Raw genomic sequence first — 571454 nt, 5'->3', positions numbered from 1 at the left:
TTGCCTGGGGAAGGGAGGGCTGCTGAAGGCAGATGTAATCCTTGGTTTGAGCAGACTGGTGGTCTAGCCTGGAGCATCGCTGGTGCAGAATGGTGTCCAAGGGCACGCTGCTAGAGGGAGGCACTCCTGTGGGCTGCTGAAGAAACACCGTTGCTCCAAGTGCATGCCTAGGGTGTGAACTCATGCTGCTGCAGCATGGTGTGGGGACAGCTATGGAAGCTGGTGGGGCTCATGGGGCATACAAGAGTAAAGGTGACCATTATGGTAGATCCAGAGAGACCAGGGCATGTGATCAGCACAGCCCTGACTGCATACCTCCTCCTCAGGTCACACTGCCAGAGTCTTGAACCTGACTATGAGCCCTGATGGTGCAACAGTGGCCTCGGCAGCTGCTGATGAAACGCTGCGGCTCTGGCGCTGTTTTGAGATGGACCCCATAAAGAAGAAGGAAAAAGAGAAAGCAAACAGTGCCAAAAGCAGCATCATTCACCAGGGCATCCGATGAGTGCACAGGGCTGTTGGGGGGGGGATTCAGCTTACACACTGTACAGTATTTTAAATGTTAATAAACTGCTTTAATTTGAATTTTTTTTTTAATGGAGTCTGATGGAAAAGGCCATCCTCCCTGATGTTTGGGATCTGGGCAAGTGGTAGAGCTCTTGTTCTTTAGGGCTTGTTTGCAGGCAGCCTGAGCAGAGCCCTGAAGTCCTGGGGGGAGGAGGAGGATGCTGTGCAATGTGTACTTCTGTATCTGTTCCAGCTAAGGCATGTGTGTCACCTGACACATCTTAATGCTGACAAGTGCAGCTCCATCAGAGGGGCTGTGGCTTGCTTGTACCCCACAGGGGGAAGCTGTAGCACTGAAAGACCCTAGATGGGGGCTATCTGCCTGCAGCAGCTGATGTCTAGCCTGTCTGTAGAAGTCCCCACTCAGCCCCTCCTCCAGCAAAGCTCTACCAGGTAAATGCAGCTTTCTCTACACCTCTTAACTTTCTCAAACTGGAATCATGGAGCAGCCTGGCCTGTGGCTGGACACTGGTTCTGGTGTCCTGGCTCTGGTAAGAGAAAGGGAAGTGTTAGGGGACAAAGAAGGTCTCTGTATCCATGTGTCTGCTCTTGGTTTCTTTTAGAATAAAGGGTTAGAGCCTGGGCGACTTCCTAGCCTTCCATCCCTGATCAGAGCATGCCAAAGCTGACCCTTCCCAGGGCTCCAGCCCTGCAGTGAGGCTAGGAGGAAGTATCCCTGACTTGCCTCAGCTTCCACAGTGCAGTGAACCAGCTCTAAACTGGCCCCTGCCTAAGAGAGGGCCCTCTGCCCAGCTGCTGCCTGCTTTGGTGCCAGCTGTGGGGGGGGGGGAGCAAGGCTCAACTGAAAGCACAGTTTGTCTGTGTCCCCAGCTTCTGCTGTGTCCTGCTTCTTGGCCAGGTGGGCCTTCCTGTGCCTCTGCAGGCAACTACCAGCAGTGATCACCTGTGCCAGAGCAGTCTGGGGACTTGTTCTTGGCAGTCTGAGCTGTAGTGTCACCTGCAGACAGCAGTTAGTCTTGTTCTGCTACATGCAGCCTCTGTGCTGCAGCCAATGCTGCCTGCTCTTACAGTGCTAGGGTAAAATAGCTATTCTTGCAGTGAGTTTAGTACTGAATTTAGGAGCCAAATGCTATTGGAAAGAAAGGGGGGGCTGGAAACATATAGTGACAGCTGTCATCAGCCCAAAGGCCAGAAAGGGGCTGGCAATGGGCAATGGCGTGAAGCCTGATGCAAAACAAAAGGTTAGTTTACATTGCCACAGCCAGCCTGGACATCACGCAAGAGACTCCCAAAGCACCATCAACCTGGTGCATGGCCCTTAGTCATATACTCTTCCAGCAGCCCTGATCTCTGTCCTCCCCTCCTGCTGAGGGGAAGCCCTGGTGCCAAGCTGAGGCTGCATGCAGGGAAGCAGGCAGCAGGGCTCAGCTGACACCTGGTAGAGCTTGACTCCCCAGCACTTGGAAAATGCATTTTTTTCCAGGCTCAGTTGTGCTGGTACAAGTTGCAGGGAGCATATTTGAGCCTTTATCTGAGCAAGAGCCAGCAGGACCACAGCTGCCATGCTGCACTATATATTGGAGCCATGGTGTCTGAGGTTGCAGGGCTGCCCCAGACCCATCAAGCCTGTCCTTCAGCTGCACCAGCACAGCCAGGGGCTGCCCAGCTGATTAGCACCTTGGCCTGTGCAAAGCAGCTCAACAAAGCTTGTACCTCCCATCAGCCTGTGATTAGCTGAGGGTAGATTATTAACCATTTTCACCTTCCTCTTAGCACAGCACCACACTGTACCTCGCACCAGGCTCCTGCTCTGCCTCCTGAGTTTTAAGCCAGCTAGAGCCTTCAAAGGTGGGCAGTGTTGGCACCAACTTGTACTGTGCCAAGGCCAGCCCATGTGCACCCCACACCTACCACAGCAGCCCTGAACCTACTGCTGAGATGGGGGGCACAGTCTCAAAAAACAGGTTACAGCAGCTGAGCCCAGCACCTTCCCAGGGGGACTGTTGGTACATCCCCATTTGGCCACCTGCAGAAGAGCAGGGGAGGAAGAGGCAGCTCTCCTTCCTCTTCAGAAGCAAATCCTAGGGCAGCAGCTGGATCTAATGGGGCAGGAACCCACATGCAAGGTTTGGCTCTTCCTCAGAGCTGTGCTGCTGTTGTAGGAGCCCTGCCCCACACCCCTGCAGCTTAATGCTGGGAGTTAGTGCAGCCTTGCTCTGTGGCCCACAGCAGATTAAGGCTTCCAGTGGTTCCTGACCCTGGAAGGAAAGCTTTACATGCCTGAAAGCTGGTGTAGTTTCTTCACTCCCTTGTAATGGCAGTTTATCTTTCTCAGACAGAGCCTATCTTGTCTCTCTCCTTAGCACATACCCACCCCCAGAAGCTGTCTATTACACACCCCTTGAATGTCCTGAGCGTTACTGGAAGGTGATGATATTGCAGTGTCTTCCTTTGGCTCCACGCTGGTCCTACTGCCCTGGAGAGAGGAGGAGCAGAGGAAAGAGCTGGGCACTGACCCAGCAGGCCCAGGAAACACTGCCGTATAAGGTGTGAATTCAGTTTGGAGCAGCAGCCCAGACTGACCATGACAGCATATAAATTACCAGCCCATGGAAAGATCACAGCTAACAGGAACAATTGGAGGAAGGGAGAGCAGAGCACACATAGGGAACAGCCCATTTTAAAATACCAAGCATAAGTAGTTTAAAGTATTGTTACTATTTTGGGCAAAAACAAAGAAAGACAGGCCTGTCTTTACCAAGAGCCAGCTGTCGGGGGAGAAGGAGGCTAGACCAGAAAAGCTCTATCTCAGCTGGACTGTCACCTACAGCTCCTGAAGTGGCACCTTCTAAGCATCAAACTAATGTTACACACCACTTCAGCAGGGACCAGAACAAGCTCTCCTGCCAGTCCTTGCCCACAGAGAAGCAGCAACAACTGGGAGAACACTACACAGTGCAGCAGCCAGATCCCATTTTAAGGCTTCATACATACAAGGGCACTGAGCCCTGTAAAATGGGGTGATGCCCATGTGCAGTTAGGCATATTGGTCATACCAGTTCAGCTCACTTGAAGAGGTTTTCCTACATTTCAGAGCATAGCCTTGAGGAATACAGCAGCTCAGGCTGTACTTGGCTCACCCCAAGCCCTGCTCTAGGGCTTTAGCTGGACATCCACTAAAGCCCTCCCACACCCCAACCAAACCTACAGTGAAACTCAGCTTCTGGAGGCCTGCTGGTCTAATGCACTCCTCCCAGCTGCAAGCAGCCCAGGCAGCTACCCACACCTCTTCCCAGGCTTGAGTCAGGACCTAGGCTGGCCTCTCTCCAAGGGGAAGGGGAAGGCAGCACTGTACCCCAACAGCACTGAAGGGAAGCCAGACTGTCTCAGGTGGTAGACAGGGCAGAGCCCAGCCAGGAAGATGTACTGCTGTAGCAAGAGCACAGCAGCAACAACATAAACCTCCCTCTGACCAGCCTCATCTGTGTTCTGCACAGATCCACACTGCAGGGGCATTCACAGATGGCAGCAGCTTTAGCTTCAGTAGATGCAGAAAAGAGTCTGCTCTTTCCCCATCACCTGGGTTTCCAAGGTCTCCATTCCTTGCTCTGCCACAACTCAGCTGCCCAGGATTTCTGAAAAGCAGCAGCTCCTCCTGGGCAGCTGGCCCAGGTCCCAGCCTGCACCCATGCTCCACCCCAGCCATTCTTTCACAGGGTGGAGCCACTTTCACAACAGGAGCCTTGACACATTTCCTGCCCTGAGCACTGCTCTACCAGAGCACTTTGGAAACAATCTGCCATCTGCTTCATCAGCACACTGCTATCTCCCTCTCCCCCCCAACACAAACCTGCTACACCAGCTGCTTCTCCCAGCCCTGCCTCCAACCACACTGGGCAGGACCATGCACCTGGAACAGCTTCTGAGCACTGCAAGCCAGGAAAAACAAGAGGGCAGAGCCATTTCTCCTTCTGTTTGTTTATTTGTGATAGAAGAGCAGCCCAATCTGACAGGGCCTGGCTCCTTCACCTCATCCTCAAGGCCACCAGCATGGTTTTGGTTACAGCCAGAGCAGATGACGGGCACCAGGCCCAGGAGAGCTGCTGCACTGCCCTGCTGTAGGGCAGAGTACACCTTCACCCAGGCCCAGTTGGATCCACAGAGGCAAGAGGTGCTCACTATTACACCACAGCAGGGCATGCTACAACCATCCTCCACTGTGCTCACACTGGGCCAGAGCAGGCCTGATCCCAAGCAGGAGAGCCTGGGAGCTGATTCTAGAGGCAATTATTGCTCAAGTCTTGAGTTTGCAGGAATGGAAGTGGTCCAAGGCAAGGCTGAGCTTGGCCTCCCCCACTCTGGAACAAGCCACCAGCTGCCATACAGGATCAGGTAAGTGTGGCTAAAGCACACACTAAGCACCCAGCCCAGGCACCTAAAGGCAAGGCAACCCAGGCTTATTGTGTGGGGGAGGCATTTCAGGCTGTCACAACCCCTGCTATGTACTAGGCACAGGGCATGTGTACTGTACTGGGCAGGTCTGGGCCCTCAAGTCCCATATGCACTGCCCCTACATTCTCCACAGCCACACCTAAGCACAGATATGCCAGGGCAGGACCCCCCCACCTGGGCACACAGGAACCAGAAGGGACATGCAGCACTGTGGCATGGAACAAGGTGACACAAGGCATGGTAGAGCAGGAGCACTCACACTTGAGCTGGCAGCAGCAAGCAACCAGGGGCAAGTCTGCTCATCTACACAGGCTCTGATGAGACAGGGAAGAGGAGAGGGCACCAGGGCAGGGACCAGCCTCTTCTTTTGGTCCTACTCAGAAGGAAATGGCCCTCAGGCAGAAGGGCCAGATGTAGGCACTTGGGGGAAGTTCCTTTGGAAACACTGGAATGGGACTGCAGCCCCACAGCTGTGATGCAGGCAGCTGCCTCTCTGCTCAGCAACACTGAGAAACAGCACAAGCCCTCCCAGGAGCAGGAGAAGTTGCCCATGGCTGCTCAGAGCAGAGGGGCTGGGCATGCAGACAGAGGACAGCAGGGCTGGGCACGGGGGTACAACAGTCTGTAGGCACTTGACTTGGCTAGTGGCACCCAGGAGCAGGGGAACAGGTCCCAGCTGCCTCTGCCCCGGGGCTCTCATTGGCTCTGGGAGGGCCTTGCCCTCTAGTTGGCTTTGACCTTGCCGTTGGCAACAGTGCCATTCTCATGGATGCTGCTACCGTTGTGCTGGGCTGCTTGCTGAGCCACCCTGGGCAACCGTTTGCCCTTGGTGTAGGACTGGTACCAAAAGTTGGAGAAGAGGATGAAGAAGATGGTCCCATAAATCCAGATGAGGTGGATGAAGATGGGGAACTGGTACTGGCAGCTGGGCATGAAGTAATACTGGGAGATGTGGACGGAGACAATCACAAATTGTGCCTGGGAGCAAGGCAGAGCAGGGACAAGTTATCCATGGGAGAAGGGTCAGAGAATCCCACTAGAGATCTTCTTTCTAAATGAAAGCAATAGGCTCCTTTCCCACTCTGAAGTAGAGGGCCTTATAGTGAGGCACAGACAGCAACAGCTGGAAGAGGCAGGCACAAGTATCAAGGCAGCATGTGCCTCTCGCCCTCCCGACATGGCTGCAGCCCAGGGGCAGCAGGCTGAGCAGCACCCATGCCCTAACCAGGCCAGTAGGGCTATCAGAGGTTCACAGTGGGCCAGAGCTGCTAGAAACCCAGAGTGAGAGGCTGCAGAAGAGACAGCTACAGCTGCTGGCTGCACCTTTCATAGGTGCTAGGGCTGGCCTGCCCCTCACATCAGAGATCTGAGGGCACATGCTCTGCTCCACAGCACAGACTCACCAGCTGGATGGCTGTGATGTGCTTCTTCCACCACAGGTACTTCTGAAAGGCAGGTCCCGCTGCTGAGAGCCCGTAGTAGAAGTACATGACAACATGCACCATGGAATTGATCATGGCATGGAATGAGCCCATTCCCCCTGTTAAGACAGATTTTCATCAGCATAAGTCAATCCTCCACAGCAATTAGCACTACAAGGAGCTCCTAGGAGCCCAGCAGGGCCAAAAAACCCTTCTCAGCACGCTGGGGCAAATCCCACCCTTTCCCCAAGCTGGGCACCCAGACAGTTTCCATTTTACCTGGACCAAACTTTGCTCCCCACCACCAGCTCCAAGGCAGAACAGAGTGGTGGAAGAGGTGCAGGAATGTGACCTGTTCATTCTTCTTCCGCAGGACAAAGATCACCTGCAATGAGAGCTCAACAGCATCAAGGACCTGCAACCCTAAGAGCAGCTAGAGCAGGCTGGGCCACTAATTCACAGTGTCTGATCTCAGTGATGCTCCCCCCCCCCACTCTAAGCTCACTGCCACCGCACATTAGGTCACCCCACAGCTTCCAGAGCTATAACGTGCCAAGAGTGGCCTCCTTGGCAGTGATGCCAGACAGAAGCTCTGCCAGGTCAGACTGGAAGGGCTGAAGAAAGCACCTACCCCAAGTACACTGGGCCCCAACTCCCTGCCCAGCAAGCAGTGACAAGGCCTCCTCAGCAACTTACCGTGTCTGTCAGTTCAATGAACTTGGAGAAGACAAAGAGCCAAGCAACACTGACCATCTGTAACAGAACAGGTTACCATTAGAGACCCACCTCAGCCTGAACATGCCCAGTGACCAAGGGTCTCCATACAGTAACCCTGGGGTAAAACCAAGAGCCAGGGACTGCAAGTCTTCTGCCTCAGAAGAGGCAGGTAGCTGTGATCTCGCTGTCTAAACACAAGCGCTAAAGGCCATCCCCACTTATTGGGAGAGGGATGAAAACTCACCCTGAGGGCCTTGGGGTCCTGTGAGAAGTCCACAGGGTCACATCGCCAGGTGTACCCAGTAAGCCACCCTGACATCAGGAACTGCAACAAAAGCATCATCAGGGTGAGGCCCAACACATCACCCCCTGCATGTACCAAGCCCTGCGCAGAAGGGCAGGGAACAGCCTGCAAAAGGGCTCTCCATCACCCACACAGCCTGCATGGACTGCTTTATATATGCCACACAAAGCCTACTGCTGACAACTCACCTCATAGACTATGTAAAGTGAGAGTCCCACCAGAAAGAAGTTGTATAGCACCATGAACTTCTTCAGGTTTAAAGGCTTCCTGTTGGCCATTAGCCGGGGACCCAAGGATAGTACAAAGTAGACATATGCCAGAAGGATGCCCATCACAAGGAACGGGGACTGCATCAGTGGATAATCGGCAATGCGGGGGTCTGCAGAGAGAGCCACGGTGCAGGGCAGTTAGCATCCTCACCCCAGTCTACTGCCAGCAATGCTGCTGCCAGAGTGGAGGCAAGGACATGGCAATCCTGTTCTCCTAGGACAGGAATGTGTGTGTGTGGGGGGGGCAGTCTGGGAGCAGAGGTTGGTGAAGCCAGCCAAACTCAGTAAGGTACAACCTGAAGCCATGCTGCAGGGCAGCCCAGAGACCCTCTGCCCAGAAGGGCACAAGTGCCCCAAAAGGGCCTGCACAGGCACTGAGGCAAGACAACCTCACAACAGGCAGCCCAAAAAACCCAGAGCTGTACCTACATCAGGGCAGAGGCAGGATATAGCCAGACTCAGACTGCTTCAGGGATGACAGACCACCCCCCTGTGTCTGTGGGGGGCACAGTAGTAAGTAAGTAAGGCATGTAGTGCCACCTGCCCTGCAGCTGGGCAGAGCCAAACACTCACCTGCTTTCTTCATGAAGTCCTGATACATGGTCACAATCCCCTCCATGGTGGTGGCAGTATCTCTGTGGAGAGGAAGGGCAGATCATGCAGCTGTTTTCCCAGGAGAGCCACCTGCAGAGCACAGCCCTGCAGATCAGCAAATTTCAAGCACAGCTTCAGAAGTACAGTCATGTATCTGGCCAGCATTGCTCTCAACTGACCACATACCAGCATCCACAATTCCAGTTGAGCCATACACTCCCCACTTCTCCTCACTGAGCCTGGCCCTGTCTCCCCAGCTCTGCTGGGAACCCCACCATCCACCACCAGCAGTCCTTCCAAGGCAGGATCCTAACATTTCAAGCCAGCTAGGAAAGCTTCCAACCTCAGTGCCATTTCTCCAGCCCCTTAGTCTTGCTCCTGCTGTACAGGCTCCAACATTATCACCCACAACAACCATGATATTGCCACCAACCTTGCCACCCATACCCACCCAGCACACTGGTCTGCCTGACCCTGGTGAAAGGTCTCCAAGGGAGATGCAGAGCTGGCCCACACTCTCCACAGAGCAGTGCCTTTATGATCAGCTTTGGGCTCCTGCCCACTGATCCCCATCAGAGAAGCAACACAGCATCACTGGCAGACCCACTGCATGAGGAAGGAAAGCCATCAGAAACACACCAGTTTCTGATCTCCGAGTTCCTGGTTTCACATCCTTGCATAAAACCCTCCTGACAAGAGCTACTACCCCATAACCCAGCACCTCAGAGGCTAGGTGCATCCTACTTGGCAATGACATTTCCACTACCCTTCCAAACAGAGGACAGTATCCCCAGTTAGGGGAGAAAGCCACAGGAGAAGGATATAGGGCTGCAGGGAGAAGGACTGGCACTCCCCACACTCACTCAGCCTCACTATGAGCACACACCAGACAGCAACCCAGATGGACACTCTCCAGAAGAGCAGGAAGGGCCCAGGCTCTTGCTGCTGCAGGCAAATTTGAAACACCCTCACCCAGCTCCCTGTGCTTCCCAACCTCTCCCCAGCCTACAGGAGGCCAGAGCAGCAGGAAGGGAGGCAGAGCACAGGCCCAGCCTGACCTGACTCACTCACCTGCAAGGGAGGCATTCCCCACAGCTGCTACCAAACAGACACTCCACCTACCCCTTCCTCCAGGAAGGTGCACAGGAATCATTGCCTACACACAGGCCTGGGGAAACAGGTCCCCAGCCCAGTCTCCCCAGGAGGCTTATTGCTGCTGCCACCAGGAAGCATGCAGCCTCTCCCAGACCAGCAGCCACGAGGCTGAAGCCAAAGTAACCTTCTTCCCAGTAAGGTCCCAGCTCAGAGTATCCAGCAGCCACTGCCGCCTCAAGCTCTCACCAGCCAGCACCAGCATTGCTCCTTCAGCTTCGCTGCAACAGGAAGAGCTCAAAGTGCTCTTTGCTCTAGCTGGGACCCAGGCAGGACAGCAGCAGACACTACCTGTGCAGTGCTACCAAGCACCTACATAACAGGCTTCACTGGCAGCAATCTTCACAGGGGCCTGGCACACACCATTCTGGCTCACCATTCTCTGGAAATCACTTTACTGCAGCAACAGTACTGGCTCTGTGCCTGCCCAGTCATACCCTGTGTGCTCCTCCAAACTGGGGAGTGCCACCCAACCTCCCTGCAACAGCAGTGGGGTGAAACAGGACTCCCCCTTCAGCCCCAGCCCCCAAAGTACCCATTCCTCCAAGCAAGGCTCCAGAGCAGCCTGCACAGCCACACACCCCTGGGACAGAGCCCAAGAAGTTTTGCTGTGCTTCAGAAAGCACAGAAGGTGGTTCTTTATGCCACCCTGGAGGCAGCTGCAGCAATAAGGCAAAGCCCACTCAGGACTGATCTCCACACCTCAGGGGCACCAGCAGCAGAACAGATCCTCACCTTCCCAACCCAAGGTTTCAAGGGGTTTAATAGCAAGTAATACTCACTTATAGTATCACCGTGATACAAGTAATATTTAAGGTCCTGGGCACTGCCAAGATTATCCACTCTCCACGTCCAGCAGAGGCCAGAAAAGCATAGCAGGAACTACAGCATCCTTGAGAGCTACTCAAGGCTCCAGCTGTGGGAAACGCAGTAAGTACAAGTCCTGAAAGCTGCTAAGCTCTATGTTGCTTTAAAGGCTAAAAGCAAGCTCCAAACTTGTCTGTCTAGTTTCAGCTTTCAACCACTACATCCAGCTACACCTTATTTGCTAGATTGAGGAGCCCTCAAGAGTTAGTTCCCAGCACAGGTACCTGACTACTCAAGCTCTGTGCTTATCTTATCAAGCTGAATGAGTCAGCCTTACTACAGGTCCAGGGCAGAGACAAGACTCCTGTGGAGCACTTGCCTATTTTGGGCAGGCTAGGATGAGAAGATAGCATCAGTTGCCCACGAGCTTAGAGCTACATCTCACACTGCAGGGAAACACTTGAGCTCAGGCACTACAGATTACTTTGCTGATCCTGATGCCAGCGAGGCTCCAGCACCACTGGCCAACTGGGACCCCAGCTCAAAACAATTCAGGATCCCAGGACACTGGGGACTTCGGTAAGAAGACACACTGCAGTTTTGCCCTGACAGACCTGCTGAAGGCTGCACAGAGCACACAGCAGACAAGGGTCATCCTGGCAGCAGCCCTGAACCCAGACAACTATCCCCCCAAGCAGTGGGAGAAGCCCACTTCAACCCAGCACTAGCACAGAAGTCCCCACCAGTGTGAACAGCAACAAGTCCCTCTTACTGCTGTGTCTCGTGAGGCTCCTCCAGCACTCCTACAGCCATATGTGCCACAGGGAGAGGGGAGGCATTGGGCTTGTCCTGAACATGGGCTCTGGGCAAGCACCAGGACAGAACTAGCAGGATTATGCTACAGGCCCTTATGAAAAGGACCTGTGTGTTTTCCACAGCTTCCCTAAGCAGAAAAACATCCTGCTGCATTCAGCTAACAGAGCAACCACATCTCCAGGGAATGCCTGAGGTCTTCAGGTCTTTGCAAGACCTGGTATCCACACTGGCACGCTACACTGTCCTGCATTAGACAGAAGCTGAAGTGTGCCTTGCTCAGTGAGCAGATGCAGATATGTCTCACCCTCCTCTGTCTCCCAAGGCGCAGCCACTGGCCTTGGGGGGTTGGCAGTTGAGCTGCAAAGGGGGAGTTGTAGAGCAGGCCCAAGCATTACCTTCACTAAGCAGGAGGATGCAAAGTGCACTGGCCTGCCTGAGCCATGATGGCTCCATGCCAGCCTTTCTGCTGCAGGCAGGGGTTTTCTAGCACAGAGCAGCAAGTGTCTGGGAAGCTGAACTTACTCCTACCATTTCCTCTGTGCACACCACCAGCACTTAATGTCCCTCTGCACTTTGACAGAGGTTCACCACCCAGCCAGGTATCTGCTCTTACTGCCCTCCATGCTACACCACACATTGCAAGCATTTACAGCTCAGTAGCTGGTACCTGTCCACTCTGCACAGGGGAGACATTTACTCCTCCCAGATCCTGATCCTCTTGGGCAAGGAACTGGAAGGAGATGGGGAACCCAAAGCTGAGCCTTGAACAGCTGAAGAGAAGTCAAGCAAACAGGTCCAATCATCCCAAAGTACCAGGAACCCTTGGGGCCCAAACACACCCTGCACAATACCTAGAGACCTTGCAACACATCTCCTTCCACCTCTCACCAACAGGTTATCACTTCCCCATCTCAGCAAGAAAGTTCTCACTATTTGCAAGCCAGAGTACCAGGCCACATTCTGCCCCAGTAGCCAACATCAAGGATTAGATACTTGCTTACGCCAAGCAATGTGTAGACTGCATATTTCCAACAAGCTATACAGCTAATTAGTGCAACTTCAGCAAGAACAGCAAGGCCCTTTATAACCAGCCCCAGCAGCCCAAGAGCAGTCAGACCACAGCACTGTGAACCACGACACTGACAGAGACCAGAGCTCAACCCGGTTAGTTTTGTTAACAGCCTCACAGGGTGCCTCTCTCCCCACACAGCAGCCATCTGCAAGCAACAGACTCAGCCCCAGCCGTCCAACCCCAACGCTCCTACCCCATCAGCATTCGAGTCAGAAATCAGTCCTGTAATAAGCGAGAAAGCAAGCCACCCTAATCTCCCCACTACTTTAATTACAGGCAGCACCAAAACAGTCTGGTAGGTGGCTGCAGAGCTGCCACCCCAGGGAGAGCTGGCACAGGGCCCTTGCTGAACTGGCTAAAGCAGGCCTGGCCCCTGTGGAGCTCCCAAAGGGGTAGCAACCCTCAAAGGTCAGGAGATAACCAGCTGGCCAGAGATCAAACCAACCCTCATCCCTGACCTACAAGCCGGCAGTGAGGCTTGCTGCCTGATGCAGCTCTGAGCTCCACAGCCTCTCGGGAAGAGGCATCTTCCTCTCCCAGCTCCTCACCACAGCACCTGCCCAGCTTCCTGGAGCTCCAGAAAGTCATTGCAGGGTCCAGCAAGGCCTGCACACAGCTCTGTGCACCCAGGAAGAATGTTTCCCAGCAAAGCTATGGAGACCTGTGGTTCAGAAGCATCTGCCAGCAGCAGTTGTTGCTGTGGAAGAGTGAGACTGACCAACACAGGGTCTGGTGGCCCCAGACCAGGCAGCACACTGAGGCTGGCACCTCAAACCATCACCAAGAACTGTCAGCCACAGCTCCAGGAGAAGCTTTCCTGAGCTTACACACAAGTGAATGCAGCAAGACAAGGAGCACAAAACCACATCTGCCCTGAACAACACACTAGCAGCAAGGCAGTCAGAGCAAGGCAAGGGGAAGAAGGAGCCTGGCCAGCCCTGAGCAGCAGCACCCTGTTCTTTATGAACTCTGCAGTGGGATCGCTCTAAGACTGAAGTTTACCATGAAGCAGAGAAAACTGGATTTGGATCTCCTCCTTCTGCCACTCTGTGCCCAGGTGAAAGGGAGAGGGGCCTGTAACCAGCCAGCGCACACTCGCTTCACACGCAGCATCTCAGGACACCAGCTCAAGCACATGCAGCAGAGAGCACTCAACAGGACAGCTGTATTCAAGTACACCTGCATTACTGGTAACAATTTCAGCCATCTCACTGAAGACTCAGTTAAGGCACTGTTGTCCACATGCTACTAAAGTTATGTTTTTCCCTCAAGAGAAAAAAATCACAGCCCAAAGAGATGCCTGTGCACCAGCTTACAGGGCACACAAGACCAGTCTAGCAGCAGAGCACGAGCCGCTATGTTTCAAGTGCGGAAAGCCATACAGCAGATTAGGGCAGAGCAGGAAAGTAGAGCTCTCCTGGCCTGGCATCTTGGCTCCGAGGACTCGGGACAGACTCTCCGATTAGAATTTGAGGACAACTAGTCCCAGAACTCTCAGCTCACGACATAACTGCAAAGTCTACAAGGGAACTTCACGCTAATACCACCAGGTAACGTTTCCTACTTGAGTCACATCTGTCTGTCACTTCCTGTGCCTCAGTTACTTCATGCTGAGTATCAAAGGACACAGCCAACAGCCTGGTACCATGCGCTCTGCATCAGCATACTTTGTAGTCAGTATAGGAGGACTGTGTTCACAGAGAATGGATGCAAACTCTCAGACCCTTGATATGTAACAGCTCTTGCAAGAGCTGCCATTGCAGCTGGTGCAGGAGTCACGCTGGCTGAGTGCTGCTCCTGGCACACTGGCTCCAAGTGGCAGGAAGTGACCTGTCTGAAGTTGAGGAGTTTCCCCAGCTTCACCAAGTGTGTGCTAATACCCTACCACTATCTCACACAGTGGCTGTGAAACCCTGAGGCCTTTGGATAGCATCCTATAAACAGAGATTAAGCTCTCCCCTTCCCATGTTCACTGGAAGCAGGGAGAGCAAGAGGAGACTCCCAGATTAGCAGGCAAGCTCTGCAGAGCCTGGGCAGTCAGTGTGGCACCCCCGCAAGCTTTCAGGGGAAGGAGCAAGCCCATTGCAACAGGATACTGGTAACCTTGCACAAAAAAAACAAGGCAGGTCATCAGACTTCAAGGTCCCACAAGAGCATATGTTGCAGTAAAAGGTCTATATGCACAGCACACACTGTTTTTTTCAGGGACAGCACCTCCCCAAGCTGATCAGGCAAACTGTTAGAGTAGGCTTACTCCTTATCACATTCAACACTGGCAGCTGCTATTCAGGGCACTGGTATCAGTACAGATGAGAGCAGTCAGGGAAAAAGCAGAGAAAAGGCAACATTAGGCAGAAAGTCTGACATAGCAAGGAACAAAGCAGTAAAGAAGCGAAGGAAGAAAAGAAACAGAGGGCGAGATACCTCCAGAAGTGGAAAATAAGGTATTTCCTTTCCAAGCTAGCCACACTGAGCTGTGTCCACTCCCTCATGCAACACCAGGTGAGGGGGGAAAGAGGTGGAGGTTGCTGGGCTCCCTTTCTGAAGGGATGGCACCCAGCAGCCCCCCCAGGGTGCACAGAAGAGCACTCAGGAAGGACAGAACTAGGCAGGCAACAGAGGAAGACAGGCAAGGTTAGACCAAGCAGGGCTGGCTCCTGACACCTGCTTCTAGATACAGGTCAAGCCTTCCAAAGCCCTCTAGCAGAAAAACACAGAGCACCCCTATCTGGAGGTGGGACAGATAGAGCATTCATCTCTGTGGTTTTAATCATTACGCAAGTGCCTCACTACAAGGCTTCACCTCTGTTTCCCACAGCCGTGTCTAATCATTACACAGTAATGACTACTGTGCTCTGTCCCATCCAGGCCTGTGCATTAATTGGACAGGCACACCAAGACAAGACAGACATTAGAAGTCTACAAAGCAAGATGCAGAAAGAAAAGACTCCTCAAATCCCTCCAACAGCTCTGTCTGGACCAGTCAAGAGGCCCAAGTGTGAACCCAGAGCCACTTCTCATCAAGACAAGGGGTCACTGCCTGGAACTCACTATGACATCTGCTTTGGAGCCCCCTACCCTCTGCACCAAGAAGGCAGTGCTGTCACACAACCACCTTCTAACAAGGAAAGGAATGTTCATTGGCAATACTAGACACCCCAGAGACTCCAGCAGCAGAGTAGAAGCACCACAGATCCCAACAGGCCTAAGGCTTAATAGATACCACCTTTGACAGGGTTCACAGCCCAACACACACACAAAAAAGCATTAGGCCTGATCATCTCCACACAGGTGTAGATGGACCACTCAAAGCCAGGGCTATTGCTCCTACTGCTGGTCCTGTACAGACAGGGAAAGCCTCTTAGGGTTAAGTAGAAGCAACATGAGGTATAACTCTGTTTGTATACAGAGCAAGTCTATTAACAAACCATGAGAGCAAGCTAGCTGATCTGATCCACAGGGTAAGAGCACTCCTTGCAGCAAGGCTGGAGAACTTGCTGCCACAGTGACAGCTTACCACCCTGATCCATCCCACAGGGAAGAATCAACCAGAAATTAAATACCCTGTGAGACGCTAAGAGAAATCAAGAACCATCAGACCCGCTTACCACCTCCACCAGCCCCAAGTCACTAAAGTCTCAGATAGCATTCAGACACAGGCCTGCTGGTGGGGAGCTGGCTGTGGCAGCTGTAGCCTGTCATCTCTGAGCAACAGCAGCCCCACAACTCCTGCAGGAAAGAGCCCTGGCTCCTGGGGACCGGCTCCTCCCTGCAGGAGCCCAGGCTGCCTCACCTGTTTGACTGGCAAGAACCAGACTTTCCAGCCCAAGTATTCCCACCATCTGACAGCCAGTAGGGCACATGCTAGCACAAATCCAACACGAAAGTACAGAAACACAGATCTCTTGGGTCATCACAAGCACCACTCCCAATATCTCCTCTAAGCTTCTTCCTAAAGGAAAGATCTCAGCCTAAGTGTTGACTGTGCTGTAAGCCCAGCAGAAAAGGGGAAAGCGTTCACCCGCAACCTTCAAGGACAGTGCCAAGCTAAGCATGCACCTGCTTCTGAGCTTCCTGGGGATGCAAAGCTTTTCTCCACCAGGAGAGAAAGGAGACACTATGCACCTTGAATAAACTCACTTATTTTCACCTCCAAAACATGGTGAAAGACCTCTAGGTCAGAGTGAGTTTTTACTCTCCTAGCCTCAGTTTTAACGGTACTTTCTCTCATATTACATTTCTGCCCTGAAGGACCATATAATCCCCCCCTATCTAACACACTTTCAGGAAACAGAGGTGAGAATACAATGCAGGGTAGAACTGCAGAGGCCCAGGCTGGGTGGGTGGCATGGCTTAATCCCCACAGTGAGATGCAGCAAGATGCTGCAACAGCTGGCATCATGCTACTTCTCAAAGGAACAGGCTGTCAGAAGCCCATGAGCTAGAGGGGCTTCCTAGGAAAGAGATAAGACACAGCAGCCTCAGTCAAGCCCCAAGGGCTCAGCCAACAGTTTGACTAAACCATCATTGAGAAGCTGCCCGGCAGGTCTGGTGGGAAGGTCAGCTCCATCCAGCTAGGAATCTGCCCTGGCTGCATTCTGGCAAAAGAGAAGGTGGTCAATTTGGGGCAGCACAGCAGGATGGATGCACTGCTGCACAGGCAATCCTGGCCTCCGAGAGGGGAAGAGATGCTCTGAGGGAATGCACTAGCGGGGAAAGCAACCAGTGTTATCCCACGCTGCCCACCGAGCATAAGAAGGTGTATTCACCTCACTTCTTCCTGCCCTTAGGACTCCAGAACCAAGGTGGTCAGTCATGGGGAAAGCACCTGACAGTCTCCCTGCAAGCAGCAGCCAGGCACTGAGGCATACAGACTGCCACCCCCAAAGCCTCCCATCCTGTCACAATGCCTGTATATTTACACTGTCTCATTTAGCCTGTTGCAGAGATCAAAAAGAAGCAGCTTTCCTAACTGCCTCTTTCATTAAAAGAAAGGAACAGGCCCACATAACAGACCTACAGACCAAGTCCAGTACTGCCTGTAGAAGGTCAGATGAGCATTTGGCCATGGTTATTAAACCTGCAGTTGCCCAGCAAGTGCAGGCCCCTGTACATGACCGCGCACCAGTCTGAGGTGAGCTTGCAGCCAGGCTACTGCTGCCACCAGAAGGATGAGAGGGACCTCCTACTCCTCCCACCAGAGTTCCAGAGCAAGGGCCAGAGGGAGGCCAAGCACCTACATGAGCCGGCACTCAAAGCTAACATTGTGTCACAGCAGCAGGGGAGGCCTGGTACTGCCACCCAGCCGGGAGGAGGAGGAGGGAAGAGCCATCTCAATGGTACATTGATGCTGAGAGCTGTGTAGGAGAAAGCCCTCCGGCCGCCGAGCAGCCAGCGCTGCCGCCAGACACTGTTCTCACCCTCCTGCAGTGAAGCCCCAGCAGACCACAGCCCTCCTCAGCTGTTCAACATCCCCACAGCTTTCAGCCAGGGCCGAGCCCAGCGGCCGCACAAGGACGGAGGGTGTCAGGGGCCGAGCGCATTCTGGGTCCCTGGGCAGTGCCGCACACGGGCCTTACTCCCACCCCCAGCAAGGCAGCTCCAGCACAGGCCCCCCAGCCCCACATCCCGCTGCTGGCTGGAGGGAGCCCTGAGCCCCGCAGGGACTCCCTCCGCCGCCCCCCCCCCGCCCGGCAGCGGGAAGCACGGGCGGCTCCCTGCACAGCCTCGGGGTGGGGCGCCGCCGGGGCCTACCGCCGCTCCGGGCCCCGGAAGCGCGATGCCGCGGCCCGGCCGAGCGCCGGCACTGCCACCAACGAGGCCCGTACGGCCGGGCCCGGGACTGCCGCCCGGCTGGGGCTGCGGGGAAGGACCGCTGCGTGACACCCCGGCGGCCGCTGGCCCCAGGGAGGCCCCGCACCGCCGCCGAGGTCACTGGGGGGGGGTTAAGCCACCTTCCAGCGAGCCCCGGCCGCGGCCTGCCCTACTGCCTGCTGGAGGGGCAGGCCGAGACAAGCCACAGCAGCTGCCCCCAGCCCCACCAGAAGTGCCAACACAGCGATACCGATCCCCTTCCCTGAAGTTGTGCAGCCCACCAGATCTTGACCCAGAGAGGAAACAAACCCCTGGCTCAGGGCCCATCTCTGCCAGCAGCAGGGGGGCAGTCCCGGCACAGCCGGGACCCTGTCCCCAGCACGGCTGCCGGGCAAAGACCTGCCGGGCCGAAGGCCAGGGTTTTTGTACCCTGCACACAACCAGCAAGGAGAGAGTCCTTCCTCCTGGCAGGCTAGGAAAGCATCCCAAGCACCACACCGAGACAGTACAGAGGGGATGGCTCTGGCATACGACTGCCCCAAAGGAGGGCTGCCCGGCTGCAGGAAGGGAATTACACCTTTCCCTGGGCACCCCAGAGGGTGCTCTGGGGGAGCAGCACCAGGCTGTGCTGGGGGCTCTGGGGACCACTGCAGCTCCTCGCACCATCAGGACCCAGCTGCTCTTAAAAACCACTTCAACAACCCAACTTTGACTCTACTTATCTTCCTTCTTTTGACACTGGCAGGTTTGCACACCACTGGCCTGTCACAAGGATCCACACTGCTATTATAGTTATCCCCCCCTCTGGGGGGGGGGGGGGGGGGGGTGACAGCCTCTGCTAGAGCCTTCCTGCCTGGTGGCAGCCGCACCCAGCCTTGCCACTTGCCAAGGGCATGCCGCAACACCCATCCCACCCATCAGGCCACAGCCTCCTCAGACTCATCCCTCCACCGCTTTGGTGAGGGGGACACCACCCACCTCCTCCCATGCCATGGAGCATCCCAGGTGACAGGGACACAGACACACACGAGCCTCCTCCAGCCTCTTCCACCCCTGCAGGCTGTTTAGCAGGTGCTAAACCAGCACATGGCCTCACCGGGGTAGGTCCCACCATCCCTGGCAGGCAAAGCTTCAATCCCAAACCAGCTAAACCCTGCTGAGGCCTCAGCACTCCACTACTCTGCAACAACCTTCGACAAACAGCCCCAAAAGCCCTTCCAGCACACACCAACAGCAAACCCCATCCCACCACCAAGCACAGACACCTCCTCCCAAGCCTCCCCCACCCCCCCCCAAAAAAATCCGAAAGGACCCCTGGGAAAGACCAGGCACCCGCAGCCCAGCCCCACCAGGCAGGGCTGGACCCAGCACCCACCGCCCCAGCAAGATGTCGTATCGTGTCCTCTCCCCCTCCACGTGTAGGGAGCACCCCCGCAGCCGCACCCACTCACCGCCGGCCGCGCCCCACTCTGCCCGCCACCACCGCGGCCCCCGCCTTTAAATAGGGCTGCCCTACCCCCGTCGCCGCTGCCGATTGGCCTCGGGGGGCGAGTTCCGCCCTTCAGGGCGGAGCTCGCCCCCCGAGGCCAATCGGCGCTGGGGCCGCGGCCCGCCCATTCCGTAGCCACGCCCACGCCGGCAGGGCATCATGGGCCGGGGCTGCGCAGCGCCCTGACGCTTTGATGGGGGGGCGGCGCTGGGTTTTTGGGTGGGTTTAGCTGATTTTTAGGGGCCAGGCAGCTGTCTGGGGAGGCCGGGGGGGTTGCAGGGGCAGCAGCAGGAGGGAAAAAATGGAAAATGGCTGGGAGAAGGCTGCGGGTTTGGCCAGGGTCTGGGTGGGGTGTGGAGGGTTGGCTCGATGGTGGTGGTGAGGGCATGAGGGAAATGGGGGAAAGAGGGCCCTGCCGTCGTTCTCACACCGACCTCTACTTTCTCTGGTGCTTGTGAGGTGGGGCCGGTCCTGTCGCGGTCCAATGCCATCTCGACGTCTATTTCAAATGGGAGTCCCAGTCCTCCTGCGGATTCCCGCAGGGTGGCCGCGGTCCACCCCAGCAGGCGAAGCAGTAGCACGGTGGGCAGAGAGGCTAGGCAAAGCCTGGGTCATCATCTGCAGCCAAGGCACAGCATCCTGGTCACTCACAGGTGGTGGTACACGCACCTTCACAAGAGCTCGGTGTCAACGGGAGGCCCTCAACTTGGATGGTTTAGGTGGACTCTTCCAGTCTTACACTTTTAGGAAAGAACCAACTACAGATCAATAAACAAGTGGCATATATGCTCATTTTTTTCCCAGTGACACCACAACAGCTACTGCAAGCATTTGGGAACACAGGACAGAAGGACACCCCAGAGACATTGTCTGACTGCATGCTGTTTCCAGCATCACTTTATCCTGTATTTTCTTCACAGACTTGCCAAGCTTCATCTTAAAAAGTGGCTGGGCTTTGACTCACGCTCGTCTGATCTGAAGGCGGTTTCAGAATTCACTATTCTAATTGTTAGGAATCATCTCATTTCCAGCTTAATATGATGCACGGCCAGTTAATATCCATTTGTTCCTCTGCCAATGTTGTCTTTTATCTCACATAGGTCCTTGCCTTGGTATTTATGCTCCAATGTATTTGTAGACAGCAATCATCTCCCTCTCAGCCATTGCATGGAAGACTAAACAAGTTTCTCCAGCATTTTCTTAGTAGCCAGCCTGTCCCTGCACCTAATGCCATGGAAACTCTTCTGGCCATGCTGCTGTTCAAGTTCCCTCTCCTGAAGACGGGTGACCAGGAACAGACTTTGTGCTCACCTGGTGAGAATTCCCCGTCTGGATACAGCCAGGGCTGCATTCGCCCTTCTCAGTCCCGCTTTGCAGTGACAGCTCAGAGTCACTCTGTGGCCAGTTACTCCTGTAACTCCTCTTCTTCAGGTGCTTGCAGCTCACAAAGTCCCCCAAATGAAGCAAAGAACTGCACTCCTGGTGACTTTCATGCCTTTTTTTGGTGGTAGAGCATTCCTTTACTTTCCCCTACAGTGCCAATGCACCACAACATTCTGATTTCATCAGATGACACCTAATATTTGTGGCAGTCCTTAAGGAAATCAGTTTATAAGAACATCCACAAAGTACCTCAGTAGTAACCTTCTGCGTGTCCTGATACACTCCCTTTCACCAGGCTCTGCTTTCATTTTGACCTTAACCACTCCTTTCCACATGAAATTCCTGTGCTTGTTTCTGCCCCAACATCTACCAAGGTTCCCAATTGGTCCCACGGTTCTCAGCTGCTTCCCTGGAGTCCACACAAGGCCTATAACTTTATAGAAAGGTTTTTTAAACTATCAGGTTAGTCAGACATAATAGACTATATTTTATCCCACTTTCCATTTCCTGTCCATGTGCTGCGTTACTCTTTAATTGAATACTATTAACATCAGACCGGCAGGCCTGCAGCTGTCTGGATCACTCTTTCTCCCTTGTTAAGTATAGGCATCAGTCTTGTTTGCTATTCTTCACTTCTTTTTCTTTTTTGTCCTCCTTTTATTTTGCACCATTACTCTATTTTTAGTTGATTTGTGGCCCGATTCAGTGGAAGTCTTGCTTGTGGTTTGTCATGAAATGAGAGCTCACCAGTGGATTCCTTCACAGTCCCTACTAGATACTTTTCCACCTTGTATCCCACATCTCATAGCTTTCTCCAAGCATTCCTTCTCTCCTCTGGATCCACCCTTGCTGGCAGGCTTGTCAGGCTCTAACAATGAGCCCCAAATTGCACAGCCCAGCCTCTTCCTGCTATTGGAATAAATTTCCAGGTCACCCTCTTTTCTTCTGCTCTGAACGCAATTTCTTTCTCCTCTGTCTCGGTCCTGGACTCTACTTCCCTGTTGCATCTGCTGTCTCCACATTATTCCTGTGTGGTATTTGCTCTTTAGTTTTCCCTTGCTACCGCATCTTCTGTTTCTCTCCTTAATTCTCCAACACATCAAATATATTTTTCCATTTTATTTCTCCTCTATTAGTTGTTTTTTCTTTTCACACTCACTTGCTTTGATGGGTTACCTTTGTCTGCATGTCTGCCTTTTTTTACTTCTCATGCTCAGCGGGTGTCTGCAGTTCCTCGGTGTTCCCCCTTCCCACCACATCCCCGGAGCTGCAGCAGCCTGGGCAGGAGCACCAGCTGGTGCAAGGACCCTGGTCTGCCGGCACACCCTGGCTGCGGGCGAGTGGATCCGGCGCAGTGCTGGCCCAGTTACGGCTGGCCAGGAGGGTGATGCAGAGTCCCCTCCTAACGCCCTGGGGACAGGCCTCCAGCAAGGACTTGACTAATCTGCTGCGTGTTGTGGATCTGGGTTTCTGCCTTCCGGCCTCTTTGGAAGCAGGCTAGCATGAGCACACGTAGCAAGGAAAATCCCTCAAAAATGAGGGAGGTGAGGGTGAGGAAGAGAAGAGCAGAGTGATGTGACCCATTGCGTACAGCCTGATGTTCCCAAAGTGTCTGGAGAGAGATTTTTATAAATGGATGATCTTCTGCTTCCATCTTGAGTCCTGCCTGTGTGACCTGAAATCTGGGAGAGAAGCTGTTTGCAGCCAGTCAAGCGCGTCGCTCTGACTGCAGTCTGGACTGCTGAACCAGAGATGATCGTGTCACACGCCTGCACAAGGGTGTCCTTCCTGCACCAACCACTTCTGCAGCGGGCAAAGCCCTACGGGTCATTAACTCTTCACCTGCAATTCAGGAAACAACCTGGCTGTTGTGCTCTTGGTTGCAGCAGCCTGCGCTGCACCAGGCTCCAGTTTGGGAGAACTTAAGCTCCTTCCTCCATTGCTTATCCTGGAGAACAACACACCATTTCCACTGTAGCTTTAGTGAGGGTCTTGCTGATCCTTCTCAACATGGAGATCTGATCAGATGGAGGTGGGTGTGAGTCTCTGCACTCCTCCTTTCCGTTGTTCCCTCCACCAGTCCTCCTTGTCTTCTACTTTCTCCTTGCTTCTTGCAGAGCCAGGTGCGCCTTTCTTTCTCCTTGTTGCTCTGTCTTGGTGCAAAAAGCAGGTGTGCACTAATGTAACTTGGTGAAGTCACAAAGATGGAAGCCATCATCAGTGCAGAGGATTATCGGACTATCAGATAGGAAGGTCTGGAGGAACTAAGCAATGAAAAAGGAATGAAGTTCAATGAGAGGTTATGACCTTAGGGATTAGTAACGATAATTTCTTCTGCATGTGGTGAGAGATGCTGGTGCAGCTTCTCAGTGTTGCAGCTTTTCTGGTACCAGTCTTGAAGAATGGCTTAGGATCACCATGCAGCTGGGTGGGGAAAAGGGGGGTTTCAGCCCCTCCAGGTGCTAAGTTTCTCAGTTTTTATGACAGAGAGAGAAATGCTCAAAATCCTGGCTTTCTGGGGAACTAAAATATCTTTTTGATCATGTCTGATTTATATAGTAAGTTTATATTCTCTTATTCACTGAATTTATAACTACGAATTTTTTTTTTAAATACTGAAAAATTGAATCGTGAGCTTTTTATGTGGCAAACACACTGACATTATTCAACTTGAAAAATCTAAAAGATAATAAAAAGACCAAATGAATTTTGTGAAATAAAACACATGCACTTGTCCCTGTAATTTTTCAGTAATATATTTGACATACATAGTTAGCAAATTCACCTACCCTATTACACTTGGGGAGTGAAAAGACGATTTCCAGATCCTCCCATCCTTTTCTTTTTGATCCTGAAAAGCCAGCGATTTTGCTGGCAAAAAAACCACTGAATGTAAATTGGCACGCTAACGTTGTTTAACCCTTCTCCCTTTCTCCCGAGGTTGGACCCTAAAGCACTATCAACCACACATCATTGCTGCACACCTTCTCTGTGACTCCATGACAAAAAATGACAAGTTGATTATGCTGGCAACTGCAAAACATCCAAGAAATGCTCCTACCCCACCTCTGTCTATACTGAGAGAATAAAACAAGGCTTTCATGGCCACTAAAAGTGGAGACAGATGACACTACTCAGAGCCTGAAGGACCATTAAATGCCATAACATCAGTTTGTGATTTCAGCAAATGGAGGTGGGCAGATAGGCCATGTCCAAGCGCGCATGCTTTGCTAAGCTCAGGCTGATGTGCTGCCTCCTTCCACGGCTGATATCAACATTAAGTGACTCATCTTCTGCAAACTTTTGTCTGTTATTTATGCTGATTACATCATCCTGGCGGTAAAGGCCAATTACCCCATCGCTGTCAGTGTTGCCCTCTTCCCCTTCAGTCAGAAGAAACACCTTCAGTCCTGGAATCTGAAGTCCCTAGAAGCCCCTCAAGCTACCAGGAAACAACTCACAACATTTCTGTAGCCAGCAGGCATGAAATGACCCCGCTGAAATCCCTGCTGTAACATGATGCTGTAGTGTTACTTTAAAACATCACCTAGGAAAAGGTATACCGTGAGATAAAAGGGAAGGTAGAAGCATCATCCGGAAGCTTGCAGGCACTGTGGTGGTGCGCCGGAGCACAGGTGCTTTGATGGCAGACTTTCACCCTGGTGTGTTTAATTGCTGGACTTTGCCTGCCAGCTGGGGTGGGCAGCACGCATGACTGCGGTTTCCTGCTGAGACGAGAATTCTTTATCAGCTGCATAAAAGCCAGCAGCCTCTCTAGCGTGAGCCCTGCCACCCACCTCCACGGGCTGGCAACATCACTCCAGCAATGCGTGACACCCTGGGGTCCTCCACAGGCATGCCAGAAGTCTCAGCCCACTCTGGACCTGCTAAAGCATCACCATTTGTTCCTGTGGCCTGTAGGATAACTTATGGAATAACGATGCTTGTTCCAAATCCACACAAATCCTGGGTGGGGAACAGGCAGCAGAGCCATGGCCGGAGCAAGACTAAAAGCCTGGAGAAGCCTGTTCTTCAGTGCCTCTGCATGGCAGCAGGCACAGCAGGGCCAGCTGAAGGCCCAGAACAGACTGGTGGGAGGCTGGAAAGGGTCAGGAGGTTTGGGGGTTTCAAGACATGCAGCACAACAGGAGTCCTTGGTCACCAGTGCAAGCGTTTGTGACTGTCCACATGCAGCGTGCCATGGCAGAAGACCATGGCAGCTCTGTGAGCTCTGTCTCTGGCAGGGACCTGAAAACTGCCCCTTCTCAGGAAGCTTTCAAGGCTGTCTCATGGGTACGTGCTCCTGAAGAGAGAGAATGCAGGTGATGGGAAAGCCCTGGTCCTGCTCATCCCCAGAATTTCCCTTTCCGTCTGAAGCCATTTCATTTTATCTCCGTGATTTAGAGCTCACAGGAGTTGATCAGCTCCGGCAACCTGTCCCAGACTGCCTGGAGCCTGAGAGAGCAGCTTGGCAAAGCCGGGTGACTTCTCCACCCCTGGCAGGCAGTTGGGATTACAGTCAGATTTGGTGACTTGACACCCACGTGCCATGCTCCACAACTGCGTCCCAGGGCTGCCCTCCTAACTTGTGGTTCAGCAGCGCCATGCAGCTCCATGGAGCAAACAAAGCCAGAAGGTAAACCCCTCCCAAGTGCTCCAGGCTTTGCTGGAGACTTTCTTGGGAAGACTTTCCTTGACCTGATGTGGCCACAGAGTCCCGAGCAGAGGCTGCCCAGGCCGGGTGTCCCAGGTGCTGCACCTCAGCCGTGAGGCAGCAGGGCTGTGGGCAGGTGCTGGTGCAAGCTGTCAGGCATCAGGCTGAGCACGCTGCTGGTCGCTCTGCAGGGACTAAGGCACAGAAAGGACATTGTCAGAGCGGAGGATTGTTCTGGGAGAACAGGCCGCACAAAGAGGGATTGTTTTGCTGTGAAATGAGGCTGTGTTTTAGCTCCAGCCGGGGCTGGGCTTTGCCTGCCCATCAAGGCTGTAGGCTGGTGGGGGACGCTGCCTGCTCCCCAGTGGCTGCCGTCCTGCCTGGCATCTTCTCTGCTTCTGAGGTTCTCCATCGGTACAGTCAGCAGCACAGTGCATGCCCTGAGACCCACAGTGGGTGGGGAGGAAAAGGAAATTGAGGGATAAGAGAAGCCGTGGCAGGTCCTGCCATGGGCTCCTGCGCCTACCTGGCAGGTCCAAGGGGCATGGGGGCAGGGGAGAGCAGCAGTGGGGCAGCTCCCATGGTGAGGGGCTGCAGTGTTTCTCCCAGATAGCCAGAAGCAACTGTCTTCCCTTGAAGGGACAGATGTAACCAGGAGGGAAAGAGAGATCTGCAGTAAACTGCTCCGAGATAGTGGGCAGAGAACGTAATGTCCTCTTTTCTGCAACTACTCACCTCTCCACAAAGTGTTGTTGATGGTGAACATCACAAGCCTCCTTGGATGCTCTCATGCTTGCACTGTGTATGAGGACAAGCATCTTACACTTGAGCTCCAGCAAGACACAGCAGGGAGCACAGGACACCAAGAAGCGAAGGAGAGGGAGCTGCGTGCTCAAAATGTGGGTCGGAGCATTCCTATTAATTGCTATTTTTTTTATTCCCTGTGTGAGTGAATACAAACGGTTAAGAGCAACGGTGGGCACACCCACAGAGGCTTCGTGTGAGTCATTCCTGGCTCGGCAGCTGCTGTGGGGCTTCGGCAGCCCAGGGCTGCAGGTCCTGCTGCCCGGCTCCTCCTGCCTGCAGACCCATGCTGCCCAGCTCCCTGCCCAGCCCCGAGCTCTGCGGCATGGGGCTGCACATGATGTGTGCTCCCCCAGAGCCCCATGCAATCGAGTCATGACCTGTTGCATTATTCCGCTGACTGGAGCAAAACAGGCTGCACTACGATGATGATGATGATGACTGTGGCTGTTTCTATCGCTGCGATGCCCACGGGAACCTAAATATACAAAACTGAGACGGCCAAAATTATGGCTCCTCAGCCCCACTTACGCAGAACGCATTTCTCAGGGGGGATACGAACCGATCCTGTATTAGCTACTGCCATTAGCTCTTTAGGCAGTGCTTTGAAGTCCTGCCACGCTGCTGCAGCAGACCAGGAGACAAGAGCCATCTCTCCCATCCCACACAGCAGGACCCTGACTTCAGTACTGCATCAGTACCAAAAATAAACTCAACATAAGCATCCACCGCATGCTTCAAAGCCCAGTTCCCGCAGCAGCAGCATACCTCCGTGCTGCGTGCCAGGGCAGGCAGAGCCCAGGACTGGCACGTGACAGTGGGAGACAGACACGTCCCACCAAGGCCACCTAGCAATGGGCACAGAAGGGGGAGGTCTGGGTTCAGAAGAGGAAGATCCTGGGAAACGCTGCAGCTTCAAAATAACACCCACAGACAGCAATGATGCGCCTTTGGCCCAAAGCATGGCCAGCAAACACTCAATGAAAAAAATAATGCAAAAGTACCCTGGGGCACAGTCTTTACTCAGAGGAAAGGAGCTGCCATGCCAAGCGGGACCTTAGCACCACTGCTAATTCGGTGCAGAAACTGCTTGGACACGACGGTAGCAAAGGGAGAAGCCTTATGGCAAGCGGGTGAATCAGTGACAGAATCTGAGCAGCAGTGACAAGATAGTGGCTGCAGGAACCACAGCTCTTGATCCCCTGACTTTGGAAAATATGCATCTCAGTCAGAAAAATACATGCAGTAATTTCCTTTCTTTAAAAAACACAGACCAAAAAAAAAATAAAGAAGACAAAAGCTTCTCCTTCAGAGGAGCCGGCCAGCACACTTTGCATTACTCTTATGTGCTTCCTCATGTACAGGATTACCCCTGAGCAAATTGCAGAAGGTTTTCATTACTTTCTAAGTGCAGGTTTCCACCAAGGCAGTGTTCATGGATCCAGCCAGAGAGCTGCAGTATCATAAGGACGATAAATAAACTGTAGAGTCACATCAGCCTGAACTATTTTTGTGGCATATATTACAAATACATCCAAACATCCTGTCTGTCAAGCATGTACTTTTACTACCACAGCATCTATGTGAGGTACAAAGTGGTAACATTTTATTTCTAAGATAGATGAAGATTTATTGCACTTGGTTGGAAGGAGGAGCTCCACGGGATTTTTCGGAAGCGCCTGTATATTCATTTGTAGGCACCAGCTGTCACGTAGACATGCTCTGGCTCTCCTGAGGCCACCAAGCTCACGGGGGGAGCCCAGGGAAAGTGGAGAGCCAACCTGGGGTTTCTGTTTACACCACTCGGCCATTTCTCCTCCGTTTGTGCCTTTGACTTTCAAGCAGTTTCCGAGCTTTTCAGTGGCCGGAGGCATGTTTTGCTGCTGTTTCCGTGTGTTTGTCTCTCCTCTGTGAGCTGCAGGTGAAGCTGCTTTGGGAGCGATGCAGATGCAAAACTTGGCTTACCACCTTTTGGCGGAACACACCCCACTATGTTGCTTCTTAGCATAAAAAAGTGCTCGGGGTCCCTCAACCCAACCACCAGAAGACTCCTCCTTTGGTCCCAGACGTCTCTGTCAGAAAGGTCCCATCCTAGCAGGAGGATGGAAACCAGCCCCCCAGCCCACGCCGAGACCCTGCCTTCCTGCCTTAGCTGTGGTACGGAGAGTGGAGAACTGCAGAGGTTCCCCTCCCTCAGCTGTCCCCCTGATCTTTTTGGTCACGTCTCCCCTCACACCTTACGTACTTCACCTCCACTGTAAAGGCTTAATGACACCCACTTAAAAGATCTGTAGGTTAAAAAACCAAACACAAGTGTTATGTTTTTCTTTTTTAAACAAAAGTATACACCTGTGTGCACATCTCTGCTTGGGGATGGGACAAGAGAACAAACATGCAGCAGAGGTTAGTTGTGCTGATCAGTGGATGCAGAGAGATACAGGGAAGTGGTGGCACCATGCCGAGCTTCACGGCTTCCAGAGGCGAGCCGGCCCAGGGCAGCAGCAGGACAGGCTGCAGGCACCACCCAGCACGGCTGGATGCGGGATACGGGCTGGGAACGGTGGGACTGCAGATAGCTGGGCAGGAAGGAAAGGCAATAAATATCTCACTCCTGCATTTGGGAGAAAGCCAAATGAAGCATTCCTGTCATGAGGGTGAAACGCTTTCCACCAACAGTAACTCAGGAAGATGTTAAACAACAGTTGCATAAGGCAAATGTTAAAAACTCAGCAGTCCGGTTATCCTGCATCTCAAAATTAAAAAAAAAAATTAAAAAATCTGTTTTTAAAAATCCAGATGATTAATGCTGACATTCAGTAAGACAAGGAAGCCTGGAGAAGCTCCAGAGAACAAGCAAGCTGATGTTATGCGAGCATTTTAAAAAAGTAAACAGGATGGCCTTGTAAACAGGTGTGTCTATTCGACAGTCATCCCATGCAAAATAATGACCGAAAACTATGTGATCGTATCAATAAAGACTTAAAGCAGAGAAATATGAATACCAATCATCAGGGATTACTGACAATAAACCTGTCAAACTAACATGATGATTTTTGTGGCACTGTATACTCTTAAATATCGGAGAGCGAGCTGGCTGGAACGGCAGTGTGTGCGATCAAGGAACAAGAGCGCCGGCGACCTGGCCAAGTGTGAGGCAGCAGAGGAGATGCTCCCCGGGGAGTTGGCACCAAGGATGTGTTTCTAGCAGGGAGTGCTAAACAGTGTAAAGGTGATGACCTGGAAGGAAACAAAGTCATGATGGGTAAAGCACGCTGTCCTGGGAGCCGGGGGCACGTCAGCGATTTGGAGCCCTTGGGGTCCCCAGGGCAGCGGGGCCACATGGCGAAAGGTGTCCATTCTCCGCACTAGAGCCCGACTGGTACTGAGGGGGGGCTTGGGGCGCCAGAACAAACCAGTGCCCGTGCTCTCCATCACACTCCCGCACCCAAGCTGGGGCCCAGACAGCCTGGCAGCACCTGCCGTGCTGGGGCTGAGCCTCCTCCCTGCTGAAATTATCCTATTAGGAAGAGACGAGTTCAAAAAGGGATTGGACAAGGCAGGGAAAAAACCCCTGAGGGCTCAGCATGGCAGCGCATCCCATGCTCGTGGGGAGAGTGTGCTGCCCCAGACGCCTGCTTGGCCCCTGCTGCAGCAGGGCACAGACCGAGCCTTTGCCCCGGCCCAGCAGGGCTGTCCTTTTATTCTGACTTATTCTGCCACAGTGCACCGGGAACGGTGAATCCCTGTTGGATTTGCAGTCCACGGTGACAAGCAGCGGACTGTGAATTTCCACCATGACTTTATGCGTAAAAAGCCCGTTCCTGTTCGCTGTTTAAACATTCAAGCACTGGCAGCGACTGGATAAGAGGTTAAAGTCACTCTGCATTTGAAATTCCCATTCCCACAATTAGAATAGCGTGTCCTAGTCCAGTGTCCCAAAGGACACAGATGCATGAGAAGATTTGGACGTGAGCCAAGAAGTGGAAAATGGAAAATATGCCTTAAAGCAAAAGGGACTTTAATCAGTTCAGTTTATCGTAAAAAAGGATAAGGAAAGCTTGATCATAATATCCGACTCCTCTCTCTGGGACTCACAACTCGGGGGCTCACTCCCTGGCTGAGAAGATCCAGCGACTTGAAGGGAATTAAAGAATTGCAGCCTCAATATAAGGTGCAATAAGAAAAATAACCTTTAGAACAACCTACCAGCCACTGTAGCAGACATCTCAGTTCAAGATCAACTGTTTTCCTAACAACAGTGCTCTGATTTACACAAGAACTAATTCAGGGCAGCCTGTGTCATGCAGGAAGTTACGCTGGCGAGCCTAGCCGGCCTCCCCGGCTCTATAATCTACGGAAAAAAACCCTGCCTGTATTTCCCTTCCTCCTGTCCAAGTGTGTGAAAGGTCTGGCCTGCCCCACTGGAGGTGTTTTCGGGAGATCCAGGTTAGCGCGGGTAGCAGGCAGCCACGATCTGCCTGTGTCCCAGGCTGCCCGAATCGCCCCAGCCAGCCGCTGGCTCTGGCGCTCCTGCACTGAGACATTTTAGCTTTATAAGGAAGCCAGTCTGGAGGGACGAAGTGAAGCAGCATGCTAGAGCTGAGGCTCCATGGATGACAAGTGCCAGGGATCTGACACACGTTCCTCTGACAGTTTCCTGCCTTCCTTCCCAACCAAAGCAGGGACATGAGATAGAGCAGGGAACAGCCATCCCTGCGGTGCTCAGCCCATCACAGCCCTGCAGGCTCCGACTCCCCTGCCGTCGGGCTCCAGACATTGCACAAAACCCTCGCACTGGAGCCAGCAGCATCCCCCTACCTTCACACCAGCTCCCCGCTGCAGTCAGTGGCTCCCAAGAGAGCCAGGAGCTCCGTGTTCATTAGGAGCAAAAAGCAATCCCATCAGTCTGGCTGGGCTGGTGCCATTGCAGGCACGTTGCTGGGCTCATTCGTAGTGGAGCGGCTTTGCTTATCGTATAAGCGGCTTGTGCTTCCATCTCAGCTTTCTACTTCCCAGCGTAGTGCTTTCCAAGGGCCCGCGCGTCAAAATGGGTTGATAACTGCCCTAGTCACAGCTTTGTGGAAGGTTTTGTTTTAGGAGAACGGCCCACAGCCTCCACAAATAAGCTGGATCTGATTAGCTCAGAGGCAAGCAGTGCAGGAGCAGCTGCAGGCTGTATCTGCTGAGTGGAGATTTCCTCACCCGTAAGATTGCTGACAGATGCTATTGAGTAAAATACAGTGCTGGCTTTCACCACAAGTCAAAAGGGAAGCCCAGGCAAGAGCAGCAAAAGGCAGAACGGCTGTCTTTAGGATAGTGCTGTATGTACTGACATGCTCTGTGGGCATGCATCCCCACCCTTTCTTCCCAGAGGAATCTTTCATTAGGCAGATTATATGTTACAGCTCAAGGGCAGAAAGTAGAACAGGGATGGCTTCACAATGCCCAGTTTCAAAGAGAAGTGGGCCAGACCTCACAGCCCGGCCAATTCAGAGGTGCCATGGTCCTGAGCAGATTGAAATACCTCTCCGAAGTGATGAATTAATCCTGAAGTAGCTAAGAAACTTCATAGGAAACACAGGAGCAGAGAACTATGGAAGTGAAATCAGATCCAGCTGGGATTTGCAGCAGCATCAGAATACAAATGCTGCCTTCTTGCTGTGGGCCTTGTAATAGTCTTTCCCAGTGTTTTGCTTTCTGGGGAATAGTCATAATGGGTTTACAATGAACAAGATGTTTACTGCTTATGTTTGTACCCTGCTGACTCACTTTATAACAGCTCTTTACGCATAAGCCTGCAGCTCCAGCACTCAGCCTCCAACATTTTCTGTGTATTTTAGATTGGAGCTGCTCTGTAGCCTTACCCAAAGGGAAATGAGAGTCCTTATGACACGAGAGATGGACACCAGTGTCTCACAGCGTGCATAACAAGGTCTTTATTCAACAAGAGGGAGTAAAGAAAGAACATCCCGAGTGAACAAGCAGAAACAAGGAGCAGAGTGCTCCGTGCAGCTCTTCAGGTTCTGTATCAGGAAAGGGTAGCTGTCCTCCAGGGCAGACCTGAAGAAGATGGGATCAATACCAGAAGCAAAAAGTCCTCTGCTCTGACTGAACAGAGAATTACTTGTGTCCAGGAGGCATGGCCACTAGCAGCTCCACACAAGCCACCCAGCACTAAATAAAACCCAGGGAAGGGCCTCATAACCCCTATCTCCCTGGATACGGTGTGTGGATATGTGAAGGGACTTGGAAGTCCTGGAAGGAATCCAGGTGTGGTGGCTGCCGCAGGAACAATGCTGGTAACTGCTGTTCCCTGGGTCTGGTTCATCTCAGCTCATCTCTGATATGGATGCATTGAGGCAGATTTGATGTTTGTTTTTATGCCACTCGGCATTTTTCCTGGAGAGAGAAAAAAAGAAAAAGCAGTGCAAAATCGGCCACCTGAGAGGACATTTCCTCAGAAGCATGCAAGACTCACAACAACCCTGTCTGGGCTTTTCCTGTTCCACTCCAGGTACCACACTAGGCTTACCGGCTACAGCATCTTCCAGCTTCTGACCTAACACAATCAATCTCTTCTACAAATTGGCATCATTCTCTATTAAGAAATCTCCTTGACAATTCCCGTGTCCCCCTGCTATCCCCTCAGATTCTACCCTTGTTCCATCTTAAACAAGCCTTTCTCTTTGTCAGGAGGCTCCTACAGGAGTGTGGGACTTGTTCAGTCTCACAGAAGTTGCTGACAGCAGCACTTACAGAAGTACCCAGACTGATCTCCACTTCCATTTCAGAGAGGCAAACACAAAAGCCTGTATCCCCTTCCATGTAGCATTATTTATAGTCAGGGCGTATATTTAAATTACTAAGCCTCTCTCAGATCTCTTAATTTCCCTTAACCACATCCACCTCTTGGGCATTATTACTCTTTGCTGAGTAACCAATCACACAGGGGAGTGTGTTCAAAGACATCGTACTAGCAGCTTACAATAAGTGTACAGTGCTAGACAAAACCAAGATGATCAGAAAAATAAACAAAAAGACAGTGATTAAAGAGCAGCACAGAGGGATATTCAAAGAACACTCCTTCAGAAAGTGGAATGCGTGTTCAAATTAGAACAGGAAAAAAGGACAACTTCTGAAAATTAAAACTGTAGTGCAGCAGGACAAGAAAAGATTTGATGAGCAAATGGCTAAAAGAATAAAGATTATTAAGCTTTCTCAAACATATCAAAGCGGGTCATTGCCTGCAATGAATTGGCAGGCAATCTGATATCACTTCAGTGCTAACAATCAGTAGACAAATACTGTTAGACGTTACTCCAAAAGGAAGAGTGAACAGGACTGTATGGTTCACCCATACAGTCAAAATTGTAATTCAAAAAGGAACTGCAGAAATTGATGGCTGCTATACCCACTGGTCTCAAACTAAACTCTGGCTTAAAATCCCTAAACAACAACTGCTGTCAGGATATACTTTGTTCTTACACTCTTTCAGCCTTGGCTATGGGCGCTATCAAAAGCAGGACAGTGGGACTGACCTTTGGCGAAACACTGTATAGCTGCTCTTATCAAGAAGGAACTTCCCAGTAACACAGGCTGGAGAAATGCTCTTGTTACCAGCGCGCTCTGCGTGATGTACAGAAGCGACTGCCTTCCCATCCTGGATACAGTGTTTGTGGGTATGCAGCCAGAAATCACAGGGGCCTTCTTTGTTTCCAAATCACAGTGGAAATTACTTTCTAACTCTTACATAAATACATAATTAACTTAGGATTAATATTGTTGCTCAAGTTCATTTCTAAACAACAGTCATTATACAGGCAAGAAAACACCCATTAGGATATCCGATATCCAAAATCTCAATTAACATGAACATAAGAATGACAGTACAGGGTTAGGCCTGTAGGTCCCCCAGGCCAAACCCATTCCTGACAGCAGAGGACATGTAAAGAGGAATATCAGAACAGGGCAAGCCTGCAGTGATACCTCTGCAGAATACCCCCTCAGCTTCTAACATATTGTGGCTCAGGGACCTGAGTCAGAGACGGTACCTTCAGGATTAGCTGCTGACTGATTTTTCATCCAGAAACTTACCTACTTACTTACTTTTCCATCTCATATAAACTTTATCTACCTATCACACACTTGGCAGTGTGCTCTACGGTGTAATTATTTAGTATTCAGAAAAGTATCTCCCTTTTGTTCTGAATCTACAAGCTGATACTTTCATTGGTGCACTTTCATCGATCCTTCTGTATCACGGGAAACAGTGAACAATCATTCCCCATTCACCTGCTGTATACCATTTGGGATTTTATAGGCTTCCATACTTTCTTCTCCCTACCCCAAAGCTATCCCCAGCAGCAGAGAAGAGATCAGAACTGCACATAATATTGCAGGTGTGGGCGCCCAATAGATTTACACAATAGCCTAATGATATCCTCTGTTTCTCTGGTCCTTTTCTAGTAATTCCTAACATTTGGTTTGCATTTTTGCCCCAACTGAACATCCAATTAATGTCTTTACAGAACTATTGTATCATGTATCTATTTCCCAAATACAGGTAACTAGGCTAGAGTCCAGGTGCTGGACATGTAAAGTCAAATTGCTATGCCTATGTGTTTCACTTTATATTTAATACAAATGTAATCTACTATTATTAAGTGAAGTCACTTGGTATATGAAATCCTTCTGTGACTCTTTACAAACAGCTTTTGGGTTTTTTTACCTTAAATAACTCATTATCATCAAACTTTTCTACTTTATTGCCTACCCACAACTTAATTTTGACAGCAAAACCCCCAGCATAGATCCCTGCAAAACTACACTGTGATCTCCCTCCATATTGATTCCTATGTTCACTAAGTCTATTATTAAAATGGTACTGCAGTGTGAGTTAAGAAGCTGAAGCTGGATGGCTGGGATCCACTTCAACCTCTGAGCCAGTTTTAAGCAGGTATTACTCCACTGTTACAACCTGACTCATGTTATTAAGGCCAGAAAGGAACCTCTTACTCAGTTATACCTAAAAGGTGACTGGGGAAGAATCTCTACATCTGTATTTGTCTGTCTTGCTCCCTACATTTCAATTGCTCTCAGATATGCAACTTATTTACCTGGCTGTCCTGCTTGTGCCATCTGCACTCCTGCCAGCATTGGCTGCTGCTGAGCTGGTGCACCTGACATTGGGACCTGCTGCATGCCTGAAGCACCTGCAATGATGCCACCAGCTCCTGGTTGACCTGACTGGACAGATCCTCCAGAGCCAGGGGGTCTCCGGTTTGACAGTCCTTTCCCAAAGGCCACAGCTGCCACCAGCGCATTGGTATCTGCAGGGTTGAAAGTCTGCTTGTTCTGTCGTAAACCTGTAGAAAAAGAAGTGATTTTGGAGCATTTTAGCAATCAAGTCTAAAATGTAGCACAGCTGGTCATGAATTTACTTTTCTGCTATTTTGATGCATGTAATAGAGATCAGCTTCTAACAAGCTGTCCTACAAGAGTTTCAGCAGGGTCAAAGAAGCTGCAAAATCCAGGGACAGTGGTGATCCAAGAGCTTCTCCACTGAGAGCAGGGCATACGCTGCTCAGGGAAGGAGGATAGAGGGAGCCGACTCCTCCATGCCCGTGAGAATGTTCCCACTAAAGGCTCTTCCATGCTGAATCCTATGGCAGGTAACAAGCACTGTGTTTTAGATAAACAATGGCAACATTCCCTTTTGGAGGCTCATGAGCAGCATGGTGTCTGCAAGTTTTTCTACCACACGCCTGCCCAGTTATACTATTAATCCCCGAAACACAGAACCTGTGCTTGGGTCCTTGCTTACACTACGTGTGTGTCAAAGATGACAAAAAAAAAACCCACTACCTTTGAGAGCTGTGCATAGCACTCCCGGGAATAGTGAATAGCTGATGGCAGAGACCAATAAAATAAGGATGTTCAGCATCAGAGTCAGAACCAGAAAAAGGTTGACCATGAGTCTGAAGCAGCCATCATCTAGACGACGTCACACAAAAGCCTGCCAACAAACATGTTGTGGACTCATTCAGAACATAGCTAAAGGGTTTCCCATTCACTGCCACTGCATTTTCACAGCTATTTTTATTAATCCAAGTTGATTGGGATGTTTTCTTGGTAAATACTTAGCACCTCCTCGAAAGGGGATATGGCAAAGGGTTGGAATGACCTTCCTGCCATGCATAGGTCACACAAGCAGGACACATCGCACCCACAGGACCCCTTTTCAAATTAGGGGGCTCCAGGACAGCCAATCTTGCATCTTCTGGAATGCTTTCTTCTACGCTGCTCATCAGCATTTCCCATGCTTCAAGCTCTCTGATTCACCTATTTTGCCACTACTCTCTCAAGCCTGCTGCTTGGACCCTGTACCCCACTTCCACCTCAGTGACATACCTCCACTTTCAGATTCACGCTCCTCCTTACTGATTTTCTCCAGCAGATTTGAGCACATTTTGTTCAGACTTTGGATCTGTTTCTGCAAAATGAAAACCGTCAGAAACCGCCAGGATACCTCCAACTCAGTACAAGTCAGCAAGGTAAACGAACAAGCTTTCTCTTCCCAGGGTCTGTGGAACCAGACATAAGCATATTGGTAGCAGAGCCTAGACAGCCCAGTGCTAATGCATGCAGGAGGGCACTGTGGGGATGGGATAGCCTTCGCCTTTCTCTGACTGGTCTGATGGCACCTCCTGTGAACAGCCAGCGGGCTGGATACCCTTGGTTTGTGAAACTGTGGAGGAAACCAGACCTGAGCTCGGGTTAGCTGGAGAAATCTCAGACAGAAAAGGACACAGCAAAAAAGAAAACTGTCAGATGGAAGGGAGTTAAAGGGCATCTTGTGCCCTAGGACTAAGAGGCAGAAGTATCAAACTGTTCTTCACCTACCTGTGCCACATCAGGGCTAATTCGAGCTGCATCTGTGATCAGCTGCTTCTCCTGCTCCTCCACTTCGGGGTCAGGCTTAGTTCGAAGATGGTCAGGCACTACCTCATGGCTGAACACCGGCACACGCCCCTCTGTCTGCCGCTGCAATAGTTGGACAAGCCACACTCAGAGACTCCTCCTCCAGCCCAGCACTCAGACAGCTCAAGACCAGAGCACTGGCCACGGTGCTCAAACAAGGCTAGTAGCATGCTGTAGTGAAACCTTGATCTGGGGAGCATTAGGAAGTTTAACAATTTGTCTAGGAATTTGCACTGTGCCTAAACAGGCACCCTAAACAGGTCAGAGCAACCCACGGGGTCTGCAGTGCAATCCCACCAGCATGGCCATGATCAGTTGAAATGTTTTCTCAGTCAAGCAGAGAATAAGCATTGCCAGCACACACCGGAGGTTCTGTAACACACCCCACGTTGGTCAGATGACAAACAGTGCAAATCTAGATGCAGATGTCTGACAGAAACAGCACAGCTACACCAGAGAAAACCAGGAGCTTGCAAGGAGACCTCCCAGTTACACAACAAGACACTATCTCTTTCAGCCCCAACATCATGAAAATAACATATTTATGAACAGGAACACCTCCTGTAAAGTGTATCCAGTGCAAGTGTTTGTAGGTGAAAGCCCCCCAGCAAAGCAGCTCCCAGGCAGAACTACTCATCACCTTTTCTTTCTCTGCACCCAGAGCTGAGGAATGCCAAGCACAAGGAATGGCAAGCTGGAGCAGATACACAAGCACTTGCTGATACTCCAGGGTCAACACTCAGAGGGAAGTTTCTCACCATGATCTCCTCATCGCGGTCTGGAGACAGCACTAGGGGTATGATAACCTGGTTTCGCAATAGTGGGGTCTTCTCATGCTTTAGCACTTTATTCAAGGTGTTCAGCTGCCCTGAGAGCAATGCAAAGCTGTCCAAAACTGAAGGCCTGGGAAAGCAAATAAAGAGGACAGAACATGGAAAAGGATGCCACAGATGGCTTTTATCTCTTCGTCACTCAAATGGCTGAGAATTGAGGAAATAACACTATTAATCCTCAAATCAGTCTACCCCAGACAGTAAGCAGTAAAACCTAGGGCTGAATGTGCAGGTGTGGACAAATCCCAGTCCCTACCGCAGATAGCTCAAATGCTGCAAATAGCTCAGGGACATTACAAGCAGTACCACTGGAAGTGGCAGTTGTTTGGGATTTCAGTACCATACACAGAAGCAATGCTTCCCTTATCACTAACTCTCCCAGTGCAATTCTAGAGCAAGGTCTGAGAAACAATTTAACTCCTAAGCAGTACAGCCAGGAGAGACAATATTTATAGCTTGGCTAGCCAGACTAATAATGAAGCAAAATAACTGATAACCTTGTCAAGGAGGTCCCCTTCAGCTTGCTCTCTCTGGGGGATTCATCACCTCTCCTGCCTTCTGCAACATAAACGCTAACTGCCTCTGAAGCTTTGCTGCAGTGGCAGGCGCTCTCTAAGATACTGTATAGTTTATTAAACTGTAGCTATAACATCTTTATGCTCCATCAGGAAGAGAATGCCACCTTGCAAGTCTCTCAAACTGTCTGGTAAAACATGCAGAACCAGCAAAACACAAGAGCTGAGTTTATACCAGAGCCAGAAAAAGCCAGAAAGGTCAAGAAATGCAGAAAGAACCATTGCTCATTTTATAGTGTATGTGGGTCTCTAAGATACTTTGTCTGAGAAGCTTCCAGTCTCTGCGGGTGCAAATCTAGTTCTCATAAAGTGTATAGATTAAAAGGTCTTAGCGTGACTCTATTACTACACAGCATGAAACCAATGGATTTCAACCGGTTTTCTGGTGGAAGATGTGTAGTGGTTCCTCCAGCAGAAATGTGAAAAGCAAATTTAAACCTACTGACAATAGGCTAATGGTTTTTAATTATACTTTGTGGTCCTTTGAGCCGAGTCTGGAACAGCTTCAGCAGTGATCGACAGTGCCCCCAGCTCTGTGAGACACCTTACCATGTGAGTCGGTCGTACTCGTTCTCCAGCTTGTAGATAAAACTGACCAAGGAGTTCTTCAGGTCAGCCACCTGACTGATGAGCGCCTCCAGGGTCAGCTCCAGCTGCTTCTCCTCTCGCTAAAAAAAGGCAAGAAAGACAAGGGATGAGGACAAAGCTTTACACCTTCCCAAGGTGTTGTGGATCCTCCCACATGCATCCATAGTCCAATCTCTCTTACAGAGAACCTCCTTTTCAGGGAAAGCAAACAGAGACTCTGGAGACAAAAATCCTATGGTTACACACTGACCCCTTCCCCTTGGGTCGGAACACTTAAGCAAGAGACTTGTGCCTGAGACAAACCCTTGGCTAGCTGTCCTCTTAAAGATCTAGACGAGTGTAGTGAAGACATTATCACTTACATCCACTTTTTACCACATCAGGCAAAGTCATCAAAGTTAGCTCATGCCACCTTTGTGAGCCATTTAAGCTAACCCAGCTCAAAGTAGATTAGCATTCCCTCAACCTTTTCTGACAGCAGATGAGGGCACAGTGATGTCTTCATCCAAAACAGCCCTTTGCAAAGTGAGTATCAGGTCCATGGCCTAAAGACTCCTGTTTCTGCCCTTCACCTCATTCTTTACTTTCTTCCTGCCCAAGTGCCACTTCCAGCTGCTAAAGAAACTGACAGCTCCTATTCTACTTGTGCCTTACCGACTGCGGGAGGCCCTGCCGTGACAGAGACTGCACATACCGACACACACAGACGTCACCTCCTGCCTTTTGCTCTGGATTACGTTGTTTAAATAACCTTTTCCACTGACATCCCCGGGTGAGGGAGGATGGCGACAGACAAAGTGTCAGGACAGGGGATCTGTTGCCAAAGACACCAAGGCATATCCCTGACTCTTGCAAAAACCCTCTAGAATCTTATCTATTCTAACTTATTCATACTACAGTATTGTGCAAAATATAATTAAAGTCCCAGCCCTAATGAACTGCTCATGTAAGTCGAGAACTGTACAGTAATAATCCATGAAGAGGGTGGGACAAAGCAATCAAATAATAGAAAGGCAATGCCGATCAGGAGTGACTCAGGCTGTTGGCACGCTTGCTATTGGGTTTGTTGTTGTTCTCTTTAAATACACTGGACCAGTGTGAGCTTCACTGGAGATTAACAGGTATCTTCCATGTTCACGAGAACACAAAATGATTCTATTTTATTTATAGTCTGACAAGAGAAAGGCTTTTTTTACTAATCACTGATCAGACTTCACTTCACTTCACCACCTTAGAAGAAACGGCTGAGCCAACTTTGTTAAAATTTGATCCCCAGTCCATGGAGTGGATTCACGGAGTGGATTGCTGGGTGTTCCACCTCAAGATAAAAGCACTCTCCTCCATCTTATGATGGGACTAGTCAGTTCCTGTGCAATTAAGAAATGAGTCTACAACTGTTTGTGTGCACTGTGTTTGTGCAAGGAGATTAACTAATGCCTGTATTACAAGTTGGGCTGGTAGCCAGTGTTTTACTGCAGGGGTGCCAGGCATATGTACCCATGACAATTCACCTGGCCTGTTGCCTGTGCTTATCCAAGAAGCCCTCAAGAGGATGAATGAAATCCCATTGCACATGCGTTGCTCTTGCGGCAGCAGCATACTCCAAGCCTCCTTCTTTTGTAGGCTCTCTCCAAAGCCATTAAGAGCTGGAAGCAGATGTAAGCACTGCAGAGCATGCATGCAATAAGACCGACTGGTGTTTCCAAGGAATGCTGTGCCTCTTGCAGGCGTATGCTATAGTCAACCCCTGCTTTAGGGAGTTTGTTAGCAATACTAAATGCCCTGAGGTAGTAAAGATAGGGCTTATGGGAGGGGTTGCTGAAGGACCTCCTGATACGGAGCAACTGAGTGGTAAAGGCAAAATTCAGAGTAGGTAAATGGAAAGCAACACATGTGGCAAAACAAAGGGGGAAAAAAAAACCCCAAATAATCCTGACTTTCCATACATAATGACATTCTCTGAGCTGATAACCTTATCACTCAGAAACAAGATCTCAGGATTATCTGAGGGTAACCCATTAAAACATCTGCCCAAGGCTCAAGAAGCAGTCAAGGAAGTAAAAGCAACAATAGGATTTATCAGGAAAGCAACAGAAAACTAAGCATCATTATGTCATCGTATAAATGCATGCCTCATTTGCATCTCGAATATTTTGTGTCACTCTTGTCCCTCCAACTGAAAAGGGATATAGTAGGAATATGTACAAATAAAGGCAACAAGGATGATTAAGAATATTCATCAGTTCCATAGATGCAGCAGTTAAAAACAGAAAAGAGGCTGGTACGTGCAAGTGGCTGAAACGAGGAGATACAATATAACAAACCCTATAGACGAGGAATTGCAGGACAATCCATTTTCACTTTCTTTTCTGGCAGGACAACCGGGAGACTTGCAAGAAGCCAGCAGGTAACGGATTCAAACAAACCAAAGGAGGTGTATCTTTACAGCCCGTGAACCTGTCATTAACCTCTGCAACTCTTTTCCATTGGACATTATGGATGCTGAAAATTCACAGCACTTCAAAAAGTAACTAGATCCTTCCTCCTTCAATGAAAATTCATTCAAGGCTATTAAACACCAGGCACGTGCTAGCAATAGTTTATACAGAATGACATCAGTAGCTTATTTTGCTCTCACAACTTCCTTTGGTCATCGGCTTTTTGGCTCGCGGCAAAGCCAGGCTGCTGGGTGGGCGGACCTTTGGCGTGACGACTCTTATCGAGGGCTGCAGCAAGGGCCGGGAGGGAGAGGTGCACTCACATAGCCGCACACACGCTCACCCTACAGCCGTGCAGCAGGAGGAGGTTGTTCCACAGGAAAGCGTTGCACCAGCTGCTCGAGGGCGAGCTTAGTCTCCCACCCAGGCTGCTTCAGCCCGGAGTGGGTTTGACCCCTGGGGAGCAAACGGGCCGAGGACGGGCAGGAATCACCGCCGCAGCCGGCGGGGGAATCCCGCCAGGGCCCGGCTAAAGGCGGCAGCGGCGCTGGCCACCGACTCAGGCCGAACCCCGTGGAGCTCGGGGCGTCCGTGGCAGGAGGCACCGAAACGCGGGGCCCGGCCCCGCAGGCCACACTGGCCGGCCGGCCGGCCTGCCTGCCTGCCTGCCTGCCTCCCGCCCGCCCGCGGCAAGGCCCCGGCAGCGGCCCGGGCGGGCCTGCAGCGCCTCCCCGCCCGGCCCCCGGCCCGCTGCCCCCGGACGGGCCGCAGCCGCGCTGAGCCCCGGCCCGGCCCCGGCGCCCCTCACCTGCATGGCGGCGCCGCCCCGTTGCCACGGGAGAGCGGCGCTTCCGGGTCAGCCGCGCGCCGCGGGGGGCGGGGCCGGGCGGGCGCGAGGGCGGAGGTCAGAGGGCGCGGGGCGGGGCCGCGGCGGACATGGCGGCCGCCGAGAGGCCCGACTCGGAGGTGGGACCGGCCCGGGGGAGCCGGGGCCGGGCCGGGGGTAGGGCTGAGCTGGGGAGGGGGGAATCGGGGAGCCGGGGGCAGGAGCGAGGCGAGGGGCAGCCGCGGTGCGGGGGACAGGGCCGCGGTGGGGAGCAGCGGGGCTGGCCTGGCCTGCGAGGGAAGGCGAGGGGTGCGGGGCCGAAGCAGCCTGGGGGTGAGCGGCAGGGCGCGGTGCTGGCCGGGGTGCCCTCCTGGGGTGCCCGCCGAGCCCTGGGGTGACCTGGGCCGCTGCGTTCCCGCCGCAGGTGGAGGAGGCAGGGCACGTCTTCCTCCTGATGAAGAAAGACTATCGTATCTCCCGCAACGTGCGCCTCGCCTGGGTCCTCAGCCGACTCCATCAGGTCATCTGGGCAGTGCCTGAGCCGGAGCTGGTGAGTTGGTGCCCAGGGCTGGGTGGTGTCATCACGGCCTGGTGTGGGAAGCTGGCTCTGCGCCACTGGTGAGCAGCTGGACGCTGCAGAAGATTTTAACCCAGTTCCTTTCTCTGATTCTTCCTTTGGCTTGGCTTGACGTTCTCTCACGTACCATTTACTTGTTCCTGTAGGTAAAGTCAGAAAATGAACTTGATGTTCTCAGCATCCTGCCCAACGGGTGGCAGCCAGACGAGCCCGTCCAGCCCAGGCCCTATCTCCTTGTGCCCTCTACGCGGGTCACCTTCCTGGCCCGCCAGTACCGATTTGTGATTGAACTTGATCTGAGCCCTTCCACGGGGATTGTGGTAAGTGCAGAAACTGCCTCTTTGGGGCGTTCTGTGTTAAGAGGCTGGACCCGTTTCTATGTGCTGAGAAGGCTTATTCCTCTCTGTGTTAGTCTTAACTTTTGGAGAAGACTTGCTTTTCCCGGGAGGGAGGCATGCAGTGCTCCTAGCTAGGCAGTTTGATGGCAGATCCTGTTTCTCTGCTGAATGCTCAGTGTGTGACTTAAATTTACAGGGAACTGTCATTTTAATCCAGCTGCTGTTGCAGAACGATGTTTGCTGTTGGCTCGGCGTGGTGGGGCAACCAGCGATGAGACTGAAAGTCCTAGAAGATGAAAAAGCTGTTCCCTTTCTCTGTTGCTGCAGGATGACTCAACAGGGGAGATAATTTTTGATGAAGTGTTTCACGCCCTTTCCCGATGCTTGGTGGGATTGTTAAGACCCTTTCGTATCCCTGGTTCAGACATTATCTACCAGCCAGAGATCTTTGTCACCATCCAGGCGTATTCCTCCATCATTGGCCTGCAGTCCCATCAGGTAAAGTTCAGCCTCTCCCTTGGCACAGCTCAGCGTGTGAGCAGGTTGCTGTATGGGCTTCCTGTGAACACAGAGGAAAGCAGGGGCACGTGGTAGCTGGGCTCTGTTATCTGTGATGCTGCAGACTTGTCTCATTAAAATGTGCAGCCTGGTGCGGTGGGGAAGTGTATGTGAGCAACTTCTCCTTTCTGGGCAGGAAGCGGAGGTTTCTCCCGGGGGAGCAGGGCGCAGCAGAGAACGCCGCCCACAGGCACGGTCTCAGAGTTGGGCCACAGGGAGTATTTCCCTCATGTCGAATGTGTGCTGCTTGTTGTTGTTTTGTTGTGTTGGGTTTTTTTTTTTTTTATTTCTGTTGACTAATTCTTTTTGGCCTGTTATAATTAGCTTGAAGCATTCAAGAAGAGCTGGTGTGCCCAAAAGCTTGTCTGCCTGCTCCAACTGTGCAGCAGTGGTTTATTCAAAGATAATTGCCTCTTCCTACAAACCTTGCTCTTTTTTTGCACTGGTATGAATATGTTTCTCCTTGCTGGAGAGAGCAGCCAGCCCCGGTACTGAGATTATCAATGAGACTTTACTTGAGCCGGGGCCGGTCTGTTTAATAAATTGAAGTCTGGTTTACGGTGCCAGTGTGGTTTTTGAAGTTTATCCTTGATCCCTTCCACCTCACAGTATTTTCACGTTATTTTCACATTTCTGATGGTGTATTTCATCCCTTTGCTAATACCAGGGAAAGCGGGTAGTAACAGGAGAAGCCTGTTAGTCTACGCTTGTTCCCTCCCTCTCTCTCCCCAGCCCACCTCTGCCCAAGCCTTCTGCAAGGCTGCAGCCTTTAATGGTCTGTATAGTGCTTGAAGAGCGTGGCCCTCGCTTTGGTCCGTTCTTGGGTCCTACCGAAGTAAGCGTAGCAGGAATTTCTCCATTTGCCAATGATGTGTGTCATCTTGTCCAGCTATCCTGCAGACACCATCATGCTTTGCCTCAGTATCTCCCCTATTTACACTAAATTGAGCACTCTGAAGTTGCTACATTTTTCTTTGGATCTCTCTAAAGACCTGTTTATTGTATGAGGCCAGGAACTGTCATCTCTGGGTACCACTGGATAAGCTTTATATTCCTTTTATGGAGGAAGAGTCATATATGTGTTTCACTCATCTGGGAAAGCCTGTCTATATTGTCATCATTTACTTTTCCTATGTCACCATGACGTCTTGCCCATCTGAGGTTGAGGGAATGTGGATAACATGCAGCGTCCCACCTGTCTGTTGGGTTCTTTGTCTACACGATGTATCTTCTTTGCCTCCTGGTTGTGGACAGAGGTTGCCAGTACAATGGTGGCATCTGTAAATGCAAGTGTCATGCCTGTCAGCTTGGGGAGTTTCTGTGGTGCCGGGCTCACTCTGTCACATCACTCAGCCTCTTTTGTAATGTCCAGTCTAATTTTTTCTTTTCTTTATTTCAATTTGCTGTTCCTTTATCCAGCCACTTACTGGAAGATAATTGGATCAGTCTATAGGTGAGTTAGATTAGAACGAACAGGCCTTCCTTAGAAACGTCAGACCAGAGTTAATGGCTTCTAACAAGGATCCCACATCGCTTTCTCCTGACAACTGCTTATCCTGGAAGAAGGCAAATGAAGTAGGAATTTCTTGCTCAAGAAGGAGATTTCCCAAAGAGTCGTGAGCATTTGCTGCGGAGTGCACTGCAGATGCCACGAGACACCGCTGCTCACAGGCAGTTGGCTCTGAGCAGGAATAGTGAGAAGAGGCCTGTGCTGTACCTGTACTTTGTCAGGGACGTGTCTGAACTTGAACTCTCTTCCTGTGTATCATTTTGGGGGCTGGTACTATAAAACCTTAGCTTGATGACTGACGTGTGTGTCCTTGGGCCAGGTACTGTTCCAGGGCTGTCAGCTGGATGAGACGAAGCGAGAGGCCTTTCTGCACCAAGTTTACACACAGCTATGTGCCTTTGAGAACAAAGTGGCAGAGATGCTCCAGCAACAGTATGAACCCAAACCGCAGGTAAGGAGGGCAGAGGTGGCTGGGGTCTCTTGGCTCCCTGGAGATTTGCACTCTGAGGCCCCTCTGGGGTGGGGTGGCGAGAGGAACAGCAGCATAGGTGTGGAGAAGGAACAGCTGAGGAGTTTGTAAGGTAACTTTGTGGGATCCAGTAATGAGACATGAACACTGAGGAAAGCAGAACCAGTAAGTGTTTAGAAGGACTGATGAGAATGGTTACCTTCCCCAAGATTATTGTGCAATAAAGCAGCCTGACTTCTTGTACATCATGGGACAAACTGTAGGATGTGCTTTCTCTCTGAAGGAGATGGTGGGAGAGGTGATTATGCCCTTATCATTAATCTATAAATAGCTGTGAATATTCCCTTGGCCCTTGTTACATTTCTTGAATGAAAATACTTCCTTGTTACCACAGAAACTGACCATGAAACTGAATAAACAGCCAGTGCAGTTTCTAATACTCCTTGAAATCTGTGGCAGACGCTGTTTTGTAGCCACGGATACAGGTATCAGCAAGTTAATGATACCACTATAAAATACAGCTTAGGATGAAATTAAAAGTGAGACTCTGTAGGGAGTCAGAATGTCTATGGATTTCTCATCAAGATCATCTCTCCTGATCTTGGAAATGAAGAATGTGAAGGTTACATTGTGATACTGCCATGTTCACGTGGCAGTTACAATTGTATCTATGGGCACCCTTCTTGCAGTCAAAGGCATTATTGGCCTGGCTGAGGTTATTTAGTCCTTATTTAGCATTAGTTATTAGAGTTTGGGCAAAAAGAAAAAAGAAAAAGTCTCAAAATCAGTTGAGCAAGAGGCCACTGGGGATCTATTGCAGTTGCATATCTGAAGTGTTTCAAATCTCATATTCTAGCTGAAATTTATATCTTTGAATGCTAAGACTGTCAGTCCTGGAACAGAAGGAAGATTGCAGGAAGTAAATACCTTTCCCAGTGTGTCCAGCTGGTGTTTTTGCAGTGCTTTGTATGCATTCCTGCTTGCTGCAGTATTTCTCTCACTGTAAACTACCCTGTAACTTCTTCCATGCAAATGGGGGAAAGAGACGCACTTGTAGGCCAGAGGGACTGGCGAGTCCTGCCACAGGCTGTGGGGTGGAGGTGGGAGGCCCCAGGGGAAGGGCAGGGACTGAAACTTTTTTTACTTTTGAAGTTGCATTAGCTGTGTCACTGTCAACAAGTGTCTGAATTTAAGGCATCTGGCAAATTAAAGTGATGGATAGTCAGGTTTTTTGCTCACAGCCGCAGGCTGCTCCCATTTGTGCAGAACACAAGTTTAGTTAGTTCTAGTTTTCTTTTCCCAGCTCCAGTCATCTGTAGCTTTGCAGGGGAGGGTCTTGCCCATTCTCTGTATTAGCAGTAAAAGTGAAGCAATAGTTTATTGCAGGGTTGAACTGTCAGAGCCTTCTGGAGATGAGGGGACTATGAACGCAGTAGGTTCCTCACCAGCGTAATTATACAAATTTCAGGCTTTGCCTGGGGGATATTTTTCATAGAAGATGCAGGAGAAGCCTACCTGCATTTGCTTATATCAGCACTGCATAACGAGTGCTGTTTGAACAGAGTTAAATGTATAGGCGCTAGACTTTGTCCTTATGAGGCTCCTTACCCCCTCTGCTGCAGTGCTTCATAAGTGAGACATAGCTGTCTCTGCCTCTCCAGCGTTTCTGGGCTTTACTTGAGTAGATGCTGAATAGCTGCAGTGTCTACTAAATGATAAGGAAAAAAGAGGTATTCACCATCTCTTTAATCGGGAACTGCTTTGCTCTGCCGAGGAGCTTTAGTGACACCCAAGTGTCTCATCTTTCCCCTTCTGTGAGAAATCAGCTTATAATAAAGCTCTGAGCATGTTGTCCCCTTCCTCCGCCCTTGAGCAGCCTTGCCCAGCTGTTCTAAGGGGCCCAAGTGACCAGGACTTTGAGAACACCTGGAAATTAAAGCTAGAAGTGGAGTCTGCTGAAGTGCTCCAGGGCTGTGGTACCATGGGGCTCCTAGACTGAAGTCTGTTTGGGAGAGTGAGAACTAGAGCTAGGCTGAAGTCTGCCTCATGGGGCCTTGTGGGTTTTATTTACTTTTCCAGGTGGATTTGTCACCCCTGAGCCAAGAGAGCCCTGGTGACGTGCAGGAGCCATCTGGGAGGAAGCCCAGCGTGTCTGTTGTCACTGCCGATGTTGGCCTCGTCAGCATGGTCCGGCAGGGAATTCTAGCACTGCAGCTGCTGCCTTCCAACTCCAGCGCAGGTTGGCTTCGTCCTGTGGGTTAAGGTTTGCCCAGTTGTTTGCAAAGGGTTGTATTCCTCCTGCCTTAGGCTATTAATTTTGTAAGGGCTGGTGCATGGACCCTTCTGTTAGGGATGAAATTTCAACAGCAGCTTTTGCTCTGCACTCTGTGGGCAAATTGTGGTGGTGGGAATGGGGAGAACAACACTGCGCCACGTGCCATGTGTCAATGTTAGGGAGTTTGTGAGGAAGCACAGCTGTGACTGTTGCTCGGGACAACCCAGGGTGTGCAGAGTTGTGCCCTGCCTGAGTGCTTTGCTGTACCTTGTCGGGAAGTTTGCCAGCTCCAGAACTCCTTGGAAGCTCTAAACCAACCTCAGGATTTTCCTTTCTACTTTTGCCCTGCCTAAATTTTATCTCTGGTGGATATACTGGGAGAGCGGTAGCTGGTTGAGATGGAAGATGCACTAAGATACTGCCTTGTTTACAGGTATAATAATAATTACGGATGGTGTGACTAGCGTCCCTGATGTGGCTGTGTGCGAGACTTTACTCAACCAGCTCCGCAGTGGCACAGTGGCCTGCTCCTTTGTACAGGTATGTCTGCTGCTAGCAGGGAGTGTGGGGGCTGCTGCCTGCCAGAGGGAGGAAGGTGGGTTGCTGTCGGTGGCGTTCACCTCCAGAGGGGAAGAGGGGACTTCTCTGCCTGTCTGAGGCCTTTACCGGTCCTCTGCCTTGTCCTCAGCACTGCTGTACTCTCTCGGGTATCTTCTTTATCCATCCCGTAGGTGGGCGGTGTCTACTCGTACGATTGCAGCTTTGGCCACGTTCCCAATGTGGAACTGATGAAATTCATCGCCATGGCCACTTTTGGTGCTTACCTCTCCACATGCCCTGAGCTGGATCCCCTGAGCCTGGATCTGAATGTGTATCACAAGGCATTTCTGCTATACTCCTTTCTGCGTACTGGGGAGTCCCTGAATCCAGAATACTACTGCGGTGAGGAATGTGCATGTCCTCCTTCCAGCAGATGGATGTCTTACAGCACACCTCTTTGGGGTGACTCCCCCAGGCTTCGTTATGCTGATACTCTCCCTTGTCCCCTCCGGGCCATGCCTCCTGTAGGCTCTGGGCACTATTGAGCCATGCAGTCTCATCTGTGACTCCCTGGTTCCAGGAATTGGGTGGATCAGGGAAAATTCATGTCCCATTTTGCACCATTCCCCTTTCTGTGGACTTCACTCAGCAAACTGCAGTAAGGCCTGCTGTGTTGGAACTTGGAAGGGGTGAGAAGCCCTCGTCTGACCTTTCCTGCACACTGGCTGGCTCGCAGATTGGGACATTCTGGAGAGCTTGTCCTAATCGGGCTTGCAGATGGCAGTTTGGATTGAAAAACTAGACCCCTTAGAACTGTCCCAAATGCTTCTCTTGGTTGTTCTTAATTTGTGAATGTTTGTGACTGAGAGTATGCTAGGAGAGATTAGTTATCAGTAAAACATGGAAATTCCCTTTCATGCCCTGGCGATAATGCTGGTGCCATCTGCTCTTTCTGTAACTTGGCAGCAGAAGCCGCATACAGTGACAAGTTTGAAGAGAGCTGGACTGGGACTTGGAAATGTTGAATCTTAGAAAGATCAGGTGTTAGTGGTTTAAACTCAAGGCTTCCACATCCTGATACCTTTTAGAAAGCACCTGGGAATTCAAGGTTTTCCAGGGAAAGGGGTAAAGCCCAAAAGCTTGCTGTGCGACTGTTGCAACAGCTGTGCAGTTTCTGTCTGTCTAGGCGAAATGTGTAACTCTAATGCGTGCCTTGTCACAAAGGCTGTCCCAGAGGAAGCAGGGCCTGGCACCCCACCCTGCCCCTCTCCCAGGCCTCTTGGCCATGCTAATGGACCTGCTTGCTGCGTTGCAGAGTCAGGAGTGGGTGTAAGTGGTGCCTGAAGGATGTACTGTTCTTCAGGCCAGCGAGTGTTCCTGGCAGCTTCTGTAAAGCACTTTGGGAGAGCTGTTGCTGTAGGATGAGGAGCAGGGGAGTTGCTCCCTCACAAACCCTATCTCTGCCGTTTATAGTGTCCCAGCACAGACTGTTCAATGAGCACCTGGTGTCTGCAAGCAGCAACCCTGCTCTGGCGATGAGGAGGAAGAAGCACACTGAGAAGGAGGTGCATGCTGACCTCGTGAGCGTTGTCTCAGTCCGGCTGCGTGAGGGCTACAGCATCCGTGAGGTCAACATCACGAAAGGTGACTGTGCTGCGTTGGGGGCTGGAGGCTCGGATAGGACTCTGTTGTCAACTGTTGAGAGGAAAGTGCAGGGTCTGCCATCTCAGCAGTGTGGCTGGTATTGTGGAGGAAGGAGCCATTTTCTCCAAACTTTGTTTTTGTGAATACTTGCCTGACGCAGGACTGTCCAGTATTGTGCAGTTGTGCACTTGCCAGGCTCATCCTCTGTGGCTGTAAGTGCCTGAGGAGCGACAGACAGACTGTGATCCTCTGTATCTTGGAAATGAGTCCCCACAATTGCAGGGAAACTAGTGACAGAACTTGGGGTTTTGCAGTTTTCTGGGATTTCTTCTATATTTCTCCTTTTTTCATCCCTTTCTAGTCCTTTGCTAGATGCACTCCAAAATACTAACACAAAGTTGAGCCCTTTGGTACAACAGATTTCATGCCTCCAAACTGCAGTCTTCCAAAGGAAGAAATTGGGGGAAACAAGGATATTGTTAAGTGAAAATGCAAGATCAGTCAGGACCATGACAAATACTAGAAGAACATAAAACCATCCAGTGGTCCTGTTCTCTCATCTGACTCGCTAGAGGTTATGGCACCTGGAGTGTGAGAACTAGCTGCTGACTAGGGACCTTGAGGGGTTTGAGTATCCCAAGGAGTGTCAGTAAACCCTACCTAACTTTCCATCTCCAGCTGTGACTAGTGGTAGTGCTTTAACTGAAGGGGAGATTAAAAAATCCAAATGCAAGTTATGAATTGCAAGCAAGAGAAGAAATTATTCTTGACTGTCACAATGACCGGCAGAAAGCCCGGGATTCTTAAAACGCAATGTAAACGTGTACAACACATGGTGGTCCAGTGTCTTCACTATTCTTTTTGGGATATTAGTACACAGAATATGTTTTATATCAGAAAATTGGTCTGTGATGTAACTCCAAAATCATTCCAAACTTGCCATATGATGTTTGCTATGAATTTACATGGTCTGCCTTAAAACCATGTAATATCTTATGCCACTGCTCTGCTTGGAAGATTGTCCCAGAGCTTAATTGCTCCTTCTCTAGCTTCCTTTCTGAACTCACTCAGACCAAATTAGACCTGTGTGACTTTATTATCCTTAATTAAGCTTATCCTCCTTCTCTGGCATTGCACAAACGTATTTAAGAACAATGCCTTTCTCCTTGTAACCTTCCTTTTGGCAGGTTAAGCAAGCCAATGTTTCAGCCTCCTTTTGTAAGGGCAGGCTCTCTGTTCTGTTTATTCATCTTAATAGCACTTTTTTTTTCTTCCCCCTTCAGTTGTTCGCTTTTCACAGTTTGGTCTCATATTTCTTGAAACAGTTGACAAGAGTGTTGTAAATGTGGTTTTATCGGTGCCTTGTTCAGTAACACAATACTTCCCTGCTTCTGAAGTAAAATACCGTATCTGATAGACCAGGAATCACATGAGCTTTCTCCATGATTGCATTGCATTGTTAGTGCAGAAATCCCTGTGTCTTTCACGCACCTTTTGCTTCCAGCTGATGAGTCCTTAGGGGTGTTTTATTGGTTTTTGTTTAGTAGTCCCTCAATGTGCTATTCTTCACATAATAGCACTCTTAAGTTCATCTCACTCAGTTCATCTCACTATTCCAGCGTGATGACTGGGAATTGCAGTTCTTTTGGCTTGATGCTTCTTACAAACTGAATGGATCTAAACAAGCTTTTTTTGGGAAGGTTGCTAACAATTATATTAGGTGGGACAATTTCTAAAGTTGGTCTTCCAGGAGGATCCCTAATTTCTTGTTTCAGGAGTTTTCTATTAAAAGTAAGAATCTGCTAAGGGTTCCCATTGAGACAGCTCTTCTAGTAATGTCTGCAGATTGCTTTCACTAATCTCCTGTAGGGGTGGCATGAGATACTTCCCTTAAATCCAGGCAGATTAGGTCCATTGCACTCTCCTTGTCTAGGAATATCTATGAAGCAGTCTGACAAGTCAGTTTCTGTCCAAGCTGTGCTCAGTATTGTGTCTTTTATCCTTCTGTGCGCCAGTTCACTTACAGCTTGGACAGCGCCGGAGAGAGTGCCTTTCTTTAATCTGGCAGCAATGGTGAAGTGCCTTTGGTGACTGTGAAGTGCTATATAGAAATGCTGGAAGAGATAGCAGGTGTGAATCATTCAAAAAGCGATCAGACAAGTTCACGTTGTACCTTTTTGCACAAAGGTGTAGCTACAACCTCTGGCTCAGGATATCGCAAAACAGCAAATTCCTGGACTCCGGAGGAATGTATCAGAAATATCACCACATGTTCACCATGCTCCCTGCACTTTCCTCTAGGTATCTTCCTGATGCCTTTTAGCCCTTGGAACGCTAAATGGATTGGTCTTCTGTTTTCACAAGAGCAGAGAGCAGAAGAGCAGCTGCACTGGATCAGAGTTACCTTCTGTGGTGAATAGCTATGGGCAGGTGCACAGGAAGGAGTAAGAATAGGGTAAACGTACATGATAACTCCTTTCTCCTTTCCTTTTTTCTTTCCTTTGAACACTCTCTAGCTCTTTGCAGCTCAGGGCCTCCCTGAGCCAGAAATACTTTCTGTGTGTTTTGATGAAGTTTTTTTAGAAGGAATTTAAAAATGAAATGTCTGAGCTATCAAAAATACAGTGTGTATTTCTATGCGAGCCTTCAGAATAGTAGCAGATAATGTTACTTATACTTTGGAAAGGTTAAATGCTCTGGGGAGTTGCTGGCTGTGATCAGAAAAATTGTTGCACTAACATCTTAAACTAGAATTTACAAAAGATCAAGACATTTAGACATTCAGCACTGCCTCTGCTAAGGAAAAGCATGTTTGGCTAATCAGGAGTCTCTGGGCCATTCTGTAGAGACGTGTATAACAAAGAACAGTTAATTAACCTGGATGCCAAAAGCTTTTGCCAAAACTTGCAAACTAAAGGCTGTTAAGGAGCCAGCTGGCTGTGAAGCAAGACAAAAGAGTGCAGTTGTGGACTTTGACACTGTCGCTTTTCTGCTTCACTTTGCCAAAGGCAAAATAGAATAAATAGCTAGCTTTGTGCTCAGAGTTGCCTGGAGAGGTTTGTGATATTTATAAGTGCTCTGGTTACCCTCACTATTTGATTTTAGATATTTAGGCATTTAGAAGGCTACTGTGGTTAGTTAGGAATGCAGAAGTGCTTGCGAAAGGAGGAGGATTGGAAAGTATGGAAAGGAGAGAAGCTGTGTCTGAGAAGCCGTGGGGCCATGGCGTGTAATGGAGCTCATCTCCTCTCCTGTTTCTTTCTGGGACAATGTCAGAGGATTGCCCTCTGTAACGAAAAAAAATTCTCACCATTTTGTGTTGCTGTGTGTTGAGGAGAGCCTGGAGGACATTTTTCAAAACCTCATCTTCCTCTCTGAATCAGTCCAGCACCAAAAATGGCTGGGCACGAGCTGGCCAGTGAGAATGGCTGTTCTCAGTGTCAGGAATTGGGAAAACAAAGTGAGTTTTCTAAAAACCAGAGCTGGACTTTATGAAAGAAATCAAAGCAGCAAAAACTTTTGTTAGCTGTAAAGTCAAGAATCAGAAACAGATTGTTTTGCAGTAAGAACAAACTAAAGATTCATCTAGGTATGACTTCAAACTAAGCAAATATTTTGCCTGTGTTTTTAGTTCTGCTTGTGTTGGATTGTAGGATTGAAGCCAGGATGACTAATGGAAACAGGTGGAAGTAGGAAATATTTTCATTAATGATCTAGGCAAAAAATGTAGGAATTTATTTATCATGTTTGCTGTTGATGAAGTAGAAAGGCTTTGTTATGAGAACCAAAATATTGTGCAGAAAGCAGTGGATGAGCACTAAAGCAATAAGAATGAGGTGACAGCATGAAATGGAAAGAGACAATTTTATAAATTCTTGTTTAGCCTCTCTGATAAACTAGACAATCTTCATATGGAAGCAACAGATGGTACAACCCTGGCAAATGCATTTATAGTAACGCAAAGCACCCATTGTGGAAAACATTAGTGACCTGAGATAAAATCCTAGTAACCCCTCAGATGAAATACAGGTGAAATATAGTATACACCTTTGATCATCTTTGTTCAGGGAAGATGAATTCTTGAGGTGTAGAAAGGTCTGGGACTGTTAAGGGGAATGGATATTCTGTCATAGGCTGATGACCATGGCTTGGTTTAACCTGTGCAGTAACAGCTGAAACTGGGTAAGGATTTCTTCCCCTAGTGCAGACTCCTTGTCAATGTTATGGAAATGAAGCTGCTTAGAATAAAAATAATTTAATCAAAAGAACAACCTAGCATGAATTTGGCATGTACTCTGGAAGGTTTCTTCTAAACATTGACAGGGGAAGAGTACACTGAGGGAGCCTCTGAGCAGGGACAATGGAAGCAAAAAGCAAGATGGCTTTAAAATGGAGTGTAATCAGCCTGTGATGGGGATGGCATGATGTGCCTATGACAGCAGCAAATGCAACTCTGCAGGAAGCATAGGATCCAGGCTGGTGACCTGTTCAGACGGTTTCCAGCACATCCAATCACTTATCTCACAAATGCTGCAAGTCCGGCAAACTATAGAGCACGCTGGACATCAGAATAGATGATTGAGCAGTTGAAACAGCAGCGTGGCACTGTTATAGAAAGTCATGTGTTTCCCTGGGTTGTTTCGGTACAAATACACATGCACAGTCAGCAGGAGTGTGACAGTTTTCTGCTCTTCTGGCTCAGTGAGGCTTGCTGTCAGGTGTTTGTGTTAATCTTGCTAGAGATGCAATGGTCCGCTTAAAGAAAAAGGTAAAAATGTACAGTTTGAAGAATGGGTGAATATTTATTCTTAACTTCTTAACTTTGGGAGGAGAGGAGGGTAAACATGGTGAGAAGCTTTTGATGCTTGAAGTTCTAGATTGCATGAAATACTGTCTGTGCAGGAAGAACATGGAGTTTAATTCAAGAATCGGGCCTTACCTTCCACATTGTTTATGATCGTGTTATTTATCATCATGTCCAAATGTCCATGTTTCTGCAATGGGATAGATTAACTCTGCAGAGTGCAGGTGAGAAAACTTTGTAGCTTAAAGGCCCTGCACAACTGTGCAAAGCAACAGTTTTCTTGGAAACAAAGATGAGGCTGTGACGAAGAGAGCCCATTGCAAATGTCAGCACCTCCTCTGAGTTTCAGTTGCCTTCTCTAGTGTAGATACTACATGTACATTTAAAGAACTGTTCACCAAATGCTACTGTGTAAGCAAAGCCTCCCTCTGTTGGGGAGGAGAGAGAATGACTTCAGCTAGAGCAAACAGTTGTTAGATTACTTTGTCCTCCTCATAGTGATCGAACAACCTCACAGTACTCTGGAGTCCCTGGTCAGAGATAAAGCTCAAACGTGTACGAAACAGGCACTTGAACTTACTCCTCTGCTCCCGTGCAGGTGGGTCTCAGCTGGAGGTGAAACTAGTGCTGCTTTGGAAGCATAACATGAGGATAGAGTACTTAGCTGTGACACCCTGGCCCCTGGACCCGTCAAAGCGCAGCACATGGGTAGAGGTGACGATGGAAGGAAGCTATGACATCTTGCATGACATCAGTTGCACCATGAGGAAGCCTATCACCAGTCTGTACCGCACTACAGTCATCCGGCGCTTCTGGAACACCTTGCAGAGGTGAGCCGCACCATCCCCAGCAGTTCCCAGTGTCTGATATAACCAAGAAATTCCTTCCTTGGCATGCTGGGGCATGGGTTATGCAGGTGGCCATACCAACCCAGGGTCCCAAAGGAATGTGCTCTGAGGAAGAGGCACGACTGGCGACAAGCTTGCTGCCTAGCCAAGTGTCCTGGTTTCAGCAGGGATAGAGTTAATTTCCTTCCTAGTAGCTGGTACAGTGCTGTGTTTTGGATTTAGGGTGAGAACAATGTTGATAACACACCGATGTTTTAGTTGTTGCTAGGTAGTGTTTACACTAGTCAAGGACTTTTCAGCTTCCCATGCTCTACTGACTGAGCAGGCTGGAGGTGCACAAGAAGCTGGGAGGGGGCACAGCCAGGACAGCTGACCGAAACTGGCCAAAGGGATATTCCATACCATGTGACGTCATGCTCAGTATATAAAGCTGGGGGAAGAAGAAGGAAGGGGGGAACGTTTGGAGTGATGGCGTTTCTCTTCCCAAGTAACTGTTACGCGTGATGGAGCCCTGCTTTCCTGGAGATGGCTGAACACCTGCCTGCCCATGGGAAGTAGTGAATGAATTCCTTGTTTTGCTTTGCTTGCGTGTGTGGCTTTTGCTTTACCTATTAAACTGCCTTTATCTCAACCCACGAGTTTTCTCACTTTTACCCTTCCGATTCTCTCCCCCATCCCACCGGGGGGGGAGTGAGCGAGCGGCTGCGTGGTGCTTAGTTGCCGGCTGAGGTTAAACCACGACACCAAGGAAAAGACTCAGACTGGCCTGTGACCTAGTCTTTAAGACTGCTTCATGGTGAAGGTATTGCTGCCCCTGAGTCCTGATCCTGTGATGCAAACCTTAACTCTGACTGTGTCGTGGTTTAACCCCAGCTGGCAACTAAGCACCACACAGCCACTCGCTCACTCCCCTCCCGGTGGGATGGGGGAGAGAATCAGAAGAGTAAAAGTGAGAAAACTTGCGGGTTGAGATAAGAACAGTTTAATAAGTAAAGCAAAAGCCACACATGCAAGCAAAGCAAAACAAGGAGTTCATTCACCACTTCCCACCGGCAGGCAGGTGTTCAGCCATCTCCAGGAAAGCAGGGCTCCATCACACATAATGGTTACTTGGGAAGACAAACGCCATCACTCCGAACGTCCCCCCCTTCCTTCTTCTTCCCCCAGCTTTCTATGCTGAGCATGACGTCATATGGCATGAAATATCCCTTTGGTCAGTTTGGGTCAGCTGTCCCAGCTGTGTCCCCTCCAACCTTCTTGTGCACCCCCAGCCTACTCGCTGGTGGGGTGGGGTGAGAAGCAGAAAAGGCCTTGACTCTGTGTCAGCACTGCTCAGCAGTGACGAAAACACCCCTGTATTATCAACCCTGTTTTCAGCACAAATCCAAAACACAGCCCCATACTAGCTACTGTGAAGAAAATTAACTCTATCAGAGCTAAAACCAGCACAGACTGCCATCCCATGGAGGTGGTGTGCAGCTGTGCTGCATGGTCACACTAGAAGCAACACCTCATGTCTCTAGGCCTGATGGGCCTATGGGTTATAACGATTTCCTGGCCAGGGTGACCGTTACTCCCTGCTATTTGGCAGATTCCTTTTCTAGCACTTCATTCCCAACTCTGATCATCCTCCTTATATATTAGGCTGTTACACTTGAACTCCCTTAACATGCTCTTTGCAGTCAGGCATTGAATCCCAGCATTGCCGTAGAAAGCTACGTTGGTGTAGATGGGCTCCCAATACATAGGGAGCGCTGTGTGTGCAGACACTGGGCTGACTGGGGCAGCAAGGGGGAGAGCATGGGCTTTTGTGGCTAACTGCCTCTTCTCTTTCAGCATCAATCAGACAGATCAGATGTTGGTTCATCTGCAGTCTTTTGACACAGTCCCAGAACACTTCACCATTCCTGAGAGCACCAAGAACGGGGTGCCCCTCTTCTACATCCCCCCAGGCTCCACCACTCCGGTATGTTCCCTCTCTCTCCCATTTAATGTGGGATAGGTTGTCCCTCCTGCCTATTCTGTCTTGCACCAGGGGATGCTGAGTCCCAACAGGCAATCAAGATCTTCTGTAACTCTCAGGCTTCATGTCTTGCTCTTTGTCCTGCTCAGTAACAGAGTTCAGGTGCAATGCGGTGCCTGTTAACATCCCATCCCATACTTTCTCCCCTCTGAGACATCACCCTATGTCTTTATTGCTGCAGCTACACCTCTGAGCCCCACAGCAAGTCTCCTAAGTGTGCTGTGAAGCCTTGTCCTGTAGTGATGTGTTGTGTGAGACTGATGGAGAGGTTGACACACTTATTTTTGCCATGCTTTTTCGGTGGATACCTCATATGTGTGGAGTTGCTGCTGATAGTCTTGTGCCCTAGTGATGTAGCTCAGCACCGTCAGGTGAAGATATAGGATGTGCTGAATAGTTGTTGTTTAATAGGCTCATTGCTCTGAGCACTCATGTGGAAGGTTCAAGAGAGATACTTGTCATCTGCGCAGCAGAAACTAAGCAAAATATGAGTTAATAGTTTCCACTGCAAAATTCAAACTCATTGAAGCTCACTGAGCAGAAGCGCTAGCATATTATCTGTTCCCTGCTAGCAGTGTCCTTGGCATTGATAGAAGACGACTAGCAGATATCAAAGCTAGGGGAGCTTTAACTTAAGACAACTATCCCTTTAACTTTATTGCTTAAGCCCTTTACTTCTTTAGGTTTTCCTAGTAAATCTTCGCTATGTGGGGTTATGTATTCCACAGTATATCTGGAGCATCCCATCTTATGGCTAACCACCACTTTATTTCTGTGTCAGCAGAGTTGCTGTAGTTGGTGGAATCACAGTGTTACCATACAAACATGTTAGAATTGCCCAATACCACCCATTGCTGGTACCCTATGTGTGTGAGCACTCTCAGATGAGTTATCTCAGTGTTTAATTGCTCTGCTGACACAAGCCATATATCCCCCTCTCAATCAGAAAGCACACCGTTACATATGACATCTTTTCCACGGTTGATTTACTTGATGCTAAGTAGTTAAATTCCTAATTGACATTTCAGGAACCTAATTTATTTTTGCTTATATTGTACTGCCTGTTTCAATGTGAACGCACTTAGTTATTCTGCTGAGAGGCAGTTACTGAAAGCCAGGGATGTGGCTAGCCTTCTAGGCCTATACAGCTCAGCCACTAAAGAAATTCCTGCTCTCTCTGGGTGGAACCAGACAGTTTCTTCCTGAATATTGCCCTGTCATTTTCTCAGGTGCTATCCCTGCAGCACAGTGGGTCTGACTCAAGCCATTCCCAGTTTGCGTCCTACTGGAAGCCTATTCTTTCCATGGATGCCAACTTCTGGCAGAGGTGGCTGCATATGCATCGTATAGTCCTCCTTCTGGAGCATGACACGTATGTAACTGGCAGGGCTGAACTTGCGTGCACAGTGTGGGCCAGCCTAGGAAAGCAGGGCGTCCAGTTCAGTCCAGTTGCAGAGCTGCAGCTGTCTTGCAGGTGCCTGTGGCCAAGGGAAGGGCCTCGCTAGTGGGACCTGGTGGATGGTGAAGGCTCATTTATCTGAGAGGGACTGTGGGTTGGGAGGTCATCTTTGTCAAGAGGGGGGCTGTTCTCAGGAGCATAAATTGTTTCTCAAGTCCCTCTTGGGTTTGGATTTCCTGATTGCAGGGGGTGTGCACCATCCAGTTGGAGCTATCCCACATATTTCTGTTTGCTGCTGGAAAACATCTTCCCCAAAAGCATTGCTTTCCGGAGGCTGGTCCTAGTTGCAGAGTTATGTGAATAATAGCCATATATTGCATGGAGGGAGATAGAAATGATACAAGGGTGTGCTCTCTGCAAGGTGGAGAGCAGGATCCCTGTGCGCTCAGGGAGTGTGGCTCTCACCAACAGGCACAGGTAGGGGAGGTGCTTGGGTATTGGCTGCTGTAGAGGTATAAGGCTGATGTACCAGTCAGAGGATGAGTTGGAATGGATGTAGCAATGTCTCTCTGGGCTTTGGGGGAAGAAGAGAAACTGTGGTTTTAAAATGACTTTCTGTCACACCTGCAGGCCTGTGCCCAAGCACCTGCACACACCGGGCAACAATGGCCGCTACAGCACCATCCAGTGCCGCATCTCTCACTCAGCGCTCACCTCCCTGCTGCGGGACTGGAGCAGCTTTGTGCTGGTGGAGGGCTACTCCTACGTCAAACTGATACACAGGTGAGTGGCTCTGAAGCAGTCCCATGTGGGGAATCAGGCATATAGCCAGACCAAAGATCCAGTTAGACCAGTACGCTGTGATGGGCTAGAAGCAGATGTCTAGAGGAGAGAATAAGAGCAACACAAGTGGGTATAAAACCCTGCATATTCTGAACTGCTGCCACTGCGTTCCAGGCGCAGCCCAGAGGGAGAGGGAAGCCAGCTGGGGGGTTTCTGCATGCTAGAACTGATGTGTGTTGCTGCCAAGTTGTGTGGGCTGTTGAGCTCTGCGGAGCAGGCCTCCACTTGGCCTGACACGACAGAGCAGCAAGATCCGTGCTATTTCAGCCCTGTCTTAATCCCTCCTCCCTAGCTCTGAGGATCCCACACCTTCCTCGTTTTATGTGGTGCGGATCATCTCCAAAGCTCCTTGCATGGTTCTCCGGCTGGGCTTCCCCATTGGCACACCTGCACAGGCCAGGAACAAGGTGGGTAGATCACAGGCGACACTGTGGGCAGGTGTCCTCTAATAACTAACTACTATGTTAAGGCTTAGATGGGTGTGAATTTACTGTAACAGAAAGGGACAGTTTGGACAAAGCTTTCTGTGTTAAGTCTATGAAAGCTCTAAACCCAAAGACTCAAATGTCACTAGAATAGCTGGTCACATGAATGTTTTTCCCACTGCTTAATTCAACTGTGGGGCTTGAAATAATTCAAAGGTTATCTAGTCTATCCTTGTGACCAAAACACAATCAATACTGTCTGTCAGTAACAGCAGATACTTGTCTGACTCATCTGTAAAGACCTCTGTGATGGAGGTACTACATCTTTCCTAGGCTATCTGCTTCAGTAGGTGGTGAATTGCGTATGTATATTGTATCATTTGGGCAAGGAGGAGTTAGAGTTAAAATGCAAACAATGCCCCGCATGAGCAGTACAGGGAGAGAAGAAAAATGTAATACCCAGAAAATGTTTTAAAGAGATGCAAGTCTGCTAGATAGACTTTTAATAACCTCTTTGTATCAAAAGAAATGGGCTGCCCTAGTCAGATGCAGAAGGTGGAGTTACTGTGTGGACTGTTTCTCCAGCTCTAATGGCTGAGACAAGTCTAAGTGTTCCTAGATAAAACAGTAAGTATGAGAAAGACGTCCTGCTATTAAGCTGTGTGAACCTTTTGTTATAAACAAGAGGTTTATCATTAAACCTTTATCTTTTGTCTTCATGAAAGAAATCTTTGGTTTGTCTCGCTTAGCTTTAGTGTTGGATTAGTCTGAGGAGAAGCTGACAAACACGGGAAGGACCATCTCTTTCTGAGATAATGAATACAGATAACACTAAATGCTCTGACACTCTGGAGGATCTGCCCTTTCATGTCTTTAGGGGATCCAGGCTTTGGGCACTGGTTGCTGGGCCAACATGTGGGCTGGTAATGCCAAGTGACAGGTTTTATGAAGGAGTTCCCTCTGGCAAGTGTAAGTTAATACCTGTTTCATGAAGAAGGTGTGAGACAGGCACCATACCCTGCAGCTCTGGGCAAGCTCCAGATCATTGCAGCAGGAGCCGTATGTAGACTGCCCCAGGGGTGGAAACGCAGCCCTACCATTTGCCATGGACTGGGCGGTGACCGATACAGGCATGGGTTGGTTCTCTGGTTCAGCTGCAGTGCCTGTCACCGGGGTTGGAGTAGCCGCAGTGCCTGTCGTGGGGGTAGATCTCTGGATGGTATTCTTAAATAATTGTTTAACCTGAAACAAGATCTGAACCACATTCAGGAGACATAGCAATAGGAACATGCTGGTTTGAACATCCCAAGGATATTAAAAATTCTCAAGAGCCGTTGTAACTAGCCTTGAAGGAGAAAGGAAAGGAGCGGGGAAAAGTGTCCCCCCTGTCTCCCCCACAGATTGGCTCCCTGAGGAGAAAAGGTAGAGAGTGTAATTATTAATAGTTTTCAAAACGTGGAAACTATTCCTGAGGTACGGGAATGACAGCAACGCTGAGTACAAATACCGGATTAGTCTCATGACCAATAATTTTATCATATCATAAACCAGTGTTACACACTGCAGCAAAATTATATCCTTGATCCAGCTCCCAGAGGCGATAAACAGCACAACAGGGAACATACACAGCAAGTAAGGTGTTACATAACACAACTTTGAGAACAAGCACGACAACTTTGAGGGTAAATTAATCAACATTGTGACCAGCGACTATTAAACCAATATAATGAATGCTTGTAACAAATTTGCCTTAACACGCTCTGGTCAGATCTGTCATTATCTCAACACTTTGTGCCCACGTTGGGTGCCAAAAGGACTGTTGTCGTTTAAGCCGGCAGGCAGCTAAACACCACACAGTTGCTCACTCACTCCCCACCCCAGTGGGATGGGGAAGAGAATCAGGAAAAAACAAGCAAAATTCATGGGTTGAGATAAAGACAGTTTAATAGGACAGAAAAGGAAGGGAAAATAATAGTAATAACAACAACAATAATAAAAGAATTTACAAAATAAGTGATGCACAATGCAATTGCTCACCACTCACTGATCCATCGATCAGTGAGTTCCATCCCAGCCAGTTCCCAAGCAGCGGTCACCGTCCCCTGGCCAACTCCCCCCAGTTTCTGTACTGAGCATGGTGTCACATGGTATGGAATACCCCTTTGGCCAGTTTGGGTCAGCTGTCCTGGCTGTGCCCCCTCCCAGCTTCTCGCTGGCAGGGCATGAGAAGCTGAAAAGTCCTTGACTAGTGTAAGCACTACTTAGCAACAGCTAAACCATCAGTGTGTTATCAACATTGTTCTCATCCTAAATCCAAAACACTGCACTGTACCAGCTACTAGGAAGAAAATTAATTCTACGCCAGCTGAAACCAGGACAAGATCGTAAATTGTATCATGCACAATCTTTTTTTTTTTTTTGCCTGCCATACAGCTGATTAGTTACCCAGCATGGAGGATGGCAGTAGAACTTAGCCCGCCTTGTTTAATCATAGAATCGTTTAGGTTGGAAAAGACCTTTAAGATCATCAAGTCCAACCGTTAACCTAGCACTGCCAAGTCCACCACTAAGCCATGTCCCTGAGCACCACATCTACACCTCTTTTAAATACCTCCAGGGATGGGGACTCAACCACTTCCCTGGGCAGCCTGTTACAATGCTTGACAACCCTTTCGGGGAAGAAATTTTTCCTAATATCCAATCTAAACCTCCCCTGGTGCAACTTGAGGCCATTTCCTCTGTCCTATCGCTTGTTACTTGGGAGAAGAGACTGACACCCACCTCGCTACAACCTCCTTTCAGGTAGTTGTAGAGAGCGATGAGGTCTCCCCTCAGCCTCCTTTTCTCCAGGCTAAACAACCCCACTTCCCTCAGCTGTTCCTCATAAGACTTGTTCTCCAGACCCTTCACCAGCTTCATTGCCCTTCTTTGGATGCCCTCCAGCACCTCAATGTCTTTCTTGTAGTGAGGGGCCCAAAACTGAACACAGTACTCAAGGTGTGGCCTCACCAGTGCCGAGTACAGGGGCACGATCACTTCCCTACTCCTGCTGGCCACACTATTTCTGATACAGGCCAGGATGCCATTGGCCTTCTTGGCCGCCTGGGCACACTGCCGGCTCATGTTCAGCCGGCTGTCGACCAGCACCCCCAGGTCCTTTTCCGCTGGGCAGCTTTCCAGCCACTCTTCCCCCAGCCTGTAGCGCTGCATGGGGTTGTTGTGGCCCAAGTGCAGGACCCGGCACTTGGCCTTGTTGAGCCTCATACAGTTGGCCTGGGCCCATCGATCCAGCCTGTCCAGGTCCCTCTGCAGAGCCTTCCTACCCTCGAGCAGATCAACACTCCCACCCAACTTGGTGTCGTCTGCAAACTTACTGAGGGTGCACTCGATCCCCTCGTCCAGATCATTGATAAAGATATCAAAAGAACTGGCCCCAGTACTGAGCCCTGGGGAACACCACTCGTGACCGGCCGCCAACTGGATGTAACTCCATTCACCACAACTCTCTGGGCCCGGCTGTCCAGCCAGTTTTTTACCCAGTGAAGAGTACGCCCGTCCAAGCCATGAGCAGCCACTTTCTCCAGGAGAATGCTGTGGGAAATGGTGTCAAAGGCTTTACTAAAGTCTACGTAGACAACATCCACAGCCTTTCCCTCATCCACTAAGTGGGTCACCTTGTCATAGAAGGAGGTCAGGTTAGTCAAGCAGGACCTGCCTGTCATAAACCCATGCTGACTGGGCCTGATCACCTGGTTGTCCTGTACATGCCGTGTGATGGCACTCAGGATGATCTGCTCCATAACCTTCCCCAGCACCGAGGTCAGACTGACAGGCCTGTAGTTCCCTGGATCCTCCTTCCGGCCCTTCTTGTAAATGAGCATCACATTTGCTAACTTCCAGTCGACTGGGACCTCCCTGGTTAGCCAGGACTACTGATAAAGGATTGAAAGTGGCTTGGTGAGCACTTCTGCCAGCTCCTTCAGTACCCTTGGGTGGATCCCATCCGACCGCATAGACTTGTGTGTGTCTAAGTGGTGTAGCCAGTTGCTAGCCATTTCCCCTTAGATTATGGAGGCTTCATTCTGTTCCCTGCCCCTGTCTTCCAGCTCAGGGGCTGGGTACCCAGAGAAAACTGGTCTTACTGTTAAAGACTGAGGCAAAGAAGGCATTAGGTACCTCAGCCTTTTCTTCATCCTTTGTCACTATGTTCCCCCACACCTAATAAAAGATGGACATTCTCCTTAGCCCTCCTTTTGTTGCTAATGTATTTATAGAGGCATTTTTTATTGCCTTTTATGGCAGTACCCAGATTAAGTTCTAGTTAGGCTTTGGCCCTTCTAATTTTCTCCCTGCATAACCTCATGACATCTTTGTAGTCCTCCTGAGTTGCCTGCCCCTTCTTCCAAAGGTCATAAACTCTCCTTTTTTTCCTGAGTTCCAGCCAAAGCTCTCTGTTCAGGCAGGCCGGTCTTCTTCCCTGCTGGCTTATCTTTCAGCACATGGGGATGGCCTGCTCCTGTGCCTTTAAGATTTCCTTCTTGAAGACTGTCCAGCCTTGGTGGACTCCTTTGCCCTTCAGGACTGCCTCCCAAGGGACTCTGTCAACCAGGCTCCTAAACAGGCCAAAGTCTGCTCTCCAGAAGTCCAAGGTAGCAGTTCTGCTGACCCCCCGTCCTTACTTCTCCAGGAATTGAAAACTCTTATCATTTCGTGATTGCTATGCCCAAGACAGCCTCCAACCATCACATCACCCACAAGTCCTTCTCTGTTCACAAACAACAGGTCCAGCGGGGCGCCTTCCCTAGTTGGCTCACTCACCAGCTGTGTCAGGAAGTTCTTATCTTCCACACACTCCAGGAACCTCCTAGGCTGTTTCCTCTCTGCTGTATTGTATTTCCAGCAGACATCTGGTAAGTTGAAGTCCCCCACGAGAACAAGGGCTAGCAATTGTGAGACTTCTCCCAGCTGCTTATAGAATATTTCGTTTGCCTTTTCATTCTGGTTGGGTGGTCTGTAACAGACTCCCACCATGATATCTGCCTTGTTGGCCTTTCCCCTTATTCTTACCCATAAACACTCAACCCTGCCGTCACTCATTAAGCTCTAGACAATCAAGACACTCCTCAACGTACAGGGCTACCCCACCGCCTCTCCTTCCTTGCCTATCCCTTCTGAAGAGCTTATAGCCATCCATCGCAGCACTCCAGTTGTGTGAGTCATCCCACCATGTTTCCATGATAGGAACTATACCATACTTTTCCTGCTGCACAATGGCTTCCAGCTCCTCCTGTTTGTTGTCCATGCTGCGTGCGTTGGTGTAGATGCTCTTCAGTTGGGCTATGGATCCCGCCACCTTTTTCAGGGGAGAAACCCTAATTCCTACGTGACCATTCTCAGGCGCTTCCATGGTTTCTAACACATCCATAACCCTTGCGTCTTTGCTGCCACATGGATCTCCATCCCCTGCCTCCACTGAGACTGCAGACCAAAGGACTACTTGTGCTCCTGATCCCTTAACCAGTCGTCCCAAGGCCCTGAAGTCTCTCTTGATTGCCCTCAGACTTCTTGTTGCAACTTCGTCACTGCCTACCGGAAAAATCAATGATGGATAGTAATCTGAGGGCCGTACCAGGATAGGAAGTTTTCTTCTCGCATCTTTTAGCCAGGCCCCAGGGAGGCAGCAGACTTCCCTAAGAAGTGGGTCCCGTCTGCATATTGGGCCTTCTGTTCCCTTCAGAAGGGAGTCTCTTATGGCAATGACCCGTCTTTTTTTCTTTATGGAAGCAGTTTTGACGCAGGGCGTAGGCCGACTTAACCTCGGCGACACCTCCAAGCTAGATGAACCATCGTCCCCGTTATTGTTCGGTTCCACTTGCAGAGCCTCGTACCTATTATGCAAGGGCACCTGGGAAGGTGTCACCTTGGCACCTGTGGGGTAGTCACAGAGGAGATGCGCCTGCCACGCCGGGCAGGAACTTGTCACCATTGCCCCCATCCCTTAAGTCATTGTGTTCAGCCAGGCGGAGAGAGGATAGGGAATCCTCCGTGTCATGCGCCCTGTCGGCCTGCTGGGCCTGTCCCAGGGAAGGTAGGGTGCGATTCCAGTACTCTGTCTCTCTCTCGCTCTCCCTGATACTCCTCAACCTACTCACCTCCTCCCGGAGCTCTGCCACTAAGCGGAGGAGTCCCTCTGCCTGGGCGCACCTCCCACAGTGTGCTCACTGCTGCCCTCCGGTACTGGCGTAAGAGCAGGGCACAGCCTGCAGCCCGACGCCTGGGAGGCAGCGTGTTCCCACCGGAGCTCTGTCTGGGAAGCTGCGTCAGTCGTGGTGGGTGCAGAGCTTAGAGAGGCCATGTTTTTCTGCCGGGTGGATACCATTGCTCCCCGGTGGAGCTGGCAGAGCTTCAGCACCCTTCCACGCGAACTGCTGCGCCACGCCCTGGTCGCTAGCGCTCCCCAGGGGTTTCTTTTATATGTGTGGGGAGCTCGGCCGCCATTGCTCCTGGCCCTGCCCAGGTCCTGTCAGCCGCTGTGGTGCGAGCTGCGGGCTCCTGGCGGCTCTCTTGGCTCTCCCGGGGGTTCCCCTGGTTCGGGAAACACCCCTGTGCACCACGCTAGAGCGCTCCGCTGCCGATCGGAGCTGCTAACCTCAGCGACAAGGCGGGCAGGGCTTTTTGTGTTGAGCCATTCAAATTTCCAATGTTTAAGGGAAGGAAAGCACCTGGTACAGTCTGACTTTCAGAACGCTTTTGGTGGGACTTCATATAGGGCACAACTGTAGAATTGGAGTAGGAATGGAGTGTCATAAAACAGAAACTGTCTTAGGGAACAAGGCAAGGAAATTGAAAAAGTGCTCTGTTCTCATCAAGGCAGAAGCTGTTTGTGGTTTTCCCAATCTTTTTACTAGTCAAAGGGTAGGGAACTCATCTGCAGATAGGTAGCACGTAGTGAGCTGGGAAAATCTGCAGGTGGCACAAAGCTATTTGGTTTTCTCTGCCCTTTCAACCTACGTGCTTTGTGGACACCTAAGCAGCACGATGGTGGCTGGAAGCCAGTATTGATAACTGCAAAATAGTGCACCTTGGATTTGGGAGCTTAAACACCATCAGCAATTCTGTGTTATCAGTGTGAAACCACAAAGGGGGGCCAAGTGGCATCGTAGTGCAGAAAAAAACTCTGCTTAATGTTTGGGTTTGGGGACACCTCCTTTCCTTGAAAAAGACATAATAATGATGGGGAAAGTTGCTGAAATAATTAGTGTTGAGGAGGGAGATGGAGAGCTGCTGTTTTCCTGTTTGTCTGCAATGATAATGGAAATTAAAATGAGTTGAACAAAGATTATGAAAAGAAACCTAACTATGGAAATTTCAAAGAAAACACTGGGGCACTGTGGGGATCAGATGCTGGTGTGGGTAGAACCGTATTCAGAGCTGCTAAAAAGAGTAATCAGGAAGTCGTTTTGAAAGTACCTTGGAAAAAAATAACCTAAAAAATAACCTAAGCCCTTGAAACCTTTTACCATAAATGTTTGACACATGAACATGGTAGTGGGGGAACACATCAGCTGTGGGAACAGTCTGGCTCTGTCTTATACGTACTAGTTTACATTTACTGTAGGCTGTTGAGGAGAGGAGGGGAGGAATGACGGTGGGTACTCAGACTGCTTCTGTGGAGGAGCTGGCATGCAATTAATTTGTTTTTCATCAGAGTTATGGAAGGCAATTTCTTCAGCCTTGAAATCGTCTTTGGGTTTTTTTGGACCTTTCTTTTGCTTTTAAAAATATTTGTAGTTGTTAAAATGTGGACCTAAGAGCCTTGTGTCATCTTGATCTTGGTCTTGCTAGTGCCTCAGACGTAAAATGACCTTTAACTCCTGCTCATCTGTGTATTCAAGGAGTGTACTATTCCTTTTAGTCAGGCTCTTGTTCTGGAAGCTTATTTTGAGTATCTTATGTCTCCAGACAAAGGTGGTCACGTTTACCTTTTGCTTTTGCCATGACAGATAGTGGAGGAGTTACGGGACCGAATCTTGCAGCTGCGCTTTCCCCACAGGGTCCAGAGCAAGGAAGCAACTCCAAAAGCAAAGAGGAAAATGTTTGGCAGTAGTTCTCCCTCCAAGTCTCCACCTGTGACTGGGGCCCAGTCAGCCCTCTCAGACAGACCCTGCCTCGTTGTGCTGCACAAACCATTGGAGAAGCTACTAATCAGGTAGTGATGGAGGTCCAGGCCATCAGCACAGCCTCCTTGCCCTGGGAAGTGGGAGAGAGGAGGGTCTGTGGATGGTGCTGCCGGTTGCAGGATGAGAGTGCTGTGAAGCTGGTGCTTGTTTGGGTGGGTTTGGGTTGCGTGGCTGCGAATGGCAGCTGTAATCTGGGAGGGCTGTGACTTGCAGCAGGGGGCCTTGCTGGACAGGCAGATTTGTTATTCCTAACTAATATGATGCAGAAGTAAATTTAGTTACTGCTGTCTGAGCAGGATCCTGTGCTGGGCTAGCCACGTTCTGCTGCTGGAGGGCTCTGGCAAGCAGGCTGTGAATCCAGACAGCTCTGGCCCTGAGCAGAGCATTCTTTCCACCTCAGCGAGCCACACTTCTGCCCTCTCCTAGGTATGAGAAGCTGCCTTCTGACTATCGAGCCCCCTTCATTCTCAACCTGGAGCATCCCCCGGTGTCTGGCCCGCTCACTATGGTGGCCAATCGTACTGCCTCTTCTACCCTGGCCTCGCTGTCCCGCTACTTCTATCACCAGCGTTGGATCTGGAGCGTCCAGTCGGGGCTGGCACCGGCTGTGCCCATTACTGCTGTAGCCCAGCTTCTTTCCACACTCACAGAGTAAGTTGCACACCTGAACGGGGGTGCTTTCTCCAGCTAGTCCTGGGGATGCAGAGAAAGCAGGGTGGATCTGAGGCCTTATTATAGGTAACAGTTGAAGCTGCTGTGCAGAGGGTTTTGGTCCTGTACACAGCTTCGAGAGCTACTTGGGCCAGTGCTTTACCCAGTTATGCAGCTGCAGTTGAGGAAAAGGAGAGTCCTGGAAAACATACAAAAGGGCAAGAGGTGTGCCCTGGAGTATGCTGATCTTCACACAGGCTGTCCTGTGCAAAGTGTCACATCTCCCCATTCTCTGTGTGTAGCTCCCTGTCTTGGGAAGGAAGGTGTTATGGGGTGAAGGCTATAGTCATTCGTGTATTTAAGGCTTGCAGTATGCGTAGAGAAGTCCTCCATGTCTGACTGCCTCTCTGTTGCCAGGGTTCGTCTGTCAGAGGGTTTCCACTTTGCATCCAGTGGGGATGGAATTATCAATATGGTGCTGGAGCTGCCCATACAGGTGAGCCTGGGTGCTGCAGTGTGGACGCAATCCTTCATTGCTTCTTCTGAGGTGCATTCACCTTCCTGTGATGGGATTTCCCGACTGCTTCTAGCACACACCCTTGACATGTACAGGGAGACCTGCCTCCTCCCCTGAAGTAAAGCAGCTTGTGGGTTGGGCATTTTCCTGTCTTCATCTGCAGTTAGAGAGCTGCCTTGCTGGTAGGGACATGCTGTGCTGGAGGAGTTCTTGGCATTGGCTCCCTCTCTCCACCGCTGCTAGTGGAGCTGAGTGATGGGGCTGTGTTGTGTAGGGGGGCACTGGGTAGGTGTGAGCTGTTGCTGCTGGCCAGGCTCATGCAGTGTCTTCCCTCCAGATTGATGGCTCAAGTGAGAGCAGCAGCGGCAGGGAGAAGCACACCTGTGTCGTCCAATACATCCTCTTCCCACCCCACTCCACCTCCACCAAGGACAGGTGAGGCTGTTGCCCTGCTCCCAGGGAGGGCTGGCAGCAGATTCACGGCTCCAGACTTGCCCTTTGCGGGCAGTGTGGGAAGGAGGGAGTCCTCCATCATCTAGTACAGACAACTAGCTGTCATGGATTGATCACCAGTTAGCTGGGGCTTTGTCTGCAAACCTAAGGTTTGTGTGGCTGCTCTCACAGCTCTGAGAGGACCTGCAGTGGGCTGCTGGCTCTGTGTCATCTCACACGACTTGCCTTATGTCTTTCCTCCAGCTTTTCCACAGATGATGACAATGATACAGAGGTAGAGGCCATCGAGGTGGACACAGAACTGAACCTGGTCACTGAGTGTTGGGTAGAGCCACAGAGCGGCCATGTCCACAGTACTGCTGAGAACTGGAAGCACCTCCATGGCTTGCCCTACCAGAAAATACCTAAAGCGGTGAGTCCCTGAAGGGGTAGGGGCATGGGCTCTTTTGTGGAGGGAGAAGGGTTTATTGCAAGTGCACCGCAACACTGCAGGTGAATTATTGAGGGCCAGAAGAGATGGGAATGCTGTTAACAAAAGAGCCTGAGATTTCTAAAAGAGGAACTGAGCTACTGGACAGAAAAGGTTTCTGGATTGCAAGGCAGTGGATGCAGTGCTGCTCTGGGATAGGTGGGAAAATACAAATTACTTTGTCAAGGGCCATTCCATTGGAGGGGAGCAAGCTGGACCAGAGCAGGGATTGCAGGCAGTGCTGCGCCAATGCACCTCCTGAACAAGGCAAAAAGAGGCTAAAGGGCTGGTGGAGAAGGAGGGAGCAATGAGTGAGAATAGGGCAAGTTAGGGGATGGGATTATGGGTGTTTCCTCTCCTTGCTTTTAGACTGTTTTCTCCTGCATTTGGGGGTAATAATTCTGCTGCATACAGCCGAGCCTTGACTGTTTATTGCAGCTCTATCCCCGGGACCTTGCATGCATTGCCACCATGCTGACCTTCGAGTACATCAGCCAGTTGTGCCAGAACAAGGAGTGGGTCTGCCCTCCTTCAGACACCAAAGCTACTGAAGGTGAGTCCAGCACATATGATGGAGCAAGAGGCAGCTAGGCCCTGAATGTCTTGGGGCCTGGAAGGTGGAACAGGTATTTTGACAACAACTTTCTGGACTTTGATAGCTGTGGGTCACTTTGTTGCGCTTGTGCTAAGCTGCCAGGGAAATGGCTTCATCCTGGGAAGGCCAAAAAAGCATTGAGGCTTTCTGCCCAGGCTAGAGAGGTGACTAGGTGACCCTGCTTGAGCAGGGGGGTTGGACCAGATGACCAGCAGAGGTCCTTTCCAACCTCAACCATTCTGTAATTCTGTGAGAGGGGCTGACTTCTGGAGCAGGTGGAAGATGAGCTCACCTATACAGTGATGGGCAGGGTGTGCCTGGGCAGATAGTTGTACAAAAGTTGTAAATTATATGAAGGAAGAGCTCCTCTGTTCTCAGTTACAAGACACAGTTTCCAGAGCAGTTTGTGGGACGCTTGCTTTCTGGTGGTCCTGTTCATCTCTGGACCCTCTGTGAATGCTCCATTAGCCCACAAAGATAGGGAAGGGGACCTTAGGAGGTCTGGTCTGTCTTCTTCTTTCAGGATAGGATTGTGTATCTGATCTGACATGATTAACATAGTTCATTGAAAACTCCAGGAGTATGTGGGGAGTTCACCCTTGTCAGGCAATCTGTTCCAGAACCTCACTATTTCCTCTTTCTTGTGACTAGTTCATCCCATCCTAGATCTTTTGTTTGCTTGCCTTGCACTGAATAACACAGCAGATACTGGGTGGGTTTGAGGGAGCTAGGATCATCCCAAAGGCTGAGGGCGGGACCTGAGGGAACCTTGTTGGATCATATCACTGGCCCTGTGGAGGGGGAGAGGGGCCAGGAAAGCTCAGGACCTGGAGGGCAGAGACTCCTTCCTAAGGAAGAGGACAGGAAACACCTGCAGGTATGTGCAGAGCCTGCCGGATGGGAGATCTCTCCCAAGAGCAGGGGGGTCCTTGTCCTTGACTACGCTGGTAATTCAGGCTGCCTCTGGCTCCCAGTGTGGTCATTGCTCTCCAGCAGTGTTACCTGCGACGCTGATGTTCAGTTTTTGTCCTCTGGCAGCTCTGGGCCTGAGCTGTGTAAGGCCTTGTGGTGGTTCCCCATCCCTCCTTGTATGAAGGTGGCAATAAGCCCAGGGGACTCTTACAGCGAGGTACCTCTCTGTAGGTAGCTCACAACCTGCTGCAGCCTCCAGCAGGCTTTGCCCTTTCCCCACATTCATTCTTTGTATCCCTCTGCCCTCCTAAGCAGAGGGAGTTGGGGCAATGTTGCTGTGTACTTTCACTTGTGCTACCTGCACTGCATTTAGGGCTGACACCATGCATGCGGAGGTGGCCTGGGAGGCAGGGCTATGTGGTGCCCACAGGCATGTTACATTCCCAATTCTTGTTGCAGATCCAGACATGGGGGCTGGTTTTCGAGTGCATGAGATCCCATTCCAGTTCAACCTCATGAAGCTGTTGCCCAGGTGCCAGCAGGTTGAAATGTTCTTCCTAATGCTGACAAAAGGTAGGTGCCTCTTCACCACCTGCCTCCTCTTGTCCTCTCTCCGTGGCTATGGGCACCCTGCTCTGTATGCTTGTCTCCCTGGGCAGTAGGCGTGTGGGAACTGCCATGCCTCTTTCAGTAGCTCAGTGCTGTTCTTCCCATCTCTGCAGCCCCTGGGCTGTCCAGGTATATTGCTGTCTTTCTTGGGAGGATAGTTTTGGAAGAGTTGCTTTTGAAAACATTAAACCTAGACTGCTGCTCTGTGGTGGTGGGTTTTTGTCTGCTCCAGAATAGTCACAGTAGCAGGGTGAGTCAGTGCAGGGTAGCTAATGATGCTGGAACTCCAGGGCTTCGTCAGTACCCTCCAAGTCAGCCTTGCAGAGGTGCTGGGGGAAACTCCTGGCTGTGTGGAAGTGTCACTTTGCAAAGGGCTGTGTCTTGGGGGCCTGGACAGGTGGTGGCTGTGGAGATGTTGTCTCTAAGCTGCCATGGTTCTGTTTTGGAGCAGAGAATGAGGAGGTGACCAAGGACTCTTCGTTTGTGCCCAATGAAATGCTACTAAACCTCTTCCATGGCTGCCTGCAGCATGACCTCAGTGACCGGGAGATCCCCATGGCTGATGCTGATCATGTGGCTTTCATGGAGCAGGTTCTGCAACGGGATCGTGATGGCCATCAACCCCCCTTCACACTCCCTGTGATCAGAGGTAAGGGCCGGGAGCATGGCAGCAGTAACACTGGGAGCTGGGGTGTTTCAGGAGCCTTGCTTTCAAGTGTCTTCCTCAGCTGGTGTTTCTCAGGTTGGTTTCTCTGTGCTCCATTTCAGAAGAAACCCTGAAAGCCTCTGGGACCCTGGAGCAGCAGGATGCTTCTGCATCCTATCATCTTGTTGGCAGCAATGGCACCAGGGATATGACTGGCTCCACAAGTACTCTGCAGGTACTGCCATGCTGCTGTCCTTCTCCTGAGCCCTCTCTGAAGGCAAGGCAGCAGCTGTTGAAGAGCAGGAGAGTTAGCAGAAGGGTTGAGAACAGATTGAAAGGCTGGTGTTTTCCCCATGCTTGGCAGCAGTTTAAGCTGTAGCCTGTGGCTGAAGTCAAGCAGGAACCTGGTAGGTGTGTGGATAGTTGCACTCACCATGGGCCTAGCCTGTTACAGCAGCACTGATGCTGTGCTGCAGATTGCTCAGAAACCATGGGCAATCACTGCCTAGAGGTCAGAACTGACCCCAGCAAAGCTGGCTAAGCATCTCCTGACTGTGTGTGCTGTGTTTCCTGGAGTCAGGCTGCTCTGAGAATGGTGCAGGGTGTGGCCAGGGTGATTTCAGTGCTGTGCCGACCAGCAGTCATGGAGGAGCTTGCTCTGTGTGATTGCTACCTGCCTCAAGGTATGCCTGTGCCATGTGCTATGAGCTTATCCAGCTTCTGCTCTTTCATCAGAGCCTCGGCAACACAGAGCTGCCTGAGGATGACGTGACCCTGAGTGACATGACGAGGCCCTTTCCCCCACAATGGCGATGTTATGCCAAGCTGGTCAACCCGCAGCATGTGTTCCTGACCTTCCTGCCAGCCACCTTCTCAGGTGAGGCCGCCTGTTGTGGGGAGCGACAGGAGGTAGCAGTCCCAAGCGCCTCCTCAGGAAAACAGCAAAAGCAGAATTGGCTTTGGTAGGATGGAGAGAAAATTGAACAGCAGAGCCTAGACCGAGTCTTTTTGCACCATGTGGCCAGGAATAGAGTAGTGCAAAGCGCTGCTCTTCTCTCCTTGGACATGGTGCTGCCCGCATAGTGTTTTCAGGCAGGGGATGTGGCTTCGAGTCGTTTGCTGGCTGCAACCATTGGACTGTTTTCCCAGTAGGGTTGTTAATGAATGGAGTAAGGAGACTGCTAATGGGTTGGTCTGGGAGAGTCCTTGCTTCTGGGCATTGGCACTGGTCTGGCTTCCACTGAGCTGCTGGTGAAGGCTGCTAGGCTCAGCTGGAAGTACTTTGTGGAGCTGTTCCTACACACAAAGAGGTAGCAGGGACATCTGCCCTCTTGGGAACGTAGATGGAGGGGTTAAACTGTTCTCACTGGACAGAGGGTGATTTTATTTTGTTTTCTTCCAGATGTACAGAAGCTGATGACTTGCGGGTTGGACAAACCTCCAAAAGATGAGAGTCGATCAGGAGAAGATACCCTGAGACCTGTCTGTGCTGAGCAAGTCAGGGCTGAGGCTGAAGAAGGGGATGCTGCAGTGCCATTACCTACCCTCAGCATAACACCAGCCCATGGTACCGCCCTCAGGACAGCACCTTACTAATGTATTAGTATTAGTATCCTTGCTATTCCTGAGCACACTGTTGGGCAGATTGAGGTAGGAGGAATAACAGGCTGCTACAGCCTGTCAGCTCCTGCCTGGCAGTCAGCAGAGTCAGAGTCAGGACAAGGGGCACAGTGAAGTCTCAGCCAGCTTTCATGATGTTCATGGGGGGGTGAGCGAGTGTAATGTGAGCTGAGTGCCCATTGCCCAAGACTGGCTCCCTGTTGGCAAGGAGGTTGCAGGTAGATAGAAGCTACTAGGAATGGCAGTACTGGGTTGCATTGGAAAGTCAGTGACTCTCATGTTGTGATCCAGACTGGCACTACCAGCAGCACATTGTCTTAGGGAGAAGGGCACAGGTCTTGAGGTATATGCAGCCCCTGGTGCAGTCAGCCAGGCCTGCAATGAGGATGGAGGGTTGTGCTGCTGCAGAAGGTGGTGGTGGTGAACAGTCATGGCTGCCCAAGAAGGGGATCAGTGTGGCCAAAGCACTGGGCTGAGTGGATGGGTGCTGGGTGAGGACAATGGCCCCTGATATTTGAGTGGTGAGAAGCTTGTAAAACTGACACCTACCTGTGGGTGCTGCTGTGAGGGCTGTGACCCCTCAGACCAGGAATGAGGAGCTCATCCAAGGCCTTTATCTCAGGATTTTTTCTTTTGCAGAAGTGAGCCGTGACCCTGGAGAACAGGGTGGCCCCTCACGGAGAGATGTACATATCTCCTTCTGTCGCCAGAACTCGCAATCTGAGTTAGGCGAGTGCCGTCGTTTTCGCTGCCCCATTTACATCTACAGCTGCTCTTTGGAGCTGTTACGAGAGCAGCTTGTCAGCCCACGGGCACACCGTCCTCCCCGAGACATCTTTTTCAGGTAATACCAACCATACTTGATTCCTAGACAGGAAACAGAGGAGCTTCCTTGACAAGAGGCTGGCTCTAGCCCTGCCTTACTCTCTTGGCTTGGCCTCTCTGCCTTATAGCAGCCATGGCCTGTGCATGCCCTAGGGCCCTGCTTTACTGGCGCCAGAGCCGTTTATAGTCTAAAACATGCTTCATTGGTGCTGAAGGCTGCAGCTCCTCTTTTCCAGGTCCCAGTCTCTGGAACGTCCTCCTACTGCTGCTTGGCTAGACCACAAGCATAAGGAGTTGATGAGTTACTGCACGCTGCTGCAGGAGCATTCCCACCAGTGCTATGTGAAAGGTGAGGAGCGGCGTGATGGGACCTGAGACAGGGTTGGGGTTGGGGCTGGACCCTGGATCTTCTTTTAAGAAAGCAATGTCTCATTTTTCTTGTGATCTTACACTGAGCAAAGGGAGGAGCTGTGGGACTGATCTCCCACCAGGAGGGATTTAAAGATACCTCTGCGCATTCCCTATGGGCCTTGCATAGGCTGTTCCTGGACCTGTGCAGTGCTGTGGAGGGGGGTCCCTTCTTTGACTTTTTCCTCTCAGCTTTGGGGTGGCAGGTCCCTAGGCCACTCTGGCATGACACAAGCCTAGGCTAACATGTAGCATTAGGCATCCTGGCTGAGTCTTGTCTCCCAGCACCTGCGCTGGCTGCAACTCTGTGTTGGGACTTGGTGAAAATCTGTATGTGAATCTGTTGGGACTGGTGAGAGTCAGGCTATTGCCTGACTCCCGTGGCCTTGCGGTGGGGCGCTCAAGCATTGTGTTTGATCTGTAGGGCTGTTCAAGAGCCTTCAGCAGTCACACAGCATCAGCTCCCAGGACCTACTTACAGCCATGGACTACTGTGAGGAGCTGCTCCAAGAGATTGATATCACCAACTTCCTGCTGACAGTGTGCAGCCATGTCCGCTCATTCCGAGAGAGCCACCAACATTTCCGTATGCACTCCAAGACAGCCAGCTTCCAAGTGGGCAGCATAGAGCAAGAAGAGGAGCAGAGCTCTAGGGAACGGGGTGTCTTAGTCTCTGAATCAAGGTAGGGGCCCACCTCGGTCTTGTTTCTGTTCTTAGCATTGGGCCAGGACAGATCTTTCTTCAAGCATCTTCTACTGCCTGCTGGAAGGAATGTTGTAGGGTGGGGTCTAACAGAACCACATGTAAGGACAGGTATTTCCGGTGGGATACCCACCTGATATGGTGTCCACCAGGACCTTCTCTTTTTTATAATCTCTGGTGACATCCATCCTTTCGCTTTCTCTGGTAGTCTTAGCTCATTACTGTCCCATCTGGCCTGAGCTGGAGGGCAGTTTGTCTGCAAGTAACTCTCAGACTTCTTGTTTCTGGAGAAATTATGCATCTCCTGCTGCTTGACTCATTTGAGTTTGCTGTTGACTCTGACAAAAATGACAGGTTTCTTATCTTTTTCTAATGAATAAAGTGTCTTTTTTTTAAATTAAAACTCTGGAAAAAAATTCACAAGAGAAATATCAAGGCAGAATTGGAATATGCTTGATGTTAAACTTCTGTCCTGCTATTCCTTAGGGTATTTCTGCGGTTTGTATTGCCTCTGGAAACTTAAGGAGGGGAAAAAGTACCTTACTGTGCCTTAGTGTCTGTTGAAGAAACAGCCTCTTTAGGTCCTTTTTCCTCTGTTTGCACTTGACTATCCTCAGTTCCTTTATGTGAGTTCACTAGTTTGTTGGGAATCCCCAATCCTATTTCTTCTTATACTGTAAGTCATCGAGATGAGGCTGTGCTTTTGAAGAACACTCGCTGTTTGGAAAGTCAGATGACTTCTTCTTCAAGTGCTACTTTCCCAGAGAAAAACTGTGGGAACTTTTTTTTATTTATAAGATATTACAAATCACCTATCCCAATGCAGATTGTATAAATGTTACTGAAGGACGTACAGCTTGTGCCACATTGCACCCAGGTCTGCCATCTGTATTACTAATTTGAATGCCTGGGGAGTACTTTGACCAAATGACATCCCACTCCCCAGATTGGTTTTTCTGAGTTTTAGGAACCGATTCTGTCATGGAGCTGCTGAGTGAGCATGAGCCTAAGCTTTGCGCTCTGCTCTGTGCTGCCAAGACCCTAGGGGTCCTGGCATGGTGGTATTTCCTGTGAGGTGCCCTGGACTGGGTGTTGGTAATTCAGATTGCTCCAGCCCTGTCCCTATACTCAGCTACGTGTCTCTATTTCCCAGGTAGGGTGTGTAGCGTGGTGTAGAGTACCTGGCCACGGGATTAGCATGGTTAAACTGCCTCTGGCCTGGCTTCAGACAGCCTGAGCGCTTATCTGGGTTAGTGGACAGCAGGAGGGTTTCTGGGGCTGTAGGGGTAGGGGCTGTGTAAGTCACATCGTGTTTACACAGATGAGGTGTGGGGAGCTGTGAGGTGGAATGCTTGCAGGATAGATAATACATACAACTATTCCCGTTTCTCGAATTGCCTGTCTGACCTGTCCACAATCCTGTCAGTGCGGAAATGGAGGACTACAGTGAGCAGGACTCCCATAACATTGCTAGCCCCACAGAGGAGCCTAAGAGTGTGGGCACCAGCTGCTGTTCAGAGTTTCCCCTCTCGCTGCTGGAAATTGGACAGCCCTGCCAGGCGCACCCTGACTTGCATAAAATTATCCAGGTGAGGAACATGGGAGCTCGGCTCGGCTTCTGCAGGAGGGTGGAGTGGAATGTCTGCTTCACGTTTGGGATTTCTCTTTTAGGAAAAATTCCTGGAAATTGGAAGTTTACATTTCAAGCCGGTGCCATCAAATCCTCACTATTTCTTCTATTGCCCACCATCAGCCAAGAAAGAGGTAGGCATGGTGCTGCCCTGGCAGGCACCTAGTCCTTGTGGAGGGAAGTAGCTTTGCTTGGTGTCAGATCTGGATTTGGGACTGGCAGACCCATGGGTAGACTGAGCCCCTGGGGGGCCCATCAACAGCCTGCTTCGCTGCCTGGCATGATTCTGGTATCTGCCCTTCCTCTCTCCTTCTCAGGAAGAGGCATCTCGGGATCAGGCAGACAGGAAAGGCAGTGAGGACATGGAGGGATCAGAGGCAGAACTGGCAGCTGAAGAAGGTAACATTTGCTTGGTCTGTCCTGGAGAAGAAAGTGTCTGTAGTCTTAACTGTGGTGATGCCTTTCAGAGCTTGACTGTCTGGTGGGGTCTCTGGGGATGTGGGCCTGGTTTGCTAACAGGGAACCTGCGTCAACAGGAACTGTGTCTGGGTGCTGCATTGCCACAGAGAGCGACCCAGAGCTAGAGGTGGAGTACCGTGAGAAGCTGGAGCATGAGTTCCCAGATACAGATTCCCTCTCGGACTCCAACACGGTGAACCAGGATGATGACTCCTTCAGCGTGCTGGGAGGGGACTCGCTCAATGAACAGGAATTCCTGGAGCAGGAGATGCCCCCGCTCTTTGTACATCTTACCTGCTCAGTGAAGCTGCGTAGCCAGCACAGTTCCATGCCCGTGCAGTCCCTGCCAACTTGTCTAGGTAAGAGCAAGCCTTGCTGTGAGGTTAAAGGGCAGTAGCGCTTCTGTTGGGTCCCTGCTGGGTGAGCAGCCCCTGGAACAAACATGCTGTGTCCTAAACAGCAGTCCCTCTGGACCAGCCCTCCCTGTACGGAGCCCCCAGGGTCTCCCAGCATCAGATAAGGGCTTTTTCACCAGGTCTCCCACTTGCTGTGGGATTGGTTGTGGAAGGATGAAAGGATCATGGAGGATGGTGGCCTTCTTGAGCCTGTCCAGGTGTGTGGGACAGCCATCTCTTTGCAGTCTCTGTACTTGCCACCAGGCTGTGTATGTGTGTTAAGCGAGCTGTTAGTTGCTTGATTCCCTTCGTCTGTGATCTCTCCTCAGGGGAAGTTCTGGGCTGCCTGGAAAGCTGCCAGGACTTGAACACCATTGACTTGGGGGACCTCTGTGTGACTCTGGACATCTTCGTGCTGACATTGCCCCTGGAGATAGAAGTTGTGAACGCAGACATTCTCCACAACAGGTAGGTGGAAAGAGGCCCAGTCACTCACCCACCCTCTGCCTGCCCCTCCCAGTCTCAGCTTCTCTCCATGTGCTGAGACTTGGGATTTTCCTTCTCACAGAGCCTCCCACAGCCCTAAGAAAACTAAGATTTTTCCAAAATGGGCTCACCTTCTCTAGAGATCCCTTTTCACTCTCTGGAGCCCGTGTGTGTTTATCCTCTCTGGCTCAAAAGCTGATGCTCAGCCTGTTCTCTCTCCTGTGGCAGATGCACCTCAGAGAGCAGTGTGTCCTTCACACGCTCTCCAGGGCAGCCATCCTCTTTCCGCTCAGATGAGGATATCATGCACAACTTGGAACGGCTCCCGTCCACAGGAGATGAGAGGTATGGCACTGCAGATGTAGCAAGGCCCTCATGGGCTCCTTTTGCTCCCTAGGAGCTGCACTGTGGTGGCTGCATGAATGAGAATGACTGCTTGATTCTTCTTCTCCTCTATCCTAGGCACCCTGCACTTTCCAACCTCCCTGGAGTGCACAGGCAGGCTATTGAAGCCACTATGAATGAGGTAAGCCAGCCTTGCCTACTTCTTGCTTCCAGCGGGAGCAATGCGGCCAGAGCGCACAACTGCTGTTCCACACTTCCTAGCCTGCTCCAAGCTGCAACCTCTGTCAACTGAAGTGACTTTCAGGCCTTGCTGGTATCACACAGGCTATTGGCCTTGTGCTCCCCAAAAGTGTGGGATTACCCTGACAAAATTCTTACTGCAGCTGGGGTGGGACAGACAGACCTCTCTTCCAAAGACCTTTTCTTAGGTACATTCAGAAGGAGATGAGGGGATGTAGGTGATGAGAGGGGCTGCCCTCATCCTGTTGGGACTTGGATCAGAATTGGGGCAGCTGTGCAAATGCTGGTCACCTAGGTCTTGCTCTGTGTCCTTGCTCTGCTCAGATTCGCTGGCTCCTGGATGATGAGATTGTGTCTGCGCTGCGCCACTCGCAGGTCATCAGCACCTCCATCCTGCACCGAGTGGCCACCCACATCTATAACTCCAAGGGGCGGCCCAGCTGCCACAGCGAGGTGGTGCTGCTCCAGTTTGTCTTTGGACCTGAGCACTCTCTGGAGAAGTTCAAGGAGGTAAAGAGAAAACCCTGAGGCAGCACCATACACTTAGCTAGTGGGATGCTTATTCTTCCCTGTGTTGCAGGAGTTCAGAAGAATGGCTCTGCCAGGCTACATGCTCAATGCAGAAGGCAGTGACTACCACTACATCTCCATCAGCCGCCTGCACTCCAGGCGGGCAGCTCCAAACCCTTCGGGGACACCCTGCTTGCAGCAGCCAGCTGGAGGGGGCACCAGGACAGCCCTGGGCCCGGCAGGCCAAGAGGGGAGCAGTGAAACGGAGGCAGAGGGCTCCGAGCTACACCATGCAAGCTGTGTCCTCCCAGAAGAAGCCCAGGGTCTCTGGGGGTGGCCGGAGAGTGAGACACGCATTGTGTCAGACACAGGAAACCCCGTACGTGGAGGCAGCCATGCACAGGATGAGGTGAGAGACACTGAGGTGGTCTGTTGGTGGGAAGGTGTGGGACACTGGTAACAGAAGGTAGAAGGATGCAGGAGTATGATCGGAGTTTTTTCAATGCCCGTTTTTCTGGTCATTTTTGCAACCTTGGCTTGTGTGCAGGTCCCAGGAGAAGCACTGAGCCTTGAGCAGAGCAGAGCACCTGGCCATGACTCCCTGGAGGAGGCAGCTCTAGAGACAACCATACAGTCACTGCCATCCTCATCCTCTGAAAAGGGCAACAGCGAGAAATCACCATTGGTGACACCATCTGCAGCAAGCCTGGCTGACTCCGTAACACAGGGCAGGGAAGGTAGGAGCTTTGAATGTGGGCAGGATTGTACCTCAGCCTCAGGAACTTTTAAGGAAGGGCCCCGTTTTGGCTGTAGCATACGAAACATGACTGCAACTCCTGTTCCAATCCCTAAACACCATAATTGGTGGTGTTGCACTGTTGGTGTCTTCCTTGCCAGGGTGCTGGCAATTTATTGCTTTACAGTACCCAGGGTACTAGGCTGTGCTGCCACACTGATAGCCCTAATGACATGAAGTTCCTGGTGACTCCAGTAATGGCTGTGAGAACCCCGTTCCCCAGCACTGCCTCCCCATGGCCAGTGCTGCCTGGTTGTCCTGTGGTGTAATGTTTCTCCATCAGATGGGTCGTGTGAAGGGGCTTAGCAACTGCTCTCATGACCAAACCCCTCTTCTCTTTGCAGGCTCCAGCAAGCAGCGTCCCAGCCGCGTGCAGAGCCTCGTGTCGAGCCAGGGCAGTATGGACTCCGACCACCTGGGTGAGTCTGCCGGAGCAGGGGTGACTGACAGCATGCAGGCAGATACTGGCAGTGACATGATAGCGTAGGAGCATGGGGGACTGTGTGCCTGGGCTGGGGTGACCCCTGAGCCCTGAGGACAGGGCTTGTGAATGGCTCTGATCTCCTAGAGCCTGCTGTGCCCGGGGAGGAGGCTGGCTTGCCAGGCAGCCTGGAACTGAAGCAAGGATACATTGCAGGTTACGATGGGGGAAGCAGTGACTCAGAGTATGAGGAGGCGCTAATGAGCGACCAGGAACCCAGGTGTCCCCTCATGCCGGATTTCTGGCTCATCATAAAAATCCAGCAGGACCGAGTGGAGGTCTATTACCACACACGGTAAGGAGGGTCCTGCTGTCTGGCCACGGCTTCTCTGTTCCAGGACCGTATTGCTACCCCCTCATCTCTGGACAGGATCTCCTTCCTGCCCCACGTGGGTGGGGAGCTGCAGGACTAGACTGGTGCTCCATAAGGGGAAAGCAGCCACCCTTCCCCACTGGGTTCCTGCTCCCAGCACACAGGGACAGGCACTGTTGAAGTGCTCTGCTGACCCCTCTCTCCCCTTCCCTGTAAAGCAGCCTGAGTGTGGAGAAGGCAGCATCAGCAGAGACAGAAGAGGAGCAGCCAGGGGAGTGCCAGAGTCTCAACCAGGTGGTGGTGAAGAAGATCAGTGAAATCTGCAGGGTTGTCAATCAGGTAACAAATCTGCAGAGGGCAGGGGCAGAGCTGCAAGTCATGAGATGGCTTAGATGAGAAGGGACCTCTGGAGGTTGTCTGGTCTGGGCCCAGCTCAGAGGAGGGCCTGGGGAGCCAGTTCAGTTTGTGGAGTCTCAGCTTGGGGGTCAAAGGAAAACGGACTCAGTCCGGCCCTAAGCCCTTCTCCATGCTGTCTTCTGTGGGCTGTGCAAGCAACAGGACCAATCTTTTCTCATCCTTTGCAGCGCTTGCTGCTGCAGGACCTGCATGACAGCCACATATGCAACTCATTACTGGTGGCAGAAAGTGAGGAGGACATCTGGAAGAGTGAAACACCCTATACTTCGTACAGGCAGCGTGTCATGCCCACAGACGGTATGAATATGCCCTTGGCCATGCCTCAGTAGCAGTGCCACTGCCTGCCCATGGGTGACTAAAAAGATGGTGACTTCCACACTATGGCCCCAGCTATGTCCTATGTTCTTTGTAGATTACTCTGTAGAGGAGAGCTACCAGCCCCGGGACTACCTGGCTGCCACCATGCAGTTCATGCCAGGGCACTTTGCTTGTGATGTTGTGTGGAGCACACTCATCCATGTGCATTCGCGCCTCAAGATGGGCCCCAACATGGGAGTCTCACGAGGTGCGTACAGTCCAGGTTCCCCCTCACTTTGCGTGTCAAGAGTCTGGCTTCTGGCTGGATTGGCACACCAGAGGAGGGTGTGTGGGATAGCTAACATCCCACGTTGCCCACAGCTATCCAGGCACTTCGCTCGGTGCTCAACGCCTTCTCTGTGGTGAACAGGAAGAACATGTTTGTCTACCAGGAACGTGCCACTAAATCTGTTTTCTACCTCCGGTAAGAAGCCAGCGTGACTTGTTGGCCTGACCCTGCCCTGCTACATCCATTACACCAGACTGAGAGCTCCTTGGGGCAGAAAGTGTCTGCCCAGCCTCAGAGACCCTGCTGTGACCCAAGCAGCATCTGATTTCTGATGAGTCAGTCACATCAAGCCAGGCCCCTCCTGCTCTCCTTGTGCTAAGCCTTTACATGGGAGGGAAAAGGAGGATTTTTTTGAGGGAGCCAGAGAGCAGTTTTTCCACAAGCTCCATATCGTAAGGACTAATCCCCAGAAAGTGCACAGGGGAGAGCAAGGAAGACATGGATCTTCTGTGGAGGTATGATGCTGTCGTCCTTGGGAATGGAGGCTGACATGTCTTTCTCCTGTATTCAGACTGACTGAAACGACCTACAGTGGGAAGGTGTGGGAAGCAGAGAGTGTCCTTAGTCCAGCATCTCGCTCGCTGGCACTGACACGCAGCCAGGAGCCCATTTACACTGAGGATCTAATGGTGAGTCTGCTGCTCTCAGGGAGTGGATGTTGGTGCTCTTGGTCACAGGAGTGGAGGGAACTCAGTAGTTCCAGCAACCTCAATTTTATGTAGGATAAAACTTATGTTGTAGATGTATGGAGTAAGGCAGCAGTGGGTGGGTTCTGCCTGACCTTGCTGACAGCCCAAAACAATGACAGATCTAGAATTCACATGGAAACTGTTTCTGTGTGGCTGTTTTTGCTTCTCCAGGGTTCTCGTTCCTCTCTGGACACAGCCTCGTGCCGTAGTGTGGACTCTACCCGCCCTGTGGGACAGGTAGACAGGCACATCCAGCTGATGGTCCATGGTGTTGCCCCAGCAGGTAAGTGTTACAGCACCTGGCAGCAGATGGACTGTGCTGATGCAAAGCAGAGGAATAGAACTCCAGTCCCTGTCCTCTTTGCTTGAAGAGCAGAGAAAGTATCTCCCTCCTAAGCAAGCTGCTTTTCCTTAGCCCAGAGCTGCTCTCCATTCTGTCTGGATGGGAATGTGAGGAAAGGATCCATGGCCCACAATCAAACCTCCTGCAGACCAGGTGGCTTATGCCAACTTTCCCTATGCAGGAGTGCATTTGTCTTTGCCTGCTGTACCAGCAGTCTTTTGTGATCATGAACGGGTAGAAAAAGATGCCTGAAGAAATTGATGGTGGGGAAAGACATGTTCCCTGTGGGAAGTGACTGTGAGGGTGGTAGATCCTGACCAGGCAGGGAGGGGCGGCTGTGGTCATTCTTACTGGATGGGGTGAAAAAGCTGCTTGTACCTCTGCTTACTTGTCAGGGCCTGAGATCACAGATGAGCTGGTGAAAGTGTTACGCAGACGCCTGGATGAGGCCACCCTGGATATCATCACTGTGATGCTGGTGCGGAACTGCAAGCTGACCCCAGCAGATGTGGAGGTACCTCACCAGATATCTGCTCTGCTAGTCCCAGAGCCCATAACACTTTCCTACTTTTTGACCTGTCTCAGCCTCTCCTGCCCCAGGGCAGGGAAGGCCACGGCAGTTTGCTGCATCCCATTCCCTGCTCCAGTGCTTGCTCAGGCTAGCGTTCACCGAGTTATATACTGTATGGGTGCCAGGGTAGGTGGGAGATCACCTTTGCTGGGGTTTGCAGCATGGCAGGGCCTCCCTGTGAATACCCCCGGAACATCTGCCCACATCTGTCTCAGGGTGCTGTCTATGGACAGTGTGGTTCTGCCCACCACACTCTCCCTTCACATAGCCAGCTGGCATAATTTGGACCAGTATCAGAGCCCCAGGGCATCCTGCTAGTCTCAGCTGAGTTTTAAAGCCTTCTCTCTGCAGTTTATCCAGCCCCCTGGGACGCCACCCACAGAGGTCCTGCAGTTTGCACTGCCACCCTCCGCCCTGCCTTGGCTGCATGCGGTGGCCTATTATCTGCGCCAGAACCTGCTTATCTTCCTGCACACCCCAAAGTACACGGACAGCAACGTGGAGCACCACTTCAAGGTGAGGAGGGCTGTGAGTTGGGACAGCAGTCTGCCCAGCTTCTGCCTGCTGCTGGGGGCATTTGTTGGGGCAGCTCATTCATTATGTTCCCAGCTCTGCCATGTAGCGTCAGAGAGGAACTGACACTGAATACTGAAGCCTGGAGGAGTTTCACAGGACTATGAGCAGTTCCTGTTTGGCCTGTTATAAACTTGGACAGGCCTTGCTTTGATACAAGTGGTCACTTGCTGTGCAAAAAGCAGCAGCCACAAAGCTCATGCCCACAGTCGTCTCCCAGGAGCATGGGAGAAGACCCCCTTGCAAAGCTGAGCTTGGCTCCTTGCATGGCTCCCTCAGATGTAAAGACTGAAACATCAGGGTTAATAAAAGTTTGGAAGCAGCTACCCACCCCCTCAGCATGGCTGTAGCAAGGATAGAAGGTGAGGCCAGATGTGTAGTGCCATGTAACCCTGCACAGAGCTATAGGAGGGTCCTGCCCAACAGTGGCCAAGGCTGTGCTGGCAAGTATTTTAAGTAGGTCTGGATTGCTTGCTACAGGTCTGGGGATGAGCTCTGCACGCACATGGGTCTCTGCTTCCCGTTAAGGCAAGTTCTCTAGTCTCTGTCACTGTTCTTCCTTGCTCTCCTTAGCACTATTTCAACCACAGCGGGAGCATCCCTGACCAGGATCTCTATCTGTACAACAAGCCAGGCGGCCAAGGCACTGGTGGCAAAGGTACCGTGCTCAACTCATTTCTGAAACAGGGTATGGGGCTGCGTGTTGGAGAGCCATTTCCCATGTTGGAGAGCTCTGAGTGACTGAGGAGGGCCAGTGTTGGGGCAGCGTGTTCCTCCGATGGCTGGGAGGTGGGCAGGGTGTGTGCTTGGGGGTCTGCATGCCCTTGCATGTGTGGTGGAGCGAGCCAAGGCCTTCCACAGAGCAACTTGCTAAGCTTGGCCTGTTGCTGTAGGAAGCAGCTCTAGGTTGCAGTAGTTGTGGGGGCAAGACACAGCAAGATCTCAGTAAGTGTGGGGCACAGAGGCTCAGTGGGGCTGGAGCAGGGACAATTGTTGCTGGAGCCTTGCCATGAAGCGGTAGCTGAATGCTGCGTGTAACAGAGCACAGGCTGTGGGGGCAATATCCTTGCTCTTTTCTCTGGACTGCTGGAGGAGGGATTGGATAGGGCCCATCCTGCAGCAGGCTGTCATGTCATGTTTTGTCCAGGCCATGTGGTCTGTCACCTGGCCATTGTGTGTCTCGTGCCCCTCGTGCACTGTCTGAATGTTCTTCTGTTATGTAGGTACCATGTCGGACCTTGTGCAGCACCTCTTTCCACTCTCCCACTTCCAAGGTAGCACCTGTGGCTCCAAGTGTTACTCCAGTTCCCTTTCCCGTGCAGCTCCCTGGCCCCTCTGGTCCCTGCTGTTCTTGTTTTCCTCGTGTTGTGGCTTCAGCTCTGACTCCTCTGTGTGTTTGTGTATGTGCGTCCATTTAGCTGAGCCTCCTCTTTCTTGCTGGCTGGATAAATGAGCAAACAGAACCTGCTGCCCTGAGATGGCAGCTCTGCAGTCCCTGGCTGCTGCGGGTCCGTGTGCTGCCCTGTCAGCTTGCAAGCAGTGAACTCCAAAAATCCTTCACCCTTTTTTCCCCACAGGTCCAAACAGGCATCTCCTCCCTGAGGAAGATGGGTCATGATGTTTCAGCCCTGGTTTCATGCTCCAGGGTGTAGCATCATCACTCTCCCAGTGGCTGTGTCCTGGGGTGGGGGGTCCCCTTGCATACCAAGGGGCTAGAGTGGCCGGGCACCACTAGACTTGTACTTTGTATTTCAGTGAGCCTGAGTCAGAGGGGGCTCAGAGTCCCTCACAGATGGGAGGTAACAGCTCCCTAGCACCCCACCTCTCCGCGGGATGTGATGGATGAGTATATAGCCAAACTCCAGTGCACCGGGCAGTAAGGTCCTTGGCAGCTCTTACTAACTTACCTCTTTCCATAGCCCCAGCGCTCAGGTCTTGAATTTTTTACCTGTTTTTTACCTGTGACTTAGTGGTTGCATTCCAGCTTCTCTGTGCTACTGTAGCAAGATTGGAAGCCCTGTTCCCTGTGGCGGGGAGGCTAGCCTTTCGGCTGGTGGGGCAGGGGCAGCCATCATCTCTGCCCTGAGGGACTGAGCCAGCTGCCTGGTGTTGAGTGCTTGACACTTGCTTAGCAAACCAGCTCTGTCTTGGGGAGCACATGTAAACGAGGAGTCTGCTCCTGCGGCTGCTGACCTGACCTGCTTGAAAGCACTGCCATGGGTGCTCCCTCTCTAGAGCATGTGTCCCAGCACAAAGAGGACGTGGGACATTGTGCTTGGCTGTTCTCATGTCCTCACCTGAGACGGACTGAAGCAGAGCAGAGCTACAGGAATGGATATGATGGGGAAACCTGCCAGAGAGGGGGAGGCTGAAGGGGCTCGGTGTGGGAGTTTATCCAGGAGAGGAAAAGGGGAATAACTACATCTTAATCTGCAATTACCCACATGAACATCCACTGTCATTCTGGTGGGCCCAGGGCCGACTGTCAAGCCAGGCAGATAAGGAGCTTGTGCCCTTTACTGTTTAAAGAGAGAAAGTCTGCTTGGGAGAGCTTATACTCACTGTCATGTGGGGCAGATTTGCTGTTCTGGGTGAATTCTTGATCCCCTCTACCTTTGATATTTAGGAAATTATGAACTTCTCCATTGTTTGCTGGATAAAGGGTTGTTCCTGTGCCTGTCTGGGGAAGAGACATGTCAGAGCCTGCTGCAGAGCACCTCTGAGATAAGGCAGCTCCTGTACTTCAAGTGGAGGGGTGCTCATAGGTGTAGATTTTCCTTTCCTCAGTGTGAGTGCAGGTGAGCTGCCCTCTGACTTGAATGCCCACCTCTGTCCTTTGGGAGCAGCTGTCTCCATCCCAGTGCCCTCTCCCTTGCATCTGGCATGTCTTGGAGGAAAGAGTGCTGCAGAGCTTATGCCTCATTAGGAATGATGGAGACCAGGTGGTTGTGCTGATGATTAGACCTGGGCACAGTCTGCTAGGTCTGGATTTGTCTCAGCACAGGGAGGGCACCCATCCTCCATGCGGACTGTGGATCTAGTTGGGTGCAGTTTGGTTGCTCTGTGGCAGTGGAGTCTGGTGTCACTCCCATCCTTGCTGGGATGGAAAAGGACAGAGTATGGGCTCAGCAATGCTGTGGGGCTGAGGTGGTTTGCATCTGGACACATCACCTGTTGGCAGTGTTGGAGCAGCTTTGCCATCCAGTCACCTGAGTGCTGGCTTAGTTGGTCAAGGAACTTTGAAAGGGGGTGGGAGCATCTAGGGTTACAGCATGGGATTTGGACCTCACAACTGCATCCCTGCTGCTGCTTCCCTGGTGCCCTGGCCAGTGAGCTGGGCCATGGGGTGTGAGCTCCTGTTTCCACTCTGGTCTGTAGCAGGGCTTCTCCTTCTGCATGGCCTAGGGCGTGCAGCACATGGGCTGCGGAGCAAGCACCACGCTGCTGCTCTGTGTGTCTGAACTGTCCTGTTGTGCGTGCATAGGGCTCAGCGTAGGGAGGCTACAGGCAGGGCCTGAATTTTACTCTGCAGCAACTTCAGGCTAATACTACATGTCAGCCTGCTTTGTCCCCAGCCTTGCTGGTAGGAGTGTGTGCAGAAGGCCTCAAGATCAGATCTTGTACAGTGGGGAGGGGGCCATGAGTGTAATCTGCAACAAGTTGTCATGTATACAGCCTTCCTCTGCAGGGACTCGAGGTCCTTCATAGCCTGGAGAGGGCTGCTGGACAGTATCTGGGCTCTGTACTCTGTCCCTTAAGAGGATAGGGATGGTGAGCCCCATCCTGGATCTCTCTGCGTAAAGGCCCTCCTGGGGCAAATGGAGATACTTTCCCCTTGCATATGGGGCTGGACAACCCAGCAAGCTCCTGCAGGACAAGGTGAAAGCTGCTGTGACGCTGCAGGAGAGAGATTCTTGGGGTGATGGGGACACCTGGTGCCAAACACCATGCTTCTTACCCTGGCTCCCCACGGGCACAGCTAGCCTATGCTCCCCTGGCTGCATCCCCTCCTGTGGACCCTGCCTGCCATGTGGCACTGCGCAACCCAAGTGGTGACACGACAGTCCCAGGTGCGGGGTGGCAGGCTGTAGGCAGGGCTTGTAGGGGTGCACCCAGTGCTGGGCTGACAGAGGCTGTCTCGGCTTCTCCCCTGCAGGAATCGCATGCATTGCACTGACGTTTGTGGATGAGCACAGCAGCCCCACCTCGCTGCCCCACGGGGAGAGACCTGACCCTCTGAAGCTGCCTTCCTCCTCGCCCATCATGGGCCTGCTGCAGGACGCTGACTTCGAAAGCCTCACTGCGGTCAGCAGGCACCAGCCAGAGGCCGGCACCCTGCATTCAGGTAGGGAGTGAAACAGGCCACAAGCTGCCAATTCCTTGCTGCCCCTGTATCCCCTGGGTCACCTAGGAGAGCTGGCGAATGTGGGAGTGCAGAGCCATGCAGGACTGCCCTTTCCCCGTAGAGCCCCGTGTGCTGGTGCGCCTGGATATCTGGGAGAAAGGCAACATCAGCCTGCTACAGCTGTCAGAGAAGCTGCGTGGGGCCCTGCGCCATGCTCTCTGCGATGCTGTCATGGAGTTCCTCGTGCTGCCGGCCCCACTCTGCATGGAAGCTGCCTGCCCCCTGGGTGCCACGGACCTGGAGGAGCTGAGCTCTGCAGGTGAGAGCCCAGCTGGGACAGCCACCCCGAGCCCCCAGCCAGCCTCGCTCCTCCTGCCTGGCCTGCGGGAGCTTGACTGTGCTGTGGGACCTGGGACTGAGGCAGCTGGGAGGGAGGAAGCTGCTCTCCCCTCTGCAAGCTGCACTGTGTGATGTCTCAAGGAAGAAGCATTATAGAAATTAGGGTTGGAAGAGATATTTAAAGGTCTGTCTGCTCCCCAAGACTGAATCTACTTTGCTGGGTGTTGCTGAGGGCTCTCTCCCTTCTCTCCAGCCAGGCTCTGGCCAGCCACAGTGGGGTGCATGGGGACACCAGCAGTGTCGCAGCGGGAGGCTCTGGAGAGTCTGATTTCCTTTGTCTCCACAGGAGGCCTAAGGAGGACCATGTCAGAGACCAAGGGCTTGGCCCTGGCCACTGGTGGGGCTGGCAGGAGCTGTCCTCCACCCTTGCACTTCACCTCTGCCCCTTCGTCCAGCTCCGGGGAGCCAGTGACACCCACGAGCAAGCTGGGACGCCGCAGCTTCTGGGACATGCTGGTAATGTTATTAAGGGACCAGTGAGGAGCAGGGCCTGTAAGTCCTCATGGTGTGTCAGGCCAGGAGAAATGGAGAGGAGGGATCTGGCTGGGGTTGGGAGGCCGGGCTGGTAGCAAGGACTTTGAGATCAGGGCGCTAGCTGGGCTGTGCATGTGCACAAGCCTTAACTCACCCCCTTGTCCCTAGAGCAAGGCAGAGTCCTCGGAGCTGGGCAGCCCCAAGACTACTGATGACATTGTGCTGGAGAGACCAGAAGAGGCTCGCACAAGGCGGCGGCACAAGACAGAGAACGTCAAGCAGCATCTGAGCCAGGATCGGGCCACAGCCACAGCTGAACTGGAACAGGCACAGAGGCAAGCACAGCCTGCAGCCTGGGCAGCCAGGGTGTTGTTCCCCTCCGTCTGCTGTACAGCACTCCACAGCCTGACATCCTGCTGGCTCTTTCTGCATCTTAACCCTCCGGACCACATGCCCCTTCCTTGCAGTTTCTCCCTTACACAGCCAGTTAGGGGAGCTGCCTTCCACACACAAAGCCTCGATCCTTATTGCTGGAGTGCTGCTGGGAGCACTGCTGGTTCTCCCTGCCAGAGGTCTCTTCCCTGTACTGTGGGGCCCTGCGCAACACCTGACACCCCTGTGGCTACTGACCCAGAGGGACCAAGCTCAAGGGAGCCCCCCAAAAAGGAGGGTCTCCAGGCTCTGCTCTGAAGCTGGACGGGGAGAGACTATTGCACCTTTGTGCCTTCATTGCTGTTGACTTTGATCTGGTATAACTGTGCTTCCCTTTCCTCTTCCCAGGCGCCGAGCCTGCCAGTTGGAAGAAGGGGATGTGGGTACCATGCATCCACTCTTCAATCAAACCTGCCAGCAGTGGATGGCATTCATGAACCACCTGGGTATGTATCTCAGGTCCTAGCTCCTCCAGATGGGCTGGGAATGGGCCTTTCTTCCCGGAGCTCCAAGGACAAGTCCTTATACGGCACCAAGCCATCCGCCTTCATCCCTTGCTGATCTCTACCTAGTTACGCACCCTGTCTCTCCCCAGACCTCACCAGAGTCCCATTGGTCTCAGGGCCAGCAACAGCATTACAAAGCTGTGACAGGAGTCTGGGCATGTATCTCTGTGCACCTGAAGAAACCTGCTAAGGCCTGTGGTTGCATCTGCCATGCTCCAAGCCTAGGGCTTGCGGTAGTGAAGGAGCTCCCAGATGTAGCAGGGAGGGAGGATCTGAGCCTCTGCAACATGCTCTGGGGCTGTGAAGCTGCATGGGAGACCCCCACTCTTGCAGGGAGGGAGAGGAGGGGGGATGCCCTTTATATGGTGGGATTTGGGTCTGTGTGGCTGCCCTGTTGCTACTTTCTGGATACTTCTCACTTCAATGTTTGTACATCCTCTCACACCTCCTGCTGGCAAGGTGAAGCTGTCCTCCTCCTCCTCTGATGAGGAGTAAGTCAGGGAACAAGGAATAAGTAGGGGAATAAAGTGCCACGCTCAGGGCATGCAGGGAGTTTGGTCCAGGTCCCACTTCAGGCCAAAGCCTGAAACCAGGGGTTATTTCAGTCTTCGTCTTCTCCTCCTCCACATAAGGTCCTTGTTCTCCAGCTCTGCCTGCCTCAATCCCTGGCAAGGCAGGAACTTGGCCTGCTCTGGGCAGCAGGCCTGCAACGAGGCTCCCTTAGCCCACTCCCCTGCCCAGGCGGGCAGGGCTTGGCTCTGAGGCAGCTTGGCGCCTTGTCCTACAGTACTTCTTCCATGCAGGGTGCCCATCAGTGCAGCAGTGCTCATTGGAGATTGTGTCCCGTTTCCTCCTGTCCTCCATCCTGGTGGAAGTGGTGAGCCTGGTCACTGCCCTGGCGAGTGACACCACTGTCAAGGTGTTTGAGCGGATCTGGTGAGTTACGCAGTTCATAGGGAGCTGTTTGGCACCAGCAAATGCCGATAAGCTGTGCCAGCCTCTACTCCCATGGCTCTAGTTGTCAGCCACCTCTGGTGCTCTTCTTTGCAGCTACCATCGGGGCACCGCCTTCCTGCCCTATAAGCCTGGCCAGAGCGCCAGCCCTCGCCCTGCAGCCGTCAGACACTTCATCCTGCTGGGACGCAACTTCCAGCAGTGGCGTTGCAGCACGGAACAGGGTGAGTGCCCGGCCAGGGTCCACAGGACTGTGTGCTGGGGGCTCTTGGGATGGGAGATGTATGAGCAGGGTTCCTCTCCTTGCTGGGACAGACTGCTTGTTCCCAGAGGTGGGCAGTGGGTTGTCTGTTTTCAGCTCCTGAGACCTTATTCTCAAATTTGCTTATGACTGCTTATTTCAAGACGAGCTGAGCAGTACCGTGGCACAACATCCTGTTGTGCCACCTTAATGGCATGTGGGATGTAAGAGTGGGATGAACTGGTTTGAGGGTCCTAACTCTGGCTTCTTCCAGCTCACAAAGGGCTCCAGCGCTTCGAGGCTATGGAATTCAGCTCGGCAGAGAGAGGCTCTGACCCAAGCCTTGTCAGACGAGACCTGGCACCTCGGCAAAGGTTCCTCTTCATGGAGATCATTGACAAAAAGGTAGCAGTGAAGCCTGTGTGATGTTGTCTCCTGAAAGCCAAGCTGTTCCCAACTGGCCCAGGGCTAGAAAGAGGAGAGGAAGAGTGCCTTTGCAGGTCACCAACCTTCCCTAGGCGGGAGCCCTCCAAAGCAGCTGTGCAGGATGTCTCTGCTTGTGCTGCAAGCAGAGCTGGGGATTCCCTGCAGCACTGTGGGGAGCGTCAAAGGGGCAGCAGCCCTCGCTGTCTCTGACTTCAGCTGCCCCACTGTGGACTATAATTGCCCTTTCCCTCCCCACAACAAGGTCCACATCAGGCTGGGCGCTTGTGCTGCCGGTGCAAGTACCACCACCACTGCTGTGGCTGTTAACAGGGGGGCTGTGAATGAGCTGTTGCCACTCCCTGTCCCAGCCTTGCCATTTGAAACTGGCTGGAGCTGCAGCAAGTACCAACCAGAGCACCTGGGGCAGCCTGTGTCACCATGCAGGCCCTCTCTGAGCAGGTCCCTCAGCCTTCCTCCCCCTCGTCTCTCTCCAGCTGACGCTCTACACCTACAACTGGTCCCCAGACCTGGGGGCCAACCTGAACTGCTCGCTTACTCGCCTGCTGCAGTGGCAGAATGCCCGGTCCCACATCGTGCACTGCCTGCTCAGCCAGAAGCTGGGACTCTTCCACCACCACTGCTTCATGGACACACCATGGCATGAGGACAGCAAGCAGGTAGGGCACCCTGCCGGGCAGGGCAGTCCTTTTCCCTTCAGGAGGGGCCTTGGCAGCTTGAGGGTCTGATGAAGGTTGGAGACACTTCTGTGCTTTTGTGTGCCGGTTGGCAAGTCATCCCCAGGTGCTCACGTGTCCGACTGTGGCCGTGTCCAGCCAGGCTGTTGCTGTCTGCTCTTGGAGACAGCCAGAGGTGGGAAGGGAAGCAGGTTCTGCTGTTGGCAGCACTTATCTGTGACTAGATTATTTAGGGTGGAGGAGGCTAGGGAATGGGCTTCCCACTGCACATTAGGGCCATGCTGGGCCAACGCCTGCTCTCCTCAGGACTGGTGATGGAGAAGGCCAACAGATATGTCTGCAGATGACCAAAATTGGGTTTACTCTGTTCTTGTGGGTCTTTTCTCTAAGGCTGGCAGTAAGGAGGCTTTCATGGCTGTGTCTGCTTGCTTAGGAGCCAAATCCTTTCCTGAACTCCACTTTGGAGGTGGATGCGCTGATCCGGAGCTCCAGCCCCCCACCTAGCAAGGAACAAGGCCGGCTGAGCAGCTCTGCCCGAAGCCTACCGTCTCTGCATTTCCATCCTGATGTGGTGCCCTTTGACGAAGCTCTGCGGGATGTTACCACCATCAAGCGCATACCCCATGGGCCTGAGTTGGGACCTTTTGACCCCGTGTCTCGGCATGGGGCCCAGTTCCTGGAAATCAAGAGCATGGAGAGGAAAGGTAAAGCAAGGGGCTTGATGTCACAGGAGCCTGCCTAATCATCTCGCTCCTGGAAAAGGAGCTCAGAAAGAGCAGAACAAGAGTTCTGGCGGAGGGGACAGTTTTCAGCTGCTCCTGCCAGGGTGCTGTGAGGGGATGGGTTATGGCCTGAGTAGGATGGGAGCGAAGGGGAGTGGCAATACTTGAGGTTGTGGCTTGATACTCTCATGGCTGCTTTCTTTCCTCCAGAACTGGAGAAGCAGATGAAGATTGAGAATCTCTTTGTTACCTGGCAGCAGAGATCAGCGCAGTCCAACATGCCTATCAGTGTGAGTGCAGCCCAGGTGGGCGGGCAGCAAGCTGGGCCTTCTTGCAGCACACTGGGAGCACCAGCTTGCCTATAGCAAAGGGGAGCATTGGAGCTCAGAGCAGGGTGTATGTTGGGGATGGTGTTTGGCAGTGGAGCAGTGTTCTCTGCTTGAACTTCTGGGGTTGCTGGGCTCTAGCACCAGACTTGGGAATGGGGCCTCGCTGCCCAGCACTGGAAAGGCTGTAAAGCAGGGGGTTCCCTCTAGAGTTTGATCCCCGTTTAAGCAGCAGTGCGGTGTTGCGGACAGCTTGTTCCCAGGCTTGACAAGGGATGTGTGCTGTAACCGTGTTCCTCTTGTGCTGTGCAGCTGGCAGACCTGGAGACCCTGAAGCAGTCCTCACGCCTGGTTCACTACTGTGCTACCCCCTTGCTCTTTGACCCAGCCTTCCGGCAGCAGATCCAAACTGACCAGCAGGGCAAGGTAGAGGGGAAGGTGAGTGTCAGCAAGTGCCAGTGGAGTTGGGCTCTGTGCACTGGGGCAAAGGATGGCTTTGCAATCTTTTCCCAAGACAGGGCTGCTCTGAGCTCGCCCCTGCATTACAGGATGAATTTGCACCCTGTAAGATGGAGACTGAGAAAATCTTTGGGTCCTCAAAACCTTTCTCCTGCAGCCACACCATCCCTGGGGAAGACTGACTTCTGTTTTCTACCCAGGGAACTCAGGGCTGAGTCTAGCAAAGCCATCGGAGAGTGCTGTGTGGTACTGATCTGTTGAGGAAGCAACACTTCACTTAATGCATTCAGCAGCCAGACCTGGTAAACCTTGCCTGGACCCAGCAAATAGCTAGAACAATTGAAAGCAAACCAGCTGAATCCTGAGCAGGTTGCAACCTGACAGACTCTAACCAGCGCAGATCCCGCACCGGCTGTTCACTGTCTGTATGTGTGTCAGAAGTGAAGAACAGACTGTTGTAATTTATCTAAATGTCAAAAGGATTCTGACAGGGACTTTAAACAGAGGTTGCTACAGAAATTGAGCATTCACAAGAGAAAGGAAAAGTATCATCACAGAATGAAAACTTCACTTTGTTTTTGGAACAGAGCAAAATGAAAATTGTTATTCAATTTGAAGAGCCTGGCAGCAGGGGTTTCAAGGTTGTGTATTGGGTTCTGTATCTCCAGATCATTTATCGCAGTACATATGAGATGCCAAGCTTTGTAATGCTGTGTGGCTGTTCAGATTGGTCAGAACAGAAAAAGACTGCAAGGAACTCGAGAAGGACCTGAGTAGCCTGTGAAATGAGAGGTATTGTGGGAGCTGGGACCTGGTTCCCAGTAAAACAGAGCACAATGTGGAGAGACATTTGAACTCCTCCTGTATTGTACACTAACTGCAGAGCCTGTACAGAGCAGACAGCTCAGTGGATTTCTTCAATTCGTGAACAGTTGCATACAAAAGGCAAACTGTTTAGAGTACATCAGAAAGGGGTGTTAATATTATGGGTAATATTCCAATACATTTCTAAAATACTAGTGTATTAATGTCTTCACCTGGACAGTAAGTGTGAGACCAAGCATCTTGTGGCAAAGGCACTGAACTAGAGAGACTCAGAGAAGGTCAGAGAGTAGCCAGAGAGGCCCCAGGTAAAGACACTGCTCCTGGGGTAGGTAAATGAAAGGGCAGATAGAAATATGTAAAAGAGCCACAGGCTTGAAGTAGAGAGATCAAGAAAAGAAACCTCAGTCTCTCACAGCACAAAGACAAGGAGTATTCAAGACACCAAAAGGAGAACTGAAAATGGTTTAAAAGGAAACACTGTTCCTATTCAGTGCTACTGAACTATTAGTAAATCCTGAGAAGTCAGCAGGATTCATAAGGGAATTGGACTCTTACATGTAGAGTAGGAGCTTCAGTAGAAGCTGAAGCTCTGTTGAGCCTTGCATGAAACAGTTGTGAGCCACTAAAACTTTGTGGAAGCCGTTTTGTGGGGGGAGATGTGAATTATCCCCTTCTGCCAGGGCACCTTTTCCTGCAGTCTATTAGGTCTGCTGTTAGGTCAGTCTATGGCTGGGTAAAACTTGGATCTTGTGTTTTGGCACATGCACTAGGACAGTGTTTGAGGAACTAGGTGTTAGTGCTCTCTGGCAGAGGGAGATCTGCCCTCCATTCAACCAGAGCAGCTGGTGGTGTCCCAGCGAGTGTCACCTGCTGGGGCCAGACACAGCAGGTCTCCTTAGGAAATTATTTTCTCTTCCAGAAGCGCCACCGCTCAAATGACTCTACAGCTTCAGGGAGGGACCGCAGCCACAGCTGTGACTCGGCAGAAGCGCTGCCCTGCAAGGTGAAGGAGGAGCCCTGGCTGCAGGAGATGTGCAATGCCTTCTTGCAGCAATACATCCAGTACCTGCAGAGCATGGGCTTCATTCTGGTCCAGGTGCGGCCACCCTCACCCACCACTCGCAGGTCAGTGACGTTCTGGGAACCCTGTTATTGGAGAAGGGCCAACACACTGAGCTATGCCCTGGTTTGACACAACAGGAGATGTTGGCTCCCTTGCTCAAGGCTCTCTCTGCTGTCATTTCCAGTAGCACAAGCCGGATCCGAGCTCTGGCAGCAATGGGTGTGGAGGGGAGAGGGTCCTTCTCCTACACGAAGCCAAAAGCAGAGGGGAGTCCAAAGGTGAGTGCATGTCTGTTAGAGGGGTGGAACTGGGATGGAAGTCAGGCTGTGGAGTGGGGCGGTTCTCGTGGTTGGCTTTTGAATCGGTTTCAGACAGAAAGGATGTGAGAGGGCAGAGAAAGTACCGAAGCCAGAAAAAGAGTCTGTCTAGACCAGCACCATCTTTGGGATGTTGGGTCAGATGAGACCTTCTTGCTCTCCTGCATGTCTTCCTGCAGCCCCTTCCTGGGACTGGGTGGAACCAGGGCAAATCTCAAAAGGATGGCAACAACTTGGAGGGGGCTCAGAAGAGGAACAGGGTGACCTGGGGCCAGGACAGCTGCCTTTGGGTGTGATTCTGGAGGTTTACCTGTCAGAGAAACCTCAGCACCTATGGTGAAGGGCAATTCTGGGGCAGAAAGATCTTTAGTTAAAGTGAGATGAATGCTGAAGTTGAAGAGATCAGAGAAGATAAACCCGGAATGGCTCTACTGCGAGAGCAGGCTGAGCAGGCTGAGGCTTTTCATTTCTAAAGAAATTGCAACTAGGGAGGCACAGGACAGAGCTCTACCAAATCGCAGCTAACCTGGAAAGGGATTGACTCCTTGCTGTCTTATTCGATACAACACCTAGACACCATCAAATGAAAGTATTGGGAGCCAGTTTCAAAGCAAAAGGGAGTGTTTCTTTGTGCAGCAGGTAACAGTGGTCTTTATCAAAAGGTTTTGTGAACACAAGAGCTTACAAGAGAGAATAGGTAAGTACCTGGAAGAGGAATCCATCTGAGTCGCTGGATAGGCAGAAACCATCTGTGGCTCATGAAATCATCCAGGGATGATGGGAGCACATAGCATTTGCTCACCTACCTTTGGCTGATGTTGGTACAGGATTGTGGGCAAGACAACACCTTGCAATTAAAATGAGAAGAGAGCAATCCACTGGAACAACTTAACAGGGGTCAAGTGAATTTGCTGGCAGCTAAGCTCTGAGTCCAAACTGGATGCCTCTGATAGCTGCTGTGTCAGGCAGATGTGATGGTCTGGAGAGTGCTCAGCAGGGAGAGGTGGGAGCGAGGTTTTGTGGGCAGCAGCACCCCTCAGCTCACAGTGTCCTTGAACTCTAGAGACAGCCTGTCCTGAGTAAGCAGGAGGCAAAGGGAGCAGTGTGCCTGGTGTGCTCTCTTGAAGGCTGTTTATTAGGTTTGTTAGAATTCTTTTCACAGTCAGCTCTGGCATGTCTGCTCTCCTCCCTCCAGTGAGGGTGCTCGGTTGATGACGCTCCTCGAATTCCATGTCTGCCACAGAGCCTTGTGGCAGCCTCACACTCTGGTGTGCGGGCTGCTCCCCTGTACCAGAGAGCCTCTCCAGCTTTGTCCTTCTCTTCCCAGAGCACAAGCCCTGCTGTTGCCACCTATCATCTACAGAGAGCTCTTCCAGGTGGCATTGTGCTGATGGAGTTGGCCTTCCAGGTAAGAAAGAACAGGAAACAAAGTACAGTCTCTGGGGGTTCGGGGACAGTCTTCAGAGGTGACAGTGTGAGTAATGAGGAGGAGTGCAGCAGGGACATGTGATTCATTCTTTCTTGTCCTGCCTCTTCCATGGTCCTGCAGGACTGTGGATCATCTAGGGATGGTTCTGCAGGGCTCAGAATAGTAAGAGTTGCTTGGAGGGGGGCTAATAAAAGATGCAAGGGCTCAGCACCAGGTAGGGTGCTCTGTGCTCAGCCATGTGTTGGCTGCGCCGGCTTGGTTCAGACAGGAGAGGAGACAAAACATGGAGCAAGAGTGTCTGGGACCCAGCCCAGAGAGTGAAGCATGGGGACTGTTGTCTTTCCCTGGAGATGCTCAAGGCCTATGCTTCACCCATGTGCTCTCTCCTCCAGGGCTATTACTTCTGTGTGAAGCAGTATGCACTGGAGTGCTCACGGATCCCCATGGGCCAGACTGTGAACTCCCAGGTAATGGCTTTGCAGGCACAGCCGGTGCTCCTCAGGGTTAGGGGCTGCTTCAGGAGAGGCAGCGATCTCTGGGACAGAGTGGGCATTTCAGGTGCAGCAAGTTCTGGAGAGCTCTGCTCCCTCCTCCTGGAAAAGCAGAACTGCACAGAGCCTTTTGCAGCCACGTGACCTCCACAGCCTGCTGCTTGAGTAGATCTGGAGTACAGTGAAAGGGGGTGGGAGGTTTGGCAAGAGGATGACTCTTGTCCTAGCTTGGGGAGCAAGATAGAGGAGGCTGGGGAGGAATAGGAGCAATTCTGGCAAAGATGACTGCTCCAGGGAAAGTCAGTGCATGGAAAGCCAGAAGCTCTCTGCTTCCCTTGGAACAAAAGGGAAGCGGAATGGGAACAGGGATCTGTGAACATGGATGGCTGCCCTTTGCCAGAGGAGATCACTTTCTGCACCATGAGCCCTGGTTCTTGATACCTCTGTGCTTTGCTCCACAGCACCATGGGGTTGCCTGCTCCCTTCTCTTTTGGTGTGTCAGGGTGTCTCCTGCCTGTCCCCAGGGCACTGGCGTGGCTGTCTAGAGGCTGGCCAGCCCCAGCCTGTCTGAGGCAGGAGGCGTGCATAATCATACTGTCCTTTCCAAGGTGGCTCTGTAGCAAGGCTGCATCTTATCTATATCAAGAGTGGCTCTCCTAAGCTTAGAGCCTGCCAGGGCCTTGCCTGAGGGTTTGCTGAGCCTTTCCTGGGAAGCCTGCATGTGCACAGGGCAGGGTTACCAGGCTGCAGCTGGCATTGCAGGGAACATCCAGGCTCTGTCTGCCTGACTTGAAAAAAGACTTTGCCTGGTTTTGCAGTGGGAGGGGTTGGTCCTGGGAGCAGCAGGCGAAAGGCGTGGGGCTTGCTGCAGGGGCCTGGACAGCCTTCCCACACGCTGGGACTAGCCCAGAATTCCCCCAGATGGGACAGTTGGGCTCCTCTGCCCCTTCTCTCCCCTTGTCCCACCCAGGGCCTGTGCAGGACAGGCTGGATGCAGGAACAGGGCTGGGCAGTGCCTTGTCCCTCTTCCCACTGGCTGTGCATCTCTCTCCATCAGGGCACTCTTACAGCCAGAGCTCGCAGCAAGAGCTGCATGGGACCCAGCTCCGTCTCTGAGTCTGCGGTACGTCCTCTCCTCCCACTGCCATGCTGGGCACGGCAGGACCTGCCAGTGCAGGGCTGAAGCTCCCACTGGCTGTGCTTCCACCCTTCCTGCCCCAGTGCCCGGCTGCGGAAGCTGCCTCTTGCCTCCTGTGCCAGTGCCTTCTGTAGCAGTACAGAGCTATAGGCTCCTCTCTGGGCTCATCCTGGCTGTGCGGGTTGCCCTCTGGCTCATGGCAGTAGCAATGCTGGTGGCGCAGAGAGTGAGGGCAGCCTGTTCTCATGCCAATGCCTCCTGCCTGCTGGTTTTCCCTGCTTGCCCCTTTTTAAACCAAGGGTGTGGGTCAACTGCACAAAAGTGTCAGAGAGCCCAAAGACATTAAAACCGTGGCTCCTGGCATGAGGGCAAGGCTGAGGCCTTCACCAATGCTGTCCCCTGGCACAGTAGCTGCAGTTGTGGTGGGGGTAGGGCCAGGGGTGTGTGTGTGCTGGTGCTGCCCCAGTGAAGGACTGGCACACTGGGCAGAGGTGATGGCCATGTGCCGGAGGGGCCCTCCCTTTGGGCACAGCTGTGACACACCAGCCACCACTGGATCTGGCTCCCAGCAGCCAGCCTGGGTCCCTGTTAGTGAGCACAGGGCATTAGCAGCTCTGCTGTTGCCCATCTCTGGGTCCAACCATTCCCCACATGCCCCTGTGCTGCCCCCTGCTCTCAGGGGACGTTCAGAGAGTCAATCTTTGCCTGTAGATCCATAATTTGCTGGGGCTCCAGCCCCAGCATGTCCTGTACCCACTCAGGGACTAGGCAGTGCAGAGCAGCGCTCAGCTGAAAGGAGGCTGTGTCCTCCTTCACAGCCACATGGCGTTCAGCTCAAGAGGGGGATAAACCTCATGCCAAAAGGGAGGCAGTGCTGATCAGTCTGTGCTGCTACTGGAGACCAGGAGTGGGGTCAAGTGTGGAAGGAGCCACCAAGCTGGATCCCTTGGGGCCAGGCCTGCGGGTCTGCTATTTGCACTGTGCACACAGCTTCTTGGCTGCATCCTGCTCTGGTGTTGAGGCAGGGGTGGTTGCACTGGCTCTGCCATGCCTTGCTGTCAGCAGGGCTTTGCAGGAGGGTGTGAGGTGCCTGGTAACATTCCTGCCTTGACTCCCTGTCCCTCCGCAGCTCTCTATGCTCTTCACGGAGGAGTGTGACAAGGTGCGGGACCTCATGCACGTGCATTCATTCAGCTACGACTTCCACTTGCGTATAGTCCACCAGTATCTGCTGGGTTCCCACATGACCCTCCGCCAGGGCTACCATCTCACCAGCTTCCTGGAGGATTTCATTGCACACCACCCTGACATCCCCAAATTTGGCCGCAACCACGTTTTCCAAGGTGTGTAGCTCAACATGTGATCAGCCTGGGGTTGATTGCCAGCCCATAACTTGGCAAAAGTTTTCCAAGTGCTTTACAAATAAACCTGACCTTTGGAGTATCCCGGGAGATGACAGGGAGAGGGTGACATGAGGGGCCCAGCTCCAGGGGAAATCCATGCTGCCCTGTTGTGGAAAGGAGGTGGGTTGCTCTAGAGCTCTGTCCCCCAGAGTAGTTTGTAGGACACTGCTCTGCCCAGGTAAGAGGCACTGAGTGTCTCCTGTGATAACAATGTGTCCTCTTCCACTAGGCATGCTGGCCCTGCCCACCAACATGATCACTGCGCACCAGCTGTACAACTACATCGCTGACCATGCCAACACCTACCACATGAAACCCCTACGCATGGCCCGGCCAGCCACAAGCAGTGACAACAAGAAGGGGACACCAGGCACAGAGCAGAACGAATATGCACTGGTCTCTATTTGGAACAGGTGAGTGCGTCTGCTGCAAGTTCCTGGAGCTGCCGGAGATTGCTGCGCACCCCCCAGTCCTGGGGACACTACCCCCAGGTGCCAGCAAAGCTGACTGTTCTGCATGGTGCCAGGCAGCAGTTCTGCCCAGTTTCTCTGAGATGGCCAACAGGGGTGCTGTGCATTTCCCCAGCACTTCTGAGGAGTCCTGCTGTGTCAAATTCCCCATGCCCAATAGTTCCGTTGTGACCAAGAGCTCTGGGGGAACAAAGTGAGGTCCCCTTCATACTGATGTGCTTTTGCTCCCAGCTCGGGCTCCTACAAGGACTCTGAAGGTCTGCGTCATCACGATGACTTCGATGTGTCCCTCCTGGTGTGTCACAGTGCAGCACCGTTTGAGGAGCAGAGCGAGGCAGAGAGACGCATGCTCCGGTGAGCACTGGGGGCCCAGAGACATGACACCAAAGCTTTCTGGCTAGGGAGGAGGGCTCTGGGAGGGACTGGCTCTGTCTGGGACATCACAGGCAGGTTTGGTGCTGTCTGGGGAGGATCCTCACAGGGAACTGGGCAGTGTGGTATCTGTCCTTGTCTGGGCAGAGAAGCACCCTTACTGGCAGGGACAGAGAGGCCCGTGATTTATTTGCAGACCAGCTGAGAAGGGAGCAGCCCTTCCCCAGGTCACAAGTGTCTCCTTGCTCTCAGCTTGCGTTTCTACGTCATCATGACTAGCCAGCGTGAGCTCTTTCCCCGGCTCACGGCTGATATGCGACGCTTCAAGAAGCTGCCACGCTTGCAGCGGGAAGTGCTGGAGCCTGTGGTGGGCCGGGCAGCATGGGAGGCAGCGGAGCCGGAGACGAGCCTGGGGCGGCAGCAGTCAGCAGAGCAGGAGCTGTGGCAGGATGTGGAGGACAGCAGCGAGTTCTATGCTGGGGGCACGCAAGTCAAACTGGGGCCTGGGCTCTTCTACACCTCGCCGCTCTTCCCCTTGCTGGCCTCCGAGGTGGCCTCAGCCCAGAAGCAGCTCAGCAGCATGGTGCAGCTGGCCAAATGCCACTGCCGCAGGGACAACCTCTGGAAGCGCCTCTTCCTCCTGGAGCCTCTGGCTTCTGACAAGCTGAAGCTGGGCAAGCTCTCACTGGTGGAGCTGGAGGAGCTGCTCGACGCCGTGCATGGGAAATCCATTGCTGATGTTGACCCCCAGCTGGTGAGCAGCAGGGATGGAGTCATGGTGCACAGCAGCCGCTGTTCTGCTGTGGGGAGGGAGTGGGGCACTGGGTGGAGGGCCTGCAGGGCACATCTCTTCTTGCTGGGTGGGAAGATAGAGGCAGGAACATAGCTCCTAGCTGGCAGGGGAAGGGGAAGGCTGCATGGACCCATCTATGGAGAGTGGATAGCTCTGGGTCAGCATTCCTCAGTGGGCTGCAATGGATGCATCTGATTTGGGGTCTGAAGGCTGCTGTAGCATTATGGCTGCTGGTGCCATGGCTAGAAGGAGGCTGAAATCAGCCCTTCTCCATGCCCGCAGGGATGCTTCCTCACCATGACAGTCTCCTGGTACCAGAGCCTCATCAAAGTGCTGTTGAGCCGCTTTCCCCAGAGCTGTCGGCACTTCCACAATGCTGAAACTGGCACCCAGTATCTGGTAAGTCCCAGCCCGTCACCCACCTGCAGCCTCTCTCCCCTGTCCAGGGCCCCTGCCTGCTGTGCCTTCTCACAGTGCGAGCCTGGCGTGTGCTGTCAGGACAATGTGGGCACTGTCATGATGTTGCTCTCCACTCTGCAGCATGAGGTGTGTGCTCCTGTGGTACAGCAATGTTTGTTTGTCTGCCCCCAAGGCAGGCAGGACGCTCTTCACACCCACAGCCTCATGCCACGTATAGCCCTGTGGTTTGGCAGTGTCACCTGTGAGCCAGGCAGACCTCCACCTTCACGGCTCTATCATGCCACTCGTCCTGCACGTCAGCACGTCCTTGAGTGGGTGTTGTTCGTACTCCTGTCCTGGGGTTTGTGCTGTCTCCTTTGCAATGTGTGCTGTGGCTCTCTTGACAGGTTGTGCTCAACCAGAAGTTCACGGATTGCTTCGTTCTTGTGTTTCTTGATTCCCATTCAGGAAAGACGGTAAGAACTTGGGAACGTAAGAGCAGCTATATTGGCTCAAGCTGGGAGTCTGTCTAGATTGATCCAGCAGTTGCCAAGGGCAGGTGCCCATGGGGAGAGTAAGAGCAAGTCAAGAAGCTTGTTAACACCTTTCCCAATTACTGTCCCAACATCTGACAAACTGTGGCCCGGGCCTGTCCTGAGCTATAGGTGGCCTTTGCATTTATTTAACAGCTCTCCGCAGCTTTATTTCCTTTGGTTAATTTGTGGCATCAGTGATTTCCCCTGACTTGCTGCTCCATGATACAATTACAATCTAGGTGAACAGCTACCTTCCTTGGCTTGTTTTTGAACCTCCTGCTTTTTTCATGTGATGCCCCTTTGTTCTTGTATTGGAAAATGGTGAGCAGTTGATCCCCTTTTCCTTCACAGGGTTGCTTTTGGATCATGCTCTCAGCTGTCTCTCTGTCCAGGCTAAAGAGTCCTTCTGTATTCAGTCCAAAGCCAGAGCACACTGGGTCTGGCTGGGAGGGGTCACCAGTGCTGCAGGCTGCTCCTACCTGGGCAGAAAGGAAGGGGACCTGCACTGTGAGGGTCCCAGCAAACCTGCACGGGCCTTGGCCTTCATTGGACTTGAGGGCAAAAATACTCTGCTTTCAGCTGTGCTCCCAGGCAGGGTGCAGGATGGGTCACAGGGAATGCAGGTCCATGTGAGAGCGGGGCATCTACAAGACACTTCAGTCTACAGTGAGGCTTTTGCAGAGACTGCAGCATATCTGATCCCTTTGTAAAATACATAAATAATAAATTATAATAAATCACAATCCATCTTAAAAGCAGGTAGAGGAGACAGAAGAGGTGGTGCCTGCTGGAAGGCTGCTCAGTGCCTCCTGCCACCTGAAGGTGAAGAGCCCTTCCCATTTTGTGCTGGAGCTTTTGTCGTGGCCAGTTCTATCCTCTTCATGCCAGTGGTAGCTCAGAGCTGAAACCGCTCTTCACTGTGCGGGTACCCGCTTCCTCCCCGGTCCCCTAGGTTCACCTCCACATCTGAAGGTGGAATTTTTGCTAACTCCATGTTGCTGTGTTAAGCAAGCCAAGCTCTTAAGCCTGCCTTCCCTTCTCCAGTGGCTTCATTGTCATTCAGAGCCCTTCAGAGCTCTTCAGGGCTCAGGTCAGCCTTTGTAAATACAGGTGTCCAGAACTGCACCCAGTATTCCTGAGGAATCTCAGCAGAGCCTTCTGCGATTGCACTAAGGCTTTTCTGTCCCTGCCCGCTCCTTTTGGTACAGCCTAGGGTGGTATTTGCCTTTTCATGGTCATGTCTCACTGGTCATAGTGTCATCTTGTGGTCATTGATATGATACACCCAGACTCTCCATCACCTCTCCCAATGAATCCCATCTTCTAACAGAAATCCTTCATGTTCCTCACCTTGTATTTCACGCTTAACATTCATCCCATTCCTGTGGCCTCTCAAAAGTCTCTAGGGCTTTTTTTGCATTATCCCAATCCTCTTTTGTATTAGTGCCTCAAATTTTATCAGCATGCTCTTCATCTTTGTGCCAGACTCATTAAAGTAATAGGCAACGTGAGTCCCAAAACCTCTCCTGGAGGAATTCCATTTGCAACCTCTCTCCAGCCTGCTACTTCCCCTTTCAGCACTACCATCTTCACCTTACAATTTTTGTGTTAATTCCTATCTTTTCAGCTTACCTAAATTTCCCATGTGGCACTACATCAAATCCTTCCTGAAGCTCAGATAAGATATACCATGATTCCTTTGTCTAGAAATATTACCTTATCGAAGAGAACTCTAGCATTAGCACATCATTTTGGTAACACTGAGCTGCATTTTCCTCATGGTTCTTTCTCTCCAAGCCTGCTCTAAAGCCTTGCACGCTGCCGAGTTATGCTCACAAATCACTTTCTCTTCCCTCTTAAATGATGGTGGTGCATTTGCTGTTTTGCAGTTACACAGCTGTTCTCATGGCTTTATGAGTTTGTTAGGGGACCCTGGCTACTAGATGTGCTGCGTTTCAGCTCTGGAGAACATCCAGTCCCCGTGTCTTGCCTCCATGATGTTGATCTCAGTGCACTGAGTTGCTCACGTTTTTCTTCTGCTTCAGCTCCTGCAACCTTCTCTTCTGAACCCTGTTCTCTGCCCCCCTCTGCCCTTGCCCTGCCTTGTCAGTACAGTCACTAATGAGGATGGAGCAGCCAGCATTTATTTTTAGGATTGCAGTTATTACGTTTAATCTCCTCCCCTTCCCCATTTGTTGCACTCCTACTCTTTGCCTTAGAAGAAGAAATTTCCCTCTAATTTCCCTGGAAGCCCCTATTACTGTGGAAGCAGTAGGATCCCTTCCTCTCCTGAGGCTGCTGCTGGGGTTGGTATAACTGCAGATGCATGGGGGCTGGGACAGAGGGAGTGGGCAAGTCCTTGCACCTAATTTCCACCAGGAAAATTGGGAGGAGGCTCAAACATGCTTTGTCACAGGAGGAGGCACTAGCTTAGTGTTGTTGGCATTTTGGGTCTTCTCCCAGTATCTGCCTGACACGGCCAAGCAAGTGCCCACGCAGCTGGGCTAGGGACTGCACAGTGCTTGTCCTGACCCGCTCTTCCTTCTCAGCAGAGCCTCACCGTGGTTTTCCGGGAGCCGTTCCCAGTGCAGCCCCAGAACAGCGAGAGCCCTCTGCCACAGCTTGTGTCCACATACCACCACCTGGAGTCTGTTATCAACACTGCCTGCTTCAACCTCTGGACAGGCCTGCTCTAGCACTGGCACCTACATCCTGGAGCGATACACGTACCAGACCTCTCGGCACGGCTGTGCCGTGGGTGATGATGGGGAAGAACAGGCCTCGGGGAGGGACCTGTGCTCCGGCACTGCAGGCAGCGCTGCTAGCGGCACGCATGGCTACTGAACTGAGGAGCCTGGGGATGTGGGAGGGCAGCCTGCCTCCTGCTCTTGGGCTTCAGCCCCAGCTGTGCCTCCATCATTCGCTGGCTGGCTGGTGTGGCCCTCAGTGCGCTGTTTTCGGTGGGTTTGATACTGCATGACCTTGAACCGAACCGCAAGGGCAGGAGCTTGGCTGCTGTGGCTTGTCTGGAGCAGAGCGGCTCTCAGGGACACGGCTTTGGCATCTGCAGGTGAGTTCTGCCTGCCGGGAAGGCATGGAGGAGCTCACACAGCATGTCTTCTGCACAGGGCAGCACTGCACAGTGCTCTGGCTTTAGGTGGAAAGATGACTGGACTTCAGGGCTCTGGGCAGTGAGGCGGCCTACTTCTGGCCCTTTGCTTTCATGAGGAGAGCACCAAATGGGACAGGAAGGGTGAACTGGACCAGGGGAAGGTTTTATGGAGATGTACATTAAAGCCATTGATATATCTGTGAAATAAACTGAACCAGATCCCCACTCACGTGCCATAAGCTAGGATGTGGAAAGCCTTCCGTAGGGGATGCAGAGACAACTCTGGCTGCGGGGCTGGCTGGGTTTGCACTGGCGTCTCATACTTGCTCTGGAGCAGGAGCAGCAGGGCAGTCAGCCCCACATGTCTGTGGGCAGGCAGCCCCCAGCCTGTTACCTTGGTTCAGGCAGCCTGCGAGGGGACTGCTTGCTTCACTGTCCCCACCTGCTGCAGGGTCAGTGCTGGGCACTGGCAGCAGCCTCGAGAACTGCAGGACTTGGAAGCCCAGAGCCCTCATCCCACAACTCCATGCACCAGCTGGAGCTGGACTGGGAAAACCCACGCCCTTCCCAAGGAGTGAATGTTCCCCTCAGCAGGGGGGACTGGAAACCTCTCCCTCGACACCCCTGCAGTCTGGAGGTGAAGGTGCTCCTATGTACCTCAAGTCACCTACAGTGGTGCCCAAGCCATCCCCAAATACGACATGCTGCAGATGGTGCTTGAGTAGATGAGGGTCCAACTGCTTGGGCTGGCCCAGCAGGGCCTGGGGAAGGGCAATGGGACATCGATGCTCCTAACTTTGCCCCAAGTCATAGAGAAGACAGACATGCTCCTCTGTTAAGCCATTGTTTTGACTTTTATTCCAGTGTTCTGTTTTACTTTGCTGCCTTGCTGGTCCCACCATGCTGCAGGCCTCGGCTCTCCCAGTACGAGCGCAGCCAGCCCAGACCTTCCAGAGTGTCTCCTGCAGTGACAGACAAGGTCTCCTGCTGGCACCCCCAGGCAAGCTGGAGCAGCTGCTGCTTTGGGCAGGGCTCTCATCCCCAGGTAGGGACGCCGATGCCCGCTGCCTGCCACACCCCAGGACATGCCTGCCTTTGCACAGTCCCCAGCCAACTGGTCCATGCTGGGACCTGCCAGTGGGGCTTGGACCACCCCCAGGCCCACTCACCTTTCGGAGCATACTCACACCCCACATAGCCAGTGTAGCCAAGGGACTCCAGGAGCTCGAAGATGTAGGGGAAGTTCAACTCCCCAGGGCTGTCAGGCTCGTGCCGCCCTGGCACCTGTGCAATCTGGATATGACCTAGGGAGGAAATGGGAGATGCTCTGCTCAAGGCAGCTCTGCCCAAGGCAGCCCTGCCTGCAGCCTTCTCTAGGCATGGGACAAGGTGACCCAAGAGCAGACCCTTGCCCCCAGACAGCCACAGCAGAGAGTGGGGCAGTAGGGCCCCATCTCAAAGCCACTCCTGCCCCGTGGCCACAGAGGAGCTGGTTTGGGTGCAGGTTGTTACCGATAAGTGGGAAGTATGTCTCCAGGTTGTGTGACAAATTCCCATCCATGATCTGGCAGTGGAAGAGGTCCTGTGGGAGAGAGAGGAGACGGGTGGTGCAGCTGTTCAGCAGTGAGCGGTCGAGGACGGCTGTGCTACAGTCCCTGTCCCTCCCCACGTCCCCAGGAGGGGATAACAAGCCCACAGCCCCTGGGACTCCCCTGTGGGCCTGTGCAAGGTTCCCTGGTGGAGGGTGGACCCTGGAGATCTTCAATGCTGACTCACCAGCTGCAGCTTCAGGTTGGGCCGTCCCACCTTCTCCAGGATGGCAGCAGCTAAGGGTGCAAGAAATGAGAGACCATCACCCCCAGGCTGGAAGCTTCATGGTGATGCCCCGAGACTCCCGTTCATCAGCTGTGCTCCCTCAGCATCTCCCTGCAGGTGAGGCAACCTCCTGCCTTTCAGACTTTGGGGATCCTTCTCCTCCCTTGAAGGAGACTTTGGGGAGCGATGTCTGCCTTACCTTGGTGCGGGGTGTTCAGAAAGTAGCGAGGGTCAGTGATGCGGTTGTTGATAGGCTCCACCAGTCCAATCATGTCTTCCTGTAACACAGTAATGTCACCCTACGGAGCACCCCATCACCTCTGCAGCAGGAAGCACTCCCTCCCCGTGCCAGGCCGCTGGGGGATTCTCCATCCTTGGTACCCTAAGAGCTGCACCCACGGAGCAGGAGCCGTTCTCCACTTACCTGGGCCAGGAGGTCAGCAGCGTATCTGAGATTCTCAATGAAGGTGGTTTCCATCTCACCTGCCACTGCTGCCCGGTCTGCACCCATGGGAACCCGCCCAGCCATCAGGTGGATCCTGCAGACACAGAGAGATCAGCCACAGGCAGCAGCTCCAGTCTCCAAGCAACTGGTCGGATCTAATACACCTTCCTCTGCCAATGGAAAATGGGGCCAGGTTGGGGGAGCAGACACAGATGGGGGTTAAGCGGAGCCACCTCCTCTGCAGGAGGCATAACAGGCACCAGCGAGCTGCAGGGACACAAACCTGCACCATCCCACCTCAGTACGCAGAGGGACATCCTTGAACCTTTTGCCTGACAAATCACAGACCTTGATTCTTCCCTCTTTTGCCAGCTGCCTCCAGCTCTTCCACCCCAAGGCTGGAGCTTTCTTGGGGTCTCACTCCTGGGGCTGCTCCAAGGCCAGCAGGATGGGCAGCAGGCATGCTGCCTCTGCCAGGGGCAGGTCGGATGCCTTGTCTCACCACTTGCTGGATTAGAGCAGGGAGGGGACGGTGGCCAGTGCTGGGCTATGCCAGCCTGTGTGCAGAGCTCAGTGGCGGGGCAAGAGGAAGGCTCTTCAGCGGCTGTTTGGGGAAGGTGTACAGTGGAAACAAAAACCTTTTCAATCTACCCCTTACCAGAGTGCAGATGGGTGTGGGCAACCCCCGACCTGCCTGGCCCATGCCCACCGCAGGGCTTTGGACTGCGTTTCTAAGGGAAAGAATGATGCAGAGTAAATGGAATAAAAGGGCCACGCTGGTTTTCTGAAGGGGGTTGTGCCAGGCTAATTGCATCTCTTACAGTGTCTCTGCTGTGCTGTGATCAGTGTGGCCTTCAATAAAGCAACTGTTCTGGTGTCCCAGGGGAAATGACTGGTATAATTGGGGAGGGAAAAGGGAGGATTATCACGGGGACTGTTGTGCGGAGGTGCAGACAAGAGCCAGCACAGGGAACAGCAGGGTTGGATGAGAGTGCCTGCCAGCTTTGGGGCTGCTCCCAGCAAGCACATTAAGGCCGTGGGCCCTCATGCAGGGGTCTGCAACGAACTGGCTCCCACCGGATGGAGCCGAGCAGGGAGACGCTGCCCGGGAGAGGCTCCGTGACCCAGCGGGATGGAGGGACAGCGGTGCAAAGGACGAACCCCGCTCGGTAGAAGAGCTGGAGCAGGAGGGCTGCGGAGGGGTGCTTTGGTGCCGCCGGGGCCGGGAACCCGCTGCCGCGGGGTCGGGGGGAGCCAAGGGGCCGGAGGAGCGGGGCCCTGCCTCGGACCTACCTGGGGCAGCCCACCGCCTTGGCGTACTGCACTGCCGCGGCCAGGCCCTGGCGGAAGGCAGCCTGGCGCCCGGGCACGGCCGTCAGCCCCATCTCGCCCGCCTCCTGGTCCCCTAGGAGAGAGCGGCGGGGTCAGCGGCACCGGGGCACCCCCGCGCCCCCCACCCACGCGGCCCGGGGGGCGCGGCGGTACCGGGAGGGGTGTTGAGGAGGACGATCCGCACCCCCGCCCGCTCCGCCGCGGCCCGCAGCGCCTGGGCCGGGCAGCCCGCCGGCCAGGCCGCCTCCGCCGCCCCGAACCCGGCGGCCGCCGCCGCCTCCAGCCGCGCCGGCAGCGCCGGGAGCACCGGGAACAGCCACGAGAGGTTGGCGGAGAAGCGCAGCGACATGGCGGGCGGCGGGGCGGGGGCAGGCGGCGGGGGCGGGGCCAGAGACAGTAGGGGCGGGGCCGTGCGGGGTAAGGGCGGGGCCGGGGAGGCGCGGGCCGCACGGGCGCTGCATCCTGCGTGGGCGGCTGCGGGCAGCGGCGATCCACCCGTGGGGCTGCTGGGAGCGGCCCCCGGGTGTGAGCGAGCCCCCATCAGCTGGGGCGTGCTGGAGCGCAGCCTCTCCCCGGCAGCTCACGGCTCCGACGCCCGTAGCACTCAGCCCTGTGAGTGTGCCGCAGGGTGATGGCTCCGGCGCACGCCCGCAGCCATGCCGGTGCGTGGGGCCACGGGGCCCGTGTGGGTCAGCAGCCCCACGCCGCACCCCAGCAGGCAGAGCCGGCCCCATGCTGCCAGTGACACAGGTGGGGTTGCTGTCTTCATCACAGGGGCTGTGGGACGGGAGTGTGCTGGGGGCGGCCGTCGCACCGCGTGGCTGGCGTCCTCCCTGGGAAAGCTGTTTTTGCCAGGTGTTGGCCTGACGTACACAAAGCGCTGTGTTAATTGGTTTCCTGGGGAGCTTGTCTCTAACAGTGTCTCATTATACAAGAAACGCTTTCTCTTTTGTCCCACACTCTGCATATTTTACCATAAAATGTTCATCTCCACTTCTGCAGAGCTGTGGCTCCAGCGTGCGAGAGTCTGACCTCTGCAGTGCCTGTGACCAGACCCGCGTCCCCGGTCCCTTTCCCCTGTGGTCTCTGTACCTCCAGGCACAGCTCGCAGGCTGCACGGGTGGGGTGTGTGTCCTGTCCCAGCCCATGGCTGCCCACGGGCTGTGCCGTGTCTGGCAGAGGTGGCACTGTGAGCCGTGGACATTGCAGCCCCTTGCGCTGAGCCTGTTTCTGGGGGGCTTTCACCTTCCTGCCCGCGTCTGGGGAGCCCTGCATGCTTCGGCTCCTCTGTGACCATGGCAGAAGCCCTCCACAGCCCCCAGCCCCGTGGCCCGCTGCAAGCCCCAGCAATTCACAGCAGTTTGGGAGAGCCCAGCAGCAGCGCTGCCTCGGTGGAGGCCAGCCACAGAGAGAGGTTTTCGGTGGGAGATCAGAGCGGCGCCAGCAAAGGGGAAAGCAGTGGCGAAGCTACCCATTAAAGAGTTTCAACTCAATTAAGGTATTGATTAATCAATTAGAAGAAGCTTGACTCAACTTCTCAGTAATAGTCCAAACTGTCCCCAGTGATGGAGAGCTGTGCAGGGGGTGGCACCCGTGTCCCCAACACACGCGTCCCCAGCGCACATGTCCGCAGCCCACATCCCAGTGCATGTCCCCAGCACATGGACTGCTCCCTGCCCACAGCCGCCGTGCTAGGGAAGTGCTGCGCCTTCCACGCATCCTTCTGCAGCCTTGCTCCGCGGTGCACTGGGGTTGTTCTTCCTCTTCAATCAAATCCAGGAGGTGCCTGAGTGTGCTGGGCTCAGTACCAGCGGGATGGTGAGTGGCAGAGCTGCATGGGCACGGCGAACCCCAGAACGAGGGGTGGCACCTGCCTGGCCCAGGGGGTGCAGCCTCACCAGGTCCTTGTGCCGTGGGGCTGAAAAGGCACCCGCCAAGGCCATGCACCGCTCCGGCCCCAGCAGTCCTGGCCGCATCCCCAGCTGGAGGCCGGGCACCAGGCCAGGGCAAAGCCCCGAAGGCAGCGAGTAGGAACAGAAGCCCTTTGCTGGGGGGGCAGCAAATAAACACAGCCGAGCCCAGCATGTGGGAGACCTGGGCAGCGAGACGGGAATCTGGGGAGCCCTCGCAGCAAACCTGCCCTGCCGACGGCAGGCAAAGCTGCTGGGCTCTGTGCTGAAGCATTAATGGCGTCTTTATATCTCTGGTAATATATCACATTGATTTTCTCTTGTTGTAACTGCGGTTCCTGCATTGCAGGCCGGTGTTTTGTCACTTTACCTTGACAGGGCGCAGTGGATTTACTCCCCGCCGTGCCACTCATGGCTCTGGAGCCGCGTGCCACGCCAGCGCTGGGGCCTGCGCCCAGCACCCGCTGTTTGGCACGGCTGGCACGAGCACAGGGTCAGACCGGGCCCCGTGTCCCCCCAGGGAGGTGGGGAGGGGGCCCAGCAGGGCGCTAGCGCGGGAGGGCAGCTGAGTGCTGAGCATCCCTGCCACCGCACAGGAGTTTTATTGGCCCAAAGAAAACGCAGTTCCTGCACATTTTATTAGCGAGCTGACATTTCGGCGCAGACCCGGCTCTGGCCTCTATGACGGCCGGGGTGGGGAGGTGGCAGGTGGCCCCCGTGCCCCAGCACAGTGCCTTGGGGTGCCCCGTGGTGCGAGCAGCGGCAGCCGAGCCAGCCCCCCAGAGCCCACTGCAGTGCGGGGCACCAGTCCTCCCACTACCCCATAAATCCCCCAGCTCGTTGTGCTGCAGGGAAGGTTTTATCTCTCTTCCTCTTTATGCAATATGTTTTAATTTAAATTGACAACTCTGTATTTTAACTACCTGTCCCTGGGCTCCCAGGTGGCTCGTCTGGCACCCTGGGAGTGCCAGGAGGGCCGAGGTGCTGCGGGCTGGGGTGGCTGGGTGGCACCATCCCACCAGGGCATGTCACCCCTGTCCCTCCTGGGCACCCCCTGACTCCCCCTGCACCCTGCGGCTGTGCGAGGCGGTCCGGGGTTGAGGCTGGGAGAGGGCACCCTCGGCATCCCTTCCTCACTGGGCTTTCTTATTTGCTGTAAAGCACCCCAATATTTTGCAACCATGTTTGGTTTTTGGCTTTTATAGGCAAATAAATTCTAGCCTTTTTATGTGTAGAAAAAGGCTGGGAAAAATAATCCGTGTGTGACCCAGCATCTCGTGGAGGCAGCTGCAAGAGCTTGGCTTGTATTAAATCTCATGATTTTTCACCAAAGACGGTCTTCCCCAAACCCATCCCCCCTGGGTGCAAAAGGACCAAGAGATGAAAAGCCTCTCCAGCAGGACCCAGCACCAACCCAGCGCCCCCTCCCTGCCTGTGTCCCCGAGGCCAGTGTATCCCTGCGATGGCCATGCCCCCTGCCCCGTCACCCCCAGCCCCTGCTGGGGCATCCCTCCCAGCTCCCTGCTCCTCTGGCCATGTTGGGGCAGGCTTTGCTGAGCGATGCAACCCGGCCAGCTGCTTGTGTATCCCCAGCTCTCTTCCCTGCCCAGAATCCCACCTGAATTTCTTGGACCTCCCTGTTTTCACGGCTCTGGGCACTGCTGGGGGTTTGGCTCAGGGACCTGGCACAGAAGAGATGCGCCAGCCCCGGTGCATGCTGGGGACTCCTTGGTGGGATCCATCACTCCGCCAGGTCCTTCTCCGCTGAGCACGGTCCGTGCATACTGTGCAGAGATAATTTGTTAATTAGCGTCTTTCTGCTGCTGAGCCGCCTGCTTTACTGCCATTGAAGTCTGCTGCGCCCTTCACAGCCATCTTTGCTGCTCAGCCAGTTTCCCCCTCCCAGAATGAAGGACCTGCCTGAGTTGCAAATGGCTAATGATGGTGTGCAGCAGGGCTGCTCCTCCTCCTCTTCCTCCTCCTCTTCCTCCTCCTCTTTCTCCATTCCCTCCATCTCTCCATCCCTCTGGTCCCAGGCACTGGGCAGCACATGGGAGATGCAGGGAAAGGCAGCAGCTCCTCCCAAAACTGTGACGAAGATTTCTGCAGGATGCCTTAATGCCCCCCTCAGGCCTCCCTTTCTTACAGCCTCCAAAAACACCCAGGTAAAAGAAAATCTATATATCGTATTATGGGAAACAAATGCCTAACCTTTGCCAGTTTATGGCTATTCTTCATCAGGGAGGATCGAAATGGGTGACAATGTGATATAAATACCGACAGAGCCAAGACAAGGAGGTAAGGACGAGCACCCCCACGTCCCTGTGGCTCCTGGTGCAGGTCAGCTCTCCATCAGCCAACCGGGGTTTTCTCGCTATTCCAAGATTTCACAGGAAATTAATGAGGAGGCCAAATTCTCCTTCCAGCTCTTGGAGGAGGCTGGGGCAGGCGGTGCCTGGGCCCGCTGAGCTGGCAGATGTTGTTTAACATTCCCGGCAGTAATTAATAGACGGCTTCATCACTCTTGTATGATTCAAGCATGTCGTCCCGCTTCTCTCCAAATACAGAGCAGAAATATTTGTTAAATGTGGCTGGCGTTTTCATGTGATCATTAGCACTCAAGCAGCTCCAGCGGCTGCAGGATTTATTGCCTTGCCAGGATTTCTTTTGGCCTTACAATGCCGTCGCCATCCCTCCCTCCGCTGCCGGCCCCTCCTGGCGAGAGGCTCCCTTTATCATTTTCCCTCTGATTTATGTCCTGCCGGTTGCAACCTCTCCTTTACACCACGGTTATGGATTCCCCCCTTTTCCATTCATTACGCTGCGGCAGGATGGGCTTTGGCTGAACTGTCCCCCTGAACAGGGGCACCTGGTGAAATTCAGCCTGGCAAGGCTCTGCGGGGATCGCTCCCACCACCCGGTGCCCGTGGCAGGATGCAGGGGAAGGGTCCCCCCAGGATGCTTCAGCCCACAGCACCCAGGTGGGCTGGCGAGGCCGACCCAAGCAGCGGTGTGTGTGGGGACACAACCCGGGCTGGGCTGGGCACGATCACAGCAAGCAGTGGCCCGGGGAGTGGGGGCAGAGCTGGCTTGTGGCAGGTGGCAGCCCGTTAGCCAGCATCACTGGTGCCCTGGGGAATCGCTGCAGAGACAAATTAATAGGAGCCTCCCAGCTCATTCTCGCTCACAAACAAAAGCAAGCAGGGTACCCCTGGGAGTGCCCTGCTCATGGAGTGGCACAACACAGCGTCAGCCCCTGCGCCCAGAGAGGGGACGTGGTGGGGACGCAGGGAATGGGCGCTCAGGAGGGCCCTGACAGCCACACTGATGGGGAGAGTGAGGCCCAGGGAGGGAAGAGGATGCTCCCACCACCGCCTGCCCGGCTGAGCAGGGGCTGCCAAGGTGCCCGAGGTCTGGGCTCAGCCCTCCCCTGGCTGGGGGAGCCGGGGCCCGTGCAGCCTGGCACCCCTGGGGGACAGCCTGGCCCCAGCTCCCATCCCCTCCTGCAGCCCTGCAGGGCTCAGGGACGAGCCCAGGCTCTGCCGGCCCTGGCACACTCCAGCCCCGTGCCCCATACCGTGGGGTGCAGGAGCCAGCCTGCATGGCACCCCTCCCCAGCACGGCCCTCTGCAGCCCGGTCACCATGTTAAGCCATCTCTTAATTAATCAAGCTGATTGTAATGTGTTTTTAGGGCATTAAAATTCAATTGTGGAATTCTCCGCTGGCTGGGCTCGCAATGAATACAGAAGTTTGCCTAATTAGAGCTGACACGCAGCCGGCGGGAGAACCAGATAAACAGCCCCGCCAGGGCTGCCTGCCTCGTGCCCCCTCGTCCAGCCCCCAGCATCCCCATCCCTGCTGCTGCAGGGATGCGGTGGGGACCAGCGCCTGCCATGGGCACCCAGACCTTGCCACGGGCACACGGAGGGCAGTGCTGCCCCGCCACGGTGTCCCTGGGGACATCCCCAGCCATGCTCCCATGCCAACCCCCTAGCCGAGCTCCAGCCAAGAGCAGTGGAGATGTTTCCTTATCGGCAGCATCAGGTCTACACTGTCATTACCACAGCAATTATCATCTCATTTGGAGTCTTTAGCTGCCATAATCTGTCTCTCACACTGATTTATTCCGCAGGCCTCTTCCCCAGCCGTGCGGGAAGGAAGGAGCCATCAATAAATAAGGAGGCAACGGGCTCCGCCTCCCGCAGAAGCCGCTCCCCGGCCAGAGCGGAGCAGAGGTGCCCCGTGGCTGGAGCATCCTCCCGGCAAGGGCAGGGCTGTCCCCACAGCAGCACGTGGCCGGGACGAAACCAAAACCCGACACCTCCTGGCACCGGTTCGAAGCTGGTTCCCCCAAACCTGATGCCTGTTTATTATTTCAGCTGCTGTTGGCACGAGCACACGTGGGGCTGAACTGGCCGTGCACGCAGGCAGGCTGGGAGGCAGAGGAAGGTGTTCACCCTCCGTGGACAGACAGAGGGACGCTGAAGCTGCAGCTTCCTTGCCTTTCTCCTGTCTCCAGACTGGGCTGTTGCTTGGAGTTGGTTTTCTCTCTGTTTGCTTCGATCAGTGCCTCCTGTGACTCCGCCAGCCACCAAGAGCTTTGCTGAGACTTTTCTCACCTGCATTTGCTGACTGCCAACTCGCAGTTGCTGCTCCCAACTTTCCCATTTTCCTGGGCTATGGACAGCTCTTGCCTCCTCTTTCACCTCCCCTCACAACTGGGATGTCTGGGGCTTTTCCAGGCAGCAGTTTGGTGGCAGCCCCGGGGACATTGACAGCCACCGGGCAGAGGTCCCCAGGTGCTGTGAGCTGCCCCAGAGGAGAGGCAGAGTGATGGGACGGGGACAACAGGACAGTGCCAGGTGACTGCCAGCCCCAAGCGGGCTCACGCTGTGGCTGGAACCGCCCCGGGGCTGCTGCATGTGGCCACAGCAGCTCCCCGGGCCAGGGCATTGCTCCCGCCTGGCTCTGGTGCACAAGAGGCCATGGCTGTGCCAGCAAAACCCTGCTCCCACCTGCCTGTTCCTCTGCCTGCCCCTCCATCCCTGCCAGGAGGGAGCCATGCCAGGCCAGGCACAGGGCAGGCTGGGGCTGTGCTGTGGGGCTCGGAGCTGGCGCATCGCCTGGGAAGGGCCCAGTGGTGACAGAGGTGACGCAGCGGGAGGCCACCTGCTCTCACCGGCTGGTCCCTGCTGCCCAGCCCTCCCCGGGCATCGCTGCCTTTAGCATCACCCCAGGGCAGGAGGGGGGGTCCCCTGGCTGCCATGAACGGCCAGCCCAGCTCCCCCCATACACAGGGGGACCCCAGGCATGGGTGCTGGTGGCAGCAGTCACCCTCACTGCATGCACGGAGCAGGATGCCGTCCCTGCAGTGCCTGCAGGAGGGACCCCCTGTGCCCCCCATGGCCTCGCTGACACCCTGAGCAAGACAAACCCAGTGCCACAGCAGCCCTGGTGCCCATCCTTGCTCCCACCCGCATCCCCATGGTGGGATGCCTGGGGCAGGTGCGGGGACAGTGGGGCAAGGGGAAGCCACGGGGTCTGGGCACAGGCAGGAAGCCACCAGCTGAGCCCCCACACCATGGCTGAACCCATCTGCAGGGCACAGCGGAATGGGGCAGGCGGGGTGGCAGCGGTGCCACCAGTCCTCGCAGCTCCATACCAGTCTGGCGACATGTCTCCCATCCCACCCCTATACCCACCACAGCTCAACCTGCCTAATGGAATCCATTTATATGCAAAATCCCCAGAAAAAAGCAGTAATTAATGAAGTCCTTTTCATTACCATTATGCAAATGCGATTAATTTCAGCTGCTATGAATATGCAAATATTACAATTATGATCTAATTGCCAATGTGTGTAGGGGAGCAGGTAGAATATCAAGTCTCAGCCCAGGCCCCAGGAGCTTTGGGGTGTGGAGCTGCACCAGGACAGTGCAGGCAGGAGGGGGGAGCCCGGGGGGGGATGCCCAGCTGGGGTGGCTCCCCAGCTGGGGGGGCTCTGCCTGCTCCTGCGGGCTCAGCAGGAGTGTGTGTGTGGGGCCATGTGGCAGGGACACGCATCGGCCACCACCTGCCCGTGCCATGGATCCTGCATGGGCCCCCTCTACCTGCCCCCCAGTACTCTGGAGCAGGCTCCCCACTATGCTGTGACCCCTAACCCCTGTGCCGGGCAAGCCTGCACCAGGGCTGGGGCTGAAGGGGTCCCCCAAAAACACCATCTGTCCTTCTCCAGCCCAGTTCAGCCTTATAAGATATTCATCCCTGGGCTCCAGGAAGGAGGAGGAGGAAGGAGAAGGAGGAAGGAGGGGGAGGAGGGTTACCAGGCAACTCACTGCTGCACCAGTGGAGGGCAAGGAGGCAGATGGCAGCGGGAGGCAGAGACCTGCCCTGGCCCTGCTCCCTCCCGTGGCATGGGCGATGGTGGTCCTGTGCCCATACGCGCTGCCTGCAGGGTGCCACCACTGTTGGCAAACCCCAGCTGTGTGTCACTGGCCCCACTGCAGTCTCAGCATGGGGCCACCGTCACCCTCGCTGCAAGGGGGTCCTGTCCTCTGAGTCAGCGGGGTCCCCCAGCCCTTCACCAACTGTTTTGTGGGGGGTTCAGCGTCCCCCACAGCCGAGGGTGCTCTGGGCTCATGGTGGAGCTGGGGGGAACAGGCAGCGCAGCCGCTCTGGCAGGGGATGGGCTCCGGTGCAGTGAGCCTGCAGCAGGCAGGTTGGGCTGTGGGGATGCCCTGCGTGGGACCATGGGGATGTCCTGCGTGGGACCATGGGGACGCCCTGCGTGGGGCCATGAGGATGCCCTGTCTGGGGTTATGGGGATGCCCTGCGTGGCGCTGTGGGGATGCTCTGCGTGGGGCCAGGAGGATGCCCTGCGTGAGGCCACGTTCCCGCAGGAAGGCGGCTGCAGGCGGGGGCTGGGCTGTGCAGCCGGCAGCCAGCAGGCTGTGCTCCTGCACCCCACAGCACACAGATGTCACGCAAAGAGAGGCCGGCAGCAGGGCACGGCCCTCCCCCCGCCAGCTCCGGAGCCAGCGGGGGCAGCGGCCTGCAGGGCTGCCCGGGCTGCCCCGGGAGGAGGATGCTCTCTCGCCCGCACCACTGCGCTGAGCCCTCACGCTCCGGCGCGCAGCCCCTGCTCGGCCCGGTGGCAGCCGAGGCTGTGCACAAGGCAGCGCAGCAGCTGGTCCCAGCTGTGCCCGCAGCTGGCAAAAGCACTTTCCCCGGGGGCAGAGCAGCCCACATCTGCCCCAGCACATCCCAACCCCGTCCTGCCTTCCCTGCCAGGGCAACAGCCCCATCCCAGCCCTCACAACGGCCCCCCGTACCCCCGGAGAGCAGAATAGGGGTCCCTGCCTGGCCCCGGGTGCAGGCTGCCGGCTGATGGCGGTGCCCCGTGCAGGGGATTTGTTGTGCCACGGAGGAGGAGTGTGCTGGCGGGCCAGGGAGACCTTCTTGCCTTAGGTCCCTCTGTCCCAACAGCCCCCATCCTGCCACCCCCAGCCCCCCACTCCTGGCCTTGGAGCTCCTGTCCTCGCGATGCATGGGGAGCCCAGGCTGCCAGCCCAGGGGAGGCACAGAGAGTGGGGGGGCTGTAAGGGAACTGTCACCCCCTGGGTACCCTGACGCCTGCTCCCCACAGCCCCATCAGCCCCATCTCTGCAGCCCAGCGAGGCCGATGGCCCTGCTCTGGGACTGGGGAGGCTTTTCTTTGCCCATCACCACGACCCTCCTCTCCATGGTGGCAGGGACTGGCTGTAATCTGCATCTCCCACCCCCTCCCCATGCTCCTGATGTGGGGATGGAGCGGGACCCCACCCCATAGCTCACGCTAATTTGAGCATCATGTGCTTTAATGGGAGACTTCTTCTCATACTCGGGGAGGAGGAACCGAGCAAGGCAGCAAGCAGCGGGATGCCAGGCAGTGCATCCTGGGCAGCCCCAAACCCCCAAATCCCCTGGTCCCTTCCCGTGGGGCTCAGCTAGAAGGAGGAGGAGAAGGAGGAGGAGGAGGTGGAGGAGGTGGAGAAGCTTCTCAGAGCTGCTGCTCGGTTTCCAAGGCAATGAGACGTAATGGCTGTTCATCCCGGCAGGGTCATCCCTCTGCGCTGGAGCCCCAGAGGAAGGTGCTGGGGAGAAGCCGCAGATGGCACAGACCTGCTGAGCACCTGCAGCCTCATCCCTGCCGGGGCCAGTTCTGCTCCGTGCAGGCCAGCACAGGCCAAGCACCGCTCAGGGATGCAGGGAGTTTTGCACAAGCTGTTCCTTGTCAGTCACCATCAGTGCCAGGGATGGAGTAGGACGTTCAATTCCCTGGCACAGCTGTTGCCGTGTCCTGCAGATGCCAGTGGGGTGCCAGACCCAGGGTGACCCCCAAGGGTTGCAAACCAAGAGAAACACCAATGCACAGCATTTCTCCCCCATCTCTCCAGGGTGGTGTGGGCACCCATGGGTGCTGTCACCACTGTGTCCAGCGGCCCTGTGGTGACTGACAGCAGGTGCTGCATCCCCCTGGGTATGACGAAGGCACACAGCCCTGGCTCCGCTCTCCGCCCCGCCCCCTGTGTTTTCCCAACTAATTGAATTCAGAGAGATTTCTTCCTGGCAGTGCCAATCAATGAACCCCGTGTTATCAGCCCCCCCCAGCCCTCAGGATGGATATGGGCGAGGGGAAAAATTGAATTTGTGGCCATTTTCATTGGGATTTAATTGGGCAGTCTCACCTCGTTGCCTTAATCCCAGGCGCTGACGTGCGCAGCCAAGCCGGCATCTCCCCTTATTTATCACTTTTCAAATATTTGCCTCTTCGCAGTTGTGGGAAATCGATGCTCCTGCCTGTGGCATGCCGGGAGCGACCTGGCCAGGCGGCCAGGCAGCTGGGGATCCATCAGCCGCTGCCATCGCTATCGACAGGGCGATTGGGGTTTAAGAGGCACTTTGATAGCAGAACCGGCACACATTAAGTGCTCGTCATCAGGGGATGATCATGACTTATTACTACTAATTCTCCCTGCTCAGTGGCAGGGCTGCAGGGCTCTTCCTTGCTAATCGCCATGCGGCTCCGTGCCGAGGCGCCGGCATGAGGCTCCCACCAGGGACAGGGTGCTGTGTCACCCCCTGAGCTCCTGGCTCGGCCCTCGGTGCCTTTGGGGGTCCTTGTCCCCAGGGTGTGGGGTGTTGCTGGAGGGCCGGGGGCTGTCTTTGCCCCCTCACTGCACGTCCAGCCTGGGGGACGTTGAGTCCCTGCCAGGCTCCTGCCAGCCCAGGTGGGCTGGCAGAGGGGCTGCAAAGCTCTGGTTGCAGCCACAGCCACAGGCGCCTGCAGAGGGGCCAGATGCCCACACTGTCCCTCTCACCCCTCACTGGGCATCCCCAGGCCCTGGCACTGGCTCCAGCCCCCCTATCTCACACCATCGCCCCCCTAAAGCTACCAGCATCCTGGTCCCTGGGGGTCTCAGCTGGACGGGAGACAGTATCAGCACCTGTGAGAACGGCAGCACTGTCAGGGTGATGCTGTACAGCTGCCATGCCAGCCCAGGGACAGGGGACAGCTGGGCTACATAGTGTCTGCCTCTTCTGCAGGCTGAGGTGTGGGGTGAGCTGTCTTCCCAAGCTCATTCCCGGTGGCTGTCGGTGCCAGTGGTTGTGGTCATGCCGGCCTGGCTCTGGCCCCATGTTTGCCTCCCTGGGTTCCTCCTCCCTGGTATGCTCTGGGATCCCTGTGCAAACCTGGGCAGCCTCCAGCCCTGGCAGCCCCGTTCCCTGGCGGAGCTACGGTGGGCCAGCCACCAAACCCTTTGCTGACGTGGGCTCTCGCTGTGAAACCAGCTGGATTAGTGTCATCCAGCCCCGTCGCTTGGAAAGTGTCCAATAATGAGCAGCTGGAGAGAGAGAGATCCTTGGTGGCAGCAAACAGACGTTGCTGTCGCTGCGCAGTGGCTCTGGCACAAGCGGGCTGCCAGCTCGGCGCTGGGAACAGGACCGCAGAGGTGCTTCCCGACAGCCCCATGCAAGGGATGGGAGCAGCAGGTGACCCCGTCCTGTCCCCTCTGGGTGGGGAAGGGGGTCCCAGCCTCCCCGCAGTGTCACCAGGGCAGGTGGGGAATGCTCCCGGGTTGCACAGTGGTCCCCCAGCCACGGTGTAGAGGACAAAGGTCTTGGCAGCTGGATGCCGGAGCCTCGCCGGCATGGGGTGGGCACACCCAGGAGGAAGGGCACATGGAGCTGGGAACGGCCCTGTGCCCAGCTGCTGCCATCTTTCTGGCACCCATCCATCCCTGCACACAGCTCAGCTCCATCTCCTGCCTGGATTGAGCTTGTGCCCTGGGCAGTCCCGTCTTGGGGCTGTGCCGGAGCCGGCTGCTCTGGCAGCGAGGACCCTGCTTCTAATTTCCAGCCTAAATTTATTCATGGCCAGTTCAAACCCATCATCCCTGTGCCAATGCTGTGCTCCAGCCTGGCAGTGCTGCGCCCTCCTGGGTGCTCATCCTTGCAGAGTGCTCTGGGAGAGAGAGCCCATCCCCTCCAACTCCCGGGGGATGGGGGTCTCCACGGGGACCTCCTCAGATGGACAGCAGGATTCATGCCAGAGGGGCTGAGCCCAGCTCCCCTCCCCAGCCCCTTGCCCTGCATCCCTAGCCAGGTCGTGTGCCCTGCTGCCTGCCCTGGGGTTGGAGGTGTCCCTTCTGTGTCCCCAGAGCCACCCCGAGGTGACACGCTTCACCTGCTTGTCCCCATTGCCATGGCAATGGGCCCTCACTGCCCTCCATTCCACAGGGTAGCCCTTAGCAAGGTACCTAATGAAATAAAAAGGTCAAACCAGGCCTAATGGGGCTGGTGACATGCTGCTGACCCCCGGCTCATATGCCACCAGCGACCCCAGCAGAGTTCCCCAGGGCTGTGCTGCCTGTCCTGGTGCGAGGAGCAGGTACTGCCCCAGGATGCTCTGGAAAGGGTGCAGGGGCCAGCTCCCCTCGCTGCTGCTGCTGTGTGGGAGCCCCTTTCTAGAGATGAAAGATTCAGCAGAGGCTGAGCCGGGGTCTGGGGCTTTGAAGGATGGGAATTGGTTTCCTTGTTAAGCACTGGGTTTGGGTTTTTTAGCAGCCTGTTTATGGGAAGGGAACCGCCCCAGCGTGAATTATTCATGGGCCCTCGCGAGCTCATTCTCAAAATATCAATTTCTCCCAGTCACGCCAAGCAGCACTTAAGCCTAAAAGCCTTGTTAAAATGAACCGCTGGCCCAGTTAGCCAGGGAGGGGACGGGAGCAGCCAGGAGCAGGGCTCTGCGGGGGGGGGTCCTGCGCTTGGCCCCTGCACCCACCTTGCTGGTCCTGGAGCCGTGGGGCAGGACACAGCAGGAACTGCAGGAGGGGACCTGGCCTGGGGTGGATGGTGGGCATGGGGATGACAGGCATCACCCAGGAGGGGAGCAAGGGAAGGTCATTGCAGGGCCCGGGGACTCTCCCTCAGGCTCTCTCCTGAGCGAGTTGCTTCCCAGGCAGGGGGGACATGCGGGTCTCCCCGCTCCAGGCATCACGGCAGCATTTACAGAGCCACATAAGGAATTAATCAGGTGGAGGAGCAGGGACGAGCACAGGCATTAGCAGGGGGAGCTGCTGGAGTGGGTGGGAGGGAGGGAGTCGCTGCAGCACAAACCAAACCAGCTGCGGCCGCAGATGGCACAGCAATGCTTCTCTCCCTCAGGGCTGCAGCCGGGACACCGGGACCCTCCCCGTGCATTCACACAGAGCCCTACTCAGCAAGTCACCCTCGCCTGACGGGGGCCATCAGTGCTAAACCCTCTGCTCGCCTGCTGGCGTGGGGAGGAGGGCAGGGCAGGCAGGGCAAGGGCATCTCTGGCTGCCGGGAGCAGGGGCTCAGAGGGCACTGAGCAGCACCCCAGCCAGGGCACCACATCAGCACGCACACCAGGGCCACCCTTGGCACCTGTCAGGGACACCCAGCATGAGGCAGGTGCAGTGCCACGACCCCAACCATGCCCCGGCACGGGCAGCCCCGAGCAGCAACAGGGACCCTGCAGACAACAGCTAAGCGGGAGCAGCACTGCTGGTAATTACTAATTAAAATGCAGATGCTCCCCAAACTGCAACTTTTAGTTTCTCTAGCAACTGCTAAATCAAAAGCAACAAGGCAGGGAAATACCGAGTCATGCAGCGGGTGCTACTGTGACAGTGCCGGTGCTGCTGTCAGTGTAAGCAGGGGAGGCTGGTCCTGCCCCGGCACACCCCAGCCCGGCCACGCAGCCACACGTGGCATTTCCAGCCTCGTTGCTGGGGACCCAGCCGGTGGGTGCCCTATGCCGGGCAGGGGGCTGAGCCCGCGGGGGCCAGCAGGCAGCACCCTGCCTTCCTCCTGCTTCACCCCGGCCCGCAGCCCCCAACACAGTTCCCTGCAGCCCCTGGGCAGGAGGGTCGCAGCCCCCGGCAAGGCTAGATTTTTCTCCTTTTGCCTGTCCCCTCCGGGCCCACCACCAGCTGCAGGTCTCCTCACCCCCCACTTAATCCCTGCAGGGCCAGCGCAGTCTGCCCTTGCTCTGTGTTCACAGTGGTGTCGGGTAAGTGGAGGGCAGCGTGCAGCCCATGGCCAGACTGGGCATCCCAAAGCGGGGATGCGGGTTATTTTCCTCCAGGATCATCCTCTCCTGCCTCTGAGAGCAACTGCTCACAGGAAGGCAAAAAAACCCGAACAAATAGAAAACTCAGAGGTTAATGTGCCCTGCCCACAGAGCTGTGTTAAAATGTGTTTTAGGAAGGAGGACTCCCCATTTCTCCTTAAACCTCCACCCAAACACCTCCCCGGTGTCACCCCTTGCATTGCGGCTCGCTCTGCTACACTCACCCAGGGAACCTCAGGCTGTGATGCTGCAGCAAACCATCTTCTTCCTCGTTATTATTTCACGAGTCTTCGTCACACTAGCAAAGTATTTGCATCCTCACATTGCCTGTTGGTGCAAACAGTAAGTAGTTTTGGTCCCCAGGGCCTCTCCTTGGCATGGCCCTTCCCTGATTCCTCCCCACTGTTTAGGCTGTTTAGGGGATCTGTCCATAAGCGGGTTTTTAATCCATCTACTGTGCCCTCTTAATTCCTCATAAAACAAGTTTTTAATCAAAATTACATGTGGCAATAAGTGAAATGCTGGAGAGAAATCAGTGGTGCTCTGCCGGTGTTGCCCGTACCTGCCAGGCTCTGCTCCTGCCCAAAGAGGCAGCAGGTCTGTTGTACAGGGCTGATGTGGGATACATGGTGGTTCCCCTCCCGGCTCTTTGACATGACCCCAGATGAACCCTCTGCTGTTTTGCTGAGCTCAGCATCTCCCCACTTGGTCTTTGCTTTTTGCACCATCCCTTTTTCTTTGCCATTCCAGTCCAGGGGAAAGTGGCTCTGCCTCCAGCACGCAGTTCAGGCCAGGCTCCAGGCTTTGGTCAGGGCTCCATTTTTCCACCATCTGTCCAAATTAGCTGCTGGAGGACTCGTCAGCAAGACCCCTCGGCAACAGGGTGGGTTACCTGCACCCAGGGACCTGTCCCTGCTGCACCCGCGCAGCTTCTGCCTCATCCCCTCCTGCTGCAGGGCTGCGGGTCACATGCCCGCCAGCATCGCCAGCCCCAAAGCGGGTGCCAGAGGGGCCGCCCGGTACCCAGGTGCCCTGGGTGGGAGGATGTCAGCGTGTGACAGTGTGATCATTTCCACGGCAACAGTGTGTGACAGCACAAGCATCAGCTGCTCCATGGTGTTGGTGCCGGTGCCCAGAACTAGGGTCACCCGTGGGTATGTTTCTCCTGGAGGGAACCAGCATGGTGTGGGCACCTGCTGCCCATGGCGGGACGGGAGGGGCTGCCACGAGCCCGAGCTCCACCCGAGCAAACCCACAGCCGGTCCCTGACCGCTGCTCTGAGTGGGGCAGAGCTGTGCCCACGGCCAGCTTGGCGGAGGCAGTGCAGGGAGCCCGGGACCCCCTCACCCGGGTCCCCTTGCCCCGCAATGAGGGCAGAAGCCATCCGGAAGCGTAACAATGCAGCGGGTGCTGCAGCTCCTCCGCTAGCATGAGACGCTGTCCCTGGCAAACACAGGGCATGGTGGCATCCCCATGTGCCCTGCGCCCTTCCCCAAAATGGATGCACTGACATGCAGATACCGAGCACAGCATCCCTGCTCCGAGCGGAGCCAGGAGAAGCTTACCCTGAGCCCTGGCATGCGGGAGCCCAGCACCCCCTGCTCCCCCTGCGCAGGTGATGCCGCAGCCCGCACTGTGCCCAGGGTGAGCACCCATGGGTTGGGGGCTAGCGCCGAGTGCAGCGGGGGCTGCATGGCCGGCTGGAGACACGGCGGGGAGGTAGGGAGGGAGAGCAGGCGACCGGCACGCGAGTGCTTAGCCTTGCTCCCGTCCCCTGCACGCCTGTTGCTCAGAGAGAGCTGCCAGGGAGAATGGAGTGGGCACTTAATCTCCCCCTATAAGTTTAATTAATGGGCTGCAGCGCTCATTCTGTGCTGCTGCCTTAATTGGTACAAGCTGCAAACGCTGTGGAGCCTGGAAAAAAACATTTGGAAATGAAAAATATATTAAGCAGGAAACAGATCAATGGCTCTTAATGAAGCTGATTTGGGGCTGCCTGTCGTCGAGGGGCCGAGACCTGGGAGACACGGCCGCCTCCCAGGCTCCACTGCCCCGGCGTGGGCTGGGGTGAGCTGGGTGTGCTCACCCTTGTTAGCACCAACGAGCAGCCCTCAGACGGGAGCAGTGGCCCCACTCCTGTCTGCGGGAGAGTGGTCTGGGACTGTACCCCCTCTGTGCAGGGCTGTGGGGCTCTTCCCCTGCGTTTTTGGGGGCAGCTTGAGCTCTCCTTGCACAGCTGGAAGAGCCCCACGCAAGCACAGCTGGAAGAGCCAGCCCTGCACAGCTGGACCCCCTCCTACCCCTGCATAGCTGGAGAGGCAACCCCGGGCACAGCTGAAAAATCACCTCTGCACATCTGCAGCCCCTGGCACAGCTGGAAGGGCCAGCCAGGGCACAGCTGGAAGGGTGACCCTGGCACAGCTGGAAGGGTGACGCCAGCAATGCTGGCCCATGTGGGGCTGCCCAGGGCCAGCCCCAAGAGCACCTCCAGCCCTGTGGGGCCGGAGCAGGGTGGCTGAGGGCTGCGGGCAGCACTGGCCGTGTTTCACGGTGGTGGTTTAATGTGTTTCTTCCTTTTCACGGGGCACAGAGGGGCCAGGGCTGATTTGCATGAGGGGGCCGGGGAGGTGGCGGGGCTGTGCTGAGGGCTGTAATTGCCTCAGCTGCGCACAGAACATTAGCTGCGCTTCCCAGATATTTACACAGGGGAAAACAAAGTCATAACTCACCAAATAAATAATCTACCAGGCGTGGCGCTTGGGGAGTGGGTGCCCCCCCCCCCCTCGCACAGCTGCCCCAGCACAGAGCATCCTCCGCCATCCCCCGAGGGCTGGCAGCACCCCCCCGGTCACGCACTGGGGCGCAGAGAGGGCACCCAGTGAGCTGGGGGGGGCAGGTCGTGGGTGCTGCAGTGCAGTGGTGCAATCCTCCCCACTGGGGACAGAGGGGTGAGGGAGCAGGGACTGGGTGTAGGCAGATGTCTCGGCTCCTGTGCAGAGTCGGGCAACCCCTGGTCCCTCCAAATCAATGGGGCCAGGGGAGTCCTGCAGGTGTCCCACATTCCAATACACACCCCAAGAGCACCCGTCACCCAGGGCCCAGGTCCATGAGACCTATAAATTGCCCTGAGCCCTGCGTGGGAATGGGATGCCACACGGGAAATGGGGACCTCAGCACTGGCCCTTGTCACACAGTACATTTCATTTAATATTTGGCATTTTGCTTCGTCTACTTGACAGCCGGCTAACAAATTAGCATGTCACGGTATCAATAGCTCCAGACTGTGTAGATTAAAATCTGTTTAACCAATAGATCCCAAGAATGAAATAGCGAATGAGGGCAGCACTGCCACGAGGGCTGGGACTCTGCTGGGGCTTCAGCACAGCTGGGAGCAGAGCAAACCAGCAACCAGCAGAGCTGGTTCGGCTGACGTCCAAGGAGGCTCAGCTACCAGGTGACCAAGCGGGAGGACCCTGTGGCTCCCAATGCTGGCAGAAGCAAGGAGGACCCCAGCACAGCCTGGTCTAGCTGTGACCAGGGAGCGTGCAGGGACGAGCAGCCCTTCTGTGCCCCTCAGCTGCCCAGCTTGCTTGGTGATGGGCCGGGGTCTGCAGGGACCACTTTGATTTCGTGCTGCTAAATTCTAGCCCCACTAATGTGATTGCTAACGGCACGTGGCCCCTAATGGGGAAAGTACACTGCAGCCTGCCTGCCTGCCTGGGACAAATTGCAAATCTCGTTACAGGGTTGTGTCCAGATTTTTAACGTGGTAATAGCTCCCCAGGTCAATTATGCCTTTGGCTCAGTCCCCTGCTGGTCCCCAAGAAAGGGCTTAAGAAGCTGCACCCTGCCGTGCTCCCGGGTGAGGACAGAGGCAGGAGGACAGGGGTTGTTTATTGGAACCCCTTTACGATGCCCCGGGGCCCCCAGAGCTGCCCTTCAGTGGCGGTGGCCCCACATGGTCCCCCGTGATGCCTGGCCGGGGACAAGTGTGTGTTGGCCATGTGGCCCCACACATGGCCCCCTGCCCCATGGGTCTGGCTCCCCATGCTAATCCCAGGGCTGGGCAGCAGCAGATGAAACCCAGCCCCACATTTGTTTCCCTCCAGCCGCGCAGGGACACAGTCCCCGCCGGGCTTGAGCACAACCGCGCTGCTCCTGGTTGGCCACGCATGGCTGCTCCTCATGGCATCTAGTTAGAAAAAGAGAGGAAAAAAAACCCTGGATAAATAATTTAAAACATGAAATCCTTTGCACCTCTTTAGTGCTTTGCACTCTCAAAGCCTGGCGTGCCCATTAACTAATGAACCACATCAAACATGCTCTCGCCTTGCATCTCACCGGCCTCTCTTTCTGTACCAGCCTCTCCTGACTCGCTGTCCTTGCTGTCCTCAACCCTTCCCAGGCCCCCTGGCATGTCACCACCAACCCTTTCCAGGCTTGGCACTCTGTGGTTGGTAGTCCTGGCTGGGGCAGGCAGCCCCAGTGCAGCACTGCCTGCAGGCTCCCCGTGACTCCCCCCCTCCCATGGGCTGTGCCCCTCGCTGCTCCCATTGTCACTGGGATTACTGGTGAGCGCTGTAGCAGAGGCATGGTGAGCCTGTCACATTTCAGCTGTCATTACGCATTCATTACTTGGTATCTTTTGCAAGCTTTTGAGCGTGTTACGGAGTTAAGACCACGTAAGTACAGGGATCATTTTCCTTCTCCCACCTCTGAAACGCAGCCGCCCTGCAGCAGGGTGTAATAGCTGTTTAGCGACACGCAGGGATGTTACTCAGCGGGGGGGAGAGGGATCCCACGTCCCTGGAAAGGTGACAGATGCGTAAGTGTAAATTACTCGGATTGAGTATTTAACTGCAAAAGTGGTGGGCTGGGGTGTGGGGGTTGTGCTCGGCCCCTCCATGGGTGCACACTGCTCTTGGCTCCACTGCCCCTCTGCAGCCCTCCCAGCTTGGGAGCCACCCCTGCTCCCAAGGGATGTGTAGCCATGTCACCAGCCGGCCCCACTCCTGGTGTCACAGCCCCGCAGGGGGGATGCGTGGGGGCCCCCAGCCCTGCTGCGGGCAGAGCGGCAGGAGCAGACAGGGCTGGTGCTTACGGGCAGCTCCCTGGGCGCACGCCCGCTGCCTGCAGGGTTTAGCAGGAGAAGTGGGGTTTAGTCCAAACAAAGAGGTATTTTCAGAGGGCTGCAATTAATAACACAAACCCTAATTTAAAATTATATTAGGCTATCAATTACTCCCTGAGCGTCCAAGAGCTCTGCTGGCAGCATCAAATTGCCAGCTGTGATAAATGGTTTTATCGGAATTTCATAAGGTCTAAATTATTTGCAGATAGGAAATTTTCATAGATTAATTAAAATTTTGTAACAAGCTGGAGTGGTTTGTGGCAGTCCCCCTTGCTGCTGGCCTGGGGCAGGGTCAGGGCTCTCCTGAAACGTGGCCCCAGGTTTTCCCCAGGGACCGCCACGGCAGAGGTGGCCCCGCCAGTGCCGCAGGAGCATCGCGAGGAAAAAATCCTTCCTGTTTGGCAAATTGGCGGAGCTGGTTATCAAAATCTGAGTGGCTGGAAGATTGCAACGTGCTCGGCTTGAGCCAGCTCAGCTTCGGCACAGGAGCATCCAGCCTCATTTGTTACATTAGAGTTCTTCTAATACTTCAGTAAATGGGTAGAAGAAAAACCACTCGACATAGTTTATCCAGATTTTCAAAAGGCCTTTTGACGAGATCCAGCACAGAAGGTTACTATAGAAATTAAGTTGTCGTGGAGTGAGAGGCAAAATATTGCCACAGATCAAAGGCTCACCGAGAGAGATAGCAGAGGAGGAATAAACGGGCAGTTGTCATCCCAGCACAGGGCAGCCATGGGGGCTTACAGGCTCCACCGCGGCCCCATGTCGCTTAACATATTCGTGGGGCACCTGGGGAGAAGGAGCAGCAATTTGGGAGACAGGATTTTGGAGGTATATCAGGGTCTGAGAGCCTGTTGGATGTGGCAGGCGTGGTGCTGGCATGCAGGTCATGGCAGAGCTGCAGGGCCACACTGCAGCAAGCGTCCCTTGGGGGCTGCTCGTGGGTGACCACAGCCTCATGCCTCAGCAGACCACCATGCTGTTTCTTGGCTAACGAGCTGCAAGTGCAGAAGGAGACACAGCCCACAGGTGGTGGGGTGAGGGGGGCAGTGGGGCCTGCAGAGGGGGGGAGCAGCAGGGGCAGGGCTGCCAGGTGGCTGGGCAGACCACCTTCCGCCGTCCCCACTTCTCAGCCCATGCCGTGCCACCATGGCTATCCCAGCAGGGATGTGGTTTGGGGCAGCGCCAGCCCTGCTGAGCTCTGCCCCCTGCCCCAGGGCTCCTGTGCAGGGCAGGGCATCACCCCACCGGGCGGGTGACACCCCCACTCCTATGGTGGCAGTGCCAGCAGGAGTGCTGTGGGCACAGCAAGCCCCCGCTGCCCTTGCACGCAGGTTGTGGCAAAGCCCCGGTGCCACGGCCAATGCCTTTGGGGTACGGATAGGCTCTCCCACACCGCCCATAGTGCATCGTGTCCTCACATGGCGTCTCGGTGCACAGCCTTGTACGGGGCCGCCGATGGGCAAAGTGGTGCCTGCGGGGCAGAGCTCTCCCTGGCGGGGGGCTCTCCCAGGCGACCGCCACAGGCAGCGCTGGGGCAGGGAGCTCGCAGGCAGCCCACACACGGGTGCAGGCGGGAGCATGCAGAGCCAGCACTGTGCTCGTGTGTTTCCCAGGGCTACGGCACGCGGTGCCGTGCAGGACAGCCCCGGCGAGCCTTTGTTCTCCTCTAGGCTCCGTGAGTTTCCGCCTCTCCCACAGCTGCCTCCGACTCCGCACGCTGGGGAAGTTCCCTCCTTCATCTGGCAGCGCTGCCCAACCCAGTTTGCCGCTTTGCTGTCATTAGCACCGGCAAGAGCCCTGCCAGCGCGGCTGCAGCTCCCTCCTTCCCACTAACAGGCAATTACCAGCCGAGACAAGAGACGGCCGTGATTTCTGCACGGCTGGCTGCTTCCCCCAGCACTGGAGCCCGGCCGCAGGGAATGGCCCCAGCCCTGCCCCAGCTGCCCTGTGCACAGCCACGGTCCCACGGCTGCTCCTCCAGTGGAAGCTTGTGGGGCCTGTGGGGTGGGAGGCTGTGGGGTGCAGGTGGTGAGTGCACCGAGAGGCACTGCGTGGGCCCCGGGAAGCCAAGTGATGAGCTCACGCAGCTCCTGTGTGGGTCTGGCACACGCTGCCTTGCCAGCCTGGCCGTGCTGGTACTTGGGGGATGCCCCAATCACAGGCAGCAGCAGCCGACTTCTCCCAGCTCTCGGGCTGCAAACAGGACACTCTCCCAGGACTAGTAATTTCCTGGGGAGGTGATCGAGGCTCAGCTTAGCAAGCAGACAGGCTGGTGATGCCACACTGCCATGCAGTGCTGTCCTGTCCCTGGAGTCATGCTCTGCCCTGCCAGTGCATGGGGTGGGAGAGGCTCAGCACCCAGAAGTGCTGCCCATGCCTACCTCTGGAGCAGAGCCACAGGCCCCCAGGCTCAGGGCACAGCTCCGTCTGCCCGCAGCATGACGGTGAGGGGGACACATCTGGGGATGCCACGACCCCCGCTCCTCCATGGGACACTTTTGCATGCATGTCTCCTAGGTGCAAGAAGCAGAGGGGAATTTACACCCTGCCAGGCGAAGCCATGGTCAGCGAGCAAGACCATGATGGGCGACTCACCCACTGCCCTGGATCCCACCTGGAGAGGCGTGCATGCAGGAGGAGAGGTAGGGTGTGCTCTGGGGAGTGCCCAGCCCGCCCGCCCCACGCAGACACAAGGTCAATCGGGCTTTGGCCCATGGCTGCCCCATCCCCCCATCCCCCAGCTGCTGTCCCTGCAGGTGACCCAGGCCACCAAGGAGGGTGCAGGGCCAGCGCTGGCGCCCAGCTGCCCGCTCCCGCCCCTGCCCCCGAGAACCTGTTCAGCGGGAAAGGGGCCCCATGGGTGCCTGTGCGCAGATAAGGGCGGGAATGTAAACACCCTCCCGGCTCTGGCATCCCAGCTATCTGAAGTAGCAAGTGCCTCCAGAGCAAATTCCTCCCCCTCTGATTCCACGTCAACTGCGGGGCCCTCCTGCCCTCATCTGCAGGGACCCGGCCAGCCCTCACTGTCCTGCAGCCCCCCATTTTCATTCACCCCACATGTGTGTTTGCCTCCTTCCCCTCTGCCCCCACCCGGCTCCCCGGGAGCCTCATGGGGCACCCCACATTGTCACCCCATCCCACCAGGAGCCTCGGCAGAGGGTGGTGGTGATCCCCCCCACTCTGGCTGCCTCAGCCTCCTGCTCAGACCAGTTTTGCCAGATGAAAAGTCTCCGCCATGCAACCCTGCCAGCGGTCAAGGGGCATTTCTCACTGGTTTCGGCATTTCTCACTGATTTTGGCAGCTGGAGCACAGCCACGTTGTGGAGGCAGAGGCCTTGGAAGAGGCTCGGGGGGTTGCAGAGCACGCCAGTATGGGGCACCCAGTGTCGCTGCCTGGTGCTTTGACTGGTGTCAGAAGATAAAATTCTCCTTCCCTCTCTGAAATCAGTAAAGGCAGCTCCCGTCGGTCCCCTTCTGCCTTTCATGGGCTGGGGAGGGACAGCCCTGCTGCCACCGCAGGGGAGCGGATGCTACAGGGCTTTGGGAGCAGCCACTGATCCGCGCTGCTCCCTCCCTTGCCTGGCCGTGGGCTCAGTGTCCCACCCATCCCCCTTGGCACTGGCTACAGCTGCTCACGCTGCTGCCTTGCAATCACAACCAGGTGCCGTTACATGGCAGGGATCTGCCATGCTGGCGGCAGGCTGCAAACCGGCAACACCAGGAGAAGCGAAATGCACCTGGGGACATTGCCTGGCAGAGCCCCGGGGAGGCAGAGAGGAGAGGAGAGGAGAGGGGAGGAGAGGAGAGGGGAGGAGAGGAGAGGGGAGGAGAGCATAGGAAAGGAGAACAGAGCAGAGCAGAGCAGAGGAGAAGGCACCCGAGGGGATGTGGGGCCACAGCAGCGCAAGGGGTTCGGTGCGAACTGGGAGGGCTCGCATCACAGCATCCCAAAATGCTGCATCCGCAGTGAGGGGCTCTGCCGGAGAACCTGTTGATATGGCAACGCTGCGCGGGGGGAGTGCCTGCCTGGCTTGCCTCTGCATCCCCTCCGCGTCCCCTCCGTACCCGCTGTCTCCTGGAGCCCCTGCGGTGTCCTCAGCCAGCACGGTCCCTGGGGGCCACAGCTGGGCCAGGAAACTGGTGGTGGTGGAGGGTGAAATGCAGTCAGATGAAGTAAAATGCCACATGCAGCAGCAGAACAACCCCAGAGTTCACACGCAACGCAGGGCTTTCAATTGCAGTTGGATAAGAGACCTCGATGTCCCTGTGGGCTCCTCTCTGCAGCGCGAGCGATGCTCAAAAAGGCAATGAGGAGAGGGATGGACGGATGCTGGAAAGAAAACAGAAACCACTCCGGCAGCGCGTGACGATGCAGCAGAGCCACGGCCTGAGCAGTGCAGCCGGCGGCTGCCCCAGCTCAGCGAGGGACCAAGCACCATCCAGGCGGGGTGACGAGCTGTGGCCAAGTTTTTGGTTGAGAAGAAATTCAATAGCCTGGGAGTCTTCATCAGTATTCACCATGTCTCTCAAAACAAGGAGAGCACCCGAATTACATGGTTTGGCAGGTTTAAAATCAAGGAAATATTTTCTTATGACATACAGTTAAACTGTGGAGCTCATGGCCACCGGGTCTGGTGGGGGCAGAGGGGGATCACTGCCCACCTGCCCTGTTTTTGCCCTTTTTCTGTGTATCCGTGGGGTCTGCGAGAGCAGACAGGCCCTGCAGCACCCGCCGGCTTCACCCAGCCCCGTTCAGCTGCTTTCCCATCCACACTCTTCCACGTGTCCACCAGTGGAGTCGACTTCTTTGGAGTAGCCCTTTTCCCAGGGCTACCCACGTTTGTCAGGAGATGGGCACTGTTGGGCAGAGCTCCCTCCATCCGCCCCCCACTTGTTTTTGGAAATGTGAGAGTTTTCCTGACTGTGAAAAGTCACAGCACAGTGAAAAGCACCCCCATCCTGCACCAGCAATGCTTGGGGGTTCAGGGGAGGCACAAGCGTCCCCATGGCACCTACTACCATTTAGGAACATTCACAAGGTGTCAAAGAAATAGGTGGCAAACATCACTGGGCACATCGGGCATCAGTTTGCCGGCTGCCGACACCGATGTTGGAGGAGTCAGGGGGCACAGGCATAGGGGGACGGCCTGGTGGCATCGCCAGCTTTTGGGGCTGGCTTTGGAAAAGGTGCGCTTGCACTCACCTGGGAGTTGCTGGTGGCGGCAGACTCCGGCTCTTTAAAATCAAACAGTGCTTAAAATTAATTCTCTTCACTGATGACTGAAGTTTGGTGGATGAGCAGTGTTTCTCTGCATTTCCAAATGAATTTTTGGTGGCAGCTCTGCCGCCGGCCTCCTTGCCCTCACCCTGGGTGCCAGCCCTGGACATGGTGATGGCCGAGCTGCCCTCGGGGACACACGGGGCACCCTCGCTGTGACCCCGGGGAAAGGTGAGCGCAGACAGCAAGCAAGGAATTGCTATAAGGTGTAATTAAACCAGACAAGGAGCAATTCCTCACTGCACGGAGCTGCAGTGGGCTGCTTTAGAGCGTGGTCAGATCCATCTCAAGAGTCACTGAGCCTTTAATCCCACCTGCTAATCCCCTACCTGAACCTTTCCCTTCATCTTCCAGGGACTTTGGTGCCTCGTCACCGCCGGGTGGTCTCTTCAGAGGGACCCCCTGAAGTTTGGTGCCTCCAGCAGTCCCTTTTCTAAGGGCCAGAGCTGACGCTGACACTGCTGCAGAGGTTTCTGTCCAGCGTGGGGGGACGGGGCTGCATGCCTGAGCCCCAGCACAGCCCCAGCCTTCACAGCAATGCTCGAGCTGCTGCTCTGTGATGCTCTGGGGTGCGTGTCCTGCCAATGGCTTTCCCTCCCCGTGGGCTTGTTTCCTGCCTCACCATGACCTGCTGTGCCCAATGGTACTCCCAACCCTGGACATGTTTTAACAGCTTGGGAGCACTCGAGGATCCGCATGGATGCATCCCCCAGGTGTGGGGCTGCAAAGTCAGCATGCGCAGTCGGTGCTGACGCAGCACATAACAGCCCGAGCGCAGGGACCGCTGGCCCGTGCTGGAGGGCTTCTCCTAGGCAGCAAAATGAGTTCGGATGAAAGGCAGGATGGCTCCTTGCCAGCAACCCCAGCAGTACGGTGGGTCGATGGACTCCAGCTTTGTTTTCCCCAGAACCCCCCTGCCCTCCCGCAGGCACTGGGGTGGTTGCAGAGAAGGTGGCTCACCCCAAAAGCCATCCCGGGGCGAAGCTGTGACACTGTGCAGAGCCCTCTGCCCGGAGGCAGGACGCAGGCTGAGGCGTGCGGGCAGCGGGGGCTTGGGCACAGCCTGCGGGAGGGGATGGGACCACAGAGGTGACCTTCAGGAGCGGTGGCAGTATCAGCCGCCAGCCCTGCTGTGGGAGGCCGAGCGAGGAGGCCATTAGGAGTGTCAGATGTCTGCGATGCATTACACATATGATGCCTGTCTCTGCACCTGGTTAATTATTAACGGGGTCCATGTTGCTGTTGAGGGGGACACAGCCAGGCTAACCCGGCACCGTCGCTCTGTGCAGTGACTGCTGCCAGAAGTAAATCTCCCACCGGAGCACGGCCTTTCCCATAGCAGCCCCCGCTGCCTGCAGCACAGCAGCAAGGCAGCCCTCGGAGCAGGGAATCCCGCATCCCACGGAGGAGCTGTGCCACCAGCCAGGGACAAACACACATTCACAATAACGCCTCTCTTTTCTCCACTGCAGACTTTGTGCCTTTTTTCTCTTCTCCTTCACTCCTCCTGGCTTTGCCATATGCAATAAGGAGTAAATAAAGAACACTGATGTAAAAAAAAAAAAGGATCAAGGGAAAGGCTGGGAATCCTCTCCCTGGGATCTCACTCACACCAGCCCTTGGAGCTCTGGGGCTCCCTGCATGCGTGGTTTGCAGGGCCATGGGGCTGCCTTCTCTGCACCCTTGATGCTGTAGCCGGGAGGGACCTGAGGCAGCCAGGAAAGCACGGATGAGCCCAGCTGGTGTGATGGCGTGGGGATGCCACACAAGGCCATGATAGGGACTTGAGCAAGGGATTGACTTGGACAGGCACAAGAGGTGACTCCCACTCCAAGAAACACAGTCAAAGCACTTCTTGGGTGTTTTGCAGTATTTTCCCCAACAGGTCTCATGCAAGCCTCAGTTTGGCTTCATCTGCTCTTTAAGTGGCTGGGGAAAAGAAAAAAGATTTCTGAATTTCAGTAAGAGCCCCCTTATCTCAGCCTCCTCCATCAAGGCTGCTCCCCGTTCTCTGCCCTCCAGCCTCCTTCACGCAGTGATTTACATGGTAATGGTGTCTTTGGCCCAGGGTTAAATGGAGGATTTGCACTGGTGCCTGGCTGCTGGCTTGCCCTTGGGGCAGGGGGGCAGGGGCCTGGGGTCTGCCCCAGCTCCCCACCCATGGCAAAGGCACAGCAGGGAACTGTGCTGCTTAGCGTGGAGGAAGGCATGGGGAGAGCCCTGGGCAACAGGGTGTGGGGTGCCCCAAGGCCACCCAGCACACCGGTGTGTGGGGGGCACATGGATGGCATGAGCCTCCCCGCAGGACTGCTCGAGCTTGGCACTCAGTGCTGCTTCTTCCCTGCTCTTGCCAGATGGTGACTGGTGCAGAAAGGCAGAAATGTTTAGTAGATATTTCTGTTCTGTATTTGGAGTGAAGCAGGAGGATATATTCATCTCCAGATGATACTGTGGATGGAATATAAATCCTGCCATCTGTAACAATGGGGGATGTGAGGCATGATCTCCTCGAATTCAGCATTTGCAGATCATCCGGACAGCTGATGCTCAAGAGTCTAGAAGGAACTAGCTCAAGCCAATGCTACAGTTTAACAGATCTTAGAAAAATGGGTAAATTCCAAAAGATTGAAGAAATGTCAGCGTAGTTGCAGTGTTTAGAAAAATTTAAAGGCACAGCCCAGAGACCTGCACATCAAGTGGTCTGTTTATGGGTTTTTGTGGGGTCTTTTTTTGGACAGACTTATAGGTCTGGTTGATAAAGGCGAGTGTACCAATATAGCAAACTTGGATTTTCTCAAAGCATTTTTCTTGTTACTACATGATATTTGGATTAAAAAAAACACGCTACAGAAGGAATTATCAGGGCACACACTAGGTGGACTAAAATCTGTCTCAGATCTCACCGTGTGGTGGTTACTGGGGAGACTGCAGAGGATGGAGCTGTCCTTAGCGGGCTCCCTCAGGGAATCTGTTCCCGTTGCAACATATTTATGTTTTTATACAGTGATCAACCTGATCATAAAAAATCTGTGATGGTGAAGTCTGCAGGTGATGCAGTGACTGGTAGGGATGTTAATAACGAGCAGGCCAGGTTGCTGTTGTAGTATCTTCTAAATTGCCTGGTAAAATGGCTATAATCCAACTAAATACATTTTAATATGGCCGCATGCAAGGGAAGGCATCTGGGAACACTTTATCTCCAGGATGGGGCGTGGAAAGCTGCAACTCAGAAGAAGGCTCAGGAATGATTGCAGGTAACTGCCTCTACATGAGCTCTCATTTCAACAGCATGCTGAAAGCAGCTAACACCTTCCTTGAATGTGTAATGGGAGAATATCAAACAAAAGCAGGTGAGCAATCTCACCTTTCTTCATGTTACTGTTGAAATGATTACTATGGATGTTATTGCCAACTTGGGTGTCCAGAATTAAAAAGGACACCAAAGTTCTGCAAAGGAAAGCCATACGTACCATCCAGGCATCAGAAAACAAGCTCTAGTATGAGACTGGAATTGTACGAACTGCTCAGCTTGCTGGAGAGAAGGTTGAGAGATGCTCTGCCCTCGGTGAGAAGAGTTCCTGACATTTCAGCAGTCTCCGTCTCACAGAAGAGCAACAAGATCTGAAGGCTGAAGCAGAAGTTAGAAAAATTCAGCCTGGAAAGAAGATACAAGATCTTAGCAGGAGGGCAGGAGATGCTGGAAGAGCTGGCTAGAATGCAGCAGTTTTATCAATTTCACAACAAATTCCTGTATGTGAGATAGGTAAATCCAGATTCTGGGGAGGTTCTGTAGCCCTGTTGTGCACAACCTCTTCTGCACCCAGGGGTGCTTCAGCCAGCCCAGGGACACCAGGACTGCCCATGCTGGCCTCGAGATGTTCATGGCCTGCATGTCACAGGGGACAGGAGGTGGCTCAGGACTGATTTTGTTTCCCTCTCTCCCTCCTTTCCCAGGATGGAGAGTCCAGGTCAGCAGGGCCAGGCAGCTGCTCAGCGCACCAGGGTCGGACACCCTGCGGAGGTGGTCTAGGATGCCAAGCCCTTTCTGGTGGCTCTGCTCCATGTCCTCCAGGCTACATCCTGACAGTGCCGGGAAAACACAGCAATGTCACCCAACACCAGGTACCTGCCTTGTGCTAGGCTGAGCCCTAAGCCCATAGCAGCACACCTTGTGCATGCCCCTACCCAAGCGCCTCTCCAAGCACCCCACTCCTCTCTGGAAATGGAAGTGTCTCATTTGGTGAAAAAAATGCTGCGGATCAAAAGTAATGTTTTTTCCTTAGTGTTTTTGAGGGGTTTTTTAATTAGGAAAATATATCTATTTTGTTGAAATCAAAAAGTTTGGAAGTTTGGTGTGTCATTTCCCTTGCCTCTTCTCCTATCTCTTCCCGTTAGCTGTTCCTGCTCCGGAGCAGAGCAGAAGGATGGTGGGTGGGGACTGCCTTATGACTTTTCCCTTTCTAGCTGGAACGAGGCCAAACTTCCTCAACTTTGGAAAAATGACAAGAAGAAAAAAAAGAAGCACTAATTCTGGTGATCTGGAATGGCAGAATAAGAAAAACAGGGGTTTGGAGTGTTTCTTTTTTTTCCAAAGAAGCAAAAGAGGGCAGGGAAAGGAAAATCCATGAACAAGCAGGTGGAGAGAATGTGACAAAAACAAGGGAGGGTGTGCAGAGGTGCTCAGATTTTGCAAGCTGAAACAAATTAAGGAAAAGGTTTCATTGGAACCAAGCAAAACGGAAACAAGATTGAGATTTTTCATAAAGTTGCTTTTCCATTTGTCTCTGTTTGGGCAACAGCTAGAGGCCCGGTGGGGGCACAGCAGTATTGCTTTGGGAAATGAGCTCATCTCCTTTGCTAGAGAAATCTCCTATAGAGCCCCTGCACCAGGCAGCCCTCAGCAAGAAGAGGGTCCGATGGGTCCAAAGGAGGTGTCTCACCGTGTTAGGGTTCTGCGTGAGGGTTTTTGAGCTTGCACAGGCAAGAAAATGTGTCTGTGATGAGAATAGGAAACTTAGAGGGAGAATTAGAGAGGGAATAAGCAAAATGTGTCAGAGCTGTCTCTGCTTTGAGGCTGGAAACCAAGGGAATAAGCAGGAGGAATGAGAGGTTCTCATGCATGAAGATGGTTGTGATTTAGCTGGCATTGCAGAGGCCTGGTGGGAGGGTATGTGACTGAAATACCGGTGGGGAACTGCGCCAAGGCATCGCGGTGGAGGGAACCACGGGGAGGAGCGCCGGACTGCCAGCCCCCCGAGCAGGCATGCCAGAGAGGGGGAATTAGCAAAATCCTGGAGATGACAGCAAAGGCAGCCGCCACCATTGCAGTCGTGGAGCTCTTTTACACCAGGATGGAGCCTTGGTGCCAATCACTGGGCGCATGGGAGGCTCTACTGTTGTTTAGAAGAAAAGCTCGTTTCTATTCGTAATTAATTGCAATGCGGATCAGCGGATGCACATGTGACCGGCTTAAACCTTAAAGCTCAAACATAGGATTGTTGAAAACTTAGTGACTCATTAATAACAGACAGGCTTGTATGGAGAAGATCATTAAGTAAATGAGTTACAGAGGGCTGTGAGAAACTGCCATAACCTGAACCTCAGCCAGAGGCTTTTGGGGTGAAATTCAGCCTGGGCAGCGGGTCGGCTGCCAGGCTGTACGCGGCTCCCGCCTAAAGAGGGGGGGATGAAAAGGCTGGCAGGCGCCAGCCAGGTTCTAAATCCCTCTCTGCAGAATAAGCAGCTATTTACGCTGCATTGTTTCCAAAACACAAAGCTAAAAAAAAATGAAGAAAAGAAAGGAGGAACAAGATATTTTCTGACAGGTGAGAGTCCCTATTTGCTAAGTTTTGTTGAAAACTCAAGGCAAAAATCATAGAATCATAGAATCATAGAATCATTAAGGTTGGAAAAGACCTCTAAGATCAAGTCCAACCGTCGACCCAACACCACCATGTCCACTAAACCATGTCCCTAAGCGCCTCATCTACACGTCTTTTAAATACCTCCAGGGATGGGGACTCAACCACTTCCCTGGGCAGCCTCTTCCAATGTTTCACCACTCTTTCAGTAAAGAAATTTTTCCTCACGTCCAATCTAAACCTCCCCTGGCGCAACTTGAGGCCATTTCCTCTGTCCTATCGCTTGTTACTTCAGAGAAAAGACCAACACCCACCTCGCTACAACCTCCTTTCAGGTAGTTGTAGAGAGCGATGAGGTCTCCCCTCAGCCTCCGTTTCTCCAGGCTAAACAACCCCACTTCCCTCAGCTGTTCCTCATAAGACTTGTGCTCCAGACCCCTCACCAGCTTCATTGCCCTTCTTTGGATGCCCTCCAGCACCTCAATGTCTTTCTTGTAGTGAGGGGCCCAAAACTGAACACAGTACTCGAGGTGTGGCCTCACCAGTGCCGAGTACAGGGGCACGATCACTTCCCTACTCCTGCTGGCCACGCTATTTCTGATACAGGCCAGGATGCCATTGGCCTTCTTGGCCGCCTGGGCACACTGCCGGCTCATGTTCAGCCGGCTGTCAACCAGCACCCCCAGGTCCTTTTCTGCTGGGCAGCTTTCCAGCCACTCTTCCCCAAGCCTGTAGCGCTGCATGGGGTTGTTGTGACCCAATTGCAGGACCCGGCACTTGGCCTTGTTGAACCTCATACAATTGGTCTGGGCCCATCGATCCAGCCTGTCCAGGTCCCTCTGCAGAGCCTTCCTACCCTCGAGCAGATCAACACTCCCACCCAACTTGGTGTCGTCTGCAAACTTACTGAGGGTGCACTCGATCCCCTCGTCCAGATCATTGATAAAGATATTGAACAAGACCGGCCCCAAAACTGAGCCCTGGGGAACACCGCTCATGACCGGCCACCAACTGGATTTAACTCCATCCACCACAACTCTCTGGGCCTGGCCATCTAGCCAGTTTTTTACCCAGCGAAGAGTGGGTAAACATTTCATGTTTAGTCAAATATGCCACAAATGAAGCAGAAAATAATTCTCTCCGGTAGTGGCAGAGTCGTGCCAGGGTGCCTTCTGGCAGAGAGGGCAGAGCAAAGACTGCACATGCAGTGAACATCAGCAGAGCAAACCCTTGCAGAGGGGTAAATACGCTCAAGCAAGTGGTGAAACTTTTGAGGGCAAAAATTGAGAACTGGGTGTGCAGCCACCAGAAATTGGCAATATTGCTAAGCACTAAAACCCCATACCTCGATCCACCCAAAATATCACATATTTGGTGTTATTTGCCTTCCAGCTTCTGAGAAGGCAGTTGCATCATGTTTTAACGCCCTTCTCCAAAACCTTGTGGGATAAAAACTTATTCTTCCCCTCCCCAAAAAAGTGAATATGTCTGAAAAGATGGGCTTATAGAAGTATCCTTGAAACTGGAGCCCTGTGTAGCTCTGTGCTGAGCCAGCCCTGCCCAAGCCACAGGTGCGGGCACGGGGCGATGGGTGCAGGGCAGTGGGCACAGGGCGATGGGCAGGGGGGCGATGGGCAGGGGGGCGAGGGGCTGCAGAGGGGGAGCCGGCGCTGCCTCCTGCACTTGGGGGGAGGCATCAGGCACCTCACCTGGTACTGGGGAAAGGCACAAACCACTTCGGACATCACCATTTGAAAGCAACACAGGGTACTATAGTTAAGGGAATTAATCAGGAGCCTGTAGCAAAGACTGCTTCGCATTTAGGATATAAAAAAGAATAATAACACATAACACCATTCGTCTTTAAACAAGCACCAGGTAATACATTTCCAACAATTCTATCCAGATGCACCACTTGAGAACCTCTCCTAATTGTGAAATTAGAAATATTTTTGCTGTAAATGCCACAGGATGACATATAGGGAGATAATCACCCCATGCCACTCCACGCTCTTTGTGACAGTCGAGTCCCGCTTTAGTTTAAAGGTTGGTGCACAGAATGTCATTTACATTAAAAAAAAAAATTCAGCTGCAAAGTAGGAGAAATGTTTGCTGTAATAGGCTTAACCCAGGAGGATTCTCAGATATCTGGTTGGGCTGAGGCTGTCTGGAAAGGGAATACCACATTAAACTCCAAAGATCAGTTACTTCAATGATCTCTCTGCAACAGAAAAAAATTCCCACTTTTAAGGGGTAAAGCAAAAATGTAACATAATATAGAAAATCTGGGAGTTATTGAAAGGATAAGAAATTTCATATGGAGCTAATTCTGTATCTGTCATTGAAAAGCCAGCTTAAGGAGGGAGATGCTTTGGTTTACATTATTTAAATGCAGCTGCAACACATGAACACTGTTCTGTGAAACCACCGTATGACAGGCAGGTTCCCAGCAAAAGGGAAAAAAATCACTGTGAAATGAAGGGCATTTGCTTCAGCAAATAAACTGTGAAGAGACAAGCTTAAATCTAACTTCAACAAGATCTTTAATATGCTATTTGGATGTTGTAAGGGTATGAGAATGCCCTTTGATATTAGTCCTGCTCCTGAGATATTTCACACAGTAATTGCCTACATCTTTAAGGCACAATGTATCGAAGCTATGGTGACTGCTATTTTAAATTGGGCAATGGCTCTAAAAAAGCAGTACCGAAAAGCCAGGCAAGAACCGCAGAGAGCGGAGAAGACACTTCAGAATGAACTTTAAAAGGTCAAAATTTGGTCTAGCGAAATTACCTGTACTGGCTCTGAGCTGAGCTACGATGGCTTTGCTGCCAATTTAGACAAAATAGAAGCAATAATTAGAATGTCTAGCCTCTAGGATATAAAGCAGATCTACGGAGATTTATGAAAACAATATACTATTTGGCAATATCTATTCCTAAATCTATGGCCAGTATTTCCTCAGGAGAGAAGTGCTGCAGTCTGCAATTGCCTGGTGTTAGGCAGGCAGAGAAGCAAGCGCTGGAAAAGCTAAAGCCATGGTGATGGAGACCCTTTAAGCACACCCCAGGATCGCTGCCCGACGCCTGCCTGCTCTTTGCAGGCCCTGCCTGAAGGCAGCGGGCAGCAAAGTCCGGGTGAGCCATTCGTGGGCTTGCCTTGCGAAAGCCAGGCAGGCGTTTGGCACTGGAGTGGATGATCATCTGAGACTTTGTGGGGTCTTTCTCTTGTGCCTGCCGGACAGATGCGGCATGCCCTACATTTTCCTATGGGTCTGGACAAAAGCAGGGCAGCGAGTTCCGTGGCAGGCTCCTGCCCCCTCCCAAACCTGTGCTACCTGGGATGTCAGCCTGCACTAGCAGTGCTAAGCACAGCTAAACACAAAACCACCGAGGCTCTGGCACAGAAGGAGGAGGCTTTCCAGAGCCTATCTTGCACAAGCCCTGTCCTGCCAGTTCCACCACAGCAAAAAGGATTAAAATAGGCTGCAGACTATTCCTTCCTTAGGAAACCCTGCAATTGCTTAAATCTAAGAGAGACAGCACTGCCAAGTGTCCCGGGGGAAGAGCCCTGCTCCAGTTCTGTGGGAGTTCTGTGGGATGCTCAGACTGGTCTGTTCCCCTTGGTCTCTATAACCACGGTAATATACAACTGCTGTTGTCAGCACCTAAATTTGGGCTATCAAATGCCATAAGTAAGCATGCCATACATAGGCGTTCACTTAAAAGGCTCAGCTTCAAGAGGTGCTAAGCACCAAGTCTTTCCCACAGCAAAACACGTACGCAAGTGTCTTAAACAGCTTCGGAGTCCTGACATACATATATTGGATGTATGGATGTGTCAGATGCTCTGCTGTGTTTATGTCCCACTGCTCAGTATCTCACAGAATCACGCCCATGGTGATCAAAAGGAAATAGTTAATAACATCAAGCTCCAGGTTGAATATCCTTTCCTAGTGATATGCAAGTGCTCCTGTAGAAGAGCGAAGCCATCCAGAGTTTTCACCATCACTTTGGTGGTGAGCGGTAGCAAATGGAGGTGACGAGCCCCACACCTTCCAAAGGCAGGGGGACATCATGAGTGCTCAGCAATGACTTACCTGTTTTCCAGGTCCTCCCTGGAGATGCTGCTGCACCTTCATCAAGGTGCAGCAGCTGTCAGAGCCAGCGGGTTGGTGCCAGGTCCTTCGTCCTGTCCCCATTTAGTTGTAAGCAGCTGACGGATGGTTCTGTCACCCATGGGCAATGACTGCTGGGAGGACGTGGTGCAGGGAGTATTGCAGTGTGAGCAGCTGGGTGGTGAGCGTAGCGATTCATAGATAAACCACAGGTATAAAATGGCAGATGAGAAATGCATAGCTAGGAAAGCATAAAAAACAGCATCAAAATTACAGGAGAGAGTTAAGGTACAAGAAATAAGAAAACAGTCCATAAACATGGGCAGAGCCGTGACATACTCATTTAATCTATCAAAAATATGAACACACCAGCTCCACATGAAGGTGAGCAAGTGCCAAAACGATGCATACCTATAACAGCATATGCTTGAACTGTGTATTTTAAACATCCTCCATGTGGACAGCTTTGCTCTAGTCACACTGCGGTGTTTGTGCATTAATATTTTTATTTAAAAACAAGGACAGAAGGGCAGAGGAATTAGGGAATAAATCCGAGTCCTCCAGCAACTGAAGGCTGAGTTGGGCTGACTCCAGGGTGGTTTGGGTTGGAGAGAACTGCTCTCACTTACCTTCAGTAATGATAATGAAGAAATTGGGGATTCTTCTGCAGGAAGCAGAGAATTTATGAGAGAGCAGCTGGAGAGGCCAAGAGCAAAGGATAAACACAGAGATGGTAAAAGAGTATCTGACAAAACTCAACCTACATATTGTAAATCTGCAGGTCCAGACACAGTGCGCCTGAGAAATTTAAATCACATCTCTGAAGACTATCTTGAAAAATAATCTTCCCTTCATTGCGGGAGTTATCTGGGCCCTGGGAAAGGCCAAATGTGCATCCCATGACAAAAAAAAAGGTTGAGAAGACGGGGCAGGAATCTGCCACCCACCTGCTCACAGCCCTCTGGCAGGAGGGTTTCAAACTGGGCTTTTTTTCTCATCCCTCTGTCTCCTCCTTTCCTGCTTCTCCTTGTTACAGCCTTACCCAGCCTACAGCCTCTGCCCAGGGCTCCACAAAACTGCGGGGAGCTTGGAAGCAAGGCAGCCTGCCTGCAGTACTCATTGCTTGCCTGCATACACAGCCCTGTTTCACTCCTTCCCGCACATCAGGAGTGGGTATGTTTGCACTCCACCTTGCTTTTGCACATGGAGCCTTTTTTTCCAAAATCCAAAGGGAACTGGATATAAGTGGGGAGGGAAAGCTAACTCTACATCTTATTTTCAAACTCCAGCACCTCAAATAACCCACAGCCTTTTTAAGTGCAGTCCCTGGAAAATAAGAATTTCAATAACCTCCATTCTCAGATAACCAGCTGAGCTGCCGCGCATCTCTCTCCCTCGCCGGGAAGGAGATGCGTTGCCCTCCTCCCCAGCTCTTTCTAATTTTGGGAAAGGACTAAGATGTGAGAGAGATGGTGTGATTTGGGGAGCAAAAGCTGGGGGAATCAGTGGTATGAAGTTTCTTGAGGATGGGGAAACTCCCCTTCACCCAGCTCCTCCCTGTACACAGCTCACACCACGGATGAATCACGGAGAGCTTGCGAGCCGAGTGCACGAAGATGTGGTAATGAGGAAGCTGATGTGGGATCCACCTTGAGCCTTACAAGCAGCTTGTGGTTTTGGGACCTCTGCAGTAATCAGAGCTGCTTTGCAATCAGCTGCTGCAAGGCACCCAACCGCATGCTCTCTTCAACCCAGAGGGACATTCAGCAGGTGTGGAGGTGGGACTACACTGCCTCTAACCCACTCCGTCCCTGTGTGTTACAAGTAATTTTCTTCCCTTTTTGAACAGATCGTTCTCATTATGCAGCCTGCTTCTCCATCTCCTGTGTGGCCGCTCCTCTCAGAGTCATTCTTGTAGTGCTATAACTAAGTTTTTTAAAAACTGAATGAAAAGTCTATAGATGTAAAGAATTTGGTGTGGGCTAGAAATTGGTTGATGAGTCACAGACTCAGATAGTAACCATAAAAATGAAACTTCAAAATTGGGAACAATTTTAGTGACGTTACCACAGGAGACAGGACAGGCACTTGCATTTAAAGTTTCATTAAACAGAGAATGAGGTAACACCATTCATATCAGCGTCAGCAGTGGGCACCGAGCACAGCCTGGGATGCATCCAAAGCAGCCTGAAAACATTACAGCCATGGGCTGAATGCAACAAGACAAGACCCAGCACTGACAAACAGCAGTCTGGAACCTCGGAGAGGAAGAAGAATAGCTCGGATATTTGGAAAGCAGTGAGATCAAGGCTAATGGGTGAGAGCCAAGCTAATACCATATAATCTTGCAGTTTAACAGCCCTGAACAGAGCTGACACCATTCAGCATGGAGGGCTGGGAAGAGCACTGTAGGGCAGCTGCCGTGCAAGTGCCTGCTCTGGCATCACCCCTCAGCAATGCTGGCAACACTGCCAGCGTGGTCCCTCACCCCATTCTTTTGTCCCCACTGCATCTGAGCACCTGCCAGCTGTGCACCAGCCTCGGAGCCTCTTGCACCAGGCTCTTCTCTCCTGCCTCCCCACAGGGAGAAGGACCCGAGCAGCAGAGGTGCGGGCAGCATGTCGTAGTGCGTGTCCACTTGCCTGAATGCAAGTTGTTCCATGTTTAAAATATGAAAAATGTCCCTTCATTTTGAGAAATACAGGTAAGTAATAGGAAGGATGCCAGGATTAAAGCACATGGTTATGAAAGACTGAAGGAACCAACGTTTTATAAAATAGCAGTGTGAAGAGTCAGAGGGGATGCGGTCTTGCTCTATAAATACCTTCAAGGTAACAATATAAATGAAGGAAGGGAATTAATTCACAGTCTCAGAAGATGGCAGGACAAGGAGCCTGAAGTTAAGGAGGAAAAGCTGAAGCTGGATGTAAGACGCTCTCAGCAGTGAGCATCTCTGGGCAGGGCACTCGGCTCCCCACGGTACATGAGGCTGGAGCGATGCAGCAGGCGCGATGGCAGCGAGGAGCAGACCACGAGCCTGCTCCTCACATGCTGTTAATTGCTGGCAGATGAAAGTCGGAAAGAAGTTTGAAGCTTTGGCTCGCCAACAAAGTAACACCCAGCAGAGCAGAGACACGTTGTGAGCTGGAGGGTTTGTGCATTTGCTGTGGTGAGAAACTCTGCTGTGGCCCTGGAGTGGGGACTGTCTCTTGTCCCATCCCTAGGCAGCAGTGGCACAGGGCTCCACGCTTCCCCTGGGATGTGCAAGTTGGGTTAGTGTCTCATTTGCAGAGTGGCCTCTCCCCGAGGAGCTGCCAGGGTGGGTGCTGGCCACGCAAGGTACCTCCCCACTCCGTCTGGGGCAGAAGGCAGGAGGGAGACTCCAGCAAGACCTGCCAGGCATTGCCACCCATCCCCATGGCCGTGTCAGAGCAGGTCCTTGGAGGGTTGGGTGCTACTACCACTTCCATAAATCCAGAGCATGTTCTGGCTAGAACGTAGGTGAGGACAAATCCAGTATCCAGTGCTGCCACACAGTGGTGAAGAGGCATTTCAGAAGGTAACATCTGCAAAACCACCCCATGGAGGACTTTTGGTTGGAGCCTGAGACAACCCGAGGTTGACCTCAGGGGACACCTGGGCAGGCACTGGCAAGAGCTCGCAGGCACAGGCCCAATTTAAAGCTCTTTGGTGACCAACCTGACTCTTCCCCAGTGGACACGATTCCCTGCAAGGTGCTCCCAAAGGCATGCTTTCTTTTCCCAGCATTGGTGTTGGGCATGTGTCCCTCATTGTAGTAATATCACCATGGAGAACATTTTGTTATTATTAATTTAAGTTTCTTCCATTTGATTTCAGCCCAGAATTCCTGTTTATATCCTCTCACATCATCCAAACCAAACAGCCTCCCAGGTTGGGCTCCATAGACTTCGCAGACTCACAGCTCAACAGTTTGTCCTCCTTTGGCCATGACCCTGAAAAGTGACACTCTACCAACACAACATCTTCATACAGTAGGTTTTTAGATGTTGGTGCTCAAATATGCAGAAAGGTACCAAGGGGGACTCCCAGATATCCAGGTGCCCAACTCGCACCTCCTTGCAAGGCTCAGAGCCCTCCAGCAGGAACCCTGACCCTGCAGAGATTTACCTTAAAAACATGATCTCTTGACCAGGCAGAATATATTCATCTTTGAAATGCTGAACAGGGATGAATGAACCACAGGACTCCATTTCCCCATGGTCTGAATGACTCCCCCGCAAAATACTTGTGTCTTTTCAGGGTGTAGCTCACTTACTGTGGTAGCTCCTGCCTGTATTGCTGAGGTTCATGACCCTTTTGTATTATTTACCTTTCTTCACTGGTGTGTACAAGACTCCCAGCTTTGGGATGATCTGCATGCACACAGTGTGCTATTAATACTGCATTGCAGATCATTACTATAGAAGTTAATTAATACTCTGCCTAAGTATTAGCCCTGTGGCAACCTGCTGGAAACTCCATACAACCAGCGGGCTGTAGTTTACTGTTGCTCGTCATTCACCCTGCTGGCATCCCACTTCCCCCATTTCATCAGTCTCAATTAACTTCTGAGGTACGACAATAGCTGAGACTTAGGTGAGCCCATCATCCAGCGGCTATGAAATTTGATCAAGAGGAATAATTATATCAAAAGAAATAATACAGTTTTATATAATATGTATTAATAAATCAAGCTTTATATAATATAGCTATATAGATATTCTTATATATAATAATAAAGAGGCCACACCATGGTCAAGCACAGAGGCAATGGGATCTCCTGGCCAGCACTTGGGTACTCTATTTCTACACCCCAGTTTCACCAGCTCTTTTGGCCCCGAACCATGCTGGCAGCTCATCTGCAGGCGATTCCCCGCCAAGACCTGTGAGTCCTTCCCAGAGTCACCGCTTCCAAAGTCCTCATTCCCTATTTGTAGCCATCCTTCTTTGGTTTTAGATAAAGGAGTTATTGCTCATACTGAAACAGATATTGTTTGCCTGCTCCTGTGTTATACACAGCAGTCTGGATTGCTTAGTAAATGACTCTTTGCTGTTCATCACCTGCGACGCCTGGAAGGGTAGCTGTGGGGTAACAGCCGCCGCTCCTGGCAGGCAGCGTGATGGTTCATGCCAGTTGGAGGCACCTTCTTCCCCAAAGCAGGAAACTGGCAACACGAGTGCTCGCTTTCCTCCTTCACCACCCACTTACCCTCAGCAGGCTGGCAAACACCATTTGCTGGGTTCCCTCGCTCCATCGTGGGCACACAGGTTTCTCGAGACATCTTTGAAGGATTCTGGAAGCAGAGGGTGAGTAGTGAGATGACACCGTCTGAAGATGATACAAGATTTTTCAGGTTACTGAAATGAAGCTAAACATAACTAAAGCTGATTGCAAAGAGTGGAGGGTGATCTCATAATATTGAGTCAGTGAGTTTTAAAATGAAACTCAGTGTTTGTAGCTGCAAAATAATACACATGGGAAAAAAGTAACCTTAACTCTACATTTAAAATCATGGGCCCTAAATAAGCTGTTAGTACTATGAAAAGGGTTGTGGAGTTGCTGCAGAAGGCTCCCTGAAAACAACACCTCAGCACTTAGCACCAGCCTAAAAAGTAAATCTAAGATTAGGAATTATTCAGGAAAGAGTGGAGAACAAAACAAGATTAAATCAATGTTGCTCTCCAAATCCACCTTACAGCCATGTCTTGAATACTGCACCTAGTAATGATTCCTTCTTTTTTCTTCATCTTCCTTCCCTCCCGACTTCAGAATCATGTCAATGTATCGGAAGAGGTACGAAAGCCTACGTTATCAGCATAGTCACCAGACATTTGGCAAAGAAAGAGGTTGAACAGTGAGGTGACAAAATTTATTGACAGTAGTTATTCAAGGTTAAAGGACAAGAACTTACCATGAAGGGATTAGAAGGATTTTACCATTCAGAATGACTGGACAATAAAATGTCATTAAAATCAACGTAGATATCTGCAAAGTGCTGTAATGAGAATACACAAATCTAATTTCAAGTACATGTGTTGGTCTGTCAGTTGACTGTTACCACACAGAGAAAAGATTTTGAGGTTATCACAGAGAAATGCCTGGAAATGTCATTCCAGTGTTCAGCAGAGATCAGAAAAGCAAGTAGAATAATTGAGGAAGCAATACAGACCAAAGCAGCAAACAGCATCAGGTCAGTATAAAATGCATGCACCATGGGTGCTGGGTGCAGATCTGGTTCCCTGTCTGGAAAAGCAGAGAGCAGAGCTGGAAAAGACGGGAGCAGAGTACCAAGGGCAGTTCAAATCCCCAAGTACACAGGGATGCAGGAATGGCTGAACAGATGAGGACTCCTAACCTGAACTGACACAACTGTGCTGGATGTTTATAAAATCCTGAACAGTCTGGAAAAGCTGAATGGGGATTTACTGTCCAATGCCTCTTTCAATACAAGAAGTCAGGGTCCTGAGCAAAGCAACCAGGTGGAGGTTCAACACCAACTGGAGGAGATGCCCCTTCAGAGGAGAGGCAAATGAGCTGAGGAACTTTGCTGACAGAGGATGCTGAGCATGATGAAGGATCACAGCGTTCAAGAAGCAATTGAGCAGATTAATGAAAGAAAATGTTATCATAGTCCATAGGCCAGAAAAGTACCTGCTGTTGTCCCATGCTTGGTCTCCATGTGATCCCCTGTAACCTTCTTGGGGCCTGTGAGGGCAGCAGGTCGTGGAATGCCTGTGCAAGGAAAGATTAGGATTATACATCCCATAAAAGACAGAGCTGAGGAGATGCCAGAAATGATATAGAGAAAGTAATCCAAGATGAACCACTTACTCTTTCTCACTACACAGGAACTGGCAAGCTCCCAGCTGAAACGGGTCACAGGTATAAAATCAACAAAAGGAAGTACTTTTCCGCACGAGATACATATGCATATATATAAATACATATATATAAAGTTGTGGAAATCATTGCCACAAGATACTGCAGAGTATAAATGGGCTTAGAATGGGATTAGGCAAATTCATGAAGGATAGGCACATTTGTGGCCATGAAACACGATCCTGTGGTTGCCAATTTTCTATTAGAAGCCAAAAAGTTCCAATGTGTTGCAGCTCTAGCTAATTCCTCCCTGGCCCGAGCAACTGAATACACATTCTTAGGTTTCTATAAACTGTATAACGTTCTGCATACGTATTATAAAAAGTATTAAGTGTAAGCTTATGGTTTCTGATATATTCTTAGCCTTTGATGGAGAACGCGAATGCTATTTTAGGGCATACTGTGAAGAAGGCACTTTGCCAAGACAAGCCTTTGGTGCAGACTCTCTTCTTTCATCTAGTATCAGGGCTTTCCGCATTCCAGTATTTCCACAATTTTTGTGCCATTGACAAATTAATGATTAACAATTTATATTTTCTTTTTTCTTCACTGCTAAAACTTTCAAAATGTGCATGGCCAGGAACTGATTGCTTCAGGCTTTTCAGTCACATCTCCTCCAGTGAGCATTCCTCATTTACCATTACACTGCCAAACCCGTGTCAAAACTGTCGAGATGCCACCCTCCGATTTATTTAATCTTTAGCATGTTTGCTTGCATGTTTCTAATTTATTAAGGAGAATGTTTGGTATTAGGCAATTAAAAGTCTAGCTGTAGATGGTATTAATAGACTATTACTTTTTTTAATTGAACTTGTCAGCTATTCAAAAATATATCAGTTTAACTTGGTATTTTCCATAAGTTCAGTGGGGATTAGTTGTATTTGCCAGTTTTAATTCTTCACCAACGTGCTGTATCAGTCATTTCATTCTTTTGCTGTGGCTAGTTGTCAAGATGAAGGGCCTACAACTGTGTATCTTCTTAAATACTGAAACAATATTAGTTTTTTAACAGATCCCTGAACTTTTCTTAGTTCCAAAACTTCTTGAAAACCAACAGTAATTATCTGGACAGCTTCCTGGCTGGCTCCTACAAAATTCTCAGATGCAAGTTATCTAAGCTGCTGATTTAAAAATGGTGCTATGCATTGCCTTCCATGATCAACGAGAGTTAATTATGTCTCACCATCATTTAACATGACAATGTCATCTATCTTTTCCTCTGAAGACAGAGGATGATGATTTATAAAAAATAGTACTTTTACAATTTCATCATTTCTAGTAATAGACCAATATTACCATTAGGATTGTTTTAATTCCAAATACACTTACCAAAAAAAAAATTTTTTAAATTAATTATGTTAGGCATAGCTTTCTAGTTTCATCCTGACTGATTCTCCTTTTAAAAAACGATGAAGATTAGTCAGGATTTTGGGTTCTTCTATGCTTATTCTTAAATTTGTTTGGCTTGCAATTATCTTCCGGCAATGAAAAATACTGCTCAACTCAAACTGAAATGATAATTTGAAATAAATATGAAATGGAAGAAAGGACGCAAATGAGTCAGTACTGGTGAGAGCTTTCTCCCACTTCTGACCATGGCTCTGATTTTCAATTCCTTTCTCAAATTCTCCCTACCTTATTAAAAAATCGTATATATAGTTTAGTAAATTAATAAGTTAGTTCTGGAAATTAGTTTGGGGAAGGGTGAATTTAGTCATAGGAAGGCCACGCAGAAGGGATACAGCACCCATCAAAGTGCATCCACACAGGAGCTAAGCAGTGGGATGGAGGCAGATGGCCACAGCTAGGAGATGCTGGAGGAGGTGGAGATGGTCCGCAGTTCTCTGAGGAGGTGGTAGCCAGGCACCAGCCACCCATCCCCAACATCCCCAATGTGTGGTGCCACCCTTCACGCTACAGCAAGGGAAGACAGCTATTAAGACTGAAATATGTCTTACATCTCAGTCACCCCTTTTAAGTTGCTTGTAATTGCCTTACCCAAGTTCTGCTGGGTCTCGAATCCTAGCTCAGATGACATTTTTAAGCCTTTCAGCAAATCCGTCCTGCCATTTTGCATTTTGCCTGGGCATAAAAAACCATAGACGTGTCATACAGCTTTCCATCATAAATTTTGCAGAGGCATAACAAATTGTATTAGAAGGAAATAGCTCAGTCAGTTTAAATTAAGAAGTTCTGTTTTCCTTAATACTGATGACCTAAAGATTTTAAAATTTCAGGTAACTTAAGTGTTCAAGAAATTGAGCTTATTAGCCTCTATATAATATTAATGATAGATTTGGTTTTCCTTTCAGTTAAGTTAGTACATTAAATAATATTGATGTTTATCATTCTGAAGATGGTCTCAGAAATACTCTCTATGAAATTAGTAGAAATTTTGCTATTGACTTCAACGGGCCCAAGGTTTTACCCCTGGCAATTAGCAGTCATTCTACTATATAACATGGCTCCCCGAAGGTTGGCAGAGCTCAGGGTAATTGTAACAGATTGTGTAATCAGGCTGGCAGGACATGCAACCAGCAAGGAGAACCATGTCTTCCCTTTTGTTTTTTTAATTTTAAAATAAGATATTTCCCAAAAGGAAGGGTAAATTTAAATGAATACATTTTCATTATAAATGTCTAAAATGCAAGCTAATGATTAGGATGAGTTACAGAAAAAGATTCAACAAAACATCATGTTTGAAAATATTTACATGTTCTATTTCGTCTCTAATGAGGGAGAAGATGATGTGCAGTTAAGGCTGCCAGGCCATTCTTTAATATGACTGGAGTATTCTCTCTAAAAGGAGGGAAAAAAGAGAGGGGGTTGGGGGAGGGACAGAGACAGAGACCGAGAGCCCTGTGAGTATAGGATGGAGTCAGCCTTAAATGAGAATTTACTTTAGCTTTGCGAGTACATTAGACAACCACATTATTTAGAAAGACATTGCCAAGGTCACCGAGCCCCAGACTCACTTCCCTTCCCCCTTACGACTGTTAGCTAACTTGTTAGGATTCTTAATATTCTTTTGCCTTCCTCCCAAACGCTCCAAGGCTCTTAGCTTAAACCAAACGCCACACACGCACACCCCCCCATCCCCGCAGTGTTTCTCTAACTCCAGCAGCCACAAGCGACCCTGTTACACCACCGCCAGCCACACAGGTGAGCCCCCCCAGCAAACCCCCAGCAGCGTGTGTGTGTGAGTGTGCATGTGTGTGTGCGCGCGCTACGCCAGGCAAGGGCAGAGGGTGCAGCCCGGCCCTTCCCCTGGCCAGGAGGTACGATGCCAGTGCTCACACCCAGCACAAACCCTAAACCCGATTTTCACGGAACAACCCCAGCGGGCTGAAATAGCTGTGCATTTGCTGGAATTCAGAAGCAACTCCAAAAAAAACCCCCAACAGACCCATGTGCACGCACACCAGGGGGTGGCGAGAAGAGGCTTCGGGAGGGAAGGGAAGCAGATGGGACATTTAATTCAGGGAACAAACTAATTTAAATCTTTCAAGGAGTTTGTTATTATTTCCAGAGTGTTAAGAATGCATTTTTCCCCTGCATATAAAATGCAATGTCCCTGCTCAGAAAAGCTTCAAGAAAAAAATCCAACAATCCAGAATGAAGAGAAAAAGAAGTCCAGAATGTTTTGATGATATCCTTTAAGAATACTATTATTTATATATTTCAGGGATTTATATAAATAATCGTAAATGTGCAGTTGGTGTAGGTCTCTTGGGTAAAGGCAAAAGCAGGCAGATTTATAAAATGGGTTTATGTGCCAGGGTGATTGTAATGGCTCCTTCTGTCAGGTAAACACATAATTAGGATGTTTTCAAATAAATGTATTATGCACATGATTGAAGCCAATCCAGGCTGCAGTATAAATATCATGCTTTTTTTTTGAGTTGTATAATTACATGTCTACCCATGGAACTTCTCGCCTGATAGGCATCTATTTATGCAACACCACACTGTGGCTTTTCCACAGGTGCTGTAGCAGATACTTGCTGAACATGCAGCCTGGCTGATTTTTAAACTGCAATATCTCAGCTTTCTCTCAAAATACCAATTCCGCCTCAACCCCTTTTTGCCTAATTGCTTCTTAGATTTATTGTTTAATTAAAACCGTTCTCAGGTTATACAAACAACAAATCCCACTAATGTGTGTTTTTTCCACATACAAATTATTTTCCGAGGGGTTATGTATCTTCAGCTTGGGAAAGGATTCCATCCTTGGCTGGGCTGTCATTGCCAAGTGCAGCCTCGTGGTCAAACCTGTATGTTGAAGTTTATGATGGCAGCATGACAAAGCTGTATCTATAGAGTCAAAGTGGCAATACTAAATGCCATTTGAAAGACTGATGCAGTCTTTAAGCTGATGCAGTAAAAACTCTTCTTTATTTTATAGCATTTTCATACGGAGTCTCACAGCACGTCTGGTCATGCACTAAGGAAACATAAATAAGATGTGAGTGACGAGCTGGATGAGGAGGCACGCCAAGAAGACTCTGAGGGACATCACCTCCGTGGCAAGCCTTTCCTCAAAGCCTTCAAGGCCTAGCAAGGTCCTGCGGGGACACGTGGGAAGGGACAGCATGGGGACACACCGCAGCACTGCCCATGTGCTCTGCAGCATCATCTGAACTCCTCACTAACAAACTGATGTTTCTGGACATCTACCTCCCAGCTTCAGAGCTGAGGTTTGAGCTCCAACCCCTGTTTGGCTACTTTGGACAATATGGAAACCTTTGCTAAAATCCCTGCACGTGGGGAAAGTTCTAGGCAGACACTCAAGTTTCAGCAGCATGACTCTGCCCCTCAGAAAAAAGTGGTGTTCAGATATAAACTTGCATTTGGATGTTTTTATAGAAGGAACACTGAAAAAATGGAAAGCTTTTCTGTAAGGAGCATATGCTGCAGTTCCTGGAACACGAACCCAGCTCTTGTGAGGATTCTGGCTGTCTCCAGCCTTTCAATATTAAAGGGCTCTCTAGCAGATTAGAGCGACATAATAAAAGCTAATAAAGATGAAACTGCACAAATTCAGACTAGAAATTAAGATGCCCATTTTTAACAGCAATAGAGTAAACAGGTTCCAAAGGGATGTGATAGATCGCCCAAAGCCAGAGCCTGCCGAAGGCATGGCAGCGTTGCCAGCAGGCGGAGTGGGCTCGCAGGTGGGATGGAGGACAGTTGGGAGAGGGCAGCTGGGCTTAGGGAAACTCCCTGCTGGAGCAGGAGGCTGGAGCGGGCAGTGGGATGGGGAGGACACTATGAGCAGCAGGCTGGAGGCATAATGGAACCACCTGGAGGGACGTTTCTGGGGGCAGAGCTGCCAACTTCTGTATCCCTGTGACCTTCTCCTATTTCCTTCTCCATCCTCAGCTCATGTCCCTTGGGTAAGGGATCTTACTCCAGCCCAGCCTCTCCCAAGTGCTGTAGGTGTCCCCTTTTTCCCTACAGCCTCTGTGCTCCCCATCCAGTAGCTCCCTTCTCCCTCTGGTTCCCCTCCGGTGTCTGTCAGTGCCTTCAGCCTGCTGTGGAGGGGAAGGCTCAGGCTCTGCGTCCTGCTGGGGAATTGGGATAGAGACTCGGATAGGAAACAGGAGGAGAAGAGGGCATTTGTTGCCAGGGTTGGGATGGGGGGATTGCAACTGCTGCTACCGTGAGGGGCTGCCTCCCTGCTCAGAGATGGGAGAACCGGAGGGTGGACATGAATCGCTCTCTGGCACCGAGGTTCTCCCTCCTTTTGTCTCTCTGATGCAATGTATAGAGAGATGAAGTATATCCCCGATTCACCCCAGTGCTGGCTGTGCTGTGCCCCAACGGTAACGCAAAGCAGGTACCTGAATTTACAGCTGCTTTACACGGCCAGCGCAGAACGTAGCAACCAAAGCGTGCAGCACTTCAGTCCTACGGCTGGAAGCACTGATATATGTTTTAACCTAAGGAAACCTTTTATGAAATTCAAAGTAGGCGCAAAGCAATACCCTTTACATTAGGCTGTAATTTTGCATATAATTTAGGCCAGCATAAACTATCACTGCTGCAGAAAGAAATGTCAGTTGTCCAACAGCAAAAGCATAAAGGAGCCCTGCCGTGGAAAGCAGCCCTGCCTTCCCACCGCCACGGCTCTTCAGCCCAGCCCTTGCACACCTTCACCTTGTGCTGGTGCCAGCATACACAAGGCTGCAAGGGAAAATGCATCGAGATTAAAACTTGCCTTTTTTTTGCCAGATTAGTTTTAATCCAGAACTGTCCCCTGATTTGATTCACACTGCAGCTGCTTCTGTTAATGCAATGGAAAATGATGCATCAGGTAGGAATAAGATGATGTGGATGCTTCTTTTGGTGGTGACACCAGCTTTTTCTGGGTTCAACTGTATGTGAAGGTCAGGTCTTAAAATACTGAGTGTGCCTGGCTACGCGTGGAGATCCTCCTCATCAGGAAAACAGGGAAAGGCTTGTCTCAGTGGCAACTCTGATCTGCCCCAGATGCTGGGGAAGGCGGCAGTGAGTGGGAGGAAGCATGGAAGAGAATGGGCTCATCTTCCTCCCGGCTGCCTGAGGCAAATCCACACCCGACCACAGCAGTTGAAGCTTGCTTGTCTCCCCTTCTTTGCAGTTTCATTTTTATCAGTTTTGATTGCTCTAAACCAATTCCTAAGACAGTATATGATGCTACGGTGCGCCACAGGAATGCCCAAGGGAACTTATTTGTACAACTTTTTTACGGATCATTTTGTATCTTACGAGAGTGAGATTTTGAGTGGCAGTTTAGTTTCTTGATCACCAGTTCAAATTGTTTAAGAATTTAGGGTTCTTTACTTGCTTTTTAAAAATCACCTGGTTTATTACACCTCTCCTCCTGAACGCAGTTGTTCCTTTTCTTTCCCACTCAGAACTGTCTGGAGGATAGGGAGAGCAGAAACTGAGTCCATCATTTAAATCAAATACGAATCTGATGATCACACTATTTTCTTTCAATGTCTTTTCTACAGTGGAGTTCTTACTGTAATTAAAAATATAAAGTATAAATGAGAGGAAAAAACCCCGCCTTCAAGAAGCTAAGTTCCTCCTAATATCCCACAGAATGAAAAGTAGAAAAAAATATATAGGATTATAATTTTCCTGGTTTTGTGAATTTGGGGGGGGTGGTACTTTGAACAGCATCAACAAAGATTTTTGGGAAACAGGAACACAGAACTGTTTAGACCAGACCAGACCAGACATCCGTGTAGCCCCATGTCCTGCTATGACCAAGCAGCATTTGATGCAGAGGAAAGTGTAATAACTGATGGGACACGTGAACTGCTCTGTTCTCAGCACGTTCCCAGCTTGACCTCTAATAGTTAAAGGCTGACTTGCACCCAAAACCAGAAGACAGAATACTGCTGGATGGTTTTAGTCATTAAATATGACAATGCCAAATATTCTTGGTATCAGAGGAATGTAGCACAGAGATAACCTAAAAACTGTGAAAATCTTCAGCATGTCAGCAGAGAACATTGAAGGGATGAAAGAATGAAGATTGCAGGTGACACCCCCAGCCTCTCGGTCATAGGAAAATCTCACAAACTGAAACTTTACCCAAAGAAAACAAAGACTCCAGCACAGCAGGCACAGCCCTCCTTCTTGGGAGAGAATGGGGAGAGAGAACAAATCACCCGAGCCTGACATGAGTCACATCACTTCATGCATGACTGAAAGGTGCTCAGATACTGCAGCTATGAGCCCAGGCCAAGAACCTATATAAAGAAAATTTGGCAAGTGATGTGCTAAAGCTCTTAAAAAGACTTTCAGGTGGGAAAATGTGGGGTAGAGAAATAAAAGTGAGGGTGAGTTCAGTACCTCTGTTTTGAAGTTTGACTTGGAGCAAGGAGAACTTGGAGATATGGAGAGGATGGCCAATCCCCAGGGCGGCGACTCAGCCCTGCCAAGTGCTCAGCAGGAGAGTGCTTTGGGGGCTTTGTGTGTGTCTGTGTGCCTCTGTGTGTGTGTACGTGTGTGTGTACACGTGTGTATATGTGTGTGCAGGAGGGAACAGCAGTGGAGAGAGAAGAAAGACATAGACAAGCCCGGGGAGCTGCTGGGACAAGGGTCAGCAGAAGGGAAAAGGCGGGCAAGGCTTGGTTTAGAGGAGGGCTGAGAAGGAAGCCTTGCAGCTCTCCGTAGGGCCCGTGGTGCAGGCAAGAGACAGTCAGGAATGCCCAGCCCACCTATTTCATTTGCTGAACATGCCTAACCCTTCAGTTTTGGAGAAATGCCATCTCAAGGTGCTTTTAAAAACAAACACAAACACCACTCTGTAATATTTGCAGAGTGACTATTGGAGGCAACTCTCCCACACTTTGAACAGCACTGCAGAAACCCTTTATTCCCAAATTTGAACAAAGTCTCTACCATGTTTATAGCCTGTTCCTCACCCACTTTATTGCTCTTACTTAAACTTGCAGACAGTAGTCTTCAAAGTTGGGACACATTTTTCAGGAACAGGTTTCCACATCCGTTGCTCTGAACATCTTAATGGGAACAGCGTTTAGAAAAGACACTGGTATTATCACCACAAAAGCAATTGTTATGCTGATGGGCTGCACCTTTCTGCTAGAATCGCAATGGACAGGTTAGTTAAATTTAAACAAAATTTATTCCCTGAAATTCTGACCATCTTTAATAGGAAAAGCTATAACCTCCCTGATGCACGAAACAGCCCTTGCAGCTGATGTCTGAAGCCTGCACCTGTTATTCCAAGAGGTGACCTCTGAAACAAGAAAGCCATTCTATATAAACACTGAGCTAAGTGACTTTCCCCATGTCTCCTCAGATAACACCCAAATATCTTTTCTTGTCAAAATCTTGCACTTGTCCCATACTAGACATAGTAAATCATGACAACCGGTGACTTATTTGAAGGCTGGAGCCCAAAGCAAGAGGTGCTGGTGCTGAAAGAGGTTTAACCAGTTGCCAGCCTCTAACATATTAAGCCATAAAATACAAATCTATTTTTACAAAAGCAGTTTTAAATGACCTGTCAAGACAGCTGATTCCCGCTGGGTTCTTTCTTTTTTTGGGGAGGTGGCAGAAGGAATGAATTAAAGAAAATCATTAGGGGATCACTTCAGTTTACTTCTACAATACATGCACATCCCGCAATAGGGTAGCAAAATTCTGGGAAGCATTTAAATCCTGTTTGAGCTTATGAGATTAAGCGTCACATATCCCTCATTCCGGCCTCTTTCCAGGTGCGAATCCTGCCCTGTGAGTGCTGTGAGGATTAGTCCCACAGACCGGAGGAGGACCGCTGCTCCAGGCTCGTACCCACCACCGCGGGTGTTCATCACAGCAAGGTCACACTTCACAGCGCTGCCACCTTCCCCAGCACCGTGGCATTCCCATGCTGTTCACACGGACCGACGACTGCAACCTTGTGTCTGGGCAGGGCTCGGATACTGAGTTTCACACTGAGAAAATTCACTGTGGGCTGTAAGAGGAATAAGTACAATTCAGCCATGAAATTCTACTTTTGCCAAGTTCACGGCTGCCTGTCGCACTCCAGGCCAGCTCTGGTGCCTGTAATACTTCAACCAGGAGATCCCAGCTTCCACATATGTAGCTGGGCAGGCCCCAACCCCCTCCTCTGTGCCATTGCTGTAGAAGACCAGAGTGCCCAAATTCTTCTGCTTGATTTCTTTGCAGACCTCAGCTGCAGAGCGGAGCTATAGTAACCGTGATATGCCCGAGGGCTCCTGCCACCCTTCTGAGGCCACTCTTGCCATTCACACAAAAGGCTGAGATTATCTGATGTGGGGGCAGTACTTTATTCCCATCACATTTTCAGGACTACAGCTCTCAAACACTGAAGTAAGAATACGGGACCCCCCATTTATTGCACCTTGAAAATTTCAGACCTGATCTTCTAAGTTAAAAAGAAAATTTGATAAACAGCAATCATGTCAGCTCCTTTGGGGATATAAACGTCAATCCAATATATTTGTCCTGTTTGCCTGTCATCTGTTGCAGCAGAGACGTGGTCAGGGTGATCCTTCTCCGGGTTACACTTACTGTCTCTGCTCTCTGAATTACCTTTTTATCTTAGGTGGCTCATGTCAGAGGGTGCTGCTGCGAGCAGAACCGAGGGCAGAATCCATCCTGCAATCAGACCTGAAGTCGATGATACCATCAAAGAAAAGCACTAGCTTTGCAATCCTACCAAATATTAAAAGCTGGGAAGAGGTGGAGTTCTCTGAGGGAGGAGATGCCGTTTGGGCAGAATCATTTTTGGTGCTGGGGAAGAGTATTTCGGGATACTTGCCTTGCTTTAATGTGAAACAGTCGGCATTACTTCATCTGCTACTTGGTTGCGAGCTGAAAATTTGAGGTGGATTTTTATTGCAGAAAGAGGGTGTGGAAAAGTTTAGTCAGCACAAAAGTTTAACCTCGCTAACAAGGTCTATAAATTTGCTGCAAGGATAAGGCAATACCACTCCCTTTCCCGTCTCAATGCTTATAAGGACAAGCATTTAATCAAAACCCACTCTTGTACACACGAGCTGTGTTAGTGGCACTCCTCATCTCCTACTTACAACACAACCTGAAGTTTTGAAACAGAATTGCTTTTAAGGTCTCTGAACAGTCTCCAGTATTTTCTTAACTGTTTCATGGCTTCTGTTAAAATGCTTTCAACATATTCTGAAAACTAAATATAAAAGGACACAGGACTAAAAATTAATATGAAAAAAAAAAGGATTGGCCTGAAATTTTGTTTCCAGAAGCTCCTGCTTTCATTGGTGTGAAAGCGAGGAGGGGAGCTCTCAGCCCCCAGATGGATTTTCTGACAAGGCTGAAATCAGCCGAGTGCTTTGATCCAATATCAGGGATCACTTCTTTACAGTTGTCAGGGAAAAAAAAAAAAACTTCTTCCCCAGAGCAAGTACAAAAGCCCGGTCACTTTGCAAACTTGGGCCAGGCTGGTATCACTGCTGCTGCCTGACTTGGGTCTAAGTGCTAAATCCATCCCTTCCTTCCTAGGTTGCCATGATCTGAAAGCTTGTGCTTTGAATTTTCCTCCCCGGGTTGCCGTGCTCTGAAAGCTCGTGCTTTGCATTTCCACAGGGCTATAAAAGCCCATGGGCACCGACCGGGCTTTCAAACCCGTTTGAGCCGACCTGTCCTCTGGCACATGGCACTGGGGCCGGTGGCTGATCTCATTTCACTGCTCTGCCACACACTCCTGTGCGACATTAGCTAAGTCAATTAGCTTCTGCGTGCATCTGGTTTTCATCTCTAAAAGGGGGACAGTAGTAATTTCCTACCTCACAGAAATCCTGTGAGGATAAATGTATCAGCTTAGGAAGTGCTCAAATACTAGTGTGATTAGTGTTCCTCTCCATCTCTTTGACAGCCTGTATTTTGCAGCCTGAAAGCCTGTGGTCTGCCAGACCGTAAAGGATCGGAGCTGAAGACCACCAGAGCAACTCCTGGACTGGCTGAGCACAGATGTCATTGCAATGAAAGCCAGAAAAATGCAGTTTCTCAGGGACCTGACAAGAACGGAAAGAAATGCAGGAGAGGCAAACTCTGGCAGGAAACAGAGGGGAGCAGAGACCACTCCAGCAGCAAGCTCACTGTATTTTGTATATTGTTTGCTTTAACTTACATGTACGTGATGTATTTTAGTCTTTCCATTACCATTCCTTTAGGGTTAGAAAAGGACAGTGAGATGATATCTCTGGGGTTTGAACACGTGGAGACCATGCTGCAAAGGATCACTCATCTCTAAGTCTGCTTTTCTGAACAAGTGATTGCATTTCGGGAAAAGTCTTCCATGGGACTCCATGGCCATTAGTACTCCAGATTTTGGCCCTTAGCAGAAGCAGGAGGTCATTTCAATTTCAGTCTCGGTGACCAGCATTCCCAGGGCCTTGCTCTATCGTATTTTATTCAGTCCAGAGCAGAAAACTTTTCCCATTTAATAATGCCCAAAATATATTTACACACCAGGAACAAATTGTCAGGTGGCGCTTTTTTTTGGTTTGTTTGTTGGTTTTTTCCCCCCAGTGAACTTACCTTTCTAGTTTACTATGAGGAGAAGGAGGTAAATGAACTATGAAAATTATTACTCATGTTTATGTACTTTGTAGGACCTAAGGCATCAATCAAGAGGGGAGCTTCACTGTGCTAAGCACTATGCAAAGCCGCAGTAAGAGACAGCACGTATCCTGACCAGATCTGGTCACGCAGCTGAGATGAACGATGCAGAAAGGGAAAGACACTTGTACCTACTTTACAGAAAGGTACCCGAGGAACAGAAAACTTATGGGCCTTGGCCAGGAAACAGAAGTAAATACCACTTTAGCATTGTGACTGCGCTTTTATTACAACACCGGCTTTTATTTCTTCAATCAACTATGAGCTGTAGTAAAGCAAAATTAAGGGTAAGTTGTTATCCTCAGCTTAAAGATTCCCCAGTCCAGACAACCTAGTGCTGCGGAAAAGGAAACATCAGGGCTGTCTCTCCAAGGCTGCAGTTCCTTCATTTGGAGAACAGAAATGGGCAACATGGATTGTTTTTTTTATTATCATTTGGAGCAAAACAGAGTATTCTAATAATCCTGTCTTACAAAGGAAATGAAAGAGTCTTGGGGGTAATATTGAAAAAATGGTGGGCAGTCAGTCATGGCCATATGGTCCTCAAGCTGTGCTGTCAAGTAGATCTACAGATGGAGATGTATTATCTTACATGAGCATCAAGTTGAGCATTGCACTAGGCACTTGTGAATCAGACCAGGAGACCTGACAATACAATTGACAATTACTATCTCTCACTAAGGTGAGAAAAAGTCATCAGCAAGAATACTCCCTCAAAAAAAAATACAGTTGGAGAATGGACGAGCTTCCGACAGGCTCTGCAGCTTACAGATTCAATCCAGAGCATTTAGCAAGTTTAGCAACACCTGAAATGAGAAGGGAAGTTGTTCTGACAAGTCTTAAAAAATTCAGAATCACGGTCTTTTGATTTTATACCATTTTATTATGTTAAATGCAGGCAAAACCCATCCCACAGTATCTATACCCTAGCTGGCTATCAAGTGCAACACATGGCAAGAATATGGGCGTGTACATTTGCTCTGAAGAGCTGGATCAAAGGGAACGAAGAGCTACCAGGAGCAGTGACCTCCAAGCCAAGTGCTGCAAATACACACCAAGACTTTGCCTTCCAAAAAGCTTACCACTGAAACGGCTGGGCAGGCTGGAGCCATGCAAGCCACCAAGATGAAACAACAGGGTGCTATAGATAAACTGGTGGATCAAACTCAGGGCTTTAGGACTCTTGTCCACCTCCTTCCAGAATACAGCTCTGGTGACAACATGCCAGTGTATCCTGTACTAAGCAAACTGCTGAAACGGATGCCTTTCCTTTGAGGAACAGTGCCCCACGACTGCAGAGTCCTCAGACAGGTATAGGGGTGACAAACTGGCCACCCTGTATTCAGCGAAGCACAAGGCACCAGTGCAGATTGGGCTCACACTATTCGTAGCCAAGTTTTTATGTCATGAAGGCATAGAGTGTATGGGGGAATAACACCGAGTTTTGGGTGGTAGCTGTATGTGAAAACTCTTTGTTTCGCGATTCAGATGATTAATGGCTTACGCCCATGGGACAATCATTTACCTGCAAGTCTTGGCTAGAAGCTCCAGGGCATCAGAAGTTTATGAGGCAGCTCTGTGTCAGTCACATGAATCCAGATTTGTGAAGGTGTTTAGTAACCTGCACCTTTACGTGTCTAAAAATACCTTAAAAAAAAAATCTGTCTCATAGATTGGCCCAACATTTCAGCGTCTCCACTCAAAAGGTCTTCAGCATCTGATAAGATTAGCAAAGGAGCGTTAAGCCACAAATCTTCCATTTTTCAAGCAAACTTAAAAAACCTGCCACTTCCACATAAAATGAACAGGGGTTGGGTTGATGTGACCCACCTTAAACTTGCCAACGTGGCTGCTGTGCGAGCTGGGGGAACAACTCTGGCGGCTCCGTGAATCCCTGCTCTGAGTAGGGATCTCCCGTCTTCCCCGTGGTCTTGCGCTCTGGAGCATCCTGAAGTAGATCCAAATTTTAACACAGAGAGCGGAGCCCATGGGCACTTTGGCAGTGCTGCGTGGCACTCGGCCAGCACCACTTACTCTAAGCTCCGTGGCCTCGCTGTTAAATGCACAGAAGGGCTGTTTTGCAGCAATATTTGGATATTGAGTAGGAAGGAAATATCCCTAGAACCAAAGGCTTTCAGTGCCACAGCTTCCTGCCGTGTGACAGGGGTGTAAGACTGGCTTCAGGTGTTCATTTTAAGGCAGAGGCGAGTGACGCATGAGGGACCGGGCATTGCATTCAGGAACGTGAAGCCCAGAGCTCCTCAGACTGCTTGAGGCAACCACGCTGGGGCAGAGGAAGAAGCTCTGCAAACTATTTGGCTCTTACCACCACCCTGGCTGAAAGGAGATGAGAGGACAATGGCAAAAGATCCTCAAAGGAGCACAGTTACCATGCACGAGAAATCCTAGAGACCACAGAGGGGAAAAAAATTAACATGCGGTGGGAGATGCCAGAGCCACCCCAGCAGGGCTCGTGGAGAACGGCAGCAGGGTGAAACCACTGAGCGCAGTGGTGTTGCCCACGCTGACGCAACCCCAGCGCCTAGGAAGGGTTGGGCAACGAGCCAAAGAGCACCAATACAATCGGTGCAGCTGACTGGCTTAACCCTTCCACCATCTAAAAAGAACGCAGAAAATCCCCCTCATTTTCGCTATTAGTTCGGGGCACTGGACGGGGAAGAAGCAAGGACTGCCGTAATTAAGCAGCTGAAGCAGCAGCGTGCTCGCCGACTGCATGGGCTGAAACAACTCCGAACAGCCACAACACGGTCAAAGCGATCATAAATCGCAACAGGTCTCAGCGTGGCGCTCACCCGCCGCTGACACAGACGGGGAGACGCCGCGGGTGGGTGGGGAGGGCTCCGGTCTGCCTCCCGACGGGCGCTCCTTGCACCTACCGGTTCCACCTCCCGCCGGCGGCCCCCGGGCCACCTCGGGTCTGACCGACACCCAACCGGCACAGCGACCCGGGCTTACGAGCGGAGAGACCGGGCGCGGGCAAGGGGCGCCCCTCCGAAGCACGGCGGGGCCCTGGCCCTCTCCCGCGGGCCCTCGGGTGGCTGCCCCCGCGCCGGCGGGGGAGGGCGGCGGGGCGGCGCGGGGCCCCCCGCTCCCAGGCCGGGTCCTTCCGGCAACGCCGCGCGAGCGCCCGCCCCGGGCCGCGGCCGCGCCCTCCCCCGCCCCGCCGGGCCGCCCCCCGCCCACACCTGGCCGGGGCGGGCCCTGCCCGCCGGCTGCGGGCCGACTCGGCGGGCAGGGCGGGCGGCAACGCAGCGCAGCGAAGGCCGCGGCGGAGCGGAGCGGAGCCGGGCTCGGCCGGGAGCAGCGCCGCGCCTCGCCGCGGGGCCGAGCGCGGCAGCCGGGGCCCAGCCCAGCCCAGGTGAGCCCGCGGGCGGCAGGTGGCGGCGCGGCGGCAGCGGCGGGGCGGGCTGGCGGCGGGGCGGGCGCGGCGCGCGGCCCCGGCGGGGGCGGGCTGGCGGCGGCGCGCGCGGAGCGCGGTCTCGCGCGGCGGCGGCGGCTGAGGCTGAGGTTGAGGCTGAGGGAGCGGAGCGGAGCCGCCGGGCGGTCGGCGGGGAGCGGAGCGGGTTCTCGCGCGGCGCCCGGAGGCAGCATGCGGGCGGCGGAGCCCCGGAGCCCCGGTAAGTGGCTCGGCCGCGGCACCTTCCCCCTCAGCCCCGCTCCCGGCGTGGCGTGATCGTCTCCCGGGGAGCCGCCAAACTCCGCCGCCTGTTGAGCCCCGCGGATCGGCACCCCCGACCGCCGGCCCCGCCGCCGCCCCGGGTGCCCTGCGGGGGCCGTCGTACGGTACCGGGGCCCCCCGTCCGCCGGGGCCGCCACGCGGTTCCCGGTGGCCGCCGGCTGCGCCCCGCGGGGCCTCACCGGGTCGGCGGGGAGCAGCCAGGCACCTGCCGGCGCTGCGCCGCGCTGCCGGGGGCGCGGGGCTCGCCGCCGCGGCGTGACCTTCCTGGCGGACTGCGGCGCTCGGGGCAGCCCCGGCGGGCGGTCTTCCCGCGGTGGGTTGGCGGGGGGGGCCGGTGTCCGTGTCCCGTGGGGCGTCCCGGGCGCGGTGCCTCCGCCGTGCGGGGGGGCGCGGGGCGATCGGCAATGGCCCGAAGCGTTTCCCCACGGCTGGTGCTGGCCGTTCCGCGCCGGGAGGAGGGAGGGCGCTGCAGTGGGGCGCGGGCCGGGCGACGGGGGGCGGCAGATCGCGCCTTCACCACCCCCTCCGGTGGGGCGAGCCGCCGCCTGGGAGAGCACGGGGCTGCCGGGCGGCGGCGTCTTGGGTGGCGAGAACAAAGGGCCCCCGGCGGGAGCGGGCAGGGAGCTCCGCCGCTGCGCCCGGGGTGCCAGCTCCCAAAACCGGGGCGGGGGGTGGTTCCCCCCCTTCTCCCCCGCCCGCCCTCCCGGACGAGCGCGGCTGCAGCCTCCCCGGGGCCAGCTCCTGCCCCACAGCCGCCTCCGTAACCTGTTGGGCCGCCTGCCTGGTCGGGAGCCTCGGGGGGTGCCCGGGGAAGCGGGCAGTTCTCCCCCGCGGGACACCCGGGGGTGCCAGGATCGCGTGGATAGGTGCTGGGGTGGGTGCAGGCAGCCTGCGGTGAGCGGGAGTTGAGGCTGAAGGCGAATGCTGCAAAGGGGTGTGTTTGCCTTCCTGGTGGTTTCGGCACCCAGAAACTGTTTTAAGACCCAACTTCAAGCAGTTCAAATACCTGGCGTAAATTAAATTTAATGAAAGAAAGTATTTTTGCGCTGTTAAACAAAGATCTGTTCCCACAGACCTTCTGTGTGGAAAAGATGTTCTCTGTTTCCAGGAGACTGACTGGGGCAGCTGTTTTAAAGCATTCTGGAGTTTTGTATTTATTGCAGATGTAACCAAATGAAGCTGTATTGTCAGTATCAAATAAAATGTTCTCTTGTCAAGTGTAGAATTGAGCTATAAAAAGTGATTTAGTCTGAAGATAACCGGATAATCAAAGCTTCAAACGTAAGTTACATTGAATATTTGCTGGTTTAGAGATCTCTGAAGGCGGCTAACTTGAGCAGGGACGGTGAGCAAATAGAGTTTCCTTATGCTGCTTGTATAACCACCTTTGTTCATTTTTCAAGGTAAATGTTAGAGAAATGACAAATTTAATTTGAGATTACTACGGTCCTGTGCTGCAAACGACTTATCTCTGTGTCTGGTTACTGGGTGATTGTTCTAAGCCTGCCAGTGTGGCTTTGAAAACAGCTTTTTAAATAAAGTCCATTGCACTCCTTATGATAGTGCAGGAAATGCGTGGCTCACAAGAATAGTTTTATGGAGGGAGCAAGTGTACTTTAATCCTGATTTCATTCTGCCGTGGTAGTTTGCTGTGGGGCTGAGGACGTAGGAGTAATTGATATCCGTACATTGAAGCACATGATCAGCAGCCTGAACTTTGTAAGCAAGAAGTAAAATTTGCATGGCGAAACGGCCGGTTTGTGATCTGGATGTGTGGTGGGTGACAGCGCTGGATTATTTAACTTCTTAGTTTCTGCCTTTAACCCACCATCTTAACGTGTGAGTTTCTTAGCTTACGTCACTGGTATGCGTCCTGGTCATTGAAATAGGATGCAGCATGACCATACATGTGAAGGGGTTAAAACAGCTTATGGCCAAAGAGTTAATGCATCACTTCAGCTCAAGAGATTTTTGTAGTTCAGCTTTGTTACAAGTATTGCCATCTGCCCTTTTCTTTGCATGTGCGTGTCCATAAATATATCTTGGATAAATACTGGTTGGGGCCGTTAGCAAAATAGTAGAAGCCACAGACAACATTTTATTCTCGTGCATGTTGCCAGTGAAAATGTCAGTTTCTGGAAAATCAAAAGTAGAAGCTGTCCTACGTTGTGTCTGCATTTGGTTGTGGGTTGAGAGGTATGTAAGTATTTTTAATTTTTTTTTTTTAAACTAAGTCCTGCTTTTGGGAATGTGAGATAACTGTCATTGGCAAAAGCAGAGAAGACAGTCAAAGCTTGTGATTATAAGGAGAAAGATCTAAGCTTGTAACGGAGAAGAAATGTTTTCCTCTTTGTGTCCACATAATGCAAGGCTGTGGGAAGATATGCTTAATGAGGATGATTATTGCTGTGGCTTTCCATAAATCCACTTGTAATGGAGGCTTTGTATAGTTACTTCTGAATCTGTACATTTAAAAACTGCAAATAGTGATAATGGAGTTGGCTAATAGCAGACTGTCAAGTAAGTGCAATCCTTGTGATAATGTTCAGTCATAGATCTCCATTTAAGTATTACTTTTAAGCAGAAAATGTTTCTTGTAGGTCATAGTATATGTAATTTGGAGGAAAAAAATTGTTGCTGCCTGTTCTTGAATGTTAACCAGCTAACTTTAATTGTGCAAAGGGTACTTTTTCTCTCCTGCTTTTTATCAGCTACCAGGTGATCTACAATTCAGTAGATGCATTTGATTTGAATTTAGATAGTAGAAAGGGATAATAATAATAACCAGCTTAAAAAAGCTGGCTGAAGAGGTCTACCCAAGCAGTCAACGTGCGGCTGTGTGCAAATTAAAGTTGGGACTTGTGCCTTTTGGAGAATTGTAAACTTCCCCGTAAAGCACTGGAGTGAGCTGAACGCCACTAGGTGAGAGTCTGAGCTGATCTTGTTAGTAGTATTAACCAGGACAAACCTTTCTGTTTCAGTGGTTTTTTTCAGTGCCTCTTAGAAGCCAGGGTTGAGAGTTCAATTACTCAGGTCCATTATGCAACTTAAAAATAAAAGGTGAAGGTAAGACAGCAGGGAAAAATTTTAATCTGTTATCTCACCCCAGTACAGAAGGATGTAAAACCGCCTATTATTTTCAAGTAAAGCACTCATAATAGCTACTGGATGTTTTAGATGGTGTTTTGAATGAATGCAGTTTTAACTTATGTAGCTAAGAAACAGCTTTTGAAGAAATCTGACATGCGAGTTGCTTATGTTTACATTTGGAAGAATTCATTGAGAAATATTTGTGATGCTCACCATCATTGTGTACTCTCCTTTAAAAGCAATGCCTTGGCTTTCACCTTTCATGCAGTTTGTGAGGGCTCCTTACGTGGATTTACTTTTGCTCAAAATCTGGCCATAAAAGTAAGCTTTGTTTCCACAAATTGTAGTGCAGCGTTCAAATCCAGAATGTATGCTTCCTTTCCAGTAAAAACTTATAATTACATGGGGCGGTAGCTAACTGGAAGGTATTGCAAAACATATGTAAGAATACTGTCGTACAAACTCTAAAACTGACAAATGACTCACTGCGCCAGTGCTATATCAAAATCTATCTATACACAAGGTTTAAATGACAAGTTTACTTTAGGCGGGGAGTATGCAATTTTCTTGTACTCTTTCTTCATCTAATGTCAAGTGAGCTTAATGAAATGGTATATGTGGGCATACAGGAGGCACCAGTTGTAGAGGTTTAATGAGCAAAGGGAACAAGCACTGCTTGGCTCTATTTGTGAAGATGATAGAGATGTAACTACTCTGTATATTAAAAACCAAGTCCATGGCACTGATGCATGTCTTGAGACATTTGTTTCTTCTAATGTACCTTGTCATGATTTGTTTATGTGCATTTACTAACATTTGTTCTATTTCTGTTTTCTATAGGAGAGGGTACTTGTTTTTTAGCAGGATACATATTTATCTTTACATATTTGTATTAGTTGAGTTTCTAACTGGCATTTCAGAATTTTGGCAATATTTTTGTGAATATAAAATTCAGGTCACTGCCAAAATGAAAACAGGATGATGTTCAGCATGGGAAAGGGGCCAATGATTGTAGATTAAAGAGGAAAAGACTGCTTTCCACTGCAACAACACAGGCTTTATTCGTGCCTGTGACTTTGTGATTGTGATTTATTATGAGAGGCTTCGCAGAGCTTTGGCGATACTGGCCCCCCCCACCCCCCCCCAAAAAAAACCAAACAAAAAAACCCAAAAAAAACCCCAAACCCAAAAAACAACCCAGGACGTGTAAGCAGGCAGTGACATCCTGTAGCTGGGAAGCCTGTGTGAGCTGGGAGGAGGAGAGGGAAGACAGTGGAGTGGAGGTATCAGGGTCTTGTGCCATTACATTGTGTGTCTCACCTGTATGTCTGTGGATGCCGGGGTGCCTGGCAAAACACCTGTGGGGAAGCCTAGCCTGCAAAGCTAAGGAACCCAGTATCCACTCAGCCCTAGGTGGAAGACTTTAAACTCTTCTCAACCTCTTCTTTTAATTTCTAATTGAGCCATAATCCATTCTGCCACAAAGCCTATCCCTCTGCTCTCTGTTACTCGTTGTCTTTCTTGGCTGTGGGGGAGACGTAGTGCACGTCCTCAGTCTTCGCCTTGTGTTGTTCAGGAGAGCTGTGGTGACCAGCGCCTGCAAGTGTTTTTAGTGTCTGTAGGAAGGTCAAAGTCTCCTCGGGCTGTGAAAAGAGGCTAAGGAAGGGAAGCTGGAGCACTTGCTATTTAATGTCCCTGGGCACACGGTGTATATACGCCTGTGCCTTAGTGGGGAAAAAAAAACAGATGAAACAGGTCTTGCTCCTCCAAGGACTCTATTATCTGAGAACTTTTCTAAAGATCAAAATACAGAGTTAAGTTAGGATTTTTGGAGCAGAGAATGGAAGCAATGTGTATAAAAAGCCTGGCTGAGAGCAAAATTGACAAAAGCATCTCCTAATACCTGGGCTCGGTACTCGGAGGAAGTAGCTCTGTTTGGATGCTTTCATTAAGTGCAATCCACTGTGTAGCTGAAATACAGCAATACCATTAATCTGGGAAGGGATAGGGTGGTCCCACTCTTATTCTTGTCCTTCAGCAGGCATAGAAGCTTCCAGTTTACAACCTGCCCAAAAGACACTTATTTCTTGGCACAAAATTTCAGCTGCAGCTGGCAAGTGGGTAAATACTTTCTTCCAGCCTTACTGGGAAAGAGAGGAATTATTTAGGTTGGCACAAGAAGTTTATAGTTCGGAGTTGTCAGATGAAATTGAACAGAGAAAAAATTTGAAGGCTGGGCATGTGGCATCGCTCTTTCAAAAGCAGTGCTGGAAATCTCATCAGCACTTGAAACCAAACAAAACATGTGTGTGCTTGACCGTGACGAGGAATTATCTATTGGCTTCATAGGCCTCTCTTCCTTATTTTTTTTTCCTGCAAGTGTAGTGTTTGACACTGAATTGCATGTGTGTATACAAAGGATAACATCTGTTCTATTTTATGAGGTCCACATAGCATGGTTGCTTTTTTATCCCTTCAGCGTATGGATTCTTCTCTCGTGTGTCATCCTCACTACTGAAGGCAGCCGGGCACTTGAGCTTTGTAATATCTCTTCTTTCTTCAGGAGCAGGAAGTTATTCATGGGATGGTACTTGATTCTTCAGTCAGATTTTCTCACAAAATTAGGTCTTACAGTGTTTTGGAAAAGCCATTATTTTTCTAGAGGGTTTTGTGAGTAGGGATGGAAGAGGGATGATTGTGTGTGTCTCTCTCTGGAGGAGTTTTGGTAATTGTTATATCGGCAGGTTAGATTTTCTGCACCAACCTAGATGTATTTTGATAGGATCGTTAATTGGGAAGGTAAATTAGATCTGAGAAGTATGAAAAAGGCTGGTCTAGTGTTTGGATTTTAGGTTATATATTTAATTTTTTTTTTTTTTTTTACCTGGCAGATCTTGTGCTTCTGATCTTTTATCTTGAAGTGGTAAAGAGGATCCTTTTGGACACAGTGTGTTAAGAATGTGTTGAGGTGTTATGTACTTGGAGGACATGAGATGGGGGAAAGGAGGAAAAAGTGACCTTGTTTTTGGATGAAGTTGTTGCCTTTTTATAAAGTACTGTTTTCTTCAAATACAAAGAAGTTATGTTTGTTTATATCTTAAGTAACATTTGTGTCACCAAATTTGATCAAAGGTTTAGTTGTTGCAGAATCAATAATTCTCTTAAGGAAAAACCTGTAATTTATGAATGTACTGTCCATTGTATTTTAACTACTTGTAATACAGAATTTGCAAGATTACACAAATTGACTAGAAGATGCACGCAAAATCCAATAATACATTTTCCATGTCAAAGCTCAGTGAAATATGAAACATAATTACCATAAACAATGAAAATTAGCCTCTTAAACCTATGAACTAGAAGGTGTGGAAATAATTTTGTAATATATATTCTCATTGGTTTTGTTGAGAGTGTTCTTGGGCACCACCAAAATTCCTTTAGTCTTATGTATTCTAATCTCTGTGTTGTTATGTAGTAAAAAAAAGTACTTGTAAACTTTTATTTAATCTGAGGAGGAAGCATGCATTTTTGAACATGCATTTTAGATATTGGCTGTCTCCTCACTATAGCCTTGTTCGTGGGTAGCTTCCAATTAATAAGGTGCAGACTTGAAGAATTACACCTAAGGAGACAAGTATTTCAGCAGATTGTAGAGTTACTGCTTTAATTCTGCCTCTTGACATGAAGATAGAATTACAAACTTTTGGATGAAAGTTTGTCACCTTCAATATACTTGTGAGATGGAAGTCTGTTGCTAACAGAGTTGCTGCTCTTGTTGGTTTGAGTTTTCTCTGGATTTGGCTACATCTTTGGAGCCTGTAAAACTACACTTTATGCTTTGGGTGTAGCGTTAAGGTGGAGTACCTGTTTGAGGTCTTTTGGCTCAGAAAAAGGCATTTTAGAATAGCCCTTCCATTAACCTAATTTCCTGAGGTCTGTCCCATTGCAGGGGGTTCATTTTAGCATAGGTCAGTAGGTGCCGGATCCTAATTTTTTACCTAGATAGGTCAAGACAGGGAGAGCTCATGGAAGCCTGTAGCATGGCCATGATTTTAGCTGCTTTTTTTGGGTTGATGCAAAGTGTAGCTTTCTGTTACTCGTAGCTGGATTTTGGATGAGACTGAAGCGAGCGTGGGCTCTTACTGCCCCCGTGTCCGAGTGGGCAGGTACCGCCCTTTGCACAGAGATGTCCACCTCCTGACAGCGAGCATCGCACTTTGTTTTTCTTTCTTTGCTGCTGACTTCCCTGGCTGTCTGGGTCTGCAGCCGAGGCCGTGATGGCAAGGGGTGCCTCACCTGTGCGCAGGAGAAATGCACAGAAGTGTAACGCGTGTGCCTCGGTCATAAAGCTTCAGCAGCTCTATAGGAGCAAGCTGTTGCTTCCGATAATTGTGCTCGGTTCCTACTATGTTTCTTACCTGAAGCTTTTTCTTTGTAAACAATGTAATAATACAGTGTGCTGCTATATGTGGCAGCAGCCTGTCGTGCTCTTCTAGTGATCCCCTGCCCTGGTGTCAGAAAGCTGGGCATCTTTTAAGAACACTTTTTTTTTTCTGAAGAGTTATCAAAGGCTTCTTCATGGGCCAAAACCATCTAGATAGATGGGCAAACGTTTGTCTTAAAATGACTTGCACAGAATTACTGGGATCAGCAGCTTGACTGCGGTAATGAAAAATGTCTTTAATACATTAGGAATCATGAATTGTATTTTGTTTGCTTAGATCGTTAGGTGTTCAGGGCAGGCACCATGAATTGTATGGTGTTAAAGAATACATTTCACAGCAGTTATGTTGCTGGAAAGCATTTATAAATGTAAGTTTGAATTAAAGATGTATTTTTTTTTCCTTATTAAACTTTGAAGAGTTGTGCTTTGAAGACCAGTGAATTTTTGATGCTCTTAAACATTGTCTGCAAGGAGCAGGTGAGGGATCTATTGACCTCCTGTTTTTCTTTTTTTTTTTCTTTCTCTTTTTTTTTTTTTTTTTTCCTTTGAGCTGATACCTCTATTGTGTGTTGGTTTTGGATGTTAGGAGAAATGCAGACATTCTGGTTTTAGTGTTTAGGTGGTAGGGTGGGCTGACACAACTGTGTTGGTTATAAATGGAGGATGAACTGTCAGATATTGGTTTTCTTCGTATCTGAAGTGAGTTAACAGCCTCTTGGATTCTTGTTGCACAGTTTAATTAAAATAAACACTATAATGCTAATCATTTATGTATTTTTGCCTGTGGGTGAAGTTTTAAATTAGAAGTAGCTATACTTCGGTGGAAGTGGATTTTTTTTTTGTTATTATAATAATAATGTTGCCTGTTTTCAGTCTGGTAATATTTCTGTGAGAGTGCATAAAAAAATATTGCTAGGCAGATTTGTTTTTGTTTTTTATTACCTAATTGTATATTCTAGTAACAATGTAATTATTACTTTTAACAAAAACTGCCTGACTTGAGTGTTTAATTCCATCAGACTCGAGCAGTCACTGATGAGGTGATAAATGAAGGTTATATGTAGAAGTGGATTTACAATTACTCGCAGCTTTGGGAAAAACAAAAATGATGTTTTGTTTCTGTCCAGTGACTAAAGTTGAAAATCAAAGCAGCACACCAGATTTTTTTTCTAATGACTGTGGTTCAAGGTCTTTTTTGTATGGAGAAGGGTTTTGACTGAGTTTGCCTCTTGGCTTTGAAGTTTCTGTCGCTTGTTAATGCAGCACTCCTCTAAATCTTCTGCTCCGGACTTCTCCCTGAATGGGTTTTATGGAAGAGCTCCTCTCCCAACCCTTCATGTGTCTCGCAGCTCCCCGTTCATCAGGAGGCGGAGTGGTGACGGCATTTTTACAGTGCGGGCTGAGCACTTCCATTCACTTGTGTTTATTTCATAGAATTAAAACAAGAATAAGTGTTTTGCTTTATTTGTTGATGTCTGATTAGGAATTAGTGGAAGAAACTGAATTGCTGGTGTGATTAACGGTAGGTTTTGTTTCTGATGTATGAAAGGACTCATTGTCTGAGGCTTTTCCTCCATCACGCTCTGCCTAATCCTGCTGAAATCACGCTGACGATGGCAGTGCTTGAGGCTCCTCGTCTTGTTTTCCTGCGTACTTAATCATACAGCTGGAAAAATTTCCTCTTCGAAGGGACGGTTGCTTCTCGTGCCGAATCTGCTGTCCCATTGTAGGGGCCTTGCTAATAAGGTGGGCATTACTTCGGGGGGGGGGTCTAGGGGAGAGAGGGTGGTTAATCTGAAATCTGCAAACTGATCTAATTTATGCTACATTTGGGTTTCGAATCTGGGCCTGATGGTTTTGTTAACACTGTCTATCGCCTACCTCTTTGCAGCCATAGCTGGAGGAGGTGAGCTGCCTCATTCTAACTTTTAATTCCTCCCAAATTTTTGTTACATCAACTTTCTGTAATTGCTGATGTAGTACTTCTATAGGGAGGAACTTATAAAATTGCTTTTGAAAACATACACTGAGCAATTTTAAAGTTCGAGGTTTGTAGAAATGTCTTCATTTCTAAAGTACATAGCAAGAAATTATAGGAACAACTGTTCCTCTTTCAGAAAAACCCTGGAAGAAGCACAATACCCTACCCGACGAACACTAGCCTTTCTCTTCGTCTGAATCAGGTTGCCATTCCAAGGTCTCAGTGTGATTTAAAAATATAAAATAAACTCCCCTGAGGAATCTATTAAAAATTATTTGGTTCACTGAACATTCAGTGCACGTTCAGTCTTGGAATCCGTTACATGCCTGTAGAAAGCCTTTAAAAATCCTCTCCAACAAAGTTGATCTGAGTGTGTCCCTTTGGCAGGTGGGCATGAGGGAATTTCATTGCTTTATTTTCAAAACAGAAGCGTGCGGAATTAATACTGCTTTTTATTATAGCTGTCTGCTAGTGCCACTGTATGCAGGGGTCGTATGTCAGCTCTGCTTTTGTAGTGGCAGCTTTCCCTGTTCCTTTAGTTGAAGTGTGTAGTTGTGGAGCTCTGGAAATAATTGGGAAATGCTAGGTTTTTTTCCTTTGAATTCAATTTGTAAAGCTTTATTACCTAGAATTAAATTCTTATCAGGTTGAAATGGTGCATAAATTCTTGTTGAATGGAGACAAATGCTATTGGAAATCGGTGAAACTAAGCTATATTTTAATCCTAGATTTATTTTCATTTCCGTTGTTGTACATTGAAAACACTTTGCATCTACTTTGTCCACCCTTGTTGGTGTTTCCGTGTTCTGATAATTTTTAATGGTTAAGTTTGAGAGACAATGTGTGTTAGATTCCCACTTACAGTGCGGTTGCGTGCTGTGACATGGGTTACATTTCCAGGTACCTGGTGTAGGTGTTGTCAGTTCCCATCAGCGCGTGCTGCCTTTGTGTGCTGAAGAGAGTTGTCGTGTTATTCAGCAAAAATATTTCTTTTGGAAGAATTTTCCCATGTTTTCAGCTCATGATGGAGAACAGTGATGTCTGCTTTGTCGGTTTTTGTATGCAAATGTTCATGGTTGCTCAGAGCTTGGTAGCTTTTCAGAGCCTAAAGTCAGGTAAAGACTTAAAGAAAACACAAATAACGGGCAATCCCTCTGGATATGCAAGTTTGTTTAATTAACCCACCTGACCTGCTGCATTTGAGAGCAGTTAAACATTTGGACAGTCAGCAGCCTCGTTAGTCATGTTTCATTAGGTGATGGCCTCCTCCATTTAAGAGTTTACTCTGTTTTGCTGCTTGTTGCCAAGCCTTGTGCGATCTTGAAAGGGAGCCTTGCGTGGGGGGCATGGCGGGTGCTTTTGGGGGTGTTGCTGAACCAGGCTCCCGGGAGGATCTGGGGATGCATGTTGCTGCAACAACTTCATCTGCAGTGGGTAGGGGATTGGAGGCAAGGGAGAAAATTGTTAATTGCGATTGTCAACACCATAAAGGTTAGCTGGTAGATAAAGTTACGAACCTAAGCAGAAATAGCAACGCTGCCCTGAGAAGTGTAAAAGACTTGTCAAAACCTAATCTAATCTCCTGCATTAACTGTACATTGCAATAATGAATAAATGAAATTCCAGCAAGCAGAGATGGTCTGATTTTAATAACTTCTCAAAAAATCAAAATGAAGTATTGTGCTGGAAGAGGCATGTCACGGTTATCCAAATTTCTTTCTATAGAATCGTTTTTAATTTTATGCAAGCATACACTAATGGTTTAAAAACTCATTTGTCTCCTTGTCAGCAGCTTGACCAGTATTTTAATACAAGAGACATGGTTTTATCTTGAACTGGTCTTGTTTTTCAATGGCTGTTGCAGCCAGCTGGAAAATTGTTTGACTTTTTAACTGCTGTGGTTTTGATGTGGTGTCTACTGTAAGGAAGTAAAATTTATGTAAAACCAGTGACACTTTCAGTTGTATTTCCATTTTGTTTCAAGGGGAGGGGAGCAGGTGTTGATGCTGAAGCACTCAGTCTTGCCCTTTTTCTAAAGATCTGTGGTAACTGTATTATGACTAGAAAAAATTCCTATCCTTGCCAAAATCTGAGGAAAGTAAGGAGGAAATAGCTGCTGCAATTCTAACTTGGTGCATTTCTGGATGCATTGCTGAGGCTGTTCTGGTAGAAATATGGCTGGTAAATTTTATGGGAGAAAAAGCTAGCACAAGAAAAACCTTCTTGGGATGCAAATGTGGTTTTAAAAATGCTGATAGTATCTTTTTGTCTATTCTGGCAAGAAAAGAGCATGATTATAATGTGTTTTCATCATACAGGTTTTGTGAGTGACTAGACAGGATTGAGCTCTGAATTCCTGACTTTGGAGTGTCCAAATTGTGCATAATTAACTTAAAAGTCAGTTTTTGGAGACTCAAATGTTTCACAGGAAAATTAATGAGAAATTTAGTGTGATGTACTACTCTTTTCAGTATGCTTTTCTCACCTGAAATTACCGAGTTATAAATATTTTAAATCGAAAATGGTTCTTAAACTTTGAGTCTGAAATGACCTATGAACAAGTATTCTCCTGTATTTGTGGCCTCAAAGTGAAAAATGTTTTGATTAATAGAACCACTAGATTAGTTTTCATGGTACTTTGCTGTGACACAGGTGTAGTTTCTAGGTGTGCTTAAAAGGTGTAAGTTTGGCAGACTTTCTGCTGTATCTTTTCACCTAATTGCTTTGAGTTTGCATACAATCTTGTTAATTAAATTGTTTTTGCATGATCGCTAAAGCATCACTGAATAGGTAAAAATTGCTTTGTATGGATCAAAGGGTTCGTGGTTCAGTATCAGCTGTGTTGGGAGTGTTGGGTGCTGCTGTTAGAGGAGGGCAGCGTGGTGTTGCTCTGCGCCTGCCCGCGGAAATGCGGTTGCCTGAGCCATCAGAAAGGAAAACAAAATAGTTTGGCTCGGTGTGAAATAACTTGCACCGCTCGGTTTTGCAGTGCTGTCTTTTGTGTGCATCTACGTGAGGAGCAAGTATGTTTGCAGGGTGGCTTTCTCTGTTAATGCGTTCTCACTTTGGTCGGGGTGCAGAGCTGCCGGAGGGGATGACACTGGGTGTTTGTCAGGTTGTCATGCTGCCCGCTGATGCTGTGAGACCTTCTCAGAAGGGTTGTCTTGCTACAACCATTGTGGGTAAGTGCAAACGAATGACCTCAGAGGAGGTTTTAAGGCAAAGGCATCACCACGAAGGTAACTCCTGGAGACCAACCCAGCCCGACAGCCGTGGGCTTAGTTTTCCAAGCACTGGCCATGACCTTGGCTGTGCACGGGCGAGCTACAAGAGCTACTGACAAGCTACAGAAATCCTGGGTGGATGCGTAGCCTCTCACTTTGTTTAATAGTGGATTTTTTTTTTCTTTTTCAAGGAGGGACAGAGAAGATGTCGGGAGTTCCCAGCTACAACGCTTTTCAGATCCTTATTTGAAAGTGTTTTAAACAAGGGACATCAGAAGCTGAGATACAAAGCAACCTTTTGAAGTTAAAAGTGGGTCTGCATGAAAATGAACTGCTTGTCTGTGAAAAGAGTCAAGTGTGAAAGGATAGGATGGTTTCACTAAATGAATTTGATAGTCTGAGTAAGTGTGGTGAGGCAGAGAGGAGAGTCTCTGGAAAGGTCAGGACTGAGCATGTGACTCTAGACGAGGCGGTGGAAAGACATGAAAGGGATTGAGTGGAAATGCCTCAGTTTACACTTTTTTTTACTTAGAAGCGATTTATTTATTTTGGTGAAGGTGGTCATAAAAAGGGAACTTTAGAAGCTTGCCATGGAGAAGTGGGGAATCTGACTCCTTTGGGATCTTGTACCTTTTTCATTCAACTTTTGTGTGGTTTCAAATAGCTAAAAGATCAAAGCCCAGAGGAACTCCTTGTTACATGTGCTGTCCCATTTGTAGGACTGCTCTATCCTACACACTCTCTGCAGTTGAGCACTTCAGAAGCTTTTTGTCCCAAGTACAGCATTTCTTATTATTGCTGGCTCGTTTTCAGTGATCCATGTAACTTGCAGATTTTATAGAATCACAGAATAGTTTGGGTTTGAAGGGGCCTTTAAAGGTCATCTAGTCCAACCCCCCTGCAATGAGCAGGGGCATCTTCAACCAGATCAGGTTGCTCAGAGCCCCGTCCAACCTGACCTTGAATGTTTCCAGGGATGGGGCATCCACCACCTCTCGGGGCAGCCTGTTCCTGTGCTTCACCACCCTCAGCGTAAAAAATTTCTTCCTTATACCTAGTCTGAATCTACCCTCTTTTAGTTTAAAACCATTCCCCCTTGTCCTGTCTCAACAGGCCCTGCTAAACAGTCTGCCGCCATCTTTTTTATAAGCCCCCTTTAAGTACTGATAGGCTGCAATGAGGTCTCCCCGAAGCCTTCTCTTCTCCAGGCTGAACAACCCCAACTCTCTCAGCCTTTCTTCATAGGAGAGGTGGTCCATCCCCCTGATCATTTTCGTGGCCCTCTTCTGGACCCGCTCCAACAGGTCTGTGTCTTTCTTATGCTGAGGGCTCCAGAGCTGGACGCAGTACTCCCGGTGGGGTCTCACCAGAGCAGAGTAGAGGGGCAGAATCCCCTCCCTCGACCTGCTGGCCACGCTTCTTTGGATGCAGCCCAGGATACGATTGGCCTTCTGGGCTGTGAGCGCGCATTGCTGGCTCATGTCCAGCTTTTCATCCACCAGTACCCCCAAGTCCTCCTTGGCAGGGCTGCTCTCAATCCCTTCATCCCCCAGCCTGCATTGATACTGGGGGTTGCCCTGACCCAGGTGCAGGACCTTGCCCTTGGCCTTGTTAAACCTCATGAGGTTCACATGGGCCCCCTTCTCCAGCTTGTCCAGGTCCCTCTGGATGGCATCCCATCCCTCTGGTGTGTCGACCACACCACTCAGCTTGGTGTCATCTGCAAACTTGCTGAGGGTGCCCTTGATCCCACTGTCTATGTCATCGATGAAGATATTAAACAGTACACAATTTTAACTCAAATAATTTGTGACATGTTTTCTAGGTCCCTGATACTGATTAAAAGGATAGTGTAGAGCGTGTGATACCTGCATTCGGTGTAGATAAATGTGAGATGATTTGCATTGGTAGCAGGAAATTGTCTGAACTTTTCATACAAAGTGATGGACTCTAGGTTGAGTGTTGACTGTCAGCACTCAGGGTGGGATCTTGAGACTGGTCGTAGTTCCATCAAACCATCAGCTCTGTGCTTAGTAGTGATCAAAGAAAGCATATCAAATCTTATGAAATGCTATGAAAAGAGTAAAGAATAAGATACAGAGCATTATTATGCCATGTCTAAATCCATGGTTTTGTCCATACATTAGCTACTGTTTCATCTCCCCTTCCTTTCATCTCAAGAAGAATACAGAGCAGCTAGAAGTGTGGAGAAATGCAACACCGGTCATTAAGAGAGCTGGAATGGCTTCCACGTGACAAATGACTGGGAAAGGGGTGGTTGAAGAAGGATGCGACAGAGTTCTGTGAAATCATGAGTGGCTTGAAGAGGGTTTGGCTAGTTCATCTCCCAGTGTAAGAGCAAGGGAAAGTCAACTAAACTTTGTAGGAGCCAGGTTCAGACCCCGGCAGGAGGAAGTGGTTCTTCACGTAGGGATGGTAAGCCTGTGGAACTCTTGGAAAAGGCTTTCTGGGGACTGCTCAGTGGATAAATCATGCCAGTCTAAGGAAATCCCTACCAGTAAAAGTACTGAAGGCTACAAAGGTGCTTGGGGGGAAGTGCAGTCGTGCTTGTCCTATTCTTGCTCTTCTCTAGCCCTGTGCTTACAGGCTGTGTTGGAGACAGGGTATTAGGCTAGCAGGACCTGTGGTGTGACCCAGCACGTCCATTTTTACGTTTGTGTCCTGTGCTTTGCCTTGAACTCCATGAACTTTATGTCCCCAGTTTGCTTAACATAGGGCAAGACCTCTGCAGTAAAGCCTTTTCTGTGGAACTTATTTTCTTGAGCAAGAGCAATGAATAGATAAGCTGCAGCTGGCAAAAGCTGAAAGCAAGAAAGGGAAGTTGCTGCTTTCCCATTCCTGTTTGCAGTTGCTGTAGCTTACCTTATGCATTTTGGTGTTGGGCCATTTCACTGAAGCAGCAGAAAAAATAACTTCAGGGGGAGGGGAAGAGCTGAATAGCTTTCTGCTGGTTAGTGGATTAAAGCAGTTCATAGGTGCTGTGGGTACCCAAGGGGATGGGACTGCACAGCCCGAGACAAGTGAGCGAGGCATTCTCTCTTTTACCACTAGCAAGCCATGAGATAAGTTGGATGTCTCGGGGCACAGCCCACCTGTCTTCCAGCGGCACAGTCTTCCCTTGCTTACACTGACTTTGGTGATTGTTAAAGCAAGTTGCGGAAGGCTCCAGCTCAGTAATACAAAAGAAAAATATCAAATTCTGTGCAGTCCTCACAGTTTTTAGTGAGCTTAAGAAGATCACAAATGGTGCTCACGTAGGGCTTGATGCCAGCCAGCATCGGGTAGATGGCAGCAGTGCCCAAACAGGCATGAGCGGTCCCTTTTGCAGCAGTGGTAACCTCCCTTGCAAAACCAGACTGCTGCTGATGTAAGGGTGGAGTTGCCTCCCACAATGTGGTAGAGGCTGCGACTCTCCTTGCCATCAGAAACACCTCATCGGTGTTGTCACCTGCCCCAGTAACCTTGGGGTGCTCTGGAGTGAAGAGGGCACCTAAGCGTGCAGGTGAGCAGAAGTTATTTATTCACTTTGCATTGAGAGAAGGATTAGGAAGTGTTTTCCAAAAATGACTTGAGAAAGGGAAGGTGGTGAGAATTAGAGCTGGAGCAGTTTCTTCCTTGGCTTTTGTGGGTGATAGCGTGGAGATGGTGCTTGCCCAGGGATAAGCGAAAGCCAGTTCTTCTGCTTCTGTGAAAGTGAATTGTTTTCTGTACTGTTAGAATGAGTGCTTTTGTGTACAAAATGCTGATCAAGGCCTTAACACATTATTAGTGTGTGCAAAAGAGCAATGTTTGCAAATGTGCCCATTTTGTTTTAAAAATTGTTTTTGACATCAACCCCCCCCCGAAAGGCTGTGAGAAGCTGTGATCTTCAGGGCTTTTTATTTTTATTGGATAAGAAGCAAAAAAAAGGCCACTGTATAAAATGAAAAGGAGATCTGCTTTTAGTTGAAGGGAGGTACCTTGTGAATGTCAGACATCTATGAGCAGTAACGGTGATGGATAAGGATTTGTGTTTGAATTCTTCCAAGAGAACTAACACTCAAGATTGATAGAAAAAATGTTTTTACTTTTAAAAAATATAATACAATATTAATGACTTCCAACGATTCTGCAAATATCTTCATCTTTCTGGGTAGATCTTTCTACCTTACCTATTTCAAAAGAGATTTGCTCTACTGCTTCTGTCTAGTGTTACATGTCAAAATAATTTTTTTTTCATGGACAGGCCAGCAAAATGTCGTGTAGACTTTTTTCCATTATCATTTTAGTATGGGCAGGTAAGTAGCACTTTCTACAGGACTAGAAAATTTCCCTGCTTTTGCAAAGCTGTGTAAATAGGCATATCTGTGTCCTACTTTTCAATGCTTCTGTAGTGGTTTAGATTCTCACAAACTTAGATTTTGTTTTTTTCAGAAAGCTTTACAATTCATTTTTAAAACAGTGCTAATTCAGTGTGTCTAACTAGTTGAAGATCATTAATAGCTTCTCTATTCAGTACAGTTACGCAGTAAAGCTCCTTCTGGAGTGATGCTATTAAATAATTCACTTATTTTCCTCAACTTCTTTTTCTGGTGGCCTAGCTTTTAAAATCTTTACTAAAATGTTGTTTGAAATCCTAACCTTATTTCTTCCTTAAAGATTAATTCCATTAGTGTGTAGTTTATGGAGGAAAATGTTCTATTATGGGAGAAACATATGTAACTTTTATGATGGATTTTGAAAACGTCAGTATGAATATAGGCAGGACTGGTGGTAGAAGAGGACTGTAGAAAAAGACCACATTTTGTTTAGCTCTTGGCATGTATGTGTTAGGATTGTGGATATTAAAGTAAGTAAAACAGGCTACATAAATGGAAATTTGTGTAGAGTGGTGGAAAGTAAAAACATTACCTTGATGCACATTTTTAAATTATTTTAGTCATAGTCACAAAATCTTTGCAAAATTTAAACTATTCAATGAAGGGAGCAGGTCATACTGTGACTTCAACAACTGTTTATTTTGAGGAGAGATTGCTTCCTAAACTTCTCCCACAGCCACCCTGTCAGGACTTACTTTTTTGCAGGGGATATGGCCTGGAGTCATGGTATGCTCAGGCATCAGTCGTGGGTCCTCAGCTTGATTTTTAACCTGGGATTTGCACTGGCTCATTTCTTCATCTAGGGAACTGGTTCGTGATGAGTGATTTGCAATACAGTAATTTCTTCCATGTTGCCCGATAGCCTCCTTTATTTTACTCCTTGGTGCTCTGCCAGAAATAACAATTAAATCCAAACCTTTACCTGCATTTTACTGAGGGCAGATTTGAATAGACTTCTGATGAGATCTTTGTTCTTTCAGGATCATTGTGGTGTTTTGGATGTTTTCCAAACATGTTTAACTGTCTTCAGTCCCTTTTCTCCTGGGGTGCACAGAAGAAACGGGCATTTCCTTGAGCTCGGTGACAGTTTGCCCGGTGGTGGTTATCAGCCTGCGAGGGCTCTGGGTGTGGGTCTGTGCTTGTCCCATTGTCCTCAGGTCCCACTGGATACGGTTAAAGGTGTTCCCTCGTTCACGCTGGGGGGGCATGACTTTGGTCACACTGTGTCTCTGTGATGTGGTGTGCTCAGGGTTGTCCCATGGAGAGCATGGCCTCAAGCAGCAACCTGCTTGGTTGGGAGCCTGGGAGAGGTCTGCACCTGGAGGAGAGTCAGTCTTTTCTCCAGATTAGGAGTTGTCCCAAGCCTCTCTCTCCTCAAGGCCAGGACTGAGTTTCGTTGGAACAGACTGATGGACCTGTTTTCCTTTGTGCACCTTGTGCTTCAGAGCAGAAGCTGCCTGGTGTACCCAAGACATCAGGAGGGCTTTGCTTGGCCAGGCAACCAGATCCTGTGGGTGAACCTCAAGGTTGGTTGTCCTGGTGGCGTAGAGCTCCAGTGTAGTGGTACCTAGCAGCTCTCGCAGTGGACAACAGCACGTGCTTAGGGGCTGTGTTGGGAAGCAGCAACCCAAGTGACGTGGTTGGGAGGACATTCTCCACCTGTGCTTCGTGCAGGGGTGTTTCTCATAATGCTGAAGGGCAGCTGGTGAGAGTTCTGCTTGCCCCATCCTGGGCACGGAGCTGCTGGCATGAGGCTGCGCTCAGCAGGGCTACGCTGAATCTTTATTCCCCTGAAATACATGACTTCTGGGGCCCTTGGAACTGTGCGTGCATGTCACACTGCTTGCAGACACCTGCAGTTCAAATGAGCGTTTTGACTTCTGCTTAAAGATGGGAACAGAGGTTACTTGCTTGTGAGTGGAGTCCTTGAAGATGCACAGACCACGTGTGTTTATTTGTCCTCCTGGGCTTGCTGGGGGGACCGGGGTTGGAAGGTGTACTCCAGTCCCAGCCCCTCACACCATGCCTTCGTGCGCGTGCATGCAGAATCAGCGCTGGTAAATCTAAGGTCGTCTCTCCTCTGGAGTGCTTTGTGGTTGCCCAGCTTGTGAGCGTAACTGTGGGCTACACGTCTGGTACCTTGGGTTGGTGGTTATGTTCTCACTTACCAGTTCTCCATCAGGTGTACTCCTTTCCCCGATCTGTGGAGTTGCAGCCGCAGTGCTTGCACACAGGGTTTCACAGCTGCCCCTTTCCACCTGTATTGCTCATTCCAAAGACTATTTGTAGCTGCTAATGATGTGCTGCAAAGACTGCTGCGGGAAGTGAAACATTGCCCGATTGTGTATTTCTTTATTTTAGCCTGGAAAACAGCATTTGACTTATTCACAGCATGATGCAAAATATTTATAGTACTTGAAATGCTTGCAAATAAATGTTGCAAGCAACAATATAAGCAATGTCTTAAGCCACGTGGAGCGGTTTAATCTATCTGAAACTGTTCCCAGGGTAACTTTTTGATTTTATCAATATAGAAGACTGACTCAGGGTAATTCAATCAATGTTACTAATTTTTAAAGTAATAAAAATACCATTTGATATACTTCCAAATTGGTCAAAATACTTCTGCTGGAACAGTTGTTCTTCAGATCTCAAACTCCAGTAATACTCTAAGTAAATAATAAAACGCTATTTGAATTTTATTTAGGAGCTTTACATAAGGAATTAAAAGAGATGCAAGGAAGGGTGGACAATGATGATCTGTGGCTGGGAAGATTGCACATGAAGAGAAGCTGAACTGTTTTGCATCAAAAAAAGGCAAATCAGAAGGGGCATAAGAAGTCTAGAATGTAATAAATTATTTAGGGAATCTAGGTAAGGAGACTGTTCTTGTGTTGTGAGACAGAGAGGAAATCTGAAACACTTCGAAATTGGTCAGTTCAACATGAGTGAAATGAAAATCCTTTTTATGGTGCGTGCAGGAAGACTGTAGCAGGCGTTTGTATGGGAGGTCAGTTTTTAAAGTTCAGAAGAAGGTTAGAAATTTATATGGGTGTTGGGATTTGCAAAAACATTTAAAGAAGAAACAGAATACCGTACTTCACTTTTTTTTGAGCAATCCCTAACTGTTAAAAGACTAGGATGAAGCTTAAACTGAACTAGGCAGTGTTCTCTCTGTTGGAGGTTCTTGCATCTTCCCCCAAGCCCCGCAGTGTCTGTGTAACAGGTTGGTGGTGGCTAGGTGGGCTTTGAGGCTGATCCTGCCTTGCTCGTAGCATCCTCTGAGACTGGACATCTTGTGCACCTCTCTGAGATCAGCAAAGTGCAATTCATAGACTACTATGCAAGTAAAAATTAGTTAGAGGGCATAGCCTTCCTGTGGGAAACTGGCAGATTGTGTTGACTATTTGATAGGCTTTTTTTCTGCAGGTATAACTGTAATGGAGTTTAATATTTAGATTAATATCGGTATCTGGTGTGATTTCTGCTGAGTTGGTGCAAAGATTCCCGTTGACTTCTGTGTACATTAGGTCAGGTCCCTTAAAATCAATCCCTATATATTAAAAGGTCTATCTACCTTTACTTGATAGTTTTATACTGTTGAATGAAAATATTTTAAATGATAAGCAAAGATCTTGTATATTGTTAATTGAGGAGGAATTACCTGATTACCATGATCCCAAAAGTCTGCCCCAAAGTCTTGCTCAGCCAGCAGTATTTTTAGCAGTCTCTGTCTCTAAAGCAGGTCACATAGGTTCTTTTTAGCTACAACTTACTACTAAAATCTGCTTTGTTTTGGGAACACTTCATTCATTTATCAGAACTGGGGCGATTGCCGAAGGTCATCTCAGAGGAAAAAACTGTTTTTAAACCTTGAGGTTTAACCTTGGGAAATGTGATGGCAAAAACTCAATGTGCCAGGCAGAACTGAGGTTGCAGTCACCCTGACAAAAACTGTCAGAGCAAGTGATGATTGAACAGAAAGGACAGGAGAAAACACAGGACTTGAAATTTGTGTGGTTGATAACATCGTTATGTCCATCTTGAAAACCCATATGTCAGATAATTAGTGTCCTTGGTCCACAAGTGGCAAAATGGAGTTGTACAGATTTACCTTACTGCAGCTAATATTAAAAAGTTTGGATGAAAATAATAAAAAAATCCTGATTTTTGTGATTGCAGGACAGCAAATTGGTCTTTAAATGGGTATGTCAGTAGGGGAAAATACATATTTCTTTAAAATCTTTGGTCTAATCCACAGTTCAAAATAATATATTTAGAACTAGTGCCTAATTCTCAGTGGAAACTGAAATAATTCTGGCAAAGTTGCCACCCTTCTGTTCATTCCTCTTCTCCCTCTTGTTCAGAAGTAACCTGAAAACCATCTTGTATTTGAGAAAATCACCAGCCACAAGATCGATGCATTGTGGCACTGTTTGTGCCAAACCTCTGTTGTGGTGCAATAGGAGTGTTCAATAAACATCGCTTGGCAAAGTTATTTAAACGTTCTGGTATTAGTGAGTTCTGAAATCTCAGTGTCTAAATATGCTTGCAGTGTTGTTTTCTGAATAATGCATGCTCATGAAATGATCCGTACTGTGGGGAGACAGGCTGGCTGTACACCGGCTGGCTAGTCGAGCACCACAGAAAGGAATGGGAAAACAAAGCAGACACAGCAGCTCAGATAGTCTGGCTTTCAGTTACACTCTACATTTTTCCTTTAAAAAACTTGGCTGAACTTGGTATGCTACAGCAGCAAAAGAAAACCAGAGTTCTTGCCATATAAAGTTTACACCTAGGTAGACTAAGTCCTGTGACACGCCTGATACTAAATGCCAGGGTAGTGGTATTCTGTTTTGAGCAGTTCTTTGGCATTCATGGTTATCGATATGTATCGGTGTTTGAGCTGTGCAGGGAAAAATGTGGATTTTTGCATGGAGAGGACAGATCCTTGACACTGTAGCAGGAGAAGGTTTTGTGCCTGCTTGGTTTTTCAGCCTCCGTCCCAGTGATGAGTGAACTTCAAAGCCAGCCACCCGCTGGGAGGTGCAGTGCCGCTAAGCTTGTGTTTCTTTGCTTTGCTTTTGTTAAAGAAAGCTAGAAATACATGCTGCGTTAAGATACAACAGTTAATTAAAAAATCTGAAAAATAATCACAAATTTTAACACTGCATGTATAGTATTTCTTTTCTTTGTTTACTGCTCCCGTGTTCTGCAAACAAGAGGAGGTTTACCTTCCTCTTCCTCGATTTCTGTTATGAAAATTTTGCTTGGAAGAAAATAAATACCTAATGATTTGCTGAGAAATTCATAACCTTCAGCCAACTTGAGAGCTACCTGGACTCATTATTTGGCCCTGGTGTAGAGTTGCTTTGCACTATTTATATTCCTGTGTTGCCGGGTCCATGCAGAGGTGTTCACAGAACAAGCCTGCGGTATTTCCTGTGGGAGACCCTTCAGCACGTCTTCAGCTTTCTGCTGCTAATCTCATTTGTGGGAGTGAACTCTTCTTAAATGGTCATTTAAGTCTCTCTCGTGGGTCTGGTTGTAATATTGGGGCTTTAGAAGGGCTGTTACAAGGAAGCTTTCAGACACTTACCCCTATTTTCTTTTGTTTTTTAAACCTGTCCACCTACTACCACACACTAGCCTGGATAAGACCTGTCTCTTCCCCGTGGTATTTGCATCCATCTTAATACTGCAGACTTCTGTGATTATTTTTTCTATATTTCTTGCTACCCAAAGTGGGCATGTTTAGCTGTTGCTTCTCTCTTGCTTGATGTGGCTTTTTTTTTTAGTGTGCAGCCAAGGTTTCATTAATCTGTCTTGCTACCAGATCACACTGCAAACCTTGTAAGAATTTCTTGGCTCCTCAGTTTGTCACTCCCACTGAATATTTCTTTCAGATTATTTTCCTGTTGGATGTCTTCGCTGCACTTTCCCAAGGAGAACCTTCTTTTTAATTGCCTGCTTCTCAACTTTCTCTGTCCTCGCTGGGGCTTGCAAGTCCTAAATTTAGTATCATCCACAGATTTCAAGAACACACGTTTTACTCCTGTTCTGCATCATTAACTAAGATTTTTTTTTTAAGTAAGAGAGTATATAAGAAAATTCTCTGCAACCTTGAGAGATACTTTCAAAGATTCAGTATATGATTTTCATTTTCTTTTGTTTGTTTTTTTGTAGTGTTCCATCCGCATCAAAACTGGTTTCTTAAATAATTTTGAAACTGTATCATATGATACAGTCAAATGGTTTATTGACATCCAGGTGTATTTTATCTACTGTGTGCTTGCTATCAACAAACTACAGTTCTCTAAAAAAGTGATGGGCTGCATCAGATTTTGTGCATACTTTATAAACCTCATTTCTCATTCTGGTTGAAAGAAGATAATCATCTTCCAGGAGTCTTAGGGGCTGATTTCTCCTATCTTAATAAAACTGTTCTTTTAGGAGAAGTAAAATTTGCTTGCTTGTATGATAACAATTTTCGTGTGTTTTCGTCTGTGAAGTTGAGGTCTAAATATGCCTTTCATCTATAGATATTCCATGTTGTAAGGGAATTAGTGGCTATATCTACTAAGCTTGTTTGGTTATTTGTCTTCACTGGCTCAACTCCTTGGAATAAATGATATTATGGAGTGGTTCTGATATGTATGTCTACATTTCCTATGGCTTTTACTTGTAATTATTAATGCCCATTTGTAATGGCTGTCAATTGGTACTTTACTGAGGTAATACAGATAAAAGCACGGAACTGCAGTAGTGGGTATTGCCAGGAGTGCTTGCTGAGAATAGCTGTCTGTCATAATTTTGATTTCTCTGTGTTTGAGTGCATATCTTTCTCACAGTAGATGTCTGAAATTTTGAGTTTCTTTGTGGTGCTGTTCATACTTGTCGCAGCTAAGTATCTATGTGTGGGTATAGATGAGTGTGTATATATAAAAAATGTTTTATAAGTTCATAATTACATTCTGATTGTTCAGCCTTTCCTTTATTTTCCCTTTTAGATTTTAAAAGGTGGTCAGTGTAGCAAGCTACTTGAGGTTTGTTTTTTTTAATTCCTCCTCCTTCATAATTTATTAACGGTCCAGCCTATCCTTGTAATGGCCACAAAGCATTAGCTCGTTTGGCTTTTATGCTGTGCTTATCTTTCCCTGCAGGCTGTAACTGGCTGTGTAATTCTTGTTAGGGTGTCCTCCTCCTCCTCCTCCTCTTCTCCAGTATAGAGGCTTATTGAGACGCAAATCTTGGCATAGTCTAGCTGGAGCCCACATTGATCACGTCTCGGTTCTTGCATCCTTGCCTTTGAGAAGGCCTGGACTTACTAAACTTCTGGGTTATTTTGTAGATCTCACGAGTTTGTTCCATACTCTTAATCCTTTCTTCCACGTAACCTTATTCTGCTTTTAATGCCACGTGGCTTTTGTTCCTAAAATGACGCTCCAGGACTCTGATGGACACCTTGAATGGTAGTTCCCAGTTCACCTGTGGGCCAAATCCATATAATTATTTGGCACCAAAACTTTTATTTTCTTGCATCACTGGTAACTTGTTGGTAGGAAGCCAATTCAGGACAGTTTCCCTTCTTGGGAGATCTTTCATAGGTCTGTTAAGTGCCGTGCTTCGTGGACTGTTGCTGCCTAATTTTGTGTGTGTGTGTGTGTTAATCAACAAGAAGTCAATCTAGCTGAAACCCTCTGAGCGTGGTGTCCGTGCTCTGAGGGTGATGGTGTTTGGTCTGGGAATGTTTTGTTGTCTCCACCACCCGGTCCTGCAGGCCTGTGATGAACATCAGTACTCTCCCTCCTTTCCCTACCATTCATGCCCACCCAGTTTCTGTCTTAAATTCTTTCCTTAAACATACCAAGCTGCTTCTGAGTATACAATTTTTATTCCTCTGTAGTTGGGTAAAACTGCTTTAGCCTTTGTCTTTTGTAGCTCAGATTTCATTTGATAGTTAAGTGCTGTAGTCTCTCTTATTCATAATATATTTCATTGCAATTCTCATTTGTATCATCTCTCTTGGTTCTGCTGCTTTCTGGGTTACTACCTCTTATTGGATACATGTGTTGGATTATTTTTTTCTGCTTGTGTTTTTCCAGGTTGAAACTGATACTTTTTTTTTTTCTTTCCTGCCATAATATATAATCTCATAGTCTCTGGTGGTAGCTTTCCGTTTTGTAGACTCTCTCAGAAAGTGTAATTGCAAGGTTTATTCCCATTTAATACAGCCAGACAAAATTCTAATCCCTGTGGCAATGTACTGAATGTATTTGTCAGTATGTAGCGTAGCTAACTATTTTAGTCCTTCAGCCATTCTTCAAACCACATCATGGACTTGGTAGTTACAGTCATGCTTCTTTGGAGCTATGTTTTCGGAAGGAGTTTTTATCCTACTGTGTCTACCTGTTTCAAGACTAGGAGTACTTTAGATGGTGATCTCCACTTCTGCGTGAAAATGAACATAAAGGTTCAAAATTTTCATGCTGTGTAGTTTCTTGTTTGAAGTGCAGAGCTTTGTAGCTGAAAGTTAAAAACTTTTAGTTACTTTGGCCCAAGGTACAGCCCCTAGGGGCTTTCTGGCTGACCTCACATGCTAAAAATGACCGTGAGCGTTGTGCTGTTCGTAATTACTCTCTTTTGGTATTTTCTCTTTTCTTTAAGAAAAAATACCACCCAGTTATGAAAATATAGAATTGACAGAAGAAAGTGTTGTGATTAAATAGGAGAAGGCTGTATTGCCTCTCCTGCAGGAGGATGCACAAGTTGCAGTGGCACCGACCCGCTGTACCCTGGGGAAGCTTGGAAGCTGAACTCTGCTCTTCCAAGCGTCAGTGGAAATAGCACGTTTTTGTTAAATTAGGAGAAGATTGAGTTTTTCAGTTAAATTAAGTGGACCTCAGATTACTTTTTAACTGCATGGAAAATTATGCCTTGCTTTAAGGCCTGAAAATTGAATATTAATTTTTTTTTTTCAGGCATTGTATTTTTTGCTTCCAGTACTTAAAAAAAAAAAAAAAAAAATCAAATTGCTGAACTTGGGGAAGGTGTTTGTTTACCACCTGGATTTAGAGTTAGTAGAAATGTTAAATCAGCTGTGGCTCACTCTACATCTGCAGACAAAACAGTATTGCCCTGGTTTATTTAGTGAATTCCATTTGTGGCCTCATTCATACACTGTTAAGCAACTGAAAGATTTATTTTTCTTGTACAAGATGGAAAGTTCATTTTCTACTGTATATGAATAAAAATTTCTTGAAAGATGATGAGACTGTTTTGATGTATGGTAGCTAGATCTTTAGTTTAAACCTGATGGATTTAAAAGACAAAAATATATTCAGATAAACCTTTTCCATTTCATGTGAACACTTTGAAAGACTTAAATCTTTTAAAAGTCACAGTTGCATACTTTTGAGCTCAGTTTCCATCCAAATTCAACTGGAACAAGTCAAAAGAAAAAAATGTAGTTAGTAAACAAGAAAGGGAAATTATGCTTGGTGTCAGATCTAAAAGTAAAAATGAAAAGTATGTGTGCATATACACATACATGCATGTATGTGAACAGGTAATACAATTTATGTGGATACTTTAACCATATAACTACTTTTTTTAAAGCATGAAGTGTAGGTTTAGAAGCAAATTAATGCTCACTGGTATCAAGCAATCAATAAGAAACAGCATTTCTTTAGGAAAATAGCTGGAAAGCACAAAAGCAGACACAAATTAAAATGGGTTATTTAAATCGTGGGAGGGAAATCCATTCTGTTTGTCACCTTTTTAAAAACCCAATCATATATATACTGTTGAAGTAAGTGGTATGAAATATTGGTTGGTAATTTTTTTCGTAGGTGTTTGGTATGGAAAGTGATCAAAAGGTGAAGAATGGATCTGGTGTGATACCTGAAATTAGGATTGTGGCTTGTGGTTTATCATCGCTGAAAATGTCTTCTCCATCACTTGCTTCTTAGATAACCTTTGCATTTCAGCAGTCATATGGTAAGGATTTACCTCTTGAAATGACTTAGCCAGTTTACAACAGGCAGCTTATATACTGATACAAAGCCCAGGTAGGAGGGGTGATTTAGGCATGGCAGAAAACTTTGTTATGAAGCTTAGCTTCATAAGCTAGAAAAAAATTTTACGTTACCTGCAAACATTTAGCTCTCTGCTTGAATGTAGATGCATGTAATGTATGCAGGACCATGCCATGTAGGTATTTCAGAGAGAAGCTCAAAGTGTTGATTCCCTTATGTTTACTGGGAGGTTGTGTGGCGGATGCTATCTGGAAAGCTCACAAAAGGACATTATTTGGAAATTTTGCCTTGGTTTTAATTAACCAGAGCTTTTCCCTGAACTACAGCTGTTGTTCAGCTGCATCGAGGAGGGCTTTCTTGCAGTCCTCAGTCCGTATTGTCAAGACGTGCAGAAACCGAAGCTTCAGCTCGCTGGGTTGTGCAGTAGTGATCGTGGAGCAGATGCAGAAGTGTTGATGAAGAACCAGCACTGCGGGTAATGTGGCCAGTGATTCCAGCTGTGCACGCTGCTGAGTGCCTGCAAAACTTGTAGTGGTTGTGAGTTACTGGGTGTTAGACATGCAGCTAAGGCATGCACTGACATGCAGCTAACATGCATGTTACTGAACATGAGACTTAAAAGCTGAGTGACTCTGAGCTCCTGTAACCAGGTCAGCAAATCCCAGGGTTTGAGAACTGAGGGGCAACACAGGTGGCTTTAGGAAAGCGGTATGGACACAGCAAACATTTTTTTTGTCTGGTCTAGAGAGCTCATCTCTCAAAATATTTGCTATGTTGATTTTTGTATGGATTTTTGTAGCATAGCTGGTTAGAACGTGTGCCCACCAACACTGTGAATGAACATCTTATACCTGGTAAGTTATGTAGTGATATTTAACATTTGTGATTTACATTGCCTAGGAATGTGGCACAATTTCTGGAGTTTGAAATGCTGTGGGTTTGTCTTATACTTGTTAATGCACAGCTTGTGGTTTAAGTGTCCACCTTTCACCTGCAACCCACAGTGAAATGCTTCTTCCCCCCCTTCCTGACCCCCATGTTGCATGTGTAAAAGAAAGAAAATGCATGACAAAGGAAGGCCTGTTTCAATTGTACCTTAGTTTTGTGGTCTATAACCTTTGTCTGTTCTGTGATCGTAGAGATTTGGGGACAAGGAATTCTTGGGGAGAGTACATCTTCTGTTTTCTTTTTCTAAGCTGGGGAAAAAAAAATATTTTTGCGTATTTTCCAGTCCAGTAACTCGGAAGGATTAACTTTGCACTTTAATAAATAAAACAGCCAAGCAGATTTTGTCCAAATGTTTCTTCACCAGACTTAAATCCTAATCCTGGACTAAAATCTCACAGGCTTCTGGTAAAATTGTTCCAGACTAAAACTTGGCAAAGTAAAAAATCTCTGAAAGCAGGGTTCACAATGGAAATGCTGATGCGAGCATAACTGGAGCATTGCAAACGCGACGCCATAAGAACAGCTTTGCATATTGCTCATGAATAGCTCAGAGGTAAAAGGATTAACACTTCTTAATACTGCTTTGAATCTGCTAGACTTTTTGCTTGCTGGACTCAACACAGATGTTCTGTAGTGTACGTAGGCTTCGTATATTAGCCTTTTATTCTGATCCCTTCCCCCCCCCCCCCAGCTGAGAGTCCTTTATTGCTGCAAACAGAAGCCTTTGTTACCTCGAATTTCCTGCATCACCTATCGGGATCTTTCAGGAGACAGAAATTCATACCAGAAATGACAATTTGGGCTCAGTGTGTAGCTATTTAATTTGCAGACTAAAGGAACTTTTGCACATTTTGTGTTCAAAGAGGAGGAGGAATGGGACTATCAGTGAAGGAGAGAAGGGGCTGGATCTCTTATTTTAAAATAGTGTGCATGCTCCAGTGAGGCTCTAGTGCTGTGGGTAAAAAAGCCCCATTAAAAAAAAAAAAAAATCCTGAAAATGAGGTGCCTCTTATTTTGATGGTGTCACTGAATCTGTGCCTGCAGATGTTTGGGTTTCTTCTTGGTTGTAGCTAAAGCATTCTGAAGTGAGCATGTGTTTGTGTACACTCTGTAAATGTTGATAGGTTTCTAGGCTTCTTTCCTGGAAGATTTTCATCATGTAAAACTTGCTGCTGCCACTCAGCCCTTTTGTTTAGAAATGGTTACCTGTTCCTGTGAAAATGAGAGCAAAGAAAATCTTGAGGATCATCTTAACCAGTTCATGGTTGTGTGTGTATGAGTGCATATATGTAAGCACACATATACATAGATATATAAATATACTATTGCTGTTGCCATAGTCACTCTCTCGCTGGGCTTTATACCAGCAACTGTGCAGGGAGGTGTCAGCAAAACATGATGTATTTTAAATATAATCTGCAACACCGTCCAGCAGTAAATCAGATGTTTATTAAAGGTCCTTTTCCTCCTCCAAGATTTCACTTAATTTGCTTTCTCACAAAAGGGAACAAACTTGAAATACTTCAGTGTTTAAACAAATAATATTTTATAAAAAGAGTAATATGCATGATTAAAGATAAAATAGAAGGGCTCTGGCTGGTGATTATTTACAACAGGTATGGCCCTCAGACAGCAATGGTAAGAAAAGTGAGTATATAGTAACTGTTAATCCACTTGACAACTGATAGCAATAGAAATTATGCTGGCAAGAAAATAGAGAGAGGTCTTGTACAAACATGACATTATTATTTTCTTTGATTTCTTTTTTCTTTGATTTTTTTTTTTATAAAACTAGGATAAGTGTGTATATAGATCAAAGTAATTTGAATTATATACCAAAAAACCCTGTAGTCATGATTGCTGTAATTCACGTTGTTGGTACACCTTGCTGTTTCAGAACTTATGGTCTTGGTCATTTATTACTGGTGGGTGTCAGAGATTTTGATGATGTTAATGCATTTGAGCCTGCTACGGTATGTGCTGTGTGTGGTGCTGTATATGTAAAGACTAAGGACGTCATGGTAGTCTCTAATTTCTTTAGCTTTGAAAATTGCCAAATAAAAGAATAAGCAAGAAATGTACATAGTTAAAATTCACAATGGAAAGGGAGATCCTTTAGGAAGATTTGAGTTGGTCTTGATGGTTATTAAAGTTGCTGGTTAATATTTTTAATATAACTTCTGAAGCAGCTTTTATCGAAAGATCTAGGTGCATATTACAGACTAGTTTAGACTCATAACATCTCTGTGGCGAGCTGGGCAAGTATTTTCAAGAAACTGATGTCCAGAGATGCTTGCCATGTTTGCCTGTGCTAATTTGGAAAGCTGGGTCTTGTTTATGCTTGAAGTGAATGCAGATTAAGGTAGGGTGTAAGCACAGTAGTCGTTTCTGATTAATTAAATGTGCAGAAATTCTTTCTCTGGAACAAGAGCGTCTTGTTTCTGGTTAGCATATCCTCTTTGAAATGGCACTCATTACAGAAAACTGCCCACTCGTGGCTTTAATAAAGAGCTATTGTGTGAGCAGGAAGGTCCTTATTACTGAAGCTGGGGGAACAGAACATGGGGTTTCTTGCTCTTGGTCCTTTGTCCTGTCTGCTGGACTGGTTGGTCCAACAAGTGGTCAGACAGTCTCAGGGGATCAGTGGCCGCAAGCGACTGGAACAGAAGCTTACCAGTTCTTACAGTGTTTGGCAGACAGTGCGTCCTGAGCCTGGGAGGTGTGGTGCCCCTCTGGGTCCTTCTCAGTTATGTGAGCATGCCCTTAACAAAAAAACTGAGGGACTCCATTTTGCATTGGATGACATCAAATGTTGCAAGGGAGGAAAGTCTGTATTTTGTAGTTGCTGTAGTGAAACCCTACTGCAACTCTACACTTTAATCTTTTTCTGAAAACCGAGGAGACTTCCCAGCTGTTTCTCTGCCCCTCAATACTTTGGTGGGCTACTGAGGTCTCCTAAAATTTGAGTTAATGTTGCTGTTCGTTAGGTAATTATTTTCCTTGTCTTTCTGACTGGTTGTTTAAAGTAGCCAAAAGGCTTGTCTTGTTTCTGGGTGGAATTTTGCTGCCCTGAAACAGCCCCTTCTGGTTGCCTTAAAAGATGTGCAATCGTTGCTTTCACGTGAAGATGTTGCACAAGTCCTTGTCTGTCCAGGTGTCCACCCAGGTACTTAGATGAAGCAACAATACAGGCTGTTATAAGAGACTTGCAGTTATTGATAGATTTTTATCCTTAGTAAATTTCTGTGGAAGTAGGACAGTAAAAGCCCCACTTACACATGGGAACAGGGAATCTGGTGGATTAAATAACTTGACGTTGAGTTTTCAGCTGAACTGAGAATGAAGCCAAGGTCTCTTAAATCTCTGTCTGGTGCTAGGTATGTTAGTTTCTTTCTTGCTAATTAACCTAATACAATTTGCTGGTGTGGATACATCCATTTTGTATTTATTTTGCCTTATTTGGAAAACATTTGACTTAAAATGTGGGGCATGGTTGGCCTGCACAGAATTGGGTTGGTTTGAATGAGCATAGGTAGGACCTCTCCTAAACGTGTCCGCAACCACTATGCGGAGCAGGAGAACCTCTTCTCTGCATGGTTGGTTAATCAGGTGTATTAAATGTCTGTTTAAAAAAAAACAAAACAAAAACCAAACCACAAACAAAACCAGCGCAACCCAAAACTTCTTCCCCTTCTTTCAGTAGTTTTCTCTTGCCTTCAGCTTTGCTGATCTGCTAATTTGAGTGTTGTGTCAATCTGAACTGATATGGGGGATACTCATAAGAACTTCCATTGACACACGAATTAAAGGAGCACCCCTCAAGTGCTGTCTTGAGGTGGGCTGGAGGTGGGTAACATCATCCCTGGCACAACTGTTGTTGGGATGCAACCTGAGACCATCACTGTGGCAGCTGGAAGAAAATGGAAATAAGAAAGGGAGAGCAATGAGATACTTGGATGTCCAAAGATAAGCAGATAACACACTTACAGATTAGTACCTTATAAATTAGCACTTCCCTGGTTTCCTGGACCCTATGAGTGACAGCTTAAATCTGTCTCTGGCAAAAGAACTGTAAGACTCGTGGAACTTCAGGAAAGAAATGCAAGATGAGTGGTTCCACAGGGTCCTACCACTCTTCTGGTTGAGTGATGTTTCCTAGAACAAAGCAAGGACATCAGCAGCACAGGCCCTGCTGGCTTGCTGCCCCTTGCTGCTGTGGGTTTGGCTTCCTTGACATTTAGGATTACAGTGTGCCAGCACAGTGCTTCTGCCAGGCAAAAGCAGCCCCTCTGCCCATCTAGTGAGCAACATGAGAGCAGCACTGAATGTCAGTGACCATGGGTTGGACATGTTGGTCATAGATTTTGGTGATGTCAGCTGCCATAGCAATTGATCTGAAATGTCTTACTTAAGTCTCCAACTGTCTGTATAATGGGGGGAATAAAACTGATGTGTTGTATTAAAACTTTTAACATTAAAAGGAAGCATTCTGTAAGTGTAAAGTAATTCATAATTCATCAGGGATAAGTGAATGTCTTGCTTCTCTGTTCTGAAGTGGGCATTGCTTGTTCATGCTGTGGTCTGTTTGCTTGCAGTCTTTAGTGCTTGTTTGATCACTTAAGCAGCTCATGAGAGCACCCTTATAATACAGGAAAAAAGGCCAGTTTGAGGAGCCCTTGTATAATGTAAAATATTATGACTAGATGATACTACACAGCTCTTTGTCCTTAAAAAATCCTGCAAAAATATTTCTAAGGGTGTCTATGCACTGGGATCAGTGGCAGCTTACATGCGAATGGAAATGGCTTTTGCTTCGCTGACGTTCTGCTTGGAAGGTGCCACGTCTCTCGGGCAGTGCTTGGCACGATGCTGGTGTCTCTGGTAAATCTGGGAGGTTTACAGTCTCAAGTGTGGAATGAGAATTAAGTTTTGAAAGCTTTCCACAATGTTTTTCGTGTGATTCCCAAACACAGCTGAGGATTTTACATGTAAAATGGGTTGCTGGAAACTTTTTTTTTAGTAGCCTGTTTTTTTTTTTTTTTTAATAGGAATAAGCTAGCTCTGCTCTCCAGGCGAGTTATGGTTCCTGGGTTTCCGTTTCGGTTTTGAGGCTGAAGCTGGGTTAAGACTTGTCTGTGTTGACCAGGGAGTGTTCTGGAATAGCTCCTCGTGGTAGCCGTCCTTATTGTGGGATAATTAGTGTGCTTGCAAAGTGGAGCCAGTAAAACCAACTCTCGCTGTGGAATAACATGTCTGCTGGAGGAGCAGTCCCAGTTGTTTTCCACCACGTTTCTTGCAGCAAAAGCCTGTCCAGTGACCTTATAGGTTGCTGAGGTGGAGGTACAGTTTTTTCCTGCAGTCTTCATTGCTGTGGGCTACTCTCTCTAATTGAATTCTCTTTTCACTGCCACACATTGCTTAACAATATTTATAGGATGTGTTACTAATTGTATGTTTTCACTGTGGTAGTTAGCATAATTGAAAGCAAAAGTTTCCAACATAATAGAGTACAGCTTCTCCTGTGTAATGTTTTTTCATGCTGACATTACATTTTAAGGAGTGCGGTAAAGCCAGTTTGATACTTGGGAGAAGCTGAAAGTCCAAGTGGTTAGGCATCTCATGCTGTAATTTTGTATTCATGGAAGGCCTCAGGTACACAGGAGATAAATGTACAGAACTAGTTTTGGAGAGGTGAGGTGCTAAAGGTGCTCTGGTAACATTGCTTTTCACGGTGCAGGTACTCTGGTTTTATTTGGTCAGTAGGAGATAATCAGGGGAACACATGACCATTAAAGAGTAAAACATCATGGGCTCTGGGGTCTTATGACACAAAGGTGAAGAAGCCTATCCAGAGCGATAGGGAAGGGCAGTCTGGATTTGAAAGGTTAAAATCATGATGATCTAGGGTTTTTTTTTTTTTTCCCCACGTTAAATGAGTGTCTCTGTTTCAACAGGTACTTTGGCGTTGGTTTAGAAATCAGTAAGGTCAGGGCTGTAGTGAACTTCAGAGAATGGTTTTTGCTATCTTCCTCTGGCAAGTCTTAGTGAAAGAAAGCACAGTGTCTCCTTGTCTTTCATCCTGTGTTTGACTTTCAGAGAAAAGACGTGCTTAACCAACAGGGTACATCACATGGGTTACAGTTGCTGGGAGATGAGATTTGAGAAGATGTCTTGAGTGTGACAAGAAATGTAGGTATAGTCTCATAGTGTTGTGACCGATAACAGAGAATCAGATAATGACTGCTAAACTGAGTAACAAGCAGGCTTAGCTGACTTTTACTTCTTATGTGTTCAAAAAAGTTGAAGTGGAAGAGAAAGAAGATTGTTTGATCCTATTCCTCTCCATTGCTTTTTGCATCCCTCTTTCTTCTGTAGAATCTCTATAGACTCCTTGGGATCATGAGTCAGTCTGTGCCGGGGTGATAAGTAACTCCAGGGTAAGAATTACTCTGGGTTAGATTGAAGTTTAGGGAAAATGCTTTAGTGTTTCTGTCTCTAGTTGCCTGGTTGATTCTTGCTGGTCTTGCCCTTGCAGATGCAGATACCTGCTGTTTGGTTGATGCTTTGTCTAATCTTGGCTCTTAGTTACCACTTCATGACTTGCCATCTCAGATTGGGTTTTTATATGCCATTAGTTCTCAAAAGACCCTTAACTGTCTTGTCAGGCATGTGTTTGCTGGTGTGAAAGCAGCAGGACTTGAAAAGGTTCATGTGATGCTGCTGTTGAGAATTCAGTGTCCTTACCCTGAGGATGTCAGGCTGCCCAGGAGGTGGGCTATCCCATGGCAATCTGTTTGCCCAAGTGTATAGCTATTGCCTTTGTGGGAAGATAGATATCCCCCCACAAGCCTTTAACATGAATGTTTATGCATGTGTAAAAGGTGCAGGTGCACACATGGATGGTAAGTGCTTTGATAAGCCTAGGTAGAGCCATTGCTGTTGTACTTGGCTGATGGTGAAGTTGCTTCTCTATAAAAGAGAGGCACCTGTCACCTACCAGGTGGGTTTTAAATACTGCATTCAGAGGGGATTATCACCAGCTCTTCTGCTCTGGCTATAGAAAAGGAGGACAAGAGAAATTTCAGCTGTTTTGTAAGGGAGGAGTAAAGGGGAATCCACTGACATGGTTGTAAAGGTCAGGAACAGCACTTTGGGAATTCTTTGGGATGTATCATTAATCCCTACATTTGGGATTTCATATTTGAGATAGATTTTGATGTAGAACTCGCAAGCTGGAGATGTGCAGTTCGATGTTATATCACTTGAATCGATGCAAGCTGTTCATCATTGCTATCTAAAAAGCCAGTGTGTTGACATATGACAGTGTTGTTATATCAACATGAATTGTCCTGACAGGCTGTGGGAGTTGTGTAGTTTTTTTTTTTTTTTTAAGGTATGTAGCTGTAGACTGGACCACTGGATGACATGGTTGAAATTCTGCTCTTATTTGACTCTTACCTGATTGCTGTTGTTTCTGTGTGTACAGTAATTTCTTGAACTCTTTTGGGAAGCTTATTTTGTGGAGCATAATAAAGCAACAACTTGAGTGTTAACAGAAGTCTGGAGTGTTACGTGTGTGTGGAAATTGCTGCTACTGTAATGTATTTCAAAGCTATGCTTAAAAAAAAAAAAACAACCAAACAGCAGGAAACATGGATTGCTATCATGGATTTATCCAACCTGAGACAACTCTCTAGCAAGCTTTGCTTGATCTAAGGCTGTTTATACAAACTGAATATTTTGTAGCTGTGTCATCTTGTGAGCTATAGGCTGTACAAATTAAAAGTAACTTTCGGCGTTGCTCCAACATACAACTCGGCTGGTGACTTACTGGAGAGCAGCTAAAGTGAAAGGGCTAACTTGCCCAGAGCATGTTCTCTCCAGCAGCATGGCCTGTGAGAGCGGTCCTGGTTTCTGAAGTACTGTACCAGTAGACATGTGTTGTCCATGCAGTGATGAGGAAAACAAGGGTAATACGTGCTGCAGGGTTTTTCCTATGCATCTGCCCAGTTTTATTTTTACATGATATATTTATACACGTGTGCTATCTTCCCAGTTTAGCTCTGATGTTCTCTAATTCTGGGTATGCAGCTACAAAGAAAGCAAAAATCAATTTAGAGAGAATAACAAGGACCTTTAAAGCTTTGTAGAATATAAGAAATTCCCAAATCTTCAACTGTTTTGCATGTTTAAATGAATTAGTGCTCCCTAGAAAAGTGTTCCTGCTGATAAGTAGAAAATAAAACTCTGGCTTGAGAACTGTAGCAAAATACAAGGAGCCTCAAGCTGTCTGATTGTAGGCTTTAAATATCCAGAATGATTCATCTGCTTTTTTGTTGTCCAAACCTGTAGTTAAAAATTACCGTATACTTTAAGTAAATTGAAGAAGGGTTGCTGCAGAAATGTGAGAATAAACTTGAATGACAAAACATCGAATTATTTTCAATTCCTCCTTTATAAGACTGCTCTAACAGTCAAAGAATAATTATTAGTGACCTGCAGTGCTATCCAGAAGGAGTTTGTAATTTTCAGTTAAGTCGACACTGAGGATTTAGCAGCTGCCTATGTAAGAAGAGTGGGCGACATAGGCAAATTGTGAGAATTGGCAGAATGTGGCTTGGATGGTTACTTATTAGATAAAGGCTGGAGCGCACAAGACAGTCTAAACAGATTGCTGATAAATTAGGACGTACCTACTAAGTAGACTGCAAAGAGAATGACGGTGTAACAAGTCTAGGTACTTGTATCTCAGTTCTTCTTAACCGGTGATTAGCGATTAGCTTAGACTTTTTATATCACCTTCCTCAACATACGGCTTTTGCTGTCCTTCAGCCTTTGCTTGCTGAAAGTAGAGAACAGATGGGAGAAACAATAGCCCTTCGTGTCTGACTGAGGAAAGATAAGAGAACTAGGTCTCTCGAACCTGAAAGTAATCTGATCATACTGCTGCATCATCTGGTACGTAGCTGTGGCATTTGCTCCGGTATCAAAAGCCCAAGCACCTTTGGTCAGCATGGACAAATGCCTGGGATGTGTCAGTTTCTGTGCAGCTGAGAGTAGCACTTTCCTGTGCTGGAACTGTCTGGAAGGGGTGAAATTCAGAAGAACCCCTTTCTTCCCTCTCCCATCCCGTCCCGATTACAGGCAAGATGGCAACTCACAGGTATTATGGAAGATGTCCTCTTAGATGGAGCTACTCAAACAATGTGACCTCTCCTCATCTCCCAAAACCTTGAGAAGAGGAAGAGACAAGAGGAACTGCAGGGTTAGTTGTGTTTTGGTCTATGAAAGAAAGCATAGTTGCCAAGGAGAGAGGGGATTATGCAGGTTTATCTGTACAGTGTAAGAGGATGAGAAAAGCTGTGCTCCAGCATGGTACTTCCACCTGTGGTGAGTACAGAGTACACCCTTCATGGACTCATTTTTAGCCTGTCATGTAAAAGTAATTACCCCGTTGCCACTTCATAACTTAAGAAAGAATTGAGCTTGGGTATCAGTTGTGGCTCTTAGGTGGAACAACTAACTAGTTTTCATTCACCACCCTGTATGTCTCAATGATGATCTCTCAGCCACAGATTTAAGTGGTTTGGTAGGTCTGGGAGCTCCATGGGAAGTGGCAGCTTCTCTCTGCTTCCCCAAGCAAGAAGGGGATGTCAAAGAGCTCTCCGTCTTGTGTTTGGTGTCTTGGCTTTTTCCTGTCTCCCTTCCAAACTAGAGAGTTTGTGTTTTGCAGTACGTCATATGAAATCCGTATACGTAAGTGTCGCTGTGCTAGTAAGTGAAAACTATTTTGAGACCTCTTCTGTCTTTATGGGCATAAGGTGACTGGAGCGAGGGAACTTCAGAAGACCAGTGCTGTGGTTTATCAGGCAGCATGGCTGCTGTGTTTGCATCACATTCAGCGTGAGCAGATGTCTGAGGAGCTGCTCTGACCTTGCTTCTGGGTGGTTTATAAATAGGGAATGGGAATAAGTTATTTTTTCATTTGTCATTGTAAGGGAGGTATTAAACAGAGAGTCTACAGTTTCTGAGAAATCCAGTGATGGGTGGACAATAAAAGGAGAAACGGTGAGGGGAGAAGAGATTGGGAACTGGGAACATTACTTGGGTAAGGGTTTTAGATCGGAGCAGCAAAATGTCTGAACCTCGCATGTTTTTTAATGAAAAAGATCTGTTTGTGATGACAGGATGACTAAGGAAGAAAAATCCCAAGATTTCTGTGGAGTGATCCATGAGTCAGAAATTGCTGGCACTTGGAGAAGCATTCTCTCTGCTTAGCTCCTACCCTGCTCTCCTGTTTTCTTCTCTCTTTAAATGACCATGCTGTGGATTGAGACACGAATTTGAGGAGCCCTTGGTCCAGTTCTTAAACAGGGCACCTATCGACATTATGTTTCAGCTGTCCTGGTGAACATTAACTCCTCTCCTGCTTTCTGAGTTTGCAGACTCAGCCAAGACACAAAGAATTGAATAACCCTTAAAGAATGAACTCCTTTGTTGCCCACCGAGGCATAGCTGTGGCATTGTTTTCACCACGGGCAGGACAGTGAATAATAGCGTTGCAGCTGCTTCACTGAGCTCTGTGCTGGAGGATGCTTTAGTCTCATTGGACTTTTTTTCCCAAAATCATTCACGTGTGGAAAAAGATGAAATCCATTTGTAAGCAAGACTTCGTTATTTTTTTGTAAATAAGAAAACTGAGAGTTGTACTGTGGGGGAAAAAAAACAAACAAACCACCAAACCACACTCTCAGACTTCACTCTGTAGAAATTTGAAGGTATGTGGCAAGGTGTCAGCACTAACTTTTTTCAAAATAAATTTTCAAAATGTGGACACAGCTTTCTTCTCATCCTGTGTTCTGCATCTGTTATTACTAGTCTGGGCAGAACTTTATCTCCGTTGATCAAGGAGACTGCCCTTGCCTAGGCGGCATTTAGCACTGCTCCATCCTCAAAGCCCAACAAGGAGTAGGCTGCTCATTGCATTGACTCAAAGCATTTACCTCACAGCATTCCACTTTTATGTTTGATTTAGTAGCACCAACTACCTTTTAAAAATGTTTTTGCATTGCTCTCAACTCAGTCTGCCAAGAACTTTTGTCCAGTAGAGTTTAAGCTACTTTTTAAGTGTAATTTAGACATAATTATCTCACCAAGATTTTATCTATTGAGAGCAAGACTGTATTCATAAAGGGCTCCTTTTAAAATATTTTCTCAAGTGGATTCTTCTCTGTTTTGCCAGACCCAGTTTTATATGATGAAAGTGATAAGCCTTCAGTGTCTTTGCACAATAGTTCACTGATCATCAGTGTGGTCAGCAGTGATCAAAAAAGAAAACCATTTTATGAATTACTATGAGATGAATAGAAAATAAAATGAAGGCATAATTGTGTTGCTGTCTTAGCCTGTGGTGTGTCTTATGCCCTGAATGATGGTCAGTTTTTAGTCCTCTGTCTAGGAAAAAACTTAGTAGAACTTAAAATTTCAGAGAAATGCAGCAAGGATGACCAGCTGTCTTCCCAGATTTTGAGGAGAGAACAACGTGGGGGCAAGGGAGATCCGTGTTAAACTTGACAAAGTCCTAATAGAGAGAAGGGTAAAGAGTGGGGACACTTGTTTTCTCTTCCTCACATGAGGACTGAAGGCCACCATCAGGTTTAAGATGAAATACTTCATTCTATCTGTAGCTTAAGCTGTGAAACACATTGCTGCAGGATGTCTTTGATGCCCAAAGTTTAGGGAAGTTCAAAATGTGACTGGACAGGCTTATGAGGAAAAAAATCTTGCAGTCACACAGAAACAAGTTCTGGGAATTAATATGGGTCTGCTAGTTGCTCAATGATATAGTAAAAGGAATAATTACTGTAGGTTTTTTCCATGTTTTTTCTACCTAGACAGATTTGGGACCCTGCTTTTGAAGTCAGTTTGCAGGTGCGCACATGTTAGTAGAGCCACCTCATCTATCTAATTTAACATCCATGATTTTTTTTTTTTTGGTGAAATACCTTGATTTACCAGGTACTAGCAAGGAGCTGTGTTTTCTTTTGTGTGTGACATAGGTGATCCTGTGGATTTTGACTGTTCTGGCAAACTTGATGAAGAGAAGAGACGTGATGTGATGAAACACATTGTTTTAGACGTGCTGGGCTCATGAAAACAGTCTGTCCCAGCCATAATTTTAGATACAAAACTGGAGTCTAATATTAGAGAGTGCATACTACTTTTATTTCATACACAAGGCTATTTTAAATTTTTATACAAACAATTCTTTGGAAAGCAACTTTTCAGGTATAAATTATGTTTGTTTCTTTGTGCTTTTTTTTAAAAAAAGATTGTTCTACCTATCCTTGTCTTACCATCCTTCAAAAAAGCCTAGTATGAAAGGAGACCAACAGAAGTGTACTTTTTTTGCTATCAGTTAAAACTGAACTATCTTAACAAGACTTGAAGGCCACAATGTGAATACCAGTGGTTTTTTTATGTTAAGTATTTGACATCCATCAGTGTTGTCATATCATGCTGCTATCACCACATTGGATTTGGAAGAGGAATGCTACTAGTAATTTGCAGAGCATCATTTAATCATCTTTGTCAAGTAATGGATTTATTATTGATTTCAGGCTCCTATTTAGCTTAGAGAATGGTATCCTGATTTGCTTTGCCTTTCTTCTTCCCCAGAGGATGTAGTGTCATGCTGCACATTTTATAAACCAGCTATGTTAAAATAACATCAGGGTTGAAAATCCAAGCGTTCAGTTCAAGCACTGAGAATTTAAGCACGAGTATCATCTGTTTTATTCACTGACTGTGGCATGGTTTTGTGAAAGAAATAGTACCTAGAAGTAAAATTAGGTCAGGAAACATCCAGAAGAAGCTGGACTATTCTAATTTTGGAATGTACTTTTTTTTAATGTTTGCCATTTAATTTTTCCTGTTTTGAATAGCTTTTGCATGTAATACAAGGAATAATGCTCTGTAGTTCTTGATTTACAAAGAAGGTAAGTTTGGAGGAAAAGTAATAGTTCCACAACAAGTAAGTATGCTAAATCCTATGCAGGTTGTCATCAGGGTTGAATCACAGCAGTTCATAGTTCATGGTGGACAAAGAGTAACTAATAGCGGTAGTAGATTGCTATCCTTTACCCATGTGCTCTAAGGTGGTGGGATGGTGTTGCTAGATGCCTTTTCTGATTTTTCTGTGTATTGCAAACCAGTATCTTTCATCTAGTCTGAGTTGTGCATTAACAAAAATCAGAGTTAACGCTAAATTTCCTAAAAGACATCTAGGTCAAGGTGAAGAAGATGTAGAGAGGAGGAAATTCCGGGTCTATTAGTTAATCTGCCACTAAGAGCATTAGAAAGGCAAACCTTGTTTTTTCCATTTTCAGCTGGACTAGCTTCAGCATCTAGTTGTGGTTTCTGCTTAAAGTTTTCTCCTCTACGTGGTCCACTTGTACCTCTTGCTGCTTGGATATTGTAACCGAGTGACCTTTGCTGACTTTTTGATAAACAGAAACATTGCTCTTCCTGGTGTTTCCCAATTTACTACAGCTGCATTTTAAGGTCTCTTAGTGAGTTTGTAATCCAAATAACATGTTCTCCTAGTATTTCATAATGCTAATTTTCTAATCAGAATATCGGGTGATAGTAAATGATGTCCCACTTTGGCCAGTGTGGTTCTCAGCTGTTTGCTGAGCAGCTGAGGGATATTGAGATTCATCAGTCATGAATTTGTTTTTAGTGTTTTTAGTCACTTGGCCCTCACCACATTTTTTCAGTTCTTTCCTGCTGTTACCCGCATCCTGTCTTCTGTTCTTGTGATCTATCAGCATCGTATGCCCTCCCACCTGTGTTCAGCTCAGGTTGCCTTCTCCTCTGCCCTGCTCCTCGGTCCACCTGAAGCTGGAGACCTGGGAGACAGAAGTAAAAGGGAGGGAGGCATCTTCATTCCTGGTGTCCACTGGGGTTTCTAAGAGGTGGGGGAAGAAATGGGGAAAGGATCTACTAGATCACAAGGCAATTCAGTTTGTTATCTAGATAAAGTCTGCAGTCAGGTGGATGCATCAGTGGGAGAAATGGAGTAATGGGCGCGTGGGATGCGGCTAGGGTCTCCTGCAGCTGCGTTGCCAGCCTCCAGCAAAGACTGAGCTAGTGCATGCTCTGTTTTGTGTAGCCACATGCTTCTTGAAGCTTACACAGATGTGCTGGGTCAGTGTTCTGGTGAGTATTAGAGAAGCCACTTTGAGAGGCAAAAACTTAAAACGATCTTAACCTGGACCTTAGTTGTATGTCAGTGTGCAGACCACATAGAAACAGATTTATTAAAACAGGGGAATCAACAATTAGCCATTTACATGATTCTATGGGAGGTTTAATATTACGGTGTAGCTGTTACTTATTAAGGAATAACTTGCACTTAATGAAATAATAAGCTCTGACATGTCATGGAAAGTGGAGCTCAGTCTGGTCACAGCACAGACCTAAGAAATGGCAATGCTGAAGAATTCAACTGAACTTTGCCATCTGAGGTGGCTTAAAGTTGACAAAGGCCATTTGCATTCTTTTATCTCTGTTTAAGAGGCATTTTTATCTCTGTTTAAGAGGCATTTTACTTTAATTGTGTAATTTAGGTAGGCTACATTGAATCAATAACTTTTACAAGTAGCAGAATATTTTTCTTCCAGAAGAAAAGGATATTTCTGTAGATTTAGATGGTCCTTATTACCGAATTGCAAAATCACTACCATGGAGAATTTCACCCAGATTGTACGTTCAGTTTCCAAAGAGAGGATTTAATATTTTTGGGTGTGTGGGTTCCCCCCCCTCCCCCCCCCCCCCCCGAAATACTTAACTATTATATAACTTGTTTCACAGCATCCTTTTAAACATTCATACCTGAAAGCTTTTATTACAATGAGAAGACAATTGTTTGCTCAGAAGCATAGTTAAATTTTCCAGTGGTGCAAATCTTGGTCTAAATCCTGTTTTATCAATAACTTAGTTTTCTCAGTAGAGCACCAGAAGTGATGGGAGAATCAACAGGCATTTGTGCTTAGTTTTCTTCTTCAAACCACAGAGAAACTGTAGTTTCTGTAATAAAGCGGCATCCATTTTGTTATAGAAAACAGTAGGCTTTTAAAATGGCATTTTATTCTCTTTTATAATCTTAGTTTAAATGAAAATTGCAAATGAGAGTGCCAAGCTTACGTGGATTTGCCATTGCAACTTCTAGAATATGCTTTCTCAAGAGACTACAGAAAATTACAAGTATGCTATGCTGTCTCAATGGCTGCCTAAGGGGAGTTTTGCCCTCCAATAAATAAGACTCTACATATCATAAATCAGCATTTTATCGTCAGCACCAGGTGACTCTCAAATGTCAAGAAAAGGTGCATGATAACTCCCAGATTTCTGTTGATAGCAGTAGCTGCCATCAGGTTGTATTAAGCAGAATTTTGCAAGAGGCAAATGTCACCTTTCTTAAATCTTTCAAGTGTATGCTTTGTGCCTTTTTAATTGAGGGTTTATAAATCCAAACCTAAAATTTGAACTAAAATCTTTGTTGAAACCAAGTAGAAGTGTTTGGAAGAGAGGATAAGCTGGAGAAGTCTTGGCATTACTGGAGGAGGTGCCCAACTTGGACTGATGTCTAATGACAGCAAATGTTTCAGTGAGGAGCATGAAGCGATCAGCTGTTCTGTAGCATAACGGTGATAGAAGGGGCTATTGAATGCGTTTCTCCTGTTCATTTGTATCAGCCTTTGGAAGTGCCATAAACAAGTCTGTGTAACACCTTGGTAGTGGTTTGTATTGTAGAAAGAATTGTTCTGAAAACAGTTTTAAAAACTGGAACTATTTATTGCTGAGGTGAGAATTTTTTTGCCTTTATTTAAAACAAAACAACTCCCCCCTCCCCCCCTTTTCCACTTCTGCCACTCACAGCATCATGTCACTAAATTATGAACTGAACCAGAGAAAAGTAAGTTAATTGTGCATCGCTGGCTATCTGATTAAATCCACTCTTCTGCATTTAGACTCTAGTGGATTTATGAAGATGAAGTAAAGAGGAAGAAATGACATGGCTGCTGAGGGAAAAATGAGTAGTAATGTCTTTTCAACAACAGTCTGATGAAATGTTACATGTTTAAGCTACCTGGCTGTTTCAATTACTTGTGAAACAGCATGGGTTGGATGTAATTCTGCTTGCTAGTGCTTGCTAAGTGCTTTTAGATGACCCAGTTTTGGGATTGATATAAGGAACCTGTAATTGTTGAATGCAAAAGAAACACTCTAAAAGGGCTCAGCAAAACTCCTGAATTGGGCTGCGTTCTCCAGGAAATGTGGGACTGGTGTTTTAAAATGCCAGATGCCTATTTACTTGTAAAAGTGAAAAAGTGATAGTATATCGTTAATGAAGTAAATAAGTGGAGCAGATCAATAGGTGACTATTTAAGAGGCTCTTTAGATGATTATGCTACAAAAAGTATGCAGGAGGAAGAAATATCAGGCTTCTGACAGCTAAATCAATAAATCAGTAACGGAGATAAGCTTGTCATCGAGAATCCTACCCACATGTGAGAAAAGGACCGGGACAAAATTGTTAAAGATTTTTTTCAGTCTTCACCCTGAGCTTTTTTTCCTAAACCATCAACTCTAACTTTGCTTAAATTTAATGAAATAGAGCAAATTAAAGAAATAAAAGTAATACTGGAAAGCTTCAGTCTGAATAGAATGTGCTTTGGAAAGCTTGAGCCTTTGACATCAGGGTTAGATCAGATATACTGCTCTGCAAATGCAGTTGCTAGCTGTGAAGGGCTTTATTGCTCTTTCTTCATCTTAAACTTTAATATACGCAGTTTCTGTGAAGTAGCGAGGAAGGAATTTTCAAAAGTGCAAAAATTTGCTCGGAACCTTATTTTTAGTGTGCCAAATCCCAATTACCATACACATTGCACATTTGGAGTATGTGAACAGTCTCACCCACTGCATCTTGCCTTATGAATACTTAATAACACTTAAGTGGTTGACTCTTACAGATCCGCACCTTTTCTAGGAGTATTTTGTTTTGTAATGCAACTTCTATCAGTTAAGGTGGTTAAAAGTTCACTAGTGAAGATCACGAGTGCTAGCTAGCATACTGAAACTATTTACTCCTTGGACAGAGATGCAATAAAAAACTCAGCACTTTCTCTGTAGTCTATATTTAGCCTACATCTCTCACCTCTATGGAACGGGTTTTACTTTCGTTACCTTGAACCTCATACCCATTTAGTCCAACACAGTGCACAGTGAGGTCAGCCTTCTGATGTGTGAGGGTATCATTTTATGGTCACACTTGAGCAGGTAACAAATCATGGGCGCACTTTGGTTCCTCCAGGTTCTCATTAGCATCCTCAGTCCTAGCAGCATTGCACCTTGCAGCTGGAGTGGAGAGCGCTGTCGTGTTTCATAATCTGCTGTGACTTCTAGGTGTAGGCTCCCAGTTCAGCTGGTCCTCCTGTGTGGTGAGACAGTGGATGAGGAAGTAGCGAAGGCAAAGAGGTAAAATAGATGGGTACTTCTGCAGGGATGGCATTCATGCAGCCTGCTGTGATCCAGGACTCTGGCTGGGAGTCTCCCAACTCCCCAGCAGCCATGCTGCCCACCGAGCAGCCGGGAAACATGCACCAGTGCCATGTGTCCTGGCTGAAGCCAGGGAGGAGCTGCATAGGTGAAGGTAAAATAGAAGGCTTAGTGGCTGGAGACACGAGTTGCTACCTCTCCTTCCCCTTAGGTAGATCCCTGGTGAGTTCACTCTTGTTAAGCCCAGAATGTAACGTCTAGCATAAATTTTATGCTTTATGGTAGGATCCCCACAAGGTAGAGACTGATTGGTCCTTCCTAGTTAAATAGAAAAGATTTCCTTAACTCTCCAGCTGTCTCTGCAGTGCACAAGTTGAATCTTTTAAAACTTTGGCTTCCACTGCTTCTCTAATATTTTGATGCCAGTTGTGTTGCTGACATGTTTCCCTGTTCTTCTTGTGTGAAACATGTCTCCGCTGGAGGACAGTCTTTGTGGATTGCAGACTTTCTTTCCTCGATGGTTTGAAGATTGTTGTCAGGGAAGTAATTCCAAATATTTAATTTCTCAGTTTGTGGATGGATCTATTTATTGCAACTGTTGGGATTCTCATTAGTGGAAATTAACACAAGCTGTGACATAGCTTGGCTTGACTTTTCCACCACAGACCACAGTTACATGAGCTGAAATAACTCATTGCTGAAATCATCTGTAGTTGAGAAGCTTTCTGTCAAGTGGATTTACAGAGAGCGGAGCACAATTACAGCCTGGGGAGCGGTGTAATGCAGAGCAGTTACTCCACTGGAGCAGGACGTATGGCAAGCCATCGGCTGAGCCTGCATCTCCAACTTGACGGCTGTGATTGCCTATCTCCAGTGTGTGCTTTAAGATAGGGTGATGCTGCAGGCGGAAAGAGGTGATGCTGTTACCTGGAAGGAAGGTGATGTAAGAGTGCATTCTTTGAATGCTGTGCGTTTCTGATACTTATTTTTACAAGATGTGTTAAAAGTCTGAAAGGAATTAAAAAAGGTACAGTATGATGTGACATCTATAGAGCCTGCCTTGTCTGAGCTTCTGTACTCACTGTTGGTGGCTTATTTCCAAGAAGGTTCAGAGATGACTTAATTACCATCAGTGTGCAAGTGCCTGCATGAGTGGGGAATTTCTAGTGGAGAGCTATTTAATTTAGTAGCAGAATGAATGATAAGGTCACTTGGAGCAAAAAGAAAAATAAGTTGGGGGCCATAAATACCCTTTCCCGAGGAAGGGATATTTGCGATCAGGATGACTGAGCAAAGGTGATTGAATATAACTACTCTGTCTATGTACCACTGAAGATGGTGGCTTGCCCCAGCTACTGGGTCGGAAGTAGAAGCCCCATGAGGAGGATCTATGCACAATGGTAAAAAGGGCTCCCTGGCCATAGGGAGGCAAAACATAGAGGAGGTTTGCCATAGCCTATTGGCCATACTGCCCTTGACATGTTCCATGTTTAGCCTACTTTCTCCCTGCCTGCCTTCCCACCCCCCCCACCCCCCCCTTTTTTTTTTTTATTTTTAAATAAAACCCATGGTGATGTGTGCAGGAGATCCTGTCTGTATTGTGATTCTTGTTTACTCCAGTTACTTCTTGGCATCTCAGTCACTAGTCGTTTACTGCCACTTGTTCAGCTCCTGGCACAGTTAATTAACTGGTAGGCTGGGAAGGAAACGTGCTTCTGTGCTTTTTTTTTTTAGCGTTGAGAATAAACTTGTGAAAACTGGTTGTTTCTTATGGTTTTTATATATGATGGAATGATGGGAAGGCAGGTGTGGTAATACTATGTATTGATTTTTCATTTAATCAACCCTGAAGGTAATTTTTCTGTATTGTGTATTGTTTGTGGATGAATCTACTCACAAAAAGATGGCTAATGTTGCAATATGGCTACAAGAAGTTACTGTGAACACTTAAATCCAGTGACGTGGTGTATCTGTGAGTTCAGCTATTTGTATTTTGTTGTAGACCTCTTAGATATGATACAGTGGAATCCTCTTAAACACAAATTCCATGTAGCAAGTGACAGAACATAATGAAAGCATAAACTGTTACACAAATAAAACTGTCAGATGCATAATGCTGCAGCTATAAACAGCTGTGGATTTCAGCATGTTGCACAGAGTTGAGCAAGCTGGGTTAGGATGTACATTTTTGGGGTCAGTTTTGTCTGTCATAGAAGAGCTTGAAACAGTATTGATACTTGCTAAAATAAAACTTCCTTTCTTGCAAAGGAACCCTTTCTTGTCAATAGCTTAAAATATCTGCACTGCTAACAAATTAGTAATTATCTTTATATAATGAATTGCAATTGAAAAACACTGTATGGACGTTAAGTGATGCAAATAGTAGGAGATACAACATGTCTTTGATACAGTGCAAGATGATTTCTCAACCTGTGTGGAACAGCACTACTAAAGAATGCTTGAATTAAGGGTGAGGTTTTTTGTTTATGCTTTAGGTATTTTAAAATGTGTAAGGAAGTATGTCAGCATTGTCAGAAGTCATTCAAAGCAGCTTTCCAATCTGTCCTCCAGAGGAGTCTGCATTGTTGCTGTTGGACTCGGTGACCAACTGGGCTGTTGAAGGAGCATGCCCATTGTAGGTCTACCCTGGGCTGTATAGCAGGGTAGGGACGACTAAAGGAGATCCTGAACACTTCTGTGCTCCCTGTGGTTGGTCCTCAGAACGCGGCAGTGGTGTTTTACCAAAACCCTCCCACAGCTGCAGGTCTGGGCTTCTGGATAAGAGTTTTTGGTAAGATCCCAGCACTGACATAACTAAGTGATGTTTTCCTGCTGTGCTGATGTTTTTCTACTTTGTGCCTGGCACAAACATTTTGGAAAGGATCTTATTCATTATCATTAACCTTGCTCTGCATGGGGATGGATGATGGAGGCTTTAGCAAAAAAAGAAAGACAACCTGTCCTCTGTTAAACAAACATACCCCAACACCATCCCATCAGGCGGTGCTGGCACCGGCGCCAGCTCTGGGATGCATGTTTAGGAGCTGCTGGAGGGGAGGATGGCAGTGTGTGGCTGCTGTTGACTGTGCTGGTGGGCACCTTGCAGGAGCAGCCGTCTCCGCTTTGCAGCAGCGCGGGGCTACATGTGGTGTTTGCCATGGTGTGAATGGATGTGTCGACACAACTTGAGCATTCTCCTCTTCGCATTGCCTGTCTCAGCTCAAACTTTTCCGTGATGCAGCTGTATAAATATCTGAGTCCTGCCTACGTGGCCAGTAACTGCAGATACTCCTTGTGTCTGTGGCCAGATACAAAGCATGTGTCTTGCCAGCGCTGCTGCAGCTTGGTGATCCCTTCTCAGCTCAGCCTGTGCTGTAGAACGAAGCTATTAAAACATGTGTAGGTTTCAGAGACACCTGAAATTTCCAGATGGGATGCTCAGTATCTTATAGTTGGATATTTGTCCTTTGGATGCTGTACATAAAACAAAGATTTTCCTGCGCTGTGGTGCTTGTGGCCCACAGGTATGTGGTATTAAGAGCAAGACTGTAGCTTACTTTAGTGGACCTAAAACACATTAAACAGTTTTTAAGTAGCCTGCATTATTTTAACAAGGTGATTTATTTTTTTTTCCTCCCCAGGAGAATTGTTCCTATGTAAAAGTAAAGTAATTTGGATGACTTTTGAAGGCATGCGGCTCATGTTTTACGTAACGCTGAGTTTTCAGGTGACCTGCTTTGTGACCCAGTATCCCGGTCCTCTGGCAGATTTGTAAATGTTCGTAGTACAAATTTGCAATACAGGGCACACTCTTGGAAGGATGTTTGCTGCCACCAGAATAGGACAGATGCCCGTCACTCTTGTTGCATCATTACTGGCAGGCAGTGTGCTGAGACCTTCGTGGCGGGAGGCTGAACTGCTCAGCTTCCATCAAAGAAGCCAAGGCAAGAAGAGCAAGGAGACGAAAGGGGAGGTTTTACGGTGGTGGAAAAGCCTGGTCGTTGGCTTAGTTCTGCTTAGTCACTGTGGACCCAAGATCCTAAAGAGAAGCTTTCTACAAATCTCCCAGAACACCGTAAAGGGGAAAGTAATGGCTGGTGCTGCAGTGGCGGTCCTCTCAGAGGAAGAGCTTTGAGGAAACATGGATATTCCCATTTTGTGTAGTTTATGGAGAAGGCTCGTACTGCACTGCTCCTGCTCAGCAGGATGAGCAGGTGAGGATCCCTGCTGAAAACTCCAGTGGAGTCATCCTTGAGCCGTGTTAGCTTCAATTACGAAAATCAATCACTAGGGCTTCATTAAACCAAACACTGTATTTTAAAGTTTATAAAAGTTACTATTAGCAGTCATGAAGAAAGATCTGTTTGTTTTTGTGGATTATATTAAGTGTAACATTGATTTTGACTTGAAAGTGTCCAAAACCAGAATTTAAGGCAAATAAAATGGGCACGAAGGGACGTGTTTTGCTTGCATTCATAAAGATGGTACTTCAGGGATTTATATGAAATAGAAAACCTTCTGCAAGTTGCATGAAATGTAATAAATTGTGCCTGAAAACGCCCCCAGTTTGACTATAAAGGCCTTATCTCACCCATGTAAAATATTTATGCGTAAATGCATATTTTATATTTTTACTTTACCATCCTTTGGTTGCTTTATACTTTCATAAATGGCATCTTTGGTGTTTACTTGTAGTGGAGGCAGCAAAAAAACCTCATACGTTTTATTTGATGTTATTACTTTGACTTTCTTTTGGTTTATTTTGGGTATAAGGAGGAGCAAAAAGGCTGATTAGAATAGAGTGCTCTAGGGTGATAAAAGCAAAAGTGGAGAGCTGGAAATTTTTTCTTGAAGATCTTTGTTTAATTGGGACTTACCCCTCAGACACATGAATCCAAAGCTTTTCGTGTTGTTTTACATGTCACTGTTGTTTGTCTGCTGCTTCTACCCCACTTTGAATTGTATCTAGTGTTAGTCTAAGAGGATACGGTTTACTGTATCTGATTTTTAAAGCATTTGTCACTGATTCTGTGGTTAAAAGACCTAAAAAGTTCTCAAGTTTTGTAGTTGGGAAAAATATTGTCTGAACATTCTAAGGTGATGCTGTCTTGGCATTTGGTAGTGATGTGGTTGCTGTAGGAATATTTGTGTCCTGTTTTAATGTTAATGTTTCTGAAAATGTTCAGTATTTTGAGTGTTTTCAATAAAATCTTCAAGAGTGATTCAAGTTTGGGAGATACTTCAGTAAGTGATTTAAAGCTCAAACTGTTTATTGAAGAGAAGGTGAAAAGGTGGCATTGCTGTTGCTTAGAAATACTTAAATAAGAGAAAGATATAAATTTAGGAAAAAAGGAAAGAAGAAAGCTATAGGAAAAGACAAAATTGATAGGTGAAGCAAGACAATTTGCAGAGAGAACATAGAAAACATGTTTACAGGAGGTAATTAGCAGTTGATGCAATTTTTTAAGGGACTTAGTAGATCAAAGATGCGGTGGTTTTAGCAGCTTTTCACCTTAAAATTTGTAGTTACCAATTTTATCACAGCATGTTTTGGACTTCCTGAAGTTGAAAGGTTTATAAAAGGATTCTCCCCCCCACTTCCCCTGTGTCCTTCCAGTGGTGCTTCTGATTCCACCGTCCACTGTCCCACCTCATTGCTTTGATCTGTTTGTTTTCAATGGTATAGCCAAGGCAAGGTAAAGGCTATAGGTGCTGATGTTGGGGGCGGTCTTGCTCTTGCTGCCAGCCCCTGCTTCTCTTGTGCCGGTACCAGCGTATGCTTGGTGTGGTGGTGGTGCGTCACTCCCAGGGCCTAATTAGCAGCTCTGCCAGTTTAGGGCTGGCAACAAAAATTAGAGGAGCTTTTAGCTCTTTGCACCAGCTAAATGGGAGCGTTGTTGGCGCTGGAATAAAAGAGGGACCAGTGCAAGCAAAAGTAGGAAATGGGACAGTGCCCTTTGGTGGCAGTGATGCATTGGGTTAGTTCAGTTGTTGTGTGAGCTGCACCCTTACTTCCAGAGACCCGGAGCAGCCTGCCAAAGCAGAGGCAGGGAGGTTGCCGGCTGAAGGGGCGATCCAGACGGTTGTGCCTCCCAGCCAGTAGATTAATCCTGTGTTTTCAGCAGGTTCTGTGAAATGGATAAATTTAAGACTGTTGTAATGCACTTTGCTTTCCAAATATCCTAGTGAAACGTTTGCTGAGTTAGTCATCTAGGGGGAGGGAGAGGGTGGGCAACTCCTACGACTCCTACACGGCATGTGATGTGGGAGGTGCAGGATTACACTCTTGTGGTATCTTATTCTTAACTGTTTTTTCAGGCGAGGCATTGCTGAAGAGGAGAGGGTTTGGGTTTTTTTTGCTTGCAGACCTGGTCTGTGTTTTATCAGCTCTTTCTTGAAGAAACTATGAATTTCATACCCTAAATCCACAAACTTTTGGGATCCTGCTGGTCCTTTCTTGATAAATTGTCCTTTTGGGATGAAGGACTAATTTTTCAAGATGTTGCAAGAAGAAAACTTCTTAAGTGCAAAGAAAATTGCAGCGTGGCTATTCTAAATCAAATGTAAAGGAATTGTGGTGTTCTGGTTAAGCTACTATTTCACTGGCTGCTGGGACTGACTGATCCTACAGTGTAAGGAAGCATAAGGAGTTGAGCAAGGGTGAAGAGAGCTGTTGCTATAGGTCTTGCTGTGCTCCCTGGGCTTGCTGAGCTAGTGAGACTCTGCACTGTAAACTTGGTGCTTTCACTTTTTTGGAAGTGGGCCTTGTATATATTAAAATACTAAATTTCATCCCATTAGTGTTAGTCTCTCTAAATAAATAATTTAATAGCGGCTTGGGACTGGCTGTTGAGCCATGATAGCAGTGGCCGGTGCAGAAGGGTAGTTCTTACTTAGCTGAAATAAATCTGAGCATTGCAGGAGACCATTAAGTCAGTTAACTCTGATCTCAAAGTAAAACCTTTTTAAACTTCCAGTATCTGAGAATTATTCTGGCTTTTTCCAGGAAGGGAAAAAAACCCAAACTTATTTAACTTGCCACAAGAGGAAAAACTTGTTGTGCTCAACCAGTCTGGATGGTCTGTTGGCTCTGAATGAATCCAAATTCTTTATTGACATTCAGACTGCAAAATACAACAGATACCTAGAAAGTAGTTCATTTTCATATGCTATTGCTAACGCAGCTGTTTGAATGCTGATTTACTCACCGCATGAGACCAGAATACAGATTTACGCTATAGGATTCATGCCCTGTGTTTGAAATGGCTTTTTGTATCTGTGTAAATATTCTTTAGAAGAGGAGAACTAACTTCTGATTGTAAAAGTACTTTAGGCTTAGGAATGTTTTTGTAAAAGCCTAATTTTTATTTTTGCTATTTCTTAGGGTTGTGAAGCCCCACACATGCTGTTGTGATATGTGTGGTATTATGGTAATAGAATTACTCTAAATTCATTTTAGCTGTTTGTAAAGCAATTTTGTGTGTACCTGTAGAAGAGGATTGTGCTGACTTAGCTAAATCGGTCTCTGAATTGGTATGATTTACATAAGCCATAGGTTGATGGACATGCTGATAAGAGGTGCGGGGGGGAACTGGATGAAAAGTGGGCGCATGGGAGCAGAGGCTCACTCTGGATCCATCGCTGGGGCAGTTGCATTGCTCCTCTGAAACAGCTGGGCGGTGGCAGGTGAGCCCGGTGCTGCCAGGCGCTTCAGTCTGCCGGCGTGATGCATCTTCTGGAGCTCGGGGTATACTGATGTTCCGGGTACAGCCGGTCTTCCCATGAAGCTGATGCATGTGGAATAGTTCCTGCAAGAGACACAAACATCTGGAACGTGTATTTCTGCACTTCATTGGAAAAACAAGTTGCTAGAGTTTGAGATGACAGCTGGGGTGTCCATTGGTCCATGACTTCTGTGGATGTGGGTAATGGTGTAATGGGTACCTGCAACCTTTTATTGTGAGAAAATCACTTTCTTGTTAAGGCTGCAGTGCTCGACTGTATGTGAGTGCAAGGGGCTTTCAGTTGCACAGGAGTAATTGTGTGTTGTGAAAAGTTGATAAAAGGGGTTAACGAAGCTTCTCAGCTCTCTTCAAAACAAAAGCTCTCTTCTCAGCCCTGGGTTTAGTTTTTAATTAGTTTGGATTACAGTTTGATTTAAAGCCGGTGAAGGGATAGTGAGTTCATGTGGTCTGGAGGTTTGAACCTTATGCTGCTATTTGTACTTTTTTGGTTAATAATGTATCCTTTGCTGGAAGGATGACTGGTGGGTTAACAGGATTCCTTCCTGTGAAACATTTTTAAAGAAAAACCAGACTTTTTTTGCAAACTTCATATCAGACTAGAGTTGCCAGACAGCAGTGCAGAATAAAGAAAAGAGTGGTTTATTGTGAAATCTGCTTCTGTTTAGGAAAAAATAAATTCCGTGCAATACCTAATTCAGTGGTGTTACATTTTTTTCCTTCTCCTAAGCTATAGAGGCAGCATAATTTTATATACTTCATATTGAAAATTCATTCAAATGCAGTCTGGATTTATTTATTTTTATTATCTCATCAGCAGAATATACTTTTTTACATGCGTGTTTTTTATAGATATATAAAAAAAGCAGGTTAAAAAGAATGTTCCTGAGGAATTGTTTTATTTGTTAGCACAATATATATGCTTTTAATGCAATTTAGATTGTATCTAGCGAAAATTGAGCTTGAAATTCTGAAGCTGGTGCTTGTTCTTGTAAATAATGCACACTTTAAGTGAACACTTTGCATCATTATCTTGAGCAATGGTTTAGCCTTGATATATTTCAAAACATGTATCAGATAATGTGTTGTATACGTACATGGTTATTTATGGATATAAACTTTCTGATTAGATATTAATGTTAAAATAATATCAGAATGTTTGCTGCAGATGTATTCCTTGTTCTGCCCTTTAATCAAGACACGGTGTTAATACTGCATATAAGAAATGATATGCAGGTACTAGAATTTGTCAACTTTTCGTGAATCGGGTAAGCACTCTGTTTATGACTTGAAGCTCTTTTCCTTCAAAATGGTATATTAAATAATATGTAAGATAAATTTAAGAGGATATGTTTTCTAGCAAGCAGTTTGTTGTAATTTGATTGTTGAGAAGACCACATTTTTTTGGTATTTAAAGGAAGCTGGTCCTGAAAATGTCTTAGCAGAGCAAATTACCTGATTGAAGAAAATGCATTTGATACTCCTTATTTCAGAAGTGGAGCTGTTTGTGCAGTCATTTAGAAAGACTGAGCTAGCGGCGGTGTCTGGAGAGCATGTCCTTTGTGTAATGAAAAACCCACCCCGAGAAAGGATTTTTACTGGGATATTTTGGGACAGAGCTTAGACATCTGTTCTGCTATCTTTACTGTTATATCTCCAGCTGAGTGTTTCCTTCTCTGTCCTTCCTTGATACACACGGATGATGATCTGTGCCTTATATTGCAAAAGGACTTCCCGCAGATAGAAGAAAGGGTAGAAGAAAACTCTTGCCAGCTTCTTTTGCTAGCCATTATTTGTCTGAGTTGCATGGAGCTTATGTGGAAATGCAAATTTAGTAGTTACTGTTTCTTGAATTATACTTGGTTGTTAGTCATTGCTGAGATTCATAATGGTGACATTTTGATAAAGTCACAGTGTGCGGATGTGTTCATCTACTTCCATATGAAGAAACTTGTGTTCTTTTAAGTGCATTTAAAGGACCTTTCTTAATTCAAAATACCATTGTGTAAAAGGTTGTTGTGAAGCTAGTTATTTTGTTTTCTTAATGTAATTCTACTCACTCCTTAATTTCATTTCTTCCTGTAGTTAAAACAACTGGGTTGCTGACTGATCACACCTGTAGTGCCCTGGTACTGTAAGTCTCCTGTACTGAAATTAAGATGAGAGTTTGTAGTGTTTATCAAGAGGATCTTCAGTTATCCCAGTAGGACACTGCATTTCTGCTGCTGAAAGTCCTCAAGAGCTGGGATTTACTCTGGAACTTACTCTGGCAGCTGCTATGCAAGAAACTCCCCCTTTGCCGTGGTGTTTTGGATTTTGTCTATCAGCAGTTTCCAGATAGATGCTTGGGGAAAGTAGGTACCTGGATGGCTAACTTATGGTCACCCACAAATGCTGGAGCTTGCTGATTTGGAGGTAAAAGTCTTTGCTAGTGTATGCAATGTAATTGGAACCTTGCCTTGTAATTTCATATATTGATTGCTTGCATACGTTGGCTAAGCCTGCAGCATACCTTTACCCATCTGACTTTCATAACCCCTCGTCCATGGTGAAGCTGTGCAGATATGCCATCCCTCGAGGGATGGTGAGGTGTAATAGGACAGGGGTTGACGTACAAGTTAATTGACCCATGCTTTTTCTCTTCTGCAGTTTCACTATCATGTTCAGGGTAGATCAAAAACATTTTTAACTTTCTGAACCAGGACTTGCCTTAATGATGTAGCATACACTTTTAAAGCTTTTTAGCCAGGGAGCGTGCAGGTGTTTCAAAACCACTGATGTTACTTTGCATGCCCAAACTATTCTCTGTAGGTGAAACCAAGGAAATGCAGCTCATGACATCGGTCTTCGGAGGTTGTCCAAGCAGTACACTGTTTCTCTAGGTAATGTTCTAGGTGGCATCTACAAAGAATTTGATGTGAAAAGGAGCTAAATTTAGTTATAAACTTGCCAGGTGCTAAAATAAAAGCGATGCTCTGAGGGAAGTGTTTTGTTAATCTGGTATTTGGGGATTAATTATTCTTTTGAGTTCTGTATGTTCTAGCTGTTTGCTAGGTATACTGTGAGCTGAGCAAAGTGGGGCCAATCTGTTCACATCAAATATTTGTCTGCACTCTTCCTGTACCTTTATTTTGCATGTATGTAGGTGTTGACTGATAGTAAGGAAAACAGTGGGTAAACAGTTCAGTCAAAAAAGCTTATTTATAAGATTTTAACATGCATCTAAGAAGGAACCTCTGGCATGGAGTGGAATAATGAAGTTTACACAGGCACAGTTTCAATTACAATTTTGGACGAATGCGTATTGATGGTAGAAAGAGCTGCTTCTGCTGAAGTGCTAGTGCTGCTGAAGGACATGAGATGTGCTGCTGTTTCCACAATGCAAAATAATCTGCTTCCTTGCTAGAAATCTGTTTTCGCATTATCTTTTTTTCTTTCCTGGAGCTTTGTGCATGAGGAAACGGGGGGAATTATCCTCAGCTGATAGTGTCTCTAGCTTACCTCTGCGTTGCCCCGTAAATCCTGCTATACTGTTGTCACCTGTATAGTTATGAAGATGTATGAGACCCCAGCCTCCATGTAATACAGCTCTGGGCAGTGGTGGATTTTCGCTTGAGTTGCTTTGCACACCAATGCCAACATGTCAGATGCAGTTTACACTGTTTGAATGAACATCAGCCCTCTAGCAGGAACTTTTAAAAACATTACTCAATAAAATTCAATGCAGAGTTGAGATAGTGAAGATAATCCTCCATTTGCTTGTAGAACAGGTGTATGTTATATAAAACAGGGTAGCACTGGGGATGGTTTTTGAGGCTTATGGTTGGGAGGGAAAGAAATTTGCATCGTAGAGCGTGTGCTGGATTTCATTGTCTTGGGCTAGAATCGAGCTGAAATTCCTGTGCGCTTTGTGGGGAGGGATCTGCTCTGGTCCCTGAGACCGTGCTGCCAGTTTTACAGCTCAAATACTGATTCCTGGTCCTCACGCACCTTTTGACTTCTGTAAGCTTTAAAGAAACACAGTTTGTAGAAGTGTAATTTCTCTTCAGTCCTCCTCGAGCTGACCCAGCCCCCTGGTTAATTTGCTGTGTGCTGTACCATTAAGCCTTGTAAAACTCAGTATGCTGAGCTCTAAACCTGCATTTGCTATCAGCCCTAAAAGTCAAATCAATAATTTGAAGATCTGTAGCTCATTATCCAGAAGGAAATGCCGTGCTGGTGCGACATGCCTCGCGGGCTGGAGAGAGGAGCGCAGCTGGGCAGCCCCGTCTTGTCCTGGTATTTTATTCGGCTCATGTCACACCTCAGGAGAGGGTGGCTCTGCCGTAGCCTTTCCCTGCGGGGAAGAGGGTGGCAGGAGGAAGACTGCTCTCCGAAAGAGAGCTCTGTCTTGCTCAATAATAGGGAGGTAACAAAACATGAATCTCAATGATGCATCCTTCTCGTGCAGAGTCTACTCTCCTCTTACATCCATTGGCCTTGCTGGGCACTGTTTCCTTGCCCAATGTCATGACCTGATCTGCTCTAAGGTGGTTTTCCCCATAATTGCAGGGAACGATGTTGTGTTTTGGCAAGCGTTTGGCTGAAATCTTGGCCAACCCTTTTGATATGGATTGTTTGGCTTTGGCTGGGAGCATCTGGGTGGGGAGAGGAGGAAGGTTAAGGCTGTGTTTGGGGGCAGCTTGGAGCTGTGCAAGGCTCACGCAGGAAGTTAATTAGAGATTTAATTACACAGAGATATTAGGAAATGAAAAACTTGCCAGTGCCAGGGAGGGAGAGCTGCCTCCTGCACAGGGCTCCAGTGGCTGCAGTTTTCAGACACAACCAAACTCTTTCTTTTTTGGTATAAGAGCAGAGCCACAGAGAGGTGGTTTCTTGCGTCAGTCCGTATATGCAGAGATGTGCATAGCAGAGCCCGCCTGTGAAGGGTGGCACGCAGAGGGGTCTGAGGTTAATGGATGGTATGGATTTATGGATAATTTTGGTTACACTGGCCGGTTTCTGAGTTCAAACCTCTTGCCATTAAACAGAGACTCTTCCATTTAGCTTGAAACACGTGTGCTGTTGTGGCCAAACATTAGGACGGCAGGTGACAATGTATCATCAGCTCATAGACCATCAGTCAAAAAAGATAGTGCTTACATCATTAGATGTGAGATCATCGCAGAACAAAATTGATAGAGGAAATTAATTATGCAGCTTTTATATTAATCCAAATATCTCTGCCTGTGATGAGGCTACTAGCACACTTTCAAAATTTTTAACATATGATCTTCTACCTCACTGGAGAAAAAAGTCTTTTGGAGTGTTTTTAAATTCTGTTGCCTTGACTGCTGCGGTCTGATAGCATGCTGGGCTGTTCATGAAGCTGCATTTTGGGAGGTTCGTGTTTTTGTCACTGTTAGTAAGTCATTCATTAGTGTTGTTATGAGCCTGAACCTTACTGGGTGGTTGCGTGGTTTCCAAAGCCTCCAGGCTTTTGATTTAAACTTAATGCAGAAAAGTGAAGAAATATTGAAGTATTTACCAGAAAAATGATTCATATTTTTGATGTAAAGTTACTCCCATTTGAACTTTCCACAAACTCAGAATGATGGTAAGAAGGACTGGAGCACATAGACAATCTTTATGTGGTGACTGGGAGAGTCTGAGCTTCAGCATCTTCAGGTTGTGCAGCTTCAGCATCTTCAGGCTGGCTGACAAAGGAGGTAATGTAGCGAGATGGAAGGCTGCAACAGAGTCTGTGTTTTGGTATCCTTAAGTTTAGTTTCCATATGCCTAACCATTTTACTTTTTTTCATGTAATAGAGCACTGTAGAGGTGCACCTGTGGAGCACCCATCAGGTGCCCTGTGGTGGAAACTATTTAAGAGTCTTCTGTAATATGAAAGAGACTTGAGCACGGTTTAGAATTTTTCACAGCAAAGTAGATCACAGGAGCTGTTAAGTGCGTGAAGGAATGACACCTTTAGCAAGTGCCTGTAATGTGTACACAGTGCATGTAGGCAGAGGAGGGAAAAATTCCCCAATTTTATGATCAGTTTGTTTCTGCTATGTTTTAAGAGGATATAGACATAGCATTGTGTGAAAAATAACATACCTGTTTATTCATTTTGGAATTTAAGGTCTACTCTGAGACAGGCACATCTAATCTAAATGTGTTTGCAAAAGTCAGAAATGCAAAAGCACATTTTCTTTAGGTGTGGAACATCACAGATTTATTTCATTGTTTACTCTTGTGTTGATAGATGCTGCAAAAGCTTTAGACGTGGAGGTGAAGTAGTACTTCTTGTTCAGAGTCTCTGGGGTGTCCAGAATCAGACCTAATTTGATTAGAGGCACCGTTCTTTTTAAAGCGGTGACATCTGAAATCTGTAATTTACATACGCACACAGTTTTCATGCTGTTCAGAGACCCCAGGCAAGGCTGTCCACCGTTTCCCAGTGGTTTAAAGCCTCTGGCAATAGCCATTAGGAAAAATGCGTCACTAAAAGGCATAACTGTGGGGAATGGATTATACAAAACGCCTTACTGTGCCGGTACTCTGGAGAACTATTGATGGATACAGAAAACATGGATGTTTAGCTAGTGTTAGCAGATGTGTCTAAACGCTGTGCCAATAGAATGAACTATTTAAAGAGAAAAGTTGCTGCTGTTTGTTATTTCAGGTGAATGCAAAAGGAAAGTGCCTTAGGATAGCTGTGACAGAGTGATGGTTTTGAGTATGCTGACATTGATGATGATGCTCTGTTTTGAGAGAGAATGTCCCCAGTGTCGAGCTGGGGGAGGCAGCTGAGCCGTGCATGGGGCTGCAGAGTCACCAATATTTGTTACTTCTGGCAGTTGTTAGTTACTGAAGAAAAAAAAGAATAAAACCTGAGCGGTGTGGAGGGTCACAGTGTGTGCCCAGTGCTGCGTGCGGGCATCCCAGTGGGACCCTGGGTAGCGGCAGGTGAGCCGCCTCCCTGGCTGCGGGAGCAGGCAGCATCCTTCCAGCTTTGCTTTGCTACTTGGAAATGCTTAACAGCAGCAGCACTGCGGCTGTAGCCCTGTCCTGGCACGTGCTGAGGAACACTAGGCAGGCTGGGGAGACCGCCTTGTTCCCTCCAGATATGGTGACCAGAAGAGTGAGGACTTTTCTCCTGAAAAATTGCAATTTTCCAGTCTTCAGCCAGCAAAGAAAGAAAAGCTCTTAAATCATTTTATCTGCAAGGAGATAAAAACAAGGAAATACACTTTCTTCCCTCCATGATCTTGGACTGGGACAAGAGGAGACCCCCCTGCATCAGATACTAACATGCCTATTCAAAAAGTATATGTAAAACGTAGTTTAAAAAGAAACTCAAAACTTGAGTTCAGCCCTAGTGTCTCCTGCAAAGGGTTCCTGGCTTTTTATTTAGTTTCTGGAACAGCTTCACCTACACTCAGAAGAAATGCTTTCTTTTTTTTTTTTTTTTTTAATTGCATGGAGCATGCTGTGCTATGAGCTTTGAGAGGACCTACCCTTCTTGGCCACCACTGGATCTGTCTCATTCAATTAAAAGGAAAACAAAAAAAAGTGTGGGAGACATCCTGCAAGGACGTGTCGGGAGCAGCGCAAGGCGAAAGAGCTTGTGCTTGGATGCCCGCCAGTGCCGGCTGAGCCGGTGCACTCTGGGTCCTGGGCAGCGCCCGCCCCTGCGATGGGAGTTGTGAGAAAGGGATGCGTTGGGCCACTATCGCCTGTGTCAGAGTCCGCCCTTCGCTCCAGCAGTATGAGGTGGTTATAATGAATGCGAGGGAAAGGCACACAGAGTGAAAGTGACCTTGTGAACCTTAATTGCCGGCTCACTTGCATTGGCTCCGATGCTCCCTGAAGGCTCTGTGCCTGGGTGGCTGTTAGTAGAGGCATCCTATAGGAGGGTCTTAACCTTTGTTTCCTTAATTTGGGTATCAGGCTCTTATATAACAAAATATTCCCGGTCATCTTGCAGTTCCGATCTTTTTCCTTCCTTTTCCTTTTGGATTGTGGTCGCTGCTCTGACACACACTTCAATAGCAAATGTTACTCTGGGCACACTCATTAGGAAAATGTTGATGGTGGAGTTAATAGGAAAAATATTCTAATGTTCTAGACTAAGTCAAGTAAATTGAGGCTTCATTCTTTGTACCAACCCACAGCATACTGTTACATCTCTGAACTTCTTCATTTACATGCTTTATATGTATTTTTTTCTCATTATGTTCATTTTTATGAAAAGAAATACTGTGTTACTGAAAGACAAAGTAAATTAAGTAAGCTCGGTACTAAAATGGTCATCACAAAACATATCAGTTATACGCACTAATGAGTATCTAGACCTTGGATGGTGCAGAAATAAATTGCTCTTTTTACTCATTTTTTTGCTTTTATTGGAAAAGTAAAATTTGGAGACTGCCTGCCTTCCTTCTTTGCACCCTGCTTTCCTTAAATAAAACTCAAAGCAAGATGTGATTTCTTTTCCTGTTCTGGTGGAGGCTTGGGTAGCCTTTTTTAGACAGGTTTGCCAGGATCTATTTTCGGGGCGGATGTCCACTGGACCCTTAGCAGAAGTTGAGACCTTGACAGATAGCGGAGCTGCTTCGAAGAGGTGGTGCTTGCAGGCAGCCACTGTTCCACTGCCAGCGTTCACAGCTGATCAGTTCATTACTCTGCTGAGTGCTTAAAGAGAATACCCTTGTGGCTGTTCAATGTGGCTCCAAAACAAAAACATATTTTGCTCAATTAATAATTGAAAATACGTTATTATGTAAGGTTTCATTGGTACTTTATGGTGCTAGAAGAGCTGTTGTTATTGGGCTTTAACCCCATATTTAACTCCCTGCTTTTCTGCAGTCTGATTGAAGATGTTGCTTAAAATCCAAGCAATTTTAATGACTCTGACCAACTTCTTTATTTCTTTTTTTTTTAAGAATCAATTATGAATCTTGGTCTAAATATGTTTTGTGCTCCCTCTGCTGGCTCAGCAGCAAGGATTAACACTTTGCCTGTGCTCCTCGTGGGGAGCGGTGATGGACGTGTGCCCACAAAGTACGAACAGAGGAGCAGGAGCTTCATTAAAATTGCTGCAGGAGAGACCTCGGTGTGTTGGAAAGGAAGAGGTGGTCTGGGCCAGGAAACCCATTTTGTATTCAGTGGTCCCATAAGGTTTTACTAACAGAGATAGAGCTATAATTTGAAAATAGCATGTCAGTAAAAAAGGTGGCATCTTTTAAAGGTAGTTAGCTTTTTCAGAAAATAAAATAGGAAGTGGGTGATATTGACAGGAAAATAACATTTTAGTAGTAAGCTTGGGGAAGCTGAAGTTTGTACCAGGGTAGAATCAAGCTCCTTACATACAATTAAAAGAGCAGAGAGAATTAAATGCATTTTAGGTATAACTTGATGCCTACAGTTTCTTTTTCCTTAGAAACCAATGAATACGTGTTAAATTTATCTTGGCGTATGAAAAAGATGTAATGACTTGTGCTAACAAGATAAAAGAGAAGGCAGCACTTAATTTCCTAGGTAGTACACAAAATAAAAATGATTTGCATGCCTTCAAATGATTATGCAGAACCTCGTTAAATGCCGTGCAATACAAATGAAGAACAAATGAGTTATCCAGGTAGGACACATTTTTGTGGCTGCAGAATGCACAGGACTCGTTCGCCACTGGCGCTCAGGTTTTTGATAATCATGGCTGGCAAGGCAATGCGTTGAAAAACACAACAATGTCAAGAACATAAAATGGTGATGAAATGTCTGTGTGATATTTCATGGTTACACGGTGGTGCTTTGGTTAAGGATGTGCTTGTTCTCTGAATTTAAATTGTCTGAGTTGCTCTCCTCTATACGTTTACTCCCCGATTGCTGTGTAAGGTACAACCCATTGGTGATGCTTACAGCCCTGCTGTTGTTTTCTTCTAGGGTCTCTCCTAGTAACTTGACATTTTCTGCTGGTGTTTTACAGGCAAATTGTGCTCTTTGAGATTCCAGAGGGCATTTGGTTTCTCTGTAGACTACTGTAATGAGTAATGGCCCTACTAGCAATAGGGGGTAGTGCTGCGTATATTGACTGGTGCAGCACTGTAATGGGACGTGGAGAGGAGCTTTGTGCCCAGCTCACTCCATTCGAGTTGTCAGTCACTGCTACATCATGGTTGAAACGGTTTATTGGGTATCACTGCCAAATTTTACACAGGTGCCAGATTAATTTTGATATATTGTACTTGTAGCAGTGACTCTGGACAGTTTGTGATGTCTCTGCTGGAAGACTGTCAATGGAAGTATATAAGCAGTTGGCTAACATATCGATGGTGCTGTAAAGAATTTCTTCTAGTATTTTCGAAACATCTCAAACAGGAAATATTACACAGAAACAGGGAAAGGTTCCTACTGTAAGCTAGACTTCTCTCCGGTTTCAGATTGCCTTTTAGATGAGTAAGGGCTGTTTGAAGTGTTGCTTTGCTGCTGTTCCTCAGCCCCTGGTGTGACAAGTCCACTCTGCTCTGGGTGAGACAGGTATTCGGATCTCCTGCTTCTTCCCTTCTGGGGTCTTTGTCTCCCAAAACCATCTTTACAGTCAAGCACTGCAATGCAGATGCTTTTTCTTTGGGAGGTTTTGAATTTGCCATCTTCAGCTTTCTTACATATTCCTGTGATGCACAAATGCCTCCCTCAAAGGTCCCACCTGGCAAATGTCCTTTCCTCCTCTTCCAACCCACCCTGTTTACGTTGCTTACAGGAGACTGATGTGCAATAATGACAGCTTTGTCGGTGCAAAGCCTGGGATGCTGCACATACTAGGCGGTGGTGCGGACCTTCCCTAAGCTTGTGCTGGTTTGAGAAGCGTGACTGTGGGGTGGTGGTGTGGCTGCTGTACTGCAGTCAGGTCACCACCGTATGTCAGGTACTGGAAAGAGTGCTGAATCTGGATTAAAGTGGAGTCATGCTATCAAGGCAAACATGGGGGAGTTAGTTTGAGGTAGAATAGTTTGGGCTGAAATACGAAAGGGTTAGCTTTGGTGTTGCCAGTTACCTGTAATTCCTGGAAAAGTGTGCTCAGAGCAGCATGGGGACCCAGAGTCCTGGCACCTGTTTCTAGTACTGGACTATTAACTTTATTGCTTAAGAAGCAATGTAGCAGGTAATTCCAATCCCTAATGTTGTTTCCTTTTTTTAAAACGCTCAGACTTTTATTCTGTCATCTCTTGAAGTGAAGAAAAGCCTTTGAGCCCACTGTCTCCAGACTTCCCAAGTAAGAGATCCTGGTTTCTCCTGAGAGCCATATCTTGCTTTCTGCAACTGGTGCGTCACGATCAAACTTAATGACTAGTTCAGGCCTCTGGATATCGAGACATTCACATGGTTTCTTCTACTGTTGCTGTTGTCTCTCCTGACATCCATGCACAGTTGTGTTCCTTAATTATTCAGCTTTTGGTATGCTTCTAGAATACGGATGTTTTTTCTCTGCCTGAGAAATTTGGGGGGGAAAAAAGCCAACCCTAATTTTCCAGTGACTATTAGCCATGTTCAAAGCTGTTCTTTAAAAGCAGATTCGAAAAATGGCTTCTACTAACACAGTGTGATGTTTAAAGCAATCTCTACTGACCATACAAATCATGTTAGTTAGTTGACTAGCTTGCTTCTTGCCTACTTTTCCATGATTTTATAGCGAGGCATATTGATGAATCTTGCTTTTTCAATAACAGCCTTCCAAGAATTAAACTATTAGTGGAAACTCATCCAGCTTTGCTTTCTTATTTTGTGATCATATTCCAGTCCACAGTGGCAGTTTGTTTTATCTCATATCTTCCTGCTCTCCCTGGTGAGGTAGCCTTATGATAAATTCAGTAATTTCCTCGTCATATTTCACTGAAATTACTGACCGGTTTGGTTTTTCTTCCCTCTTTTGTTAAAACTTGCAAAATTTCTAATAAGTTGAGGAAGCATTTTACAGAAACTGTGCTCATTTTATTTGTAGTCTAACTTTTGTACAGGGCTTTGTAACTTGGCAGTAAGTAGTTGTATTGGACAGGCTGTTAGGAAATACATGGTGGGAGCAATCTGGGGACAGGGTAACCTTACGGGTTTCTTCTGCCTCTAACTTCTGGGATTTTTTTAATCTTCTAGCACCGCCAAGAAAATTCAAGTAAAGTCACAAAAAAAAACCCCAAACATTTTCTGGAAGTAGTAATTTTTCATTTTTTATTACTATAGCTTTATGGTTTGTTCTTAGGCAAAAATAAGTGAAAGAATAGAGTGCTGATTGTGTAATTCTCATGCAGCCCGTCTTTGGGAGAGTGCAACTATAAATCTCAGTATTATTTGTAGGCTTTTTACAATTGAAATGTATGGATTGGGTAATATTCCTGTCTGTTTGAAGTATCTTTTTTTTACTGTGGGCCCTGATCTCAGCTGGAGGTTTTGGTGATGTTTGTGCACTAATAATCTCAACACTCTGGACCAACTGTTCAGCCTTCCTCTGGGAAAGTGTTTTGGGTGAAACCAAAGGTGATACTTGGGGTTAATCAACACAAGATATGTGCATAATATTTGTAGGGCCATCTGACCTCTCCAGGTGTAGTAGATGGAAACTGAAATTTTTTGTAACTTGCTGGGGTTCTGGATATATCCAATAGTGATCATTTTCAGTTGAATGACTACAATTATTCTGTCGCATCAATAGCAGTTACTATATGCAGCTAAAAGATTACGAAGCTTGTAAGAACAAAAAACTCAGCCTCTGTTACCCTTACGGGGGCTGCCTTCATGTCAAGACAAGTTTTATGCAGGGATTATGCACGAAATGTCGTAAATGACTGTTTTGTGGAGCAGCTCGGTGGAGAGTCCCTGAGAAGAGAATCATGTCTTGGTGCAGTCGGTTTGAGGTGGAAGTAGAGTAAAGCCTCTGTGACAGCGGCTGTCTTGTACTCGATTTTAGAGTAATAAACCCCCCATCACTGTCATATTCAACTTCATAGTTTTCATGTCATTCTCATTACAGAAGATGAGAATTCCTTCTCTGTTCTTTTTTCCTTTGTAAAAGAAACAGCTGAAAGTTTAAAGTGGCCGCAGGATGCATGGTGACTGCTTAAAGACTATTGGTGGCATAAGTCTGCTTTTCACCACTAAAAAAGGGGTTTTTTTGGGAGGGGAAAAGCTAATACTGTCAAACCAAAGAAGATTACTAGAAGTAAAAAGACACTTCTCAGAAAGAGGAAGCCGTCATAAAACAACAAAACTAGAAGAGGGCATGAATTCTGGAAAGTTGAATGTAAGAACGAAATAGGAAAGTCTGCTTCCGAGATCGAAGATCAGCTTATTAACTACTGTAAATAAAAGCCACTAATAAAACCTTTTCCAAATAGATTGGCTTCCAGGTGTAAAAGGAGCATTTGAGAAAGATAGGAATGCAAATGTAGAAACAAAACTATTTCTTTGTGTGTGAGAAGATTGCAGGGTGAGTTGTGCACATTGGAGCCTTTTTCTTCCAGAAGACTTTTCTGAGGAACTGTCTCAAATTGAATTGTCAGTGGAATAGGATTTATAATTAATTGGTGAAAGGAACTGTAACAAATCATCAGGACCAGATGGTATTAAATCAAGATTTCTAAAAGCATTTGAATGTGAACTTGATGAGCCGCTGACTCTGGTGTGTAACCTATTACTTAAGTTGGCCTTGATGCCAAAGAATAGAAGATTACAAATATGATGCCAGGATTTTTTCCTCCCCCCTCCCCCCCCCCCCCCTTTTTTTTTTCTTCTTCTTTTTTCCTTCAGAGCTTGGTGAGTGTTGCAAGGAGCTGCAGACAGTAAAAGTACAGGGCATATTGATAGAAACTGTAATAAAGAACAGACTTAATGAAAACATGGGGAAGAGTCAATATTAGCTCTCGGAGAGGAAAGTTGTTTGAAGGAGGCCACAAGTATGTGGGTGTAGGCGAGCTGGCTGGCACGGCAGGCATAGCTTTCCAGGAAGGTTACAAGAAGGTCCCTCACTGGAAGCTCTTAACGTTTCGAAACTCCCAGGTAGGGCCTCTGCTTGACCAGTCACAGCTGAGCAATAGGCTCTGTGCAGTTGAGAGGAATATGGAAAAGGGGATAAGAAAAAACATTATTTATGATTACTTGTAATGTCTTGACTCCTGTACTGCCACTGGGGTTCTCAGACAGGGGGTTTGAATCTGCTGGCAGGAATACTTTAAAACTCATCACAGAGTAGTCAAATGTTCAGAGTGAACTAAAGGAGGATGGTTAGTGCCTATTAAATCCCAAGTTTTACATATCGCCTGCAACTTGGAAAATCACTAATTGACAGTTGTTAAAAGATGATACAGAGGGATTTTTTTGGATACTACTACTATTTTTACAGTTCACTTGCTGTAGGCCACTACCAGAGCAGGGGGCTTAGCTGGGCTTTTGGATCTGGTGTGGCCACCAGATACTTTTGGCTGGTTTATGCTGGCAATAACTCAGTTACTACAGCAGCATTACAGAAAGGCATGGTAGGCTGTACTTTTGTGGCATGCAGATATATAAATACCTATTTTCTTCTTAAGGGTGGAAAAGAGAACATACGCGTTCCCCTCTGGGTATTGTAGTCTTAACTTCAGGTTCTACAGCGTTTGAGGTTATTTGAATAAAAATATTTAAAGGAAAGAATAGAAGCCTTTCAGAACATGTGAGGCTTGTGCATTATGACAAGATAATGAACATTCAGCTTGTTCAAATTATTCTTTGTTTCTGCCACCTTCATCATGTTGAAACTAAAAATGTTCAGAGGCTGCAGAGAGGAGAAGAAACAAAGATACTATGCTTGAGATCAAGAATCCAGAATCCCAAGGTTACCTATTTTCTTGATGAGAGGAAGGGAAAATGGGTTTGAGCCGCTTGTCCAAAACCTGTTCTGATGTTCTGGTGATAGCTGTCTATTTAGTGCTGTATTTTAGACATCTGATGTCCTGACTTCTCTCCCTTGCTTCCCATTATGGTTGAAATTTTAGTTTTGATAATCAGTGTATTGGCCACATAGTTCCTTCGGATGTGTGTGCTGTTCATGTTGGGGATGTTACGCATACTGTTACTCCTATACTGGTGTGTGGAAGAGGGACTGCAAACGCTGGAGAGTTTATTACCATTCAGCAGCACTTTCATTTGAGGTTTGTGATGGAATTTGCCAGCTCCTTCAGGACCATTCTTACTTAGTATTTCTGGCACCGTATATTTGCTTTTGTTACAAGAAAAACTCCAGGAAAGCAGTAGCGTGTTCACAAAATGAAAAGTGTTTCATCATGGTGTCTGCAGCTTATAGAAGGCTTTGGGGACTGAATGCGTGCAAGTCTGTGTATGAAGCAACCTTACCTTGAATGATCTGTATCAACCCAGGTTGTGCTTTTTTTTCCTCCAATTTCTGCCTCCTGACTTTCCTGTTCTTTATAGGGCTGGCTCAGCCTGGGATGGTTGCTGGATTAAAAAAGATGTTTGGGAGAATATGTTGTTCAATAAATAGCAATTAATGTAGATTATTCTTCTTTTTTGTTTATATGCAGTGTAAGGACTTTACTAACTTTGTACTGGAAATGCATCGGTTTTGGGCAGAGGATAATTATATGCATCTTTTGCTCATCTCAGATTGAGATACAAAAGACTTAATAGCTCAATTTAAAGGGCTTGCTTTTCCTTTTCATCAGTGGAACTTCAAGTAGGGTTATTTCTGAAAGGGAGGAGAACTTTCATTACTTACAATTAGGAAAAGAGAAGTGGAAATAATTTCTATATATACATCTATGTATAGTGTGTGTGCCTACTGACATACTTTAGAATTAATAGTGATGTTTACATAGTAATAGTTTTTGGAATTTGCTGCAAGAAAGATTCAGTTTTTCTCCTGCCTCAAAAAGCCCCAACCCAATAACAATAGAACGATATGATTACCAACAGTAAGAGATATGCAGCACAGGATAATTTTAACCAGCTCTCATTTCTTTAGAATATAGGATTGTTTGTTTGAGGGGTCAGGAGCCTGTTCTTCCCACTGTACCTGAGTCTAATATTTTGCTGCTTGCTTACCTGCCTTTTCCTCAATTTTTAAGTGTGGGGCACGCTAGTGGCTTGCCAGGTGTGGCTTTGGCCACTGCAGCAGGGTTTGTACACATGCAGGAGGCCATCTTCTCTCCTCTGCTTAAGTGCGACTGTACAAACTAGATTTTAGTCCTTTATAAATCTTCTAAATCCATTTTAATTCCTGTTAGGAGTTGCGGAGGCTTGTAGGGGCTAAATAACTTGTTTTACTAGAGGGATGCTGTTAACGTTTGTTATCTTATTCTCGCATGCAAAAAAATCAAAAGCAATGAATTGTCAGAAATCCACATGTGCTAAATACACCATCCGGGCTGCCCTGGTGGTTCTCAGCTGTTGGTGTGTGAGTTTTCTTGTGCAAGGGAAGTATTTGGTTGCATTATCTAGAAGTTGTTAAAGCGGTCTGAGTAAGGCAATGTGACTGTGATGGTTAGTTCTTAAATCAGTTATCTTTTGGAGCACTTGCCTCTGGCGTTAGGTTGATCTAAGAGAAGTCTCTCCATTGGACTTAAAAATTTGTTTCTAAATGAATTCCTTGTGCCCTCATCTTCATGTTATTGAAGTGCTTGTAGCGAAGCTCAGATTGAAAAACCTTGGTGAGATCTATTTCGGGAGCTAGATTTTAACTGAAGAAAAACATTTTGAGAGAGAGTTCATTAGTGAATTAAGAAATACTTCTGACCTTTCAGGTTTTCAGAAGGCATTGGGTGACACCAAAGGTCCAATTTTTTCCTGTAAAGCAAAACAAATCCCCTCTTGCTGTTCGTATAACCCTGCTCTGTCTCTTCTTTTTATGAACCTTCTTTTAAAATGAAACCAGTGTCTGAACAGCTGTTTTGGTGATACTTTATGAAGAGAAGAGAATACAGAGAACCGTGTACTCGCTTGCCTGCTCTCTGGTTCCCTCACTAGTTGTCCTTCCTGGTTTACCAGTATCAATTTTCCTTCACTCAGGTATGTGCTGAAGAATTTGCTTTTAAAGAGAAAAGCAATGCCAATGCCACTTCAAATTTTTCCCTGTGTTTTTTCCCCTGGTATGAATACACGTCACATCTAGTCCAATGCTGTTGCGGACAATTGCATCAGAGTCCTCCTTGTAATCTGATCAAGTACCACTTCAAAAATTTTTTTTTTTTTTGGTGGCTGTTGCTTGCTGAATGGGCAAACCATTCATATTAAAAATATTTCCAGTTTCTAGCCTAAATGTGTTTAGGGATCGTTAGTCTGCAGGGTCTTGTTTTGAAGGAATTTTTTGTGAATATGAGTGACCAGGGCTGCCCATGAGGCTGTACTGAGCCTCGCATAATGCAAGCAGCAAAAATGCTTCTCTGAGACTTTTCTCAGAGCTATGTCACTTATCTGTCCTCCATTTAATTCACCAAATTTTTTCTTTCTTAATAATCTTCTACCTGATTGTACCAGGTACAATCTTCTTGTTTTCTCCTTGAGTGTACAGTTTTGTATGTGGTACTACATATTTGGGTCTATATTTGTTACCTGTCCTTAAAATGACCCTGTCCTTAGTGTATGACAGATGTCATCCTCTGTACTGACATGCAGCAAACTTGATTAGTGTTCTTTTTTCTTCAAGTCACTTTCATTTATATATATACATATGTATAATTAAAATACATATATCTCAGGATAAACCCTTGGGAAAAAATCTATTAATAACCACTACAGCCTCATTTTTCTTGTTCGTATTTGACCTTTTGACTTTAGCCCCTTTCCCTATTTGTCTTAGGATTCTTACATTGTTTTTTATTTTCTCCCACTAAATTGGTTATTTCCTACATAACATCGCGTTGTTTTCTGATAGCCGGATAAATGAGACCTACCGCATTATGTTTAGAGAAATCTTGTGTTTTATTTGCAAAACATACTGGGAAAATGCAGCATGAATTATTGCTGGTTACCCCAAGTTGTGTCTTATCCTGTTTTTTTTCTCTTTCCTTCAGGTCTCTAATTATCTGTCTTTTGAAATGTTTTAAAACATTTCATTTACTCCTGAGATCAAATCAGCCAACATTTAGATAACAAAATTAGTTGTGTCTGTCCGTACACCCCCCCCCCCCTTTTTTTTTTTTTTAAAACAGTCATTTGCATTTGCTATTCTGTAATCCTCTGGTACCAGTCTAGCTTGATACATTTGCTGTCAGACCTGCAGTAATCACACCCCATATGAATGTTTTGAAAGGCCTTTTCTGGGTTCCTGAGCTGCAGTGCATTGAGTATCTTAGAGCTGGGCTTTCTCTTTGGTTGCAGTAGTTCCCATGTCCATCCTACCGCCTTTAGCATCCTGCCTTCATCTCGCCTTTCTCGCTGCTATTGCCCTCACTGAAGACTGAGGCAAACTGTCCAGGTAGTTTTGGATAATTTATCCATGTGTTCAACAACCCCATTTTCCTCCAGTTTGCTCACAGGGCTTGAGAACCATTTTTACTGAATTCCCTTAATGCAAAAGAAACGGAAACTTTGGCGATTGTAATTTTGTTCTTAGGCTGCTTATTCTTTACCCATCAGTCCTTTTTTCTGCTTCTTTTGAGCTCGTTGCCTGTTTCCCCCAATCTTTGTGGAACAGCTCTATTTGCAGCGAGGTGTGGATCCCTTCTTTCAGCAAGTTTTTCTCTGGTGATTAGGATCTGCATTCCAGCTAGCTTTTACAGCTTTGTGCTAGAGAAATGCCAAGTTTTCCCTTAACAGAGAAGTCCGAGTAAATTTGCCTTTCATGCATGTACATGTGCATACATGAGTACGTGTACAAAATCATGAGTGCTGCAGAAGACTAAAATAAAAACACTTTAGTCCAAATGTGCTACAAGTAAATAAAGATGACTTTGGAACAGAGGACATTTATAGCCAACCTAGTGTTGATTAGTGTAGCTTGGCTGCTTAAAGTTATCTTTCTCATGGTTGTGCAAATGCTAAACTGGCAGAAGGACATTGACTTCTTAAGAATATGAACTGTAGGTTTAATTAGTTGGAAGCAATGAGCTTACATGACAGAGGAGCAGTTCTCAGGATGTTTCTTGGTAAGTTAATATACTGCAGATTGAACCTTTGAAGCATGGCTCTACGGAAAGCCTCCAGTGAAAATGCGTTCCTAATTGCCAGCAGCACTGGTTAACAGGTTGTCTAAGCAATTTAATGGCCCAACTTAAGAATAGCTTTAATATATTCTTGTCACCCCATGTGAATAAATTGATATACCGATTAAGATAAAGCTGCCTCATTATTCAAATATTGATAGTAGCATTTTTTGTATGTTCTCTTTCTTTCTATTTTTATATCCTTTTGTACTGCTGTGCATATTCATGGCCACTCAGTGGGAATGAGAAGGTCTGCTTTTTCCTCAACCAGGGAAGTAAATATTTGGTAACTTCAGATGAGTGAGAGACAACAGGTTATTTTATTTTCATAAAGAATGAAGACTCCGTAATTTAGGATTATTTTGAAGCAACACATACCTTGCCAGCAGGCTTTCGAGACAGTGGTGTAATCAGTAGTATTTGGCTGGGTTCCATATTACATATATTTTGCTCAGAAACTCGGGTTTTGTATATTACAAATGATGTTTTTTGGAGGATGAGCGTTCAGTAATAAAAAAATGCCAGAACAGAGATTGTAATCAGTGCATAGTCTTTACAGCCGCAGGTCTTGATGGTTACTTATTAAATTGTGGGGTTTTTTTGTCTCTCCACCGGTGATGTTACAGTGTCAAGGTTTGCTGTCACTGGTGGTGGTTTTCATTTGGTGGCGACCTTACTCGTCCTGGAGACAGAGGTTCTATGCTGCAGCATCAGCCTTGGACAAGCTTTCAGCTTGGATTTATGGGTTTTGGTTCCCTCTGTTCCCCGTCATGACATACGGCAAATGCCATTACTAGCCCTTAAACAGAATTTGTTTTAAATGGGAAAGACAAATCAGTCACAGTGAAGTGTGGCTTTCAGGAAGATGAATGTGGTCATGGAAAACAACTTGAACTCGTGGTTTGGTTGGTTGGTTTGTTTATTTATTGGGATCCAGCTACATGCTTTGTGTGTTACAAGTTATATTGCTGAATGTCTTACTGCACTGAATATGTGAAATTGAGTATTTATTACTTAAGTGTTATTGAGGTTGTATCCAAAATGGAAGACCTCTTGTCCCAGTGTTCTCCTAATACGGAAGATTTCTAACAATGCTTACAGAATGGTTGGTGGTGATGAGAAACAAGTAAGTATCGCAAATTTAAATCTGCAAATTAAATTTGCAGGTTTTAATCTGCAAAGGAAGAGTAAGATGAGTGGGCAAGGGTGTTCATAGAAACCTGTGGTTCCTTAGATTGCTTTGGCAGAGGCAAATGGTCTTCAGTTAAGGCAACTAGAAACCTTGGTGAATGTAGTTTTTGTTGAAAATGCAGTGAAAATGAGTGGTTAAAATTCCCCCTTCCTAGGCTAGATGGACCATACCTGCCTTTAACTAAGGACCTTTGTGTGTTGGCCATATGGGAATAGCTGAACAAACCAAGAGGACTTCAAGGGGTTATATGAGTTCTTGCTGCTTGATCACTTGCAACAATTCCTTTTCAGTTGTTCTAGAAAATGGCAAGAATGTAGATGGCATATTACTCCTCTGCCACAAATCGATAATGTTTAAGAGTATAGATTATATTACACAGTACTAGTTAAGGTTCAGGTTTGAAAGCACTGTAGCTACTCCTCAGAACTAAAGTATTTACTCCTTAAAAGGGCTCCTGTGGTAACTACTACTATTTATCTTTATTTGCTCCCTGCCTAGAGGGGTTTTCTCAGTAGTTAGAGAACTAACTAACTGTACCTTTAAGTTGATGACTTCTCACTCTTCTCTTCCCTTGATTGCTCATTGTATTTCTTTGTTGCATCTTGTCTATATTAGATCATTACTTCTTCAAGACAGGAACTGTATGGAGAATCCAGGATCATTGGGTATGATCTTGGTTTAGTACCTTCAGGCAATATTAAAATACAAACAACTATGCTTGAAAGATTTTTAACATATGATCTAAACTGTTACAGGGCAGCAGTTTACATTCTATTCGAGTTTAGCAGTATACAGTCAAGTTTAAACAAGTTGGAAGCTGACTGTCCTGAGTTTTAGTGCTTGCTCTGTGATTTATCTGCTTCTCAAGTCTTAACCAAGCTCTGTTATCAGAAAATGAAGCACAAACAGGTATGCAAATACAACATTTTTTGTGTATTTTGTGTATTTTAGGATTTTAGTTTCAGGAAAGCCAGATAATTCCAATATTTCCAGTGGCAGTTTTTGCACTGTAGTGCAGCTCTTCACAGTGTGATTTTTTTTTTTATATTGAGAATATGCAGTAGTGCACATTCAGATGCTGTAAAAGCAGTAGGTCTTTATTTAAAAAAAATTATTTCTTCATAAGGGTAAGCACTTAAAAATTGGACCACAACATTCCTTTTTATGCACATGTTAAAGCGTAGTATTCGGCGGCACTATTGCATTCTGTTTCTCGGATGATCAGATAATGTAATTTTTAATAACTTGTCAACTGCCAGTAATATGCAGCTGTGTGCAATTTGTATAGGATCCATGAAAGTCTTCAAAGTGGAAAAATGTACAATAAACTATCTGTGCAACATATGATGCATTATTTAACATCATAAATTGTTGTAATGCTGAAAATTTACAGCTGTCTATAAGCCACGTTAACAGGATGGTAAGTTACCTTTGCAATGAATATGCCTTATGTGGGAGCCTCTCCGTGCAGCTGCAGCCACCTGTGCCTCCTCACTGTGAGTGGTGGGGATGCCAGGCTGAGCCTGCTGGTGAGCACCTGTGGAATTGAGGCACATCAGGGTTTTTTGCACTTTAATTCATTTCTGTGTCCACTGATGTTGTGGTGATTACAAGTACAATGGAAAAAATTCTAAACAGAATTGAACAACCTCTGCTGGTGCAGCTGGTTGCCCTTAGTCAAAAGTCCATTTTCTGATGGTTGAAAGGTTGTCTTATCAGGAATTAAATTTTTCAGCTGAGGAAGCCATCTGACTGGAGATGGAACAGAAATAGAGGGTTAGGGTTAACTGAACTGTTGGTGGAAAAAAAAAAATGCATAAAAGCATTCTATTGGCTTCCCTATGGGAGGAGGTGGGTCATCACTTGATTTGCACGGGAAGCATTTGGTGTGCTGAACGTTATTGAAGAAATTACTGTGTTTGACAGATTTTTATGTTGGGTAGGGTTGTGCGAAGTCATAAACAGGAGACCAATTAAGGGACATCTAATGCTGAGGTTTTATGTGAAATTTAATTTAAAGTTCTGTAAAATGGACAGTGCTACTAAAATGCAATTTGTTCTCGCAACACTGAGTGTGTTCTTTATGGTGAGCCTAATTGGTTTGGAGATATGTTGCTGAGTTTTAATACTGGGGGAGAAGGTAGGGTTGTTATCAAGTAAACCTGATGGAGTGGCAGTGAGTCCTGCTGGTGGTTCCTGGCTGTGGTGGAGCTTCATTCATACTTGATGGCAGGGATGGGGTGTTTTGGGGTGAGGGTTTGGGGCAGAGGTCTCCTTTGCCTGCTGGCCATTTATCAGAGGATAAAATTGAACTGTGGGGTTTTATGGTTGTTCTTTATTTTTTGTTTTCTAACATGATTAGAAACTTTGAGAACTGAGGGGCTTTTGGGGGTGGGGGTTGATTGTTTTGAAGATCAGCTTTCTACCTAGGGTTCATTTGGGGAGCCTGTGGTCCTCTCTGGCCTTGATATGCACCACCTGTGGTGTTAGGTACACCTGGGAATGATTCATTTGGTTAATACTTTGCATTTTATGTCCACTGCACTGGTATTTTTCAATACTTTTTTTTTAATACCTCTTCCTTCTCCTGACAGTCTGGGAATGGATGAAAGCAAGTTGAATGATAACGGGCAGTCGTGAAACAAGGTAGTAAAGGTGTAATGTCTGAGTGGGGCTTGTATGTTAGGAGAGATTGCCCCAAAGTGAAGTGTGGGGGAGGAGGGATAGTTGGGGATGGGTTGCTGATTTTGGGAGAAGTCGCCCTGGTCCTGGTGCCCTGGCAGGAGCCCGTCCTGTCCCAGCAGCACTCCTGGTGCCAGCCAGGAGACCGCAAGCCAAACTACTGAGGTTTGGGGGTGCGGGGAGTTACCCCCCAACTTGGAAACTCCTCTGATGATCAGGGTTTTTCTCTGACACTTTTTAGACATCTGTCCCAGGATTAAATTTCCAAATGACTGTATAAACTATCTTCAGGTCTTTTTAAGGATGGGATTACATAGTAAAAGGTAACTTGACAGAATGTCATACCATGTTTATATAGAATATATGTAATTTTCTAAATGTGATTCACCCAGAGTATGAATACAGCTGTAAAATTAACCAGGTAGATAGCTGAATAGTTTAGCATGAATTTCTGTATTGTTACAATTAAAAGGAAGCAAATTTTGGGAAGCTGTGGCTCATTAAGGCTTGATTTTGTTTTGAATGCCAGAGCAATCCTGAATATTATTGGAAAAGCAAGAAGTAATAGGGCCCTGGGAGATCTTAAATGTGAATATCAGTGGCATGTTTCTGGGTGAAATCCTCCCAAAATGTGAGCTGTGTCTCGGTGCTACTCTGTAATTGCCCCTTTGTTGGCTATCAAAAAAAATTACCGGCAGTGTTCATGAGTAGTTCAAAGTGATCTGACGAAATCTACTGGGAGAGATCATGGGGCTGAGAGTATTACTTTGGCCTCGCACAGTGCCTAGTTTGGGCTCTTTCATTGATATGTTTGCTTTTTAATAAGTAATTTACTCTGGGAAATTATTTCTCCAGATTTCTGCAATTGGTGAGTGGAAGTCTGAAAATTAGGTGAAACTCATATAAAGATGTGAAATTGATGCTGAAACCTAATATCCAGAAAGTCTCTCTGTTAGCATAGAAGAAATAGAATTAAAGCAAATATGACTTTAAAGTTGTCTAAGGGGGGGGGGGGGGGGATGTGAGTTTCAGCAGCACCACTTGGATAGACTGTCTTTGAGAAGGGTACCGCGTGTCCTTTGGTCGTCTTCAGACTTTGAAGACGAGTAATTTCTAAATAGTCTAGTCTCTGCTGAAGTAGACTACTTCCAAATTATTTCCTAAAAGTACAGGGCAATTTGTACGATGTGAAATTGTTTATTTGCTACTCTTGTTGTTAAACTTTGCTTGTATTCAATAACTAGATCCATGTATATGAACAAAATAGCCTCCCTAAAATACTGCCTTGCAATTTGTTTTGAACTTGCATTTGCCTTTTAGATAAAATAGTGAGTTTGGTGAAAAACTTCTCATCAGTGTAAGCTTATTAAAAAAAAAAAAAAAAATCCTTGTTGGATACCACTGTGCTGTAGATCATGCTTTTTTTGGTAATTATTAATATTATGAAATAATATTCTGAAGCAGTAGCACATTTTTTGAGTGTTGTCTGCCTTTGTCTGCCTTGAATTTCTACACTATTAGAGTCGTGGACTGAAAGACCACAGAAATCCTGTTTTCTTCCTTACATGTGCAGTTCCTGCATGTTTATGCAGGATTTTTGGAAAACCTGTTCTAACAGCATCTAAAGTGCTGCTGGAGTCTGTTGTCCTAATGCAGTGTAAGGAGTTTACCTCAAAAGCAGCCTTTTGTTACAGAAGAAATTGGTTGCAATGAAAAGGCATAAATATTGAGAAGATATTTTTCTGGCTAGATACTGGGAGGAAGCCTTTTAAGACTTTCTATTTACCTTCTGTGTTTTGAACTGCACTGTTCTGATTGTGGGAGTAAATAGCAGTGGGTGAATGGGAAGGCAGAACCTGGAATTACCTGCTTTCAGGTGAACGCAGGCTGGCCCTCACACTAATAAGTTGGTGTGGCCACAGATTTGAGTGTACCTTTACAAAAAGTAAGAAAACGGGAAGCTGGTGAATGCAGCGTGGAATGAAGACTCATACACAGATGTGTTGGCAGGAGCTGTTAGAGAGAAGTGATGCTTTGGCAACCCAGTAGAGCGAGGACCAGTTGGCCCATGGGAGAGGCTACCCAGTGCGTCGTCTTGCTTGGTGTCCATGGGGGTTTTGGTGGGGGACGGGTCTCCTGCCAAAACATGTCAACATCCATCTTCCATGGAATAAAAGACAATGCGTTTAATTGATAAAAGAGAATTAAGGGTGGGACTATACAGCTAGAGCTTCAGTCTGTCCTGGGGTGTGTCCGTCCCCCATTGCATCTGGGGTGTGGGAACGTGCCCTCGTACGGGCACAGGATGGAAGGTGCTACCCCATGCATTCAACATTCGCTCTGATCAGCGCTTCTTTGTGCAAACACAATACAAATATTAAATTACTTTTTTTTTTTTTGTTAAATGTTTCCCTTCACAATGCAGACAAATTGCTGTCGGCGCAGCTATTGTCTTTGGCGGGGTTACTCTGGGGATGTATCCGACAGATCTCTATTGCAACACATGGAGGAAAATTCTGAGTGGTCTCTTTCAAACAATGCAAAAGCTTTTAATTTGGTTTTGTTGTATTTAATTAAAATAAATACACCCAGAGGCTTGAGCAATTGCTGGATGTTTAAAAAATAGAAATAGGAAGATTAAACAATTGAGAAAATACTGTAATGCACAAATTTATTATACAAAATGTATAAACTTATGTTAATAGGATGATAAAAATTCAGGGGAAAAACTAGCTTAAATATTTAAAACTGTATCTTTAGATCCATTGCCCTTTAGATCCTGTGCCCTCTTTCAGCATTACTTAATCTTCATATTTGTATTTTAAAATACTTAGCTAATTATATTCTAATATTGCCTCGCTGAAAATTGAGTTCTATTACACAGTTCCTAATTTTTTTCTGTATATGTGTCTGTTTAACTTGTGTTAGAGTTCTGCATGCCTATTTGATGGAATATTACTGGTTTTGTTTAACAGCTTTATTAGATTAGAGGGTGATGGTTATTTTGTTACTTTTAAAAAAACTATTCATAAAAGACATGGTTGCTGTTCTGCATGGCTTTTATTTAATACTACAGGTTACACAAATTATCTGACAAAGATGAGAAGAAAGGAAAAAGCCAAATCCGTAAACTTGTTTCTGGATGATTTGATTTGTTAATCAGTTTGCAAGCGAAAGCATCCTACCCCCTGCTGCGGGGAGGTCATGGTCTTCATGCGCCTTGGCCAGCACTGCAGGTGATGCTGGCCTCCTACCCTACTAGTGATGCAGGCTGCAGTGGTCCTTCCTGTTGAAGGATTTTATTTATTCTTTTGCTGTAGAAAACAAAGTGAATTCATTTTCCATGGTCCTCAGTTGTCTTCTGGAAGTAGATAGGTGAGTGCTGCTAAGATGGAAGCAAGCAATGCTGGCGAGATGGTCCACAGGCTGTTGCCTGTTCACCAGGCTTGCAGAGGGCTCTCAACCAACCCTCTTACTTCTGGAGAGAGGATGATGGGCGTTTTGGGAACTTTGAATGAAATATTGGAGGTTTTCTCAGTATAAATATTGTCAGTAGAGATCAGAACATTTCACCCTTTGGTGTCAGGCGGTGGCACGCATTGAGATCTAAGCGGCATATCTACATATTTCAAGAAAATATGTTGCCTCTTCCGCCTTCGCATTAACTTTTTAGTTTCATTGGCAGACAGATTGCATTTTATGTCCTTTCTCTGCACATTATGCCAGAAGGTTCCTTTGCAGAAAATAAATTTATAGTTGCTAGCTGATAAAGGTCTTTCCGCAGCGGTCTTGCAGAAACATTTTCAGAGCCATCCTTCCCGTCGCAGTGGCATCGCTCAGCCATCTCTCCCGGCACCGGAGATGACAGCCTACCTGCAGTATTTTCTGCTGTATCTTTCCGTGGTAATTTTCCAGACCACGTCAAGGAGAAACTGAGATTTGTAAATGCAGAATTCTTGGATAACTTGGTCCAAACTATTCTGCTGACTTCAACTATGCGGTCTCATAAAAATGCTTTTTTCAGGTAGGAGCTGTCAGGTTCATTTGATTATGGGCAGCCTTTGTATGTGTACTCAAATGCATACATGTGCGTGTACGTATTTACTCTTCAAAACTGACATTCAAGCAAAGGACAAATCACTTGTGTTCATGACGTGCTTGGTGCGGTTTGATGCCAGTGAGCACTTGAGCTGTTCCATGGTTAGCAGTGCCATTGTATACCGAAGTGATCCCATGTTTTGATAACATTACTTTTAGGTTTTGCAGAACTGTAATCGATTTTATGTATGTAAGCTATTAAAGTTATTTAACAGTCTCTCAAATCTGCCATTTTACATGCTCCCTTTTTTTTATGAATAGAGGTAGGCAAATGAAAAATAGCCTAGCAATCAGAAATTGTTCTTCACAAAAGGTTAGTAGGGAAAGTGGAGATGTGAAAGTACTTCGAAATAGCAGAGGTAGTCTTTGGCATGATAAAAAAAAAAAGGGAACACTTTTTTGTCTCACATTCGGTTAAATTGAAAAAAGAATCTTTGGAAATAATGAAAATTAAAACTGCTTTTGTCTCCCCCGTTGCAGCATTCTGAACAGAATTAAAAAATAAAAAGACCGGCTGATTTGCTGTAGTTTGCTGAATTCCACCTCTTGTTATTTTGCAAGAATAGAACATTGTCTAATACCAAAGCAAGAATTTTGTCTATGCTTTTATCGTGTTAATGTGGTTAGAAAAAAATGCTTTAAGATTTTGTTGAAGCTTATCCAGTAACAAGATGTATTGAGATGACTTGCATATCTTAATAGCAAATTTTTCATCTTGTTAATAGGGAGGAAACATAAAGAATATTATCAAAATAGTCTGTCTGACATGCAGAAAATGTTAAACTTTATCACATTGCAACAAAAATAAACTCATTTATGGCCGCACAAAAAATGATTGTGCCTTGTGTTTGCCTGCTACAAATTTGATTTATTCCTGTAGTAATTACAGTCACTGATTTGGTAAAAGTTGAAAACATTTTTCTTTCCCCAAGTGTAACAAGACTTCTGTGTTCCTATTGCTACTGCATTGCAACACTTTGAACTTGCTTAGCAGACATGACAAAAGGTTTTAATTAAAATACTAGTGAGATTAAAAAAAATCATTTGTTGTACGTTTCTCATAATTCTTGTAATAAAGGAAAAATACTATGAATGCGATCTAAGAGGTTGTCCTCCCTCCTTACTCCCCCTCATCAGTAAAAAATTGTGTCGGAGCTCTGGGATGTCTTGCTTAATCCCACTGCGGGCTCCGAAGTACCATTGAGATGTTGTTACGTGTTGGTGCACGGATGAGTGGGAGGTATTTAGGAGGCTTCATTCACCAGCAGGAACATGATCCTAGCATAGTTAGGGGTACGCTGAAATCTATCCAAGTATCCCAGCCTTTCCAGCTCCCAAGTAATTGTAAAATAACTCATTCTTGAGTTTTACCCCATCTGAATATTCTGAAATTAAAGACTGTCAGCTACAAAACTGATAGGGTAGCTCAGGGACCTTCAGGAATTTTTCTGCCAAATCCACGGTGAATTTGGGATGAGGCTAAAAATAGAGATCGTTGTCAGAGTTCATTAAATCTTTCCATTCTTTTTTGCTACTTTGTAATAAATACCTCATTCTCTGAAACAGGATTTAAATAATGATGTAAATCAAGCAGAAACTTTGATGTAAATCAGTCACTTTGATCTTACTTTGTTACATTTCTCAAAGGAGAGGTTAATTATTAGTAGTTTGGTAATTATTAGATTGCCTTGATTTGCTGCTAAGTACAGCTTTTACAGTAAGGTAACACCTTTTGTCAACATTATAAGCATATGTTATAATTGTCTAACTATGCCAAAAGCATTCAGGTACTTTATGCTCATATTTTGGTAGTAAAATATTTGTTTAACATATATTGAGTGCTGAATATATAGTTGTATTGATGTCAAAATTTGAATTTAGTTAAAATGCATGAAACGATATTAAATTGTTAACTACTTTTTTCTTAAATTTACTGGATACATAAATCAAAAGCAAACTTACTGCATTTTGCTTTTTGAATTGGTAAGGGAGTGCTTTCAGGGTTTAAAATAGTTATGGTATTAACTCTGGATAGTGACTGGAAAATGGTTTTGGCCCTTGAGGATTTTGTAAATGGTAAATCTCATCCTCTTGCACGTAATGTTTATTTCTAGATTGGAAAATGAAAATAAATCTTCATGCTATGTTATTTCTTAATTGATTTCTTATTTTGAGCAAATCAAGTCATTGAATTGAATTAACTGAATAAACTGAAATTAGGAAAAAAGCTATTTCTACATCAGCCAAAAGGTCAATCGCTATTTAGAGATGGTTTAGTGCATTACTTCCAGTTTTTTAGCCTGGTGATTTGCCTCTCTTGAAGGCATGGGAAGCAAATGTAGGGTTTTTGAACTTATATTAAATTTGAATGCTTTTGATGTATAAATTCATTTTAGTGTTATGCATATTTATGAATATATAAGATATGTTGTAATGCTTTAGAAACATAAACCTAATTTTTATTAAGTACTTTAAGACATTATTTAAATATATGTTAAACATTTATTTTGCTTCTCGAGGAAAAACCCTTAACAATGTGAAAAGACAAATTCATGTATCTGAGAGTTTCTATTATTCAGTGTCACTTGTATAAGCATGTTACAGGATTACAAGAAACTACCATTTATTGTATTTGTGATTACAAGAAATAAGAACTCTTGACTATCTAAAGTTGGTCATCATGGTTACTGTACTATTTGGTACTGTTAATACACTTCTAAATATGTAATGCTGATATAGTCTTTATAATTAACGTGGAAATCTGTGTTGTAGTGTGTTGGTTACATTTGGTGTCACATTCAATTTTCTGTGAGTTTCAGAAGACAAATATTTCGGTGCATGATGGTATAAAGTGGAATTGTAGAGCAAAATGGATATGCAATGCATTTATTTTACTATTATGAATATATTCCATTTTTTGGTGCTTTATTCACATATATAAAATTGAAATACAGGCAGCTCTGAGACAGGATTTTGGCTTATTTTACTAAGCAAAAAATAGTGTATTGTAAACAACTTTTTAAAGTGCTCTTTATTTTAATACTTTCTGTTACAGCAGATCACTCACTGGGGATTATAAATCATGATAATTCTGGTATGGGAGTGGGGAAAGCTGTTTCTTTGTTTAAAAAATATGCTTGTCTAGATTTTGTGAGTATATCCATCCACGTTTAACATGCATCCATAATAGATGCTCTGTAGTAGTGGATGTGTGATATAGTAAGTGTGTTCATCTATTTTCACTTCAAACACGTGTATTTTACTTTTAAGCTGCAGCTCACCTTTAGTCAGTTGGCAGGGATTGGATATTCCAGTCTGAACAATTAGTGCAATTCCAGCTCTTGTCTGGGATGGTAACGTTGCTGCTGCTGAAAGGAGAACCTTTTAGGTTCATGCAGATTGATGCTATTTTATTATCCCCTCTTAAAGGAGGGGGGAAAGAAAAAAGTAGTACGTTTTGCAGAGGTGTTAAGAAAGCTTGATTATATTTAAGATGAGGGTTTGCTGGTGGTAGTTGTTTACCAGTTTGGATATTGCTGCTAATTCTCTGAGGTTAATGCATTCTTATGGGTCTTTGGGCTTTGTGTCAAAAACCTTGTGGAGAGACAGATAAACATCAGCTCTTCAGTGCAACGGAGGACACATTTCCGGCAACACTAATGTGAATTTGATCTAATAGTTCCTCTGAAATTTTCCTTCATGCTGTTTATTGCTTTTCTTGGATTTATGCTGTAGCAAGGTGTTAACACTAGCTACTTGAAGATTATCCTGTTGTGATAGACTCTGATGCAACGAATTGCAATGGATTAAAAAGAAGCAAACCTTTCCATTGTATATTTTCGCATTGTTTTTGTAACATTTGTTTCTCATAATGTAAGTCTTTTTTCCATTACAGTCAGAATTTACTGTCCTGTGCAGTAAGCCGTTGGGCAACCAAAGAAGGCTGAGAGCCACTGATCCTCAAAGAACAACCCTAGTCCTGACTTCATGCTGTCTGTCATACTGGTGGCACTCTTGCAAGTTTGTGAAGTAGTGTAGTTGTTTGGACGTTTTATTATCTCAGATTCACTTCTGTATCCCTATGCTAGAGGTGTTCTGCTCTTCTGGTGTTGGCAAGATACTGGTATGGTCTGTTCTTATTCTAAAAAACATCAAAGTCCTCTAGACTCCCTTAAAGTCAGTTCTGTACAGGAGTCTGCTTGATGTGGAGTTAAAATCTTGCAAAAGAGGAGGTGGGGAACCACTGACCGGTGCTCAGAGAGTGCTCCTTTCTAGCTCATCCTGGAGAAAGCAGCAGTAACAGTGTTCTCCTTCTCTCTTTTCCAAGCTACTTGAGTGTCAGCACAGGTTTTTCTCGGGCAACAGTGTTACCATGGCTTGTACAATACGGAGAGCTGGGATTTTGAGATCTTGTGTATAGAATGAAATATTCCTTCTGGTTTACCCTTGGCAGACTCCAAGGTTGGGGTGGCTATTGAGGGAATGGATGCTTTGGATTAAATGAGAGCTGTCGCTCAAGCATCCTGTTCAGTGCCAGATATTCTACATGCAAGAAAAGACATAGTAGGCTTATGTATAGTAGTTAGTTTCTTCTAAAAAGAATAACTTTAATCCTAATTCCTAATAATTAGCTACTCTTAATTCCTAAAACGTGTCTTTATCCCTTTGATTACTCAGTAGCTAATGGTAATTTGTATGCCTGTCATCCTTGTCTCCTCATTCCTTAAACCTCTGTCAAGTTCTTGGAGACTCCATTCACATTACGCATTTGTTTAAAAGCTCAGTACTCTTTGAGGGGGGAGAGGAGGTGCTACATGGCAACCCGTACCAGAAAGATGGTTCCCACTTTTCCTCCTGATTATTTTAGCACTGTGATGAAGAGGGCAAGTGGATGAGGCTTTGGGGGAGCGGGAGAAAGTGGGAAAGGAGATTTCTAGTGAAAATAAGTCTGTTCCAGGGAAACTGTTCATCTTGTTCCAAGCTGGAGCCTTCTTTTGCTTTGCATCCTCTCTTTTGAGAGAACAGCCAAGGAGAAGTATAGAGTCATATAATGACTTAATAAAAGCTTCTAGGCAACTAGAAGGTGAATGTGGCCTATGTGTGTTTCACTGCTGAAAGTCCAGTCTGGTCTCTTTGGCCAAGCTTGACAGAGAATATTCCTGTTTAGTCACTGAGAGCATAGCTGTAGTGCTGTGTATACAGGAATAACAGGAGCAGTGAGAAAATACATTGATATTGCATCCACTGCATGAAGAGCTTCAGCCACATCTTGTTTTATCAAGCTCGTGCCTGTATTGGCCTACCGGTCTGGCTGTGTCAGTACCACTGAAATAGAGAAAAACCTTTAATCTGGTACATCTGCCAGATGCTGCCCTTCGGTACTCAGCAAGAACTGTGGGCTGCGTATTGACATGCACTTCTACCCCTGCAATGCAGATTTGCAATTGTTCCTGCTTCTTTGACAGTATTGGGAATGGGGGTGAGATATTCAGCTGTGCTTGGATAAAATGGTAGCATGTTAGTTAGATATATCTGAAAAAAATTTAGTACCCCTCCCTCCAGCAGCGTAGACAAGGTAACAGTTTTTGACTTCAGCACTGTTTCTGCTGATCAATATAGAAAGCACTGTAGGAGTTACCTTGTTATAGTAAAAATGTAGCAAGTAAAACACAGGCAGGGACCTTATGGGTATCAGAAATAAAATTAGCGGTCAAACCTTGAGTTCCCCAAGGCGAAGTGTTATGCCTACTGAATATCCCAGTTGGGTGCAAGGACACAGTTAAACAGGCATCTTCAGTTTGCAGCTCTGGCTGCTGATGAACTCACATGAGAAGTTTTGATACACTTGACCTTATAGGCATTTGGGACATGATTTTTCTCCCTTTGCTACAGGATCTTCAAAGAAGATAAAGCATATAAACAGTGTTCTAGATTTCATACAGGTGGGACTAGTGGAGGTGTCATTTCTCCTTGGAAGTCCTTGTAACTTGTTCATCAAAATTAGTCATGCTTGGCACTGTAGGTAAGAGAGTTTGCTCAGAATTGGAGTGTCTTAAGAAATGTTTTGGCTTATGGTGAGAGGTTTGCTTTGTGCCCAGAACTCACGTTTCTGTGTTCGACCTGCTCCCGAGAACCTACTGCCAAAATAACATGTAATCTTTTACAAAACACTACCAAGAAATGTTTGTCAGCTCCTTTCCTTTTTTTCCCCAGAAGAAAGCTGTGGAAGATTAGGCAAAGACGTGTTTATTTTAGTAGTCCTGCTACTAAAAGACTTTTGGCTAAAAAAAAGTCTTGAGTGTTGGTGGTCTTTCAGATGGTGCCAAGTGCTCATCTGCCTTCCACCTCAAAGGGATCTGCAACTGGAAAGATCACCAGCACATCAGGATGCAGATTCTTAGTACCTCTCTCTGGTTATACTGGGTCTTAATCGCTTAAGCCAAGCACGAAATGCCAACTCCTCCAACTCTAGAAATACTCACGTGACTTGGTATGGTAAAGGGCCTTGCAAATATTTGCCCAGTGGTGCCAAAAGAAAGAACATGTTGTTTCTGCTGCAGTGTTGTATGCTTTCTAACTTCCTTAGTACGTAGGGATGCTGTGTTAGATGGCTTGGAAACTCCAAGCCTGTTAGTTGGCATTCTTGCTGCAGTAGGCAGGAGCAGGGTTTCTTCTCGGCCACATGCCTAGAATTTTTCGAGTGCAGCCCTTCTGAGCACTTCTGAAGCATGTGGGATTCCTCTATACAATCATGTCTTGGTTCTCCACAGTCTAACTAGCCCTTCATTTGAATCATGCATTTTGTTGTCTTTTGTAGACATTGAAGTCTGACATGATTGCTGAGCTGAGAGCTCCCTTGTAACCCAGAATGCATTTTCCATAGAGATAAACTGGCACTTGAAATCATAAAAGATGGATTTTTTTTTTAATTGTTCTGTCCTTCTGCCCAGCTCCATTTTATGCTTTGGAGAAGCCATGATATTCTTTAGATATCCAGAGTTCTTGAATAAGTTCATGTACGATTCGTAAAACAAACTCACTTTGTACTTCAGTATCAAAGCAAAAGAGGTCTCAATAGTAACTCTGTGTGCATAGCTAAGACTAGTGTAGCTCAGACATGTGCAAATCAAATGTTTTTTCATCTTCTTAAATGAGTTTTCTCACTGATTTGCAGAATATCAGCTTGGTTCTTTACTATACAATATACAATTTCTTCAAGCCAGATATTCACCAAAGGTAACATTAGACACTGAGCAAATAATTGTTTCCTGTCACACTGCATTAGTAACTGGGAAGAAAGTGTTTCCTAATTTGTATTTGTGCAGAACTAAATATAGCTCTAGTGAAGCTTAACTTCAGCTTTAGCCATTCAAGTCCCTAAGAAATTCAGCACCATGTTTGTCAGTTACTGGGAAAATGACTGTAGACATTCTTGTGTGCTTCTTGCCCTCCCACTTGTGAGTTTTACAATCTTAGGAACTTGAGCGTGAGGTTAACCAAACTCTCAGAAAATCCTGATAGTCCTGGGTAATTGCTGTCTGCAGGGACTATTGCAGAGTGGTTTTTTTCCTAGTAGGAGTTTTACGATAGCAAGCCCTGGCCGCAACTCCCTGTTCCATATTTAGTAAGGACAAGGTTAAATTGTTACATTTTCCAGCAAAAACTGCTCTGGTTTTTCACCTTAAATCTGTTAATTACTTGTACTACTCTGTAGCTGTTCTGTAGAGCTGATGGCATGATGCATAAGATCTTAAAAAACCTGTTAAGTAGCATGCAGATTGGACTGTACCAGTGAAATCATGCTGTGTACCTGGTAAGAAAAATCTGACCTAAACTTCCTACACCTGATGTTGTAGGAAGGTGTATTGAATAGATTGTGTCTCCTCCCTGGGAAGCGTACAAGCTGATGTCTGTGCCTTGGTATCAAGTCTGTCAGCTGTGGGATAACAACCTTCGTGCTGCATCTGCACTGAAAAGGCAGCACTGTTTCCTAAGACGATGGAAATGCCAAATGCTGGGTTTTGGAGCTTGAGTCTTTTGGCTGGCATCTGTGAGGAGGATGCTTCAGGTTCATCTCTTCCAATGGGGCTAGGTGTGAGCCTGGGATCAAGGAGTTAGTCCCATTCCTTTTTTTGTTTATATTTGAATTCACCCGGATAAGCTCATCCTCCGTAGTCATCTCTGCTTGCCAGCGAGCAGGATGAGAGTGTTTCAGAGGTCTTGAGGGATCTTACATCCAGGGTTCGTAGAGAGACCAAGACAGTACTTACACATTTGTCTGTGTCACTTCTTCAACCTTAAGTGTGCTACCAACTTGTGCATTTTATCAGTGCTCTGCCCAGTTTCATCAGTGTTCTGCATAACTTTCTCATGTTATGGGTGATGCATATAATTAGGAGGAGGAGGAAAAACGTTTGCCGTTGCTAGTGGGGAGGAGGAATCCTGTGTACCTGGCGTTGGCTGTCTGCCTACACCTGTACCTCTTACCTTCAGAGAGATCCTTTGAGGAAGCGATCTAAAGAAATCCAAAGAAAATTTCTTAGGTTTGTAACAACTTTCCTCCTGGTAGACTGAGATTTATTTATACCATAGGATGTGACAGGCAATTCCTGGTGCCTCAGCTCTGTCTAAAGCGTGAGCGATCGCTGGAAATGCGAGTGATTGCATTGGAAGCTTTCTTCCCTCCAGTGGAGAGTGTTTGAGCTTGAACTCTCCCCTCATTGAGATCTTTGAAGTTTGGATCTTTAAAACTGTTCTCCACTCCAAAGACCTACCAGTGCCGTCGTCATCCTTCCTGTCTGAGGCAGGCTGGACCAGGCTCCCTTCAGAGGCCATTAAAGCTGCTCATTTCATCCTCCAGAGAGGTCGGCAGAGAAAGACATAAGTAAGTAATTATTCCCTGCCTCTCCTCCCAGTAGCTGAGCAAGCTGTGGAAGTTGAAACGTCATTAAATCACTGAGCAGCACGGAGGGGCTGCAAGCCTCTGTAGCCACGGAGCCTTGTGGCACGCAGCGGAGGGGAGGGCTGAGTAACAGGTGGTATTTAGAAACTAATTAATATTTGTGAATAACAGTGTGCTATTGGTAAGAAAACAAATCAGTCTGTGTGTGAATATTTATGATGATGACTTTCAACACTGCTTGGGTTGCACAGTCCTTTTCCAGCTGCTACATCTCCTCTTGTGTCACAACATTTCACACAGGGGTGAAAACCTTCTCCGCTGTGCAGAGCCGTGCTGCAGGGCAGCAGCCAGCTGAGCAGTGCAGCAGCATATACTTTTTAGAAGAATACTCTCACCAGTTCAGTACTAGTGGGCCACTAAGTCCCAAACGTTTAAAGTATTCTTTGCTGGTGGAGTAAACCATGCAATTTAGCTTGAGATTTCATCCCATTAAGACCCAAGCCATGTACAGAGATAATGCTATGTTTGAAGGGAAAGCAGGTGTTAAAGGTTGTTCTCCCTCTTAATGTTGTGTGCGAGTGTTTTACAGTAGATCAAACTTGCCTAATGTAATCTTCATAATGCTTTCATTTAAAATGCTCCCTGTGGTTTATATTTGTGGAACTGAAAGAACAGAATCTACTCTGTAGCTTCGTGGGGCGGGGTGTTCGATTGAACATATGTTCACACTGTCATTTGGGAAAGATAATAGGTTTTTAACCTCTGTCAGTGTTAGACTGAGGTATTTATGGAGCTCTATTAAAGCTGTGCCTAGGCAGCTAACCTTGCGATACAGGTTTTTCACAATTTGCCATTTTCTTGTGATAAGTTGCGGCTTTTCTTGGCCTCTCACAGTGCCTCTTGCTTTGTCAGCCAGCATGGGAGCTTACCAAGAAACGAGGAATGCCTTGCTGTTGTCAATGCTGCATGAAATGCTCGTGGCTACTGGTATTGTCTGTTCAGTAAATACTGTCATGTAGATTGAAAAAGCAGCCTTGAAGAGTTTCAGAAAATATTCTTCTGGGCTTGACACACGGAAACTGGGAAAAACTGTGGTGGTAGCACTCGTGCTTTTGGTTGCAGATGTGTCCAGGTGCAGCTGTAGGTGCTGAGCTCTTGTTCCAGGGTGCTGCAGGGGGATGTGCAGCATTGCCCTTGTTGTGAAGCCTCTGCTGCTCTTGCTGGCCTTGAGTTTAACTTGGGGGTGGGGGGAAGCTGGGTGTATTTTGGGAGTTGTTTGTTTTAAAGGGGGAAGGTGTAATTTAATGTGCTAAATTCCTGTTGGTGTGGTCTCTCTTTAGTCATTTTAGGCTTCTAACAGCCTAAACTAGCGTGATGGAGACTGCAGCGTGCTTCACGGAGGAGGTTATCTCCAGTGAACTGCCATTACCACTTTCGTCACTGCTGATTAAATTTTTCTGTTAATGTTTAATCCTCAGCAGCAAATGCCTAATGTTTATATGCCTTCTCTCTGTATAAGCAGAACATCTGTTTTATAAAGTTGGCTATGACATCCAAAACTGAATCAGTGTACAATTTTAAATATATGTGTCAGACAAACAGATGCAAAGAAATTCAGAGCGTAAGCGATCACTTCACTGTGCACAGGTCCTGTTGTGGCAGGGGTTTCCAGGGGTCTTAAATGGCATATTAAACAGTGCTTGGTATGACTGAGTATTTTCTAACCTCTTCTTAAAATTCCTTGCTCTCTGTCTTAGTATTTCCGGTGTAGAAAAGATTTTTTTTTTTTTTTTTTTTTTTTTTTGTGGCGTGTTTCCTCTTCCTTTTCTAGCAGTAGTGCCACTGTGGTGTAGCTGAGAATAGTTGACTTTGAACTGCCCCTACTATGCAAATGCAAAATCTGCTTAGGTTGTTGGGAGAAAGGAGTTTTTAGTGAAACACATGCATGTGTAGCATGGATGACCGCAACTATGCGTGTTAGAACTATAGGAAATTCCATAGGGTTTCCAAAGAATAAATTAAAAAGAAATGCCTAAAAAGCGCTATAACAATTGGCAGCAGAGACTGGTGTGTTTAAGGGAGGATATTAATTTAAATTGTTGGCTTACAGAAATTTCAAGCATTTTTATGCATTTAATAAAGGGTTGCCATTTAAGTAGCTTAAGTATCCTTCTCTGTATACAGCGTGTCCTGGGATTTAACAAACCACTTACTGCTGGATAGATTCCACTCAGATATCATTGCCATTCTTGCAACAAAGACTAGCTGATGCAGAGAGTGAAAAGAGCCTGTACTGAAATGGTCATCGTGTTAGTCGTGGGGGAAGGGAGAAAACAGATTCGTGTAATCTATTCATTTAGTATGTTAGTCTTGGTCACAGGCATCAATGCGGATGTGTCCGTGCCTAAAAGAGGGCTTTCCTCAAATCCCAGGGAGCCTGGGACCCAGGGTGCTTCTGTAAAATTCTGGCCTGAGGGATGGAGACTGACAGTGTGTGACAGCTGAAGGTGGGTATTGGTGACCTGACACTGAGTGAGAGATGCTGGGGTAGAAAATTGGGATCCTGTATGAGAGGGGAAAAAACTTATGACATGTTCTAGACAAGGGAGCTTGCAGGGACAGAAAAAAGAGTGGCAACATGGTCAAAGTTATGAAAAGCATATTGAGGAGCATTGTGCATAGATACTGGTAGGGTAAGACCCCTGGGTTTAAAACAGGAACACGCTCTGAATGACTGCAGTGAATGCTGCCAGTGTGTGCCAGAAGTAAATATAGTAGAGTAAGCACTGCTACAGAGTCACTGAAGTCAACGCTGCATAACATAAAATTGCATAATATATTTGTTTGTCAAGGTTATTAGAGCACAATTTTAAATGGATCTGAGTCCTTGGAAAGGTGACTGTATTCTGGTTCTCTGGGCTGAGGTTTCCAATACGTCCCAGTCTGATCTGGCGGCAGACTGCCAGCAGAAGGGATGAGCTTGCCGTTCCCCTCCTACCACCTCTGGTGCTTGTCCGACCGGCTCGTGAGCTGGTTCCACTCACTGTGCCAGGAGGAAGGGAGCTGCCTTCTCTCCCCAGAAATGAAAAAAAAAAAAAAAAAAAAAAAAAAGTGAAGGGATTTTTGTTGGCCCGGTCAGCTCAGGTTGTGAGGGGATGAGGGAGGGTCTCTAAGGGGTGTGTGTGTGAGTGGGTAGGTGGAGGTATCCATAAGTGCGTGGGGCAGCGGGCGGGCAGGCTGTCTCAGCCCCATGCCCCACCTCAGAGCTGGAGCAAACCGGCGGCGTTCCTCCCCTCTCTCGCCAAGGGTGCGGTCGGTGCATGACGCAGCAACCGTCAGAGACCTGGATTTCAGGGCACTGTCACACTCTTGGAAAGAGTGCTGAAACTGTTTATGAAATGAGTATTTTGTAAATGATAAAGACTAAATAACACATTCTATACATTTACATAATTTTGAATCACTTATCCTGCTGAGGGCTGTAGTAATTTGGCTCATGTTAAAGAACACTTAATGGTGTAATTGAGCTCAAGCCGCTGGTTGCTGAGCCAAGTGGACACCGTAGATAGGAGGTGTGTTTTTGGGGAGACCATGCGTGTTCCCTGTAATGTCCCTGGCACCATGGAGCGGTGCCCTGAGGGCTCAAAGTGCTGCGGGTAGGACAGGTAGGAGGCACGGTCAGGGCTGTGAAGGGTCGGGATATCTTTCAGAAAGAGCTTGAGACCCAGAGCAGTGAAAGTGGGATGTGTCTCCATGGTGATAGCATGCAGGGTCATGACCTTAGGGAGGCATTAGGAGAAAGAAACTTTTGCTCTGAGCTGGATAGGACGGAGGGGGTTACCAGCTGGAAATGCTGGAGAAACACATCTTCACTTTGCACAGTCACAAGGTGACAGTGAGCCACAAGGATGGCACTGGGCAGAAGACGGTGAAGTGGGGTAACAGAGGAGGTAGGTAATCTTAAGGATGGGGAGTCATCTGAGAGCAAACTCCAAGAACTTGCTTGGTTTGGGCAGTAAAATGAGCCCTGACAGGGAGGTGGTGTAATTAATTTTTATTGTCAGGGAAATAAACTTTGGGGATAGGGAAAAGCTGTTTAAGCTGCTGGATCAATGTTGGCATGAAAACAAACGGATAAAAGCTGTTCAGGAATAAATGTTAGGCTGAAAATTAGAAGTTTTTTAACTATTGGAGGAACTCAGTTCTGCAGTAGGTATCGGATACGGAGACTGAGGAGGAGAATTGTCAGTATGTTGGGGTACATCGCTGTGATTGGGGTTCTTGGACGTGATGCTTGTAATGGAGGGCCTGAGCTAGTGATCTGTAAAGGAAACACCTTTCCCATCCGCCTCTGTATGTGGTGGTGGGTTATCACGACTGCGTCGTGTCCAAGTAGGAAAGGGGAGACTGTCCCTTGCTGTCACAGTTTTAAAAGCATCTGGATGGGAATATGTGCTGAACCAAACCGCTTCTTCCCCAGGATGGAGAATTTGTGTAGTCAAGTGAAGTTTTAACCTTTGCTTTACATTTAATCTGTGAATGTCTCTGCTGTTATGGTCACTTATGACACTTATTTTTATGTTTGTTTTTCTTCCTAGGTATTTTTATGGCCTCTGTCACAGTGGTATCTCAGTGTCTCCCAGGCATTTATGGATTTATTCTGAGAACGTTCCTGTAAGGTAGGGAAACATTATCACCTTTATTTTACAGACTGGGAACTGAGGCACAGGGAGATAAAGGTTGCAGGAGGAGTCTGTAGCATAGCCAGCAGTCAAACGCTGATTGCCAGCAACTTCTTTATTGTCCTAATCCCAAACCCAGCTACCTGTCTTTGGCTTTTTTCTTTGTCTTTACTTTTTTTTTCTTTTTTTTTTTCTTTCTTTTTCCCTTTTCTGGTCTGAGTTTTAGTAGAAACAATCTGCAAGGGGCTGGGAGGACCTGTGGAAAATATGATTAGGGTTACTGGTGTCCTTTTTTTAACATTGTTACTTACGAGTTGAAATGCCTTTCTAAAAATATCAGCAGATCTGTTTATGTTAAATGATTAACATGTTTAGACTTTCAACAGATAAGCTGTCACGCTTTTTTGAGTCAGTAACTCCTTTATCCTACCTGTCTAGGCTTGTGACTGTTGAATTCTTTCCCTGCCTAAGCTAATGCCATCCCAATCACCTAAAGCAATGCCAAGAATTTCATCATCCATGCAAAGATCTGATTCATGTCAAGACAGGTGTAAAGTTTCTCAAGCACACTTATGTATAATTACTGTTTAACTTTATTTTTCAAAGGTCTTTTCCAAGCCAGCTAAAATGTTCAGCTTTGAGCTCCCAGATTCTCCCAGAAATTGGATTTCAGTGCCTGATTAGTGATGCTGATCCCTTTCAAAAGTTTTGCAAAGTTCCTGATGCATGTGTGCACACTGAATTACAATTTACATCATAAAATCAAATATCATAACAGCTTTTTTTCCCCCTTTAACTAAGGAATTTTTAAGATAGGTCTCCCTTGAGCCCTTCTTTCCCTTCAAGTTGGTAAAGTGTGACTTTTACTACTTAAGGAGTTTTCTTAGAGCTACGGCAACATTATAAATTATGAAGACACCAGCAAGCTCTGACAATTAAATATTTTTATTGTATATTAAAATAAGCAACATTATTAAAATGATAACATTGCAAAGAAATATTTAATGCCATCTTTGCAATTTCACAATCTGTAAAATACACACATTGGATTACATCTATACTCTTTATTAATGTATATTACGTGTCTTTGTGTCCCCGAGAATGAAGCCCTAATGACTCATGAACTCTCTCAGTGTACTAAATAAGATTAAAGAGCTGGCCAGTGACCTTAACAGTCAATTAGGCTATGCATTACTCAGCCCAGTATTTGTGGAGTGTAGAAGGGAAGCAAAAACTCATTAGCTAAGATGCTGATGCTTGAAACAAACAAGATTTCTTTAAAACCAGGAACTGGTCTTGTCTCTTAAGTGGAGATCGAAGCACTTACGGTAGGTATGTCTTTGTGTATGTGTGTTTGAAAGTACTGCTGGTGTGGTCCTGGGGAGTGGAGAAAAGCCTGCTAGTGAGCTTTTGGGCTCAAAGCCTTTTGGAATAGATCCTGCCAGGCATAGATGGTGTTGGGTCGGGCAGTGGCAGGTGCAGTAGGAGATGGTGCTTAGGTTTTGGGATGTGCCATCCGAGAGGTTATGCAAAGACAGCACAAATGGGAGGGCTGGTTTCAGAAACGTCATGTTTCACAGAAACAGCAGGGCAGGGAGGAATGTCTTGGCGTGGCGTATTGCATGCTTGGTTTTCCTCAAATGTGGGCCCAGGGTTGGCAAGATTGCCTTTGGATGCATGCAGGAGTGTGAACAGAAAGGCTGTGGGCTGCTGTGCCCACTAAAGAGCAGAGTTTGAAGACTGCATCCCCGTCTTCCACAGCTCAGGAGAGGGGAGATGAAGGGGTGCTGAGTACTCAGAGGTACAGCCTTGTCAGATCCCCTGTTCCCCACCAGCTCCCCCACCCCTTGCAGGCTCACCTGGCCCATGGAGTCGTCAACGTGAAACCAGGCTGGCAATGGGCAGCAGGGCTGAGTGCATCCCAGTGATGGGTTAACTCGGTGAGATGCAAACCCGGACAGTACCTGAATTACAGGAGAGTCTCTTGTCACCTTTAGGATGACATTTCTTAACTAATCATCTGCATGTAGTTTTATATTGCCGGAAGCATCTCGGAGCAGTCCTAGGTTGGAGACAGCTGCCCCCCTGGGAGGGCGCTACATGGTGACAAAACTGAACCAAGAGCAGTGACAACATTACACGAGCGCTGAGCTGGCAGCTTGGTCACGCTGCTCCTCAGCAAAACAGTGGTCCTTGAGGGCTTCTCAGTTTTATAGCGCTTCTGTGCAGTTATGTATGCTTTCAGCTGACCCGAGAAGTTCTTCTATCATTCTTAATGTAAATTCAGGTTTTAGGAAATAAAAGATGACAGACTCAGTCCATACAAAATATGGCTGAAAGTACAGTTTGAGTGGCATGCAATAGTATCTTTTAAAGTAAATCAATTTTTTTTGAACATAAATTGGGCAGAATCTCCCTGATCTAGGTCATAGTTTATCTGTAGGGTTTTCTTTTAAAATAATTTCCTTAATAAAGTCCATCTGATTAGGGGGGGAGGGCAGGGGAACCTGGGAAAAAGGTGTACTTTTGCTGTTCAGATGAATGGGAGAAGAAAGAAAAGGAGGCCTTTTCAATCATGTCAGGCTGAATCTAAAGCATCAAGGAATGATGTTACAGGAGAACCCCTGAAGATAAACTGTAACCTAGATTAGCAGAATACAGATTAAGTTTTCTGGAGTTTGGAAACTGCAGTGCATCCTGAAGCAGTCTTTTGACATTCATTTAAACTAAAGTTGTTGTATGGTGGCTCTTTCAGGGATATACAAAAATACCTAGTTTCCATTTGAATGTTACAGTCCTGAAGTTAATAACTTTAATAAAGTGAAGACTGCTTGAAAAGGTTAAAAAACCCAAACTCAGGATTTTCCATTTGGACTGGTTATTGCTAAAGAAATATTATATATCTATGTGATTATGGTTTGGGGGATTTTTATACATGCAGCATTACCACTGAAAGCTGGACACTGGAGTCGCAGTTAAAACTGAGACTTCTGCATGATTAGTTTTCTTCATTCTGACTTTAAAGTATAAAGCAGTTGTCATCAGGTGACACTGCCCTCTTATAATTCTTTAAATATTTTTATTTTTAAATTTATTTGCATTTTGGAAAATGTGTTGTGATACCATGTTCTAATTTAAGGGGTGTTTTCTGTAATATAGGTTATGTACTTCTACAAAATGTTGGCACAAAGCTTATGTGATTCAAAGTGATTTGATTGTGTGTTAATGCCACGTTGGCTGGAACATACTAATACTTAATGCAAAACAGCGAGTTACCCATTACTTTTCACTGTAATATAGTGAACAGTATTTTCTGGCTGTATTTAAATGACAGCCTCGAAAGGGCATTGGCTGAATTCGTTGGCGTAGCTCAGCATTCTTTATGTACGGCTATATTTTTTTTATTTTTTGGACTTAAGAGTCTTTACAGGCTCTTTTATCTTACAAATGAGTGGAGTGCTTTAATATATTGGAGCCCAAAGGGCATGACTGCTGGCCATTTACCTGGCTTCACGTGGTGTGTGTTGGAGAATGCATGTGGAGAGGGAAGGGTGGGGTTTAAAGCTCCAAATTCGGACTAGTAAAATTCCCTTCTGCTTTGAAGGTGTATGCTTTAGCTGTCTACAGGGATATATGTTTTCAAAAGTGTATTTATGAAAAAGAGCGTCAGCAGAAGCTGGAGATGTTACAAGATTTAACCATATTTGCAAAATTGAATATGAGCTTTAGCCCTCTGGTCTTTTTCATTTCCTTTGCTATTATATAATCAGTATATTGGTAGGTGGCTTTTGTTTTGTCACTTTACCTATTTAACTAATTTAGCTATCTGAGGGTTATGCAATAAAGGTAGAATCACCATAACTGGCATCGTAACTTTGTCATCCCACGGAGTCAGCACTTGCTCGTGCTCTGGCGCAATGGCTTTGAATAGCTGCCACCCCGTGTGTGTGTTTTCTAAACCTGAGACAAGTGCTAAACTCATTAAAAATACATGCTACATAAGTTAATGTGCATAAGGAGTTTTGGTACTAAGATCTCCTTTGAGGATACGTTTAACTCTAATTAACTCGGTTTCGTTCTATCTACTATCAGCATAGGCTTGGCTGAAACCAGCCAGTATTGGTTAGACTTCTGGTTTGAAGTAGAGTCCGACGGGATGGCGGATTAAAAGTCGCGCAGTTGTGACTGTGCGGGGTTCCTGGTGCCTGTGCCAGCTCCCGGGGCTGTGCCAAGCATGAGCACCGGCTGTGCCGTTCCTGGGGGCAGTGCCACACCGAGCGGATACGCATCCTGTCGTACTCTCAGGCAAATTCTGGATTTCTAAAGAGGCCCGAAATAATGAGGTTTGCCGAGCTGTGATTGAACAATTGCGTGACACCAAACTCCTCTGACTAAAACAGAATCTGAATTTTTCCACTAATAGAATAAGGAACAGCAGCAGACGCTATCGGTATTTCACTGGTGTGGCTTTTCTCTCTGCTCATACCTTCTTTCTATTCATCATTAACTCAAGGATGATTTCCAAGGATTCTGCTAATTATGATCTGTTTTTCAGGGGAGGCAGGCAGCAAGACAGGGATTGCTGATGGTTGCATTTGTAGTAAGAACAAGTACAAGCATACATGGATTGGAAATATTGGGTGGGTTTTTTTTGGCCTGACAGTGTTGGAAATCAAGCTTTGTTGTTATGTCCAGTAAAGCAGGTTTCACCGAAAGCTGGTTGTAGTATTTTGTGAGAGAAGGTTTTCACTGTATCACTCTGGAAGAAAATACTCACGGATCCATATTCAAGAGTAGACTGCTGTATTTTGCGTAACTGGAAGAATGTATGGATTTGTTGCATTTTCATCATAGCTAGCAAAAGAAAACTATTTTTTTCCCTTCTTTTTGACTAGTACTAGGGTTTTAGTCTTGCAAAAGGATTTTCTGGGTAGAAACATCAGGTAAAATGGATTCTGGATTTAAATATGGGGGGCAGGGGGGAGAACCACCACCCAGCAGTTTTTGAGTGTTCATCATTTCCTTAAAATTGGACCTTTTAAAGTATTTCAGGTTGGGTACACTAGAAATTGAGGCATTCGAATCACTAACTGCTTTTGAGAATGACAGCCAGAATCTCTCCATTAACGTTGCATCTTCTGCCTAGGGGATCACAGAGCAGAGACTGATGCGTCTTTGAGGATGGAAATGGAGCAGTTTAAGAAGTTACTGTGCTTCAGCTGAGATGTGGTAACAGCACACAACCATGTCTAGTTCATTTTGCTGAAACACAAAATAGAAATCACAGAGGATGATCTAAGGCTGTCTGTTTTGCTTTGCATAGGAGCAGACTAGCTATGCTCCTGTATAATAAGTTGCCATGTCTCAGCTATGAGGATGGTAATTTCCAGTTGATGAAAGGTAAATTATAGCTAGAACAGGTGGGTGCATTAGAATTGTAATGTGCTTCAAGATACCTGTCTCTGTTCACAGAGGAGTGGGACTTGCTGTGCTGGTTTGGACCAGTGGTCATTCTAATTTGGTACCCTACCCCTGGCAATGATCAGTGCTAGATAACTGAGGCAATGTACATGAAATCATGCATTTGTTTATCAAATGTTTTATCTGCTGGGGAAGTGTTGGCTTTTTTTTAATGTATCAAACCAAAACAGGCCGGTTTAGTCACTGAAAGAGTCCCTTCTAAAATGCAGTTAAATTTCTCTTTAAATCTTTCTTTGCAGACAAGGAGTTTATTGACATTTCTTAATATTTTCCCTTCAGACATCTCAGCTGAGGGTTGGTCTAAGCCATGTACAGTCTTTAATCTGGCTTGGTTTTGTTTTGTTCTTTTTTTTTAAATGTTCTTCTGCATCTCCAAAAAGCCAGAGTCATGGTAGATGAATAGTCTGGGGGTTTTTTTGCTAACATTATAGCTGAAAGATAAAATAGTAAATGGGTTTCATGTAGTTATTGTATTGCTTGAGTGTGTCTTCACATTAATTAAAATTAATTTAAACAAGGTGATAGGAGTAAAGTGCAGAGTAGGAAAAGAATAGATCAGAAAAAGCAGATAAGATAGGTGTATTCAAATAGTTAGAGCCTGATGAAATTTGCCCTAGGGTACATCAGCAACTAGCCAAGCAACCTTTGAACCATTTACAATTATCTTTTAGAAATCATGAAGAGCAAGAGAGGTCCTGGAGGACTGAAAAGGGCAAATGCAGTACCTGCCTTTGAAAAAGGGAGATCCAGGGAATTACAAACTAGTTAGTCTAACTGCAACGCGTAGAGAATTGGAACAAAATTTTTAATCAGTTTCTAGGAATTTGGAGGATAAGATGATGATAAGGACTGGGGGGAGCAGTACCTGTGATGTTACCTTGACTTCAGTAACTTTTAACATAACCTTTTGTGGCATTTCTGTGGAATAGGGAAATATATGTATTTAATTATACGGTAAACAAATAACTGTTTAAAGACTGTGTTTGAAGAGTAGTTACCTATAACTTGCTGTGAAAATCAGGGGAAGAAGGGGGGTGGCACGAGGAATCGTGTGAATACAGCCCTGTTTGTCTTGGGCTGAGCTTTATTTGCTGTTCTCTTTACTGTTGTGGACAAGGGAATACTTACTAAATCTGCAAGTAAGCCCAAACTGAGAGGGGCTCAAGCATTTGAAGCATAGTTCAGAATTAAATGGCTATGGTAGATTGAAAAAACATTTGGAAATCTGCAGCATATAACTTACTGAGCTGAAATGAGGAAATACAAAATGGTGAGGACGTGGCTAGGCTGCACAGCCGTGGAAGAGCGCTTTGAGACATGTGCTGGATCACCATCTATGCACAAGCTAACAGTTGCAGAGAGGACGACCTCTGTCTGGAGTGTATTAAGAGGACTGTAATTAAAGGTAATGGTTCTGCCATGGTCAGTGCTGCTTAGGCCCTAGACATGGAGCTGTGTCCAGCTGCAAGGATGGTACATCAGGGAGCATGGGTTGGCTGAGGGCATGCCCAGATTTGGCTGGGGCCTGGAGGACAGATGAGATGTGGAGGTTATTGGAACTGGGTCCGATCAGCCTGTGGATGAGGAGACCGAGCGATCGGTTGCTGTCTCGACCAAGGGATGGACAAGAGGTCCTCCCAGTTTATGGCAAAGCTGTAACTTGGATCCCACTGGTGACCACAAGTATGAGAGAGGCATCGACAAGTCAAGAAAGATGCCAAAAACTGGAGCAAATCAGACAGAGGACTGGGTGGCTGGCTGGGGACTGGAGCAGGAGATGTACAAGCGAGGGCCAAGGGATCAGTGCTTCCCGAGCCCAGGGGAGGGAGGGGTCTGACCATGGTCACCCACCCCGAGCAGGTTGGTGGGGTGACAGTGTCCGGCTCTTCTGGGGGAAGCACAGGGAAGGGAAAAGAGGCCAGCAAGGGAAGTTCCAAAAGTTCAACTTGAGAGTGGAAGAGCACTGGAACAAGGGTCCAAAGAGCTTGTGGCACTTCCATCTTTGGAGGTACTCGAAAACCAACTGGGCAAGACTTTGGACAACATGGTCTGATTTCAGAGTTAGCCCTGCTTTGAGCAAGGGTTTGGACTAGAGACCTGCAGAGGTCCCTTCCCACCTGCTTTATTCTGAAGTTCAATGGACTATTTCCATCCTCCTTTTCTTTAGAGGATGAAATTTTTGAATGATAGGTCTCTCAGGTCAGTGGCAGTGCTCCCCCAGGTAATGTTAATCAATGGTTCAGAAGGGCCAGGTATTACTGAGATTGCTTCCCTTTGAGTAGTGTCTCTTAATAACATAAAAACGTTTGTTTTCTCAATCAGGCTTCAAGAGGAAACACTGTAATCAAATGTTTAAATTTCTTCAGTGCTTCAGCATTTTCTTTTGTTAGAAGCACCAGCGTGTTTTCCAGGATACAGGTGTTTAAATTCATAGCCTTTAAGAAACCTTTGCATCAAGCACATGGATTGGATTGGGTGCTTGAAGGAGACTGTTGCCTTGTAATATAATAAACACGTACCTAATCAGAGAACATGATTATTTCCCATCACAATAAATAGAAAACATGTGATCAGTGACTTCAGCATCTATTTCTTCTTAATGTTTTGCAAAAGTAATAGCTATGAGCCTGTAATAGTGATACGCAATCTCTAACATGCAGTGGTTAAATATTAATATACATTGGCTGTGTTTAAAGATCAAGAACGGCTCTTATGTAATGAAATGTTAACTCTCTCTTAAGCTCCAAGTTTTGTAAGGTGACTTCTAGAAGGGGAGTGTGTTGCCATTCTGAGTGGCGGTCTGTTGCATGAACCTTAGCAACAATTCAACGCAATTGTTTTTCTGGGTTAGAATATTGAGAAATCGACACTAAGGTTTCTGTCGAGGTCTGATTTAATCACTTAAAAACATAGCCAGGCTGCTTGACAGGTGACCACATAAAGCGTTCCCAAAGACTAATGGTCTGTCTTGCTCATCTGTCCCCATTTCCTTAATCATGCTGATAGGGTTTTTTGTTTTGGTTTTGGTTTTGAACCAGTGCCATTAAGCTGTCAAGGCCACATTGTTCAGAGGTGCGGCAGTCGAGGGGTTATTTCCCATGATAGCTGTGACAGTCTGTAGGGTCATGTAGTTATGGAGCTGCTCCATCCTCCCTGTTGGGACAGTCTCTCCTGACACTTACGCAGTGGCACGGAGACTTTAGGCCATATGTGTAATCTCGGTTAATTGTGTTAGATATTTGTTCTCCTCGTGTAACGTTTGTTGAAGTCTTGTAAATGAAGTTGCTACAGTGTGAAGTTTTGTGGTGTCCAAGTTTGAAATGATCCCCGTTATCTTGTTGACTTTCTTCCAAGCTGTTTCTTGTGGTGGTTCTGCTTTGCCAGACAGCATGCAGGAGTGGCGAGCGGGGCTTTCTCCTGAGTTTTACTTGATAGTCATTAACTCCAGATGGCAAATACCATTTTATGCTGCTGTTAAAGGTATTTTGTTCAAATGAAGTTCTGTTTCACATGCAGTGGGGTTGAGTTTTTCTGGGAGTTTCAATTTATCTGTTTATCTCAGGAGCACGAATTATTGGCATTGCTGGAGTTGGAGACCCTAACACAATGAAGAAGGCTGATACAACGTATGCTACAGATGTTATGACAAGAACGTCATATCTTTTGCTGGATAGCAGAGTGACTGATTGGCTGTAGACATTCCTGACACTGCCTGACAGAAAGGGTTATTTTATCTGAAAACAGTGCAGTTACAGATGAGAGAGCTCCTGAAAAACATCACTCACTTTTACTAGCGACATCCATCACTTCCTAATTATGGGTGCTTTCAGGTGGAGAAACAAGTTCTTTCCATTGCTCCTCTGGAGCTTTTCTTGTCACTGCGGCAGCAGCGTAGGGTTAAAGTCAGTCCTTTATCCAGGGGCAGAGGGACCTGTGGATTAAATTAACGCACATTGGTGTCTGTATGTGTTAGATGGGTATCACGCTGTTACAGGAACGGCAATGGCCAGTGACTGTGGAGAATGAATAGTTCTTTGTAGCTTAACCACCTACTTCGAAGCACAGAAGATCTGTTAAACTTTTTTGTTTGGAAGTCGGCAGTTTTCATTGTCCTTTGAAAAGCTGAATCAGGTCAGAGCAAGTCATGAGAGTCCAGTGAAGAGAAAAACCCGTGATACCTGTTCAGAAACAGGAAAGAATCTCTGAATCTCAGTTTTCCAACACATGTGCTTATTTTTGGCAGCAGGAGCGTGGCTCCCTTGGGTGGTCCAGGAGCTCTCGCCCCTCTGGATGTCCCTGGAGAGCTGCCATGGCCATGGCACCTTCTTCCCCAGCCCCTGCCGGCTGCTAACTCCTGCTGCCTCCAAGTATGGGAGAAGGCAGGGTCTTCCCGCACCTTCTGGCCTGGCAGAGGGGCTCCTGGCAGAGCTGCCTGCTCGCCACGGGGGCTGGGCTAGGGCCACCGCCAGGACAGAAACTCAAGTGGGATTTTTCCAAAATGCTGAATTGGCCTAACTTTTTCCCGCTGAATTTGTTGGTCCTGGTGCCATACACTTTTTCAGAAAGCCATATAGATTTTTTGGAAAGCCATATACGTTTTCAATGCATCCCTAGCACTGCCTAGAGATCCGGTGCTGATTCCAAACCCTCTGCTGCTTCCTGGCATCAGAGCGGACGTTGCAGCTGTGTCCATTATACAACGGCCTAACTGATTGAAAATTGTCATATCTGTGGGAGCCCTTTGCACAGCTGGGTATCTTACACTCTGGTTTGCTTCAGCCCACCTTCTGTGTGGGGCTTGGATTTTCAGCAGGGCTCTTAAGAAATTTATTTTCCTTTGCGATGCTAAATAATTCTCTTCTCATAGTCTTACAGCAAGAGCAGGGCAGGAGATTTACTTTCTCTGTGTGCTACTGTTTACATATGGATAAAAATAACAGTTGGTTGAAGTATTGTTTGTTTTTATGTATAGATGTGCTGTGTGCTCCACCCATGAGCGTGCCTCTCTGCCTAGGTCGCTTTGTATTCATTTTGTGTGGCCCGTTGATCAGACCACAGGTATGGAGGCACTGAGGATACTATGGCAATACGGTCAGCGTAGGTGCCTGTGTGCATGGTGTGGTCAGGGAGGAATAAATGAGCATTTTCAAAATTGTTGTTTAATTCCAATGACTTTGCAGATGGCGAAGTATTTACAGTTGCTGAAATGATCTGTGCTGCCCTGTGCTGCCTCTTCTCTTTGAAGAGTAGGTGCCTTGCAGCCCTTCCCAGGCTGCTGGTAACAGCAGTAATTAAACACGCCTGGTAATGACAACAGACCTGGTGCACCTTCTGCTGCCGAGGACACTGATGTCCTGAGGTCGGGAGCGCCCATTGCTGTTTCATGAGAGCCCTCAATTTAAATGCAGGCTCAAGGTTAAAACCACAGTCCTTAGATAAGGTGGGAGTGGATGTTCCCCCAGTACATCCCTGGCTTCCTCCTGGGAAGTGGAAGTAGGACGGCCATTGTCCTGTTGAACTGAGTTGGTATTTTATTGTTTCACTTTTGTCCTTAATTTTGTACTGCTGTAGCAGGGCCTCTTTGCAAGAAGATCCAAAGGTATCATCTGTTACTTCAGATACAAAGAGGGAGTGCAAATGAGGTGAAAGTAGTTTAAAACAAAAAGTGTGGGCTTGGTGATGCTGTGGTCCCCAGACTTGCCAAAGCTTCAGTGGCCATACACTCCAAGCGATGGTTGTGGATGAGCATCACCCATGGGTTGGGCTTCAGAGTGCTGGAAACGGCTCTGGACATCTAACATATTGAGTAAAAACCCCAAATGTTATCGAAGCCCTAGAGAAGGAAGTCAGTTGTGCTGATGGCTAAGTTTATCTTTTCCTGAAAGTGTGAGTCAAAGCTTAATTTACTGGGGGGATGGGGGGTGGGGAACGGGGACACGACACCCAAAAAACCCCCTCCCCAAAACCTGAAATACCCCATGCCCACTTTTCTGAGGTCTGGAAGAGTGAAATGGACCATTATCCATCAACTCCCCAAAGACTAATTTGTGGGGAAGGTGGTGCCAGAGCAGAGGCTTTTGCAGGGGAAGTGTGGGAGAGCCCATCTGTCAATATTGTTCTTGCTGCTTTTCCAATGCTTTTACAAATTGATGGTCTGGGAGTTGTCTCTGCTGCAGGTAAAGCCGGTTTCAGGCCCTTGTGTACTGATATTTTATTGAAGTGAAGACATGAACGCTCCAGGGGAAAATGGCATTGTGAGATAAAGGGCTCTGATACATGCATATAGCTTAAATGTCATCTTACAAAAGAAGAGATAAAGCAGATGTTAATTGTAAAATGGTACTTCATGTACATTTTTTTCTTATTAAAGTTATTTCATTTAATTCAGCATATCTGAACACATACAACTGCTGTGTTTATCCATCCTAAAAATGTTTCTTTGAAACAGTTTTGTGATTATGCAAATACATAGTTTTAATAGAAGAGAGACTAGATTTAGTAGTCTCTGATTAGAGAGAATATTTTCTTCCAAGATTAAGAGTCTGAAGGAACAGTTGATTTTATCATTTTTTTTTGAAGGAGAGAATTGCAGGTACACATTTTCTTCAAGCATTAGATAAGCGGTCTGACTGGAATAGCAGTTTTAATCTGTTTTAATGATGTTTTTCCAATATGAAAGGGGCCAAGAGATGCATAAGTCTAAAGGTCTACTGGTAATTGTGGAAGTGATGGGAGTTGTTTACAGAACATACAGTGACTGGATGGTTGCTTCGCACTAAGAGCATATACACGACCTTTGTTCTTGGTTTAAAGTATAATTAAGGAATACGTGCCTCTGTGTATTTAAAAACAATAAAACCATCTCATTTGCAGACTGTGAGGTATTTAAGGATGGCAGATACGGATGAAGCATTTCGGCAAGTGCTGGTGTTAACTGTTTTGTTATTTACTGATGTTGTGATGCCTTTCTCCAATGCAGCTATAATGAGGTCAATTCAAATCTTTTATTAAGCATTACTCACGAGTGAGGTAATAGCTTGTTATGTATATAGGTAAAACCCTCATATTTTTCAGGTGATCCCAAAGAAAAAACTAAGAAATCCTGGCCTGGTCTGCCTTGTGCCTACAGCGCATGCGAAGACTTTTGCAGACTTGTTACGGAGATATTAAATAGGCTTCGCTTTTTGTCTTCCTCTGCTAGTAAGGCTATGTGCTTTCAACATGTATCCAGCTGTAGAAACCTCAGAGAGGAAAAACTGTAGGCAATTCACTTCTGAAATCCTTGAAGACTAACTCTTAATTCTTTGTATTGTTCCTTAATGCCTGATATTTCTGAGGCTGTCAGGGTTAATGCTGGTCACTTTGTGACAGACCTTTCTTGATCTGTTGGTTCAAAATGTTACAGCGGAAGGTTTTTGCTGCTCTGGCTGCTCTTGCAGCCCCCTTCTTACGGGTGGGAAATGGAGAAAAATGTGTGACACGTGGCAGTGGCAGGTTTAAAGGAGCAGCTGGAAGCTGCTTGGAGGTTTTGAAAGTGAAAATCTCGTGTGCTAGATGCCTTTCACAAAGCTGTGCTGTTAGTCTGGGATCCGGAGGAGAGATGTGCTTTCATTACGCCCAGGGCAGACGTGAAAACCGCTGGCAGGGTGCCGGGGTCAACAGGTCCCTCGTGCTCCCCGTCCTGCCAGCCTCATCGCTCTGCGTGCCCAGCTTGCTGCTGACTGCTGCCTGGAGGGGTGATTTGCCCTCACTTGGACATCAGCGCTGTCTCCCTTCATCCCTCTTTACTCCCTAGCAGTAGTGTTAAGAGCTGGGTGGATGGGTTTGATGGAGAAGGGTATTCACCACTGCTCGATCACTGGGGTGGTCCACGTGTGCCGGTGCTCAGGCAGGGTGGGCACGCAGGAGAATTGCTGGTGAAAACATCCCCATCCTCAGCCCTGGGCTCTCCAGCACTGTGCCGGCTCTGCAACAGCTCATTCGTGGCGACCCACGGTCTAGTTGGGACAGGATTTCTTTGTCACAATTGAATTAACGTAAATATTTCTAATAATGTGTGTATGTGCATAAATACGTATTTATTTAGCAGCTGCAGTGTTTGAAACACAAACTGCGAAGGGAGTAATGTAACACCTTTTAAACAGAGGAGGCAAGCAAGGGAAATTTCTGAATTTAACCTCTTCTGGCTGGATTGTGAAGCCTGATAAACAGCTGCCTTGGATTATGGGAGGAAAAGGACATCACTAAATAGGGGGAAAAGTCCTGAAAACAAATACCCTTCCTCAGTCATCTTCGTCCAGAATATCAACTGGAAAGAAACCTAAGCTCTTTGTAAGAGGTTAAGCAGTAAAATTATGAGGAGTGGGCATTTTTTTTCACCATCCATACAGCCATGGTTAGCTGATGACGTGAGAAAAGGCCTCTGGTATGTAAATGTTTGTTTTTTTCCTTGTGAGGAAGGAACTCAAGACCTGCTGTCAGCACTGTGCATTAACTGTGGTGCAAACTTCCCTTTCTAAGGGTTGGTAATGAATATAAAATTGACAACTTCAAGAGAATTGATTAAAGAGCAAATATTTTTTTGTTAATTATATTTTTTTGACCCACTTGGAGAGATGGAAATCTAGCCAGGGATCTTTCTCATCTCTCTTGTTAGTGCCTAAGATTAATGCCCAGACCCTTTTAAAGGCCATTTGTACGAGGAACAGAAGTTAAAAGAAAACAAAGTCTCATTTTCAGTCGCTTTCCCAGTTATTCATTTTGGATTCAGCGCATGAACGACTTGTAGTTCGCCGTGGGGCTGAGTCGCAGGATCAAGGCTACAATGGAGGCATTGTGGTCACCTTTCTCTCCCCACCACCCTGCGCAGTCGAGTTGAAATCCTGCTTTTTGGCATCCCAGCTGTTGCTTTGGTGACCAATTATGACTCCAGAAGTATACATTGTAGTCTCGCTGAATAGCTGAAAGAGTGTAAGGAAAAAGATAAATGTGTTCAAACACAGCTCTGTTTTGCAAGTCTTCAAGGTGATTCAGAATAGAGTTGTTGGTGTATTGGATTTAATGTGGTATATCAGTGTAGTGTTAGGAATTCAAATGTCAGTGTTACAAATCCAGAAAACCTAATTAAAGGTGATTTAACACTCAGAATGCTGTGCCCTTTATATATACATTATAATTATCTCTAATTTTTGGTAGTATGGAGTTCTCAGTTTCACTAAGCAGCGCTGTTTCTCTGCAATTATTTAATTCTAGGAATAGTTATGTATTAATCACTCAAACCTTTGTTTTCTAGAAACCTAAGATGCAATCTGTAATTCTGGGTTTAGTAGGCGCATCTTGTGCTCCTTGGTCTTATTGATGGTCCTGAAAGTCTTCATGTGAACCCAGCAAGGTTATATAAAGTATTTTTAGAACGAAAAGGGAGCTTTACGCCAGTGACATGGCAGGGGTGAAAGAATGAGAAAAATGGTAAATTCCGTAAACACTTGGACATAGCAGCTCCTTCACAGGTAAAGGAAGAAAATTTGCCAAATCAGTGTGCAAACAGCAGAAAAATGTGTAGTTTCAGGGAAAAGAGTCACGTGATGGTTGGGCAGAATTTTCTCTTTCTTTGAATGCTTTCAGCAGTGGTGTTTGCAGGATTCTTCCTTTGCTTCCCGTGGCACTTAATCTCCTCGGCTCTGCTTTGTGTGGTCGGTGAGGTCCTTGGGTCGGTGATGTCTTTGTGTTCAGACACGCCTGTCCATGCCACTCATGCTCACAAGTGACAACTGTAATGATGTAATGACTGTCTCTCCCGTAACATGCTGATACCACAAGTTACTAATGCTCCTCGTGGGCTAATGAGTGTGTCCATTCTCCACGCTGGGTAGATTGCTTTGTTTGTTCTCCCCAAAGATTAGTGTTTATACTCCCTTGATAAAAGAAGAAGCACTCCAAACATGCGTTCAAAGTGAAAACTCTCGCAGATCTGGCAGGCGGTACAATATCACTAATAGCAGCAAATACTTAAGTAGCGTATTTTCATAATCCCACAGGTAGTTGTTAAGAGCATTTTCTCCTACTGGGAGAATATCTAACCCTCTGTTGAACTTCTTGTCAGCTATCACTATATTTATGGCCTTAATGGAGTTTCCAGCAATCATACGAAGATATAGTAGGCCTTGTGTATATCCATATTTCAATATTTTTATGTTACACCTAGTAGCACCTCATGTTGGTGTAGATGAGATATTTGGGTCACATCTGTACTGGTAACACAGACTTTTCCTGTGCCCTCATAAATGTTCCTTCCTTGGTGGTTGATCTGTACTAAATTTAGACTAGCTTTGTAGTTGCATTTTGCTCCTTTAAATGAGACTGTTCTCTTGGGCTAGATGGCATCTGCTACTGAAGTAGTACTTAGGGCAGAATTAGTAAATCAGCCATTTCAATGCCTTTTCCCAAAATCTGGTGCGTGGAAGAGAATAGATTGACAAACCGGTAACTTCTCACTGGGGTTTATGGAAATTACTAAGTCAATTATATAGTGCAGGAAAGCTGTACAGTGCAGCTTGTTTTCTTTTCCTTGTATAGTTTTTAAATACATTGCGACAGTTTTGATCTGGGAATAGCGTTTTAAGAGGAGACACTTTGGTGCCGCTGTGAGCACAAATCACATGGCGCTAAAGAACCAGATTGTATAAAGAGGATTTCAGAAGCTGATAATAAAGACGGTACTCGTTGGTGATATAGGAATAACAAGTATGTTGCAAGTCAGATTACGATCTCATTATTTCAAAACAAAAGTTACCTGGGATACGTATTCTTATTTTGATCAATAAGCCAATCTAGCGAAATGTCAAAGTTTTGGGCCAGGAAGGACTAAGCCTTCAGAATTAAACATCTGTTGCTGAAATCTGAGCCTCCGATCCTTCTGTTTAATCACTTGGTAAAGGAAGAGAGAAAGAAGATACTCTCCATGTTACTTATTTTACCAAATATGCTTTTTCCACAGTTGCATCATTATTTTTTGCATGTCGACCAGTAATTTGTAGGCTCTAAGAGGTGGGACGGGGGCCCTAATTATGGTGACTTTGTAATATTCTATTAAAGCTATATAAAAATAAGTATTTTGGTAGGGTACAGCCTTATTGCCTTGAACACCTGTTGTCCAGGAAGCATCATCTAAGGACTGGATGCAAAGCATGTGCCACGTCATATTGTTCTCGTCAGAGTTTGCTGATAAACACTTCGCTTTGAACCTTTTCCCAGAATAAATGGGAAAATGTTTAAAGAAGTTCCAAGAATATAATCCACTCTCCATGGGCTGTTCTCCATTGTTTTCCCCAATTGTTAGGGAATTACAGGTCCTATCTTGCCTCTGCGCTGTCATCAGCTGTGATTCCCAGGTCAAACAGGGCAGAGACACAGTCTTTGGTCTGGCTGAGAAAGGAGACAAATCCTCAAAGGCATCTTTTCAAAGAGGGGCTATCCTCACTAATAGATCTTTATTAGATGTAGCTGTGCTGCTTGAAGGAACTTAGTCCAGGTGAGTTGTAAATCCTGAAATCTTCTGTCTCCTTATTCAGTAAATCTCTCACAAAAGTTGAGGAAGCATGTGGCAGTGACTCTGATCTAAAAGAGGAGTAGGAAGTCCCGAGTGCTGTGTTGAAACAACACTTAGCAGAAGATTCTCCTTCTGAAGAGCTGGCAAAGGCTTTAACCTCCTGGAAATTTTGATGATGAGAGGGGAGCACTGTTCTGGCTGTGGAAGAGTGCTGGTACTTTCCTTAGAAGTTTTCTTCTGCAGAGGACATAGGTTTTAAGAATTTTTTCTGATGTTACTGAAATATAACCATAGACCCTGGGTGGGAGATGACTTTGCAAAAGAAAATCAATCAAAATACTGCCTTGAAATCTTTTTTTTAGGGGTTAGTAAGTACTTTACAGTATGAAATAATTGGGCTGCCATGTGTAGTTAGAACGTTTCTTCCAGAGACAGCCTGGGCTTCCTCTGCCCATCTCCTCCTGCTTGCTCCAAACCTGCTTTGTCACTACCAGCGGAGCAATAAATCAGGAGTCTGCTTCAGGTTAAAGAGAACTGTATTCTTTTTTCCCCCCTCTTGTTTACTTTTAACTCAGATTGGTTCCCTGATCCAATCCACTGCACAAAACTGTATTGATGCAGCCGGGGAGGTGACTGGACTTGGGCACCATGACTGCTTAAGCCATCACTGTTGCTGAAAGATGTGCTTAGCAAATTACAGCCTCGGTTCCAAGAGATGAATATATTATGTTATGCTAGAGACTACTGTGAAAACTCGGACTATGTACCCTGGGTAGCAGTTATCCCTGTTGATGTGCAAGAGTCTTCTACTTCTTTTAAAAGAACCTGCTGTGGTTTTGAAAGGATTGAAGTAAAAATTAAAAGTTTTCTACTGTCTTAAAGCACATGATTACACTCTCAAAGGTGTGAATACTAGTACTGACCTATTTTAATTAAGTTTTGGGACTATAAAGTCAGGTCTTAAAAAAAAAAAAATTCTTGGGTTTTTTTGTGCTTTGTAGGTATTGGGCGGTTGGCTTTCAGTTGTGTTGTCAGTGACTTGCCAGTGATGTTATCACTTAAAGCTTTATGGATGAACTCTAGATTTTTCTTCGAAATATTTAGTTTAAATGGGGAAAACCTCAAAATAGATGGATATGCTGGCTCTGCAGTGAAGACTTGTGATTGATTAAATTTTCAACTTGAAGAGGTCTTACAGTTATTTTTTCCAAAAAATGCATTCACCAGTGGCTGGTTTAGATCTTATTGTCAGTGTTATCCAAGGAGACAACTGGTCATTCCAGGAGCAGTGCTTTAGTGTTCTGAGATGGACTGTGAAGAGTCTGTTGTTGTCCATTAAATCTCTTGGAGGACGTTAACTTAATTTCTTCTAGAGGACTGGAAGATAATGGGAGGTAGTTAGATTTTTAAAGCCTTTAGTTTGAGGAATACTTTTCATTTCATTATCGAAATTGGAGTGATGAATAATGCTGAAATCATGTTTGTCCATATTAAATAGAAGTTGGCTGATTGTGCCCTACTCTTGAAGAGGAAGTATGGGGCATGCTTTTTTAACTTCAAGAGCAGACCTATGCCGAATCTCAAATGACTAGACTCATACATATGAAAAGCACCTGGATATAGAAATAACAGTCATTTTATTCTGAAGATTTCCTAGCAAAAATAAGCTTAGTCTCATAGCTACGTTTTTATTAAAAATTTCAAGAAAGAAAAAACACCTTATCTTTACCAACTCCCCGCTCCCTCAGCACAGTCATGCTGTGCTTGATGCTCTCGATGGTGAGATTTATCATTAAAAGGTGATTTTTAAGTTGTTTATATGAGAGAGATCCTGCTGTACTCTGGAATACTGCTTTGCTTTTTACTTACCATCTCCCATCCAAAGATCTGAACTTGCATTGCAAAGTACCAGTCCTGGCTCTTGTTTACAGAGAGCAGAGCTCAGGAATGCAGAAGAGGAGCAGCATGTTCAGTATTAAAGCACGTCAAAAAAAAAAAAAAAAAAAAAAAATTAAAAATCCCGTCTTGTTTGGGGTTGGAGGGTTGAGACGGTGCCTGGCACAAAGGCGTGAAGTCTGCCTCGCTTAGGAGGAAGGAGCCTGTGGAGCCAAGGGTATCGCCACCATTACCCATCCGTTATCTTCTTCATAGTATCGCTCCATCCCCCTGAAAAGGAGGTTGGGCAATAGTGTTTGCAAGTCATTAGTGAAATTGTCATTGGTTTTCCTACTTGTTAAATGCAGGGGAAGACTTAGATATTTTAGGCCTACACTATTACAAGCCTATGTAGTATCAACACAGCTGCATCAGCTAAGAGCTAATAGGGGCATCAGCTGCAAATTCTGTATGCAGTGCAGGAATGCCGGCGTGCTTTGCAGGAGAGCACAAGGGGGCTGCAGCCATCGCTCCCTGCCCTCAGACCTGGGGCTCTGCCATGCTCTTGGTGCTAGCACAGAGTGTGGAGGTGGGCTGTGCAGCCCCTTGCATTCAAGAAGGACAGCAGGATGCAGTTTCTTTGGTTCAGTTAGACACTGAACTCTAATATCCAGGCAGTGCTGGTGGTGTTGAAACAGCAGATTTTGTAGTAAGATAAAGGTACGCTTTTTTTTGTTGTACAAAAGAGGCTTTAGCAATTCCATGTGAGACATGTGGGAGGATGGGGGAGAATCAACATTTGTCAAACAGAAAGGGATAAAATCTGTTGGAATAACAGAAACTTTCTGTCAAGCTTCGAGAAAGGCAATAAATAAAAGATGAAAACCCCCAAACCTAAGAAATTGGCAGGGAAAGAGGCGAGGAGAGGAGAAGGGATGCCATGGCATCCTTTTATATCTAAAGTCAGTTCACCCAGATCAAAAGTGTGCTCCTAGAGGCCACATGAGTGTCTCTGAATAATGTGTCTCTAAATATTCTGATTATTAGATTGCTCATGTGTGCGTGTGTGTGTGCGCGCATATAACAGGAATTTTCCAAAAGCACTTGGTCACTGAGGCATGCAGGCTGTGCAGCGGCTTGGCAGTAAGTGCTTTGGTAAGTCAGTGGGTGAGCACTATACTGGCATTCGAAAGTTTTTCTTCTCTCTAAGCCCTGGATAAAAAAATTAACTTGATTGTGGGGCCCAGGCAGTGTAAAGGTGTCTACAAAGCATTATGTAAACTGTCTTTGCTTATAGCTTAGTTGGTTCATTTTTTGGTGCGTGTCAGAATGTGTTTATTCTTGTAAGGCTACGTGACATCATCCACTTAGCAGGGAGGTGTAAGACAGCAAAATAACGTACAAGCCGGTTCCAGCTGTCTGAAGGGTAAGCATTTTGCTGAGCAAAAGTGGAACAAACCCAGCTTTAAGGGTGGCTGGTTTTTTGTGTTTCACTGGAGGAGCTGTTAAAAGTCTAAATTACAGTTTTCCTGATGGCTATTTGAGCAAGGGTGTAGCTGAGAAACGTGTGTGTGTGTCAGCAGAGTACTTGTAAGAGAGCGGCTACAGGGCACTCAGAGGGCTATTTAATTCTTCTCTTCCATTAGCCGATGAAGCAAAACGAGTGGGAGGTCGGTGAAGCCAGATCCGTGTTGATAAGGGAAAGCACAGTTCCCAGTGCAAGGATTAAAAACCACTCTTTAATATAGCAGCGAAAAGCAGAGCAAGAAGGTGTGACTGGGTGCTGGAGCCAGCAGTACTTGAGCTGGAAGCAAAGCATGCCTCTCTCAAGGTCTTGTGAGGGGGCAGAGAGGGAGAAGTAGTGCCTCCCTCTGTGTCCTGATGTCTGTCCTGGGCATCAGTCTGGATTCCTCCCATACTGAATCCAGTTGTGCTTTAGTCAAACAGAGTTTGGGCTCAGGGTCACAGTAACTGGATGAAATGTAGTGTTCCTGGGGTTGCAAGAGAGGCCGGGCTAAGAATCCAACTTGTCTTCTGACCTGGGATACTGTAAATCTGAATTTGAGGGCTTGGCAACAAGTGCAGTTGCATTTGCCTGCGTGGATCACGGCATCGCAGCCCCAGGCTTCCCCATTATAAACCAGGCAACTTGACAACCCGAGGTTTTCATCTGTGTGTATCTGAGATAGAGTGATTGGGATGCGGATGTCTCTGGTGGTGGTATTGTTAGAAGAATAGTCTGATTTTTCTGAAGAGATAGGCATATAGTGCAGGGAAGATCTGGCCGGTGTGTGGCTTAGCGTGCAGTTTGTTTCCCTCTCCGAGGTATCTTTGTTTCTGCTTAGTATTCTGTGCACTGTGCTGAGACCTGCGTCTTGTTTAATCAGTTTGGTTCTGATTGCTTCCTTGTATCCATGGGTCGCATCTTGAATTCAGTGTTTTGCATTACAAATCTGCTCTCCAGAGATGGGCAGGGTATATAGCTCCATCTGCCACATCCAGTTTTAGGCCTTACTCACGGAGCCCTGTTAACAGGTGACATGCACAGCCCAACGCGATTCCAGCTAATTGTTGGTGTGTAATTAGGAAGACGAGTGCTGACCAGATCCTCTTCTGCAAAATGGAGGAACCACTGCAGGCTGCAGAGAGATGGGGAGTATTGGCCGGACCTCCTGGTGCAGCTCCTATGCTCGCTCCGTCCCGGAGCCTGCCTTGGCTTTGAAGGGTGATATGAGTCACGGGAGCTGGATTATTCTCCTTGGCGTGCCAGCTTCTAAATGCCAGAGGAGACATGGGGAAGTAGATCTCTCACAGGAGTATCATTTGTTCTCTTTTGTTTTGTGACATTTGGATGACAGAGTTTTTGAAATGGTCATTTCTGCTATTACTACTGTGAGAAAGAGGTTAGTCTAAAATCGGTATGTGAAAGTGCTAATAAATAAGGTGTTTATGCACCATCAGCAGATAGGTGACCGTTTTGATTTCTTATCTCATTGTTCTTCTGCTAGAGCCGAACCTCTGTTGTTATAGGGTTATAAGAGATAACCTGCATATTTTTAAGCTTTTCTTAAGGTGGAAAAACTAGAATTCAGATGGTTTGCAGCTTTTCTCCAAAGTGGTGGTATAAATTGTCGTACTGAAACTAAAGGTTTAGTGGAATTTTAAGAAATGGAAGAATAAAATTAGTCCAGAAAATGTTTGCAGGATAACTTTTTGTGTGTTTTTATAGAAGCCTGGTAACTGGAGTAAGCTTCTGATGTTTTCAAGATAGCGGTATTTACTCTTCAGAGTTTCATAGGTGGTTTTGGTTTTTGTTGGGGGTTTTTTGTTTGTTTGTTTGTTTGGTGTGGGGGGTTTTTTTTGTTTGTTTGTTTTAAAATCTATTCTCACAAAATAGTGTCAGGGAGGCAGAGTGCTATCACTGCTTTTATAGTTGGGGAGCGTAAGGTGCAGGAGTGAAGGCACTTGGCAAGGCCACAGGAGTCCTTGCGCTTGGAGGCAGAGTTGGAGCTCCGGACCTGCCCGGCTGCTGGGAACACAGCCCCTCTGCTCTGCTGCCTCCAATGTGAAAACAAAGCACAACAGTGGTGTTGTAGCTGTTCAAAATATATGCGTGGTACCATTTTAATAGAAATATATGTATACAAATGTAAAATATGCACAAATAATGTATGAATATGTGCGCGCATCATGTTTAAAAGTCCTTTGGAAAGAAACTCTTAGCAGGTCTATATTGGAGTCAAATAAAAGAAGTGAGATGTGCTTGCTAAGTAAAATCTGGAGAGGCACAGCAGCTGAGACTGTGGCTGCAAATCGCAGTGAGGAGGATGTCTAACAAGATCTCTTGCATTGGCCAGTCCCTGCTTTTAGGGAACCTTTTCTGGGGTTTTTCAGCCCTGTGATGCCGTCTCATAGGACGCACAAAATCTGATCATCCAGTCTGGGAAAGCCCCAGGGAAGGAGATTGTGGATTGTATTTTGAATGCAGTGAGTAGGATTGTATCATCCACTTTTAAGTATGCATTTTCTTTTGTGTACTTGATGACTTGGACAGTTGAAACTAAAAGCTTCCCTTGAAACAATATATTGAGAGATTAAAGTTTTGAACAAGGGCTCTGGCAGGTAGTTCTGAAACACAAGTGTAGTTTAAAGCTGTTCTGAAACAGCTGTAATGACAGTAACATCATATATTGCTGTCAGAGAAAACCACAATTTCTTTCTCTGTGGGGAGAGGGAAATAGCTGGTTAACAGCTAGAGACTTACCTCTCGAGATTTACCTTTTTAGATGAAGTGCTAAGGAAAAATGCATGGCTTTCTTACCAAGTATATGTTGTAAGCTGTATTTATGTTAGTTGCTTTGCTGCCAGGGTTAATGAGGTGACTGGAGGCCAAGTAAATTTAACGTATTCATAGGTAATGGTATTAAAAATGAAGCCTGAAATGGCTGGCTGGCAGCCAGTCTGGGGTCCCCTGTTTCTCACCGTTCAGCTGGGAGATAAGCTGTGAAGAGGAGCATCTGTGAAAGATGGGAGGCATGGCAGAAATGTTTAAAGTTGTAGCTTAGTATTTACTTTCCAAACAACACCAGGAGTGCTGGTGCCTGTTTGGTAGTTTATTAGGGAATGTGCTGCCTGTAAAGTTGTTGCAGCACAGGCAGCTGTGGTCTGTCAGGGTTGCACTTACCGCTTGCTTCCACCAGCTCGTGGAAGCTGGTTTCTGACTTGACCCTGTATTTCTGCTGATCTTGAGTTGTGCATAACACTTTTCAGCAAAAATATAAATTTATCATAAAATTGGATATGCATTCTTACATAGAAACGTGATGCAAAACATAGGTGGGGTGAATTTTGTTAGTATTCATATTCATAAAAGTTCATTTTAGAGGCTGTAAAGGATGAGAAGCACACTGTAGCGGGTTTATGGTATTTGATGAAAAAGGTGCCTGCCTCTATTTCTAGAAAGCATAGTGTTAAAGTGTGCGGCTTTTAAATTATTACTAAGGCTGTATTGCCAGCCCCCTTGTTTCTGAGGTGATACTTTGTGTTTTTAATGTATGTTTTTATTTTGATTCATTCTAGTTTCACAGCTATGGCCTTAAGTAATCATTCTGAATAAAGCAAATCTGTTTTGGTTACATCAACAGGGCATTTAATGTCCACACAACTGCTAATCATTCTTCAATTTGTGCAATTAGAATAAAGCTCGGGTCATAAGTGGTAGAAATATGAGAGAGTCTGAAGCTGCTGTGCTGTCATCTGCTCTTGGCTTATGTGCTACAGAGGTGATTTTAGTCTGCTCCTGAGCCGGGGTGTATTTACTTCAGCTTAATTATGTACCAGCCCTCTCAGTGCTTCTCCTCCTAGTGCAGTCAGTGATCTTGATTCATTGGTTGGTCTGGAAGAAGATACAGCCATGGCATAAAGGATGGGGTGTTTTTTCTTGCCGGTACATACTCATCACTGCTAAGTGCTTCCATTGATTACAGCAGTGCGAACACAGCTGAAAACAACACGGTTGGTGGTTTCTAGGAATGCTTGCGGTACCGTTTACCGAGCCCTCGCCTTGTTGCTTGAGGACTTTATTTTGAAACAAAAGTGGAAATGTCAGGCAAACATGTGCAAATGTTTGTTGCGATTGCTGTTTGGAGGGGCTACCCGCTGGCTCCCCACGGTGATTTTGCAGCTGCATGTACCGAGCATCCCTAGCAGGCAGGCTCTGGTTTGCTGTTGGGGTGTACTGGAACCAGTCTGCAGAAGCAGAGCAGGTACTGGCACAACTGAGGTGTCTGCGGTGGGTGGGTGGGTGAATGTGGGTGTAGACTGTGCTGCACTAGTTGTATGCATGTCATGTCATGTTATCCCTAACTTTTAAATGGCAGGTGAAAAGCTTCAGCTAATGCTCCTTTAATAATTAATTGATGTGAACAGGCACATCTTGGAGCCATTTTCATTTTATATGGTATGATAGACTTCTGATTAATTACCCTAGCTTGTAGAGTTGTAATAGATTAGTGCCTTACTTAAGGGAAGGAAAGGCTGTACTTCTCTTGTCATTGACCAAATACTAATGGATCAGTTAGGGGATGTATCCAGCTGTAGTGCATGCATCCTCACGGACACACAGCTCTTCTACCGTGTGGCATGCAAAATGTGAGCCTGTCTTGAATGCATCTCTTTCTCTTGTTATGTGTTTGGACTGGACGCACCACTGTAGGCACTGCTGGCATAGAAATGAATTCTTCTTTCAAAGGTGCAATAAACTAACTTGGAAGAGTTAGGCTCCTTCTTTCTTAACCATCTTGGCTACCTCATGTTGTGCTAAATTGATATTACAAATGACATCCTTTCAACTGTCTTGAAACCCAGTTGGACACTGGGAAATATGTGAGGAAAGATAGCAAAGGGAGAGGAAATGCAGATGTAGGCAGTGATGTATGGGACCTTTGCCAGTCAAATTGCCCATGTCGACTTTCTGAATATGCTTGTTGCCTAAATTAGGGCAGGGCATGCTCTGAACAAGGTCTTAAATGCTGCAGCAAGACCCCTTGGTGCTGCAGCTGTTTAATCTAAACAAGAAGTGTGTATTTTTATTGAATTTAGTTTGAAAAGGAAAGATACAGTGGTCTCTAGGGTACTCTTTTGATATAATTTTGTATGTAAAAATGACTTCTCTCTCCACCTTTTTTTTGGTGAATGGGCAGAGTATAGACAGCCCTTTTCAAAATAATGTTGAGCTGGGAGTGTTTGCAGTTTGGTCTTGTGACTCCATCCATCTCCTCTAGATACTATTTGTCTGCAATAACTTGGCACTTCTTGGCATCCTTTCATCTACAGCACACGTACAGCCATCCCCGAAATGCACCCATTCCTCTGAAAACATGGCAGAGTCAGAAGAAAGCTTTAAAGTGTGTTTTAAATGGGTTCTTTGATTGTTTTGTAAATGGTGTCCTCCACAGGTAGGATAAGAGAGCCTGGCCTGTACATGGCTGTTAAAGGCTTGTGGGGCACAAGTGGTACAGATGCTTTCAGCAGGGGTTGTATCAAGCACCTGAGAAGATCTTCTGGTAGCACCATGCTGGAGCTGGTCTGGTTCTGGCCACTGTCGTTTCTCACCATTCTTCAGCTGTGTGAGTTGAGATGAAAGGGTTCGTTATCCGATGCTTTCTCCAGAAGGTAATAAACTTAAAGGACGTTTTTGATTCTCTCTGCCCCCCAGTATCAATTGCTGAGTGTGGAACAGTTCAGAAGACTTTGTGTAGTTCAGGATTCAAAGCCACTTGAATAAACTCGGGTTTTAATAAACAAAAGACGGATGAGATGGTTCGCTGTTTTTCCCTGCACGTTTGCCTAAGGCGTTCAGCTGTCCAGAAAAATGACAAACTACATAAAAAATGAACCAGTTATTGGTGGCAGGGTTGGTTTTTTTTTAATACTTCATTTCAAGAAAGTTGCTACTAAGGGTTTTTTCCTAGCTTCTGATACACTCTATTGGCAAAAAAAAAAGGCAAAAAATCCTGTTTGAAAAAGCGCTTAAAAAGTCTGTGATGATAAGCATGAATTTACAAAATCCCTCAAGATAGAAATTTTTCTATATTAATACTAATTGGAAATGTTTTAAAGGTAACATTTAATAATATTTTAGCACTGTCTACTGTAGTAGGATTTTGACCTTTTCATTGCCCCTGTGAGCCTGGGATGTTAATCGGGGAAATTGCACATGAGACACGAGGAATGTCTGAGATAATTTACCAAATTCTGCAGGTCCTTTCTTGTGGACAAAAATATCTAAAACTTGGACTTCTTTAACTTGTAGAGGAGCTCAAATTACAATAGTAGTACATGGTGTACGCCTTAACTCTCAGCTTGCTAACAGTTCAGAGATTGCTGGCTGCTCTGAAAGCTTAGGAGGATATGGGTATGTGTGTTTACAAACTCGGAGGGGTTAAGAAGGCTTGTAGTTAATCCAAAACACAAAAATGCTGCAGCAGCAGAATTGCTTCAAGCTCTTTTAAAAGTCCTTTCAAGTTAAGATGACATTGCTTTTGGTTTAATATAATGAATTCAGTAAAGCAAGAAGGCACTAGCTGTTCTGCTTGTTCCCACTCTCTGGTGAGGAAAGTGGGGCTTAAAGGATTCTCGTTCAGCTAAGTAAAGTTTGACTTGCATGTAGTGTGATAAATTCAAGTAGAATGCTTTCAAAGATAGAGCCAAGCGTCTGCAGCTTTTGTGCCTCCAGTAACTTGCAAGAAACTCTTGAACAGTTGATGGAAAAGGGTTTGGGGATGGTGGGCTTTCCCAGGGTAGTTGGTCTGTTTCAAAAGAAATAATCAACTTTGCCTGGTTCATACAACTGGCTGTCAGTAGTTATTTGGTCTTGGTCTTAACAACGGTTGCTGCCTATGGGTCTGCTGTGCCAATAGTTTTGGATGGCCTTTCTGGTGCATCCTCACTTCAGGTAGCGGTTTGATCAGCTTTTCCTTTCCTATCTGCACAGTGAAGAAAGAAAATCCTGCTGGCTCCTCTCGCAGTGCTGATGCTGCTCGGCAGCAAAGGCTCTTGAGGAGGTCACAGGACGGGCGCTTGCAGGTTGGGTAACGGTGTTTGCTAGGCTCTTGAAAGGTTACCTTCCTCCCAGCCGCGTTACAGAATCGGGATTGATCTTGCAGCTGATCATCCACCATAATGCCAAAACAGAACTCGGAGTACAGCGCTGCTGCGTGCAGCCCTCCTGGGGAAGGCTGCCAGGATAAGCATGCGGCAAGCATTGGTCAAACTTCTGGTGGTCAGTGTTGAACTAATAAGTAAAAGAAATTGTAGTGTATCCAGAAGCTTTGCCGTGTAATCAAGGGACATGGTTTTCCATGTTTGCTGGCAGAGAAATGTGCAGAGGGATGTTTGTATCTTGTGAAGTTCTGACTGTCCATTTCAGCCCTCGCGGAGCTCTCCTGTTGCCTTTGCTCAGGAAGGGTTTCCGTTTTCCAGAGATGATCAATTTGCTTCAGCTAGGAATATGAGTCTTAACTGTTTTTTGATGAAAACTGCCAAGGAGGATACATACTTTTTATTTTACTTTGCTTTTGTAAAAATTCCATCAGACAGTGCTGACTTCATAGAATCATAGAATAGTTCGGGTTGGAAGGGGCCTTTAAAGGTCATCTAGTCCAACCCCCCTGCCGTGGGCAGGGACATCTTCAACTAGATCAGGTTGCTCAGAGCCCCGTCCAACCTGACCTTGAATGTTTCCAGGGATGGGGCATCCACCACCTCTTGGGGCAACCTCTGCCAGTGCTTCACCACCCTCAGCGTAAAAAATTTCTTCCTTATACCTAGTCTGAATCTACCCTCTTTTAGTTTAAAACCACTCCTCCTTGTCCTGTCGCAACAGGCCCTGCTAAACAGTCTGCCGCCATCTTTTTTATAAGCCCCCTTTAAGTACTGATAGGCTGCAATGAGGTCTCCCCGAAGCCTTCTCTTCTCCAGGCTGAACAACCCCAACTCTCTCAGCCTTTCTTCATAGGAGAGGTGGTCCATCCCCCTGATCATTTTCGTGGCCCTCTTCTGGACCCGCTCCAACAGGTCTGTGTCTTTCTTATGCTGAGGGCTCCAGAGCTGGACGCAGTACTCCCGGTGGGGTCTCACCAGAGCAGAGTAGAGGGGCAGAATCCCCTCCCTCGACCTGCTGGCCACGCTTCTTTTGATGCAGCCCAGGATACGATTGGCCTTCTGGGCTGCGAGCACACATTGCTGGCTCATGTCCAGCTTTTCACCCACCAGTACCCCCAAGTCCTTCTTGGCAGGGCTGCTCTCAATCCCTTCATCCCCCAGCCTGCATTGATACTGGGGGTTGCCCTGACCCAGGTGCAGGACCTTGCCCTTGGCCTTGTTAAACCTCATGAGGTTCACATGGGCCCCCTTCTCCAGCTTGTCCAGGTCCCTCTGGATGGCATCCCATCCCTCAGGGACTTCTTTAGGAGATGCCAGGTTGCAGGCACAGGACACTCCAGTTTGCACGAAGGCAGGTTGACTGGACTGCAAAGTTTTCTGAAGCCTGTAAGTCTCGGCAAAGGAGCAAGCCCAGAATACACAGGGTTGCACAGAGATCTACGCCACCATGGTCCGTCTGGTGCGAAGCTTTAGTGCTTCTGCGAGTGGGACGGAAGTGTGACAAAGCGGTAGGGAATCTGCAGTGCCTTAAGCAGCCCTTTACTGCTGGTGCCCTCGGTTAATTTGTCAGGAATTATCTCTGCGAGCTTGGAGGACAGAATAAGCTTTATTATGAACAGCAGTGCTTCATGAGGAATAGCTATTCAAATTCCTTCATGTATTCTTTTTAAAAAGGCTGTAAACAAATTGTTTCTCATAAGCCACCTGCATGCATAAAACGCATTTTCTATTGCCAGTGTCTCCCACAGTTGGATTGCTGATTTAGGCCTGACAGTGCCCTGGGTACTTTGTTCTTCTGCTTAAAAAGCCGATCATTGATACTTTTCCAAATGTTTCCATGTCTTTAATGTTAGTTCAAAATATCTAATGCATTGCTCCTGCAGGCAGAGAGGATACCAGCTGCATCAGGCAAGTTCCCATTCTGTTGCCTCCTCTCCTACAGTCAGGAATGGCCAGTGTTCTTCCTGGGAGAGGTTTGAGGTTCATTTTCACTAGAAGACAGGGAAAAAGTGGTAAAGGAAAAACAGAAGACAGATACATGAGTCTGTCGTGAAGTCCTTTTCAGAAACCTTCTCTTCCCTCTGAGAAGAGAAAATTACCTTGTACATTGCATATGATTTAGGCTGAATTTTTTTTTCCTCACATTTCAACTCTCAAAGAACTTTTTTTTTAAAAGGATAAAATATGAAGATAAAATTTAAGCCCAACCTGTCAGCAAAGGATAATGCATTCTGAAGCAAAGCCTTTGGACTTTGAACCTTTGCCAGTTGACCCCTAAAATGCTGCTGGTGGGGTACTTCTCTGCTATAGCTACTTTTGAAACACTCAGTGGATGCTTACCAGGTAGAAGGACTTAACTTACTAGCCATGGAGTGAGGAAGCAAGACTCTTCCAAGAAATTTCTGGGATGGCATCTAGCTCAGTGCGAAATGTCCTGGAATTTCTGACCTGAAATCTGTGGCTCTGTCTACAGTATCAGCCTTCCTCCGGCTAGCAAGCATTGGGTGAATCTGAAGTGCTCCCCATGCCAAGATGAACTAATTTTTTCAAGCAATAGGTGAGCTGCCTTTACTGCAGGGAGTGTTACAGCTTCTGTGTGAAGAAGAGAGACTCCTTCGTTGCTCTGTCCTCAACCCATCCCCTTTTGGGGTCTTTGCTACCTGATGGGTGAGAGCAATTGCTTCTGCTGGAGCAGCTCCTACCTTCCCCACCAGTGACATAATGTTGGCATGTGTCACTTTAAATGAGCTTTTTTATTGGTGATGCGTATGCTATGACAGGAGCAGAGCTGCCCATTACCTGACAAGGATCCAGCAGTACAGCAAGTCCTATACTTGATGGGTGATATTCCCTACAGTTTCTAAAATGTAATGTTCTGATGCAGAAATTAGGGAATGAGTGCATCCCAAAGATAGACTGACCTCCCTTCTGTGGGGTGCACACTAGCAGCTCCTTTTGCAGGACTGTCCTGACCTTGTTTATTTTGGACTTGGGCACCATAAAATAGCTTGTTAATTGCTGCTCATTTAGAATTATAATTAGGTATTACTAGATGAGTTCTATAATACTACAATTAAAATGTTATAAAAAATTTTGTGGTTTTTAATACTTCATAAATTGGTTAAAATTTAATTCAGAGTACACTGATTGCAGGCTCTCTGTGTATGTGCATAATTATTAAAACCCACAAGGATAAAACCAAAGCAGAGAGATCTCAGAAAGAATGTACCAGTAAAAACAACTGTCCCCTTTGCATTGTGTTGCTGGGGAAGGTTTGAGTGATGCAGAATCCATGCACCAGCTGAAGGTCAAGCAACCAGGGACGCGAGCACCAGCATCAGGTCTGTTCAGTAGGGAAGGAAGGAAAGTCAGGGCTCAGGTTACTGTCCTGGGGTACAGAATGAGAGAGGGTGTCTTTGAGAGCAAGGTACAGCTGAAACCATTTGGGGTTTGCTTATTGCCTCTGTGAAATGGAGGGTGCTTTGCATTGAGAAAAGCTCTTAAGCAAGTGGCAGCAGATGCCTTGGGCCTCAGAAAATCCATTATATTCTTGGTCATGTATTAACAGATGAGAACTACCTTAGTTAGTGCGATGCAGAGTGCTGTACTAGTGCAAGCAGTCTGGCGATTCAAGTTGATTCAAAACATTTTGAGAGGATAACTTCGTCCTGCCTTCCCATAGCCAGACTGAAACATAGAACTGGCACAAACACGGTGTTGTGTGCTCTAGCTGATTTGGTAAAACTGCCCCTTTGCTCACGCCTGGCTCAGGTCCACTTTAACTAATGGGCTGGGCACACTTCTAGAAGCGATGGACATAGAACTGTGGTCTCCAAGCAAACGAGCTTTCAGAGGGAACATCATCAAAACCACTTTGATGCATTAGTCTTCAGGTAAGAAAAAGCTTGGACATCTGGTGGTATTGCATATCCAAAAGTAAATGCTTAAAACTTGGAGCATGTTCCTCATACATCGCTAAGGGCCTCGGAGACGTTGTTTATTGGCAGCTGAGGAGTTGCTCTGGACCGCTGTTAATTTGGTATGTTTGGATTTGATGAACAAGGTCCTGCATCTCGTGTTGTTAGCCCCATGCCAGCATCAGCCATGTGGAGGAACAGGAGCTGTTTCCTTTCCTTGGAGCTGTACTTAACTAGGTCCTGCTTAAGCTTTCCTTTGTTTTTCATCAAGCTAGGTAATGTCTTTCTTCTTTAAGATCTGTTCTGCTTTTCTGCTGAAAGCTTTTTGCCTTCAGGATTTTACGTTCTGGCAACTAACAAAATCAAAATAGCTTTCCTCCTAAGTACTGTAAAACGTACATTGAATCTGATTTCGATTCAATGCTCCAAGTATTCATTTCAGCACACTAATGTACAAATGGATTGAAAAAACAGATAGCAGTAATTTTCTTTCCTTAGGTTTTACTGAATGATATCCCAAGAAGCTGCACATTATGTGTATCCCCTTTATGTTTTACTCAAGGTCATGTAAAGGTGGTGGCCTGGAAGGAAAGAGTGGATAATTTCAGTAGTAAAGCTGCAAAGTTGCCGCAGGTGGCATATGGGATGTCTTATTTTTCAAAGGTCTTTCCATCTGCTATTGGCAGAAGTCTCCATTACAAAAGGTCAGTTTTGTGTGAGGTACATACTTTTTTTTTTAGGTTGATCTTTTATTAGGATTCAGGTTTATCTTGAGTCAGACCATTAGCATGGGACCATTCCCTTGGTAAAGAGAACGCATAGAAGTTGTAAGATCTAACTGAGATACAGAGGAAACGCTCTTAAAGTTTGGGGAGGGAGGAATTTTTAAGATCGAATTAGAAAAAACAAAAGCAAGCTACCTTCTTGTGGAAGCAGAATTGTTATGGTGGTGGGTTTTGTTTGTTTTCTTTTGGATACCTTAGTTAAGGTTAAATTGCAAAACTTGAAGCTTCTAGAGCCGTAGGATGTCATGGAGGAGAATTATGCTGAAGGGTGAAGAGTATCCCATATCTGTATGTCTGTGCCATGCTGAATGTAAGAACTGCTCTCTCCTGCTGCCTCTTGAGTGTAGAAATGCCAAAAACATTGGAAGTAGCTATATAGCTGCCGTGCACTCAATACCCTTGGCTAGCAAAGCACGCCTTTTCTAGTAACCAAAAAATTGCTGGATATTGAAATCAAAACCCCACATACATTTAGCATGGATTTTATGGTGGATGGGGGTTCATGGGAGGTACCGGATCACACAAAGTGCAGGGAGCAGTGAGAAGTGTGCAGGGGTGGTGGTATCCCCAACTTACCTGAGAGGTAATGTTGTTTACTTTTGCTGTACGTTTTGGATTTTTTTCTGAGGCTGGGGGAGGCAATCGTTACAGGTTCATTAAAATGTGCAGAATATTTTTAGCCTCCCACCTTTTCTCATCATTCTAATCTGAAGCAGATGAGGTTGCGCATCCTTGATAAGGTGGCAGGCAGCACGGATCCGCAGCCATGTGGAGCCTTCCTATCTGCTGCCTCTAAGTTTTCAGTGCTTGTGCATGGTCTACACGTGTGAGTTTACTTGCAGAATGTGTGCATGAAAACATGAGTGTGGAAGCAGGTTTTGGCCTGTTTGACTCTGTGGAGTCCTGGGATTTGCTTTGTGGCGTGAAAGATGGAAGATGGCTGGTCTGTCCAGAAAGTGTTGGATTTGGCCTTGATGCAGCTGTTATCTCCGTCCCTCTAGCCAGGAAGTAACTAGGAAACCTACTGCTTTGATCTGCCAAACAAAGACGACTTGTAAAATATATTAATTGATTTTCTTCCATCAAACTGTTTTGAACATACAGCCTCAGATCTGAGTGAGACAAAATCTGATGTGTAGATGTTTTGTGTCTCTTACTATACAGAATGTGATGCAAGAAAACTGAATTTAATTTTTAGCCTGAAGTGCTACTGAAGGAGAGAAATTGTATTTTTGGACTGAGTCAGAGTTAAGACTGACTTTGCCAGCATTAATTTGGATTCTTGAATTCAGGATTTCTTAATTTACAGACCTTTGGTTTCTTCATCTTCAGTAAGCATTCTGTTACACCTAGGGCTTGGTTTTTATTTACATCCCTTTAATATGGCTTGGGTACTATGTAGTATATGCTACCTCAGAAGGTGTTATGTTTTGCCAAAGCAAAGCAAGGGGGCCTTAGTAGAAGGGGGGGGGGAATCATAAATTTAGTATCTTATTATAATAAGCTCGATCGCATCTTGGTTTCTTTATAGGTTACAGAAACAGTTTTCGTTTTTCATACAGAAGGCAATTGCATGACACTTGTGCTTTCATAGTTCCTGCTTATTAGTTGCAAAGGGAATTTCTGGGTGCTCTCTTCCATGGTAACAGCCAAATGCCTCCAGAGCCAGAGGACTGCAGGATGCTGGGGGCATTCTGCACAGAGAGAATTCAGTTTAATAAATGTAATAAGCCCATTTACCCTACCGGGCTATGTTAACTACGTGCATATAAACTGAGCATACGTAATGTTTGGGCAAAGTTAGAGAAGCAGTTTGTAGGAAAGGCTAGCTCCAGAGCACACCAAAGCAGCAGCTATTCTTATTTTAGCCCTCAGTAACACACACAATAATGGGGTTCAAGCAGTATCTGTGGTTGAGACAGTAGTAACAACTATAATATAATTAACTTCAAAACCCTTTAGGAGAGATTAATTCCAAAATCTAGTGTTGAAAATGTTCGTAGTTTCACAAGATGAGAGTTACAGAAGGTTTAATTGGATATATAGACCCTCTAGTAGGGCATAAGTTGTCTGCTAAATAACGGCATTAGGAAGAACCCAGCCCTGTGGCAGCCTGCTGCTGTCTTCTCCTACACGGTCTTTGAGCTGGCTGACATGGGCTGGCTGGGGCTGTGATCCGGTCTAATGTAGTGGTGCTGCTCCCATACTGGTGGTGACCATGTCTAGAAAGGATGGCAGCCAAGATGCATTTGTGAACTTGCCGCTTCACGGGCGCTTGGTGGACCTGTGGAGAAGGATTGTCATCTCTGTTAGCAGGATCAAAGCAGTAAGTCCTTTTTACTTGATCACCGCACGTGACAGCGGCTGTGAGACAGTGGGTGGAGGTTTTGTCACCAGCGTGTGCACACTTTCCAAAGCCCGACTTAAAATAGCTCTGGACACAAGTAGTCGCTCAGCATTATTTAATCACCTGTGTATTTGTCAAGCTGCTGCTGAGCCAGCAAGGTTAAAATTGTTTGTAGGAACCTCACGTATGTCTTCATGAGTGGCCGCGACTATGGTGCATGTAGTGCATGAATACGGTCATTGAGCTTGGAGGGGCCAAGAAGCAGATCAGAATGTTGAGAATGATGCTAAACTTCAGAAATGACAACTTAAAAGAAAGTGAACAAGTTACTCGAAGCATCCCTAAAATTAAAATGGGAGAAAGTAAGAGTAGAAAAGAAAAGGGGGGGGGGGGGGGGGGCGGGGGGGCGGCAGGGAAGTGAACCAGTTCCTTGATGTGGTTTGAAACCAATAGTGGAACATAAGAAAGCAAGCTGGGAAAAGCAGTTAAATTAGCAAGGCTGGGAATAATTTGCACTAGCTAGATAGCAGGTTTGAGAAGCTGTTTGAGATGAAAATTTGGAAACCCAACTCCCAGGTATTAGTAGTAGATTGTATAAAGTATAATGAGTATAAAAGGAAAATTGAAAGATCCAAGGTGGGCTTTGAAGAACTAACGACTATACATAGAAGATAAATAATTTAGGCAAATCAGTGCCATTGTCTTGTGTGAAAATTTGGCTTATTGGATGATGGGAGGTTAAAGACGGCAACTAAGGAAGAGAAGGGTACTGCTAAAAAGGGAAATTATTTCTTTGCATCACTTTAACTGCCAAAAATGTTGTGGAAGACTTAGGAGTAGTATTGTGCTCAGTCTTTCTAAATATAAAAGATAAGCAAATTTCAGAAATTGAGTTCTTGGCAAAAGCAGCTTTGGAATAAGCTATTAATCTGAAAAGCATTAAGTGAGCAGACCCCAATAGTATGCTATGTTATATAAAACATAACTGAACTTCCAGCAAAAGTAAGGGATTTTTCATTAAAAAGAGACGCTTTTTTAGAAGGAATCATAGAATCATAGAATCGTTTAGGTTGGAAAAGCGCTTTAAGATCATCAGGTCCAACTGTTAACCTAGCACTGCCAAGTCCACCACTAAGCAATGTCCCTAAGCACCACATCTACATGTCTTTTAAATACCTCCAGGGATGGGGACTCAACCACTTCCCTGGGCAGCCTGTTCCAATGCTTGACAACCCTTTCGGGGAAGAAATTTTTCCTAATATCCAATCTAAACCTCCCCTGGTGCAACTTGAGGCCATTTCCTCTGTCCTATCGCTTGTTACTTGGGAGAAGAGACCGACACCCACCTCGCTACAACCTCCTTTCAGGTAGTTGTAGAGCGTGATAAGGTCTCCCCTGAGCCTCCTTTTCTCCAGACTAAACCACCCCAGTTCCCTCAGCTGCTCCTCATAAGACTTGTGCTCTAGACCCTTTCACCAGCTTCATTACTATTCTCTGGACACGCTCCAGCACCTCAGTGTCTTTCTTGTAGTGAGGGGCCCGAAACTGAACACAGTATTCGAGGTGCGGCCTCACCAGTGCCGAGTACAGGGGCACGATCACTTCCCTACTCCTGCTGGCCGCACTATTTCTGATACAAGCCAGGATGCCATTGGCCTTCTTGGCCACCTGGGCACACTGCCGGCTCATACTCAGCCGGCTGTCAGAAGTTCTTTATATACCTTGTACTTTGGTTGAAGCAAAAATTATTGAGAAAACAACAAAATACCTGAAAGATCATGTTCTCATAGGGTCCAACTTCATGGATTCTGCAAAGGAAAACTGTTCTAGTGGTTGCCTGAAATGCCCAGGAAGCTGCCAGAGAACGGGCTTACATTCAGGAGGTCTCTGAAAAATCTCTACACTGAGGCTGCTAACGAAGCTGAGTAGACACGTAGAGCAAAGGGGTTCTTACAAGTAAGAAACTGATTTAGTTTGAATTAGGATTGATTTAGGATTTAGTTTGATCTCGAGCCAGTAGACACCATGCAAAAACCCTTGAAGGGAAGGAAGGACAGATTATCCCTCATCTGATTGATCATTTGCATTCTTGCTGTTTTAGTTAAAATTAGTTTTAGTGCTCACCGGATCTTATATCTGCTCCGCTTTGCCTGTTCTGTCAGTCTGAGAGATGCAGAACCAGCAGGTTTGGCATTGCTGGAACCAGATGCAGAAATAACAGTACCACAGCTGTACAGTAAATAGCAGTCAGCTGTGGTGTGTTGTAAGCAGCAAGCCCAGATGGACCATGTTTCTCATGGTCTCTTAGTTTAAAACTCTCCTTAGTTTAAAACCTTCTGTTGCACATCCTGGATGTGCGGAACTTGATGCCAAGGAGTTGGGGTTTAGAGGAGAGGACTTGGTACCTTGTGATTTTAATCTTTACACTGTTTTCCATTGTGCTGACCACAAGCCTGTAATGGCATGGTCATTTCTATTAAGAATATATTGTCACGTATGTAGTAATTTGTAGAAAAAGCACAGGAATTCTTGCTTCGTGGAAGTGGGTGACACGAGCACGTTCCTCCACCTTAGAGGAGTTTGCTGATAGCTAAGGAATAACTGAATTTCTTTTTAATTTTTGTAGGGTTTTCTACTGCCCTGGCTCTTTAATCCATGCATCTGGTTGCACTGCTGGGCTTGTTCTGTAAATGTAAAAGACCTCTGTTGTAAGCGCAATATGCAGTAGTTTACTTCTTTTCAGGAGACTTTACAGCAGGCATTAAGAGCCTATACACTTGGGTAGGGTGATCTACAGTGATCTGTATTTAGTGCTCACTGTGAATGATGGCTGTGAATGAGGTTCAAGGCTGATCTATATTTTAAGTGGACGTTTTGACTTATCACCGTAGTTACTTAACAGGGCCCTTCATAATCCTTGTTCCAGTGGAAAAAAATCATCCTTTTTATCTAGGATTGTCTGCAGGCAATGACACCTTCAGAAATTAGTATCTTGAGAAGCAAGTGTAGCCAGTAAGGCTGACAGGAGTATCCAAGCTGTGCTTGCATCCTGCTTAAAAGCTTCTTTTTCCCTCTGCTCCTCTCCTTGGGTCAAGTTGTGATTGTGTGTTCAGGATCACAAAGATCTGTAGCTGGGCCAGCTTGTTGCTGAAGTCTTCACACTTGTTTTTTTTTAATGCTTTGCCAAAATAAGGAGAATCTTTTTGAAGTACTTCTGAATCGTTCTTGCTGTTGTATATATTTCCCCATACCAATCGGCCTCTGTTCAGTTTTTTTTTTTCTAGGTTATGGGATATTTTGGGGTGGGTTTTTTTTTTCCCCCCACTCCGTTTTTAATTTCCATCCAAACAGATGATGAAACATTTCCTGCTGGGGTCTGTTCTCTCTTCTGTGTTGGTTGGTTTTTTTTTTCTTTTTTGGAGAGTTTACTGAGTATATTCAACATAAACTTTTCTTTTGCTCTGTCTCATTCCATTACTCACAGTTATATGCCTGTGGCTAATTATACTCCTCCACTCCTTTCTTGGTGTTTGTATCCTTCATGTACTTACAGATGGTTATCAAATCCCCATCTTATTTAGCCAGTCTGTCTAGTGCTCACGACTTGACAGAGATTTTTATCCTTCCCAGTTCTTGAATTGCTTTGCTCATCCCTTCTCTCCAGATGGTTTGAGAGTCTTCAAACTGATGCTCTAGGCCTGCTCACACCTGGGTCCTGGAGGTGATGTCTTTGCTCATGTAGCAGTTGCTTTAGCTTTTGGCCTTTTTACTGTAAGTAAAAGTTCATATGAAGTTCCTCCCTAAATCTATGCTAGCGTTGCCATCTTCATATATCTCCCCACTGAATCTCTCTAATATGTTCCCTACATGTGGGAGTTTGGAGTGAAATGAGACTCATTTTGTCTTTTTTGGCCATATTGCTGTACTCCCCAAGTCTCTTTATATTATATTTCTCACAGAAAAGCACAAGGAAATCTGTGCTAAAGGAATACTAATGTAGTGAAGTGAAACATTCAAAAGTCATTAACTTGTGTGTAACTGTGCTTCTACAACTTCTAATGTGTGCAGTATGATGATCTTGAATTATAGGGTGCCTCATGGTTTTCCTCTTCCCCTTTCGGAGCACAGATGAGGTGTTACATACAGAACGAAGCAGTTGAGCTGCAGCCAATTATTGTTCTCATTTTTAATAGAAGAAATAGCTGCCTCATTGCTCTGTCGCATGTGTCCCCTCCTTGCTTGGTCAGTTCTTGATTACCATTGTTTGTGTGACACCCCAAAGTATTGTGGTGATTGGGTCCCTCTGGAGCACTAGTTCCCCTTCAGGGTATTTGTGTAAAATACAAAGTTGTGGGTAGGTGTCCAGAAGGAAAACTGGGTTTCATTATGTGTTGCACATGCAGTAAAGTTGGGAGAAGCTGATGCAGTTTTGGCCCCTTCTTCACTATCGTCTGGGTGGTGTCCAGTTGGTATCTTCTGACCTGCATCCTTGGGCTCATGTTGAGAATGTTTAAGAAGTTTCCACCTTGAAAAGCAAACACAATTGTTTCAGGTTCCTTTACGAGAAGATACTATTGTGTCTCCAGGTCAGATAAGGACATTGTTTATGCACTGGGCTTACCTTCCTGCCCTGTAAGTTTCTAGAGAGTCTCTTAACTGTGTTTCACAGCAAATGCAGTGTCAGTAGTCACACACCCAAGTGAACCTGGCAGTTCTGTGGACGTACAGGGGTTCCTGGAGGGAAGGTTTTTGTGCTGTTAAGATATTTGTTAAGATACTTTGGGTTGCAAAGTAGCTTAAACTTAAAAACCAGTTTTAGTGCAGTATTTTTGTCCCTGGTTTGGAACGGGCAGGCTTACTTTGGGGATGCTTTTCTTCACCATGCTGTTCATGGCTAGTGATTCATGTGACACTTGCTTCAGTTCAGTTTAGCTTCCGGAAGAGTTCATAGAGAACATGAGCTATTCAGTAATGGTTTGAAATTCCTCTTGACTCTTTAAAGTTGACTGCTTTTTCTAATCTCTTTGCTGTCTCCTGTGGGACGTACTCATTGCCAGAATTTCCTAGTACCATATGAGCTGTTGGTATTCTTGGCTCTGATTTAAATGAGTCCAGCTTTTTCTTCTTGTCTGAAAGAATCAAACCATGTAGGTTTCAAAAATATTCTCAAGACTGCCTCTTTTCCATCCACCTGCCCCATGGCAAAATCAGCTATATTTAAATGAAGTTTGCTATTTTTTTGTTGTGCTTTTCCGCTTTCTAGTTAGCTGCCAAACTAGCACTCGGTAGTTCTAACATTGAGTTTGAAGCAGAGGCAGGAGTTTAGCTTGCTAAACTCAAAAGATGTTTTTACAAAGCCATCTGGAGTGCTTAGCCTCAACCTCCTTTTGGGTTACGTGGTCTAGAGTTTATAATATTGCCAGGACGAGATGCAGAAGTAGCAATGAGAATGTACGTGTATCTTTGAAAAACCTTATTCTACAGTGTCTGGGCTCCCAAATGCAATATTAGTTGTGAGATGCTAGCCAAAGCAGTGAGATTAGAAGCAGCCTTCAAATGCAGGGACTTGAGGTCATCTGGTGCACAGGAGAGAATTCCAGATGCAAGAGAGAGCAGCCTGAAGAGGCAGGAGGTTGTTGGGGCAAAAGAAACACTAAAGGTCTTAAGAGCATTAGTTGGTTGATTGCTGTTGGACTTGATTTTACCAAAGTGATACTGACTCTGTATCTGTTTAGCTCATTACCAAAATCTACCAACTTTATTTGGTTTATAGCTACTTTCTGTCTTAGGCGGCCTTTCTGCTCCAAGAAGGAAACCTTTAGCATTGGTTCAAGACAGCTGTTCAAAACTGACGGTGTAACAGTGGCCTTCTAAGGGTTAGCTGAGCTTCAGCAACACCCTGTCACCTTGCTTTGAACATTGGGTTGTCTTGCTGGGGGAGAGCACCTTGCTTCTGAAAATGGGAGAGGCTTTTTCATATTTCCAATTTCAAAAGAGAATGACAGCTACTGAGATTTATAAAATTTTAAAACATTCCAATTTAAAGGGCTTTAAATATTGAATACAGACAACTTTTCCATAGGCAGAGTAACCATGGAAAGAGGAAGTGGCTACGTTTGATCCTGTTAAGGGCCAAAGGTGCTCTATTAACTTTGGAGGGACAGACAGCAGTCTTGCATAAGAAAATCTGGCTTTTCTACCAGATGGTAAATTATTATAGAGCACTAAACAGTTGCAAAAAGATCGAGTCTATAAAGCATCTGGTAGGGTAACTGACAATTCATGAGTTTTGCATGATGCACGATTGTATGTATCTCATGGGCTTGAGAGGAAAGTTATAAATCTGTCAAGCTTGAAACTGGAGAGAAGCTTGATCACATTTGCTGAAAGAAGAGAGAAATTGAGAGACAGACCTATTCTTTAGCTGAGGTTTTTTGTGTTCCTGAGAGTTACTCTTGAATGAGGGCTGTGAAGGTGCCGTTCCCATGACTTCGGAGCAATCTGCACTCAAGATACACCATTAGATCAGGTACTTTTGTTGTTAATGGAAGTGAATGAAAGAGGAAAAGCTCTCTGAAAGCTATTCATCCCCAGTCTGGTCTGATACATACCTAAGATGTTTTCAGCACCACCTGTAAAACTTATTCTCTGTCCTAATCTGAGAGAGTTTGACACACATCATTACTTTTGACACAGTAATTTCAACCCTTGGTGGTTCCTTCCTCCCCCTGAAGAGCAGCCTATTAAAGATTCTGGCTGCTGTTGAGCCAGATGTAATGCTGCTTAAAGTGTGATTCAGTGGGTTTGCTTCTCCAGGCTGCACAAATTAGCACCGTACATGCAGAATTTAGAGACATAATCTTCACTCTTAATCCAGGCACTTCTTCACATTCCCGTGTGGGCCATATCTGGAGAGCTGGCTAACACTGGGCAAACTGCTTGGGGACTGAACGGAGTTTCCTGTTGGAATAGAGCTTGTGCAGCTATAAAGATACGACTATCTGTATCTGTCTCTGAGGTGTAAGACATGTTAATGGTGCTTTTAGTGATTCTTTAGTGAGAAATGAATGAGGATATGGAGGTTGGAGAGCAACAAGGAGAGCTGAGTGTGTGGCTGGTACGAAGAGCCTCTTTTGCAGTATTCAGAATCTTGCTGCTGAGCTTACTTGGATTTATGCTTTCTCATTGAGATAATAAAAGCAGGATGAGATGATCAGTATTCTCTCTGCATCTAGGTTGGAACTAGGTTATTTTGTAAAGTATTTTCAGGTGTCTTGGCTGTAGAAGACACTGCATAAATAAAGATTTCTGTGTTGTGTAATATTATAACATGTGAAAAGATTTACCGTGCAAATACAGTAACAGAATGGAGAAGAATCATGATCTGCTGTTTGTTAGTACAGTGTGATGTAAATATTTACCTAGGTAGATTCTCTTGAGATTTCTTGAGATTTCCCTCAGCACTGTCATTGCTGGCATTCTTCGAGCACTATGTTTTTGTCAGAAGTAAATATGTTTGTAGCACATGATACTTACATCAAAAGCTCAGTGGTTCTCAAAAAAAAAAAAAGACACTTCCTCTTCCAAAAATTCAGCAAAATGCAAAAATACTTTTGTTAGAGCAGTCTTGAACATGTTTTTGAAATGTCTGCCAACATGAGTAAGAGTGGCGGGTCGTGCCACGTAGCACTTGCAGATGCTTTGCTTCAAGGATACTCACGGGGTGCACTTGGGCCGGCATCTGCCAACATGAGATTTTTTTTCACCATTAATGCTGTGTTGCCAACTTTTGGTAACTCTTGCAGCTTAGTGAAGGAGAATCTCATCAACTTTTGAATAACTCTTCAGCTTGCGTGGAGATGCCCAGCACTGAAAGAGTAAGCCCCTGTCCCTGCTGAGCGTTGTCACTTTGAGGGAATGGGGCTTGCTAGCTCCTTTAAAATCTGTCTTAACAGGCAGACCTTGGACTTTCAGGTGAAAGTAAAGTGTGTATGTTCTTATGAAAAAATAAAGAAGGCAGATATACAGAAATGGCATTCTTTTTAAGTACCTGCCTTTTTTGACTGTGTTTCAAAGAGTTTTCTGTATTTCTATATCCAAGCAGATGCCCACGTTAAGCCAATTTCCAAGATAATTTGCTTTGTTTTGGATAAGGAATATCCAATCCTCAATCCCTTTAGACAGTCCTCCTCTCCATTTTTGGGAGGTTGACGCTTAGGTGTTTGCTTTGGGTAAAGCTTCTCTTTATAGACACTTTTCTTAATAACCTTCTACTGTGACTCTGGTAGCCCCATGAACTGACAGCTGATTCACTTCAGCTTCTGTTTCTCCTACTTGGACCTGTCGAGACTTGTCTGGTGTACACCAGCACAGCTGGATGGGCCAAGCTATGCTTAACATGTAGTTGACCACAAACCACTCTACATATGCAATCAAGCATGTCTCTCTTGGGCAGATGGATGGAAGAGTTAAATGAGCTTAAGACTATTTCTTGTATTGTAACATGTAACTTCAGAACTATTTGTTGTGAAAAAGAACAACTAAAGGATGTATTAATAGGCCGTAATAGAGATTGGACATGAAGATAAATGTGGAGATGGGTGTGCATTTATGCCTCATGACCCTTGAAAACAGCTTACTGGATTTGGGGACATCAGTGTGGAGCTCTACTGCTCAAGCAGGAAAGATAGTTAAATTTTACTTTAAAAGTATCTGTAACTATGTCTTTACAATGTAGTTTGGTATATTGGCAGTTAATCTGTGTGTCATATTTGATCACTTTCCTTTTCTTCCTCTCTTGGTTTGCAGGAGTAAGTCTCTGTCTGTAACACTGGATGTACTGACCACTTGCCTCAGACTGAAGAGGACTTGCTCTACTTTGGAATATGGTGCCTAACTTCGGTGTTCCAGTACTCACTGTGCCAGCAGCCATCCTCTGCTGCTTGATGCTGCCTTTAGCAGGAGCGGACAGTAAGTAACATTCAGTTTTGGAAAGCTTGAATACCTTGCAAAATTTCTTTCAACAACTATTTAAACCTTCTTGGTTTGAACTGGAAACATAGAGGACTAAGGGATAACCCCCCCAAAATCTCTTACTTTCCAATGCGTGCAATGCAGGTAAACAGTATGTATGTGAAGGAGCACAAGCAGAACTAAAAAGGCTGACAAAATTTATTCAATCGCAGGAAGAGTTTAGTAGCTGCAAGATCAAAACCTGACAATTTAATTTCTAACATGTACAGATGAGTAAAGAAAATTGGGGGCAGAGGAAGAGAGAAGTATTGGGGTCACAGTAATCCCTGTTACTTTATTTTCCTTGTTCTTTTACCAGCTCTCGTAATTTATGTAGTACTGAGACATCTTTCCTGATTCAGCGGGTGGTTGAGAGCTGCTGGGGAAAGGGTGCAAGTTTTTATCTTCTGGTGTAGCTCTCCTACACGTGTATTTCAGCAGAATTGCAGTCGAATGTTTCCTTGTGGTCGTGCTTTAAGCTGTTGTGTCCATGCCTGTTGCCCTGATAGTCTTACAGTGCCGCTGTGACTGGCTTTGATTAGCCCCATCCAGGCTAAGGAGAAGCTGTTGTGGACAGACAAGAGGGGAGAAACTTGGCTGATGGTGGACTACTGAAAATACCTTAAAGTAGGAATTTCCCATCGAATGAGTTATGCAGAGTGCAGGAAACCTTGTGGGTTCTTTGCGTGGTCTTGGTTTTCATAACTTGTGTGTATTTGCTGGGCTATCCCCAAGTATTTGTGCAGCTCCCCTCCCCCTTTTTTTTTTACCAGTAACCAGTTTTTCAGTGTCCAAATGTTTGCACATTTGTTGCGGACTCTGGCAGTTGTGAATACTCCATGCCTTTGAAAGCGCCCAGGGCTCCTGGGATGCTTGAGTCGGAGCAGAGAGGTGACCGTGATGCACCTCCTGAGCTGCCACCAACCATCTGCTTCTCACTCCAGATTTAGTCACCAGGCTTATAATTAAGATGTAATTTTGTGAAAGTTGAAAGAGATCTTGATACATGTTGGTAGGAGCCTGGCTGAATGGAGAAAACAGACTGGGGGTCCTAAATGTCCTTGACTGAATGGGAAGGAGTAAATGTAGAGAAGCTGGAGAGAATAGTGAATGGGGGATGTGAAGAAAGATACAAATTCACTGTTTTTATCGCTAGGGATGACTTGCACAGGCAGCGGGGTTAGCATGTAGTCTGTATGAGTCTGACCTGCCCAATTTAACTGGGGGCAGCAGCTGTCTCCTTCCTCAGCTTTCTTCCCTGGCTGCTGGTGCTGCTGGAAGATGCTTATTCAGATCACTCTATGTCTACACATTGTAGCCCATTTTGGAGTCTGGCACAGAGAAGTGTATGTTTAATGTTCTGAGGTGTATAAAAATTCCCCGAGGTTCATCACTTTATCCTGGCCCCTGCAAAGGAGAGAAGCATCGCTCCATCAGGTATGCAGAAGCTGGTGGAGCTTCAGATGTCCTAGGACAGTTCTTGGCCTGAGGGTAACTTGCAGTAGACATGGTTTGCTGATTTTGTGGAATACTTCCACATGCTTAAATTTAAGAAAATTGGCTCTGTTTTACAGGCCCAGATCCAAATATTGGTGTCTCAGATGTGGAACGCTTCTGTGTTGAGAAGCAAGCGCATCTGTATGTACGCCTTTTTCTCTGGCACAGACTGACTCTGAATTACCTTTTCTAATCTGGAAGGCAGATCTGGAGGATAAACAACCTTTTAACTGCCACAGCCACCACGGATTAACTGAGGGTTTCCTAGGATGGAAAGTGTTACTCTGTGTATTTTAGCAACTTACAGCTTTTTTTATTATCTCTACCCCACTGAATCTTGCCACTGACTCTCAGTGGCAGGGAGCTGTGTGAAAGGGCCTGTTCTGCACCTCCGCAGGGGGAAAAAAATCATTCCCAAACCCTGCATATTTCACGTCCTACCATTAGTGATGCAGACGGGCAAGATACAGTAGTGAATATGGCATTGGGGAGTCCTGGTTCAGGACAGCAGTGAAGGGCAAGGGGAAGGTATGATAATTATATGCACACTGGAGCTTACTGTAAAAGCTAGAGAGGGATGCTGTGAAAGGAGCACCCCATATGCATCCTCTTCATTTTTTTGGTCCCCTAAGCATCCTGTTGGCTCCAGTCAAAGACCGTTTATTTACATAGAATCCTGATGTAATATGGCTGTTCCTGAGATTTCACTGTGATTCTTCCTTTTCCCCATTGCAGGGCTGCTTGGAGGCAGTGGAGGGATGGGTAGGCTCCCTATCTGCAAAGCATGCCTACGTTTCCCCAATTAAAAGCAACGTGATAATGGGAGCAGGGTTATCCCTGGAATTCACGAAGTCAGTCCCCAAAGTCACGTTTTGTAGGAACAGTGAGAATCGAGGGCGGGGGAGGAGGGCTGGGGATGGCCTGTGCTGCATCCCTGGCAGCAGGCTGCCCCGTGGCTCATGGCCGGGTGCTTGGGGAGCGCCCACAACCGGGGCTTCCCTCCCTTCCCCGCCTGCGCTTTGGAGCTGCTGTTGTCGCAACACATTTCAGCGTCGCTGCCGTAGCTTCTTGACAATTAGGCAGCTGGCAGATAGCTAGACGTTAACGCCTGAGATAAAACAGATTGAATATGTATCGCCTAGCGGAATTAGCACCGGGCGTGTGCCGCGATGCCTCTCCTGGAATTGAGTTCACAGGAGCTGTGAATAATGTCAGCGCTGAGGAATTGAAGGTGCATCCAAAGGTTAAACGTGTGGCAGTGTGTCAGAAAAAGAGGGGCTCTCTGGGTGCCTCCCTACCAGCAGGATGGGAGCGGTGGCTTCCCAGCCACTCTGGTGGGGTGCTGGGAGGAGAAGGTGAGCGGGAAGGGGCATGTGCCCATGAACGGTGGATACAGAAGTGCTAATTTGGCAGAAAGTGCTTTCAAATCCTCCCTGGCTTTTACAGACTGCAGTAAGAAATTATTAAATTTTCTCTGTGATCTGACTGTGTTTCTGTCAGGGTGACCCTAATTCCATTAGAGCAGCTCGGAGCTGATTCAGGATGGCTGTTTTACACTTTCTCCCTCAGCTTCCTTGTGGTTTTTTTATGCACTCTGTGCTTCCCTGTCTGTCAGCTTTTGATTGTGCATGGGAAAAACAGCTTTGCAGATTTCATTTAATGTTCAGTTCAATTGTCAGCTAAAAGAGGCTCTTTTCCAGCTTTTGAAAATATGCCATTTACTCTAATAAAATAAAAAAAACCCCAAAAAATCCCCTCTCAAAACAAAACGCAGAGAAAACAGGAAAAAAAATCAATACTGTCATTAGAAATCATCAGCAATGTTTTTGTTGTTGGCTTGTTTTTTAAAAAATTAGGCTTTGTTTTTGATGTCCTGGGCACAGCTTCCATTAGCCAAAGGAAGAGAGACTAGGTGACCCATCTAAAGTATTTCCTAACCGAAATATGTCTTGGTTTGTCTTGCACAGAATTTCAAAGGACTTAAGGAAGAAAACCACTTCAAATATGACCTTGTAGAAGGAAAGAACTAAGGCAGTATTAGGACAACTACCTGTGAAGTGATACGTGGTAAACAAACAATTTGCACCTTTTGATTTCTAAAGATAGAGCAAACTTGGCTTTTGTTTGAGGGGGTGGAGGAAGCTTGCAGCAGTGAGCTGGGGCTGGTGAAGGCAAGTCTCTGGCTCTCACCACCTCCTGTGAGCAAGGACCCTAAGTCTGAAGTGTCTCAAGGCTGCCCTGCCCCTTGTAAGAGATAGTTGCTTTATATCAGAAAGGTAAGCGTGTCATACAGATTTTTTTTTTTTTTCCCCCGTCAACGATGTTTCTTGGATGCTAATAGGGTTGAGGAGACGCATTGAAAAAGAAAATAGGGAGGTGAGATGTTCATACCTGTGAAGGTTGGGAAATGGAAGATGGCCTTTCTAGACACGTGGCTCCAGGTGAGCTCTGTTTTGCCAGGGATTTTGCATTGCACCTGAAGTGCTGTCTGGAGGTTTTAGACAGAAAAGTGTGTGTTACAGCACTCAGTTCCCCTTGTGCCCCAGCTCTGCTGTCTACCACTATTGTTTTGTGTTCCTGGGACCCAGGAGTAGCGTGGCAGGTTTTGACCCCCAGATTCAGTTCTGCCCTCTTTGCTTCATAACCTGAATGATACCTCAACAACAGCTCAGCTCCAAATACAGCTGCTCTGGGCCACCCTGCGGGACAGACTTGCTGTTGTGCCCTGGAAAATAGCTGCTTTGCGGAACTGGGTAGAGGGTCCCATCCCAAAAGCTGGACCTGAGGCTTCTCCACTGCTGCCATGCATCTGTTTCTGCTTCCTGGTTTCTTTGTGTGCATGCCTGTCCCCAAACACTGCATGTAGTGATTATGTGTAATTGGTACAATTGGATCCAGGTATTGCAGCACAGGTAAATACTAATTTTCTGCAATTCTACCTTGACTAGCTTGACAAATTCCATCAGTGAAAAGAACATGTAAAACACTGTTTAGGAAAACCCCTGTGCCTGAGGCATTGGGGTTGCATCATTAAGGGACAGGTTGAAATATTAATCACAGTCATTGTGCAGCTTTATTTCTGGTGTCCTTACTCATCATGTATATATATTTAGGTATAAATGGATTCCACACTTTTCCTTAAAATATCTAAATGCTGCCTGCTTGTAACTGAGTGTTACAGACATCAAGGTAGGAGGGATGCTGTGAGAACGAATACCATGTTGAGAGTAGACAACGGATCTTTTTCTGCTTTTATAGCCATGCTCCTTTTAGCTCCAGCACTTGCAGAAGTCATGTGAATTTGTTTGGGTAGCTACCTACAAGAGGTCACAGCACTGTCATTTGTCTTTTTTATTTATTCATAAAGCCAACATCACTCATCAATCAACATCAGCTGCTAGGTCAAAGGTCTGCCTAGCCCCAAATCCCTTATCCAGCAACAGTCAGTACAACGTCCTATGGAGGATGTAAGAACAGCATAAATATATAGTGATCCCCTCCTGGTGTCGTCTTCTAGTCTTCAGCGACCGGTGGCTCCTGAGCCCAGGGAAGTGATGTAGTAACTTCAGACAGGATCGCTCTGGGTTTTGCTCTCGGGCAACTCTGAGCATGTTGTCAGTCATCAGGGGTATCCTGGGGCCAGCGGTTTGCATGAAGGACCACAGTGTAGGCTCTGACTTTTGCCTTCACACCATGGCTCCTTGTTTAACCCACTTACTGCTGCTCTGCAGGGCTAAGCAGTCTCACTTGCCATTTGCATCATTCAGACTCAGCTGTGTAGCCAGTTACTCTCTTGCCTTCACAAGGGAGTTCCTATGTTTAAGTGTCTGTGTAAGTTATCCGGCACAGCGGCAAATGTTGAGGGGCTGATATATTTAATACATGTTCTTTGAGAAAGAGTGTGCTTATTGATATAGAAAAACAGTGAAACTACCTGCTTAAAATTTTATCTTCAGTGTAGATTCATAGATTTTAAGGCCAGAAATCAGATCAGTGTAGTCGTCTTCTCTGACCTGCATACTACAGGCTGTATAATTTCAGCTAGTAATTTCTGCATCTACTTTTAACAGCTGTGGATGAGCTAGCATGTAGCTTTTAGGAGGCTATCAAATCACGATTTGAAGACTAAATGGTAGAGAATTTACCCGTCTCCTATGTGATCTGTAAAAATGGCAAGTAATCATTACTTCTACAAATCTGTATTTATTTCAAGCTTCGTTTATGCGTTTTTTGGGTTCAGACACTGGATGTTGCAACCTGTGTCAGCTAGGCTGGAGACTCCTGCTATTTAATGCAATCTCCCTGAGCAGCAAGTTAGTGTAGGAGTTAGACAAGCTGAAAGTTTGTCCTTTTTGTTGCAGAAAAATAGGTTGGTCTTGATTTTTTTTGATCAGAGATAATTTTTATAGTTCTTCACTAATCTTCCAGACTTTTCAATATGTTTTTTAAAGTCGAGGGACCAGGACCAAGAAGAGAAGTGGCCACATCTTGCCACAGTACAATGGCACTTCAGCCCTTTTGCCCATAGCATTGAGCTGGGAAGCACGGTCCTCCACAATGACCTTTGAATCCCTTTCTGGGCCTCTGATTCCCAGGATGCAAACTCCCATTTAATTAGTGTGACTTGGGTTTTTGCTCATGAATATCTGCCCTTAAGGACATTAAAATGCATTTTGCTGGATCCCAGCTCATCCAGTCAGCCAAGTAATTCCATACAGGTAATCTTCCCTTGCTGTTATTAGCTGACTACCAATCTTGATAAAGCTTACCCTTTACTTTCCAAATCTAGTTGCAAGTTAGTTGTGTTTATTCCCAGATGTTAATCAGTGGTGACTATTTGCAGAGGCTGCTGTGAGTATTTTAAAGAGATATTTAAAATATCCTGTAGGAGCGATGGTAACGTTCTTTGCAGATGGAAAGGAGTGCCAGGAAACTGATAAACTTATACAGTTTGTCGTGCTGGTGCTTGCTACTGGTAATACTGACGTCAGATGGGGGGAAAGTAGGAGGTCTGCTGGAGCTTTCAGTGTTTTAGCTGAGCAGTTGTAAAAAGCAATGAAGTGGTAATAGGGATGTTTTTTTGTTTCTTTGATTATCTGTTCATTATGTTGGTGCTTCAGAATGATACTGTAATATAAGATGATCAAGCTCATTTTTGTGAACAACCAAGAGTATGAAATTTGTTTGCTCAAAATGTTAGTCAATCTTTTTTGATGGTGAACATGTTTGGTATAAAAAGGAAAAAAAAAAGCATCTGTTCATGGATGCTTTTTCTCTGGTAAGATGTCTATCTTTATGTATCAGTAGCTGAACAGCAGTGGTGTACTTTTAATTGAATGCTGTATTTAGCCCCTTGTGAGAATCAGTGCTTTATCTATGACAAAGACAAATCTCATTTATTTTGTTGCTGTGAAAACACTGTAGGGTGCTTACTGAAAGTTTTAAGTTGTAGAAATGTCTTTTGCCTTGCACACTTTACTGACATATGATTACTGAATTAAACCAAAGCACATTTTTTAGTGGACAATGGCTGTACATTTGTATATCAATTGTAGCCTGCAATGCTAGACCTTGCCCTGAATGTCAGTTATGTTTGGGCTTTCTCTGATGCATAATAACATTAAGCCTTCACAATAAGGGACACTCACATGGTATTAAAAAGAAATAATTACAGAATATATTCAATTTCATGTAGTACAGGCTGGAATGAACTTGCAGTCCTGCTGTGCTTTTCAGATGGCCCTTCATTGCATATATTACTCATTACTTCAATTCCACCCCCCCCCCCCAGTAATTAACAATACGACTTCCAGGAATGTATTTTGTAAAATTGGGTTGAGACGTGTAGATAGTACCTGGTCAAAACCTGTAGCAAATCGAAATGCCACCATTTTCCAACAGAATTTTGTGGCACCAAGGGTGACCGTTCTGAGTTGGTGCTCTGGATAAAGTCAGTATGTCAAAAAGAGGTTTGGACTCAGTTTGTCTCTGCTACGTGTGGTTATTCTACTTGAGCCAATACTGGGTTCTCTGGAAGTAGCCATGGTATCATAGAAAGGACCATAATCAGTCCGCTGTTGACACTGGTTAATACTGCAAATTTAAAAGGAAGATTGCACTCTGGGAATTCTTCTTGCTTGCTTTCACTGCTTTTCTTGTATTTTTTTAATTATAAACTCTGTCTACATGTGATGACTTCGTTGGCTCACCTCAAAGGTGAGTGATAAAAGCCCTTGCAAGTTAATTGCCATGCAGGGAGGAGAAGACAATGACTCTTGATCCTCTGTACTTTGATGTCAGAGTGCAGAACACCTACGTATTTTCTTTGGATTCATTATTAGCTAAATTCACTTCAACTGTTAGTGTAACTGTTGTGTTACTTCTGTTAAAGGTTGTTTTGAAAAAGGGGTTTTAAAGAGGCCAGGAAATATTCAGCGGCTTTACTCATGTCGGTCTTTTGCCCCTGAAAAACTCCCATTTGTAATAATCACTTTGAGTCTTGGCATTAGCACAACTGTGCCTGACAGGTAGGAGTGTTCGTTTTCACCTGCTTGTCAAAGCCAGTTGGTGGCTTGCATGGGTGGGAGATGTGAGCATGTCGCCAAGCTCTTGCTTTCATTGTGGGGCCGTATGTAAGGCAGAGATGGCACTTCCTTGGTTTTCAAACTTGAAACTGAAGTCCCCTCTTTTGAGGTAAATCACTGTGAGAGTTGCCATGCATTGGTTTCAAAAAGGATTTCGATCTTTGTATCTGAAAAAAACCACAGCTTAGAAGTGAGAAGGCTATAGGTATATTGTACTTACACAGTGTTTAATTTACAGGAGGGAAGATTCATTGGAAGAACTGAACGATGAGTGGTGAAAAGCTTGTGAAATGCCAAAAACAGTTAAAATACTGATATGATGAAGGTCACTATGTATTTTAATCCTGTTCAGCATCAAACAGAAGCTTTCAGTAGTTTCAGGATGCAACCTTAGAGAAGTTAACTTACCTTGTGCATTCACCACATTTGCTTTATAGGGCATTTAATAAATATGGGTGTATGCTAGCAGGGGGAATCAGTAAAATTTGAAGAGGAAGACAGAGAAAATACTTTCATATTCCCATGTAAAGGACCGGGATGCCTTGTCCTGGCACAGTGTTCTCATTCTTGGCATGCCAACTAGAAAGAGTTTAATATGGCTCTCAGGAGGATGATGAGGGTAGTCCAAGACCTGGAAAGGCTCCCTTTGCTCCTCTTTGGTGTAACAGGTAATGGTCTTGGCTGTTGACTTGTCATTTATAAATGCTGTGTATAGACTTCCAACATACTTTTTTATGCTCCATTACACACAATTTAGCAGGGGTTACACAAAGTTCTTTAGTTATAACCCATTGTTGTTGCTTTTTATGAGTTTGTTTCATGGCTGAAATGTGCCCTGCTTGGTCTTCAGCCAAAGTTTAAGTCGGGGGGCTGTATTTTGAGTTGGACATTTGTTTTTTGGATCTTTCTGCAAAAATTGCCTTTGGATGCTCTTAAAAACAAAGAGAGTGGAAAAATACTTTTGTACCCTGTAAAACAAACTGTGGTGTTATTCATAGGTCTCAAGTCTAAAATGTCTGTGAAAACATTTGATGTTACTACAGGTGCACTTCAGCAGTCAAGAGAAAATGGACTTGATTTGTGGGAGTGACCCACAGAAAAATAAGTTGCTGAATAATATAAAGGGGATTTCATGCTAAATCATTAAGTGCATGTGAGTAAAGGATGCTGTCTGAGCTTGTGTGTAACTAAATTGCCCATATATTCATTCTGTGAATGTAGCCAGAGCTGCTCTCATCTCAGCCTTTCAAAGACCCAGAGGAGCACAGCAGAGGTGGTCCTCCAGATCCTACAGCACATAGCCTGTAATGTGGGCAGAGAGAATTCACATTGACACCGTGGAGTTTGTGTTCTAGTGCATTTGTCTATTTCTTGAGGCAATTGTGTAAATAGGGAGTTTTCTTTGAAGTTGCTCTGTGGTTGTACTGTAGGCCACAAAGGTTTGGTCTTGTCTTTCTTGACAATGCCTATTGAACTTTGATTCTGCCTTAGTAAATGCATGAAATATTAAACTTACTTAACTGCCTAAGTTCATTTTTTTTCTCAAATGCCAAGATATGCCTCTCTTCCTATGGCTGCATAGTTGAGTGCCTTTATTCTAGGAGCAGAGTATGATTTTGGGGTTTTTTACATGTGAAGACAGAATCCCTGGGAATATGTATTGTTCAGTCAGCATCTATGCACTGCTCAATGTCTTTTCAATTAGACACACAGCTTTCTGTTGCAGGTAAAGCATTTTTTTCTGAGGCAAATTTAGCTAAAATTTCTGGCATTGTCTTTAATCTGTAGTATGTTGCGTGAGAACAGTTTCCTGTGTAATTTTGAGGAATTTAAGAAACTCCACTTAGCATATAAAGAGTAATATGCAGTATACCACATGGTGTTTTCCAGGTTTATGTCAAATTGCAGAAGAGACTATGAACTATTTAGTGTTATAATCATTGCTGGTCTGTGTCAAACTCAAGGTCCATTTACCCCAGAATTGCCCCAACATAAGCCTCCAATGATGGCCAGCAAATGCTACATGTTTTAGGGAGGTGCAAAAAGAAAGATCCCATACTCTCGCCTTTTCTCATTCCACGCAAATTAGTTCCTATTTCCTATGTAAAATTAGAAATTGTTGTAAGAAGCTGGTGGACTTTTATTATTACTTCTGTAAAGCATTATTAATTGCAACAACTCTAAATATTGTTATATCTACATGGGCAGAGGAATAATGCCCAACATAGATTTGTCAAGGTCAGATCAATCTAATTTCCTTTAATGACAGGATAACAGGCTTTGTGAATGGAGAAGCAGTAGATGTCGTTTATCTTTAGTAAAGCTTTCAGTGCTCCCTCGTGAGACTCTTTCTTGTGAAACATCTGCTCATAGGGTTGGGTATTTGGCAGTTTGGTAGCATTCAGCATTTGCAGTAATGATGTCTCTGATAGAATAGAGAACATGCTTATTAAATTTGCAGGCAACAACAAGCTGGGAAGAGCTGCAAGCATGTTGGAGGACACCATTAGAATTCAAAATGATCTTTACAAATTGGAGAAACTGTCTGAAAGGACGCATGTCAATAAGGAGAAATGTGGATAGATGTTTGAAAATAGGAGTAATCAGCTACATAAATACAGAATGAGACACAACTGCCTAGACAGCTGGTATACAGAAAAGGTCTTGCAGTGCTAATGGATCAGAAACCATACAGGAGTCAACAATGCCATGCTTTTTTGAGAGGGATGAGCATCACCAATGGTATGCAGAAATGAGGAGTACCATCTTGAAGACACATTAGATAGTCTTTCTACTCTGCTCACATTGATAAGGCCTCCAATGAAATGACATCTCATCTTGAGCATCCCACTGCCAGAATGGAAGGACTAATTGAGGAGAAGTCAGTCCTCCTCGTCCAGTGCTAGGAGAGGGAAATAATGTGCTTCCCAGACTGCAGCTGGGAAGTTCAGGTCAGGCACTAAACAACACTTGCCGACATGAAAGGGTTGTTGAGCACTGAATTGAATTTCCGGAGGAATTTCTGGAATCTCATATACAAACAGAAAGTGTTCCCTCATGTAGGTTTTGAATTGCCAGTGTTATTTCTGAAATTGAATGTTTCTTTGTCTTCATCTATGAACGAGGAAGGTACAGGCTCCCAGTCTGTCTTCTCTAGGTCGCCTGATACTCTGATATTTTTATCATGTCCTTTTTCATCCACCTCTCAAGTGACAATCACTCTCTTCCATCTGACTTTGTGTGAAAGTGTTTTGCAGGCCCTTAGTCCTCCTCAGTGCCCTTCTCTGACTTTCTAGGTCTCCTCGACAGGAGCTGATGGGGACAATACAGGGGAGACTATGCCATTAACAAAATGAGATTTAAAAACATCCTCTATATGTAGTTTCCTCATGAACCCTCATAGGTTTGCTATCTTTTTGTCCACATCTGTACACTGACTAAAAGTCTTTCAGCTGCCTGTCATGATGTGTGGTTCATCTTCTGATGCCATGTGGTTAATTCAGCTCTGCAACTCGTAACAAGTAGTTCTGGGTTTGGGTTTTTTCCTCTCTATACATGTTATGTATTTACCTGTAGGTCGTTGTCTGCCCTGAGACTTTACCACACTATACATATGACAAAGGTCTGTGTCTGAACTTTCATGGTTGCAGGAGCTTTGGCCAGGCAGGCACTGCACCAAGGCAGGGAGTTTTGGTGCGTGTACGGTGGTTGCTGCCATGATGCACAAAAGCCCGTCTCTGTCATAGCACCAAATGACTCAGCTGTTCTGCAGTGATTATCAGATATTTCTAATGAAATTGATGTGGTTGTGCCGGACTGTATAACACAGCACATACTGCAGCAGAGCAGGTTGGAGGGTCTGCCTGTCGGACCACTCCAGGAGGGCGATGCTGCTTGCTGTCTAGAGCAGCACTGACCAGCAGCCTTTGCGGGGTGCATTGAAATGGCTTCTGGCAGCTAAAAATGCTTTGGGGGACAATTGCAAACGATGCTGTAGGTCTTGTAAGACCTTCTGACTAAAATCTGTCTTAATGTCTATTTGTGTGTATGAAAGAGAAAATGTATTAAAAATGTGTGTTTGTGTAGAACGCTTTTAATGTCAACGGTAGTGAAAAGGAAGATGTGTCAGGCTTTTTTCCTTCTTCTTCCAGTAGTTATTCTTCCTATGAATAAACTATGCATCAACCCACGGACTTGGGTCTGGTGAGTAGAGTCCCAAGACTGCATGAGATGGGAGTGTCTCATGCTTCATGTTAAAAGATTATGGTTAATTCCTTGTGTATTTGTTTTGGATAAGAAAAAGCTGTTTGCCCACCTAAGCTTTTCCTTTCCTGGGTTTCATATGAGTGCCACGTACTTCGTGGAAAGCTTTCTCAAAAACAGATCAGAGGAAATTTGTCTTTTTAATGAATTGATTTAAATCAAGATGCAGGTCATTGCATGAGTTTCTGAATTCTGGAAACTCTAGCCATTATGTTGGGGTGTTTTTTGCAGTCAGACTTTGGCTTCAAACTGCAATTATTTTTCACAAGACCAAGAATGAAGTCTGTTGCCTGTTATGAATAATAGAGTATGGTAATATCACAGCTATATATGCAAACTCTGCAGACTGGCAGCACAGCTGCTAAGCATTACGTTTTTAAAATATGTACAATCTTTTGTCAACAGAATTAAACCCAGGAACATTACATGGTTTGTTTCTGCATGAGGGTGTTTTGTAGTGAAATTTAATGATGAACTGTTCTACATTTTGACCTTTAAAAAAATTTTTCTGAGGCTTTGCACCTTCTAGTGAATTGGGGAGATTCTCAAATTAAGACATGGAATCCTAATGGCCACCCTGACATTTCATAGGCCTGGCTGGATACCTGGGCTTGATTCGTTTTTCTAATGTACCTGCTCTGCCAGGCTGGAGAGGCTCGCACACTCTGTAGCTGAGCTTTCTTTAAAGCGATTGCACTGTAAACCTCGTTCTAATTAAAAGGTGATGCTATTCTGGTAATGGAAAGTTGTTTTATTGTTCCTCTCCCTGATACGCATGCGAGTGGAAGTGTTGTAGGAAAGTGTTATCGCTGTTGTTTTTGTAGTTTGTTCTTATCTTCTATCAGTCTTCATATACAAAGAAGTGAGAAATGCAGCATGCCCAGCTGTCTGAGGGTGAATGTGAATCAGCAAGATAAACCTTCAGAGGGTGTAATGGGCCTGACTACAGATGATCCTTCAGCGTTTCGCTACCATCCTGTAGCCTGTATCATGTGTTGAACCACAGGCAGCAGGAGAAAACAGGTGGAAATACAGCAAAGAACCCACAGCAGCCTATCGTTTTGGTGCTGAGAAGGGAATGATGCACGCTCAGGCCATCTTCTTCTACTCTCTTCCTCCTACCTATGGAGGAGGGAAATCAGAGGGAACAACCCAGGAACGTGAGAAAGTAAGAAATGAGTAAATGTGAAGAACATAGTACATTTAAGTTTTCTGTCCCTCACCAGGAAAATGCTAGAACAGGCTTTGGAGTCCTGCTGCTTAAGAGAAGATGGGGATAAGCACTCTCCCGAAATGCCCCAGCGGCTCCTCGGGTGTTCTGTGCTCTGTTTCTCTCACCTGCAAAAAGAAATGCCAACATTACTAGATCACTGATTGTGTCTGTGCTGGCAGAGGGTCCCAGCACTGATTTATAGCAGTTGTTCAGCTTTCAGCAAGCAGCAAATGTGTTGCTTAATTATTCATGGCAGATGTATTATTGCAGGAAATTAAGACATCAAGGAAACAAGTAAAAACTATTACTGAATAGAGCTATAAACAAGGTAAGGTGGAAAGAGATGCAGGGGGACAGCACTGAGATGTTAAAAAAAAGCTCGTGCTCAGGAATGTTTCATGCCTTCTGAAAGTAATTGGTTAAATTCCCAAATCTTTAAGTGATCATTCATAGTATGTAATTAAATATTCTATTAGCTAAGAAGTTGGGTTTAATTTGTTACATTTGTCATCTAAATTATCACATTTGTGAATGTGTGAAACCTTCCTATGGCTTCTTTCAGCATATCTACTTATATAAAGACACAGTTCTCTTTACGTCTTCGACTTTCCTCGAAAGCTTTGGCATTTAACTTGTGCAGGAAGGCTAGGGCAACCTTTGGCTTTCTGTACCAAAGAAACTGGTTTTGGGTCCCTGGGCTACTGTTCTCTACTGCTGCAGAGAGCGGGACCTGAGTCCGAGCTGCTGGCACTAGATTTTCCATTGTCTGAACCCACTCTGCAAACAGGCATGCCTGTGCCCAGCTCTTACAGATGGTACTGTGGCTTTGTTCAAAGATTTCTTCACCTGTGTTGGTGACCTCTGCCACGAACCTGTCCTCTAATCTGTGCCTAATACCCCATACTCATACAGAGGCCAGAGCTGTTGACTTTGAAGAGCACCAGCACCTTCTTGCTCATCAGGTGGCATTAGGAGGTGTCTGGTGTTTGTCCGCTCTCCTTTATGCGTGGAGGGAGTTTCTCATTTATTGCTCCGAGTTCCCATTAGCTTTAAACCTTGCAGATCTCATGACAATTTTTCAAATATGTCGTCATCAGTAACTGAGCAAAACTTACTGAGAAGGAAGTGTTCTAAAGAAAATCATTTCAACTTCTCTTTTTAGAGTAGAATTATTAGCTTTATTAAAAGATTATAGGGAGCATCTCTAAGTTTGTGTGTAAACTCAGGCTTCCAAGAGTTTCCATTTCATTACTGTTCATAAGCTCATTATTTTGGTACATCTGTAGTAATTTTGGAGCTCTTTACTTTATAACTTCAATTATGTACTTTGAAATGTAATGATATTAGAAGTCCTGTTACGGAGGACTCGAAGCAATTCTAAGGCGAGCAAACGGGTGATTCAGCACCGTATCACGAAGAGCATGTCTACAGACAGGGTACTCTTAGAATAAATGTCTTTTCTGTGGTGCAGGTATACAAAGTGGCAAAAATTCAGAAGCTGTCATTATTCATAGTCTTTCAAATTTAGTAACAAAATACCTCGTGTAGTTCCATTCCTGTGATGGGAGGTGTTGGAGTCCATTTGCAAACTCAAACTATTTTGTGTGTGAATATGGGAGATGAAAGGAAAATATTATTTAATTTATCCTATAAGGTTAATTTTCCTGATTCTTGCAAGCATGGTATATGCGGGGCACATACATGAATATAACATACAATAGGAATTGGGCAAAAAAGAAATCTTGCAAGAATCTGACACTAAATCGTAAACATTGAGGAACATTTTCCTAACTGGGTTTTGTGAAAACTTGCTGTTCTGTACACCTGCATCTCAGGATCGCCCAAACAGAGCTTTGCTTGCAGACCTAATCAGTTGGTTCTTGAGCCGTTTAGCTTTTTTAATTACTCTTGTCAAAGTGAAAATTACGTGAAAGGACTTGACTGTGCAATTAGCTGCTGAACATTTTCTGCAGCAATAGTGGGAAGACAATACCAAGTCCCAGAATAGCAGTACATACAACCATAGGAACAAATCTGCTTCAGCAAAGAAAGAGATATTCTAAACTAATCTGAATGAACGATAATTTATTTTTTAAATATGCATATATTCACAGATGTGAGCAGAAAAGGCTGTTTGTGTTAGAAATGCCTGTCCCCAGCTGAATGCCAGGTTAGTTATCACCTGCTGATTTCCCTCTGACTTGAGGGCCCTGCTCTTCATAAGCAGAGGCTGCTGCTCTGCCCGCAGTCAGGGCTGAGCATGTTATAAGAGGTGCCAACTCATTGACCTCCAGGCTGCTGGGGATGACATGCATGTGGCTAAATTTTAGGAAAAAAGGTTCATCTTTCCTGCGCTGCAGCCATGGGAGAGCGCACAGTGGGTTTCTTCTGTGGGCTGCAAAAGCCTGGTTAGTGTTCATTCAATGATCTATAGATCATCTGCTCAGACAAATTATATCTCTCAACAGCTTCACACTAAACTAATCTAGGCATTTAAAAAATAAATAAATGAGGCAGTGTCTATAAAGAGCTCCTGTCTAGCGAAGTGGAGCAGTTGGAGCCTGATTAATGAATCCCATTTACCAGCCTGCGTGTGTTCACCGCTCCCCTCCACCGAGCTCTGTCATCCAGGACAGCCCTTGTCGAACCAGGCTGTGCTCCACCAGCGCCTCAGGCCAGGGCCACAGGCCACAACGGTGGGGATGGGGCTTTCACCTCTGCAGTCGGTGCGTGGCCACGGTGCAGAAGACCAAGCTCATGCGGGATATCCATACTGCTGCTGGTGCATCGCGGGAGCTGCACCGTCCCTCTCCCGTCTCTGCCGTGTCCAGGACCAAAGTGCAGTGGCGCGCGTTGGGGGAAATGTGATCTGATCCATTCGGTGCTGGTGCCCCTCAGAGGTGTAATGCGTTGGTTTTCACCAAGTTAAAACAGTGTTTTTACAAACATGATAAAAAAAATACAGTTTAGATTTACTGACTGTGTTAAATCGCTGAGCTGATGGAAGGGACCTGTGCCAGCTGCGTGCCGACTGACCAAGCTTAACTCTCTTTTCCTGAGAACAACGTGGTGAGGGTGACTGAACAAATCCTGGTACTCGTCCTCCTGTGTTTGGAAATGCTTAATAAATTCAAAGGCTCAGAATTTTAATGCAGGTCTTTCCCGTATTGATAGAGGTCTTTGAAGTCACTTGAACATTTTACTAAGTGTACATGCCAGGTTTTAGGTTATTTGTAGCAGAGTGCTTGATGATTTCTGATCTTCATTAGGCTGTCTACCGGAAGGTCAGTCTGCATGCATACGCACATGCCTAAAATAATTTATTCTGCTGCCTTTTAGCGCCTGCTGCACCTGGATGTGTTACTAGAAAAGGAAATTGCTTCTTTTGGTTAATGAATAACAAATAAAATTTCTCCCAAGACACAACATTTTTACAAGAATTCAAGTTCCAGGACCATACATGGGTGGGATTTTTTTTTTCCCCGCAGGAGATGACGGGGCCAGACCCAGCAGCACTGAGACATCCATTCCTTGTGGAGAGGTTTGAAAGCAGGTGAAAGGGCTCAGAAACCAGAGGAATACTTTTATTGGGTCTGAAATAGTCAGTACATTGATTTTCTGGTTTTGGATTAGCTAGAGGCAGCAAGATATTATGAGTATAGAAAGTTATTTTTAATGATGTAGAATACATAGCCTGGGTATGTATGTAAGCTGGCTACAGTGAAATCAAGGAAACCAACACATTTCAAGCTTAATTGTGTTTTTTGAGCAATTGGAGAACTCCAAGTATGCGATAGCAGGTCCTTTTTGTGTATGATACCTGTTTCGTTCAGTGCATGAGACAGAAGGGCTTTGGGAATGAATGGTCTGTGTGCGGGGAAGGACACTGGTGGTGTGAATTGCCAGTTTTTCTTGCTGAAAAAGCTGGAAGGAGTGTAATGAATGGGACATGGGACTCTGGGAGGGAAAAGTCTTATGGTTAAAGCAGTTTTTGGTGTCCCAGATGTTTGAATTCCAGAAGGCATGGAGATGCCCCTAATTGTGAAAGGGGAGCAAATCTGTAGAGGGAGTAAATTTCAAAGGAAAGTGATAAAATGGAACCTAAATGCAGACGGTGGTGCCACTCCATTTACATCATGAGAGCATTTACTAAGGGAACAAAACCACATAACTTTTCAGATTACAAAAAGTTCCAAATTGCCTCTAGTGTGTGCCATCGTGTGAATGTTAATGCTGAGGCGTGTGTTACAAATCCCTTGGAAGAATAATGAAGAGCTGCTTTCGGTTCTGGACTTGATAAAAAATATGGAGAGATTGAGACTGGGCTGTGAGCATCAAGTTTTTAAGCTGCAGAAAGGATGAATAGGAGGGAAAAGCTGCATCTGCCTGGGGAGATTTAAATACCTTTTCTCAACATGCTTGCAGATGGATCACCTTACAGGTATGGAAGAAATGTTTGCATTTTTGAGCTCCAAGAGGTGCTTGAGACGTGCTGGTCTCCCGTCTTCACCTCCTTGCTCCCCCTTTGCTTCTTGTGATTTAACATTTTTGAAGTTCTTTGGGGAGTTATATTTTGTCCCTGCAATAGTTTTTAAATTATAAATTATTTTTGTAAGCAAGTCCTCTTATTTGGTGGGATACTTAATTTGAAGTTTCTTCATTGCTTATGACAAGGTGTTTCTGCTGCTGTCACTGTTGATGATTCATAGCTCAAGTGAAGTGCTTAGCACTTCAGAAAACATGTAACGCAGGCAGTCCTACTCATGAAGTCTTTCCATCCTTAAAAAAAAAAAAAAAAAGAGGAAAAATGTCCCGTGAGAGCTGTGGTGGACTGTGCTGAAATGGTGTGTGAGGCTTGTCTGCAGGACTGGCTCTGAAATGTGGAGGGGGAGGCAGGGGCCCTTCCTGATGCTGAATCAGAGGAGAAACTGAGATAACACATGTTCTTAATTCCTTTATTTTCTCCTGAGCACATATATGAGCAGCTAGGGCAGTTTGTGAGTCTGTTAATGTTTGTGTGTGTGCATGGGGACAGGGTGCCCGTTGCAATCCCATATGGGATATGCAAAGCCCATTTGGGGTGTTCTGCTTTAACAACTGGGCTCACAGCACCGTATTGCATGTTCTTGCCTCGGGATATCTGGGTGGGTGATTAGAAGGAAGTGGAAAATGAGGAGGCTTTGCACTGGTTAGAGGAAAAAACATAAAATGGAGTATTGAAGTACTGGCACCATCTGGATGTGGCTGATACTGTGCTCAGTGTCTGTGTTGGAGCAAAAAGGGATCCCTGTTAAAATTATGCAGACACAAACCTTTTAAGGGCAGGAGGAGGGAATGGCTGGCTGCCTAAATTCCTGCTGTTTTGCCATTACTGATATTTTCCCTGTAAGAAGCTTCAAGGAGGAAGTCTGACAGATGGCAACAAAGGGAGCGGTGCAAACAAGGGCACTCCTGCAAAATAAACGTTGAGCTTTAACTGTTTCACTGAAGTGTTTAAAACACATGTAAGAATTTGGGCAGAACTACACAGGCATGTTACAGTGGTTAGGTGAAACTTCAGAAAAAAGCAGTGGCGGTTGTTTTTTCCCCAGCCAAGCTGAATTCCAGGGATGCCACCGAGAGCAGCTGCGCGCCCTGAATGCTGATGGGCAGCTGGTGCCGGTCACGCTCCCCCACCAACTTCCTCCATGTTTCAAGAAAATTCTTGTTTTCTTGTTTCGGGCATCACATTATAGGAGTGCATTTGCAGCTGTACGAGTTCAGTGAAAAGGAACAAATAATGAATGAGCCGGAAGAGTTTGGGCTGGTTTGGGCAGGTGGTGTTTGAGGGCTCTGTACTGACAGCCAACTGGGGGTAGAGCAAATTCACTCGTTTCAAATAGTTATTCCAGGTTTTGGTTGGGTTTTAGCTCCTTGACTGCTCTTGGTCTCATGGAAGGGTGGAGGAGACTGGGGAATTGAAGGGTAGGTTGCTGGAACTGGATGAAGTAAATATAAGTGGAGGAAGTTTTAGATAAATTGAGAATATAATGATGTGGGCTGTTTATAGACTTGTGTCTTTTAAATCTAAAGCAGTGTTGTAGCTGCTGTATGTTTGAAAGCACTTAAGGTTTTGAGTGGACCATAAAAATGCGTGCAGATGTTCTTCCTTCTCGACTCCCAGCATTCAGGATATTCAAACCACTGCGGCGGCTTTCTTCAGAAGTTGTTTATGGGGATCTCCACAGTATTTTAAAACCAAACCAAGACTTTCTCTCCAATATTTAACTTTCACTAGAGAGACGTAAAAAAACACTCCAGTGTGTGTTTCTGCAGGTATAAGTTACATGATTTACATTATAAAGAGAAAGCCTTTTTAAGTCAAAAGCAAAAGGAGGTGGACTGGAAAGGTGAGCTTCTGCACCTCTACCTCATTACCTGATCTCTGAATGCTGGGTTTCTTACCCCAGCTTTGTGCTAGTGCTGCAGCAGGCATGAGTTCAAGCTGAATTTATACAGTGTTTGACTGGGTTTTTTTGTTTGGAAGTCACTGATGTACTAATGAATGCGAACTCAATTTAGACCCTCATAGGGCCTTCCGTATTGCCTGTTGCATGTTGGTCTGAAATGCTGACAGAGAAACTAATCTTTTCTTTTTTAATATTAAAGAACAATAACAGCTTATTTAACACTGGATAAGAAAGAGGCTTCAGCAGCAATGCACTTCAGTGAAATAACGAAGATATTTCTGTGAGCTGCTCTACATCAAAGCCTATGGAGCAGGATTTCTCTGCCACAATGTGACCTCTGCAGTGCTTCAAAGTGCCGGTGCTTTGCCCATCAGCCAGCTCCATGTTTTTACTTTTGACTAGTGGTGTTCTTGCTTAAACCACAGAAAAGGACTTTTATCTAAACACTTTCTTGGGAAAACTTTTCTTTAAGTATATGGACTTTTGAAATCAAATGCCACAAATGTTTTTCAGTTGCCATATGAGCATACTTGGCAGAAATAGAAGAAACTTGAGTATGGGGGAGCTTCTTAGGGAACAAACTCTCCCTTTTGGTGGTTTCTGCAAAACTAAATGCATGTTCTTTCAGTGGTACTCATTTTTGCTCCTTTGTAGTTGTTGCATGCGAACTTGCGTGGTTTTGATGTATCGTTAATGTTTTAGCACTCTTACTCGTTAAGGAGCTCTGTCTCATTTGTACATGTGAGCTGTATTTCCGTGCATTGTGTTGTGGAAAGTGAGAGTAATTTATTGTCTCTGTTAATGGGATGTGTGATCTGGATCAAAGTTCTCTTGAAACCTCCATAAACCTGTAATAGCCAGCCCGTTATCAGTTAATGCTGGCCAGTATCAGTCATTTTCTCCACAGGAAATGAAAATGCTCAAGCGTTAGGCCAGGGGCCTAGTCCGGTTTCCTTCCCGTTCCTTCCTTACCTCCCTGTTTCAGTCATGTGTTGCTTTACGCTGGAGACAGTTTGCATGCCGTATAGGTTGGGTCTCAACTTAATCTGCAAACCTGTTTGTTTCCTGTGGATTCTTACACGTTGGTGACCTTCCAAAGAGGTTGGTTCAACCCATCAGCCTCAGAAGCTGTTCCATTTTGGTTGGGATTCCCCTTGCAGTGGACTGCATGGTGGAGTACCCTTCTCCGTGTGTCCTTGGGAACTTCTTCCCTCGTTGCCCTTTCCCCAGACAGGGCTCCAGGCATGTGCCCATGGCGTATTACAACGCCTTGTCTCAAACACAAATGAAACCATTGGTAGCCCATCTATTTTCTTCCTTGAAGAAAGTAAATCAAAACCAGGAATGGTGGGTCAAGTGGTCCTGCTTCGTACGGACCCATTTTCTTCTTGGAAAAGCCAAGAAGAGCCTCTAAAAGCAGATATAGCTCTGGTGACACCGCTCCAGCTGGGCGTGTGGGGAGGTTTATATTCTGCTTCCCACTCTGCTTTTGGCTTGCTGGGAGGAGGAAGGACTTGGCAAGGATGCTTAGCATGGCGCAGACTTTATTTGTCCTTCCAGACATGGGAATTAAAATGCCTCAGCGTTTATGGAGGAAGGTAGTTACCATGGCTAGTTACAGTTAGTCTCCTTATGCTGATTCGCTTATTTTTTTATATGTTTTCAGCTATTGCTAATGAATTTAAGAAACAGATGAGTAATTTTTGCTTTAATTAAGACTAATCTTGCGATTTTGAAGTAATGTGATATTTTTTGCTATGCTTTTTCTGTTTTAAAAGCTGATCTGGAGAAAAAGCAGCTCAATAGACCATTTAATGAAGGATAAAAATGATCAGGTCATGCATTCTCTCCTTGTATTGTTCGACCATAACATAATATATATCCTGCCATTATTCCCACCCCATCCATTAGCCATCACAGTTCAGAAATAAACAAATTCCCTGCTCCCTTCTCCATTAAATGTAATTTTATAAACTGCATTATAACAAAGCTAACTGAGCTATAAGTAGGGAAAAAAGACCTTAGTTTTCAATGTAAATGGCATAAATCTGATTGTGCAGAGAGAGTGTGTGGGAAGGTATTGTTGCTGTAAGGATATTAGATGAATAAATTAAAAAAAATTAAATCAAAGAACTGTTTTAGAATTCAGTAGTTGCAATCAAGAAGTAAAAGTCTTTTGGGGGAAAATGGAAATGCTTCTCCTCCTAGAGGTGCACACTGAAAAACAAGAGTCAAAAATCACAGGTTGCAACCAGGGTGATACCAATTGGTTATATGGGGAAACTTTTTGATGGCGAGAGCGGTGCCCAGTTGGAACAGGGGACAAGAGAGGTTTGGGGGTCTTCATTTGTGGAGATATTCAAAGCTCAGCAGGACAAGGTCCTGAGCTACCTGCTTTAAACTTTAAACACTACTTTAAAGTTAGTGTTTCTCTGAGCAGGAGGTTAAAGTAGCTGACCTGCACATGTCCCTTCCAACTTAAATTATTCAATCCTTTGTGCAATGGGCTAAGACATGTCACATAAGAAATTTGGGAAACAACTTTGTAGATGCTGTGAGCTTCTGTATGGCATCTACTCAGAGCACTTTGCAGCAGGATGAGAGGCGATGTATTTCCCTGATACCTTGTTTGCAGCTTCTGGAAACATGTGTGAAAATAGCAGGTGAGTTGGAAATGCAGAAATAAAGCTTTCTATCTACAAAAGTAGTACAGAATAGAACTACCTTAAATTTTACCTTGGTTTAGATGTCATCTTCCTTTTTGGAGGGGGAATGAGGAGAATATTCTCTTCTTTCCCAGCTTTTTGACCACATTTCCTTTTTATAGGGATGGCGAAAGCTGGTGCATAACGTTATTAAGTATAGTGTGCTCTATTCTGTAAATGAGTGTTGATCTCTCCTTTCTGGGCTTTGCATTATTTATAGATCAGCCTCTACATAATTGCATTTGAATACTAGTAACAAGTCATGTTTGCCATAAAAATAGAAAATGCATATTTTAGACAATTTCTTTAGAACTGTTTTATCTTTTCCCTTTGAGTATCCCTGTCGTTCTGAACTCTGCTAGACCCCAACTCCTCCTCGGTCTGCGTTCAAGTGATAGCCGCTTTCCAGAGTTAGCCTCCAACGCTGTTGGCACATCCACGTTCCTGAGCTGGCCTCAAACACTGTTGTTTCTTGTCCCGCATCCCAAAAACATTGTGAAATAATGGGCTGAGTGTTGAGTTCCTGGTGCCCCCTTGGGCATCCTTGTCTTCAGTGATCCTGTGCCTTGTCCTGGCTGCTGGTGCCAGGTTTCGTGGTGATACCATTGGGCTGACCTTGCCTCTGATGGTGGGGGGTCACCTGGCCCCAGTTTATTTCTGCTCTCATTTGAGTCACCCTGAAATAAAGGTTTTCCTCTTTCCTGTTGAGTGGAGGGAGATGAGCTGATTCTCTCAGCACAGATGAGTGTTTGTAAGAATTCGATCTTGGAGAATCTTTAGAGCAAATTTGGAAAAAAAATAATCTGATGTGATAGTCAGAAGTTCAAGTGAGAGCTGTGGGGAAGGTTGAGGTTGCTGCAGAGTGTTTGCTAATTAGGAAGGAAGGGCAGTGCTTTACCACAGTCACTGGAGAGCTCTAGACCTGGTTCTATATATCCATAACGCCTGTTGATCTGAAGGCACACTTCAAAGAGCACGCGCCTGTGCTTCTGCGGCGGCGGTCTGCTGAGTAGGGGTGCCACTTGTGTCCTCCTGACTGATTAGTTTTGTTTCTGTAATTGGCAGGTGGTGATGAATGCAGTCCTTGAGCAAGTTGCTCTTGTTTTTCCTGTGTTTAAAAATGTCAAGTGGACACATTAAATAATGCCTTCGCCTTCCCTACTGTGCTTGCAAAACTAGTAGCCAGTGTATGGCGGGTGGCTTTTTGTCTCCTTTCAGCAGTCCATTCCCTCTTACGAAGGCATGGTAGGTTCTCTTCTAATTCTCTGCTTATATTATATTATATATATGAAAATGTAATTTTTTTTTTTCTTTTTAAATCCCTCCTCCCTACATCCACCCCCCAGCCCTACGCATGTTGCCTGTGCTGGGAAGGGGCTGACTGCGGAGACTGTCAGGCAAAGCTCAGGCAGCTGCAACAATTAGATGTGGGAGCTGATAATCATTTCAGGGGCAGAAGACAATCAACATTACACCTAATTATAAATGTGCTTGTTTAATCTCGTAACGTTTCTCATTTGACCTGTGTCACGCCTGATCCTTCGAGCCTGTGTAAATGGAGTTGAGGATTGCCACCTCCCATTCACCGTGCTTTGCTGCTGGAGTGTCTTGGCCATACATATCTGTGTCAGTCCTCTCTTTTTCAGACTGAGGTTAAATCCATTTAAGGTAAACAGATTAACACGTTTTCCCATGTCTAACGTGAGAGCAGCAAGTCTGTCATTTCCCTAAAAGCATTGCATGCGACAGGTCCCAGATGCTGAGCTTTTCTGGGCAGCTGTGTTATTTGCTTGGCTGGATGGGTTTTACAGCTGGTGTCCGGCTGTTCTTTGTTATGTTTATCTGCAGTCTCTGGGGCTAATCAGATTAGCAGATAGCGTAATCTTGCTAAGTATCTGATTCCCTTCTGAGCCCCAGGGTGTCAGCTTTACTGGTCTCTCTGGTTTCTGGGGGTGGGCTGTGCTTTGGGAGGTGGCAGAGGTCACTCAGAAGCGGCAGCTGTGTCTCCTTGGTTCTGCACTGAAGTCCAGTGTAGGCTTATTCTGGCAACTTCTGTTAGTTTTGTGCAACAAGTGTGTATGTGAAGATAAAGTCAGCTAAAATGAATTAGCTTGGATGATCGGCCTTAAATTTTGTCCTTTCCAGAGGATCTGTCCTTGGTCCATGTTTTTAAGTTTTCTGCTGCAGGTTCTTCAACCCAAGTTACTGTTGCTTGCTTGTGAGACAGAGGCTGTTGGGTTTCTGGAAATACTGCTGGTGGCTGGGGCTGTTTGGAAATGGCAGTTGGACCCGTCATGACTTCTCCAGCCTGGAGAGCCCTGGTGTGGGCTGCCTGCGTTGCTGAACATGGCTGTAAAGATGTTGCAGAGAGTAGGACTGGGACAAGTCTGCTGGTGGGTTGTGACGGAGCTCAGCTGTAAAGTGTGTTTGATGGGGAGGGGGAAAGCAGTGGAGATGGGAAATGAAGGGTCTACAAAATCCGCTCTACGATTGCAGAAATTGGGGGTTTTGGCATATTTATGACCTGTCTGTAATGTGCCATGTGCTGAAACTGAGCACAGCACATCTCAGCCTGAAACAAATTATTTAGTGGCTGCAAAAAGAATCAGTATGGCAGAATTATACTTTTAAAGCACATCCAGCACAAGCAATGAGTGTATATAGAATATTATTCCTTCTGTATAAAATATCGTTGATTTTGCTTTTTTGAAGAAGTGTTTCATGCTATTAATTTAGTCTAGAGCTCTACACAGGTTGAAACTTTTGTGGTTTTTTTTTTTTTAAAAGGTTTGGCTATCGGAGTCGAAAGTTGCAAAAGCCCTGTTTGTACTGGTAAAGGGTTTTTATTGGAAAGCTTGCTGAATATGTCCTGTACGAACTACTTCTGCCCTCTGAGTAAACCAGGACACATTCATTGCCCCTTTGAACAAGCAAACAAAGCTTCCTGGTAGAGAGTGGTTGCTTGCCTCCTACCCATTGGCGTAGCACAAGCAGGTGAAGCCATCTCTATTTGGTGTACTTGATTTCTCTTAACAGAGCTCCCGTTTGCTGCGGACTTGTGCAAGGCGGCAGAAAGCTCACCAAACTATTGATAATCCATGATAATGCATAGGTAAAATGTACTGTGGATTGCTGACTTTAGGAGTGTTGCTATTGAACGGACTCTACCTGCTGTCTTTTCCTCTTAAAATGATGCCAGCTTTCTTGTTGGTGGACATAATTTAAATAGTTTGTGGGCTTTCGTGGCATCTTAGGGTTTGTTAGTTTTATTCAGTTGTGTAGAGGTCCTGCTCAGAACCTAAGCTGACTGACTCTAGCCTTTGCCTAAAGCCTTGGTGTTTTCTGAGGAGGAAGGAGGGTCCCTGCACAGGTGCCAGGCTCTAGTCCTGTGGGTCCCAGGTACAGACTCGTGCTGGCTCTGTTGGAGCAGCAGCAGCATCTTGCCTGTCTGCGCTGACTCCTGCCAGCATTGAAGAAACCACCCAGTGTCTGTCACAGATGCAATGATCCTTGGTTTTTTTTCCCCTTGTAGCCTTAAGAGGGTCTGTATGGAGCTTAAACAGAGAAGTGAATACTGAGAAATTAAACCTCAACGCTTTTTAGTATAACAAATGTAACAGAAAAAAGTAATGGAAGGCTCTGGCTAGGACAGTATGGGATTTATAGACTTCCTACTGCTGTCAAGGGTTTCTGCTCATGCTGCCTCCAGGACTGAAGCTTTTCTTTCCCATATTGATGAACTCCTTCATTGCACAACAGCAGTAGGAGAAAAATCAGCAGGCCCAGTGAGATTTCCTGAAGGAGGACACAAGTTTCATACTCAGAATCTCTCCACATAAGGCACAAGCTCCACTTCATGATGCACATATCCTATATGTATGTATTTAAATACTTCAGCTAGTCCAGCCTGCAGCTTCTTGTAGGAACCCCACTGTTTGGTGTTGCCAGTGTTTGCTCCTTTATCCCTCCACAGTGCCAAGACTGATCTCCTCCACGCTACGGACCTCTGACCTAAGTGGTTGCCCTTTAACTTGAACTGCATTTCTGAGCATCTGTAATTCTGGGGGCAGATGGTTGTTGTTTATTAAAATGGATTCCAATACTGGTAATATATTCCTGAACTGGCAGTATGCGCTGCAGCCCTTTCCGTACAACATTGTTTAATGAGCTGGAGAGAAAGTTCAGCGTTTCAGAGGAAGCAGGGTGGAGAGGAGGGGGCTTTCACTGCGCGGTGGACCCTGGTGAGCAGGACTCAGTTGCCACTTTGGAGATCAGACTTGATCTATTCCAGGCTCCTCTGAACTGAATTTTGCCTGTGCTTGCTGAAACTTAGTTTTTTCATTGACAAGACTATTGTTTAGGGAAACAAGTGCAGCGGTGCAATATCTTGCTTGGTTGTACATTGTAGTCAACCATTGCTTTTACTGGACTTGTGTCCTGTCTGAGTCCAGCGGGGTTTTCCCTGTTTTGACTAAGGGAATGGCAGGCAGACCTACAGATCAGGCACCAGAGGGGAGCTAGCATTTTAAAGTACTATACTGTTTTTCTCTATTTATCTGTCAGCTGTCATTAATATCTGAGGCTGCAGTTTCTGCTGCTTTGGCAGGAAATTTGCTTTGACAAATGAAAATGTGGCTGCTTTTGTTCTTAACTAAGAGGTGTAAAAGTGCTGGATGTCCTAGTGCGTGGTTCCCATTGCTGCTGGGTGCAGGAGTAGAGGTGGTGGAGCAGGCACAGATTCTCCGCAGCTCTGAGCCTCTATCTTCCCTCCCTCCCTGGAGTTCACTGGAGGGGCTTCAGTTACTGCTTAGCTCTTAAACAGGGAAGCAGACTTATTTTTTAAGTTTCTGCCACAGAGGTATCAGTCTGAAGGAAAGTGCATCAGAGTAGGAATTTCTACTCTTCATTTCCATAAAACTCATAATGAGATAGAAACCTTTGGAAACTAGATACTTTTTAAAAATAAAATACTAAGTTTTAGGTTCTTATTTTATGAGAGGATCCCTTTCGGGTGGATCTATTGAGCTGTTTTTAAGCTATGCAGTTCATGAGAATTAACCTTTTTCAGGAAGGGGTCACCCAAAAGCTCAACCCTGTTAAAATTAGGAATGCAAACCCTCCTTTTTTTCTTTCAGTGTCAAAGAGGTGAGAATAATTTTAAAAAAAAAAAAAAAAAGTTTTTGTTTGTTTCCTGGGTATTTTTGGTCCAGAATTGATTAAAAACATATCATGGCTTGAACATACTGCCATTCCAAAAAGCATTAGCTAATGGGGAGTGGTATGATTCCATCATCTGTAACATCCAAATATTGCTGACTTGCATCATGGAAAGCCCCACACTGCATTTGTGGGTGGCTTCATAAAAGTGCAGCCACAGCCTGAAATGAGCGGCCTGGAGAAGGACCGAGAATGTGATTTCCTGACCTACTGCGGGCGCTCGGAGAGCGTTTTCCATTTCCTGCCACTTGGATTATTTGATGCAACTGTAGGGTTTATTTCATTCCTGACACTCAGATCTCAGCTCAGTACTTTATCACCAGATCTTGCAGAGCCAAAATTTGCATTACACCCTCCTTACAGTCTCTGTATTACAACGGGGAGCTAGTTCATATAAAGCAGCCTCTTTTGACCTAGCAGAGAAAAGCCTAACGAGGACCAGAGGCGGGAGGAGCTGGCTAAAACACATCCTGTGTCAGAAGGGAGGTCAGACTGGATGATAGTGGACCACTTCGTCCTAAAAATCTATGAATATTAATATGCATCTATTATAGTATAGAGTACGGTGAGGTCATTGATTAATGCCATTTCTGCCCTAAGCTGTTGTCCTGTAAGGGGATTCTCCAAGTCTCCTGCTTCTGCTGCTGCTCTGGGGCACCTCACTGACTAGAGGTTAATTATCTGTTGTGAGACTATTAAAACAGAAGACTTGCTGTTTTGAATTTATCACTTTTACATTCAGTTGAACTACTGTTTCTCTTGCAAGTATGAAATAGGAGCACCCAGCTCAGTCTTTTCTCAGAGACAGTTCTCTAGAGTTTTGTCAACCCTGTTGTCCAAGGGCAAAGTCACAGTTGATGCAGGTATTAGATTATTTTGCCTTAGAAATTCTCTTGCCTTTTTACAATAGTGTATTTTTGTATTGTTCCGTAGCCATTTCTATGCACTTCCTAATGTTTCGTTTCCTTTTATGACTGTGCCTGCACTGAGCAGCTCACTGAAAACATCTACTTAAGTAGTTATATCCAGTGCCTTCCCGAGTGGTTACAGTTAATTTAGAATCCAGAAAAGTGTATGATTGGTTCAAATTATTCCCTACAAAATGCATTATCTTAAATTAGACCACACTGACTTTCATCTGCCTTTGCTGACCATTTATGCGGGTTTGTTACCATGGATTCTTACGTGGGGGGGGGGGGAAAAAAAACAACCCTATTTTGTTATAATTCTGATTTAGTTCCATCTTGGAGAACTGGCTGTCGTGGTTTAATCTCAGCCGGCAACCGAGCACCACGCAGCCGCTCGGCCACTCTCTCCCCCCTGCCCCGGTGGGATCGGGGAGAGGATCGGAAGAGTAAAAGTGAGAAAACTCGTGGGTTGAGGTAAGAACAGTTTAATAATTGGGAAAAAAATTAATAATAATAATAATAATAATAATAATAATAATAATAATAATAGAATAAACAAAGCAAGTGATGCACGATACAATTGCTCACCACCTGCTGACGGATGCCCAGCCAGTCCCCAAGCAGCGCCCCCCCCCGGCCAGCTTTCCCCAGTTTCTGTGCTGAGCATGACGTCACATGGTATGGAATGTCCCTTTGACCAGTTTGGGTCAGCTGTCCTGGCTGTGCCCCCTCCCAGCTTCTTGTGCACCTCCAGCCTTCTCAGTCGGTAGAGCGTGGGAAGCTGAAAAGTCCTTGACTAGTGTAAGCACCACTTAGCAACAACTGAAACATCGTTGTGTTATCAACTTTGTTCTCATCCTAAATCCAAAACACAGCACTGTACCAGCTACTAGGAAGAAAATTAACTCTATCCCAGCCAAAACCAGGTCAGTACCCACCCCTTATTCTATACCATCTATGTCATGCCCAGGTCCCCCACTTTCCAGTACATTCCCATTAATTACCACCCCTTTTCCTGTCTTTTGATATATATACACACAGATATCATTCCCTCAGTCTATAGGCCATCCCTCTAAAATGTTCGGTGGGTTCATTTAGTCCATGACTTTGGGCTCCATCTGTCATAATAATCTTTCAGGGCAGGAAAGATGGAGATGGTATGTGGTGTTGGATTATCTGGCTATCCTCGTGCTCGCCCTCTTTTCCTGATTGAATAATAAGCTCTAGTCTCAGGTCAGAACTTTGGGGCACTACAGTGTTGATTGTTTTGCTGTGGTAAAAATTAAATAGATCTAGGTCGTACTGGGAATTTCACCAAGTAGCAAACAGGCCCTGAGTTAGCCTCATGAAAATACTGCTCAGAGAAAATGGCTGCTTTAACAAAATCACAAAAAGCAGCTGCTGCTGTGCCTTTTGTGGAGGACTCGGAGGATTGTGAGAGGGGAGCCCTTAGGCATGAGTGGGAGGGAGTTGTGTTCTGGCAGTTGCAGATGACAAGCCTTTGCTGCTCACTGTCATGGGAAGCTGTCCTTGGTTCATCCAGGTCAAAGTACCTGAGTTCAGGGCAAACCCAAATCAATCCAGAGACTGAGATTATACCGTAGCAGCCTCAAAAACAAGCAATAACGTGGGCAGTGTTAGTTCCTATGAGTGGAGTTCTTCACATGTCGATGACCACTGCTACGGTTAAGAAGACTTCATCAAACAATTTTCCTTTTCTCTGCAGCAGCCTTCCAGGGCTTCACAAGTGCCACGCAGAGCAGCAGTGTTAAGAGGCCAGCGCCATTTTGTGTAGCATGCCACCTTGATTGGGTAGGAAATAATGCTGCTGGGGTTCAAACAGAAGGAATCGCCAGGAGAGTCAAGTTTGTTTTTTATTTTTTTGCTGCTGTCTGGTTTAAAACAGATTAGTTAAGAAAGCTGCTGTTCAGAAATTTTTTCTTTAATAAAGCTTTCCATGATTGTTTAACCAACAAATCAACCAAACAACAACAACAAAGTTTGATACCTGCAGTGCTATATGTTACCAGACATGTAACATACACCTAAACAAAGTTTGTCTGTGCCAAAATTTGATTCTAAATGTCTTGAAAGCAGGAACTTTTTCCTTTTCAGTAGCTCCTCTGTTGAACGCAAGAGTATTGAAAAACAACAGTGGTAGTAAGCTTGTGGAAAATCCAGTTACTAGACCTGAAAGGGTTAAGATATTGCTGTTTTGGGTTAAAATGATAGATACTTTAGAATTAAGATAATCAGTAAATGAGTGGTCCAAAATATTACTGTTTTAAATGCTTATTTTTAAAATACAGGGAAGCCTTAATGTGATTCCTTGCATTAGAAATTTTTTCCCTCCAGCCCAATAATCTCTTTTGCTGCTCAGGAGTTTTACCTGCATAGTTTATAGATTTAGTAGTCTGATACAGTGCTATGAATTCATAAACTGTTCCTATAATCTAGTATAAATCTGAGGTTGTTTTGGCTGCAGTCTGTTTAAGTATACAGCAGGAGGCAGGCTGCCTGCAGACATGCCCACATCCTCAAATGTGGGACTGCCCTTTGCAAGGGGCATTGCTGAGCACGCAGGGCAGCTCGGAGGGCTCTGCAGGCTCGCCTGGCTCCAGGCTGGGGCTCTGTCATCTTCTGGAGCAGGTGAAATGTGTCTATGTTAAAAGAATACTTGACAATATGAGGGCATCATTTCGTCAGTGCCAAATATTTTCATCCCCATGGAGCAAAGAGACGCAGGAGTACCTGGCAGCCCTGTATCTGCAGGAGCCTTAGTTTGCTCGTCTTTAGCCATCCTCCTGCAGGTACATTGCAGCCCAGAGGTTACAGCTGTGGCCATGACTAAACTTTTCTGCAGAATTTGAAATGAAACTAGGGTTCTTGAACTTTGAAAAGGGATAGAAGACTTCTACTTGTAGCAAATAGTGGCAGAAGGGAATTTCGTCCCTCCTTTCTCTACTCAGACGGGATTGCTCTAAGCTGTTCACAACAGATGTTTGTCTAGCGTGTTCTTAAAAACTTCTGGTGAGAGAAGAGCCCACCATTTCCTCAGCAAGCTGTTCCAGTGTTTAACTGTCAGTACATTTATACCATGGGAGTATGGTACAGGAGTTTACCCCAAACATCCTAACCTTAAACTCCTTTTCAGCAGTTTTGTGACTATGAATTCTTGCCATTCACATGACACACACACACACAAAAAAGTTCCTTTTCATCTCGCAGTTTCCTTCCAGATCCTTGAAGGCTGTTCTCATGTTCTCCCCCTCCCTGCTGCTACTGCTCCTTCTTTCCTTCCTAAGCAAGATAAACTTCATTTCATCATTGTTGTCACCTTGTTTTCCTCCATTCTCATCCAGCCCTTCCTGACTGCTTAGACACTTTGTGAAAGTCTCCCCTCCGGTAGTTTCACCCACCATTCACATGAGCTGTCTCCCACGTAGCTGGAGAAATTGTTGGGTGTTTTTTGTTCTGCTCGTTTGCTTTCTCAGAGTAGCCAAGGTTTGTGACAGTTCCTAGCAGTATTCCTGAAAATAGTGTGTACACTTGCAGTCCAACATGATGCAATTTACTGTCGGGGATGCTGAATTCCATTAGAAACACAGGGAGAATACGGGAAGATAACCACTGACTTGATAGGAAATAATTCAGAGGATTATACAACTAATGCACCTTGGTTGTTGCACCTTGAGCTGTTGTTCACTTCTATGTATACACAGGTAATAGACCATGACTGTGTTACCTGTCTGGGGTTGCTACTGCACCCAGTATATCGCCTGCTCCCTCCTCCCCAGAGATGCAGGAGGGGCAGTGGGCCCAGCCTGTCTTCTCCTCATCCCTCCCACCTGCAGAGCCTGCTGCTGTGCTGCTCCATGCTCTTCAACTAATGGATGTTAGTTACTGTATTTAGCTGCATACTGTGGGTAGGCTTTCTGTCTCTCGTGGCTGACCTTAAAACTAGATGGAATGACTTGTCAGGGTAGAAGCTTCCTCAATGCAGGGATTGAATTGCCGTGGATGAAGGAGTACTGCTAGGAACAGGCTCCCTCATTTCCCTGCCTTCCAGTGAAGCTATTATGCTTCTTCTACAGTTAATATTTTTCTTTTGAGAGGGCATATGTCTTGACAGTTGCTCATTCCTCCTCCAGGAGGATGCAGCAGGTGAGAAAGGCCCTTTTTTGTGCCATGTCCTAGATGTTTAAGCACTAGAGTAAAAGGATTTGCCCAGCCTGAACACGTTCATCAGCTCCTTCTCCAGCCAGCTGGTTCTCAGTCTGAGCTCCCAGGCTCAGCTTCAAAGAGGCTAAACCTTAGCTGCTCTGCTAGTCTTGGTGACATTTCTCTCTACCTGAAAGATTTAATAACCCCTTCACTTGCACCACAAAAAGCAGGTTGCCTTAGGGATCCGGGCAAGCGAGGTACATATGTCCTTCTCCAGCGTGTAGGTTATTACCTTGAGATTGCAGATGGGCACTTCTGCTGTCTCTGCAAAGCCCCTTCCATCTTCCAAGGAGCAAGTAGTTAGCCATTGTGAGAGGACAGCGAATACTGGTGTTTGTACACCCTGATGGATGGCTAATCAAGGAGGACCCTTCCAGCAAATGATAGATTTCATTAATTCTGCCTCTTGTTACCATTTAGGGATCTCAGAACTATTGGGAGAAAATCAGAGTTGTGAGCACAGTTGATGGTTACACATTGACAGCTTCTCTTGTCAGTGCTCAGACTTGAGTCCTCGTCAGTCTAATCATTGTCTGCTGACTTGTGCACAAACCTCCATAAAGGTTTCATTGTTCCTGGTGCTCCATGTTACACAAAGTGCTAAGCTTTCCCCTTATGCTGTGCAAAGTATAATCAAAGTGGCTTTATCAAGTTGATAAGTAGTAATAGTTCAGCCTCTTCAGGGAGAAGTTTAGAGCCCTGATCATTAAATGCAGTTTCTCTGGAGGTGGGGAGAAAAAATGGAGTGATGTCTTGGTTTTGCTGGTGCTATTTTAACACCCGTGTCAGTGCATCCTCCTCCAGATGTTTCTCTAAATCTCCCCCATACTGAGGTTAGCAGGCCAGCAACGCTACTACTTGACAACCTGGCAAGAGTGTCACATGCCTTGTGTGTAAAGAGTGAAAAACCAGTAACTGCTTCTCATTGCTCACCTGCTTTGTTGATACCAAGAGATCTGATGGTAACAAATGTGGTTTTGAATGTTTATTCCTCAGTGTCCATGAATTAGCTGTTGAACCTGCATGTAAGTGGGAATTAGGAATGTCTGTAAGAGCTGGATACAATGGAAAGTGAAAGAGTACTTGAGGAATCAAGAAGAAAGATCTGTTTATATAAAATACATATAGAATATGTATTTCCCATGGCATTAAGTTCTTGTGATGGTGCCAGAGTCTAAATAGTTTAGTTTCTCATGGACAAAGTTAAAGTAATTCTGGAGTTAGGGAAAAAGGCTGTCTGCTGCGATTGCTGCTGGCAGCAGAACCTGCTGCTCTTCTGCTTCCACGGTTGCATTCAGTGGACTGGGGGGTTGCTAAAGGCGGTTTCCTGAAAACCGAGGCTTGACAACAGTGGGCTCCACATGCTGCTGCTGCTCTTGTTATTCACCGTATGGCTATTGATAGTCTATAAACAGTAAGAAATAAATAGAAATATAGTAATGCAAAGAGTTAATGGAATCGCCAGACCAGGATAGTGGTCTCCTGCTCTCATTTTGCCATGTCAGAACTGATAAAGTTTGTTGCAGTCATCACTCTCCTTTGATTAACTGATACAGCCTTCTTTTGAGCATTTTATATATCAGATGTCAAACTCTCTTTTTGCAGTTACAAAGGGCTGGTTTAGAATATCCAAAAAAGGCAAAATCTTTTGTTTGTGGCTCTAAAATGCTCAGTTACTTCATTATTTAGTGGAAGTTGAAACTGGGATTCATTTGGTACATAGACTAACAGAATAACTGAATGTAAATGGAGGTGATGTGTTGAAACCGAAGTGGGAAGTGTCTTTGAAAGTGTTTTAATGCTAGTAGTGTGTGTAGCAGTCCTGTGTAGCAGGAGCTGTTCTTTGAGTGCCAGCATACGATGATTCAGAAATGATAACAATACCCCCACATTTTGTGGTGCACTTCATAAGCATCAATAAGCATAGCAGAACTGTTTGTCTCGCAACCAATGGAGGGGGGGAAGTAAATAGTGGAAATCTGTCTAGCCAGGGGTGTGAGGAATATGACAAGCACCAGGTACCTGGGAATAACAGTGTTCAGGGGCTTGCCATTCCCTGTGCTAGTGTTTCAAAATGTGAAAACATTTGAAATAATTGTAAGTGAAGTTAATTTGGAAGGGCTGTGGCTGCTAGTCAAGTAATATTTCTGTGTAAGGGAGATAAATTTGCAGGTTGATATCCCGCACAGTTCATATGGTCTTGGAGGTATTGTAAGAAGTCATCTTTCATTAGCGATGGTCATACTTCATGCTTACAGCAGATAGCTTGTAGATGCTTATGAACACAGAGCCACAAACTGAAAGATAGGAGAGGGAGACTGACTGTCTCTGCAGTCCCTCCTGTTTAAGGCAGGTAGCAAAGAATACCATCTTCTGATGAGGTGATGAGGAAAGGATTTGCAGCATCATGGACTGGTGTACAGGCATGCAATACACTGATACTGAGCTGGTGAGGGGGCTCCGGAGCACCAGATGTACCAGGAGAGGTTGGGGGAGCTGGGTTTGTTCAGCCTTAGGATGAGATGGCTTAAAGGAGGGCCTTACTGCTGTCTTCAACTGCCCAATGGGAGGGTGTAGAGCAGTAGTCAGGCTCTTCTGGCAGGTTTGTGGTGATAGGATGACAGCCAACAGGCATGAGCTAGAACATGGGGAATAGTGATAATATATAATGATTTAAAAATAAATAAATAAATTCCCCACCATGAAGATGGTCAAATGTTGTACCAGGGCCCCAGGGAGGTTGTGGGACGTCCATCCTTGGAAATACTCAAAGCTTGACTGGACAGGGACCGGGCAACCTAATCCAGCTTCAGAGTTGGACCCAGCTTTGAAGTTGGCCCTGCTTTAAGTGGGTGTTTGGAAGGGATGACCTCCAAAAGTCCCTTCCAACCTAAATTACTCTATGATTCATAAACTCTTGACAAGCTCAAAAATGTGGCAGGGTGTGTGTGGGTGCACAGAATGTATATGATGAAACATTGTCCATTTATTTAATTTCTTTTGTTGTTTAATCCACTGCATTTGATTGCACTCCAATTTTTCTTTTATCTTTGAGACATATGGTTGGAATGGAGCTCTATGTTTGTTGAAGCCAGTCCCTGCTGCTGCAACATGCATTCAACCATGTCCTGGAATCCCATTAATAAGTCTATTGATGTGGTGATTAGCCATGTTTGAAAATAGTGGTTTTGTTTATTGAAACATGGGCTCCGATGCATGCATCTGCCATCTTTAGTCATCCAGTTGCTCAATAGCTGTCATAATAGATAAAGAAGTTTAGCAGAGATGAGATGCAGAGATAGAGGAAACTGTGTTGAAGTTCACTATTAATAATTGAAATAGAGGATCAGGTGGTGTTAGGATCAGCTTTTCCTCTTGGAGCGTGGAGCAGCATGGGAGCAGGCTGCTCAGCAAGGTGGTCGATTCTCCATCCTTGGAGCTTCCCAAGGCTCAGCTAGGCAACCCCACTGCTCAAATGATACAGTGTTGGTGAGGGTCCCGCTTCAAGCAGGAGGTTGGACTGGAGACCTCTTGAGGTCCTTTCCCAGCTACGCTTTTGTGATTCAGTGGAGTCTTTTCCATAAACAGTTGAAGAAAATTGTTTCCTTTTTCCTCCTTTCCTTGCCTGTATTGTGGCAGAAGTGGTGCCAGGCTCCATGAAGGCAGTTACGTCTGTTCCAGCTTTTATTTGTATCGCCTATTTTTCCATCCTTTGCAGGTGTACTAGTCAGAAGACATCTAAAAACTCTCACTTTCCTCAAGTAGCTAGGACAAGAATATTTCAGCAAGCTGTCACTTGTTTAGGTTGGAGGAGATACAATCAAGCTTGTTGCAATGTTTGCTCTGGTTTTCAGCCTGGCCTGTAGCGCTAGAAATGAGGGTTCAGTGTGTCACGTTTGGCAAGCAGAGCACGTTCTGGACACTTGGTGGCAGGTGGGAAGAGCTGAGCTGCCTTTGCAGCAGTGGGGATATCCTGCCCTTTCAGAGAGCAGTTATCTCAGCTGCATGGTCTTGGCTGCTTGTTACCAATAATTAACGAAAGACCATAGAAACAAAAATACTTGTCTCCTTCTCTCAAATTCCTAAAGTTAAAGAACTTGAAAATCCAACTGCAAGCATCGAGTATTTACTTAGAATATACTGGCTAAGAAGTTAATAATATAATTTTCTCTGATTTTATATTGAAAGTTAATAGAAGGATAGAAAAAAACAAGTTCTGGGAAGTGAGTGACACTATTACTGCTTTGCTACAGCTTCCTGCAGATAATGGCCCTTTTAAAACTCCTAATGCAGTTTTCCTTGTTTCTTTCATAAATGGAATGGGCTTCTCAATTAAAAAAAAAAAAAAAAAAAGGAAAAAAAAAAAGAGGGTTTGCAGTGCTTCTGAGTCATTTAGATACAGTCAGTCTCTAAATCATGCCAAAATGGCAACAAACCTGGATTTTAAGGAAACTTCAGAATTCTGAAAAAGGAATTACAGAGCAGATGTCCCAAGCAGCTGAGGTCTGTTTCCTCAATAAAATGATGAGCAAAGAATTGGAAGAGAGAAGGTATCTAAAAGAATATACTTTTCTCCTTAATCCTGCCTATCGACTCCTAAATTCAGGCTTCTCTTTCCTGTGCAACTACAAACTCGTACTTAGACAGCAGTGAAGCAGCAATGAAGTTGTTTCTGTCCCCCTTCCTTTCTGTAGCACATTTGACAATGTGTGACAGAGTCCTGCATTCAATTTAAGCTGGTTTAATTTTAGCAATCAGCGTTCTGACTGATCTGTTCAAGAATCATTATTCCAAGAAAGAAAAAAGACCCCAAATCCCCACATCCAAGAAGGAGATAAGAATCGGAAAGGCATCTCCGGAGTTTTTCTGGAGTTCCTAGGTCTGTGTTAGAGAACTGCTGGCCTTCTGCGCTGGCTTTCCTAACCAGTTCAACTGCACTGCCATCCAGAAGGAATAAGTGTGTGCGTGGTTGCAAGCCAGCCCATCAGTGCCTAATGGCATTATGTGCAGCATGGATATACTCAAACCACTGTGGATGAGTGACATACATGGATGCCTGTTAATGCAGCAAGAACAACACTAATATTGTTCTATGTAATTTATTTCATCAAGTTCACTTATTCATAGGTGAAGCACCAAATTAGCAAAACAAAGTGGCTGGTAATATTATTAATAACGATCGCAGCAGTCTGAAAGATAAATCCCTGTCTGCTGCAGTGCCACTGCTGAATTTATAATACTTTGAATGGGGCTTTATAATACTTGGAATTCTAAACACTGGCCTCTGAAATGTGATTTCATGCGACTCAATGAAAACACTTGATAGCTTTTAAGATGCAGTCACCTGGAAGAGGAGGCTGTATTTCCTTGTGGCGGACCGGTGTGTCACTTCTCTCTAGGATGTGGCAGTGTGACTTCACAATGCCAAGACAGTTGGAAGTTTTAAATTAGTGTGTGATTAATTTCCATACTGTCATCATCCTTTCTCAAACCTTTAATTCATATGCCAGCTTTATCACCAGTAATAGTGGGGAAAATGCTTGGCTGAAGGAAATGTGCATCTAAGATTTTGACTGGTGCTGTTGGGCGATTTCAGCACTTTGCAAATCGTGTTGTCAGCCTTGTTTTTACCGTCAAAGCACTGAGAATGTGGGCAGCTGCTCTTGTGCTGGTGGGCTTGTTCTCCCAGTTTATAGTTCATCTCCTGCTTTTCTACCTTTATCTCACTTTTAATTATCTGAGGTTATATTATAACAACAGCTGAATTGCATGTTTTGTATGACTCTACAGCATAGTTCCTAATATGCACAATAAACATGCCTTTGAGGCTTCTGGCTAGTTACAAATAAATTTTTGTTCTTTCCATAACCGTGGTTAAACCATGGATCTGGACATGCACTTGCGTATGAAAGTGCAAGTGGAAGTTTCCAAGCAGCCTTGTTAAACACTTTCTGCACGTGATCAACAGAACTGCAAGGTTTTTTTGAAACTTGGAAATGGTATGTCATGAGGACATTGTAGATGTGATCCTACAAATTAAACTAAGACCGAACAGTTTAAATTATATAGAAGAATTAACAAAAGCTATATTCAGCTGCATAACTTCAAAAAAAGGGGGGGAGGGGAGAAGAAAAGGTGATGATAAGATTATGAATGATATTCTCAAGATGCCCAAACCCAAATGCATGCTTTTTCTTGGTTTTTCAATAAGATGGTGGGACTAACTATTATGAAGAGTATGAAGCAGAATTCAAAGAAACCTTGTAAGAATCAACATGCGGTATCTTTCTTTTTTCTTTTCTTTTTTTTTTTTTTTTTTTCCCTTTTAAGAGGAGCTCTTTAGTCTGTGAAATCTCACAGGGGATATATAAGACAGAAAACATTTTACTGCTATTAAGAAGGGGGTAAAAATGATCCAAGGTATACATTGGGGGCAAGAGAGAAAAAGGACAGAGATGGAATGGAAGCCTTTTCAGCTAAAGGATCATGTTAGCATACAAACAAGTGGGTATAATTGACAACAAATAACTTTAAAAACCACAATCTGTTTCCCAGCTGATGTTTCCACGACCATCAATTTGGAACAGTTTTCCAGTAAGAGAAGTGTGGCTGAAACTCAAACCTGTGTTAAGACGGTGCGTGATCCATTTGCAAAAGCAGTTGTGCAGTGCAGCTCTTGCGAGGCCGAGGGACAGGACTCTGCTTTGGAGAGCTCATTCCAGCCCTCTGTGCCTGTACGTTTTGGCTGTCCGTGTCACACTTGCTCTGACAGGCTCTGGTGCTCGGTTGCTGCTGCTTAGTGTTTCTATTTCAAATTCCTCTTTGATAACGGTGACAGGCAGCAACCCATTTGATACCCTGTTGGTGTAACTAATTCCAACTCAGCAAATGGGGAACCCCCCCTTTGATAAACATTTATTCCTGGAGAACACAAGCAGAGTTGGCAGGCACCTACCTTCAAGTCAGTCTTTAAAACATAACATGAAAATCAAAGATTGGTGATAGGCAGGAGATTATTCCTGCATGGGTAATTCTTAAGCAAGATCTATTTGCCTATATACAGGTATGCTATCCTCACCATTAACAGAGCTGAGCGACTAATAAAATTCACTTGAGGCAGGCATAATTGGACAGGCTCTTTTGTCTCATCTTCCTGTTTTCTAGGCTGTGTTAACGATTTAGCGATGTGCTGACTTGCAGTAGGTAAGGAAGGCTGCCATTCTTTCAAGCTTCAGATTCAAGTACAGATTTGTGTTTCACCCAGGTGTACATCCTTCACAAAATATACTGGGATGTCAGATCCCTGAGGTGGCAACAGTGCCTTCTTTCTCATGCACGTAAAACCTGAGAAGCGCAGTTAGTGCGCACTGAGGGAGCTTGTCATCCTCTTTGCTGGTATGGATTTTAGTCCAGCAAATCGAGTGTGAAGTCAGGAACCTTGGGACTCGGCCAACAGAGCGGGGATGGGTAAGGGAGACTTAGACATAGCACTCTAAAAGACAAATCTGTTTTCTATTATAAATACATCCTGTGTAGTCTCCACAAAGAGCTTAAAAGCAAGCTGAACCTTGCAGGTTTGACATCTGTGTGCACGGTGCATGTCCCTTAAGCTTGTAGCATGTGATAGTTTTGTCTAGCAGTGAGAATGAAAGTAAGTGATGCAGGCAAACACTAAGTACGGCAAATCTCCATAAGCAGCATACTTGCTTACTGCTCTCTTGTGGCACCTGCAGCCTTCCATGTATTTGTGAGTCTCTGATTTGGGGATAAACATCTTTCTAGGCAGCAAAAGTCAGTGTAAGGGCTGGTATTGCCAGTTCTGGGTTCTCCCTGATGGGCTTATCCTGGTGAATGTATGGCAAGGAGTCAACAGTGGAACAGCCCTCACAGTTCACTCTGCGATCGTGTGAATCTTGCATGAAATTGGGACTTGCTGCTGATGTGAGGAGAAATGTGGAAGAAGGTGCTGGAAGTCTGGGTTGAGGGACAATCTAGGACTATTTGTGAGTAGGTCATGGCTAAAATACCAAGAACATACTTGAGTTAAGATGCGTGAGAGAATACAAAAAGAAAAATTACAGGAGCTACTGGATGCTTTTCATTGTTCATAGACATTCCCAGTCTTTGTACTTAGCTTCTGCTTAATGCCAGCTTGGTAAACATTACTCTTTAGGCACTATGCCAGCCCCTGTGGCTCATGACTCGAGTGTGATCTGAGCAGTAAGATCTTCACAGGGAAGGCAGCTGCTGAAGGGTACCCAGCCTGAAAGCCCGTGTCAGGGATGCCCGTTTCTTTGGTTTTGGTCATGTGCTGTAACTCCCTGCCACCACTTTCTGTTGTATTTTAGTCTGCTCATGTCCCACCAGCTACTGCAGGAGTTCATGTCACAGTAAGGTCCATGACCTGCAGCAGAGCTCCGTGGTGAGCAAGGAACATGTCCTCCTAAGCAGTGAGGATTATACTTTTGGTGCTTTTAACTAGGGAAGTTTGTTTCTGGGTAGCAGGCAGTGTTTCTGGCTTTGTGAGGATAAAATACACTCTCTCAGATACCACCTCCTTGGTGGAATATATGTGCTGCCTTGCCAAGATACCTACTGCAATGGTGACGTTAACTGGTTTTCCCTTTTCCCAGAGACACAGATACTGTCAGAGGTGCTGAAGAAAGAGGTAATTCATGACATAGAAGAAATATCTCCTTTAGACAGACTCAGCCCCTTCAGAGCCGCGCACTGCCATGCAGCCCATAGAGTTACTGTGGTGCTGGGTTTCCCAGTGGCCCCCTGCACAAAGCACCCGCAGGGGTAGCTCCCCAGTCCTGCAGGTCCTGCGCGCAGCCTTTCCTCTTCAGTGCATACTCCAGCCTGTACACAAGTCCCAGGCCAGCTCTGGAAATTCAAATGCAGCACCTCGCGGTCCCAGTGCATTATGTTCTGGGCTTCAGGATAGGCCTGGTGGCCACAGCAACTTTTCACAGCGTGGTAAACAGTAACTTATCCACGTTGACCGCAGCTTTCTGTATTTCTTGCAACTCTATGCATAATCAGGTGAAATCAAGTACAAGTTGGTGCAGGTAAAAGGCCACAAAAAATGAAATCTGGAACCATGCCTGTAGCTAGAGATTTAAGGAGTTTAGTTTGGAAACAGTTAGAGGCTGACCTGATCATCTACACAGAGAAAAGTTATTAAAGTGAAAAGAGCTTTTCATTTTATCTGTTAAATTCATAACACAGCAAGGAATGGATGCTAGAAAAATTAAATCAAGAATGCAGCAACCATGAAGGTGATTAATTTTTATGCCTTTCTAAAAGTCAGCCCTCACTGAACCAGAAAGCCCTGGGTGGAGGAGGGGACTGGGCACCTCCTGGGATGAAGCGTCTGCCCTGTTTTATGCACAGAGCAGGGCTGGATTGCAGCAGCTGTAAAACTGCAAACCCCTGGCATGTGTCAATCATTTTTTACTGTGAGGTTCAGACACCCAATATTCATGTTGGATGGAGTCAGATGTTTTCCACGTACATACAGAGCGATTTTGGGAAAACTCGGGGGGCAGTTCATGGACAGGAGACAGCGCCTCTCGGAGCTTCCCCAGCTCCACCACCGATTGCACCAAGGTCAGCGTGCAGCTGGGCGCTGCACAGCATGGCTTCGGCGCACTCCCTTTTGGTTCTTGTCTTTTTGCTGTGGAGGACTGGGATTGCTCAGCAGCCCTCTGCCAGCGCAGTCCTGCTGCCAGGCGGAGGTGGTAGCCCTGGCGTCGAAACTCTGCTCAAATAGCTTTTGAGCTGTGCGTGACTCTGTGCCTTCATTTAGCCACTGCTAAAATACATCATTACAGGGAAAAAAAGCTGCCTGGTGTCTCCCAGAAGCGTTGAACCTCTCCATCCAGGCTTATCAAGGAGTCTGACTTGGAGGAAGCCTTTTAATGGGGAAATATTTCTGTTTCTTGGGGAATTTCAAGTAAGATTGAGCAAAAATTAGTAACTTTTTTTTTTACACTTGAGAGTATTTTGCTTGGGTGCCTAGCTACCTGCTGAAATTTTTTACACTCTGGTAAACATTTAAATGTGGAAATTATATTTCTTGGTTTTCTGCAGACTGTACTACAGATGCTGCATGATAAAACAGTTGATACAAATAGCAAGAAAAATTCACTGGTGTAACAGAAATGCCAGAGTGTACTCATTATCATTAAGCAGAAAGTTTTCCTCCTCACCAGGTAGATGAGGCAGAAATTTGGTTCATAGTACTAGGAGGAGGACAGAACAATGTACAGTGGCATTAAAATGAAATGCGGGTCCCTTCCTGAGAGCCCGGGATGCCTTTGCTTTAGTAAGGGATATCCTGAAGAGGTCACTTATTCTGCCTCCCAGTTCTATTAAAATCATTGTACTATGTTCTCTGTTTACAAAATAAGGTTTACACTCACTTTTAATTCTTAAAAGCAGAGGAAAAACCTGAGCTTGGTGAAGCCTTTTGAATTGCTGAATCAAGAACTAGCTGCTTGCAGAGAGGGATTAAAACCTTTTAATCCTTTTGTGTAAAAGAATATGGTGTTTAATGTGGTAGGCATGCTGGCAAAATTAATTTTCATATTTTTTCAAGCACAAGATTTCAGTTCTGTCTTTGTTTCCTTGTCCTGCATATCTTACAGGTTCTTTACACTATGCAATACACTTTATTAACTTAGAAGTTTTGAAGAAATTTGCAAATAACAAAAGGCAGATTTGGAAGGAAAAGTAAGTTCCTAGGAGCAGGCACAGCTGTTACGTACTGCCTCAGGCTGCGTTGTGATGACTGATTTCAGAGCCCAGTAGCTGGCATTATTATTCTCTTGTCCGTTGTACGTATTCAGTGAAGAGGGAGGAGGCCTGAACTCAGGTACTGAATTTTGTGTATGATTAAATGAATGTTCTATATGTATGCATTTGAAAGCCCTTAAGTGAATGTTGTGTAAATGGTAATAATTGGAGGCAGTCTCCTTGCAGTCCTTTCTCAAGCTAAATAAGGTCTAAGGCCAAAGGCCCAAATGTTTAATTGTATTAAACACAGAGGCTGAAAAATTTATTAACTCAAAGTGTGTATTACCAAGTTAATTGAAAGTGCCTTTAAGCTATTACCAGGTGGAAATTTGACTTCAGGTTTCAATTTTAGATTAAAGCAAAGCAGAAAACCATTCTGTGAGGCTTCTGGAAGGTCTGCAGTTAGAGCAGTGCTTCTCTGCTCTCCCTTACTTTTCTACTCTGTATAATACTTAGTATAAATGCTGGGGAGTTAGAATCAAAAGCTAAACCCATATATAGGGGTCTGGCTTTTCCCAAGATACGTGGCAAGCTGCACACGCAGGCTGCGGGTGCTCTAGGGAAACGTAAAAGCAGAGGAGGGGAAACAAAGACAACCTCAGGTTCTAGAAGGATGTTTTTCGGGGCTGTTTTTCTGCTTTGTTTTTAATCAGTATTCTTCAGTCATATACAGGACTGCTTTGTGCTTCTTGGCATATTTTTCTTCTAGTTACGTGTTATTTCAGTTATTGGAAGCAATTGTAAGAATGGTGTCATAGTAGAGAGGTTGATTTATTTATTTTTTTTTTTCCCCCTTTCCTGGCACACAAGAAACTTTAAAAAAAAAACATAGACAAGAGTCAATCACAGCATAGGGATTAGCCAGAGTTAGGGATTTTCTTACTAAGATGTAAAGCAGCTCACACTGATAGCCAGCCGGGCACTTTGAGAAAGACATTGCAATTACAACAGCCCTGAAAAATAACGGAGAAAATTTGCCACCCTGTGCACAAAATCCGTAGGCACCCTGCAGATATGATGAGAAACCACCTCCCCTTTGTGTTAAGGTCTAAGTTGCCTGCCTAAAACTCTCTCCACAAATAAATCAGCACCCAAAATGTTCAGCGCCGCTGAGCGACTTGCACAGCATCCTTGTGTGATGGTTGCCGGAGACAATTCTGTTTCAGTATCATGTCAGTTAATTTTAGGCGTTTAAACTCTTTCAACAATTTTCATGATTCATAAAGAGACAGAATTAGAAATTTACTGAAGTGCAATACTATGATGACAGGCTGTTGCTGTAGTTTATTAATATCCAGTAATTGTGGCCTTAACACTTGAGTGAACTAATGGCTTTTAACCCGTATTTCTGTGGAATAAGCAGGTTTCTCCAAACATCAGCATTTAACAGTGGACGCCCAGTTTCTGCTGGTGCGGGGTTGGTTTATGTATAACTGTCCAGACACTGACCAGAAGTACACAGGACACATGAGGTTTTAAGATGTTTCTTTAAGAAGAAATTTTAAAATATTCAATTTTAACTTAAATACTATTTAATGTTTTATATCAGATGTAATTAGTATAAATCCTGTATTAGCAAAAGGGAAACCATTCACTTTATTTGGTTTCATTTTGTACGAACTCAAAAGGTATCTATGAGTAACTTTATGGAAGTCAGGAGATGAAGGTGAGGAGAAATGCACCTTGCTTTGAGATAATGTTTGTAGATTTGATTATCACGGACAACCACACTTAAAGGTGGAAAACTCAACCACTAAAATTGGATTGAAATAGCAGAATCGTTTGTCCTAGCTGTTGGGAATCTTTTAAGCATTAAAACCTATTAACAATAAGATGATAAAACAGGAGAGGAGGATGTGCAGGTAACATTAGGTAACCTGTAATTCAGAGCGATCTGAGGAAAGTGTTGAATTTGGAATGCCATTTTCTGTGATTGGGATGCAGTTAAGTGTTTTTTAAAGTGGATGGGAGAAAGGGTTATGATCCATTCACTGGATAAAAAGAAAATTGTGTATGTGTCTGAGCATGCAACACCCCACTTATATATTTGCATTTATTTAGTAAGTACCTTGCACCCAGCAATAAAGGCCAAAAGTTTAATTTACAAAGTGCTGTCATCTTCGCGAAATAAAACCGAAATAGGAGAAATAAGGAATGAATTAGCATTGTGATCACCGAGACCCACTGACACTTTAGTAAGCTGTTGTTAAAGAAATGTTATTACAAGGCTCAAACAGGCTCTTCCTACTTGTAAATTATACAAGAATTAACAGTGCAAGTTTGAAAAATTGTATTTTGCCAAACAATATTCCTAATGATGACAAAGGGACAGGAACCACGTTTAAACGATGGTGGGTATATTGAAAGGAAAACATAAGGATATTAAACATAAGGATAGCTGGAGAGCCCACTGGCTTGCCTCCTGCCTTGCAGCAGATGCTTAGGAGAGAAATCACAGTAGGTTTCACCAGAGTATCCTTCCAGCAGGCAGCCGTCCATGCACAGATATCAATCATCCAAGATCATAAAGGAAACAGAGAAATACCCTTGCTGTATATATAAGAATGGGCCACCTCTGCCTTCTAGACCACTTTATTTCCACTTCAAAGTCAGTCATGAACATGAGAAAGTCTGTGTCATTCTTGGTTTCTTCCCAGTGTTATAACAACCGAGCCACATCATCATTTTTTTGCGTATTCGTCCTGACAGCAGCCATGTGAGAATAGCAGGCAAGTTTTACAGTGGAAGCTGAGGCACAGTTGTGCCTTGGCATATATGACAGGGAAGGTTAAAGGCAGGGATTTAAACCTGAATTTCACAATTTCCAGACTCAAGAACTATTCCCATTATGATCTTTACCTGCTTGTGTCAGTAACTTCTTTTAATTCATTTAGCCCAGGCACCTAAATAAGGTTACCCATGTATGGCTATTGTATGTGCTTATCTAGTTCATCTCATATCACAACTATAATTTTTTCCTTCACAAATGAGGCTACTTTCAATCTTAATTTAGCCCAAGTCATAAAAGCTTTCAGATAAAAATACAAGCTCCCCTCTCCTACAGCGTCGGTCTTATTTTTGGCTGCCCTTCTATTTAGAACAGTGGGTACTTGTAGCATGAGGACAGAGATATTTTTCTTTAAAATCTCTCACAGCAGGTGAGTGTTCACAGAACACTTAATTGCAGACATGTGTTTAATAATTCATTTTTCTCAAACCTTTGTGCAACTCTTTGGGAAAAATAGCATCCACAAGAACAGGAGGAGCAGTATGATTGCCAGTTTCTGAATTAAAATTTTTGGATGAAGTATATTTGATGTGGGTGCTAAATACTGAAAAAGCATCAGGATTCAATTTAATTTTCCTATTTATTTTAAGAAACCACCTAATGATGGGTCTTTGAAAAAAACCAAGTTAATATTTGGGTATATGAAGTATATTTATGTTGGCATATATTATGTTTCAGCCACTTGAAATTTTTTGGCTCTTACAAAATTACAAGGAAGCATCTTCTGTATGACTAGTGTGTGCTTAATGTGTAGCAAAATACAAGGACCTGTGCTAAATATACATGACCCAGCATCATTTTTCGAGGCTCTGGCTGGTGTTCAAGTCAGGTAATGCAGATCATACGTTACTTCTCAAAGGCCATGGTTCACATAAAAAGACACATTGCTGAGTTAGAGGGAGGCTACACCTCTGTGCCTCAGTCTGGAAGGAAATCTGGCAAAAGAGACTTTTCCCCCTGGGAGGGTCCTTTGGGTTCACTGAGAAGCTGCACAGCCTAAAAACAACACACGTGATGGTGTGACTCTGAACGGCTCTGGTAAAGAAAGGAAAACCTGAAAAAGAGAACTGAAATGTTACTACTCTGCTACAAATGTTTGGTAGGGCAAATTTTAAAATAGCTGCTGAGATGGTTTTCTGATTTATAACAATTGTTTCACAACAAGAAAATTGTCTAGAATAGTAGAGAACAACAGTGATTTTTTAATATATAAAAGATGGGTAAGAGAGAGGCATCTCCGTGGTTGGCTGTCTCTCTGAGTTGCCCTGCAGGAAGGCTGTGTCAGTGGCTCTCCAGTAGACCAGAGATTCTGCCTTTGAGGGCTTCAGGTTCCCCTCCCAAACCCATCGCGTTTGCTTTTGCTGGGGAGGGCAGACAACAGCCTTACTGATTAGTGCATACCTAACTTGTCTGCTTGTTACTTCTCCCTCTGGCTTTCTGTACCCACGTTCTTGTGGACCTCTTAAAATGTAATTCAAGGGAGTATTTCTTTTGAAAGCATCACCCACCCTAGCTCAGCCCAGGACTCTGCATGAGTTTGCTGCTGTTTTCCAGCATAGTGAAGTAGACTCATGTGTGCCTAAATCTCTGCATAGCATCTCTTCCACAGCATGAGGCCCTCCTTGCGATTCCCTTTATAGGATTATCCAGGAATCTGTGCTTGCTCAGCAAGTGACTTTTTCAACACTATCAACTGTGAAAGGAAAGTCCTTTTCTTCTGAAATGTTTTTGTTTGGTTTTTTTTTTTTAAGTTTCTCAATGGAGAGCATGTCTGAGCAAGTTGTTATTTTTCAGCCCCCAGCCAAATAAGATGAAGCCTGTTTCTTTCTCTTGTAAGAAAATACTCTATTTTCCACAGTCTTCCTCCTCAGAACTGTGTTGTTCCCATAAGCTCTCTAGAATAATTTAGTTTTGAGCAAAGACCAAACAGGAACAATTTCAGCCAAGAAGGTGAAAGTTTCCCATTCTCCTGTGTGAAGCTTATGAGTGAATAGAAATAATGATAGCAGTAATTTCCACTCCTGGTGTAGTGGGAACTTTGTTATGAAGCAAGAATTAGTTTACAGGGCAAGAACTGAACGTGATCCAGGGATCTGACACTGAGCAGAGAAGCCAGGGAGAGAGAGGCTGGAGTTGTTTGGACTTGGAGTTATGAAATGACAAATACACCAGTCTGGAGTTGTTACTCCACGTGATGGAGTAAGCAAAGGTGGGTGTGATGGGCACCCAGCCATCTGGCACCTCTCTCTGCTGTCACCCAAGACTAGCTCGGGAGGTTCTCTCTCAAGCTGATATTTCACAGATTCGTCTTTGGAATACGATCACTCTTTTTTTCTTTTTTAAACTTTCAATAAAAAAATCTTCAGCTTTGCCTGGTCCTTAGGTCACCAGGGAAAAGATAGAATTTCACTGCGAAAGACATTTCAGTTCCTTGTATTTATTTGTAGTTTGTTTGAACAGCAAACAGTTAACTTCAGGCTTGGCATGTGCGTAATCTTCTGTGGAGACTCTGGTAATTTTGAATTTAAGAGGGGAAAAAGAGAAGGACTAGGTTACTGGTTAAATATTATATTTTCAGTACATCCTTATTTTTTTTTCTTGCTGTGTTTCTAGGGCTACCCTAAGAGTGCAAACACTCAAAACAGGTTAAAAAAGACTGCTTGGACCATCACCTGTCCCTAGTGGTTGTTACTACTGCCCTTTGGAGGTAACTAGTGATGTGTCCCATGGCAGCCTCCTCCGGGCAGTAGAGATGTTGGTTGGAGGGGAGGTGTGGAGGTAGTCTAGTCCACTTAACATGCATTCTCCACAGACACCCAAGATTTTCATGGATGATCTGTCGCAATTCTGTTAGCTGTCACTGAGATAAGTTTTGGGATTTGCTGTAACAGTTACCAATCAGTATAAAAATATGTATGCGCATGCCTGACTCTATTGTCCTGAGGCCAGGACTCAGGATTTTAGGTTTGTTTAATTACCACTTTCCTTCCATTTCAAAACTTTAGGGCATACAAATATTTAAAATGGCTTTGTAGAAATACCCTTTACCAGACTGTGTGAGAATTTGATTTATGAACAGGTACGCTTTTGTGACCAGTCTCAGTGGATTTAGATGGTTTCCAGAAATCAGGGTTGCTCAATTAAATGTGCAGAGGAACAAGATTCATTACAACAATGTAAATTCAAGCTGAACAAGGCAGCAGGTTTTTTAGGCTTTACTGCCAGTGAACATTCAGTTTCCTTTTGTTCTTTTTAATAGTATTGATTTTTTTAAAAGGTACAAAAGTAAAGTAAGTCCTCAGTGTACGAGCTGGGGAGTAGGTGTACAGTGAGAGATATAATTGTATTATATTGTATTCTTCAAGGACAAAAGTTTTTTGGATTCTGTTGTATTTGTCATTTGAAAAATTTACACTATTTTACTAAGATCACAGAGTAAATAACAGAAAATCAAAAGAACAAATCAACTGCCAAAATGCAATACAAGACATCAGCTCAGCACACTGCATAGCAAAACAGTCAATCGCACTGCAATCACTAGCAGCCTGAACAGTAAATTAACATTTCACTGGGATAGATGAGAGGTGAATAAACACGGATATATGTAAATACAAACTAAGTAGAAATAGACACCATTATTGATGAGTAAATACGTGAATTCAGCATCAGTTAAGCAAGCACACTTAATAATTGCTTGCTGTTCATGTCAGGACAATGTGCCAAAGACTGCAGACAGCAGCCATCATGTCTTAAAAGGCATTTTCTGGGTTTTGAGCTATTTTCTTTGTGCAATCCTGGGGCTCCCTTCAAGGATGGCAAAATTCAGTACAACTGTGTGTGGTGAATTTCTGTGGTCAGATCTGCAATATTCTTTCACAGAAGCTTGTTGAGGACAGAGCATGCGTATCTACTTCTGTGTGGACATTGCTGACCTCAGTGGATCCACCATCTGCAAAGGCCTTTTGGAAATAAAGCCGAGCAAGCAGCAGTAGTGGAGGTCCAGGCCTGCAGCTTAGTCTCTCAGCTGTGACCTCCAGATCGCCTGGGTTCAGGGTTGGCATGTCCCCTGGTGCCTGTGGTCTGTGTAGGTGGTTAGTGGGCTCCCTAGCACACAACTGCAGTCAGTGTTGAGCATCTGATATTGCAAGTTTTGAAGGGGTCTGCTGTCCTGCTGCCTCAGAAGTGGCATGCCACCAGCCCCTCTCTGTTAAGCGTGTCCTCAGCTGGTGGCTGCTTCTCCATGTGGTGCCAACTGGTCTGACCTTGCCCTTCACTCTGAAGCTGTGGTGGGTTGACCTTGGCCAGATGCCCACCCAGCTGCGGACTGCAGGGAAATACCTGCTCCACCGTGGTATATTCATGGGCTGTAGGGGAGTCTCTGCTTAGGTGCCTGGAGCTCCTCCTCCCCTTCTGACCTGAGGGCTCACATGGCTGTTTCTCACACTTTTTACGTCACTCCTTACAGACGTGAGGCGTTTTGCCCCTTCTTGAACCTGTTGTCATGGCAGTGCCTCTGTGGTGAGCATGACTGTGCCCTGCTGTGGGGCCATTGCGGAACTGGCTGTGGATAGGGCAGCCCTGACATCTCCTCACGGAGACGCCCCTGCAGCTTGCCACCACCACCACCTTGACACCTACACCCCATACACACAGTGGTGGTGTGCATGTGAAGCAAGAAGCATCCTGGGACCTCAGCAGCCTCCCTGGTCTGATCCACACACGTTGGAGTAGGGCAGAGCCTGGCCTCTGGGCTTTGTCAAAAGCAGCAATCGGAGTATGTCAGTTGGTTGAGCTGCTGTGCATGTTGAGTCACCCCATGTCACGCTGTAGGCACAGTTGGCATCTGCGTAAGCAGTTAGCATGGGCTAAACCAGAAGGTGAAACTGGGATTAAGGAGAGTCCCACAGTTTTAGCAAAGTCTTCAGAGATTGCTGTTTAAGGGCAAAGTTGCACTCCGCAGCTTCAGGTGGCAGGTGCCAGCTTGCAGCTGCTGAGGGAGAGGTGCCATCTTCCAGTGCCCCCCAGCCCCATCTGATCCTGCCCTGAGCCACTGTGCTCCCTACCCTGCTTGGAAAAGAAGGAAAAAGCTGCTTTCTGCCAGGTGAGGGGCCTGACTCTGCTCCACAGAGGCTCTGGTGACCCCGGAGCTGCTTGTAGGGGTTTGGGCACTGGTGGTTGGAGGCAGGGAGGGGAGGCGAGGGGAATGAGGAGCAGAGCAAGGCCCCCTGCCCTCTTCAGTAGCTGCAAGCGGCCGGACCGGCTCAGCTGTAACGTGAAACTGCACCCTTAGCATCTTATATGTTAGGAAAATACATTTAAAGATTGTCTTCTTTTGGGGTTGCTGAATCTGTATCCTCCTAGATTGGGGAAACTCAGTCCTCAGTTCATCAAAAGCTTAGAGTTTAAACCACCTGGGCTTACAGATGTTGTCCCCCTCTCCCTCAGGGACATACTCATGGACGTGTCCAGAACGTGAAGATGCGGAACCACCACCAGCTCTCCTGGGGATGTTGGTTTGGTGTCTTGGGGTTGAACAGGTTTCTCCTCTCACCCTTATTCCTTTCTACATCCCAGCAGCTGTCTCTGCCCCGTTTATAGGTCAGGTTCATCTTCGAGGTGGTCGATCAGAATCATATTTGAAATGTGGCCTTAGCACGACCTGTACACTGAATGACATCATGGGTGGACTCTGTTAACTCCCTCTGTGGAGTTAAATGTTTTAGTGCTTTATAGGGATACAAGATCATCAAACGCTTCTCACTTGGACAAAGCAGTGTTTCAAAATTACCCTCGGATGACACATTGCAAAATTTTCTTGTACAGTGAGTGCAGAAGAAAAATATAAACATTGAACCTGGATGCCTAGTTTTATCCATCCAAGTCTGTCATGTAAATCCAGAAGACACAACTGTATTTTCATGAAACTTCTTTTATTGATTATTAAAATGTTACATGATTTTTTTTTTTCCATTTTTGCTGAATCTTTCAGGCCTGAATGTCACTTTGGTTTCTTTGCTGACTTTCACTTTTAGTGATTAGTTTCTTACCAAGCATAGGCCAGCCTGTGCAGGTTTCCAGATGCTTATAGACTGTAGGATTTTTATGTCAATCCACATCTAAAACAAAATTAAAGTTATTTGTGTACTTAAAACTGTGTCTGTTAATTCTGACGAACATCTTAACAGCTTTCAGGAAAACTCAGGCACTCATCTGAGAGCAAAGGCTGCAGCTGCAGCTGGGGGGTCTGCACCATCTACTCCAGTGGTGGCCAGTGCCTCTGCCCAGACGGAGCTGCTGAAGGGAGAGGCTGCAGTGCAGACCTCAGGCTGCAGGAAGTGCCTAGACCTCTCTCCTGGGGCAGGGACAGGCAGCAGACCTGCCTGCAAAAGGTGTGCCCAGGTGGAGGACCTCCTGCAGCAGGTGGCTGAGCTGCAGGAGGTGGTGAGAAGGCTGTGTAACGTCAGGGAGGCAGAGGAGGAGTTAGATAGCTGGTTCCAGTCTGCAGTGGACCCATAGCCCACAGCCAAACAGCCAAAAACTCCCCCATCGGCACACACAGAAGGGAGGGGGGCCAATAATGCAGAAGAATGGATGGTTGCAAAGGCAAGGGCCAGCAGGAGGAAGAGACTTCCACCAAAGCCTGAGGTGCCCTTGCAGAACCACCTCACCACTCTGCAGACTGAAGAGGAAAGACCCGTCACACAAGGAGAGACACTGGAGCTAAGGCAGCCCGATCTGCTCCCCGTATAACAACCAGCACAACTAAGAAAAGGCGAAGGAGGATGGTAGTAGGCCACTTTCTTCTGAGAGGTACGGAGGCACCCATTTGCCAACCTGACACACTCTCTAGAGAGATGTGCTGCTTACCGGGGGCTTGTATCAGGGATGTCACTGAGAGGCTATCAAGCCTCGTGCGGTCACTGACGATTATCTGCTGCTGCTGTTTCATGTGAACACCAGTGACACAGCCAGGAGCAGCCTGAGGAGTATCAAGAAGGATTGCAGAGCCCTGGGGGTGGTGGTAAGGGACTCGGGAGCGCAGGTAGTTTTTTTCATCAATCCTGCCGGTCAAAGGGAAGGGGTTTGAAAGGGCCAGTCGAATCTGGCGAATCAACAAATGGTTACAGGACTGGTGCCACAGCCAGGGGTTTGGCTAGACCCTGGGACTTGCTTTGAGAAACCTGGTCTACTAGGGGCTGATGGGGTCCATCTGTCAGAGAAGGGGAAGAGCATCTTTGGTTATAGGCTTGCCAAGCTGGTGAAGAGGGCTTTACGTTAAAGTTGCCGGGGGAGGGGAACCTCAGTCCATCCCACTCCTACCAGTTTGATGCCAGGGCCACCAAGGAGCTCCTGGACAAACTCAAACACAAAAAGGAAGCCTACAGAGGGTGGAAGCAAGGACGGGTAGCCTGGGAGGAATACAGAGACATTGTCTGAGCAGCCAGGGATCAGGTTAGGAAAGCTAAAGCCCTGATAGAATTAAATCTGGCCAGGGACGACAAAGGCAACAAGAAAAGATTCTATAGGTATGTCAGGGATAAAAGGAAGACTAGGGAAAATGTGGGCCCTCTTCGGAACGAAACGGGGGACCTGGTTGCTTGGGATATGGAGAAGGCGGAGGTACTCAATGACTTTTTTGCCTCAGTCTTTACCAGCAAGTGCTCAAGCCTCACCGCCCAAGCCGCAGAAGGCAAAGGCAGGGACTGGGAGAATGAAGAGCCGCCCACTGTAGGAGAAGATCAGGTTCGAGACCATCTAAGGCACCTGAAGGTGCACAAGTCCATGGGACCTGATGAGATCCGTCTGTGGGTTCTGAAGGAACTGGCGGATGAAGTTGTTAAGCCACTGTCCATCATATTTGAGAAGTCGTGGCAGCCCGATGAAGTTCCCACTGACTGGAAAAGGGGAAACATAACCCCCATTTTTAAAAAGGGAAAAAAGGAAGACCCGGGGAGCTACAGGCCAGTCAGTCTCACCTCTTGTGCCCGGCAAGATCACGGAGCAGATCCTCCTGGAAACTGTGCTAAGGCACATGGAAAATAAGGAGGTGATTGGTGACAGCCAGCATGGCTTCACTGAGGGCAAATTGTGCCTGACAAATTTGGTGGCCTTCGACAACGGGGTTACAGCGTTGGTGGATAAGGGAAGAGCAACTGAAGTTGGCTACCTGGACTTGTGCAAAGCATTTGACGCTGTCCCGCATGACATCCTTCTCTCTAAATTGGAGAGACATGGATTTGACAGATGGACCACTTGGTGGAGAAGGAATTGGCTGGATGGTCGCACTCAAAGAGTTGCAGTCAACGGCTTGATGTCCAAGTGGAGACCAGTGACAAGTGGCATTCCTCAGGGGTTGGTATTGGGACTGGTGCTGTTTAACATCTTTGTCAGCAAAATAGACAGTGGGATTGAGTGCACCCTCATCATGTTTGCTGATGACACCAAGCTGTGTGGTGCGGTCGACACACTGGAGGTAAGGGATGCCATCCAGAAGTACCTTGACAGGCTTGAGAGGTGGGCCTGTGTGAACCTCATGAAGTTCAACAAGGCCAAGTGCAAGGTCCTGCACATGGGTCGGGGCAATTCCAAGCACAAATACAGGCTGGGCAGAGAATGGATTGAGAGCAGCCCTGAGGAGAAGGACTTGGGGTTGTTGGTTGATGAGAAGCTCAACATGAGCCAGCAATGTGCACTTGCAGCCCAGAAAGCCAACCGTATCCTGGGCTGCATCAAGAGAAGCACGACCAGCAGGGTGATTCTCCCCTTCTGCTCCGCTCTCGTGAGACCCCACCTGGAGTACTGCGTTCAGCTCTGGGGCCTCCAGCATAAGAAGGACATTGACCTGTTGGAGCGAGACCAGAGGAGAGCCACAAAGATGATCAGAGGGCTGGAGCACCTCTTCTATGAAGACAGGCTGAGAGAGTTGGGGTTGTTCAGCCTGGAGAAGAGAAGGCTCCAGGGAGACCTTATAGCAGCCTTCCAGTAACTGAAAGGAGCCCACAAGAAAGCTGGAGAGGTACTTTTTACAAGGGCATGTAGTGATAGGACAAGGGGTAATGGCTTTAAACTGAAAGAGGGTAGATTTAGATTAGATATGAGGAAGAAATTATTTACTATGAGGGTGGTGAGGCAGTGGAACAGGTTGCCCAGAGAAGATGTGGATGCCCCATCCCTGGAAGTGTTCAAGGCCAGGTTGGACAGGGCTTTGAGCAACCTGGTCTAGTGGAAGGTGTCCTTGCCCATGGCAGGGGGGTTGGAACTAGATGATCTTTAAGGTCCCTTCCAACCCAAACCGTTCTATGAGTCTATGAAAACTAATGTCAATGTATGGTACATTTTGTAGGTTTGCTGTGTCAGCTGTTCTGTAATTTCCAGTGCTATGACCATGTTCTAAACCTACAAAAATCCATTTATTAAAAAAATCAACCGTAAAAATAGTTCCAAGTTGTCATATGCCTGAATGAATGCCCAGGGGGCTGGAGGGAGCCCTCTGTTGCCCTCATTTACAGGCAAGCCAGATGGACTTTATTAATTTCAGGAAAAAAAGGTACTCAAGCAGAAACTCTGCTTGTCATGTTGCAGTCTGCGCTGAATTTGTGTGGCCGAGGCCATTCAACATGGACTTGTAGTAGGAGCACCAATTATCTTATAATTTAGATTAACATGACACATTCCTTGCTTATCTGATGTTGTGTCCTCATGGGGGTGATTTGGTTATTTTTCCAGGCAAGCCAACGTTTATGAAAGCTCCTGAAGATCAGATTGGGATTTCCGGAGGAGTGGCCTCTTTTGTGTGTCAGGCAACAGGAGAGCCCAAACCTCGTATCACATGGATGAAGAAGGGGAAGAAAGTCAGTTCTCAGCGGTTTGAGGTAATGACAAAAAAACAAAAATAAAAATTTGGTAATCAATCTAATGCTTACAGGTCTTAATTAGACAATAATCATCATTGCAACCTGGGTATCTCTGCATCACTACAATACAGAGTCTAGAGCTTTAGAGTAAAGTAAGTTTCCTTCCCTGCAGCAATGCGATCTGTAGAGCAGGCATTGTCCTTTGAGCATGATACTGGAAGCACACACATAGGACATCCTTCTTCAGATGGGAGACTGGGGCTTACACCAAATTGGGTGGCAGAATAGAGTTGGATTTAGCAGTAATTTTCTGTTTTCATTGTGAAAATTGATAAGGCACCTCCTTGTCCTGCTATCCACAGTGAAATTCAGAAGTGGGATGCCAAAACACTTTCTAAGTGGTGGCTACTGCCATCCCTCCTACAAATGCACTTGGAAGGGGAATGGCAAAGTCATTCTGAAGGGTGAATTGACTTCCCTGTGAACTAAAGTCTGAGAGGAAGGAAGAGGGAAGAGAGTATCAGAAATGCTTTTGAAAAAGGGTCCAATTTGGTTCATTTTTTAAATAGCAAATACATTTTCACTGACTTTCTCCACCTTTTTCTCCACTTTCCTTTTTTGGAGTTGGGCTCTTTTCTCTAAAACTGCCCTTGGAAATGTGACCCTTATACCATTCTGCTGCCTTTCCTCTAATCCCGCCTTTGATGTTTTTGCTTTTCTGACTGGAGCACAAGATGACTTTGCTGCCCAGAATGGATTGATTCAAGTCACCAATTTTAATCATGATTTCGTATGTGAGCAGAAAACCTTGATTAAAGTAATCAATTTTAATCTTGTTTTACATTGTTATTTTTCCCTAATAAAGGTTAAGTTTTGTTGTATAGTAACTGTTTAAACATTCTAATTTGTAAGTACGTATAACCTTTATAGTTAATCTGGTACTTATTGTGGCTGACCAGAGGGCTATGCCATATTATATGCATTTATGCAAGCAATTTCATACCTTTATTCACATCAGTTTTGATATATAGTTGAGGCATTTTTATTGTGTTAGGAGGTAGTGAATAGTATCTTTCTTTTTTTGCTAGATAACTATTGATTTTACCTCATTACTAAGCTAGTCTTTATTTGGAGGAAAATTGGAATTCAGTTTAAATGAAAAATTAATAGATGTACACATACTGAGTTATTGCACAAAAGAGGTATCCATTGTTAGCAAATGAACAGCATTTCTGGTCAGTGTCTGTCAGGTCCTTAGTAGTTGTAGCTCCCTCCCTCTCGCATAGGGTGTTTGTTCAAAGAATAGTAAGGGCAAAAGAGCTTTTCTGCTGTTTCATCTCTTAGCTTTTTAGTCCTTAGCTTTTTAATCCTTATCACTGAAGTGAATTAATCTCTGCATCTGACTTTGTCTTGTTTTAAAATTTGGCAGTAGCCCTATCCTGTGTAAAGGTTATAGAAAGTTTAGCATTTTGTCACAGTTTCATATTTAATTTAAAATTGAGTATTAAAAAAAAAAAAATTAATTCCTTAAAATGCACTATGGTGATGTTCACATTTCTCTGTCCTGTCTGCTGCTACTTGACACCAAATTAGGGGTTTTTGCAAGCTGTTTCTATTACTTAGAACAGAAGGGCTATTCCTTCCAGCGTGAAGAATAACAGATTTTTGGTGGTCTTGGTTACCTTTTGATTTCTTTCTATTTCTCCTGTCACTGCAGAGTCTTGTGGTGCATATTATTTTTCTCTTTCCTGTTTTCGCTCATTTTGTCTTTATGCTGTGAGAAGCACTCCTAAACAGGGCTCTTGAAAATAGGGTAAAGGTTTTGCATGGGGGTAATGCAGGTCCTAGGCTGATGTACATGTGTCTGGAACGAAGCATAGCTTAGTCTCTTCATCTCCCCCTGCAGTTCCCAAGTGACAGGAGGGGGGCTTGTGCCTTTCCTTCATGCTGTCACCATCTGCAGTAGAGTTAATATTTCCAACTTTTGCTGTGCTCAGTAGTAGAAGAAGGATGAGTTTGGCATTAACAGTGTCCTAAGGCTGTGCCTTCACAGCCTTGCCATTAAGCAATAGCTTATACTGATCCAGCTGCAAACTAACACATACCTCTTTCTTCCCTGTAGAAGTTAGAGTAAGGCATGTTGCAGCCTAGGAGGATGGATGGAAAGGCAATGATTTATTAAGGACTTAATTTACTATGCTGGGGAAAGAGTTGTAATTACATCATTGTTGATTATGCCAGAGTTGCAAAGTACCCAATGCTAAAGGACATTAAACCCCCTCACTTTCTGCTGGAGTTAGCATGCGCTGTAGGTCCTCAAGGTTTTATTCTAGTTTTGTTACTATTTTCCTGGTAATCCCACAGGAGTATATCATTCTGCTCTTCCATCAAGGTGAAAGTCGGCACTAAATTGCTATCAGTGTGATTAGTAAAACCATTAGTGCAAATATGGCTCAGATGTTTTAAATCATCAGATCCACATCTTTATTACCAGGTTGATAATTTGTCAACCTTAATTGATTCATAAAGAACCTCATTGGATTTTCATTTGTTCTGGCCTGCTCAGAGGACAAATATGTTCTTGACTCTGAAATTTTTGCATTTCTGGACTTGGAACACTTGACTAATTGCATGGTATTTTATAGCTTAAAGGGCTTGTTTTGTTTTGGGTTTTTGTTTTTAACCCCTGGACTGTTTTGACTTTCAGTTTTTGTTGCAGAAGAGATCAGTAAAGAAGTGCTTTCTTCTCATTGTTAAAGGTTATTGAGTTTGATGATGGATCAGGATCAGTTCTGCGGATACAGCCCCTGCGTGTTCATCGAGACGAAGCTATCTATGAGTGCACAGCAACCAATAGTGTTGGGGAGATAAACACGAGTGCCAAATTAACAGTGTTAGAAGGTAAGTGGGAAATTTTTTCATGCCTTAGGTGGCAGAAGACATGGCTTTGGCAGCTACATGTTGGTGTGGTGCTTTTAAATGACATGGTGATATTTTAGCTTGGTTTGGAAAAGCTGTGTTCTTCCTGTATCATTTGCTGTAATTTCACCTAGTGGTAGAACCTAATATTTTTGAGACATTCATGAAAGGATTGCAGATTCTGAACTTTCTTTTAAAGTATCTTAGTTGTATTTTCTGATTGAGTTGTGTCATTTCTAACTTGGAGGTCTAGCTAAAGAGACATTTGTATGCTTTTCTTACCTTTTTACTTTGATATAATACCCATCTTCAGGGTATCTCAGAATTGTATCTGACAGTCAGAAACTTAAACTATGTTGCTGCACCTTCTGGATTAAATAGGCGCAATTCTTGAATAGATTTTCAGGTTACTCTTCAGATTTTGAGTTTGATGTGGAATTTATCTGGGTTTACTTTTCACTGTAGTCACAACTTGTTATTCTGTTTCTCCTGTTAAAGAATAGATTTTGATCCTTGTCTGCTATATGAGCCAGTTTTATTTTGCTTGCTATGTTGTTTCTTCTAAATGGAATGTTTTGTGGAAGAACAGTGTATTAGATATAAAAAGGCTTGTGATCAGTTGATGATTTTTTTATATTAGATTGTCAGAGTTACTGTCTGCTTTTAAGGAAATGTGGTTTTTTTCAGCACATCAATGTGTTGTAGTATTTGTTTATACATAGGATTTTGTAAATGTACTGAGATGTTACAAATCTGGGGCATTTGGCTGAATGGATTTTTTTTTACTTGTATGTATTAAGACGAGCAGGAAAAGGCCTAGGCAAATTGCTTGGTATATATGGATTGATGTAGAAACTTTTGAGTAATGAAAAAACTAGACTGGAAAGCGTTTATTGTTGTATGATTTTGAATCAGCGGAGACTGGTTATCCCAATGGTGAGTGTGCCAGCCATAGATGACAAGTTATCGATTGTCCCTTGTTCTCCCATCCCCATTTATAGCGTAGAGGTAATCATATTTTCCTCTCTGCACTGTGACAAAGAATACATTAAACAACTGTAATGTGCTCAGACACTGTGGTGATGGGAATCACAGAAATCATTCAATACTTGATGTGATTGTGTATCTTCTTTCTGGAGGTGGGGCATCCTAAAGGATCCGCTTACTCTTCAGTAGTAGTATTGTTAAGAATAGGGTAACAGGTGCTACAGACTTGAAAATTATTGGGGGAAAAAAATCAGATCCTTTTTGTTACTACTTGCCTTTGCAGCCGTCTATGTGAATGCATAAAGCTCAGTGGAGCTCTTTCAGCAGTTTACTTGCAGATCTGCATTTAAATGGTTCTCGCAACTGGATTTTTGCGATACTAAATACTTGAATACCCAACTGTTCCAAGCACATTTCTGTTTCCTTTGGTTGCAGTTGCCTTTATGTATCTTAGATATGTATGCACATGCACACACACGCTAATAATTTATTTGCTCTGTGTTAAATGTTCAAAGGCCCACAGAGACATGCATTGCATAAAGGAGCACAACAGTATTTCTCAGCTCCGTGGTGCTCCCGCTGATTTCCTGATGAGGTAAAACTTGCGGACCACCACATAAATAGGGAATGTTAGGAAACACCAGAGACAGGAAAAGACATACATGCACACTATTTAAGAGCCACAGAAGCAAAAGTCGGTACCAGTCAGTCACAGGGCCTGCTTTTCTGTTTGGAAAGTTCCTTTAATTAGGAGTAATGCCAGTTTAACATGATCCCATAAGGTCAAAAACGATCTGCAGGCTGGGGGCTGTGTTTTCCTCTCTAACTGAAGAGTATCGACCCCTTGCTGGGCACTCTGGTAATGGGCAAAACTAAGAAACATTTGCTGTATAACAGTTTGTATGTGCTTGTGCATATAGAGTTGTGAGCTTGATGACAGAGGATGAAGACCTACATGTGCCTCTTATGTTGGCTTAACTGACGAAGAAGATGAGTTCTGTTATGATGTATTTGTATTTAAGAAAAAACGGTTTATATTTCTTTTTTCCGAGATGTTCTATGGACAGGTTTGTATTTTTTTCAGTCATGCTATCTTATTGCTCTGTGTTATCTGCCTTACATTATGCTGTTTCTGCATTTTGGGAGTATGATTTTTTTTTTAATTATTATTATTATTATTAATACTCCTTTGTTTGCTTACGTGTTGGCAAAGTGGATAGTGCAACTCAGTGCCCTGGTTGTGGTTGTGTTTAGTCTCAAGGGCCTCAAAAAATAGTGGTAAGTGCGCCCCACCTTTCTGTTATGCCATTGCTTTCCTAACATGAATTTTGTAGAGGTATTTGAAAATGACACATTTCACGTGGAACCCTTGATACCCTCAAGACTGTCAACTAGGATTGGATTTTCCCTCTGCTTCTGATGTTAAAATAATTTCTGTAATTGCTCTCAGGTGGCAGTTTGAATGATGCAGACATTCTGCACTTCCTTTCAAGAATTTGACTAATGCGGTCGTCCCTGGTGCATGACAAAGCTCTATCATAGACGTCCTCATGGTTACATGCTGCTAAATACACAGCACATACTGATTTTTACATTAAAAATCCTTTGTAACAAGAAGTTTTAATGCTTCTTCACAATTTGCTCTTTAGAACATAGGCCTTAACATTAAATCCAAAAGTCATAGTCAGGGTTTAGCAGGCTGTTATTAGATGTCTTTGTAGCTAACTAATCTGGAGCTTTATTTTATTTAGATTTCTGTGATGTTTTACACATCAGAGGCAGATAATCCCTTCTAATTGCCAACTTACTCCATTCTGAATATTAAGAGAGAAGCATGAGTCCAGTCTTCTGGAGGAACTGGGAATTCTCACATAAGCGAATCTCTTAACAATTCGGTTCCCTACTCCCCTTTCGTTCTCTGCTCCCATGTTGCTCATTTTTCCCTTCTAACTGCAAATCCTGTTGTGACCAAACTACGTATACTTAGTGTAACTGGAAATTGTTTCTCCTGTTGATAGTAGGAGAAATAGACGTGCATATACCTTCTCTTCTCATTTCTCCTGGGTAGCTGATAAGCTGAATTATGTATGAGTCACATTGAACATTTCTATCTTTTTTCCAATTATGACCTGAAGCAGCACAGAAGTACGTTCCTGCCTGCCTGGCAGAGGAGGAAAGCAGTGCGGGGAGAGGAGGGCTAGAATCAATAAGCTGACACACATTCCCAAGAAAAGCCTCGGGGACAGTTAGTGGCACTACCAAATTAATAAATGTGTTATGCAGTGGTAATGTTGAGAATTACAGAGCTTTTTAAATAGGGAGATTATATGAAATGTGAGTAGGAAGGATGCCAGCGTGGAAGAATGTGGCAGCAGGCTGATTGCAGGAGTGTCTACATGGTGTCCTTCCACAAGACTCCTTGTATGTTCATCATTGTGGCTGTGTTAAGAAGGGTGACGGTAACAGTGTTTATCTCTAGCTGCCTGTACACCGAAGTATACCTTCAGTCTGTGGTTTCCAGCAGTCTCCACCCAATAGGAAGATAGGGAAAAGCAGTGTAAAAAAAAGTCTTCAAGGGGCGGGGAGGAGTATATCGATTCTTTGGGAAAGGAAGGGGGCTAAATACAAAGTATATTATCAGTCCCTTCTCCCAGGACTTTCCAACTTGGACATTCAGCTACAGGTTTTGATTTCCAGAATTGGGAAACTATTTAATTGTAACTGGTCCTTTAATGCTCTGCAAGCAGTCTTTTTTCACTCCCCTGTAACTCAGAGCATACAGTCATATCCAGGTGACACTGAATATATTCAGAGTTTCATTTCCCTTTGTTTTCAGGTTAAATGAAAATACCATCTCCAATTTCCATTTCCAGCACAGATCTATGCAAATCCCCTGTGCCCCTATCCCAGACTCCTAATCCTGTGGCGTGTAGTTATCTGCCTGGAGAGCACTGCCGGGCTCCACAGGAGAGCAGCTCCTGGTAAAGAGGACAGACAGAAGGGCCAGGAAAGGGTTGCTTGCACGCTGGGTTTCAGTTTCAAGGTAGCCTGGCAAGTTAAGTTTTACTGGCTGGCTTTGTGCTGACAGAAGTTAGAGAAGTTTTGGTGCATTTCAGTGGAGCTCTAGAAAGTTCCCAACTGCAGCAGTTGTCCTGGGGTGGGAAGCACCTCCACCTTACTGTAATTTGCTGTTTACTGAACTATGTCATGAGCTTAATTTCTTTCACCATCTGCCAGCTGCATTCCAGTTCCTGGAGTTACCCTGTTTGAAATGCTGTAAATGATAAACATTTGACTGTTACAAATGATTTCTGTGGAGAGCTAGATCTCAGAAGGCCTGAAACAATATGTCCTTTTTGTAAACAGTCTTCTAAAAGTGATTTTTATCATTGGAATAGTAAACAGAAGTTAGCTATGTTTAATCCTTGTTTATGTTTGGTTAGTTACAAAAGGATCAGTTGGATCATTGTACTGGCTCATGTTTGTCTTCATCGCTTTTGCATCTTTTTGCCAAGAATTTCTAGCAATGCGTTATAAAATTGAAACAATTGTAGAAGGGAACTTGAACCCATTTGCATGCACTCATTCTGATTGTGTAAATGAATTAAGGCTCCCTGTACCCTGCTGCTCCTGGGATTGATAGTATTCTCTTCGTATCTCTAGTCAGGAGAGGACAGGTCTTTCCTCTACAGGTTTCATGTTCATTAAATGTTCCAACTTCCTTTGGTCTCTCCCTGGGAAGGAAGACTGCTGTGATGGCAGAGGTCCTACTCCTGGTCTTTGCTCTTTACACAAGCAATCCAAATAGTACTTTCTTTCTGTATGAGGCAGGCAGTTGTAACAACAGCAGTTCTAAGAGCTGCAGCACAGTGAGCCTCCACATGCTTCACTGCTTAGGGAAATGTCCTAAAATACAGTGATGCACAGAGAAATGAAGAAGCCTGAGTGTGTTTGCTTTGCATTGGATCATGGCATGTCCCATGCTTGTTAAAAAGGGAAACACTAGGCCAATTACTCATGGTGGCCTCTTTGAGAAGTTTAGGTTGTCACCTAGAAGAATGTAAATCCCAGCTCACGTGGACTTATGCTATTACGGTATAAACCATGTTTACGTGGAAAGAGTATATTGTGCTGCTTGACAGCAGGTTGCCTAGTATTGGTCTGGTAAGTCAATTTAGGAGCCCTGTCATCGTGCTAAGAACTCTAGTTGTTTCTCAGGTACTGAGCAGTGACTAGAAGAATCCTAAAAGTTCAAGGGGAAAGAGGTGGTCTCTTGGTCCCATAGCATAGAGAAGATTGAGCAGAATTGGTGATCTCTTTCAGTTAGACCAAGAAAATTTACAGAAACTGTTTTACTTGTATCACCATTGTATCCCATGCTGTCAATACCTAGGCTGCCACAGTATCTGAAGAACTGTTTCAGCTATCTAATTTTTGGTATCTATAGAGCACCTATCATCTCAATCCAGGTGTGAAACTCCTGGTTCTCTTCATTTTATTTATTTACTTTCAAAGATTGGATTCAATAAGAACGTTAGTCTTACTCTTACAGTTTATTTTTTATAATACTTAACAAGAAAGACTTTCATGGCTATGAATGAGAGACAAAGAAGTAATTTTCTCAGGTGAAGAGAAGTTTTAAGTGTTGTTGGTCTCTCCTCCAAACAGGAGAGTCAGCAGATCTTTAGAATGTATCAGACCCAAATGCCATAATTTCCATTTCTTATCTCCGTTTAAATGATTAACTAACGGCACATAACCATATAATGTATCCGTGATAGCAAGTTCCATCAGAAGACTGCCATGCACTAAGGTTAACATCCGCAAGTTTATGAAGCAAGAAATACAATCTCTGAAAAGTTTTAAATGAAATATCACATAGTTAATGCCAAGCTGACCCCTTTGGAGCTGTGCACTCCCATAAAACCTTGTGTCTGAAAAGGTACTGACCTCTTAGTCTTGAGAACATTTTTCTTTTACAGCAAGTGGCTGTTTCTGCATATTGCCTCTCAAATGAGGTCCTATGAGATTACATCTGTAACAGGGTGGGATGTTGTCACATTCTTATCAGCAAGCAAATGGCGTCAATGATATTGCAACACCCAAAAACAGCACCTGCGATTCAGGAAGGACTTCCCAGATAAAAACAAGTGAGCTTTAAGTGTCAAACAAACAAGAAGGAAGTATATTCTACAGAATTCTACAAAAGCTCTAAGGCAGGGTTTGTATTGCCAAGTACCAGGTAGCTTTAAGTTGTAAGTGTGCAGTTTTAGTAGTAAGTGCACAGTTATATCCTGTAAAAAGACTTCTCAGAGCTCCTTGTCTCACACAATTTATTCCACGTTTATTCAGCAGTTTATAAGTGCTGACTTTCATACTGGAAATCACGTTCAGCTAAGAATTTTTGTTGCAAATAACAGTTGTCTCCTTTCTACTTGCTCCATTTTGCAAATCCCTCGTGAAGATATTCAGAATCGTGGATGCTCCTTCAGAGCCTTGTGGCAACCTACTGGTAACTTCTGTCTGTTACGACAATTGATAATTGAGCCCTGGGCATTATTTTCTCTCTTTTCTTGGGCTCAGGGTGTAGAGACAGGTTGCTTCTCACTCTGTGCTATCTTACAGCTTCCTGTGAGATTGTCATGGAAAGTGTGTCAGGCTGTTCTCCTACTGCTGCTCTGCTATCAAAACATTCAGCCTGTTCCAGTAGGTAAATGAGGCACAAACAGATTAGTTTAACTCTCTGGCAGAGATGCGCTCATGCAGGCAGGTTTCTGTCTTGTTGGGGAGGCATCCCTGTGGGTTGCTATCTCCCAGCTGAGACTAGGGATGGCCAGATGACTGCTTCTGTGTCTCTGTTCCAGTTTGAAATCAGACAGGTTAGATTAAATCGTCTGTGGTTTAAACTAATCTGTTTTGACTCTCCGTTGGAACAGATCATCGGTCCCAGCTGGGAGGCAGCAACCACCAGCACTGCCTTTAACGTCACTGCAGAAAGGCTGGTATGCCCATGTGCCCCAACCCTCGTGGCCACAACAATGTCTGAAAGCTTAGACAGGGCTGGGATTTTGATGGCATTGGTAGGCAGTAAACCAGGGCGGAAACCTTGACTCAGGCCTAGGCTAAAAAGAGTGGTAGTCTAAAAAGGGCAGGATAGTGGAGCAACAAAGTGAAGGCTGCCAAGATGTGTGAGGAGATGTGTGTCCCATCAACTTTTTGGACTAGATACTACAGAGGAAGAAAAGGCAAGAATAACATAGGTATAATGTAACAGGTTGTAAATCTTGAAGTAAAAATGTTTGTTGGGAAAATGAGGGTGTTTAGGTTGAGATGTGTGCTAGCCGATGTCCTAATCTGTACCAGAAAGTGGCCAAGTAAGCCTCCCCTTGCAGTAAAATCCCCACATCAGTTTCATAGATGATCTGCCAGTCTTCTTTTTGATTCTCCTGGTCTCAGTGGTCCTATTCTGCACCTGTTCCTGTTTGATTTCAGGGTCTTTTTTTTGAACACGCCCAAGTAGAGATGTGCACACAAGGAGCCTTGCAAGTGTTTTTCAAAAGCACTGATGGATCCATGGATTTTGGAGATACACCATCAGATGTATGCTAGGATCATAGTTGCTTTTTTCATTCAGTTGGTCACTGGCTAGCACAGCTTCTCTGCGTTTCTCTAATGCACCTGCGTTTGTCTTCTCTCCTCTTGTTTCCAAGCAATATGTGCCAGGCTTATAGCAAAATTTTTTAGTATTTCTTATGTTTGTTCCTATTACCCCTGTCACTTAAGGTGATTTGACTCTTCTTGCTTGATTTTTTTGACTGTCCTCTTTATTTACAGCATCTCCACAATGCTGTCAATTTAATACCTGCCTTTTGTGCAGAGATTGTTAATGCGTCTAGTCATTTCAAAACTGATATTTGAGGAACTTCTTGATAGAGACCATTGTTGCACTACTAATAAAAAAAAAAGTGAACAAGAGAGTGGAATTGATTAGGTGTCAGTGACCCCTGATTTGGCTCTCAAAATGTTTATCTGGTAATAACTAGGCTGAGGCTGGACCTGGTGACTCTCAGATAATAAATTGAGTTTGGAGGACTGACAGCCAGAAGAAAATACTTTTATTAATGAATTGTGTATACATGGATCTAGAAGTCTTTCAGAGAAGAAAAAAAAAAGACACGAAAACCCACAATTATAACTTAATCAGTTTCTTACTGTAAAAGGCACTTTAATGGAAATGTATTTAATTCATCCGGAACGTGCAAACAAGAACTTAGTTCCTTTAGATAATTTGAGTAACTGTAACTGTAAACCTTGTCAGAATAAAAAAATCACATTTCTTGTCAGATTTAACATCTACTGGTGACCATCAGAAGCTAAAATAGTAGATCTTTATCATCAGACGGTTCAAAAGACCTTTCTTGTTGCTGGATCTCTTTCAAGATGTCTCGTTCTGAGAGCGTCTGTAGCAACCTGTTATTGACAGATGTGCTCTCTCTAGCTTGTATGTCAGTCCTGCTGCTATCTCCTGCTGACTAATAAAGTTAGTTGCTGGTATGTATTTGTAGAGTCTTTGAAGTCTGTTAGGTTGTGGAATAGCCTTCTGAAAGAGTTAGTAGCTCATTGTTTGAGCTATTGGAAATTAATGGGAAACACTGCTTGATAATGCCATATGGATTATCTGCTTTGGTTCCAAGGAAAAAGGGAAGGGCAAGAGCAAGGTGTCCTGAAAAGCCTTTCTGATTCCATAACTACTTTGGCAAAATTATCTTCTATATCTGCTCATAACCGAGGCGCTCTTTGCTCAAAGCTTAGTGACCTGTTGTCATTTACTGGTATGCCATGACTTACGAAGGCACTTAAGAAGACATAACACCACAGTGATCTTCTATAACTTCTTCTGCAGAAGTGGGAGAATATATCCACTTAATAGAACTGGAGAGTAAGTTCTTAAATGGAAAATGGAGCATGGAGAGAACAGAATGTGATAACCATGACCGTAGGGAATGCAGTGCTTACAGCGATGAAATCATAAATCTCTGCATGCAAGAAAGTTTCTAATACAGTCATCTTGGGCTTATGTTCTGTGCCTTACCTTTTTCCTTTCACTAAAAAAAAAAAAATCACAGCCCCAATTAAATCATTCTTGGAGAAATCACTGGTTTAAAATGAAAGCCAGAAAAATGTGACACTGGAGTATCAACGCATGCTAATAAATCTGTAGCAACAACAGCTGTTCAGAAGAGAGGATGTCCATGTAAGGGAGTAATATACTTCATGTGTCACTTACCATACCTGTGGAAGAGAACATTTCACAAGTACTTTAACTTCCTCTCCTGCAGAAAAAGGAAAATCACATAATTGCTGCTGATGGGCCACATTTTGGTCTTGGTCTGAGATGTTGACTGTACAAAACAAAGCTGGCTTTGCATTAAAGACCTGTAATATTGATCATTGTGACAGCTGGTTTCTGTGCGTCATGCTTATTCACAAGTCCCACATCTAGTTGTCCTTACGGATCTCTTGTTGATCTCCTATTGTTTTTATACAGTCTGGTGTCAGGAAGGCTCTACATTTGTGATGCTTATTAAAATGCGGTGCCGAGATAATGAGCAAAAGGAATAATTGGCCCTAATTTTGGATGCAAGGAAGTAATTATTGTGACCGTTCATTGTTAATGTGTTACTTGAGCTGTTAGTGACTTTTTGGTATAAAGATGATCTAAAATACATGCATTCTACTTGCTGTCTTAGAAGCCCAGTGAATCTTTATAGAAGTATTAATCTTGTAGTAGTAAAACACCACCTTCCCCATGGAGTTTTCTAACAGCTGTTTATTCTTGTGGATATTTCAGTTGGATAATAAAGTAGTGACTCTTTCTGGCACTCTCACCTGCTCAGATTCTTTCTGCCCAGAGCTCCAGAATAGCTCTTTCAAATCCTTTATCCTAAGGAAAACCAGCGGGTGTGAGGTATAATAAGATCTGTCTTTCCAAGATCATCTAGCGCCTTGATGAGGCAGGTTGGATGATGCCATGGGAAAACACTGCAATGTATTCATCTGTCATGCTAATCCTGTGCTCTGTTCCTTCAATCCTTTTATCACAAGGGTCCAGCCTGGATGAAACCTTTCCAAGTTTTTGGTGTATGAGTTGAGTGGAGAAGTCTAAATAGCAATCAGAGCTATAACTTTATCCAGCTGTAGTGTACGAATGTTCACTGTTGTGTTGCTGTTCCCAGCTGGGACTGGGGGGAATTTCCCTGTGATAAGAGTGCCTGTCTGCACAGGATGCAGAATGCTTTAAATAAAACTAGCCACACAAAGCCCTACACACAACAGAACTGGCATTATGACCTTTTAGCTAATTTGAGACCACTGGAAAGGCGCTGGAAGCATTAACCTGTTGGAGACCTTAAAAACCCAAAGTCTTGCTTTTTTGGTACAACAGCTCCAAAATGGTGCTTTGTTTGCAAGCAAGGCAATACTGGAATTTATTTTTCTATACCTCTTTGCTTTAGACAATGCCACAGTTGGTCCCAGTGCGGAGAAAGTCCTTGAAGAGAGAACAGAAATCATAAACATATTGATGAAAAATGCATGAACTGCACACAGGGTGGTATTAACAAAAGCTGTTGCAGGGGAAGGTAATGAATTGGGGATTGCGTAGTCCAAGATGACAGGATATCCGGTATAAAGAAGGGCAGGAGGAGGAACAGAGTGAGCCTTTTAAAGTGAGCCTGCATCTCCTTCACTTTGAGTCCCAGCAGGGAAGAGTAGTGCATGCCAGCAGTGCTACAATTCGAGGAAGTGCCTTCCAGATGGAGCTCCATGCTTAATGTGCAACAAACAAGCCAGGCAAAGCAGAGAGCTTGCTGTCCCTTGGAGCCTGTCTGGAAGGGAGACAAGAGCCCAGCTGAACCCCTGGCAAGTACCAATCCACTGAAAGCCTACATATGGTAGAGATCAAAATGGTTCACCTGGAAGAGTAAAGAGGTCAGCAGGGAGTGCCCTTGCCTGCATGGACCATTCTCTGTAAGAAGATTGGGTGTTGTCTTCTGCCTCCTGCCAGGAGGTTAATTAGGACAGCTTTTTTTTCTATAAGAATATCACTGACGTGAAACCTAGCTAGATTATGCATGTAGATGTGTCATCAGCAAACCCAGCACTGAAGTTGTTGAATGGGTTGAGGCCAGGGGGAAACTCAGTGTGTGTTCTTTACAAATAAATGATTTGGTTGCTTGATTTGGATGTGAATTTGTCCCTTCAAAAAGTAGCATTGCAGAGAACCTTAGCTGACGCTTCGCCTGCAGGAATAATGTGGGCCTCATGGAAAAAACAGCAGTTGTTTTGCCTAGAGGTGGTAGGCTTAATCAGAGTCCACCTGATTGGCATGTAGTACACGTCCTAACATTATAACTTCTGCCTGCCATGTGCTCATAGTCCTGAGGAAGAAATTGCTGATCGGATGAGTAGTATCTGAACTTGAATTTAGCAAACATGAATAAAATCTTTATCTTTTGCGGTAGGACTCGCAAAAGGGGGGGGGGGGGGAGAAAAGGATTCTGGAGGATTCATGTTTCATGTTTTTACTAATTAGACAGTAAAAATTATAGAAGTGCTTAAAAAAAAATAATAAAATAAACCCTTAGCTCTTGCTCTGGGCATGAATTTACTAGCTTTAGTTTGTTGTTCAGTTCGGTTCATTGATCTTGTCACAATTGATGATTCATTAAGTTGTGACTACTGTAGAAATTACAATGCACAGATGTAGCTGTACTGCACATCTGTGTGTTCCCAATGTGTTAATGATTTAAAAACGCACTTTCTGTCTGGCCATCCACTGTGCTTCAAGTGCCAACTGACATTTTGTTATTACTGAGCCATTTGTCGTGGTTGGCAGAGGGAAAGTCTTTTGGTTCTCCTTGTACTATTTTTGTTACTTTTATCCATATTTCAGATAGCTGGATTTGATTTTCCCAGCAACCTTGGCCTTGCAGAATGCGAGTTGTGATGTCTGTCACTTTCTGCAGGCTGCCACTTTTTTCAATGTCACGTGCTTTCTCCTGGTGTTTGCTTACAGCAGATGGGGTTATTTCCTGCACCGAATCATGAGGAACATGTCAGGCTCAAAAGCAGGATTTGCTCGTTTGCTGACTTGCTCAGGATTCTGAGTTTTGATTTTTGAAGTTTGACTGAGGTGTCGTTGACTTGGTTCCCAGCTTAATGCTAACAACTCAGCTAATCTAAAGCTTCTCATCCTAGCAGGTCCCAGAACACCTCAACAACTTTCAGCGTATTGACTTACGGGCTGATTGGCACCAGCAGTTCAACAATGTGTGGCAACACTGTAAAACAACTTAATTGTTAAACCTACCCCTGGTCTCTTCCCCTTATTCAAACCACTATTCAGACTGGTCCTTATTAGAGACTTGTATTTGATCAAAGCAGAAATCTGCGGAGTTGTCTGTCTGATGGAGCATGGCTTTGCATTGATGAGGCAAACTATGCCCACTGTTCAATCATGGTAAGGTTATGCCCGTGTTGTGTAGTTAATGCATTTCCTTGTGATCACATTCTGTCTCTAATACCACTTTCTAGTGCAGACAAACCCATAAGACTCCTCTTGCTTCAGGCCTTTCAGGGAGTACCCAGGGAGAGCAGACTGCATCTGTTCAAGCACATACCAGCCAACGTACCTGGCTCTGTATCCATTTCCAATTTGATTGTAGGCTCTGTGGTAGGATGGTCCATGTCTAGCATCTCTCACTTGGATATCCTTTGTTTCAGCCATACAGATATTTCTGAAAGCTAGATTAAAGGATGTCTTTAAGAAATTATATACTATATCATCAAAAAAAGTGCAAAGCAACTGTGAGTCCAGCACTAACTAGTCAGTTTATTCCAATAATTAATATGTAATTCCAGGGTTGAAACTGTATAATCTCAACTTTAATCCAAGCCATTTGGCTCTTTCTGAGACTGTAAACCCTCTTCTCTGCCCTGTCTCTCTGAGATCCCTTTTTCCATGTAAGCTTCTGTAAATTCTCTTCAACAAGCTGAACAGTTTGAGCTTGGTAAGCCCCTGTTGTATGGCCTATTTTCTAGCTCCTGGCTTGCTTTTGTAGCTCATCTTGAAATTCTTCGTGCTATTCTGGAAATGCACGCATTGCAATTCACACTGTATTTTACTGCCTTAAGAAACAGCCGCAATGATTCAAGCCGAAGGTCAGTCTATCCCACTGTCTTTTCCAAGAGCCAGTGCTGGATGCCAGGGGAAGTGTGTAAGGACAGAGCATGCTTATAGCGATGATTCCTCCAAATACATGCTTCTCTAGCCTCTACTGATGTGTACCTCTGGCATTTTTGAGCTAGAGATAGTGGTTTTAGTCAAACTAATGAAAGAAGAATCCAGTTATTCTTTGAACTTTAACTTCTGGTGTGCATAATATCCCATAGCAAGACGTTTCCCAGCTTAACTATGTGGCCTGTGAAAAAATACCTGTTAGTTGTTAATATCATTTGATGCCCTGTAGTCTTTGTATTAGAAGGGACAGTGGATTATTATTATTATTAGAAGGGACTCTGGATTTAACAGCTCTTTATTGCACTCATCCTTGTTTGTGTCTTCTGTACTAAAAAGTGCTGGTCTATTTAGTTGTGATCTAACATACGTTGTGATCTAACATACGTTGTGATCTAACATACGTTGTGATCTAACATACGTTGTTTGCAACAGCAAAATCATGCATCCTCATCCAGTAGAAACAGGGCTGGGCAGCACCCTGGAGTTCCTTTACCTTCTCTGTCACAGTATTAAATGAATATTGTGAGCCCGCTGAGTTGCCATCTTTCAGGACTGTCTCCCATCTTGCAGGTTAAGCATATGTTTTTGCTCATTCCTGTGGCAACTGAGAACACATCTGGAAAACTCTCTTTGTGCAGGTGAGTCAGTGCACAGGGTCAGACTAGATAAAAGATGAAACTTCAGGAGGGGTTTTGTGATGTGCACTAGGAGGGAACTGGCCTCCATGACTCAGAAGGTCTTTCCCCCCCCCCCTCCAAATTCCTTGTGTTCAGATTACTTTGTACTGTTTTGTATTCAGATATAATCTGTTGGATGTTGCCTCTTTAATTCTCCGCAGTTTGTAGCAGCAGCCTGCCTTCGTTATTTATAATCCTCCTAAGATCTTTCGTGTTTGTGAAGCAGGCCTGCAGCGGGATGTGCTTTGCAGCTTGCCTTAGTAGCTATGATGAGGAGAAAAAGCTCTAAGGCCTTTTTGTACAACTGTTTAAGGCTGCACCCAGGTCTTCCTTACATCAGTTTTGGCAGCAGAAGCATGCACGTCCCTCATCTCCAGACTTGACTAAGGGCTTTTACCCAGCAAAGCGAAATATCAAAAGCTGTTGAGCACCAAGGCAATTTTCCACTCACTACAATGGCACCTCACTAAAATTCAGCCCTGGATCAGTGGTTCTGCCCTAATATTCAGGCTCCCCAGTTCAAGATTTTGAGCTACTTGATGCAAATGAAGGACAGTAAGTGACAGTAACCCATCGAGACTTGATTGAAGCCAGTTTCCCATTTTTTCTTAGAACACTTAGTCCTAACACAAGTGAGATGTTATTTGTCAGTTATGCAAGTCATAAGCAATGCTGGAGTAAATTGAGATGTGAGTGGAGCTGAGCCAGACAGACCTGGTCCTTTTGATCTTTTCTTGCTCTTTTATATATGTCCCATCTAGTTCTGTGCTGCCAGATGGTCCCTTCATCTGACCAATGGCAAATACATAAAAGGTGTCCATAAAAAAAAAAGTCAGTGTGTTTAATGAAACTGTCTGAAACATAAGTTAAGTCACAAAACTTGACAGCTCATCTTCTCCACCTTCCTAACAACTGCGTCACTAATATTCACTGAAGCTGTCGTAGAATGTAGAATTGAAATGCCTTCTCTTATCACTTAACCTGTTCTTTTATGGTATACTTTTTTTTTAAAAATTGCAGCACTGTTGTCCTTTAGATCAGTGCTGCTATTCTAAGCCTGGCAAGTGGTGTTTTTCTGTGGCTGGAAAATGAAATCTGCAGAATCTGAATATAACCTAGTGATTCATTACTTTATGCACTTTTCAGTTTATTGAGACATGAAGTGCTGGATTTCATGGAAACTAGACCTCACTGCCAGATAACAAAGTTTGAACTTGTTCTCCTTGTGACATTAATTGCTAATTTACAGCTACTATAGAAGAGCAGGTGGAGTGGTACAGGCAGAAATTACCCAGACTCCATAGTTACACAGTTAACAATGACTCTGTAGTGCTACTGTTAGCGTGACCCTTTCGGCATTTTTTAAGTTATTTTGGCATTTCTTGTAGTAGGCCATTCTGTCTTCAAGACACTCTTGACAGATACTCATTAAAGACTGTGATCTTTAGAGATGAGGCTTTGTAGTTAAATACAGGTTTCAGCAGAGTTATGGCTAAACCGTAGGAAGTTTTGTTGGTGTTTCTCCCCATCTCCAGCGTGTCTCCCAGGCTATTTTTCAGTCCCAGGCAGGAAGGGGAAGTGAACATTGTTTCTGATTGAAATGCTACTGCCTTTCCACTGAGTACCATTTAAGAGAGTAAATATGCAGAAGTCCAAAGTTTGCTTAAAATAGAAGTACAGCTCCTGAGGCTGACGGTGCATATCTTCAGTCCGCTGGTCAGCTGTCTTAGATGATAACCTTCTACTTCAATGATAGAATTAATAGCAGCCTTTTGGTTATTAATATACCACAATATTTTTATAAAAGAAGTCTGCCTGTGATCTGCTGATGCTTTTCAGGGAAGGGGAGCGTAGTGCCATTTTTCAGGACATGTTTGTCTGTATGTTGTCACGTCAGCTGCTCTGTGCAGCAGTGCAGGGTAGGCATTCCACTTGCTGCTCTCCCAGTAGAGCTGTTAATTTTCATAAAGATACTTTGCAAGTGCCTTACCAGTCTGGCTTTATTAAGTAATGTGTAGAGGGTTCCCTCTATGAGCTTTGAGGATTTTCCAAAACTAATAGTTTGGAAATTACATTTGGCAAACTCTAAATTCTGAACAAAGCAGGTGCAACAAATGTTTTTAATCTGTTGACTTTAGTTAGAGCTTCATTTCGTAGCGCTGAGTATTTCCACCAGTCAGAGCAGTGCTCCTTGCTTTAGCATCTAGATGTGATTGAGTGGTGCTACTTCTGTAACTGTACCTGAGGTGGCTCTTCTCCATGTAGGATTAACTCAGTAGGTTTTTTACACCAGGAACATAATCTGCTACTCCCATCCTGAGACTATGCTAAGTGGAAAAGTCCTGGGTAAAAAAAGTGAGTCTTGTGATGTCTTACTTGTGGTGAAGCTTGAGTTGGTTTCCTGGATGGCAGCAGAGGAGGAAGGTTCAGCTCACAGGGAGGGCATAGCAACCTCATGGGCCATTGTTGACTGCATCATTAGACTAATGAAAGCTCTGATTGCAGAGCCTTGTAGAAGACCTCATGAAACAGCATGCCATGGAGACACACCGTGCTACAGTGAGCTCTGCCTCAGGGGTCTGAAAGTTCAGGTAGGAGACAGGGCAGTAGATGGATATGGACAAACCTGTAACTATGGCACGAGATAACGCAGAGACAAAACGATCGCCAGGACTATCACTGGTTACAGCATAATCGTTGCTTGACTCCTGAGGAGATCAAACTGGAAAAGAAGGATTTGGAGGCCTGTGTCTTGCTCAATGTGCTATGGAAGAGCCTCTGCCTTAGCCTGGGGCACTGCATGGAAAAAAATGTGAAGGAGCTTGTGTGAAAATATGTGTGGGTGATGAAGCATTGCTGGTGCCTGGAGAGAGTCAGCAACTCAGTAGAACGTCGTATATCAGGGAGAAGCGTGAGTCTTTCAAACAGAAAAATAGTGCAGTCTATTGTCTTAGAGAGCATGGGGTAATAGCTGGGCAGCCCTCGCTTTATGGCCAGGCTTCAACGATGTAATATTGCATGTCTTCACAACTCTGCCAGACAAGGATATACTCTTATTCTGTTGTGCGTTAGTATAACCCAAAGAGCATTTCCAAGGAGCTACTGAAATGTTTTTAAGATACCTGCTTTTGAGGCTCCACAACATTCGGAATGGTAAATGCTGAAAGAAGCTTAAAGGAACAAGGAGCGTTACCATGTGAATATTCACTTTTTTAGTAAAATAAAGCAGCTACTACAGGAAGGAAAGGAAAAAAAAAAAAGGCAGCATATTCTCAGGCAAATTACTGGCACAGATTCACTAGTTAAAAGTATGGAAGGTCCTGAAGTGTAATGGAGTGAATCACTTATGACCGGCTTTATGGTGGTGTAATCTGACATTTACTTCAGTGGTAAATACAGAAAATGATAGTGAAATGTTGAAAGTGCGATGTGTCATAAAAGTTACAGCCTCCTCATCAAGTTCATTATGCTTTGGGAGATACAAGGTCTTGGTTGCTTCCTGGCATAGTTAAGACGTTTGAAATTTAGACACTGAAATGTAAACTAGTCCTTTGCTACCTGTAGGTTTGAGATGTCAAATACCAGCATAATTACACAGCCGACCAGTTCTGCTCGAGTGCCCATTGCCCGCAATTGGCTGCGCATCAGTTGGTCGTGAGCTGCAGGTTTCCATGGAAACTGCATGTACCACTACCTGTGAATAATTGAGAATGGCAGCTGTAATGAGAGAATTTGGGGCAAATTGTGTAAATATTCGTAACTAGATTACAGCAGTAAAATATTTTCACTCTAGATGAAGATTTAACTTCCAGGCTTAAGGAGATTAAACTGAAGAGGTCCAGGAAAGAATCCATCCTTGTGAAATCCGAGGATGAGTGTTTCAAAATCCATTACAAATTCCCAGAATTTTAGAGTAGGGTTTGGGAAAGTTGTATTCCCTGTGCTGCCTCAAGGGTCCGATATCCTTTGTATTTTTGTTCTTGGGGGCAAGTAATCGAAAGGCAAAAGCTCTGGATTTGTAGCAGCTGTGTTGGCTGGGAAGTGACTGCTCAGATCCCACTGCTTCAGGTCAGGTGCCTTGTTCTTGTCCTACTTGCAAAGACATGTGAGGATACACCAGAGGTTTGGAATAAAATAGCCAGGTAGCATCTGCCAAGTCTCCCCTGTTTCTCCTCTTCAGCTTATGTATTTATTTTTTAAAAAGTTAGGTGCGGTAGCTTAATATTCAGAGCACTCTTGTGGTCTGCAGTGTGATCTGCATAAACCGAAGGAGAGATGCTACAAGGTAGCTCTTTCTATAAAGACAGCTTTGTGTGTGATAGGAAAAGCCAGCTGGATGTAACAGGATTCACTGTGATTGCTGCTCAGATACTGTAGACGTGTATTTATGTTGGGTTGAAGTGACCTGAAGAATTTCCATTGCCCATCTCTGGGCATACTGCCTCTTGCACTGAGCTTGCAGAAGAAATGTGTGCAGTGGTGCCAGCAGGAGATATGTGTGTTTTGTATTAGCCTAAGGTTAAAAAGAAATGGTGACTCTTTTGTGTGCTGCAGCTAATGAAAACGTTTGGGCTGAGACATCATAGTTAATTTTATAAAAAATTAACTTGTCTTTGAAACTTGTTTTGTTTTATTTTTTGCCAGCAACAGTTTCTCACCACTGGTAAAGCAGTAGAGTATGTCTATTTTTATGTGAGCCCAGAGCAAGCCAGGGGGTTGGCATTACCTGGAAGAATGTCGTCTTCATCTGGGGAGCTTAAAAAGATGGTGCTAGACTCCTGGTTGTTCTCGTTGCCTCTCAAACCACAGAAAGACCTGGGAAGTAGCTGCTTGTGCAGTCTGGAGAGAGAATGTTAATTGGTGTAACTGAGCTTTCCTCCTCAAAAGTAGTGAACTCTGAAAACTCTCAAATCATGAATGTTGCTAGGTTAATTGGGTGGTTAAATTTAGCAAAGCCTCAACTGTGCCTCACTGAATAAAATAGAGCTACCATTTATTATTTAGATGTCGTTGTGATATGAGGCGGTAGCTCAGGGTGGGCTACCTTGCAAACCAGGCAATTTAGTAAACAGTTATTATTGACTTGAGAGATGGAGCTTGTCATGAATGGCATCTGCGCTGATGCTGTCAGTTAATTTTGAGCCAGATAGCTGTAACCAGCTTTCATTCCACTAGCAAATACCTGGGGATGTATGGGTATGCTACGTACTAGCAGTGCTTGGCTAAAGAGGAATTAGTTTTGTCTTACAGTCAGTGATCCACAGCATCCGGCAGCCTTATTAATTAAAACCAGAACATGTCACAAGACTCTGATCTGAGTATGTAAAAAGGAGGTAACTTAAACTTTCTATTTTGCTTAAAAAAAAAACCCAAACAACCAAACCTCACCAAAGAAATGCTCTGCTGATGACTGAAAGATTTAATAATGAAGAAGGTTTAAATGGGAGGAAATGCTCTTGCTCAGGTTTCCCTCTGCTCACGATGCCAAAGCCTTGTCAGAGTGAAATATGTAACACCGGCTGAATGGCTGAGCAGCTTCCATCTGCTTCAGGATCTCTCGAAGATAATCAAGAATGATGAAAATTGTTTCTTCATTTTTGACCTCTAACCAACCTGTTAGCCTTATGTCTATAAAACAAGGGATGTCTCCAGACTGGACATAAATTGTAATGCCAGTGTAGATCACAACGCCTCTATCAATATTAGAACTGGAAAGAGCTTGTATCAGTATAGCAGCAGTTTATTGTATTAATGAGAAGAACTCCATACCCTTAAGACTCATTAATTTGACAGAACCCTAATAGCAGCTTGCAAATCTTACTGCCATTTCTTGCAGGAAGTGAGGTCCTTTCAGGTTATGCTGTCCCAAGACTAGAGGAGCCATCAGCAACATTCATTGCCCATGCATGCCATCCTTCTGCAAAACCGGAGATTTATTCTTTGCTACCACAAGGATTGGTTTTATGTATGCAACAGTAATGTGGCACTGGCCCATCCTCACTCATGCCTGTGCCTGCCAAACGCCCTCTCGCACCAATCTCTGTCTCTTCTGTATAATACTGGGCGTTTTACTGCCATTGTGAGTTTTCTGTAAGTCCTTTCGCTTTTTTTTCATGTTGTTCTTTCAGCCACGTTCTTCCTGTGTACTGTATCCTTGCTTGTACCTTCACTGCCTTGGAAATGGGCTTCCTGCATTCATCAGTTGGTCCTTATTCCCAAGTGCCCTGTTCCTTCCCTTCCCCCTTGTGCTGGACTGATAGCACAACGCTGCTGCTTAGCTGACCATATAAAATGATACATTATCTCACACCCCTCCTATCCCCAAGTTCTGTTTTTAATTTCTCTGCGTGATCTGTGTGCTATGGGCTGCAAGCACCTTGAGGAGGAGGAATACTTCATGTTTAACTCCGTAAAGCCCTGTGCAAACTGCTGGTAAGGGGTCTAACAGCATGGGCTGTCACTCTGGAGTAGCACATTTGTGCAGAAATGCTTGCTCAGAGCAAAACAACACTTGTACTAACTCTTACCTTTTCTCCAAGGATGAGTGTCATAGCTTTCTGGAGATTTATATCATCTCAAAGAAGTTTTGCTACCCTGTTGAGCAAATGCTGCATTCCCACAGCAGGTTAGCACAGCCAAGGCAGCCTGTCTGTCCAGTGCTGCCAAGCCCCTTGCGCTGTCTGAGATCAGTGAGCGGGAGCATGAGTGTTTACGTACATCTCCACCTAACTGTCAGTCCTTCCCAAATGTCATTCATCTGTCATTTTGGCTGCTGCACACTCTGTCTCATTTGCTTATATTCCTTAAACTCTCACTGCAGTAACTCAAGGAGTAATAAAAAAAAATTGTTGGGTCTAAACATTGTTGGGAAAATGTTAAAGATTGGCAACCTAGCGAGAGAGGCTGTTGGCTTAAGAAAGATTTAGAGGGCCTTAAATAGCACAGGTCATATTGGCTGTGGAGGAGGAAAAAAAAAAACATGAAGTATGTTTGCAGTAGATGGAAAAGTCCCTGGAAAACTGAATATTTCAGCATGGCAGTCATTGAACTACACATGAACCTGAAAAAGTTGAACTGGAATACACAAACATTGTCCTTTCTGTGTTTCTTCACAGCTAACACACTGACCTGGGCCTCATTTTTAATGTGGAATGAAAGGAAGGTGCATTGCTTTAGTTGCAGACTCTGTCCTTTGCAGAAAGCTAGGCAGTCAGGACACAGCCCCCCACCCCCGAAACATCCGATTTGCCCATTACAGAATTTTAAAGGCAAGATTTGAGACAACTGGCCATATCTTTGGAAGTCTTCCACTGCCATCCTGTGAACCTTCAGGAGACTCCAGAGAGAGGTTGCTTGAAACTCAGTTTAAACTAGCATGTTAATACGTAGGAAGATAAACACCTTCCTCATCTGTAATATTAAAAAGAAGGCTCAAATCTTTGACGTGCTGCAGACTCTGTCAGTAATTGAGAAAGGAAAGGACAGATGAGGCACAGGCTGGTATTAGGACTCACCTTTGTTGTTTCTTGTTTCTTATTTTGTACGGGACAGAGATTCGCTATCCTGAGCTCTCTGTCTTTGCGGTTGGGTTTCAGAAGGAGCCCCTGTCCTGAAGATGCCTGTGGTATGGCTTGGAGAGCTCACTGTTAGAACGTTTTTTTCTGGGAAACACGAGAAGTGAGTGGTTCATTTGTGTCCTGGTTTCAGCTGGGATAGAGTTAATTTTCTTCCTAGTAGCTGGTATAGTGCTGTGTTTTGGATTTAGCATGAGAATAATGTGATAATACACTGATGTTTTAGTTGTTGCTAAGCAGTGTTTATACTAAGTCAAGGACTTTTCAGCTTCCCATACTCTGCCAGTGAAGAGGTGCACAAGAAGCTGGGAGGGAGTTTAGCCAGGACAGCTGACCCAAATTGGCCAAAGGGATATTCCATACCATGTGACGTCATGCTCAGTATATAAGCTGGGGAGAGTTGGCCGGGGGACAGCGATCACTGCTCAGGGACTGACTGTGCGGCAGTCGGTGGGCGGTTGCATCACCTCTTGGGTTTTTTTGTTTGGTTGGTTTGGTTTTTTCCTTCCTGGGTTTTGTCCGTCCGTCCTTCCCCCCCCCCCCCCCCCCCCCCCCCATTACAATTTGTTGTTGTTGTTTTATTATTTCAAGTATTAAACTGCTCTTATCTCAACCCACAATTTTTCTTACTTTTGCTCTTCCGATTCTCTCCCCCATCCCACCGGGGCGGGGAGGGTGAGCAAGTGGCTGTGTGGTGCTTAGTTGCTGACTGGGGTTAAACCACAACAATTTGAAAGGCTTGTTTGCTTGGTGGTCTGTCTTTGGTAATTATTTGTGCTGACAACACAGCCGTTGGCTGAAGCAGCCTGCATGCCGCAGGCTGGGTTGTAGACTGCAGTGCCGCTGGACTCCTACCAGAGCGGTGTTTGTTCACCTGTAGCAACAAAGTGAAATTGTGTTTGTAATCCTTGCCATGTCCCTGCAGAGCTGTCTCATCCATGCACCTTTGGGGCTTATGTGAAGAGACGCCATTGCTCCCTTCCCAGCACCAAGTAGCAAGGGAGGGGTTGTCCATTGCCTGACTGAATTTCTCTCCCTCTTTTGCATTGCATCCCACAGCAGCATCTTTCGTAACACTCATGGTAGCTTCTGCTCCCTTGAAAAAGAGCAGAGTCTTGTGGGTCACTGGCTGTGTCCTGGGGCACTGGGATAGTGCCGGTAACAAGATGATTAGCGTGATTTGCTGACTGGTGGGGATAGAGACTGAGCGTGCCTGTTACCGTGCTCATCCTAATGGTGTTGTCCCTGTTAAGGAAAGCAGTGAGCGTTTCCCTGCCGTGTCCCCAGGATGTCTGTTAGTCCAGCCCGTAGGAGCTTGTGTTCTTTGATCTGCTGCAACACATCTGCTCGAAAGGATTAGCAGAAAACTCCCTTCTCAGCAGCTTACGGTTGTCATATACTGACACCTGTATTTTGGTATTTGCAAGCTAAGCCTGTGCGCTTAAACAAATAAGCAAGCTCAGTTCTACATGGGTAAAATTGTAGGATGAGCCTGCTTTAATTAGAGCTGGTGAGACTCCTCAACACTCCTGCTGTTTGCTATCATGAACACCTTGCATATGTTTGCAGCACAGTGAAAAAGACAGACTTACGGGGCAGGTGCTTCTCTTAAAGCAACAAATCAACTTCCAGGTATCTGAAAAAGCTAGAGTTGCTTTCAGAACAGGTAGAGGATATACAAGGAAATGCCGTTGCCAAACATCTGGTCCACAAACCTCACAAGAGTGGGGAATACCTACAGTCGTGGGTCTCCTAGGCTGTTTGTCTCTGGAGTCCAGACTGTTCCCTTGGGGACGCTTGGTAAGCAGCTTTTCTGGCAGGTTTCAAAGCAAACCGAGCTCAGTGCCTGGAATTTTCTTTCAGGATCAGCCTAAACTTTTCCTATGGATAAATCTGGGTACTTCACATTTTTCAGATCCATTGATTCATAAATCAAACTGGGAAACTCTCACAGTACTAAAAAAAGAATATTTAAAATAAGGAATGTGCATCGCAGTCTCCAAAGCAGTGATCCCACACTGTACCAGCTCTCCACCTGGATTCAGTCTCTCCTGTCAGGGCCTGCAGCAGGAGCCAGTGATACGTCCCAGTCAGAGCAGTGAGCTTGGTTTTTTACCTCAGAACAAAAATAATACTTTATAACCTCTTTATTCCCTCCTGTTTCACTTGGTCTGTATGAAAGCTCCATTGGCTACTTCTTGCTTCAGACATGTCAGCTTTTTTCCTAAATGAATCAACCTACTTTACCTTAATTTTATTAGGTAGTAGGTGTCTTCAGTCTTATTTTCTATGCTTGTCACTTTTATTAAGCCCCTTGGTTGCACGTTGCTCAATGTGAGGGGAGACCTGCTCAGGCAAATATTCCCATTGATATCAGTGAGCTATTCCTGTGCTCCTTCCTGAACTGACTTAGCTTTGCTTTCCTGAAATATAGTACTGCTGCTCTGCTGCATTCGGAGATTATAAAAATCAAAAAGCTGTGATGTCTCATACAGGCTTTCTCTGGATTAATTCCTGTTTGAACTTGAAAAGATGTTTTAGAAAAGCATCCCATCTTAACTTGACAATTGTCAGCAATGTGCAGTCCTCCACAGTTCATGGTATATTGTTTCAGTTGTTAATTAACCTCCGTTAAAAGTTCTGCCTTTCAGCCTTCCCCTTTTATCTATTAAGATTCTCTAGACTCTTACCAAATTCCTGTTTCTGTGATGGCATTTAGTTACTTTGGTCCAGTTACCTTTCAGTCTTCTCTTTGATAAGGTGAACAGATTGAGACCCTGGAACCTCTCTCTAAAATGGTATGTTTCTCCATGCTTAAACCATTCCTACAGCTCTGGACAGATTTGGTGTTATCAGTACCTTTCTAGGAGGAGTACCAAACGTGGAGGTAGTGCAGCCTGCCCGCCCCTCGCCAGTGTCCTCGTGCAGCCCAGGGCTGTCTCCTGTGGTTTTCTTTCTTACAGACCTGGTTACAGCATCATGGGCTGTGTTAAGGATGTAGCTCCCTTGCACGGGGAGGCTGTTCAGACACAAGGTCTGTAGGAAGAGATAACGTTTTTATTACACTAGATAACACAGATGGAAAAAATGAATGAGAAGCCCTTCATCAAATAAGATCCTCCTCCACCCCCGCAAACTTAGCTTTCCCTGCATCTTTTGAGCTGCCTGGTTATATCAAGACTGTTGCCAAATACTTTGACCTTCATTTTCAGTCTTTATCCTATCCTTTCTCTGTAGGATTCTTCTGGCCTCACCTTTAGCCTGACAATGAGGCTCATCATGTCAGGGTTCTGCTTTATTTAAGGGATCACAATATTCCTTCTGCAGGATGGCTGTTCTCCCTGCCTTGAAAATTTTATAGTTGACATTTACCCCAAGCACCGCTAAAGTAGATTCAAGGTCTCCTTTTAAAATAGGAACTAAACATGCATAGCACAACCACACAAAAAGACCCTTATCTCTTAGTTGGTTTTTCATTACCTCCTGTGGCTCTGATCTGATTGCTTTGCATATATTAATGAAGAAGGAAATAAAATATTTGTAATAATAGGTGCATGGCATTCTGGGATTGATTGATTTATTTATTTTCCAAAAAAGCATGCTGCAGTATTTATTCCTTTAGGTCTTGGGATGCTGGTGGTGGCTTCTTAGTTGTTCTTGGGGCCATAATCATGATGCAATGAGATGATGTAATGAACTCCATTCCCTGCTGGCTGCTCTTTTTCCAGGAATACCAGTATTTGGGCTGTGACTCTGGTTTGTGGTTTTGTTCAGTACTTTGTAGATGTACAGAAGAGAAGCCAGTCTGCACAGGTATTTCAGACCCGTTCATCACAGAAACTGCTTTTGGAACAGAGGGCTGAAATGAAGGGCTACAACCCAAACACCCCTCCACCACACCCTGGAGACTCGCCTCTGACTTTGATACCGAAACATAAATACTTGAAAAATCTTGATATTGCTTGCTTACTTATAGAAAAGGCAAGAAAAAAAGCATGTGGTGTTCCAGCAGACACGATGAGAGAAGGATCCATGCCTTCCATTTCTGGTCTCCTTCAGGAACACCAGTATCTGTTTTTCAAATGGTTGAAGGGAAAGTCTAGATAATATAAAAAAGCAGATTTACTTTAGGGAAGAACAGATGCTTGCATTGAAAATGTGACTGGTTTTCACGTTATCCAGGGCTGTCAGTGGGTGTTGAATATTTATATACTGTAGGGAAAAGGTGATGAACTAGTTTGCTTCATACTAGCTTTTTCTGCAGGAGTGAAAAAGCCAAGAATTCTCAGATGAACCTTCCTGTTAGTTGTTTTCAGCGCGTGAATAGCAGGGATCGTGTGGAAGAGTTTGTGGGTGATGAGAGAAAACTCCCCTGGGTTATCTAGCGAGAGGTTGGGGCAATTCTTACTTCTCAGCACGTGCTTGGTTTGATAGTGAAAATAAGAGGGACCTAGGAATGAGAGTTCTTCTATTTCTGAAAGGAAGCCTATGGAAGTGTTTTATATCATATTTTCTTTACAGTCTATAGAAGCTGACAGCCTCTGATTTTAACCTCTACACAGCTGTAAATGCCACAACATATTCAAAAGGCATGATGATCATTGGGTCACTGGTTGCCTATGGAGATGTGCCTATTTCAGCCACCTTGCTGCTGTCCTGGAAAATCAAAATATAGCTACCTCATACTTGAAATGTTGTTGAGTCCTCTGTCCCTTCTCTCTCCCGATGGTAATAAGTGTAGAGATACTGAAGTGAAAATATCCATGACTTCCTTCTCTAATAGGTGAGAGCCCGAGCAGATGGAATATTTTTACCAGGGGCCAGGTCAGGACAGTCTTTTCACAGTAGATGCGTACTTGAACAGGTCTTTGTTGACATGATATTATTTTCACTTGGAGGCAGTTTCTCTGTGATGAGTGGGGTTGTCGTAAGCCTTCCCTCCTTGGGAGGAAAGATGTGAGAACGTGCGTGCAGGCGTGTAGTCTCTCTTCAGAAACTGCCTCTGCCATGGTGGTGCTGCTCACCCATCCATTTCTTTTGACTGCTACCTTGTTTTCTTGAAGACTTATCCATGAACGGTTTGCAGTTTCACAAGAAAGAGAGTGTATTACCTCATGGTGTTGGAAGATGTTGTAATATCTTTAAACTCTTCCAGTGGTGCAGAAAAGAAACCGCTTGTGAGAAGAAGCTGGTAATAGCAAGTGAAGTTCCTTCTAGAAATAAAGCATTAACCTACATGACGTGCTTGCATCTCTGCCAGTCCTGTCCCTGGCTTTTGCAGAGATTGGGAGACTGACCGCAGTGCCAGAGCTAGGCAAGGTGAAGCTGAGCGGAGCAGTGCAGGGCTTGTAATGCTGGTTAGGTGTGGTGATGTGGCTGGACACACACAGCTCAAGCCTCCTGTCCATGACCAAAGAAACGGAGTGGTCTGTGCTGAGAGAGACCTGGTGTGCCTCAGGAGGGTTCAGCTGAGGGGTTTCTCTGCAGGAAGGTGGGAGATGGATGTGGTCTGGGGGGGGTTATGAATACAGGTAGTATATGTACTGTCAGCCTAAAGACTGACACAAGAGTGTGTGTTTATTTTAGAAATACTCTAGGACACTTAATGAGGGCGGAAGCAAAGTTGTCTGCCTAAGTTCATTAACTTTTTTTCATTTGCAAGCTTGAGTTGCTCTGAACTACGTGTTCTGGAAAGGACCAAGTTGCCACCAGCCAGTCTACGTTAACTATATATTAACACAGCTTTATCACTGATCAACCTGGCATTTTAAGCAGAAGGCTGTTCCCAGAAATTATCGTCAGTTCCTTGGCACAGGACTGATGGGCTCAGTGAGCTCCCGAGATCTCACCCAGCATTGCTCTGTGGGTTAGGGAGGGTTTGGGAGGAAATGGATTTGATCTCAGAGTGAAAATGAAGGCTGCTGTGTGTTTCACTCTCATGTTCTCCGCTGCAGTGAAAGGGGGATTATGGCTGTGCTTTCAAATGTCTGAAAGTTGTTGACAGGGACAGCGAGAAATCTCAGATGCCATCTGTATTCCTGAATCTCAGTTGTTTTATTCAGTTCTAGCTACAATAAATTTAAGGAGGAGAGGAAAAAAAATGGCATGTCTATTCCCTCTTTTCTATTTCAGTGCCTTTTGGGCAGCTCACTGTCCTTCTTGGTCTGTTAAGCCATTAGCATTTTCAGCGCTCAGCTTTTGGAGGGCAGAGGGAGGAAGAGTTGCCCAGAAGCCCTGGTGCTATGTGCCTTTCATGGGCCCAGTCTGTGGGAGGCTTGTGTGCAGCTGTATTTTGCACTTCCCTTAGCAGGAATGGAAGTTGGGTTTGCTCCCCTCCATTTCTGTGGGAGGCAGGAAGGGGGACTCAGCCCGTGCTATGGGGCAAGGAGGTCTGTCTCTCCCTGAAGAACAGGGATCCAGGGGGACCCAGCACCCTGGGGGAGATCAGCCATGCTCTGAGCTCTGGATCCCCAGATCAGGAGGTGTTAGGGCCTCGAGGGATCCTCATTCACGTTGGAGCGGTGCACACACAGATGTGGGAGAAGGGCAGCTGGGACTGTGCTGAACTCTGCTGGTTTGTTTATGCTTAAATTCTGCCTTGACCAGCGTGCAGATAGATGGAGGTGGTTGTGTTCTCATCATGGACTTGAGTGTTGCTCCATTCAGGTTGGAAGAGGACAAGGAGAAGACCACCTCTGAGCTACTTGCACATGCCTGTGCAGTGCAATCCCTTTGGCACCGGGGACGCATGGCCAACAGCTGCCCGGCTCTGGCAGGACCCGGCAGAGGAAAGCTGTGCTCCTGTGCTGCCCCGAGCTGCTTAGCTGTGCCCAGAGCCAGCCTGATCTCCCCGCTCACGGTTCTGAATAAATACCCCATGAGTGAAGGGGTGTTGGCTTCTTCATAAGTGTTTGCCTGAAGGAGCAGTAGGTTCATGAAATAGACGGGATAAACTCAGAGTAACGGGTGCTGTTTGAGGCGTAATAAGAGCTGCAATCACATTCCCTAGTCTTTGACAATCTCCCAGTACTTTTTATGAAACCTTAACAAAAGCCGCTTTAGGAGCTTCTGCCTTGGGAATCCTTTGCCTGAAGGGCACCAGAATTGGACTCTAAATCTTAATCTTCATTTCATGAGGCACCTGCTCGTTTTTAGACTATCTGTGACTATTTTAGGGCACTCGGAGCTTACTTTTAAGCCAAGATCCTTCTAAGAAAGATTTTTAACTCTGGCAGAAGCTGTACACAGTTGTAATATTTTTCCTTTGGGAAAGTTGGCACTGATCATTTATGTTCTGAGAAAAGACTGGTTTTCATTTTACAAAAGAAAGGGAATTAAACCCCGGGTTAGGAAGAGTGAGAATAAAGAATTCCCCTGCTTTTATTTGTACAGGCCGCGTACTTCCTTACACAGCCCCAGTGGCATGGAAACCCCATGGTGACTCTGTCATTGTGCAGCACAGAATGGAGATTAATCTGGAGAGCAGTAGGTAATGAAATGAGTAGTTTCAGCTTTTTTCATTGTGTTAGCGGTGAGGATATTAAGGGTTCTAGGGGAGAGAAATACACTTACTACTGTTTTGGGGAATGTTTATCTGAAGAGGGAGTTTAAAACATCATTATACAGAAATCTACAACCTCTTCTATTTGTATTTATATTTTTGGTCAAAGACCAAGAGGTAGGAAGTACCATTTATCAGAAGGAACTGCAGGTGTTCAAGGCTGTGATATTAACTCCAGGCATTAAGATGGCAAAGGACAGAAGAGGGGTTTTCCGGTACATTTTACTGTTCTGCCTCCTTTTGCATGCTTTTGTGTTCCTTAATCTCTTTGTACCTGGGTTTTCTACCTGTAAATGGGAGTGAAGATTCCCGCTAAATGTTCTGGTTTCCTGGTGAGACAATAAGAACAGACATTACTGGCTAGCAGCAAGTTGGAGGCCATAATTTGCAAAGAAAAATACTCACCTATAGTATTAGCTATGAAGTTAAATTGGCCTCATAGCACTTCCGAAGACAGAACTAAAAAACAGATCTCTGATAATGACATAGGACAAACGCACTCACACCTTTGGAGCAGACACTCGTGGACCTGTAAGCAAAGTTTCTGGTGCTGTTTTAAGGCAAGGTTGGTGGCTACATAGCGAAGTAGCCCTGCTCTACCCAGGGAGCAGCTGCCTGTGCAAACAGACAGCACTCGCCAGAGATCTTGGTGACTGGGCAGGCTGTGCTTGGACTCCTGGCACAGTGAGTTGTCTTCTGGATGAAATCCCAAACTGCCAGTCTCTCTGATGTACGTGCCAGAAAAATCTGTGTAAAGGTGTGTAACATCTTGATAATTTATTTTTTAAAATGCTATCCTTTTGAGATCTAAATGTTGTAAGAGTGAGGGTTGTGTTATTCCTGTGCTGGCGTCTCCTGGGATAACTTTCACGTCATATGGAAGTGATGCTTCGAAGCTGGTCTCTTTACTACTTGCTATCTCTTATAATCTTTCTGTTCTCCCTCAAGCATCTCACACCAACCTCCTTTCTCTGCTCCACTTCCTTTGTAACTGCATGGTTCTGCATCCTGCAGATTCTCAAAACTACCTAAATATATACAGGGGGAAAGGATTTCCAGAGATCAAAATTGCTTAAGGTGTCTTTCACAGGCAGAAGCTGCAGGAGGGTACGAGGAACAAAGTTGAGACTCGTCCCAGCCTTGTGTGTGCTTGTTTTCCTCTGTCCCTGGCCCAAGAAAGTGGCTTTCAATTTGATCATAGACACAGCAACACTTCTGTTGCTGAGCTCTGATAATCAGACAAAGCAGGCATTTGGCACAATGATCTCTCCTTGTTTTGGTCACTCAGTTGGCCTTTCTTTCAGGACCCATTGTGCTCTGTGGGCGAGGTGGAGATGCTGCTGCTTGCTCTGGATATTGTCCCTCTTACAGTCCTCTTGATCCTGTCCAAGCCTGGCAGTACTGTGAGTTGTGATGCACAGTCACATCACTCCCATCTTGCAGGAGCTTTTGGCGAGACCAGCACCTGCTTTTCCTTAAAACAAGGCTGGGAGCAGCAAAGGCCAGACCTACAGGAAATTGTTCCTGGACTGGAAACAAAAGCAGAGGAAAAGCCTGCCCACAACCAGGCAGAAGAGTTATTTGAATTTAAGGCACCAGCTGAGCACTGGATACTAGTACACAGTGTCATTCGCTGGGCAGACCAGTACCTGCTTCTGTTTTCAGGGGATTTTGGCTTCTGCAACTTTCTCCCTGCTGTCTTGAAGAGCCAGTTTGTAAGTTTAGAGCCCCGGGGTGAGTAGGTAGGAGACGTTCTGAGGAGAGGGAGAAAGTTGGGAGTGTCACATGTGAGAAACAGGAATCCCACCTTTTCCAGGCCGCCCTGAATTTTTGTGTCATTGGGTAGATGGGACCAGGTGTGCTTTCTGCCTTCCACATCCATTCAGGGCTTTTATTCTGAGAGTCTGTTGCATTCTTTATGTCAGTGGCCTGTGGGAAAACATGACAACCACGGTAAAAAGGAACTGGAGGAAGGAACTGGGATTTGTATTACCTTAAAAATAATAATACCCTCTCTTCTTTTTCATGTTGCCCTGCTTATCTAGGATGTTGGCTCGTTCTCTCACAGGGCCTCTGAACAAAATGAATTGTGCATATGGCTCTGCACATCTCATCCTGAACATGCCTATGGCAGTAATGCCTGTCTTGGTGTTTGCATGGGTGCCCATCACTTTTCCTGTCTGCTTCTAACATGTGGACAAGAGATTGAAACACAGAATGTGTGCTGTGGCCAGGCTTCCCACCAGCATGCAGGGAGAGCAGTGCACATGGGGGACGCATGTGTGCACACCCGCCCTGCAGGTGGAGGACTCAAGTTTGTACTCACCAGTTTGATCTTTGTCTTTGAAAGATGTCATTGGTGGAGTGTGATGTGGCTGACAAAAATGAACTCTCATAAATCAGAGTGCCTATAAAAATGCTTCTGTGGCCTTCATTTTATATAGCCCCCTCTGCAGTTAAACAAGTTGTTATTGAAGGATTATAAAAGCATTACGTTCACAGTATTCATGTTTCACATAAAACCAATAGTGTTTAACCTCTCCTTTAGTCCCAGAGAGTTTGGACAATGAAAACCTGATGCAAACTCAGCGGGGAGAGTCAAGATAAGGCTTTACAGGAGAAGGTTAAGCAGGCTGTTGGTGCCTCTGTGTGATGAGAGTTCTCTGCTCTAACAGGACAGCCTATGGATGGCAGCTTAGTTTATCTGGATCCTGTAAGAGGACTTTTGCTGCCATACAGATCTCTTCCTGGGAGGAAGGCGTCAGGTCTGTGGTCCTGGCTACTGGCTTGTTATCATAGGACCGGGGCCAGGGGAAACGGGCTAGAAGAGACCTTTGGAGGTTGCCTAGACCAGCCCCATGCTCAAACCAGGGCCAGCTTCAGTTAGTGTGTGACAAGAACTGCCGCAAACTGGGCAGTGAATGCAGCCTCCTGGAGCAGACGTCTGCCAGGAAGGGGTGATGAGAGTTCCCCTCTGGATGCTTAATGAATCTTCTGCCTTTTTGCAGTTAAGTGTTCATGCCTGCTCTATCCATGCAGACTCTAAAGAGATCTCGAGAAGTGACTGGGTTAAGGAGACAAATATTAAAGAAAAGAAGCCTGAGAGTGTAAGAATGGATTTTTATTCTTTTTTTCCAAAAATTTTTAGGAAAAGAGTGCAGTAAGTTAGGATTTGGGCATTCTTCATATGTGTGAGGTGTAAGGCAGCTCCTTGTATTTCCAGGGCTGCAGGTGAAGAGTGTTTGTACTGAGTACCTGGAGCATTTTGGTTTTTCCTCCCAAAGAAGGCATGCCTGCAAACCACAAGGACAGGCCTTCTGGCAAAGCTGGAAGGCCTGAGCTGGCTGGCCTGACACTGCTCAGAGAAAACAAACTGCAGGGTGCTTGTGTAAGAGTACAAGAAAAAGGATAACCCCCACTCATCCTCTGTTTCAAATCACTTTTTGAATTGAGTAGGTACAAATCTTACAGAAACTCTGACCCTTGCCATGGTTGTATTTGGTGCTAATTAGGAATTTTCCCCTAATATTCATTGTGGGTATATCCCCAGATGCAATATCTGAAGCCTGAGCTTTAACTAATGAACATTGTTCCTTGGTATCTTTTTCTCATGCCTCCCACTCTGAGGAAGCTGCAGGTAGACATACTCTGATTTCAGAGAGATGGAGGAGCCAGTCCACCCTGCAGTTTAGTTGGAAAAGGTGGTGTTGGTGCCTGCGCTATCTTTACCAGCTATTAAGAGCAGCTTGCACTTTGAGAGGAGATTTCAGGTGGCAGGCAAGAGTTGGTGGTTCCCTTTTGAGTTACCTTGTGTTCAAATATAAACAAATAACACCTGATTTCTTAAACTTTTCTGCTAATTGGTGATGCTGTAAGAACTAGCTTGGGAAGATAAGTCAGGACTGATTACCCTGACACATACAGGATTGTAGATGAAGCATTCCCATTTGAATCTTTTGCCTTTTATTGTGTTGCTCCACAAGACTCTGCTGGAGTAAAGACTCTTCAGCTTCGGGGTGATGGGCAAAATGCATTTTTCTTAAACTTCCAATTTAGGGGTAGGGTGGTGGGTTGTGGAGTTGGGTGGGGTTTTTTTCCCAGAATTAACAAAGCAGAGCATAGGAAAGACAATGCTGTCCACCTACAGTCCCTTGTCTATGCACACCTCTCTTCCTTACGGGCAGTCCATGGGCTATAGGAAATGTGACTGCAAAATTCAGTAAATGTGCATTGCTTTGGGAATATGCACGAATATGATGCAAAGGAAGGAAAGGAGAATTCAAAGACAAATATTCATTATGATGATAAATCAGAAGGCTGCATATTGTAATTAGGAGTAGCACTTCTAGATTTTTCATGGGGTGTTAATTTCTTCATAATCTGAAATAATTGAGTCAAATGATTTTTTTTTTTTTTCTTTCCCTAGGGAGAATAGAAGGGACTGGCTAGTTTGGTCCCACCCGTCCTTTATTCTTCTGCAATCTATTTATAGCCTCTGCAGAGGGCAAGGAAGGAGGGAGGCCTTGGAGAAACACCGGGGCTTAGCCTTGTTCATTTTACATTGGAAACCCTGCCTTTAACCCCTTCTTTCCTCAGCTGCACCACGAATATCTGAAATCTTTCAGCTTTGGCAAATAAAAGAGCACATCTCTTGCTGTCTGTTCTATAAATAAAATACGCATGTTGTTAACTCTGCATTATTACAGAGTAGCTGCCCTTCAATATTTATGAAACTGTCATCTGTTGTTGTGTGTTGGCCTCGTGTCTGTGTAGCACATGCGCGAAGCTCCCGTCCTCTCCAGAGGTGCTCTGTGGGCTCCACAGTGGCAGTGGGTGAAAGGAAGAGCGAGCGCCAGCTGATACTTTCAGATTCACTGTGCTGAAGAGATAAATGGAATTGCCAGAGGGTTACTAATACCCTTTAAAAGAAGAAATATTGTCTCTCCCAAAAGGATGTAGAAAAAATTAGAGCAATTACATTTGTATCGTGAACCTCTGTACCAAGGGGAACAGGGAAGGGGAGTGGGGAATGCAGTGGAAGGAACAGGACACAGAGTTCCCATTCTGTGCTCCAGACTAAATAGCTGGGCTTAAAACTGGGACAGGAGGAAATGGTTATCAGTATTTTTCTTAAATATGTTTGCTCACAAATGTAGGGATGAGCAGGGAGCTGTTTTCCAGTATCACTATGATGTAGAATATGTTAAAGCTGCATATTCTGACACAATACAGTGCTTCTCCTGTGCAGCTTTATTTGTGTACACAAAGAGAGCAGGCTCTCTCTAGCACCGTGTGTTGGTAGAGCAGCACTTCTCAAAGTGGGAATGAAAGTAAAGGTGGCTTTTTTTCAGTTAATGCCAATTGATTTTTCCTTATTAAACTTAGTTCTCTCTGCTGCAGCCTCTGCCACTGCTTAACTAGAGATGCCCTGCTTGCAAATGTCTGTGAAGTCAGTCTATTTTCCATCTGTAAGTAATGTTTTAGTGTTTAATGCAATTTATCTTCACTCAAATTGCAGAAGATGTCAACACTAAAACATTTGCTACAGACATCATAAACTCGAGACATTGGCAGGCACCGCTGAACAGAGCAGAAACAGTGGCAGTGAATACATATTTTTAAACCATCTGGTATGCAAGTGCTATTGGATCAAAAATTGACATGGTGTAAAAAACTTGCCACTGTTTGTCAGATGACCTTTGGGCAGTCAACAGAGAAGTCAGTACTGCATGTAAATGCACTTGAAACAATACGTCCTGTCTCGGTTCATACTCCTGGGCCTTGTTCCCTTGCTTGCCAGATTTCAGAAACTAATAGGCTTATTTAGTTGAGAAGAAGCTCAGATAAACCAGCGCCTTCAGGGCTTTGCACACCACTCAGCTCTCTGAATACACACTTCCTTTCCTCTGTGGCCTGCAGGGAAGCGGAGCTGCGAGAGCGCCGTGGGTGGGAAGGATCCCTTTTCTTTTTTCTCCCCTTGTCTGTTTTGATGTTTTGCTTTCTATCCAGTTTTCCCTTTGTCAGGAGTGGCTTGCATGGGTAGTATATACACATGCATGTGCGCACGCAAACACAGGCGCCGCTGTTTATTTTATCTTTGTGGTATATGTCTGTAGTGGGAAGAGGACTCACGGGGCTCTTCATGTTTTGATGGAGAAGTCCCTTGAAAACAAGTAGCCCGGTTATTGCCAGTCTTTGGCTAAGGGTACCGTATACTTCAGCAGGGACATCTCTGCAGACAGCTGTTCCTGAAATAAATGTTGCAAAGTCTCTAGAATTTTCCCCTTTCCTTCCCAGAGGATTTCTAGCTCGTTTCTGACCATGCATCAGATGAGTGTGCATTTACTGCTGCCTGTAAGCAGCAGCCAGCATGAGAAATGGTAAAATTTCTCGGCTAGCCCCTAAAGCATGATTGAAAGTAGGGGCCATACGAGCTAAAAGTCTGAAAGGCTGAGTGTGTGCAGTCTCCCTCAGTTACAGGTGGCTCAGAATGACCCCAGAGAAAAGTGGCAGACAGCTCCTGGCATTAAAAAGCCAGCTACGATGAAAGCCTCATGCCAGGCCTGGCCACCCCCACACAGAGCAACCATGATTCTGCCTTTCGTGGTTAAATTAGGCTTTAAAATACACTGTCTAGCAAAGATTACTTGGAATTCCAAACATGGTAAAAACAATAAAAGGAAAACGGAGGTACCCTCTTTCTGCAGTAGCGACAGGTTGTCCTACAGCATCTCCCTGTCTTAAAATGCATATAAAATATCACGTCCACAACAGGCTTTTGAAACAAACACCCCATTACTGCACAGGTATATGAAGAAATCTTCAGCACCCCCACATTTCCTTTTGCTTCAGCTTTACCTTTTTTTTTCCCTTTGGAGAATGAGGTAATTTCCAGATTAATGCTGTCTCTTTGTGAACAGACTTAACTAGGTTGCTCTCTTTGTCTTGGAGGATGAATAATACACAGGTGATAGCAATATGAGTCATTTGCTCCCTTAAAAGCAGCTGATACTATGTTTTCATTAGGCAAAAAAATTAAGAGGCTCAGTATAGATTAAGCACCTGAGTTTTACAGTCTCTGCCCGGTAGGTTTATGCATACGGGAAAGACAGCCACATCTCCTGGAAGGTGGTTGCTCTGAATGAATTTACTGTCATCATTTGGAAAGCTCTTCTGTAGACTGATACTCCTTGCTGAAAAGGAGCATTACTCAGTTGCAGGCTGTGTCCTCTAGGAGGAGGAACAAGGTGCCCAGGAGTCCTTGAGATTCTGAATGGGATATGTTTAAATGAAACTTCTTCCAGAGCCCTTTGCATTGAAATGACAGGGAGATGAGCAAATAGACCAAGGAGTGGACTTCCCTCCTGCACACACGCACTAGCAATTTCTGGATTTGCGTAAGTCTCTTGACAGAAATGCATGCAAACCGCACATTCCACCTCCTGGGGCTACTGAATAAAATGGGGAGGTGACATAGGGTGTGCTGAGGCATTTTTAGATATTGTTTTCCTTATTCCCATAAGAAAGATATTGATATCACAGAGATCTCTAGTTCAGGCTTTAAATAAGCTAGAGCCAAAGTACAAACCTATTTTTAGGTGACTTTAAAATATCCTGACATGTTTACCAAGCTGGCTTCAAACCAGCTAAAACATGTGTAAACAGTTAATACAATATATTGCCGAGACAGAGAATTTCTGCTTTCTTACAGCGTAGGTTAGTAAGTGCTTTTCCTCACCACACAAGCACTAAAAAGGAAGGAAGATATAAATGTAAGCAACAGTGACACCTGACCACAGTGTCAGTCTCCAAATATCCTCTGGATACATAACTAGCACCACAATACCTTCTCCAAAGTCACATATTCTATTCAGGCACACATCAAAAAAAAAAAAAAAAGGAAAACAAAACTGAAGGCACAGCCTTCATTCTAGCTTTCTAATGCCATATTGCTTAATAATTTAAGGACAGTGATAGCCTAAAAATTGCAGTCTTAGCAGCTTCACATAACCTACATTAGACAGAGGGTGAATATCATATTTATTATGTACTCAAGATGTCTGACTTTATCAAGACGAAGTCTTCTATGTGTTTGGCACTATATCACTTAGAAGGGCTCAGCTATATGTTATGTATTACTAACAAAGCCATCTATAATCAATTTAAGGGGCTGCTGTTCATGGTCTCTGCTTCCCCCAGTGTGACTCATGGGGCCTCACTGGAAGAAAACAGCAGCTCTGCTGGGACAGCACAGAGAGAGAGAGAGAGGATCAAACTCAAGTATCGCGAACAGTGTCGTCGTGCTATCATGGTGTCTTGGTCCTGATAGCTTTCTCTTTCCCCACAAAGGTGCCTGTCCTCAGTGAATCTCTCTGCCTAGCACCTATGGGAGCAGAGCAGCTGTACTACCACCAGCCCTACTAGCTCTGCTGGTTAGGTGGACTGGTTTGCAGACGAAGGTGATGTTTTCTGGTGTGATGCTTTTGGAAGTTGTGTCTTCCCAGTTAATGAGGTTGCTTTTTCTATTTAGAAAAGTGTGACATCAGTGCAGGGCTAAGAGGTCATGGGAATCACTTTTTAGCAAGGTAATTTCTGAGTTCAGGGGACTTTGAATTCAAATGATAGTATATCTTAATGTTATTTTCTTACACCGTTAAGGTTTTATCAGAGTACTAAGCCAGAAAAATACGTTCATCTCTTGAGAATGCAGATGCTTCATGGGGCCTGCTATTTGACTGTAGCAGAGAAAGGATGTGATTTCAGGGCTTAGAAGATCTGTAGAGAGAACTGATTTCCTCAGGAGATTACAGTATTTCCATAAATGTGGCAGGGAATATTGTGGTAACAGCAATGACACACACAAAAAAAATCTGCATTCTTCCTCTCATGCTGTTTTTTTCTTGCGGGCTTTGTGACTTCAGCTAGATTTTGTTTTTCGGCTGACAGTCATCTTACAATCTCCAGCTCAGCTGGAGTTACCTGCGTGGATTCCTCTTGATTTTCTCAAAGGATTCCCAGTCTTCTGGATTTTGGCATTGCTGTTAGATGTTTGCAACCTATCTCTCTGAGCTCTGGATTATGCTGCCGGCTGGCTGAGTTGCAAGAGTCTGTTCCCCTTTTGTACTAGTGATGATTAGCTGTTAATACAGGTGCACTGTGCAGCCTCCAGGTGCCTTCTTTGAAAAGGCCTCTGTTTTTCACGAAGAATTGAATTGCCGCTGCTCTGAAGTGTAACATCTCCACTGTTCTGTGCTGTGGTGGGGGGCAGCAGCCTTTATTTCCACCACCATGGCATGAGAGTTGGCTGTCACAGCGCAGTTACAATACCGTACAATACAGTCGCCAGCCCCAGTAAATCAGCACAGCCGGTACTTGCTGGGTTGCCATCTTATTCAGTATATAACTCTTTTCACCAACGCAAAACTCATTCCTGAAATGTGGTATTGGTCAACTGAATTTGCAGGGCCAGAGATCAGCTAAATGTCACCATATCATGATAGCTCACATTCGCCTGTAATGTGGCAGCGGTGACAGTGTTATTAATAGGTGCAGGTACCTGTTCTGGATGCTTTATGGGAGCACAGTGGGCATAAATGGCAGCGAAGGGATTTGTTTGTGGGTTGAGTGACTTCACAGGATAACAAATGTTACCGACTGCCACGCTGTCAAGGACACAATTAATTCTGGTTGCGCAGTACAGTTAATTTGGTATGCATCTCAAATGTTTTCAATGAGCTTTGCATGCAGATCCAGTGGACCGTAAGTAAAGTTTCTTTTTAGCCCTCAAATCTGCCTCATCTATTTTAAAGTGATTCTAAAGGGACCTGACAGCGTCCCTTTATGTGAAACAGAGCTGCTGGTTGAAGTCAGAGGCACTCTGCTCCGTGCTCTCCCTCTCCCTGGGGGCACTTGGGCTGATTGCCTTTTTGTAAGACTCCAAACTCTGCCTATCAGCCTCCTCATCAGCTCCTAGAGCCCTCTAGGTGCAGGACGATCACCCACAAGTGGCAATCTGTAGCAGGATTCCTGCCTTCGGGGAGCTCCAGTTAAAGGGTTGTGCTGGCCCTTATTAATGGAAATGAAAGCGTGGTTTAACCGTTCTGTTCAAATCTTTCTCAGGTATTTCTAGGGCATCAATTTTAAAATGGAAGCACCTAACACAAGAATTCAGCTTTGTAAGGTCCTGCCCGTGTTGGAAAAGTGTGCTGATTTTTTTTTTTTTTTAATTGAATTCATAATAAGGAAATGGTAACACACAGAGTAACAGATTTTTAATTACCATTCTTCCTAGCCACCCTCTCCATCTTCTGTTTTCTACTTAGGTTGGTGAAAGTCAAGTTTGTTGTTAAAACAGCAAACTTGGTAGTAATGGGAGCAAAGAAAGAATGAACTCTTTGTTTAGGAACTCACTTAAGTGTGGAGAGGGGAAAAACTCCGCTTAAAAAAAGAAAGACAGGGAAGGGGCAGTAACTTAAATGCAGCTATTAAGCCATATTATTGGGACCCTGGGTTTGTTCATAATGGAGGGAAATTAGCAATGCAAATATTTCTAGTCACCAATTATCCATGATATAAATAGGTTGGAAATTTGCACTGTTAATACCAGTGTGTTGAAACCTTTTCTCAGCAGTTCATCAGCAGAGAGATTTTGGGGGTTTTTCTGATTTGTATTCCTGTAGCTTGTTAAAGGCTTGAAGAGGGGGAGGAGAACAGGAGTAGAAGAAAGTAAGTTTAATGGGCTGTAAGGAGTAAAACTCTTTTCTGTTACTTCTACTGTAAACAAAATGATCAGCTGAAGCCTGACTTTGTTTAAAAAGGAAAAAAAAGTAAATAGCAGTGATTCTCCTGTGCTATTGCTCTTCCATACTTCTACTTTATGTGCCTTCCGTACAGGGTTTCATCCTTTAAATACAAATAAAGAGGTGTTAAAGGCACATAACTGCCAGAGCAGTGCTCTCCAGCAGGTATTTCTGCAGAGGATATCAATAATCCAGGCGGTGGCGAGAGATGTGGGGAGACCGGGGTGCCGTGTTGGTGGGTGCCATGCATGCATCAGTCACCCCGCCTCTTCCTTGGCAGGTCTTTAGAGCTTTTCAGGGCACCCAAATAGATTAGAAGCTACTTTTAGCCAACATATTTTGTTGAATGAAATATCTTGGTCAGGGACCAGATGTTTCTATTGAAAACTGAATACACACACAGACACAGGGAGGAGATGCGCCTGCTTTCCTGTCTGCTGTTTAATTTTTAATTATATACATTGAGTGATTGTGGGTTGCATGTTTTGCTCCTGTCTGCTCTTTCATGTTGCATCCCCGCTAAGAAACAGCAGCTTTTCTGGTGCAGAAAACCATGAGATAACTCAACATGGTAGTACCGACAGAAAATGGCTTTTTGTGAGTTTGGCATTGGTATTATGGGATGCAGTAGCTCGGGCTGTGGAATAGCTGTGCCATCCTACAATGTACTTGCTACCTCTCAAAGAGGAAGGGTACTCAGCCCAGGGTAATTCTTTGGAGTAGCCATAAGTTTAGAATTTAAAAAATAAATAAAGGGGAAGGTAAAGGAATTTTTAGGCTCATGTTCACCATCTTCTTCTGGAGAATATAAGCCACTGGCTTACCCATAGGAGGAGGTAAGCCCTAAGCTTCTGCTGGGACCTCTGCTGCATTCGCAACATCCTCCAAGGCTTTATGATGTGCCAACTGCCCCAATGAACTAGGAGGATGGGGTTAGAGATTGGCTGCACAGATAGCTTGTATGGTTTGGGTTTTTTTCCCCTGGAGGTTCCTAGCACATTGACAGAATAGTACCTATGTTGTATCTGTATAACTGTGTACAGCTGTGGGGTGGGTGTCACTGTGTCCTATTGCTAATGCAATGGGATGCAAGTCGCTTTATTTGAGGTCCATGAAGGGACACTGTCTGAACTCAGGCCTGAAGGCAGAAAACCTTGTTTATCCTCTTTGTTTCATTCCAGCAACCAGACCAACTCTCTTGCTGTTGAACCCAGACTCGCAGACTGCTGTAACTCTGTTGTGGGTTGCTCAGTGAGCAATTCCTTTGCTTGCAAAGGAAATGTTCCAGGTAAAGGATCGGCTTCACTGATACTTTTGGGGTGCCAGACTGGGGTTCAGATATGCATGTTGCTCTCTATCAGTTAAGATTTCTCTGCCAAGGACAGGTGGTGCTATTCCCTCGGCAATTCTTATACTCTACTAGCTTATGTGGAATTAACAGTGATGCTTGCAGAAGTTTGTCTGTGAAGTTGGCATTGGAAAGTCAATGAGCAATGCACTGTATGATCACATTTCCATGTTCCACATAGTAGGAGTGTTTGCAAGGGCTTTTCAGTAGTGTGTGGATGTACTCGCAGGCCAGGTCAGGCTATGATCCCTGCCTGCAACGAGTGTGGTCCCGTGCAACACAAATTGCTTGGCAAATGTGTGAGTCTGTGCACGTTGTGAGTATGTGCACACTTGGCTGAAGCAGGGCAAAGGGAAGTGGTCCTTTTTGCTGATTATATTAGCCTTGTAGTTAAAAAAACGTTCTGCAGCAATTTTTAGCCACACTCATGTACGGAGGAGGTAACTGAAGGCTTGGGGCTTATGCTCCTGGTCAGTAGCTATGTGATCTATGTATTATGGATCATACAGTTTTATACAGGAACATTTTTAGCCTGGTCTTAATATCATATTTCATCAAAACTCACCCTTTGAAGGAACAGTGCACAGGGTGAGGGGACAATGGTGTTCACAAACACTTCTGCTCCTCAGCGTTTCCCAAGAAGAGCTGTAGCAGCTGCTCCTCTCCCTTGGCTGCTCGCCGTAGGATCATGCTGCTCTCGTTACTCTCTGTTCTCAGCTGCTGTGTCAGATCAGGCCATCGGTCCATCTACTCCAGGGCTGTGCCTGCTCACATTTGAGAGCTCACCCATACCCACTCCTGCACTTAGCTCAGTAACTTGCACCGAACACATGCAAGGAAGACGAATTTCTCTTGTCTTTCCCTTCCTATCTCCTGGCATCTGCTTGTGCCTCAAAGCACTTACCTTTCAGTAGGAACTGGACATGAGGAGCTGTGCTACCACACTGCTTCTGCTGACAGAGAGTCCTAAGAGTTGTCCTGTCATTTCCCTCTGTGAATTCATTGTATGATCTATGTGCACCTGTGTCCTGGAGAATTTGGGATACCACGTACCTTGGGAACATTTTATTTTAGAGATTCAGAAGGGAGCATTATCATCACCTGACAGAAATATGTTATGAAGGCAGAACGGAAGGCAGCTTGTCTCCGCATGCTTAACCCGATGAGGAATAGCAGCTCTCAAGGGATAGCAGTTCCTATTTAAAAGCTAAAGAATGATAATTTTCTTTCAAATATCCTCAGAGATTTACATGTCGTTAGCCCATGTTATCAAATCTGGCAGACCCCAAAACACTGAAAACTGGACGACAGCACTAATCCCCTCCTGAAAACAAAGATGACAGAGGTTCTCCCTCACACTCAGAGGTTAGCAAAAAGCACAAGATTGTTGACGAAAAGCTAAGTAATTGCATCCCCATTGTGTTGCCAGGAAGGACAGCTTTCCCCTTGTGTGCTGTTCACTATAAAGCCCTGCATGCAGTTCAAGGGATAACCTGTTTTAAAACAATTAATGGATGCTTAAAGGAAAAATATCTCTTAAGAGTGTTGCAGGAGAAGTGACTGCAGGAGTCGGGAAGCATACCCTGCTTGGGATGAGACAAGAGCCTGCGATGGCTGTTCAGTGGCACTGCTGGGCGTGAGGAGTTGTCTTGGCTCTGGAGCGACTCATGGCAGGCGACAAGAACATGAAGAGAAACCAAATGCTAACACAGAAGCAAAGTTTTTGTTAAGTTCTACAACTCTTGGTTCTTCAGTTCGTGATTCAGTGTTTGTTTGGGGTTTTTCCCCCATGAGTAGATTTTCCTGACTGCTTATGTGATGGGGTGCAGATGTCAGGCAGGTGAATGTGGAATGGTGGCAGAGTAGCTTGCTGGTGGTATCATCAAAATGTTCAAGTGATGTACTTCTGCAGAGCAAAAGTGATACTGCTATGATAGTTCACTTCGTTTGGGGAGCCAAGGAAGTCTTGGTAGCCCCCAGACCAGGAGAGCTTATTGTGCAAAGCACTGTCAAGTGATGCTTTCTGCACACTTTGTTGGCGTGGCAGCGTGGCAAACTTCTGGAAAGGGCAGAAGTGAAGTAGATAGAAATTGCCAAGCCCAAATGGATTGGGATAAGTATGTGTGTGCGTTAGCTCACGCACAGAATATTGCTAACATCTTTTTCCAGCATGCTGAGCCAGTTGTCACTGTGTGCCAGTCCCTGAATTTCATACGTTACTGTCTTTGCCTAGCAAGCTTACCTCCTTATCCTTCCCTTCAAGGCTTTCATGCTTGCATCCCAGTGCTTTTGTCTATCTGTCATTGCCTCCTCCTGTCTCCTTAAAGCTGCCTTTGTTGTCTTTTTTCACCCACAACTTCACCTTTTTCATATCACTCACAGTAATCGTGAGGCTGGAATAGGCTGACTGCAATACCACCGAGTCCCCTGATAGGAAAGGGCCACTGCAGTACAAAGTGGTGATGCAGAAAAAGCCTGCAACATGTTCAATCACTGTTTCAGTTGCTGTTGATAGAGGTACAAGATGACCTGGGTTTGTGTTGTGTGAAAACATTGGTATGTGCTGGTTTCTTCAAATGAAGGATGCTAGACGTCACATACAAAGGCTGTGCATTTTTAAATCGTAAGGTCTAAAAATCGGATGCTCCTGTGTTGTGGTTTAACCCCAGCTGGCAACTAAGCACCACACAGCCGCTCGCTCACTCCCCTCTGGTGGGAAGGGGGCGAGAATCAGAAGGGTAAAAGTGAGAAAACTCTTGAGTTGAGAGAAAGACAGTTTAACAAGTAAAGCAAAAGCCAAAAGCCGTGAGCGCAAGCAAAGCAAAACAAGGAATTCATTCGCTACTTCCCACCAGCAGGCAGGTGTTCAGCCATCTCCAGGAAAGCAGGGCTCCATCACGCGTAATGGTTACTTGGGAAGACAAACGCCATCACTCCGAACGTCCCCCCCTTCCTTCCTCTTCCCCCAGCTTCCTATGCTGAGCATGACGTCATATGGTGTGGAATATCCCTTTGGTCATTGGGGTCAGCTGTCCCGGCTGTGTCCCCTCCCACCTTCTTGTGCACCCCCAGCCTACTCGCTGGTGGGGTGGGGAGAGAGGCAGAAAAGGCCTTGACTCTGTGTCAGCACTGCTCAGCAGTGACGAAAACACCCCTGTGTTATCAACCCTGTTTCCAGCACAAATCCAAAACACAGCCCCATACCAGCTACTATGAAGAAAATTAACTCTACCCCAGCCAAAACCAGCACATCCTGTTAATAAAATTTGAAATACCAGGGGAGTCCTAGATAGAAATATCCTACCCTCTTGCTAATATTTTAAAAAAGCAAGTGGTTGACCCAATTAATTAAGCCTAATATTTGTGTTAAATAAAAATAATTTTTTAAATTGTGACAGGATTTTGTCAATAAAGACCTAGGGTGTTACTAAGCCAATTCCAGTTAGTGTGGATTTATGGAAAGTGCTTCTGTCTTTTGACACTGCAAGTTTAATTAATAAAGATAACTGCAGTAGTGATAATACTAACTTTTGTAAGGCATTTGACTTAATGCATTTGATTGAAATACGCAGTGCTGAATGGTAGTGTGTCAAATTTGATTAATGACCAGAACTCAAAAGCAGTTCTTGTTGGACAGTCATCAAACAGGGATGTTTCTAGTGGGACTTAGCAAGGACTGGCACTGGTTCCAGTGCTAGTCAACACCTCCGTCGGAGAGATGGGAAATAAATTTTCTAGTATTTGTGGATGATAAATGCAAGCAGGTGATTGGTGCAGAGGGTAAGTTTTTTACACAGCTATATAAACTAAGAGCTTTTCCAGAGCCATGCACAAGGTTGCACAGTCTTTGGGCAGGGTAATCCAGCTTTCCATTATACAGAAGCAGCCCTTTTAATGTGGCGCATGCAGTTAGGTGTTTCTTGTGACTTGCCCAGCCTTTTAGCCTGGTGGAATGGGCTAATGTGGTCCTTGGACCTAGACAGGGAATATACAGTAAGGGAAAATCCCTCACTTTGGTGTTGGGAAGAGCAAAAGAGCATCCAGTTCTCTTCTCTGTGTTTTAAGAGGAGTGTTAAATTGGAGGTAAGAAAAGTGCAAACATAATCTAAGGTTGGAGAAAAATGTGATATAATCGTAGGCTGGAGGAGATCAGTTTGCTTTCCTTATTAATAGGAAGATGGGGAGGAATTTGATTATGGTATATAAATCATTTCATGGGGAGAATAAAGGCTTCTTAAGGGCTTCTTAATCAAGTGAAAAAACATATTAGAAGGACTTAATAGCTGGAAACTTTAAATCGTAGTGAATTCAAATGGAAGCAAGGCGCAGGTTTCTAGCAGGGAAGGTGGGCAACTGTTAGAACAATTCACCACTGGAAGTGACAAATTCTCCATCTTCAGGTGACTTTAATGACAGCTGGGTGATATTCTTGGAGATCTTTTAAAGCATGCATTTTCTGTATGAATAGCAAGACTGTGCTGCTTTACAATCTGTGATGAAACAAGGTGTCAGACTGATGATCTCATGTTCCCTCAAGACCTTAAAATCTCTTTCTGTGTATCTGGGTACACAGCTTTTCTTTGTATTCCTTGGCTGGTATATTGAATGAACTGGGGGAAAAAAGCAATGAATCTGGCACCGTTTCCAATCCAAGGAGATTCAGCAAGGCCAGCATGCAGAAATATGCAGGTGACAGCCTTAGGCAGAGCTTTGTAGGAAAGTATGGAGATCTTAAACGTGTGAGGGTGGGAAAAGCAGAAGACAGTGCAGTGGTTCCTGTGGGAAGGAGCTGGAGCAGAGCTCATGTGGCATCCGCTGAGCAGCAGGTAAGGAAGATTAGTTGCTGGTTTCTTGGGTGGACTTAGAAGGTCAAAGAGCAAGAGAGGGGAGCTACTGTACTAATCAGGAGACAGTCAGTGTAGTAACTTCACAGGGTGAAGGTGAGAGAAAGATGGGGGATTTTAATACAATATAGGATAGGAAATGCATAGCAGCGTAGAGGGGCAAGGAAGAGAGGGGCCTCAGGCTGGGCAACAGGGACAGCAGTAATACTGGCAACAGCCAAGGAAACTGAAAGGAGAAAAAGGAGAGCTGGGGGAGATGGGTCACTCAGCCTTTCATCATGGTGAAGCTGAGTGACAGCAAGGCAAAGTGTTGTAAAGAAAGGCTTTGAAGGGAGTCTGGCCATGTTGTGATGCAGGGAGAAGTTTGAGATTTTTGCAGAGACCCTCTGCCTTCCTTGCTATGTTGTATGTCTCTTCTGAAGGGAGTGCCTGGGGGTGCTATTGCAGCAGATGTATGGAATAAATATGGTACAATATAATGCCCCTAATGGTGGCTGTCAGTCAATAGGGATCTCGCACTATTGTAATGTGTTTACACCACAGTTATCAGAAACTAAGTGGCCAGGGATGAAGAGAGTGCTGTGCCAGTAATCCTGGCTGCTACTTCAGCTGAATGATAGATACAAATCCTGAACCCAAAAAAGGAAAAGCGATCTGGGCAAACAGCAGTAATCTGTCTGTAGATTCATTTTACAGCTAATCAAAGTTGGATATAACAAGACTGTAGCATCTGGCAGTCCATAAATGGTATGATGAAACCTTTAACTCTTTGACTTTCTGACAATGCTGCTATGATTTAAACAACTCTTCTTACGTTAAACACTGGCAGAGTGGAAGGGAGGACAGAAAAGAGAAAATTGTTAAATTGTGGGACCTTACATCTTTTGAAGAAGAGGCTGTCATCCCTTCGTCCGCACAGGACTCAACAGAGTGGAGCTCTGATTTTTTGCAAGACCTGTACATTCTACACACACTAAAATCCTACAACCAGAGTTATTGTCAGCACTTGTTCTTGCATGCATGAAGCTCACTGAGGCAGAAAACATACTGGAAACAGATTTTCATCTTTAGGAATTCAGTTTGTATCAAATAATTGTCAATGTAAGAAGACCTGCAATTATGTATAGTATAGTAAGTATAGTAAGACTTGCTGGTTTGTAGCTTTAAAAAAAGTCCTTGACCAAAAGGGTCCCCTTTTCATATCATCCCTAACAGCCAGAAAGCTATATGTGTTTACACCACAGTTATCAGAAACTAAATGGCCAGGGATGAAGAGAGTGCTGTGCCAGTAATCCTGGCATGGTATAAAAACCCAAGTAGTCAAGTTCAAATGGGTTCTGTGTTCCTTCTGAGGGAATTCTGCTGAGCGAGTCGTCAGTGCGTTGCATGCAGCATGTACGCCATAGAGCAGCAGAAGCACTGGGAACTATGTCATTTCATTGTTTCTTAATGCAGAAGTCTGAACAGAAAAGAGTGCAACCTCTGAGAAGTAGTTACCTAAAATAGAAACAATATTTTAAGGCTAAACAGTGTTTTGCTTGGAACAGTAGTTTGAGGCTTTTGGTACACATTATGCCTATACAAATTTGCATCTACCCTGATAGCAGGAGAGATTCAGGGGGATATACAGTGCTTGTTCTTATCCATTTTTTATTAATTCTCTTTGTGTGTATCCCTGTTTGTCTTTAATGGATGCAGACCCTTTCAACAAGGGTTTCCTTGGTGGTTTCTGTAGCTACTCTTCTCTACCATTCTTATTCCTAAGCTCTTATCAGATAAAGTTCTCTGAAATTCTGATGCTGTTTTAATGTGGCTCTTAATCTCAACTTTGCCTTGTCCATATGTAATCATCAATCATTATTATAGCTTGTTATGCACTGGTAATGTGCTTGGCCTTGTACATGGCACAAAATGAGAATGACTGCTGGAAAGATGAACTAATAGAAGACTAGGGATGTGCTGGGAAACCTCAGAGGAGGGAGGAATGTGGAGGTCTTAAGTTTTATATAAGATTGTTACTATTGGCTCCCTTCTGAGTGTTCTGAGTGAGGTTTGAGGACATGCATTGCCTTTTCTCATCTGTCCATCCAATTACTTTGTTTTCTCTCTGTTCTGTTTTTTAAATTATGGCAAACTGAGGTGGAAGAGGTTTTTGTGCTGCATTTCTGCAGCTTTTTCTGATTCATCCTCGGTTTTGTGTATGTATGGCTCTGCCCCAGCACCTAATTGTGCAGAGAACTTGGAAGCTGTTCGCCGAGGCTTTCCAATTGCCCTCTCCTCTTTTGCCTACCTGTGGAGCATCGTTTGTGTAGCTGCAAGAAGAGCAGACCGTATCTCAGGGGAGGAACAAGGACTCATGCTTGTATTCAGAGTGATTGGCAGGGAGCCTCATTCTTAGAAATACCGTAGGAATGTCACACCAGAGCACTTGGGAAGACAGAGATATATAGAGAGTTCCCCTTCATTCAACTGTTGTCTAATGGAGTTTCTTCCTGTTACCTGAAGTTAGGGAGTGTATTCATTATCTAGTGCATAATATGGTTGATTGCAGGCTTTAAAGTGGGCAATGGTGTTTATAAATCAACAAAAGTTGATCAGAATTAAAGCTGAAGTATCAGTAAAAATGTGTAATCAGCTATTAGGAATACTTTTAACAGCAGTCTTTAGTCAGTTTCCCCTAAAACAAGGCATGTAATCTGCTGGTAATAATGATAAATGTCCTTAGAGACATTATGAATCAAACCTCAGTACTGAATTTCAGTAACATTTATTGTAAGACTCCATGACCTGTTCAGTGTCCCCTTATGCACTGCTTATCTTCTGTTGCTCTTTGTATCTGAGATCTGCTTTGAATCCTTACAGAATACTCACTTCAGCCGTATTTTTGAAAGGCAACACGACATCCAGTCCCCTCCTTAGAGTCCTGTGAATGAGCATTTTATCAGTGAATCAGCCTTGAAATGTTACAATGCTGTTTTAGTATTTGTCAACGTTTGTATAAAACGTGCACAAAGCCAAACCATAAAGAACTCAACACTTAAACAACGAGCAGTAAGCATCTGAATTGGCCTGAGAGCTTGAGAGATTACTTGAGCTCCAGAGATTACCATGGACATTTGTTTCAGTGATTTTTCCTGGCTCTTCGTGTAGCTTGCACCTTTGCTTCTAGGCAGAAAGCCAGTGCCCCTCTGCCAGAGTAGCCCAGAAACATGTTACTGGGGGACTGCGGCTTTTTCTAGTCAGACAAGAATACACTGAAATGGTAAAACACTGCTGAATACAAGGCTGAACTATCTTAGCTAACAGTAGTTTTTCTGATAGAGCGATTGATTCTGATGCTGTTGAGTTGATGCCTTTTTCTGCCCCCTGTTAGAAGTAGAGGATAGAGTGGATGTCATTTTGTTTGGTTGAAATACAGATATTTACTCCCACCTCCATTTCATCTAGCTTTAAGGTTGCTTCCAGCTGGAACAAAGCACTCCTTAAGTTTGGGCAGTGATATCTTGAGCTACTGGAAAGGGACCAGTCCAAAGCACTTGATTTCAAGGAGATTTAATATGAAGTTTCTCCTCAGAAGAATGTGAACTTGGTGCCAAAGGCCTTGATTAAGACCATTTCTAAGCCTGTTGGACGTTGTCAGATGCCTTTCCTGTAGTGATTTAATTAGCTTTGTAGGAAGGTTTAGTGTCAGCTCAGAAAACAAATGGGGAGAGAGGGTATTGCTGGCTGTCAACAATACGTTAAAGTATTATGTGAGAATTCAGCTTTAAAAGCATTTTTCTCAACTATTAACCACAGTTCTCATAAATCACGGAAGAACAGTTTCAAAATTATCCTATACAGGCCGTGCTGAAGAAATCGTCATTATCTGAAAGCTTACATGAAATGGTGACCTGAGGTTTGCCCCAGCTGGAGGGACTCTGTGACCAGTACATCCAGACCAGGTCTGCAGAGCAGGTCATGGAGAATTTTTCACAAGGGTGAAATAAATAGGAAAGACAGAGAAGCTGCTTAACATTCAGAAATGCAGCTGTCAAATATCACCTCTGCTTAGCAGAAGGCAGGGTGGTCTGTGCTGGGGTGTCCCCTTGTAACAGAAGCCCTCTGGAGAGCTGTGCCAGCGTGGCCCCATCCAGGCTCTTCCTTAGGGCCCTTGCAGGCAGGGTGCTACTCTGGCATTTCGACCGTGCTATCAGCATGGCAACTTTATAAGCATAAAGTGGAAATAAGTGCACGGTCCTGCCTTGGTATAGGACAAAACCCCACTTGCCTTGCACACTGCTGTCACTGGGGGAGGTGTGATGCTGGTCTGGACATGCAGCTGGTCACGGAGGTCAGATGCACTGTGGGAACCAAGGCAGCCCTGCTGTGCACAGGTTAGGGTAAAATGAAGTGGGAAGTTCTGGCAGGGGGAGGGCAATGGGCAACACATGTAAAGCTGTGGCTAATGCTGCCTGCTGTGCCGATGTCATGGAGGTTCCTTTAATGATCTCACATGCCGCTTCTTAGAGGAGATTGTGGGGGTGTTGGTTGGTCCTTGCAGAGCTCAGGAGGTGCTGCAGGCAAGGACAGCTTTGTCATTACTCCAAGTCCCAACACAGTAGTTTGGCAGCTGGTTTCTAAGTGGAAAACTTGAATTTCAGAGACAGGAGGAATCTCTCACTCCTGTCCAATTGCAGCCAGCAGCATGGGGGCTGCCGTTACCAGCTGCTCACTTTGTTGTTTGGGTGCTGTGGCATCCCACGCCCTGCTGTCCAGCTTGTGCAGAGAGACTTACCATTTCCAGCACATACATCTTCCAGAAGTGGAAGCACCATGGGGTGCTGTCCTGGGTGGTATAGAACAGAGCACAAAATGGAGTACCTTGCTGTATGGGGTGAGGGGAAACCAAACCATAGCGTAGGTATAGGTTGGAAAGCTGAGATTGCAGCCTGTCACCTTGCTGCATCTACTGCTGCCTCCACGGAGTAGTTGTGTGCGCCACTGCAGCACGAGCTATGTACACCTGTCGTAGGGTAGGATTATAACCAATGCTCAAGGATTGTTGTTCTATAGATCCCCTCAAATCTGGTAGGCTTACATTGCTTTCTAGTCAGGATGGACTTTTTTCATATAGAGAAGATTGAAATCTATGTTGCCGTTTCAAAAATGTAGATGATGATGATGATTTCTTCGTCATCTGAAATGTGCTGTTTTCAAGTATAACAGCTTGGCTTGGAGGAGGCAGCAAGAGGATCCCACCTGCAGCATGTGTCTGCACACTTGCACGCAGTCTTTACCAAACGCTGCCTGGGTCTATCTGTCATGACAGAGTAAAAATAATTCCACAACACTGTACTCTGCAGTCTCACTAATATAGAGCCACACTTAGTAATAAATCAAATGCCTAGGTGTCATGTTTCATCCTGTGCAATTAAACTTTGTAAAACCTCCGAAAAATGTGTTTTAACATAAGTAGCAGTTCACTGTGAGGACCTCTAATGTGTGTTTGTCACGGTCGATTCAAAAATTCATGTGATGCACTGAGTGTGACAGTGATTAGAGGATCATCATTTCAGTATTCATGCAGCTCCATGATTATTTAACAAAGTTCCAGGTTAGCTGTATGGAAAATACTAATCCAGGCTATTTTGTATGTGAAGTAAATATACAATTAAGCCGATGTCAGATCAGTTGGGGTCAGCAAGCACTTGCTCAGTTTTTCCTGTGGAGCAGTATAATGTGACATTTACGATATTGAGCTGTGGTGCCTAAACCCTTACTTAGGCTTCCTGAGTTAAGTCTTTGTAAAGTGGTGCTCATGTCAGCAGGCAGGGTAACTCTTGTTCATAGTGTTATTTAAGCTTATCTCCTTCCTTGCAGTGCTGGCTGTTTAAAAAACACCTGATGTAATTTGTGCCAATCTCCTGCCCCCACCAAATTCGAGAGAGCTTTTTCTGCACTCTTCACTGTCTTACAGAGGGTCTTTGTGATTTTTGACATTTCTGTGATGGAGCACTAAGTAGTATAAATTTGAGGTCATGAGGGAAAACAAAAATAAAATTTGCATGCAATTCCAGGTTGTTTTCATAGCTGGTGAATAAGCTCTGGCATTAGGATGTAGTTGTGATTCACTCAATTAAGAGGTCATCAGCAGATCAAAATGAGAGCTAAATACCTTGACAAAAATATCTACCATGGCTAATTTTTTTTACTTCATCTGTGAGCTTTACTTCAGGAAAGCATTATGATATTGTCTAGTAACATTTCTACAATAAACAAGAGCACTCTTACCAGGGCTGTGAAAACTAGCTTGCTGCTGAAATGTTCTGTAGCAGGGAGGACCCCAACAGTGTGTTTTTTCTTAACAAAACAGAAACAGAATACAAGCACTTGAAGGACTTCTCTAATGATTATTTTTGTATATCCATATCAAAAAAATAATTAAATGTTTTACAGTAAAATACACTGTAGCCTGCGGAGTTACTACTTCTGATATTCTGTAAATAAAATATTGTGACACGGTTGTGATGTGGAGTGTCGAAGCTGTCTGTCTCACATGGGCACTGTGTAATTACCCATCCTAATCACAATTATGTAATCTAGTATGTTGTTACAAGATTAGGGTATCTATTTATGTAGCTGAATCCCTGAAATGTTCAAAGCACCAAAAATTACTGTGGGGAAAAGAAGGAAACGTAAACATTTGAAAATTACGGTTAGGAAAGGCCGTTAGGGTTAGAAGACATGCTGCCAAAATCAAGGATATTTGCAATCAAAGGGGAGCGCAGCAAATGTAGGCACAAAGCAGCGCTGCGGCTGTGCCAGCGGCACTCTTGCAAGGCGCCCTGGCAGGCAGGCTCGTGTCTGCCCGGGACCGCTGCGCGCAGTCATCCTAGCCATGCCTTTCGGGCCACCCAAAAGCTGTCACGCTCACTGGGCTCGGGTGTTTCATGGCTCTGCCCTGTGACTGCCCCAGAGCTGGGTGTCCTGGGGGAAGGACGCCTCGGCTCAGTCTTTGCCGCCGCCGGGGAGTGGCTTGGGCTGGTGGCAAGTTGAAGGCTCAGAGGTTGCTCCTTCCTCTCTAATTGTCTGCCTCGTCAAGGGAAGCTGTTCGCTCCAGGTCAAACTTGGTGCCATTTTCAAATTAAAGTTCATTGTTGAAGGCTCAAGTCTGAATTCTGTACTTCTGTGACAGCTTTTCAGTTAGAAGTGCAGTGAATTATTCTTTTTCTGCTTCCCTTGCCAGGTAGGGAGTGAATAGATTACCTGGGGTTCGGCCCTTCTGCTAAGAACAGAAGCTTCTCGCTCAAAGGGAGACTGGTCATTGTGCGCCTCGACCCAGCCCATCGTGTCGGGCTGTTTCGCTGTGTACAGAGGAGACGCGTGGGGAGAATTCAGCAAGGAAAAATGTTTTGTGCTTCAGGGAGGAAGCCCTATAGCAGGCAGGAAGAAAAAGCAAAAGAATTATTCACTCTGCTTATAACTGAAAAGGTCTCAGAAGAATAGAAGTCTTAAACTGGCGGCTTTCATCGTGAATGTGGATTTGAAAACAAGACCAGGTTTTTGACCTAACTTAAGCAATATGCACAGGAAAGATACCCCTGCAGAAGTGGTTAATGCAAGCAGAGGGGATGATTAAATGACTTAGACCTTATAAAAGGATCCATTTATCAAGGCTGTGTACCGGGGGAGCTGCCATCCTCGAGAGGCTGGCAGGGGGATTTGCAGAGCCTTTCTTTGTAGGTCATGGCTTCCAATTTGTCTTAACTTGCTACTGATTAAAAGTTACCAGCGAATCTCTCTGTATTAGCTCTCTGAAATGAATTTGTTACCTCAATATTGCTCCAGCAGGTGCTGCCTTGTGCAGCATAAGAGTTGCCATCCCAGTGGCCCTTTTCCCAGCAGACTCAGCTGAGAGCTAGAGACGCAAAACGCTGTTTGTCTCTTCCTGATGCTTCGGTTGGGTCCCCAGAGACCATTAAGGGTGTTCATGGCTCCACAGGAGATCTCTTGGGTGACTATACAAAATTACTTTCTTTCACAGGGCTCCAGGTCTGTCTGTCAAAGGGGACTGTGGTACACCCTCTTTGTAAAAGCATTGAGATCTGTTGATGAATAGCGCCACGGGAGAAACATGAAGGAAGTGGTGAGGGTTTCCTGGGGTGCAGAGACAGCGCACAGGTCAGACTGCATGACCTGCCCTTTTTGTGTATTTTCTACCAGTTTTTTGTATCTGGTCCCCAGCACCAGTCACTTCTAAAGTGCCCTGACAAAGAGCATATTCCCCATGAACGGGGAAGGAGGACTAACAACTTCTATTGAAGACATCAAAAGAAGACCAGAGCCCATGCATCCAGAGCAAAAAGGGGTCCCTTGGAAACATCAAGACAAGAGTGGAGACTAACAGCACAGAAAGAAAGAATAATATTGGCAATAGTAGATCTCTTGGCCAGAGCTCTTTTGTTCTTTGATGGCCTCTACGCTCTTGAATTTTATGTACACAATATTTCACCTCTAAACCAAATACAAGTGTTCATTAATGCCAGTCAAGACTTGCTGTGGAGTTTTTAAATGAGACTCTTCTGCTGAGTCAGATAGATGACACATCCACCTTCTCATGTTACATTGCCTAAAATAGAGATCTTTTTAAAAGTGGAATTAGAGTGCATCTTGTCTCACTTCATTCTGCATACTTGCACGGGGATGCCAAAAAGCTACTTCTCAGGCCACAAAACGATTTCACTACAGATTCAAACATCTCTTGTTTTAATAATATATATTATATCAATGACTTATTTCAGGTGTTGAAAGGGTGGATAACAATGGTTTAGAGGAAGACTTCTTTCCCAAAGGCTCCAATAGCAGTTTGGTACTTATCTCCCCAGTAGCTTTTAATGGGAATTAAGCACCTACAAGCCATTTTTTTGCCTTAGAAAATCTCCCCCGCAGGCTATAGAAGAAGATTGGTAGCATTAAAAATGATGACATTTATCCAAGAAATGGCAAAAGGGAGCACAATAATCCTGCACTTTACAGGCGCTTTTCGTCAAAAAAGAAGCCTCACATCTTTGCAAATTCAAGATACAAATGTTGCTGCATCCTGACGTTTGACCAATTCAGTGAACTCTTTAAGAGCTTGTATCAATGCTATGTGCGAGCTAAAGACACAAAGTGAAATACATATGCTGCCTCATTTCTCATTGCAGTATATTTTGACAGTAGAAGTCAGAGCTGTGGTCAGAGCGAGCAGGGTGAAAATACGGTATATTCTGAAGCATCTTACAATCTTAAGGACAATATAAGTGATGTGTAGGTTACTAGGATATAAGACTCCGGATGCCTCCTCCTCCCATCAGTCTCTCGGTGGGTTAGTGGTTAATTATAACCTGCCACTTGGGTTTTCCCCATGTGACTAGCAATGATTTCCCTATTCCTAGATTAATTAAAATGTTAAATAAGATCTGTCCCTAACACCAGTCTCAGGGGTAGCATGTTATCATTTATCCTTACCCTTTAGTTATGGACATTTGGTAAGTTTTCAGACATCTCCACCGGGATTTAATCACAATCAGCTTCAGTTTTGGGGATGGGCTTTTATGAAGTGCTATAGCGCGCTTTTCTGTTGACTCTGTAATCCACCAGAAGGAAAAGCTTGGGCTTACTTCTTCTCATCTGCTGTTTCTGTATCCCTGATGAGCCCTGGATTCCTGCTAGTGCCTCAACATAGACAGGTTTGTCAGTCGCATTTGTTCTGTTACAGTTTTGGCATTACAAGGCAGTGATTCCCGGATCACCCTTTATGCCCCTTCTTGCAGTAGGTTCTGCTGCTTTTCTGATTCTCGGATGGCTTAGCTCTCTACAGACTTGAAAATAATTGCGATTGATACAGTAAATTTGTTAGCTAATTCCCATACCACGTTGGCATTAGAACTAAAAGCTGAGTTTTCTTTCCTATACTTCTTTTCCAAAAAGTGCTGAGCAGCTCAAGCACTTGAATCCTAAATGGTGCTCTATTCTCCCTTATTTATCAGACCTACTTTTCTGTTATTTAGTTCTGCTATCTCCTCGTTTCCCAGAACTTTCATGGCAGCATTAAGTCATTCTGGATCTTCCACTTTCTTGACTCGTCTATGCTGCTTTTTCTTGTTTTTGATCCTGTGTTGTTTCTGTCATGCCTTTCTACTTTTGCATACCAGCTTTGGTTTTTTTTAAACTGCTTGTTTCATAGTGGAGCCACATTGCCCTCGCTGTTCCCACAGACCAGGCTGGCTGAGGTGGTGGGAGAGTCTGTCTACACAGAGCAGATGTATAACAAATTTAGCTATTAATAAATGACTGTATGACAGTTACTATTTCTGTACCCCTTCCTTTTGTGGGGCTGCATGTCAAAATCTGCACATTAACAGAAGTCTCTTTAATTTCACTTTTCTTGTGACTCAGTGGTGATAGCATTTGCTCTTTTATTTGGCCATCACAAGGGAATAGTAATAGATTTTCTCTGCAACCATTTTCCCTCATCATTTCCCATTACAGCAATACACTTTGGCTTATAAGGATCTCCTCATACCCTTCTGCTGAAATAGTTTCTTGTACAGCAAAGTGGTGTAATAGAGCTACGGTTGCCTTGAAACTGTCTGAAGATTTTTTTTTTTTTTTAAGTCTAAATTCCATTTTAACAAATACAAAGGAAAACCTGAGAGGAGGCAGAGGAAGGTGGTTTATTTCCTGTGATCCCAAATGGACATTCCTCCATTCTCTCGCACACCAATATTTTGGATGCTATAAAATGTTTTGAGTTGAAATGGAGGGGCAACATGGACACACATTTAAGCTGGTTTCCCCTGAGAACTGTAACAGTCATGTGCTGGTTGTTTTGAAAATGGAGGATTGCAGTAGAAATGAATTCCATCCTGTGATGCTTTAACAGTACTTTGGGATTCTGCTTGTGTAACAAATGATGGGCTAGTGAGATTTAAAACCAGAAAGATGCAAGCACCTAGGAATACAAATAAAAGTATTTCTGACCTCACCTTAGTAATTATGATCAAAAATATATCCTGACATTGATAACTAAAACGAAAGAGTGGCTGACAGAAGTCAGCTGGAAAGCACAAGATTTAGCTGGTGACATTCTGATCTGTACAATTAGGTGGATGCTATTAACATTTAAGTAGTTTAAAAATCAGCTCCCTGAAATACAGAACTGTGTGCTTGAACTGTAAAAATGCCGTCATTCTACCTGACTCAGTGATAATTGCCTAGTAAGTGCTAAACGTAGTGAAAATGCAGCAAAGGCTCAGAAATGCAGGCTAGGAACCAGTGATGGGGATGAAAGCAACATTCATCTTAAAACAAATTCAAAACAGCACTCAGTTTAAAGAGAAAAAAAACCAACAACAACAACAAAAAAAAAACCCTAAGCTTTTAAAATGCCAAGTTTGATGTAACCAAAGGAGAAAATAAGTGGTGGTGATTTTCAACTGAAGAAATCAGGGATAAAATCTTCACTGTGAGTGTAACTGTTTTCTCACTGTCACACACACATGCGTGCATGTGTGTCTGCTCGTACGCATGCTGGAGCCAAACGGTCTTTTTATTTCCCCCCCCATATCCTCAGCCACAGCCTGTATAGATGGTTGAGTTTGCCTACGTGAAAGCAGATTTGCTGGATAAATCACAGTTCTGTTTGGCAACAAGTTGCTGCTGCTGTTAGCACATCTGAAAACTCACTTCTTGGTACTGCATCTTCTGCTCCTCAAGTTTTGTCTTGTCTTGCTTACTGAGGCTAATCTCCCCCACTGGAATGGTCCCTCAGAGTTGGGCTGCCCTCTCTGTGTAGTTAGACCACAGCCCTGCAGAGTTCGTCCCCTCCTGTGGTTTTGCATGCCATGCTGAGCCTCCTCCTAGCACCAAAAGGCTTATTTGCTCCCAGTGATCAGCTGCAAGAGAACTTGACACAAGAGGGGGAGGTAATCCAAAAGGTTTCATGGGAAAATAAGAGATGGGACTTGGCCGTGACCTTTCCAAGTTAACTCATAGCCCAATGGCAGGACGCACTCCCTGGGGGAAGGGAGCCCATGTGCAGCTCAGAGGGCCAGGCAGGACACAGTAGAGGCATGCTGCCTATTCAGGCTGACTTGAGAGATTGCTTTAGGGATCTTAACAGGGTAAACAGCAGCACTTTTTTCTTCCTTAATAAGAAAGGAAGCATGTATGTGCAGCTGTAACTATCTCCGTTTCAGAGCTATAAGTCTCTGTCAGCTTCAGTGCCTGGTGCATTCCTCATACAGTTAATGCAGCAGCACCTGGGAGAAAATATGGTCAAAGTCACCCACAGGCTCAGCCAAAATAAGCTGAATCAAGAACCATCTTGCTGTCACCCCTGGCAGCTGCCTCAATGTGTGAACACCTCGGTAGGAAGCTGCTTCAGAGAAACTGTCATGTCAGCGTGCTTGGAGATGTGTCTGGATTCAGAGTGCATCTCCCTAAATCCATTGGCTCTAAAGCATTTTGCGTGAACATACATGCCAACTATTTAGAAAAGCTTGCTTTTTTACTGCCATATTTCTACAGAGTTCATCTTATTTGGAAGGGGGTGTGTGTGCGTGTTTTACTATTTCCATCTTTCGCTCCAGATGGTGAAGAAGAAAGCCTTTTGACTCCAGAATGAGAAGTTTGCTGGTGGTGGTCTCTCTGCTACCACCACTGCCAGCTCAGTGGAAAACAGGGAGTAAAACTGGGATATTAGTTCAGTGATACAGTAAGACAAAATTTTGCATATAAATCTATTAATGATGTATGAGCCAGAATAGACGCCAGCTTCCTCTCCTACAGCTACATTTATTTTGCAAAACAATAGGATAAGATGATGTTTGGCTTCCTTTTTGTTAATATAGTGAGCAGACATGACTGATTACACACAGGGAACAAAACAGTTATGTTAAAATGATGCAGTCATTTTTCTGCCTATAGCCACATTTCAAAACCACAAAGGATTATTTGTAGATCACTGGGAAGTGTTAAATGAGTTCATTGAATATTCTGTTAATATGCAGAGATGCAAAAACAAAATTCTTACCTTTGCATCTGTACTTTCTCATCAGAGAATACCAAAGACAAACAACAAATTTTAAAAAACTAACTACCTCTTGCAGGTTTGGATAAGGGAGGAGTTAGAACTGTTCCAGAGGGCAAAAAGAAAATTTAGATAAAAATAGGAGAATTTTCTTCTTCTTGCTCATAGTAATAGGCATTGACTACTCTTAGCAGGCTGCCAGGACTGGGGAGGTCAGCTCCACCGCAGAGGGTACCCCCTCCCATGAGAGTAGCCTCAGCTGGTCCGCAGGCCAGGAAGGGCCCTTGATCCACATTCGGTGGATGTATTTCTGCTGTGGGCGGTGCATCATCTCTGTGATAGTGCTAGTGGAGAAGTGAGGTATGCTTTGGTATGCTGTCTGGCACAGATGGGAAGATCCTGTGATCCTCACACACATGTTCTGTATTTCTGCGTGTCTGGAAAGGCTGAACTGTGCCACTGGTTTTGTCAAGAGATTTTGCAGTGATTCATATTTGACCAGCTCTTAGGAGGTAATGGAGGCTTGTTGTAGTATCTTCCCTGTTCAACTCCTGCCACACACATCGGAATTTATTTTCTTCCTGATTGGCTTTAAAGGTGTGTAATCATGCGAGACTTAGACTGTTGACAGCACAATTTTAATTCTTACCAGCCACTCAACAGACAATTGGTGCAGCAGGAACAGAGTGCAGGTTCCCACTGTCCCCTCGTTTTAATAGATGCACTGCTATCTCAGTTTCATTAATCGTCTCACCTCTGAACACAGTATTGAAACGTTATCAGCTGCTCTCTTGGGTCTTTCATATTCTTGCCATGCTCATGTGTGACTGGAAGCAAGCTGGCTGTATCCTTGTAAAGCTGAGGATACACCTACACCACACGGTGCAGTTCAGTATACAAGTGCTCACGCTGGCTCTCAAAAAGGATCTTGTTTCGATAGCGTGGAGATAAGCACAGGCTAATTTACCTTGCTTGTGAGTTAACTCAGTTCAGCAGAGGTGTACCTGAGCTATCTGCCATCTCTTTAGGCCAGGGGTTCAACTTTGATAGGCTTGGGGTATGCTACTCCAGTACAAACAGGAGATGTTGCACAGGGACAGATTTTGCATCACTGGCATTCGTATCTGTAGCAGGAACAGTTTGACGCTTTCTCCTGAGAGTAAATAGTCAGTGTGTCACTGCTTAGCAGAATAAAAGCAAGGACAGGAGTGCAATGCTAAGGCTGTAACTGAAGACCACCTATCTGGTGCCCTAAGGCTTCTTTTTGCTGCTTGCATTAACTACTGTTTCTTGATTTTCTTCAATTATTTTTCAACTGCAAAATACCAGCAATGTCCTTTTTTTTCCCTTTTATTTCCTTTTATAGCACTTTAAGTGCCTCTAGCTCTTTGACTTTAGCCATATATCTATCATCAGGAAGGTTGTTTTAAATCTACCTACATTTAGCCCAATGCATAAAGAGAAGTATTACTGCTGATCTCATTTTGAAATGTTACTAAGAGGGAAAATGAAATTACTGCAGGTCATTTTGAAGCAGGAGCAGGGTTTGTAGTCAGAAGTGATGTTTCAGTGTTACCAGGAAGGAAAAAGTGAACTGATGACAAAACCAACAGTGAGAAGAAGGGGAGGCCTTTCCTGCTTTGAGCAGCACCCTGTGCCATCTACCTGGACTGCCCAGCCTCTGCAGTGACAGGAATCACTGTGTTCATGACACATTCTGAGGCTGAGCTTTATTTTGAAGGATCATCTTTGAAATATGTTATCAATATTTAAAAGGGCTCAATTAGAAGTTCAGGCATATTACACAGTGCAGCTAATAAGAGCCATGGTGTGAAATACAATAGCACTCTGGTGACACTGTTACGGCATCACAGTTAATGACCAAAATATTAAAGAACTTATTGAAGTTCAATCATCAATCAAGGTAAATTGATTCTTCTGGCAAAGAATGCAAATGCGTTCCTTTGATACTGCATGAATACCAACTACCCAGGCTCGGCTCACGCTCATTTCTATGGTTATCAATTTATGAACAGCTGGGTGAGCCATGGTGAAAGGAAGGGGGAAGTAGCAATAATTAACTTTCCATTTACTAATTACTGGCTGAAATTGTCACAATAATCCTGATTACTAGATTTCTGCTCAAAGTTTTCCTCCCTCCTCTTTGCATGTTGTCTCCATTGCTGTCTCTGTTGAACCCAGGGCTACTTTCAACAGAAGAAGTTGGAGAGGGGATGAACTGTTTTAAGTCTTTCTGCAATCAGTGTTTCCTTCAGATGCTAAATGTGTGTGAAAGTATCCCGGCCTGTCTTGGTCAAAGTTGCCATTATAATCAAGATATCAGTGGAGCAGAGGCTTGTTCCCCTGCTGTCAGGAGGTCATCGGTGCCTCTTCAGATCCTGCTCTGGTTCTCTTTCACCTTTCTCATCCAATTTGCTCTGTTGGGCCCTGCACTCAAAGGTCTCGCACAGCTTCTCTCCAGGAGTTTTTTCCTTTTACTTTCTTAGTTCTTTGGCTGTGCCAGTACCATCAGCCTTTGCTTTGTTCCCTGATGGAGATCTTGCCTGCAGCTGTACTGCCCCGGGTACAGAGTTTGCCTGTGGTCCATAGACCCTGCACACCTGGGGTGCTCTTCCCATCTCTCTCTGAAGCCTGTAAACACAAGTACAAATTCTGCTATTGTAGTACGATCCCTCCTTCCCCCAAGCATGCTGTGTTACTGTCACATGGGATAAGTTCTTGGGGCGCATCCTATTCCACAGGGAGTAAGTTTCAGGACAAGATGAAAATCTTCAGAGGCTGCAGCTGGTTTCCAGCAGTGTGACACACTGGAGGTAAAACAGGGGTTTCAAACATGCCCTTTGCTTGGATGTCCCCTCTCACCAGCACAGTGCAGTAAGCCTCAAGCTGTGCGACCTCACGACTGCACTTGGCATCCCGTGAGGGTTCCTCGCACGACTGCTTTGTTGGTTTCCAGCATGGGCGACAGGGAGACTGTCCTCTCACCTGAGTCATCGCAGGAGTGGCAGAGGTCTAATGGGCGCTAATGATAAACACTGATCTCCTCTCATGCTGCTTATACAAATGTCACGTTATGCTCTGATAATGAAAAGCAAGAACAAGCCATTCCTTACCTCAAGGACAAAGAGCTGGCACCATGACCATGGCTAGCAACTCCTGAAACCTTGCCAGGACTGATAATATACAAACCAAAATTGCTGTAGTAGGAATTACATTTGTTATATTTCATAAAAAATACCCTCATTAAACATTTTCTGTGAAAGACCAAACTGTCAGAAATAGACCTAGGTTTTTAATTGATTTTTCCTACGTGGACTGCTCTCCATCCCAGCCTTCGAGAGAGCTTCATTTATATGTGAAGTGCATGTCGAGTAAGTGTAGGAGCTGTAGAAGACAGGGACAGAAGAGCTAAGTTGTTGCTGGGAAGGAAGGAAGTACAAATGAGAGAGAGAGAAAGAGAGGTCAGCCATTCTTCCTAGGTATACAGATTTTTTTGAGAGATGGTTCTTGTCTTTTGTTCCTCTGCCCAAAGTTACCCTGAGGACAAGTGCAGTAACAAAGGTTTTACATGCCTATGTTTTTTCTGATAATGAGGAATGCAGGCCCTAACTACAACATGGGGTACGTAAAAGGCCACAAGAAGTAATCTACAAATGGAAAAATATTCCATGCAGCAAAAGACTTGAAGCTCTGTGTGCTGCACTTACCAGAAAGAAGAGCAAGAGGTGAAATATTTGTGGAGTATGAGTACGTAAAGTGAGAGAAGATGCTAGCTGCAAAGAATGACTGTTTAATCCATCAGACAGAGCCAGAACAAGAATCAATAACTGAAAGCTAAAACCAGAGAAATTCAAGCAGAAATAAGGCTCAGATCTCCAACAGTGGGGCTGATTTGCCACTGGAAGTGTTGGATTCTCTATCTCTTGATGTTATCTAACGCTGGACACCTTTCTGCAAGACTTTTCAGCCCAGCGTAGGTGGAAATAGAGCACAAGGGGGGTGTGAAGGGCTGCTGCATGGAATTTGTCTGATACGGTGGGTCAGGCGAGGTGACCAAATGCTCTTTCTGGTCTTATAATTTTTACCTGGAAATATAGCAGGTAATTTCTGGATTAACTTAGCTTTGTGGTTCTGGTTAGATCTTTTCCTTGAAAACAGGAAAGAACTGATTTTCACTGAGGTTATTTTGAAGTGTGAATGAAATGAAATTTGTGCTTATCAGTAAGTAATGTCCGATGGGGTGGCATGGAGAAAAACTCAGAAAGCAGTCCTACGAATTAGTGGCAAATCTTCCTCTCCATCTTTGCAGGCATACTGCTTCCATCACAAGGTTAACTAGGTCCTTCCACCTTGCAGTTTCATCTCTGCATCAGATGGCGACTTAAATTCCTTTATAGGAGAGTGCAGGTCCCTGCTCTGGGGTCTCAGAAAGACAGTAGCTGTACTAAAACTCACGCTGCTGGATCAACGTGCCATGAGTCCTACTGGGACATCCAGAGTGGATGTTTCTCTTTCAGGTGAGAGCGAGCCATGGAACAACAGCGGTGGTCCTGGGAGGTCGCTGTAGAAACAGACTCAGAAACTGAGACTGAGCTTTTTTGTGCAGTGCTGGTTTGGGACTTTCCAGTAAAGTCAGAGTAAAGGGAAGGGCTGAGTTTTGAGACTGTGTTCTGCTAGTGATTGACCACTAACAGCAAACCCTGATTCTCAGCCCGTTGACACAGCACAGAACTGAAAACAGCTCTTTCAGGAAACGAGAGCAGGGATGGACGGGTTATGTGGATGCGGGGCTCGCATGTCATCAGCTTCCCAGGAAAGGAATCTTTCTCAAGGTTGCTGGAGAGAAATTGGCAGCCCTGAGAGCAGAAAAGGATGTAGCTGCAATGCCGCAGCTGATAGAAAATGCTGTCAAGTTTCCTCAACTGTCAGTTAGGAGGAAAAGAAAATGTAGCACAGAGCTGCCAGCACATCTGGCATAAACTAAAGGTTTAACTAAACTAAAGCATCCCTCCTCCAGCTTGACCAGTTACACATTACCCAAGAACAAACTCAGTGGAAAAGCTGACAGGTAACAGATGGTGCAAGCAACATAACTTTGTTCATCAGCTCCTCCTGCCAGTCATACTCCATTAGTGGAAGCACCTCTTTTCACCTGAGTTAGGCAGCCTCTAGGAGCACTGCTGTGGACTAAGCTTGGCCTGTGCCAGCAGGGTTGTCCTCAGGTTATTTGGCACCGACTGCCTTGTTTGGCATGTCAGTAACCGCAATTGTCAGGTATGGATTTTGGTATCTCCCTTTTTCCTCTGGAAATGGCTCATAACTAATCATGTCACTGTTCTATTTTTAGGTAAGAACACAAAGCTCACCTTTTCTCCTACGGTCATTATTCATTTAGCAAGCTATTTTCATTAAATTATTACATGTCTCCTATTACTTGTAACTATAGCTAGAAAACACAGAAAGACGTTAGGGTCATTTTCACGCTTGGTGGAACCAAGACCCAGACCCCCGTGGTTCCAGAATATGAACTTGCCACAGTGTTCAGGGTCGGTTGGCCGTGCTCGGGGAGGAGCAGGATCTGCTGCGCTGAGCAGGAAACAGCTAGTTAAGAATAAATGGAGCACTCAGAGATGGGAAGCAAAAATATTTGTCCTCTTACCATCACCATCTGCTTTTTTCCCATTGAGGCATGTGGCATACTTCACTTCAGCCTAATGCCAGCTCTGCCCAGAGGGGTTTAGATGAAACAAATGAAATTGCTTTCTTCCTTATACTATCCTTGTAAAGTTGCCTGACCATAAGTCTTTGCCCTTTTTCCCCATGGTTAAAAACAAAACAAAACAAAAAACTAGTGGTGGGGACCCTATTACTTTTTGCCTCTGTCTACATTTCCTTAACGATTTAATGCTTTCTGGTGTTCATATGTGATGCACATAGTTGTTGGGGGAATGGGGATGGTTGCATTTGTGTTGAGACCTCCTCCCTCATTGCTGGCATCACTGCATCCCATAGCTTATCTGTGCACAGTCATTGGGGTGGTGTAGCTGCTGTGTTACTTCGGCTTGGTGCCTAGTTAGACTCTTTCTCTCCAGAGAGATGTTTTAAGACTTGCCAAACCAGTCCAGTCAATTGTGCTCCCATCCAGTCTAGTCCCACTGCAAAGAGCCTGTGGAGCAAACTGGCAGCTATGGCCATTTCCACCTTCTGAGCTGAAGAGCATCTTTGAGTCTCTTGTGGGCTTTAAGCCCGCAGGAGCCCACCGGGCCTAGCCTGCACATCCTTATGAGTTGTTCTTTCAATTGCTGCCTTGCCTAGACCTTCTACATCTTTCCTCCTCTCCCTCCTGCTCCCATGCAAAATGATACAGTACACTGGCACATTTCCTCATTAGCACAAATTTCTGTGGTGGCTGAATTGTTTGAAATGTTAAAATCTGGGCTATGGTTGTCAAAGCCAGGATGCTTAGAAAGGAATGGCTCTTTACAGAGCCATATGCAGCTCAAGCAAAATTTGAAAGAGAAAATCTGTCTGTAAAGACAGCACGCACTTGACTGACTTTTTTTTTAATAGAGCACCTCATAACACTTGCAAATATGTACTGTAACCACAGCCAGAGCTTATTTATGAGCTTGCATAGTGGGCAGTAGTTTTCCCTGGGCATTTGAAGACATGCTGCGTGGGGAGAAGGCAGCAGCTTTGTTGTAGATGCCCAGCAGTGATGGGCAGAAGCTGCGCTAGGCAGTAGCATGTACTAAAATCCTGTTCATACAGAGCTGTGCATTACTCAGGGCTGGCAATCCTGCCCACTCTCTTTGGACCTGCAGGGTTTAATAAGCTGCGTATGCTGCCTCGGCATAGGAGCTTTCCCGCTCCTGCACTGTGAACTCTGCAAGCTTTCTCCGTGTCCCTACTGCAGTTTATAAGCTCCGTCTGCCAGGGATGCTCTGGAGCTCCTTCAGCTTCAAAAAAAGGGTTGTCATGAATATTTTTAAATATAGCCAGCCAGTCTCTAAGAAGTACTCAAATCCAGATTACTAAATGGAGAATTCAACTAGAATGCTTTGAGATACAGTTTTCTAGGAAAGCTGTGAGAGTTTACAACCTTCTCTCTGCTATCTCCAAAATACATTATTTATTTGACTTCAGATTCCCTTCAAAATTTCTCCTTAGTCAGTACCCTGTACAAGGTGGTTCTTCCACTTGAAAACAGGGCAGTTAATTACAGTCATAAATATGCAGTCACTGGCCAGTCTCCCTGGGTAGATACATACCACTGAAATACGATTTGTGGAATTTGGGTGTGCTGTGGGTGCTGTAAGACATTCAAAATTAATGTCCCCAAATGAGTATCCTATGGGAGGTTATGGTGATACTGATGTCCTCTTGAAACTCAGGACTGTTGAAAACACACATGAAATAATGGGTATAAGAATTCATATAATCATCTATGAAAAGTTAGACATGAATTAGCAAGAATTGGTTGCTTTAAAAGATAGAAGTTTAATGATCCAAAGAGCAGCAATAGTGGTACCGTTCTGTTCCTCAGTATGTAGCCTTGCAGAAAGAATTACCATGATGCCATGTAACAAAATAGTTAGAAAATCTAGTGCAACTGTTAAAAACACCAATTTAAAAAGATTTTTGATGATTATGAAATGAATTGTACAACATTTCCGCTAGTGCAAAAAGTGCCTCTGTAGTACAATAAGTGGAACTGTGTGAACTGTGAAGCCTTAGGATTATAGTTTCATAGAAAGAGGTGCATGGCATGCCTTCTACTACATTATGTATTCCCCCCTGGAGTACTTCCTTCTTCCAGAGTTTCAGGTATGGAAAAGATGAGCTGTTACATTAGCAAAAATCATTGCCTGCAATCAGGTATCATTCCAAGAGCTAAGTCTTCGTAATTAGCAAAGGGAGCAAAGCGCTTGCTGTGTTGCTGTAGTACAAAACTGATACTAGACAAATTGAAGCAGGGCAGTGTGGTTTTTGGGTGTGTATGTATGGGACAGCTGCAGGTAGCATCTCAATTAAATGTGTCTGTTACCGCATGGTATCCCTCTTCTTTAAAGTGTTTTGTGCTGTGCTTTTGGGGGTGTTGCTTTTGCTGTCTCAGAGATTTCTACGGGCAACTGTTTCTAGTAGTTGCAGCTGCCAATCCTGTGTGAAGACAGCTAATGCAGATCCCTGCACTCTTTGGTTTTTAGTACCCGTGCACATCTCCAGTGTAGCCAGGATGGGGCATGTGCCAGCTTATAGAGGGCTGAGCTCTGTCTTTGGTGCCCAGCAGCCATCCCGTCACAGTGCTGTGAGATGTGCTGCTGGGCTGGGTTTTGTGGACACTAACTTACTCCAAGGCCCCCAGCGGGTGTTCGGGAGCTGCACAGAAGAGCTTGTTTAGGTGACGTGTCTGTCAAAGAGGCAATTCAATGGGGACATCTCCCTTTCTCCCTCCAGGGTGGCTTAATTCAGAGACTACCGCCTACAGAGAGGGGTATCATTCAGAGTGAAATTACAGACAACTGACAGGATCCCTGTCCTCGTAAATCCCCAATAATTGTGACAAATGTCTGGAGCGCCGCAGGCTTGCAGCACTCTGCCAGCTGCCCTGCCAGCCCGGCGGCAGCCACAGCAGCAGGGCCAGCACCTTGCGAGGCTGCCGCAGCATGGCCCCATCCCGGGGCTGCTGGGGACTCACTGCTGTCACCTGAGCTGGGGCTTTTAACTGATTTCTGAAAGGACACGGGATCAGATCTGGTTAAAGCAGCCAAAATGGCAGCAGTTGTTTCCTGCTGCCTGATTTGTTCATATTGATTACAGACCTTAGTGGAAACCCACAGCTGAAATAGCAGAGTTTGCTGCCAGTTCTGCTCTGTCAGCAGAATCTTGAGATTTCCGTAGTTCGAGATCAGAAGGGAGATTAGGTTATCTGTCCCAATGTCCTTTCATCTCGGGCAGTTCGCAGGTAGCCCTGCGATACACCCGGGCATCGCATTGCACAGGAAACCCACCCCAGGCATGGCTGGAGAGCAGGACCCTCAGGTGAGCTGCTGACCACGAAGCCTCCACAAAGCAAGGGGGGGGCGCTTGCAAGGGGCTCATGGCATCCCTGCAAGCTGCACTGGGCTGCTCAGGTGGGGAAGCAGCCTTCCTCCCTCTCCCACGGTCCTCGTCTGCTTTCTCTCCCCAGAGGTCCATTAGTATTTCCAGTCCCCCAGCTTTGTGCAGATTTCGTGGGATCATTCCTGGTGCAATCCTCAACCATCATTCTCGTCCAGCCCATGGTATACCTATAACTGCTCTCTGCTACTTCAAGGAAGGCTGGGAAGGAAGCAAAACCACGGACACACTGCAAATAAAATTCCTCCCAGAGCAAAGCAGACAGTTGTCTGAAGCCCTGGGCTATGGGAATTGATTAGAAGTTGTCTTGTTGCAGCTGTTACATGTGTGCTGGGCGCAACACAAACATCCACTCCTGCCTCTAGCCTGCTCAGTGAGACGGGTGCTGGGGCTCAGCAGTTTGGCTTCCCAAACCAGGCAGCACCCTCAGGCCCACGAGCCCAAACTCCCTTTTCTGCACACATGCACCAGCGATGCAGATTCTCCGGCAGACTGGAGGAAGATTTTTTTATCATTTTTTTAATCTCCTCTGAAAGATCCCAAGCAGTGGTGAATCCATCATCCTTCCTGGTGACATGCTCCAGTTTTGAATCAGCTTCACAATGAAGAGATGATGCCTGTCCCCAGCGTGGCGTGTGGCTCTGGGGATGGAGGGCAGCAGCAGAGCCACACCAGCATCTGGGCAGCCATCGGGTCGGCCCCAGCTCCTTGTCAAGGGTCACAGGCCATGGCCATGTGGTGGAAGGAGGTACAGCCTCTGTGACATATTTTTCTTTCGTGCACTTGTAATTGACTCTGATTTTAGCAGCTGGTAAAATACATGCTGAAAGAATGTATGGGGTTTTGTCCCAGTGTATTGTTCCTCCCCTTTTTATATTGCATTGAACTTGCTTACTCAGCAAACTTTTTTTTTTATTTATTTCCAAATTAAGGATGTGAAATTTCTTTCATTTTAAGATTTTTTTTTAAAAAAAAACCCAAATATCTGTGGAGCTGCCACATTGAGATTGATTCCTCAGGAAAGTGTGGTATTTAAAGCTAATCTGTCTTGAGTTTGTAAAGTGCTTATTATGTGTGGTGCTTAGGACGTGAATCACTTTTCTTGGCCAGGGTGCTCCAAGTTCTAGGGGAAGAAGAGGAGTGTGAAAGGTGCAGCTGCATTTAAAACTGAAGTGCTAATTTTGAAATATCTCCTTGTAGTGTTGGGAATTTTTCTCCCCCAAACAAGTGTTTGGTTTCAGGCTGGTTGGAGACACGTCCTTAAGGAAAGAAAAGAAAAAAAGAAAAAAAAAGGACTGTCTGCAGATTCATTTTTCCATTACTTGGAAGTCATCTTGTATATAATTTAGATGGGTCTTAACGAGGCATAAAGTCACTTTCAGAAAACTGATGACTCTTCGTTCACTCCTCTGTGAAATGAGGGACTGGAGCCTTCCCTTTGTTCCTTTGGTAGGATCATCAGATCTGATTGCAGAAACCCGATGAAGCTCTTAATCCGAGCACCAGAGTAACCACAGCTCTGGCCTTCTCTTTATTGATCTTGTGGCCAGGCCACATTTCTATTTCAGCCGAGCATACTCCATGTTTCCTTATCTCTAGCAAAACTCATCCCTGGCCCTTTTGGGTTTATTAACTCTTTAGTCACCTAATGTTTTTCAGTAGGGTTCAGAGAGTCTGTGGCTGTGCAGAGAGGACTTCTGCCAGCTCCGGCTCTGAATTTGTGGTCGTGTGGACGGAGTGTGACTCGAGGCACTCAGGGAGTTGGGGTCTGTGCTGATCACAACATATTCAGAGTCTCCAGTTCCACCTCTTTTTATCTCCGCTTGCCCCCTCTGCAAAGCAGGGTGCGGACACAGTCCTTGTGCTGCCGCATCGCAGTGGGTCCCCTGGCATTTGCAGTGTTCGTGCCTGCGGGGGATTTGCATCTGCTTGGAGGCGCCTCGGCAGCCTGGGAGGCAGGTGAGCCCAAAGGACAGCCAGGGCCTGCAAGAGACGGTGCGTGTTGTTCATTCCCCCGTTCTCAATTCGTGAGTTCCAGCTCACCAGAGAAGCCGTCAGGTGTGAATTTTTCATTGCTATTTCCTCCCTGTGCCTCAGCGCACCGGGAGCTGCAGTTTGCCGACTTGCCCGCTTCGTAGCAGGAAAGGTCAGGAACCTCATAAACAAGGTGAGAAGCAGAGTGGGGCGGCGCGGCCGCCCGGGCTGCCGATTCCTCCTGACATTAGAGTGCTAATGAATGTTCTGTCATGGTCCCGTGAATATTGCAGGAAGCTTTCGCCTCCCGCCTCCCCTGCCTTGCCCGGGCCTCGGAGTTACCAAGGTTACCTGATGTGACTTTCCCGGGAGAGAGGAGCAATAGCTGCAGGTCGGCTGCTCCCGGGAGCATCCTGCCTCCGCAGCGGACGTGGGGAGTGTGGCCAGCGCAGCGTCACCTTCCTGGCACTCCCTTTGGCTGTTGCTGTTCCACTCGCTCCCACCCAATGCTGCCTAAGGTGTCATTGGTTTCGTTTTATTTTAAATTTTTTTCAGTAAAGATCGTATTAATTTTGTTTTGCTTGTATATCCCGGACTGTTATCATCCGACTAATTACTCACACATTTTCCTTCAGACAGCAAATGGGAGAGATAAAACTGCAGCAGGTTTATGTGATTTCTGCTTATCAAATTACTGTAATTATTTGAAGAATGGCTTAAAATTGTATGGAGTAATGAATTTAATTATGAGTTTGCAGCGATGCCTTGTGCTGCATGTGGCTTGCAAATGGGCAAGTTTATGAGAAGCTCTTCATAAAGCAGCAGCAGACAGGATTGCAGCACACTCCTTGCGAAGAGAGGCTCCGGCACCTGCATACCACAGCAAGGGGGGACGGGGCACGCTTTGCACAAATGGACAAATTGTGCTCATCATTCAACTGATCAGCTCGCTTAGTCCGATACTAATACAAACTCAGGCAAGATAAAGTGCCAGCAGCCTCCTGGTTGTGGCATGCTGCAGCAGTTGGCTTTGCTTGATCTCCTCAGCCCCAGGGCATGCGGGGGACCAGCTCCCTTGCCCAGACCTCCGCACCTCCTCCTGTTCAGGAGATCAGCCTGCGGGTAGCTGTCAGCGAAGGCAGGTCAGGCAGCGCTGACAAACCTGTCCTACCAGAGCCACAGCCTGTTGCAACCTGCTCGAAACACTCAGAGTAGTGTTTGCCATCTCTCCGCTCTGCACTAGGAACAGCAATTTTTTTCACCGCAGCTGAGAGATGCACCCGGACATGCCTGACCCCTGTGAGCTGTGGAGCGCACCCTCTGCTCCTAGGATGTCCCCAAACTCTCGAACACAATGAATTTCTCCATGCCTGCTTGTACTTTTCTTTACACCTCTGCTTAGTTCCAGGTGCTATACAAAATTGTGTTCTCCTGCACTCCACCAAAGGGCTCCATCCCCTCCTGAAACTGGCAGACGGGGACATGGCAGGTCTCCGTCCCCACAGCTGTGGGGCCAGTTGAACAGCTCAAGGGAAGGAGACCCCACATCCCGGTGGGCTGCTCCCTGCCTCTTGTGCACAGATATGGAAACTATGTTTCCTGCCGGTTGAGGTAGTGACGATATATGAGATTTCAGTCTTTTGTTTTGTTGACTGAAATACAGACAGTAATGAGACAGCCAGTTGTAGGAGTACTGACTTTTACAGGCAGATGGTTGGGACTGGGCAATATTTTTTATGCTTTTTTCCGTTACATGCTGCTGGTATTTGATGTAGACAGTGTTGTGGATAAATAGCTGGAAAGACTGGTCTGGAAAGGGGCAAAGCAAGATAAAATACTGTCTTTCAGAGCAGGTTTGTTTCAGAAAGCAGGAGTGTGTTCCTGAGGGACATACTGGCAAAGGTGGACCGCGCCTCCATTCCCAACAAAACTGGGTTGTGGAGAGAGACATAGGGCCAATGGAGTGAAGAGATTTGGGCTAGATGCATTTAGGCAGTGGAATAAAAGTGCAGCCAACAGAGAATTGAAACTAGGTGTATGGGAAGTGGAAAAACTGCTGAAACTTCAGGTCTTCTGTGCTGTGATGTTCTGATCTTCATAAAGGACTACTGGATCATCTGGTACAACCCGACTGCCACCTTGTTCTCTGTGGCATCCCTTATAACATGGTAGATAGTTCAGGCTTAACTACTTAAAATATCAGATATGAAAGGCAAAAGAATAAGTGGCCAAGGGCCATCCAATGTCTGAAAGCTTTGCAAGGGTGAAATGGCTTAGAGATGGTATTAACAAATGGTTCATGATCTACAGCTCAATGATTACACTGTGTCAATGTTTGGATTTTTTTAATTAAAAAAATGGTGGCTACCATAAAAGGTTACCAAATTTTGAAAGTGCAAGCCTGCCCTAATTTGGGCTTTAGGCAAATCTGGCCTCACGTGCAAAGAGAAGGCATTAGCAGTCAAAACCCCTGTCTTTCTTGACGCGTGAATAAGGGAGTTTGTGTGCAGGATGGAGTTGTACATGGTATTATGTCTGTCTAAATGCAAGGTCAAATGAGATTCTAAATGGTATTGACTTTTAAAAGAGCTTGTCACAAGGCAGACATGAATTCTGCATAATCTCTGCAGTTTTATGTAAGTGAGGAAGCAGCGAGGTACGATGAGAGCACTGAAAAAAATGTGGTGGTTGAAGCCATAAACCAGGTGTAATTTCTGGCAATCTTTCCATAACCCTGCTTAAGCCAGGAAGAAAGAAAAGCCCGCTTTCATTTGGAAAACTTGTAAAGATTTGTGCGACGAATGCTGTAATTGGTAGTATGTTGACAGTGGTCATAAATACAGTTGAGTGAGAAGAGATTGCAGGGCGTAGCAGTTTGCCGCTGTGACTCTGACCTCCAGCCATAGCCAGCCCCTGTGGGTGTCTCCACGGAGAATGTATTTTCTCCTTCCCATACTGACATGAACTATTTCCACGGTTCAGCATGTGGGACAAGAGGAAGAAAATACCTTAAGTGCCAGAGCATGAGATTTCATTACCCTCAGTGTTTTTAGCCTTTATAGCTATAAATGTTATTAAACATCATAAAATTGTCCAGTTCTTTTAAGTTCAGCTACAGTACTTTTCCCAATTCGTGCTTATATGAAAAAAGAAGACAGCAAAGCTTGTCTATGAAAAAATGAGAAAATAGTCATCTTAAACTATTAAAAGCAGTTTGAAAATGTGAAATAAAATTAGCAATAATATTTTGCACACAAAGCTGCCTTCAGGAGGGATCTGTATCAGAGCAAATAACGGTGGCTAATGTTTTCTTCTCTCAATCATTTTTAAAGGTCACTTCATGATCAAAATCTACTTGCTAATTTAATTTCTATTCTCAGTGTGAGCGTAAGATGATGCTGTTACTCTGTTTGCAGATGGTTTACTGGGGAGAATCAACCTTTTGCCTTTGTTCTCAGTGTGTCAAGGTCTGGGTCCCAACCTTGTGTATGTGGCAGCCCAGCTTCACAGGCTGGTAGGGCCCTTTTTCCCAAACCAGGGTTTCTCAGGTGTTTTAATCCAAGGGCCCTCTGATCTCTCTGAAAAAAATATATAGACTGTGCAGTGTAATGTTGTCTCATGGTACCAAATAAAAATTGTGTTTTCGCTTGCTTCATTTATTTTGCTGTTTTGTTTGCTGCTTGCATGTGTGGAAAGGCGAACTTGTGTTTATTTGCTGTTCTGTAGGAGACCAGGGTTGTTCATGAGCCACAAGTTGAGGGGGAGTGTTCTTGCTCTCCCTGCCTCACATTACCTTAGAGATTTCCTCTCCCCAACTCTTTCCAGTGTCTCCATTCTTTTAGGATGCACCTTTCTGTCTCAAGGCATGGAATCAGGTATGTCGCTGAGCAGAGTTCAGCAGAAAGAGAGAAGGAGAAGAAACCTGGGGAGTGAAATGCTTTGGAGAGTCATATTAGCCTTAGATCAAGGATTCAACAGGCAGTATGAAACTTGGATTTTCAGCTCTCACATGGCAACATTCATGGGTTTGTTTGGGACATTCCCCTCCTACTTTGTCACGGGGAATGATTTCCTCTGTATGGGCTCTGCAGAGATCTGCCTCAGGTCTGCTGTGGGGGAGATGTGGTGAAAATCCCAACAGCTGACTGTCTGCCGGAGAGCCTTGTCTGCGGTGTGCAAGCCTCGGGAGCAGGCAGCTCAGATTGCATGGGTCTGTGGTTTCCTTGCCATTTCTGTCTCCTAGAGAAACCCCCCTGCTGAGACATGGGGCCGGTCACGAGGAGACTGAGCGCCGCCTGGAGAAGACTGGGACTGTGCTGCTTTTCACAGATAGGATAGGGACCTACTTTGTCTTCCCTCAGGCAGGTCATGGGTCTAAAAACCCTGTCTGGAGGGGAAGAAGATGTTTTCCCAAGGAGTCTGAGGCCCCCGTGGTCATCTCCAACATCAGAGACTCATTGTGCAGGGTGTCTTCTCCTGGCATTTTGTGTTGGTTGTCAGCTCAGTAAAGCGAGCAGCTGAGATTCAGCTTATTCCACTTCTGTCCTTGGCAAGCGTGTCCTCTTGTGTCCCAGGCGAGCTTGTGGTTGGAGCCCCCATCAGCTCCGAAAATCATGGCTATGTCTTCAGCGCCTCAGCAGAGTATACCTGCTGTAGGGTTTGCTGTTGACGCTCTGAAAAGGGACATGTGGTCTCGTTTACTTTGTGCGTGAAGGATGCCTCCAACAGGAGTGCCAGCAGTTATTTTACTTTACACACTCCCTCTTAACTTTTCCTCTAGCTGAATAGTCCTGACAGCAGTGGCCTGTACGCTGTGTACTGAGCTGGGGAAACAAGGATTCACAGTATTCTTACCTGCAAGGAGATACTGCCTCTTACATCCTCTAGGAAAGACTTAGAGCAGCCTCTGCTTAGCAGAAAGTTTTCTTTCCTGTTAGTGGTTGCAGCTGGGCAAGCCGTGCCTCATCTGTTGCTTGTAATTACATCAGTAGAGTATCTTGGGAGAAGGTTAAATAGTCTTTTGTATATCAAATAAAGCCAGTGAACTTCACTGAAATCATTTAATGCAAACAGTCCTGATTATCTGTATATACTGCCATGTGATATTTTAAAAGAACATATTAAAGGGAAACGTGGAATTGTTTAAGGCCTCTAAAGACTAGAGTGCAGAGGCACACATAAAGCAAATGCCTTTATTATCTGTGATCTGAAGTAGGCTTTGAATCCAATTGTTTTTTTCACTGTTGTAAAACATGAGAGATTTTGATACGGTAACTCCTATGTGAGTCAGAACTTTCTTATTAACTGTTCTTCATGCACATCAAATTTTAGAGACTGAGCTAAAGGGCTCTGCACATCAAGGATGGAACTGACTCAAGGACAGAGCTATTAAGGTGTGTAATAATCAAGAGAGGAGAATTAATTGTCTTTAATTTGGCATAAATCCCAGGGACCATAACTTTGGTTATTAGAAATTCAGGGCCTATTTCCAATTAGTTATACCCAAGCATGCTCATGTTTCCAACTTTGGGAGTCTAATCCATGAGCGCGTTAGCGCAGCAATCGTTGACATGCTAATAAGGAACAGCACTGCCTGACCTCTCCATGTGTGGTCATTGCCAGCCGGTGTTTGCCTGGCAGTAAATCAAACCATGGTATTGCTTTATCGTTTCTGACACCTTGCAGTAAGCAGCTCAGTGCATGTCAGCTGCTTGGGCAGTCTGTGTAGACAAAATCACTTGGCCTGTGCTGGAGGAGGTCAGAGAGGCTGCTGTGGCTTTTACATGCTTTTTAGTCTTTGAGCCTCCTTCTAAGACATCTGCTCCAGCAAAGCCAGGATGTCTTCCCTTTAGGTGTATGAAATGTAAATAGTGCAATTGTTATCTGTACCGGAAAATCTGGTCTAACCTGAGCTGGGTTAAAGAAAGAGGCGGCAGCAGTTTCCTGAGTTGGCAGCAGCAGCGAAAGCGCATACTGTGACTGCGTAGCTCGAAATAACAACACCTCCATGCTGACAACGTGGGAAAGTATGCGGGACTGCTCAGCCACGGCCAGCCAGCCACCCCTGCACGTACTTACGGAGCAGGGTGGAGGTGCCACGTCCTGCAGCAGGGCTGGCTACTTTATACGCACCGGGAAATGGAAAACACAGTAACATCACCCTTGTTGTAAAGCTCTCAGTGTAAATATCTGAGGCTTCTAGGGAAAGGTGGGCCCTGAGAGTCCTGTAGGAACAACCTCCTTTTGCAAGCCAGGCTGTGTGTATCTTGCATCAAAACACCAGAACAGGGCCAGCAGGAACACATGTATATGTGAGGGGCAGAAGGAAGGATGGTTCAGAGCAAGGAAGACAAACCGATTCATGCACTCAATTCCCCTGTAATCGTTTTCTGAGACCTGCAACCTCATGGTGCTTTAGCCCCCCTCTGTTGAGTGCTGCCTGTCAGTCAGTCAGGAATGAAACACAACTTGCACAGGGCAAGAGCATGACGTCCCCCTATAGCTGTTCTCAATTCTGTTTATACTGAACCTTGACTTTCTTGCATGAGAAGGTCCTGGGAAGTCCACAGTGGCTACCTTTTTTTCCCCCCCTGTTCTGTGATTTCCCATTTGAAAAAGAAAAAGAAACAAGGAAACCTCAACAGCTACTGTGGGGATGGCTCCTCCCAACCACTAGTGTGTGGAGCTAGTGCAGGGATCTTCCTAAAGAAACCTGGAATTACATTGCAGGGGAGAAATAGCAGATTGTCTTTAAAACTTCAAGGCCAACTATTCTGCATTTTCAAGAGGGGAAAAATCCTTTTGAAGCTTTCCTTAAGTTAATTTTCCAGCAGAGTGAAGCTGAAGCTTGCCAAATCTAGGTGTCTGTTTAGCTTCCTTGGTGTGTGTCTGGTAGATGTAATGTTTTCAGGGCAAAGGTAGGGACCACACTTAGGGAAAACACAACCTTCTGTCTGGGAAGGAGTCGTCCCATGCCACCAAGCTCTGCAGCCCTCCTCGCATGCCAGGGAAGAGGGGTGGGGAAACCCACAATTTCTGTAGTGGTCATTTGATAAAATGAACCTTGGACTAACAGCAAATACGTCTAATGTTAGGGAATGCATTTTCCTTGAACAGCAAAGGAATCTCAGCTGATCTCCTGCATTTGGTTTATGTTAAGATGAGTACCACAGGAGCCAAGAGGTGCCATTTTTTTAATCCGCTTGGCCTTGATGTGGTTTCACTGCCAGCTTTCCATTTATCTGTTGCGTGCTCTTTAATTCATGAGGGCCTGCACTGGGGATTTGTTTAAAGCCTTGGCTGAAATTGTCAGCCATTCCTTTTATTGCACATCTTTCTGAAAAGATGGGTGTTGTGGCAAAGCAGTAAATAGGATCTTGAGCCTCTGCAACACTTGCTATCTGTAAAAAGAGTATGTCCTCTGTTAAACTCTGATCGATTACATCATCCCAGCATTAAAAACCATCACTTGTCTGGCAACAGTGTCTTATTTATGTTTGCATATAGCCATTGGCTTGCTATGGGTCTTTTGCTGTGGGCCTTTGTACTTCATATGGTCTCTGAAAGACTGTTAAGGTAACCAGAGTCTCCATCTAAAGTGATGTTGGAGCCAGTGCAATTAATGGATCTTCTAGAAAGTGATGGCTTAATATAAGACATAAAGCTCATAGTAAGAGAATATTTCTGTCCCTGACTCTGGTTAATTCTTGCTGTGGTTTTCCCCTTTATAAAAAGTCACTTCCCCACCAAGTAAATAAAGTTAGTTACCCAGTATCTCAAGATGTTTTCTGTGATAGAGTATTTTAAGACTTCTGAATGGAAAGCAGTGATTTGCCATATCACTGATCTGTCTGGAGTTCAGATTAAATTAAAGCCCTTCTTACAATTCTCGAGTGATTTCCATGCCTGCAGACCCTCTATGCCTGAGCTGGCTGCAATAGAACAAGTGCATTGAAACTTCACATTTATTGTTTCATTTGAAGATAGAATTTCTCTGAGAAAAGGTACGTCAGAAATTTTCACAGAGTCACAGAGGTACCTGATGTCAATATGTGAATATTTTCTTGAAGGTCATTTTCTTTTTTAATACTATAAAGAAATAATGCCTTGAACTAGAAATTTAATTTGTGTTTTACTATATTGGCCTTTGCTGGACTCGTTCTGTATACTAGTTTTTACTACTGATATAATTTCTGAGCATTTGCTCAAAACACAGATCACTACAATTAAGGAAATGGCAAATGTAGCCACATGCATGAGAATTTTTTGAGAGTGGTAGGAAAGGATGGTGCTGGAGAAAAGGCATAGGGTGAGGGAAGAGGCAGTACGGGGAGGTGGAGAGCAGAGCAGGCTGTTGAGGACCAGGGCTGGTGCTTTTCAGCTTGTTTGCTGCAGAGGAGCCTTGTTTTTATAAGAATTGTGTTTGTCCTTCTTTCGCACACCCACACGCCTTGATTGCTAGCTTTGGGATTCAAACTCTCACAGCATCACAGAGCCACTCCATCCCATAGCTTGGTGATTTTGGAGGTTGCCTTCAAGTTTCAGTTTAGTCTTTGAGATCAGAGAGCAAAGAGGTGTTTCGGGAGGGTGTTCTTCCAGGGGGGAGATTCTTTGTTTTCCTTTTGAAGCACTTGCAGTTTGTAAATGCCAGAACTGGAGCATATTTGTGCTTTCTCTAATGAGACTCTAGCTCCTCCTCAGTACAGTCTTAAATTTCAATTTCCAAGCTAATATTTCCAGAATATTTAGAATGTTCTCAAGAGTTTTTGTTTGGGGGTTTTGGGGAGGGTGAAAGACAGACAAGAGGGAGTTCTTTTCCTCTCTCAAGTAATATCACAGTGATTATCCTTAAAAATCAACTGCTCTTTCATGTTTGCAGAATACCTTCCTTTTTCAGTAGCTTAGATGCAAGGAAAGGCAGTGCTTTTTCTTTCCCATGTTGGAACAATTGCTAGAAAAGAAGATTTTTTCAGCAGGGTATTTTGTCAAAACATACAACTTTTTCCCATCCCTAATCTTAAAGTTTTTGCTTGAGAGTTGCTGGCCACTGTTGCTTTGATAGGCTGTGATGTTCCCCCACAGGAGGAGAGGCCACTGGATTGGCAATGATGCAGACAGGCTGCAGGAGCTAAATAGAAATCAGATTTTAGCACGATCTAGTCCTTTCAGTAGGAGTTTAAGTGACCGAAAATCTTGCATTCTGGCCTGTGAAGTGGAAATGAACAGATTTAGTATTCCAGCTGAGTGGCAGCAGGAATGCTTCACTTTAATCTGAAACTCGATGTTAGAAAGCATGGGAGAGCTCTGCTGTCAGATTAACTCGGTTCTCGTGCATTTTTTCCTGCACTGAACTGCAACCAAACATACATGGATCAAAAGTCACATGCTCCATTAATTTAACCACACGTTGTATTTAATGGCATATGGAAATGCATTATTGACTGCACATCTTAAAAATTAAAATCTCTATGCTAATAGCATATCACATCAGTGGAGGAGAAGTAGTATGGAAAATGCAGAGGATTAATAAATGACTTAGAATACAAGTAAGAGCTATTTCCATGCTTTTCTCTGAACAGATTGAAGTTTTGGGTATGTTTTAGTGGGAGTGTGTTTATATATTCTGTCACAAGGAAACATGCAGTGGCAATAGTTATGTTGTATTTCTCAGTATAAAATATTAAAAAGAAACAATGGTTTGAAAACAGTTCTACAGGCAGTTATATTCAACTGTTGGTACCAACAAATGGCACAGTCCTGCCTGAAAGCACAGCATCTTTCTTCTTTTACTGTTCCTTTACTATGGAGTCTTAATAGTTGGCTGCAAAACCTTTCTGAATTCATTGTGTTTAAAGAACTTTTGTGAGTTTTTTCAATGCATGCTTCCAGCTGATGAGTTTTTTTGTAAGTAATGGTTGTTGAAAGAGTCTAGGCTTATTTATCAGCTGTTGGATATGACCCACAGAACTCTATTTTTACCTACTTGAAATTATGCTGTAATTTTGGGGGAGGAAATAAAAAAACAGGATTTTTTTTCTTGCCAAACAAGGGTTAAAAAAGGGACGCTTGCTCAGGCAGGGAATCTTACAGATATGATCGGTTTTACTTGTGTGTAAGCTCTTCCTCACCCACATTCTTGACATTTCTTGCTGTAGTTTCTGCTGTGCTATACTCTGAAATGACTTTCAGTGCCATACAATCTAAGCCCTTTTTAGTACTTCATTAACATGAGCGACTAGTTTCTCCGGTCTCTCAGGAGAATACTTGTTTTGATGTGTCTTTGGCTTTGAGTTGTCTGTGGACATTGCTCTACATTCATGGCAGAGTAGTGGGCTTGGATTTGGAGCAGGAGGTGTAGGGTGGTCCTCACCTCTTAAGGGGCTTTGCGTCACACTTCCCAGCACTGTACGAGGCTGTGTCATCAGCTTGGAGAGGCTCTGCCCTCCCTATGGCACAGAGCTTGTTTAGCCTGAGCAGATAAGCTTCTGCTATAATCTTCCTTCTCAAGTTTTTTAGCTGTTTTAGATCTATTAGACCTAAGTCTTGGAAAAACTTGAGGTTAGGACCAAGACTGCAAATGTGACTGACATTGCGAGGAAGCCAGAATGGAAAGCAAGAAGAGGTAGCCAAGGTGACTGAAGGATGATGTGGTAGTAGGGATTTCATAAATGCCATCTCAGACTGTTAAAATCTAATCTGATAAAGGTGTAAATAATTGTTTTCTTCCAGGATGGCTTGAGATCTCCTAGCTGACAGCAGACTCCACAGCTAACACATACTGAACAGAAGTTGTTATGACTTAGGAAGATCCCTAAACTAAGAACTTTAACAGTGGGTTGTAGGTATAAACCTTTAATTTGCCCAAGTTTGTGACTGAATACTTACTTCTGGTCTGCTCTGAGTCAGCTTCAGCAGCTGTTAATCATCTTTGTGTTGCCCTCCGTCAAGCACAGGTCACAAGTTGTTATCTGTGAGGGAGAGAGGGGAATTGCCTGTTAACTACTGAAGCTGTGGCTAGATTCAGTCATCTCAGCAGATCTTGCAGTGTTTATGAAGACCCTGGATCAGAGGAGTGCAAGGCCATGGTAGTGGAAGTGCACTTTCTCCCCAGAGGGACCTTTCTCACGCCTTCCCTTGAGCCATGCTCAGGGGCAGCCACGCTGGAGGGTGACAACCATTGCCTCCATCAGTGCCTCTAGAGCTATGGCTCTTTTCTGTGTCCCGGCCTGAATCTAGACTGGATTAGCTACCCTGTGAGAAGCTTAGAGGTAGCTGTGGCTGATGTGTGGCTATGTCTGGTGTATCCTGGAGGGCTTTGGTAGTGGCATGCTGCAGTGCTTCTCAAAGGGAAGGAGGATGTATTTCCTAATGGAGGGCATCTGTGGCACCACCTTTTGTCCTGGCCAGTTCCTCTGGGCAGGTCGAGAGGCATCATGAGGCCCAAGGAAGGTTGTTTGGATGATTACAGCATCTCTGAGGGCTGGGAGAAACAATTTGTTGCAGTGCCCCCTCAGGCCTGGAGAACCAAGGTTGCGCCCTGGGTGGGAGGGAGCACTGGGTGCCAGTGCACAGCAAATGCAGGCTGCTCAGCCCTGGGGAGGTGACATGTTGCTGCAGTGACTGTGCGTTAGCTTACGGCCACACACGTGGGAGCACGGTGAGAAGCAGCGCTGGGACTTGGCAGGAGCACAGGCTGAATCTGCGTCGGAGCCAGTTGGGAGGCGCTGCCATGTCTTGCTCTTGGGAGCACCTGCATCTCTGCAAAGCCGTCCTGCTCCCCTCTGAGATAAACAGGTGCTTGGGAATGGCTCTGTGCTACCGAGAAGGTATCAGTGGCTTGTAAATTGAGATAATTGCTGTCCAGCCATGAAAGGACAATGTTAGCAGCACCCATCTGGCACTTGAAGGGTAGCACTGTCTCCATCGGGTGTTTTATGGACTCATAACCTCTAGAATGAGCTCCCACGCCGTGAGCCCCCGGGGCGAGGATCTGCCTGACAGTTTATCCTCTTCTGCCATGTCTAGTCTCATATTTTCTTGAATTTTCCTTACAGTACTTTCTTTGTTTTGGACTGACTCAGATTCTTTCTTTTGTGAACTGTTTTGCTGCTGCTGCCGCTGTGATCTAAGAGATAGCAAATACTTTGTTTACTGTAAGCTCTTGTGCAGTAATTCATGTGGTTACACCATGACACAGAGAAGTCCTTCTGGAGCTCATTTCCACACCCACCCATTCATCTGCGCCCATCTCCCCATTTTCGGCAGGCGGCTTCAGCATGTCACGTTGGTGTGATGTCATACAAAACCAGCAGATTTGTCATTAAAAGCCTTGTCATCAATAGATGACTGTTTGTATTTTCTGCCTGCCTGAAACTGTTTTATACTTGCTAACCCAGTAATTAAGACTTTGCTGCCTTTGAAACAGGTTGGTTTCACTGCCCCACCTTTTCCTTAGGCAATTACAAGGCGGTGCCAATGTTGACGGGGCATTCATTAGCCTGCATAAGACTTGGCTCCAGCAGCGAGCATGCACAAACGCACTCCTTCTCCCACCGCTCCCCGCACAGGCGGTAGCCCAACACTGGGCAGCCTCTGGAGACCACAAATTTGGATAATATTTTTCGTGAGCTTCTTAGGGGGCTTTTGTAAGAAGAAGGGTGCAGGAAGAGAGCATCACCTCAAAATGGCTGATAGAATGCTCTTTGTGCAGCTTCAGTTGAACCTGAACAGAGCGGTGTCAGGGTTTTCTTATCATGTAAAATGATGCCGTTCTTCTGGGCTGCTGGATTGCTCAACTGCTTTTGATTGTCTTGCGGTAATTGAATAGCCGCACTGTGTGACCTGTGCTGAAGGAATTAGGACTGTTTATTCAGCAAACAGATGTCCTGGATTGTGGTGTGCTTACGATCTTACTGGCTTGCATCTTTCATTAGTTAATATTGCTGACTACCCAGGCTATCTTCCTTGCACTGATAATTTTGCATTTGCTAATGCGTTTCAGTGTCTCAAAGGGAGATTTGGAAGCTTGTAAAATTTGTAAAGTAATTCCATTGATCCATCAAATACGAGTCCGTCAGTAGACAAGGATTACCCCTGCAACATCCTATGTTATATTGCGTCAAACTCGTACCAGGATCGGTTCAGCCCTGGTGACTTGAACTGGGGGAGATCCCAGCCTGCCTCACTGAATGGGTAGCGAACGTGTGAAATAGCTTTTGATACGTGTATCCTGCTCCTGTGCAATGCTGACTGCAGTCAAACGCATTTATCTGAGATCCCTCTGCCCTCAGTCCATTTCCTGGCTTGTCCCTAGCGCTGCACACTCCTGAGTGGCTTCAGATAGCTGGCAGAATTGAAAACAAAGCAGCTTTGTGTTTAATGATCAACACCGAGCCCCTAAAATTGATGTTGGGCTGGAAGTTCCCCAGCTAACACAGGCTGGCAGGAGCCAGTGGTCCAGATAAGCTGTTTCCAGTTCTGTGTGGGGATAAGGCCCAGTATCTCACTTGAAATGAGTTGAGAACACCCCTTTCAATGGGGCAATGGTTTTGATAGACTGTAAGAGATTTAACCTTACAGCTACTGCTGTAACACATAGAAAAGCTATTTTTTGCTATTTCCAAATTATATTGGGTATCATTTTTTTTCTCTCCCTCAGCAGTCTGAACAATTGGACTCATGATACTAAGCAGGCCTGGCTTTTATAGGAAGAGGAATATGACAAATAACTCCCATAAATGTGTTTACAGTTTGCACTATCATTTCTAAAATAGTTTCCTACGTTGACACAAAGAAAGTTCACAGTGGTAGGGGAAAGATTTTACAGGTGCCAAGTCATGATATGACCTCCAAAACACAGTTGCATGGCTGCAAGACCAGTGAGTGCTGTACGGGGTTTGCGCTCGTAGGAACCTGATATCCAACCCCTCCAACTTTTCTGTTTTGTGAGAGATTACAAGTTTTGAGCAAAATCCTGGGGGTAATCCTGCAGGATTCAGCCATCAACAGCTGGGCTCACCACGGACTCCTCTGCAGGCCTTTTCTGCAAGCAGCTGTTATCCACACACTGTTCCATGCTGGGGCTGATCTGTGCTTCTTATAAGACATAAATTGCAATTGCCTTCGTGTCCCTTATCATCACTTGATATTTGGAGTGATGCAGAAAATAAGGACGCTCCAAGGGGTATGTGTCTCACAGCAGCATCCTCAAGAAAGGTAGTTTTCTGGGGAGCTGGTGAATGAGCTACATAATTGCAGCTGCTCTAAAGGAGGTCTCAGCTCCAGTTTGGGGCTGTGGGAAAGGTTTCTTACCTTAGCTTTTCCCTTAAAGATAGGAAATGTGTGGCGCAAAAGAGCTGTAAGAGAAGGGGGCTTAGATTTCTGTCACCTCAGAAAGGAGATTAGCAAAGGGAGCTGTCAAGTGAGCATGAGATATCCTCTGCACATGCTGTCATGCTAGATGCCAGAGGGACATTCCTGGCTCCTTGGTGACTGCTGCTAGCAAGACCTCAGCCTGGTCATGGATTTTCCGAGCTTCAGTTTGTGCAAAACCCACTCGTTTTTTTTCTCTCTCTGTTTCCTTCTCTTTTCCTGCTGCTTCTCTCTTCTGTTCCTGTTCTCCTGTCATTCCTGCTTCTGCTGCTGTAGTCCATGGAAGAAAATAGAGCTTGCAATGCCAGAAAAACTCCTGCTTGTGCCTGGATTTTGCTTGCTCTAACCTAATGCCTACCTGAGATACACCCCTTCTGAAAGTATCTGAAACCCAGAAAGAAAAACTGGTTTAGATAGTCTGCACTTGAAAGCAGATTCATAGCCTGTTTTAATGTGTATTAAAAGCACACTAGCTATCCTTGAATAAAACCAAGGGCTGACAAACTCATTTTCTAGAATAAGGGTATCCACGTATTGGCATGAATAGGAGGATAGCTATTACTGATGAGCTTCTCCATGTGCAGACAAGTTAGTACAGCTAGCGAGGGCTGAAAGGAGCCGAGGCATGACTGAGCCTCATAATTAGACATAGATTAGACTTTTGCTGGAGGGGAAGGCAAGGCAAGAACAGCTCTGAACTCCTATCATCACCTGTAGTGTTTGAACACAGAGACATCCCTCACTGTCCCAGGGAAGTCAGCAACGCCAAGTCGGGCTGGAATAAAGCCCTATTAGCTGTACAGGAGCATTGCTGACAGGGCAGGTGTGGGCTTGTGCCGGGCTGTGCTCTGTGGTGTGACCAGCTCAGGTTTTCTCCACAGCCACTCTTCTCCAGGAGGGTTCGGGGGGGCTGCCAGAGCCACACAGTACCAGGGGAGGACCTGCAGTAGTTGTGGTCCCCCATTTCATGATGGTACGTGCACCTGAGGCCCTTGGACCACCTCCGGAGAAAGTGCTTATCCTCCCCTTGAGCTTGAGCCCCAGACGCTGTGACGTTGGCCCTGTGCAGGTCCCCTGGAGCTACTCCAGAACTAATAGCAGGTGAACCCCAGCCTCCCTGTGTCTGAGGTGTCACCAGAGCCTGGCTGTCAGATTTCCCCTGGCGTCTCATCACAGCAAACCGCTGCTCTTAAACATCAGTGTTGCCTCTACGTTTGATTGATAAGGGATCAAACAACTCCTTGCTGCCTGTGCATTTTTGTAGATGCAAGCATGCCAGTGCTGCTTGCTTGAGTTTTAGTGGTGGTGTGGCCATAGCAGATAGGCAGGTTTCAATCTCCAGGCATGCATGGGAACTGGCCTGTACTGGTACCAGTGCTAGCCCAGGGAACCTGCTGTGGCTCTGACTATGCAGGATGCACCGCTTCTCTACTACTGTCATTTGCTGCTATAGTTTTGGGGCTTGTGAGCAGTTAAGAGGGAAAAGACTGTGCACCGCATGAGCCTTGCATGCCTGCCCATGCCTGTCCGTATCCAGCTCAGCACAGGGTCATCACGTGGTGGTCACCTGTGCCCTCTGTCCGGGTGTTGAGTGCCCAGCATTCCCATTGGGCTCCATAATGGCTTGGGCTTGCAGGGGGTGCATGGTATGGGAGCAGCACTGTAGAACTCTTTGGAGTCCAGAAAAGGCTTCATCTAAGAGTTCTGGTATGGCAGGGGTAGCTTTGCTGCCGGGTCTTTGTAATCAGCGTCTCTCTGTTGTACTAGTGAAGTCAAGTTTAGATCATTTAATTTCTGCTGGTCTGTGGCTCATCACAAACTGCTAATTTTGACTGAACAGTCACCTCCAGTGCAGCAGGCTGGTGACATACCTGTGGATCAGACATTGTGAAGGATTTTCTGATCTCTCATTTCTGTGGGCAAAGGATCATTGCAGATGGGAAGAGATTTCTTGCACAAACGCTGGTTTCAGATTTGCTTTTAGCTATGCGCTAAGCCTCCACACAGACTTTGGACAAAGTTAACTGGGTGATACTTAGCTCAGTGCATTCTTTGTAAGATCTTGAACAAACCAGAAAAGATTGTCAATGGTAATCATGGTGATTAGATTAGATCACTTCAGGGTTTCAGCCTCCCCAGAGTAAACATCTGCTTTCAATACCGTAAATAGCAAGGTGCTGCACTTTAGGCAAACTTGGCCTCAATCCGAGAGAACGTCATTGTTTACTGATTTTCCTATGTATCTTCCTTTGCTTTTCAATCTATACCATGCTGTACTTCTGTGTGTACCCTTCTTTTGTTTCTTTTCAGCCATGTAGGAGTATGCATTGTGGTTGCTCAGTATTGAGTGCTTCTGTTGCTTGTTATTGAATGCTACCTCTGGTGTCATTCCAGTTAAGCTCTATGTACCTTTTGTCTTTGAAAATCAATGGAGAACAAATTAAAAAAGAACTAGTTTTCGTGGTACCTTTCATTTTAAAAAAAAAATTCCATTTATGTTTGCTTATGATGAGAGAGGTTTCTAGGGAGGCCGGTCTGAGAGACAAAATATGGTTTGTGCTTTTAATAAGCATCAGGAACCGCTTTTTCCTTTAGAAAACCTTGGATGCTTCGTAGCCAGTCTCATCTAAACAGAAAAACAATATTCCAGGGCATTGTTTTGTTTACAGCAGATGTTGCCTTGTGCTACAGAGTCTTGATTTGCAAACAAGTCAAGGGTCTTGGGAATTCTCCTGACATCTTAGGGAGAAATATGTAAGATTAGCCACCACAGGCCGTGTTTGTGCTGCAGGTGTGGCAGTACAGGTAGAAGGAAGCACCTGAGGTGGCCTATTGCTAGTACCTTCCTGTCGGGAGTGAGGGGTATGGTTCCAGATGTGTGATGATAGCAGGAGAAGTCAGATTGCAGCAAGTTCAGACTCCTCTGGGACTTGGGAAGATGCTGAGGTCTTGTTTGTTTTAACACTGCAGTGAGCTGGGAGCCTTGCAGAATTGAATTTGCCAAAGAAGGAGGATTGCTTAAGTTCCCTTAAAACAGGGGAAAAAAGAAACATGCTGAAAATAATTGAGTTTCTGGTGCTTTAAAAGCTTCTTAATGTTCTTCAAGTTCTTTTTTTCTGCAAAAGTATGTCCTTTTGATTGCAGTTCAGGCTTAGCAGAGTACAGTACATCTTGCCACAGAATGAGTAAATGAGGTCTGTTCTGCAGCTGCTATTGAATGACGATGTTGGAGCATGCCTTGGCTTATCAGTGAAGGCTGCCTAATATATTCCACTCAGCCTACCTGAGCGTGCTCTGCAGCAGCAAACCCAATTAACTCTTTTCGTACCTGCTGTATGAATGGTTTTAGCAGTTACGGGGGTGCTTTGTTTTATAGTATTTCAGTAAGACATGCCAGAACGTGCACTGGCCATTTCTCGCACACCTCTGTTGCTCTCTGCAGCCCAGAAAATGCACCAGGAGCTTGCCACAGCACAGTCTGGTGAGGCGGCTCATGAGCAGAGTGTGGCTCATTAGCTTTACATTCATTAGTTTCTAAAAGCCTTCTGAATCAGATTTGGGGGCATGAGGAAGAGATTTACAGTCTATCCTACCAGTGTGACAGAATGTTCCTAGTCAAAAAAAGAGAAAATGGGCCTCTCTGGACCATTCTAAGGGGTTTTATTGTTTAGCTGTTGTTTTTCAAGATGCCTCAAACTATTTGGCTTTGTGTTTGTCTGTTATCTTCAACTCAGTCCTCCCACAAAAAGGCAAATACATGCTTTTACTGAATTATTAACAACAATAGATGGAGCTTACGTATCAATGAAAATTATGGACGTTTCCCAAGGCAATTGATTTAAACGGAGTTAAATTTAGTGGAAGCTTCTATTGGTGTAATGAATGCTCATTATAGAGCCTAATGTGCTTTAAGGGCTTGAAAACCTTCTCGGTAGGGAAGTCAGGCTGCTGTTTTCCAGCAGAGGCACAGATGCTGTACCATGGCACTGCTGTCACTACAACTGTATTCCATCGCTACGCCCGAACATTTCTCTTTAACCTTGTGTGTTTTTTCCTCTTGCAGAAGACCACCTCCCAGCTGGCTTCCCGACCATTGACATGGGCCCGCAGCTGAAGGTGGTGGAAAAGGCCCGCACAGCCACAATGCTCTGTGCTGCCAGCGGTAACCCTGATCCTGAAATCTCCTGGTTCAAGGACTTCCTGCCTGTCGACACTGCAACTAGCAATGGGCGAATCAAGCAGCTCCGCTCGGGTAAGGTAGCAAAGCAAGTAAGCCTTCCCTACCTCCTCGCTCGTCCTCCCTTTTCTCTTTACTTGCTGCTATTATTTTTTCCCTGAAATGCTATTCTAAACCCAAATGTCAATTTGATTTGAGCTTGTTTCTTTTACAATATAAAAACAGTTTTTGGAGCTGATCCTCTCTGGCAGGATATCGTGGCTTGTTAAAAGGAGACAGTAGAGTGGACATGCCTTTTGGAACATCACCTGGATTCCTTCTTCAGTAGACCGTCTTGACTTGCCCCAAATCCTTGGTAGGCTCAGACATTTCACTACCAACTCAACAGGTCTCAGATACTTTTAATAGGAGCACAGTGCAAATCAGGACAATGAGATACTGGTTGAGATTTTACAATCAGTGGTCGCGTACTACCTCACTCCTTACATAGACTCTGCAAGACAGTGCTCTGCTTTCTGTTGAGATCTTTATCATTCTTGCTATGTGACACCACAAGAATAAAGAAAAATCCAAGAAGCAGTAACAAAGGAAGGTGGACACAGTTTTGAAATACACCGTTTCTTTTTGGATTTTTTTGTTTGATAAGCCAAACACTAGCTTTTGAAATACAGACGGTTAGTTCTTGTGGGTGGCTAAGAATGCACTCATTTTAGCGAGGAACTCTTGTTTCTCTGCTGCTCTGTTCGGTCTCCTAGGACTGTAAGGCCCATTAGAGAATTAAGGAAAATAAAACGTTGCTTTATTCACCGAGGAGGCGTAGCTCCCCACCATGAATTGCAGTGGCTATTTAACAATGCACAGCAGCACTACACAGCAGCTTTAGTCTGGGGAAAAAAAGCCCACAGTACCCTACAGGAAGTACAGAAGGGAGCAGAGCTGGAACAACTTTGGTCTAGAAAGGTCTCACGCTTAAATAAGAGGCAGACTGCCTTGCCTGGCCGTGATGTATCTCTGGGCACTCAAAAGCCATTTGTTATGAGTGCTGCTGCCAGGGCAACACCGTCTTCCTCCTAGCAAGGTGAACGTCTTGACACATTTCCCCACAGTAGGAGCCCTCTGCATAAATCTGATGGTGCTTGGATGATAAGAAGTAGGCTTGTACTTGGGGGAGTGGGTAATGAGACATCACTCTCCTCAAAAATAGAACCCAGCCTGACACTCCTGATCCCACCTTGATGTACCAGTGAGTGCTAATTATACTAATGCATTTATAGCTTATGAAATTTCCCAGTGACCTTTAGCTTATCTCCCCCACAACATGGTTTAATCTTGATCTGTTTGTGCTGAAAGAAAATATCACACTTGTTAATTATTCTGAGAAGCTTTAGGAAGCAGCGATAGGAAAGTGCACATGGATGTGTTTCACTTCATAGCTGACTAAATCAGCATCAGAAATTACCATAAATGAGCAGCAAGGCAGCTCCTGATGCACTTGCTGTATGTTCTCCAGCCTCCTTTTCGCAGGCACTTGGCTGCTTCTCTACCAGCTGCTTCACAAGTTTAGTGAGATAGAAAGTTTAAAAACAAACTAGTAAACCCTGTCACTGTGTCCAAGTTTTGCTTCGTATTCGCTGTTCTTGAGCAACATCTCAATTGAATATTTCACCTGGGATTCAAATTCTAGAGCTGGCTGCTTGCTGAAGACACAGTAATTACCAAGGGGAGGTGTCAAGGGAACCTTTTAGAAATCAATGAGCAGCACGCATCCTCAGACTCGCGAAAGAAATTGATTAGCTTTCTAATGTAGTAAGGGAGGTTTCCACAGTTCAATGCAAGAGACTTCCAAATATGAGTGAAGTTTTATTTTAGGGACCTGGTGACACGATGCCAAGATTCACCAAGGCTCTGCTCCACCCTGGCATGAGTGGAGAGCAAGAAGTCTACTGCTTCTCATGGGCCAGAGATTCAACCCCTGCTCACGTTTGTAGCTTTATCCTATATTTGTAGTTGATATAAAGTAGGGCCTGTGTTTTGAAGTGCCTGAGTCCCACCTACCTGACTGCAGTCACCCTGTGTGAGCAATGTGATGGGTTGGGCAGTCTCTGATCCATTCTGCAAGGTGCTAATTGAGCTCTTCAGCACTACACCGTAGTGGGGCAGAGTTGTTTTTCAAAGAAAAGAGTATTTAAATAGATACCTCATTATATGGCAGAGTTTAATAGTTTGCAAAGTCTCTGCTCCATTAAGATCATATCTTACAGCCAGCCTGGCATATCAGCATGAATGTCAGTTTATACTATCTCAATCTAAATATACGCTCATTTAATTTCATTTAATTAAAACCCAATAAAAGCTAGATGGATGTAATATAGTTAAAATAGCTACAGCATGGTGTGAGCCCAATATTGCATATATAGAGTGTCCAACCTTCAACGAGTACACAATGTATTATTATTCAGATGTACTAAATATAGGTCATAAAGGTCAAAGCAGCTTTGGAGTCTGACTTAGAGAGGAAGTTGAGGGATGATTTCATTTCTTCAGGCTCCTAGTGTGGAGTAAATAGCTAGAGGTAAAGAAGCAGCATGTTTGGGAAAGGTGCTCTCTTCTGACACTCACGCCTACGTGGGCTGGCAGTGCTCTGGGGGCTTCAGGCAGGTCTTTGAACTTGCATGCAGTCAGATCATGTGCCCAAGGGGCCTCTGAACATCAATTTCTAGAGGTCTGTTAATCTTCTGTCGAGGTACTAGAGAGTTTATGGTTTAAAACAACAAGCCGTTATCTTAGGCTCTTTTAAACCCAGAGGACGGGTGCCTTTGTCAGGAGCAAATACACAGTTTATAAATCTGCCCTGTATCCTGCCGTCCCTCATTTACTAATTACATCTGTATGTGTGTATATGCATTTTTCTCATTAAACCTTCTGACACTTAGCATAGCTCTTTATATTTAGAGGGCTTTTTTTCCCCTTTCTCCCCAATACATAGATCTTTCCTCCCGAGTAATGCTTAATTCTTTTTTAACTCCACCTCTTGCGTAGTTTTGCCAGTACGTGTTGGGCTAATTGCTCTAGAGATGAGAACACAAATAAATATAGGTTTTTGTCTCCATTATCACAGATCAAGGCAAAAGCAAGGTCTCTGACTCATGCTGGTTGTAGCAAAATTCTCCCTTGCTCATCTTTCTAATACTTCCCACCTCTTGTGGAGAGGCTGCTTTTCTGCAAATGCAGTGATTCAGGACAACTCCCTGTTCTCCCCCAGGATGCATAGCTTCAGTCATTGTCTCTCAGTCATTGACTGATCTAAGGCCAGCTCTGGGCTAGGAAACCTCTCCAGCATGCTAACTCGTTTAAAACCTGTTTGGCTGAACTGATTTTAAAACTGTCCGGACATTGTAGTATTGCAGGTGATGTACCTAAGAGTTCTGGCAGCAAGGGTCAGTGCTACACCTCTAACCATGTTTTAAAATTAGTTGATGATGTGGTGGAAACTCTCTTAATATAGATGAGATTGTACTGATGCTTCACAGTTCTTCTGTAAAGATTCTTGGATCACAAGCTCCTGAAGACTTCAAAGCAACTCTGATGGTATTCATACTCTCAAAGCTCCTGAATGCTTCCAGTGAGTTTCATAGTTGAAGAATTGCTCTTCCACCTTGCTCTTCAGAAAACTTATGAACAAAATGTCAAATTAGAATAAATAACTATTCTGAATGTTAACATACAGATATCTTTGTCATGTAAGGAAACTCCAGAAATTCAGGGAGCATTATCATCTTTCATCTAGTAAAGAACTTGGTCTTACGACAAGCATCATTCTCTTTTAATCACCATCAATTAACTGAGTTATGGAACCATGCCCTAGGCCCTAGTGTGGCTTTCAGGCAATTAACTGCAAGTAAAGTGTCACAGAGGGCTCTGCAGGTGACTTCGGTCACTTTGGAAAAGCGTAGGTGCCTCTAACAAAGAAGCAGTGGGAACTGGCTCACCAGATCATCTTGCTGCATTTATGCTCTCAGAGTTACCAGCAAGCTTTTTCATTGTAGTCTTGATCTTATAGGTAGAAGCACTACTTATTTGGAAACAAAAGGAATACCCAACATACACAGGACAAACTGGCAAAAAGAGGTGGTGCCTGTCTCAGTGAAATGGCAGTGACGGCCATATCCTGCTTCACTGGTAATAGCCAGCAGTCAGTACCCAGCAGAAGATATTCAGCTCCTGGCAAGAAACAGCTTTGAGTCCAGACATCAGATGGGCATCGACTTGGGACAAGGTGTGTAAGGACAGCCCAAAAGAATGGGGATTGGGGAGTATTATCCAAAAGGATGAGGAAACCCACACAAGGATGGATGCTTTCTCAAAAAGGAATGACTGGACAAGGGTTGAAGCAATATCGTGGCCAACCAGTTGACAGCTAAAGTTCTATGTCCTGGAAGAACCCATACTGCACATCTGGGTCTTGCTGTGTGAGGTGCACACAGCAGTGATGGGATCCACACAGACTCCCTGTTGCAACTGGTGGCAAATAGCCAGTCTTTTCTGTAGTACTTTCACTTCTGAAAATAGTTTCCCCTAAAGCTATGTTAGGAAGTAGCCAAAAGCACTGTTGGTGTTCTCTGGGATTCAGCATTGCACTGCCCTAGTGCCCAGTTGCAGCCAGCAAGAGCCTTGGTTTCTCTGATGTTGCTTTGGAGTGATTTTTTTGGTCATTTAGGTTCCTACAAGGAAGTGGTGTGTTCATAAGTCCGGGGTGAGTTTGTGTCAGCAGAGTGAAGTCCCTTCTCCCACAGACCCTCTCCTCCACACTGGGAAATGCAAATAATCCCATGGGGTTTTCCAGTGTATTATCCTATGTTTTGCCATGCTTTGGGTGCCTGGCTGCGTGCTTCCAGTACACAGAGGATGTCAGGGTCAGCATTCATTCCTGACTGAAGTGAATGTACAGGGTGTTATTCGGTGTCCGTTACCATGAAGGGGAAATAAACTCTCCTTCCCCATAAGTGTTTCAGACCTTTCAAACACAAGGAATTGGGTTTGAAGTTTGATCTTGGGGTGCCCTTTGCATAAAGTGGCCTGGTGATCACAGGGCACAAGTTGGCCTCAGTAACCATTTGAGTGATGGCACCTCTATCACTTGGTGGACTCTCTTATGTTGGCACTCTGTGGTCTATGTGCTGTGATTTCGTCCCTTTGAGGGACACCTTGAAAGGACAACAACCAGAGATGCATTGTCATATGATGTGAAGGGTGAATGGGAACTTTTATTCCTTCTGGATGAGGAAATTTGGGGTCCAACAGAAAAGCCTTGTGCACTCTCTGTAATGGTGTCCTCTGAGTGAAGAGTGAATGTCTTAACTTTGTAAAAGTGAGAGAGACCCAGAACAAACACTGCGCTTAATACAGCAAGCCTCTGTGCTGCTCCCACAAGGGTTGTCTTACATTTGGAGGCCAGGAGGATTGGGATTTAACGCAGGAAAAAATGAGCTGGTCACACGTTTTAGGGAATCTGCTTCAAGCATGCAGTTGCTCCTAGAGCTCTGTATAGACAATTGCGTATTAGAGCAAAGGGTTTAGCCTCTACAGGGAGTAGATTTAAAGATTTGCTGCAAATCTTTTTGGTTCTAGGGCAGAACAACAAACCCTATTTCAGCCAGATGAGAGAGAAGGAAGTCCTGTTTTCTGCCCCTTGAGCTTGTGCTCAAAGTCATGAGAAGTGACACATTGTGGTGATGCTTTTCTTAACTCTGAGAATTGTGGAAGGGGACGGGGAGCAGGGGGGGGGCGGGAGGGGGGAGGCCCTAGACCAAACAGAACAAAAATATCACTTGGCAAACTTTCCAAATAAGCAAAGAGAAATAACCCTGTTTTCCATGGCTGTGCTATTCCATGCGAGTATCTCTGGGTGTAACTGTTCTGTCAAGGGTAGCGGTAGTTACCAAGATAGATAAATAAGCAGCAGATTTATTATTGCAAGAGAGAGATTACCCACAACTTCAGTCACTGCAAGATCTTTCCTGATGCTTCAGTCATCTGTGGATAGAAAGTGTCAGAAAATATAACCAAACATAAAGTTAAAGTGGGGTAATGTCATCTAGGCAGAGGAAAATGCTAAAATGAGTAGTTTGAATTGCTGCTCCTGCTTAGAGAAAGGACTCTGCCTAAAGGAAGGGTAGTTAGGAAAGAAAAAGAATAGGTATAAATATTGCAGTTACTTTTTAAGAGGCAAGTTAAACATGCTTAAAATATGCCTTCTTTGTATTTACAGAAATTCTTTTCTGTCTTTCTTTCCCATTGGGTGATCATTGTTGTGGATAATGGAATGAGCTGTAAATCTGAGATACACGACACTCTTGTATGCATACTGGTATTTATTAATCAATACACTGAACATGATTTGACACTCTGTGTCCTGTTTAACCCTGTTTTTCTGTCTGTTTAAACTCCTCAGTTTTCTTTGGTAAGTGCTTGGTATTCAGATCCTACAAATCTGCATAAAACCAACACATACCATGGACTGCCTACAGATTCAATCTGCATGAATCTCTCCCTTAATACTAACAGCCTTCATATGTGCAAAATAAGACCAAGGGGACAAAAGTGGGGATTAGAAGGGTTCCCTGCCAATTTGCCCAGCTGGAGCATCTCCCCTTCAATCATGCTTCATTATTGATTGTACACTGAACTCAAGACGCTGACCAGTGGATCCTCCACTTGCTAAACACATTGACCTCATAAAACAAACGTTTATAGATTGCTGCAACAGGATCACTTAACCTCACTCCCAGAGAAGCCCTCCTTATAAGATACTCTTCATTATAGCATGTAAAATTATCTCCAGTGCCTTATAAAGGGGGTAGGGATTCCTTTCTCCAGCTAACACCCAAATTAGGCAGGAACAACAGAGGTCTGGCTAGCATGCCATTGTTACATTACCAGAAACTACTTTGTTTCGAAATATTTCTGTATGTAAAGTTAATTCTGCATGACACCAATTTCTTTGCTGGAGGGAACCTGATGCAAGGGTTATGTGAATGCAGAGAATGGCTCAAAACTGATTTGTTACACTCTCCCCTTAGTTTAATTTCTTTAAGCGAGCAGATTTTGTCCCACTGGTCATTCTAACCTCAAAGCAAAATTGCACCTAGCCTCCGCAACCATGCGCTTTCCACCCCTCCTGCCCAGCACACTCACGGTCACACAGCGCCCAGGACACCCCCTCCTTGTTCTGTATGAGGAATGAAGGGGCACTGCACCATCTTCCCAACGTGTCCTCCATCTCAACTGCTTGAACAGTGGTGTGGGTGAATGCAAGTGGTGAGGCCAGCCAGCAACGCCACCTCAGCAGCTTAGTTCGGCCCCCATTCATGAGGGTGGTGGCTTTAATGGCAAGATGCAGGGCTGGATGCTGCACTCCTGGAAGCGATGAGCTTTACTAACCTCCTGAGAGTGTCACTCTGACTTTTATTGCACATCAGTTTCTTTTTTTTTATTCCTGTCGCGCTAATACAAATTCTAGCTTTAAAAAAACTTTCTGCTTTTTAGTTATAATTTTCTTCCTTTCCTCTTTGTACTAATGCTTCTCTCTAATCTTATTTGCATTCAAATTACCTCACCAGGTGGTACACCGATCAGAGGTAAGAATGCTGAAATGTGCCTCCAGTTGTCACGTCACTCCATCTCCTGTCTGCCTTGTCCCTTCTCCTCCGGTGTTTCTCATCTCCAGCTTTTACTCTCAGCCCTAACTCTGCCAGTGCTCTTGCTCATCTGCACTCTCCCACTAGTGTGTTTATTTTGGTTGGGTTTTAGCGTGATTTCTTGTAGACTCATCCATTGCGATTTTGCACTGTTGAAAGGGGGTTATTCAACGGAAAGTTTGCAAACGAAAATGGTCCCTGGCCTCCGCCATGGGAGGGTTGACGTCTCCTGCAGCTCCTGCAAGTCTCTGAACTTCCCGCGCAGTTGTGGCCTCTGAGGTTTTGTGTGTAGGGGGTTTTAGATGGATTGCTTTGGTGTAAGTGTAAGGAGGTAACATTTTCACAAGAGAACAGTCAAATTCTTCTCTGCTGCTGCTGACAGGCATGAAACTCTAATCAGAAGGAGATAAATTCTTGAAAGTTTGAGCAAATCTGGCTCTGGGATAAGGAGCACCTTTGTTTGCGTTCCTCATGTTTGCCTTTCAAGTGTGCTAACCCTCTAATGTGGTGGCAGAGTCGGGAACCACTGCCCCAGACCCCCCTTTCTGAGCCGGGCATGCCGATGTTGCTTTGCAGCGCAAAGGTTGGTTTTAAATAGATGAATTGGAAGCACATCTGGCTGCTTTAAGCCTTCATTAATTAAACCCACCCCTGGTTTGACAGCCCAGTGTGCGCAGTCCCTGGCTAGTTTTCACAGCCTGTATGCACCAGTAATGACCGTCCAGTTGGAGTGTTGTCTTTTCTAGCCTAAACACTCAAAGCTGTCCCTTTAGTGTGTTAATCAGTGTTACATGCTAAGGCCCTTCTGAATTCTCTTGTGATTTTGGTTACCCCTGTTGACTGACCCCTGGATTTCTTGACAGAATGACTGCCACCTACAAATCAACACGACCTCATTCGTTCAGTTTTCCCTGTTCTCCCCTTTCCTTCCCCTTTTCCCTGAATCACTGCTGGAAGTTAATAATCTGACTCTTTGGAACTGGTTCTGTTGCTGGGGGTTAATGTTTTCAGCTCCCGTTAAGTGATTTTAGAATAAATGTGAATTGCCGTTTGATGTGTATTTGCATTAAGTTGCCTCTGTAGCAAATCTGGGTCAGGGAAAAAAGACTGCCAACCTTATTTTGATATGAATGGGCTTATATATCTGTCATTCCTCCCTTTGGAACGCTGGAGATTGACAGCTGTGATGTTACAAGCTCCTTAAACTATTTCTTCATCTCCTATTTCTACTGCAAATCCTAAAATGAAATGACAGATTGAATGCTAACTAGCCGAGCACTCTGAGCTCCCAGCCGTGCACGCCGAGCACGCAGCCATCCCAGGGCCTCCCCATGCGCTTGCTGCGCGCCCGCCCTGTCTGATGACATTAGTGACTCAGCACCAGAACCGTGTGGATGCTCCATACGTCCTGCTCGGGAACTGAACGCATCTCTGTGAAAAGAACCATCCATCTCATAAAACATAAGTTCCCCGCACCCCTACCCCCCTTCCCACCCCCGTTTGAGTCCTGATGAGGTATTTTAAGAATGTTCTTGACATTATTTAAAATATATGTGTCCTGTTTGAATGTCAAAGATGACATTTCTGTGAGAGCAAACAGAAGCCACGTGCTGCTCTCTGGCTTCTCCCAGAGGATTTCTGTCAGCCTAATGCCTCTTATTTAAAACGGAGGTCATTGAATTTCTAAAGATAACAACAGATTAGATGAAAGTGCTTTTATGATGGTGAGGTTGTGTCCATGTAGAAGTGACTGTTCTGCCATGTTCTATACCCAGCTGCACTCTTGTTCCTCATTAAGGTAAGTTTGATGCTTTGGAATCCATTAATTTGGTCTGAAAGGAAGGGTGAACTAATGACTCTTAACGAACGCTTTTGGTAATAATGTTTGGGGGAGGAAGGGGAGGTTCTGGGTTGATGTAATTGCTGCTGTGACTGTGTCGCTAGGAGTTGTGTGTCTGGAGTACTTGGGAGGTTTGAGCATTACCCAAGGCCTTTGTGCTGGAAGCAGCGTGTGGTTAGCGGGAGGACGACCTGAGAAATTCTACCATGCGCCCCTCCAAACAGGAGGAGATTTTTCTCTCTAAACACCTCGTTTGACCTTACCCCCACATATTTGGTCCTTTCTGTCCAAGACGTCTCTGGCTTCCCTGAAATGGGAGGAGCTCCCATCTGTAATTGAGAATCTCAGTTTGTAGCTTCCCTCTTTACCCCTGCGGGACTGCCCCAGATAGTAATTTAATCTTGAAATCCCTATTTGTTCATCAGAAAGACATGGAGCTGGCAGATGCCCATCGGATTAGGCAATAGCTAGCTTCTTAAGGTGACCCACAGATAGTATCAGCAAATCCATGTTTAAGCAAGTTCTGCCCCATTCTCATTTTCAAAGTAGAATATAAGATGTTCATTTCCAGCATTTCTCAGGAATTGAACTCGCTCAACCTTTTGTGAAACCTGGCTGCATTTTCCTGCCCCGGGCTGTAAGAGAGAGCAGGGCACTGTTGTGTTTCTGGTGGGTGCCGGACTGAACAGGCATTAGATCGTATGCACATGCGGAGGTAAAGAAATATCATCATCTCAGGCATTTTCCCTCTCCAGTCAGATTTATTTGTTACTTTTCTGTCACCACAGGAAATATCTGAGGTTCCTATACATAAGAGTATTTCTTCCCTGCAGACATCAGCGTAGCAGAGGTCTGTCTGAATTAACTTTAGATCAGCTCACTTGGGTGTCAGAAGCTGTCTCTCTGAGAAGCCAGGTAAACACCCGCACCGACTTCTGTATAGCTGCAGCTAAACCTTTTCCAGTCCCGAGCGAACTGGTTTAAATATAGCTCCAGTATTTCGACGCTACCCTGCAAGCTGGAGCGTAAAGCTATCCAAAGAGATTAGAGGAAGCTAAAAGAATTTTGCTGCCTCTTTCTGAGCATGTGTTTGTACATTTGATTGCACTTTGTATATGATAGGATTTTTTTCCTGTTTCTTGAGCTTTTTCAGTCACAAAAGCAAAAGGAAAACAATTTTAAAATGAGAAGATATGCTTGCAAGAGCAGACAGTGTCAGGGGAGGTTGGGTGGGGTAGTGCCTGGAAATGCTTGTAATGCCGTGTTTCTTACTGTCGGGATTCAGATTGACTCATGTCCCTTTAGAAGCATACAGAGGCGTTACTGTGCATTTGACAGTGCTGTAGTTTTGCTTCTGACGCAGAGTCCCCTGAGATTTCCTGTACTCGCTGGTGAGAGATCAGAGCATCCTGAAACTCCGCTGCTGCCGAGCATATTGGGTCTCCTCTCCTCCCTCTCTGCCCGAGTCCGGTCCAGTGGCAGTGGTCGGGTGCTATCAGCAGCTGCCCGTGGTGCACAGGAGAGTGATTTCTCAGCAGCGCTGCCATCCAGAACAGGCCTCTTGCATGCCAATCACTGGCCTCTCAGGCATAATGACCATAATGAACACTAACAATGAAAATATATTTGTAGTTATCTTGTTTTGCATAATTGGCAGTGCTGATGGCTGGTGAAGGCTAGGTGCAATCCTCTGTAACAGCTGGGAGGTGCTGCTGTTATAAATTACAAAAAATAGTGAATATGGGAAATGCTTATTTTCATTATTAGTGACTCTTGAGTGATTTTGGTGTCTTTCAGTTTTTCACAGCGCCCATGGCAAGCGTTGGTTATCTTGGGCAGCAGCCAGGGTGTCAAACTCCAACCCCCTCGTTGTCAGGGCTTCACAGTGTCTCTTTCTCCACCGTATTCACGCTTACGGGTCCTTGTTTGGTCCAGGCTTGCCTCTGGCCCTGCTCCACAGCTCCCTAGATTTTGTCAGGAGAATTCTTATTCTCTGGGAGACAATTTTTAGCAGAAGGGGGATTGGGACCGACACCTGAGCACTGGCTGAAGGGGTGACTAAGCTTACTGCTTCAGGAAAAGTCAGGCGGTGTTTCTGTGGAGGAAGCTGGTGGGAGGTAGGGGGAAAGAGAAGGGAGGGGTTTGGGGTAGCCACGTGCTCTAGTGTGCAGGGTGGGCAAAATTTACCTGTTCCCTGAGAGGAAGGGCCCTGGTCAGGTAGCTGGGTTCATTAACATCTGCATTGCAAGTCCTTTCCTTAGATGAGTCCTGTGACTGCAGCCTGGTTCCCCTGACTCCTGGGTACTTATGGGAGCATTTCATTCCATGTCTAATTTTATAACTGGGGCAAAAGGTCAGTCCCCACCTCTGAGCCAGGGGGGCTGAGGCTGTGAATGCCCTGCTAGAGAAATGGAGCTGCTCCCACTGCTGGGGATGGAGCTCTGACCTGAATAGGTACGGAAGAGTGTCGCCCAAAGAGCTGCCGTGTTTAGCTCCATGGTGCTGTCTGGGAGAAGAGAGCACAAGCACCCAATGAGCTACGGAGCAGGATTTCAGGGAGATCAATTTGTATGGCAGCTCAGAGCTTTTTACGTTTGGTTTGTCACCTAGAGGAGAGAGTGACAAGCCCTCCTTGGCACAACAGTACCCAGCGCTGCCAAGAAGCGACCCTTATCAGGATCTGCCTTCCCCATGCTCTGTGCAGTGCGCTTTTTAAATGCTTCTTTTAACCACTGTCACTGCAACTAATGATTCTGCCTGAGCACAAGTATATTTGAATAGATAAGTATCTTGGAGAGCTGGGGCTGCTGTCTGTGCCCGAGTTTAAAGAGCAAAAGCTAGGAGAGGAGGGAAGGGACTGGCAAAGAGATACCAGCAGAGAGTAAAGAACCTATAAGGGATGCTTGTCAGTCAGCAGGGCCGTCTCCTGCCCTCAGCCCCAGAAAGCTCTGCCTCGTCACCATTCTCCCTGGCACTGGAGAGCAGCCAGGGGTTTTTCTCAGGAGCTGTAAGCTCTCTTATAAGCCGAGATGTGTTATCAGTAACAGATCTGAGCCGCAAGCGAGATTGACATGACATCGCAGCGTGGTGAGGAATGGCTGCCCCTCTTCTGCTGGAGCCCCGCTGTGGTTCAGGGTGCTTAGGAGGCAGCGGAGGTCGAGTGGTGCTCAGCAGGGAGAGGTTTCACTCTGGTGCACACATACTGCTGCAGAGCCCCATGAGCTCCCAAACAATCTGTTCACTGCTCCTCTCTGTACACATATGCATGTCCTGATGGTAGATGGTCCTCATGCGTCCACTGAAGCCGTGCTATCTGATTGCACATCAGGACTCAGCCATGCAAACAAGAACAAGGCACCTGCCACTGGAGCACTCGAAGAGTCCATATGTGAAGTCTGCAGTAACATCCTGTGTGAACAAGACCTTACTCAGCAACTTGTGCAACATAAATCCCAAAGTAATGAATAAAAGTAAATCAGCCTTCCTAGCCCTGGTTTGCAGAGGCACAGAAGATTCTGAGATGTTGACAGGGCTAGGAATAGAAATCAGGTCCCTTGCACTTGTCAAAGCAAAGAATTCACCGTGCTTTTGAGGGTCTTCGGATGGAGCTTCCATGAACTTCAGGGAAAGGAGCTACTCAGGACGCAGTTCTTCCTTTCCTGTAGCTCCTTGTGTCCTGTCCAGCCTAGACTTGAACCCTCTTAAGAGATGAAGCTATTGCCTTTCTCTGGGATGACTGAACTAGGGCCTGGAGCATTTTACACTTGAGGAGTTTTTCCCAAGGCTCGGATGCATTTATGTCTCCAGCTTTCTGATCCCAGCAATGTCTGAGCTTCTTAACTTTATTCATAAATATCTGTACCCTGAGATACCCTACACTTTCCTGTATCCATCACACAGGTGTAGGCTGTCCTTCAAGAAAACCCCTATAGTCCCGCTGACTGCCATCAGTTTACCATGATCCTTCCACTTTCTGCTAGCTATCAGCTATACTGCAGGATCTGTATGTTTGTCTAATGATGATTTATTGCAGTAACTGATTTCTTTCTGGTTCAGTTGAGAGGTTTACTGCTTTTTGGGTTCTCTCTTGTTCCTGACATGCCATAGTTTGAATAGTCATGCCAACCCAGACAAAACCAGAATCCCTTGCCCAGTGTCCCTGAGCAGTTTGTAGGCAGTTGCTGACACATGTTACATGGTTATAGTATGATTCTAGAAATCGGTCCGCACTGGCCGCAGAACTGACAGGCAATAATAGCATGTAATCTGAAACTCCCCTCTGCCTTCATTTTCTTCATCCTTTTATGCTTTCCTCTTTTCTCTCCAGCACTGATGTTGAGGTCCCTAGAGATAAAATATGGTTTGACTAACCAACATTTAAGAGGCATGGTGGTCGCAAGTATAAAGGGTATAAATACCAGTGATATGTATTAAATGGCTAAAAGGGGCCTATAAAAAGATATGTGTTCATGGCAGAATTACCTAGGGATCTTACTTTTTTCTAGGCAAACACAACTGCCTGTCACCTGAAGCTGGCTCTGCTTTCAGCCCAGCCAGCTGATGAGGGCTACAGGCTAAATCAGAGATAGGCTCTTCCTCAGGGTGATGACATCCACTCTTTTTTGTTCTGTTTTTTTTTTTTTAAGTTTGGGTATGTTTTGCAGCAAACAGCTTTTCCCAGCCAAGCCTGATGCAAGCACTCAGAATGAACTCTGCAGCACATGCGTGCCCACAGAGTAATGAGCAGAAATTAAGAAGGATAATACATGGTGAGTTCCAGGAAAACCTTCCTGACAGAGAGCATAACCAGGCTGTGGCATCAATTCCTTGAGGAAGTGGTGAAAGACCTATCACTCGGCACATTCAAAATGGGATTGGACAGAACACAAGTACATTTACAAGAGGGAGCAATCCTGCCCTGCCCCCAGGGATGGACAAGATAACCTAATAGGTCTTTTCCATTTCTAGATTCTCTGATTCTCTTTGTCTTGTCAGTGCTGGGAAGCTTCCTCCTGCTCCATTGCCTGTCATGCTGCTGTCTGCTTGAAGATGTTTTTCCCAGGCAGCATGTAGAAATTCAATGTTCTCCCTGAATTAAGCAGCAGTGCTCTGTAGGCTTTGGCCTGTGGGTGTCCAGAGAGCGCCATGGCTAGGGAAAGCTGGCAGCTCCTTTTGTTAGTAGGTGGAAAGACTTCTGCAAACAAGCTTTCTCTGTCTAGCTGAAGCCTCATTTCCAGCCCTAATGCAACAATAGGGAGGGCTCTGTACATCATTTTTATTATATGGCAGAACCCAGGGAAGTTCATTTTTCCCCATGACATACAGACTTATGCTACAGTCTCAATTTATCCTTCTAAATAATGTAGGTGGCAGTGGTTGATTCACATTAGTTTTTCTTCTGTTCCGATGATACGAAAAACTGAGTTTGACCTCTGCAGCTTGAAACAGCACAAAGGGAGAAGGCAATTTCACCAGCTATTCTCAGTGCCGCTCTCAGTGGTCATTTTGAACCGTGGCAAGCAGAAATGAGTTCAAATCCTTACAAGCAAAGGGGTTAATGTCTTCTTTTAGTTCAGTATATGGTTTGTGAGCAGAGTTCCCTTCTTACAGGCAATCCTAATGAGCAGAATCTGAGCACTTGGAGGCACTTTAAAAATTATTCCCATGTTGCTTGGGAGAAGCAGGCTGAGCACCAGCCGCTTCGGTGTCTGGCCAACAGCCGTTCGCTCCTGCAGTACCAGCTTGCTGTCACGTACATCCTGCTTCTTTCCTTCTCTGCATCTCCATCTTTTAGTCTGCATTTGGGACCCCGTTAGGGGAGTTTAGATGTGACCAGTTTTGCAGTCATCTGTGCTAGGCAAGAAGGTGGATGAAAGACCAGCCTCCCAAGCCAAGTGGTGCTGGACACCAGTGGAATAGGCTGAGCAGATGAAAGGAAAACCGCCTCAGACCAGCGCTCACTTCCACATCATGGGCACTCCACAGGTTCCCCATGTAAATTGCTACTCTGTGTGCTCTGGTGATTATTGCAATTATTTAGATGTGCCCCTCATGCATCTGGCACTTTGGGGATGAGATCAGATTATGTCCCAAGGAACATACAGTCTGGGCTAAGCAGCTATTCATGACCCAAAGGTGGAGCAGCAAGCACTGCCGGGACAAAGGGAGGGTGGCTTTCACTCGAGCGCCATGTGGCAAGATGGATGTATTGCACTGGTGTATATCTGATGTCTCAGTCTGAGTTTCTAATCTTTTTGTATCATGTATAATGAAATCTGAAAGGACAAGGAGATCACTGACGTGGAGAAAGCTGACGAAAGGCGAAGTGTTTTCTCAAAAGGGATGTCTGTTGGAAGGAGGGGTGGTGAGGTGGGAGAGATGGGACTCTGCCAGTGTCTGCAGGAAGGTCGCAATTTGTTGAGCATTTGCTAGGCTTTGTGTGCATCAGATAAGAAATGAACAGCTACAGTTAGTGTGCTTTGTGCTTGGCTGTTTTGATTAAAGGCTTATTAAAGGTCCCTTTTATTACACAGAAGTCCCATACAAAGCTGTAATTAATATGTGTGTATGTGTATGTTTTTTTCCTTTATTGAAGCAATGAATGTAAGTGGTTGGGGCGGTTGGAAATACATCAGTAACTGGTTCCCTGTACCTTAAAAAAATAACAATAATCAATTTCACAAGCTTCTAACAGCAGACTGGGTACCTTTTGGCTGCATGCTGGTACCCTGTGGGTCCAGGGGACAACATCACCATATATTTATCCAGGAAGATACTTTAAAAGCATGGGGCATGGCCTTCCTTTTCTGAGGCTGGCTGTTCAATTACCAGATTTGCCGTAACCTGAATTGTCTGTGTCATCTTGTTTGTGTACAGGAGCTCTGCAAATAGAGAACAGCGAGGAGTCAGACCAAGGCAAATACGAATGTGTTGCAACCAACAGCGCAGGAACCCGCTACTCTGCCCCAGCTAACCTTTACGTTCGAGGTAAGAGCAGCTTCCACCCAAGGGGGTCACTCTCCTCCTGCCCAAAAGGCTCCACAGCTTTCAGTGAAGGAGTGTGTTCCCTGTCTTAGTGCCCTGACCACACTTTGTGGTTTGTGTGATGTGGCCTTTTGCTCAAAAAACGGCAAGATCTTTGATCCACATTGGGTTTGACTCACATTTCTGGAAATCTGTTTTTGGTGTTTCTGTGGTGTTATGTAAAATGCTGAACTATGGGCAGAATTGGAATTCCTTTCTCCCTTGAACTCCTTAACTTTGTGTCATAGTTACTTTAATTGGGTGCTTAATCCTCTTAGTATAAACTAACCTTTGGTGGAGTAGTATAAAACCAGTCATACTCTGATGAGCGAGAGGTGCTCAGCTATAGGTGAGCTGATATTTAGGCCTCGGCTTTGGAATGTGTATCTTTAAAAACTGAACAGCTTTTTGGAGTTGTCCTAATCCATCTTATATGCATCAATGATTGAGCCTCCGGGTATTAATGGCTCATGCTGGGAACCTGCTGGAAATCAGTCGCAATTCATGTAAAGTGATTTTTCTAATGCTTATGCTATGTTGCTGATTTAAAACTGTTTTCAACATACCAGAGTAACTAGGTTTTACATCAGGACAGTCTCCTGCCCGGTTTCTTTCTCTGCATTAAAGGTGTTTGAGTTAGCTTGGAGAGAAGCAAGAGGTAAATTCCCTGTACACTTTCTGTTAATTTCAGCAAGAAAAAAATGTGCTGCTTCATATGAAACTCTGTATAACCAGAGCCACTGGTCAGGAACCCCTGGGAAATGTAGTTACGGATTTTCCCAAGACGAGAAAGAAGATTCTTGTGCTGGTGCAACCCATTGTTTGTTAGGAAGTTAGAACCAGATTTTATTTCCACATAGTAAATCAACTGTCTAATAATAAAATCTCATCTTCATTTCTTCCTTCCTCTGTTTTGAAGAAAGAAAATACAATCTTAAAGCTGTATATGCATTGGTTAGTATGGAAAGAGGACATGAGAATGATTAAGTCTTCACATGCTGTGTGTTTGCTTCTAGGGGTGGCTTCTGGCATTGTTTTCTTGGCTTATTCTGGGGGACTGCTTTTTTATTTTGCAGCGTAATTTGGATTATAAGAGTCTTGGGAAGACTAAAGTATCCAATTAAGCATATTCAGAAGATGAAGCTGTATCTATGCAGTGGAATCACTCATTTCACTCTCACAATGTAATTATGGATGATTTTAAACTCCCTGTATTCTTGCAAGTTCATTTTTCGGGCAAGCTGTACTAAAACTCATCCCAGATTGTCACTTTGCACTCTGAGGGAAAGGATCCTAGTTACCAGGTTGGCTGTTGTTGCATAGGTTTGTGTGGATACCCAGCCATTTTGCTGCAGTATTTGGGATGCTTTTGCTTCCTGGGACATGCTCAGACTTTCAATGTTCTGTTTTCTGTAGAGGTGTGGCTGAAAAAAAGCACAGGAGCTGCCAAGAGATAGAAAAACCTCCTCTTACAACTTTCCGATTTCTTACTAATGAATGCTCTTTATTTAGCAAGTGAATCCTGTACGACTCAGGAGTGTACTGAATTTTACACTTGGCTTGCTGCTCAGCAAGGCTGGTCTGTCCTGTTTGGGCTCGGCACGGGCCTTGGATGGTCTGCACATGTGAGAGGATCCTGACGTTCACCGAAGAAAGTATGTTCTTAGACATATGCTTTGCTGTTAACCATCATTTTCTTACACATAAATTTTTGGAACAAGCCTTTTTATTGCACATAATCTTTACAATGTCAGTCTCCAACCTGTGTGATCCTGATAAAGCCCTGCTGTATATTTAAGACAGGATACCTCATAAATTATTTTCAGATTAAATTCACCGTGCGTACTAGGTCCTAGATGGTATTTGTGCTTACAGTTTCTGATAGCAAATGTTCTACAAGAAAAATATATTGTTACTATATTAGTTAATGACTTCAAAAAGTTAGTCAAACCAAGAACAGTATTTTATTTCTTTAACAAGCAAGGAAAAAAATAAGAATGTCTTACTTTCTCAGGTCTGGGATGCAGAGTAAAAGAATCCTTGTTTTTTCCTCATGTGATAGTCCTACAGTGTTGTCATTAGATGGATCAGTCACTTCCAGTAGGGTCTTCAGAAAGTGCCTGCATCTTTACTAAAGACGACATTAACTAATCCTAAATTACAGTGGGAATAGAAGTGTGTCGGCTGCACCACCACTGTATGGTGGTTTCATAACAACTGACCTCATTGCAGTGAATACCCAAGAAGTTGGCCACTTTCTCAGAAAGCATGGCTGAGTACTGAGCAGCAGTACTAATTTCCACCCTGTGTAGTTCTCAGGACTGCTTGTGCCTGCTCTCATTTACAGCCTATTGTTTTTTTAATAGTTCAAATGTTTGTTTGTCTCTTGACTCTTGGGGTTTATGTTTTTGATCATGTCCTCCCCTTTCCTAGCCTCCTGGGTAATCCTTTGTGAGTGTGCTGTGTTAGAAAGCACAGGCTCATTAGCATCTTTATCGTACTTTTCATGCTAACAGAGGAAGATACTGGGTGCTGAGAAGGAGTATCCAGGCACTGCTCAGGGCTTCCTATATCAATGAAAGAACAGGAGGAGGAAGGAGCAGACTTACGCCAGTGTCTTGTCTCTGTGAATCCTTCAGAGCCAGCACTTCTGCACAGATGGACTTCATTAAAAGTTAAAACATTTCCACACCAGGGATTTGTAAAGGAAAATGGATGCATTTTCCTTGAAGCTATTATTTTCAACTTACTAAGCGTGCTGGAAAGCAACCCTCATAAGCCTTCTGCTTCTGGACTGACAGGTCTATCTGTCTGCTGCTGCAGAGCCGGGATGGGGCTGGAGACCAGCGCTGGGAGCTGACTGCCTCCCACTGTTGCTCTTCAGCCCTCCATGCATGGAGGGTTGCAGAAAACATCCAGCCGTCAGAGGAGCAAGAACAGAGTGAAAGCAAGAGCAGGGAGCATGCCAGGGCAAGGTGGCTATCTGGGGCATAGCAGGGACTTCGAAGGGGATGCAGTGGCATATTCCTATCCTGCCCTTTCAGCACAAGCATGCTTGCCGGTACTGGTCTAGACGAAGGAACACTCATCCATTTGTGGTCCATGGTTACATGCACCACAGTACATTGTAACATGATTAGATTTGGGACTTGATGGTGCTGCAGGGAGAAGGGAAAGGAATAGAAACAGACGGAAGATGTGATTCCTCTAATCCAGAGAGCTTACTGTCTAGTTTAGCACCAAAGATCCAAGAAGTTGATTCAAGACATACAAGCTGATTTAAGAGTAGAAGGCAGATTGGACCTAGTGTGTAAAAAAAAAAAGGTGGTGTCATTTCATCGTGCTTACTGTGAGTATAGTATAATTGCACTGATTCACCTATGCTATTGTTTTTTTGTAAATACATTTCACTCTTCATTTGCCTACAGCTTCAGGGACATCTGCACAAAGAGGAGCATTTTCAGCCAAAAGTCTTGTCCTATGAAATGCCTGTGAAGGTGGTGGCCTGTGTGGTGCTCCCCTCAATAGAGGCACTGTTATTTGACTCTTTCCCTGTATGAAAGGTTTTTTCTGCCCTTCTCTTTCTCCCCATGTGGCATTATTTTTTTTCCTACTTCAATGAAGCAGATAAGCAGGAAGACAGTGTATAAGAATATCCTTATTAATACACTGTGGAGTTCACTAGGTGTGTTCCCCAGTGCTGCTTACAGCAGTGAGCAGTGCAGATGCTATTAGAATAGTACTTATTGGAGTGTTTGCTGCATACTTCCCATCAAATGAGAAATCTGCTCCCCAGTTTTCACTTCTTAAGTGCTGCTTTTCAGGCCTTCAAGGAACTGTCCAGTGGGGCAAGTGCAGCAAGTTCCCTGGCCCAAAATGCTACACATACTGTAGAGAAGCAGCTGCACAGCTGCTTTTAAAGAAGGACCGTTTAAACTGAATGGTCTCCTCTGTCCCCAAATCGCAAACTAGTAAATCAGACTGCAGTAAATAGAAATGGTATTACTGCAAAAATCTGTGCTTTCTTGATCTGTTTTTTGAAAGGCCAGGCTAGTATTTCATTTGGCAGCAGGGAAACTTGCTTGGAGTCTGAAGTTTTATTTGCCAAGTTTCACTAAGGAACCATCACCCAAAATGAAATTAAGATTGTGTCTCTGTCCCTAGCAGCGATTCTCTGGCCTCCGCAGGGTTTTACACTTGGGGACTTGGCAGTAGCTTAGGCTCAGACACGGAGGGAGCTTACTGAAATGGCTACTTGCGGCTATACGATGCTTACAGCAGCGGGGACCTTGTGTAAATAATAATAATTCTGAATGACTGACATGGGCCTGGAGCAACAAGACTTGAAGCCTTTAAAAAGGACATTTTCTGTTTATGTAATATTAAAACAGCTAAAGTAGCAGCAGCAGTCAAAGCTCGAGGGTATTGCCAGGAGAAGAGTAGAAGCTGAGGACAATGGTCAAACAGTCAGTGACCAAAACTGGGGATGTCTAAAAAATGGCTAAATAACGGGGAATACATTTGTTAACAAGCCAGCTATATGCACGCTTCTGGCAGTGTGCTCCGTTAAACCTGCCTCTCGTCGGGGCTGATGGGGGTGACATTACGTGACCAAAGAGGGGCACTGCCGGTGCTTGAGGGCCTGGCAGCAATCACAGACAAGCCGAGACTTGCGAGGGAGATGCCTGGATGACAGGAAACATGAACGGGCAGTTGAATCAGACCGGATGACCCAGACTGCTGCTTCAGACAGATGTCTGCCCTGGACCATCAGAAGAAGCAAAAACGGGCTGCGATAGAGGCCACAGAGTAACTACGCCTCAGCAGTTGGTACATGGCTGAGGAGGGCTACGGGTCTGAAAGGCCATGATCTCCCTGTGTACACTCTGCGCAGTCCTGACCTCAAGATAATGCTGCAGTATAGCAATGCAACACAAAGCAATGACCCTTTGATGAAGAAAGTGCACTCCTTTTTATGGGATTTCAGTATTTTTAACTTCATTTCTTCTGTCCCCGGGTGCTGCTCCATGCTGAAGCTACTGCTATACCCAAAGTCAGAGCAGCTATAGTTTGGGCAGATGCACCTTGGCTAGTTGTAAGCAGGCTCGGGGTGAGCGCAGCCAGTGGCATGGCCAGAGCTGCGCAGCACTCAGCACCAGCAGACATTTGCTGCTCAGTCAGCACTGTGGCTCGTGCTGCTGTGACTGTGTATATCCTCGTACTGGAGCTGGCTGGCTTCAGACCTGCAGAGGCACATAGAGGTTTCTGCCAAGTTATCTCTTCCCCATATATTACTATGAATATTTTTGTCATGTTTCCTCCTGGGGTGAAGTGTGTTCACCGTCAGTGTTTCTATGAGCATTTTGCTATGCTGTAATGATTATAATGATCACAGTTTAATAAATAATAGTTCTTTGTCCTTCTGCTAGCACATTTCATCTAAAGATTTCAATGTGCTTTATAGAACTCAGCTAAATAATCTTAACAGTTTTATTCCTTGCAAAGTCCTTTGATGGTTAAAAGTGCAATGCGAGGCTCAAGTCTGATTATTTGTAAAATGACCTTTATGGAAAATAGAAGGAGAGTGGCTGGTGGCTCAATGCATGATAATGCAATACAGAAATGGACTTGGAAACCTATTTCCCCCTCCTCCCCACATGACCTGCATAGATGTCTGTAGAACAATTAGGCCTGCGTATCTGTGCCGACTAAATGTCCGTTCCCTCCCGTATCCATTTGTGCAAAGGGTTAGGAAATCCATCTCTGGCGCTCTGAGATTTTCTGCTCTTAATTGAATTCATGCATGCATGTGTGTGCACTATGAATGGGAAAGGATGGTTGGGCGCCCTGAGCATCCTGTCTGCCTCTCTAGGACGGAATATACTCATCACTGTGGCATGAGAACATTGTTCATCGCATACAATGGGAGGTTGTCTTATTCTCATGTAATCTGGCATAAAAAAGACAATCTGTCCTTTTGTTCCTCTATACTTCTAAAAGCTGTAAAGGATGAAATTTGATTTATGTGGAGTCCTTGAGACACAAGATGTGCTTTTGGAGATAAGCAGGAACAGGTTCATCCCTCTCTGGGTTTTTGTTAACCTCTGTGTCTTTTGGATTCCAAAGTGTCTGGGTTTGCCTTTATACTAATGCCTTGCATAGCACCAGAGGGTGTTCAGCACAGGACAGACGCTGGCAGTTCCCAGCAGAATTGCAAAGCCAATTGGGATAATGAACTTCCTTGTTGCTTTCAGGAAAGTATTAGCTTCTCACTCTGAAGAGCTTTAGAAAGATGTTCCTTTGTTTGAGCTAGTGATCTAAACTCTCAGACCTGTGCATTCGTACCATGGCCACAGCTCCCTGCCTTGTTTCAGGGAGCTAATGCCCAAGAATACACAAAAGCAGAGCCTCCCATAAGCCCAAACTCATTCTTTCTGCAACAAGCTGCTGTGGTTAGAGTATTGCTGCTGCATAGGACAAGCATGTCTGTGGCAGGGTAAACGCCAAGTTCAATCGGCATGGGAATTTCTGCCTACAGAGTGCTGGAGCCATCTGACAGTCAGGACTGGCAGATGCGTCTCTGATACGGCCTCGCTCTTTGCTTCTTTGCTGTTTCAACTTGGATCTCAAAAGGAGCCCCATTTATACCTTCTGGAGTTTGCTATCCTCTGGTGGCATTTCTGCTGTGACTTGACTTGCTTTGTCTTGCACATAGACTGGCATGTTTAAGTTAGCTGCCAGGCAGCTCAGGTTTATGGGGCCGTGCTAGCATGCCTAGAGAGCTGTGGTATTCTGCACAGGGGATACTCTGGGTAACCCCAGCCTTAAATCCTCTGTCTGTACATGGGGGGTAGATGTTATTTGCTGTCACTAATCAATCATTTGTTTTGTAAAAAAGCAGAAAACCTATTGGTAAAGTGTGCTGCTTAGCTTAGGAGTGACATCGATAGAGAACTGGAGATAAGCGAGCATGTGAATGGGATCTGTAAGGAGATGAAACTTTCAATTTACCATTTATCAGGTTTATCTCAGATAAAGCAGCAGCTGTTTAAGTATTAAGTGAAGGGAAAGGAGAGAGAACTTTCTGCCCAGGTGTTCCTTCTTGCCTTACAGCTGTTCCAAAATAGCCTACTACTGGTTTTTATTCCCCATAAGCCACTAATATAATAAGAGATTAAGAGATAATCCAGCAATTAGCGACAAATAGCAGGCCCCAAACTTGTTCCTGTTTGGCAGACCAGAAAGTAATCTGTTTGAATTAGCGTGTTTCACATGTGTCTCCTCACCTTTCCAACTCTAATCTGAAGTGTCAACACGTGGGGAAAGCCACTGCTGGAGCCGCCTCCTGTCCAGGCACACTGATGCAGTGTGATCCCTGCCAGGCTCCCCAAAACAAAGCTCCTGGCTGTTCCCCAGCTGCAGCAGCACCCTCTCCCTGCCTGTGGGCAGCCCAGGCGGCACCACAGCAAGTCCCCTTGGTGTGGCTGGGGGCCATCAGCCCTTCCCAAGGGCAGGGGGAGGCTCTGCAGCTGCTGCGCTTCTGCAGTGGGGACGCATGTTCCCATAGCTGTTTCAGCATCATTGCCCAGTCTTACACCCTTCACCAGCCTCTCGCCGTTCAGTTGCACAGTCCCAAGGGGTGCAGCAGGTTGGTCCACGTTTGCAGCAGTTGGAGTTTGTGTTGCCCTATTGAGATGTTAGTGATGCTTTCCAAAAATGCAGCCATTCGTGGGTATGCCTCGTTTACCAGAAGCACTGTCCTTCCCGGGTAAGGGCAGGAAACAAATCCTCCCTGTTGGGAAGGGCTGAGCAGAAGGCTGAAGCCCTTTGCTGTCTGCTGAGGCCGTGCAGATGTGATATGCTCCATTAGATTAGGAAATAAAGTGGTGGCTTGGGAGCAGCAATAAAGAGGTTCCCTCCCATCACAGGGTCTCACAGGATTAAATGAGCCTTATGTTAATGTTTTGTGGACCAAGAGGTAAATCCCGTCTGAAGCAGGCCAGAGGAAACCTGGGCCTTAAGTTAGGACTGTTTGTTTTGAGGGTGTCTGCGTGTGGGTCCTCACTGGATGTGGCCCTCGCTTATGGGCCAGTTAAGCTCCGAGTTGGCTGGTTCTGGTCCCCTGGTATCAGTTCAATTGAAGAAATGTAAACAACTGTTTTGCTGTTCTCCTGCAAGCTCCATTACACTTCGTAGGCCACTGTTGTAGCTGTTATTGGCAGTTTGTTGCCTGGTCTGTACCATGTCAGTGTTGGTTAAAATACTGTCCTCTAATTGCTGGAAATGGCTGACTGTACTGTTGCACTGTATAATGCCACATGCTGTTCTCTAATTTGCAGTGCTTCTGCTGGAAAGCAAATTCCTCTCCCCACCTTCTCCTTCCCCCATCAAAAATGTGACTCATAAGCAGTCTTTAACTATCAAATCTACTTCTGTATTCTCTCGGCGAGGGTTCGATTACAGCTGATACGCCACAGATCTGTAGCTGAAGTGAGGTCACTCCTGCTAGAGAAATAAGATCTCCTTTGTCTTTAAGGAAAAATGCAACTAACCTTCTACTGTCTCTCCCGCAGGAACAAAAACTGGGACCTGCTCAATTCTCTCTGGGTGTTTTTGTCCTTCTGATTTCTTGTCCATCTCTCACTCACAGCACAGTGTACCAATAAGGCTCTCCCGAAACTGAGCCCAGCTGAAACTGCGCATGTCTGTCACTTGCCTAATACCTCTCTGCTGCATTTAGCTCTTTGTTTGGAGAGGGGGAGCAGCTCTTCGTGGTAGAAGATTTTCCATTCACCACTTGGAACATTTCTTTCATACTTGATAAAATTCGGATCTACGTATATGCTCTTCCCAGTGTGTGGTCAATGGGTTTAAAGTGCCTTTGCCATCATCTTTATAGCTGGAGTGGGTGTGTGGGAGCACGTCAGTCTGTGTGATGGCTGGAGTCCCTTGCTCTGTGTGTGTGCATGAGTGTTTTGCACATGTAGATGTGTCTGTGCTTCCAGCATCTGGCTCAGCGTGGGGCCGCCCCCAAAGCACCCTCCATGTGAGTACGTGTGGGACGTGTGGTCCCCTCCACCCTGCCTCGACGAGCGGTGAGCGGGTCAGGGAGGCAGAGGGGCCGGCCCTGCTCCAGGCCAGAGCAGTGTGAGTGTGTCACACTCTTGTCCATGACATGGAGTGGTGTGTGTGCACGGTGGGAAGTCATGGCTGACCTCTGTAGTCTTGTCTTGTCGTTTCAGTGGTGTGCGGACAGATGAAGCTTGGCCTGTTTTTACTCTCTGTGTTTTTCCTTGTCTTTTTTTATTCCCTCCTCATCTTCATCGCACTCTGCCATCAAACAAAACAAACTTTCATCTCTCAGATCAGCGAGAAGGTTGGTCCTTTTCACTTCTTATCCATCTACAGTACGCCACGTCAGATGGGACTTTTCCAGTAGGGAGAGGAGAGCCATCCCCAAAAGGGGAGGGGGCCCTACAGACTCTGGCTCCATTCCAGGCACGGCCACAGTGTGCCTGACGAAATCTGCTTACTGTTTGCTGTGACTTTGGTGATGGCATTGATACTTTGCTTGCATGCCTTTGTTGCTTGAGATTTAAAATGCACAGAATATATTTTGCATGCAATGCCAGCCAGGCCGGTTTTGTTCAAAGGTAGGGTGGGAAGCAGTGCATGCTACTGTATGTGGGGTCCTCCTCTAACCCATTACCTGTCCTAGGTGCCAGTCTAACACCTCTAAACTGCTGCTGCTTTCTGGCCAGAGATCAAGAGCAGTCTTTGGAAGCGGAGATCAGAATGATCTCCAGTCCCTTCACCAGCTGTTTGGGAGAGTGGGTTCCTCAATTTCTCCTGTAGCTTTGAAAGTTTTAACTTTCTCTAGAGGCGAAAAGCTTACTTTTGATCTCAGCTGGAGAAGAACCCAGTATGCTGCCCTCCCATGCCACAGGGAGCAGGAGCAGCTGGTTGAGAGATGCAAGGCCCTCGTGCTGAGGCAGCTTCCCTGCTCCTCGGCAGTCCCCGCTCTGGGGGTGGCCAGTTCTCCATGCTCGGACAAGGGCCCTTTGCATGAGCAGGTCTGCCTCTCCTTTCTTCCCTGGGGCTGGGTCTTTCTCTTGCTGGCGGGAGAGCAGGGAGCTCTGGCAGTGGCCCCAGCCTTGTCTAGGATGGCTCAGAGAGGCCCGTGGTGACATGCGCAGGAGCTCGTAGCCACTCAGCAAAACCTGATTTGTGCTTTGCCCTGCTCTGTCCCACTGCCCTCAGAGAGACAGAGGTGAATAAAGGACAATACTGAAAGGCAACTCCAGCTTTTAAATTAAATCTAGCTCCAGACCTATCTTGAGGCACTCATGATTTGATGTTGAGGAGAGCTGGTGGTTTTGGCAGAAGTCCTGAGCTAGTTTCCTTCACCGAACAGGTACTGTGCGAGTCTGTCCCTCCACACGCGCTGGAGGAAAGGGATGCTTGCAGCGGCTCTCCAGCCCAGCGCTCCTCCCAGGTGGCACAGGGAAGAGACCCTGGCTCCTCTCACACATGCCATCAGGCAGCTGCATGAGTTGATCTTATAGTCATCACTGGAACAAGTTTTAACAAGTTGTCATAGCAGTTGTTCCAGTACACTAACTTCGCTCCTGTTTCTCTCCCTGGAACGTGCTCTCATTTAGGTTGTACTGAGGCACGGGGCCCTTGTTGTTTACCCTCTAAAAATAGATTTCGTAGAGGATAAAATTACCTGAGCCCAAGACAATGATGAAAAATGAGAACAAGGAAGAAAAGAGAAGAAATTAAAGCCAAGGCCCAAAGCCTCCAAGATTTCAGTGAATTTGGAGCACTGCTGTGATGGCTCGGTCACCTCTGGAGAATAAGCCTTTGACAGGGCACTTAAACGTTTTAGCCGCATGGTTTAGCTGAGGGGAGTCAGCCGAGAATGGATATAAGCTAGCGGGAGTGGATAATTTCTCATTCTTTGTGTTGACTCCTCCTTCCCACCCCACCAAAAATACCCACGTACACAAATATTTAATGTGAAGCCAGAAATTAGTTTCTAAATATTCCATTGGGATATGCCGTGCTTATAATTTGTTTGGCACTGATAATTACATCTTATATTTTTCCAGCTTTACTTAAAACTGTGTACTGCTCACCCATGCATTTAATTATTGCTCTGTGACTGCTACAAGGTTATTTATTAACGAGTTATTTTATCTTGATACAGTGGATCTTTTCTCTTATTTCCCTCCTTAATGTTGTGTTATTTTCATCAGAGAAATTTCAGAGAGTGAATGCAAATTGTATAGCTCCGCAATCTTGCTCTCCCTTACTTTGCTATTAGTATGTCAGTATGCTGAATGCTGATGTGTCTCCAGTGCTGCACCACTATAATGATACATCCTCTTTTATATGTGGTTGTCAGCGCAAATAATTAGACCTAAAAGTTATAGCTGAAATATAATCCAAAAATGGCAAGGCCCTGTTTTGGAAATTGTCTATAAAATGTCAGCACTCAAGGATGCATTGGGAGCATAAATAGTACAGCATTGTTTGAGCACAAGATTAGACTGTAAATGCATTTTTTCTGGTTCCAATTTTTCCTCTCCTGCTGTTGATTCTGTCAATAGATTGTGAGACTCCAGCAACTGCCTTTCCATTTGAAGTCCTTCCTTAAAATGATAGCACTAGGGAGAGATGAAAGGTGTCTACAGATGAGTAAACCATGCAGACCGATGATTGTGTTTGAGGATATCTCCTAAATTCACTCCTTCCCGACTCCGAAGAAGTGGTTCCTGAGGAAGGCGGGAGTTTTGGGCAGGGTAGCCATGTGGCGAGGGCAAAAGCACACCCCGTGCACCAAGGATCCTTCAGCTTGCCTGGCTGGAGTAAAGCAATTGGGCAGTGTCACCTTCTCAAAGATATGCCCCCGCATCACTCTCTACTACTCATCCCAGTTGGGAGGTCAGAGCAGAGCCCTCCGAACTTGCCTTTGCTGTGCTGGGGGCCAGGGAGGAGCAGCACAGCCCAGGCAGTGCTGGTCCTCCTTCAGAGCTCACGGGACTTCAGACTGCTGCCCCTTCGTGCAGAGGAAGAGCAAAGGGGAGAGGATGTCAGGACAGTGGTGCAGGACCAGAGCAGCTGGGATTGCCCCAGAGAGGAGCAGAGAAGCGTGCAGAGCACGGGCACAACTCTTCATCACCATGGGGCAGCACCCAGCGAGCCTGCGATGGGGGTGTCGGGAGGGGGAGGCTGGATCCCAGAGTTAGGTGCCAGCTGGGCACAGTGGGAGGGAAACCCAGAAGCAAGAGCAGGCAAGTAGAGGTCCCTACATCTCTGCAAGCTAGAGTGAGGGGTGTTAGCATTGTAGTTTGCTCAGCTGTACTGTGGCCAAGACAGCCAGCAGGGAAAGCAGTTTGGTTTCCCCTTCCCTAGCAGCACCATGCCGTTTTGGAAGCATGGGCAGTCCTCCTGGCACTGTTGTGTTTCCAGCAGAGCCTTGCTGTATGCCAGCAGTGTCTCAGCATGCGAGAGGGGCTAACAGCACTGGCCTGTGAGCCGTGAGCACTCGTGCCCGGAGCTCAGAGCCTACAACTCTTGCAGACAGCAGCAGGGAGGGGGGGTCCGTGGTTCTCCAAGGGGGTAACGTCACCTTCAGAGGGAACCTGAGATGTTAGGAAACAGCCACTCCCATGGTGAAAGGAGCCGGGCAATCGATTCATGCTCTTTGCTCTCAAGGCAAGGAATGTGCATGTTAATGCATGCTGAATTATTAACATATCTCAACCTTTGTGGCTGTTGTGTTGCCTGCTCCCCTCCTTCCTCCCCATGGTCCCCCCAGTGAGTGGGGAACCAGTCTCCACGCTGTCCTTTCTCCCTGTCCTGTGGGATCCAGGGCACAGGCTCAGGTTGCACTGCACTGCTCACCACTCCAGGGTTTCACTTCACTTCCCAGGGAACGCTCTCTACGGGGAAGCGTGCTGAATAGTGGAGCAGCACAGAGCCCTTACGATGCCTATTCTTGGGATGAATGACAATGAATCTCATTTTTGACAGTCTGCTGGTTTAACTAAACCTCTGAATTATACTATTGTCCGTTGAAATCATTTTAATATTCACAGCAATTTTCCCTGTGCTGTTCTGGCAAAACCTCCAAACCACCTTCTCTGATCTTTATCCAGAAAGAAGATTAAAAAAAAAATTGCAAATTCTTGTCAAGAAAATTGTAATAAAAAGGGAAATTTCATTGCTGCAATAAATGAAGAACAACAAAAATTTCTGGAGCACTTAAGGTAGCATCATGGGCTGTGCTAGCCCATGTGATTTGACTTGTAAATTGGACAGACATTCTAAGATGCTGCTTTTTGAGGAGTTATACTGATTTAAATTATTACCAGACTCTTATGCTAGAAAAGCAAGCGACTTAAATCTCTGGCTTGAGCTTGAGGAATGTGTTGATGGTGCTCTGCAAGCTGCTGTGAGAGCTCTGCCAGCTCTCGCTAATGCTAACTGACAGCATCTCCCCTTCTCCCTCCGTACTGACTGGGACGAGAAGCTGCCAATTATCCCCCAAGAGGGTGGGAGGCTGATGGAGCCCATCCCTTCCTTTGCACGTGCTCCTGCCAGAGTGTCGTCTGGGCCAGATCTTGCACCAAAGGCATTGCCCTGACCCCCTCCAACCTCCCATGCTGAGAGCTGACCCCTACACGTGGCATCCATTTTTAGCAGCTCTGCCGGTGTGCTAACAAGGGGAGGCCAGCTCAGCCATTCTGTGTCGCAAAAATACACCACAGAGGCCTGTTTAACTGCTCATCTGTTGCCAGGCTTGAGAGCTGAGGCCCCGCACAGCTTCCCGGCATGCTGCAGGCTGCAGTGTGCAGGAGGCATGGCCTGCGTCGAGGTCGGGGATGCTGCAGCCTGCCCACCCTCTTGTACGGATTGATCTGCAGGAGAGTTTTCTTTGTCATTCATCCCTTCCCTAGGCACACGAACACACCAACCACCTCCGCTGCTCCCCTGTGGGTAGGACAGGGGAGAGCCACTTCCAAAGGGGCTCAGCCCTTCCTTTTGCCCTGCAAAGCGCTGCCGAATGAGCCCCCTGCTCCTTTGGAAGTGAATCTCCCCTGTGCTTCCCACAGGGGAGCAGGGGGCAGTCAGCTGCCTGCTTCCCCAGAGAGAGGCAGCTGCAGCACCCACAGGCACTGCCTCTGCAGGACACATCAAAGGGGACATGGAGCTGATGGGGTTCGGCATGGTGCTGATGGGGTTCGGCGTGGCCCTAGGAGCACCCTGAAAGCAGTGCTTGACACAGGGGCACAGTGCAGGGTGCAGGGGAGTCTGCAGCAGGCTGTGCTGCCTCTGGTCTCACAGGGCTGGGAGTCAAGATCTGTTTGTGCGTGCTGGGCTCTGACCTTCCTGCATGGCCTCTTGTCCTTCAGTCTCATCTTCCCATGTCCCTGTACGTGAGTTCCTGTGCACCTTCCCTCTCCCTGTCCTGCCCTCACACCGCTTTCTCTCTGACTCTGTAGTGGCCTCCAGTGCGTGCCAGCCTGTTTGCCTGGTGCATGTGCGTGAGTGCTCTGTGCACACCTATGGCTTTATCCTCAAAGTTTGCTCTTTTTTATTTTAATACAGTGTGGGTGGGTGGGTTTGGTCCTTGGATGGGGACAGAATTTGAACAGCTTCTACCTGAAATAATTCAACGTCATGTTCACTGGAAAATGAAACCTGACTTAACGAATGGTGCTGGGATGCTTTGGTTGGAAATACACGCCATCATGTTAAACCATTGCCATGTCCATCAGGTTAACTCCGTATTCTCATGACTGCGTAGCACTTGAGTACACTTTCAGTTCTGTCTCGTTTGGGGAGCGCTGCCCCGTCAGTCAGGTAACGCCTCACTGGCAATCGCTCATGTAGCTATTGATTTGAGACTTAATAATTGATTAAAAGAAACAACCAGCAAGACTTTGGATTTAGACATTCCAAAAAAAAGCAAAGGAAGTTATCCTTCCCCTGGCTGGTAAGGAGCTAATGAGCCCTGTTTTGTCACCGAGATGATGTGTAGTACACACACGATGTTGACAGTATTGTCTAATTTATCACGAAGTCTTAGCTCTGTTGTACATGCTAGCGTGGGGGCTTCCGTGTTCAGTCTATTTCTGCAAGCCTGTTGGTTTGGGGATGAATCATCAAAGAGAGCACTAGTGAAATTTGATTTGGGGAGAGTCAGCTTGGCAAGCGGAGCCGATACCTCTGCAGCTCACCGGGCTGTCAGCAGCTTTACTGTCTGCGGAGACACCATGGTGGCAGGAGCCAGGCCAGCAGAGCTGTGTCCCCCCAGACCCCCAGCACCTGTGGGGCCAGTTGTGCCTGCAGTGTGTTGTGAGCTGGCACCGCCCAGGCTCCTGCCCGATTTCCACCTTCCCCCAGCGCTGTGGCTGTTCGCTGCTCCACCAGCCCGATGCACTGATGGAGGAGCATAATTGGCAGGGAGAGGCTCCTCAGGAGCCGGTCAGTCGTGAACCCGGCCGATGCTCTGGGGCTGCCGTTCTGGTGGAGGAGGCTAGAGGAGAGCGCGGCTGCTGGGCGAGACACATTCGAGCAGTTTCCCTTTTTAACTACAGACCAAAATGAGCTTGCCCAGAGGAGACAAAGATTTACTGAGCACAGTTGTTTCTCTACCCTTGCTTAAATAGGCCCATAACACTAACCCTGAAGAAGGGGTCTCATTTCTCAGTGTCATTTTCCTGAAGGGAATGCATATGGCAGGCAGCTTTAGAGCTTTATTGTAGCTGAGAGTTGCTTACAAATAAGTCTTGAATGAAATACCCAGCAAGGGATTGATATGAAGAGAAGCTGTGCAATGAAATAAGGAGGAATACATCTCCCGAAGTGCTGCCACAAAGGTGGGGAGGGTTCTGCCAGCCCAGCTCTCTTCTGTCAAAATGGATATGATCTCACATCTGTCAGGATTAGTTCTCTCCTGCCCAGCAAGGTGATCTGTTCAGGCCCTGACAATGTCATGCAGCTCTGGTGACTACTTTTACTGAGCCAAGGTAGAACCTGAGTTCCATTTTGAAAGGAATTATATTTTATTTAGCAGCACACGTGTGCTAATTCAGAAAGAAACCCTTCTGCTGCTCCTGCCCAAACCCTGCAAGGTTTAGGGGACGAGTTGCTTTACTTTAGAGCTAATAAATTGAGCAGGTAATTCTGTTTTGCAGAGCTTCAGTGGGCCCTGCACAGAGGGAGTGTGTGACTGGCATTTGTGCATGCTCTCTAATTAGAGGGATGTAATTTAAATGGAGGAATGTTTCATGTTAGTAATATGATTTCAAAAGGCTATGTTTGGAGGGAATGGATTGAGCCATCCCTTAATGAGTTCTTCTAATAAGATGCCAGTGGCTAAGGAAGGAGAGCAAAGTGTGTGCAATTTGGCAAAGCAGTGAACAGCTTTTGCACTTCATTTTATCTGTCCCAAGGGATAGACAGGCAAAAATGTTGAACCCCCCTCGCGTACCCCCGCAATGCAACTGAGTGCTCTCTGCTGGTTCTGTGACCCTACTAGTTGTCTCCTCCTTGTTGCAGTGCGGCGTGTTGCTCCTCGATTCTCTATCCCTCCGAGCAACCACGAGGTGATGCCTGGGGGGAGCGTGAACCTCACGTGCGTGGCAGTAGGTGCTCCAATGCCCTACGTGAAGTGGATGGCTGGTGTGGAGGAACTGACCAAAGAGGATGAGATGCCCGTCGGTAGGAACGTCCTAGAGCTGAATAACATCATGCAGTCTGCCAACTATACCTGCGTGGCCATCTCCTCCCTTGGCATGATCGAAGCCACAGCCCAGATCACTGTCAAAGGTAAGGAATTATTCCTCGCGGTGCTCCTACTTGGGTTTCAGTGGTGTAGCCCTTTGCCAACAGTGGTTTTGGGTGCAGCCAACTGACTGCAGTCTCCTGTGACTTTTCCACCTTGCAAGGGAGGTTCCCAAACCCACAGCTTTCTTTTTTCCTGCTCACAGTATAATATTTGCTTTGGAGGTCATTTCCTCTCTCCCTGCATGTGGCACGATGGGAGACAGGCTTGTGTCAGGCTGGGTCCCTGTTATGCCACGAGGGAACCTCATTGAGTCTGTGCCCATCCCAGCAATTTCTGGCTTGTTCCACGCATCAGCAGGATCAGCTCTGCACAGCGACAGGCCATGGGCTGTCCTGGGGTAGGGGTCTATGGATGTGTGCAGTCAGAGAGCTGTTTGCACAGAGATGTCCTCTTGCAGTAAGGGCAGGACAAGAAGGTTAATCCCAGCAATGTGAAGTGTCTGTGGGCCTCACCAGAATGAGCATCCTCCCCCCCTGCAGGGAGGAGCTATACGCGTTCATTTTAAAATTGTTGCATATTCCTCTGTCAATTTTCTTTTTTCCCCTTACTGCTGTGCCTCTTTCCCTTTCTCTTTCTTTTGTTGCTGTCCTTAAGGCATGCTTCCTGCTGCCGTTTCACAGGTAGCTTTGCCCCAAAGAGGACGTTATTGCTGATTGCTGACCACTGGGTACAGGACAGCCCACCCAGACAGCTCCCTAATAGGAGGCTGAAGTACATGTCCTGCCTTTCCCATCTGGGGCCAAGCAGATCCACACTATCCCTTTCCTCCTCTCCTTGCAGTTGATTTGTAGCTCAGATTTCTGCAGAAATGTCATCTTTTGAGTCTGTCTGTTCTTGCAGGCCCCCTCCTGCACTATGGCCACCTTTAGCACCAAGTCCCTGCTTGAACAAATCACAGAATTGAGTGTTAGCCTTCTCTGACCTGGAGATTAACAGCAAATTCTCTTTTCCCTGGTGCTCGTCAGAGGATGCTTTTAACCTTAGCCACACACCGCTCCCTTTACTCACAGCACCTGCTAGTCAGTACCTTTTCCAGCCCCCGTTTTCTTACAGAGCACAGGGGTTGCCTTGGTTATAGTACATACCCAAGAGTGTATGGAAGAAAGCGGCATGATGGGGAGGTGGTTTGGACGTGGAGGGAGGAGGTGGAAACTGCACCATTACACTGAACGTACTGGTTCCCAGTATTAACCTCTTTGTACCTGGGACGACTCTGCCTCGCTCCCTCTTTGGCTGATGTGATGCCCACTGCCACCCCAGGACTGCAGAGGCCCCCCCAGGACAGGGAGCGGTCTGCTCAGCTCCTTTAGCCCTTTGCCTTCCTCCTTGTTTCTCTGTCTCTTCCCTGCACCTTCACTCTGGATATCTTATTGCCTCTGTCCCTAACTCCTTCACCCAGCGTTGCTTCTCCTGTGCTTGCTGGAAAGTAGACCGTTTGCAAGGCAGACAGGAGAAGCAAGATGACACAGAGCTGATTGCAGTAAGGTGCATCAAAGGTGCCAGACCTGCCTCTTGCTCACATGCAGGCTGCACACCCAAGAGCTGGCAAGAGTCAAGCTTGCGGCTCTCCAAAGGAAAGGGTGGGTGAGTGTCATCTGTCCTTGAAAGCCTGAGGGAGGCTGCCAGTTTCTTGGACGCTCTAGGAAATGTGTTGCTTCAGGCTGTAATATTGGGCGGGATGTGTTTGCCCTCCCTGAGTCCTCCATGGGTAGTGGTGTGGTGTCTGGTTGTGGGTTGCATGCCCTTCCCTCCCATGCCAGCTCAGCCCTCACCGATTTTCTCAGTATTCATGTTGCACTAGCACTGGAAAAGGCATCCTCCCCAGCACTCAGAGCAGGCATGCTCCTATGCTAAAGAGCCTGCCCTCCTCAGCTGAACCATGTGGAAACTGGAAACCTGATGGCTTGCCAAAGAATGAAGTACTTGAGGATCTTAATTTGGGCTGAGCATTTTTCCTAGTTCCTCGTCAAGCACAGCTGCATTACAAGTCACTAATGACTTTAACTAGGGTGGTTCATAGGAGGTTTAAACTTACTGTAGACTTTAATTCAGTCATTGTCTTAAAGTATTTGTGTACTCTGCAAATCTCTCTCATGCACTCATTCTCTTTCTTTGTTCTTTTGGTAAAATGGCAAATCTGGAAATGTTTGCTTGCAGTAGTTGCATTCTCATTAACACTTCAGAGATGTCAGTGTCACAGAGTTCTTGTGTAACAGTTTATTGTCTGGTTGCAGTTTGACACAGCACCCAGTGAAATAGTGGATGTGAAAGTTGGTAATTTCTCTGGCTGTATCCCTCCTGCATGTACTATAATACTTACAAGGCATTCCCCCATCAACCCATCTAACAGCACTGTCCATGAACTCCCTATGACCTAAGATGCTGTCTCTGTGGAAGCAGGAGCATAGCTCCAGATTACCTGTGGTGCTCTGATTGCTTTACTGTATCCCTTTGTAAATCAGCTGTACACCTGGCTTCTGGGGCCAGCCCAGCCCAGCAAGCACCTTCCCACTGCCAGCTGAACCCCCATGACAGAAACATTCCTGCATCCCCGTTGAATTACCTTTATTTAGCCTGCTGCTGGTAAGTGCGTCAAGCACGTCTAATAACATGATTGCTCTGTTTATCCTTCCATTAAGAACCACTTCAAGCAATATATGGTAATATAAAAATGCATGTTCTAGAGTATGAAATGATTTCTGCCTTTTAAAGAAGAATGTTAATGGGAGGTGGCAGCTCCATTTTTATCCCTGTGCACATTGCAGGGTTTGAGCTGACTGAATTATTTAAATCACACCTCTCTGCCTTTCAATTGCAGCACTGCCAAAACCTCCAACAGAGCCATTAGTGACTGAAACAACAGCTACCAGCGTGACCCTCACCTGGGATTCAGGCAACTCCGACCCCATTTCATATTATGTCATCCAGTACAAGCCCAAATCCTTGGAGGGTCAGTTCCAGGAGGTGGATGGTGTGGCAACAACCCGCTATAGCATAGGTGGGCTCAGCCCCTTCTCAGAGTATGAGTTCCGGGTCATCGCAGTCAATAACATTGGCAGGGGTCCCCCCAGTGAGCTGGTCGAGGCCCGGACAGGAGAGCAAGCTCCTTCAAGTCCACCGCTCAAAGTCCAGGCACGGATGCTGAGCGCCAGCACCATGCTGGTCCAGTGGGAGCAGCCGGAGGAGCCAAACGGACAGATCCGAGGGTACCGCGTTTACTATACCACCGACCCACATCTGCCTTTGAGCATGTGGCAGAAACACAACACTGACGACAGCCACCTCACCACCGTGGGGAGCCTCATCACAGGGACCACATACAGCATCCGTGTCCTGGCCTTTACTTCAGTGGGCGACGGGCCACCCTCGGACATCATCCAGGTCAAAACGCAGCAAGGGGGTACGTATGGAGTGAGGTGTCGCGACTCCGTGTCCACCCCAGTGGTATGCACCTCAGCTGTGTGTCTGATCTGCACCAGGCATCGCAACTGCACTTGGTGCTCAAATGGTTGCATGTCAGAGTGGCACCCCTGCCCCACAGCCATCAGATTTAAGCTGTCAGCTTGTCCTGGGGAGTTGGTATCAATCTCTGTACAAGTAACACAGCCCACGGTTTTGTCTGGGATACAGTGGCTAAAAATGTGACACAAGGTCCTGGACGTGGATGTTGGCACCTATGGAACTGTGCCAGGCCTTCCTGGGGTCTGAGTACACATGTGGAAGGAAGGAGCTGGGATGCAGTCAGGGGCTGGAAGTGAGCACAATTTCCATAGTCACCTGCCTGGGTCCCAGAGGTGCTTGCTTGTTGCCTGGGTTGTTCCAAGAGCACAGTACGGGGGAGAGGGAAGAAGGGAGGGTCCAGAAGAAATGAAAGAGGATCCTCGCAAGGTGAAATGCAGACTCTCCAAAGCCGTGCGACTCCTTTACCTGCATCTGCCACCTGGCCCTAACCATGTGTTTGGTCCCCAGTTCCCGCCCAGCCAGCTGACTTCCAGGCAGAAGCAGAGTCTGATACCCGCATCCTGTTGACGTGGCTGCCTGCCTCTCAGGAACGCATTACCAAATACGAGCTGCTGTACTGGGAAGGGGAGGATGGCACTCAGGTGAGAATCCTGCCTCTGTGTCAGCAGCACTTGGGGCCAGACATCACAATTCAGCAGCTTGGGAAGGGTGTCTGCTTGAGTTGGGGTGGCAACGGGACTGTTTCTTCTCCATGGTTCTTCTGTCTCATGGGTGTGTGATAGGAATATGGCAGTCTCTGTCTGGCTTCTGTGTAAGTGACCTCAGTAGTGCTTTTTGATGCCCAGCAAAGTAGCTAGTGACTGGTTTGGGACTGGAAAGGCTCCAGACACCATCCCTGAGGCATCCTTACTGCTGGTGCCTTTAAACAGTTGTGCAGGCCGGTAGGGCTTCCAGTTGGGTCTGAAATAGCCTCCAAAGTGTGTCTGCTGCTCCAGGACTGGTTACGCTTAAGGAACAGATTGAGGGTGGCCTAGAGAGAGCCCTTCCATGTTTACTGTCAGGTCCCTAAAAGAAGTCCAGCTCTAAATATATCAAAAGTAGCGCTGGCTGCAGGGCAGCACAGTGAGAACTGTGCCATGACAGCATCACAGTGTCCCATGGACCTCTCCTCCTTCTGTATTTGTAGTGGCATGAGAGCTGCTAGAAATAAGTGCCCTCCAGGTGAAGTGGCAGCAAAACAAGTCCTTCACCAGCACTGTTTAGGTGCATTAGAGATGCCAACTACTCCAGGACAAGGGCTTTACTCTGTTTCACAGGCAGACACTGTCTGTTGGGAGGAAACAAACTCATGTGCCCCTCATCTGAACTGTATAGCTGGACCCAGCATTCCCACAAAGCTGTCAGACAGTGAGTGCAGTCTGGATGCCAAGCAGTGCAGCCTGGCTGTCAGAGAGGTCTGCTTCACTGCAGAGTCCTTGTATTTCACCCAGAAAGCTCCATGCCTTGGAGTCCTGCAGGACTGCAACAGGTTTGGCAGCATGGCTGTGACTTTCTGTGGGGCCAGAATAGGTGATGGGGCTGCCTATTCCCTTGGCATCGGGAGCTGAGCGTCAGCTTTTCTGTATTCTCCAACTACACCAAATAATCTGTGTTTCGTTTTATTTGCCAGCAAAAGGTGGAGTTTGACCCAACCTCCTCATATGCTGTGGAAGGTCTCAAACCGGACACACTGTATAAGTTCCGTCTGGGTGCCCGCTCAGAGCTGGGGGTAGGAGTCTACACCCCCATGATCGAAGCCAGAACTGCCCAATCCAGTAAGTTTCTGACACTCTGCACTACTGAAGACAAAGCAAAAGCAGTCCAGTTTCCATTGCCTGGGCACGGAGTAGCTCAATGCCTCTGCCCTTGTGGGTCTGCAGGGATGCCAGCATGCAGTTTGCTAAAGGGTGTAATGGGGAAAGTCAGCTGGGGTTTTGGATCAGGGCTCTTTGGCAGAGGGGGTGCACCCAAGTGGTAAGTTCTTTCTTCATGTCCCTTTGATCATGCTGTCTTTCCCTAAGGGTAGATTCATAAAAACTGATGGAGGAGTGAAACAGGCTGGGAAATTGCTTTGGAGAGATTGATTTGAGTGGGTTTGTGCATCTCTATGAATTCACTCCCATGCAGACAAGCTGTCTGGACAGGCAGCATATGGGTGTTTGGGTCTAAATGTGACTGTCTCCAAACCATCGGATCTTCACCCCTTCACTCCCCATTCCAGCTGCCTTGCTTCTGCAGGGGTCCTTAACTGGTCCATACGCTTGATTGCAAGGTGAGGCATCCTTTGAGGCCAGATGTGCCTGTGGCTGTCAGGCAGCTGGTGGAGTCAGTTTGGGAAAGCGGCTGTTTGCCTGGGTTGCGTGAGCAAGCGAGGCTGCTGCTTCTGGGACTGCAGCGCTAGGGGAAACCAGAACAAGCTGCAGCCGAGTTAATAGAGAGGCTAGATAATGAGGTGACCCAGGCAATATCACTTTCATCCTCACTCTGCCCCATGTGATCACAGAGCAGGAGTTCGCATTGCTCTGATTGGCAGCTCAAAGTGCTACGCATAAGCAGATTAGGGCTATCAAAGGCCCCTGCGATAAGCTCGTTTTCACTAACGATTTTTGGGCTTGCCATTATGCAAAGAGCATTAAAAGGGGGAAAAAAGATATTTCCGTTAGCACCGTCTGTCTGGGATTTACTAGCTATATGGGGTGAGCAGTTGGCAAAGGCAGACAGCCTTCCCTGCAGGGAGGGTGCCAGCATGCACAGCAGCCAAGAGCCTGAGATGGCCATTAGAAAGTGAGCTCAGGCAGGGAAGAGCAGCTCTGCTCAGTATTGGAACGACCTTCTCTTTGAGGAAAACTCAGCTTCATTAATATATCAGTCACAGGGATTCCTCCATCTCGTTATGTGAGCTAATGGTGTCTTAGTGCTGCACGATAGACAGGTGTGAAAGCGGAGAGAGGTTCAGATCATGCAGTTATAAATATTTGAACATTGAGAACAAATTCTGAGTGTGGGGATTTGTATACCTATTTCAGATAGCTTTTGTATTGATAGGCAAAGGTTGAAGCAACTCTCCTGCCACTTAAATTAATTCCATCAGTGGATGCTCTTATCCTTGAACACACTTAATCAGAGACAGCTCCATGCATAAATGAGTCCTTCAGAGTTTCACAACAGTCCAAGTAAGAGAAACCTTTGCTTCGTGGACTCTTGAAGGCAGACATCTTCCCATGACCTACTCCACATGCTGTCTGCTCACAAGGGATCTCATACCAGTTTGTTTTTAAGGTTGTCACTTCACTGGCCAGCGGAGCAGTAGCTGACTGGTTCTGGCATCTGTTTAGTAAGAGAGATGTAGACAGGTTGGAAGAGATTTGGCCAAAAGCCACAGAAATACCTTGGTCTGACCAGGGGAAACCCTCCTTACATTGAGGGACCTAAGAGTTCATCGATTTATCCAAGAAGTGACTGGGTCTTGGTTTACAGGCCCCTACTTGAGAAGATTTCTGATGGCACTCTGTTCTATAAGAAAAGTCCTTGGCAGTTACTACTGGGCTATTCAGTGAGGGTGACAAACCATTGGCTGACCAGTCCCAGGGCAGAGTGGATTCTTGGGTACTGGGGGTCTCGAAGTCAAGGGGGTCTTTCAGAAAGCTCTGCTTTAGCTCGGCAGAAGTTGTGTGCACAATGCATAACTTCCAGGCAGAAATTCTTTGGTTTGCACTTAGCAACACCTCAGGTTAGATGGTCAGATCCATCCCCTGTGGCCTTAGAACTTACAAATCTAGAAAGACTGTTGCTCCCAGCTTCAAATTGGTCTCCTTCCTGCACTCTTCCATCTGATTGCCCTGAGAAAGGCTGTTAGATCTTGGAGGTTGACATGTTCAGGTGGGACACAAACTGCAGAAGCAGTCAGACTCCTGCTTTCCAAAGAGCCCGTGTTCAGGCTCTATTCCTGGCCCTGACAAACCAGTCAAGGGTAAGGTAGGAGGCACATCATTGCTTATGAGTCACTAATGGGCTGGAGAAGGATGTCTGTATTGCTGCTGCTGGGCTTTTCTTGTGGCATCCCTGCTCAGGGATGCAGTGCCCCTTTGCACCCTTCCAGCAGCACAGCTCGGACCCCATCTCCTGAGAAGACAGCTCCTTTCTGGGCTGTCTTTCCTGCTAAGCTGCTTGCTTAGTTGCTGGGCACCCTGCAAAAAGTACAAGTAATGCTGCTTTGAGGGTCTGAGGAGCACGGGGGAGTTTTCCAAGAGTCTACAGTGCCTCAGGCAAGCAGTATGATGCAGGAGGGGAGCGTCAGCTCTGTGCCCATCAGGCCTCAGCATTAAAATGCTGTTCTCACTTGAAATACGAAGGTGGGTCTTGAGGCTGCCTTTTCCCTAGCTTAAGGAGTAGGTGGGCTGGATGGGTGCGCAGGGCTGCTGTGGGCCGGTGAGGGGGGCCGCTGTGAGTAGCCTGGAGGCAGCAGAGGTTTGCACAGTGTGCGTGTGGGTACATCTGCGTGTGTGAGTGCATGCTGGTCACCCAGTCTGCTCTTTGCTGGCCCCAGGAGGGACACTTCCACTCCTTGTGCATTTTAAGTTGATCCTGCTCATGTTACCAAGTTTTATTTTGCTTTCAAGTGTTAATCTGAGTTTTTGCCTTGCACATCATGTGTGTGACTCTTACCCAGTTAACAGCCAACATTTGACCTGCCCATGCTGCCAGCCAAAGCTGCCTTTGGAGAAGGAGCTCACTGCCGCATCCCAAGGGATTGCTGTGGAGGCCCAAAGTCAGAGCAAGTCTCTTCTGTGAAGGGCCTCTCTACAGACAGTGGCAAAGGAAAGGCTTGCCAAGCTCCTTATGTCTCACCTGTCCTCTCTAAGGGATGCCACCAGGCGCTGCGTCTACCTTACGCCCTCCCTGAATTCACTCTTGGTGTTGCTTTGGTGCTATATTTTCCTATTCTCTTCCCTGCCACTTCTCTGCTGATTAACCAAAAGAGTGTGAGGATTCATTTTCTACCCGTACTCCCTTCCGGTATACCAGATGGCAGGGCCGTTCCCACTCTGCCTCCCTCATGTAGGCAACTGTTTGCTTCCACACATTGTTTTGACTTCTGTTTCCTCCAGTGTAGCTCCCATAGCAGCAGCCTGACTCTGCTCAGGCATCATCTCTTCCAGCTTCATCACTGCCTGCTCTCCCTCCATCTTTCCTCTCTCCAGGCACCCCAACCCAGGCATCAGGGATGGGCCCTGCTCTCCAAGCACAGAAGTGGGTGCTAAGAGTTATGTGCAGCCTGTGACCACCTCTGCAAGCAAGTGGGCCTTGTTCCCAGCAAGCAAAGGTCACCAGTGGCATTGGGAGGTCCTGCTGTCCCCAGCTTTCCCAGATCTCCTCCCACTGCCATCCTGTGCCCAGCAAAGCCAAGGCACAATTGTTGGGTGCTGTAATTGTCTGAGGTCCCTGCTGCCGTCTGGGGTAATGTAGGTTGTGTTTGCCTTTGCACAGGCGATGAGCAGGCAGGCTTGTCCCTGTTCCCCTGGAAGGCTGGTTCTGGTGCACTGATGGCTTCAAGGACTGCGGCATGGGGAACGGCACCAGTCTTTTTTCAGGCGTTTCTAGGTTTATGGTTGCAGTGAAGAATGGAAGTGGCCTTTCACCTGCCATGGCAAAGCAAGATGCCTTGTACTCCATTATTACTTGGCCAGACAGCTTCCTAGCCTTAGAGCAACTGTGTGCGCATTTTTGGTGGTGGTGCCCTGCCCTCTCTGCTTAGGGCTTTTGCTTTCTGTGCAAGCACCCAGGGATGCACCCATCTCCCTTGTGCCTTCCTCGACTGAGCAGGCTGCTTCCCTCCTCCAGGTTTCCACCCTCATGAGAAACACCTGAGGGGAGCTCCCCTTTCCTTTGTGTGTGCCCTGCCAGCAGCAAGGCATGGCCAGGGCAGCACAAACACCTCTGCAGGGTGGCTGTGCTGTTGTGTTAATAGAGGTCCCAGGATATGTCTGCAGCATCCCTGGGCAGTGAGGCAGAATGAGAGGAGGCTGCTGCTGCTGTGAGAGGGCTCCCATGCTGCCGGGATCCTGGATGAAGCAGAGCATCTCCAGGGCACTTGTATGATTTGTTCCCTTCTCCCACCTTGCAGAACTGCTGTCCTGTGGCAAGGTTGCCACAGCCCTCAGTCGCCAAAGCCTTCAGTCATCTCTCCTTTCCCGGTCCCTCTCTTCCCCCCCCAGATTTGTTTCACTGCTGTTCCCCAGAAATGGTGTGTGGAGGGGACTGTTCCTCACCCCGATGAGAAGCATCTGCTGCCTAGATCCCGTTCCTCCCCCTGTGGCCAGTTAACATTGCTGGGGATTAGAAGTTAACGCAAACTGCAGGTGTTTTTTTGCCTGGGAGGGGATAAGACCTGCCTACCTTCCCCTGTACAGCTCCATAGGCCAGGAAGCTGCTGAGGCAGGTAACCAGTTTGGTGGGCATGAAGCAGTCCCAGATACTAGGCACACATGCAAAGCAGCACAATCATGTTATCTCCTGTTTCCACATGGTGCCTGGCTCCCACCTGGGTCAGGGTGCTGCTCACAGCTGATGGTCGTGGTTTCAAACCCTGCCTGGACACACTCCAGCCAACCTCAGTCACCTGCTTTCCCTGCCCTCTGTCGTTTCCTCCGCTTGTCTAGGAGTGGGTTTTTGCAAGTATTCATGCAATCTGGTGTGTGAGCTTCCCCTTCTGCCACTCTTGCCTTCTGTAGCTTCCTATCTCTTCTGGTTTCCATCTGCTTCAGATCTTCACCGAAAGCATCTTTCTTCTCCCTACCAGTTTCTCTCTCTCTCTCCCCCCGGCCCCTTCCTTTACTGCCATTTGTTGTGTTTGGTAAAGTGAGCGTCCAGAATCGCTTTGGGAAGAGGTGTTCTCTGATGCAGAATAGCACTTTTGTCTCCATGCTGTTCATCAGGCTTTCAAATACAAATTGCCCCTAGTGCCATCTTTGATCATCTGCAGGGAAGGCAGGCAGTAGTCCAGGAAGCTACGGGCTGAATTTCCATGTGTATGTTCAGTGCTCAGTTGGCTGGGTAAAAGTTCCCTGTGCATTTTGGTTTGTCCTTCCACTCATTTCCCTTCATCTCCCCACTTCATTTATTTATCCCCAGCCCCCTCCGCCCCACCCCAAGAAGTCGAGTGTGTAAGCACCAGCTCCACTACCATCCGGGTAAGTTGGGTGCCACCGCCTGCCCAGAGCCGCAATGGGGTCATCACCCAGTACTCCATTGCATACCAGGCAGTGGAAGGAGATGACAACACCAAGCATGTGGTGGATGGCATTGGACGGGAACACTCCAGCTGGGAGATCAAGGACCTGGAGAAATGGACCGAGTACAAGGTGTGGGTAAGGGCTCACACCGATGTGGGGCCAGGACCGGAGAGCATCCCCGTGCACGTGCGCACTGACGAGGATGGTAGGTGTTACTGAGCAGCTCCTTCAGCTACTGCCTTGGGGTAACCAGGACTCTCCTAGCTGAGTTGCTGGAAAAGGGCGGGAAAGGAGTGGGGATATTGGCCTGGGAGTGCTTTTCAGGCAGGACCGGAGGCTGTCGGGAGCAGCGCTTTGGTCAGCTGCTCCAGGGAGTGGGTCTCCACAGTTGCCCTGGGGTGGGGTAGGGGAATTGCTCTGTTGGCCCTTGCTCTGATACGATGGTTGCCTCCAGGCTGTGGGTCAGATGTCCCGGCATGGTCCCACAAGGGTCCTGTGTGTGCTAGCAGTGCTTCCTGTGCACATGAGGAGGCATTACACTGCTTTGCCATTTTGGCTTTCTAGTGTTTGGTGGTGGTGGTTTCCATTTTACTGAAGGTAACGTGAGTTCTCCCAGCCAAAGTCTTCTCTCACATTGTGAGATCAGGACTTAAAGTTTACGTGTTGACCTGAAATCCAGCAAACTAAAGAGGGGAAAAGAAATCCATTTGAAACTTGTAGATATTGCAGGAAAGCTGCTTCCTGCCCCAGCTTCCAGGCAAGCCACAGCTTATATAAATCTGCTCTTCCGCTCAAGAGTCAGAATATCGCATGTACAGAACACTTTACTGGATACGACAGCTTTAAAGACAAATTGCTTTGTATTAGCAGGGCTGTCAGTTATGTCATCATGACTTAAGCCATTTCCTTTGAAAGTGCCAGAGCTCAGGGTGACAGTAGGAGCTTCCATGGCTTTATGCTGACCCCAGAAGCTGCAGATTTAAAGGGAGAAGAAAGAGATGCAGCATTCAGGCAAAGAAAGGATGATCTCTGCATTGCCTAGTCAGCGTAGCAAATTGAAACCAGACATGTTACAGTTTCCCTAAATGGGCTGCCACTGTCCCCCACGTCTCCGTCGCTCTGGAAGTGGTATCTGGGAATGCTCGCTGACTGCATTCCTGGGCTGGCAAACACATCTGTGTGTGTCCTGCTGCCTGTATTGTTTGCTTCAGTTCTCATTCAGCAGAGTTGTAGCCCAGGGGAAGCTGCTACCCCAGAAATGTCACAACAAGCTCTCTCAATTAGTTTTCAGGCACCGTGGTTGGACATTCCAGCTTAGCTGTCAGGAGTGATTTCATATCCCTCCAACATGCTGATGCTCAGTGATGAGCGTCAGCATTCCCATGATGAAGGAATGAGAAATGCTAATCCGTGATCTGAAAAATTGAACTTCCCCTGTTGTTCGTGACGCAGCACATACTTCCCATAATAGGGTAGGATAGTGTTCCTCGAAACACTGTGGTCTGCTCACATTCACATCTTTTCGTGTCCCCGCAACATCCCCGTATCATGTCCTGCCGAGGCCTCCCGCCTTCTCTTGCCAGCAGAGCTCAACACACAGCTTCTGTCTGGTTCTCAGGGAGGATCTTGTTTTTCGCTTGGACTCCCAACTGTATGTGTGGGCAGGTGTCTTGCTAGGGCAGGAGAGCCCTGTGGCTTGTGCAAGGTCAGTGCACTGAGTGAATTGTGGATTACAGCATAGGCTGTTCCAGCCAGAAGGTGGTAACTATTCAAGCACAGCCCCCTCCATTCCCATGCCTTGAGCTGGCCTCATGGTACTAAAATGCTCCATTCCTCCTTTCTCTATTTTATTTAATTATCTACAATTAAGAAGGACATCTGGGGAAAATAATGAATTGCCCTGTGGCTTAAAAACTGTGCTTACCTGCTGGGTAGCTGTTTCTTCCCATCTACTTGGTTGAAATAGCAATACTCATTATGTCTGCTTGTCAGTTATCCATCCCTAATTATTTAATACTGATTAGTTCTTGCTGTGTTGAGAATTGGGGCATATGGGGTTCCAAACCCCTGGATTTTCCCAGGCAGTGGAGGGTGGAAGGAGTCCTGCAGCAGAGGTGCTAGGGTGGAGCCCAGGTCCTTCACCTGGGTACCGGGCACTCACGTAGCAGCGGTATCCTCCACAGGGAATGCACACCTCTGCTCCTCGCTGCTTCAGCTGGAAGGAGCTTTCCAGGAGCAACTGAGAAGCTAATTTTTTAGCACTGACATTTTTGTCACAGTCAATGCAAGAGCAAAAAGTAATAAGGAGGTAATTTTTCCAAATGGTAAATAGGGTATAAATACATTTTTAAACGGGCCTCACCTTGCAAGAAAATTGATATTTTCTGGGCAGTGTAATTTTTCATTTTATTATCAAAAAGCATTCAGCTGGCCATGCATGAAATACAGTCCCCAGAGCTGTCACAATCCCCATGGGCCCCTTTATCTGGCTGAGTTCAGTGACTGCTGTCTCTGAGCTCTGGGTTACTGTTTTAGGATGGTGCTTTTCCCCCTCATTAACCTCTTGCTGTCACAGTGGAAGAGCGCGTGTGCACTCTGGCTGGTGGCAGGTACCAGGGCTCCCCGCGAGGCAGGCTTGGCGCCCAGTCACGCTACCTGGGGCTGTTGGACTGTGTTTAGATGTATGCAGAGGGATCTGAGAGGAGTTGTTGTGACAGGCAGGATGCAAAGAAGGCTTCAAAACCCCTGCCTCTGCCACAGGGCACCCTGAGCTGCAGGTGGTTACCATATTCTTTATATTCTGTTACATTCTTGTATTCTTCCTTACTCCCCTACTGCTGGAGATAAGAGAGGGCTAGATGGACCTTGGGTCTGAGTGCACAGTGGCTTTTATTAGGGGTGCTCCTGCATATCACAGTCATGGTTTTTCCTACTGAGAGTAGCAAAAGTGCTTGGATGCTGGGAAGGGGTCGGGGATATGGTCACCCTGGAAAACTGCAGCATGACTTCCTGGGCAGGTACAGGGAACTTGTGCCAGCAGGGCCGTCCTTGCAATGAGGTGGAGGGAAGACAGCAAAGGAGTGAGAGGTCGCTGACAGCAGTTGTGTGGTACCTGCTAACTGTCCATCCTGTGTGTGTTACAGTGCCCAGTGCCCCACCGCGAAAGGTGGAGGTAGAGTCTGTGAATTCGACTGCCATCCGGGTGAGCTGGAAGCTGCCCATCTCCAACAAGCAGCACGGGCAGATCCGCGGGTACCAGGTTACGTACGTGAAGCTGGAAAACAACGAGCCCCGAGGGCAGCCAGTGATCAAGGACGTCATGCTGTCGGAAGCACAGGTACAGTGTGGGGACCACAGGCTGGCGGGCATGGCACCTTCCCTCTCCGCAGAGGGCCAGGCTGGATGGATCCAAGTATTTCTTGGCCTCCTTGCAGCTCCAGAGTGTGGGGACTCAGCCCTGCCTGAGCAAGGCGAACAGTTTATCCCTAAACTGTGGCTTACTAATGGGTAAAAAGTTTAATCAGGAGAGGATTGCTGTAGGAAAGATGATGTATTGGACGATGCTCCTCTCTTACTCCTTCTCCAACATGTACCTCTCTCTGCCTGCCACGTCCTGTGTAGACTCCAGCTGGAGCAAATTGTGTTTTGTCAGTCAGGTTATAAACCGTTGGAGAGTTTTAAATAAGCCTTGAGTCTGCTTCTTTCGTGCTGCTGACTATGTTCAGGGCGAAGCTTCTCTCTCAGCAGAGTCCACCGGGGTGCTGCCTGCTTGTGGGGCACAGGGGTGGCTCTGCACCGTTGGGTGGGCACAGCACGCCAGGCAGGGCAGCCCTCCTCTGGCTCAGCAAAGCCTCCCTTCCTTCCTGCTTTTGCAAGGCAGGGACTTGACCTTTCATTGCCTCTTGAAACCAAACTGTAGGTGAAGCCAACTGAGTCTGGGAAAGGCTGGGGGGGGGGAGAAAAAAAAGAGTGAGGTGCAGGCCCACGTCGCCTGTAAATTACTTTGTCCTTTGCAATCCCCGTACAACAATCTGCTCATATTTGTGCGATCTCCTGGATACCTCACCGGCTGTGAGCTGAGGCCCTGTTCCCACACAGTGCTCCAGGCATGGTTATGCACTCTGCTCAGCCCAGCAATGCGTAGTTGCCTCTTTACCAAGGTCCAGGGAAGTTTTTGGTGCCCTGTCTGTGATGAAATACAACTCTTCTTTGGAGCAAGGATCCTTCGTCCTGGATGACCCATGCTGTTCTCAACAAAGATAATCGTATAAATGAAGTACAGGATCTGCTGCTGTTGGAAGCGATGAGTAATCGATTCGGAGCTGGCTTGTTTGAATGATGCCCAATATAAATACTGGAGAGCTGCAACGATTAATTGATCTGTCTCCTGAATGCAGCTGTGAATCATTTATACGTTTGTCAGTGGGGAGTGCAGTGCACAGAGGTGGCTTTACTCCCCATTCATATTCTGAAGGATAAAACTCAGTAATAATGTGGAAGGGGAAAACTTTAAAGAGAGAAAATGCTTTGAGGGTCCTTGCAGTGTTGTCAGGGGCACGTCTGTTTATGTTTCAGATGTTGCTTTATTTCAATCGTTAGAAAAGCTGCTTACTGGCCTTTACTTATTCCAGGAGGATATAATCTTCTGTGTTGTTTGAACAATTGATGCTGTGTTGTTCAGCTGGAGTTTGGAGTTAATGGGTTGGTCCCAAGCGTAGGTGGGCAAAGTTGGCAATGTTGTTCTTGTTGGTGTTTTCAAATATTTTATGCTTGCCAAGCCAGTTCTGCTTTCACTCCTTACTCACACATTTCAGAGAGAGAAACCCCATGCTAATGTGCAGGAATGAGGATGCCAGAGCCAGAAACTTTCCAAGGAGTGCTGGATTTTGCATTCTTTTGAATGTGTGCATCAAGGAGGCAAGTTGCTTGAAGTTTCCTGCCTGACAGACCACTTACCAGTCTTTCGTATTTGGTGAATTTATGTGGGAAAGTTCTTGATTGCTGTGATTATTTTTTTTTCTGGTGTGTATGGTGCTGAACTCATCCGCTGTAATTTTTGGCTGGAAGTGAAGGCCAAAAGATAGTTGCAGAGAAGTGACTACTCTGAAGGAGTCACGTCACTCTTGGGATACACTAATAATGACCCTGCAGGGAAGAGGTTTCACTGACTTGGCAGAAGAGATCTTTATTTCCCAAAAGAGTGAGAAGCCAGGCATGACCTGTGCTTGTGATGAAATACGTCTGCTCCAGAAGCTGAAGAACCCTGTAAGAGCTGCCATCTTTCAGTACAGCAGTGCCAGATCAAACTTTAATGAGTAGTCTTGGAAGAGTTATTTTCTATGGAAGAAAACAAAAGATTCACTGGAACACCTGTCCCTGAAGGTCACAGGATGAAGATGACCAGAATATAGCCACAGTTCAGTACTCATAAACATTCATAAACATTTATACCAGTGCACAAGGAGAGAATTAAATTGATTGAAAATCTGGGGTCAGAGAAGAAATTCTCTGGATGTGTAGGCAGAGCCCCTCCTCCTGCCTAGCCAGCCTGTCTGCTGATTTTGAGTAGGTATGTACCACATAATCTGCTTCCTGCAGATGGTATGAAGACACTGGTATTAAAGCTGACTCATGATTTTTCCTGATTGAAGATGAGAAATAGAGAGAGAGTAAACGAAGATGAAAGGAAAAAGGAAAGGGAATGGAGATGTTAGCTATGCAGATAATATAGATTCTGAGTTTTCAAAACCATTTGAGTGGAAAGGACTAAAACATCAGCAGAGAAGTGGGGGCCCTGGTGCTGGAGAGATCACATTTTATTTTACAGCCTCTTGCCTAGGGAGAGTAATCAGTTGTTAGGAAGGTCCTGCGATGGAGCTGAGGCCTCTCCCTCCCCTCTGTGGCTGCGCCTGTGACTGATTACCTGCGTCAGACTTCTTTGTGCCTTCCAGTCTGAGCTCTCACCTCCTGATGGACAAGCAAATGTGACCATGCTCTGTGGAGGACCGCCCAGGGAGAGCGTGTGTATGGCCGCAGAGCTGGGTCAGATATCCGCACCATCTCCTGCACAGGCCCTGCCCATCATGGCTCAGCCAGGTCCCATGGTGGGCAATGGCAGAAGATTCATTTCTGTGCCCTGGGTCTTGTGCACAATGCATCCGAGCACTGAGAGAGTGCCTTTGAAAGGAGCAGGGGCACCAGTGCAGGGTCTCAGCTGCACTCCACCGCTCTCATACAAGTCCTTGCTGGCTTGAGGGAGCAGGGGATAGCAGGGCCATGGGGCCCAAGCACTAGGTTCTTCAGGGGAGGGCAGGGGCCCACCTGCTTTCCTTGGTCTCCAATCCCTGGGCAGCTGCAGTGTATCAGGAGGAGCAGTGGGCTTGATCCCCTCCATCCCTTCCCAGGTACCAGTCCTATGTGCCCTGCAGAGCTTAGTGCTGAGCAGCGCCAGGCGGCAGTGCTGAGTCTGGAGCACCGGGCACAAAGGAGGCAGCAGGGCCAGGGGAGGACAGGCCTTCCTCTTCAGGTTCCCATGCAAGCATGACTCTTGTTTGCTCTTTCCAAGACAGGCAGCTAGACCCTGCGTGAATCTGGCTGTTGATCCAGTGTCCTGCTCCCAGCCTGCTTGTCCTCAGCCCAGACTGGAATGTCTTGAGGGGGGACTTTCTCCCCATGCTGCAATGTGGCCTCGACAACTGCTCCTGCCCTCAACTGTGCAGCATATTTGCCAGGGAACCTGCTGCCTGCATCGCTCTGGGGATGCGTTCTGCACATGAGTCTTGGCTGCTTACAGCCCTCTGCAGATCCAGCCTGCCCAGAGAGCTTTGCAATGCTTCTTCTGCTGGGAGCTGGCTGGGTACAGCTGGGTACAGCTGGGTCAGGCTTTGTGGAGGAGGGACTCCTGCCACCTTCTTCTCCTGCTCTGCAAACAGAGTCATGGCAGGGGAGAGGTGTGCTGCCCACAAGAAGGGCTGCAGGCTGACAGGAAGATTGTGTGGTCTTCGCAGGTAGCACTTCTCCATCCAGCATGCAGACCGAGTGCACATCCCACCAGCTTGCTCCAGAAGAGCAGGAAGAAGTAACAGCAAGCACTTCAAGCTGTTGGATTGAGATCAAAGGAGAAAGGGGAAGCAGAGACCCTATTCTCCCTGGGCAGTGCCCACCCCAGGCATAACACAGAGGAATTTACAGCCTCCCTCTTTCTCTGGGTGATAGTCAAGGATCTTTATCTGAATCTACTTGGAACAACTCCTCATGCATGTGTACTCATCTAGGTAAGAGTCTGGTGTGGAGGTGAGAGGTACTCTGCTTCGTAAGTGGAACAAAACTGAAAGGCATCATCCAGGAGGCATTTCAGTAATGGACAAAGGTGAAGTTCTGGAGCCCTCAGACCCCTCCGCATCCCACAAGCTGAGCACCCAAGTTTACATCTGGAGTTTCACTGTTGTGCCACAGTCACTGAAGCAGAGAGGAGAAGGATCTGCAGGAAAACTGCAATATCCACTTCCCATAGTTGGGGCTGTTTAGGAGGGCTTGAGTCTGTCTTTTGCAAGAGCCATGGTCAGGGAAAACAGCCATTCCCTGGTGAGACATGACTATGCTGTGCGGTGTTGAAGTGTAAAATGAAACATTAAAGCATTGCAGCTGCCATAAATACACACGGTTAGCTTTAGCACTTCCCTGAGCCATCCTGCCTTATGCACACAGCACTGTCTGAGTTCTTTTTATGACAGCTCCTGGGCTTTTCAGATCAATTTGTCTTACTGACCAACCTTAAACAGTTAAGAAGCAATTGAGCTAGTTTAAGGAAGGAAGTGTTTTGATCTGCAGATGATATTTTCATAATGAGACTGAATTTATACCAGGGTATTTATGCAGGCCTGGCTTTTCACTGTTACTCCTTCAGCACAGATCTCAAGGCGTTTCTTTGCACTCTCTGATGCAAGATTAAAGTCCACTGAAACATAAGAGCAAACAGAGTTTGAACGTTAAATGCTTGGTCTAAAATCCTAGTGGTTGATAAACTCCCTGCTGTGGTGTGAGAGGCTGTGAGATGCAGTAGCTTCCTAAGCCTGGGTCTGCTCCAGTGTTCGTTGCAGTGGGGTGTCACCTTCTGCTCCTACAGCTACATGGAGGCGGGTTGGGGTGTTACCATCCACATGGCCCCCATCCACCAGGGACATGGTATTGGAGCAAAAGTGTACTTCTGGGAGAAAGAGCTACCAGGCCTCGTATCCTTCCTGCAGCAAGACTTTTGCCAGGTTTTAGATCAGCAGGGCAGAGCATGTGGCTGTTGACCATGGTGTGGGCTGGCTGGCGCAGGTAGGACGTCAACAGTAATGACTTGGGTTCATCTAAGCATGCAACACTAGAAATAACTCCAAGATGTGTGTGGAAAGAGGGCCTTTAGTGACCATAATACTTAGTGAGGGCCTTGGCTTTATAGGAAGTCTTTAGGGACAACTTGACCTCTTTGCTGAAATTAAATTTTGAGATGGTTTAGGGGGATAATTCTACTGCAGTCTCATGGCATCAAATAAGTGAACTATAATAAAATCTAGAAGAACGTTTCTCCAATAGCTGCTTCTTTCTGATTTTAGAGAATAAAATAACAAATATTTTGAAGGTATGCCATGTATTTTACTGCTGAGGAGATTACTCTGCCACTGTGATAGGCTGCAGCCTGTGAAAGCCACCTCAAATAGCCTGAGTACAAAAGGCAACTTGTAGCTTTAATACCATTTAGTACTTCTGCCGCACTTGCAGTTTCCCAGGCACTTCAGCAGTGTTAGCTGGGCTTCACGGTGTCCTGAAGAAGTCAGCATCTGAGCACCATTTCACAGCTGGCAGCTCAGGCTCAGAAGCAAGGCTTGCCAAGGCTCACACTGTGAGTCAGGGGCAATAATACCTATCTTCCACTTTCATCTCTGTGCTTGAACCCATCGACCAGTGCTTCCTCCAGGCAGATTTAGTAACCTGAGATGTAACGCATCACCTTGGCTCAGAGAGCTCGCTGTGATCTCTGCAAACCTTACTTTGGTGCATCGACCACAAAGAACAGTGCTACGGGCATGCGTGGCAGCAGCCAAGGTCTGCTAAGTCTCACCACCCCAATGCAGCTTTGATGCCTTAGAATCCCAAATCCAGCCAGAAACCTGTGTGTTCCCTCTTCAGAGCCCTAATTGAGCTGCCATGGCTGGGAATCCACATGAGCTTTTGCTGGGAAATGGTTTGTGTAGAAGTCTTACCTGCAGGGCTGCTCTTTGCAAATGAGTGTTTGCCGTTTGGTGTTGTGTAATTGGGAGTGAGAAGCTGTTTCCTCAGTACATGCACTGGTTTGAGCCTCGCTCCAAGCCACGCAGTGCCGTCAGAGAAGAGCAGCTTAGTGTGGAGCTCTGTGTAAGATCTCAGCCTCTCTTGCACTGTTTACAAAAGACGGCACTGCTCGGTTTTCTGAGGTCCCCAGAGCATTTTCTTGCAAATGATACAGGAAAGAGAAGATCTGTAAATGTTGCATTGGTGCTTCCCTGCAGAGGGTACCCTCTGAGTTTTGTGTGTTGAAGTCTGGTTCTCAACAGGAGATGGTGGCTGGAGGATCACTAGGACAGAAACTGGAGATTAGGCCACAAAACTGTTGTGAGTGACTTGTGGGGCAGCAGTCAGCCCCAGAGCCTTGTTGGTGCAAGCTGTCCCTTCTTGCTTCTGCTCGTGGAAGAGGCAGAAAAGTGCAGACAAAGCCAGAAGGAGAAAGGACTGCAAAGTTAGGAAGTGGTGACCTCTCCATCCATACGAGAAGGAAGCTCTTTGCCCCTGTTTGTGTGAATGATCTCAGACCTACTGCGCAGGCTAGCGGCATGTAGAAAATTGCTCTATGCCATTTCTTCCCTTGGCACAGCCTGTGCCAAGTGACCCTCTGTGTATAAGTGTTGTAATCCCCCAACCCAGTCCTGCTAACCCCTGCTGTTGTCGTCATCGTCATCCCCTTCCTACACGTTGCCCCTTAAAATTCTGTGTCTCCATTTTTCTCTCCTCCTTCCTTTCTCCCCCGTCAGTGGAGAGCTGAGGACTCCGTCGACCATGTAAGTACCACTTGTGTGTATTCCAGGTTGGAAAAGAGGGGTTTGGTAAATCGATTTGTGAATTTTGTAGACACAGTGCTGTCAAAACATCCCTTTCACTCCCTTAATGAGGCTGGAGAGTTACATTGTGAAACCTTCCACAAGCAGCAAATCCAGAGAAAATTGGCATTTAGATTGCTAATAAATGCAGAAAAGCAATTGACATTTCCTATAATCTGTATTTCCAGCTTGTTGCCGTACAGTTTTAGGCAGGCTCAAGTGATCGACTCAGGAGGTGCATCCTACTTTCTGCAGTAGTTGGCCCACTGAGTTACACGGTAAAATTAGATACATAATCTTTAAACCACATTGATCGTAGTCATGAAAAATAACCTACACTCTCAACCGTGACCTTTGGCTGAAACACAGATAGTAATAAGAAAACAATCACATTTAAACAGTTAAATCCAATTTTTCCCACATAATTTTGAAATATAAATTTGGAGGAACAAACTAGAAAATGACCTTTTTAGAGTCAGCAATTCAATTATGTGCCCTACTGTGAGCTTCCCTGGCACAATGCATTTCTCCTCCTGCTTTATATGGAGGATTCTCGCTTGGAGTGGCTTTGTCATGACAGCGCTGTATTTACATTACGCAATCAGACCTTCTTTCATCCATCCCTCGTCTCTCTCCCCTCCTTGGAGCTCACTTGCTTTGCTCCTGGTGGCATGCTTTTGCGTGAGAATTTCTCTTTGCATGGATTTGGGAGGAGGTAATTCTCTTGGGATGTTCAGAGTCTGCAGGTTTTGTGTGAGTGCTTCCCCCGTGGGTCCATTGGCACCGATCGGACTGCGTGTCCACTCACCCGCACACACGATCTGCTGCAGGGGCGGAGTTGGGATCGGACTGTGGTTCACACGGTGATTTTGGTGGGGTTCTTGTTGGTGCTTGTTGATTTTTCTGTGGGCTGGCTGGTTCCACAACGGTAACATGGTGATTTTGATGAGTAAGCCTGGGCAGGTAACCTGAACCAGCAGCACTGACTGGAAATCAGCAGGTTTAATAGTGTGGGTGTTTGTGAGTGATGGGAGACTGGCTGTGCTCTGAGAGCAACCACAGGCATCCCTCATACCCCTCAAGCTGGCAGGGGTCCCCCGGGCAGAGATCAGACCCCGAGAGCAGCCTCTAACAGTGCCCATGCTGCCTGTCCTCAGCAACTCGAGCTTAACCCTCTCAATCTCTGTTCTTCTCCTTGTCTGAAAGGGTAAATAACCAACCCGGAGCCTCTGCCTCCTTTCCAAAAGCTTCCCCAGCCCCTTCTCCAGTCCGGTTGTCTCTTGCTCCCTGACGTGATGGGTTATTAGTGCTAATGGCTTTCACAGCACCCACAGATGAACGCAGTTCAGGGGTACCTGCCCTGAGCTCGCAGACATCTGCTGGAAGCTGTTGAGCTCACTGTGCTTGCTCGTTTGCAGGCCTGGCCAACTGGGCTTGGCACAAGTCATGTTGCCGCTGGAGGCCAGGAGGGAGGAGCGGTGCTCCCCTCTTTGATCTCAAATTGAAGTGCGGAGCCATGCCCTTCTCCTGCCCAGAGGAAGCCAGAGCATGCAAGGGTGCTAGCACCCTGCCGAGTCCGCCCTCCTCCCAGACCTCCCACGGTGCAGGGTTTTCCCTCCAGGTCTTGCCAACGCCTTGCGCTGACCCCATCCCATCCTTACAACACCGTGCCTGGCAGGGAGGGTGAACACGGTGCTGTAGCGCTGCAGGTGCTCCTCCTTGCCCAGGGCTTCCCGCCTGGCGTGGCCGTGCTGCTGCCTGTGTTGCTTCTCTGTGCTCCCTGCGGCTCTGCTGCAAGAGGCAACTTTAAAATCCCCAAATTAGCCCCCAAGAGGTTTCCGCAGCCAGCTGAACTGGCTTTTGCTCTGGTTCACAGCTCCACAGTCCTCTTACTCTCAGACTTGCTGAGGCAGGGTGGCTCTGGCTCCACACAGGACCATCTCTGGAGCAGATCTCCCTCTTGGCAGAAGCCGTGGGAGAGCGCAGCTGCTGACACAGGTTGCTGGTGGGTCCCTGAAAAGGCCAAGTGTTAGAGGCAGGGGTTGAAATTAGGCAGGTGAGTGTTGGAGTGGCAGTGATTGTTGTTTGCTGGCTCTGTGCAAGACGTGTGTGCTTGAGTGCGATGCATGAGCGTGAGCCAGCGAGTGTGTCGGTGTGTTGCTGTTGGAGATGCTGACCCCAGTGCCTTCCTTTTGCTAACTCCAGTAACAAGTATTTGCTCTTCTCGTTTGCCTCTTCTCCGCCTCGTGGATGCGCTCCCAGGAGACGGTCATTGGAGGCCTGCTGCCAGAAACCACCTACTCCGTCACAGTCGCTGCCTACACCACCAAGGGAGATGGTGCCCGCAGCAAGCCGAAAGTCATCACCACCACAGGGGCAGGTGAGTGTGGGGAGCAGATACCACAGCCTTGTAGGGGTGGTGGTAAAACCTCCCAAGAGGTGCACGGGGAGTATGGCCAAGGCATCTGTGCAGAAGGAAGCAAGAGGGCTGGAGATGCTGCAGAGGTACATACTCTTGTGATCTCCAGCCCGCCCTTACAGGCTTTGCCACTGGATCACCTGAGCAAAGTGCAGCAAACAGATGGACAGACGCTGCTGGGCCCATGAAAGAGCAATGAAACTCATGGGTCTGAGCTCATCTGCATAGTCCAGAGACCTGGGAAGAGGAAGTCTGAAAGTCCAGGCCCTCCCTCAGCTTTGGAGTCATGGCCTGTCCTCACGTTGTTCCCGTAGGCGAGTGCCATTTCTTGCTTCCTGCGGTGACTGCAGTGCCGCCTGGGATGGCCCCTGGCACAGGGGGCTCCTCAGAGGTGCTTCTCAGCTCCCCACCCCAGCCATTGCTACTGCTTCCTCCCCACACTTACAGAGCTGAGCCCGGCTGCTCCTAGAGCCATGGTAAAATCTGGAATGCAACAAATCCTGCCATAGGAGTGCTGCGGACACAACTTCTAGGTCTTGGTGATCCCAGCCAGTTTGATTCTGCTATCTCAGTAGAGACTCATACCCTGTGCCTAGTGCAACACAGGAGCCTCAGCCTGGAGCAGGGGCACCCAGGAGTTCATCAGGTGCTTTCCTCCGGATGCGGTCAAGCTTGTCTTTGGCAGTGGCACCAGCTAGTTGACATTGTCTTGTCCCCAATTTCCACTCACTAGACCTGTCCTACAACCAATAATCCTGCTGCTTTCTCACACCAGCCGCAGGAACAGTATTTACCACTTATTATTATGGGAATGCAGCTTGTGCAAACTGAGAGCATTTGTTCCTGGTGCTTTTAAACAAGGAACAGCTTGCCATCTCCTCTGTGCTGCATATGGGGAGCTCCAAAGGTAGTTTCCACTGTCACAATCTCAAATGCTGTCTCCCTTGTGCCTCGCCATGATGTATCCTCTGTTCATCAAATTGCTACAGCTGTCCTATAAACAGGAAAAGCTTCCTAAACGTCCCAGTGTTGCACTGTAAACCACAGTGGGTCTTCCCATGTTATGATGCACACTTAAAGTTAATATTTGGAATCAGCTTTGAAAATAATGTGTCCCTTAATACTAGCTGCTGTTAGACATTGTATTATGAGTGCAAGGAGAATGGCACTGGCAGTGGAAATGTAATTGTATGTCTTAAATACCTACAAAACCACCCCCAGAGCTGTCTTTGTACAGGCAGGCTTGACCTCAAAGGGAAGTGTTGGTATCGCCCTCTGATGGCAAAATCGGGGCATAATTCTGTCAAATACATTTTTCTCTTGTGTTCATCTGTGGGCTCATACATTTCAAAACTGTGCGAGGATATTTAACTAGGTTTGGCTACAATCCCATTTTCGTTTTCATATCAATGGCCCCATCCCTTTGATTCTGAGTATCTTCCCTATCAGTTGATTTGTTTACAAATCTGAGCTGATGTGAAGTGAAGACACATCCTTTTTTTAACTGAAGGAGATCAAGGTATTAAACCATCAATTTAAAGCCATCAGTTCCTAACCAATGACGGCAACACCCCTTGATTTGTGCAGCATAAGCAAAAATCCTGTGGAACACTTGTGTTCACCTCTCACATCGACACTGACATCACGAATCTGCTCATCAGCTAAACCAAAATGTATTCTGATGGCAAACAGCCCACCCAGCTCTGCTCGCTGCCTCTGCAGATGGTAAAACTGCAAGGTTTCAGGATGAAATTTGTCTGCCTCCAGACAGATCAGGGCGCTGGACTCGGGCTTCTGTGTATCTGTTGTGGTACAGTGCACCGGGGCCAGCATGGCCTGGTGCTGTGCACTAGCTGGAGTGTCTGAAGACCACTGATTGGGAGGACGGGATTCAGATCTTCTCTGAGATAAATATGATGCTTTGAGGTACCTTAAACCTTTCCTGTAAAAGGGGATGAATTTTGGGGCTGGATATGGCTGACTTTATTGCCTGTTTAGATGGCAGCACATGGGAAAATGGCAGCCAAGAGCTGGCTGGCTCCAGCTTCCCTCGCCACTGGATTAGGGTCGGTCTGCCTCTATCCATGTGAATTGTCTGTCGTCCTCTTCACCCTGTTGTCTGAACTTCCCCACTTTCCTCAATCCTCACGGACTGAGCAGCACGGAAGCGGTCCTTCCTTCCCCTCCTCCCAGGCTATAGATGGTCATTGTGTGTTTATGTTGCAGTCCCAGGGAAGCCCACCATGATGATTAGCACGACAGCCATGAACACAGCCCTCATCCAGTGGCACCCACCCAAGGAGATGGTAGGGGAGCTGCTGGGTTACCGGCTGCAGTACAGACGTCTTGATGAGGAAAAGATCAACACGATAGACTTCGGGAAGAGAGACCATCACTACACTGTGACCAACCTGCACAAGGGGGCCACGTACCTCTTTAAATTGTCTGCCAAGAACAGAGCTGGCCCGGGAGAGGAGTTTGAGAAGGAGATCACTACTGCGGAAGACGTGCCGAGCGGCTTCCCACAGAACCTGCGCGTGGTGGGTCTCACCACTTCCACCACAGAAGTTGCATGGGATCCCCCAGTCTTGGCAGAAAGAAACGGCAAGATCGTCAACTACACAGTGGTGTACAGGGACATAAATAGCCAGCAGGACCTGGTTAACATCACCAAGGACACAAGTATCACTTTGATGAATTTGAAGCCCGATACCACTTACGACATCAAAGTGAGGGCCCGCACCAATAAGGGGGTTGGGCCGCTCAGCCCCAGCATCCAGTCCCGGACCATGCCTGTTGAGCAAGGTAAGTGCCCCTCTAACAAACAAGCCCTAACAGCAAGCTCTGCCTCCAGGACAGGGACCTTTGCTTCGGTTCATGAGGCTACGCTCCCCTTTGCTCTGACTAATGAGATCAGGTACTGTGTGGCTCCCTAGTCTAAAACTACTTGGGCGAGGGGAGGCTCAGTGAAGCTTTCCTTAAAGTTGCCGTTTGGGGGGAGAGGGGCGTTGGTGGTAGCTTAATTGCCTTTGTCGCTCCACAGGCACACTTTGCTGTTTTATCTGTACATGAAAGGCTCTTGCTTGAACTGGAGCAGACGGCTGGGTAGGATCATCTGCAGATCCAGTACCTGAGCACCACTGTTCTTTGATCATGGCAAAGGGCCAAGAGAGTGTGAGTGGAGGGGGGAGAGAGGAAGGCTACAGTTCAGCCTACAACTTCCTTTCTGTGATGCTGGAAAGTATAGTCAAAAAGCGAAACTCCACTGGAGACTGGAGACTTGGTAAAAGGCTGCTGCTCTTTTCTCCTCATCTCTCACTTCTCTGCTGTAGCTGAACTCTTTGACCTCTGCTGCTGAGTTAGACAAAGAGAGACTTGGAGCTGAGCTGCTGCCTGGCTCCCTCCTGACTTGGCCTTACAGTGCTCAAATATCTTGTTTTTCATTTCAGTGTTTGCTAAGAACTTCCGCGTCAATGCTGTCATGAAAACATCTGTGTTGCTGAGCTGGGAAGTGCCTGACTCCTATAAATCTGCAGTGCCTTTTAAGGTAAGGGTGGGATGCAGAGGACAGGGAGCTCTGCCTGCGGCAGTGAGCAGGACAGTGGAAAGCAGCATCTTGACCTGCCACCTGATGTTTTCAGGCCATCAGACAAGAGACCAGCAGAGCAGGGTCACATTGCTCACTGGCCGGGGGTCTTGTGGAGCTCAGATCTCCAAACCCAGGTTAGGTAGCCACTCTTGCTTTTGAGCACCCACGCATGAACCATGGCACACAGTAGAGCACACTGCTGCTTGCTTTCCCTCCTCTCACTCTTCTTAGGCCAGAAGGTGTTGTAGTTTTGTTGATTTCTTTCTGTTCTGATCAATTGTGGAATAGCCAGTAAGCGCTTGGCTCATGGTAACAAAACAGGAGTGAGTGTTGGCTGAAGCACACCAACAGGAAACACCAAGCAGTGAAGGCATGCGCTGGGCAGAGGCGGTCAGAGAATGGGGATGTCTCCGGGATCATAATACGTATTTCTGGCTTCTCACCATCCAGCTAGAAACCCATCTTGACCATAGCAATTTTTGCTAAGTACGCACTCCTCCCTTGATAGTGCCCCTGAATTACTTGCCTTTTCGAAGGGAAATGGAATCTGGTCCGGCACCCCAAATCACTGATGTTTTTCCCATGAGCTGTTGTGGTTGTTCATGCAGTCCCAATCAGTGCTTCACTCCTCCATCGGCTTTCTCAAGTATCTTGTTACCTGGTATCGCTTGGCTGGGGCCTACCGGTCAGGCTGGCCATTGCAGCTTCGTGACAGTGCTTACACAAGCTTGACCTGATTCCTGACTCAGAGTTGAAGCGTGAAAGGTTATAAATGTGATTTAATCCTAACAGATCACCAGGACAAAGTGGTCTGAAAACCAGCCAGTGAATCAGACTGACTCCTTCTGCAACATGTCCTGTCTCAAACATCCGGATTGCCTTTATGAGTTACTTCAGGGCATCAGGGCAGATGCATAATCTCAGGGAGTGAAGGAGAAGCATCATCACCCTTCCAGAAGGTGTTACAGGTGTGAGCAGCACAAGATGTGTCAGTGCAGAGGGAACTCTGCAAGAATGGCTGCTGCTCTCTTTTCTCCGGCGCAGTTCTGGATGTAGTGTCATCCACCAGGCTGCAGACAACACTGATGACCCGATGTCTTCCTGCTCTTGTCTGTCCCCCAGAGTGGATCACTGATGTGGGTAAAAGACTAGAGCGTGGTGGACATTTCTGCAGATCTCAGTGCAGCTTCTCTCCCTTAAGAAACAAGACCAACATGTCACATCACCAAGGATAATCTTCCACTCAGTCTCAGCAGCTATCTGCTGCCTCTGCAAAGGTGGCTGGGGTGGGAGCAGTGTGACTTCCCTTCCTCCTTGTACATGCACCCTGCCATGCTGTGCCTAATGAGAAAATGCAAGGCCTGCATGAGCTGTGGGGGATCCTTGGCCAGGGGAATGAGGGGAAGGTCTTGAACTGTATCCACATCAAACTGTGTGAGCACCTCCCCTTCCTTGTTACTAACTCTCCTTGATAAATCCTGAAGCTGAATTACTATGATCAATAGCAGACACTTGTTAACATGCAGACTTTAGCTGAAGCAGACAAGGCTTTTGTGAAGACCTTGTGGTATTCAAAGCTCTCCCAGATGTAGGGTGCATTAGGATCAGTGTTCAGATACCTGGCCGCAAGGAACTTCACAGATCCCTGTTACTTTGCACTCTGCTGAAGAACCAGTCTGCTTCATCTTGCCTTATTCTTGTGGCACGAAGCCCATGTCTCTGTCTGACAGCACAGTGCTAGAAAGGGACAGTGTGACCTTTGGAGCGTTACTACCACATAAGGATGGTGGAGTGGTTGGAGGTAGCCAGGAGCCAAGGACGTAATGCTGATGCCTTGTCTTGGCCTCATAGGTGTGATTGCTTACACAGAGAGTGACTCAGGGTCTGCCCCTGCTGCGGGTTAACCCTCAGATGACACAGGAGCAGATGGCATTAGCCACTTGCTAACTGAAGAGCAATCATGCAAACGAGAGTGTTACAAGGATATTTCTCTAATAGTGTCTTCTTTCTATTAATATTCCCAGACTTGCAGACACACATGAGTCAAGGGCAGGAGCTAAGAGGGTCAGCTCCAGGTCGTTGATTGTGCCACTCAAAAGAAATCCTTAACCTTCAGGACTTTGTGTTTTTATAAACAAGGTTCACCTCTCTCCTCTAATTCAGGCACATGGGATGCTGAGGCCAGAGCCTAATACTGTAACTAGCATAGCACATAAATCTCCATGGGAACAATTAGTGTTATCTACACTTGATAAACAGTCTCATGCTAAATCTATGTCCCAAAGGGTGTCATATTCTACTTTAACAGATTTAATTAAAGTAGATATTGTTCTGACAATGAATAGTGAGGTGCAGGCAGGACTGGTGCTATTTTTTTTATAGGGGATGAACTGAGACCTTAGGAATTTTCATTGCTACCAAATCAATAATGAAGGTTTGAGTTCTCTTTGGGGAATTTTCACGGCTTCTTCTGGTCCAGGAGATAAATTCCTTGTAAAATGTTGCCAAGCAGTTGTGGTGGAGCAGAGGCACTATTCCCTTTCTATTCCAGTGTGCTTGCAAAAAGCTGTTCTGGGGCTTTCAATGGAAAGTGCAAGATAGATACAACCTTCTCCTTGGGGAAACTGCACTTTTCTGAGACACATTCTTCAACTTAAGAGCAGAACAGAAAGCAGCATCACAAGGTATTTTACAAATGGGGAGAAGGAATAGCACCTTTTGAAAATGATTATGATACAGGTTCAGAAATAACCTGAGAATGCTGGGCAGAGCTTTCTCACAGCATGTCCCACGGAATGTAGTAATTACTCCTGCCCCCAAAAAAGGCAACCTCATCTACTTCTCCATCGAGTAATTATCTTTTCCAGTGTTGCACACTACGTGTCTTTTCATCTTTTAGTTCAATACATTCTTTACTGCCTTGAAATCAAGGAGCAGACCTTCAGCAGTGACATTTGGACCCACCCAGCTTTGCAAATCTTCTCTTTTGAGTAAGGGCAGCACAAATGACATTTTACAGCAATCCATGGGCTAGTCAGCAATGTTTGGCAGTTCAGAGCCCTTGGGCCAAATTTGCTGCTGACTTAAGTAGTTACCAGTGGGCCATGATGCAACCTCTAAACAGCATTCCTGCGTGAGCTCCCGGGCATCTTCAGCTGCACACGAATGACTGTTTCTGAGCCCTCACATTGTTGTAAGGTTTGTGTAGAGGCCTTAACTAATGGTGCATAACATTTGAGAAGACAGTGTGTTATGGCAGGTAAAGGAACGTAGAACTGCTGCAGCAACTGTGAAAAGGGAGAATGGCAGAGAATGCTTCAGGAAAGCATTGCAAATGCCAATTTCACTGTCTTTGGACACAAATTTCTGTGCATGGCAGTAAAAATTATCATCTGGTGTCAGGACTGACTCGGAGACTGTGTCCTGGCCAGTTCCAGTGCAGAACAAGCAGGGAAACTCTGAACTGAAGTGCCTGACCATCTCTTCTGCCTCCTCTTGCTCCAGGAGAACACCTATGTCCCCAGCAGATGCCTCATGTGCAGGCCATTGGTGGGCGAGTGTCTTCCCTAGAGCACACGCAGAAGCAGTTAGTGATACCTTTATTACAGAAGACTTCATAATGAGAAATCTCATCTGAGAGGCAACAGAATTCATCGTGGGCTTTGCATCCTTCCAGCATAGCTTTTAATGTTGGAAGTTTGCTTTTGTTCAAGTCTGTGTTGGAGCATATGAAGTGAGGTCCTGCGGCTCCTTCAGGACACCCCTGACTTGCTTTCATCTGGAATATCTGGACCTGTACTATTGCAATATCATCGCAAGGGGTGGTGCTGGGAAAGACAGCAAAGCCACTAAGATGACTTGAAGTCTAGCGCTCCTGTCTTTGTTGTGCCTACTTCTGTGTCAGAGCAGGGTGAAACCTGCCAACTAAATATCTGATGTTCGAGCACTAGAAGAAGCATTTCTTCATTTTACCTTTTTCACTCACTTTAGCACCCATCTGATATACATGTCTTTGGAGAAAGGGATTAAAGTCCAGGAGAAAATATCTTAAGAGGAGTCACAGCAGAGAACAACTCCCTCCAGCCATCCTGCCTTTGACAGCTTTTCCTGAACACTGGGCAGCCAGCTGGGGCTTTGTCCCTGCAAACCTCTGTTATTTTAGTACTTGGTACTTACTTTTGCACTTCATCCCTGAAGATTGAAACATGTCAACAAACGAGATTGATTGCATCTCCTCCATTGCTGGTTCCTCACTGCTGCTCTGTTACCTGTTGGGAGTCTCTTCTCAGCAGCAAAAAAGCTGGGGCTCTTTTCCTATCCCGACATCCATGCGAAGTGACCTGAGGAGGATTTGAAGCATGCTGTGGGTATTGCTGTTTGGATAACACAAAAGCAGAGCTGCAGATTCCAGGCCTAGTCTGGTCACTGTGCTCCGCTGTCCTTTAGATCTCTTTCCAGGGCCTCCCTCCTCCTCCCAGCTCCAGCACTAAATATTAGAGCAGTGCTAATCAGCTGCCCTTGTCCCAGCAAGCCGGCAGCTTTCTGCAGATTTCTGCCACCTGCTAAAAAGGTGACTTGGAAGGAAAGTTTGGTCCCTCCCTTGCTGCCTGCGTCAGCCTGAACGGCAGGCTCAGCTGGTGAAAAATCTGTTTTACTTCAAGTAATTTTTTTTCCACGGAGCTGTCTTCTAGAGAGAGAAGACAAGGCCACTGTTGGAAAGAGCACGTTTTACTGTGTGGTCTCTGTCTGTGGCACATAATAGCTGCCATGGTTTAACATGCTGCAGGTCTGCCATTGCCAGTTTTTGGCATGCTGTGTCTCTGCACCGCTATCAGGAATCCAGCACTCCCCTGCTATGCTGGACGGTCACCCGTTGGAAGGAAACATGCTGGTTTATCACAGCTGGGGCACAACCTCTGGGCTCTGCACCCCGTTTGTCTCTGTCTCTGGGAACCCCGGGAGTTTCTGGCTTTGCAGAGGCAGCGCCCAGGGTTTCAGGGTACAGGGGTTGTTCCAGCAGGATTGGGATCAAGGTTCCCAGGGCAGATGGGCTGTTTGGTGTGACTAATACAGCAATGCCCATGGCTGCTGTGCCCTGGGGGAGATGGGAGGCCTGCATGTCTGCAACAGGGAGCTGAGAAAACGTCATTAGCTGAGGGGCCGCCAAGCCCAAGGGAGGAATCTGTGCATGGGGGCTGCCGGCTGCCCCCGGCCACCAGCGGCTCTGCCCTGCCCTGCCCTGCCCAGCAGCCCCTTGCTGCAAGCGCAGCAGCGAAAAGCAGCACCGATCTCCTGCCCATGGCTGGCGCGGCACCAACATCTGTTGTCATGGCAACGGGGTGTCACACCTGCAGAGCCGCTGTTTCGGGTACCAATTTGTGAGCCCTGTGCGGGATTTGTCAGATCATTGGTGAGGCGTGTAACCCCCCCAGTCACCTTGCTGGGAGGGGGATGCTCTGCATTAACCATTCAATCAGGCATCAGCTGGTAGACATGGGAGTGACACCAATTTAAAGCAGACGGGATTTTACACCAAAAGCATATTGTGTGTTGTAGCCTCGTGAGACAGGAAACAAAGACCCATTCATCTCCACGCGAGAGCAAAGCACAGCCATCTGGATTCCTCCCCTGAACTGGCACTGAAAAGCAGTGCGTGTGGCACCACCAGCCTCACCACTGGCGCCGGCCACCCAGGCTTTGCTGAGATGACCCCCTCTCTGCTCCATCACTTTGAGGCACAGGGAGCACAGCTCAACCCTCTGCTGGGGGTTGCTCTTCTTTAGCTAAAGATTTATGGCTGTTTACGAAGCACACAGTAGCTGAACCACCTGAGGGAGGGCCCAGAGCCAAATTGTCATCTCTAACGCTGCTACCTTGAGTGTGAATTTTCATCAGCAGCTGTCGGCTGCATGAGTGTGTCCTTTTCCCGTTTCAGATTCTGTACAATAGCCAGAGTGTGGAGGTGGACGGCCACTCAATGAAGAAACTCATAAGTGACCTCCAGCCAGACACGGACTATTCTTTTGTGCTAATGAACCGCGGGAGCAGTGCTGGGGGACTCCAGCACCTCGTCTCAATCCGCACCGCTCCTGACGTCTTGCAAAGCAAACCCATCGCCACAAACAAGTACATACAGGAAGGAAAATTCACGCTCACCCTTCCCAAAGTCCAGACCACTGTACCAGTTAGGTAGGTGCCATGCCTGGGTGGAGAGGCAGGATGGGGGGCTAGAGATGGGGAAAAAGGCAGGGCAGACCTCTGCCAACCTGTGGATTTTGTAACCTGGGAGTGAATTTCCGAGCAGGCTGCAGTACAGAGCCAGGCATTTACCCGTAACGTGGGATCATGCTGCTGGCTCTTTCTGAGCAAATATTTATGTGCAATAAAATTAAGACAATTCTCTGACAGTTTGCCCTCACCCTGGTGGGTATACTCCAGATGCTACCAGCAAAAACACAGTTGAGGATCAGGAGGGACTTTCTCTGACACTGTATAATATCTTTTAAATAAATAATGCCTAAAGTCTCAAGGGGATTAAAAAAGCGAGTTTGTGGAAGTCTTATTTGTTACTGTGGTATCCTTGTGCTGAAGCACAATTCCCCCAGGGTTCTTGCTACAATCCGATTATATAAATGTCCTTCTCACAGCTCCTACACCACCCTCTGGAGCACAGTCTGTAGATCTTCATTAACCTAATGAGTGCTAACGGGAATATTCTCTTCTCTGGTGCAACTGGAAAACCGGCCTCTTCCTTACTGAACCCTTTTGCTGCTTAGAGGGTAGGGAAAGGAGCAAGTCATCTTTGGGCGGCATATGGCATGTGTTACTCAGTGATCTGCCAGAGAGAGGACTTAGGGTCCAGTGCTTATGCTCTCCTTCCTTCCCAGGTGGTACTACATCGTGGTTGTGCCAGCAGATCAGAGCACCAGCAGCCCGACTGCTCGGTGGCGGACACCTGATGAGATGGAGCTGGACCAGGTAGGAGTCTGTAGCAGCTGCAGTGATGGAAGTGGCTTCCAGGTGGCCCAGCACGCTTTGCCCAGGCCTCCTGGCAACAGCAGGGGTGCAGCAACATAGGTGCAGGCTGTACGTCAGAGATGGGGGGTTGTGGGACATGTGGTGCCCACTCAGCCTTTCTTGGTTGGTGACCGCATGTGGGAAGGAGGCTGGAGTCAATCAAGGGAGGAGCCACCTCCCAGAATGTGCCCCATTAGGAGACCACTCTTGAGTGTCTCAGAGCTCTGACCAAGACAGATCCTGTCTCAGGTTGTACACTCTTTGCAGCCTTTTTCAGCTGAAGCAACCATGCTGATTTTGAAAACAAGCTGGGAGAGAAAGATAGTTTTCAGTTTATTAAGCTGTTCTGTCGGGAGGCTTTTCCCTCTCTGGATAGGACCTAAGCCTGCAGTTTCGATAAAGAGTTCACTCTAGTATCTAACAAAACCTGCAAAGCTCCCTGCACACTTGCTCGCTAAAGGCTTTCAGCATTCAGCAGCCCATTCACCCGAAGAAGATGCAGCTTTTTCTGTGCAGGAGTCCTCCAACACCAGTAGCACAGTACATGTGCGGGTGTCAGGAGAGTCCCACACAAGGGGTTTGTGGGCTCTTTCTTCCCCACACACACATCACCATCCCCAAAGTAATAAGGAAAAATTCCAAGAAATCACACACAGAAGGGTCCATTAAGAGAACAAAGTTGCAAGCTTGAAGCACTCAGAAATTACCAAGTGTTAGAAGCTGCAATTCAGTCCTTGCTTATTATTAATCTTTAATTATATGATTGCACAGTCTTTTCCATGGGGTCCCAGCTCACGGCGTGTATGGGTGGATCTGTTCTGCACATGAAGCACAATTGCATGATGGATAACCACCATCTGTAGGTCTCCTGCATCATTTCATTGCAGAAGTTGGAAAATGTCACAAGAACTAGAAGACTAGGATGAGAAAGGATGGTTTGGTTTTGAGCTTTAGGTGGTTGAAAGATATCGAGAGAACTGGTTTCTATCTCTGTTTCACCCAGCCCAGGGCAAATGATTTAAAACAAAATTTTTATTAGCAGCCACTGTCTTGCATGTTCTGGTTTTTGGAGTGCTCAGTTTGAGAACCTGGAGCCTCATTTGCAAAGCCTGAGCATCCCCAGCTGCAGAAAGTCAGTAGCAGCTCTGCTGTATACAGTCAGTGCTATAAAAAAAATGCTAAATTTTCTTTAAAAACAAAACAAGCCGATGTCTTTTCAATTTGACATTCAAAGTCAGTGGACATTTTTTACATTAATGTCCCCGCATCTCTGTTCTCCATCTGTAAAATTAGGATAATCGCTTTCATCTCACCTCATATGGGTGTTTGGAAGATAAGATCGTTAATGTTTGTGAAGCACTTGTAATATTATAGTGATCAGCACCATAGAAAAGCCCACGAGGAAATTATTAATTTTGTCTTCAGAGATGGATTTGAATAGCAAGCTGCATAATGCAAAGAAGAAAACAAAATATGGAATAGCTGCTCCTTGATTAATCACTGTCTGTCCCATGTATTGAACAAAGCAGGGGAGTTACAGAAAAGGTGGTATGTGGCCATGCAGTCAAGGATTGTAACACAATGCACATACGTAAGACAGCTAAATTAATTTTGCACAGGCAATATTAATTTTCTAATTTTTCAGGATCTGAACTTTGCAAGCCTAGCATTCTTTTGATGCAGTCTTTTGGTGTGTGTTACATATATAAGTGGCAGTAGCATCCAGCAACCTCAATCACAACTGGAGCCCTATGATTTCATGCCCGTGCACATACAGCTGTGCTTTCTGCCCCAAAGATCTCAGCTGTAATTTCAGCCAAGATACAAGACGTGTGTAGGGAGCAAACTCCACAGTCCAAAGACTATCTTTCTGCCTTTTCCCCTGCGGTTACAAGGATATTTGTGAAACACAGATTTCTCCATCCCTTTTTTTCTTCTTTTTTTTTTTCTTTTTTGTGATATTGCAATGACAAGCTATAGCTTTCCTAAATTGCTCCAACATGAGTATTCATAAGAGGGCAAGAATGGGCTGTCGAGGGGAAAGAGGGGAGGGTGCCTTACCCAGCTTTTCCTCCTCAGAGGGAGTGAGCTCAGCTCAGCAGCGTGGCTTTTGTGTGCACATCACTGTCCCCAGCCCTGGTGACATTCCCTGTCTGCCCTGACAATGCTGCACTGATACATTCGTGTGTGAAATGTATTTCATGCCTCCTTCTTCATTTTAAATTAGAATTTCTGTTCCAAGCCTGATATTCATTTTTATTCATTAGAAAAACATCTTTAAACATCTGAGAGTGTTTCTTAGCAGTGTAATTGAATTTTTGTGTGTTTATATCCTTTTTCGTGAATTTGTGGCTGACTATGAAATTTGCCATTTTTACTCTGAACATCCCATGAAATCTGTTATCATTCTGTGTGATTTACACAAAGCTCTGCCTGCAACCCAGCAGCAGGTAAAATGCCGAAGCACTGACAGAAGGGAAAGACATGGCAAATGTCACTTTTTCCCTATACATCAGCGTCAGCTGTAATTCACATCCAGTGTCCGCAGAGAGCGTGAGTTGCTGTCCAGACCAGTGTTTGGGCTGCAGAACGTGGCCCGGTTCCCTTGCAGCCCACTGGGATGCATTAACTCAGGGTGACAGGCACAGCCAGGCTGTCTCAGCCCTAACATTCACCATGTCAGCATCCCAGGGTTCAGGACTTTCCCAAAGCTGAGCTCCTGGCAGAGGTGCTTGCAGTGAGGGTCTGCAGATGGGCGCCCCAGCAATGCCTAAACACATAACGCATGCCTCTGGTTTCTTTGTACTACCACATCCAAATCAAACCCAGTATCTTCTCCTCCCTTCCCTTCCACCCTGCTGAGTCCTACAACCAGTAAGGTAACAGCGTAAGGCAGTGTCACGCTGGGCGAAGCAATAGTGATGCACCTTGTTTGTCCCCAGCTGCTGGAGGCCATAAGCCAAGGGAGTCAGAGCAGGCGCCAGCGACGCCAAGCAGACAGACTCAAGCCCTACATTGCTGCTCAAATGGATCTGCTGCCCGAGACCTTCACCCTGGGGGACGAGAAGAACTACAAAGGTTTCTACAACAAGCCCCTGTCTCAAGACCTGAGCTATCGCTGCTTCGTGCTGGCCTCACTGGAGGATGGAGACACGGTAAGGACTTTCTGCTGGGGGGGCACAGCCTTTCCTAGCAGAGCTGAGGTGGGCTCGGTGCAGGGAGGGTGAACAATTACTGCGAGCCAGGATGATGGAGTTTTCTCTGAAGAGAAGAGAGTGAGGCTGTGTAGATGGTGTCAACAAGCTGAGGCGGCCGTGGGAGTTGACTTGATACATGGTGTTTTTGGAGGGAAATGGCACGTATGTTTGACATAACAGATGAGAGTGGAAGGCAGTGTCAACACATGCGTTCTGCACAAGCTCGGTTCTGGCTTGCTGGGCTGTGCCCAGAGCAGAGCTTGACACATGGTTGGGATGGGATAGGTTCTCATTCTGCTTTGGTTCAAGTAAGTGACTGTGGAAAACAGCCCCTTGAAGTCCTACCCTGCACAGTGGCTGCTGAGAATCTGCGGTGAACAGGATGCTCCCTCTGCAAAGCGGCCTTCACAGGCCCTTCTCTGGCCAGAGTCTCACTTCCAGATGATGTCTGGAGAAGCAAACAAACCTGCCTCCCATTGCAGTGGGTTGTCAGCAGGGCAAAGCTGTGCACGTGCATGCTGTGTAGGGATTATTGCTCCTGTGTCTCTCCTTGCTGGAGGCAAATGGGCCATGCCTTTGCCGGCAGCATGCTGCCAAGCACACGGGGCCTGGGCATGTGAGGGGGAAGGGAATAGCTGATGCAATAAGCAGGGAGCAGCACGGCGAGACCTGTGCATCAGTGTCCAGCTGTAAACACAGAGGGCAGGAGTGGTGGTGGCGGCAGTAGCAGCGGCCAGTGTGTAAATAATGGAAATAATAGAGATGCACAGAGTCCTTTGGTCAGCTTCTGAAGTGCGGCTTCCTTCCTCAGCCTCGTTTGCTGGTAATGGCTCATTAGGGCTGGTCAAGTTCTTCATTACTCATCCAGCTCATGTGTTCTTGTGGCAAGATGTGCACACTGGTGAGGGAAGGAGAGTCACAGATTAACAGCAAGGTAAGGCAGGGGCCTCAGGATGTGTTATCCTGGCAATCCCTGTCAAGAAGAAATGACCTTAACTAGATGATCCGGACTATCATCATCTCCCCCCTAGCATAGATCTGCCACAGCCCTCCAGTGAGCCACCAGCCAGCAGAGTTATTACACCCTGACCCTAGAGACCACCTTTCTGCATCCCCTGCTGCGTCACACCCATTTTCATTTAAAGCATGAGGCACTCTGTCCAGGGCTGTGTACTATCTCCCCCACTCAACTCCTCTTAAATTTCTTGCTGTGTCTCTAGTGTCGGTAGGCGAGTGTAACATCGCCATTCTTCAAAGGCAAAGGGGAGTGTGGTTGAAACACCATCTCTGAGAGCAGGGCACCTGCACCTCACAGTCTGCCTTTGGAAATGCCACTGAGATAACAGTCCTTCTGATCTCTTCTGCTTCTGTCTTTTCTTGGAAGGAGGCATTTCCAAAGCGCGTCTGCAAAAATATGAATCTTTGCCCCTTGCACAAAGCTTTGGAGATGGACACGTGTTACCTTGCTGCACAGATCAGCATGCTCCCCCCACCTAATGCCGCTTGGCCTTTCCAGGTAGTCACAGGCAAAGCCCTTGTGCCTTCCTCACAGAGTGGCCACTTGCCCATCCAAAGGGGAGCCCCAGGCCTTCTGCCCCATCTTCTCACCACCGATGTAGCATCTTCTTGTCTCTGCCACGCTCAGACAGAGCTGTTGCTGACTCCCTGCCCTGTTGTTTGAACTGAACAAGGGGGCGTAGGAACAGGCCAATGGGTTGCAAACTTTCTCTAGGAACAGAGCTGAACCGGGAGCCAGCAGCTATTTCAGGATCATTGAAACAGAGTCTTGTAGGGCTGAAAGGTTTCACGGACAAAGCAGCAACCACCCCCCACACTCCCCCTCCAGCCAGCGGCATCTCTGACCGCCGATAAATCTGAGGAGAGCAGCTAGGATGCTGCACCTGTGTGTGCTGCCATAAGGATGTCACAGATAAGAGCATTTTCTGTACTCCATGCATGTTTGAAACCAGGCTGGCTGGGATCAAGGGCACCTGTGAGAGGAGATCAAGATGTGCATTTGTGTGACACCAGCACGCTTGATTTTTCCCTTTCTTCCCCTCACATGCACGCAGACATGAAGTGCATGTTTAAACTTCGACCTTAAAGCAGGCGATTTATAGATCCACAGGCACCTCTTCAGTGACTGAAACTTTCTATGGCAGGAGCAGAGCATTTCTGGCTCCCTAATGCAGGGCAGCAGGTGCTGCTCAAAAGCCACAGGCACTAAACTGATACAGCTCTGGCCCTCTCTTAATAGGGGGAAAGGATTTCTTTTTTGCAGCATTTAACCCTTCTGACCCAGCGAGGCTGAGCTGTGAAGGGACAACACAGCTCCATAAGCCTTAGCAACAGCAGTAGAAAAAGCCAGGTGCAGTGTCATTTTTCTGCAGGAAAATGCAGGTTTGGGTCTCTGCTAATCCTGTCTTGCTGGTGGGGCTAGAAAGCTGTCCCTTCAGGTTATAAATCACTGGGCTGCCAGATTGCAGAAGTCTCTGGAAAGGAACCTGTGAGCAGGAGCCCCTTTCCACGGTCTGTTTGTCAGAGCTGAGACATTAGGTAGAAAATGTTCCTGTCATTTCGTTCTTTTAAGAAAACCGCCTAGCCCAGCAGGGGTTTTCCTAATATAGCCCTGTCCTGGAGAGATGTGTTGATACCAGCGCAGCAGGTATTATAAACCACTTAGGAATCATCAGCCAGCCCGACTGTGCAATTGGTTGGGATTCAAAAGCTTGTGATTTGGCTCCAAGAGAATCTAGGGCTGGCAAGTGGCTCTTAGCTGGGCTGCTCCAGTTTGGCACCTCGAGGCCAGGTCTGCTAGCCAGGAAGTTCCTGGCACTGGGAATGTTTCACACCAGGAAGAGACTGTTTCCACAACGTGACCTCCGCTGATGCCAGGGGAGGGCGGATCTTGTGGTTCGCTGCTGGGCTTTGAGAAGCACGACCATTCCCTGCTAGCCAGAGGCAAGGGGAGACCTCTGCATTTCAGGGATGTAGCTGTTGCTTTAGCATAATGGATGTTTGCTTTTCTCTTCCTCTCCTGCCGGTGCTGTTCAGAAGAGATATGCAGCCAGCCCCTACTCAGATGAGATCGTGATGGAAGTGGCTTCAGCAAAGCAGCAGGATGAACCAGAGATGCTGTGGGTGATGGGACCCGTCCTGGCCGTGATACTAATCATCATCATTGTCATTGCTATACTCCTCTTTAAAAGGTGAGATCCAGTCCAGGACATAGCAGTTATGGCACAAGCACTACAGGTGGTGGCACCTTCAAGACCCTCCTTGTAGCCTTCAGAAATGGGGTGCTCTGATAGGCAGTCCTTGGTGGTCATGGGGAGGAGGAAGGTCTCTACCTGGCACAGCAGAAGGCTGCTAGGCTGCTTTATAAAGAGAGCAGAAGGGCTGGGTATGCAGAAGGTAATTACTGTCAGCCCCAGGACACAGAGCTGCTGTGGATTCTGGAAACGTGTGAGCAGTGGGACAGAGGAGAGCAGCTTTGTCCCTAAAGCCAGTCTGACTGCTCTGTGGTCTCTCAGCTTGGATTTGCAGCCTTGGGGACTTCTCTAGTACTGGTTTTCTGTGGAAATTGCCTGCTTGATCTCTGGCAGGTGCCCCCACTACTGTGAATTTTGACTGAGGAACATGGTCTTAGTGGTGAGAACAGGGCATGGATGTGACAGGCTGAAATCAGAGTAGGAGCTCTCTTCCTGAGGCCTCTCAGTCCTGGCTCCCAGTTCAGGACCATCCACACTCTGTGCTCCCTGCTGAAGCAACCACCTGCTTTTGCGTAGCAGAGCAGTCCTGCTAGAGCTGTAACTGTAGTGTGAGATGATTGTTAGTCCTCCCGAGGAGCCACAGGTTGCATTTGCATGTGTTAATGTAGCCTGTTCAATTACAGTAGGTCATTCTCTATCAGCTCAGCTCCGAGGTTCTGCTCCTCCTGGACTCTCTATTTACATATGTATCTAGCTCGGGGAAGGGAGCTGGCTTTGTTGTCTGATTAAATGGAGCTCTGCTGTGCATGTGCAGTCAGTGCCTTTCTGTGTCAGTGATCATCTCCTTTCTTCTGTTTCTGCTCTTCCCTGGATCTAGTAAACAAGAAAGGTAGGAATCTGTTTTATTGTCTTGTTTTGCTAAAATTTCAAGTCTTATTTCCCTTCTTAAAAATCAAGCCTGAAGCTAGTAAGGGGCATCTTTGTTTCTGGGAGTGTGGGGCATGCCAGCCCTGGGGGTTTACAAAGACTTTGTTTTCTCAAAGGTATCAGCCTCCCAGCAATTGTCAGCCTCTCACAGGTCTTAGGGAGACAGTTCCAACATAGACTTCCCAGATTGTTTTTGCAATAAAATTAAAAATAAAAAAAAAAACACCACCAGCAGTTATAGGTGTTTCTTTGTTTTCTCAGTCACTTCAGACTGAGAGCTGTTCCATCAAAAATGCAGGTGCATTCTTGCAGTCTGTAATGATGAAGCTTTGAGGGAATACCAGGCAATTGTAAGAAACAAAGTGTTTGCTGGTCTTTAAGGAAAGGGAATGGCTCCAGGGGGATTCTGTACCTGGGCCCCATAGACACTATGCCCAGCTTGGCTCAGCTTTGCTCTGTCCCAGAGTCTGGTGTGGGTGGAGCACCAGGAAGCAGCACCAGCCCACTGTGCTCAGACCTGACATTCATGTCCCTGCTGTGTCCTAGCCCATGCAGCAGCAGCATATCCCCTTCCAGCACCACCCACATGCACAGAGTGATACTGTGTTATCCTACAGTTTTTTGCTGTCCAGCTTCTCTTTGGAGGCATTTTCTCCCAAAGGTATCTGTGCAGCGTATTCACAGGGTCAAATCTACAATGGGAATGAATTGAAGCTGAGTAGCAGTGGGTAGCTTGGGATCTGGAGGTTTGTTTAGCAGTTGTCCTGACTAGGCTAATGAGAGAGACAAACATTAATTATGTGCTATGCCCATTCCCCAGAAAAGCTGGGCCACTTTGCTCATGGACTCGGGGACTGGCACACAGTAGCACATGGCGTATCCTGCTGTGCTCCTGATAGGAGAAACACTGCTTTATTTGTTTGCCATGTATTTTTCTTTCTAGCAATGCTCTCAGTCCTTCAGCTCTTTTGTCTCGGTCCAGGCAGCTAGAAGGCTTCTGAGATGTGGAGATGACTCAGAGTAGTGTAAGACTCACAAGCTGGTCCTCCCCATTGAACAACTCCAGTGTTTGATGCAGCCACAGGCTGCAGATGGAGCTTGCTCACAGTCTGGGCCACAGCGGGAACACAGGTTTCACTCGTGATTTATGCACTAAATTTTCCCTAATTGCTTCTCACTAGTGCCAGCCCAGCATGCACAGCTCCCTGTAGAACTGAGAGCGCCCTGTGCCTGTGCAGAGCGTTTCTGATCATGTGTGGCTCGGGGTCACCACCATCCAGAGATGCAGCTGCCTCTGTGCAGAACCTGGCAACCCTTCAGGGTGCTTCAAAATGACTCACAAGGGGGTAGAAAGCAGAGACTGACTGTTGCGATTTGCAGGATGGTAAATGTGCTAGCATTCATTCAGACTAGCAGTGATGCAGCTCCCTCTCTTCCAGAAAACGTCAGGTCAGCAGAGGGGTTCACCATCAGACAAAATCCATTTTGGGGCTGTAGCCAAAAGACAAAGTCTCTGCGTATTGCTGCATGCTCAGCATGTTGGCAAAGCGCCAGGGTCAGCACAGACTCAGAAGAGAGTACTGCTGTCCGGCTCCTGCCCAACAGCCCTCTCTACTGCATGGGCATATCCACTATATTGTAATATAGAGCAAGAACTGGGACTTACAGTATCGCTAGAAACCCTTCTTGCAGTATTAGATGTTCCTTAATATTCACTTGTCCAGTTTTTGATTGGATCTGTCCCTGCTTTGCCTGTGAATTCTATAGCAAGAGCCTGAGGTGGTGACATTGCTCTAGGCATAAATATAGCATGAAGAGACAACAGCGTATTTTATTGTTCCATTAATACACGCCTTGGGTGCCTTCAACCATTCAAGACATGTATTAATGGCCCAATAAAACACACCCTGAAGAGCCTTTACACTATTATATTACAGCATTCTATATTTAAATATTTCTAATACTTGAAAAAAAAATTTATTATATCCTTCCACTACAGGAAATAGTTCCTAGAGAGAGTAAGAGGAAACAACTTCTTGCATCTATCTGCTTTTTCTCTAATAAATATTACGCAGAATATCACATGTCAAAGTGCCTCACTAATCAAACCTCTGCCATTGCTTACATATGATCCTTCCTGTTTCATAGATGGGAAATTGGAGGGATGGAAGAGGATGTGACTTGCCCAGAGCCCCAGGGAGCCTGGGATGGAGCTGGGTATCTGGGACGCAGACTCCTTCCCAGGGTGGTTCATGCCAGTCTCTGCCAGAGCTCATCTGCTTGTCTCTGTCCTCTCTGTCCATAGGAAAAGGGCACACTCCCCCTCTTCCAAGGATGAGCACTCCATCGGCCTGAAGGACTCGCTCTTGGCCCACTCCTCTGACCCGGTCGAGATGAGGCGGCTCAACTACCAGACTCCAGGTAGGGAGCAGCTAACCCCCTTGCGTCCCACCTCCTCTGGTTCCCCTTCACCAGGTCCCCATGCCAGAGGAAGAGTTGCAGTCCTCCCCCCCAGCAGCTCTGCACCTTCTCAGTCACAGTGGCACAGAGGGGGCTTAGACCGAGGATATCCAGGTGTCCGTTCTCTGATCTGCAAATCCTTCTCCCTGGCCCTGTCACTGCAGACACACAAGCCTGGGGAACCTGGACAGGGACAGCCGAGTGTGTGGTGTGTGTCAGACCTTATATGAAGCTCACTGCAGTTGTCCCGAGCCAGGAGGAGCCTCTGCGCAGAATTGGGAGAGCTCACCAGTGCCCGCACCTGCGTTGCTCCTGGGTGCTGTGCTGGCTTGGTCCAGGCTGGGATTCAGCACTGAGCGCCGCTGGTGCAGTGCTGGCCACAGGGGCTGCATCTGGGAGAATCAGGAGGTACAGAGAGCCCTTGTACTCCTGAGGGTGTCCCAGCAGCTTCATCCTGGGATCTTTGGTGTTCTGACTCTCCTGCTCTGGCTCAGCTAAGGGTGAAGAGCTACCTGCAGCCTACATTGCTCCCCAGCCAGTGCTGTGGCCCAGTGAAGGGCGCTGCTGGTCACGGTGGTCTCAGTGCAGAGTATGATAGTTCAGTAAAAGTCGTTGCTTTCTGCATGTAACTGTGCACTGCAGAGCATCTCGTCATGCCTACACTGGCCTGTGGTGCCTCGGGGTGTAGCTAGTTTGCCAGCCCGCGGAGGCAACTGTACTTCATGCTGCAGAAAGGTCTCGTGCTGCTGCTTTATGTCTGTATGTCTCTGATGGCACCGAAAGCACAGTATCTGTCATTGTAGCGATCAGAGACAGGCTCGCCCTGGCTCATTCAGAGCCTTTTGGAGAGTCCCAAGTCCTAGATGAAGTAGGGGAGCGCTTGGGCTTTTGTGATGGAGGGAGCAGTTCAGCAATAAATGAGGCACATACAGCTCTCTTCTAACTTGCAGCTCCTCCTGGTCTGTAACCTACTTTCCTTTTCCTCCTGCTGCTCATTCATCTAAGAGCTTTCATCTAACAGGATAGTTTTGAAGGGACTGTTTCCTGATGTAAACCTGCTGTGTCTGGGAGGGAGGGTAAGAGGAGCCTTTCCTGTTGCCGCTCACAGCGGTCTGGCTCAGACCTGGGGTGGGCTTCACCAGCACATCTCCCTCTGTGCCAGAGCAGCTGTCGGAGATCTGTAGTTAGTGCGTCTCCCAGGCAGGACCGATGGCAGATCTCACAGGTAGAGTGCAGCGACAGCCTGGCAGTTGCCAGCAGACCTGGCACGTTAATTGACCACAACACAGACCAGCATGGTATTGCAGCATGGGAGGAAAATGCTGTGGGGAGCAAGGGAGGCACCTGCGCTGGAGGAAGAACATCTCAACAGGCAGATCACTGGGAGCAGCACTAGGGGAGGGGGTCACACAGCGTCAGCAACAGCTGCAGCTTTTTGAGGAGGAGCAAGGTGTTGAACAGGGCTGCTCCAGGACACCTGTGCATGGGCACAGGTCTCTGTGACATGTCTCCACTGCCCAGGGACACAAGAGCCATCTTTGCTGTATGCTTATGGTTTATACATTGCACGGAGGAGTGTGACAGGTCAGGCTTACACCTACTCCCATCTCCAGTGAGATCGGAGTGTTTGCAACAAGGGCATCCCTTGCTAGAGCTGTAGGAAGGGTCAAGAGCTGCCATCAGAGAGAAGAGGGGTCCGGGAAATTTTCTTTTCCCGCCTGTGCCTAAGGATAAGCCAAAGACACTGGCTCATTCAGTAAGTTTGCAGAGCTCTCTGGAGAGACAAAAACAACCCAAAGTGCCCAGGTCACTCGAGACAGCAGCAGTGCCCTGGGATGCTGCTAGCCAACGCTCCCCCACCAAGTGACAGCACTGTGTCCTCCTCCCCTTCTCCCCCCCCGCATCACTTGTGAGGCTCTGCGGGGCGGAAGCGGGTGTCATGCAGCTAGAAGTGACTGTTCCAGCTCCTGACGAGCTTGTCCTCATTAATGGGGAGGCATGAAAACCACCAAGCCCAGTGGGCCCATGCTGTTGTCCCTGTCACCCGCCTGAGGTCGAGGCAGTGCTGCGTGGATGCATTGACAAGAGGTGCTGGCCACCAGCCCTGCACGCTTCGGTAGCTGGTCTCCCTGCTGGAGTGTGCTGAGCAGGGAAAACTTGTTTAATGCATAATTAACTGGGCTACTGTTATTAAATATTAAGCTTTCTCATTTTTGTGGTTTTTACTTCAGACAAGGGTTATTTCCCCCACTGTGGGCCTCCCTGTACTAATGTACCACTGTGCCAAGTCGCTGAGAGGATGCGGGACCGGGCAGTGTCCCAATGCACCATGAAACGAGGCTGAGTTGCGCTGCTGATGAGCTGCAAGTGAGCTGGAGGCTCAGGGGCACTGAGCAGAGATTGCTGGGGCTGAGTGCAGTCCTCCTGGCCACCAAGCAGCACGGGTGTCCCCTGTACCTGCCATCCACCTGCCCTTGCTGGCTCCCCTTGGGCACGGGACCATGAACAGTGGTGTGCAGTGAGAAGTGTAGCTCTTGGTGTCAGATGAAGACCTGTGCGCTCACTCCCCTGCAAGTACCTCCAGCTCCACGTGTTTGCCAGTGTCAGGATGGTGCTGGCCAGAGCCAAAAGCCCAGTGTGTAAAGGCCAGCTGCAGAGCAGCTCCCGGGGCCAGGCAGCTGGTCCTGTGCAGGAGGGAGGCTCCCGGTGCTGTGGCAGATGGTGCTTTCCTTTGCATCTTCATCTCTTTGTCTTTCCATTTCTGAACCTCTGCGATGATGACTAAAGGCTAATGGGATTTCTGTTCTTGCCCCGTTTCTTTTCATTGCAGGTGCCAGTGTCCCCAGTTGCCTGAATATCTCAAGTTAGTTTTAACTCCTGTATTTATCTTTTGACACCTTTTGCTTTTTCTTTCCCTTTCTCTCTCATCTCTGTAATTTTTGTTTCAATGTCATGAAGGTCACCCTCACTCACAGCAGACTGTAGAACGGCAGTGATTTCAGTTTCTGACATGGTGTGTGGGGCCAAGCTCCAGTACTGTTTGCACGGCACTACAGCAGCTCACCACAGCACAGTGCGGAAGGGAAGGCCCCGGGTGCTGGGCTGCCAGCTGCTCCTGCGGCAGCTCTTCTCCTGCTCCAATGCCTCCTGCCCCCTCGCAGTGGCATGCCAGGCTCTGCTGTGGCACCAGGCCTGCAGCTGGCCCTGCATGGGGACAGATAACCTTGGCCATTCTGGAGGGGGTGGCCAGCTAAAAACCCCTGATGGACAAATTGAAGGGTGCTCTGCAGCCCAGTGGTTGAACACACTCTCCTCCTACCTCAGGCAAACTTGCTTCCCTAGGCTGGGTTGCCTGTGCCATAGAGTTAGGCAGAACAGATGCCAAGGGATGCTGATCTCTGAACTGCCGTGCAGTTGGTCTGCTTGGCTGTGTTGGCACCAGAGTCCCAGGCACAGAGCAGAGGGACTTACTGCTCTAGCAGGTTGGATGGAGAAGTATCAGGACTACTGGTGTAACTGCCCCTTTATCTCTTGTCTTGTGAGCTTCAAGTTCACTCTCAAACAACCGTAAAAGCGTGTCCTCCCTGCTGCTTGATCTACAAGGCATCTGCATGTGCATGCAGGAATGGGAGAAGTACGTAGGATAGATGCTTCCCCCAGGAGCAGAGCCAAGGGCTTTGCAGTCTGCGGCCCTGCAGGCATTGTGAGACCTCTGACCCCTTCTAGCCTGGTGGAGAGCTCGCTGTCCTCTTGCCAGTCATTGGAAGAGCAGGTAGAAGTCCTAGTAGTGTGTACAAATCTCCTCTGTCTTGCCCTACACTGTCAGTGGCAGTTGTTCTAGGTTCACCATAATGGGATACCAACCACCTCTTTCTCCCCATCTGCTCTTGCAGCTCCTTTGCTGGCCAAAGGAGTGTTACAGCAACAAAACTGAAGTTTGGAGAGACCCCCTTGTATTTCTCAGCAGAGATGAGTGTCTGCAGCTCTGCTGTGGTCCATGGCTCTGCTGTACTTCATACATAACCGTGTTGGGATACGCACATACTGTGGCTATGTTCCAGCCTCTTTCTTCTTCCAGCCCCACACTTCTGCCTTGGTCCCACACTGTTCTCCTCATTCAGTTGCTCATCAGTAACAGCTCTGCACTGCAAAAGCTGCTCCTGAGCTACAGCCTCTGGAGATCTGGCTCTGGCACCAATGAGCAAATTGTGCAGAAATCAGAGCATCGTCTTTGTGGGCCTGCTCAGCCACCTCAGGAATCCTGATGGGTGAAGTGGCAAACAGAACCATTTGCAGGAGGACCTCAGCACAAGGTAGAAGAGGGATCTTTCCTTCTCTGTCTGTCCATGTGCTCTCAGGCCATCCGTGGATAGCTCTGTGCTGTCAAGTGATAGAAGGATGAGTGTGTGTTGGATCGGGTCTTGCCTATATGCAGCGATGTCAGATGCTTTTGGCAGAGGTGTGAGGAGCCCTGCTGTGCAGTGGTTGCAGTGTAACACTTCTACCATGTTATCACCTAGTGATTTGTCACCACTGTGTAAAATGCACGTACCCAGCCTGGGGACTGCTCCATCACCTCAGCGGCCCATCACTGCCATCTGTGGCAGTGTTCAGACTCCTGAGTGATTGAGAAGCTCCTGGCCATGCTCCAGCCTGTCTCCCTGGGTGTGAATCAACAGCTTCAGCCTATTAATAATCATTATTACCCACGTGGGGTTTCTGGGAAACCCATAGAGCAGCCGATGGAGTCACGAGCCTTGGGATTTGGATGAGCTAGGCTTTGGATGAGATGTTTCACAGCCACGTTCCTGCCAATTCACCATCTCAGCTTCAGGGAAAGAGGTTGCGATGGTTGAGCCCTGAATCCCAGGGCCCCAGTAGTGCTCCTCCCAATCCCACATGTGCACCCCTACAGTACCCGTCCCCTGTGTGATGGGTAGCTGTGCGAGGGGACCTGTGGGATCCCCTCCTCTGGGCCTCTCCCCTGAGCAGGGCTTGGGCAGTGCCCAGGATGAGCCATACTGTGCATCCCTGCTTTAGACAGGGCAAGACTTCTGCCATGGCTTGAGCTGCATCCCAGCTCGCAGCAGTCTCCCAGAAGCTGCTGTAGGGCATGTCACTGCACATGGTGCCTTACAGAAGCCAGCCCTGTGCACCTGGATTTTGGGCCCTGAAGCTGGCTCTGCCTCCGGAGCACCACTGAAAAGCACTGAGTTACACAGCTGCGGGCAGAGCTGCTCCTCAGCTCCAGGAAAGTTGTGCAATCTCTGACCAGGGGAGCAGCCGTTCCTCTGTGGGGCCCTTCCAGTCTTTCTCTGGCTCCCCAGGGGCTGGGGCAGCATCTATGTACCCAAAAAAGCTGTGCACATATACCACAGAGGTTTCCCCTGGTGCAGGTCTGGGCGAGTTTCTTCTTGGCTAATGCCATTGTTAGGGGTAAGCAAGAGGATCAGCCTCAGCCCTTGGCGGTGAGAGCGCCAGAGAATCAGTGTGTTCAACTTCAGCCTGTGCGGGAGCCCAGGAAGCGCACTGACAGCGTCTCCTTGGCTGTTCCTGCCGGGGGCTTGCCCGAGCCCCTGCCCGCTGCGTGGCCTGCTCTGTGTGCCCGGTGGCTGTACTGTCCGAGCATGCTCACCCGGTCATGCACATTCTGCACATCACCTTTCTTTTCTGTTTTACCAAACCGTGTGCTCTGAGAGTGCGTGCAGCATGCCATGTGATCTCGCCGTCTTCCCATCCATCCCGCCCAGCGCTTCACACAGTCACACGTGTCCACCTTGCACCCACCGTTCGCGTTTGCTACGCACATGCTATTGTTGAGCCTTCCTCAGCCGTGTAGAGCCGTAACCATTTTCCTCTCCCTTCTCCCTCCTTGTCTCGCTTGCAGGCATGCGTGACCACCCCCCCATCCCCGTGACGGACCTCGCCGACAACATCGACAGGCTGAAAGCCAATGACGGGCTGAAGTTCTCCCAGGAGTACGAGGTGAGCGTGAGAGCATGCTGGGCGGCGGGTGCAGAGCAAGGCTGGCCAGGTCCCTCAGCGGAGAGGGCTTGAAAGCTGAGCTGTGCCTCCCCCGCACCGGCATCGCCTGCGTGGGCCCCGAGCCAGGCCTGGGAGCCTGCCAGCTCTCCCTGCCAGCCCCAGAGCGGTGGGAACTCGCCTTGAGCAGTTGAAGCATGGCTTGTGCAGGGAAGAGGCCTTGCAGCTGAACGTGCAGCAGCCCGCCATGCTCCCACCATGGTTACAGTCTTAGGAGTGAATGGGAGCTTGTGTCTACCCACCTGGGCTGTCGCTGTTTACTTTGTTGTTTTGCTCCGCGAGGGCTGCCCTCCGTGCAGGTTGGCTGAGGTATTTCAGTCCACAGCATCCCGTGCCCCTTCGCTTCCATCTGCATTCAAAGCTTTGCTTTCTGTGCCATCCTCCGCTGCTGACAAACACGCATTCGGATTTTCATTCCTGCTTTCCCGACCTACTCTTCCCTGGCACACTGCTGTGCTGGCATTAGCCTGGGCCATTCAGCATCTCTGCCACCAGAAACTCTGCTGATGTCCCACTGCCCTGGAGCAGTCCCGTCTCCCCTCCCTGCATGGAGCTCTCTGCCTGTGCCCTGCAATCCTGAGCTGCAAACTCCCCCAGCACTGCTGAATCACACTCCTGCCCTCCTCCGTATCTCTGGTGGAGCCCCCAGATAGGTACTGTCCGCACCCGCCACCGAAGCTACCTTTGCTAACACACACAGGCAGGTGCTGGGCGTTTGGTGAACTCCCCCATCCTGCACTGCACCTCTCCCAGCCTGACCCCCTCCATTCCCATCCTCCCCTGAGGACAACTTGCCGAGGGGATGCACACGTGAAGGGGAAGGGGCTGACCTGCACAAGGACTGCCTTGCCTTTCTCACCACTCTCCAGGCTGGATGATTAGGTTGAAAACTTGTAAAGTCGGGGAAAGTTCCCCTGCAGCCGTGAGAGCAGCAATGGCAGGATATATGTTTTCCTGTGCTTACATGCAGGACCCTCTTGAGCTGCAGGGGACTTGTAAATAAACCCCCCACTAGTATTAAAGAAAGAATAAATTTGGGAAGTGTCCTTTGCATGTGTTATCACTCCTGTTTGAATTGTTATCTGCCTGTGCCTGTGGCCTCCCGTTCCTGCAGCATACCTACACTGATTTATGAGATGAGATCAGAACATTTGCCCACGAGGTAGGATTATATATGCCAGGAAAGGGAAAGCAGATCTCTGTGCTGAGAAGGTAAGGGATGCATTCCAGCTAGTTCAAAGGGTGTGCTGCATGTATCTGAGGAAGGCGCAGAGCTCCTTTTTCTTCAGGACGCCAAGTGGAGGGCTTTGCCACCCCTCTGCATACTGCTGTTTAGACCAGAGAGAAGCTGAGCTTTCACCAGCTACAGCATTACATCACAACTTGGGAGATGTGTAGAGAAATAATGTGCTTCCCTTGCAGTTACCTGTGTGTTTATGTATGTCCTGCCAGTGGTGCCAAGGTATGCAGTCACATCTGTCTGCCTTGGGCTTTTTGTTGCAAGTCCAGCTGAAATGTTAAGCAGGGCTGTCCACTGTGCTACAGGCAGACTGTGCCTCTGCTGCGCGGTGGGGATTCAGCAGGATCCAGTGCCTGTGCACTCCCATCCTCGCACTAGGCCTGCACCGGTTGGAGCCTGCAACGTAATACTGAGCTGTGGGAACTGTTTCAGAAAAAATGAGCATTAAGTAAATTCTCTTAGCTGTTTTCATGAGCCTCTCTCTTCTCATTTCTCTTTCTTTAGAATATCATGGCTGGTTGAGAGCACCAATCAGTTGTACTTTTCATGTTGAAGCAGCTATTAAGTAGCTGATTGTTGCATGTAAATTTTTTTTCCCCTGGATTCTGCTGCATTTGACTCTTCATCAGCCAGAAATTACTGAACATGACAGGCTCATACGGTGTTTGATACTAGGATAGACCCCAAAGCAGAAGTGGTTGCCCCTTGCTGGCATGTGGGGATCGGTACAGTCATTTCACATTTGAGATGCCAGTGAGAAAAATCCTGGACTGAGTTTGCAGAGAACGGCAGCTGCCTGTGCCGGATTGCGGTGGTGGTGGGTCTGCTCTCATTCTGGTCCCTGTGTGCAGAGGTTTGGCATGGCAATAGCTCTTTTTGGGGCCTGTGGTGGGAGGGCTGGAGGGCAGGATGGGCAGGGGACGCGCTGCTGAGTAAGGCAATCTGCAGAGTGGATGCGGAAATAGCGGAGGTGGGAGGGGAGCAGGCTGTGCAGCCCCTGCAGGAGCTTGTGCTTCCCGGTATGGGGAGAGGCAGGGAACCATAGCTCACCAAATTCTGTGCAATTGCAGTCATTAAGTGAGGATACAGTCCCAGCACACACCCTGGGACTGTGTGAGCCCCAGACCTACGCAGAGCTGAGTGGTGACCCAGCACTTTGAAAGATGGAGGCCCCGACCCTGTTTCCCTATGGCATGATAGTGCTGCCGGACTGGGCATAGCACAGCTGAGCAGGGAGAGCCAAGGGACGAAGGCATCACAGATGAAGCCCCAAGGCCCATTTGCTGTTTGGTTTTGCTTTGGAATTGTTGCATTTTAAGTGTTTTTGCAGAGCAGCCTAACATCTCCGTGGGGTGCAGGGCTGTTTATAGATTGCTCACGTTCCAGCAGCGGTGGCACCCCAGGCAGAGAGCAAATATTTAACAACATTTTTAACCACTGAGGCCAGCTGCCCAGAGCCATCAGTCTGGTGCTTGCCTTGGTTGTGCAAGCGATAGCAGGGTAACCTAGATGCAGGTGACACAAAACAAGACCTGTCAGCACATCCCCGCATACCTGGGAAGGGAGCAGGGAGGGTGGCAGAGATTTCTCGGAGCCGTCTGACCTCCATTCCCGCAGGTCAGAGAACAAATAATATTGCTCACACCAGTTTGCCAGCCCACATGGCCGAGTAGCCTGTGCAACAAAGCCAGCACGGAGAGAGCTGTGCGCTGGCTGCAGCGATAGCAGTCTCTGAGCTGCGAGTTAGCCCTCGCTCCCGACAGGCAGGGAGCAATTCCAGCTGGACCTGCTGGTACCCCTGGTGCGACAGGAGAGGTTGAACTGCAGGTGCTGGGAGCTGAGGTAGCTGCAGGCACATTTAACTCTGCTGCCGGCTGCTCTGGCGTGGTGCATAGCACAGCCCCACCATGCTCTCCCGCGCATGCAGCAGAGCTGGGGGGAGCAGAGTGCAAGGGTCTGGCAGCAGCTCCTGGTCCCCGGCCGCACCAGAAGAGTATTTCATTTTTAGTGTACAGTGAGAGCTACAGTGAATTTACAGTGTGGGATTAATGGAATTAAATAAGTAGAAGGGAGGCTGAGCCCCTTAATTATTTATCTGCGGGCTGTGGTGGGCACTGCAGCTGTGTTGGAGCTCCTCCTGTGGGCCACCTTCCCATGCTGCAGCCTGCGGACGTGGGGCAGGATCCTGCCCTTGGATGGGGAGTACCCGCACTGGTACAAACAAGTGTGGAGGCACACACCGCATCTCGCACTTTCACTGTGGGATCCAGCAAGCCGAGTGCTGCTGTCCCCTTTGTTGCTATTAGCAAACACAGGACAGATTGGCTCCAACCAGGGCTGGTTCCTGCTCCTTTGTGGCTTCTGCCATTTCTGGGCTAGATCATGCACCATCTTCCCAGGGGAAAATTTTTTCCTTACATCCAAACTGCAACTTGTGGCCATTGCCCCTCGTGCCCAGTCCCTTCGGCATGTCCCTCCAATGGACAGCCCCTGGGAGCAGAGCAGGTTGGAGGTGATGAGAGCCAGGCAGCATGCCACTGCCCAGCACGTTAGTCCTTGATGATCTTTAGGTTGTGCATGAGATTTGACTGTACTCCTGCTTCCCAGCGCAGTGGGGAGGCTGCAGCCCCTTCCCCATGGTTTTGTATGGAGAGAAAGACTGCTGGCCTGCCCAAACCCCGTGTTCGCTTGCATTTCCCTTAAAGCCACCAAGGACGTTGCATCTGCCATGCCTGCAGCCCTGGCAAGGCAGCTTAGGCAGAGGGAGAGGTGCTTGGGTACCTGGGGCTGGTGAGCCCAGGAGGTGCTGGACCCAGGGTCCAGATAGCACCCGGGGAGCTGCATGTTGTGGGTTTAATGGGCTAATCAGGAAGCTGACTGGCAGGCACGCAGCACTCACGTTCCAGTAATAAGAAAAATAAGGCTGAAGCACTGCCAGCGATTGATTCAGGAGCGCGTTATGTCCTCATTTGAGACGCAACGCAGATTGACAGTGGTCAATGCCTGTGCTAATGTGGTTGACTTCACAGAAGGCCAGGAAGCACTCACAGCCCGAGCACCTTCCCCTCCCCATGCCCTTGTGCAGCCGCCTGGGCTGCTGAGCAGCACGGGGCCCTGGCTGCCCAGCTCCTTGGCTGCCGCAGCCAGGGCCAGCCGAGCTGCTGTGCTGCCCCAGAGGTCTGCCTGCCCGGGCTGCCCATGCCTGCCAGCAGCGGAGGCAGCTGCAGGGACTCTGCATACAGAGGGATTTTGGAGCTGCACTGAGGAAGGGGAGCAGCAAACCGAAGGTGGACCGTGTCTGAGAGACAAACTGGCACCCAGAGATGTTTTCAAGGCATTTGTAAAGTGCTCTCGAGTCTGTCGAGGAAAGAGCCTTTTTCCAATCCTGTTTCAATGATCTGGCTCTGTTTTTAATGTTGATGGCAGTAGCAGCAGGGATCCCTGAGCTGCTTTGGAGAGATTGCTCCCTGCACTTCCGTGCTGGGAAGGAGGAGTTCTGCTAATTGGGCTTTTTCTTAATTTGCACTTGTGTCTTACGTCTCCCCTGTCACTTTAAAGCAAAGCAAAACTAAAAGTCGTGGTGCTTTTAAGTTTGTTCCTGGCTCATTTCCTTCCAATTTCCCAGCCCTTCTGCTTTCTAGGAAGAATGAGTTGAAAGTGTTACTCTGATCAAGTTTTGGGATGAAGCAGTGATTCCTGTGAGCTCCAGAAAGGAGCAAGAGCAGACTCCCAGTGCCCAGGCAGCTGTGGAGCAAGGTGGGGAGACAAGGCAGTGCTGCCATACTCAGGGGCGGCAGAGCATCGTACAGAGATGGGACAAGACTTGCTAACCACCACTCCATGTAAGGGCTTCAATTGCTCTCCGAGCAGCCCATCATCCTCCCATTTATTTACTCATTTGTTTGCCTTAAAGGGGGGAACAGGTGTACATTAATTCATCACCAGAGTTTAAATTAAATCATTTTACTTCTAAATGAGTCACTAATTTGCAGGAGTATTTAATTAGAGCCTCTTTGCACTCAGGTGCTGTATTACTTCTGACTTTCTCACCTGTTTGCCCTCTTAAGAGGCTGATGATGATTAGACCATTTCTGCACATCCTCATTGCATATCAAAGCAATTAACCCTAATGGCAACACCTTGGTGCTCCTCCTCAGTTCTGGGGGCTCTTGGCAGCCTTGTCTCCCCCAGGAAATAACCCTTTCCACCGCTGTGGCAGGACGCAGACTTGCTGTGCAAAGCACACTGCACCCCACAGCTTGGGCAGCCCTGCAGCCTTTTGGCAGTGATTTGCAGCATAGATTGAGCGCGAACAACTGCACTGAGCTCTCCCTGCCTCTGCTGTGAAGGGAGGACTCGCTCCAGCACCCACCTGTGCCCGATGCCAAGCAAGTGTCCACAGAGTGCAAGCAGGGTTGGTGCTTTCTTGTGTTGCTCCTCAGCGGCAACAAAATGCTCACTCATACCTTCAGGGCCGGTCTCGGCTCCACCACCAGCTAGCCAGCTCTCTGCATGGGCTGTCTGTGCAGACTAAGGCCACCTTTTTGAAAAAGAAGTGTTATTTATGTCTTTAACAGGCATTGGTGAATTTTCCTCCTTAGTTTGTCTGTTTGTGCTTCTCCTTCAGTGTGCTCCGAATTGACTAGACTGGTTTCATTCGTCTCTACTCCAAACAGAAAAGTCCTTACACATTTTGTTCCTCTTACTTTTTCACGCCTTTGATCATTTATATTGTTCTTCTCCAGTTCAGCCCCACCATTAGGTGGGCAGCAGTCATCCCTGCCACACAGCTGAGGGAGGAGAGCATCCAAAGAGCTGATGCAGTGAGCAGCCTATCCTGAAAACAAAATACAGGTGCCTGAGCGAAATGAAGTGCCCCAGAGAGCCGTGAGCTGCGCTGGGACGTCTCTGTGCCTGGGCAGAGGAGTGTGCAGGGGCTGTGGCAGCCAGGCCAGTGGGTTTCCAGCCAGAAGTGGTGCTTGCGGTCTCCACTCCCACCATCCCTGCTGCAGCGCCTCTGAGCGCTGCTGCTGCCTGCTTATTATGCTGATAATAGAAAATTACAGGTTTTCTGTAGGAAATGTCTATTTACATCCTACGTTTCCCAAACTACTTATTAGCATCGCTGTGATGTCACATCCTCCTGCGCGTTTTCGTCAGCGCTGGCCCCTCTGCCTGCGGGCAGCCTGCTGCTGCAGGGAGGGCTGGTGGCGTGGGCCACACGTGGGGATGGGCGACTGCCTCCTGGCACAGCACTGGCCCATGCCCTGTGCATGCAACAGAGCCCTCGGGGCCGGTGCAGCGATGCAAGGCAGCGCCTGTGCTCTGTACCCAAGCTGGGTACCTACACCCACTGCCAGCTGCTTGGGAAGTGCCTGCTCAACAGTGCAGGAGAGTAGGGGACAGTGATGGGTGTCACCTTGCTCACAGACAGTGGTTGATGGGGCTGAGCAGAGGGACTATGAGGGCCATCCAGGTCAGCCCAGCCAGGGAGCTGTGCTTCCCGGCTCAGCCTTTTGCTCACAGCTGATGCAGAGCTGACAGACTCATGGGCGTTTTGCTGCCTGAGAAACCTTCTGACATGGCTCTCTGCCAAGCGATGAACACGGATGCCTGCAGAGAGAATAACGTGCGGTGCTTCCCCTGGCCTGTTTTGCTCAATATTTTTGCCTGTGGGCCAGCAAAGCTTCAGGGACCCTGAGCTGGAGCATGATTTTAAGAAGGCTTTGACTGTGTTGGTAATTTCGGGGGGAGGGGATTCATGGGACGACTGATTTCTGCTGTAGCTGCCTGCCCCGGGCTTGCCCAGGGCTGCATGTGCAGAGCAAGTCCCTGCATGAGGCAGCTGTCTTATCTGGGTGCCTCACGTATCTCTTAGACAAAGAGGCCATCCCATCTCAGAGGGGGGCTTTGGGGATGGTCCTTTTTCACCTTGTTTCGTGCATGGACAAAGACAACAGGAAAGGCTGCGTGGCCATGGAGGATCCATGCACTAGGTGCACTAGCACATGGCTCATGGGAGAAGCATTGGGTGTGCGAGGCCAGGACGCAGGTGGGATTGGGATGCGTGCTTTTCAAGCAGTTGCATAGCGTACAGGCCTTTGGCCAAGATTTATAACCACGTCTCTTCTCCAGGTTTATAGTTCCTTGTCACTCTATTAACTCAAACGAGAGATGTTTACATTGCATAAGTAGCTGGAGCAGTGGATAGTAACCTATCAATTTTCATGACTATTCCCTGGCAAAAGCTCATAGGCTGTCTTGCAGGACACTAATACCCAAAGCTCCTGGGACACAAGACACCCAGGGCTTGCTATATTTCAAGAGACTGCAGTTCAACAGCTAATAAAACCGCTAGGTCAAGAACTGCGCGGTCAGGTCTCTGTGGAGTCCTGGCATAAGACCAAATTTCTGCTGATGGGTAGCTCCAGAGGAAAGGATGAGCCCACAGCGAGAGTGGAGGTGAAGGCTCATCTGCAGCAGGCTGCCCTAGCAAGGGGCTGCTTTGCCTGCAGGTCACAGGAGGCAGGTCCCACTGGAGACTGGGTTTCGGTGTGGTCTGGCTTGACACTGCTGCTGGGGGCGCCCACGGAAGTTGCATCTGGCCTGGGGAGAGGTGTGCAGGGAGATGCAGATTTCCTGACTGAAACGCACGTGTGCTGCAGTGTCCCGCTGTGCTGTAACCACTCCTGACTCCCTCCCTCTCTTTCTTTCCACAGTCCATTGATCCGGGGCAGCAGTTCACCTGGGAGAACTCCAACCTGGAAGTGAATAAACCAAAAAACCGCTATGCAAACGTCATCGCCTATGACCACTCACGTGTCATCCTGACCTCCATCGATGGTAAGAGTGACTCCAGCAAACGGCTGAACCTGGCTGTAGCAGGGGACCATCTTTTTCCCTGTTTTCAGTCGAGCAAGGGCAAACACCAAGAAACATACCCAGCATCAGCATGAGCAAATGTGTGTTCTGGCTGGCAAGAAGAGAGGAAGGGCTCTGCAGAGCTGCCCCTGCTTTCCCAATGTCCTCAGAGCAGTGTGCCCCGTGTGGTTGCTTCTTGCTACTGCTGGTGCCAGCAGAGATGCCTGTCCCAGCAGCCTCCCTTCTCACTGCTGGCCCCGCTGTGACTTCAGCTGCCTTCCTCAGCACATGGTGGGACATGGCACTGTTAGCCCTACCACCCTCTGTCCCAACACGACTGCAGGGCCGGTATCTTCCTCTGGGACTTGTCAGTGTTTGCTCCCAAGTAAGCGCCCAGAGCTGCACAGGATGAGGGGTGCCCCTTCCCCTGGGATATCGGGCTCCACACGTCCCTCCATGGGAGATGCATCGGGCCCTGCTGTTCATAGCACTGACCCCCATGGCTCCAAGAACCAGCCCCACATCTCTGGAGTCTGGGCTAATACATGCTTTTAGTGCCTGCTTTGCAGTCCCCTTGCACACAGAGGAGCTAGAGCCCAGGTACCGAAGCCCAGGCTCACCCGTTCCCACTGGTTTATAAATCAGCACCCAGCTCTGTACACCAGAACTGAGCCCACTCATGGGGGATGAGGAAGGTGCAGCTAATTCAATGCACCCCTGGTTGGGGAAGAGACTGGGGCCTGGCTTTGCCTACGGGTGGCCCTGCAGTCACTAGCATCCTTTTTCTTGGGATGGAAGAGTCTTTTCTAATGCTAATGCACCACTCGTCCTCTTTGGGAGGAGGAGGGGGTCCAAACAGTCCCTCACAGCAAGGCTTGTTAAGCAGCAGCAGCTATGCGAAGGCCTGGCATGCCTGATCATGGGCAAACCCTGTTAGACAGCTGTGGGGTGAGCACGTGGGGGAATCCCTGTTTTCCAGCCTGACTCAGTTGCTGTAAGTAGTGTCTATGTCTTCCTGGGAACCGTTCCCGAAGCACCCTGCCAGGTCCCCACTGCCCATGCCAAGGGAGCCAGGCGCTGCTCTCCAGCTGCTGCTGCTCCCCAAGAGCCACCAGCACTTTGTTTCTGCTGGAGACTGCTGGGACCTGTAGAAAATTCCCCAGGACAAAAGGGTGAGGGGAAGACCCCCAGCTTTATTTCCTTCCTCTAATGAAATGCAGATGCGCTCTCCTTGGGAGACAAGGAGATTCCTGCTGCTTTCCCTCCCTGCAGCCCGGGCAGCCCATGCTGAGCAGGGCTGGAAACAGCCCCAGGCCTCTGCTTTACTGCATTTATTTTAGTAACTGTGTGTTTGCATTTTAAAGGCCTTTACAAGAAAGTCCTTTCCTTAAAGTGGTGGAGACAGAGTGGGAGCTGGAGCAGCCTCTGCCAGCAGGCAGCAGAGGGGGGTCTCACACTGAGAAGGGTTTCAGTGGTGGTGGGAGGAAGGTCTCTGGCTCCTCTGGGGTACTTGTCCCTGCAGAAGGGATTGGAGGACATCCCTGCATGATATCCCCAGCTAACAGAGGCAAGCTAATGAAGCAGCCTCATTTTTAAAAGGTGCTGCAGGACCATAACAAATAGCTGGTGAATTTAAGACAATTATTTCAAGCGGTTGCTTGGGGCCAAACGAACTCCTTAATATTCCTGCCTGTGAATTTCCCTTTGTGTGCGGGTGGCAGCTGTCTCTCTGCCTTGATGCTGCCTGCTTGTTGCATTAATGTGGGAGTTACAAAGGGTTCTTCTTTGTTCAGGCACCATCCCTGTCCTTTGCAGGATCCCTGGGAGAGATTCTGGCATCACCCTGTAAAGGGGACTTGTCAAGAGCCTTGTGAACATGCCAGCCTCTTCCCCTGCCTGCAGGGCCCAGCAGAGCGATAGACACAGGGTCGTGGGCTGCCCCTGAAGTAACGCTTCACCCTCTTTCTCCGCAGGGGTCCCAGGCAGTGATTACATCAATGCCAATTACATTGATGGGTATCGGAAGCAGAACGCCTACATCGCCACACAGGGACCTCTGCCAGAAACCCTCAGCGACTTCTGGAGGATGGTGTGGGAACAGAGAACAGCAACTATAGTCATGATGACCAGGCTGGAGGAGAAGTCCAGGGTACACTGTGTGCTTCCTCTCTTTTCTGGAGCTGGTGGGGGGGGCACGAGAGAGGGATGGGAACACTTTACAGCATAAGGGCATCCAAGGAGAGGCAGGCTCACTGCTGCGGGCACCCCAGCAACAAGTGCCTTGTAAGCATATCCCTGTGGGGCAAAAGGGTGGCAAAACCTCCTGTCACTGTGCTGCTTGTTAACCACTGTTCTTGTCTGCGTGTCTGCATGCACACCCATCCTTTCCCTGCCCACATCACTCGCACCAAAGGAAGAAAGGAAAGCTCTGAGATGGGGAGTGTTGACAGTCCCTGAAAGCCTGGGGGCTGTGTCCCGGAAGCTGAGAAGCTGCAATGGGTAGGTGGTATCAGCAGCATCCTGCAGCCTGACAGGGCTCTGGCGTCTCTGGCAATGCAGGGGAATGGCTGACAGGGTCTCATTGCAATAACAAGACTAATTTGTGCCTTGTCCAATGACAACATGTATAAACGGTTGGCTCATACTGCCAAGATTAGATATTCTGATGTAATAAATGCAAAGCTGCCTGCAAACCATGGGGAAGGCGTGAGGTGGAGAGGAAGGAGCAGGAGCCCTTGCTGCAGATGATGCTTATGGTGTCTCATGACAGAGGTTCTTAGTCAGCCCCTGAAGCAGGAGTTCGTAAGCTGTGACCGAAGTGCTCCCATGCCCAGATGCACCCTTCGGGCAAAGCCAACCCAAGCAGGAGGCAGCTTCTGCCTCTCGTGATTCAGTTTGTTCCTAAAAGTAAAATTTTAGTGGTGAGCATTTGTACTTGCAGAATATTTTAGTGTTGCCATGCCAACAGCAGGAGAAGGGTCTGTGCGCTCAAGCTGTGAAGCACTGGTTATTTTTAGCCCAATAAGCTCGTTCTTGAGAAGCAGAAACTGTCAAGTTTGGGTTTAGTTAAAACTTTTGCCCGCATGCTCTCCCTCTGTTTCAAAGCTTTAGCACCGAAATGCTCGCAGGGGTGTCCTAGCCCACGCTGGCTGGGAGGAAGCAGCTGGAACAACCGATCACCGTGGCAAACCAGATCTGCTTTTCCTGCATGTACAAAAATAGGCTTTGTTCATGGGCTTCCCCGGCTCTACAAATGCCCTACCGCCTGTGGGGAAAAATAGTGTTCTTGGAGATGAGCTGCCTCTAGAGATCCAACCCCAGCTTTGCACTGTGCTTCCTGCTGCGCAGCCCTGCCTGATCTGCCCGATGGCTGCCGTCACCCACCCCAGCCCAAACAGGGAGGTGAATTAACCTGACCCGTCCTGCGGCTCAGGGCTTGGCATGTGGGCTAAGCAAGATCAGAAGCTGCTGATCAACTGCTCTCTGCAGCTGGGGGTTGTATGGGGACTTTTTTGTGCCTTCACATTTCAGCGGTAGAGCGTATATTTGAAGTACAAGGGAAAGCCCTTTTAGGTTGCCAAGTAAATCCATGCCCGGAGTCCTGACTCACTTAACTTCTGGGCTGCTTAGTTGTGGGAAGGCACTCCAAGGTGCTTGTTTCTCAAAGATAATGGATTTCCTTTGACCCCACAGGCATTTGTCTTTGCCTGAGACACCTGCGCTGCTGAGCCATGTGTTATCTCCCCCCAGCACGCTCCCTGTCATGTCATCCTGCAATTACCTCCTGCAATATTGGTTTCTGTCCCAAACACGGTGCGTGTGGTCAGGCTTTTGGTGATGGGATGGGCACTGTGAATCCCTGTCATAGGCAGGGGGTGACCAGAGCCCTCACAGAAGCTACAGGCAGCCTGCCTGACCAGGCGTGCTGCCCAGGGGCTCTAGGCTGACCCAAGTGGACCCAGACCCCAGCATTCACTCCCCAACACCGCCTGCCCATGCCCTGCTGGTTCTTTGGCACATCCCCAGCACTAATGAGAAATGGGCAGTTTTCTCAGGGACTGCAGGAGAGGCAGGTTGCCAGGGGAGGCAGTGGGGAAGCCCGGCCACTCCTGAGTCGAACAGCCCTGCACAGCAAGGGCTTCCTTGGATGTGTTTGCTGGATCCTGTAGGTGCCTCAGGGCACCCACTCACAGGAAGGCCCTGGTGGGGAGCTGGGATGTGGACTTGCAGGAGATTATTTTTTCAGGGTTTTTTGTCGGCTTCTCCAGCATCTTCCAAGGCAGGATGGCTTTCAGCCACCTTCCTGTTCTGCTTTTCCTCATGCCCCTTTGGTGATGGCTAGAGCTCACTCAGGAGCGCACCTTTTTGGGACCAAAGAAGATCCTGGTCACTGCCCATTGCTCCCAGCTTTCAGCATGAGTCACTGTTTTACAGTTTACTCCACTCCAGAGCCTTCACACCTCATCTAATGCAGCCCCTTGGGTCCCTGCAGCATTGCCGCCTGTTGATGTTCACACTGCTGTGGGACAGCACTGCTCCAGGCAGTCACATGGTGTCACAGCGATACCCACAGGTGATCTTGCTTGAAAGTCCCCTTGCCCAGGGGCTTTGGCACAGGCACAGGACTGTCTCGCCAGCTGCAGAGCCTGGGGTGGGCAGCAGGGCCTCATGGCGAGATGCCCAGCACAGAGCAGGCTTTGCCACCTTCCCAAGCGAGCTCCCCAAGTCCCCCTTGGCAGTGCTGTGTGTAGATAAGCCGACTGGGACCAGCAGCAGCTTTGCAGCCCTGTAGGGGTGACACTGCTTTAAAGGGCTCCTGAGCTGCAGGGGGAAAAAAATCTTTAAAGAGCATCAGCTTTTATGGTCTGCAATTTCAGCTGGCTTGATGGTCCAAATCATCCTCCCTTTTTCATGTTTTCACAAAGCGAGAGGCACATAAAGGATAGAAATGGCTGGATTGTGCAATTTAGCTGCCTTCAAAGCTTTACAATCAGTTTCAGAATCATTTGGTGGCAGTTCAGAAACACACATTGTAGATTAGTTTTCCTGAAGCTGCAAGCGTGGCGTGTCCCAGCCAGGGTGTGTTGCACAAGAGAGGTATTAAAGCAGGATTTCTCCTACCCTGGGCTATCCCCAAGAGCCCGGCAGAGCGAGGTCTCCCAGAGCAGCGCCATGGCTTGTTCTGTCCCAGCCCAGAGCACCAAGCAGCCATCCCTGGGGTGTGATCTCCCCTGGCACTTCATGTCCCCAGGCAGGGGTGCAAAGAGGCTGGTGCTCAAGGGCTCTGAGGAAGAGGGGCCTGGCAGCCACGTCCCGCTCCAGTCCTCTCGCTGGCAGCGATGCCATCTGGAGCTTGTGAGCGGGGCCGGGCGCAGAGCACAGCTCTCAAGCTGAGCAGAGGTGCCCGGCTGCTCTTGGGCACAGGGCATCAAAGGGGAGGGACGGGAACCACTCAGCAAAGCTGCAGTAAATGGCTGTTCAGGACATTACCGTGCTCCTTAAGTTAATGAGAAGCAAGCACTGCCAGAATAAAACATCTCTTATCTGCTTTAGTGCCACAGTGCATCGGCTTCAGCATAAAATTTACAGAGCTTGAAAATGGGGCATAAACATTATGGGTAAATTTGGCAGAAAATGTGACTGACTCTTATCTGGTCATGAATAAATAATTTTCAATTACCAGCCCAGGCGCTGCTATTATCCCGCACAGGGAACTCCTCTGAAGTTTGTTTTGTGCTTGAGCACACACGGCCCTGTAGCGTGTGGGTGGCAGGAGGGGACCGCTGTCCCCGAGGTGTGGGCTCAGGCACAGGGACATGCTGTGCTGCTTCCCTGCAACGTCCTCTGCAAACCACACCGAGGGCGACACAGCAAGTGGCTGTCCCCAGCATTTGCAGGATGCCATTCTGCCCTCCCCTCACCTCCTTTAGAGAGGGGTCGCATCATCCCCGAACCAGGCAAGGCAAACTCAAGTGGCCGGAGATGGAGCTGCAGCTGCCACCCGCTTGTGAGGATAAGATCAGTTTAGCTGTGAAATAAGGTTGTGACCTCTGAGTTGTTTGCTTTGCAGCTAGTCAACGTAAAATAACGGGCTGCTCTGTGCCAGGTGAGGAAGAGAAATCTTCTGAGATTTGTGCAGGGCCTGCCACGCTGGGAGCACAGATCCAAAGCAGCACAGCAGCCTGAACTGCAGGAGACCCTGGGCAGGAGGCAGCAGAGCTGCTCTGGACATGGAGATGCCTGCAGTACCCCATCAGGCAGCCTTGCTCCAGCCGCTTCTGCCAGGACAGGACTTACTGACAGCAGACCCCAAAAAAGCAGGGACAGATGCATCCCTCTGACCCCAGGTTGCTGTACTCCAGCAGGCAGAGTGCAGAATGAGGGCTCTTAGCTCTCACAAGCCCCACCCCGCTTAAAGTGCCTTCAATTAAAAGGCAGAACTTCATTGATTTCTAATTAAGTCTGTTGTTTCCCTTCCCACACATTCCCCTGTAAACACGCTCGGCTAATAATTAAGTTTACTATTCCTTGACAAGCACAGATGATCTTCCATTCACTCCTCTCTCCTAGGGCAGGAAACCATTTTCGGTGCAGTGCACATGGGTGGGAATGAAGTCTTCCTCCTGTCAGCCAGGCACCACGGCTCCGCGGGATGGGGGAGCCGGGTGCCAGATGAAATAGGGATGCTCAGGGTGCCAAATTAAATAGGAAGCTTGGGACTGGAGAGAACAAAACTGGAGAGAACAAAACCAGAGGAGTAGTTTGCAAATGCTGAGCTGTGAATAGGAGGAGGAGGAGGGCATCAGCAGGTGAGCAGGGAGGGATGCACTGGGAGATGAAGGGGGCAGAGGGATGGGGCCCTGGGGATGTGTTAGGGCTCTCTGCCAAGTGGGCTGCAGCAGGAGCTGTGACCAGTAGCTCAAAGTGCTCTGGCTGCGGAGTTGGGAGGGGGAGATAAAGGATGCTGCAGGGCAGGGGGTCTCTAGGGAGCAATGGTGTTTTCATGATGGGACAGTGCTGCCTGCAGGAAGGGGCTGAAGGTATGGTTTGGCCACAGTTTGTGTCTTCTCGCAGAGGGAGAACAAGTTGTGTCTGTGTCTGAGCTGGCATCTGTGCCTTGCTGCAGAGCAGTTTTTGAAACACCTGGGAGATGTAGATTTCCAGGGATGCGCCACCTGCCAGGAGGGCAGGTTGGCATCTCTCGGGGATGCTCAATGCACTTGAGCCTACGGCAATGCAGAAAGGATGGTAGGGTCAGCCCCATGGACACAGCGTCCAGGCTGGAGGCCTGGCATGGGCTGTGTCCCTTCTTTCACTAGGGTGGTTTGCTGCCTGGGGGCCACGCTGGCACCTGGGGGACTACGGATGTTATGGGGAAAGGTAGTGCCTGTTGTTGTATTGTTGTGTACCGTGCTGGACTCAGAGCTGTGTTCTGTCTCAGCTCAGTGCTGTGGGTTGAGGACTTAGGACTTCAGGCTGGGATATCAGGGAGCTGGTGGGGATACAGGCTGCATCTCCCTCACCTCGGCTGTCCTTCAAGCAGAGCCTTCCCCAGAGAAACCACCGCTTCCCCTGCCCTGCTTCACCAGCTCTCCTCCCACCAACCCGCACCTGCCGACCTTCTCTCCATCCAGACGGATCTCAGGCAGGGGGATGCTGCAAGCACAGCCCTGAAGACCCCCATCTTCCCAAACAGGAGGCAGAGAAGAAAAATTACAGCAGGCACAAATCACTGCTAGCAGTTGCTGCACACTGTCTTCATACCTGGTGCTGCTCTTGCTGCTGTGTCTGGTGGCCTGGACCCCTTCGCTGCTTCCCACCAGTGGCTCCAGGAAAAAAAAATTGCTCTTTGAATATGAAGACTTATGTCACCCAGGGTGTGCTGTCTTTCTGCTGGGGACTGGGACGCTCCGGGAGAAGGAAATCTGGGTGTTTGGGGCCCCCCTGCACAGTGACTCTTTTCTGTCTTTACCCTTTGAAGGGCAGAGCCCTGTTCCTCACCCCAAATGCCCCAGCCAGCAGCCAAGCACTGACCCTTTCTCCTCTCCTCCCCACAGGTAAAGTGTGACCAGTACTGGCCGAGCCGGGGTACAGAAACCTATGGGATGATCCAGGTGACCCTGCTGGACACAGTCGAGCTGGCGACCTACACCGTCCGCACCTTTGCACTGTACAAGGTATGGCGCTGGCTGGGCTGTTCCTGCTCCAGGTAATGCAGAGCCGCTCCCCAATGCTGCAGGGTGCTGCACAGCCCACAGGCAGAGGCTGCCGGCTGTGCCTGGCTTGGCCAAGCGTGTGGCTGGTCCACACATGGGCCGTTTCTCACAGCTGGGCTGCAGTGGAAGACCGGCTGCAGGTTGTGCATCTGGCCACCACTGGATTTTGGCTAGGACACCTGATGCTCTCCTGTATGCATTCAGTCCCTGTGATGGGCCATGCTTGCCTCTGGCGAGTGTACATGTAACAGCTGTCCTCCCATTAGAGGGACAACATGGGAAGCAGTGAGTTTTTAGCACTCCTGTCACTAACAATGCAAACGGAGGGTCCCTGCTGACGTGTGCACAAGCCCTTCTCTCCTGCCTGCTGCGTAACTCATTAGTGTTTGGAAATCCCTGGGGGCAGTGCTAGCAGCTGCATGTCACGGCAATGCAAACAGGCTTTGCAGCCGGCTGCCTCTGTGTGTGACTGAGTCTGGGCCACGCTGGCAGAGAGAGCACAGTGCAATGGGGACACACTCACGCCCAGGGAAGGCATCTCGCCCCCAGCAGTCACCCGGCCAGTCCTACCACATTGCTGCATAGATCACTCAGCCAAGCTGAGACAGGAGCAGGGCAGTCTCTGCAGACACGGGCTGATCAGCCATCCCAAAGAGACCCATGATGCAGAGGAACAGGGAGAGACCTGGCTGCTGTGGCCCTTCCATGCCCAGTGCCCATTTTTCCCTGAATGTGCAGTGAGTACGTGGGTAGTGACCCCATGCTGTGCAGAAACGAGTCTTTCACCTTCCCTTCAGTCTGCTCCGCTCCCGCAGAGCTGCTCTGCTCTCTGTATCAGCTGGCTTTCCACAGAGCACCTATGTGTACAGAAGCCCTGCAAAAAAAACTATGTTTTGCCTCCAGATTTTCAGTGGCAAAAGCCCAATACATGCATGATCACGCACAGCATTACATGCCAGTTGTTACCCAGCCAGCTGGGTACCTTGTTACCCGATCAGCGGGTTCCCATCCTCGGATGAGACTGTTTTCATGCAAAACAACTCCTCTTTGTCTTCAACAGAATGGCTCCAGTGAGAAGCGAGAGCTGCGACAGTTCCAGTTCATGGCTTGGCCCGATCACGGGGTACCAGAATACCCCACCCCAATCCTAGCTTTTCTGCGACGGGTCAAGGCCTGTAACCCACCGGATGCTGGGCCCATGGTTGTCCACTGCAGGTAGGACTGTGTGTTTGCCAAGCTGCACCTGGGCAGGTGCCTTCTGGCTGCAGGAGCTTCAACCTTTCCAGCTAAAAGTGGAGTCTCCTGTTCCTGTAGGGAAGGTTTCACAGTAGCATAACCTGCACTGCATGCTTGGGCTGGGAACAGATCAGCAACCAGCAGCGGTAATGCAGTGGTGACGTTTGTATTGCTACTGCTCTGTCAGATTAAACAGTGCAGCTGTATGGAGAGCCTCAGAAAACACTTCTTCCCGCAAAACTGCAAGTACCATTTAAAAATGAAGTGATCTGTGCCCAGCACAAGTAGGTGGTACCTTTCAGAGGCACATCATTGACAGACACACATGCAGTGACTTCTACAAATATTCATACGCAGTATTTACAGTAGAACTCTTTCGCAGCATAGAAAGGCAGCTCTTTAAGCAAAATATTAGTCTGCTAAGGCTCAGCATCTTATCCAGGCAAGATTTATCTATACCAGCCGAGTGGGGACTATTACTGAACAAACCACTCCATCATTGCTGTTCCAGCATATGCCTTACCAACAGTGTTTAATGCTCTTCTTTCATGCTCTGTTTCAGATGGGAGTGGGGTATAATTAACACACAAACAAGCTGTATTAAAGCCCTGTTAAGGATCTGACTTGCACCATAAATGAGGAAATGGCTAGCTTCCTATCTCTGCCTGTGTTTACATGTCACGACAGCAAGTCTGTTGTTTTCAGGGTGCTCTCAGGGTGAGTAGTTTGGGGATTGCTACTGCCCTTCCAACAGACGTGGAGAGGCATCCGGTGCTTGAGCAAAGAGCTCAGCATAGACACGCATGACCTCACCTTTCTGCTTTCCCCTCTCGCACTGGCTGTCCTCGTTTTATGGGTTAGGAAACAGTGACCAAGGTTAGGAGACAAGCAGGCTTAAATTATGGGCTTCACTGGTGCCAGGGCCCAGCCTGGACTTCAGGTCTTCTGACTTCATGCACATGTACGCTGTCACTCTCCTGCCTGTTAAATACATTTCTCCTTCCCTTGTGGAGGTGCTGCCAGCCACCGCAGGGACCAGCAGAGTGATACCGTGTCCTTTCCGCTCCATCAGTGAAAGGGGGACAGCAGAAGGGCTGAGTAGCCTCCCACATTCTCCAATGCCTCTCTCCCTCGCTCCTCCTGTCACCTCTTGTTTGGGGCTCAGCTCATTAGCCTTCAGAGTGGGGAGCAGCCTTTACTCCCCTTTTGTGCACTCTAGGTCCAGGTGCTTTCTTAAGCAAGAGCAGAGCTTGCATGGCATCTGTAGGAGACAGTGTCATCTCAGGCCATGTGCTTTGTTCCCGCAGTGCCGGCGTGGGCCGAACTGGTTGCTTCATTGTCATTGATGCCATGCTGGAGCGGATGAAGCATGAGAAGACTGTGGACATCTACGGCCACGTGACGTGCATGCGCTCTCAGCGCAACTACATGGTGCAGACAGAGGACCAGTACATCTTCATCCACGAGGCCTTGCTGGAGGCAGCCACGTGTGGCAATACCGAGGTGCCTGCACGCAACCTCTTTGCTCACATCCAGAAGCTGACCCAGGTGCCACCAGGCGAGAGCGTTACTGCAATGGAGCTGGAATTCAAGGTTGGTGACAGAGCCCCAGCACCCCCCTTCCCTGGCGCCCTGTCTTTGCCCACACAGGTCCACTGAGCCACGCGTCCAGGGGTTGGGAAAGGAGAGCCGTGGATCATTACAGACAGTTACTCTTTTGTGTGTTTCTAAACCAGGTAGGCAGTGATTTCAAACACATTTGAATTGTAAAGCTTGTGTCGGCCATGGTCCCCCCTGGATTGGCAGCTTCTGGGGAGGATATAAAAGGCAGATGGATGCGCAGTTCTCAGCAGCACGTTCTGCTCTAGGTTCACTGTGCAGCGGGAGCTGCATCTGAAATCAGATGCAGATCGTGTTAGTGATAATTGACGTTACTGTGAGCAACTTGTCTAGAAACAGCTCCAGTTTAAATATGTGAGACGTTTATAGTCTCATTTCTTCAATGCTGAGCTCTGTTATCTTTTAACCACCTCGACACCAAGCCTTGGTGTCTAGAATTGGTGAAGGTAATGTTATAAGGCACGCTGCTTTTAAGAAGCCAAGTCCACATTTTGCTATCTGTATCTGTGAATGCCAACTGCAGATATTTATTACAGCCTTGGAGATGGAAGTGAGCTCTGGTAAGCGCCCATATTCTCAGATGAGGTGCATTAGTCCAGTGAACTCATGCAGGGGAACATAGCTCATGCAGGGAGGCAGCAGACCATGCAGGCTGTGAAATGAACTGCAGCAATACAGCTTCACCCTGGGGATTCCCTCCAAGTGACAAAGGAGCAGGAGAGGCAAAATACTGACTTTCTGCGTAAACTTGGAATAGCTGAGCAGCTCAGTCCTGTGGTTACCAGGGCTGCTGGTGTCTTTGGCTTGGCACAGTAGAACATGTTGCATTAGTATCTCATGGTGACACCTGCACTGAGAAACCCCTCAAGAGAGCCACAGAATTAGGCTCAACTCTAGCAACTCTGTTGTAAGAAAGACAAAAATTTGCTGTTTCTCCAAGGGTCTCCTTAGAACAGTAATAAAATTTGCCCCTCTCTGTGCCCTGGCAGTGTCCACTGCGTGGGAAACCCTGGGGAACAGGATATGGGAGGGCCTCACATGGCTGCGTCACTCCCCAAAGAGCAACCCTGTCCTTCTGCAGGGAGCCTCTGCCAAGGACCAGCTGCCATACATAGAGAGAAGGGTGGCTCTGGAGATGCTGGAGGGGTCTTTTGGGGAAAGGAAAAAAAAAGAAAGAAAAAGGAAAAAAAAAAAGAGGGACTTCTGCTTGAACGTCTCTGCCAGCAGATCTAAGTAACACATTTACCATGACTCCAGTTTACAGGGCTCACAGAGAACCATAAAATGTCTCACAGTAACCCGAAATAGATCTTCTTTACCTAAAACTGTCACAATTCTCACATTTTTCTTGGGTTCTTCTGGGGTGAGAGTAAATAGCAAGACATTGTTGGAAGATGGAAAATTTTCCTTCCCTGATGCCACCAGGCGTGTGTCCCTGGTTCAGCGAGGTACAAAGCTTCATGTCCTGGCCCTTTGTGTGTCAGAGAGCTGCTGTGGGTCTCCACTCCACTATGTGTGACTTTGGGGCTGTAGCAGCAAGTGAGTGCAGGTGGTTCCCCTGCTGTCACCTACAGCCATGCACCAAAAGCCAGCAGCGAGGCCATGCTGTGCCTAGGTGTGCAATACCATGGCAGAGGGGCCGACGCAGTACTGAAAACCAGACTGATTACTGTGAAATAGAGCAGCTGGGTGCAGCCTCCTCATAACGTGGTGGCAGAGCCCTTCGTCTGGTCCGGAAAGACCTGGTCCCCGGCGGCTGTCCCTCGGCCAGAGGAGGGAGCATGTCTGCATGCCTGGAGGGGCTCCTGCCTGCCCTGCTGCCAGGGCCCCGATTTTGCCCCCAGACTGCTGCATCCCCAACAGGGGTCTGACATGTCTCCTCCTCTTTCAGCTGCTGGCCAACTCTAAAGCACATACCTCACGTTTCATCAGTGCCAACCTCCCATGCAACAAATTCAAGAACCGCCTCGTGAACATTATGCCATACGAGCTGACAAGAGTCTGTCTGCAGCCCATCCGGGGTGTCGAGGGCTCCGATTACATCAATGCCAGCTTCATAGATGGGTACAGGTAAGGGCCACCTTAGGTGCCTAAGCCAGCCTGTCCTGCCTGCTTGGGAACCTGGGCAGAGCTGCCTTCTCCTCTTTCCCAAGGACTGGTCCTGGCTGCCTGGAGGTGGGCTGGGGATCACTTTGTTGCATTTTATCTATTTCCATCTTCTCAGATGCTCCGGTGCATATAGTTAACATTATGTGAAGACTGCTAGTGAGTGAGCGCTGCTAGGCTGGCTTGTATTGCTGTAGACAGATGCCCACGTGGCTGGGGTGGGAGGCTGTGCTGCTGGCTCCTGCGGAGGTTTATAGGATCTTCTGGTAGGCATCCGTTGGTATGTGTTTTATATCTACAGCATCTAACGCAAACCTGCCCCCCTTCACTAGCTGTAGCAACCAGAAGTAGAAGTGTGCTTGGGCTGCGTGGCTGATCCAGGCAGCAGCCCAAGGCTCATTGTCACATGTCTTGATTTTGGGGGCAGTCTGTGGATCCTCAGGAAGGGCTGGTGCTGGACACTGGGAAGCCCGTCACTGAGTTCTGCTTCCCAGGATACCTTTTAGAAAGCACAAATTAAGATCTAGTGGGGCAATAATACTTACGGTTTCTGTATCTAACTGCTGGCATCACATTCTCAGATGCTAAGTGCCAGGAGAGAAGAATGCAGGGGAACAGCCCAGTGGCCACATCTCCTTCCCAGCCAGTCCCCAGACAATAATCCAGACCAAATTCCAACGACGCACATACGAGGCTCATTCGTGTCATCTTTCTGTGCACCATCGCAGTAGGGTCACCCAGTGCAGGAGTGGGGGATACAATGATGGATGTGGCACAGTCCCCCTCCAGCTTGGCTCTGCCCAAACGCTTCTTATGGATTGGTGACCGCCCAGTGGCAACAGGCACTGCCAAAGGGAACAGATGTTGGTGCAGCCAGGCCAGTGGCTCTATGCTTCCATCCCTGCTCCAGCAGCTGAGCCCAGGAAGGGTTCCCAGGGGGAAGGGCTACGTGGAGGCAAGAGTGGGCATGGAGCAGAAGGGGATCAACCCTGGGAGCATCCCAACACAGCAAAACCGCAGCGAGCCAGGCTCCCTCAGGGTGGGACAGAGTAATGGGGAAGGATGAAGGGGCTGGAGAAAAGCTGTCACGGAGCAGCCTCCGCTCCCTCCTGCCTGTGTGGCTCCGAGCCATCCAGTACCGCATCATTAACGTGGCCGCCTGCCTGCGCGCCTGCCCCGGCAGCCCAGTGTCTGACAGGTGGGCTGCACCCACAGTGCCCTGGCTCAAGAGCTGATTAAGAGCTATGCTGGTTTTGCCCCTTGGTGATGCTACAGAGGGAGGGCTGCCAGCACGGCAGGTGGTACCATTTCATGTGCTACCTACCCCATCCCTGAAGAGTGCTGTTATCTCTTCCCCTCCTTTCCTTTGAACCGAGCAATCTCCTCCATATTATCTAAAGAGATCAGTTGGCCCAAGGTCCTGCAGACATCACTGGTGCTGCATCTTTATTAGCTCTTTTGTTTCGTTCTGCAGCCCCACTCCCTGCTTTTTATGATGTCTTATAAATCCACCTTGAAGCAGCCCCTGTCTTCATCCTGCACGTTACAGCTGTCCTGCAGCACGTTCATTAATTTTTAGCACCAGCGGAGAGATGAAATGCTGGACGGGAGGATGCCGTCCCGCGGGCTCCGGCGCCCCGCAGTGGTGAAGCGAGACCATGTCTCTGCTGTCCGTGCAGCGCCAGACCCGTCTCTCGCAGGCGGCACCAGTGTGCCAGGCAGGGCGCTCGGCAAGCCAAAGAACCAACACACCGGAGATGGCCCTTCTCAGAGTCCAAAGCACCAAGGGTGCTTTCTTTAGGGTGGCTGCCAGGCTGGGGCAGGTCAAGCTCTGCTTTCACATGGGACATTCTGAGAGATGCTCTGGTTCACAGTGGAACCAAGGACAAATTTGGAAGCTTCGGAAAAGTTGACAAAATGGTACTGGTGGTTTCCACACTGCCCTAGTTATTAGTTGGCATGCGTGATCCAAGTGACCTGATTCAGTTGCTCTGTGTCTTCCCATGCAAAGGGAGGGATGGTGGGTGCTGCAGAGAGTAAACATGCAGGAACCCAGGGGTGCTGCTGGGATCGTCCCCAAGCACAGCCTCTCCTCCCAGCCCAGATGGGTGCTGGCAGCCTGCTCACGTGGGCCTGGGTGCCAAGAAGGATCTCAGTGCAGCAGTGCTAGGGACAAGCTGGGGACACTGTCACCCCAGCAAAGACGAGCAGCCTTTCTGGATCCTGCACCTGGTGGTGCTAACTGCATCTGTGGGGAGCACTTAGAAGACACACGCTGGGCAGGCTCATCCCTCCCCCCAAGTCCATGGCTAGTCCTAGAGACCTGTCTCCTGCAGCTGCATTGTCAGCCCTGCTGCCTGCTGCACGGGGTCCCTGCTTCCAGCCCTCCCGGCCCACCAGCCCCCAGAAGCAGCTGCTGCCCACCTCCCAGGAGCTGGTCTGAGCACCATTATGTTTGTCGCAGGCAGCAGAAGGCCTACATCGCCACGCAGGGACCGCTGGCCGAGACCACAGAGGATTTCTGGCGGATGCTCTGGGAGCACAACTCCACCATCGTGGTGATGTTGACAAAGCTGCGCGAGATGGGCCGGGTACGAATCCTGCTCAGGGGAGAAGGGGGCTGTGTGGCTGCTGTCTGTGGGCACAACCTCTCAGCTCACCCCAGTCTGTCCCCAGCACCAGCCGCTCTGGGCCAGCCTCCTGCTGGCATGTCCTGTGGCTGACCCTGTGGCCCCACAGCCACGTATGCTCCCAGGGAGCGGGAGGGAGGAGCAGCAGCTTGTCAGTGCTAATGTCTCACCATGCTCCTCATCCACAGGAGAAGTGCCATCAGTACTGGCCCGCAGAGCGCTCTGCCCGGTACCAGTACTTCGTGGTGGACCCCATGGCAGAGTACAACATGCCACAGTACATTCTCCGAGAGTTCAAGGTGACAGATGCCAGGGTGAGTGCAACTGCTGGCTCCCCAGCTCCCCTGCCTCCTATACCTCTGCCCCACCTCTGCCCTGCCCAAGCCACTGAAGGGAGCGTGCAGCAGCTCCTGGAGGAACCGGAAAGCTAGGTGCTGCCTTGTACTGCAGGCAGAAGGGGCTGCTGCCCCTCACCTGCTGCTCCTCTCACCACAAGTTCTTCCTTGCCAGCTGTGTCAGCCCCGGTGAGCAGTTCAGGGATCCCTGTCAGCACCAGACCCTGCCTTGCCTGTGCTGCGCACTTGGGCAAGCATTTAACATGGGCTCCCCTGCACCTGGAGTCTCTGTGTGCAGCATCTGACCGGGCACAGGACCCTTGTGTGACAGTAAACATGGTCCTGGGGTGGACCTGGGCCCCAAACAGGACCAGGGCACTGACCCAACAGGCCCTGCAGGGGCCCAAAGCCCTGCTCGGCTCAGCTGCCCTGGGGTGAACATGGGAGAGCAGAGGCAGGCCCCAAACGCTCAGTGAAAGATCTGCCTGGGCTCATCCATGAGCTGTGCACCCTCTCGCCTGGCCTGGGCCAGGGGGTCTGAGAGCAGGTCAGCAGCACCAGTGCTGAGGGGAGAGAGATCAGCCCCTCTTGCTGTCTCCTCACCCATGGTTCACGTCACACCCCTGTCCCTGCAGGACGGCCAGTCACGGACCATCCGCCAGTTCCAGTTCACAGACTGGCCTGAGCAGGGAGTGCCAAAGACGGGAGAGGGCTTCATCGACTTCATCGGGCAGGTGCACAAGACCAAGGAGCAGTTCGGGCAGGACGGGCCCATCACGGTGCACTGCAGGTGAGTGAGGGCAGATGAGCACCCACCTCTGCCTTCATCAGCCCTCGGAGATGTCCCCTACCTCGCTTACCCTGGCAGCTGCCAGCTCCCCTGCACTTGGTGCCCCTCCTGCATACCACTGGCAAGAGGCAGGCAGGGGACGAGGAGGCAGCAACATCCATGGGTGCCATTGACAGCCTTTCTGCCAGGTGACTAGATTAACCCAGTGCCCTGGGAGTACTGATTTGTAGCTCCTTGGAAGAGTCCTTGGGCAGGACAGGGTGCCACGGCAGCTTGGCCCAGAGGCAAGGCAGAATCGGTGGGCCCCATGGGGCTGAGAGGGCACCTCTGGCTGGCAATGTCCCTGTGGCTTCTCCTGGCTCCACTGAGCATGTCCCCATGCTCCATGAGCTTGCACCGCTCCTAGGAGCTGTGCAGAGCCTCATTGGGGCTGGCGGGTCTCTAACGGCACCTCTTGCTCCCTCCGCGCAGCGCTGGGGTCGGGCGCACAGGCGTGTTTATCACGCTCAGCATCGTGCTGGAGAGGATGCGCTACGAGGGGGTGGTGGACATGTTCCAGACAGTGAAGACCTTGCGGACACAGCGGCCAGCCATGGTGCAGACAGAGGTGAGTGTCCTCTCCTCCCCGGGGTGGTGGGAGATCTGTGGGAGACAGGAGGGGAGCCGGCATCTCTGGATGTGCAACCCTGCTGCCTGATGTCCTTGGGTCCCCGCTTCTCACGCTTCCCCCCTTGCTGCCTTGCAGGACCAGTACCAGCTCTGCTACAGAGCAGCACTGGAGTATCTCGGCAGCTTCGACCACTATGCAACGTAACTAGTGCTTTCCTCCAGTCGCGGTGGGGATGTCTAGGAGTGGAGACGGGTCCCTCTGAGCCAGAGCCGCCCATTCCTCAGTCCTTCTGTACAGATGGAGGTGCTGCCCAGGCAGCAGACCTCCACGCCAACCAGTTCTGACCACGGCATTTAGGAACTTCGCCCCAGCGCCAAACGAGGGAATCCGACTCCAAAAGCATTTCCAGTCTCTGGCTGAATTTCTGCTCATGTGCATCTCTCGCCCTGTCTCACGCGACTGCATTTCACAGCGAGGCTTTAGGTGGGTGGAATGGGATCTTTTTTTTAAACATGTAAAATAGTTACTAGTGGTTTTTATAACCTCCTCTCTCTTTATTTTTTATTTTTTGCAAGTCTTAATGTTTTGCCCAGGCAGAACTGGACCCGCCAAACCTTTGGGAATTGGGGTTTTTTTGTTAATTTCCTTTTGCTTTTACATTTTTTACTGCCCTGTGTTTATTTCAGCCCAGTCACTGCTGGTTCTGCCCATTTTAGTGCAGCTTCCTTGGTAATTTGCAGCAGCTGGCTTGTGGTTCCTGCCCGGCTCCATTCCCTGTAGGCTGCTTTTTAATCCTCTGTAGAAAATGAAAATTCATGGAACTGGACCTAAGCTACCAATTACTTTTTAGCCTTCCCCTCCCCTCCATTATTTCCTGAGTAGGTTTGGGTTTGGGAGGGCACGTGGGGTCACCAGAGAAGCTGTCCCCTTTGTCAGCTGGAAACCATTCAGTCCTATTACGATGCGTGTTAAACCAATGCAGTGACCGTGTGTATCGGCAGATCCCGATATGACCTGAGTTGTCGTCGCCTTGTTTGTGAGAGACCCGAAATCCCAGGCTCCAGGCTTTGGAGCCTCTTTTTGTGTGTCTCACTGGGAAGGGGGCAGGAGAAGTGAGTGGGTCCCACACTTCCCCGGGGAGGGGATGGAAAGAGCGAGACACGGCCCTTTTTGTTAATCCCGCGGTTCTGTGCGTGCAAGCGCCATTCTGTCACCTCTCACCAGTGAAGAGCATCGGAGCATTTACAAAGGCAAGGAGCACAAGCGCAGCCGTCCCCAGAGCGGAGCCAGGCAGGCTCTCTTTGGAAAGCAGGGTACTGCAGGGAAGGGGAGGGGAGTACACATGGCTTCAGAGGTTGGGTGTATCTATAATTTCTGCTATCCTGCAAATGTTAAAAGTCACTAGGATATTGTACTTTCCGCTACTTCAGGACGTTCTAATGAACCAATGTGGCAAGACTACTGGACTTAATTTAATGGTACTATATATTAATACTCCTTATTATATCACGCTTGCACTAAAGACAGGGAGTGAGCAACCCTCTTTCGAGTGCATTGAGTTATGAATAAAGGTGGTGGAAGGGTATCTAATTGTATTATCACATGTATTCCGAATGTTAAGAATCCAAGCTACGTTGAAATCAGCAATCCAGGGTTGGTAATGTTGGAGGACACATTCATTTTTACCTTGTGGATGCATAGTGCTGTAGGGGTCACCGTTGTATACAGTCTGTTTTCTATTTGTTAATAAAAAAAAAAATCTACAGCATCATTGCATAATTCTTGATGTTAATAAATTTGAATAATCGGGTTTCATACAAGCTGGCTTTGCTGTCTGTTTCTTCAGCAATAAGCAGAGGCCATAGAGTCCCTCAGAGATGGGCATGCTCCCCAGCCTGTTGCCAGAGAAGTCCTTTCCCACAGGCACATCCCAGCCATGGGCACTCTACACCTCCTACAGCATCACAGTGCCAGCAGGGAGCTCGGAGACTCTCTGTGACAACCCCCTTTGTGCATGCGTGTGCTCACCTCCTGCCCCCCTGCAGCTGTACCGAGGTGCACCGAGGGTCTTCAGTCCCTGGCACCTCCAGGAATGGCTCCTACCAAGCCTGTCTTGGCAGCCGTGGCTCTCTCTGGGTCCCCTCCACTTCCCAAAAGATGGATCATTCCCAGCAGGAGGAAGCCAGTAGCCACTTTCTGCCCAGGCCATGCTCTGGACAAGCTGTCCCAGTGGTGGCCGGGGCCTGAGACGTGTCCTCCCCACCTGCTCTACTGCCAGTTACCAATCCTCAGAGGACCCCAGGGTGTAGCAGGATGCAGCTCTGGGGTGATGCTGAGCTTTGCTGGACGTGCGTTTACCTGCACCCCCTTCTCTGCTGGCATACTGGCTACAGGACCAGGCTGGGGTAGCTACAGACTTTGTTTGTGGGTTTGCAGGAAAGAGAAGGGTTGGTGGCGGTGGGGTTTGGTGGCAGTATCAGTCCTGGATGAGGCTGAGACGTTGCCAGCCTCCAGGAACGCTGCAGTAACGCTGTTCTGCGGCACTGAGGACAGTTGCGTACACAAAGTTACTGCTCAGCAGTAAAACCACTGCCTGGCTTCTAACTGCAGAACAGCATCCAAGTATGTTCAGGTGTGAAACCCCCGCCAAGGCATGCGGCTGTGCCCGCTCTGCATGGGCAGGCCAGCCCCAGCCCTGCAGTATGAACCGCAAACCCCCAGGTCAGTGCTGGCTCCCAGAGAGAGCAGCACCTGCAAACAGCACAAGCGTGCAAGGGAAAGGTCAGTGCAAGGGGCAGAACCACGTGGGCCAGGGCCCCACAGCCTGTCCATCCTTCCTGAGGAAGCCAAATCTGCCCTGGCCAGCATGTGCACGATGGGTGGGAAAGTGTGGCAGGCAGACTGATGAGCTTTTCCCTGACGTGACTGGGCACCTTCTTACAGACTCCTCACTGACTTTCTTGGAGCGCAGCCACACATGGCGTTTCCTGCCAGGCCATACCAGCACCTGACCAGGTGCCAGATGCAAAATGGTGTTTCCCCCTCGCCCAGCTGGTTCCTACCCCAGTGCTTCGCCCCGGGGGTGACCTGAGGCTGGTGGAGCCTTTCCCTGGCTCTGCTGTTGGGCAGCCCCATTCGAAGATGCAGATCTGAGAGCAAAGCAAGCTCCTGCCCTCGCGAAGCAGCGCACGTGCACAGGCATGTGCGCACGCACGTGCCAGCACCACTGGCATCGGGACGCTTTGCTTTGCATTGCTGCCAGGGCCCAGGATGGCAGGGCTACATGGCCAAGCGTGCACCTGCTCATACGCGGGTTCATTTGAGGAGGAAGGATGCCATGCTAACCATTGTGCTTTAGGAAGCCGTCCAGCTGGGAAGCGGGCAGCAAGCACCTGCCTGCGCTGCAGCAAGAATGCTTTGGCTGTGCTGCTAAATTACAGCTGGTGACGATGCTTTCGCCACATGGATGTGCCACTCACCAAGCACTCACCAGGCATTGCCACATGCACAGGAAGAACCTCTAGGCCATGTGTGGCTTTGAATGCAGTGATTTGCTCTCACTGAAAACAGCAGTTGCCAGAACACTTGTACATACGCACAAGCACATGCGCATGTACCTTCCTTCTCTTTGTCTGAGAACACTTGGGGCTTTCCTCCCCATTTGATGTCATGTTCTTAGCCCAAACCCTTTACAACCGACCCAGGGAAAACATGAGGGAACAAACACTCCCAACTGACTGCCTCTGCGAGCTCTGCTTTTCTGCCTGCCATGTATAAGGCACAGAGTGACCTTTTCGGGTGGTCAGTGAGCTTACCTATGGGCTGAGTAGAGACAGGAGCAGTGAGAGGGAACAAGCGTCTCGGCATGGACCACGCTGGGAATAACATGACTGAGCCCGGGCCTCTGCAGCAAGGCTATTGCTGGGTAGACACCGGGTAGGTACACCTATATTGCAGAGGTGAAGCCACGTGGCTGAAGCCTCATGCTGGCCTCACAGGGCCAAGAAAGGCTCAGCACACAGCTCATTGGAGGTCCCCAAAGTGTGAGAACATGCCGCCTTGGCAAGGGGACAGGCCCCAAGAGGACAGCCAGGTCAGAGAGTGGCAAAGGCAACTGCTGCCTGTAGGGGAAGTCCCACTCCCCCGTCCTCCTCACACAAAGCCAGCACTGCTCGCCTAAAGCCAGCTCACCCCAAAGGGGATGGAGTCGTATCAGTTTAAAAGTGCTTATTCCTTTAACATGCATTTCCATTTATCTCTGCATATCTCACAAAATAAAAGGGGACCAAAAAAAAAAAAAAGACTAGCCTGTACAGTGGACAGACAGGGAGACTAACCCGGTCTGCCCTCAGAGCCAGCGCTGTGGCTTGTGCCATGCTCCATGCAGAGCCATGCTGCCTCTTCCCAGAGCCTGGCACTGCTGTGCCTGGGCTGCATTGCTCAGCTTTCCCTGGCCAGAAGGGATTTATCCTAGCCGGCATTTTTTTTCTCCCATCTTCTTTGGTATCAGTTTGAGGCTGCTCCTTCCCTCTGGTATCAGCGTGGCTTCACAGTGCCATGCTGTCCTCCAGATCTGGAGTGAATGGTCCCAAGGTGGTGCCATAAGGAGATGTTTGGCCTCTGTCTTTTGGCGTCTCTCTGACAGACCAAACACATTCACACTGAGCAATGGAGCTGGGAACTTACTGCTGGCTTTTTTTTCTTTCTAGAGGAAATTTTCCATTCCTTAATTGTACCAGGTAGCCCTAATGCAGCCTCAGATAAGCAGCTTTGTAAAGGGCAAGGTTTGGCAGGTGGGACAGCAGCTAAATGGCAGCTAGTCAAAGGTGAATTCCTGGGTACTGAGCTGCTCTTCTGCTCTTTCTATTTTTAATTTTTTATTCATTTCATTGATACCTGCAGCAAGTGTAGGCCCTGCCTAGGCTTGGCTTGCCTTCCAGTGATGCGAACTAACATACAGCCCGAGCACCTGCCCTTTGCGATGCCATTGCTTTAAATTTTGTTTTCAAGGGCAAAATAGTTGTTAAATAAGGAAAAGAAACAGCTGCACCACTGAACAAATCTGAGCTTACTCTGAGCAGTAGCTTGGCAACTCCTTCCCCCACAGTCCTGGCTTTTCTTGTTCTCAGCAACGTTGCCATTTTCATTTGTAAAGTTTCCGAGTCAAGTGACTTTTTTTTTTCTTTTTCTTTTTTGCCTGTTCTGACCCGGTTCATTTCTGAGAGCTGGAAAAATTCTGATCCCTCCAATTAAAAGTTCATTGTTGCCCTTTTGCCAGTTTTAATATGTAATCTCAGTCCACAGTAAAAGTTATATGTCATCAAGCTTTCCTGCCTACACATTTCTGCTCATGGCAACATTTTACCACTTGTCATCATTAAAAGACTGGCTCGTGTCTCCTGATATTAGAAAGTTGCTCTTTCTTGACTAATGGATAGCAAGTGCAGCTGCCAAGCCACCAGAAAGGTTGGAAACGCAGAGTTTGTCTCAAAACCATTACCTGACAGTTGCCTGTGCTGGTACCTCCATCTGTAGGAGGCTGAGTGTTGTGCCTGCTGTTATTTTAATCCACTTTTGGGTTCTGGTCCGTATACCTGGCAACTCGGAGCCTGAGCAGGTCAGAGAGGCAGCAGACCACAGAAAATATGTGTTGGAGTGGTGTTTTGGTGAGACTTTCAGGGCTGCCACATGCCCGTAGCGTGACACCAAAGGAAATGCGTATCAGGAGAAACATACAGGGGAATTGAGGTTTTATTTAGGCACGAGGGACGGAGCGTGGTCTCTGAGGATAGTTACGAGCTCTTTCAGATGGGTTGGGCTTAGTTTCAAGGTTGCCTGTTGTCACTTATGCATTCAAAAAGCATTTAGCGCACACAATCTGTGAAAATCGCAGCCAGTCGGAGCCAAGGCGGGGTCAGTATCCCCAGACAGGCTCTGTCAAGCGTTCAGCCTTGTCCACACTTGAAAGCATTTGCTGCTAAAGCTATAGTGTCAGCTCCCACTCCTCAGCACAACGGCGGTGGATTATCGATGACATACACTGGCCACGGGGGCACTTTTCCACATCTCTAGCTGACGGATCTGTGCTGGCGAAACTCCCTCGTGTGGGCCGGGCCTGGCGCCGGTCCAGCCCCAGGTTGCGTTTGCTGCCAGAGTTTCACAGTATCACATTCTACTTTGGCATTGCTTACACGCAGAATTTGTAGGAGTGTAATTAGCTTGGTTAATACGTTCAACTGGCACATGCCTATTGTGTGTCACCATTCAGCGCCCGAAACCCATTAGCTCGCTACAGCGCTCATTTACACGGGATTAATACCCAGCGCTTCCGACGGCGCGCTGAGCGGGCCTGCGGGACCAGGCTGCACCGGCTCGCGGGGCCCCGCGGGCGGTCTGAAGGCCCCCGGGCGCACCGTGCCGCCGGCCCCGGGCCCAGCCGCCTTCGCCGGCCGCTCGGCGCGGGCCCCTGCACCGGTACTGCACGCTGCAGCCTCCCGTATCTGACGGCAAACGGCTGCTGCGCAGGCGGGTGAGGCTCCTGTCCCCGCTCGGACGGTCCATCCCGGCCTCTCCCCTGAGGGCAGGACCGGGAGCCCCGCAGAGCCTACTGAGCCCGGGCCTGCCCCGGCCCGCTGCGAGGCCGACCACTCGCGCTGCCCTCGGGCCTGGGCTCTGCCCCCAGCCTCGGCGGGCGTCCCTGGGGACCCGGAGGCGGGGTGTGGGCGGGGCACGGGTGGGCCCGCCCGCCGTGACTGCCGTGGGGGCCCCGGCCGCCCCCGGCCCGGCCCGGCCCGGCCTCGCCGGGCGCCTCGAGTAGGCCTGGG

The 571454-nt window shown here is 47.0% G+C and overlaps 6 protein-coding genes and 1 long non-coding RNA gene across 30 annotated transcripts in view; 3 read left to right on the top strand and 4 right to left on the bottom strand.

Moving 5' to 3' along the window:
- CDC20 (cell division cycle 20) overlaps positions 1-585 on the top strand; it is a 5193-nt gene extending 4608 nt beyond the window's left edge. The window contains exon 10 of the mRNA XM_076340407.1: positions 327-585. Coding sequence (XP_076196522.1) covers positions 327-505 — 179 coding nt within the window. The 3' untranslated portion in view covers positions 506-585. The remainder of the gene's footprint in view (positions 1-326) is intronic.
- Positions 586-4490: 3905 nt separating this feature from the next.
- On the bottom strand, positions 4491-19415 carry ELOVL1 (ELOVL fatty acid elongase 1). 4 transcript variants are annotated; one of them, XM_076340409.1, is made up of 8 exons: positions 19398-19415; positions 8265-8326; positions 7611-7801; positions 7363-7443; positions 7098-7154; positions 6681-6786; positions 6384-6520; positions 4491-5958 (listed from the first exon to the last, which is right to left on the bottom strand). In XM_076340409.1, the coding sequence occupies exons 2-8, from the start codon at positions 8308-8310 to the stop codon at positions 5704-5706; spliced, it is 873 nt and encodes a 290-aa protein (XP_076196524.1). In that variant the 5' UTR covers positions 8311-8326; positions 19398-19415; the 3' UTR covers positions 4491-5703. The 4 variants fall into 4 exon arrangements, with proteins under 4 accessions (XP_076196524.1, XP_076196526.1, XP_076196523.1 ...); XM_076340411.1 differs by lacking the exon at positions 19398-19415 and adding an exon at positions 19322-19387; XM_076340408.1 differs by lacking the exon at positions 19398-19415 and adding an exon at positions 19322-19339 and having other exon boundaries at positions 8265-8375.
- A 12778-nt stretch (positions 19416-32193) lies between these two features.
- MED8 (mediator complex subunit 8) lies at positions 32194-42538 on the bottom strand. Its single transcript, XM_076340406.1, has 7 exons — positions 42499-42538; positions 39214-39332; positions 38015-38159; positions 37179-37319; positions 36687-36768; positions 35393-35641; positions 32194-32675 (listed from the first exon to the last, which is right to left on the bottom strand). Exons 1-7 carry the CDS (start codon positions 42502-42504, stop codon positions 32611-32613), a joined length of 807 nt encoding a protein of 268 aa, XP_076196521.1. The 5' UTR covers positions 42505-42538; the 3' UTR covers positions 32194-32610.
- Positions 42539-42604: 66 nt separating this feature from the next.
- Positions 42605-108803, top strand: SZT2 (SZT2 subunit of KICSTOR complex). 6 transcript variants are annotated; one of them, XM_076340399.1, is made up of 73 exons: positions 42605-42656; positions 42941-43066; positions 43240-43413; positions 43759-43929; positions 45819-45950; positions 48048-48207; positions 48677-48783; positions 48975-49185; positions 50257-50427; positions 55830-56061; positions 57916-58045; positions 59332-59474; positions 60132-60284; positions 60637-60751; positions 68773-68978; positions 69376-69600; positions 70018-70096; positions 70455-70552; positions 70814-70982; positions 71478-71592; positions 73006-73119; positions 73607-73804; positions 73924-74036; positions 74537-74678; positions 75204-75368; positions 76061-76265; positions 76483-76595; positions 77079-77337; positions 78784-78946; positions 79029-79121; positions 79305-79386; positions 79524-79805; positions 80171-80309; positions 80556-80672; positions 80790-80853; positions 81237-81422; positions 81493-81831; positions 81970-82159; positions 82563-82637; positions 82856-82994; positions 83231-83351; positions 83597-83726; positions 83842-83994; positions 84108-84210; positions 84587-84704; positions 84936-85047; positions 85503-85621; positions 86030-86194; positions 86825-86909; positions 90408-90596; positions 90718-90915; positions 91282-91451; positions 91638-91804; positions 92250-92347; positions 93211-93343; positions 93458-93585; positions 93877-94007; positions 94523-94705; positions 95157-95427; positions 95656-95735; positions 96084-96209; positions 97975-98180; positions 98303-98396; positions 99763-99843; positions 100257-100331; positions 101413-101478; positions 102623-102836; positions 103126-103309; positions 103598-103720; positions 103991-104492; positions 104814-104930; positions 105338-105406; positions 108019-108803. In XM_076340399.1, exons 1-73 carry the CDS (start codon positions 42627-42629, stop codon positions 108160-108162), a joined length of 10980 nt encoding a protein of 3659 aa, XP_076196514.1. In that variant the 5' UTR covers positions 42605-42626; the 3' UTR covers positions 108163-108803. The 6 variants fall into 6 exon arrangements, with proteins under 6 accessions (XP_076196514.1, XP_076196515.1, XP_076196513.1 ...); XM_076340400.1 differs by having other exon boundaries at positions 73604-73804; positions 83234-83351; XM_076340398.1 differs by having other exon boundaries at positions 73604-73804.
- A 610-nt stretch (positions 108804-109413) lies between these two features.
- On the bottom strand, positions 109414-112519 carry HYI (hydroxypyruvate isomerase (putative)). Its single transcript, XM_076340405.1, has 8 exons — positions 112324-112519; positions 112132-112243; positions 110818-110932; positions 110593-110671; positions 110355-110404; positions 110091-110160; positions 109748-109882; positions 109414-109540 (listed from the first exon to the last, which is right to left on the bottom strand). Exons 1-8 carry the CDS (start codon positions 112517-112519, stop codon positions 109452-109454), a joined length of 846 nt encoding a protein of 281 aa, XP_076196520.1. The 3' UTR covers positions 109414-109451.
- A 55305-nt stretch (positions 112520-167824) lies between these two features.
- On the bottom strand, positions 167825-169094 carry LOC143160514 (uncharacterized). Its single transcript, XR_012995391.1, has 3 exons — positions 169054-169094; positions 167987-168104; positions 167825-167873 (listed from the first exon to the last, which is right to left on the bottom strand). It is a non-coding gene; the product is annotated as an uncharacterized LOC143160514 (long non-coding RNA).
- Positions 169095-169469: 375 nt separating this feature from the next.
- On the top strand, positions 169470-566450 carry PTPRF (protein tyrosine phosphatase receptor type F). 16 transcript variants are annotated; one of them, XM_076340381.1, is made up of 36 exons: positions 169470-169535; positions 263905-263985; positions 307414-307575; positions 363992-364137; positions 366879-367020; positions 455735-455923; positions 463468-463485; positions 472262-472372; positions 488984-489253; positions 492091-492672; positions 493242-493375; positions 494404-494548; positions 499905-500210; positions 503149-503342; positions 510058-510084; positions 512386-512503; positions 514769-515347; positions 515992-516089; positions 522067-522320; positions 523019-523109; positions 526091-526303; positions 529400-529554; positions 532790-532905; positions 535775-535807; positions 538832-538929; positions 546946-547069; positions 549061-549236; positions 555145-555264; positions 556364-556518; positions 557847-558132; positions 560051-560229; positions 562730-562856; positions 563084-563209; positions 563866-564020; positions 564492-564627; positions 564766-566450. In XM_076340381.1, the coding sequence occupies exons 3-36, from the start codon at positions 307491-307493 to the stop codon at positions 564832-564834; spliced, it is 5757 nt and encodes a 1918-aa protein (XP_076196496.1). In that variant the 5' UTR covers positions 169470-169535; positions 263905-263985; positions 307414-307490; the 3' UTR covers positions 564835-566450. The 16 variants fall into 16 exon arrangements, with proteins under 16 accessions (XP_076196496.1, XP_076196495.1, XP_076196499.1 ...); XM_076340380.1 differs by lacking the exon at positions 169470-169535 and adding an exon at positions 169694-169794; XM_076340384.1 differs by lacking the exons at positions 169470-169535; positions 463468-463485 and adding an exon at positions 169694-169794.
- Positions 566451-571454: the final 5004 nt, after the last annotated feature.

The sequence above is a fragment of the Aptenodytes patagonicus genome, chromosome 5, assembly GCF_965638725.1.
Source record: "Aptenodytes patagonicus chromosome 5, bAptPat1.pri.cur, whole genome shotgun sequence".
NCBI classification, from domain to species: domain Eukaryota; kingdom Metazoa; phylum Chordata; class Aves; order Sphenisciformes; family Spheniscidae; genus Aptenodytes; species Aptenodytes patagonicus.
This window is presented reverse-complemented; position numbering and strand designations above follow the sequence as displayed.

Excerpts from the sequence above, each read along its gene's own strand:
- ELOVL1 (XM_076340409.1), bottom strand. The coding sequence starts at position 8,310 with ATGGAGGGGATTGTGACCATGTATCAGGACTTCATGAAGAAAGCAG. Across the intron at positions 7,155-7,362 it reads AGGACCCCAAGGCCCTCAGG|ATGGTCAGTGTTGCTTGGCT; the intron begins GTGAGTTTTCAT and ends GTTCTGTTACAG. Across the intron at positions 5,959-6,383 it reads ACATCACAGCCATCCAGCTG|GCACAATTTGTGATTGTCTC; the intron begins GTGAGTCTGTGC and ends CCTTGCTCCCAG.
- MED8 (XM_076340406.1), bottom strand. Across the intron at positions 38,160-39,213 it reads GAGTACGACCGACTCACATG|GCCTTCAGTTTTGGACAGCT; the intron begins GTAAGGTGTCTC and ends TTGCTTTCCCAG. Across the intron at positions 37,320-38,014 it reads ACCGCGATGAGGAGATCATG|CGGCAGACAGAGGGGCGTGT; the intron begins GTGAGAAACTTC and ends CAACTATTGCAG.
- SZT2 (XM_076340398.1), top strand. The coding sequence starts at position 42,627 with ATGGCGGCCGCCGAGAGGCCCGACTCGGAG. Across the intron at positions 74,679-75,203 it reads CCTGCCAGCCACCTTCTCAG|ATGTACAGAAGCTGATGACT; the intron begins GTGAGGCCGCCT and ends GTTTTCTTCCAG. Across the intron at positions 79,387-79,523 it reads AGAACTGGCAGCTGAAGAAG|GAACTGTGTCTGGGTGCTGC; the intron begins GTAACATTTGCT and ends CTGCGTCAACAG.
- HYI (XM_076340405.1), bottom strand. The coding sequence starts at position 112,519 with ATGTCGCTGCGCTTCTCCGCCAACCTCTCGTGGCTGTTCCCGGTGCTC. Across the intron at positions 110,933-112,131 it reads AAGGCGGTGGGCTGCCCCAG|GATCCACCTGATGGCTGGGC; the intron begins GTAGGTCCGAGG and ends CTGTGTCTGCAG. Across the intron at positions 110,672-110,817 it reads CTGCTGACCTCCTGGCCCAG|GAAGACATGATTGGACTGGT; the intron begins GTAAGTGGAGAA and ends ACTGTGTTACAG.
- PTPRF (XM_076340381.1), top strand. The coding sequence starts at position 307,491 with ATGGTGCCTAACTTCGGTGTTCCAGTACTCACTGTGCCAGCAGCCATC. Across the intron at positions 489,254-492,090 it reads AGCCCAGATCACTGTCAAAG|CACTGCCAAAACCTCCAACA; the intron begins GTAAGGAATTAT and ends TTTCAATTGCAG. Across the intron at positions 532,906-535,774 it reads GCTCAACTACCAGACTCCAG|GTGCCAGTGTCCCCAGTTGC; the intron begins GTAGGGAGCAGC and ends TTTTCATTGCAG.